Source organism: Spodoptera frugiperda, chromosome 8 (genome assembly GCF_023101765.2).
Source record: "Spodoptera frugiperda isolate SF20-4 chromosome 8, AGI-APGP_CSIRO_Sfru_2.0, whole genome shotgun sequence".
NCBI classification, from domain to species: Eukaryota; Metazoa; Arthropoda; class Insecta; order Lepidoptera; family Noctuidae; genus Spodoptera; species Spodoptera frugiperda.
In genome coordinates, this window is record NC_064219.1 from 470068 (window position 1) to 988178 (window position 518111).

General features: G+C 35.6%; 3 protein-coding genes and 1 long non-coding RNA gene across 5 annotated transcripts; 2 read left to right on the forward strand and 2 right to left on the reverse strand.

The window, feature by feature from the left end:
* Positions 1–138066: 138066 nt before the first annotated feature.
* On the reverse strand, positions 138067–140739 carry LOC118275566 (uncharacterized). The gene is made up of 2 exons (XM_035593575.2): positions 140220–140739; positions 138067–138831 (listed from the first exon to the last, which is right to left on the reverse strand). Exons 1-2 carry the CDS (start codon positions 140401–140403, stop codon positions 138143–138145), a joined length of 873 nt encoding a protein of 290 aa, XP_035449468.2. The 5' UTR covers positions 140404–140739; the 3' UTR covers positions 138067–138142.
* A 20619-nt stretch (positions 140740–161358) lies between these two features.
* Positions 161359–458349, reverse strand: LOC118275455 (hemicentin-1). Its single transcript, XM_035593419.2, has 20 exons — positions 458060–458349; positions 412049–412079; positions 352449–352480; positions 315872–316081; positions 188072–188207; positions 186412–186620; positions 185856–185966; positions 183173–183376; positions 180862–181013; positions 180114–180255; positions 178031–178161; positions 176915–177074; positions 173876–174032; positions 172947–173086; positions 172477–172613; positions 171241–171406; positions 166512–166665; positions 162491–162681; positions 162027–162184; positions 161359–161750 (listed from the first exon to the last, which is right to left on the reverse strand). The coding sequence occupies exons 4-20, from the start codon at positions 315987–315989 to the stop codon at positions 161604–161606; spliced, it is 2613 nt and encodes an 870-aa protein (XP_035449312.1). The 5' UTR covers positions 315990–316081; positions 352449–352480; positions 412049–412079; positions 458060–458349; the 3' UTR covers positions 161359–161603.
* LOC126910952 (uncharacterized) lies at positions 227931–228889 on the forward strand. Its single transcript, XR_007705551.1, has 2 exons — positions 227931–228049; positions 228365–228889. It is a non-coding gene; the product is annotated as an uncharacterized LOC126910952 (long non-coding RNA).
* A 28951-nt stretch (positions 458350–487300) lies between the features above and the next one.
* On the forward strand, positions 487301–491660 carry LOC118275890 (G protein-activated inward rectifier potassium channel 4-like). Of its 2 annotated transcripts, XM_035594013.2 has the most exons (4): positions 487301–487404; positions 488769–488908; positions 489850–489973; positions 490191–491660. In XM_035594013.2, the coding sequence occupies exons 3-4, from the start codon at positions 489862–489864 to the stop codon at positions 491240–491242; spliced, it is 1164 nt and encodes a 387-aa protein (XP_035449906.1). In that variant the 5' UTR covers positions 487301–487404; positions 488769–488908; positions 489850–489861; the 3' UTR covers positions 491243–491660. The 2 variants fall into 2 exon arrangements, with proteins under 2 accessions (XP_035449906.1, XP_050551447.1); XM_050695490.1 differs by lacking the exon at positions 487301–487404 and having other exon boundaries at positions 488751–488908.
* The last annotated feature ends 26451 nt before the right edge of the window (positions 491661–518111 follow it).

The window sequence follows — 518111 nt, forward strand, 5'->3', positions numbered from 1 at the left end:
TTAGACTCAGTTATTTTACCCATGGTCATCTCGTAGTAGAGCAAAGGCCTCTCTACTCTCCTTCCACTCCTCTCTGTGCTTAAGTACAATGAAAACACAACGACAACACAAACCCGACCTCTATTCTGAACGTCATATTAATATTGAGATATCAAACCAAAAAAAAACTGGTTACATTTAAACTTAAAATTTAATGTTAAACATAAACTTCATGTAGTGTTGTAGCATTTATCTATCTATACATATAATAAAATCGTAGAAAAGTGCTGTCTGTACATTGAAAATAAAAATAAAAAAAATAGCAGGGGTTATTGTTATGTCGATGTCGAACCCAAAAATGTAATTAACTTTTTTTTTGTCTGTTTGTCTGTTTGTCTGTGTGTCTATGCGCGCTAATCTCAAAAACGGCTGATCCGAGTTGGATGCGGTTTTCACGAATATATTGTGGTATGCTTCAATTTACATTTAGTGTTTGTTTAATGTCAATCGGTTCATAAATAAAAAAGTTATGTCAAATTAAAGAATCACGTCGAACACTATTCTATGCTTATACCATTAATCTCCGCAACTATTTGACGGATTTGGTTGAAATTTGGTACAGATATAGTTTAGAACCTTAGAAAGGACATAGGATAGTTACATTCATTTGGTTGGGTATCGGCCGAGCGCGTCGGTACTATCGTAAAAGAAGTGTATTATCAGTCGTATGATTATTTGTCTGTAGTGGTCCTGCTGTTTCGTATACCTATTCTAAATAAATTGGTTTCGTTGTATTTGTCAATTAATAAGTTTATTTGTTGGGTTTTCCTGGTTTTCTGGTTAAATTATTTAACGTAGGTTTAGTTTGATATCGATTATTAGTAGTTACTGTAGTTAGTTTTTTTAATAAAATTGTAAGTCTAATTTATTAATTAACTAGCGACCCGCCCCGGCTTCGCACGGGTGCAATGCTGATATACTAAATACGCTACAGAAAAACTGTGAACGTTGTTTATAAAAAAACATAGCGGCCCGCTCCGGCTTTGCACGGGTTTAAAATATGTAACTCACTGAAAAAATGATAAAATCAATCCAGTAGATTTGATTTATTCATTTACTGCCCGTAGCCCGCACGCGTTTTTGGAGTACTTAAAACAATTCCCCTTTCCTTATCTTTGGAATATCTTTTATACACAATATTTTCACTTTTTTTTACATTTTTATAGGCACGCTGCCGCCGCGCCGCGTCGCCGTAAACGCTACGTTCCGCAATTTTTAAATCTGTACATCTTCAAAAATATTGATTTAAATCAGATGCTGTAAAAGGCCAAATAGATCTATATTAAATCAACAATGTATTTAAGGTATTTAATTGGATAAGGATTAATGCTGTATTGGTTAAAATCGCTTCGAATATTAGTCATTATTTGTCGTAAAAAGTAAATGACAAAAAAATGTTATTGTGGGATATCCATAAGAGATAGACATATACCATCGCGGAGTTTTCTGTAGACCTTTTCATTGTGTACAATACTTAGTACATTATTTTGATAAATCTCGTAGGATTCAGCCTGCGTTTGCAATGTAAGCGGAAAAAATGTAATTATTTGCGACATCACATTAGAAACCTCAAAAATAACAGTATTTGTCCACTATTTAATGGATGATATTATACATAAAAACCTTCCTCATGAGTTACTCTATCTATTAAAAAAACCGCATCAAAATCCGTTGCGTAGTTTTAAAGATTTAAGCGTTCATAGGGACATACAACATGACACATGACAGAAAAAGCGACTTTGTTTTATACTATGTAGTGATTAGATTAGATTTAAGTCGTTTCTTTTAAATTATTTAGTTTAAGCTTGGTTATTATAGCATAGAGGATAGGTTGTAATATAATTTCTTTTTTAATTGTTATAAATTCGTAATTCGTAGCTTTCTTTAGTTTTAAGTTAGTTTTCATCTTAAGTTCGGAAAGATTATAATATTTCTTTAGTTTAAGTCCGTTTTTAAACTATTTTTTTCAATGCCCTAAGTGAGTATACATCTATTAAATTCAAACGCAGAGCTCATTATGTTGATTTTTGAAGAGTTCCCTGGAATATCTTCTACATCTCATTTTTGAAGAGATTCCGCGAGATCGGGAACTATGTGGTTAAAACCAAAAATTTGCCGGAAGTCACTATTCCACGCGAACGAAGTCGCGGGCAAAAGCTAGTAATACATAATTTTAATAAATATTACACAAAACATAATTTATTTAACCAAATATGAATACGTTATCAGCATAAAACCATACAAGTTCAAACCTAACCCCCATGGTAGTGGCTATCCCAGATAGTTGTCGTTAATGACCCAACAAATTTAACCAAAAGCGACAATTATAACTGTTGAACTGCAGTGCCCGTGTTAACTTTGTCGCTTACTGTCCTGTCCAGCTAAATGTTTACTGGTTAGTGTGAAATTTAACTGGCGCTGCTATATGAACGGTTGGCAGTTAACTTGTTAGTATATTATACTTGGTCAACTTTAGTGCTATGGTTGTCTGAGCTTAGTTTCATGGTAGGTTAAGTTTAAGTTGAAGAAGTTTACACAATAATAATAATAAACACGTTGAAGCTCATTATTGAAGTTGACGTATTATTTTATTCTTACTTAAGTGATAATGTTGTTCTTAAAAACTATTTCCAAGTTTTTTATTTATTTATTATGTCTTTAAATACAGGAGGAGTTTAATACAACATTATATCAGCCAGTCACAATTGTAGACACAATGACGGTGTGTTTCAACTACCAAAAATCAAATAATATTCTCCAAGTTATTTATCACTACATGGGATTTATAACACAAATAGTGAAAAGTGGGTGTACATTGTACAGTGTCATTAAGTGCCGTAATGTGCAAGTGCACCTCTGCCTACCTCTTTGGGGATAAAAGGCGTTATTGGTTTTTCATTTATTTATGAAACCTCGTCTATAACATCCGTCATCATTCCGATCATTCCGTTCAGCAGTGATGTGAAGAACCTTGGCTTGTACGTTGATAGCAACTTGACCTGGCGTGTTCACGCCACCAGTATATGCCAACGGGTTACTGGAACGCTGCGGTCTCTGTATCGCTTAAGGAACTTTCTTCCGTCCTCCACCAAGATAATGCTTGTCCAGTCCTTGGTTTTCCCCATTTTTGATTATGCTGATGTGTGTTTTTACGACCTGAATGCAGACCTACTCCACAAACTTGACCGCCTTCTGAATAACTGCATTCGATTCGTCTTCAATCTGCGTAAATACGACCATGTCTCTGCATTTCGATTGCAATTAAAGTGGTTGCCCATACGCCAGCGCAGGGAACAACGGGCGTTAACCACTTTATTCTCCCTACTAAACTCCCCTAATTCTCCTACATATCTATCCTCTTATTTCCAGTATATAAGCGCAAACCACAGCAAGTATCTCCGCTCCTCTAATAATCTTCTTTTACAATGTCCAACTCATCGTACTGACTTCCTTCACTCTTCTTTCTTCATACAATCCATTTTGCTGTGGAATGCGCTGCCTACGGATGTCAGGACGGCGACCAGTCGACTGTCCTTCAAATTTAGGCTTCGTGAGCATATATGGAAGAGGCTGACAGACTCAACACACACATAGTACATGTATGTATGTATGTATGTATGTATGTATGTATATATGTATGTATATATTGTAATATTTATTGTATATATAACATGATCGTTATAAATATAATTATAATTTATTTATCTTTTAATATTTCAATATATGCCTGCTGTTACACCTGCTGTTGTCTCTCTGCATCACCCCAAGGTTGACTGGTAGAGAATGCCAAATTGGCATTAAGTCCTCCTTTGTACAATGTACATAAAGTGTAAAATAAAAAAAAATAAATAACTATAAGCTTTTGGAACTACGCCATCTATGATTAAAACCCTTTATTAATATTTCTGACAGCTCCACAGACGCAATAAACGAATTTTTTACCGACTCGCGATTCTCCGTACAGTGAATATTACTACAAAACTGAATATCGTGTAGTAATCGAATTAAAGTCGTGACGTCCACTCTGAATGGTGCAGAGTCGAAATCAATTGTCTGTCAATGGTGAACACAATCGATGGAATCGATTCGACAGGCGATATTCGAATTGCGAATAATCGTTTTATAGTTTTTATCGTAATACTGTCAATCAAACTCAGTCGGATTAATTGTCGGTTTTAAGTTGTTAATGGAATAAAATTGACGGATTTTATGTAATCTTTATGTTACATCTGGATTCATAATATTAACAGGTTTAAAACATTCTAAACTTATCACAAGTAATTATATTACATTTTGCTAGTAAAGGCCTTCCTATCCTCCTTCCACTCCTCACTGTGCGGCCCATCCTTATTTTGTTAAGTTACTAAAATATTTTTTTTATGATCGGCAAGCCTGATTCTTCATCGCAAATTCCAAAGTCGGCTCAACTATAACTGACTTTTAAAACAAATGCACACAAAAATAAAATCTTGTATTAAAACTGACACCATTCATTCCATACCACATGAAACTGAAATAAATTTAAATGGTATTCATTTATTTTAGTTTTGGTCTAAAATACCCTGTTCTAATTCAGACAGTGTTGCGTTGTCAACGTCGCGTCGCGTCGCGTCGTCGCGTGCGACCGTCGCTCTGACGTGATGACGCGGCCAGTTGATGCGGCGCAGCACGACAGGTGCTGGGATAAATAACTGCCACTGGTTTAAATGGCAGATGAATAAGAGCTTGAGTTGACTGTGGATAAATATAAAGTGTATTTTCGTGATTTAACCAATTGTATTGTTATTAATTTTGAATATGATTCTGGCCTTTGTTTTTTAAATTAAGACTTTTTAATGACTAATTTTGGGATCTGCATGTAACAATTTTTGTTAAAAATGCTATAATTCATTTTCTTATAATATAATGTGACTATAGTTTTTGAAAATGAAACATGGTTCAAGCTATATGCAAAAATTCATTAACACCCAATTATATTTTTTAAAACTTTCTTTATAGAAAACCAAGCTTATTTTTTTCACATATTTATAATATTTATAATAAAGTAGAGTATAGTTAAGATATTATTTTTAGTGTTATATGGTTCTTACACGAGCGCTCGTCGAGTTAGCGAGTAAAGTACACATAATTACAGAGCACTAGTTGGCAACAGTGTTAAGTTGGCAACTTATTATGTAGAGGAATGTTTACATCCACCGTGTAAGGAATATTACCACAAGTACATAGATTGGATATGTTAATCAAGAAGCCTTCGCTAGATACGATATTTTACTCTAGGATTATAAATTAATAAATAATCTGGTCTGGACCGATATTGACCGGAATTTTATTGGCAGGTGGCTAATGTAATGAGGAGTAACTTAGGCTACTTTTATTATGGAAAAAAAAACAAATTTTGACTAACATTAAATACCCAAATTCTGTCAGAACTAGTTATTCTGCGCGCGTCATGGACACTTGAAACACCAGAGGCGTTACAAGTGCGTCGCCGGCTTTTTGAGGGTTAGGCAGATTGGGAAGGGGGAATTGGGCCTCTGGTAACCTTACTCACACAATGAAACACAACGCAAGCGTTCTTTCACGTCGGTATTCTGTGAGGCCGTGGTATCACTCCGGTCGAGCCGGCCAGTTCGTGCCGAATAACGGCTCTACAACACGTACTGATGTAACTAATTTATTTACTAGTGTAATCTTTAGCGCTTAATTTTGTCTCAACATAAAACAAACAGTTCGAACAAGCAAATCGACTAATTATAACATTAACGACTTATAACTAACATGAAGAACTAAAACCACATAATATGAGTGTGAGTATATAATAAGTTTAACTACATACATATAATAAATTCTTTGAATACAAATTTCTACAAGCCAAACTTTGTCTAATTAACATTTCTTCGTGAAAACGTAGGTGTTTCGTAGCGCGTAGCAGCTACGTAGCGCCGTAGCCGCGTAGCGGCGGCGTAGCTAGTAGCAATGTGTTGTTACGCTGTTGATTTTCCACGCTTGAAAGTACACGTTATAATATTGTTATCGTTAGCTTGCCATTAACTATATGAAACATACGAGCTTTCCAAATATTATTCTCTTGAATAAGTGCTCTAAAGTATTTTTAAATGTGACAGAACCATGCTTTGGCACGAATGGGCCGGCCCGACTCGACTGTATCACGGCCTCATAGAATACCGAAGTGAATCAACGCTTTCGTTATGTTTCGTCGTGTAAGTAAGGTAACCGGAGGTCCATTTGTACTACCCCAATCTCTCCACAACAATCCTCACCTTCCCAACCCTCAATAGGCTGGTAACACCATGTATGTATGTAAGTATATTTGTGCGCGATTATCTCGCATTTGGTTGAATTGAGTTTGATGTGGTTTTCAGTATAATATTTTTCTGACTTAAGACAAGGGATAGGTATATTACCAGAGTAAAAAAATGGATATTCACGGTTTGACTTTTGAACATGGTATTATTTACCTTTGATGATACAAATAATCAACCATTCACCTGCGACATGGTCCTAAAATTAATCGAAATATTAACTCCTACAACAATATACTATAAATAACTTTAAAACCGAAATGAACACCGCGAACTATGAACATAATTCACTTGATAATTATGGTATGGTATACAAATTCCACCGTACATCATAAACGACGTCGCGGTTTGGTTATTGTGCTATATTGCTGCCAGCTCCCATACTGCGGTCGTGAAGAATTCCAACTTGCTGCCTTGGAGATGTTAATATGCTTGGTTTGTGTATGTATTGTGTTATTGTGCTGGTGTAATTTTAGAGATACATAGTATTGTATGTTAATATATAAATCTCGTTGTGTCTAATTATGTTGCAATGTGGTGATAAAAAATAAGTTTTTTTATGGTGTAAGCCGGTAAACGAGCAGACGGATCACCTGATGGAAAGCAATCGTCGGCGCCACCTATGGATATCCGAAACACTACGGACTTTTGTGGATTAGGAATTTAAGGGTTGTTTGGAAATCGGAGATTAGGAAGATTGGAAAGAGGGGGAATTGGTTAACCTCACACAACGTAATAAAACGCAAGCGTTGTTTCACGTCAATTTTCCCTGAGGCCGTGGTATCAAACTAGTCGTGCGGTCCATTAGTGTCGAAGCATAGCTCTCCCACACACACGAAGTTTTAATTAATAAGTACCAAGAATGGCGATCAAAAATAAGTTCAAGTTGTCAAATGCAATGTCACACAAAATCATGCAAGTTCAAAAATATAGTGAGTATCTTGTATAAACAGTTTATTTAAAGTTTAAAAATAAATTCGATTCTGTCTATGACTCCAGTCTTTTGGCAAAAGTTGTAATAGCCAATTTTGAAGTAGGTTTGAAAGACGATAGTTTTTGTTTTCGAAGTGCTAAACTTTAATCATATACGACTTAAATCCCAGACAAAGTAATATGATTTGAAATATAAACTTTATTTTATTTGTTATAGAGTCTTATTTCAATGATCATTGATTTAAAGCATCGTTTTGTGCCTAGAATAGACAGCTTCTAATTGGTTAGTAGAACATTGTCATTCTTACTCTAAGTTCACTTAGTAAAGCCATAATAAAGCAAAAATTTCAATAATCCAATAAATCTGTGGTCTTTTGGAGACTAAAACTGGCATACAATATGTAAACAACAATTCAACACAACAAAGACTCCCAAAAGCAGTTAATACAAACCGCATCTCATCACAAGACTCGAGCAAAACATTTAAAAACTCAATATTTCCACTCGCAACCTCATTTAGTATTATTAACGAAAAAAATAAACATAAACTAAACGCGAAGAAAGTACAATCAGGAGAAAAACCGGCGACATTTTTATATTAAACCTCTGTACACGTTAGTCGTGTCGTTCCAAATCCGTATTTCCATGCAAATGAAGTCAGTGGGGCGTAGGTAACGAGCCAACTGTACAATGTTATTAAATTCTCATTTTGTTGCTTCGACGACTGAACAGGCTTAGTGTAGCGGGTAATTCTGTAAAGGTACTACGTTTTACTGAAGATTTGTACTAGTTCTTTTCAAGTATTCAGAGGGTGGCTTTGTCGAGATGTTCTTGTGGGAATTGCTGAATTTGTGTTATCTGAAAGTTGTATCAATGAAAACGAAGTGAAATCGTATTCTGTTACTTTTGTTTTTCTGTTTAACGGTTCGGTAAATGAAGATCAAGTAATGAAGATTTTTATTCTTATATACCTTTTTTACTTCTCTTTCCTTATGCGATACGTTAAGTCGAGTAGACTATCCCCCATATCACCCATTGGTTAGTAATGAGCACTTTCCATAAGTGAAAAATATACAAGGTACAAGTTAACCGAAAAACGCATAGTTGTGGACTGCCTTAGTAGGCAGGTCCAGTCTTAAACGATGTTGATGAAACAGGGTTCACGAACTGCCAATTATAATTCTTACAGTAAATACATTTATTTTTGACTTAAAATAGGTTAGCTATTATACATTTTTATTTAAAGCGTTTATACGATAGTCGTCTTTACTACTTGCTACAAACAAAATATACACTATAAGTGAGCGAAGTACTAACCGATAACAGTTACTATACAAATCCGAACTCTTTTAACAGTGTGAACCCTATCAGACAATGGGTCCATTACATACGAATACTGTTTCGTGAGAAACCAATACAACCACACAGTAATAAAATGTTGTGTTTTTACGAACAAATACTTTTTGAAAGTGGTCTAAGTTATAGAAGTAGCGATTGTCAAAAGTCCAAGTATCTTTGGTGTGACGAGGCTTGGGGTAGAGTAGAAAACATTTGACAAAACCTTTAGTCTGTCCCCGAGCATCGTAAGAGCGGACTATGGGACTAAACATTAACATGACCAAGCAGTAGGACTTTTGATAAGCCAAAAGATTTTGTTTGGTAACAGTAGACTACCAAGTAAAATGCTTAACCCTCATATGAAGAACAGGCTTATAGGCCAGCAGTGGAATGCCAAGGTCGTTAGCTGTTGAAATAACTAACCAAGACATCATTGTTAATAAGGAGCTGCGGACAACGTAAAAGATAACCGGGGCTCTGGCTCAAAGTAGGAGAAGGAACGGAGTCAGTAAGAGTCAGATACTTTCTCTCGCCTCACCCAAGGTGGGAGAAGTCATTGGATCATTTTCCCCTCTTAAAAAGACATCATTGTTAAGTTTCCCATACCTTTTATCTTAATTTATACTTCAAGACTCTGTCGCTTAAGCTTTCGCCTCTACACCCATAACCTAGCCGCTCCTGTGAATTTAAACGACGTGTTAAAAAAACAAATTCCTTTATAGAGAATAAAATAACATTAAGTAGGTAACTTTATATCGAATCCCTTATTATGTCCGCCGTGTAAAGGTGCAGACACATTGTCGTTTGGAACAACAGTTATTGGTGCTCTTTGCTAAAGTTACTTGAATTATTTATATTTCATTGTAGTCTAACATCACTTTTGGAGACTACAATATATAACTTTACGCCTGTCTCCCATGGGGCAAGGCAGAGATTATGGAACGCCAGTTGCTACGAATCTTAATAACCTCTTTCGCTTCGTTAATATTAACACATTAGAGGCCATGTCCGATAATAACTTTAACTGTATTTTGTTGGCAGTGAAAGGCTTAACGACGTTGAAATACCACTAGTTTTTTTTTATTAAAATTACGTCTATTATTTTGTAACTGTAATGATTGACCAGATTTCTATAATGTGTCTATTACCCTCTTTTTTATGAGGGGGAAAGTCATCCAGTGACTTCTCCCGCCTTGGGCGAGGCGAGACGGATTGTCAGACTCTTACTGACTAAAAACCACCCCGTTCCTTATCCTGCTTTTCAAGCCGGAGCCCCGTAAACCCGCTAGATAGTCTGCAGGTAGTATCACCCTCAATTACATTGAAATAGATAACAAACATCAAGGCAAAGTTGCATTAAATAAATACTCAATACAAGTTCACTAAACCCTTTTACAATATCTATTATGTAACTTCACTGAAACTTTACAATATTTTCCATAACTTTATCCAATCTTAGTATCGACACCTCGCCATCTGCATCCTAACTAAACTGCCACCATTTTGTCGATCACGAGACCGCTGTAATATGGCTGAACCTTTGCATTAGTTGTATCGAATTTTAAATTGCTTTGTTATTTTGTGCGCGACCCTCCGTGTAAGCGGGGTAAGAGAGGTAAGGGGGGTGAGAGGGGTAAGTTAGACGATTTCATTAAATAGTGAGTACGTAAGTATTAGACAAACATGATGCTGTAACCACTAACCATCTTTGTTTACAGTAGAAATATTTATTGTTGAGATGAGTACAATTTGGCGTAGAGAAGGAACGGGGTGGTTTTAGTCAGTAAGAGACTGACACTCCCTCTCGCCTTACTGAAGGGTAGAGAGGTCATTGGAGGATTTTCCCCCTCAAATTCTCCTCCTAATTCTACTAAAACTCACAAAAACTCAACAGTATTTTTTATTATGTTGCTTGCCAAAAAACAACTTCGACAACGTGTTCTCCATATTCCATATCTAATACACATTCATCATGCAAAGACACAGATACACACACACACACGTGTATAAGTATAATATTAAAATGTAAAGTACTTAATCTAAGCTTCACTGCAATCCTAGTTTCTTACTTCTAAGCTGAGAATCTTTGAAGAGATTCTTGCTCAATGATTGCGGTGCGATAGAGTAGTACCTCAGGGAATTCAGAGTTAACTTGAATCTGTAACTACATTGCCATCGACTGGGAACCGTTATAGGTAACCTAAGAACTATCTTAGTCTTTAGAATATCTCATCTCTTACACACGTAGACAAAAATGCACCCTGTGTAGTCATAACTTAAAGCAGGTATTAGATAGTTCATACTCTTTCCTATAAAACCAAACCATTAAGCCAGGATGTAAAATTATAGTAAATGTGACTTTAATGCTACATTAATAAAGATTAAAGTCGTAAACTAGGTTAAAAGCTCTCTTCGTCATCGTTAAAATACCAGCAATAAATTGGACTATATCAGAGATCCGTATTTTAGCTTGTTCTTGTAATTGGAGGTGTTTCAACTAGCCTATTAAGACTTAATTCTTGGTGTAACGACGCAGAAGAACAAGCGCCGCATCGAGGATATCTTTTATTTCAAATATACGGGAATACGTTTTGTACGAGAAACTAGAAATTAAAATTAATTAATAATAGTAAGAGAAACGGAAGATTGCCTCGTTGACCAAATGTTATTACCGGGCAAGGGGTCTCGGGTTCGATTCCAGTGTCGAGCAAAGTATTTCCGGATATCTTAAGGAGCACGGAGTCTGGGATTGTGTCCAGTGTATGGCTATAGGATCATACTGGATTTATAACATAATTTGAGAAAAGTGGGGGTACATTTTGCAGTGGCATCTCAATAATGTGTACGTCTGCCCACCACTTCGGGGATAAAAGGCGAGACGATATAGTAAGATAAAATAATGTAGCAGGTGTAACTTTAAATTCATAATTAATACTTAATAAATTCATAAGTAATAATATTACTTAATTTGTTGTCACTGATAGCTGGTTCAATCTAAATACATACAGCACTTTGATTGAGTTTTAATATCACTATTTCCATTAACACAATTATTTTCACTTTTTTCAATTAAATCACAGACACAACACATTATCAATACCCCCAAACTCATTCAACCCTACTAATTGAATTACTCAAGTCCCTTGAAGACACGAGCAGGTCATTAACCTTCACGTGGTGGCATCTGATTACCTGTAAACAAGCTTCTAGAGTTACAGCCCCATTGAGTGTGATTTATGATGGCGTCGTCTTAGCCTGGCGAGGGTATAATAGCTGCTCAATAGGCTGATGAGTTATGAGGGCACCTGATAGTTAGGTCGAGTGTAATGATGTGATGGTAGGTGATGGTGCTTTGGAGATAGGATGGGGTGAAGTAAAACAAAATGCGGTTCACACTTTAAGTTTCAAGACGGTTCCAATTTTTTTTTATCAGACTTTAAAAAAAGGAGATTTTCAGTTTGACCTGTATGTATGTAGCTATGTATGTTTGTGTGCGTTAAACTCTCGTTTGGCTGAACAGCTTTTGAAGCGGGTTTTCAGTAGAGTATTTTTCAAACTTATGATAAGGTTTTGGACCTGACTTCAAAAAAATGGAGGCGGTAAAGAAAATTTAAGGCGGTTCTCTTGTTTTAAAAAAGTTTTAGTACTACTGCCAATAAACCTTTTTAGTTTAGATTTTAGTTTTCATCATTATTGTAGAGATAGTTAATCTATTATGTTACAAAAAAACAACACGTAACACTGAACATTAATAAAAGGCTTTATTAAAACAATACCAGCATTGCAAGCACAACCGCAACGTGCACGTTCCAGTAACCGCCCCCTATATTTTTATTTTCAGTCGTTGGACTGAATCGGTGCGGGGCAATTCTTTTAATTGCTCCACGTCTCGCGGGGCTCCCGGTAGGGGGCGCGGGGCCTGGAAATTGGACCCATTTAAAGTTTTTCGATTTACCCAGACTCGTCTAGTCTAAAGATATGTTGGGGTTAGCCATCCCGTGGGTTTTGAGCGGGGATAGGTCCAGCTCGGAAGCTGTTCGCTGGTGTAAGCTTCCGTATTGGCTTTTGTGTTTATAGCCTGCGTAATATTGCAGTAATAGTTTGGCGAATAGTTTATTCAGCAATTAGGGAGTTTTGTATTGTGTATGTTGTTTACATTATTGTTGCAATGTTGTTCTAATTCGTTTGTAATAACAAACATGGGATTTTGGAAATGCGTCTCAACTACTTCATAAACAAAGTCATTGTTTGTTCTTGATCTTATTTTATTAAGTCCGTTTGCATGTACACAAATTCTAGTTAAAAGGGAATCCTATTATTAGCCTTAATCTCTGTAATGCACATAACCTATTGTAGATTATATGTAACGTTGTTGATTTTTTAATTAAATATAATAAGAAATAAAGCTTAATTATTTGAGAACATTAACATGAAGAAAAATCTCTACAACCACACCGTCATTTCCTAACACCCTCATTCCACCTCATACGTCCCCATTAAGTTCACAACACACCTAGCCCCACAATGGCCAACAGAGGTTCTATTCAGCTCGCACAATGCATTACCCATTAAAACGTCCAACTACCTAAAATGTCCAGTACAGCCAATGAGCCCCCATAATTTACCAGCAAAATTGTGATACATTACAATGACACACGTAACGAAGTGTCATTGTCCTACAAGATTGATTGTCCCAACATTTGATAAATGAATAAGAGAAATATGCTCAGTGATGTATTACACAGTGCCTCAGCACCTTAATCTGATTACGTGTGAATGTAAATTGGACGGACTTTTTTGAAGGATTTTATGGTAATTTGAGGTTAATAGTTAATCCTGTTTAGAGACGAAATAAAGCTGTGGAATTGTCTCTTTTTGAGTATAGTCCAACATATTACTTTTTGTCCTTTAATGGGGGTCGTTTAGGATTATTCAACGTAGTATTTTGCGAACATCACTGTAAACTTGAACTCTTTTTAACTAGTTTACGAAAATTTTTGGTTCGTTATTGGACAGTTACGTTTTTAATCCATCATGTCTAATTAAATTAAATTAAATTGTATAACAATATGGAACCAACTCGAATTTCGGTGCTTTTCTTCACGATGACTTATTTTGATTTACAAATACCTTATGGTCGGTTTTTCCACTAATATTTACATTGCATTGTTGCCTTCACTCCCTAAGTCCCCAACTTCACAGTGGTTAGTCGCGTCCAATTTTCCAGCAGTGTAGTTCTCAAGTCCACGGGTCCAACGAGATTGTATTCCGAAGGTTCCATTACCAATCTGACATGGCAGTGGTGTCGGGAAGTTTGTAATAGTGTTACAAAGTTTGCTTAAGAGCGTGTAACGTGTTGCCTCGCCATAACGTCTAGGGCACACGAACTCGACGCTAATTCGATTGCCGTCGACGCTAGCGGTTGAAAAATAAGTTTGGGTTCCAGTTTATGGTGTTACCTTGTGTGTACAAGGCTTTATTTGTTTGTGGTTACGTGGTGGACCTGTTTGAGATTTTGTTATAGCTTTAGCTGTTTGTTTTTGTGGCGGTTTCTTTAATTGAGTTTAGTGTTATTGTTGGTTAATGTGTTTATAGTTTTAGTGTTGTGATTTTATATCTAAGACAATTATGTTTAACTAGTTTTTGGTAAAATATTGCAGTATTTTCTTTCAGCTGCACCATCCTTTCCGGATGTACGTAGTTTTAAAGGCGAACAGAAGCGCCAGCTATTAGCAAAACGTAAAGACGCTTCACACGAGCTGATTGCAGACTGAACTTAACACACTCAAGAACGTGAATGAGTGTCATTAAGTCGAACATCACTTCGCAATTTCGTTGCTAATTTGCATTTTCGCCTCTAGATGCTTAATAAGCCCTCGCGAGTTGCTAAAGCACCCTGTAATCTTTTCTCGGGCGGTTATACCCGGGTGAAGCCGGCGTGAACCAGTTATAACCCGACTAAACCGGCTGCAACTGGATTACGTGTCGCTGTTCCTGATAGATTTGCATTTGTTTAATTTGTTAGTGTTATAATCTGTTGTTTATGTGCCATCATTTGAATAAATGTGAATTATTCATGTTGAATTTAGATAACATTATTACAGCAATTTATAGCTTGTGAAACCATTTATGTAAGCCTTGGGAGTCGTTATATTTTAAATTTTGAAACATTTTGTTGATAAATGGCATAGTGAAAAATTTTTGGTAGCTTTATAATGTTTTTCTTTAACCTTGAAATTCGAATGGCGTCCATATAATATATGTAGTGTAGCAAAAAAGTAAATTGATAAAGATAAATATAAGTTCATTTATCTAATTATAGTCGAATTTCTTGTTATAGTAATTATAAATATGTGTATTATACGGGCTTAAATACTTATACATTTATGATGTAAACACGATATAAAAAGGACAATTTCCAAAGAAAAACAAATTACGCCAAGTTAAAATGATCTTAATGTTTTTTTCACACAAATCAAGTAAACCAGACGCCCTCACCTCACTCTTAACTTGAAAACTTCACGAAGTCTGAAAGACCGAACATCCGATAGCACCTCCGTACAAAGTCACATCACTCCTCAAAAGTTAGAGAGTACACAGTAATTATGTACCAGGAGTACATTCATATTATGGATGCGGTATTTTGTGCTGTGAAAGTTATATCAGTGTAATTGTGTAATGTGAAAACGATTCACAGTTGAAAATACGAACCACGTCAACTTTTGTTTCCCTATACTATATATGAAATACAACATAGGTATTAAAGTTGTTGCTAGTTAGTAAATAAATCTTTTTAAAAGGTTATCACCACCAAACTTTCACATTGAATTTATTTTAAGAAATAAATTGTATACGAGTTTTTCAATACACAGAATACCATGTTCATATTTATGAATTACCTTATCCAAAATTAGTTGGCCAATGGCTATTATACCGGCAGCGCTATCCAATTGGGGGCGTCACGAGCTAACCTTGTTTGGGGGCTCTTTGAAGAGGTTGCGGCGCGAACCGCTAGATGGCGTTACTTGTAACTAAGTTTCTGTGAGTAAGCATCGCGGTTTGCTTCGCCTTTCGTGTGTGTTTTGCTTTTGTAAATACTTATTTTAATTATTGGTTATTTCGCGTTTTACGTGAAAAGGTTAGCACGTAGATTTGTTGGGTTATAATTAGTTATTTTTACATACACTACAATTTACTTTAATGATTTTAAAAATATGTGAGACTTTTATGTTCATATGAATTTAGTACGTACTTCTAAATTCAATTATTCAGTAGATTTTTGGCATTTGGATTCTATTCTACATAACCTCTATTATAATTAAATAATTTGGACAGCAAAATAACAATATAAACACTAAAAAATTATAACAAAATTATCTAGCTCCAGACGTAAAACACCAGACACACAAACTAAACACATAAAACCACTAACTAAAACCTAAAATTCCTTAACACCAAATACCACGCATCCAGACATTTTCATTTCTATTAACGAAAATTCCGTATTCGCACTCCCAACCCTTCCGCCATTTTAAAAATTAACTCCTCACTTAATTCGGTTCGTTTCTGAGCCAGTTATTGAATTAGCCAACTTAAGCCAACTATCCAACTAAGTGGGTTAAACTGACCAGGAGTTGCAAGTCGTTGGACACCGAAAATGTTCGCGTTAAGACGTTGTCCAATTTCGGTCCGTAAAGTTTCGGTTCTTGAGGTTGCTTGGTTGTTCTAGGGTCTGTGTTTTAAGATAGTTCTTATTTATGTGTGGTTTGGGTTAAGGGTTTTTGTAGGAAGTTAAGTTGTAAAAAGGAAATAGATATAATTATCGATTTGCTTGCTTATTCGCCGGCCACATCTGCACTTGCCATCAGACGAGTTAGTGGCCAAAAGTCAACCGGCTAAGTAAAAACATAAATATAAAAAAGATTAAGAAAATTAATTTTGATATTAGTTGTAATAACAGTAGCAAGCGTCAGGCTCTCGAAGTATTTGCCAATACGGACTTCTAAAACTTATTAATAACCTAAAAATAGCATTTGAAACTTGTACTACATTAAGAATTCTCAGAAATGGGGGTGTTTTGGAAATATTAAAATCTAAAAATAAATTAACGTCGTCTCATTAACTACCAGTCACTTGAACTTCTAATTGAGTATGTTTACAAATAAATATTAAGCAAAAAAACATGGCTTCATTTGAAAATTCTTTGCCCTCCTACGCGTAGTGAATTACGCGTATTGTTGTTGATATTAAACCGACATTTAATTAACGTTTGCTTCCTACACAGTACACAGCTTACCAACACAAAACAGAATTTATTTCGCAAAAAATAATAAACAGATTCAGAGCATGCTCAGAAATTCAGTTCGGCCAAAAATTACTATTCAAAACAAGACTGTGAAGGCGTTAAATCGTCGGCGTCTCTTCAACTAAATACGGGATAGTTCCGTCTTCGTAATTACTCGGACGAACAATCACGGAATACAGTTACGATGTTTTAAAACGAGAACGAACGAGGACAACTTTCATAAATACTTAATTAATCTAAATGGCGAAAATAGAACCAGTTTTGGGTAGCTACTGCAAGATTGTCATTAAATTAATTCTGGTTTCTCTGGGCGGAGAAAAATTAAAAGAAACCCCAATTGAGATTTTACGACTATTTTCTCTGCGGTTAATTAAGTCACAATTTTGACGTTTACCGAAAAACATTCGGGTATATAAAAGTAACTCTGAAAAGCCAGAGAATATAGTAGACATTTGAATGAAATAAATTGGATCAGGATGGCTTTATAAAACCCTTTCAGCATGATCAAATAACTGAAAAAATATAGCGGGATAAAATCTAAACGCCACGTGTATTCATATCTTTAAAAGCGACCCTAAATAAAATAGCCAACGTATTTGTTTATTTGAACACACACTTTTCGAATGATAATTCAGAACCTTTTTTCGCCGACACTAAATTCACGACAAAACAATAATTTCTACCGAACCATTGAATACAAATATGCGTTGAAAACATAATTTAGGGACCTATCAGTGTCGCTGTAAAAGTCTCTCGTAAAAAAACATAATTAGTAAAGAATTATGTAGGCTACTATTGTTGCCACAGAGTAGGAGAGTTAGTACAATTCCGAGTCATGTATTCCCAGTACGTGAGAAAAGTGTAAGGTGGTTGTTACAGCATGTGGCGTTTGTTTACGGCAATATAATATGGAATGAGTTTGGGAATGGTTACTTTTCTCGTTAAAAACTTGCTGGATTTACTGTTTAGAAGATAATGCGTCGCGTCGACAGCATGATTCATGTGTTGCGATTATAAAGTTGAATGGGACAGCAACAGCAACTGTGCGAAAACGAGTATTTATTGTGCTTTCACTTTTTGCGTTTAATATGCAGTTGTTGTGTGAAATGTATTTAGGAGTGTGGTGATGGTGCATGGGCAAATAGTTTAAAAGGCTACAGAGGTTACTTTGTTTCTTTATAAAAAAAAATCGTTGGTAATCATTGTCGATACCATACAAATAAGGATACTGACAGGATCGTTTTCTTTTGTTTCTTTTTTATTCTATATGTGTGCTATAAATATTAATACTCGACTGCGTCATTGGTCATTGAGTGGTCGCAATTGCAACTCGCGCCTAGGGTTCAATTCCCGTGTCAGCCAAAGTAAAAAGGCTAGTTTTTCGAAATTTTTCAAAAATTTCTTAGTCTGGAATTGTGGCAAGTATATGGAAATAGGCTCACCTCCTATTACATAGGACTTATAACACAAATGGTGAAAAGTGGGAGTACATTGTTCAATGGCATTATGTTCCGTAATGTGCATCTCTGCCGACCCCTTCGAGGATAAAAGCGTGACGTTTGTATGTAATATAAAATATATTAATACAAAATTATTACAGCCAACAGCCAATTAAGCAACCATTTTTCATGTAACAAAATACCCTAAACAAAAGCCCTACTCGAGTAACAGATGGCATAAAAATACGAGTAAACACGTCGACGGCGAGTATTTTAATAAAAAGGCACTGGCTGTCCACTTCATCATCCCTCTTCAAATACCCGAAACATTTTAATAAGCCAAAGATGACAAGAAAAAAAAAAACAAAAAAAAAGTATAAAATCCGATAAACGAAAAATGCAAAAAGATGGTGACATTTCAGAGCATCTTGTCTTTTGGAACGCTTGACAGCGGCTGTCAACTTTGACAGCGGCGGTTGACAATCAACAATTGTTCCCATTCTGATTGTGGAATAGTAATTTCTTATGAAAATTGCTCAGCTGAGACAGTGGATATTGAAAACCGCGGTTTTTGCTCTGCGACAAAGGAAAACAATTACTCGGTTGCGGTTTAAACTGTGAAATTAAAAAGCATAGTTTTGAATTTTATATTTTTTTAATAAACTGTGAAGAAAATTCTATTTAAAACTCGAGTCTATTATAAAGTGAATTAGTTTACTGAGATTAGATTCCATTTCCATATGGTTGGAAATTAATTTGACTTATCAAAAATAGTATTAGTAGAAGAAATACAATTTAGATACAAACTTGTTGTAGCTTATTTGGTATAGATTGTGTTATAAGCCGGTAAACGAGCAGATGTATCGCCTGATGGTAAGCAATCGCCGCCGCCCATGGACACCCGAAACACCAGTGGCGTTATAAGTGCGTTGCAGTGGCGTTATAGTTAGGGAATTGGGGATTGGCGAAAGGGGGTAAATTTCACTAACTTAACGAAACACAACGCAAGTGTTCTTTCACGTCGGTTCCCTGTGAGGAAGTGGAATCACTCCGGTCGAGCCGGCTCATTCGTGCCGAAGCATGGCTCTCCCACACTTGTTTATAGCTATTTTATGCGTACATCAAATAGAAAATTACATCAATGGTACTCAAGATGTTACGAAATTTTCTCATTAAGGAAAAAAAAACATTAATTAGAATTGATGGAGCATTCATTAAAAAATTAACAGTAAAAAGTTTATTATTTTTTTTGCTCGTTTTACATTTTTTTAATTAATTGCGAAACGTTGTATTGTTCTTTTAATTTGATGTTTATTTTCCTTTGTTTGTACGAGACGTTTATTGACTTTTATAAAGATTTTGTGTATTTTGAACCTGTGTTTTATTTCAGAGCTTTGTGTCAGTTTTGTGTTGTCTTTTAAACAGTCAACGAGTAGAAATTAAAATAAAATGAAACAATATAAAATGTGGTATAAATATTTTTTTTTACTTTGTTTTATTAATAGTCAGTATCAGCATTCATACAACAGGCATTTATTTCATTCCACTCTTTTATTTCATAATATAAACCTCGTATAAAATACCAACGTAACCTTTGACGTATTTAAAAAAAATATAAATGACAAAACCTCTGTTATTATTTACCGTACACAAAAACTAAACCATTTAAGTCAAAAACTTCAATATGACCACTCAAAAATATTTCAGTGCCTAACGCAATTAGAGACATAAAGCGAAACGCTTTCAAAACGTACATGTCACTGAGAGCCTGTTATTGGCGTACAAAATTACAATTTCCTATTCTTCAAATAGGAATTCCTACTGTATTCTGTAAGTATTAAAGTTCAGAATGGGGTTTGGGAAGTGCAAAATAAATTTTTGTTTCGCAAAGCTGGCCAGAGACAAATGACAGTGATATTGGCAGTTAAACCGACTAGCGTCGGTCGGCGTTTTTTGTCCACAGTTTTTAAGTTCGGCCCACTGTGCGGTATAAAGACTGCAATGTGTGCTAGATTTTTTGATACGATTCTTATTATTTTCTTTAACTTTAAAGGGTTAACAAGGGCCTTTCAGTGTGGGCTTGTTCAAATAAAAAATGCAGATTAAAAACCTATACATAGTTGCTCGCGTTTTAAACTATACTTTCGTTTTTATATTGCACTTATTCTAATTCGGTATTTCATATCAACAGTCTGTAAGTGGCCAGTGCTGACCGCATCGCACGGAGAAGGTTAGAGCATTAATCACCTCGATTGCTGAATGCGGGTTGGCAATTTCAAACTTATAACGAGAAATTATAGTTAAGGTTCAGGTTTCCTCACAATGTTTCCCTTCATCTTTCGTCAGTGGTGTCTAAATAATCTTAGAAATGACATATGAATAGGATAAAGGCACATCGATACCTCACCATCGTGATGGAGAAAAGGGCGTCTCAAAACCTCCAAGCCAATTCAAATTCAGTATTTAACAACAGAGAAATAATACAAGAGAAAATGTTGTCACAAAACCAGACGAGACACCTCAAGACTTCACGGCCTATGATCACAAAATAAATGACTATTTACTTAGTACCAGCGACTTGAAATGTATTCCGTTAAACATTCCTTCGCCGAGTAAATTCTAATTAAAGAAGTTTACTTCATTTCTTCGAAAATTTTGTAGTTAATTGGAAGAGGTAATTGTTAGTAAAGTTTAATCTGCGACCCTTTTTCCTAATTGAATGTTTTCGGAGACGTTTATTTTAGTTTAGTGTACTGTCTATATTGATGGGATTGTAAGGGAAAAAATGAACTGCTTATGAACTGAGAAAAAAATTAAAAAAGCTATAAAATAATTTTTTTATCACATCTATAATTCAGAGCCAAGGAAAACTTGACTTGAGGCAGAACTAGGAATGCGGTGGTATTTAGTCACAAGAGTCTGACACTCCCTCTCGATTCACCCTAGGCAGGCGAAGTTATTAGATGATTTTCCCCTCTCAAATAAAAAGCTAAACACCACACACACACAACGTCACACCTTTTATCCCCGAAGGGGTAGGCAGAGGTGCACATTACGGCACGTAATGCCGTTATACAATGTACACGCACTTTTTACTATACATATATGTTATAAGTCCCATGTGGTCGTGAGCCATATACCGGACACGATTCCAAATTCTGTGCTACTACTGAGAAATCTTCGAAAATCCAAAAACAGCCCAGTAATACTTTGCCCGACCCGGGAATTGAACCCAACACCCCTTGTTTGGCAGTCGCACTTGCAACCACTCGACCAACGAGGCAGACTAAACACCGTATAAATAAATGCTGCCATTTCTATAAAACGTACAACTTGAACAAGTGTGCTATGATTTAGTTCCGCGCGGCCGTGTACCGACTCGAATAATTCATTTTAATGAGCCGCCACTGGACATCGACACGACGAGTCTCGTGTTCGGTCTGCATAATTACCTTGTTATTGGTGACACTGCGTTCGTATGTAATTGGAGAAAAGAAATTATTGACTCAGTTAGGGTAAAGCCTATATTTGTATAATTATTGAGTCGTATGGTGTGACTTGATATAAACATATACTTGGATTAATTGTCGGATTCTGAAGTGTGACATGTTTGTTGTTTATGTTCCTATAAAGATGATATAATTTGGTTCTAGTTGTGCTTGGCTATAATTACAATGTATTCTCGAGAACATAGAGTGTGAGTCATAGCTAAGCCTTTTTATAGTTTCACAGTGCGACGAGTTATTTCTTTATGATAATTTGGATTTCAAATCAGTCCCAAAAGATGATTGCTTCCTAAACGTACCACTTTTCGAACATGTCGAATTATCACCGTCTTTTGCTTAACTACCATATGTTTTCTATTTAATTCTGTGAATATTGAATGAAGATATCAATTTTTAATAAAAAATGAGTAACTTAACCGGAGTATCAACAAAATCTTATGGTACACAATAAAAAAATCAACACCAAACAAAAAAAGAAACCAACAATTTTCCATGCAACTGTACAACACACTGCACTATTCCAGCGTCCGTCCGCTCCTTTATATTTCATCCGACACAGGTGTAATAACACTCTAAACACTACTTACCGACGATGCAATGCAATCTGCCTTCATGACTTATATTAGCACCGTGCCCCCGGTCACGTAGCCCTGCTTTATGGCTGACTTACCCACTTCTAGAGTTACACCCACGAATGTTACACTGGATTTTATACACCCAAGTGCTTGTAAGAATGAATGGGTTTAAATGCTCTGTTGTGTCTTTTATTTGTGGTATAAAATCTCCGCTTCAGAGTGCTTCGTTCTTCACAATTCTTGGGCTATGAGCTTTGTAGTGGACTTTTGTGGTAATGGTTGAGTTATTGTGTTTTTGGTGGTGTGTGAATGAGACTGTTTATGTATTCAGAGCATGGAAGAAAATCTATAGCCAATTAAAATTGTTGAGTCTCGTTGGCTGTCTTTAGCAAGGATCATGTCGTTTAGTGTCATTCCCATTAAAATAGTTTTCATCAATGACAATATCGAATTCAACAGATTTCCCATCGGCACAAAAATTCGCAGTTAATGAAAACTCATTTACATCGGCCATTCGGTTTTCCTGTGTTTATCAGTAAACATGGCATTACAGCGGTGAATCAGGGGCGGTTTGGCTCGACGACAAATCGGGGTATAAATCAAGTGGGGATGTGCACCCCCCGCCCCGCGCCTCACCCCGCACCGCGCATTACACCGCTTTTAATGATTCATGTTTTGTTTAAACTTAATTAGAGCAATGCATGGTATCTTGCAGCGAGATTTGCTTTTGTTGTGTGGGATAAAACTGGGATGTGGTATTACCAGTTGTACGTGTAGTCCCAGGGAATTACGTTTGTTTACATGCTTCTACGGTCACAGGTTTCGTTTATCTAATTAAGAATTATTGTGTTTTGAGTTGCATTAGACAAAATGAACATCACTTTGTAAAGTTTTAATAGTATTGAAATACTAGAAAAAAAGGCTAATCTGCACTTACTTCTTTTTATACAGCCTGTATGTATTCGCTTTTGTATCCTAGATATTTATAACCCAGATCAATTTCTAGCTATGAATCGAACATTGAATTCCATTTATCTAGACCAGGAGAACTGTTTACGACTTCTATAAATATAAATCTTTGCTTTTGTGGTCGCCGCAGTACTGTTATGTACAGGTATACACTCGCATAAGATTTTTTTTATCTTTCGTTGCCTCACATTATCGATTTCTCCAGATTTGTGAATAAGTATCCTAATACATACACCATCATAAATATAAGTAAATAGGGTATTTGTATTAACGTCTGTCTGGTAGATGATATTAAAACATTAGATACGTAATTTTTCTTAAGTTTTGATTTGAAATATCGTGTGACGTCACGATTTACTACATTTTATAGTTTAGCTCTCATTACTTAACTTAAATTTGTTTTATCTAAGTATTGTTTACTGATATCACATTTTTTAATTATCTAACTGACGGACTAAATAGATTTTTAATTTCCATACCTTGTCAACTACCCTATTTTGAATCTTCTACTCAAACACTCCTTCTCACTCCAAACCTAAATATAACCTCAAACCCAAAACCAAAGCGTCTAGTTACTTATTAGACCTGCGGGTTTTCCTCGGAATCTCCGTTCGTTAGTTAGCAGCCACTAATTGGCGTCGTTTCGTACCTCAGCCGTGACAAATCTGTGTACTTTACTGCTAAATGGATTAGCACGCCATTTTGATATGCTACTACTTTGCCACCTTCCTATTAATTATATCGAGGGGTTTATAGGCTCGTTGGCTGGGACTGGGTGCGAGCTTCAATTGAATTAAGAATGTTTTTTTTTTGTTTGGGTATAACTGCACCGTGTCAAAAATCTCTCGGAAAATTATTTAATTTTTCTAAATTTAATTACTTTACCACTCTTATGAATTAATTAAAAAATCATGGCAGCACAATGTCTTGAAATACAAGTTACATAAAAAAGTCTGTAACGATTTTTTTTTTTGAGAAAATACACTACCATACATTGCTAACTTACTAACTTATCTCTTTTATATACTAAAAACCAAAATAATTTTACTTAAATATATAGAAGTTACATCGCTTTAGTTTTTTTTTAATTATTATGTTTAGAAATTTTATTTGTATATAATGCTCAAAATAAAAGTCGAATCATCGTCATCATCATCAGCCGGAAGACATCCACTATTGAACAAAGGCCTCCTCCTAATCCTCCACGTAGAACGAAAGGTGAATATTAGCAAATAAAGAAAGGAACCAACAAGAATCGCATTTTATAACACAAATTCACATTTTTGTTTACATAGGCACAAACACCAACTACTCGTAATAGTTAGTTAGCCAATATTTTAGCTGAACTAAACGTGCAGCGTAATAAACACAGATATAGCAACAGTTTTGCCGACTAGGATTAAATCATAACTCTATGTTATCGGATTAAAATGTTAGCGATGTATGTTCATGTGTTTTTTACTTGTATTTTTGTTTTAATTTCTAGTTTGTAATTTTTGTTTGTAGCGGGTGTAAAGAAGTAAATTTATATTGACTGTAGGATAAATGTTTTCTACACAATAGGAATGTTTATTTTTGTTATTTCACATACAGCAATAATTATTAAATGAACTTTGTAATGCTAAATTATAAGTTTGAACAACCCGCATTGATCAAGCGTGGTGATTAATGTTCAAACCTTTTCTGTGTGAGAAGAGGCCTTTGGTCAGCAGTGGTCACTTAGAGGCTGTTGGGTTGATGATGATGATTAAAGTGCTAATTGCCAGGATCAACATTTTTAAAATACATAGGTGCATAAACATAATTACGTACTTCTATTTACCGAGCCCACAGAGTTATATATACACAAGTATATAATGACGCTTTGTTATTACATAACCGAACAATATTTCAACTTTCCACAAAATATTCTTTATACAGATACAAGATTACAACACACCGCAGATAAAAAAAAAGAATCCGTTTATCTTACCGAGTCCAGGAAAACAATAAATCAACAACTTTCTTCATATTCACAAGTTCGCGGGTCCCGAAAGATGTCGTCGGCACATCCCATCCCATCCCATTAATTTCATCCCTTCACCACCAGTTTTTCAGCTCATACAATTTTAATTCAAGCCCATCTACGTAGAACATAAATATATAACTTCAGCATTTTTCCTACTAATATTTCCCTCGTGAACTATGCATGCGGCTTGTGAAAAATGAAGGTTCGGGCATGACGTTTACACTACGCGTCGATTTTATATTTTACTTGCTTCACTGGTCATTTTGTAGTGATGTCACGGTGTATACTTACATGGTCAGAATTATCGTATGGAATCATTGTAAAGAAGAAATCATAACTCCTAAGAGGGTTATTATTAAGTTTTGGTTTTTATACGCCTGATCTACGCCTTTATGTCCGTAATACAAAAGTGAACGTACCTAAATTGGCCTAACCAGAGGCCTCTTCTCGCACAGAGAAGATTTCAGCATTAATCAAAACGCTGGCAAAATGTGGGTTGGCAATTTTAAATTTATAATTAGAAATTATAAGCCTAGGTTTCCTCACGATGTTTTCTTTCGCCGTTTATCAGTGGTTTCTCAATAATCTTAATCAAAACACTACTACATCACACGGTAAATATACAAATTTCAACATGAATCGTGTCGTGACCGCATCGTAAGGTGTAAGCACATCGAGTATTTATGATGCAGTGTGAGTAGTGCACATGGCGCGCGGTCGTGTGATTAATAGTCGAATTACCAGCAGACACCTACTGTGTGTTCTTCGCTTTATGTGCCACGTTGCTGATGGTGCACTAATATCATTACTCAGATAGGCTCCAGAACTTGGATAAACAGGTTTTTTATGGGAAAGAAGAATACATACACAGACGGATCACTAGATAGCCTAAATTGAAAAAAACAGAGAAAGAAGGAATACTAATTAAAATAGGGTTTTGTTAATTTAAACCAGAATTACAGACTACAAACCAAATTCTAAATGAACAAGATAATATATCTCGCCCAGTATTGTAGTGTACGGGCAGTCTCTCCCCCACTATTGCTTATAGACGCCTCCAGTAATTAATCACTCTGCTAATCCCGCGAGTGGCTTTGTCTTCGGCCTCAAAAATGTTGGCTACACTAACAAGCTACGTGGAAGATATATTGGCAACTTATTCCCTTTACGGAAATTATGTACCAAGGTGAAGTATGTTGGTTGTAACTAAGGCACATTTTCCTCTGCGCGTTTTGCTTCGCAGCTTACGCTTAATATTATTACGTTGATATTTATTAATGGTTTATTCATGTTTGTTAGTGAATTTTCTTTTATATACGTATTTAGATGTAAGACTAAGTGAAGTAGACTTGAAGAGAAAATCTTTTAATTAAAGCTAAGGCCTGTTGTCTGTTTTTGTTAGTTGTATACCTCTTCATAATAAAGAATATAATGGCAAGGTGCACTGATGATATCATCAAGATTGAAATACTAATGTCATGTTAAAAATACCGCAAAATTGCGTAGTTCGTAGGAAACCTTCATTCAGAATGCGTGGATTTAAGTCGAAGCAAAAGAAAAAATCAAATAGTTTAGTTAGCTTGACCGTAGCACTTTTATTTCCAGACTACATCACAGATTTCGAGTACTTCTTATCAAAAACGCCTTATCTATTTCAACAATCGACTCTATGATGTCATTTTCTTAAAATATTCCCCATCTCAAACTTCATTTTTCACTCTCTGCGTTGAGCACTGAAATCTTACTCACACATTGTTGTAACACAAAGGTTACTGTGGCTTGGACCAATGACAAATCGCCGTATAAATCAGATGACGTGGCACCTGCACTTTGCCCTAGTTTGCCCGATTTCCTTGCCTTGCCCGGCTTGCCCTGTCTTGCCCTGTCTTGCCCCGTCTTGTCCACATAACCTCGCTTGTCCTACATGTTGAGTAAACACTGCGTTTGTCGACTTGCATTTGTCTATGCGATAACTGTTTGTATTTATTGTGTGTTGTTTATCTTTGTAGCTTACGTATATTTTTTATGCGGGTCTGTTTGCTGCATTGGATATGTCTTATTTTCCAGTGTACTACTGACTTCTAAGTTCATTTGTAGAGTTATTTATAAATGTTAAAATGCACTGCATATTGTTTGTCTATCTCGTATAAATAGATGTGAATCAACTAAAATATCATTAACACGCACCATTTTTTACAAAACGGCCTATTAGTGAAAATTAATTATCATCATCAAGATCAACAACCACATTCACCAAAGAACAGAAGTTTCAATTAATCTTTTCACCATCAGTAATTTCGTCCACATCATTCACACATTCACAGATCTCAAATTTCAATTTAACAGTCAACAATCAAGCATGGCGCGAGACAATAGGAGGTCCGTATCAAATTAATTTTATTAACTTTGAATTCGATTCCGAGCTAGCGAATATTGGACGCCATTTTTATTAAATCTCGACGATGCAACGATGCAGTTGCATTATCACTGTGAACGACATTTTCGATATGGCGGATGACAGTTGGTGTTGTCGATTGCAAGCGAATTTTTTTTCATGTGTTGGAGATTGCTTCGGGTTTACTTGGGTGTGGGAGCGATTTATGTTTTTTTTTATATGATTTAAAATGTTTAGTTTAATTTTTACCCATAACTATTGTGCAGTTTGTGTACGATGTAATTGTGCATCTAACTTATGGCAGCATAAGCTAAATTAATATCAACTGGTGGCTGATAATGTATCTAATTACGAAAAGGTTCGATGTAAAGGATGCCGTTCAACAAAGTAACAATTTAAATATAAAAAAATATGAACATGCAGACGAATAGTAAAATCAAATTATAGCACACTGACCACGATAGTGATGTCCCCCAGAAACGAGCGAATGATTTATCGTCGCTCACAATTAATGATCAATACGAGAATGATGAATGCGTAAAAACTTCACAACCCCATAAATTATTGCTTTACCAATTTTAATCACTGTTTGTATTGAAACGTAATCTATAAAAGTATTGTACTATGTTTTAACAAATATAAAAATACCTGCTTTTTGCCACGAGGTTAAATATTTTTTTATTTTTATTGTTTAAGACGTTGTTCCACACTAAGATTTTCTCCCGTGTCGCGGATGAGTTTACAAAATATTACAAGTTGACATGCATATGACAGCCAGACCCGAAACAACAATTTTATTTGTTGACACACAGAGTTGCTCCGTGCGAGAATCTAACCCGCTACGTGGTACAAGGCAGCCCAGACATCGCGCCAACCGTGCATATTAGGCTCAATCCTCAACAACATAAGATTTATAAAAATAAAAACTGAATTTAAAAAGCAAATTAATTTTAAGAATAGACTTCAAAAAACAATCATAAACTGATAAAAGACATTTTATAAGATAAGGACGGGTGTTGGTGTAGGCCCTGTCGCTACGCACCGATCACATCAATTTGCGCGGTTACAACGTTGTCACCCGGCGCTCGGAGTGTGGTGACGAAGCGGCGCGGCGGCGAGCGTGCACGTCGAGTGTACGCAAAACTACTTAGTTCTCGCAGCATCGTTGTTCGGGAAGTTGAGGAAAAAAGTGAGTGATACAAGTTAACTACATATTATTTATTGCTTTAATAAGAAGGGAGAATAAATATAAAAAGTAATAAAAATTACCTCCGGTATCAGCTCAGCGATCACATCAATTCTTGCGGTGACTGTCTTGTCACACGGCGCTCGGAGTGTGGCGACGAAGCGGCGCGGCGGCGAGCGTGCACGTCGAGTGTACGCAAAATTACTCAGTTCTCGCAGCATTGTTGTTCGGGAAGATGAGGAAAAATAAGAGTGACACGAATGCACTATTGCATAATGGAGCATGGTCGCATGTTGTCGTTTGGTGTTTGATGTCGTTCTGTTGGTCGCATGTTGTCGTTTGGTGTTTGATGTCGTTCTGTTGGTCGCTTGTTGTCTTTTGGTGTTCTGTTGGTCGCTTGTTGTCTTTTGGTGTTCTGTTGTTCGCATGTTGTCGTTTGGTGTTTGATGTCGTTCTGTTGGTCGCATGTTGTCTTTTGGTGTTCTGTTGTTCGCATGTTGTCGTTTGGTGTTTGATGTCGTTCTGTTGGTCGCATGTTGTCTTTTGGTGTTCTGTTGGTCGCTTGTTGTCTTTTGGTGTTCTGTTGTTCGCATGTTGTCGTTTGGTGTTTGATGTCGTTCTGTTGGTCGCATGTTGTCGTTTGGTGTTTGATGTCGTTCTGTTGGTCGCATGTTGTCGTTTGGTGTTTGATGTCGTTCTGTTGGTCGGTTGTTGTCTTTTGGTGTTCTGTTGGTCGCTTGTTGTCGTTTGGTGTTTGATGTCGTTCTGTTGGTCGCATGTTGTCGTTTGGTGTTTGATGTCGTTCTGTTGGTCGCATGTTGTCGTTTGGTGTTTGATGTCGTTCTGTTGGTCGCATGTTGTCTTTTGGTGTTCTGTTGGTCGCTTGTTGTCTTTTGGTGTTCTGTTGTTCGCATGTTGTCGTTTGGTGTTTGATGTCGTTCTGTTGGTCGCATGTTGTCGTTTGGTGTTTGATGTCGTTCTGTTGGTCGCATGTTGTCGTTTGGTGTTTGATGTCGTTCTGTTGGTCGGTTGTTGTCTTTTGGTGTTCTGTTGGTCGCTTGTTGTCGTTTGGTGTTTGATGTCGTTCTGTTGGTCGCATGTTGTCGTTTGGTGTTTGATGTCGTTCTGTTGGTCGCATGTTGTCGTTTGGTGTTTGATGTCGTTCTGTTGGTCGGTTGTTGTCTTTTGGTGTTCTGTTGGTCGCTTGTTGTCTTTTGGTGTTCTGTTGGTCGCATGTTGTCGTTTGGTGTTTGATGTCGTTCTGTTGGTCGGTTGTTGTCTTTTGGTGTTCTGTTGGTCGCATGTTGTCGTTTGGTGTTTGATGTCGTTCTGTTGGTCGCATGTTGTCGTTTGGTGTTTGATGTCGTTCTGTTGGTCGCATGTTGTCTTTTGGTGTTTGATGTCGTTCTGTTGGTCGCATGTTGTCTTTTGGTGTTTGATGTCGTTCTGTTGTTCGCATGTTGTCGTTTGGTGTTTGATGTCGTTCTGTTGTTCGCATGTTGTCGTTTGGTGTTTGATGTCGTTCTGTTGGTCGCATGTTGTCGTTTGGTGTTTGATGTCGTTCTGTTGGTCGCATGTTGTCGTTTGGTGTTTGATGTCGTTCTGTTGTTCGCATGTTGTCGTTTGGTGTTTGATGTCGTTCTGTTGGTCGCATGTTGTCGTTTGGTGTTTGATGTCGTTCTGTTGGTCGCATGTTGTCGTTTGGTGTTTGATGTCGTTCTGTTGGTCGGTTGTTGTCTTTTGGTGTTCTGTTGTTCGCATGTTGTCGTTTGGTGTTTGATGTCGTTCTGTTGGTCGCATGTTGTCGTTTGGTGTTTGATGTCGTTCTGTTGGTCGCATGTTGTGGTGTTTGGTGTTCTGTTGGTCGCATGTTGTCTTTTGGTGTTCTGTTGGTCGCTTTTTGTCTTTTGGTGTTCTGTTGATCAATAACATGAGAGTTTGTTATGTCGTTCTGTTGGTCGCATGTTGTCTTTTGGTGTTCTGTTGTCGTTTGGTGTTCTGTTGTTCGCATGTTGTCGTTTGGTGTTTGATGTCGTTCTGTTGGTCGGTTGTTGTCTTTTGGTGTTCTGTTGGTCGCATGTTGTCGTTTGGTGTTTGATGTCGTTCTGTTGGTCGCATGTTGTCTTTTGGTGTTCTGTTGGTCGCATGTTGTCTTTTGGTGTTCTGTTGGTCGCTTGTTGTCTTTTGGTGTTCTGTTGATCAATAACATGAGAGTTTGTTATGTCGTCTGTTGGTCGCTTGTTGTCTTTTGGTGTTCTGTTGTCGTTTGGTGTTCTGTTGTTCGCATGTTGTCGTTTGGTGTTTGATGTCGTTCTGTTGGTCGCATGTTGTCGTTTGGTGTTTGATGTCGTTCTGTTGGTCGCTTGTTGTCTTTTGGTGTTCTGTTGTTCGCATGTTGTCGTTTGGTGTTTGATGTCGTTCTGTTGGTCGCATGTTGTCGTTTGGTGTTTGATGTCGTTCTGTTGTTCGCATGTTGTCGTTTGGTGTTTGATGTCGTTCTGTTGGTCGCTTGTTGTCTTTTGGTGTTCTGTTGGTCGCATGTTGTCTTTTGGTGTTCTGTTGGTCGCTTGTTGTCTTTTGGTGTTCTGTTGGTCGCATGTTGTCTTTTGGTGTTCTGTTGTTCGCATGTTGTCTTTTGGTGTTCTGTTGTTCGCATGTTGTCGTTTGGTGTTTGATGTCGTTCTGTTGGTCGCATGTTGTCTTTTGGTGTTCTGTTGGTCGCTTGTTGTCTTTTGGTGTTCTGTTGTTCGCATGTTGTCGTTTGGTGTTTGATGTCGTTCTGTTGGTCGCTTGTTGTCTTTTGGTGTTCTGTTGGTCGCTTGTTGTCTTTTGGTGTTCTGTTGTTCGCATGTTGTCGTTTGGTGTTTGATGTCGTTCTGTTGGTCGCTTGTTGTCTTTTGGTGTTCTGTTGGTCGCTTGTTGTCTTTTGGTGTTCTGTTGTTCGCATGTTGTCGTTTGGTGTTTGATGTCGTTCTGTTGGTCGGTTGTTGTCTTTTGGTGTTCTGTTGTTCGCATGTTGTCGTTTGGTGTTTGATGTCGTTCTGTTGGTCGCATGTTGTCTTTTGGTGTTCTGTTGGTCGCTTGTTGTCTTTTGGTGTTCTGTTGTTCGCATGTGGTCGTTTGGTGTTTGATGTCGTTCTGTTGGTCGCATGTTGTCTTTTGGTGTTCTGTTGTTCGCATGTTGTCGTTTGGTGTTTGATGTCGTTCTGTTGGTCGCATGTTGTCTTTTGGTGTTCTGTTGGTCGCTTGTTGTCTTTTGGTGTTCTGTTGGTCGCATGTTGTCTTTTGGTGTTCTGTTGGTCGCTTGTTGTCTTTTGGTGTTCTGTTGGTCGCATGTTGTCTTTTGGTGTTCTGTTGGTCGCTTGTTGTCTTTTGGTGTTCTGTTGGTCGCATGTTGTCTTTTGGTGTTCTGTTGTTCGCATGTTGTCGTTTGGTGTTTGATGTCGTTCTGTTGGTCGCATGTTGTCTTTTGGTGTTCTGTTGGTGTTCTGTTGGTCGGTTGTTGTCTTTTGGTGTTCTGTTGGTCGGTTGTTGTCTTTTGGTGTTCTGTTGGTCGGTTGTTGTCTTTTGGTGTTCTGTTGGTCGCTTGTTGTCTTTTGGTGTTCTGTTGTTCGCATGTTGTCGTTTGGTGTTTGATGTCGTTCTGTTGTTCGCATGTTGTCGTTTGGTGTTTGATGTCGTTCTGTTGGTCGCTTGTTGTCTTTTGGTGTTCTGTTGGTCGCATGTTGTCTTTTGGTGTTCTGTTGTCGTTTGGTGTTCTGTTGTTCGCATGTTGTCGTTTGGTGTTCTGTTGGTCGGTTGTTGTATTTTGGTGTTCTGTTGGTCGTTTGATGTCGTTCTGTTGGTCGCTTGTTGTCTTTTGGTGTTCTGTTGGTCGTTTGATGTCGTTCTGTTGGTCGGTTGTTGTATTTTGGTGTTCTGTTGGTCGCATGTTGTGTTTTGGTGTTCTGTTGGTCGCATGTTGTGTTTTGGTGTTCTGTTGGTCGCTTGTTGTCGTTTGGTGTTCTGTTGATCGCTTGTTGTCTTTTGGTGTTTGATGTCGTTCGGGTCTATCAGCGGTTGTTTGATGTTGTTTGCTGTTTAATGTCATTCTGGTGGTCGTTTGTTGTTGTTTGGTATTTGATGTCGATCTGGTCGATTATTGTTTGTTTGATGATATGTTATATTATTTTTTTATTTGTTGAAATATATCCAATACACTTTTACAGATTTGGTTTGTATTTGTACTTACTATAGTTCTGTCGTTGTTTGATGTCGTTCTGGCAGTACAAAGTGGTGTTTGATGTTGTTCTGAGTTATGCAAATGGTATTTATTAAAAGAATTTATGTATAAAATTATATTTATATTTAGTTGTAAATTAATACACGAACACAATTATATATATCAAATATTGCATTTGTATTCGCAAAAGCGAATGCCAAGTTCTAATTGAAATTATTTTTACGCAGTAAATCCTATTCACTTTGCCAGTGACATTGACTGAGCCAGCCCCTGTCGGTCTGTCACCGCGGCTGCGTCAGCACTGAGCCTGCAGCGTCAATCACAGAATCTTTCGTGCTATGAAATAAACAACAAAAGTGAGTAGCACTGTCCAAGTCATGTAAATACAGCGATTGGTATGCTTTATTAATTGTGTTTAATTTTTCTCTCTTTACGTTTTTACTTATGATCATGCCAATGAATGAGCGTCTTTTTATTAGTTCTTCTTTGTTTTTTTTTAATATTATCATATACATAACATCCAGTGGCTAGTGAAATCCATTTTTTTTAAATTGTGTTTTAGTATCGCACATAAAACATGAGAATTAGTATGTCTCACTATAGTAAGTATAAAAAAAAATATAATATAATTGAATCCTCCATAGATTTCTCAATATACTTGTGAAGTACAGCTATTAAAAATAAAATTCCCAACCCTTCCAACGCACATGAAACAATGAATGTTATAAAACCCTAAACACAGGAAGGCTTACACATTACGCCACTTCCATGGAAATGGAAATAAAATATTCGCTCTTCGTTTATTCAACTAAACCGGATATTTTGGCATAATCCTTTGCAAATTGCCAACATATCCTAACAAGTTGGTGACGTAACATGACGTCAGCCAGGTGCTCTGACCGCAGGCTGCCATAGATTGATGGTATTAATCCGCCGCCCACCACAACGCTGCGTCGGCTCCTGCGGCGCTAATTGTAACATCCCGTATAGTGAAGTTCGAATTGAAATCACCATATTAGTTTATTGGTGATTTTAATTATGTGTTTATTAAATTGGGTGTATTTTTTCTGATTATTATTGTGTAAGTTTGATTAATTAGATGGTTTGTTTGAAGCATATCGTTTATAAGGGTGCTTTGCCACCAAAGATGTGCTAAGTTACGCTGCTGTGGATGCGTTTGGTATGATACATCACATCTTACTTGCATCACTAAATAGCTTAGTATCAGCGGAAACAATCACACAGTTTCATAGCTTAGCTATTATATCCTCGTAGCATAATGCTCTTGATGCTTTAGCGAGCTTATTATGTGCTATCACTATGAGACATGGTTCTTTATTAGCAATAATTGAAACACAGTTCTTAATAGACTACACGTAGTATTAATGACGGTTTTGACCGAACCACATGAACCAATTAAACCCGAAAACTTTAATTAAACTTGATGACGTCCCATCACCAAAAAAGGCCTATCACAAAACAGTTCAAAGGCTAGTTGCGGCGTAATATAGACTGGTTAATTCAGTACTAGGGCGGTGCACGGTCGACACACATTTGTCAGGCGCACTACAGACCTTAATGAATACTTTATCGAGTGGACAAATGGCGGCCTTTGAAAATAAATAGCATTTTTTGAAATTGTTCTTTGTTGAATAGATTATGTAGGAGGTTTTATGGTTTTGGATTTTATGTTGTATCTACTGTTGATTAAAGTAGATTGTTGATTGAAGTTTTATTTTGACTGTTCAGTTCTATTCATCTGCTAATTGCGTCTGAAAGAGTAACGATGGAGTTTCTTGCTCGTTCTTCTCCATTCGAAGCAACACTTTGGAACAAGCACCTAGCTTTACTGACCGACAGACTGACAGACTATTGTTTATATCTTTATTCGTTTCAAAATTAATTAAGTATGTGGTTTAATTGGAATAAATGATTTGACTTTGACTGAAATAAATTTAAGATTTAGCACAAACACTTCGGAACGTAGTACCTCTTTTTTTTGAAGTCAAAATCACTTTACGCGCTATCTACAGTAATCACTTTGGTGAAGCTTAGGGCGCTGTTTACTACAATTACTTGACTCTTCGCCTGCACGAAACACTAGTAACATTACCGGCAAATTCTAAAACACAGAAACTACATATAATATATTATGTCACGTAGAATAATGCTCGAAACACAGCGACCACTAGCCGACTAGTAATCAAACTAAACGCATTCTCTGTAATGAATCCCGCAGCATCCTCGCGCCGGTGCATCGGAACATTGCAGTCGTAATGTACTGTGCCGTTAAGAGGGCAACGCGTAAAGTATGCGAACTAAATGTGCGCTATAAATTGTACGGGCTGCACCGACACCCGCATTGGCAACGGTTTATGTCTCGGAGGTAGGAGCTGGAAGGATGAGGGACTTGTTGGATGATCAAGAAGATCTAATCTTGTAATAAGTCAACCATCATCATCAATCATCTACAGAATAGATTAGATAAATGTAAAGATTAGCTTAGCAACGCACAAAGTTAGCATGGAAATATTAAATTTGTCATCCAGCAAAGGACTGAGGAGACGAGAACACAAAATTATGATCTTTTTACACATTATGTACATACAGTGAAAGACAGATCCGTCTGATCATTTTAAAATGTTATTGCTTTTACCTTTGGTGTGCCGGAACGCTGATCTATACGAGACACAATGTGTTTTCTATGGTGTTTATATACAAGCGATTAACCCATGATAAACATTAAGCCATGTCCCATAAATGTCTAATCAAATAGAAAAGGCGTTCGATGTTATTCAGCTAACTGCGCCGGTGGCCGTATCGCCCACTACCGCGCTTCGTTCATCAACTCAAAGTCTCGAGGCGGGGCTAGAGAACGCATCTCATTAGGTGGTCAGGCGCAAGTGACCGCCATTGTACGGTTGAATATATTTTGGGGAAAATTCTATCTATACAGCTTTATTTTGTGATTGTTTAACAAAATCCATATCATCGACCCATATTTCTATTCTACGGTATACAACCCACTGGATCTACTAGACTATTACTTTAAGATAGTATTCAACATCACTATCACCACAAAATTCAATTACTTTGGTCCCCTAACTTGTTCACGATCCCTGCTAGCTGTGTGTCCCACGTATAATACTACGAAATGTGGATAGCACAGTGGTAATTAATGTTAAACGCTGCCGGTTTTAGGCGCAGCGGAAAAATAGTCCGATATGTTTGAGGCATTTTTGTTCACACCCTGCAGGCTAATGTCTAACTTGCAGAGTAATTACTTGAAATATTTTTCTTAAGTTAATTCAAGTGTGTTTTTTTTTAATCAATTATTGTAGTACTTTATTAATATTTTACATGTTTTAGCAAATACCTCTGTTATAATAACTGAACTTGGATAACACCATTAATGATCAAAAACATTGTAATAAAACGAGAAATGCGTCAAAAATTTTTCAGTGCCGGCAAAACTTAAAGAAACATAATTTTAGATCAAAGAAAGAAAATTCTAGTAAATTGTAAACTGGAACATTCTTAGATCTATAACAAATTTTGTCTAATAGAAATCCGATTTCCAAAGCAAATGAGACGGACAAAGTCCTAGGGAATTGGCCAATCGACACAATTTTGTTCTATCTTTAAGACGTAGACGAATAAATAGCAAATAGACCGATTAAGGTACATCTCGATCAACCCTCGATCTAGACGAATGGTAGGATTAGTTGTAGGGCTACTAAGGGATTGAATGTTATGAAATAAATTAGGGTCGTGTGTAATGGGCTTTAGTTAGATACGAGTATTCTTTTTTTTTCGGAAATTTTGTTTGAATCAAGTGTTTGAAATTGAAAGAATTTATTGACGTAGATGTTTTGCTGCCTCATTCAGAAACATTAATTAATGATTACTTAAACTATTCCTTTGTAGCGATTTTGTTGTATTGAAAACAATTAAGTACTAGGGACTGGGTTAAGTAACCATAAAATGATTCTGAGTACGATGGTTAGTGTTATCAAACGGAATATTTTGAGTTCCTTAGTGATGAATCCCCACCGCGTGTGCTAGAATAAGATTGAATCATTACACGAGAAAAAGTGAGAAAGAGAAAACGTGAGAAGAAGGGTGGACGAACTTCAGCAGTAAGCAATACAATGCACGGAGGAAGAGTGATGAAAACTGATGCTAGACACCCAGAACACAACCATCAGCATCTTCTAAGCTGTTGGCAACTGTGAGCCCTATGCTGCATAGTAATAAATATGGGTACTACGTCCGAACGACCCAAATCGAATGGCCCATGGGTCGTTCGGACGTAAACAAAAATCAGCTACGTCCGAATGACCCACTCAAGGAAAAAAAGAAGGAAAACAAATGATTAGTTAAAATAAATGAAAAATTATTAGAAAGTACATTCGCAAACATTATATTAACATAAAAAAAAATATTATTAATATTTTTAATATATTGATATATATATTTATGTACTAGCTTCTGCCCGCGACTCCGTCCGCGCGGATGTCGGTCTTCGCGTGGAAGTTTTATTTCTCCATTTTGAGTAACTCTAGCAATGACATCTTGTAAATGTCTATTGGACCCAAATACGGCGAGGCCCATAATAATTAAGGAGATCCCTCTATTGAGCTACTGCTGTTGAGCAGAATAAAACTGAAAAATAAAGATTTTTTTCTACGTATGTTTCCAGGATAAAAAGTAACCTATTTTATGTCCAGGATAATAAGACATAATTATACCAAGTTTCATCGTAATCAAACCGTTAGTTTTCACGTGATGCCTGAACATATATAGACAGACAGACAAAAAAATTATAATCACATATTTGGGTTTGGTATCGATCCAGTAACACCCTGCTATTTATTTTTTCTATATTTTTAATGAGCAGAATTGACCCTTCTATAGATTTATTATAGCCCGCGACTTCGTTCGCGTGAAATAGTGACTTCTGGCAAATTTTTGGTTTTAACCACATAGTTCCCGATTTCCCGGGATCTCTTCAAAAATGAGATGTGGAAGATATTCTAGGGAACTCCTCAAAAATCAACATAATGAGCAACGTTTGAATTTAATAGATGTATACTCACTTAGGGCATTGAAAAAATTGTTTAACCCATTAACCGCCAAAATAAAACTAAAAAATATATTAATATGAATTGTTTATTTTATCACTGCGTAGACATAAAATAAACTATAAATCAACATAAAAATCGAAAATTATAATTTGGGTCCGTTTTGAGGGGGTGTACCCAACTGAGTACAGCGGCGTATTATATGAAAAAATTCAAAATTTTTTTTTTTTACACACAATGTTTTTAGACATTTTTTACTACGCCACCTTCTTCCTCATCTGTGACAACGCTTTTTTTTTGAGGGGGAAAATCATCCAATTACTTCTCCCGCCTCGGATGAGGCGAGAGGGAGTGTCAAACTCTTACAGACTAAAAACCACCCTGTTCCTACTCGAGCCTGCTTTTCGAGCCGGAGCCCCGGCAAACCCGCTAGGTAGTCCGCAGCTCCAGATCAGGCATCAGCCCTACTGGGCCCCATCTGTGGTGGTTTTAGTCTGTTTTAGTGTGATGGCTCTTTGAGGCGCGCGCAGAACGCGACGCACTGCACGCACGGGTCTAGTTCTGGTCGGGCAGCGGGCTATCCTTGCTCACAGTCCGCAGACCTGAACTTACGGTGGCCGAAGATCGTCCCGCGATCCCCGGATCCCGGAGTGTCTCGCGCGACGGCTGGGGCATGAGGAGGTTAGTTCTCTCACGCGCCCCGCCTCCTCCTTAGCTAGCATGACTGCTTCGCAAAAGGAGGAGACGCCATCCCAGTCCCCCTCGCTCCGCACCATGGTTTGGACCAATCCCGGACGCGAGAGGTCGCCGTCGCCGACCACATCCTTGAGGATACGTCGGTGCTCAGCCCATGCAGAGCACCCCGCCACCGTGTCCTCTGGGTGGTCCTCACAGTGATATCTGTGACAATGCTGGGTGCTGGTAGTATGACTGCAAAGTCGCATCCGGAATTACTGTCACTATATTCTAAATTATGGTTAACTGCTTCCTCTATCCCGCTGTAATGATCAGAAACGTTAAAGCGTTTCGAAATCATTATCACACAACTCTGAAACAAAAAATAATCGTTATACAGATTCGGCCGCTGTACCCAATTAGGTACAGTACGGTACCATGCTCAATTACAATGTAAATATATGAAACAAAATATTTATTTAGTATTTCATTTAAAAATCATTCTATGTACTATAAAAACAATAAATAAAATATAACATTTTCTTTACGCTAAACTTAAAAAAATATATTATTCAGTACTTACCTCTATGTACAATGATAGTACGATTTTCAAATCCACACAGATACAGATTTCAAAAATTTTATCGGCATAAACTGTAATTATTTCGAAGTACTGTTCCTATTGACCACTACAACGAGCAGTAACAGCAGCAATAAGTAAAAATAATTACAACTTTTGTCAATTGTTTCACTGTACCCAATCAGGTACAGAGGCGCCATATGGGTTAAAAACGGACTTAAGAAATATTATAATCTTTCCGAACTTAAGATGAAAACTAACTTAAAACTAAAGAATTAAAGAAAGCTACGAATTACGAATTTATAACAATTAAAAAAGAAATTATATTACAACCTATCCTCAATGCTATAATAACCAAGCTTAAACTAAATAATTTAAAAGAGACGACTTAAATCTAATTAATTTATAAATTATAGACTTACAATTTTATTAAACAAACTAACTACAGTAACTACTAATAATCGATATCAAACTAAACCTACGTTAAATAATTTAACCAGAAAACCAGGAAAACTCAACAAATAAACTTTTTAATAGACAAATACAACGAAACCAATTTAAAATACACGAAACAGCAGGACCATTGCAGACAAATAATCATACGACTTATAGTACACTATATCCACAACAGTACCGAAGCGCTCGGCCGATACCCAACCAAATGAATGTAACGAAATTTAACGTTTATTTTTATTTTTTGAAATAAAAACTATCCTATGTCCTTTCTAAGGTTCTAAACTATATCTGTACCAAATTTCAACCAAATCCGTCAAATAGTTGCGGAGATTAATGGTATAAGCATAGAATGTTCGACGTGATTCTTTAATTTGACATAACTTTTTTATTTATGAACCGAGTGACATGAAACAAACACTAAATGTAAATTTAAGCATCCCACAATATATTCGTGAAAACCGCATCCAACTCGGATCAGCCGTTTCTGAGATTAGCGCGCACAGACGAACAGACAAACAGACAAACAGACAAACAGACAAACAGACAAACAGACAAACAGACAAACAGACAAACAGACAAAAAAAAAGTTAATTACATTTTTGGGTTCGACATCGACATAACAATAACCCCTGCTATTTTTTTTATTTTTATTTTCAATGTACAGACAGCACTTTTCTACGATTTTATTATATGTATAGATATATTTTTTTTAATTATATTATTAATATTTACGACATAAAATATATAATTACTATATACTGATGTATATATTTATATATTATTTTATTTCAAAAATATAATCTACTTTTAATTTTTGTAACTTTTTAAATCTGATTTCATTTACACTCTGAAAAACAAAACAAACGTCACGTCAGACGTCGTTCCAAGGTCCTTCTTCGACACGGGCTTGAATTTAATTTTTTTTAAATAATGGATTACGTGCAGCCTTGTACAAGTGAGGGTATATCGAGGAAAGGTGCTCGACTTCTACGGAGAGGTGGCTATGAGTACAATTGGAAAAGGCTGAACAAAGACGGAACAGAAGTTTGGCGTTGTGCAAAAAGAAATACGTGCAGCGCTTCTATTAAAACGAAAAGTAACCCTTTTAAAGTTATACGTGAAACAGCACACAAGCATGGACCTGAAAAGTTAGAAACAACGGACATTAAAGAACAAATGGAAAAATGTAAAAACGCTGTTTGCCACGATTTATCTATTCCGGTTCCTAAAGTATTTAATGAACATATGCAAATACTTGCTCTAAAAGGAGTCCATTTACCAAAGTTTGAAAATGTAAACAAAAATCTGTACCAAAAGCGAAATAGCTCAATTGGCGCTAAGAAACTTTGCTTTAGAAAAGGAGCTGACGTTATTATCCCTCAAAAATATTTGTTTATGTTATCTGCTGATTATCAATACAGACAAAAGAGAATATTAATATTTGGACATAAGGATTTATTTGTTTACTTGAGGAAACAGCACCTAAGAACTTCTTCTTTTTGTCTTTTGTTATAATTAATGCAATCGAGTACAATTCTACCTATACAATATAATAATAAGGAGCACAATATTTTCACCAAAACTCACACCAATTTCGAGATCTATAAAACTGTACGTAATTCTGAAGGGCCCAATAAATAAACACGTTGCACCCCTGCCGGACCGGGCCGTTTCGGTTCGTGGCCGGCATACGAACTAGGCCGGAAGATAACCGATCTTTTATCGTCAATTGATGTATGTGCTCCTTGATACTAGGGAACAAGGATACCATTGTGATCATGTGAAAAATTACCTTTGATGGTTTGTAATTGATTTTTTCATTTGGTGAATAGGGATCATGACGGGGTATGAAAATTAAAAATCTATTTAGTCCGTCAGTTAGGTAATGAAAAAATATTAGACACGTATTTTTTTGTTTTGTCATATAAGATAACAATACTTAGATAAAATGAATCAAAGTTTAGGAGTGGGAGTGTAGATAAAACGAATCATAGTTTAGGAGTTAGCAAATACGTCATTTCTACGTATTAAATGTACCTAGAAGTGACGTCTCGTGTTATTCCAAATCGATATATCTTCGAAAGTATTTGGTTCCATAAGAAAATAAAAAATACGTGTCTAATGTTTTAAAATAATGTACAAGACAGACATTAAAATAAAAATTAGTCATCTACCCTATTCCATATCCTGGGTTTTATCACCGTGGGTTGTGTGTCAGTGTTGTGCAGTGATCGTCACTGACTAGTTTGTATCTGTTATCTCATAAAGTGTCAAGTTTCATTCGAATCATCGACGAATATCTTGCCATACCTAGTAAAAATATCCAGATTCCAAACGTAACTCATAAAAAGTCCATCAGAAATTCCAAATTAAACATTCTCAACTCAAGGACTTAAGCTTATCAGTCACGCCCATGACCACCTGTCCACCACCACACGCTAAATAACGAAGCATTTCTTTAATTTAAATCAATGCTGACTGTAACACAACACGCACGTTTCCTTATTAACTATTTACAAACATAACATGTACCAATTTCCAATTCCCTAAAAAACAATTCTTGCCTCACGCGAGCTTTACCCAAAAATTGATTAATATAGAGTAAAAATATTGCTGCCTAACGCTTGCTCGATATGGATTTATGGCGCCCCTAGCAATGTATGTACGGCAATGGATTATTAAATTATTTAGATGTTTGAGTGATATGTGTATGGTGCATAGCTGTTTGTTTTGTGATGAGGGATCGGGACACTCAATTTTCTACCATAAATAATTTTATCGATTTCTCAAAAAAGAGGAAGGTCTTTTTAGTAAACAAGAAATAACATTTTCAATTAATATCTCTATACTGCTACATGCATTTTCTCATTATTTTTCTCAAAAAACATTTTCAAATAAAATAGCTAGTATACAATTCTAATAAAATAAAGCAAAACTCCAAATAAACTCCAAATACCTTTAGTATTTGAACAAAACCCGTCTGAATTTGCCCAATACATTTCAGGGGTTATTTTATAAAATCACAACGTAGTACTAAACAGTGTGAATGTGACGGTCGCTCTAATAAATAAAAGTCGACAGGTCCGATCATGGCCGTCTGGCCGGCACACGTTTCGACATGCTGTAGGTGGACGCAAAAGGTTCACTTTTAATAGAAATACTGTAAATAGTAATTGTGTGAGTATCAATTTTATTTTTGTATGAAACTTCTCGATTTTCACTTTCTTTCTTTTTCCTTAGTCTTTCGTTATCATCTTGGTGTACATCTACATTAGTGTCTGCATCATTTTTGGATCCAGTTCTACCCGACCTTCTTACAACGCATCTTTACTCTTCCTCACGAACGCTTATCATCCCATGACTAGCACTCCACAAGTGGCGTTTGGTTTTGTACACTCAAATCCAAAGCTCAATAAATTTTGATATATTTAGCACAAAACAAACGACACACAGAAACTGCTAACATAAATTGACACAACCACAAATAAAACCGCCCACACGATACAAAAGAAACTTCTCATCATATATGGATGTTTCACGTCACAAGATCTCTTAACACGCGTCGTTGTTACAAGTGGACGTTCTGCGTCCCTCTAATTCGGAGGCAACACGTCGCGGGTCACGTGGCGGGGAGCGTGACACGACACGAAGGGACGTGCCTCCGACACGACGTGATAACACGTCAACTTTTATTGTGATGAGAATGCTAGCAGGATAGCCGTTTTATATTTTTAGTTGGCAAGGTTTTTGTGTTAGGTACTTTAGTATGTTTTGTTTTTAGTTCTTAATTTGATTTTATTGTGAGTTTTTTGTTTTGATAGGTTTTTGGTTTCATCGACTACTAGTTTTCTAAATCTCTGCTTTCCTCTTTTTCTTTCAAGCTCAACAAACGCGTTAATGATGACTGACAAGCTTAAATAAGACCGTTAAATCACCATAGGGTTTAAAACAATCTACCATTACAATCAGACGATAATATTATCGACAAAAAATATTAAAATGAAAACAGTAACACAAAATAAACCAGAAAACCTTCGTTTTCTCCACGAGCAAAGAAAATGGCGCCATTTTATTATTTCCAAAGAGTAACCACAAATATTTCCAGATATTTTCATAGTTAGAACAAACTAGTTTCTTGATTAATCTCATGGTCGGGTGCGGGCGGTGTTTTATGGCCACATTACATCGCCTGACTTATGGCCCCACACCAGCTGATCTCACACAATCCAGTTGCAACCGCTGAATTTTAGTTGCTTTAAAGAATTTTAGGATTTTTGTCATTTTCTATCTATTGGTGTCTTAATTAGTGCATTGAATTTTTAGGGTCAGTAAAGATTTACCTTTTTAATCGGTTTCTAATGGAGTTTCTTGCTTGTTCTTCTCCATTCGAAGCTACACTTTGGAACGAGCACACTGACGGACAGACTAACAGACTATTAGTTATTTCTTTATTTGTTGTACAACTAAGTGAGTAAATGCATCTAAAATGTGTATAATATAGAAATAGACTCATCCCGTATACTACAAATTGTTGAGGTCATGTGCTTTAAAAACAATATAAATGAAATTATGCCAACCGACGATGATATTACAGTTTATTATTGCATAAGATTACAAAATAGCATCGCGTATCGTAATGTTGTTCTCCCCCGTGCGACATTATATACAGCGTGTTGTTAATTCTCTCATGTGCGATAATTACTACTGTGCTGTTGATAACCCGGTGAAATATAAATGTTACATCTCTATCGAATTGTTTTATAGTTGGCTTGTAATTAAAGATAAATAAATGCCAGCAATGTACATCAAAAAGCCTTATTTTATTTATTTACGCATTATTTCAACGCCAAATAATGACCCATAGAAAAAGATGATCTATGATATTTTTTGACTTGTGGTTTTTCAATTTAAAACCACTCATATGACTACTTCTCACTAGTTGTAAGTAGTTTATTAGTATGAACTTCCGACTGATGATAGTCAATGACGTCATAAATCCTACATGCCACTTATGAAGTTTACATTCAAATAATAGTACAGAAAATCCCAATGAACAACTGTTGAACGGAAAGCCTGCCAGCCACGATCACCTCACCTAGCCGGATGATCCAAGGTGGCCTCTTTCTTAGGGAAGTTTACTCTCTGTTCCCTAAAACCTCAATAATATTTTCACTTCATGCTATACTATTCAGTAAGCATTTGCATGAAGCTGACAAATTGCAGAATAAGCGTTTCCCAGCGTCCGACAAAATGGACAGCATTGGCACTACAAAACGTAGTTCACTTCTAGACCGCTCAACCCATTACCTAGTTCCACAATACTCTAATAGATGTCGCCACAAGTGTCACTCATTTACCTCATAAATACTCATTAATGAAATTAAATACGAAATATGATATTTATCTGCATTGCAGATGATGTTGCCCTTTTACGCGTGACGTAAGGGTGTGGGCTTAGTGCCGGGATTAGCGATGAGCGGGCGATGTGTTGTGTTGGGGTGCGTTATATCGCTCGGTACTTTTGTAGATTAAAGGGTGTTTTTGATGCCGTGTTTATATTATGATTACGCGTAATTAAACTTGATGGAAGATTTGTTTGATGTGATGTTGATGTAATTTATTAAACATGTATTTTCATTTTGCACGCTGTTTGTGGATCTTGTAAGACTTGTGATGATTGTTGGATAAGAGGTTTTGAGTGCGATTTGAGTGTAGAGAGCATAATATATGTAAGTCGAAAAATTATACAGTAAATGAGCCGCCTTCTGATATTGTAGGCTTGCGAAAATTGGAATTAGAGATGATGATGGAGTATGAAAATTAAAAATCTAATTAGTCCGTCAATTAGGTAATGAAAAAATATTAGTCCCGTATTTTTTTATTATATAAGATAATAATAAACTTAGATAAAAATAATCAAAGTTTAGGAGAAAATGTATCTAGAAATGACGTCACACGATATTTCAAATCGATATATCTTCAAAAGTATTTGTTTCCGTCAGAAAATAAAAAATACGTCTCTAATTATTTTAAAATAATTTACAAGACGGACATTAAAATAAAAATTACTCATCTTTCCTATTATGAAAAGTTATTACTTAAATTTAAGTACCTATCTTCGACGTTCTCGTTCGCTCCCGCGTCTCTCAGCCCCATGTCCTCAGCACACTCGTTCACAGCACGGAAGCATCGTTCCAGCTGAATTACCAACTAGCTGGTTCCACTAATTGCCCACAAAACTTTTAAAATATTAACGTTTTGTGGCGTAATCGCTGAACTGATAATTTCAGCAAAGCGTTACTTTTTCAGCTTTGTAATTTTACGCCACTCGCTTTTAGTGTTCAGTTCATACAGAGATATGTTTTGTCAGTTCTCTTGGATGAAGGGTAACTTTATTATTTTATTTTAGTGTTTAGTTAACATGTTGTTCCAGTTTATTCAGTTAGCTTTTTGGTCTAGTGACCAATTTCGACGATAGCGGTCATTCGTGTCTGTATATAAAGAAAAATAAACATGCGATCAAAATAGTATCAGTACTACAGCTATTCTATTTATTCTTATAGGCATATTATTATAATTGGTTAAGCCAAATTTCTGAGGCTATAGGGGAATAGGGACAAGGGTTTTGCAATCTTAGCAAATAGCGGCCAAACGTCGACCCATCAAATGTAGAAAAAAAAGCTCTCGAATTTTTATAGCCACTGTTATTTTTGACTCAATATATTTAAACGTAAAAAATAAGACCTTAAAGGCTTAAACCCTAATTAACCTGTTTACAACTTTATCAATAGTTTTATTAATCTAATCCCTAGCTTAGAATAGCTTGAAAAATAACTTGTTTATTGTAAGAGCCTTTTAATAAAGATCGAAAAACAGCAACAGTTCCGTGAATTTTGCTTGGAGAATGAACGTCGGAGGAATACTAATCCCCGCGTCTCGAGTGCTACACTACTTGGCGGATAGGTCAGAAGATCCAATCATAGAAGACAGTCTTTTTGTTTTCTATTTTTTTATTACTTCACACTACAATTGCTCCTGGATCGTGGGTACGTTTACCAACATAGGAGTTCATATACACATGACACTCAGACCCGAAACAATAATAATCTGTAGATCACACGAAAAGTTATTTCTTGTACGAATCGAACCCACTACATGTTACGCAGCAGCCAATTGCCCAGTCACCGCACCAACCATGCAGTTAGTGAATAGAATTTATCCATTTTCAATTCAATTTATTCATTTTAGAATAAAGTACCTAATGCTGTTGAAAACTGAGCTCTTAATTTCTGGCTTTGTATTTTTAAAGGCCCATAACACATGTTTGAGACCTAGCAATCGAACATTAAAAGTCTATGGGAAAAGTAAAGTTTGAGGGAATTTGACTACTACGTAACTAACTTTTTACGATTTAACACTTTTGATTGCGACACATATTTCCGTATCTCTGTAGCTCATGACGTATTGCTGCGACAAAGAACATACATGATATTTTCGTTCTATTCACACGATTGCTCCTCCTTATTTAGTTTAGATATTTACGGGCACGGTAATTGGTATTTAACTGGTCGATTAAAGGGTTAAAGAATCCGATCAACAGTATCTCCTTTAGCAGATATAACCTTCTGTTCCTTCTTTGAGCGATGATGACGTAGCGACGAACCATCGCAGCATGATAATACTGGATGCCTATTTATGGTACAATGGGCTCTTAGTAATGCTAAGCTTATTTTAAGGGGGTGAGCAGTGAAGTCGCTATGTGGACTACTGTGGGTTGTGGTGAAGTTACTGTGACGTTTATTAAATATGGTATTATCAATTGTGATTTGTTAGTGGGTAGATATCTACCCTTTCTATATGAAAAGGGATAGGAATGATAGTGATACTAAGAGATGCATGTTTCAAACTAATACTATAAATGTAGTTATAAGTTTGTTTGTTTGAATGTTTGGATGTTAGTCCGTCAATCACGCTTATTATAAATTACTGAACTACACACAGGGTATAAGCAGACTTGGGTGATAAGATACTTTTTATCAAAGCCACTGGCGGAAACTTATTGTCTTTAAGTAGGTACTGAATGCTTTTTCAAAGATGAGATACATGCATTTAGAGTTTTATATTCTAGACTTATTTAATTAGAAATAGGCTGACAATTTATCTCCTATTAATTGCATAGGACCTAATTTCTTTTATTTGGCTTAAAAGGATGATTTGATTGCACAAGATGAGAATATTCGAATACCCAAGACATTGAATATCACAAACCATATTATCATGACACTACAGTCATACCACAAACTTTAATCGTTACAAAAACGTTCACGATGCACCACATAATCTTGTGCACACTACCTAATGTATTCAAAATAGATTTCGTACGTAAAACTAAAGTTTTCCACTGGTTTTACTCGGGAATATAAATTCAAATTGAGTGGGAACGCTCTCTAAAAGGTAACTTCACGGTTTCGAAACGGTTTGAGCACTACAATACTCTTCACTATATTGGAATAAGGAAATTTTATTTTCTGCATTTTACTCCTATACTGTACCGATGGAGGCGTACTTGGGTAGTGTAGGAGCTGCCGTAGTTTGTGGTTATGTGGGATGATGGTAGGACTTAAGTTAGAAGTATTATTATAATAATCGATTATTTTTCTATGTAGTTATGTACCTACGTATGTATAATATAGAATCTATGCACATTTACAAGAAATCTAGAAGTCACACATGTCACATCAACAGTCTATTAAGTGGCCACTGCTCACCAAAGACTTCTGAGAAGGTTTGAACATTGATCATCACTTTTGCTTAATGCGGGTTAGCGATTTCCAACTTATAATTAGAAATCATAAATTCAGGTTTCCCTTCACTGTTAGGCAATGGTGTCTAAATAATCTTAGAAAGGACATGTAACTCGAAAAGCCAGGCATTGGCACTTGTCATTTGCAGGTTTCGAACTCACACTCTCTTGTATGAGAAATCGGCATCCTAAATTAGCAAATTCGGTAATAATGATCTCATAAAAATAATACACAAATCTTCTACGATAGATACCCAGGCACAACAGCTCCACACAAAATAGACAACTACAATATTCAACTTATAAACTCATATAAATTGTGTCTGGGAAAAAAATGGCAGTCGTAAGTTCATTTTTCATATAACATTGTTATAACTCTCAAGTGCTGTGCCGTGTTCCTGCTAGGGATGTGACACATGATATCCGCTGCGGTTATTTGAAGCAAATTAATATGGCGGCGCTCACAGTATAAATAAATAGAATCGAATATTATGATTGTGTAGATGTGTAGAGTTTACGAAATTAGCTTTTAAACTGAAGCTGTCTAAGTCGATAGTTGATTGACTTGATTGTATTTTGTATTTAGGCAGGGTATTTACTTTAGTGCTATTTTGTGTCAATTAAAATTAAATTGCAAAATATTTTAAATTTTTACTAAAAATCGAAAACCTCCATTTCGCTTTCAGACCAAAGAATAAAATAATGTATCAGGGAGATTGAAAATACTTATTTTTGGAAAAGAGTAACGATGGAGTTGCTTGCTCGTTCTTCTCCATTCGAATCTACCACTTTGGAACGAGCATCCAGCTTCATTGTTGGACTGACTGGCGAACAATTCAATTTGACGGTTGAAAAGTGCCTAATTAAGGATTAATTGAAATAAATGCTTTGACTTTGATTTTTGAGTGGGTAATTCTGATCAGCAGAGAATTAATGCTGGTTTTATACCATTACTAAAAACTGTTATTAAGTTGATTTGATAATAAACATAGTTTCTGCATATTTGAGTATTTAAGTGCTTCTTTATGTATTAGAAAATATTCACTCGTATCCGAATAATCCAACGTTACGTCCATCTCTAGCACTAGTGTCGGCGCGTCGCGTCGCTTGCCACTTGATGCCGGGTCAACAGTTTAAAACAATAACGCTAGAGAGCGCCACTGGGAACCGTAAATACAATATAGTGACAACGAATTCCGTATTATTTAATAGGAAAATATTCATATGAGTAGTTTTATGTTCTATAGTCGGTGTAATAAAATTATGGTTTCATAGAATTCTATAGCATAACGTCAGTTTCCATAGGGGTAGCAGTAGAGGTGTTTTTAAACAATGTAATATTACCACATTTCAACAGTTGTATTATGAGCTCCGTGTAATAGTAAGCTTATTGCTATATTCTATACATAGTTTCAAGTTTGTGCTTATTACATTTAAAGGTTTTTGAAAGATTTCGCTCAATAGAATCGAAACCGAAACAAAAAACAGTTCCATTCTTTTAAAGAAAGGGAGAAATAATGAGTTATATTTTTGTCTCTTAATTGTAGGCTAAAGCTCTCCACAAAGAAGATTCGTAGAAGAAGAGATCAGATGAACGATGAAGGCAACTCGTTAATGAGCGGAGATCATGTTCCCAGCGAAGTGGACAACGCGGCTTAAGTGCAACTTCAATTTGTAACGGCTTTATACTTTGTATTGTGTCTACCTATAGAGAATGGATGAAGGTTTTTAAACTTAATTAATGTTTTGACCAGTTGAAATCATCCTTATACTCCATGTATGTATAAAATATGTATGTATGTTTTACAATATTCTACTTCTCCAGCTTAAATAAACAAATAATCATTGTCAAAGATGTTACAACTAGGTACTTATAATTTGAAGGAATTCTATAACCCGATCCCGACTTGCTGGCTATGGGAGCTATGTGGAAATTATGTTATTTTTATGGTAGTACAAAAACATGTATTTTAATTAAGCAATTATTTAAATTTAAATACGTAGGTATGTATATCCGTATAAAGAATAAAAAACAAAAATTACACTGTCATTCTGGTAAAAACTGTCGGAATAATTGAGTAATAAATGAATAACAAAATCGTCAAGCCGAGAAATTCCTCATATTTTCAAATGAAAACTAAAATACTGATTTAGGGAGTACATGTTAATGGAACATTCAAATACTGGTTTAATAAATTAAATTGTATGAAAAAAAATTTTTCGCTGCACGTAGCCATGCGCCGATCACATCAATTCTTACCGTCGCAGTGTTGTCACACGGCGCTCGGAGTGCGACGGTGCGGTCGCCCGTCAAGCGGCGTGTGGTGACGCACTGCGTTAGCGCTTGCTTGTCATGTTGCTCATTCATTATGAGCGCATCAAAACAAGCGCGCGCAGTGCGTGTGTATGTTGTAGAACTTATCACTTAATATTGAAAGTGTGACGAAGCGCTGCACGGCGCTCTGAGTGTGACAGTGCACGGTCACATGACGGCTAGTGTGTGGAGACGGACTTCGTCAGCGCTTGCCTACGCTTTATGCCTAAAGCGAGCACTCGCAGTGTGGGTGAGTGATATTACAGAACTTTGCTTTAATTGCTAATGTTTGTATTTGCTTATTGCTTTTATATTTAACTAATAATTATTGCTTTCATACACTATTGCTTTATAGCTTTTATTAACAAATTATTGCTTTAATTGCTTTTTGTTTGTATTTGCTTATGTTATTGCTTATCATTCTTATTAATTCTATTAGTTATAAAAATATCTTGATAAGCGTAAATAGCAACACGGCGCATGCGGTTGTACAGACTTCGGCGCTGGTACGAACCGTGGACGAGCGATGTTGTCGAAGCGCTGCACGACTGTCGGAGTGTGGCGGTACACGGTCACATGACAGACGGCGCGGCCAGCGTGTGATCAAGATTGAGTCAGAGCTTGCCTGCACGTAGCTTTGCTTCAATTGATTTAATTGCTTATGTTGTATTGCTTTTTTAAACATTGCTTTTTTTGTTTTTATGCTTTATTGGTTTATTGCTTTTACTAAATATTGCTTATGTTTGTATTGCTTTTATTAACTTTTGTATTTGCTTATCGTTTTATTGCTAATTTTAGTTTGCTTTTTATTGTTTTATTGCTGATATTATTGCTTTTGATTGTTTTAATTGCTTATTGTTGTTATTGCTTCTTCTATAGATTATAAGTTGTCGTTGTTGGTAAGGAGCTACACGAAGCATGCGGTTGTATGTACGTCGGCGGTGGTACGAACATGGACGAGCTATGCTGACGAAGCGCTGCAGTGTGGGTGAATGATATTGCAGAACTTTGCTTTAATTGCTTATGTTTGTATTTGCTTATTGCTTTATAGCTTTTATTAGTCGCTCTTTTGCTTTTTGTTTGCATTGCTTATTTTTGTATTGCTATTCTTAATTAATGTTTGTATTTGCTTTTATTGCTATATTATTGCTTATTTTTGTATTGCTTATCTTCTATTAGTTATAAAAATGTATTGTCTTATATTTCTAATGTATTCTGCATGCGGTTGTAGTATAAAGCATGTTGCACGCGGTTGTAGTATTTTTGCATGTGTTGTATGTAAGCGCTGCACGTTACTAGTATGTTAGGAGTAGTGGCATGTAGCACGGTCACATGAGAAACGGCGCGGCCAGCGTGTGGTGAAGTATTGAGTGCAGAGCTTGCCTGCACTTAGTTAGCTTATCGCTTGTAAGCGTTGTAGTGTTTAAGTACGGAGCGTTGTAGAATGTAAGTACGGGGCGTTGTAGTATGTAAGCACGGGGCTTTTGTAGTATGTAAAGTTTTAGCATGAAGCATGTCACATAGCATGGTGCACGCGGTTTTAGTATTTTTGCATGTGGTGTTTAGTTAGTTATCGTTTGTAAGCGTTGTAGTGTGTAATTACGGAGCGTTGTAGTATGTGAGTACGGGGCGTTGTAGTATGTTTTTACGGGGCGTTATTAGTATGTTATTGCTTCGGGGCTGTTGATTATAATAAATAATCAATATCTTGGTGCATGCGGTTGTAGTATGTACGCACGGGGCAGTGGTTCGTACGTAAGCATGGGACGTTGTAGTATTTATGCATGTACGAAGCGCTGCAGTGTGGGTGAATGCATATTGCACGAACGGTTGTAGCTATTACGCATTGCTGTATGTGGTTGTATTTGCTTATTGCTTTATAGCTATTTATGTAATTATCGGGTTCAATGTAGCTTTTTGTTTGTAAAGTTGCAGCATGATTGCATGTTTTTTAGTTAATTATTGCATGGTATATGTGCTTATTTTGTGTATGCTTTTTTTAGTTAATTATTTGCTTATATTGCTTACGGGGTGTTGTATTGCATGTATGTAAAGTAGCATTATGAAGCATGTTTGCTCGCGGTCGTCGCATGGTGCATGTGGTTATTTTTGCATGTTTTGTTATTTATGTAAGCACGGGGCGTTGTAGTATGTATGTATGTAAAGTAGCAGCATGAAGCATGTTGCACGCGGTTGTAGTATTATGCATGGTGCATGTGGTTATTTTTGCATGTTTTGTTATTTATGTAAGCACGGGGCGTTGTAGCATGTATGTATGTAAAGTAGCAGCATGAAGCATGTTGCACGCGGTTGTAGTATTATGCATGGTGCATGTGGTTATTTTTGCATGTTTTGTTATTTATGTAAGTACGGGGCGTTGTAGTATGTAAGCACGGAGCGTTGTAGTATGTAAGCACGGAGCGTTGTAGTATGTAAGCACGGGGCGTTGTAGTATGTAAGCACGGAGCGTTGTAGTATGTAAGCACGGGGCGTTGTAGTATGTAAGTACGGAGCGTTGTAGTATGTAAGCACGGAGCGTTGTAGTATGTAAGCACGGGGCGTTATAGTATGTAAGTACGGAGCGTTGTAGTATGTAAGTACGGGGCGTTGTAGTATGTAGAGTAGCAGCATGAAGCATGTTGCACGCGGTTGTAGTATTATGCATGGTGCATGTGGTTATTTTTGCATGTTTTGTTATTTATGTAAGCACGGGGCGTTGTAGTATGTAAGTACGGGGCGTTGTAGTATGTAAGTACCGAGCGTTGTAGTATGTAGAGTAGCAGCATGAAGCATGTTGCACGCGGTTGTAGTATTATGCATGGTGCATGTGGTTATTTTAGTATATAGCAGTGGTCGTTAGTATAAAGCATGTTGCATGTTCTTGTCCCATTTTAATACACGAACACGAAATATTTAGTTGTAATACTTGTTAAATATATTAACTTGTTTAATTATAAGATTGCCAAATTTAAATTTGTATGGTTAAAGTTTTATTGTTAAATGAATATACACATACTGATGAGCGAGGTTGTTATTCGTGAGGTCTATATTTTTTTTTATTTAATGGTGTTTTTAGTGTCGTAGAAGGTGATATTACTGATGATCACGTCCTAGAAGAAGCTGGTGAATCGTTTGTTTCCAAGCTAAATAAAACAGTTATAATGCTCTCGTAGTATGCACAACTTACCAGAGGTCGATCAAAGCACAATGAAACCAGATTATTATATTTTATAACAGAAATGTTTAGGCGCAAAATGTAAAAAACGTAATTCTGAATACGAATTTTTCATATTTTGTTTAGGTATGTCAAAAATTGTTTCACGAACGGCGTAAAAAAATTAACAACGCGACATTCATTACACATTTCGCGCAAAAAATCCGGCGGTACTCAACGAAACCTAGAAAAAAAGAGCGTAAAAATTATAAAACAAGAAGTTACATTTAAAATTACTTTAAAAACTAAAATACAAACGCAACTCGAGGCCGCCGCTCTAGAGCTTCAGTGATTACGCTCTTGAGCGCCCCCTGCCGGTTATTGTTCGGGACTGTTGACACGCTGCGCTCGACTCGCGAAAACTCCATTGTATAATTATATAACGTTGCTCAAGTGAGAACCTTTTTATTTTTTGCAGCTTTTTTTAATTGTCGCCGGTGTTTTGTTTCGATATTTAGGTTGCGGTTTATATTGTGCTGTTGAGAAACGGTGCGGGTGCCGAGATAAATGTATGGCGTCGAGTTGTTCTGTCTTTTTTTTTTAGTGTGGTCCTGTTGTTCAGACTAGCAGTTTTATTTTCTACGTAATGTTTCCATGTATTCTGTGTTTGTTTTATTTACGTGGAGCTGCTGTAGATTTTTAGTTAGGTAGATAGTTTTAAACAAATCTATCTTATTGACGTCATTGTTTTATGAAAGTATACTATTGTGTTTAGGTCTTGTCCACTACCAAAAATGTATGAAACGGTTTTTTGTAACCTTTAACGAATGTACGACTTCAGATCATCTTTAAATTATTGGCAAAATGCGTTACAAATATAAAATAAAATATGCAATTAAATTAAATTTAAAAAAAATGAAATAGATGAAAATCAGAATGAGAAGCTAATAATTAATTAATAAAATGTTAATATTTTACGGCATTTAAAGTACCTTACAAAGCTTTATCCACATGTGGAATGTTGATTAAAAACCTAATGAAATACTTTGGTTTATCCACCGACTGCTATTAATTTATTTAATTAAAATTTTGAATACAAAATACTTTTGCATGCAATGAGTTATGTATGTATGTATATAAAAGCAAATAATTATGATATTCCACTTATCCAGCTTAATGAATTATAAACGTCAGAAAGGTACAAGTGCCTATAATTTTAAGAAATTCTATTAACAAATCCCAACGTGCTGGCTTTAGGACTACACATTTGTTATATTTATGATAGTATAGGAACATGTAAGAAATGTTTAAAAAATAAACAATACTTAGGTATAGTATACATACGTATATAGTATTTATGTACAATAAGTAGATCCGTATAGAGAGTAAAGAAAAAAAAAAAAAAAATGTAGTATGTAATATGTCGTAGTTTGTAAGTACGGGGCAGTGGATCTCGTATGCTGCTTGCGGTTGCACTATTTTAATACACGAACACAAAACCAGTAAAAGACAATTTTCAAAATTTTATCGTTAGGTACATGAATATACAGGTGATGACAGAGTTTCAATATTTTATTCAGTAAGTCAATTCTTTAGGAGAATAAAATTTACGATTATTCGAAAAGTCATCGAGATATGTGCCGCTCGGGGTCTTACAGGGCACCTCCTTATTCGTCCCTGAGGACTACCGTTTTATATGAAATATTTAAAGTTTTTTCACAAAGCATTCATTTGGAAGTTTCGGGTACATTACGATATTGTTTGGGTCCCATGTGTGAAAATCTTTAAGGCTCCCAAACTGTTCTTTGCTACTTTTAGGTATATTTCTTATAACTTTCTGAACTTGCGTAGGTAATAGTAATCCTAGACTTGATAGTTTGAGTTCTTTGAAGCAATAGTTATTACGTTTCTTGCCGACAAAGGGACGAAAGGGTTTGATTTTTATATCACATGATATTTTTATTGGGAAGGAAAATGAAAAAATGTGTTACAATGAGTCTGGTTTTGTCTAAAACAGTTTTAGACTAGATCTTCATTACAGGTTTCAAATTTTTAGTACTAATAACGTTACCGTTAAATGAGGGCATAACATTCAATGTGTAAGTTTATTAATCATCGGAGAATAAATATACGTATATAATATAATCTTATCCTTTCATTCGATTTACTCAATAATACTTTTAAAGTAAATACTCAAAATAATCTTTACACAAAAATAAAATAACAATCTCACTCTAAGATCGAGTACTCCAGATTTCGAACAACACCAAGCCACTATTTTACGCAACAGACTTAAACCCAAGCGCCACAGCTTCTCAACGATTTAAGCCACCGACATTCATTCCTGAGAACGGCGAGTAGATCCAGGGGAAGTCACTAGAGCAAAGATATTTAACGTCAGCCCATAAAATACTACAAGTGGTCAGGGGTCCTACACGCCTCCGTGTTTATAGTCGAAGAAATAATGGCTTACAGAAAATAGTCTTACATTTTAAAGTATATTTTGTCAATGGTTGGGTTTAGGTGGATATTTTTGAGCGATCTCTAGACAGTAGGATGGTTTTTGTTTGCGAATAAAGCTGTTGGAAAAATATTGAAAATTCAATGTTATACCGTCGTTTGTCATGTGTTCCGATTTGAGACATTTGATGACTTGAGGCGGTTACGCAGTATTAACAATAAAATTGAAACTGGAATTTGAAATAGCAATATCTTGACGATTCTTAGCCCGATTCAAAAATCAGAATCGAGACTTCGTGGTCATTCCACTCCTGGCTGAGTAAGAAGTCATTTCCTGATAAAAGGATTACTGGACGCTCGGGTTCACACAATATGTAAAATAGATATGAGATAAGCTTGCTTTAAGGCATTTACGTAGTTGTCTTAATATCATTATTGATAAAAAATATGGAATACTAGTTTTTCACGTCATGTATAATTAATTATATCAGTTTTCTGTTCGTGTATTAATATCTAGTGTCTCGGTCAACACCATCGCACCACCAGAACATGTCAATCACCAAACGTCATCATGCACCACAAAACGTCATAGTTGCACACCACCAGACAACATATGATGTTGTTTCTGTTTTCCTTCTTTCTTTCTTCTTCATAAACTACATAATGATGTAATTGCGTTCTATGACGATTGCTCTCTTCTCATGTCACACATAATTTAAAATTATTATATTTCTCATCAGGCAATAGATTGCTTGTATCATATCAGTTCTTAAAGTACCACTTCAAATTATATGAGTGCATACTTTCACTTTCACTGTAAAGTGATAAGTTCTGCAATATACACACGCACTGCGCGCGCTCCCTTTGCTCCGCTCATGCTTTGCAAAAGCAAGCGCTAACGCAGTGCGTCATCACACGCCGCTTGCCGTGCGGACGCGCCGTCACACTCCGAGCGACGTGTGACAACACTGCGACAGCAAGAATTGATGTGATCGGCGCATAGCGAACATAGGTGACTATATTTTTTTAATTTTATTCTTTACACGAATTTAAATAATATTGCAAATTTTATTAAATATAAGGATTTTAAAAATGGGCCTTGTTTAAATACCATTACAACTTTTTTAAATGTCTCGTAACAGCTAACCATTGAACCACAGGCTTTGAGTAACATCACAGCTGGTATAAATCCAACCTTCCCGGTGACTAGGAAACCAAACTTAACCAATTAACCATCAGGTACACCAACAGAAAATATCATTCAAAACGTTCAAACTGAAAAGTGTCATTTATTTTTATATACAGCGGTAATATAAAATATTCGCGAGAGGAGCCGGGTCGCGAGATTACTTTGTAAACAACTTTATCCTGATTTATGAAAGAAGTTTGAAATAAATAATTTTTTAGAGGCAAAAGTTACGGAGAAACCAGGTGTCCCTTAATATATTTTTTATGAAAGCCTCCCCTTGAGCTTGGTAATGCAATTATGCAAATCGGTAACGATTCAGAATTTAGTCTGGCGATGACACGCGATCTGACGCCGCGACATTGCTTACCGGGTTGTTTGAGTGTTCGATGGCTGCCAGACGGTTTAATGATTGCTTTGAACAGGAAATAAGTTTGGGGTGACATCTGTTAGTGTGAGTGTCTTTCATGTTTAGTATCTTACAATGAGTACATTTATTTACTTTATTATAAATAATATATTAGATGTCGTACGTAGTTTTATTGTATACTGATTGTAGTTTAAAAAACTATAATAAATCGACCAGTTAAGTTGGAAATATTTTTGCCGGTTAGAATAAAGCAACAATAAAATTGGATCATTTCTTTCTGTCAAAACATACAAAAACTACTTTCGTTTAATAAATAAAGCCAAATAAACTCTGCCCATAAATCAATACGATCCTATTTTCAGTCTACGCTCGTAGCGCTATCGTAGCAGCTCGTAGCGACACTCGTAGCGGCGCTACGCGGTCCATGACCTCAGCCAGAGCCTTTTATCGCGACTCTTTGAGTGTGTGAGTTTACTTAAATTTGTTTGCATACATTTAATATGATAGTGGAAATTGAATAGAATGCGGACATACAATTTTATATGTTCGGATATTTTTGCTATTGGAGAATTTGAATACATATAGGTATTCTTGCATTTCTTGGTTATTTGTACCATTGGCTTATGCAAGAAAAATTTAAGATTTTAATGAATCTCTTTTGTGGGGGAAGATGTTTCACGTTAATTATTATTATCGGCTTACTCACGTAAATGTTTGACGAGGAACTCGACTAGTTTCAAGCCACGCAAGAGACTCATGTTCATGAGCATCATTTCGTGACACACGACGCGGCGATTGTCACGCTGCTACTCACACTTCACTATCACTTGAGTAAGCCGATCATAATAATTAATTTAGTATGTCTCACGAAAGTTACAATAAAATCATGTTTCACGTTGTTTTATATTATAAGTGTAATAAACAATTCGTATCAAATAACCAGCTACATGGTCCGAATCGATACTTAGACCAACATGAAAAGCTAATAAAATACCTAGTATTAAAAACGCCCACAAAATCCTTCAGAGGCCACATTGACAAAGTTATTACCTTCGAACTCCTGAAACTTTATTTCACATTTCATGATTTACGTTGTAATAGCCGCTGAAATATTGCTGTACTCGAATAAGATCGGCTATTAAGTTTGTTCAAGTTTAATAAGAATAACTTCAAGTGCTCCCTGGGTGGTCGATTCAGGGTGCGTTAAGGCGTATGCTAAGTTAACGGGTAAAAAGTGGAAAAAGGGAGAAATGTTTTTTTTAAGAAAAGGTATTGCATGGTAAGTTGGGTTTTGTTCATACGGTTTTTTGTGCTGAGTAGTGATTAGACACCAATGGGTTGTTGTTTAATGTGTCATCATTGTAAGTGTTTTTTATATATGAGCGGTTTTGCTCCGTTATCGCAATATTGTTTTTTTTTCTTTGTAAATGAAAAGAGATTTAGTAGACCCTTTTTATTTTGCTGAAAACCAATGTCGTTAATTTTTCGTACATTATTATCAATTAAATATATCTAAGACATTTGTTTCAAATACTCCCCAATATTCTTCTAACCATCAAACTCAAAGCTATACATCATGACAGGCATACTACTTAAAATATAAAGAGACAACACAACCCGACATGAGAGGCAAACTCCATAAGCTATAATTACAAGAGCTTAACAAAATTCAATATTCCATTCACCTACTTTAACTTGTAACTACAAAACGACCCCTTAACACTTTCATAATGTTGTTCCAATACGAAAATAACTAGTTTGTTGGGAGTTCCACAACATAGTTCCATATTACAAACATGTTCCATTGTGGTGGCAGCACTTGTCTTGCGGGCTTAACATGAGGATAGTTGAAAAATATGTAGCTGCTGGTCGTTAGTAGAGGATGAAAATATTAGTAGTTCTCATCTAGTTTAATGCTCAGCGTGTTATCATTTACCGAGAAATGCTTTAACGTTGGACCCTTTTACTAAACCCGGCTTTTGTAGTTTATGCACACCTGTGCTTTTGTGTAGGTATGTAGTTATAACTAGTTTTGTTTACTCGTGTTGTTCATGTATTAATATAAAATATTTTGTTTTTGGATCAAAACTATAGAAGGTGTACTTGAAAATTTATACGTATACAATTTTATTTTGTTAGAAATAACTACTCAATTGAAGTAAGGAATTGATATCAACCTAAGATATTTTTATTGAAAATACTGCATTAAGCTAAACAATTTCAAAATCGTATAAAAGGCATTATTTTCGTTAAACAACAAATACAGTCTATCAGTAATCTAGAACAAACCAAAATAACATAATTAATGAAACAATTCGTTTCGTCTTCAATACAATCTGACCGTCCATTTTGTCGGGATGATCCAGTTTAAAGCGGTTACAGCTGGCTCCTTGCTATTCAGGGCTTGTTCCGATGCAGACACGCCAAATGAAACTGTCTCAGCGCTGTCTAATCTTGGGAAGCGTTACTCTTGGAACCCGAATCTAAATTGTTTAGATAAGTATTGCTTATAAAACATTTAGACTATATGTGATTTTACAAATAGTATTTATTTTCGTTAAGGCCAAACGTCATTCTATTAAATAAAAAAATACATTTTATTTTGAGACTTTTTTCATCATTATTGTCACTTTTCTAACTCATTTCGATAATCTGGTATATATTTAGAGCATCATATGAATTAGTATTCAAGAACATCATACACGATTTTTGCCCAGACCCAATTTCCGCAACAAAATATTTTCTAATAGAGATCGATTCTGTCAGAAATATTCTTCTGCTTCTTGGGTGTTAACCAACAGTGCTGAACAGCTACCATCCGATCCGTTTGCTAATTGAGCAAAAACAATAAAAGAAATGACCGAAGAAATGAAAGATGTGTCCATCTTATTAATACTTAGCTGTATCAAAGGGACCAGTCTCATCTTATTTACCAAGTTTAAAAAGTCTTCAATTTATAGTGACATCTACTCGAGTTTCAATGGTAAATGGATTTATCCAGCTTCTAGTATCGGCCGAGTGCCAACAAGGCTGCTACGCTTTTTCGTCCATGCTACGATACGCTTGATTGCTTGATTTTACTTTAAAGTAATATGTTGGACCATAACAATGGCAATGCAGGCTAACTACAACAACACTGTCAGATCATAGCATTATAAAAACAATCTAGTAAGTGTAATATATCATAATAGGTATCATGGCCGATACGTGTCGGCTGTTCAAGTCCTACGTTAAGATTAGCAACCATCTTGTCAACTGAGATATCAAACTAAGTTACTAACAAGATTTGATTTACCTAGATAATGAAATCTAGTCTTAGACGTCTACCACACGTGCATGCTTGACCGCGTTTTCCTTGCGCATGCCAGCTTGTACACTAAACCCGAACACTGTCGTGCAGTTGGTAAAACGGCATAGCTATGCGCAAACCCAATGCTTGGCTGATGGTACTTTTAAACGCTTGCTTGAACGGGTCTGGTTCTGGCATGCGCAAGCTATACTTGTACAAACTTGTCCGCAGCGTTGGTTGGTAGTTCGTCTTCGAAGCCGCTCTCAGTTTAATCGAGTGGGGAGTTAAAGGTTCTGTACGCGCACGCATGTCGTTAAAAATGGCGGATCCCACGTACCCTCAATCGACAGTTGAACCAATACTGAATTCGCCGAACATATAAATCTCTGCCTCGCACTGTGGAACCGCCATCAAATAAAAATCGTATTCCTCCAGGCATTTTTTTGTACACTTTGATAGTTACTTTTGTATTTTCTTTTTTTCACAAGCAAACTACTTGAAAAATAATGCGCAGGCGGAAGAAATAGTGGCGCCTTCATTGGGACTCCTCAACATTGTTTCCAAGCCGACGATGTCGACAAGCCCATGTGGCTTGCGCGTACTTGCTGCCTGTGCCGTGTGGTCAACACATCCGTGTTCAGTCTTTTCATGCGACAAGACATGTGCAACCTAGCTACTGTGGTCAGGCATGCACGTCTGGTAGGCGCATTAGAAATCTAGTTTTAGAAAAACTTATTTTCTGTTCGTGTATTAATTTATCTCAAATAACATGCTGCGTGCTTTCCATACTACATGCCACATGCTTAAATAAACGTTTAACTACTTCATGCAATCAATCATCAAACAACGCTCCATACTTTTACACACTATATCGACCCGTGCTTACATACTACAACGCCCCGTACTTACATACTATAACGCTCCGTGCTTACATACTACAACGCTCCGTGCTTACATACTACAACGCCCCGTACTTACACACTATATCGATCCGTGCTTACATACTACAACGCCCCGTACTTACACACTATATCGATCCGTGCTTACATACTACAACGCCCCGTACTTACACACTATATCGATCCGTACTTACATACGCTACTTTACATACATACATATAACACCCCATACTTACATACTACAACGCGTGCAACGTATTTCATACTACAACGCCCCGTACTTACATACTATAACGCTCCGTACTAACATAAATAACGAAACATGCAAAAATAACCACATGCATAATACTACAACCACGTGCAACATGCTTCATGCTGCTACTTTACATGCATACATGCTACAACGCTCCGTACTTATATAAATAACAAAACATGCAAAAATAACCACATGCACCATGCGTAATACTACAACCGCGTGCAACATGCTTCATGCTGCTACTTTACACACATGCTACAACGTTCCGTACTTACATACTACAACGCTCCGTACTTACATACTACAACGCTCCGTGCTTACATACTACAACGCTCTGTACTTACACACTATAACTAACTAAACACCACATGCAAAAATACGGAGAAACCGCGTTCAACATGCTTCAAAACGCTACATGCTACATGCATCTAAACACAACATGCTTTAATTACCTAACCAACATACACATACAACCACATGCAACAATATTATAAGCAATAACTAAATAAGCAATACAAGCAATAATAATAAGCAATTAAAGCAATCAGCAAATATTTGTAACATCACCCACACCCGCGCACGCTTCCGTCACTGATGCTGCTACGCGTCACTGAACTTATATTTTGTAAAAGATATAATATTCATAAATAAGCAATTAAAGCAACAAAGTAAATTTGAATAAGCAAAGTTCTGCATCATTACTTACCTTAGATTTTATATATAAGCACATATTTATAAACAAGCAATAACAACAATAAAAGCAATACAAACAACAAGCAACAACAAAATAAGCAATAAAAGCAACAAAGTAAAATTAAATAAGCAATAAGCAAAGATCTAAAACATCACTCACCACTGCGCACGCTCCCTTCACCGACGCCACTACACTTAGGCCGCGAACGCACGGGCAGGTGGCTTGCTTAGCGCCTTGTGTCTACTAGCGCATCATCTAGCATACTACAACGCCCCGTAAAACGAACGTTCTACAACTACAACGCTCGACTTACACACTACAACGCCCGTACTTACTACTACAACGCTTGTGCTTACACACTACAACGCACCGTACTACATACTATAACTAACTAAAAGCCACATGCCTAAGAAACCGCGTTTAACATGCTAAAAAACACGCTACATGATCACATGCATCTAAACACAACATGTTTTAATTACCTAAAACATACATATACAACCACATGCAACAATATTATAAGCAATAACAAAATAAGCAATACAAGCAATCAGCAAATTTATGTAACATCACTCACCCATCCACACCCGCGCACGCTTCCGTCACGTCACTGAACTTATATTTTGTAAAATATATAACATTCATAAATAAGCAATTAAAGCAACAAACTAAAATTGAACGTCCAGAGAAAGTTTAAAAGTACGTAACTAAGTAAGCAATAAAAGCAATCAAAGCAATAAGCAAAGTTCTACAACATCACTCACCCACTGCGCGTGTTCCCTTCACAAATTGTTAGTTAATTTGTTTCCTATATTTACAAAAAAGCAATAACAACAAAAAAGCAACAAAGCAATACAAATAATAAGCAACAAAGCAATACAAATATAGCAACAAAGCAATACAAGAAATTATTACACTTACCTTAATACGATATACTATATCAGTGAGATTAGATTTTTAAAAATGAATAAATCGTCAATTCCTGTACTTTTTTGTTTGTAAACGAAAATACGGCCGCGCCGGTTTGCCTAATTATGGTCTTAAATTATTTGTGGAAATCCAAGAAAGGTTTAAAAGGTTAGAAAAAATGTTTGAGGCAATATGATGTTTGCCAAGTCAACTAAGTAAGCAATTAAAGCAATCAAGGCAATCAAAGCAATAAGCAAGGTTCTGTAACATCACTCACCCACTTCCTTCACGGATGCTGCTACACTCATAGTAGTAAAGTTACTCGTCACTGAGCTTAGGTTTTGTACAACTCTTGTATTATAAAATGCCATCATTCCTTTGTCGCCGCCTTGCATGCCTATTTTATATCCAACCCCTCACCAGCCGTATGTTACGACAATACCGATGTCTCCACACCATACTTCCACTTTCACAGAAAAGTGATAAGTTCTGCAATACACACACGCACTGCGCGCGCTCCTTTTGCTACGCTCACGCCTCGCAAAAGCAAGCGCTAACGCAGTGCGTCACCACACGCCGCTTGACCTGCGGCCGCGCCGTCGCACTCCGAGCGCCGTGTGACAACAGTGCGATGGCAAGAATTGATGTGATCGGCGGCGGGTAGCGAAAAGTAGCAAAACTTATTTTTTAATATTTTTTTTTTAATCACGTCAATGTTACTTGAGTGTTTAATTAATAGATATGTAAAGAAAATATATTTCTTTAATTCAATATAAGATAAAGTCTTATAGATATATTAAAATTAAATTAAAATATTGCGACAACACCTTGACTGTCTGATAATATTAAGCGGCACTAGTCCATCTTTATCTTTTTCATGACAAGCGACAATTAATCATTTGACCAATGTCTCACCGTGGCTCTACTGCTATCAATGCTCACTTCAAATAAATGTATACTATACTTCCACTTTCACGGAAAAGTGATAAGTTCTGCAATACACACACGCACTGCGCGCGCCGTGTGACAACAGTGCGATGGCAAGAATTGATGTGATCGGCGGCGGGTAGCGAAAAGTAGCAAAACTTTTTTTTTAATATTATTTATTTTTTTAATCAAGTCAATGTTACTTGAGTGTTTAATTAATAGATATATTAAAATTAAATTAAATTAAAATAAATTTTTATTTTACAAAAATGAACATCGACCTCAGACCGGCGACATTATTGGCTAAATGTAGTAAGTACTTAGTGAACATATTTGTTGATGCTACAATAATTAAAGTTAAGCAATAATACTATTATGATTAAAGTAAAGCGGGTTTGCAATCTGTAACAAAGACATATGTAGATCACGAGGCTCAACTAACATAATCTACTCTGATTATGTCTTCTGTTATCGTGTGCCGTGTCCCACTAATCATAAGCAGTAAACAGCAACAACGAGCGCAGAAAAGCCACCAGATCTCATCAGTAATAAATAAAAGTTGGCGTATTTTTTTATTTATTTAAGTGCAAGCTATCTCGACGCGGAAGAATTATGTCCGGGACGTGACGACTTAATCTGTCCAGAGCTACACTGGGAAAAATGTGTAAATAATTTTTATTTGCTACTTATCCTTTTGCAAGAGGACTTCGGTGTTCGTTTTGAGGTTTATGATAAAGTAGATAGTAATGTTTTACTGTTATTTTTTTGTTCTATACATTAGTAATTTATTCTTTAGGATTTAAGTAAAAAATTTGAGTGATTTTTTAAAAATGACAAATTATTTTTTCTTTTATTGGCACCTATTATAAAACTTAATCAAATAATGTCTACAATCCCATTTTTAGAAGAAAGTCCTGATATCATTTCATTTTTCAAATTAACTCTGTGTTAAAAAACAAACAAACTGCTACCCAAAAAACAACAAAATGCAACAGAAACAAATTATACCTCAAAGACCGGCGGAGCTCACATCCAATTCACTAGCGAGAGTCGTCAGTTCGTCGGATCTTCCCCCAAACACTCGTTGCAATTTGCAACGAAAACACTCCTTTAAAAAGGCCGAACTGCAGCTCAAGACTTATTCGGCTTCGTACGCATCCTATTCAAGGAGTAAAGTAAGGAAAAATCGGGTCTCCTTTTTTCTCCCGAGCTTTTCAAACTACTGTGAAAGAGGTTGTCAATATTTTGAGCGGTATGAATGGCCCTCTGTAGTGGATGTCAATGGAGGCTTAAGTGTAGTACGCGGCTTTCCATTTGCCGTGATTCGTGTCGGGTTTTTGTGAGATTATGAAAATGAAAATGAAAATAAGTGGTGGTTACGTTTAAAAATGAATGTTTTTTCGCTTTCCAACAGTTTTTTGTTGTAAGTTACAAATTGCTTGGTTGTGGTGGCTTGAGTTTATTGCTCATGAAAATAAGTCTCATATCCCATACGACACTCAAAATCACATCTTATTATCTTAAACACAATATTATACAAAAAAAAAACTAAAACCTAATTAACAGCAATTTCAACAAAATACAACCTATCTACCAAACAAACTTCATATACCAAAAAAAAATATGTATATCGAACGCAGTGTCGTAACCATTGGAAATACCCTTATATCGCGCCTACCCCTCTTTTGAGATAGCTCAAAGCCAATTAGATGCGGCGACAAGCCGAGGATGACGTCACTGAATGGCTACGACGGTATCTTTACAAAACTCCGTTACGTACTTACGTCAGAGTATCTGATGGTGGAACGAGGTTGTGTGCATTGAGGACACGTTACGTGGAGGAGTAAGTTTGTCTATACGTCGGGAGTTCATCAAGAGGATTGCAATGGTCCTCCCGTTTGATGAACTTCAATTAAAAGTGTGTGCAGTGAGATATTTTGTTGGTGTGAATTCTCTTTTGATTGATTTAATTAATGCAACTCGTAAAATACTTGTAGAAATGGATTGTTAAAAAAACTAAAGTTATTTGCACATATTTAGAAGAAAGAGCATTGTTATTATACTGATAGTATACTGGGCATAAAAAAACTAATTATGAAAATGTACAAAAATAAATATAATAACCATTCAGAAGCAAATCCGACAAATTACACAAAACTCAAAGAACACAGATAACCCAAACCTTATCAGACAGTTTTAAAGACAAAGACATGCATTAGCCGAGCTAACTCCGGCAGTCCGCCCCAATCACGGTCGGCCAAGTTGGCCCTTAATTAAATATCAAAACTTCGCCAAGTAAGTCAAATTTAAGCGAGTTTCAAGCACCCATTCAGGTGTTGTCCATAATAAAAGCAAGTTGTTCGCAACTGGGACGTAAGTTAGAATACACCGGCGTTGTCTGGTTCAGCTTTAATGTATGTGACGGTGTGGCCGTCGCCTTCGTTCGAGTCTGGATACTTTACACAACTATATAGTTAGTACAAAAGTGTTGGTTTGTTGTGAAATAGGTAGAGATTAGAGGATAGATTACTCATAATTATTTTGCTATAGTGTACATACATACATACAATTTTTATCTTACAATTTGAATCATAATACAAGTTTTAGTAATCCTGTTATTTGTAATCTGGATTCTGTAGGTATATATAAAGTCCTAAATGACTTTTACTGCATTCATGAAAGAGGGAAGATGGTGACAAATCTATTCTATTCTGCCATAAGTTCCGACGGAACCATCCACAGATTGTTGTTCCCAGTCTAAGATTCTTGTGTATGTGAAATTGTGTTTGATTTGTAAACGTATCCACAAGGCTGGAAAAGTCTAACATGACGACATGCGTAAGCGATCTAGACGCAAAGACAATGCAGCGAGATAACAACAAACTATCAAAATCTATTGATGTGGCCTACGTGACCCGTACGCGCGTGGGATGAGGTGAGGCGATTCACATGCACGTAGGCCATAGCCGCGTCACACCGTATCGCGTTGAATTCGCTTACGCAAGATGTAGCATTAGTGTAGCGCAACTTTTTTAAAAGTTCTCTTTGCTAAAAGATAGAAAATACGTATGACTGCACGGTTGGTGCGGTGGCTGGGCAACTGGCTGCCGCACAACGGGTAGCGGGTTTGATTCCCGCACGGAGCAACTCTTTGTGTGATCCACAAATTGTTGTTTCGGGTCTGGGTGTCATGTGTATGTGAACTTGTATGTTTGTAAACGCACCCACGACACAGGAGAAAATCCTAATGTGGGGCAACGTTTTTTAAAAAAGAAAAAGAAAAGACTTAAGTGAAAGAAAAACAGTGAAAATCTTTTGTATGGTCCTTAAACGTTGGATTCAATTGGCCAGCTAATCAATCTTAGTTCTTCACCTAATTAGGATGGAGTCTGACAAAGTTCGTCATGAAAGAATCTCAGGAAAATGAGGGCGGCGAGCGTACGGGTCAGGCGTCAGAGTTCCGTAGTTTGATAGAAATATTTAGTAAATAAATAAGATTAAGACGGAATAATTTTTTTGTAATTTTGTTGTAGAATCATAATAAAGTTAATTTCTTCAACTGACCTGCCAAGCCAGGAGATTAAGGCAAACCATCTTAGAGAAGACCAATAGTACATTTAGATCCAGCATAAAACTTTGAGAACAAAAAAGTATTATTTCATGCGGGAATCGAACCCGCAAAACCAGAGAAACCGATCACCTTGTCAATATAGAAACAATTGAAACAACAGTATAAGTAAGTAAGACCAAAGTAAGTAAATCGAACCCCAACAATGGCGCTCGTGAAAAAATCCCAAGATCTCACATTTCAACACTCAGCAAACTTTTATAAAACGCGCTGTTTGCTCAACAACCCGTAAAGGAACGAGTTACGGGCCCTTACACCTCAAGCGCTGCAGCGCTTCAAGCGATCGCTCTACGTAACTAGAGGAAGGAAGTGTAATTTTACACAGCTGATACAATCGCTGTAGCGCTGAATAATGAATGTGGTTTCCGACTGGCCGGAATGGTTTATTGATTATCGCCGTGATACTTAGATATACGATGTTTTGTTTCTGTAGTAAGCAATCTTAATGAGGCTTAGAAATGGATGGGTTGGCAGACAATATTTTATTTTCATTCCGTTCTTTTTTAACCTAATCCATACTTTAATAAATGTTAGGAGTAAACATAGTGTAAAAAGGGTGATAAAAATCTCCTTATTTCTTTTAAACACTTTGAATAAATTGTGAGTAGTAAGTCTGTTATTAATCGCAATATACCGAGTGTAGGTAATTGTTTAACAAGCTCTCACGATAACGCGCTAAAGCAAGGCGTCATAAAATAAAACATAAGGCACTTAATAATGCACGTCACAATGTCCTTGCTTACGATTAAAAGAACCTTAAGTAAGCTACCAGTACTTTCATGTATTAAAAATTAAAAGTAAAGGAGTATAAACTTTAAAGGAGTATTGATAGCACGGTTGGTGCGGTGGCTGGGCGACCGGCTGCCGCGCAACGTACAGCGATTCGATTCTCGCACGGAGAAACTCTTTGTGTGATCCACAAATTGTTGTTTCGGGTCTGGGTGTCATGTGTATTTTAAAACAAGTTGTATGCTATCTGTAAAAACATGGACACTAGGAGATAAATTTTAATAAACCCCATACTTTAGGTAACAAAAATGTAGAGAATGCCTTTGCTCACCATTCGCTGTTAGAAAACATTCCCCGATCTGATTGGTCAGTTATGATGCGAGTTTATAAGAAACCTCGAAAACCAACGCCGTTAATAGATATATGGTGAAAAATAATCATTTTCATCATTGGCTGGAAGATGTCCACTGTTCAACAAGGTCATCCCCCTTAGTTCTGCACCTACAACGACAGCTCGCCTCTCGCATTCATTGGCTCCACGAGACTTTTAAAATCCACCTAACGAGAGGCCTTCTTACGCTTCATTTTCGGAATGAAATAGGTATTGCTAAACCACTATTCTCTTAGAATATCTTACAAACATATTTACCCAAACCCGCATCAATCCCAATCCTATAAAACAAAATAGTTGCAGCTATTCCTAGTATCAATATATCCTTCGATATTTATAGGTTATAAAGCAAAATTGCTCGAGTTATGTGCGAGCTATGAGTTTATGAGTCCCTTATAACAGCGTTATAAATGTATAATAACTATGTGACGTTTATGGCAGTCCTGCTTGTAATGAAGCGGTTGTTTTTGCCTGACCGAGGAGCTGAACTTGGTTACTGAGAAACCGTACTTTTATATTGACACGCCTTTTATCCCCGAAGTGGTAGGCAGAGGTGCTGAAATGAAACTTTACAATGTACACCCACTTTTGATAATGAATAGTTGTAAGTCCCATGTAATAGGTGGTGAGCCTATTGCCATATACCGGGCACGTTTTCAGACTCCTTGCTACTACTGAGAAATTTTCGAAAAACCGAAACCATAATATTTTTTGTCTATTAATTAGCAATGATCTTGAAATGCTCATGATGTCATAATGGTGTATCAAATGAGTGCGATACTAAGTACAGTGTTGAGGGTCTGTTTATTAATACGGGACTTAATGGTTTCGTCAAAAAATGGTTTGTGTGTTTACGATTGCGGAAAGTAAAAAAATATGAAGTTTTGTTTTTAATCTTAGTTTTTTAATCCAAACTGGCATTATTGAAACATCATAATAAAATCAGAAACTAGAAAAACAAACATGTATGTAGAAAATTAACATGAAACTTCACAGTAGGGTAGTGGACGTCGATTCCAGGAACAGGTAACCAAAGAAACCTTTAGGTCATCTAGTCAAAGAGTATCTAACAAAGACTATCCTTTGTGAGGAGTGGGACGCATGCACGTTGATACAATATATTTTAGTCTTTGACTTTGGCCCGCCTCTGAACAGACTCGCTGAATTTGTTTTTACAATATCTTTTTCGCTTTTTGTGTCTTGTCAGTGAAATAAAAGGGGACCAGTTATGTTGGTAGTGTAAGTTTTTTTAAATTTATTTTACCAGTTACATTGAGTTTCATATATCTAACAAGAGATACGCCCATGTAATAGGGAATGAGCCTACTGCCATATACTGGGCAAAATTTTCTCAAAACAGAAAAAGGCCCAGTTTCACTTGGCCCGACCTGGGAATGGAACCCGAGACCCCTTGCTCGACATTCGCACTTGCGACCACTCGACCAACCTGGCAATGCTATTACGAGTATTTTTGAATAAACAGAAATAAACACAATAGTACTTTGCTCGATCTAATAATCGACACCTCTTATTTGCCCGTGATCAACAAGTCCTGCTGAAATACATTATTGCACTTTTATTATTATTATTAAACCTTTATCTTGTCATCAAATGAAGATACAATGATAGTTTTAGTGCCATAAATCAGTACCAATTAAAGTAAATGCACACTTTTATACTTAGAAGTGCTAACTCCCCTGTCTTGCACTTCTAACCCTACAATTTACGTCCCAGTGACGTTTTACAGCTTGCAACATGTTATGTGGTTAATTTATTAGCTTTTTTATTAGATTAGCATTAAAGATTAACTTAATTAAAGCACCTTGTCATTTTTACACCTCCAAGTTATAGAGTTTATGAGGGATAGTTATGTTGGTTGTAGTTTTTCTAAGTAACTTAGACTAAATGGTGAACATTTATTAGTGGACAAGATTTGTGAAGTATTTTAAGGAAAAACAATATTTTTAATTGTGGAATGTATTTTTCTCATACTATTAGTAACGAATTCACTATCACCCAAATTAACTTTCGATATGAATAAACACAAACTAAAAAGTTTTGTCTAAAAAAAATAAAATTTTTGTTTTTTTAATGAAATATACTTTTCAAAAACCATGTTCAACAGCGGACATCTTGATATGATACGATAAATAAAAAATATACTGATGATACTGATAATTAAGAACTGCTAATAGAAAATGAAGGACGACAATCGGACAGACCATCATGGCGTTCAATGTGTTAAATAATGGCCAGTGCTAGACGATACAATAATAAAATACCATCATAATAACATACCATAATTCGGCATCCGTTATCAAAAGACAACTAAACAAACAACTAATGGTACGCTAACTCCTGAAGCAGGTACAATCAAGTACAATCAGGGACAACGCCGCGTGTCGAACACGGGTGTCGAACAAGTCACTAGCATGTCGTGTGCCTCCAAGGACCAATAGATTTCCCCCCAGAGTCGTGTGCGACGCAAATCTGTTACGAATGATGTTTACACTAGACGATTTGTTAGCAAGATTTGTGAAGCTACGAGCAAATGTTTTGCTTTTTACAATTCTAGCTAGACTCTAGGTGCACTTGATAAAGAACGCTGTAACTGATTGGGAATGGATGATAGTTCACGCTGCAGTTTTTTAAAGGACCGTTTGTGTCTCTCAATAGTAGGATTATAGGATTTACTGTTCTGATCTATTTTAAGCTAGTTTTTCAATTCAATTTCGTGTTAATTATAGTTTTTGTTTATTGGAAGGTAAAATTATGTTCATCACCTGATGTCCTTGACTGACGATTCAAAGTGATGAATTACATAATAAATACAATACAAACGAATAGTAATAATGAACTCAAGATTGCTTACTGTCACCTAATATCATTTAATTGTCTAGACGTTGTCACTGGCCCACGGACCAAGACATCGTGTAAAGTAAAAGCAAACTTATCAGTTGTCTCCAATAAGAATTCACAAACAAGAAACTGGATCTTTTGGGCAGGTGTCGGACGACAAAAACCCTGGACCCCCGGGGGCTGTCCTCTCCGTGTCACCAATTGGAGACAACGAGTAACAAGAGGTAGCGGAGAGTGAGGAAATCTGATTTGAGAATAATTATTGAGAATTGCATCGCTGCATTGCTGTATCTGTACCTTTTCTTAGATGTCGAACTAACGTAAAGTTTTTTTTGGCATAAGCCGGTAAACGATCAGATAGATTACCTGATGGTAAGCAATTGCCGCCGCCCATGGACACTCGAAACACTAGAGGCGTTACAAGTGCGTTTTCTTTTGGAGGTTATGAATTTAAGGGTTGTTGGAGAAATCAAGGAATGGGAAGATAAGGTAGGAGAGTTATTGGGTGCTTCAGTATAAATTACTTATATTTCTGAATAATGAAATAATATTTAAGTCGTTGATGAAATAATACATATAATGAACATCAAGTTCTTACTTTACACTTTGAGGACACATTTGTGGGCGTTAAAGTATCCAACTTTATTAGAGCTCACATTTTATTCTTTTAATTCCTATATTATGTATTATTTTACTTTCTAAAGATTTATGTAAACAAATCAACAGTACACACACAACTTTACATAGCTTAGTGACACACATACTCGCACCCACCCATTAATGAAGCATGTTCTCAAACTATCAGTGTGACAGTAGCATTCCTCAAATCGCTCGCAACTCCATCTGTCGTCTGAAACTTGTGCCATTTCCAGATTCCTGACAAATTGAATCTTGCTTGTCCGCCCGGGGCAGACAAAAGGGCGATTCGCATTTTATTTGCCATCTGATTCTGGCCCGGGGCCGCTTCATTTTCATCACCCAACACTAATGGGATTTCAATTACCGGAACTGATAGATTTGTGTACTTGTTGTTGTTGCTAGGCGACGGGATTTCGGGATTTGGGATTCGGACGATTTTTGTCTGAAGTTAGTTTATTACAGTTTGGGATATTGATTTGTTTTAGATTAGTTTGTTCAGTTATGTAACTGTTGTAGATAATGAGAGTTGATTTTAATAAAATATGGTTACTACGCAGGCGCCATCTGTCAATAACTATGCCAACCTTTCTTAGTTTACGTTCTGTAATCGATTGCCACATAAAAATATAGTGACAGATTTCAAAAGAAAATACTTACTTTCAGCAACGCTCTTTTTGCTGCACATCAACGACCTGCTTAAGCCCGGTATCTTTGGGTATGCAGATGACAGCACAGTTGTTGAAAGGTATGTGTCCGATGCGCGGACTAGCGGAACACAGATCCAGTCTCTAAGAGAATCCATGGTCGAACGGTTGAACTCGTCCTTGAAGGCGGTCTCCGATTGGGGAGACGCCAACTTGGTCAAGTTCAACGCTACCAAAACCCAGGCGTGTCTATTCTCCGCCAAACGGAGTCAATTTCAGCTGGGTCCTACTTTCCGAAATGTATCTGTTCCAGTATCGGATCATCTAGAGCTTCTTGGCGTAACTCTATCGCCAACGCTAAACTTCGGCTCATATATAGAGTCGAAGGCGCATCTGGCTGGTAGGAAATTGGGTATCCTCTCGAAGGTGAGACGGTACTTCACACCAGAACAACTGCTGAGCCTGTACCAAGCGCAGGTTCGGTCATGTATGGAGTACTGTTCTCACCTTTGGGACGGCTCGGCTAAATGCCAGCTGGATGCGCTCGAACACATTGAAAGGCGTGCCAAGAAGCTCATCAACGATGATGCGCTTGTGGAGGCCCGGCTTCAAAGCCTTGAACACAGGCGCAAGGTCGCAAGCCTTTCCGTTTTTTACCGGATACATTTCGGAGAGTGTGCGGGGGAATTGCACAACTTGATTCCTCCTAGTCCTTTCCATCATCGAACCACAAGACAATCGGCGAGGCGTCACCGATTCATGGTGGATATCCCACCCACACGCACGAAGCGCTTCGCTTCAAGCTTCCTTGTGCGAACTGCTAGGGAGTGGAACTCCTTGCCGGAGTCTGTGTTTCCTGATGGGTATAACCTGGGTGTCTTCAAAGCCCGAGTGAATAGGTTGCTAATGGGCAGACGTGCTCCATCGTAGGCCACATCATCACTTACCATCAGGTGAGATAGCGGCCAAACGTCGTCCCATTTAACAATAAAAAAAAAAAAAAATAAGAAAATTTACACGTGGGAGAGCCAAGCTTCGACACGTATGGGCCGGCTCGAGTGGAATGCTACCACGGCTTCATAGAAAATTGACGCGTTGTGTGAGTATGGTACCCAATCAATAACCCCAACGACTTTTAAATTCCTAACCCCCAAAAGGTTGGTAAGGCACTTGTAACGTCTCGGATATTTCAAGTGTCTATGGACGGCGCCGATTGCTTGCCATCAGGTGATCCGTCTGCAAGTTTACCGGCTTATACCATAAAAAGAACACAATTACTTTGACCCAACACCCTTAAACTTACAATCACCAATCTCCACATCACTACAACGCTTATTTATTTATCGCCACGTTTCCTTTACACGTGGTTACACATCTCAAGCTACGATACTACGGCAAAAAGAATACGACACATCGTGCCTAACTCATAACATGCAAATTGAGAGACATAACAAAAAAACCGCGGCGTTAGTAAATGTAAAATTCAGGAGGCAAAGACGCTAAGGTTATATAAAAAAGTTTTGCGAAGAATTGCTACTTGTTCTCACCGGTTATATATTGTAGTGGATCTTGTCGTAAATGGCGTTTTTCTTTGAAGTGTGTAATGTATTTTGGGTTTTTTTTTATCTAGCGGGTTTACCGGTGCTCCGGCTCGAAAAGCAGGAGGAGGAACGGGGTAGTTTTTAGTCAGTAAGAGTCTGACACTCCCTCTCGCCTCGCCCAAGGCGGGAGAAGTCATTGGATGAATTTCCCCCTCAAAAAAAAAGAAAATGTATTTTGGGTATAGGTAGCTAGGTTGAGTATCTACATTAATGTAATTGGTTGGCTGTGGCATAATATATAATATCTCTAACGCCCGAATACTGAAAGGCTACTCAATTTTAAGTTGTACTTAAATATCGTGCTATCTCTGTCATATTATTAAGAATGTATAGGGACAGAACTAGTGACTTAAAATTGAGTAACATTTGAGTATTCGGACATTAGTTAAATAAGTAAAGTATTTATACAGGGTGGCAGGTTAAATTGATGTAAATCTTTTAAGAGACGATAGTTTTCATAATTTGACTTCGTTGGCCGAGATGCCGGGCAAGGGGTCTCGGGTTCGATTCCCGGGTCGGGCGCATAACTGGGCTTTTTTCGGCTTTTGACAATTTCTCAGTGGTAGACGGAGTCTGGAAACGTGCCCGGTACATGGCAATAGGCACACCACCACATGGGACTCAAAACATAAATTGTTAAAAGTGGGTGTACAGAGTGGCATTACGTTAATGTGCATTTTGCCTACCCCTTCGGGGCTTAAAGGCGTTATGTATGGATGATAATTTGTAGTTTTCATAATTTTGACCGAATTGCCTATGGTACCCCATTCCCAATATATTTTAGAAAAATTACAGATTTTTGTTAATTATTCTTTTTGTCTTTAGTCTATGGTGATCTGTTTTAGCTATTTTTGTGTAGATTAGGTGACTTTATTTACAAAACTAGAAAAATGGGTGAAATTGCCAAAACAGTAACAAAATAAAAAAGTGGTCGCCTAACATTTTAGTCAAACAAGAAACAAATCAAAGCAGGTTAGGTAGAGACAGAGGTCGAGACAAATCTTGTATAACAAATAATCCTTTTGTTTGCCAACGCGTACATTTTTACACAATAGCTTTTAGACTGATTCAGTCTAGTCTAGACTTTCTTTAATAAAGTTAGGAACGCCTAAGGGACTGTCTCTTATGTTCTTTAATTATAAGTACAAAAGATAATTAAGAGAACAATCCATTCTTATATAATACAATACAATACACATATGTTTAAGTGTAACTCGCGTTTCTTTAAAGTACTAGAATCAGTAATTATTCGATTTTACTCTTTGTTCGAGTAATCTACAATAGATGGCGCCACGATGACGTTTTATGCAGTAAAATCGTTTGGTTGATTTGCCGTTTAAATTTGGTATTTGATACGGGAATCTGTTAATTAGGATTGTGTATTGAAATAAAGAGTATTTAAAAATTCAATGTATAAGGCCTTTTTTAAGGGGGGAAAAATCATTTAATGATTCTCCCGCCTCGGGCGAGGCAAGAGGGAGTGTTAGACTCTTACTAACTAAAAACCATCCCGTTCCTACTCCTGATTTTCGAGCCGGAGCCCTGGTAAACCCGCTAGGTAGTCCGCAGCTCCGGAATGTATAAGGTCTGAAAATAAATTCGTACACTATATTGACACAACTTGTAATTCGATAGAAAATAATATACCACATTTACTCAATCTATTGTATATACACGACTATGACTATTACATTGAACTTAAAGGCAGTATTAAACTTCATTCACTCAAATAAATTTCCCTACAAGACAAACAAACAGCAAAAGAAACAAAAACACAAATCATAACTTACAAAAAAAAAATAACTTCAACCCGAAAACAGATCGCAGAGTACGCTACACGGCGGAATAACATCAACAAAACATAAATCGTTTGGAACGCCCCTCTGAAATTACAACGACTGCGATGGACGACGCGACGCGACATAATACCGACGAGAACTGGAAAATATTTAACAAACCATTTAGTCTGCACACTCTCAAAACGGTAAATGGTCGTTAAATGTGGTTAAGCTTATCCGATCTGGCTATGAATATTTTAAATGTGTTATTTTGATCATCTGGGGGACGTGCGCTGTGTTAAACGTTAATGGTAGATGGCGCTGGTGTTGAGTTATGGCTTTTTGGCCGATGGGACGCCCCAATCCTTGAATTATGTTAAATGTATGACAATTATTGTGAGGCTGATTTACATAAGGTTAGAGAGGTGCAATAGCGGATTAAATAAATATACATAATATATACATATTTGACGCAATAGACTAAGAAGGAGATCTTTGTTTAGCAGTTTTAAAAATTACGATAATCGACATACGATAAAGAAAACTCTTAAACACAATACATATCCCTGGTGATCCCCATAGTATTTTAGGTGTTCATAGGCACTTATTGATCTAAGGTATCTCTCTACCCGGAGCTGCGGACTGCCTAGCGGGTGATCGTGGCTCCGGCTCGAAAAGCAGGAGTAGGAACGGGGTTGTTTTTAATCAGTAAGAGTCTTTCACTTCCTCTCCCCTCGCCACAGGCGGGAGAAGTCATTGAATGATTTTCAATCAATTCAAAAAAAACGGTATAACTTTCTATTATAATAGAAAGTTATACCGTTTTTAGAAAATCGTTAAATAGATAATTATCAATTTTACTAGATACCTATAAAATAGATTGTCTGTTTCAAGTAATCCTTGCAGTTCCATTTATAAAATCAACCTCAAACCAGACGGAAATGCAGCGGCGTGTTGCGTATACCTGAGATAGCTTCACACTGACTGTCCAAATGTTTCCGACCGTGCACTGACGTGCGTCGTGCGTACCCGTCGGCCTCACTGCGTTTTTTTGACATTGCATCCGATAGTTGTGGCACGTGTGAAGAGGCTTAACAGATGTCAAGTCATTACATTTTTCCGAATTTAATTATATTATGAGAGTATTATTTTTGTTCTTTTGCTATCATGGGACCACAGGAGTTTCAGATCTTTGGAAGGCGTACGATGAGCCGAAGTTAACTCGCAGAGACTCGTTAGCCGGCAACATGCACTATGGAAGTACACCAAAGGACAATCCCCGGTTGATGCAGGACTAATGTGCAATATTGGAGAAAATTATTGGGTTATGGATGTAGATATGGTAACTATAGAATAGTATGCCCCTGTCCCTGACCAATATTGATACATACGGATTAACAGGCAGTGGCAAACTTAATTAATGGGCCCCGGAAACTTATTTTTGATTTAGTATGATTCGCAACATAAGATCGCTGAATAATATTTTGGAGTATTTCGTTCTTTTTAATTTATTTAGCCTTTACGTAGAGTATCAATTTGAAACCCAATATCGTATATTACATAAGATGACGTTGCACTATTAATTTCCAAGACCAAGCTAGTAATTAAGGATGACACTGACGACTCCAAGGTAATCATTACATTTTGGAAGCAATAAAACATCACTTTCAACATACGCAATACAAAATAACGACATAAAAATACCCCCTGACAATGCATTATCACACCAATCAATAAATGGACACCATCCCACCGAACTCTCACCTAAAATTACTGGCAATAAATTCATCGAAAATTATACTATCGACGGAAAAAATTGCCGCCTTCATTTGTGACATTAAAGCGCAAATTATGCGCCTCAGGCGATAACGACGTATCGCGCCGATCCGCAAATCGGTTCCAATAAAGGCGATGGAATCAACAGGTCCGACAAGACGGTAATGGATCCTGCCGATGAATGCGCTCGTATTTTATGTTAAACTGCCCTCATTATGCATTTAGTCACAATCTTTGATTATCTGGATTTAATTAGAAAGTAGATTTCTGAAGAAATGGGGGAATTTACTCTTTTTAATTTACTCTTAGTAGTACAGATACAATTGGATTTATGATCGCTTAAAGAAAAGTTACAACTCTTATTCTTGTTTGTGCGTAAACAATAAAAATATTTTTTGGTTTCCTTGAGTATCTATAGTTTATTTTAGTACACCTTCTGTTTCACTATTTCATTAGCATAGCAATCATTGAAAGCCTTTCATTTTTAACAATCACTTCATAGTATTATTCAAAATATTTTGCTTAAATCCATCAATAAAATGCACTATTAAAATAAAACCTAAAAAAGTTAGCGCAAAATTCAGTCAAAGCTGAAATATTTAGGTAGCAATATTTAGCGTGGGTTATTTACGCGAGTATGAAGTATGCCAAAATTTAGTTTAATCTAATTTTCTGCCTATATTTTGTGTAAAAGGCCGCCCAAATATTTTTAGCTAGCTACTACCAAATGACGTCACAATTTATTTAAAATCAACATCCACTACTGAACTATAGGCGTACCTGTGCTGCAAAGATGTAATAGCTAAGCTGTAAAACTAAGCTACGTAGTTTGCGAGTAAGATGCGCTACGAAGATGCGCTGCCGCAAAGAAGCTGCTGTAGGTACTCTGCTCTGCATATAACTAGACCATTTGCGCACTATTTCCATAGCACACATCTTTCCATGTAAAAACCATATTATATTAGTTGAATTCGTTTCCACCAATTCTAAGCTATGCGTACCAATGAATATGATTGGTGAAAGCGATACACATCCAAAGCAACGTCGAATAACACATTTCTGAAGGAAAAGCAGCATTAAGCTTTGCGCTCTATCAAAGAGCGCAATAGTTCGTTCAGTCTGTTTCAAATGTTTTTATAATCCCTGTGTGGTGGTGCTGACCAATGTACATTATTCTGCAGTCGTCATATAGCCTGTTTAACAGTTATTTATGAAAATAACTATAAACTAGTTTACTCCACTAGTGAGCCCATAAAATATGTTTAGTAGTAATTAAAAATTACTGCTTTGATGTATGTGCGGGGGAGAAAATATTCATGCAATAGAAACTTAATGGCGCGTTACCTGACTTTATGGTTTTATATTAATAAACTACATACCTACGTCAAGGTTAAAATTAATTACTACACCACTACTTATATGTAAGTATAAGTAATAATTGTAAGTATTACTTACACTGAAATTTATTTTACCTAACGACTGGTTTTACTTTTCTCAGAAAATAATTTTCTATCATTAGGTACGTGTTGAAATACAGTTGCTAAATACAAATTGCATTGCATACAACTAAGAACTAATTTCACACGGAACTAAAATTAGCACTAAACATCATCCAAGTGTACTAATTGGTTATATTTTAGCACGCTAATACTTGAATTTTCACAAACATTCGTAACATCGACAAGTCTATAGATTCAATGCAATTTGCCGATGAATTAATGTATGAGTTTGTATGAAAAAATTCACACATTAATGTGTCGAGACACGATATTACCGTAATACTAGTGGTTAACGCTACATGCGGCATTTTGTCGCCAATTAACCGGTTTTAACCGCTCCAAACCGGTTCGAAATAGACTTCACTCGTCTATTAGCAGCTTTTCACAGTTGTATGCTCGTTATTTTGCATTTTAACGAGCATTTTATAGTTCAATCAGTGGTATAATCGAGTGGGTTTTAAATTAGAGCAAAATTCTGGTTTTTGTTAATTTGTATAGTGACAGAAAACTTACATTGCATTCCACAATTTTTGCCAGTAAATCTGATATTTTTAAGGCAATTTTGGGCGTAGCAAAGTTTATATTAACTAACCTAACCTCTTCACATATTAATGTATGAAACTGCGAACGACGGCCGGTGGTTAACGCTAAATGCGTCTCGTCGCCAATTAGCGGTACTCCATCCAGTTTGCACCAGTCTAAACCGGTTTGCACTGGTTCGGTCCGCTTGTAATGTCCTTATTGGGAACGTGTGTGAAATTTTCTAGTCAATTTGTTAACGTTTCAATTTATAAAAAGAAGATGTTTGGTGTTTGATGTGCAATTAGGTGAGATCGGGAAGTTTTTAAAGGAAAGAGCTCGAATGAGATTTTTGTTTTTAACTGGTTGCGAAGGCGGTTGCAATTTGTGGAGTGGCAATTCGTTTATAAAGGAGAAGAACTTTATTGCTCCATACAGTTTTAGTCGAGTATATCTGCCGAGCTTGAGAATTGAGGGATGATTCTGTGTATGCTGAAAATTATAGGAATTTTAAGTTTCTAAATTCTTGCTATGGCGTTTTTCCCATATGATATTTAGCATAGCGGAGACGTCATCAGCCATAAGTGGCCATAGCTGACCAAAGGCCTCTTCTCACACTGAGAAGGTTAGGGCATTAATCACCACGCTTCCTCAATGTAGGTTGACTATTTCCGCATAGCGGATGATTGTGACAAATAATACCTCCGCCATTGCTTTTCAAAATGCAAATAAATTCTGATAACACTGTTACCTGATTCATTCATCGCCATCACACAAAAAACGTGTTTAAAAATAAACGTTTATTATCTCATTTTCATAAAAGATTGATATTGAAAAATTTTCACAGAAAAAAAAATAATGTGCCTTCAACGTAATTGAGTAAAAAAAGTTAATAAACGGCCGAAATAAAAAATGGCGTCCTGTAGAACATTTCTCATTTGTAATAACGAATAGTAATTTTCTTGGACAGAGTCGGCCATTTCAATTTAAAACTAGATTCATTTGCATTTGTGCTGTTATCATTTTATTTTGTTGTTTCATTACTGGATGCCGTTCTGTTTTGCTTGAATACATTCATAAAATGTTTATTTACTCGTACTATAGAAGATTGTGTATAAAATTATAAAGTATTGTGAGTTTTGGTGATAAATTGAACTAACGGATGATATTTTCACCCCTAAGTAGCCGTACTAATAGAACTTTGGAGGAGAAGCAAAAAATAACAAAATGACACTAATATTATGTGTGAAATTACTGAGCATATTTTAATGGAATGTAGTATACAGAAAGGGTATTATGTGCTGACTAGAGTGATAGGATACTTATTTATCCCGCGGCAACGTTGAAGCTGTTGGCAGAAGCTAGCTAAGCCATACTTTTGATAAAAAACAATATTTTTTTAATACAAAAAGAATTAATGACATGAATGAAAGCAAAACCATGGTCATATACTAGTATAATATACAGCTGTAGGTGTGTAAGTGATTAGAAAACAGCATACCTGCGTAATAACATGGTACATTTTATCACTCACTTTCCAAGACTAGGTAATTATGTAACTAGTTTCATTGGAGGCAAAATGCATAAAATATCTAAATTCCTACCTAACTACATGTGGGTGGATATTTCGATAAACTTACCAGAAGTCGACTTAATAATTTAATCCAATAAAGTGTCACATCGAATTCATACTTCGGAACGAATGGGCCGACTCGACAGAAAACCGACGTGAAACAACGCTTGCGTTGTGTTTCGTCGTGTAAGTGAGGTTACCGGAGGCCCAATTACCTACCGACCTTCCGAATCTTTCCAATCCCTGATTTCCCAACAACCCTTAAATTCCTAACCCCCAAACGGCCGGCAACGCACTTGAAGCGCCTCTGGTGTTTCGGGTGTCCATAGGCGGGAGCTTTAGTTTATCATTAGGTAATCCGTCTGCTAGGTTTCCAGCTCATGCCACCAAAAAAAAACATACCATTAGACCGACATAATTTAAATATTTTTTCATTCATTAGTCATTTTGTAACTAAAACACTAAATAGTATAGTTAGTATAAATTCTTCACGTTCGTACGCTAAACTACCGCATTTCGCCCGCCGGCAATAAGGAAGGAAGTGTAATTTCTTCACGATCGCTATCGCAGACGCAACAGCCCCGGCCAGGATGCCTCCTAATGAATGGCCATTCAAAATAAATTTTTAACACGTTCCCCCGTCTTGTAACTGCGATTTTTTACAACGTGAATTTTTCACTTGCGCCTTTATTAGTGAGGTGCGAATTATTAATGTGATGTGTACTGTTATTGTGTGAGATTTTTTACGTGAAAATTGCTTTATGTGTGTGTAATTTTTTGTGAGCAATTCCAGTGATGTGTGTGCGTTTATCTTTGGAATGTTTTGTATCTGTTGGTGTTGAGTTTGTTTATTTATTTATTAAGACTTCATTGTACAATATGTAGTAAATTATTACTCTTATATTCGAGTTTTCTACCATACACCAGGCTCAATTCAAAGACTTCAAGATTGTCAATTAAGAAATGAGACTTTCAATAATTAAGAAATGGAGGCACTTACCTACCCAATAATATATTCAGCAGGAGTTTGAACTGGAAGTACCACAAAAACAGTCATTTCTATTTTATTTTATACCATAAAAATCAAGCTCATTACCATATGTACATACATAATAACCTTACACCTGTCTCCCATGGGGGTAGGCAGAGACAATAGAATACCAATTTCTACGACTCCCTAATACTTCTGTCGTTTCATCAATAGTTGTTGGTCATGGTATCATACCTTATGAATTCTCCTACCCTAGGTGAGATGAGAGAGAGTGACTCCTACTGTCTAAAAACCCCCCATCCTACTACTCTTACTTTTCGAGCCGAAACCTCGGTAACCCGGCAGTCTTTTCTGGCTCTCAGTCTTTTCATGCATGCTCGTCGGTTAAGGGTACTTTTAATTCGGTCCTTCTTTCATATACTATTATCATCATCACACTTCTCATTACTTGCCACTACAAGATCAAAAAGGAAACTAACAGCAGTAACAACATAAGTATCACTTAACTCACAACTACTGTATAACTTAGTAAAACACAACAATGATCCAATGAACATTAAGTTGCACTTTAATCGGACACGAAGTATCTATTTTGTTAACATGAAACTAAGTTAGTGCAGAGATGGGAGCGACCCTATAAAACTTACTCCTGTACTTAATCAAATACATAGTTTTGGGTTCGAATTCGAAAGCGGATGGTTGGATGTAGATGTGTTAAGAATTGATGTGCTATCTTTGACATGTGTTTTTGCAGGAGATTTTTGTATATCTATAACCTTATATTATTTTTCCGATATAGTGTTTTACTCAGTAAACAAGCATAGTGTAACGTCGTTGATTTATTACTGCAGCATAGTTTGTTTTTTTTTTAATGTACGTAGCCTAAGTTACTCCTTGGTATATCAGCTACCTGCCAAAAAACATCTCGTCATAATTAGTTATTTAAGAAATGGAACAAACATACAGACAACAATTGTAAAAAATATTGTTTTGATGTATGTATCGCATGTACCTATAAGCATGTAGTAAAAAGCGGTTATTTCAACACTACAAACAGACACTCCAATTTTATTTAATAGTCTGGAATGTAGGAATATTTAGCATGAAAAAAAATATGTCTATCAAAACTAAAACCAACTACTATCCATCGAGCTCTCAATTACCGCATCCACAGCTCCCACGCCACCGTTAACTCAGCGTCCTTTGTTAATAACAACAAAAACACGTTTCTCCAGTCCCCGAGCAATACTCATTGTATAATTAGTTTAGACGGGCGACGTGATTTGTCTGCCGACGTAATCCAGCCTTTGACAAGCTTCACAAACTTATTTCGTTATAACAATGACTTGGACTCGAAGATTTTAGTGTGGGTTGTGGGTAAGCTGGTGGTAGGATACGTGTTTGTTTTATTTGATATCTATGGGGTGTTGTGTGATCTGTTTCTGTTTTGAGTTTAATGGGTGTCAAGTACAAAGTATATTTCATTATTCATTTTATGTGATATATGAGATAGTCCAATAGTCCGAAGGAGAAGGCAGAGTGCAAAGTGCACAATACGGAATGTAATGTGATACAATGTGCATTCACTTTTTACCAATTGTGTTATAAGTCCCATGGAATAGGGCGTGAGCTTGAGAACTGTGAAGTTTTCCAAAAACCAAAAAAAGCCTAGTAATACTTTTCCCGACCCAGGAATTGAACCCGAGACCCCATGTCCGGCAGTTGCACTTGCGACCACTCGACCAACAAGGCAAAATTTTACAGTATAATAATATAAAGTTATTTATTAAAATTACATTATAACTAAAAATAGTTTATACATCACGCAGCCGTTACCATAATACATTTTTCTAAACCCAAAAAACTCTACCAGCAGGTTAGTAAACCAACAAGTCTTAGGCACACAACTTTACCCAAACAAGACCTCGAACTCCTTATCACGCGTGAAACGTCCCAAACTTGAACATTGAACAGAAAAACTTTCAGGTGGCAATTGTAAACGGGACAATTCATAAGTTGTTGGTAGTTCGCGAGTTGTGCGCGGACAGACGGTGCGACAACTTCCTTCGTCCACTGATACGGACCTTTAAGTTGGGGGTGCGCGATGAATATGGGATCAGATGGGGACTGTAGTCGGGGAGGCGAGGAATGGATGAAGACGTTTTTTTTTTAATATTAACATGAAGGAATTTGCTGACTAATCGTACTGGGATGCAAGACAGTCGGTGATGGGCTGGAAGATATGTTAAACTTTATTATTTCGAAATCGTGACAGATAACTGTGAATGTACTAAGATTTGGAACTTGGCGCCATAGTAACTTTTATTCAGCTCAAAATTACCAATCTAATGATATAACACACATATCTATTGCAAGGTGGGACCAGGATTTGCATCCTCCCTTTTGGTCTGAGTGTCATGTGTATGTGAACTTGTATGTTTGTAAACGCACTCACGACACAGGAGCAAATGCTAATGTGGAGTAAGAATTTAAAAAATAAATTGATGGCTGTGAGCCGCAGTCAAACAAAATCACTTATCTTTTGGACGACTTCTACTGATCTCTCTGCCAACTGTTAAAGGCACAACTTTACGCCAATACACTGCGATGTTATCATACGAGTATTGTATCAACTTGTAAGGTCACTGGCGACAACACATTGCGCGTGTCTTCAGCCTTCAAGTTACCAATTTAATCGCACTACTTTACACCCTTTTTGGTATCTATCCATTGTTCCTATGTATCGGATAAGGAGCTTTAAAAGTATCTGTGTGTATCTACACTACCTCCCATTAAAACCGTGGCAGATAATTTTATAACATTTTATAGACATACATAACCTCACGCCTGTCACCTATGACCCAGAGACTATGGAACGCCATTGTAAAGTTTACAGTTTTAATGTTTTACCTACAAAAAAATTGAGTTGGTCAGAACAGGAATTATTTATTTCATGTTCCATGTTCATGGTTTGGGTGTGATTAGAGCTGCGGATAACGTTAAGAGTTACCGGGGCTTCAACTCAAGGAACTCAAGGAAGGAAGGCAGGAGTAGGAACGGGGTAGTTTTTAGCCAATTAGAGTGGCACTTCTTCTCACCTCGTTCAAGGCGCGAGAAGTCATTGGATGATTTTCACCCCTCAAAAAAGAGTGAGTATTTAATTTTGTAAATACAAAACGTTCTAGACTAAGGCCAAGTGTTAAAAAGATAAGACGTTCTAGACTAGTCCAAGCTATAAAATAACCCTACATTAAGACCAATCCCAACGCAAATCACCTAGATATCTCCCACCTCAGCCATAAACCCTGAACCTTAAGAAGGGTTGAATAAAATCTCTGGACATCAACGCACGACATCTTTCATAAGATATTTTTTACGATCGACCGGTTTCGGGAGCCATGTGTTCTAACATCCGCCGGTACCGATACCGGAAACCGGAACCGACTCCCACCCGGCTAATGGATCGAAAGGGCGACGATAAATATCTCCACTGATATTGAAAATTTTCTTTAAATCCTTTATATATATGTTACTCGTATGTTGAAATTATTTATGGTGCACGTTTTCTGCAAGATTAGGTTTCCTTATTAATGGTTTCGGAGTTTAATGATACATGTAGCTTGAATCAGCTTGATATTTATTAGTGTGGTAGTTCCTCATTGAACGATTGTGATAGTAGTAGTGCAAATTACGACAGACTAGGCTACTGATCCGGGAATTGAACCTGAGACTCCTTTTTCGACAGTCATGATTCTGATCATTCGATTAACCAGCCAGTGGCTACTGGTTTTTTATTGTAAATAAACATTTTTTTTTTACAAATCATTATTATGTACTTTATATGTAAATACCAATAACTTAAAAATTATATATTATAATATTGTCCCCAAAAACCAAACACAAACATATTCGTTTTAAAACCAAAATGTTGTTATAACTATGTTGACTGGCTGTATAATTACAGCAGGTCATATTTACCTCGGCGCGGGAATCAAACCGCAACCCTGAGTACATAAGGCGGATGCTCTGTCCTCACCACACTGTTAATTAAGTCTGCAAAATGGCGTCTGTAACGATAGCATATAAAGCTATGCTGGAAATTAATTTCAGCTACAAAATAATTTTACTGTCTCGTTGACTCAGAGGCTGCTAGTACGCCTGCTGATCTGTGGGTTTCAGTTCAATCGCCACGCCACCTATAGTTAGGTTATTACAAACGTGACAACTGTGACTTCAAAAGAATGTGACTATCTCGCACAACTCACATAATGGTAAAGATCCCGGGAGAGATCTGATAAAAATGACTTATGACAGTTCGCACGTTTGTAATGGCCGAACTATAGTCAAAGTCATGGTGGAATTATCGAAATCAAAAGAAAATTAAAAAAGAAACTTTTAGTTAACACTCAATCTAGAATTTAAGTTGATGTATAATTTATTTAACCATTAGACTAAGTCCTTAAAAGATATAATGCATTAATAAATATATAAACAAGTCATCGAATTTACAGAATGACACAAAAAATAATATTCAATCAGAATATTCAAAAAGAACTAACACTTTATTTCAAGCCAGTTACAAATTCACAATCATACACAATACACAACTCGAAAACAAGGAACATCCAACTCCGTACCCCGCTTTCATTTCTCAGAAAGAAATTTCCAAAAAGATTCGTGAAACAGCGAGAAAAATTAATCAGCATCCATCATGACGTTCACCTCAGTACAGAAGGACCATTTATATTGTGCCTATAAACAGAAAAAAGGACCATAATAATAAGTCATCTGAGAGATTCACTTAAAGGGGAGGTTCCACTGTGAGTCGTGACGTCACATAATGGACAGTTGCGAATTTATATGGAGATAGATTTATCGCAAGCGTGCATCGAAACCACGTGGGTGGTCTGTTGTGATCACCTACTGTTGGTTCTCGATGAAATTTGTTGTATGTGAGTTCTAATCGAGTAAAAAAAATTAAGATTTTTTTCTGGTTAGTCTAGAGGACTGTATAATGTATTTATTTATTTTATATTTTATTGCACACATACATACATAAATACATTTACATTGTAACAGTTGCTTTTACATGGTAGTTTTTCTCATTCATATAGATCTCTAAGGACTGAAATTTGTACTTTTTTTACTGTTGTTATTTATAGGATTTTACGTCATCGTAATTTTATATTGTGTTTATAAATACTACTTTTACCGACTAACATACTTCATAACGCATACAAATTATATAAATTATGTAAAATAAATCTCCATAATATCAAGATTACTTTGTAAAATTTGTCGAATAGGGAACAAAATATATAAGGTATTTTCGTGTAGCTATGTAACTCGATTAAGATTCGAGTTATGTGTCCGGTAAATATTTAAATAGTGGGTTGTCACGCATCGTATTATAAATCGTAGAGAGTTTCAAGTTAATTATAGAACCCTGTAACTCGAAGGCATAGGAGGAAAGGAACAGCAGTCTTCCACCAAAGCAACGATGATACTATTACATTATGCTATTTTCAGTCAGTCAGTTAGGGAAAGGAAAAAGATAAGACATGTATTTTTAATTTTGTCATATTAGATAACAATACTTAGACAAAACGAATCAAAGTTTAGGAGTGGGACGTCATTTCTACAAATAAAATGTACCTAGAAGTGACGTCACGTGATATTTCAAATCGATATATCTTCGAAAGTATTTATTTCCGTAAGAACATAAAAAATACGTGTCTAATATTTTAAAATAATCTACAAGGTTTGTGCATTAAAATTAAAGTTAGTTATCTACCCTATTAGGTACACGTCATTTACGACCGTAATGACTATAAATAAAATAGTCATTAATCCGAAGTGATAACACATGGTAGCGTCCACAACTTCGCCGCGCGTGTCTTCGAGAGTTTGCGGTATAATTAGCGCTCAATTTGATCAGCAAACTTTGCAAAGCAGAGAAAATACCAAGTTATAAGCTTGAGGAAACATAGAGGTATACATTGCAGGTAGTGTTTATGATACAAATTCATTTACGTAGACTTGTATGGAAAGTGTAACGCACCATCTTAATATTTAAACCAATCAACCAAAACAAATAAACATATTTTTAACTCTTTGCAAAGAGATTTTCTTTTTCTGCTTTTATTTAGAAAAAGAATACTAAGACTGCCTCGTTCGTCAATTGGTCGCAAGTGAGACTGCCGGACAATGTGTCTCGGGTTCGATACCCGGGCCGGGCAAAGTATTACCGGGTTTTTATCGGGGTTTCTTTTTCATTTTTTCGGTTTTTTCGAAAATGTCTCAACTAGTAGTAGCACGGAGTCTATAATTGTGTCCAGTATAATTATGACAATAGGTTCACCACCTTTACATGAAACGTATATAACAAATGGTGAAAAGTGGATGTATATTGTATAGCGGCATTACGTGCCGTAATATGCACCTCTACCTACCCTTTCGGGGATAAAAGGCGTAACGTTGCAAACAAAACACAAAATTAGTACGCCACAGGTAAGTATCCAATCAGAGTTAGCAACAGTAGTAAGGGTAAATCTAGGTAGAATCTGAACAAAATGCGGGCAGGGAAATTAATTCAAGAACCGGCATCGTATGCCTCTTTGTATTCCTCTTTTTGCTAACGACAGATAAATTCCTTGCGACTTATCTGAAATTAGGTCGAGTGAATTTAATACCGTTTGTACAGGATTCAATGCCACGATACCGATGGTAGATTATTTCAATTTAATATCGAAGGTCTGCTTTGTAAGGGTCTGTGAAGTGGCCTGGGAATTCGTGTTTGGATCGTAAATGTTGAGGAAAGTAAAGAGGGAGGGACCTCTGTAAATGGTATTGTAGGCTCGAGACACGATGAGCTGGATTCCAATTAAAGGTCATCTTGTGATCAATGTTCTTTGTTCACTTGGAAGCAGGATGATATTTATCTTTTTCTTTATATATAGGTATAAAGAAAATGTATATAAATATAATGATGAATTTTATCCTGAAGAACTGTGTACCATGCTATCGTGTGGATAGTAAAATCTTACTAATATTATAAATGCGAATGTTTGTAAGTTTGAGTGTACTATGTCTGGTACTCAATCACGTCAAAATGACTACAAGGATGTTAATGAAATTTGGAATAGGAGTTGATTATGATCTTGAATAACACATAGGACACTTTTTATCCTACGGGATCGCGCGCGAAACCGCTGGTAGAAGTTAGTAAGTTATATTAATACATCTGTTTTATCTATAGGCATTACAAATGGTCCAGATGCTTGCTAATTAGTAATTTCAGGACTATTGAAATTAGATTATTATCCAAAATATTTTCATTGCATCGTTAACCCAACCATTTTCATAATCGCTTCATTTCACCATTTTATTGGACACTCCTTATTTTCAAAAACAAAAGATCCGATAATCACTTTTTAATAATTTAACATGCTGCCATGATTATCACATTACGATAATTAAAACATCGTTAACAAGAGAAATTGAGGCTTATGTACATCTGCATAAGATTAAATATAATTAATCCACAAACGACCTTATACATTGGAAGGGATTATCATCATAGGCGATTTCTGAATTGCTTAATTTAAAATGAGGTGGATGGTCGACCTTTTTGGTTTAAAATATAAGAGAGGTGCGGGTAATGAGATTCACTCGGCCGAGTAATCAACTTGTATGAGTGTTATGCATGTTTTTCCTCCAAGGGTTACGTAGGGATATGACAATAGTATCGGTAACTAGTTACCTACATTCACTTTTAGATAAATGTAAGATTAAACTCAGACCGTTAGTACGTGTGTGAGATCGACTTAGTAACTGGACCATTTTTAATTAAAGTTTTTAGTTTTACTTATGTGATTACTGACTAAGGCAAGCAAAATACGCCTTTTGTTTGAGTACCATAGATGGGGCGCAGTAGGGACGATGCCCGATCCGGAGCTGCGGACAACGTAACATGTTACCGGGGCTCCGGCTCAAAGCAAGATATGGAACAGGTTGGTTTTAGTCAGTAAGAGTCTGACACTCCCTTTCGCCTCACCCAAGGCGGGATAAGTAATTGGATAATTTTCCCCCTAAAAAAAAACACTAATCGACTTATCATTTTCAAAAGAAAAAATCATATTTTTTCCTAGAAAAAATAATAGTAAACCCAAAATAGATTACTTCGAGAATATTTCTACGAATTTTTATATCAAGGCCACGAGCTTACACCGTCACCAAATTACTTATCTCATTTTCACAAATTCAAATTATAAAACGTAATTTGGTAATTGGATTGTATTCAACCATTTCTTGCAACACATTAAGGAGGGTCGACCTTTATCGAATACTAAAAATAATATCATCAGCCAATTTGCTAATTATCTTCTCAGCAGACCACCGTGCCCCAATTAGTGGATTAAAATTATTGTACAATAGCGTTTTGATACCCCATCGAGCCTCCGGGAGGCCATCTGGCCTATGTTCTTACATTTGTTGATTAACTTTGTTAAAATTAATCTTTGCTACTTTCCCTTTTCCTCTTCTGTCTATGATTATTCCTTTAAGTACGAGGCTTTAAGGTACATTGATTACGGTTTTTTTAAATATTTTTGTTAATTTTAGTATGTTTTTTTGAGTGTAGTAATTACCCTAATAATGACTATGTGCTCTGTAACTATTTTATCCAATGTTGAGATGAATAAATAGCTGTCATTATTTTAGCTACAGGGCTATTGACTCGGCGCCTCGCGTACCACGCGCGCCTCAAAGAGCTTTCAGACCACCATAGTTGAGGCCCAGTATGGCTGATGCCCGACTCGGAGATGCGAATACCTAGTGGGTTTAGCGGGACCCCGGCTCGAAAAGCAGGAATAGGAACGGGTTGGTTTTTAAGCAGTAAGAGTCAGACACTCCTTGTCTCGAACAAGATAGAAGAAGTCATAAAAGGGCTATTGACTATCATACAAATCGTCTCCACCATTTTCTATTTAGAACACATCGTTCTCAACCAATCCCTATTTAACCCACAGAAATCGATACAACAAGCGGATATAGAAAAATCTTTACTTTATAAATTCAGTCCAATCCCGTTTTCACTAGGTATCGTATCGTCGGCGTCGGCCCAAAACGAACCAGATAGGCAATTAGCTTATCTACACTGTGTCTACACTACGCCGTCCAACCACCGGTCTAATTAGCGCAGGGACTGAATCGAGAATTTATTGAGCCGAACCTCACTTGTTTCGTGTTTAGGACCTACGTTTTACCAGCGATGTATTTTCATTTTTAGATCATTGTGTTTCGGGTTTTTGAATAACGATTGTACGCAGATGTCTAATGTTGTTAGAAGCAATTAATAAATAGGTACCGTGCCTAGATTTATTCCCATAATTTCTCGTAATTAGTAAGAAATTAAATATTAAGTCTTATTACACTAATGCTTTTCGCTTACAATATTTTTAGTTATAGTACTTGATAAAGATAATAAATTAATACTACAAAAACGCACCTGTCAACATATTCACAAATTCTTGTTAAGGTCTGAATCCAATAACAAAAAGAACTTATCAACAACACAAAAAACAACAAGAATTACACCGAATTTCCCAAAAAGAGAAAACGAAACAAGAAATACAAGGTAATGCCTCCGATTATCTGAAACCTAGCCTAGTCCCCAGGTGATCGTTGAACGAACGAGGGGACGAATGAATGGGCGGGCCGGCTAATGGGCCACGTCAAGACTGCTTTGTACAATAAAACAAAAAGGTACCATTACTGGCTGAGTTCTTATTAATCTTGGACCCTTTCTCAGAGTTCTACCGGTCGAGGTAATGGCAAAAATAAATAAAACTGCCCACATCGCATAAGAATAATGTGACGTTGATATAAAGGAAGACAGAGTTTCTGGGGTAGGTCAAGGTGAAGGGATTTCTTAAGTACGCTGGATATTATTTATGATGTTTGCGGAATCCTCTTATGAGGAAACCCTTCAATGTCCTCAGAAAAATTACTTTCATTTTCATCATGGCTTCTCGGAATATAACGAGGACAGTCAACAACTACATATATTTTTCTTCTATCATTAGCTTTGCCGACATTTTTCCAATAAACTACATTATTAAATATTTTCTCAGGAGCCATTTTAATTATGTAATCCTGAAGCCCTCCAAACTAATTTTAAGCTGAAAACTTTAAAGAACATCTAAATTAGTTCTAAATTGGCTGTGCCTAAAATACTCCCTACTTATTAATACGAATTTATTTAAGTGAATGCTATAAAAGGACTTGGTAAATGCGATTTTTAATGAAAATTTAGATGGAGGTTTTTGGCTGAATTACCTGTATTCAACAACCTGTAAGTGGCCACTGCTAACCAAAGGCCTCTTCTCACACGGAGAAGGTTTGAGCATTAATCATGACGTTTGCTCAATGCGGGTTGGCGACTTCAAACTCATAATTAGAAATTATAAGCTCGGGTTTCCTTCACTGTTTGTCAACTTGGAAAAATCACACTGGTACTGGCTATTGGTAGGTTTTGAACCCGCACCCTCATCTATGAGAAGCGGGCGTCTAAAACCTCTGGGCTTCTGGAATTACCTCTATACGAGTCTGAAATAATTTCTGCATACCGTAAATAGATTTTCCGTACAGTTATAAATATATTCTTAATGATCAAAATAAGATAAGGTTCTATGAAATCTGTTTTTGGTTTAAGATAGGAAGAACTTCAAAGCAATTCCAGTAAATATTATAAGTCGGGTCATATTTCAGAAATGTTCCTGTTTGCTTTTAGAAGAATAATAATTATTAATAAAAGCTTATCGTTAGCTACTCGTTAAATATTTCTTTTCCAGATAATCCTCTTAGGATATCGAATTAACCCGATTTTAGGTGAATTATTAAAATGACTACATTTCTTAAAAATCCGGATTAGAAAAAGTACCTACTAATGTCGTTATTAAAGTTAGAATTTATAAGCAGATTCTCGTTTTCACTCCTTTTTATCTAGTAGTAAGCTCGTGGTCTTATAATGAGATCATAATAATTACAATTTCCAAAATTATTGCCACTTTGTGGGTTATTTTAAGTAACTCAGCTTCTAGTAGTTACTTGAGGCCATAGTAATTTGAACTTTTGGTTTTAGTTTATTTCTAAATACAAAGTCTAGAATTGGGCTAATTTACAAGCATTATCAATGTATAATCACTTTTAACAGCACCAACAACGTAAAGAAGAATTAGAGAAGTGAAGAAGAAAGACTGACTCCTGGCTTGTTATCTCTATTTCATTGAACCTACCTCAAGGTAAAGCAATAAAGATCTTATTATCTTTGAGTTTTTATTTGAACTGTAACGTAAAATAATATTTTAATATGTCGCAGTCGCCCGGTTTCAGGTTAGAAACCTACCAATGACAATTACCAATGCGACTTTTCCCGAGTTATAGTATTTTCTAATATTATTTAGACACCATTTGTCAAATGGTGAAGGAAAACACAGAGAAGGAACCGGCTTATAATTTCTAATTATAAGTTTAAAATATCCAACGCGTATTTAGTTTAATCCTCAAATGTACAGCGGTGGCGGTCTTTGTTTTTGGTTTGGTCAGCAGTGGCCACTTATGGGCTGTCGATGTGATATGACATGTTTCTGAGATTTCTCCAACGTTTAATCTTCACTTCTCAAGGACCAAGCCAAAGCATCCAAGTCCCGTTAAAAAGACAAACGTAAGACTACAATTGTGACGTGTCAATAAACGTAGCATGATGGATGATCCTGAACCCAATCAATGCCTAGATTCCATCACTCCTTTCTGTACTAATTTGACGTCTCTCTGACAATGACGAATGGTGGAACACTTTTCCTCAATTTTCTTTTTGGTTTTAAGGTGGAATCGTTTTGAGGAGATCATTGTGTAATTATCATAATATCTTTGTGATGGTTATGTGTTTCAGTTTTGGCACTCAAGAGTCATGTCTTGATACGGCTTACTTTGAGGTAAATGACTTGAATAAAATGACCAACTTGTAGACTGATAGTATGCTTCTGCTAAGGTCGGTTCAATACCTTATTAAGTTAACTATTGAAAAAGATATCCCTCTATCTAATTTACAGCAAAATATAATTAATTACAAGTTCTTTTTTATCACAAGTAAGTTAAGAAGATAATTAAATGTGATATCAACGTCACGCCTTTTTATCCCTGAAGGGTTAGGCAGAGGTACACATTACGGCAAGTAATGCCGCTATACAATGTACACCCACTTTTCACCATTTGTGTTATAAGGCCCATGTAATAGCAAGTAAGCCTATTGCGATATACTGGGCATAATTCCAAACTCCGTGCTACTACTGAAAAATTTTCGAAAAACCGAAAACGCCCAGTAATACTTTGCCCAAACCGGGAATCGAACAAGAGGTCCCTAGTCCGGCGCAATGAAGTATATTATTAGTATAATTATGAACATTAATTCTACCGTTAAAACCAGAACCTATTTCATATACACCGATACCTGCAGTACCTACTATACATACATATAATTGTATCTCATTTCATACATGACAGAACACATAATAATCACTCACGACACCTGATTGTTGCTAACACAATCGCTAATCTAATCACAGTTTATGACTACACAAACATGCCGCCCATAAAATCACAATTAATTACATTTCACGATGTCACTGTAAAATCGACCTTAATATTGGTGTCACATATACCTACTTATCTATGTGATGTAGTGTTGAACTATTAGGGTGTTTTTCCATTAGAGATGTGCTGTGTGCGTTGCTGTGGATGCGTTTGGGTTTCACCAATTATATTAATTGATAACAGCTAAGCTAGTTTTTTTATATGGAAAGATGCATGCTGTGGATGCGTGCTATAGATGTATGCAATGGATGGCTTTCCTACTATCGATACATCGCATACTCGAACTGTGTATCTTCCATCCCATAGCAACATAGCTAAATATAAATGGAAACTGTCACATAGCTTCGCAGCTTAGCTATTACATCCTTGTTAGATAGCTGCATGATGGTTAGCGGACGGCGAGCAAGGGTAGTTCGCCGCCCAACCAAAACCAGACCAGTTATAGGGTCCACCACAGGTGGGGCCCAGTAGGGCTAATGCCTTATCCAGAGTTGCGGATTACCAAGCGGATTTACCGGGGCTCTGGCTCAAAAAGCAGGAGTAGGAACAGTCTGACAGTAGTCAGTAAGAGTCTGACACTCACTCTTGACTCGCCCATGGCGAGAGAAGTCATTGGATAACGTTCACCCCTCAAAAAAAAATCCAAATAAATTTAGCAAATTACTACATAGTATAAAACAAAGGCACTTTCTCTGCCCCTATGTGCCTTTGTATGCTTAAATCTTTAAAAGTACGCAATGGAAGATGATGCGGTTTTATTTTATTTTTTAATAGATAGAGTGATTTAAGAGGAAGCTTTATACAATATATGTACATATGTATAATACATGCATAATATTTCACCATTTCACCCATGCAAAGCTGGGGCGGGTCGCTAGTACAAAATAAAATTCAGCCATGTCATTGAACGTAATTTCCAACCCTGTTTATTGACAAAGCGTCGTGTTTATGTAGTTGTCACTCGATCGGTGTATGATTAGCAATAACCCGTTATTTAAGGTCTGTGGCCTACCCCTGACTCGTGGGATGTAATTAAATGCTCACATTGTATGCGCACCGTATCTAATGCTCGTTTGCTTGAAATTAGGTTGGATTTGTTGACGCAATTTATGTTATGTTTGTATGTATGATTATGTAGTGTGTATAGTGTATATGAGTTGAAATATATGTATGTGTAGAAGTATATTGTACTAAATAAATTATTATGTTCTTCTAGTTTCAGACCATGCTAGAGGCTCACATTCATTAGCAGCATTCCGTGACATACGACGTGGCGACGCGACTGTTGCGCTGCTACTGCTAAAGTATTAAAGTTTGACAGTATCTGTATGATGTGTATAGTTCAAGCTGTGTGCACATTTATAATTCTCCTATTCTTCTTGCAGGCATCGTAAAACCTGGCTGAAGAACTACACATTTGTGAATCTCCAATAAAAATCAACGACGAAAAAGTTAACGGCGTCATTATCCTCAACTAAAAGTTAACAATTCTACCGATTGAAACACAAAATTTGATTTCAATAAATTAAGCTGTGGCACTGCTGTCAACCAATCAAATAAAAATAAGGATGATAATAAGCTACCACGATGCTTAACAACGCGGGAGAATAATGATTTATTAAATAGAAGTTAAAGTTTTTTTGAAAAATCACCCTGGAGCACTCTTAATAAACCTGAACTCGTTAAAATGTGACCTCAAATCCTATCCTTGACACTCGTAGGCTCATAATTTAACAGTAGACTTTCACGGGCTCCTCAGAATAAGTCCTATTAAAAGACACAGAAATAACAAAATAAAGATTATTTCGCCACTACTACTGCGACCGAACCCAACTACCCTTACAATAACATAATAGTGGAGCCCACTCATGTAATTACACACTTTCCCCTATTTACCCACTCATACACAAACACGCGAAATTGTCCAACACGGTCTAATCCAATATGAGAATGTCTACAAGAACTATTTAATAGACTCAGACTTGCCGTCGAGTTTTTCCGAATGGGATACTACATCCGGTTTCCGGGCGTCGCTCGTACCGGAAGTTTGTCCGGACCAGCGCGGGCGGGGAGTGGAGATTTCCGGTGACGTCACTGCCCTTAGCTGCGGCAAAGCCTTCGATTTTTATTATATTCGGTGTTAAGTTTCTTTGTTAATGGATTTTGATAAATGTTGTGTTGGGCGATTGTGGTGTAAATGGGACGGTTTGGTTTGGTTCTTTGGTGGATGTTTTTTATAAGCATAATAAAATACGTTTATGTTTTTAACCATTTTTATGCCTCTATTCTGATATCTGTGGTATCTCACGCGGCGGCTATTACGGGGTCCTTTATAGGACCTATATTCATCCATTTAACGCCTCAAGATAATTTTTTATTTAACAACCCCTACAATCGCAAAAGATTTCAATTACCGCATCTTATCCTGTCGCGTTGTATTCAATTGTAAAATTCCTAAATTAACATCCAAAAGCTCAAATACCCCATAACAAACCACTTCCCTTCTAACCTACTTCACCAGTACACCTGATTTAACCACTGATCTACTGGCAAACTGAATACTACTGAACAGTCATTAAAAACAAAACTATTGAAGCAAGTCGCGTCTCAACTTAGTGAAATCCTCCGCTAGCCTCTATACGAACTTTCTTAGTAGTAATTGGAAACGTATTGGCTGAGAAACTGGCATACTGCACGTAAAGATATACTAAAACTGTCCAATAAATGTAATGGATTTTAAACTCTATGTCTGAAGAGATAAGGTAGGTATTGCAATAAATGATTGGGGAGTTTAGGTTAGGTTGATATGCTAGCGGTTTGTACGTTTGGGAATCAATATATCTTGTATTCAGTTCACCTACATGAGTTTCTCCTTCGTGTCAGTTTGTCTGTAATTGTGTGTTGTCTTCGTAAACTTTGTTATTAGAGATGTTGAGGTTATCAATGTAAAGTGTTGAGATTTTGAGCTGTAGTCCAGTTGTTTTAGGGTTCATAATGCGTTGAGATAGAGGTTTATATGCTAGCTTTTCTCCGCTTTTTATCCTCATGGACATCCCACGCATCGTGGGGATGACGGGGTGCGTGCCAGTTTTTTAGTGGCTAAAACCGCCGCGGTGTTCCTTCTCTGTCTGTGGCCGTGACCAGAATTACCCTTACTGATTCATCGCACCCGGCAGGTCGCCACCTACCGCAGTGTTTGCGTTAGGTCCCACCACGTTAGCGACCCTAGGAGGCTGCTTCCCTTCCTCGAGTAGCGCGTGTGGATCACTATGCTACCTCTCAGCAGGTACATATAGATATCAAAAGATATGATCCTAGAGACCCAATTTCAAAAAAGTATATAAAGCCGCACGAAATCATCTAAAAATTCACCCACATACTAAAAACATTTATAAATGGCTACCCCGTTACCTAAATCCGTAAAGTTGAGCACAAACTTGGCAGCGCAGCATGCAAAGCTCATGAGAAGTCACCAGCAAAAACTTGGGTAGCTCCAGCTCGAACTTTTCATTCAACTTGTTACCTACATGTTAGTGGGACGCGACTGACTCTAGTTTACCGGGAGTTACAGTCGGTACATCCAGTTGTAGTAAGAGGATACATTATGTTGTTTATGGAGAATGTTGACCAATTTTACAAAATAATCACATAACCTACAATCCTTAATTTCCGAACCCCAAAAGGTACAAGTGCGTTAACGGACTTGTAACGACGCTGGTGTTTCGGGTTTCCATGGGCGGCAGCGATTGCTTACCATCAGGTGATCCGTCCAATCGTTTACCGGCTTATTACAATAAAAAAAGATGATAATTTTGTGATTGCGTTAGTAGTTTTTGGTTGATTTAATTCCTTTTTTAAGGTGTGGGTATGAATCTTTTTAATTCGAAGTAATGTTTTTTAACACCACGACGGCGGCAAGGAATCGTACGGTCCATCTGATGGTAAGTAGTTACTATGGCCTATCAACGCTTGCAACACTTTCCTGGCCCTTAAAAAACCTATTTACTGCCTAATATTTGAATTGAATTTAGATTTGAAGTTGATGTCCAGTTAAACATATGTGATATGCAGCTGTAAATTTGTAAATCACAAGTCTTAACCACAAACATTAGTTTTTGGGCATTATAAACAATACTCCAAACAATAAACCAAAATGAAACCTAACCTCTTTCAACACAACACCACAAAGAAACTCGCTCAAAAAGCAGAAACTCAACCGCGCACATCCCAAGGGGTTGTCGGGGAGTATTTAACCAAAAAACCCGATGCTTTATTTAAGTCAGGTCCACAATACAAGCTCCAATCATAAGGGTGGAGGAGAACAAAGTCAGTGGTTCTAATTAATCCTAGTGTGTCCCTTGCGACCAGCAAATTGGTTCCGTACCAAAGCCCAAGTTTTTCCATTTGAAATTGTAAGAAGGTGGCCAACGCTAATTTTCTTTTGATTGCCCCTTCCTTCTTGCGAGATGTTTTCTGAAGTTTTGATTAGCGAATCCTTTTAAAGTGGACCGTTGCAGGACAGGAGTGTAATGGAGATCAATGGCGCTTTTAATACTGGTTTTATGTTTGTGGAGTGGTTTTGTAGGTCCTTTGGATTAAGATTTGAGATTTAAAAATGATTTGTATCTAGGAATCATTATAAACTTCTCAGTCTTTTTAAAGCGAATAGATAAACCGGTGGATGATGATGACAACCAAGTTTAGTGTACATTTTCAATATACTCCTATATTGAATCCAACGAAGATAGATTCTGACTTGGGTAAGCTTGGGGTCCTTAGAAAGAAGCCAAATTAATAATAACATTATAAAGCTACATTTCAAAAAACTGAATTCAATGGCAACCCGTGTTAAATTACAAACTTTCATTACCGTATTTTAAAAGTCGGATAATTTATTTGAAACCCCTAAGTCTGAAAATTACTATACTGAAAACTGACTTAAAATTGATCCAGCCAAACATAAAATAATTGCGCGCGCACACACACACATACATACATACATACAGGTCAAACTTAGAACCTCCTTTTTTGAAGAAGAAGGCGGCTAAAAGGTTCTACATAGTAATAAAAAACCAGTTAACAACAAAACCACTATAAAACTGTACAGTTCACAACAAAATTGTAAAACAACATTATACAAAATAAAGTCTTTAGCTCAAGGCTCCACGCTCGTCCGTATCAGGTGTGAATCGTGTCTCATATCGTAACTGCCGCGAATAATGCGCTCGATTTATCGCGACCGGTGTCGATGCGCCTGCGACTATAATGGACCATGTAATGTACTGGTAAATATATCGATAATAGTGCTGTGAATATTCGCCAAGGATTTTCCTGTTCTTTGGGATTTTGTGGGAAGATGATGTTTGTCAGAATAGAACTTTATTGGAGGATGCGAGATAGATAATTTGGAGATCATTTGAAATTGTCCTATTTAACACTTCTTGGCGTTGTAGAAGTAATTTAATTAATAAGTGTGGGAGAGCCATGCTTTGGCACAAATGGGCTGGTTTGACCGGAGTGATACCACGGCCTCAAAGAAAACAGACGAGAAACAATGATTGCGTTTTGTGAGTGAGGTTACCAGAAGCTCAATTATCCCCTTGCTAATCTCTCCAATCACCGTTTCCCCAACAACCCTTAAATTTCTAACCACCAAAGCGCCACTTGTAACGCCTCTGGTGTTCTGGGTGTCAATGAGCAGCGACGATTGCTTACCATTTGATCTATTTGCTCGTTTACCGGTTTATACCATAAAAAATACAATATAATTAATCTACAAACCTGAACTTATCAGTGATCACCCCAATCATAACTTCTACATCATAATTGAGCTCAATAAAACAAGATAAACCAAACCCATCTCCATTGCAAAACCAGTTTAAAAAGAGACCAAGCAAGTGTTAACAGACCAGTCCAGATATAATCAGCAACAACTGGTATTAAACTGTAATAATTACATGCAAATATACGCCTTATTATCAATTAATCGGTGTTACTAGAGATATTCACTGCAGCTAGACTAAGGGCTGTTATTATTTCACTTTGATTGCTCGACATTTATGGCAAAATGATCTTTATAATGATTGGCCTAAGGCGTGGAATTGATAGCTGCTATTACCATATTATCGAGGAGTTTGAAGTAAATGCAGTGTGAAGTTCCTATGGTTAGGACAGCTTTGGTGCACGTGATGTGGCATAGGTGAAGCGGTTGAGAAAATTTATGGGTATTTTTGTATCGGAATTTTGTTCTAAATTGCTCGTTCTTTTTCAATGTGATCTATACTAAATAGCTTCCGCATTAGGACAATCAACAGATAAACGGACAAACAAATATTGCTACAAACATTTTGATAGTATGACTTTTAAAAAATCGTCATTTTAATAAAATATTTGCATTTTGACGTTCTAAATTATTTAAGTTAATGCATTATGCTATGACCAAAACAGGGAAATCATAAGTACAACGTAAACCACACCCACTTATCAATAGTTACACAAAATATCAAACAAAACCACCTCCAGCAAACCACAACAAATTAATCTAATAACACACCTTAAACCTTGCAAAACTAAACATTATTTTAGTAAAATTTTACACTTAAATGGCTCACAATAATATCAGAAGCACGATTAAGCTTAATAATCTGACCCAATAATCTTTACAACTACTTGAAAATGCCTCCATAGTAAAGTGTGGGGTTTACATGAAGGCGCGTGGAAAATAACAGTTATTATGCAAATTGAGAGGTCGATTGAGACACAATGGCTGCCACGGTGGCCGATGCCTGGCTGAAATATTGCCATTGTGGCAACAGTGACCGTGACTTTATTCTGGTTTAGTTTACAGGTGTGTGAGAGAAAAATTGTGTTGGTGAAATATGAGATATGTGTTTGTGTCTGACGAAATGATATTACCAATCATAATTAGTTTATGAATATTTTGGGATTAACGTGATGCGAGATCAATTCCCACACGAAGCATCTCTGATCCTCAATCAGTACTCTCCAAACCCCTTAACATAAACAACCAATAACAATAAACAAAAATGAAACTAAAACTTTTCACCGTAGGACGAAATATGTGCGACGTCCCATTTTGGCAAGAGGATGGCGATTTGGCACCGTCTCCAGTCTGGAGTAATACTCGTTTGGGGATGATGCACGGGTGCGTAAGATAAAGGGTCTCGGTCGATTGTCTGGTGTCTATGAATCATTGCTAGCCTTCAATACTGAAGTCTGAGAGAACAAAGACAATTGATCATAGTCTTATTTGAAACGTAAGTTAGGTCGTTGGAGGTTTAAAGTCCGTTGACATTAAATATTGTATTTACTAAATGACAAATGGCAATTTACTAAAATCTTTGTTTAGTTAGTTCATACAAAATAATTGCAATGTGTGTTCATTAACTAACGGATAAAAATAGTAATAAAATAGTGTAACCACGCACGCAATATCACGTCTTTTATCCCCGAAAGGGAAGGCATAGGTGCTAATTACGGCACGTAACGGCATCTATACAATGTACAGTGCACACCCACTTTTCACCATTTGTGTTATAAGTGAGCCTATTGCAATATACCGAAAAAGCCCTAATCTATCCGTTTAACCTAAGACCCCTTGTCCGGCAGTCGCATTTGCGACCACTCGATCAACGAGGCAGTTAAAATAGGTTAACTTGTTTAGATTTAATGTCAAAATCAAAGTACAATTACTATTATTACAGTAGGTAACACAAAAGACATGATATTTCTTTATTTGTGTTCCAAATTCTCTATTTAACAATTCTTATGCACCCTCCAAGAATAAAACCAACCACAGAAGAGACACTACCCATAACCATCGGCAAATTACATCGATAAGCCAACCTTTTCATTTCTACCACCAACATTACCCACAAGCTCGTATATTTTCCGACACGGTGCTAAATTCTTCCCAATACCTCCCTGCTTGCTATCTAAGGAGCGAAGCGCAATAATTCCACTGGCACATACATAATATTCTGTATATGCTGTATCATAGCGCTACAGAGATGAAATCCATAGCTCTGCTCAACTGTAACTCATTTCCAATCGGTAGTAAAAAGCGAGCCACCACTCGGAGTGTGTTGATGTGGATGTGAAATTTTCTTATTTTGACTTGATACTGTAAGACTGTTAAAAATATTTTTACAAAGGCTTGTAAATTATTATTCCAATTAAACCAAAAATACTGTAGAATTGTCAACTAATAAAGAAATAAATCATAGTCTGTGTGTATCTTAAAAACGTTGCCCAGTCTAAGATCGTTTCCTGTTTTACTGGTGCGTTTACAAACATTTATACAGCATGTTATGTTTTTTTTTATATTAGAAAATAAACTAGATGTATTACTTCAATAACAATTATTCTCCATGCGTTAAAAGAATTCAACTAGAAAGTGACATTCCATAATGGCTTTTTGTGAAGCTGTAATATATTCGTATATATCCATTAGAACCAAAGCATGACTCTCTTACGTAAAATTTCGCTACAAATAAAGAAAAGTGTTCTTCAAAGATTTTTCTAATTTACAGGAAATTATATAAGTCAATTTAAAGCACATTATAAAAAAGCCAAGGAAATAAGATACACATCAATCATAATTAAAAAAAAAAGTTTTTTTTTTCTATAACACTCAGGTATTCCCATCCACGTTACCACAATCCGCGCCACGAACGTTCACTGGGGGTGCATAAAATAATACTCGTACAATGAAAAGAAAACTGTTCAGATAAATCGAAGGAAAGCAATGAATTTTTATGTACCTATTCGTAATACAAGAGATTTATTGCGGGTGTACTTGCTTGCTCCATTTACCATCGCCATGTGACTTATGCAGTTTGTTTTTTAATATTTTTATGGAATTTTACTTTGTATGGGAGTCTAAATGTTATCACTGTCTTATGATAAAAGAGAGCTTTCGCAACTGCAACTGCCGGACAAGGGGTCTCGGGTCAAAGTATTTCTAGGCGTTTTTTGGTTTTTCGAAATTTCTCAGTAGTAGTACATAGTCTGGAATTGTGCCCAGTATATGGCAATAGGCTCACCCCTATTATATTGGACCCATAACACAAAATTAAATGGTGAAAAGTGGGTGTACATTGTATAGCGGTATTACGTGCCGTAATGTGCACCTCTGCCTACCTTTTCGGGGATAAAAGGCGTGACGTTGCTTTATAATAAGCAACATTCTTAGTGTCAGTGAAATACCAATAATTCTTCAAGAGTTGTAAGTCCTCCTACATTATTTTCAGTTCCTTGGGACCACTACACGAGCGAGCCAATCAAAATACACCTAAGGACTGGTAATCCTACAGGCACAATGGAATAGATTACATTATTCAATTCTTTGTGGTCCAATTTACCAAAAAACTGTTTGTAGGGCCTCTAAAAAGAGTTTTGGGGCAAAAAATGCTCTCTCTTGTATTGTTAAGGGCCAAACGTTTAATCTAATCTCATCTGAACTAAGAGGCCGAAGGGTTTACTGGGAGGAACAATACGGACCGATATTTGGCACGTTTTTCGAGGGGAATCTTACAAGTTACGATTTTATTAATAAATATTATGTTTGTCTTAATTATGTATGTATGCAATTTAACCTTTTACTTATTTAAACATTAATTTTGATTGTTGAAGTTTTTAAATAAATCGTCGATGATGCTATTTTTAAAATGGGAGTACTAAACATTTTGACTTTTCCAATAACTAATAAAAATCGTAAAATTTGTGTATTGGAAATATCGTGGAAGATGTTTAAGTCCATTACTAGTGCTAAAAGATGGCAAACCAACAGATATAACATAATTCGACTACAAATAAAATCCTTCACTAATTTTATTTCCACAGAAACAAGACTCCTTATAACGCTAAGAGACTAAGGAAAAACGTAGCAAAAAGAGTTACTCCTACTCGTCATACAATCATGAAGCAGTTTCGTTCAAACTATCCTCCCGTATGCCTCTCCCAAAGATCCCCAGGTGAGTGTTAAGCGAATGAGGTTCCTGAGTTAAGTATAACGGACAGACGGACAAATTGTACGCCTCTCTATCCTCCCCTTAATTTCTAAGCAAACCATCTTTTCTCAGAATTTTCTTCTTGTTTTCTATTAATGTTTAAACGCTTGCAAAAACTTTTCCAGCTTTTTGCCTTCGGCTTTTTAGCCCCAGAATAGGCGTGCGTTACTTTGCGTTAAGCTAATGTTATTGGGAATTGTTAACCTTATTAGTAAATTGAATCAGGATACGGAAAAAGTGTATAAATAACTATGAATGTTAAAGTTTGTTATGTATATTGAATGTAATATCTATTTTTACCCGGCTTATGGATCTTACACACTTTTTGGAAAGTCTATGGGTTGATTGATGCGTTTAAAAATGGGAATAACCGAAAATAATCTTATGATAGTTAGGGACTATCCAGCGGGTTTACCGGAGTTCCGGCTCGAAAAGCAGGAGTAGGAACGGGGTGGTTTTTAGTCAGTATGAGTTTGACACTCCCTCTCGCCTCGCCCAAAGCAGGAATAACAGGACACTAGGAAAAATTTCGCATACCATTCACTGCAGACCCAACAAAAATATAATTCTTCTATCAGAAGATTACAGTTACATAACCAGTTTCACTTGCCCGGATTGACATTGATAAACGTTAGATTCCATGTTCCTATTTAAGTGCTAGCTTCCCAACAAATTCTTCTTCACAATAAACAATTGCCTTTGTTGTCCACTTAATTTTACTCTGCGTCTAAACATTAGCTGAGCCCATGCGATCTCGGAGTGGTACATTTATCTTCACAAGCAGTAGGCCTACGGGCTTAATTTCTATACATCGTAAGAGGGATGGCCCTAATGTCGGAGCCTTATCGTTTCTTTTGTGTGTTTCGCTTTGCAGTAACTGGTGGGCGCACGCAACCGCCACTGTAGGATAAGGGGTGGTTCCGATAAAGCGTTTGGACGCAACGATATTTATTGTTTAGTCGGATGGTAGGAACGATTCTTTTAATAGGCAAATTGTTGAATGTGGTGGTTTAATGCTGGTGTTTTAGTATGTGTTCTTTGTTAGGCGTTTTAAAAGAGAGAAAGAGAGATATAGGTTGGACAATGATAGACTATTAATTATAAAATCGTGGAGAACTGTCAATAATTATAACCGACAGTTTTAAACTCTTGAAGAATAAATGTCGTTGTATGTTAACTTACTCTTTACTTATGATTGTAGCTATTGACTATTAAGCAAGCGGTTGATGAGCTGCTCACATTACCATGTAAATTGTACATGAATCTATTAGCTTAATGTTATCAGGTACAATTTGCATTAATTATGATACACGATGCAATGAGGTATTTTTGGATTAGAACCATTGAGAACAATATGAATGAAAGAAGAATGAAAGAAAAATAATTTATTCGACTCCGGGCATCATGCACCAAAAATACAACACAAACAAAAATAGCAATTGTTACAGTACAACACATGAAATAAAATCTATATATAAAATAAATGGCTGTGACATACGGACGGACGGACAGACAGACATAACGAATCTATAAGGGTTCCGTTCTTTGCCATTTGGCTACGGAATACTAAAAAACAACTCCGGTAATCTGAAACGAGTATGAACGATCTTTGACGATATTCCTATTTAAAACTATAGAACTAATAGAATCATCACAATGTATTGTATTTTACATCTCATTACCAAAAAATCGCATCTTACAATCGCATTATGGGAACCAACCTCTGAACATAACCGGGGGTGACGCGGCCGCCGTCGGTTTCGCGCGGGCTAAGTAAACTTCCGCCGGTGCCTACTTCCGCCGGATGTGAATTCTCCCATTTGCCAGTAACGGAGAGAACATCCGCAATTATTTTGTATATCGTTTTATACAATTCTCTTTGATATCCGAATTGTGTTGTAATTGAAAATACTTTTTGTTTTTCAATTTCGCTCTGGAGGGGTCATTAAGTATTGTTTCAAACCGTTTGATGGTAATTTGAAACTGTATTGTGTACTGTATATTGTAACTGTAACATGAAAGGCTTTTGTTTCAGTTATATGCTGTTAATTTTACTATTGCGTTTTATTTAAAATTCTACTCTTACAGCTGTAGCTTTTTCTAAAAGCAGCAGTTATGGGAAATAGATTTTCAGCCTTTGAAAGAATTAAGCTGAAAATTTTAAACCAAGTTGCAACTTCAATAAGAGATTCTGAGTTTAAAACCTCTGCTGATACCTTCAAACAACACAAGAGGTGATATTATATGAGCTGACTACTCTCCCATTCCCTCTCTCTACCTCCGTCACATATTACCATTTCTCTTTGCCAAACTGTCACATGTATAAATCTCTTTCAGCGGATCCTAATTCAGCAACTCCATTAAAAACTGTTCAACCCTACATGTAACGAATAATGTTGGTAGAAGCGTACACGTTGACCCGTAAACGCCACGGCCGAACGCAATCGAACTTAATTCGGCTGGTCATCGGGTCCAATAACTGTCGCTCGGTTTCCACGCGATTTGGTCGCTTAGACCCAGTGGCCGCACGGCGGGTTAGAACAAATAGCTGGATTTTATTTTAGAAAATTGTTTTAACCCTTCGTGCGAAGTAATGCAGTGAATTTGTGTTTTAAAATTCTTTAGCTGTGACTGTATTTTAGTGTGGTTTGGTTTGCTTTGCTAAACCTAAGTTGGCTCGAGTGTTGCCAGTATTTATTGTTTTCTGTTGTCAAGTAAACTAAGGAATTCCACCAAAATAGCTAGTGCATATTAAAAAGAATAAAAACATGTTACAAAAATAACAAAAAATCAGTTTACTCGCGAACATAATGTAGAAAATCTCTACAAGTTTCGAGTCACAGAGGGACTCTTCATCATGAGCAGCGTGCGCAGACGCGGCGACGTCAACGGAGTAGACTGCGTGTAGTTAATTTAGTATGTCTCACGATAGTTATTATAAAAACCATGTTACTATTTTTTTTCCACCGATTTTCTCAAATCCCGTTTTCATTTTGGTTCACTAAATATATTTTCATTAGCTAAACGTTGAATGTTAATAAATTCAAACACTTTAGAGCTCCCAATTCGGTCACTAGCTTATTTCTCGTGCATTTTATTTATGATCGGTTTGTGTTGATGCTGCAGTTTTTAGTTTGAATTTTCTAGCCAATAGCAGTAGCTGCGAAAATTTGATCGTAGCCAAAATTATGGTTCATGGAAGCTTTATCCCACATGCATTTTGGATGAATTTATTAGTAACTAGCTAACTAGCTCAGGAAAATTAATAATTTGTAGATTACACAAAGATCGAATCGAAATGGCAATATTTTATATTTTTTAAAACCTTGCCTCACACTAGGATTTTCTTCTGTGTCGTGGTTGCGTTTACAAACATACAAGTTGACATACACATGACACCCAAACCCGAAACAACAATTTGTGGCTCACACAAAGAGTTGCTCCGTACGGGAATCGAACCCACTACACGTTGCACGGCAGCCAGTTGCCCAGCCACCGCGCCAACCGTGTAGTCGTAATTTTAGGTTATTTTTCAGTCTTTAAATAAATTGCATCCAACCTAGCAACCTTTGGGAACAAAAATAAGTATTATTTTAAAAAGTCCCATAGTAACAAAACACGAAGAGTTTAAAATTCCGACCTATATTTAATTTGGTCCTATCAGAAGCCGGTATGTTTCCGCGTGATTTGGTCCGCCAGACCCCGGATAACCGCACGCCGGGTTAAAACGAATAGCCTAACTTTAGCTGCTCCATTTTATTTCGAAATTCAGTGTTTTAGAGTTCCTTTATTCCTTTGAATCAATTAATTGTTAGGATACGCACCATAAAATTTTACGATGGTTTTTTAATTGGGTATGTACATAGTGGTGTAGTTAGTTCAATTATGGAGCTTGGTCCTTCGAGACGTGGGCTTATTTTCAGTTACGTTGTTTTCTTAGATAGATGCAATAACAATAAAAAAACCGTTTAAAACGACAAAGGGTCAAAACAAAATCATGTCATTAAATTGGAATAACATTTCGAATGTTTAAAAATAAATTCCACAAGTAAATAAGTACTAGTAACAATTATAAATCGTGTTGAAAACTGCTCAAGAACATAATTACCTCAAACATAAAATTTTCACACTACATTATCACCTACTAGTTACAAAGAAAGAAAAAAATCTTACCTCACACAAAAACAAACTACGAGCCTCTGAAAATAAAGAAACAACATAAAATCCTACGTAGCTATTTAACTACTTTATTTTCTTGAACCTAATAAAATAGTTATATTAACCTGTAAAACTAATAGTTAAGTATACCGTTAAACATTAGCCAAGTATCTACTTGGTCTGGCTGCTTTCTTTATTAAGGGAGTTAAGAAGTTTTTTTTCTTTCGTCTCGAGTATAAAAGGCACCAGTTTTTACATCTAGGAAGTAATTATCTTTCTAAAGTTGTATGGAATCAGGAGTCGAGGAGTCCATTCGCGTAGTTACGAATGACTGTATTTGAAACTGCTTTTCTTTTGTATTCATTTGTTAGCTTTTAGTGGTTAGGTGTTATATCGATTTTAAAGATAAAGAATTTGTCTTCAGAAACGAAAGTTATGTCCAAATGTACTACCTCAATGTGGATTTGATTCTTTAATTAACCACCAACACTAAAATTGCTTTGACACTAACAAGAAAAGTACTCTTTTACTAGATGTCCTAAATGTTATTGAACACCATCACACATTTGAAATCTTTAACACTCTACATTCCGCACTACGATACAACTCATTCACCTCCACCATTAGTAGTACCTCGTCTACATCGCCTCAGCGACTCTAGACTTTACAAAGTCGCCTCCCTGTTCGACCGGACGGAGGGTGATCATTTGACCAACTTTTTTCATTATCCCTCAACTCGAATACTTTTATAGTGCTACTATTTCGTTTTAGTTGTGATTTTCTTTTGCAGTGTTATTTTTTCTTCTTGTTAACTATAGTCGTTAGCTCTTACCAGGCTATTTAGTTCTTTATGCCGGTACAAATGAGCTAACTTTATGGGCTCATGTTGAGTTGCTTGAATACTTATTAGGTGCGGATTGTTTTGTACGGTTTGGAGGTTTTTGGGGTTAAATAAGGTTGTGGAGTTGACCGGGAGCATTTATATTTGTAACTAGCTTCCGCCCGCGACTCCGTCCGCGCGGATGTCGGTCTTCACGTGGAAGTTTTATTTCTCCATTTTGAGTAACTCTGACAATGACATCTTATAAATATCTATTGGACCCAAATACGGCGAGGCCCATAATAATTAGGGAGATCCCTCTATTGAGCTACTGCTGTTGAGCAGAATAAAACTGAAAAATAAAGATTTTTTTCTACGTATTTTTCCAGGATAAAAAGTAACCTATTTTATGTCCAGGATAATAAGACATAATTATACCAAGTTTCATCGAAATCAAACCGTTAGTTTTCACGTGATGCCTGAACATATATAGACAGACAGACAAAAAAATTATAATCACATATTTGGGTTTGGTATCGATCCAGTAACACCCTGCTATTTATTTTTTCTATATTTTTAATGAGCAGAATTGACCCTTCTACAGATTTATTATAGCCCGCGACTTCGTTCGCGTGGAATAGTGACTTCCGGCAAATTTTTGGTTTTAACCACATAGTTCCCGATCCGGGACTCTTCAAAAATGAGATGTGGAAGATATTCTAGGGAACTCCTCAAAAATCAACATAATGAGCTCTGCGTTTGAATTTAATAGATGTATACTCACTTAGGGCATTGAAAAAATAGTTTAAAAACGGACTTAAACTAAAGAAATATTATAATCTTTCCGAACTTAAGATGAAAACTAACTTAAAACTAAAGAATTAAAGAAAGCTACGAATTACGAATTTATAACAATTAAAAAAGAAATTATATTACAACCTATCCTCAATGCTATAATAACCAATCTTAAACTAAATAATTTAAAAGAGACGACTTAAATCTAATTAATTTATAAATTATAGACTTACAATTTTATTAAACAAACTAACTACAGTAACTACTAATAATCGATATCAAACTAAACCTACGTTAAATAATTTAACCAGAAAACCAGGAAAACTCAACAAATAAACTTTTTAATAGACAAATACATCGAAACCAATTTAGAATACACGAAACAGCAGGACCACTGCAGACAAATAATCATACGACTTATAGTACACTATTTCCACAACAGTACCGAAGCGCTCGGCCGATACCCAACCAAATGAATGTAACGAAATTTAACGTTTATTATTATTTATATCCTATGTCCTTTCTAAGGTTCTAAACTATATCTGTACCAAATTTCAACCAAATCCGTCAAATAGTTGCGGAGATTAATGGTATAAGCATAGAATGTTCGACGTGATTCTTTAATTTGACATAACTTTTTGATTTATGAACCGATTGACATGAAACAAACACTAAATGTAAATTTAAGCATCCCACAATATATTCGTGAAAACCGCATCCAACTCGGATCAGCCGTTTCTGAGATTAGCGCGCACAGACGAACAGACAAACAGACAAACAGACAAACAGACAAACAGACAAACAGACAAACAGACAAACAGACAAAAAAAAGTTAATTACATTTTTGGGTTCGACATCGACATAACAATAACCCCTGCTATTTTTTTTATTTTTATTTTCAATGTACAGACAGCACTTTTCTACGATTTTATTATATGTATAGATCTATCCAATTAACTAGGTTGGACTATATTGGATGCAAGTACAACTGCTAGCATGAGGTCTCGACATCGACTTCTGGGTCAAGAAAAGTCTTGTTAGGATATTTCGGTTGGGAAACTTTTTAGTAATGGCATTCAGTCTAAAATTGTGCAAAGTTAATGGAAACAGGCTAGCTCATCTATTACAGAATTTAACTCATAACATAATTGAAGAAAAGTAGGTGTTACAATGTAATTTTGGGTGTTACTTCGAAAATTAAAAAGCGTAATTTAAGTTCTGTAAAACTAGCTCTTATTCCCGCTCAACAAAACGCTAAGCCCTACTCATAAAGCAGAATACGTAATAATGAATGATGTTTATCATGTCTAGACCGGTGTTATGACTACTTTCATGGTGAGTCCTGATACCATCATAATCCGAGTTTTATACGCTACCAATTTGTTTTAATGGCTCATTTATTAAAACTGGCCATGTATTAGTTCTGTTGTAATGTGGTATTCTTTTTGTTAATGATATTAATCTTTTGCATTTTCTATCTTTATTAATTTAACCTAACCGACTATTGAATACCGTTGGAGCAATACAAACCCTGGAATATCGAATTCAAAGCCAAATTCTGATTATTTTTTATATCAGTTAAAAAATATAAATAATTATACTTTTTAAGTGATATAAAAAAGAAACAGATTCTCAATTCAACCATATATTTTTTTTATGGATTCGATGGCAAACAAGCAGACGCGTCAGCGATCAGCGCCGCCCATAGACGCCCAGAGGAGTCATAAGTGCGTTGTCGGCTTTTAAAAAGGAATATTCATAATCTAGAATTCTACCTAACCTTTGGTAATTGACTCTTTCACCCTTAAACCTAACCTAAACACATAGACACGAAACCTCTCGTTTAAACACAACACAGAAATTACCATAACAATCTACCAGCATAATGATCATAAACTCCAGAAACAACAGCAACAGTAGGTACACGTACAATTGAATCTGCACAATCCATAGAACAGGGTGAGGCAATATTGCTCCGCTTTGTAGCACGACTGCTCTTTCCGGTGCATGGAGCCTTGCCGGAAGTTTACTTAAAAGAGGTGGAGGGCGCTCTGAAATATCGGTAGCTGGGCTATTATGAGGAACGAGTGTTGCGACTTATGTATTAAGTAGGGGGGATTTTTGAGTATGGGGTTTTTTTATTGATTACTTTGTTGTGGTGGTTTCTTTTAGTTTAAGTATTCTTCTCCTTTATATGTGATGTCTAAAACATATATTTGTGTAATTTTCCTTAAAGAAAGATTTGTAACTAAGCAATTTTTGCCTATAAATATGAATTCCATAAAATACTTTTATTTGATAAAGGTGCCTTATTAAACTAGAACACAGGAATTTTCAACCAGCAGACAAGCCGAAGAAGCGAGAAAGATATGCAAAATGCAACAATGCGCATGCAGTTCATATGCCAGATGTGGACGCACGATGCAACATTATTCACATTTATCCAACACGTTTTACTAACAAGAACATTTATCATAACATCGTTTCCATCTCGTCTCTCCAAATACATCCACTGCAGACAGTCCCAGAAACCGTCACGGATGTCGTGCGACGTCGACGTCGGCGGGACAGTGACGTCACGTCACGCGAACATGTCGAAACTGGTTACGTGACGAAACTGCGCAGGTAAAGTGCCTGAGTGGGTATGATGATTCGATTTCGAAAAGTGTACGTCGGTTAGCTTCTGATATCGTCTATAGAAGGTAAGATATCTTATGATATTTATCAATTTCGTCTTATGTTGCGGTAATTCAATGGTGGATTGAATTTATAGTGGTACTGAGAATGTGGAGAAGAAAAAAAGGGATTCGCGTATATTGTCAGTCGAAAAAATGTTTTTGAAAGATTTAAAAGGAATATTGAACAAAGGCCTTTTATCAAGAGACTCTTGCTAACTAAAAACCACCTCGTTCCAACTCAGTTTTTCGAGCCGGAGCCCCGATAAACCTGCTAGGTAGTCCACAGCTCCGGATCAGGCATCAGCCCTACTGAGCCCCATCTGTGGTGGTCTGATGGCTCTTCGTATGCACGGGTATAATCCCCACTCTTGGAGAAAATAGATTTAGAGACTTCAGCAAAGTCACAAAAATCTTGTGGCATTCACAATTCTTGCTTTCCTTATTACAGTAACTGGTCACAGTTTTCAAACATACTCGTATCCAGTACTCACATGTAAGTAATTGGTGCATAATAAACATTAAGTTAAACTATCTTATTTATTCCTTAACATTCAAGTTTGCGGAGCTGCACATTGAACACACAGCACCACAGCTGAACATAACTTCGCGGCAACTTATCCGTATTGGGTAAGGCCGCGTGCAATGAAGCGGATTACCTGTGTGGAGTATGGTAACAATTTATATCTTTATTTAAACTTTTTACCATAATTTAACTGAAAGAATCAGTGTCGTCGTTTATGGAGTTTGTTAGTATAAATTGTATAATTTTTGACGAAATCTGCATTCATTTTTCAGATTGGATGTTGTTTGGTGTGATTGACTTAAAACTAAAAAAATCTCTTGCCAATAATGTTTCGAAGGTTTCGTTTTTAAAATAGCAGTTATAGTCACTTCCACCCCACCCATGAAATCACATTTTTAACCGGCTTAAAAAAGGGGGTTCTCTGTTTGACCTGTATGTATGTTTGTACACGATTATCTCACGATCGATTTTGATGCGGTTTCCAGAAAATCGTTTGTTACACTTAGGAGCAGGTTTATTAACCACCTCCAAAAATAGGCAGATGAAGTCAGTTTCTTTAAACGTAGATTACCGAAAATCATCTTATTTTCGTTTCCATGTGTCCATTGATCATTTAACATTTATATAATGAACTAATGACCAATTTACCATGTCCAGTGATACAAATAGTCTCCTTTATGAAGCCACCTTAAGTCAGGTATGCAAGTTATTAGCTCGGCGACAAGTTTTAATGAGCAGCGCTGGGTGCGCCACTAGTATTGACTCGAGTTGTTAAGATTCATGAATGCTGGGTAAATGTGGCTGTTTGAATTATTCGAGATGTCTCACTTTTGCAGTTTCTACTTAGACATACATATTTATGTGCTGTGTGCTATGAAACTCTCTTGGTATGGACCAAGTTGTGGTGTAGTAGTTATTGGGTTTGAGTATTTATTGTTTTTGATTTTTGGTTCATTTTGATTTTGTTTGAACTACCACCTTGTTGGTGGAGTGGTTCTAATTGTAACTGCTGTGGAAGAGGTCCGATTTTTGGGTGATGGGTCGGTGGTTGGTTGAGTGATATTTGGGAAATTGATCACGTTCCGTGTGCAGAGTCAAACTCAAAATTATTTATTTTAATTAGACCGGGCAGACACTTTTACATGTCAAAGCAAATACCAATTACAATATAAAAAAAACAAGTATCTGTCGCTATTTGCTCGTTCCAAAGTGTAGATTCCTATGAAGAAGAATGAGCAAGAAACTCCATAGGTTACTCTTTTTCATTTAAGGTTTACAATACAATTCTTAGTGTTGAATTGTTTGGTAAATCGCCCAACCACTAAATAACCCGTAGTTAGTATATAATTTACGGAATGTTAGAACTACAACTTAACTAAACAACCACGCTTATAACCATTTGTGAAAATTGATTTATTTAAAACTGGCATGTTCATGGTAATATCATTAGAACATTGGTTCATCCGTGATGCATGGCGCTTGCATCAAGTACCGAAATATCAGAAACTCATAAAAACTAATAAACACGGTAAATATCCCGTTTTAAGTTCTAATGATATGAAAATTCTTTACTTTAAAAAAAATGTTTCTGTTTATTTATTTAAAAAAACACCACTTACCAAGTCACCAGTGCACAGTATCAGTTTGTAAGGCAATAACGATGAACTACAGCGGTACAGGGTGCTCCCTTTACGAGCTGCATAGTGAAGCGATTTGTGTAACACCAGCTGTTACACTTTGCTGAGAGAAACTATGCAGTTTCGTTCTTTTTTAAACTAAGGACAGTTTTAACCGATTTTGTAAAAGAAGTGGTGCTTTTTAGTTACGTAATTTTTAACTAGACGAAATGTTGTGTAGATTGTGTTGTTCAGGTTTACTGCTAGATGAAGCAGGTGGCGAGCTGTTGTTAGATGGGAAGGACTTTGGAGAGGTCTTTTTACAACAATGGATGTCTTCCAGCTATTGATAGAAATAAAATTGATTTTGAGTATCATCACGTCGTCTTTGAATCCCCGAAGCAGTAGACACAGGTGCACATTACGGCATTTAACTGCTACTATATAATGTACAATTGTGCAAACCCACTTTTCACCATTTGTGTAAGTGGGTCCCATGTGTGCAATAGGTGGTGCGCCTATTGCCATATACTAGACACAAATACAGACTCCAAAAAACCGAAAAAAGTCCCGCAGTACTTTGCCCGACCCGGGAATCGAACCCGAGACCCCATGCCCGGAAGTGGCACTTGCGACCACTCAACTAACGAGGCAGTAATTTTGAGTCTATTGATAGTTAATAACAAAACTTTTAATATTCTTTCGATAATTGAAACTACAATCTTGAAACCCATCAAGAACGGATCTTATGACAGATTCCCTTGTAAAGCTACTGTTATGAGTTATACCAATATTTTTTTAAGTGACTGTACATTGCCAATTATTTACTAAATAAAATCATTGTTATACTTTGAAATTTAAACTCAAATTACACTCCAATTACTTATACTACTATAGCAAATTAGTTGTAGTTTCAGCTTGCAGGTTTATACCGAATCGGAGCCTATAATCTGTGGCTAGGCTAGGCTTGAGGCAAGCTTATTATAGTCTTAACTACTGAAAATTGGCTCAATTTCAATAGCAATCAACTACCTAAGTAAGTCTTAAAAATACTAGCTTTAACACAAATGTAATGTTTTATAACCATTCACTTCTGCGAGCGGCTTTGCCTGCTTTCCCTTGGTATAGTACGTATGTAGTATTCCAGACTAGCACTTTTTATGTGAAGGACTAACAAACAAACATATAAACTTTCGTATTTATCATATTAGTAAGATTATGTACTAAAACACACGATACATTTTACCTTTCAATTATGTATTATAATTGAAAGGTGTTACTCGTTTGAACAATATATTCACGATTGTGTTAAAAATCGAATATGAATTGTAAACGTATTGTTGAATTTATCCTACTGAAACCATTGGTAAGTACTGCAAGATTATTGCACAATAATGACGGTCATAATGCCACAAGCATTATTTCTTGTCAACCTTTAGGTGTTGCGGAGACAATACAATATATAGGTGCAACTTATTCCGACATAAAAATTTGATCATGATATGGCGAAAAAAATCGTTTAATTAGACTTATATTCTAACTCAATACATACTATACACCAATTCATCCTCAGACCAGATAACAGACCCTAACCTAAAAAAATCCCACTTCAACCAAAAAAGTGAAGCAATACCGCACTATAGGCTATTGTATACAATTTTTTCTTCTATTTTCAGAGTACAGGCGGCCCCTAATTGCGGCCAATCAAATTGAATCGGACGCCACATCGGGTGGCACGCGACCAGCTAACCATTCGTTAAAACGCGTTAGTTGCTTAGTTGCTTACTGTACCTGTAGTTGGTTATACGTAGATATTGGACTAACCTATAATTTTGTTAGGAATTAGGATCATAATTTATTTTTTGGGAGTTTGTTTTTGTTCTTTTTTAACCGATTTTCAAAAAAAAAGAAGTTTGACCTGTCTGTATGTATGTTTTAAAAAAATTGAGGTTTGTGCTTTGAATGTTGAAGGCGGATCGTATTTTATTTAAAAAAAAAAATCTGTTTTTAATGTGCGAGTGCTAGCAAGTGCTACTGCCGAGCAATAAGTGAATCGTTTTTATTTCTTATTCAGACAAAGTACCTATTATGGGGCAGTTTTCAGAATTATTTTTAGCAAGGAATCTAGAATTGTGTCCTATCTGTGGAAATAGCGTCATCCTATCATATGGGACTCTTAACATAACTGGTGAAAATAGGTGTAACATTATAATAATACACTCTAGTCAATCCCTTCAGAAATAAAAAAATTACAACAGGAAAAAAGCTAACCCTCCCTTGCACTAGTCGTCAAATTCAATTAACATGAATGTTTACCTTCGTTACACGGGCCCATTACCACTTCAACCCCAAAACGTCCCCTTCACAAAAAATATAAATGTTTCACGCGTAAAATCAACCCTCAAACGCCGAGTGTCAAGTCAGTACCTGCCAATTAAGCTCCGGTCGTCTTGACCGTGTAAAAATTGCTTCGCGTGTAGTTGCTCATAGAATTGAATTAACATTTGTAATTAGTTCGAAGCACGCTGTGCGCACCTGTACACTGTACATAATACGCGTTGCGCGTTTGTATGTGAATATACTTGGGACTATTAGAGTTCACTATATCGGTGTTATGATTAGCAGGGTGTTTTTAGGGTTACGTGTCACGTCATAGATGCATTCCATCGATGCCTTCTCTCGCTTTGGGCGAAAGAGAGTGTCATACCCTTACTGACTAAAAACCACGTCGTTCTCACTCCTGCTCTTTGAACTGGAATCCCGATAAACCCGCTAGGTAGCCTGTAGCTCTGGGGCGGGCTTTAGGCCTAGTGGGCTCCATCTGTGGTCTGATGACTCTTTAGAGCGCGCGTGGAACGCGATGCGCCGTACGCACAGGTCTGGTTCTGGTCGGGGGGTGTGTTACCCTTTAAAGGAAAATTGATGTGTTCCTTTGTTACTCTTCATGTCAAAACGTATGAAACAAGGGTAGTTTATGGTCTTTTTAATGATATTCTTAATATAGAAATGATTACTTAATAAATAAATGATTTATTTATTGTCTTCTCTCCTTGACCTTGGACGAGTCGAGAGGAAGTGTCAGACTCTTACTAACCAGAAGCTAGTGAGTAGTTGTGTAGGAAGATTTAAACGGGTCTTGTAGATGTACCTTCCAAAAGTTTAGGTCAATCTTTATACTATACTTCTTAACATATTTCTCCACTTTTTTACACAGAATTAGGTATTACAATTAAACACGTTATGTGCCTGTACAAATTGGAAACCGTAACATAAGTCACGGCTATACCACAACAGATTGTTCTGATTTATTGTGTAATTATTGTAAATTGTACTGTTTAATGTTTTAGCCTAAAACATTGTTTAGTTATTTACTAAAAACCTAATGAAGTATACACGCTATTAGGCGATAACTACGGTGTTTAATATTTAGTAGTAATTTTGTAAACACAGATACTAATCGCTTTACACCTAATGTACTAAGAGGCCAGACAGTGAAAGAACTCATCGATAAAAATATGTTGTTGTCTTCGGAGGTCTGAAAAGAAGAAATAGTTTTGAATGTTTATCCGTCAATCACGCAGAAATTACTGTACGAATTTTGATGAAATTTGGTATAGGGACAGGGTATAAGCTGCTTTGGGTGATAGGATACTTTTTATCACATAGGACTACGGACGAAGCCGCTGGCAGGAGCTAGTTGAATAATAATAATTAGTAATATTCATCATTTCAGCACAGGATTGGCAGTTATTTTAATTATTGGCAACAATGAATCGCATTTTCGTAACGTAACGTCACGCCTTTTATCTCCGAAGGGGTAGGCAGAGATGAAGATTACGAGAATAATCAGGGAGTGAAATAAATTATTTATTTCACAATGCGCAGACTTAGTCCAAATTGGTTATTGGCTATAAATATTACCTTCACAAATACCAAAATTAATGGACATGTAAAAGGGATAACTACATAGCCTATGGTCTCTGCCTACCTCCATGGGAGATAGGCGTGAGGTTATGTATGTAAGTCTGTATCTATTGCATCAATTTTATTTTGTCCTCAATTCCCACAAAACCAAAAGACAGTCGATCTTCATATTAATCTCATAAAGTAAGTTCGCGGTGTGGGCGATACGATACTACATGATTTTTCAGATATTCCCCGTGATCGCACGGAGCATAGAGCTCAAGTATGGCGGGTAATGTGATTACTCGGAGTGTAACGGTACGAGCGCACCCCAACTCGAGTGTACTTCAATATCTGTAACCTGTAGGTACGCTGTAAGGACCTAAGTATGTTTTATTGTGAAGTTTTTTTTCTTTTTAGTTTTTACCTAAAATTTTCTACGTTTTTTGGTTTGTTTAATAGTATGTCTAGTTTTTACTTTTAATGTCTGTCTTGTAAATTGTTTTAAAGCATTAGACACGTGTTTTTTATTTTCTTATGGAAACAAATACTTTCGATGATATATTGATCAACATTGCACCGATCACGTGCTCTAAAATAATATGCCCATTGAGCTCGGTCTTTAGCTCTTCGCATCAAACCACAACTAGTCACTTTGTAGATATTATCACTTCACCTAGGTGATGGGCCTGATCCGATCTTCGGACTACCTAGCGGGTTTACCGGGGCTCCGACTCGAAAAGCAGAAGTTAGAACAAGTGAGTAATAGTTTGACGCTCCCTCTGGCCTCGCCCATGGTGAGAAAAGACATAAGATGATTTTCCCCTTATAAAAACCTATTCGATGGGCACTTTGCACTACATTTGCCCACCTTTAAATGGGCCGGCACAACTACTGGCAAACAGGAAGAATATTTTTACAAAGACCGATGACAGTGCTAACACAAAAAGTATCAACAAAAAATCTATCTAGAACATTTACTTTTTCACTTTGAGCCTGGTGGGGTAAAAAATATGGAAAATGTCACTCGAGATATGCATACAGATTTTATAAAATGCCTAACTTTACTCACCTTTTGGTTGAGAGCGGGATAAGCCCGGGCTTGATCGGCACACGCTTCGGCTTTGCGGCCGAAGTATGTCGAACATAGTGGATAGTTCAAAATATTTTATACTCCCCAATACGTAGTGAAATTTTCCTAAACGGTAGCTAAGTATTCTATTATTTACACATTTTTAGTGGGACAAGCCCGCCACAATCTCCATTACCGCTGCAACTCTTGTAAGCTCGGATCGGATCGTTACACATTAGCTAAACTAACGTTATTTACGAGTATAAGCATGTGATACCATAATACCACTGATCTTTGGTTCTTCTCATCCAATTATTGCCACACACCTACTTTAAGAATATCGTCATTCCGATCCAGAAATTCAATTTCACATTTTGAAGAATCATGACTACGAATTTTATTTTTTCCTAGGTCGTAGGTGCGTTTACAAACATACAATTTCACATACACATAACAACCAAATCCGAAGCAACAATTTGGGGGCCACACAGTGTTGATCGTGAGGATATCGAACCCGCTATAAGTTGTACGATAGCTTGTTGCCCAGCCACTGCGCCAAACGTGCAGTCAGTAATGTATTTGTTTATTAACGTTTGTATATTAACTAGCTTTTGCCTGCGGCTTCGCACGGGTTAAATACATATAAATCGTCCTCTTCAATCACTATATCTATTGAAAAAAATCCCATCAACATCTGTTGCGTAATTTTATAATTCAAAGCATACAGACACACAGGCATAGTGACTTTGTTTTATTCAATGTAGTGATGATTAATCGTATCTACAACGTTGTTACAGGTTTATTTTATCCCACAAATGTAATCGGTTTAGTGTAATCTCATATAGTCTGTATCTGTGTTTAGACAGGTTGCAGTGATAGGGTTAACAATTATGATTGGACAGTTCCGATATTGTATTTATTACAGCCAATAAATTATGTTAATTAGGCAGATTATAATGTAATGATGATGGTGGTTAACTTTTAAGTAGAAACAAATTGTTACAAAAGTTTAATTAATAATCAGTTATTTAATTATTAGTCGACTTGCAAAACTTTGTTACGCCTTGCAAATTATTCTAAACATCTTCTTCGTTTTCTTTTTTTAACATAACCTTCCTTTGGTGGAAATTATGCAGTAACAACTCTCGCCTATGGTGAGACGAGAGGAAGTGACTAAAAACTACCCCTGTTCCTATTCCTGCTCATCGAGCCGAAGCCCCGGTAACCCACTAGGAACTCTGCAGCTTCAGGTCGGCATCAGCCCTACTGACTACTATCTGTGGTGGTTGATGGCTCTTTGAAGCATGCGTGGAACGCGACGCGCTGTACTCTCTGATTAACATAAAAAATCTACTGATTTTAAAATTGTACTTTTAACAATAGGCTGGTCCCTTTTAGGTACAAAGCGTAACTACCAAATAGTGCATGTATACTTACTACAGGTTCAACACAACCTACAAAAACATTGTACGTTATAAAAAAACATACAAACCTCTATGAAAGAACTCTCTATATAAAAAAACAAACAATATGAAAAACTGCACAAAAATAAAACCGAATCAAAATGCATCAACAATAGTTAGATACACCTACGATATCCATTTTTATTTTTAAATTGTACAATACGAGTTAGAAAAACATTTGACGATACAAAACCTTCATTTAGCATCCATTGACGCATTTCAATGGGTACAACTTTGTTGTGTCTGTGAAAACGCGCAATGTAATGAAAAATTGTGAGATGGTCGTGTTGTGAAAACGAGGATTAGTGATTGGTAGAGGTCAGATGATCGTTGTAACCGCTGGGGTTGGGTTGTTTCACAATGATAAATGTCGATGGATGATGTGTATGGAGTTTTTGTCGTGTTGTAGTTGCAATATGGTTGGGGTTAGTTGGTGGGTCTTCGTAAAACATTAACACGTTATTTATACTGCGAAGGGATATACAGGGTGGAATTATGGCTACTATTTTCGCCAGTAAAGTTATTTGTCCTATAGTCATAAATGCAACGGTAATATAGACTCTAGAATGGTCAGCAAAAGTATATGTGATCTACAATTTGTTGCTTCGATTCTAGGTGTTTTGTGTACGTGAAATTGTATGTTTGTAAACGCACTCACGAAATAGTAGGAAATCCTAGTCTGGGGCAATGTTTGAAAAATTGTTCGTGGTGTTGGGCAAAAGACTTACTATGATGGAACTGATAAATTGGTGAAATGTGGATGTCACATTGCTTATGAGTCTCTACGTATTTCTTCGGGAATATGCTTAAAGTTATGTTTATATAGCATAAAAGTATGATTCTCTTAATCTTACTTAACCGTCTTGATCAAGTGGTTGTTGGCAAAGCCGCGGAACAGGACGTTTCAGGTCCGGTTTCCCACTTGGGTAAATTACTATTATTAGGTTGGTTTGTTTTCGTTTCACCCTCTTTTACATGGAACTCCTAACATTACTAGTTGTAAGTGTATATTAGATTTAACATTCCAAATATTTTAGACGTTACATTAGGTAGAAATTCTCAGCCTAGGTTACCACAACTTACACCTTTGAGGAATTAAACTAATGATTTAATATTATGAGCCCGTAGCTAACACTCGCGTGTTCTGAATAATAGAATTTTTATGATTATTAGTCGCGAGCCTAAGTTTATTGGTTGTACAATTATACGGCGCTTTATCTTTGCATGCCACATGTCCGACTCGATTTGGTTACCCACGAAACTATCCGTCATTTCTAAATGTATATAAATGACACCATTAGGCACAGGAACTTCGTAAAATATTTTTACATGTAATTGGAGTGTACTCAAGTGTGGCTTTGAACAGGTCGCCCAAAGCATCGTTAGGTATCCGAGCATTTTATTGAAACCTCTTACTTAGTTACTCGACGATTTCAAATTTCATTTTTGAATTATGGTTTCACGGTGTTTTCTTACAGTATTGGTCAATGATATTTTATTTAACAAGTACAATTTTTTTATGGAATAGGGAGCAAACGAACAAACTGGTCACATGATGGTAAGCGATCAGCGTCGCCCATAGACACCAGCAACATCAGATAAATATACGATAAACTTACGTCCTGACCTTGAGAACCGGATACTTTAACATCTTGGTTACTACTTACCGATTATTGGCAATAGTTCTTTAGAGTTTCTGTTAAAAATAAAGACCAATCCAAAGATTTTGGATTAAGGTTGCTTATTGAAATTGGCAGCACGACATCACCACACCGTTTGTGTAACCCACGCCTTTGGCTACATCTTTATTTAGATTACTTGACCTTGAAACCACCCTTTTACATAATTATAAACATGTTTATGAACTTCAGAAGGGGTCTTCATTTAGGATTCCGTTTGACGTTCCATTGAGTTTGGTTATACCGAGGGCTAGTATTTGATCTTATGACTCGAATTGTGGTGAATGGACTTCAAATGTAAACATCTTCATTCTCGTTGGTTTTAGTGGCAGTTAATTTTGATTTTCAAAAAAATATTAAGCAATCCACAAATTGTTGTTTCTGACTTGGGAGGAAATTGCATTAGAAAACTTAATATAAAAAATACTGTTGCTAATTAAAATAATTCTTTATGGCCCTTAAATTAAAAAATCTTCCTTAATCCACACAACCATGATCCACACCCATTACCCACACCCTCCTTTTTCATACACCCATAAAACCAAGGAAAGCAAAACGTTATATCCCTTCTCATGAATCCTAAATCTTTCGCAGCATCAGCTCCGGCCCCGAAGTACCATTAAACCAGCTGATATTGTGATGGGGAATAAATTTAAGTGCCTATAACAATATTTGGATCGCGTGCGATGTGGGCCGGCGAATTAATACTAACAATTACTTGGGCAGCACGCACGAAAAAAACCGTACAAATTGCTGCTGTGCGTGATGGAATTAGAAGGTGCTATGGTCATGGGAGACGCGGGAGCGGGTAATCACTACTTCATTATCGCTATAAAATAAAACTTGAATTTCAAGAAGTTAGAATCACTATAGGGCTGGTTTTCGTAGTTGATATGATCTAGGTAAACTAATATAAGTATGCAAAGTTTGGCCATCAAGTTATTGGCTTCATGATTCTTTTTTTTTATGGAGTAGGGGGCTATTGAGCAGCAGGGTCACCTAATGGTAAGTAATTAGCGCCGCCCGCGGACACCCGTAACACCAGAGAAGTCACAAGTACGTTGCCAGCGTTTGAAGAAGGAATACGCTCTATTCTTCAAGGTTTGAAGGTCATTCTCCAAGTGGTACTGGGAGTACTTTTTTACTTACTGTTTTACTTGTGGTGGTGGTTTTATTGTTTTTATTTTTTGCGAGTCGTAGAGCAAAAAAATCAGTTTCTAAAAAAAGTTTTATTTAAAATACTCATATCTTACCCTGGTTAAGATTTAGCGGTGTTGTTTCCGCTCTCTTCAATTACTAAGTCATCCATCTAACCCACCCTATTAATACCGATTGAATCGAACCTTTAAAAGCCTTCGATTTTATTATTTAAAAGTTCAAACGTAACTAATTACTGTGCGGTGGCTAAGTGGCATTTTATTTTACTAAGTCCCCTATTTCCATTTCCATTTAAATACCCTATAAGTGTTGATTTCGTAAATTAATGTTCTTTATTAATTAATTTACTGTGTCATTCTTTATATCTTGGACGAAAAAGCAGATCACAAACTTATTTTGTAAGAGACAAGTATATACCGAAATCATTAAACTTTCTCCTAAGACGTTTTAAACAAAATTAATGCTCAACAATCGCTGTCACCCTAAGACAAATATTTAAATAAAAATTCTCTTAAAAGCTATTATTTAAAACGAAATTTGTAAAAGACGAATCTCCCAGCATTTTTCATAAAATAAAAACCCCATATCAGATACACAACAAGCGTCATTTAGCACCGTCATCCCGAGCCCTGAGGCATCCCTCAGGACTTCTCATTGTTGGCAGAACATCTCTTATTAATGTCACAACCATTCGTTGGTATAAAGTTGTATCCAAGCTCCATAGATATAGGTAGCACGTTCAATTAGATCTCTGGATTGTACCCCGAACCCTCGTCAACGGAAAAATCCCTACACTTGTATGTTAATAAATTTTTGCCACGAAATTTTGCACAAGGAAGTTGAACAATCTGAATAAGTGTATAGGATTTAATTTCCAAAAATCCTTATCTTTAAACAAAGTGGGTTTAGAGTGGATGCTCGTATTTCATCTCGATGGGACGGTTCCAGTGTTTTGTGGATGCAATGAAAGTGAGACTGAATGGTTTTCCTTCATCACGAATATGATTCATTTATACTTGGTTTCGAAATTAGTTTAATTGCGAAATACTAAAGTTTTATAAACAAAGACATTTGTAGAAATTCTAAATTTGTAAACAAACGACCGTCTCGTTCTCTAAAGTTATTTCTCTAAGACTAGCTAGAACTTCCCAAAATCTAGACCGAACTCCATTGAAACCTCGTGGAGCTCGCAATAAACTTTCAGTGATGGATACACTACACCGGCGTCAATTAGGGACTCTGACAATTATACTTCGACACCACCAACATTCGGTACAAGTTTACGCAAATTGTAATTTCGCATGAAAACACCGATCACAACATCAAATAAATACCGACAAAGTTGGATGTAATCAATCATCCGACGAAAGTCACCGTGTCAATAACTTTGTTTGTCCCTCCTGTAAATCGTGACATAGATAAATTAGTGAAGTAACTTCGTTTCAACTCCTCGACTGATTAATGGTAATGGAAAAATTTTTGGGAAAAAAAATTGGTTTCGAAAACTTCAACGTAGGTAATTGTTGGTTTGATCCGGAGCTGCGGACTACCTAGCGGGTTTACCGGGGCTCTGGCTCGAAAAGCAGGAGAAGGAACGGGGTGGTTTTTAGTCAGTAAGAGTCTGATAATCCCTCTCGCCTCGCCCAAGGCGGAAGAAGTCATTGGATGATTTTTCCCCCTCAAAAAAAAAAAGGTAATTGTTGGTTGATGGGATTTTTAGAGGCTTTGCCTTCGATACCAGGTCTGCCCATCAATAATGTAGTAGGAATTCATAATTTAGTGACTGTAGCATGCTAGTCTATTGCGGACAGTGACTTTAGTCCCTTTGTGAAGATCTTATGTACATGTTAGTTCGAACATCGGTGTGGATAGCAATTACCGATCACGGCATATGTATAATATATGTATGTACTACATGTATTCTAGCTTTGTGCCTGAGATAGTATGTACCTGTTTAGCTGGCTCTGTATTGCTAGCGGTTTACCTTTTGACTCTAATGAATACGGCATCTTGTTTAGTATCTATTCTTATTACAATTCCTAAACTTTCAACTGATTAAATTATCTACAATTATAAGCAAAACTAGTGATAGTTGTGCTTATAATTATTTTCATGATGTTTTTGTTATGGTATAAGCCGGTAAATTGGCAAGCAGATCACCTGATGGTAAGCAATGACCACTGCCCATGGACACCCGAAACACCAGAAGCGTTACAAGTGCGTTGTCGGTCTTTTGGGGGTTAGGAATTTAAAGATTGTTGGGAAATCGAGAATTGGAAGGGGGACTTAATTGGGCGTCCGGTAACCTCACTCACACACAACACCTCGAAACACGACGCAAACGTTGTTTCACGTCGGTTTTCTGTGAGGGCGTAGTATTACTCCGGTCGAGCCGGCCCATTCATGCCGAAGCATGGCTCTCCCACACTTTAATAAATAATATTAACTTTAAATGAACTTAACATGTAATAAGATACAGATGCAATAACTAATCTCACAAGTAACAGAAACAAGCAACTGACAGTTCAACTTACGAACAGCAACATAGTCTTCTAAGCATGCTCATGCTATAAGACGCATAGTAGATGCAAACCAAGTAAATCCGCCGTCAACTTTATTAATCCTTAGCCTGCAGAATGACAGCGGCATCTCCTAAGTGGCCTCAGGTAACAGCCAAATGGCCATGTTAACTAACCGAACTAAGACGTTGGTTGTTTTGTGAACTAGTAGTTAACTTCTGGTTTGTTTGCTTACAAAGTTTACTGCAGTCTAGACTCTGTGTGTGCCAAGAGCAAGGAAGTGGCGGTTAGTTTCAGAAGTAACTGCGGATGCAAGTTTTCAAGTCCCGGCTCTTATTGTTGACCTTTTTGTCTTTTATTTCGTTCATTGAATCAAATAAGCTTCGGATGGGCGAGTCCAAGTTTCTGCTAACTGGGTTGTTCGGTTTGTTGTCTGTTCCATGGAAGTTTGTTCGGAGCTCTTTCTTCAAGTTCGCAGTTTTCATTTAGATTTGTAGTCGATATTTTTGATGGTTTGATGGGACAAGTACAGTAATGGATACCGTTGAAGGTTAGTGTATGGGACTGTGAAGTTATTTTATGATCGACTTGACTGCACGGTTGGCGCGGTCGCCGGGCAACCGGCTCCCACGTAACGTGTAGCGGGTTCGATTCCCGCACGGATTAACTCTTTGTGTGACCCATAAATTGTTGTTTCAGGTCTGGGTGTCATGCGTATGTGAAATTGTATGTTTGTAAACGCACCCACGACACGGGAGAAAATCCTTGAGTGGGATCAAGTGTATTTATAAAAAAAAAAAACAACAACAGAAAAAATATATAAGACACCTTACGGGAAGCTCTCAAATGTAAATGAATTAAAATTGCATTAATTAATTAACACAATTTATAAAATGTTTACTCGTAAATGTGATTTTAATTTCTCACTAACTCAAATGCTTCCATTACAGTAAAATGAACTTCATTTATTGCTCGACAAAAATGTACCTTATATCACAAACACTTAACTACGTTTTTAATTACTCTAGGAAATATATCCTTCGTCGATTTGATTAAACGCGGGAGCTATTTGTTTGTTCTATTTGATTCCATTACATTACTGCCAGGTCAATGAGTGCCCTTCAAGGTATCGAAGTGAATTGATGAGCAGTAAGGAATAGGAACCAGTTTATTGGAAGCTACGTTTCATTTCATTTACACGTATCAAGTATTTATATTATTAAAGTAAACATTAATATTTACTAGTTTATAGAACTAAAACTATTTATTTCATTTAAACTTTAGTACAAAGTTTTTAATCAATGTTCAACGTGTATTTCGAAAGAGTTCTACGTGTGGACACTAGATGGCGTTGGTTGTCACAATGATTCATTACGGTTAAAGCACTGATATGTTACGTTTTTGTTAAGCATTTTAATTATAATATCAGGTTTTATATTAGAAAATTATTCTTAGAATGAAATATATTAGTCTTTAAGAACAGATTCATATTTTCAGTTTTTAATAACACTACTGTCGTCGCGGAGAACTTTTCTATTTTTTTTAAGGGCTGTAATCGTGGGCTAGCTGCCAGGTAGTGTCAGACTCTTACTGACTAAAAACCACCCTGTACCTATTCCTGCTTTTCGAGCCGGAGCCCCGGCAACTCGCTAGATAGTCCGCAGCTCCGGATCAGGCATCAGCCCTACTGGGCCCCATCTGTGGTGGAACTTTACTATACCTACATCTACTAAAGCATGTATGTTATAAACGGACCATAAACCTTTCACAAAGCAAGTCCCCATTGTCTTCTAAAGGACCAAATACAATTATTATAGTGTGATAGTGTCAAATGGTTTAACATACGTTCTGTTTAAGATAATTGAACACGGTTTTCCGTGTCACATTATTGTTTGACACGACTATGTCTGGTCTGAATGCAGTCACATTCAATTGTTCCAAGAAATTATATTCGGTGCTAACATGATGCTTGTTAGTGGCAGCAGAATGTGTAGGGTGTACAAGTTAATTTTAAAATAGCTTTTAATTAATAGATTATATAATAATATATTAGATAGAAATTTAAAAACCGGGTATTGACTGATACTAATAAAGTCAAAATAAGGAACGCAACTAGCGTTGGTTTTTTTTACAAAATTGACTCTGAATATGTGACCACAAATGCGGGAAGCTATACTTGGTTCAATTTAGAGATCGGACATAGAATATTTGAGGCTATTTCGGTTTAAAACAAATTCAAAGGTACTGCGTCTGTCCTTTAGGTATATAGTCGTTAGACTCAGGTCATATTAAGTTCCGTTGCATAATTTTAAAAAATCTGTTATTTTAAACAAGTATAACGTCAATCATAAATGACTATTTAAAAGTTTTGACTTGAGATATAAAACAACTTTCAACTGCTCTGAATCATAAAATTAAAACCAGAACTTCAGTAGAGTTTAATTTTTTTTTATCAAAACCAGTAACAAAAAGAACAAAACCATATTTTTGCAAAAAAAACTACCACTTTTCCCGACCATACCAATCAAAACAATGCTGTCCGAATTGAATTAAAAACGCGGCGAGAGTTTGACGTTTATGTCACAACGGTCGATGTCCAATGAATATTTATGGAACAAGTGCGCGTATCGTGTCAGTGGGTGGCATTCGATGTATGAGATCATTGCTGAAATGTCGTTGTGCGGTAGGAAATGCCTACTATTTTCCTAATAGCAAAAGCATTAGCCATTACAGATACAAATAGTTTTTAGTCAAGTGTTTGGAAGCAAAACCAGCAGGCAGAGGTCTCGGGTTTTATTCGATCGTCAGAAGAAACCTTTTACGTATGGCAAGTTTGAAACAATTTTGTTCAATATTAAATAAGTCAAGCCGGAAATTTTTAAATTTCGGTACTATCATAAGAGGCCTTGAAAATGGTTTAAGGGTTTTTGAACCACTATATACCCTTTCAATAAAGTCAATCTTGAAGATACCACAGGCATTAAATCGTTCTCACTAATAAACATACACACAATAGTTATGTCACCACTATTCGATTCCATACAAACCAAGACTTACGATTTACAAATCTAAAAAGACTAACAGAGTCAACTGGAAAAGCGTTCAATTGCACCTGGAAAAGGACAACAATACGAAGTGAATCTTTTACAAGCAGACAGTACTCCTGAAACAAACACTTCAAACTGAAGACAGGTGGCTATGAAAGTTTTACAACTGTTAAGACAACTTTTCAGGACATCGGGAGGATTTAAACTGGTCTTAGTATCCTGGGGTATTGCGGGTGTTTTATTTATTTGTGCATGTGTGAGAGTCTTTGGAAAGCTGTGGCAGACCAGTAAGTGAGTAGTAGCATGGCGTCACGTTGGTGTTATGTTTCACCCTAAAATAGGAATGATGACGGGGCAAGAAAATGAAAAATCTCTTTAGTCCGTCTGTTAGGTAATGTAAAAATATTACACACGTATTTTTTATTTTGTCGTATAAGAAACGAAACAAAGTTTAGAAATGGGAGCAAATATTTCATTTCTACGTATAAAATATACCTAGTACCTAAGTGACGTTACGCAATATATCAAATCAATAAGTAGTTGTAACTGAGGAAATAATTTGAACATATTTACCAGCTATGATTTTCCAAATCAAATATGATTATTTCATAAACACGAATCTATACAAAAAAACCTTTGCACAGAATAAAAAACCGGCATGCCGATTATTTCTCTGAAACAAAAAAAAAAATGAACAATAGAATATACTTTCCCTGAGCCTACCTCGCAACCGTACCAATAAAATATAAGACATGTGTCCCATAACCCATTACGATAAAACAACAATCGATTCGATAACAAAAGTCGGTATTTTGAGTAATCAAAACTTTACTGAACCGGTTCACGGCGGCTCGTACCGGCTCCGTATTCTGGATATATCGATACCTTTAATCGATTTCGGAAATTCTTTCGCTTTGAAATCGAGTCCTTTTTATTAATTTACTACAAATTTAGTTGATGATAATTAATCGATAGGAGAATTTGATTTGTATTACGGTTAGCCTCTATTGGTTGAAATGTTATTAGATATGCTTTGAGGGTAGTGTTATCGGTATAGTAATCAGTATTATTGAAGCTTGGAACATCAGTATCATCGTTAATTGAATATCGATTCAATTTCATATTTGTTTTAATAGACTGTTATTTGGGCACCGAGTTACCGACTTATACCTATTTAGTATCCTAGGTAACTAAATAGATCTTTTGTCTTGTTACTTCTTCAATGAAGTATTATATGTATATGGTACTTGATATCTGACTTGTAACAAAGGTACCTAAAATGAAATCACGGACCCAAAAATGTTGAGTATCTTGTCAACAGATAAAAAGAAGTACTAACAAGATATGGACAGTTGAGCAATTTTATTCATTCCTTTACCAATCATACTCGTGGATGAACATCTTTTGAATAATAATTTAATTCCAAAGCCCAAAGTACCAGAATAAGTCTCCGAGAATGCTTAGACATTAGTCTTTCTCGAAATTTCTATAGGTCACGGTAATGATAAATAGATAAAGTATTGTAAGGAATGGTCGAGCTCTCGACGTAATTTATATGAGTTTAATTCTTCACTGATTCTAAAACCCAGGTTTGTTTGCATTTCGTTTAGAATTTCTTGAAGGAAATTGGTATTTGTATATTTGACGATGAGTGATGGGCTAGATTTCGTTCGTAGTGTTCTGTTGGATGATGAGAATTGGAGACAAGAGCTTTAGTTTCCAAGGGTGGGACTAATGAGAGATCGTTGTAGTGTATGAGGAAAAGTATAAATGCAATAATGATGTCTGTCCTTGTATTTGGTCCAACCATCATGACTTACTTAACTAAATAAGAAACCTATAAAACAAATTTTACATCAAACATGAGTTAACCTCAATAATGTAGAGAGGGCCAATTACTCCTCTTCCCTAATGCTGACAAAGCCTAACACCTCTCGTCACTCAGTTTTCTATGAGCTGCGCCGATTTCTTACCATCAGGTGATCCATCTACTCGTTTATCGGCTATTCTCATAAATAAAAAAAGCTGATAAAGTTCCATCAAAAAAGAAACATAAACCACAGAATATCGTCCTCAAACTACCTCGTTAAGCATAGTTAGGCTATCCTGACGCGACAATCAGTGAATCGATAAGTGTGTCAACAGGGAAACAGGCTAATGCCGTACAAACAGCGTGCTATGCGGGCGCCATTGTTGCGTTCGTTGAAACAAACCGTTCGGTTCTGGAGATGAAAAGGATCAGTATTGTGTTTATCTTCCCAGTTTGTTTTAAGGCTTTTGTTAATTGCTGGATTATTGTTTCATGTTTAGATGTTAATTGTGCTGGTTTTGCTTTAGGTCTCTTTGTTGAAATGCTGATTAGAACGGGTGGGTTTGTGATTAGGTGTGTCAGTGTAAGTAAAGGAAGATAAAGAATTATATAAAATAAATATAATTACATATTAATCATTCATTTATTTCTTTTACTTGGTTGTTACATTTTTAAATATTAAATAAAAAAAAAAATAAATAAAACATTTAAAAATATAAAAAGCAGTAGCCCACCAGTAACGGGATAAATCCAAGCTACCGGTGGTCAGGGCTCAAGAGAGAAGAATTTCCGGACAATACGCGCCGTGTCCAGAAGTACTGCCTTCTGCATCAGGCTCTTGATCCAACCATCTAACGTTAGCCTACTCAGGTGTTGGTCGAGGCTTTTGGCTATAAGGCCATTGGCAGATACGACTATCGGCACAATGATTGCTGAATCTACATCCCACATGTCGACAACCTCATGAGCTAAATCAAGATATTTACTGGCTTTATCTTTTTCAGCTTTCACAAGATTCTCGTCATGTGGGATTGTTATATCAATTATCATTGTGCGACGGCTTGGTCGATCTATCACCACAATGTCAGGTTTGTTAGCAACAATTGTCCTGTCTGTGATGATAGTTCGATCCCAATACAGTGTGACATCTCCATTTTCAAGAACTGGGTCAGGCAGATACTTATAATACGGCACTTCAGATTCAACAAGTTTGTATTTTAAAGCAAGTTGTTGATGAATAATCCTGGCTACAAGATTGTGTCTGTGCAAGTACTCTCCGTTAGCTAAATGAGAACAACCCGAAATTATATGTCGAATGGATTCCCCTGGGCGATGACATGCCCGACAAATGTCAGCCGTTCCATCCTTTATAATATACTTTCGGTAGTTGTTCGTCAACATAACTTCGTCCATAATTGCACAGACAAAACCTTCCGTTTCTCCAAATAAGTTACCAAAACGTAGCCAGGATACGGACGCTAAGAAATCTGTATCTGGCCCATGTAAGGCCCGATAGTAGCGTCCGTGCAACTCCTTACTTTGCCATACATTCTTGCGATCCTTAGTGCTTAGTATTATAGGTTCTCTCCAGTCCTTATTAGCCAAGGAGAGCGGAGTAAGTCCTTTGTCCACTGAGACAACATCTCGATGTATCCCCACCTCCATTTTGAAAAAATATTTTCGGAGACTGCACACTTCACTATTGTGTAGGGTTTTGGCATTTAAAAAACATTTACGTGGTATGTACAGTCTCATTACTGATGATCGTGGGTGATGCATCCGATGCTCAGTCAACAATGAACGGATGTCTTTTCTGTCCAGGGCGTCCAGTTCCGTTTGAGTCCACTTGAGTATGCCAAAAGAGTACATCAGTACTGGCATGACCCAACCGTTGTAAGCGCGCACCTTGTTACCACCTGATAAAAGACTATTGAGAACTTTCTTCAGGCGGCCAAAGAAGCGCTCCCGCAACGATTGCTTCATGACAGCTACAGTCAATGCCTAACGCTTCTGACATACCCAAGTATTTATAGGTTTCGGTTGAAGAGAGAAGTCTAAAGTTTGTGGTATCAGAGTTTCGTGTTTCATCTGATTCCACAATTTCCCCCCTCTTTACATGCATGATTGCACATTTGTCCACACCAAATTCCATCCTAATGGCATTACTGAACGTTTCAGTGACATTTAGATAATTACATATATTATTACAATTACTTATTTACTATTTATTATTCCGAACTGATATGACCTTCAAACCTTCAAGAAACAAGCGTATTCCTTAATAAAAGGCCGCTACGCATAGGTGACTTCTCTGGTGTTGCGGGTGCTCATGGGAGGCGCTGATAGCTGACTACCAGGTGACCTGTCTACTCGGTTGCCCCCTATTCCATAAAAAGAGGTGTGTAAGCTGTCTCAGTCAGTCTTAAGATTACGAAAAAAGAAAGATGTATCTTAAAAATATGTATGGGCCAAATAGAATCAAAGAAAGAACGGATACCCAATAATCACCAAGCTTTAAATACCTGTATGTATAACTGTCTCATTTCATTAACATTCAAATCACAACCATGAATGGTAACTTGAAAAAAGTGACCTTGCAAAACTTACTTAACATACCGAGCGAGCAGATTAAACACTCGCTTCTTCTTACATCACAACTCAATCAAGATTTTACTTAAACAGACATATTTATGAAGCAGACATTATCTCACACGGTGTTGGCGCCATATTTGAACTCAATTCATTCATCACGCACCCCAGGGATTGTATCTCCTAATTTTTACCACCTACAATAACAGTTAGTTTATCACGAAACTTGACAGACACCCGTCAATCTAATTTATGTGGAACATAACGAATTCCTGTGTTTATAACACATTTTATTTTATCTTTTACGTCGGCAGTTTGACTAAACTTACTGTGGAGAAAGTTGGAAAATTATGTCGCACGCGTAGGAGTTTTATTTTCGTTTTAATTTTTATCATCATCTGTTTTAGGATGTGGTGTTACTTTGAGACGGGCGCCTGTTGTGTCTGTTTTAAGTTTTAGAGTTGTTGTTTCTTCAAATATTTTGTGAATACAAATTATATGTTCATTCAACTTGGTTATTACATAAGTGTTCTTTTTGTAACTGTGTAGTTAATCTTGACAAATGTTTTATTGTCAAATGTTGCTTTTCAAGTAAGATGCACCAATAACCACATAGTTAAACTAACCGTATTAATGTACCTACCGGGGAGAATGGACGTATCATTACGGATGCCTAACGGGTTACCAGGGCTCCAGCTTAAAAAGCAGGAGTAGGATCCAGGGTGCGTTTTTAGTCAGTAAGAGTCTGACACTTCCTCTCACCTCACCTAAGGCGGGAGAAGTCATTGAATGATTTTTCAGAAATCATTGAATATTTGTCATTATCATTACCAAGTCTATGTAACAAAATCCTATAGTCCTTATCATCCTGATTGATTATATCGTTACTCCTCACCTAATACTGGGCTATTAACGTCAAGTTTTAATAGAAAACGTACTGTACATAAAATTTTTACTGTTCTACATTACAGTGGACTATGGGCCTTGATTAACGGTCATTCGCGGAGTTTACCTAATTACTGCTGTTTTATGATCACTGGCTACGTTTTCTCTAAGGAACGGAGAGTGTTATGTTTGTTAATGCTTTCCTAGACTTTTGTGTTCCTTTTTATTGGGTAACGTTACTGTATCATGTTCTTTTAGTAGTGTTTTAATGGGAGTTTTGAAGTCAGTAGTTTGTGTAGGTGCTAGGTTTTTTTGTCTGATGTTATTGGTATAGTTTGTTTTCTAGATTTAATTTGCTTATTAAAAATGTGTTCGAAACACCACGGCTGACAGACTCTATAAGATTCCTGGGTCGGGCAAAATATGGCTGGGCTTTTTTCGGTTTATCGAAAATTTGTATGGCAATATAGGCTTACCCTCTATTACAAGGGACTGCTTACATAAATGGTGAAAAGTGGGTGTACATTATACAGTGACATTACGTGACGTAATTTACTCCTCTGCCTACCCCTTTTGATGAAATTAAGTAACTACCTATATTATATTAGGTTCTTAAACAACAGACTTTTGGTCGGATGTGGCTACATTAGTTTGTTAATGTGTGATGTATGTATAATTTGCTAGTTACGGAATCAAAACTTAGTCATTATGATCACTAAATTAAATGAATAAAAACCACTAGATTTTAGAAAATTAACTATATTTATAATAAAATTAACTTGAAGCTCAATATTTTAACACAAGCTTAGATATAAACCAAATCAACAAGTATGGGAAGTATTTTGCTTACATTTATCACAGAGGCTTTCTCTAATCAACAAGCTTTGAATTTCGTTTCGAACCAACAGTTTTCTAATAGGACTTAGCTTTCTAAGGAATGGAACCAAACTCTTCACGAAATGTAGATCATCATCTATTTCATTTTGATCATCAGATGAATTACCATTCACTGATAGCCTCTTGTTTTTCTCTGAAACAACAGATTCTGTGGAATCGGAACATTTTCTTTTTCGATTGTCAGTTTTGCTTGCATCTATCTGTTTTTCTCCATCATTTACTTTCTCTATTATCTCATCTTTAGGCTTTATAATTAAATTATTGTCGGTGCCTATACTCAGGGAATGTACTGGAGTTGCTCCATCAAAACTGTTGTGATCCACACTGTACATAGAATTAGAGAGCAGAGTATTTTCGTCATATTCTTCTACTTCTTCTTTTATTATAGTATTCCCTTGCACTTCCATTTCTTCCGGAAATTCGCAGTCTACAACTGTGACAACATTGGTAGGTAGTGATTTTCTTAAAAACAGCATTTTTTCAAAGTACAGCCACTTTCCTCTGTAATATTCTATGTAGGGTTTTGTAGGGTTGTCATAGGGAACTTTTACCTTCTTACTTTCTCTTATGAATTGGTCTCGTAAGTTCCGCCATTTTTGTTTTATGAAGTCTTCTGTAACAAGAAACACAAAGAATATATAATATAGATATGACGTACTACGTCTACATGTATTAGGTACCGAATAACTTCGGGTTATTTTGAGCCACTGGGGTAACTTTGATCCAAATCCAATAGGAATGTGAGACACCGTATATAATTTTTTCATTTTTCTAAAAGTTTGGGTCAAAATTACCCCCTAGAAACAACAAACCCGAGTTTACGGTACTTAATTAACCTATTTATGTCCGTATAAGAAACATATAAGGTTATAAGGTAACTAATAAAATTTATAAGGTTCCTGGTATCTGAATGACCCTGTCTACCCCTTCGAAGATTAAAAGGCGAAACGATTGTGTTGATTTGTTATTGCTTAATTAGATTTTTTTCTAAAGTAGCATTTTTAGCCTAAATTCTATTTCTAAAACTTTGTGCAGGCGTCATTATTTAGATAAGATTGATTCGAGTTCATTGACATTAGTCGCAAAACTCAAGGCCACGACCAAACTACCTATCACAGACAGAACGATCTATGCTACAACACTATAATAAAATTAATAGTGTGAATATTTTATTAAATACCTAACAAAATGTATTGTATTGCCATAGTCTGCACGGTTGGCGCGGTGGCTGGGCAACCGACTGCCGCGCAACGTGCAGCGGGTTCGATTCCCGCACGGAGCAACTTTTTGTGTGATTCACAAATTGTTGTTTCGAGTCTGGGTGTCATGTGTATGTGAACTTGTATATTTATAAACGTACCCACGACACAGGAGAAAATCTTAGTGTGGGGCAATGTTTTAATATAAAAAAAAGTTTCTCAAGAACAGTAAAATTAATGTAAACAAAACAACATTGATTTGTTTTGAACTCAAAAGTCAAATCGACAGCACGGTTGGCGCAGTAGTTGGACCATTGGCTGCCACGGGACGTGTAACGGGGTTCAATTCGTCCACTGAGCACCTACGTGTTTTTTTTTATACCACGACGGTGACAAGTGGTTACCGTGGCCTATGAACGATGTGTGATTAAAAAAAAATGTTTTTGGTTGCGGTGTCCTGTGTATGTGAAATTGTTGTTTGGAAATGCACCAATAGTTAATACAGAAGAAAATCTTAAAGTGACGTTAAAAATCACTATGCGGCACATTCTAATATTACCATATTCAAAAATATTATCAACAATGTGTATTTAACTTTATTTATAGATTCGATTAAAATTGTAACGAAAAAAAAAATCTTAAGAAACGAATAATAGCATAGCAGTCAGCTTACGTCATACGTGATGCGCGCGCGACTCGGGTGACCTACATGGCGCTAGCGTATCACGCACCAAGCACACTGACAAACGTAAACACACTGTATAAATACCCAGTAACCGTTCAATAACTTAGTTTTACTTACTCTCTTTGCCCAACAATCCAGCAATCCTCGCCCATTCAGCATCCATAGCTGCCCTGTTATAATTATTGTCATATCTATTCCACAACGCAGGCGTAGCAGCCACCTCTTCTATCAAAGTTTCAATAAGGTTCGTTACTCTTCCCTCCACATAGAAATAATCGTCCCCAGAGGTATTAGCCGTCATGATACACACCCACTCGATTTTAGCCTCTATGAACACAGCCAATGAAACTCACACTAGATTGTTATTATGGAATATTGCCGGTTAGTCCGTTTGTAAACACATTTCACAGACGAAAAATCTATTTTGTTTATAGACACAATGAATATGCACTTTAAACTGGTTAAAATAGTGTTATTATTGATTTAAAACGTTCGTTCGTAAAGGTTATACGTGATGCGAACGACACGACAAACGCTGGACTAAAAATAAATGCGCGTTGTTGCCAGATCGTTGCTGCGCCGGCCAATACGAGCGACGCGGCCGCGCCAGCTCGCACGACGGCATCAACCGCGCGATACCACAAGTGAATGCGATTGTGTGAGTGAGTACGAACGATAAGGTATGTCGGGCGTTGTTTGTGTGAGTGATGAAAGTCGCATGCGGGGAGTTTGTCTGTCGTCATGGTCGAATGTGCATTCTGGCAACGTCGCAGCGTGTCGGTTACGTTCCACGACCATGTTTGACATTGTTATTGTTTGTGAATGAATTCGCGATTATATTATTAGTACCTAGTTCATTTTTAACAGTTAATAATTGTTATTGTTTTGAAAGTATTTTAAAATCTTAGCTTATATTTACATAAACGTATGTAAGTATAATTCTTGATTAACTATTTACAACTTAAATTAATATTGTCATAATATAAATTCAATAATAAATAGGGTATGAATTTATCATATAAGTAATTATATGCACAAATGAAATTATTTACTTCTATGTTTAGCCTATATCTTTATTTCTTTGTTGTATTATATACGTAAGTACATGCTCTTATCTACCTATCTATGTATTAATTTTGCCCGATACAACACCAAGATAAATAAACAATTAAGTTTAGTAGGCATACGTTAATTAGTTGTTAAGTAATGTTTATTCTTAGGTATTAAGTAATTTTTTTTATTTAATGTACTCAGTTTTCAATTTTGAACAGTTGTAAATTGTATGTGAAATGTTATTGTATAATGATTTAGATAATATATACTTTTTTTAAATATAATTATAATAACTAAATATTATAAGCAAATACGTACATATATTTAAGACTGATGGCCACACTATCGCGTTAGATTACATCTGTAATGGTAGTTGTTAGTGCATTAAATAAATAAAAAAAAACACTATTATAAAGCCAAAGCTCCATTAAAGTATGTTACTGGCCGTATTTTGAATCTCGAAAGTAAATAAAAGTGCACATAATAAAATGAAACACACTATGTACATACATGATACATACAAATATACGGCTACTTTAAATCTATTATTTTAATCAAGGACAACGTCACGCTGTTATACCCGAAGGGGTAGGCAGATGTACACATAACGGCTCGTAATGCCCCTATACAATGTACACCCACTTTTCACTATTTATGTTTCAAGTCCCATGTAATAGGCGCGAGCCTATTGTCATATACTGGGCACAATTCCAGACTCCTGGCTATTATTGAGAATTTTCGAAAAGCCTAAAGAAGCCCAGTAATATTTTGCTCGACCCGGGAATCAAACCAACGAGACAGTTAACATTGTTTACTTGTTCATAATGTTATTTTTTTTATATTAGGATTTTGTACAGTACATGGCACCTAATTAGATCTCCATTCTTTTTACGGAAGAGCCCATAGTCATGCATAATTTTTGTATGAAACTTGGCTCCCTTTTTCCCATTAATATTTTTGTTGCGATCACTATTTCACTAACAACTGTTTATAGATGTTCGGGTGAAATAACATTCAAATAAAACTGCGTTAAAAGGCTTTCGATATTTTTCACTGAACTTTCGCAATCAGACCATGAGCTGCTACAGGGTTGGCGCTTGGAAATACCTGTGTAAGTACTTTGTTTTTTATGAGTCCATGGATAAATGGCTATGGAATAAATTATCTTGTATGTATGGTATATTTAATGTCATCTGGTATCAGGGAATGATACCTAGAATAACGTCAAGTTAAAGTAATGTTTACGGATTTTTTTAAACGTCTATGCCGTAGGGATATGAAAATTAAAAATGTACTTAGTCCGTCATTTTGGAAATCAAAAAACATATTTTTGTATTTTATTAATATGTATATATTTATTTTATTTTATTTTAAAATTTAGGAGTGGGAGCTAACTGCGTCATCACTACTTAATAAAAAACATCAAAAATGTCGTCACGCTATATTTCAAATCAACATATCGTCGAAAGTACTTGTTTAAGTAAGAAAATAAAAAAAAATCGCGTCTAACCTTTTTAAAATCATTTACCAGACGGACATTAAAATAAAAATTAGTTATCTACCCTATTATTTCGCTTGAAACCGACCACCCCTAGAGTTGAGGCTTTCGTAATTACAAATGTTTCAAGCTGAAACTATGAGCGCTTTCAGTTTCCATGAGTTCTCTGAAAACTGACATTTATACCTGTAAATAATGAAACATTGTTGATTGAAGTTCATATGATGTTTTTATTATATCCGATGAAACTGCGGATGAAATATTCCTCGATGGGTTTCGGTATAGTTTTGTTTAAAAATATGTTTCATATTCAAATTGTTTGGTTGCAAAATATTTTCTGGTTACACTGTGTTGTGTTCCATGTTTTTGATTGTTTACTAGTAGGCTGATATTGTTTTGCGTATGTGTACTCATTGAACTGTTAATTACTTCGGTGTGCCAGTTAAACGGGGGCGTTTATTTAGTTTATTTTGTTCGTTCTGTATTTAGGGTTTGTTTTATGGTGAATTATTTATACATATGTGTGACTTTTAGGTGATTTCTTTTTATTGACGCACAACAGTGACGCTTAGGATTAAAACCTTTTAACGCATGACATTATATATTATTAAAACAACATTTAAATTGTTATAAACAAACAAACATTTCATAAAAGACAAAGCATTGTGGAAGTCTTTTAAGAACTTCTTTATAAGTATATTATGTATTGTAGAGAACAGATCCGCCTGATCGTTTTAAAATCGTGTTGCTAAAACCCATACCTCATAAATATCTCATCAAATAGAAAAGCAATAATATCACAGCTTAGTGACGCAACACACCCATTTGATTATCAGTGGTGAATTCGTCAATTCAAGGTCATAGAGCTAGGCTGATCTCATTAGATGCAAGCAAACATTAACTTAGTGGTGGTCAGGCGCATGTGACCACCATAGTACATAAGCTAAGTGACATATTTCATATACATATTTAGAAAGTAGAACTACATAATATGATTATGATAAGTAAGATGGCACTTAATGAGCAATTAACAAATACTAAGTCCCTTGTTAAACTGTCACCTGTTACAGTTCCGACTATTCTAATCGCATGCTTAGTCGTAAAACTGAATATTATGTATGTATGTAGGAAGGTCTAAGGTGTAAGATAATAGCGGGACATAGCCAATGCCACGTCTAAATGAGACCAGACTTTCTTATTGTAAGAGACCGTAAAAACATTAATGAGACGAAATCTTATTAAATGGAACGTACTTATAAACAAACATGCAACAATATGACATAATAGCACACTTTACAATATCCAAAGGGGTAAAACGTGGGTAAGATTACAAAATAAAAGTTCACATACACATTATACCCAGGCCCGAAACAATAATTTGTGGATCACACAAAGAGTTGCTCCATGCGGAAATCGAACCCGTGAGACAGACAGGATGCGCCAGAGCCGGTTGCCCAGCCAAAGTCAAGCCCAAGCCCATGCACTTGCAGCAGTAATTTATGACTTCATAAGTCATAGGAAGAGACTTAACCATGCACTACAAATAATACTAGATCTCGTGCTATAACTAAAAAAATATACAATTTATAAAGTAAAAAAACTTATCCAACCTCAACTCGCGCAACTCTTCGCTTGCACCACACGAAACATGTTAAAACAGATCAAACATCGCAAGTGTCGGCACGTGTCTGTTTGTCCAAACTTTTTACACCATTAATATGACATGTTATATGTCGTATGTTATAATTTAATAGCTGTTTACTGACATTGTGATACAGTGATCCGATTGGCGTTACGGATTACAACTGTACTGACAATCATGTATTGTGAGATGATGTTAAAGACATTTTGATTGGGGTGTGACTCGCAAAGCGGATTGATTAGATTCAATTTTGATTTCTATGTTGGATTATGTCTGTTTATACTTTTGCTTCAAGCCTTTATTTCAAATACTTTAAACCTTCAAAAAAGAGCGTACTCCTTTTTAAAAGGCCGGCAACGCAATTATGACTCCTCTGGTGTTGCGGGTGTCCATAGGCGGCGCTGATCACTTACCATTAGGTGACCCGTCTGCTCGTTTGTCCCCTATTCCATAAAAAAAGCATTCCAGACTCTAAAATAATAGATCTGAGAGATTGTACGCAGATCGTAACTTAAAAAGTATCTGAATCTGAAAACTCAACAGTTTTTTTTTTTTCAAATTTTGACACATCCAACCCGAAATATGACATCACAATACTAATCACAGCACCCAATCAAACACAAAACCACCACGAAACTATCATACCACATCACCCTTACTCAACAAAAATTGCAGACAAGTTCCAAAAAAAAAGAAAAGAAACTATCAAAGATCTTCCACAGCGCGATCGCAAAGCTTTTAAAACAGAAGAATTAAACTGGTCTCAGTCCGCAGTTTCTTTAATCCAGGTGGAATCGATTGAGCAGTCGGCACTCTCAATAATGCAACGAGAAATGTTTAAAAAGAGTCTCCAGACTGAAGAGCTCTGCTGTTGCGATGCTTTTGTTTAAGGTTGTGGCTTTGGTGTTGAGAGGAGCGGGTGGTGATAGGCGATAGCGAGGCGTTTTTGTAGCTAGTTAGTATAAGTGTTTCTACTACTTATTATCTTGTAAACGTCTTTTATGTCGCCCATTGTGCGGCAACGGTTTCTTCTGATACAGATAAATATCTATCTCATACTTCTTTATTGTGGCTTAACGAGTTTAGACATACAATGTCAACCGATTTTAATGAACAATAGATAAATCATAAAGTCACCTGCAAAGAAACTTATTTCCGAATTTATATTATTAGTGGTACAACTGCTCATGTCAACTGCAGTCGCGTTTACCGCCACCCTGTCCTCACCACAACCGACAGAAAGCTCACTGATTACATACGTACTGAATACGATATTCGATTTAAAATTAAAATCAACACCCGACGGTCTCACCACTGTTTTTAACTAATTACAATTTTAATTAAGATATCTTCTGGAACAACGTCAAAGAGAATATACTTTCTGCACGCAATCGGTACCTACTCGAATGCTGTTTTGTGAAGAAATTGAGTCTCATTTAATATACCAAATAAGTACATACATATTATTATAATTAAGGTTCTTATAAATGTAGTAATTGTGGCTAGTAAAATTGAACTCCATTGCTTCGGACAAAGTAACTATTGGGGAGTTTGTTTTTAAAATGATCAGTAGTGGTGGAAAATTCTGTATAATGAGTTTGGTTTGTAGGGTTTTTACGTAGCTGGAAGAAGGCTTATAGACTAGATTATTTGCTGTATCAAGAAGTGTTTATTGGTCGAATTAGTTGCTGAGAGGTCTTCAGGCAACATAAGTTAAGAAGAGTTTTAATGCAACATTTTAGATTGAAAGAACCTACGCCATTACATACGCCAATTAGATAAATAAATCTATAATTTCAGTCATGATCGTCCCACTGCAGTGCAAAGGCCTCCCTACCCTCCTTCCACTCCACTCTATGTAAAGTTTTTTACGCCAATTAAATCCAAAATAAAAAACCACACAGCTAATCTTACCTCAAAGAATCCTAACTCCAAGTAGTGACGTTTACAAATTTGATGACGTTATATTCACAACAAACTAAGCAGTATTCAGTTCGTATAACTTCAGTGTATTATAGAGCTGAACTTCAGTTGATCGCTGTTACTAAAACTATGAATTCAAAGCTTAAGTTTGTAACCACAACGCCTGCCTCTTGGTTTTCAAGTGCTTGTTTATGTTTTGGAATTTACAACTGTATTGTGAAGTGATAAGGTTGGTTATACAATGGAGATGGTTGTCAGGTTGGTGTAGCTATATGTGCTGGTTTTAGAACAATGCCTAGTGGTATACATTCTTCTTACAGTTTAAGTATTGGTTTACAGTATAAATATAGGTACATACAGAAGGTTCATAGATTCTGTGGTTAGTTTGGCAGATTAGTATTTACAAATAAAAAAATCACACAGCTAATCTTACCTCAAAGAATTTTTATTCTAAGTAGTTTTCCAAGTAGTCACCACAGCACATGCCCAGTAGGGGTGATGCCTGATCCGGAGCTGCGGACTACCTAGTGAGTTTACCGGGGCTTCGAAAGCCAAATGCCAAAAAGCAGGAGTAAAAACGCGGCGGTTTTTAGTCAGTAAGAGTCTGACACTTCCTTTCGCCTCACCCAAGGCAGGAGAAATCTTTGGATAATTTTCCTCCCTCAAAAAAAAAGTAGTCACTAAATAGAATGAGGGTTGGGATCGTTTTCCGAGTTGGCAAAGTATTATTTAAAAGTAAATTTAAAATCGCAGGAACATAATAACACGGAGTATCGAACTGGATAGGTATCCCTTCCCTATTCGTGACAAAAATGCTTACCTAATTATTATTTGTAGAAGAGATCACCCATTCCTTTACACACAGGACTAAACCACAAGATACCATAGCAACTATACACATAATTAGGTACTCTATAATAATTGGCAGAAGGGTGTGAATGGAATAAACGGTGAAGTTTAATTAAGGACCTGTCAGCTGATTCGTGCTTCATGTGGAATGTTCAATGTTCATGTTGCTTTGGATTTTGTTGTGAGTGAGCTTTGGTTATGGAGGTGTACTGCTGATGGTGTGTTAGAGGAGTAGAATTGTGATGATCGTTATTGACTTCCATGACGTCACGTCTGTTACTCCTAAAATAGGTAAACATACAATGTAACACCTTGGTAGTGAGCCTATTGTCATAATAATTAGGATACTGAGCAATTTTCAAGGGGTCTCAGGTTCGGTTCTTGGGCTCTATTCCTGGATCGGGCAAAAAATTATTAGTCATTTTCCGCTTTTTTTAAAAAAATCTTAGGACACGGAATTGTGCTCAGTATATGGTAATAAGCTCACCCCCTATTACATGGGACTTATAGCACAAATAGTGAAAAGTGGGCGCACAGTGGCAATACTTACTTATTATGTGCACCTCTGTGGTCCCAAAACGGGAACTGAACTGATACTTGCAAACACTTGATTAACGAAACAGTCAAAATAGGTATTTACTCTATAAAACGTGCCTACTACATAACCAACAGTGAAAATACCTGCCTAAATATCAATGTTAACCTTATTTCCATAGGACTACGGTTTAATATCGACCAGCAAAAGCAAAGTTATTAATTTTCGTTATGTTTGAATGTAGTTAATTATAGTTTATGGTGTTTGTTTCATATTTAATATAGGCCAGGTGCTTGGCAGGTGAAGATAGGTACGTTTTAATTTGTCACTTTTGTCGGAGGTAAATGGTAGATCTATATCTATAGGTCTATAGCTATATTTGGCACGAAAGGTATAAATAGAAACTATCATGATATACATTGGGAACACATATGTACAAATATAAACTACACACATATAAAAGTGAACTTTCTCGTAATTGGGGGTGAAAAAAAATCAAAGAGCGCGCACTACTTAATACGATCCTTATAAGCTTCTGTGGTATTCATCATTTTAATACATCTGGTCGTACATGCAAGTCCTGATTACCTGACAGCAAAGATATCCTACTCAGAATCTAAATCATTCCCTTGTCCTAATTCATTATTTCTACATAAATCTTTACCTAAATCACAAGCTGCTTAATTTCCCTATTTTAAAAGGTCATTTCTTTCCATTACTTCCAATATTAACCTTCCAAAGAATCCGAAAGCAGAAACTATAAAATGAGATCCCCTATTAGGATCAGGAACACGTAAAACAGAAGTGCCTAAGACTTTATTACTTGAGGACTTACCAACAGCTGTACCTTATCATAAACAAAACGGGGCCCCTAATTTTGATGGAGCTTCCTTAGGCTGGTCACAGACTATCGATTGTGAGACAAGTCAGAGGTTTGGGGCCGATTTTGCGATTTGTCGGAGAGGTTGGTAATTTTTTTTTTTTAAGAAATATGTGGCAATCGAGCATGCGAGATGACTTTTAGTTAAAATCCAGTAGTTGTTCTTAATAATCTTCAAGTTTCTACACACACTTTACAGGTCCTAATTTAGATTTATATATATTACACTAATATCGGTTCCACTAAGGAAGGAAATCCACAATATAAAGCGCAGCAACCGTGTCAATCGCACAGTCAGTCGTCACTTGATTCTATTAAGCGTTCACTCGTAGATCGTACGTCTGCAAGCACCCTAAATTTTCTATGAAATTGATAGGATACCGGCACACTGCTTACGTAAATTACTTCTATAATCTGGGATAGGTCGATCAAAATGTTAATTTATCACTAGGGATCTTCATAGTTGCTTGGCAACGGATTCTGTTAACAAAGGAGTTTTAGAAGTTCGCCCTTTTGGGGCACGTACCTTATTTTAGTTCGTTTTATCAGTGAAATCTAATATTGGGATATTTCTTAAAGTATTGGGGCTCTTTCGGATAATGTTTCAGCTGGTGGAAAGTTGATGGGCTCCATTTTTTTGTTGTCAAGTACCTAGTTTGTATTATATTTTTCGCGTAGGAATTGTACCTTGTTTGGTAAACTTCTTAATAAAGCCTCATCTCCACTAGGACCATTTGTCGAGCGATATGTGTCCCCAGAGACATCGGGCGATGTCAGACGATGTCGGGTGACGTCAGACAACATCGCCGCGACATTGTTGACCGTGCGACAACTGTGGAACACTTTCAACAATGTCGCCCGATGTCTCCGGAGACACAATACATGTCGGTCGACAAATGTTCCTAGTAGGGAAGAGGCTTAAAGGTGTCTAGTCAAGTCATGTATGTTTTTTCATGCTATTAACTCAAGTAGTTATAATTCACATTCCTTGCACTTTCATTTAATAAGCCAAATATACTAAAAGTTCTATAAGTACGGGAAGTGTTCACTTGTGCCAAAGTACGCTCCTTGTTTTAGTTCGACAGACTAGTTTCAACCGGTTCGAACTGCTTCGAACGGGATCAAACCGGATAGAAGCGGTTCTCAAGAAGCGTTTGTTGATTGTTTGCTCGGAAGCTAAGTAGGGAACTGATTTTAGATTACAATGCAGTTTTTACTTGGTTGACAAATTTTTGTTTGAATTTTGTTTTATAACGATTTGAATGTATCATACGATAAAATAGAATAAGACAAATAACCCTCCTTCTGGCGCAGTCGGGTAAATAGTAAAACCGTGTCATAGCTAAAATCGTATTTCTTTGGGTCAAAATAACAATACCGATAGTTTACTAAACCCACCCTTTATGATTGCTGTAGGTTCTTTTAGTGCGAAATGTTTTGTAAAATAACAAATTAGCAATAGTAAAACGACCTAATACCCGATAAATACTAAATGCAACTATCGTCTCCAACCCGACCCACAAGTCAAGAAAAACATTAGCAAAGTGGGTGTTATTACCACACACATTCTATTCCAAGACAACAATATCGCTTTACAGTCTCAATGTCCCACCCGATGACTGATAGATGTGAAATAGTATGGTTTAAAAACAATAAAATACAACGATCTATCTTCTGGCTAATAAATCGAGAGTCACTTTATATTACCGAATAAAAACGTCTATACATCAGTATGAGGTTGAAATGAAAATGATAAGGTGAGATTTGGTTTGATAGAAGATTTACTTTTTACTATTAATTTGTTTGGCGTTTGAATTGAGGCTGTTAGGTTAGCGATTGTCAGGGTCAAGATTCAATACTTTAGTAATATATTTGAATACTAAAGGTATAATATGTAGTTTGAAGTCATACTTTCCATTTTATAAAAGTACAAACATAAAACTGCCTCGTTGGTCGTGTGGTTGCAAATGTGACTGATGCACAAGAGGTCTCCGGTTCGATGCCCGGGTCGGTCAAAGCACTACTGAGCTTTTTTACCGTTTTTCGAAAATTTCAGCCTCAGTAGTAGCTATTACGTGGGATTTATAACACCATTTGTTTTATAAGTCTCATGAAATAGGGGGTATTTTGGACAAAATTCCAGACTCCGTGCTACTACTGAGAAATCGTCGAAAAACCGAAAAAATGCCCAGTCATATTTTGCCCAACCCGGGATTCGAAACCCTTGTTCGGCAGACAACGAGGCAGTCAATCATCAATGTACCATTTATACTAATCATCACTAAAACGCTAACTTCATAGCCCCAATACCATTAAAAACTAAAGTAGAGAGAGAAACACATACCAAAACGTTCCCACATTTTGATAAACACATATTGATCAGGACTCATTCGTAAAACTAATTTACCTTTGATCATGGGATTTTAATTCGACTTCACGCTTGCTTCACATGGTAATTGATGTTATGGGCCGAGTGCATGTAGTTAATAGTGTGTTGATGGGACCATTCATGTTTCTTTTGTTCTTTGTGGACTATTATTGATTTTGATTGGTGTGTTTAGTAGAGGGTTAATTTGTGTGGGCCTTTAAAGGGTGAAGGTGGTTTTTGATTTTTAAATTGTGGGGTGTGTTTTTTTAATCAGGATAAATCATCCAATATCTTCTCTCTCGCCATGAGCGAGGTGAGTGAGTGTCAGACTCTTACTGACTAAAAACCACCCCGTTCGTACTCCTGTTTTTCGAGCCGGAGCCCCGGTAAATCCGCTAAGTAGTCCGCAGCACCGGATCAGGCATCAGCCCTACTGGGCTCCATCTGAAATTCTGGGGTGTAGTGTCCAATTTTGGGACGTGTTGTAAGGTGAAACTGTCATGTTACGAAGGAATAATGCAACTATTTACGACTCAGTAAAATGCTCAATCAGCTCCACGTGTATCATTTAGATCGATGCAAATGCGAACTCCTCAATAGGCTGGTAACGCACTTGTATTGTACTTATTTTGTAATTCCTCTGGTGTAGAAGGTCGTTGGTCATAAAGCATAATAACGTTTTTTTTTTAAATTCTATTACAAATTAAAACAATAACAAAACAAACAGTCTTGCCTGTTTTGCTGTGTCAAATGTCTTTAATCATTCAACTGTAAAAAATATTTACTCATCGCCCGAAAAAGGTGTCATAGTAAAATTAAATTTTAAAATTGAATTCACAAAGTCTATAACGGAGTGGCAAATTAAAGGGGCTAATTAATTGAGCAATTAATTAATACTTAATGGGAGCTTATTAATAGTGAGCGGCGATAAGCGAAGTTTAAATTAAGTTACCCCTTTTAACACTTCCCTTTTTTTCATAATAACGATGTTACGTGATGATGATCACAAACTGTCGGCCGATGTGTTATTAAAAATATGCTTCATATTTTGCTACGGAAATTGAAAACTGCTTGACTGCATGGTTGGCGCTGTGGCAGGACAACTCATTGTGTGATCTGCAAATTATTGTTGCGGGTCTGAGTTTCACGTGCATGTGGACTTGTATGTTTGTAAACGACACAGGTGTGAGAGAACCATGCTTCGGCACGAATGGGCCGGCTCGACCGGAGTGATACCACGGCCAAACAGAAAACCAAGCAACGTTATCGTTGTATTTATTTTTGTGAGTAAGGTTACCAGAGGCCCAAATACTTCCCAATCTTCCCAATCCCAGATTCTCCAACGACCACCAAAAGGCCGGTAACGCACTTATAACGTCCCTGTTGTTTCAGGTATCCATGGACGGAGGCGATTGCTTACCATCAGATGATCCGCCTGCTCGTTTACCGGCTTATACCATAAAAAACTTCTTATTCATTCATAGAAAAAAATCCAAAATTTTAAACACCTACAAACATCTGTCTAATGGTAAACCTACAACATTCTTCAATGGCTCATGTTCTACAAGTTTGCAGACATGACAAAGTGCCTTTCCAACTGATTTGTCCACAGCCCACGCTGACCGTGAACCATGGCACCATGGCACTATAGCTCGTAACCCCATTATAATAAAAGCTTTTATTCATTAAAACAATGTTGATGAAAGGCCATTTAGTCAACATATTAACATCAAATATATTAAATTCACGACTTCCTCTTGTCATCTACGGTTTGTAGTTTAGGAGGCGGTGTAATTTAGTTATTTTTGATCTTTCGTAATATTGTTTTTGTTTGACTGTCGGTCAAGTAAAGGTATGAATTTTAGTTATTTTAAGATAATTATATGTACGTTGATAAGAAATTTACTTAACTTGATTAGCTCATTATAGATTGTTATAAAGAACTTAAACAAATAATTTATGTACACGACTTTTAATAGGAAATAAGCCAATTTAAATAATAATGTATTTTTATCGAATTTTAAATTACTTTGCAGTTACGTAATACAGTTTACATTACAAATTAAAAGTTATAACAAAAATTAACAGTCAATAAAACCTTACCATAATTTAAATAAACAACCACTCCAATTAAAACAAACAAGATAAAATACAACTCCTTTCATCAGCTCTCAGACTACACACACGAAAAAAAAAAAACAACTAATTGTGTCTATTTTGACGTTTGAAATTTGTAAATAAAAAATGGTCATATTATAGAGTTTAACGATGGTTGTAAAAGTGTATCTGTTGTTAGTCGCGTCTGTCTGTTTGTCTGTCATAAATCGAGTGGGCATTGTGAGCTGCGGGGGACGCTATAAAAATGTGGTTCCACTGATATTTCTGAACCTGTTAAGGTTGCCAGTGATTCGGAGGTTTTAAGAAGGTGGTATGTTCTTTCATCTTTTTAAAAAATGCCATGTTTGTTATTGTTTTATTGATTTTTATAATAACTATCGTGAGACGTACTAAATTAACGAAAAATCACGGTTTACTCACGTAAATTAAAGAAGAAAAGCTCTACTAATTTTGAGTTCGAGGAGTAGGCTTCGCGACGTCACGTCGCTGCCTCGGCGCACGCTGCTTGTGATAAAGAGTGAGTCCCTTTGTGACCCGAAACTAGTAGAGTGTAGTAATTAACGTGAGTAAATCGTGATTTTTGGTTGTTTTATTAGTGTTAACTGATATAATACTAATTAATCCTACTATTTATTTCTTAATAATTCATTGGAAAATTTACAACCGTTAGTCGTTGCCAATAAACGTACATTGTCAGGGTAGGTCATGTCAAAACAGTCTTTATTAAAAATTGGATAAAAATGTTTACCTTATCACTTAAATCATACTAAATGTATCTTCGTATAAATATTATAACCTGAAAACAAAATAACGCCAACTGCAACACACAGACAAAATTTAGAGTTTTGGCAACCCTACGTGATACAGAAATCGGTTAGACAGCGAGGAAATTTTATTTCAATCTACAAAATGTAATGCCACTGCATTTTCGCTCTTATTTCATTTCGTATAAATATAAAATTGAAAAGAATCCCATGAAAGTATTGTCACTGTAATTCTACTTATGAATTTAAAATCCGAATTGAAATGTAACCGTTTTCGGTATTAAAGTTTTTAAAGTGTAACGTTCCTTTTTGTTAAACGCTCCGAGAGTTCTGTAAACAAACAAAATACGTACTACATAATTATTTTGTACTTTATTCCTTGCAAAATAAGGTTTCATTTTAATATTTTTTCTATAAGCTACTTAAAGATGGATTTTCTTATTTGTTCTTATCGACTAGTACCTGTTGTATGATATAATAATTAAATTGAATTTATTTTTAATTATTTGCAATTACATACTTTTAATTGTGAATAATTAATTACATATGTCGTATCTAGTTGAACGCAAACCATCATCGTCACCAACAGTCTATATGTGGCCATTGCTGACCAAAGGCCTCTTCTCACACGAAGAAGGTTTGAGCATTAATCACCACACTTGCTCAATGCGGGTTGGTGATTTAAAACTTATAATTAGAATTTATAAGCCCATAAGATGTTTTTCATCACCGTTAGTCAGTGGTGTCTAAATAATCTTAGAAAAAGTAAGTTACATGTAACTTAGAAAAAGTCACATTGGCATTTGCTGTTGGTTGGTTTCAAACCCTCATGTATGAGACATCTTAAACTTCCAGCCCAATTCAACACAATATCAGTAGAAAAAATAATTTTACTACAATAAGAGTATAATAAAACAATATATTTTCATAACCCCATACATCACGGAGAACGAATACATAAATCAATTACAAACGGGTTCGACATGAATGTACGGACATACATACAATTTTAATCTTCATACAAAGTGCTACAATGCTTATAAATACATACATACATTTGTATGTACAAGTGTAAAAATATAATATTGGATGGGCCCACCGTTTATTTATTCTGCGGCTTAAAAATATGCATATTCGAACTTGCGTTGTTTCAAACTATTTATTTCTTCTTTCAATATTAAAATTGTGGCCTACCTAGCTTCACTGACAGACGTATTCTACTTTCTCTCTATATTCTTTCGCTTTACTAACTAAATAGTATTGATGCACAGTTGGTGCGATTGTGGGTTCGATTCCCGCACGGAGCAACTCTTTATGTTATTCACAAATTATTGTTTCGGGTCTGAGTATCATTTGTATGTGAACTTATATGTTTAGAAACGCACCCATCACATAGGAGAAAACTCTAGAGTAAGGCAACGTATTTAAAAAAAATCAAGACTACAAAGCATTTACGACCCAATTTAGAATCACAAAGAGCTCACAATCACAAAGCACGCATTCACTCTAATCAGTATGATAAAATACGTTGCAATTGATACAGTCGCTTCCACGCCCAATTCAGTTTCTCATTCCTAGCCGTACGACAGTGGAACGACTGCATTCGCCTTATTGAGCAATTCTCGTGACTACCGACTTTATAGCCGAGACGAACTATAGCCTTTATAGCCACGGCGAACTATAGCTGATGTCGTATCTATAGCCGATCTAGGGAAATAAAATCACGGGACCTGCTCCCATTTATATGCACTTCGGAATACTATAGTACTTAACGGTAGTGTACTGTTTCATTCAGTATTATTGGAAAGTATTTAGACGATAATAAAGTTTATTTTAGTGTGATTTTCTTTGAGATTTGTTCGATTTTGCGATGTGGCTTTAGAGTTTAATTTTGATTGACAATACGAATAGAGATGTTTGTGAGTAATATTTTTATTTATATGGAACTAAATAAATAAAAAATATAAAATGTACTTTTATTATCATGTAACACGAACTAACGGAAGTACTTAACGCTGTTTATACCTCAAAAAAGGTGTAGGCAGATGTGTACCAACTTAAATTACACCCACTTTCTTCAGTAGGTAACAATAACCAAGATTGTAATAAAAACGTATAAAATATATTCAGTTTATGAGATCTATATCCATTAAATCATTGGGTATTGGGTGGTATTAAGATCCATCGTAAGGTTTGCAATTGTTATCAGAGAGCCATCAGACCACCACAGATGGGGCTCAGTAGGGCTGATGCCCGATACAAAGCCAGGGAAGATTTAACAGGTTGCCGGAGCTGCGGCTCGTAAAGCAGGAGTAATACCGGGGTGTTTCTTAGTCAATAAGAGTCGGACACCTAAGACGGAAGAAGTCATTGGGTGATTTTCCCCCTCAAAAAAGGTTTTGTTATCCTTTTACTATTTGGTTAAAACGAGTAAACATACAAATATTTTTAATTTTTAACAGTTTAAATGGGCCAATATTATATGGTTAAAGAGTTTACGAGTATGCACCAAAAATTTGATAGATCGGACTTCAGGAAAGGGTTAAATTCCAATCACTAAATTAAACCCAAACAAACAACAAACAGTTTGTTTGTTTGTTTCATGGGATGTTTAATAAGAACCAAACTCATTACATCACTCTTGAACTACCGATAGCCAAAACTTACATCATCATCATAACCACTTACATATTTTAGGTTAAAAAAACCAGTATCTCATGTATTTAAGTAGTTATTGTCTCCTTGATGGAGTCGCCTCCCATCAGATGCGCCGCCATGTTTGCCAACCTCTTAGATAAATAAATCTGGCTGAACGATTACCATGGTGTTTACAACCTTCACTTTGTCGGCTTCAAAGTTTATGGGAATGAGAATTCAATCATGGGAATTCATTCGATTTTTCTTGGTTGTACTATTAACATAACATACTGTGGCGGTTTTGATTCTCATAAGGGTTTGGGACAGGTGTTCTTATAGTGTTCGCGCCTTTGTTACTGTTGTAATTTCGCTGTAACAGGAAAATAATATATGGTTATATTTTTACCATATGGCCTAGGGTAAGGCGAGAGGGAGTGCCAGACTCTTACTGATTAAAAGCCACTCCGTTCCTACTCCTGCTCGTTGAGCTGGAGCCCTGGTAACCCGCTAGGTAGTCCGCAGCTCCGGGGAAGTAATGCCTTACATGGGGTTTGGAACCTAAAAATATTGCTGCTCGTTGAGAGGTTTGAAATCCAGTTGCTTCAGAATATTTAATTCAGCCACCTTCTTGAAACGAAGTTATTTTGCTCTTATCGAAATATAAAATTAAAAAAAACATAACCCTCCTTCTGGCGCAGTCGGATAAAAATGAAACAATTTCTTTGATAAATGCTTGACATTGTATTTATTTGGAAACATTTACAAGAATCAATGTTTTTAACAATATTTAAAGTCCCATACTTAGTATGAGGTCGGCAATTGACGTAAACCTATGTTTTCTGTTACCAATTAATTCAATAATGTACAATACTTAGCACCGTTAGTACTAAATTAGACTAGATTTTATAATTTCGTTAATTTATTTATTTACAAATTTTACATAATTACAATTATTTGGTTGAAAAAATGGACGCGGGTAGTCAATTTACAAGGAAATTTATATTTAATCCATTGCGTGTTTTATTTACAGGGTACGTGGAAGGGTTTCTTCAGGAGACGCAATGGAATGCAAACTTAAATGTGGAAGATAAGACAGGAGTTTGTGGGTGTTTTGTTAAACGAGTTGAGAAAAAATATAGAAGAAAGAAGAAGTTATAGACAAATTTCTTTTAAGATTTCTAGACCTCATGTCGTCAGTTAAACCGTGTCTGCCTCAAACTCAACCAAAAAGGTCACAATACAGCAATGACCAAAAATGAAACATCGTACATAAAACCGCTTCTCCACTGCGGCGCACACGTTTCCAAAACGATGCATTTATATGTCCAGTGTGTATTAAAATGAAGTAGAATATTATCTGCAGCCGCGGCGCGACGCGGCGTCTGCACGGATGCGCGGTTTTATGACGTCATCGTTGCACGCGCCCCTTGACACAGACGACAGATTTCATGTGCTAAGTTATGATTAAGAGGCGTTTATGAAATAAAGGGACTAACATGCTGTTATTTGAAATATTATCTTTGAAAACCAGGGCAAGGACCACTTCATATTGTCTGAAAAAACTAAGTTTGTTAGTTCATCACACCTAAATTGAAATATTGATTTTATGATGAAATCTACGAATAAAAAAGTGGAAGGAGGATAGGGAGGTCTTTGATTCCAGTGGGACGATCGTAGCTGAGAAAAAAAGATGACACCTGATGATTTAGACTTCATTTCACACCGACAATGACACCTGGAGTCCTTGGAGATTTTGGACTAATTTTGATCTAGACAGCAAACCAATAAACTATGTATCTACATCAATTTTTATACAAAGTAATTTAACAAAACAACCACAAAATCAACCGTGAGTTAACGTAAAATTTGTTAGAGTACTACATACGAACGCGAGTAGACATTTACTTACATAAATAAAGTCATACAAACTTAATACTAAACGTTTTAGTTTACTAACACGATCCGTTAATACAATTACACTTTTGATTATCTTGAGCAGATGAAATTACAAGTTAAGGTTATACCTCCACTACAAGCTATTTGCTATAGTCAAAATATAGCTTGATTATTTGTATAGTCATTCAAATTACAGAAGCGTTTCGTTTAATTAACCGTTCTCAATAGTTTTAGTTTCATTTTAAGATGTTGACAATAAATAATAAATATGATTCCAAGGCCTTTTCAAATATCTTCAAATCCTCGATTTCGCCACGTGGTATGTGCAATAGACTATATTGCCATTATAAAATAAGTTAAAATTCAATTTATTAATTATAATGGTTATCGGCTAACTCACGTAACTTTTGACGAGGAACTTGCAACTACCGCCGCGTCGTATGCCGCGGAATGCTGCTAATAAATATGAGCTATGCATGACTTGAAATTAGTCAACTTGTCAAACAGTTACATATAGACATTACAAACAAATTGTCATCACAATTATTTTAAAACTAACAACAATATAACAATAATAATTAAATATCAACGCTGTGTAGCATAGCTTATAGCTTGTAGTGGAGTTGAAACTTGACACACAAAACTCAATTACACAGAGTACATTAGAATTGTTTACAAAAATAATTTATTTTAACAATATTCTCGCTAGTTACATCCAAGAGTATTTGTAGTTAAATTAACGTTTCATTATTTGTACTGAGACAGCAAACAATTAGACAATCAAACAATTAAATAAGTAAATTAATACTAAAGTAAATAAATCTTTGTTTTTGAGAAGAATGGAAGGTTTTTATTCTGTAATTGATAGTAATTATTTTGATAACTTTAATTTAAATACAAGACAAAATCAGTTAAATGATTCAAATGACAAACTAGAACACAACACATTTACAATGAACACAAAAAGACCCCAATCGAATGTATCCGACTTCTCCGACAAACGCACTAAAATCACACTACACACGCCAATGATTGTCACTAATACAATGTTGACAAGTGACAATCATTGGCGGCGGTACAACCGGACAACTGGTTAGCTTGTCATGCGTGAACTTGAGAGCACATAATTCCGACAACGTTATAACCAGTTGTGAGCATTCTACAACGACTTAACAGAGTTAAATAACTGTTAGTGCGTTAACTGTGGATAAATGTTGTCGTTCAAGTTAACGACACGTCGCGTGTGGCCCGTGTAGGGTTAGGAAGGTGGCGGGTGGGCAGAGTAACGCCGTGGGCTTAGAAAAATATTATGATATTTTTAGTATCAATATCAGTTCAATCAGTTGAACATGGAGAAGGTTCGAGTTCAAAACAAATTAGTTGCCTTGCAAAAATTCACACGATAATTTAAATTCTGTATAGCCAATTGCTGTATAACCATGGCTTGAAATGGTATTGTATTTTAGTTAGGATAATCCAGTACTAATGTTGACGTTAACTACTACGGAATGTGCGTGTATATCTTTTATATTAATTGTACTAATTATAATGGTAAGATCAATTAATTATTTTAGAAATAACGAATAATAATTCAGCATTTTTAAAGGTTGGTTTATAAATTGTAGTGTCAGTCATCAATTCCGCGTCAACCCGTCACCTTCATAGCTCCACAGCCTCAATTCCAATTGATCGCCCAAACCGACCAACTTGCCCATTCCGGGAATCAATCATACTACAGTTTGCCCACAATCACTAACGTTTGCTCTCAATGCGACTATTTGTTACTTTTCGACCCGAAAATCGTCACTTTTGTGTAACTTTTCAAAACGTCATGTTGACTTTTTCGATTGTTAAGTACGTTAAGTGGTGTGACAATGACTTGTCAAAATTTGAAGTGTACTCGTTGTAATTTGTGTGTTTTTAATTGTTTTCGGATCATTCATAATTCTAAGAATGTTTGTCATGTTCTTTTTTATGATTTTGAAGTTGAGTTTAGTAAGTCTTAAACAATTTCAAAAAAGGAGGCTCTTTGATTGTATGAGTTTGTGCGCAATTATCTGTTTGTAAACCTATATTGATTCGGTTTTCAAGTATTTCAGAGTTAGGATAGATTTTAGGTACATTAATTAAAAAAATGAGGTTCGCATATTAACTTTTGACCGACAGTACAGCTTCAATACTGTGTAAGTCGTTGACTTTTACGTCTATTTGTTGACACCGAAGATAAAACCCGAAAGATTTACCATACCAGAGACAATGTAATGCGTTACCCAATCCAGCGTTCTTATTCGGAACAAAATCATTACGTTAAGAATAGTTTAAGTAATCATTATACTTTAAATACTAAGAACCTCAGTTAATGTGTTATAGATAACAGTAAGGAATGTCTTCTGTCAATTATTTTTAAATACCCTTTAAAGTCTTAATCAAGCCAAACCATTCTTCTAGAAAATAGTCAATAGTCCAAAATAAATGAGTAGAACGAACAATGTAAAAACTACGTTTACTTATCTATCTAGTATTTACAATAAACCGACCGACGGCATACCAAGCGTATCACATACAAACATACAATTAAAATTCATAAATCTCTTACAAAAATGTCGTTTTTACACTATTAAAGGAACACAGTCAATACCATAAGAATAAGGACATCGTATAGAAGCGTAACTTGATTTATTTATTTAAAAAAACAATATTTTTTTACCTTTAAGCAATTTCTCATTTAATTTTCTACTAAAAACTATTCTGAACAAAGTAAATGTTACTCCAGAGAATTTTAATCACATTGTGGAAGGTATTGTCAAAACGATCAAGACAGCGACCAAAGAAATTGACATACACTAGGTTGTTTTTCCACCAGAGATGTGCGATGCTATATATGTAGCTGTGGATGCGTTTAGCTTCCACCAAGGTTATTCATTGGTACACATAGCTTAGCACTGATGGAAACGGATTCAATTAAACTATTTTTTAAAGATGCGTGCTATGGATGGGTAGTAGAGAACTATACTAGGAAACTCAAGCTGCGCATCTTTCTATTAGTAGCAGTGGAAACAGTCATGTAGTTTCACAGTTTAGCTATTACATCTTCGTAACATAGCTACATAGGACATCTCTAGTGGAAAAGCACCCTAAAGGTACCAAAATGATATCACAAGAATATTACACTACATTTAGACTCCAAATACGTGTTGATTACCTCCAAAGCCAATAACCCAAAGTAACATCAAAGAAGGAAACATCAATACAAATCGTTAGCAGCTTCTATTTCAGATTCTTTATTCTTATGTCAATACTTAGTTTAAAGTCTATGTACAGAGGATGGGTAGACAACTTTATATACAGCTCTCTTGCACACGATGCGAGGTCGTCACGACTTCGGGTCTGAGTCGGTGGGCTGTCAGTGATGACGTCACGCCTGTTGCTGAACTCGGGCTGCACGCATTCACGCCTTTGTTGACGCGTCCTAAACTATGATAAGACTGGAAGGGAAATTGTGTGTTAGTGTCGTGGTTTGTTTTGTAGGTAAATAGAAGTGAAATGTTTTTCTGGAATAACATAATTAAAGTTTTTAGTAAAGGAAACCTTCATTTCTGCTGCTAGTAAAAATTATTTCCAGTCTTATAGAATTTCAAAAATTGACGATAGTCAGGGACAACCCAAATATTGGCTGATCCCAGACTAAAATGACAATTATATTGAACACAATAGAGTTTGCTATGCAATATTTAAAAATAAAAGCAAAATCTCATACTCACACTAGTTAAAGGTATTCTATAATCTTTTTTCCTATAATCTGTGTAGTAGGCTCCCCCGTCGGGCTCCGAGCGGACGTCCTCGCCGCTGAGCTTGGTGATCTTCCCTGAAGAGGGGGGGCGTTGGAGACTCATGTACCCGTTGGATACTGGCCTCCGTTCTGTGTGGAAAGCACTTTGGTTAAGGATTTGTAGTGGTTAGGTATACCTCCCCAGATGGAAAAATAAGAGAGTCACATACAATAGATAGATAATCAAAACGATTAGAGAAGGCGAATATTCCGTTCTAAAAACAGTACAGTTTTTTATGTTGGAAAGTCTTTGCAAAAATACTAACGTTTTGAAACAATAAATTTAAATTAAAGAAATTTCAAAAACAATAGGTACATTATATCAACACACCTAACCAACAGATCAAAGGCAAGAGACTATTCAAGTGTGTCGTAAACCTTTCTATCTCAACTCACCATATAAACTGGGAATAATATCAGGGTCTGCATCATCAGCGTCTCTTGGATCAGCTGTGTGGAGCAGCGCTCCTCTTGCCGTGCGCTCCCTGTCTCCTCGGTCCCGAGGCTCAGTGCTGCTGGCGCGGGACTCCGCATCTTGCTTCACAGGAGTCGGGCAGTGAGGTGCTCGTTCTACGTACATGGCTTCACTGTTGGAGACAAAAGAAAATTTGATGAGAATTATAGTACAAAAAAATGTTTTGATATACGATGGTGTAAGGGCTTCAAGGTCAGGTCAGGTTCGCGCATGTGGTCCCTAGTTTAGTCAACTTTTGTATTAATGAAGGTAGCATGGGTTTTTCAGTTCCAAAAATGTTTGAGTAGCTACATGGAACTTATTTTATGTGTGGTAACATACTGACCAAACAAAATGATGAATTCTTAATCTTTGCCTATTCATTCAGTAAATTGTGAACCTGATGGTTCGTTGAATTAAACAGAAATACGATTTAGTTGCACACGAAATCTAAAGCTTCTTGAAACCTAACCATAGTAAGGTGCCTTAAACCATTATTTCCATGTTACCAGGTAAACGCCAATTTTCGTAATAAAGTCTAGGAAAATTGATCATGGCTTTAGTCCATTGTTTGTTGGAAATTCACTTCACCATTAGTGACGTAAAGTACCTTAGTCTATGAAGCGCTAGGTTGTAATGAAAATGAATAGCCTGAGGCCTGATGAACAGCTATTGTTTCGGTTGTGGACAAAATGGCATATTGCAGAATAAACCGCTTACGAAGTATTTTGGTGTTCATAGTTGCACGCACGTACCTACCTGCTAAACTTTGTCAATGTATATTTAAAAATATATTTAAAGATTTGAAGATTTTCGGTTCTTCTCCCTATGTCCTGACTTATTCTCGGTGTATATCAATCGACCTTCTTTCTATCTTTAAACTAGATTTATAATAACATAACTGGCGATAAATGTGCAACTCTGCCTACCACTTCAAGGATGAAACGGTGTAAAGTCTCCTCATTAAATATGCATGTGCATTAATTACAATCACGTGGTCGTGTGGTCCAATAACGCTATTTAATTTATCAATTAAAATTAGTGATTGGCCGGTTTCCCGGTCGGCTGGAGCTCAAGGAGTTGACAAGGTAATTGCGGCCAGGTATTTGTGGTCAATGATAATTATGGAGACAATGTCGTGGTTTGTAATCTGGAGTTGGGAGCAGTAGTATTTATTGGACTGTTATTGGTAGCAATTTTAAAAAAACCTCTAATAACTAAATAACTAACTATCTACCAAAACAATTCTGGCACTTTGTTTTGACTTTTAATAAATTAAGATTTTTTAATGGAACAAGCCGGCAAACTATCAGACTGATTACCTGATGTTATGCAATCACCGCTGCCCATGGACACCAGAGGCGTTACAAATGCGTTATCAGCTTTTTGGAGGTTAGGAATTTAAGGGTTGTTGAGGAATCGGGGATTTGTGGTTTGTTTCACGTCAGTTTTTTGTGCGGGCGTGATGTCACTCCTGTCTAGCAGGCCCATTCGTGCCGAAGCATGGCTCTCCCGCACTTAAATGCAAAGATGCATTCAAAACATGATAAAAAAACTGAAAGTCGTCGATTAATCTTTACCATCGGCCAAAAAATATGCGGAACAAACGCGTAAAATTCTCTTCATCAAATGATAACTTACCACTTGCCTTTAAATGTATTTAAAGGCTCCACTAACTGTAAAGATATCATCAGTTCACCAAGTCCACCACGACTACTCACTATTATAGGCAAATAAAATTAAAATAAATAAATGAAAGTTCTATTACTTTCCATCTTGATTACTTCCAAACTGCTACAATACAGATTTTAGTTATTCTGACATGTTTAACACCAATTTTAGCCATGAACCCATATCAAGTGGCGTGTTGCGTGCTGTTGTTCCGAACTACATATTAAACTTAAAGAAAACTTTACAAGTAGCTATTACTAAGGTTTTACGTCATATGCTGATTTCTAGTTTCTAGTAGACTTGGGTGGCCTTAATCTGTTAATAATAATTCTTATGGCGAAGAACAATATGGAATTCTCATTGGTCTCATGAAACCTTTACTGATATCATTACGTACAAGGTATAGGGAAACTTTAAATGGAGTAGGGTGTTTTAGCTCCACAAAAATAAGCTCCATTTTACTTTTCACCACCAAAAAATGAAATACCAAACTGTGCTATCTGCTGCAAGGGTGCCCACTGAATATCAGTATTGGGCGACTTGTGTGCCCAGCTTATACAGAGAGTGTAACGCATTGATGTCTATTTTTATTTGTATTTATGCTGCATCGTGCTTGGTGCTACATAAATGTTTTTATCTTTCTTACCAAAAATGAACAACAGACTTGACCAACTCCAATAACCAACAATTTACAAATGATTTTTAAGAGCAATAGTCATTCGATATAAAAAAATATTGCCTAAACACCATTCATACATTACAAGCATACGAAAAATAAATCTTTACAAATATTACATTCTAGCGGACGATGTTCTATTAACTCTTATATCACTTCATCTCACGCTCAGCGGTGCGGAATGACATCTATCAGTTATTCCTACGAATCAACTCGACGCTACTTACGGTACATGAGTCCGGGTTTAGAAACTACTTTCAATAGTAGCTTTACAAGTTTCTTGTAAAAATATGAAGAGTATTAAACTTATACATAAGTTTTGTGCAAATAAAGTACGATTAAGTATATTTTTTTTGGATTCGTGACATGAACATTATTACGTAAGTATAAAATTGAAATGAATCGGTTAATGTGATGCTAAGCGCAAATCTCGAGAATCCGGCCAATCACAGCGCCGATCGCGCTCTCGTTTCGATTACTTTAAAACATAAAGCAAACTCGCACTAAGAGTACCTACAGCTGAACCGACTTCGTTAACTCCTATTTGTTGAGTTTTTTATTGTAAGGAGAAGGTTCTTACGTAAGATAAAAAAAAAACACGAAGATTAGCAGAAAAATTTCCAAAGCTCAGCAGTACTTTGCCCGACCTGGGAATCGAACCTGAGATCTTTTACCCGGCAGTCGCGCTTGCGACCACTCGACCAACGAGGCAGTCATATTATGAATAATTATGGACATTTTATATTTTGGTTAGGTACTATATTTTATTTACTGCATATTGTATATTTTGGATACGATTTTTGATTACACTATAGGTCAGTAAAACCAATCAAATTGTATTCAGAACTATCCACAAAACGATGATGTGGTGGTGCATAGAAACCTTAATTTACAGGCTTCATCCCGTCTCTCGGGTGTAGTAAAGTTAAATCGATTTCAAGTTCTCGATTTTGAATCAGTCGAGTTGAGGCTTGTAATTTGACTTTTGAACTAGTTTCCAGTAATAGTTGCATCCGACATCGAAAGGCTTGTAGTGTGGATTTGTAGTTATGTACTTTACTTGTATATTAGTAACTGGTAGGTACTCTTTAGGTCATAATAATTATCGGTTCTAGGGTGGTTACCCTAGAAAATTAGAATCTCTTTATATTTGGTTAAATATAAAGAGATCTTATCTATCTCATCTGTCAGTTTTCTTATTAGGAACAGAATTTTCGTATATTGTGTACGGAGCCTATGACATAATTGCATATGTAGTAAGGTACATAGGTCATGGGGACCCGGAGTTTTAAGACGTTCGTTTCTCAAGCATGAGGGTGTGGAAATCCATGCTATGGCACGAATGGTCCTCAGAGATATTTCTGACCGTGGTATTCCACGGCCTCACAGAAAACCGACGTCAAACAACTCTTGCGTTGTGAATCGTTGTAAGTGAGGGTACCGGAGGCCTAATTACTCCCCTTCCCAATCCCCGAATAACCGTTTAATTCGTAACCACCTACAAGGCCGGCAACGCACTTGTAACACCTCAGGTGGTTCGTATAAAACTCGTTTACTGGCTTGTACCATAAAAAAAATCATCCTGAATATGAGAGCTATAAACTACTCCAGCTTACCTCAACGGTGCATGCTTAGCAGGCAGATGCCGATGTCTGGCAGCGTGTCGTTTGTACAACACAGCCAGCACGCCACACACTGCAGTCGCCAGCAGAGCCGACATCGCTGCTATGGACGCCAGCACCGGTGACATTCCAAGTGCACTACCTTCTCCTGGGGACAAAGTAATTTAATTATACAAGTTTAAATAAAGTAAGAAGTGCTTGATAGTAAACTTCTTCTTGATCCTGTGCTTATGTTAAGTAATAAACTGTCTGAAATACGTTTTTGTTCCATTCTTACTTTGTTAGGCGTTATTGTATCAAAGTCTCTTTTTTTTCATAACATTCTTTGGCTACTTAACTGCTGTTCAAAGGTAGTCGTCCACAGGCCCGCGTTGTACGCATCGCACGCAACGGAATTTAGTTTGTCTTGTATAGAAACTCATACAACTGCGTCCACTGATCCGCATCGTACGAACCGCATCATCAGCAATGCCTACATGCGATGCGTACTGATGCGTGCAATGCGTATAATGATGGCTTGTGGACGCTTACCTTTAAGCCCTATCTTCTGGACCAGAAAGAAATTAACATCTTGCACAATCACTAGACAAAGGTAATATTTGAATAGTACTAAAACCCTCTAAAACAAAGAAATTGTAAAACCCTAAACAAATTAACAGAACTCAAGCAAACAAACTTAACAATCATTTCAAAAGCAAGTGAAATGTGACAAATGTAGTATTACTTTAAAAAAAATATAAAACACGCCATTTTAAATAGAAACGTGAATGTAGCGACGCGATATGCTAATCCCTTGAGGGTAGGCGCTAAACTTACAATAAATTACTACGAACAAATATTTGTGGAATTTTATTACAAGTTGCTTTAAAAAAATGAAATATTTCATTTAGACTTTGTGTAACTATTGTGATTTAATTACTTAGGGCTCATGTTTGTACAATGTATTTGAAGTAAGCATATAATTTATTTTAAAATAAATGTTTTTCTGATTTATAGCATCGTATTATTTAAGGGTTGCAAAGCATATAAGCAGGTAGACCATCATTATGATAATAAGACCCCCATTGACACGGATAACACTAGTGAAGTGAATTACCAACGTGTTGTTTCCCAAATTTTACTGGTTTTGTGAATCATGTCCTTTGAGTATAATTAATGATTTATCGTAAATATTTTAAAGCTATAATACGAAATTAAACAACAAAGCGAATCATTGAAACAAAATAATCTTTAGAAGCATTACTTAACAAAAACTTCTTGTATCAAAATAAAAAGTAGGAAATTAATTAAAAAACTAACAGATTCTTCACAGAAACAAAGACAAAATGCTAAGAAAATAGAATAAGTAAAGAAGAGCTAAGTATCTTATCACAACTAGCCAGAGTTGGCAAAGAAAAATAAACTTAATAACAACTATAAAAAAGGAAACTTTCCTCCGTTGTTATTTCCAAGTTTGTACCGAGATTTAAAAAAGACAACTTGCGGCTTTTTCGTTATGTTTATTAAAATGTGGACTGTCAGCTTTGAATCTTAAAATGGTAGTTTTATTCATTACTGCTTCATCTTTTGTTTACAGTATAGTCACAGTATAGTAAACACATTTTTTTCTTATCGTCGGGTATCGTAAGAACTGAACAAGGGACTACTTATTTAAGAGAAACTGCACAGCAATGTTCTCTGACAGAACTCAACTTTAATTAATAATTCAACGTCACGCATTTTATCTCCGAAGGGATAGGCAGAGATGTACATTGCGGCACGTAATGCCTTTATACAATGTACACCCACTTTTCACCATTAGTGTTATAAGTCCCATATAATAAGGGGTGAGCTTATTGCCATCTACTGGGTACAATTCCAGACTCCGTGCTACTACTGGGAAATTTTTGAAAAACCGAAAAAAACCGAAAAAACCCTAGTAGTACTTTGCCCGACCCCGAGATCCCTTGTCTAGCAGTCCTTTGTGCGAGCACTCGACCAACGAGGCATAAATAATTCAAATAAGTAGTAATCCTATTCTAAACACCAAACTATTTTTAAATGGTTAGTTAATAACGATCGATGTCTAATTATTGTAATCTTATCTCGAACTAAACACTATATTCCAAACTACAAATCATACCTCAAAAATTACCTTTACAATGCCCTAATCTCTTAACAAAAGACTTGGAACTATAAACAGCCAACCACTGTAAATTAAACACGCTATAACGCTCACACACACGTCACTAAATAAAGCTAGTTTCAAGCAAACCAGGCTCCAAATTAGGCGTTTTATTGACCAGCAAAACACAACCTGTACTTATTAAAATTTGCGGTCATTTCCCTCTGTATACGGCAAAATCAAAATGGTTATGAACAGTGGTCACTGCATAAAATACTGCTAAAGCATAGTTACTACGCTTTTATAAACTGGCCATGCGGTTTATGACAGAACTTTACCGTAAATATCTATTTTAATTGACCACTGACTCTCTAAACGTGGTTTGTGTGAGGGATCATTTATATTACACGATATTTTCTATTATATTCAATTAGTAAAACTGATAACTGATTTTGGTCCTTTTACAATCAAAGGACCAACTTCAATTTTGTTCCAGTTTTGACCGAAAAAGCCTCTCAAAAACTGTTACTTAGAAACGCGCAACGTCACGTCTTTTATTCCTGTACCCTTAGTATAAGTTTGCTTTAATCGAAACGAGAGCGCGTTCGGCGCTCTGATTGGCCGAGTCGGATAAACCAACCAATCAGAACGCCTATTCACCATTTGTGTTACAAGTCCCATGTAATAGGGAGTGAGTGTTACTTAGAATTAATCTATTTTAAAAAGTCTAACCCACATCAAGTCAACAACACTAACAACTAAGTTCGTACGTATAATTAGTGGGAAGACCTATACGTATGAAAAATTCTTTAAACTCCACCCTAACGACCTCCATATAGTTCGTCGAATAAACAAGCAAGCAAGTCTTTTATTAACTCATTTCGCAATCAAGGATTGTGAAATGAAACCTGCGCACGTTAGCGTGACCACGTTCTTAAGGCTCATTTTCCTATGGCATTTACTTTGGCGATATCTAGAAATTAAGCGTTAGGTTGTTGGTAGCCTAGATTTTATTATAGTCCTTACCAGTGAATTAGATTTGGAGTTTTGATACAGAAGTTCTGATAATGTATGGTTTGGGTAAATTATACTCTGATTTCATTAATGTATTTTACACAGAGTTAGGTCTGGGGCTACTGTAATTTTATCAAAAATCTGTGTAATAATTGGATTTAGTTTCCTGCCTGGGAATTTTTAGCTTTGATACTAAACAAAAAGACATTAGTAACTGTTAAGCTAACTATCTAGCAATAAACTTACTTTCTATTATAAAAATAAGTACAACTAACATTCGTTTTGAAAGTAGGTGTTACAACTGTCAAAGTGATAATTTCTAATTTACATTTAAATCTGCAAACTCTATTTCTGTAACACCTTTAAAATGTAACAAGAAGTTCGACTGGAATCTACCTTTCCTATCTAAATACAAAGTTTAACGAAACAGAATTTCTCAATAATGTTTGCAAGTAATAAAAACCGTGAACTCAGTACAAAGCAATACTTTATAATGGTTTAAGAGTTCGAATTGGATCGCAAATAAGTAAACAATTTCAGACTTCTGACTGTTAGCACTAGAAAGAAATAGTCAGAAAATCAACTATGTGTTTTATAAAAGCTGCATTGGTAAGTTCAACAGATGTCATTACAAGGTTTGCTTATTAATTAATGATCAATATAAAATTAGTAGTTACAGCATTTTGACAATCGATAATTGTTACATTATTTATTTATAATAAAATAGTATAACATTACAGTTTTATAACATTACATTTTAGTATATTATTACATTAAGTACTGAATAGTATAGCCGCAATACTATTGTACAATGTAACCAAAGAAAAATTGGTCCTTTGATGCGTAAAACTACAAAATATAAATCGTAATTGGTGATAGAAACGTAATGGTACTATAAGGATAAATAAACCATATTTTAGTGGTAAATCGAATGACAATAGTAACAATAGCATTACACATAATTTTCCAAGTAAATTCAACAACCAAATCAAGTGAGCCTTCTGAACTTCAAATATTTATTTGCTCAAGCTCTTATGTGGGCGTTTTTCTGGAGCGTGAGAACTGCTTATTTGGAGGTAGCACTTAATAGCGAAGAAAAATAAGAAATAGCGACTTGAGTGGGTATTAAGTTCCAGGATCGGTGGAAAGACTTCGATGCTTATGTGTATACGTGGTGACATTTCCAGCTAAAAGATACACAAAGACCTCTCGTTGTTGAGAATGCCTTCGTAATGTGAGGTCAACTTATACTGGTGTTGTAGAAGTGAAAGATATGAATATAGTACTTAGAATTTAGAGCCGTTAGCGTATATGTGTTAGATTTTATGTAACATGTTTCTGAGTATTCTTATATTTATTTTGAATAGTAATAGTCTTATCGCTTATTCTTGTCAAATAAAATAGTACCTATTACATTATTGTCACTGTTTAAGATGTAATATGTAATGATTATCACAATTCACGAATATAATTTTATTATTTATGTAACATCTTGTAACAAAAATGTATATCATTCTTCATTAATTCTTTCTTAAGAATGATACGAAAAAAAGATAATCATACTACCCCATAAACTATCACAGTACTTTATTTTTTTTAACTTACCCGTGAACTTAGCTTGTCCTTTGAGCGTGACAGTTTCAATAGTAGACACATCACTCCTTCCTTTAGCGTTGACTGCATACAGGTCGATCCTGTAGCTGACTCCTGGTGGAAGACCACGGATCTCGAAGTAGGGAGGAGTTCTGTTTGTGGAGACGTTGTAGCGGACCTAAGGAGAAGGAACATTCATATCAGTACCTAGTTAAAAAAAAATTTCTATGACAAAAATTCACCCTAATATAATTATGCTATCGGCTTACTCATGTAACTGTTTGACGAAGAATTCGACTAGTTTCATCCTCGTCAAACAGTTAAGTGTTTGACGAGTAATTAAACAAATATTCACCCCTTACAAAATAGGAAAAATACAATATACATCAATTAAGAACAATTAAAAAAAAATTAAGAAGTTAGAAGAATTGTAACAAAACATGATGTCATTTAGAATCTAGAGCAGCATCCTGGCAAATTCACAGAGCGCATCACTGTGTATCAGAATGGAAAAAATAAAACTACATTTGTAAATGTAATTAAGCTCTTATTGTACACAATAAGTATAAATGTCTTGAAATGAGAAGACGACGTTAAATAACAACAGCAGCTGGGAGCTTCGCTATGACCTATTTTCTTTGTTAGTACTCAATTGTCATGTTACAATAAACACTAGAACTATTCTGAGCTAATTCTCTTTGCACAAATCTGCAAGCAGTTATTTTAATTAAAGTTTAATTTTATAATAAATTTTCATTTTATTTTATAATTTCAAGATTATTTCTAAGGCTCTGGACAGATGGATGCTACTGCAAATTGCAGTTCGGATGCAGTTTGAATGCAGTTGACACGACTGGAATAGAACCACAAACCAAACGTGCAGCTCGATTGCAGTTCTATGGCATCCAAACTGCATCCGAGCTGCAATGCAATTTGCAGTTGAAAAGCAGTCCATCTATCTAGAGCCTAAGTATTTGGCTTTAAAGTATAATATCGTTGACTATAACATTATAGTAAAAAAGAGCTATGTAAAAGGGAAGCGTATTCGGGAAGGATGTAACAGCATTAGACTTTTTGATTTTCTATAATTCTCAGTAATAGATAGCCTAGAGTCTGATACTCCGTTTTGCAGTTAGCTAGAAGCTCACCTTTATCACCTGTGACTAATACAGGCAAAGAATGTACTACACCCTTTCACGTGATTTTATTTATGGCTTAGACATACATTTTTTTTTAACAGTAACTTACAATCAGTGAAGGCAATTCCAGCAGTTCCATGAGGAAGGTCTGAGGGAGGCCACCATCGAAGTTCTCCACGCACTCCACGTTCAACGAGTCTATGCTCTGGTTGGCTACCGAGCAGTTCTGCAGGTGGAATGGACGTCCTGGGAGAAGGAAACACAATTAAAATCGAAGATATATATAGGTATAGTATGACTCATAAACCAAACTGTTTTAGTTTAGTAACCTGAAAATCTGTAGGTACAATTGCAGGTAGGTGTTGTTGTAGTGGTTGGGTAGGTGCAAGTGTAGCATAATTTTTAACTTTTCCTAAGAAGACTTGAAATGTTGCACAATATTTATCAGTAAGGTGGCACTATAAAGAATAAAGTGACAAATAGTTTCTCCGATTTTATTCAACAAAAGAAGCATTCTTGGGGAAGTTTAAGTACCTACTCAAATATATGTCATTAGAACCATATTATTATGTATCTCACCTGCAGCAACCAGCTGGAAGAGACAGGGTACTTTCTGCTGCCCTACCGCGTTCTCTCCATAGCAGGCCAGGGTTCCATACTCCATGTCAGTGGTTGGAGTGTAGTTGAGGGTCGACGTGTGGCCGTGACTGCTGTATAACCTGGACAATTAACAAAACATAATATTAGGTATGTAGGTAGGTGCGTGTGACATGTTTTAATGTAACCAATTACAATAATTTGATGATTCATAATGCAGCAGACGACGATAGCAGTGGACTGTAATAGATTGTTATTGATGTTGTACTAATAATTTACAAATTTAAATTAAGTAAATTAATGATGAACATTTCGTTACCGATACCAAAGTATGTGATGTATGATGCCTACGTATTTTACCAAATATTATGTTTGTAACATATTTGAGACTAAAATATGGCCTATAATATAATATCTACAATTTGGCTAATGGTTATTTAATTCCTAGTTTAGGTCATTGCCTCCGCTGAATATTGAATGAGATACGAAATGCTGAAGTGTTAAAGGAAAATAATAGTATTTTCAAATTCAATTTTGTTGGGATCACTTTCAGAATATATATTACAAGCTTACAGCAACTATCTTGTTAATAGTTGCTGTTCTGTTTGTTTGCCCATGTGTTCGCATGTTGCCCCACGTTAGGGATTTTTCCTGTGTCGTGGGTGCATTTACAAATATACAAGTTCACATGAACATGACATCCAGACAGAATTATTTGTGGATCTCACAGAGAGTTGCTCCGTACGGGATCGAACCCGCTACACGTTGCACGGCAGCCAGTAGCCCAGCAAACTCACCCACCATCTATGTATCTAATGGACAATCTAATGGAACATTACTGACAAAAATTACATAACATAATACTCTCTTTTATATTTCTACTAATAAGAACTCCTATAGTTATAACTTACTTTGGTGGCAGTTCCGTTTGTTCACCAGAGTTGTTAAATGTCCAGTGGAAGGAGACGAGTGCTGGGTTCGCGTCCACGGAACAATGTAAGGATACTGTTTCTTGTTTGAGAGCACCAAACAGTTCTCCGTCTCTTCTTTCAGCACAGACTGGAGCATCTAGGAAAGAGGAACATTCGTTTAGTGGCATTGATAATGTGTCTTATTGAGAATTATGTGATAATATTGTGTCTTATGAAAACCATGTAATGTAAGATCTGAAGCGATCAAGAGTATCATGTGTAACACACACAATATTAGTTTAACAGATTGTTTATTTGGTTTTTATTGAGTATCATGAAATATTAACGAATCACTCTCCATTGGTTTAAATAATCACATCCTGTGACATTTTCTCGTCTGTTATTTTACACATAAATAGATACATACTCGTCATTAAAATTTACTGCCGCCCTTAGAGACATTTAATGATTACTTAAACTATTCTTTACTAATGATTTTGTTCCAGAAACAAATGCTAAGGACTGGGTTAAGTAACCATTAAAAGACTGAGTACGACAGTTAGCCGTGATACTTAGCAAATTTAATTACGTTCCATAAATCATAAACACTCACAAACTGTATCCTATATAAAAACAAGCAACACATTACAAGCAATCATGTAAACACGAATCTTAACTTCAACATCATCCAGTACTAAATACTTTCATATAAACAATAAGTAAAGTTCTAAAGTACGACGTATAATATTACATCATCTAACAAGAAGGGAAAAGTTGGGCATCGTTATAAAACTGCACCTCTGAACACTTGGCCGGCACTTTTAATGATAAAGTCTGACCTGTGACGTAGAACTAGTTTAACTGGGGTTGATAGCGTTTCTGTTTAACGTTGGGGTTCTTTGTAATGGAACTTGGTCCTTTGGTACGAATTTGGACGAAATATTAATTTCTTGAACTAGTAACCTTTTTTAATACATTCGTGGACATTACTTTTTTTCGTACATTGCCTACAGGCATACTGTCACATATTGTTAAAGGATTAAATAATGTAATGACAGTACAAAAGTCGTCATTCTTTATGATAGTATGAAAAATCGGTCGTCGTGTGGCGTACTGATTTTACGCAAGTGAAAACTGATACGTCGACAGGCTGTTGTATCACTTTTAGATATTTAGACGCCTGTGGTCTTTACTGTCCACGAACGTGTTGAGCAATAAGCAGTGTTATTACTAATCTCATTAAATTATAGTAAAATTCACAAAGAACTAAAAATACCGACCTTATTTACGACAAAAATATTTCTTTTCAGAACATGACTTTCATTTTATTTACATCAAACTAGTTCAAGCCATCTGCTATTAAATAGGGCCGTGTTTATATAAAAAGACAATTTTGGGTCCAACGTGCAACCCCTCATCCATTTTGCAAGTAAATTGCATTTTCTCAGGTTTTTATATCACTTCCGCGGTTGACGGAAACAGGGACGGTTTACGGGTCCCGAGGGAATTTTAAGCTCCCTTTGTTTCGTGGCAACAAATTTTAATATAATTTCGTACAGTTTAAGTGATAATATTTTCGGGTCTTTTAGTTACGGAGCTTGCTCTTAATTGTTGGTTTTTGGTGCGGAAAATAGTTTTGTTAGTGAAGTGGTTTCATTTTGTTGTGTCGGTACATGTAACTGACAGTTTGAGAAACAGTGCTCCAGATTTGTGTGTTGAAAATAAATTCTTTCTTTGGCTTGTAACAGATTTGTTTTTTAATTAAAATACAATTTTCATTTGTGCCATAATTATGGTGCGTACATGAATGCGGACATTTTCCATTTAGAAGCTAGTAATTGTACTACAGTTGTTTCAAAGCCCCAAACCTAATATTCAGACGTTGATTGTTTCAGCCACATTGTTGTAGATTTGAACTTCCATTACATTGTTTGAACTGGCTAACAAAACACTTATTACTTCGCCAATTCTCTAGCCATTATTCAGCCAAATGTCCGCGAAACATCTTTCTCTAAAGCATTATTCAACCCGATCTAGGTCTCAAAGCAATTTAACTGACTCTAAAATGTAGTTATCCTCAAAGTAACATAATGCAGTTAGATTAGGGTTGATGTTTGAACGAAACTACATTAGTTTAATATACTTCTTTGAAATCTTACACTAGAACAGTTTCATTCTTTGAAATTGTAAAATGATACTCAATGCCAATAGTTAAAAAATATAAATATAATTTCAACATTGTTTTACAAATTCCCATTTTTTCTAGAAATCTGTTTACAATTGCGACGAATCTTGATACAAAACAAGAGGTCTATAAAACTGTTGTTTAACCAATATCAAGGGTATAAAGTTTTCATTCGGTGACTTGACCCTTCCTATTTTACTATTTAAAAGGTCGTATGGTGACCAGGTTTTATTATGCTGTTTAGACGTCTTTTACTTTTCCTAGAAGCACATATTGCTTTTTTTGTTTTACGAATCAAAGGACCAAAAATAGCTTCTTTAAAAGATGTGGTTTTTAAACGTTATATAAGTGAAGTATAAGTTCGGTTGCTATTCTTGTATGAGAGTATTTAGAGCATGAACTATTTTAGTTATCTACGTCTAATATTTGGCTTTCATAGTATATTAATATTTGATAATTTTAACTAAAGCAACCCTACCCAAGCTCCCTAGAGACTGGCTGTGTTAAATGCTTGCGCAATAGGAGTCAAAGCGTGTGTTGGAGAAATCGAATAGTAATAGAACGTGTCCATTTATATGTAGAACGTATGTGGTGGACAAAGTGTGGCTATATTGAATGTATTACTTATTTACCTATTCATTATTTCATTCTAGACTAGCTTACTAATACTGTAGTTTGGACTCTCAAAAAATATAAGTATACTTTTTATAAACAAGAAAGATATCAAACATGAAAGCCCTAATACAGCGTGAGTACATTTCTAAAATTTTCAATCTTATTACAAACGCACAGAGTTGAAAATTTATAAAAGAAAGATAGTTGCAAGTAATTTCTCATATGAAAATGCTACTCACATCTAACCAGCAGTGTGACAGGATTGCTAGTCCCTTTCCCTTCACTATTGGCTGCCATACAAGTGTAGTCTCCCGCAGCCGCCCTGGTGACACTCTGCAGTACCAGGCTTTGGGCACTCAGGATAATCCCTGCACCTTCGTTGTGGAAGATTTCTGAGTTCTGTATGGAAAATAAGAAAAAATATTTATAATATATGACATAATGACATAATTATAGTCAGTTGTCACTAATTTGTTAGAAACCAGAAATCTTTGACGTTCATGTTTTATGGAGAGTTCGGAAAGATTTGCCCAAAGTGAGAATTAAAATTGAGATCCTTCGCTCAGTAGTCACATGCGCGACAAATGGGGAAGTCTAAATTAAATCTGAGTGACTATCATTCTTCTCGATCACATAACCCACAAGGCTGTCTCAAAATGCTGATCGCGTGAGCACTCTGGGGTTAAAAAGCGAGTATTTACATACTCCTTAACATACAAACTTACAATTAAAAAAAAACGGCTTCAAACAAAATGTCCTTTGGCAACTTCATTTAACAATTGAATTACAATCAACTTGTAACAATAAAACTTCTTTTAACTGTAAAACGGGAATCACATACGAATTCCATGAAACCTTTACAATATGAAACTTTCAGAGACTTGAAAGCAAGTAATTGTACACAGCGTGAATACTTGATACCTCATGTGGATTTATTTATGAGAGTAAAATTGTTTTGCTGTTTTCATTTATTATTGTTTTACTCTGTAGCCAATGTAAAGGTAAATTGATCCAAAAAAATATACAACAACATTACTTACACAGATCGGGCAAAGGAAAATTCTTAGTATTAGCATGGAAATACTTTGGCGTCTATTGTGTGACAAAAGCCAAACTCTATTAGCATGAGCTTAACAAAATAATGGACATCAGTGGATGCTACTTTTATAGCACCATTACCCGCGCCTTTTAAAAATCTTTTTAATCAAGATCTATAATTAAGATATGATCCCTGGTCCGATCAACTCTACAATTTCTATCCCCCACAGGACCATGACACTTAGCTATGTATCTACATAATCGTGTAGATAGATGTGACATGTGTGAAGCTACACAAGATAGTACCAATTACTCACATCATGAAACCAGACGAGGCGATGTGTCTTGGGATTAGCCTTGACAGTGCACTCGAAGTAAACGTCATCACCCTCCTTGATCTCATCAGGGTTCAGGTTGGATCCCATCTTCAGATCCACTATTGGGACATCTGTTGAGAGAAACAGGAGATTAAAGTTAGTTAACTAAAATAAAATATAGTTAGCGATAGGATAAAAATTCTTAAAGATTGTAGGATCACTTTTAAGTATGGGACCGGAATGATATCACGCCACACAGAAAACCGACATAAAACAACAGTTGCGTTGTGTGAGTGAGTTTACCGAAGGCCCGATTACCTCTCTTCCCAATCCCCGATTCCCCAACTACCCTTAAATTCCTAACCCCCAAAAGGCCGACAACGCACTTGTAACGATTGCGGTGTTTCGGGTGTCCATGGGCGGCGGCGATTCCTTACCATCAGGTGATCCGTCTGCTCGTTTACCGTTTTATACCATAAAAAACACTATTATAAATGTATAAAAGTGATAAATAATCGTAACATGACATCTCATATTACCTATTTTAATTTCTATTTTGTACGTAATTTTTGAGTTTCAAAAAACCTTTCTGTGACATTATCTACTTTCAGTACATAATGTATCGTGTTTAATATTTATATTTTACAGACACAGAGGTGCAAATGCAAACAAACTTTTATTGATAAAACGAAAATAAAATGACAGTTTGATTGTTCTATCTATTCTCAAGTAAAAACATTTCATATTATTTTGTTATCTCTTCACTGTTGAACCAGTCTCAAGAGACGCGTCAAATGTAGTTATGTTGTCTGAAGATAATGAAATAAAAATTGCACTTTTACTATCAAAACTTAAATTTAATCAAACACAAACTATTTCAATTTTCAAACATCATTCAACTTCATATTTGTTTAACAGTTATAAACTACAATTTGATTCGAAGAGAATTGAACTTAGGCAACTTAAAAAAACAGTCTTCTAATGTTTTAACAAAGAAACTAACAAGTTAAAAGTTATCCAATCACAAGTTGATATCAGAATTAGTGAAATGACTTGAGTGGCATTACCAACTTGTAACTATAGTGGCAAGGACACGTGCTCGAAGACCAACATCTTAGATACTTAGTTCAGAATTAGTTTTTTCATTAAACTCAAAGTTCCTTCAGACGAACTTAAAGATATTTGTAAAGTTTGTTAGTAGAAAATAAACGAGAAAATTCATGTTGGATAACTTGTAACACATCATAGTTTGGAACGTAGAACTTTAGTCGACGCGCCCGAACTCTTTGCCATAGTTATGAAATGCGAATTACTGAAGTTTGTTAACAAAACATCAAGTGAAGCGACGAACGAAGATTTTAGATTCGGTAATGTTAAAGACTTCCTATATGAAGAAAATTGTAGACAACACGGTAATTTCGTTAAAGAAAAAAACGTAGAATTCGAAATAAGAGCTGCCAAAATCCTTTTTTCTTATGAACAAGATGAATTCGTGTATGTAGCAAAGGAAGAAATACCGACACTGAATCTCGAAATCCATCATCGTTTCTATAATCAAAATCCTTTCAATTCTGATTAATGCTTACTCTGAACACTGAGCCTCCATTTGTCCTCGTTAGCGGAATGTGTTTTCAACAGCAGCCACATGTAACTGTGGATACGTCACTGCTAAAATTTTATGTGACTCAACGTTTTTAGTGATACGTTTTGTTATTGGTATTTTCTTTCTATTATTGTCATCATCTATGCTACTGTCATTGATATTGGAAAGTGATTTTGAAATTAATTTCAAAGATTAAAAAACCTAATGTTTCGAATGAATTTATATTGCTAGAAATCATTCCTTTTTTCTATTAAAAGCATAAATGGAACCTTTCAAATATACAAACTAAAATGACTTATTAATACCTGAACAGCTATAAATTTAAAGCCCTACAGAATATTCAAACAACAAAACTCCCTTCGCAAATCCACACGCACCTCCCAAACATAAACACAGTTTCAACAATACACCAAACACGTGGAAATGCCAGGCCCATTGATGTGCTCAATCAAAACCCTTCAGAATCTCATCAGTACTCACAGTGCACATTGAGCCGCCATTTGTCTTCAATAGCAGAGTCCTGTATATGTTTGTTTTCAGCTCGGCACGTCAAATATTTGCCATCGTCCTCTACGCTGGGAACTAAGCTGAGCACGCTCAACGTCTCGTTGTTCTCGGAAAACTGTGAAAAGATGCGCTTTACGTTAAATTGCATTTGATATTGTATGCTCTAGAAGTGATTGTGTTGTTTGAGATCGCTGCGGTTATAAACTGGTGAGATGAGATTTTTCAGCTTAAGGTTCTTGTTGTTTCTGTTTTATGGATTTGTTGTTGCTTTATTTTTAGTGTTTATGGAGAAAATTTTATAAAAATCTACAAAGATGTCTTTCTGGCTTATCAAGTTCAAATTGAACTTAACTTTATTTCAAGTTTTAATTGAAGTGTAGATCTAGATCTATTGAAAAAATAACTACTTCTACGAAAAAAAGATTATTTCTACTTAATTTTAAAAACCTGATTATATCCCACAATTAATTTATTATTATTTTTTACATTTTATGGGTCGACGTTTGGCCGCTATCTCGCCTTTATCATCAGCGTAAGTGATGATGCGGCCTACGATGGAGCACGTCTGCCCATAAGCAACCTATTCACTCAGGCTTTGAAGATTATACCCATCAGGAAACACACTTGGGCAAAGTAAAGTAAAGTTAGCAAAGTTTATCACTTTAAGTCCCCATTTCATCTACAAAGACACGTTTAACCGCAAAAACTGCATTCAACTCACATTTTTCGCCATCCTCTTCAGCTGTCTATTATTCTTCCACCACGTGACGTAAGCCTCTGGTCTCGAACCTGTCGTTTTGCATTCCACCTCGTACCTCTTGTCAGCTGATACTTGCTTCTCTTTTGTTAGTATGTTCACTGTTATTGGTTTTACTGTGGAAACACAAATATTTTTTAATCTTTCCATACAACTGTTGCATCTGTTTTAATTTGTTTTCACTACTTAAATCATGTTGAAGGTTTTTTAAAGGATTTGATTTGGGCATTTTACTATGAAATTCATTTTGAGAAATTATTTCAAACATAATTAATTTCTCTTCTTTGTGTAACGTTGCATTTCGTTTGACAAGTTTATTTTTAATGTAATTTATTTATTTATTTATTTAAGTTTTATCTTACTAGCTAACAGATGATACATCCAAAACGCTTTAAATTAACAATTCGGTACATCCTCGTCATTTTGTTTAATAATATATAATGTCTTATAAGGATTAGCAAAATTAATATTAAAATATCACAAGAATAATATGTCAATAATATTAGAAAAAATACATCGAAGTCCCTTTTAGTATTAATATCATGTAGTTTTAATTAAAAAACAAAAATAAACTAATACGCAGTAGGTATCAGCAATAATTATGTTTTATGGTACGGTCTTATTTAAAATTATCTGAAATTCATTACACAAAGCTAATCCGTCGGCAAATAAATCTAGTTCATTGTGCTGTGCAATATGTTTCCAATGGCGCGGAGTGCGCGGTTGGTGGGCGCTTGGCGCGCTCGCTCGGTACGTGCGCGGGGCGGCTCCAGAAGACGCGGGCGGCGCCGCACGCTCACCTGTCCCTGCGAGTTTGCTGACACGTTGAAAAGTTCTAATATTTGGGGACTTCAAATGTGAATTATGGACAAATATTGTATGACTTCAGACATTGCCCTTCTGAATTTCAGCGTTTCCATGTCCACCATGCCAGACACAAATAAGGAAGGGTATAAGTAAGGATAGTATCCGTACTGTTTTTTATATATCCATCGAGCAAATTTACGTTGTATTTTTTCAATCATTAGAATATACTTTTCTTCGTAGGGATTCCAGATAACAGCAGCATATTCAAGCTTACTGCGCACATAAGCATTGTATAATACTCTCGCAACGCGTACATTATCAAATTGTGATGCAGTCCTCATGACAAACCCTAACATTTTGTACGCTGACTTACAAATTTTGTTGATGTGCGTATGAAAGTCTAATTTGTAATCCATTACTAATCCTAAGTCCCTAATCTCATAAACTCTTTCCAATGAAGCGTCAGATAACTTATAATTGAAAATAATGGGCTGTGATTTTCGCGTGAAAGTTATTATTTTACATTTAAAGGTATTGAACGGAAGATGATTTTCTTGACTCCATACAGACACCGCATCAATATCTTTCTGTAATGTGTCAGCGTCAGCCTCAGTTTCAATACCAAGAGTTAGCTTTAGGTCATCCGCAAATAGGAGACATTCGGAAGTCAAAACAACATCTGGTAAATCGTTGATAAATATAAGGAATAGTAAAGGTCCCAACGTACTACCTTGACTTACTCCTGATCTAGTAAAGTAGTCTCCCGAGTCACAGCTATTCAACCGCACATATTGACGTCGGTTATTTAGGTAACAGGAGAAAAAATTGAGGAGCTTTGGTACGAATCCAATGATCGCCAGCTTTTCCAATAGCAAATCATTATCCACTAGGTCGAAGGTTTTTGAAATCGAAGTAAGCCGCATCGACTTGCATACGCTTATCCATTTGTGCGCAGATATAGTCTACATGCGAGACCAAGTTGGTGGTGGTGGAGCGAGCTGTACGAAACCCATGCTGGCTGTTATGTAGCTGGTGACCGATTTGGCAGTTGATGCGATCACTTAAAATTGCTTCAAAGATCTTACCAAAAACGGATAGGACAGCTATAGGTCTGAACGAAGTGACGTCTGCACCTCCGTCTCCTTTAGGAACAGGAGTGACTCGGGATAACTTCCAGCTCTCTGGATATCTTGACTGAGTTAAAGAAAGATTGTATAAGTACAGCAGAGGCCGTCCAATGACCGATATACAGTCCCTGACTAGGAAGACAGGAATGCCATCCGGCCCACCAGCTGATCGTGGTTTGAGGCGTCTCACTGCCTTCTTCAGATCGTTACCATCGACTGTCGTGATGGAAACAGAGGCTACATCCCGATGGATGTATGCATAAGCGGTTTTAATAGCAGTATCCGGATTTAGCACGGGTTTTTCTGCATGGAAAACGGACGCGTAATGTTGTATTACTTACAATTTATATCTAAAATAAGGACTTTGGTCTCAGGTTGCGCGAGGTTGGTGTTGGAGGCTTGGCAGACGAGCCTGGAGTTCAAATGTTGGCGGCCAACGTTGGGGAACGTCAGCGTATTCACCGTCACACCATCAGCTCTTTGCTCGAACGAATCATCTATCACCACATTTTCTAAATACCACGTCACCCGTGGCCTTGGTCTACCTGTGGAAGAAAAAGAAACATTGAAATCTAGTATTCACCTAATTCATTTATTATTATATCATAGTTTGTTTGAGCTATTAGGGCTGCGCCAAGAAAAATCACCGTCTACCTAAAAATCGATATGGTGTCGAAATAGACATATTTTGTCGATAATTATCTGGAGTTCGTGGTCGCCATCATTATTCTTATTGACAAATTGTCCCTCCAATCATAACCCGGTTTAATGGCTTCATTTTTCTTTCTGACACGACTCGGCTCTCAACAAAGAATGAAATATGTTAAAGTTATTTCAAAATCAAGATGACTTTTGGTGGAAATTCTCAGAAGCTTAGTAAAGATATCCTTGATAGTAATTGTAAACAAATTATAGAGCTGAACTCCACCGAAATTGTTGTTAAAGTAAATTTTATTAAAAGGAATCAATTTTCAATTATAACCGTTGTAACTAATAACTATTAGTTCTATGATTTGGTGTTAAGTTAATTTCAAGTTAGAAGTTCTTGAATAACAATTTGTTGTTTACTATCGGTTTCCTTATTAAAATTAATGTTATCACGAAGAGCTATTGTATCCTGGTCTTCAATATAATGATGTTGTATAACCATTATCATAGCTTGTGTCATAGAACTGTTATCGCTAACGTCATAACCATTTCCCATATGTTCCCCATCATTAACGCCCACGAGTCCTGTGTGTTCATCATTTATAGTGTCATTGTTCTGTCCGGTCCCAAATTATGCTATGGGATCGAAATGTTTTATTGTTTAACACTCGAAGGCAACAATTATAGCCTCTAATTGGTCGGATAGCTTTAAAGGTTTGTTATTGATTCGTTTTGTTTTATCAATTATTTGGTCATTACTATTGTAGTTCTTATTTTTTGTGTAGCGGTGATGAATTGATTTATTTCGATTGACCACTTTTAGTAAAATTTCTTCATTTTCTATATTGCCTTTAGACGATTTTGTATATTATAACTTTACGAACTTTTGCTTTCACAAAAGTTCTGAACTAGAGTATCGTATGGAGTTTCTTACTCGTTCTTCTTGATATGAATATACACCTTGATACAAGCAAATAGCCTTGAAAAACTGGAGGACTCATAGTATTTTTTTTTATTTTGTCTGAAAATTTAAAATCGAAAAAAGGTTTTCCTATAATATGTTGTCAGAGAGTTTGTTTTCTCCTTTAAAATGAAACTACCACTGTACTGTACTGTCTAAAACTATAACAGCAATTATTGATTACCTACAAGCCGTGATATATCTCCAAAGTCAAAAGATGCACACTAAACCCTAATACCTACTTCATCTGTCTCACCTGTCTTAGTTCTAAGTCCTAGACATCTTGTTTCATTTCCCTTTACGTTTCAGTGCCTACGGTTTATTTTACCTGACAGTAAGCTGTATTAGCTTAAGCCAAGACATCTGCATGTTAGTCCTAGATTAAACAGCCTCTCTTAGAGCCATTTACTATTCCAGTAAATCTCTGTGACTTAGATAATTTCCTTTTAATTGGATGGGTTAGATACATGTGTTGGTCTTAGGTAGTTTTAGTTTGTATTTCTTTAGTTTTAGTATCTAGCTGTTCGCATATAATTATACATATTTGGATCGATTTTTTATTATTATTTTGTATTTGATTTTAATGTAAGTTTTTATTATTTTTATGTAGCGCAAGAGTTCGTTCCATTATCTCTGCCTTATTCGTGGGACACGGGTGTGAGGTTATGTATGTAAGTTGTCGTCAGGCTTTCAAATTCTAGTTTCTTAAAAAAACGTAGGTTGTATAACAAAATGAGACTGTACGGTATTGAATTCCGTGGTACGTGGTACATATATGCAAAAAATATGAAAAAGTAGTATTGTTTGCAATATTCTGCGTAAGTATAAAGTATCGAATACTTGGAATTTTAAAATAAATTGTAAATTAAAAATTCCTAGATTTCTTGCACCTGATGCTTACATTATAAATATTTTTTTCCAATAAAAACTCAAGTTATACTGAAAAGTAACTGAGTTTAATATTACAATTTTAATTTATACAGAACATTTATATGATTTTTTTAAAGACGATTCAATTAAAAATCTGCAGTGAAAATTATATAATATTTTCATGAATAAATAAAACTATGCATTACCGGTCGAGTGTTTGCAATAGTATCTAGTGTGTAGGTTCAACCTCAATTTAATGAAAGCATTATTGTTAAGTGTTAATTGATTCAGGGATTTACATGACTGGCTAATAAAGTAGGTTTTAACTTTTTAATATCTTTCTTGTATCTTTGTTGTCTAAAGCGGTAGCTGTGCAACCGGTTGCCGTGCTACGTATAGTGGGTTCAATTGCCGCAAGAGCAACTCTTTGTGTGATCCACAAATTTTTGTTTCGGGACTTTGTAAACGCAACCACGATACAGAAGAAAATCCTAGTGTAAATAAAAAGTTATAAACAAAATAGGTAACATTATTATTCTGCTTACCTCCTTCTACTTCACATATGAGCAGGACGTTGGATCCTTCGTTGTAAGGCTCCACTAGTTTCGTTCTGTCTCTTCTCTTTGCGTCGTATATTGTAGGACGATTTGGTGGTACTGTTGGAAAGAAAGCAGATATATAATATTATAATTTGTATAACATCGAGAATAATCTCTTAACCGACGAGCATGCATGAAGAGACTGATGACTGAAGAAGCGAAAAAGGTATGTAAGATTCCGTAGCAATTGGCGTTCCTTAGTCTTTGCCTACCCCCATGGGATACAGGCCTGGGGTTATGTTTGTATATACTATCGATTCGTTGATATCAAATATATGTCATAAATAAATATATTTTTCAGGGTAAATGATGACAACAGAGGTAAAATGTCCTCGTCATTAATTCAACAATCGCACTATTTTGTGTTAACTTGAAATTGAAAACTGTGCTGCAGTGTCACTGCATATAACTAAAAACAAAATTTATTTTTTAGCGGTGGCCGACTTATCGTAGGTGTCAAGGAAAGTAAAATAATTAAGACATACTAAAATAAAATACTTACTAATAACAGTAAAATTAACTTTGAGGTTCCTAGTAGGCGAATTCTTGAAGTCTACCCTGCATCTATAAACGCCAGCATCGCTGGCTATCACATTGTCCACCATGAGGACCGCGGGAGTCGCACTGCCGCGGAAGAACGCTCTGTTCCCGAAGACCGTGGGAGAAGACCAGAGCTTCGGCTGGTTGATGGAGCGGCCTCTGATGTCGTAGCTGGAAATATTTATTAGTTTAGCATTTCTTAAGTCAAAGTCAAAGCATTTATTGCCGATACATACTTTGAATACATAAAAAAAGAATTGACTGTCAATTTGTCCGTCAGTGAAGTAAATTAGTGCTAATATAGGTACTCTATCACTAATAGTTTCCAGGAAAAATATTGAGGCTGTAATTTGGAATACTATAAATAAAGCAGTTCTAGTAAATTACGGTAAATTGGTACTAACTACATAACATTAGACTAGTTCCATAAATTGGTTGTATTTTTAGTGTTATTCAGGTTGATTTGTTAATAAGTGGGTATATAATAATTTCATCGAAATTGATTTCGCCTTTTGATATATTTTATATTATCAAACGCTTCTGAGAGGTTTATCATAATCCAAGAATGAAGATGAAAGTCGAACCTGGTTTTAATTCAGAATATGTCCTATCTTCAGAATGGCTGGAAGAAGTTATGAGATTTCCAATATCCCACAAGACAAGATGATGTAATAAATGTATCGAATTGAGAAAAATCTGTATTTTAGGAATAATATAAATCAGAGTATCCTTTTACTAATATATGTATCTATTAATGAAAGGATATCATCAGTATATTCTACTCCATCAAACACAAAATCAAAAGCACCTACAAATAACACACAAAACAGACTAAAATTTTCCTTCACATTCTACATTAAAAACCGGGCCTCCAGTGTCCTCAGTCCTAATATTAATTACTTCAATATCATTTCGTGTACCTGTGTCACCATTAGTCAAAGTGTTTCCTGGCGTGAAAACTAACAGAGGCCCACGTGCCATGTCTCCATTATCACTCGTCCCTAATTTGACAATAGTGTCTACTGTCCACATTTCTTGTTTTCATACTTCCATTTAAAGATTATAATTTTCGTTAATTGCAGTGTAATTTGATTGGGTATTCAATTTTGTGATGGATTCAACTTTGTTTATTGTGGTTTTATTGAATCGGGTGTGAATATCTCTTATGACTTTAAGGTTTTAGTTAAAGTAATAAATAATATAGTAGTCTTAATACTCATTACAGATCAATTTGAATTCTTTTCATTCTGATAGGACGGCATCATAGAAAACCGACGTGAAACAAGGCTTGCATTATGTTTCTTTATGTGAGTGAGGTTAACGGAGGTCCCCCTTCTCTTCCTAATCCTGATTTTTCAACAACCCTTTAATTCGTAACCCGCAAAAAGCTGGCAACACATTTGTAACGCCTTTGGTATTTAGGGTGTTCAAGGACGACGGCAATTGCTTACCATTAGGCGATACGTCTGCTCGTTTACTCGTTTATACCATAAACAAATGGTATATGACTACACTACTTGCTTATATTTAACCAAATCTCAATTCTTTTAGCATCATCGTCATACAATCCATCTAAATAGATGGATTAAGTCCTAAGCCTTAAATATTTTTTTCATTTTCACCTGTACAAAGGCTGGTCACCATCAGACTCCTTGAACCACAGCACCATCACCACGTCGTCATCTGAGTGCAGCGGCTGAATGTCGCACGGTAGTGATGCTTTCTTCCCCAGCACTCCCTGCACGTCTGATGTTGGCACTGTTGAAGAAAGGTCAAAATTAATACAAATACAGTAGGTATTGACAGATATTCAAGTTTATTGGTTATTGACAAGATGTAGGTATCCTAAAACATTTTACTTCAACTTAAATCATGTTCTTATCTAGAATCTATGTCAATCATACTCAGTCGTTGAGTAGTTTCGATATGTAGAATATTATGATTTAGATAATTGCCGTTTTCCTGTGAAGTTTCCAATACTGAGCAGGCCGGTAGTGTCGAAACAAATCACACAGAGTGCGTGCCTACCGAGACCGCTAGCCCACAGCGGCCCGTAAAAGATTGCTACCTATTTACCTTCATAACTTTACCTAAAATCATGACCTACACTTACACACGTTCGATGTTATCCAATAAACCACATCCTAAATACGAATATAATTACGTACCCTCAAAAAATTCTCCTCATTTCCCGTCACGCGATTCTCGTTCTAAACGTACAAATTATAATGTCTATAATTGCTCACGCGTTCCCTCCACTCACACAAATTGCGGTGCCTTGGGCAACACGCCATATTATTCCTTGTTATTTCGTCACGGAGTAGTTTTGGTGAAAAAGTAACAACATGAACATTGCTTGCGAACATGCCAACTCGAACAAACGTTCTTTGATGTGTATGGGATATGATTTGTCTAACAAACAAATGTTGATAGTTCGTAAACGATCGCGAAACTTTTTGTGGAAACCCTGAACTGTTTCCTTTATTTCGTTCCTTGCAATAAGAGCTAGAATACGAGCAGCGAGAAATAAAACAGCATTTAAAATATTTCTGAGAGAATGGCCTGAACAAATGACGGAGTAAAATATAAACCTGTTTTATAATGGAACTATAAACTTTCCTGAAGCGAAATTATATTGATTTAGTTATAAATATACTATAAACATGTTTACAAGGAAGATTGTATTTACTAAATTCATTTTCCGCGTAACCTACGCTTTCTACGTTTTTGTATCATAATATTTTTCAGCTCCATTTATTCTTAGAAGTAACGTTGGAGTTCAGTCTAAGAACCAATTAGGAACTACTGAGTGCGCATAAAAATTGAATGGAAAATTAATTCATCTTATCTCGTAAAATGTAATACAAAGTAAATCCTCGTTCATTCACCATACTTCTATAAGCAAAAACATTAATTCAATTTAGAGCCTAAGTTTTCAATTTTCAAATCAATATAATCTAGAGCACCAAAGCTTTATTTAATAATTGAAGGTCAAAACTATAAACTATCTACTAGCAGCAGTCGTAAAATAGTCATAAAGCCTAGAAAGGTCCCAATTTTAATAGAATCTTAACACTAGAACCCTTATATCGTCCATGAAGAGTATGTAGGCTCTGGTGATTAAATTCTAGTGTTTTATATTGACGTCAGAAAATCGCTATTTTTACTATACACTCACTGACTGACTCACTCATCAAAAACCTAGACCACTTCCAATGGTCGTATTGACTTGAAATTTGGCATGGAGGTAGGTCTTTAGGTCAAGGTAAAGGAAAAAATCTGAAAATCGATCGAAGGGTCCCTAACTAATGGAACATTGTTTCAAACGATTACATGAGTTTCGTTAAAACTTTGTGTGAAAGCAAAAAGTAATCATGTGAGTAAATTCGATATTGTCTTAACTTCTTCATTTTAAGTTTTTCTAGATTCTTCTGCGATGTCTTTTCTTTTTTTTTTAGTTCTTGTGTAACTTAGTTTGATGTCTTAACTTAAGACAAACCCAAATATATTTTAAGTTTCACGTAGTTCGTAATATTTTGGTTGAACTTTCGAAGGTAATTTGGAGGTCGATCCATCAAATTGTAATAGTCACCTTTATTGGGTAACACGAACTACTGGGAAAGGTTTTGATTGTAATGATGGAGGCTATGGTTTTATTTTTGGAGTAGAAAAAACAATGGTTACGTGTTTTGAAAATGTGTGTGGAAGGGTCATGCAAGTTGTAGTCCATGTAAAATCAGGAGCAGGTTTAGAGGCCCCAGTGCTCCTTACAGGTGATGAGGGTAGTTTTAGGGAGGTCAAAATCCCAATCTCCCTAGTCTTTTATACCCAGAAAGCTAGGCGCCCATTGAAGGTTTCCACACGTCATCAAAAAAAAGATGATATCAAAAATTTATGACTATCACAACCACTTAGAAAACAAAATAAGAAAACACACACACACTAAAAAACATACTATAACACAGAAAAAAATAGTAAAGATTTTAGAAAATTGGCAAGATTTTCAAAAAAACCAACGATCACTGCATCCACTTTAAAACGATGACAGCATCATAAAGAAGATATTATAAGAGATATAATCTCCAAGTTCCATCTTAATTCCCAGATTAAAATGCAAATCAAAAACACTCGTCTTGATTCTGTGTCGTCAATAGACTGAAAAGTTTTCATGTAAGCCGCGTTGAGGCGTGTTGACCCAGTTTATGTTCACGTCGAAACACTACCGACTAGAAATTTACCTTTTTATTTTATTTAATAAAAGTTGAGCGTTAAAAAAACAAGTTTATTTCTTTAATAACTTGGAATTTATACGGTGTCTGCTTTTGTGTGTGTAGAGTAGGTACGCGTACGTTGGAATCGGTTTAATAAATTTTAATGTTGTATTTTTTTAAAATGTGTAGCTTTTGCATCCTTTTTGTAGGATTTTATCTCGTTTGACATTATTTGTATGACTTTCTTCAGTGATTTGCTTCGCTTGCTCTTTTACGGAACAGAGAGTAAAGGTCCCTAAGAAAAGGAGGATCCTCTGACCAGGCGAGGTGATCATGCTTGGCGGATTTTTTCTGCCCAACTTCTGTCATCTGTCACTTGTTATGTGTCGCCACACTCTTAGCAAGTTAATATCAAAGAAATCAAAACTTTTAATGACAATACTCAAGTTCGATACTAAATAAACACACTATACTGATAATTTAGTTCAACAAAAATGGAATTTAAAATCCAAACTCAATTTCAAACTCCTTTCTAAACACAATGTAGCATGTTTAAAAAACATGACTGCATCCACTACGGAGTCACGTCACAACTTCGATCCGATATCAGCAACGTATTGTCGCATCCCATCTCAGAACCGATTGTTTTTCTTTCATCGCCAAACGAACATAAAAATAACGTCAACATATAAAAACATAGCTTGATAAAAACGTACTTCGATAACATAGAATAATTTAAATGTAATAAAAGCCGGATATTGGTAAATGTAACCGAAATCTGTGGTTTCTTGCAAGCAAGTCACGTCTGAGACTCGATCGTTACGCATATTTATATTCTCGTTTACTTTATATTAAAACTTATTTTTATTAAAGCGTATTTCTATTCACGGTTTGATATCTTTCATGAAAATATTAAGTGACACTTTCCTTTGCCATATCGCTTGTTGTTGATTCGATATTAGTTCTTGTTGTTATTGGTTTAAGGTTTTTATTGCTGTCGTAAAAACATATTGCACCTGTGTTTTGGTATAGTTTTGAGTGTACGATTAGATTTCGTTTGTGAAATCTTTAATAGCCGTCGTAGCCTAGGATTTCGTTGAAATTGAAGTATAAAAGGCAAGAAGTTTTAGTTTAAAATTTTATATCGTAGGTTATTTATCTACTCATAAAAATCTCATCGTCTCTCAAGTCAAAATTGCCAGCTTGCTCTGATGATATGATCAAAACAGCTTTGCACTTTTATGTCATGCAAATATTGTTTTTTTTATGGGAATTTAATTAATATAATAGCGAGTCACTTTATAACTGAAATTCGTGAACGTTTTCTAGCATTAGCAACAATCTTTAAAGCCGCATTTCTGCTAAAACAAAGGAATTGTAAGTCATTTTATCAAATTAAATAATAATCATAGAAAAATCATCATTGCCACCTTCGATGGCGAGAGCACCATCTTTCTAACTTGACAAAATTATCCCAAAATACCAACACAACACCACACGCTACCAATTTACGAACCCAATAATTACTTTAACACTTTAAATAAATCAAAATCATTGACTTTGACCCCACTCTTCCACTTCCCGAAGGAAATGAACGGTGAAGAAAATTACCGACCAATCAGTGACCGGCTCACGTTTTGTTCTTAAGTAGTTCAAAGCCGTGGAGTTACTACGCTAAAGATTTTATCGTAACTGTGTTTTATAATGTAATGTTTATTATTAAAAATACTTCACACGACATGTTTTTGGTTGATTATGTGGGGTTTTGGTCAAGCGGTTGTAAGTTGCTGAAATACAATGATTTTGGGTTTAATTTTGAGTGAGCTTAAAATCTATTTAGTGTGTTTATGATTAGTTTCAAAGTTGTGCTGTTATTATTTTATATATTTTTATTTATATATGCTTCATTATGTACACATTTAAGTAGCCTAGGTTACATACATTTTAAGTAATATGCGTACAATTATGGGCGGTCTTATGAGATAATGGTGATTTTTTCCAGACAAAATGGAATATTTAAAAAATCCATTTAAAGATTATTATTAAATCGAAATGTATGTCGTTTGATGTTGAATAACTTTTCTTGCTTTACGGAATTTTCCATTTAAAAAAATATTTGCGAAACAAAATAAGATCGAGAGTGTACTGAAATATTTACCATCAATTTATATGCTTGACTATTTTACATAATAGCATTAAATAGAAAAGCTAACTTCCCGGGTTCGTGTCCCAAAGAAATTGAGTTATCTAACAGACGGGGAGGAATTTTAAAATAATTATAATCTGCTCTCCGATGGCCAAAGGGTGGTCCGAGCATCAATATCCGGATTCCCGTTATGAATTCTCCGAAATGAATTTTAAAAAGTTTTCGATTACAGTTTTTCTGTTTTAAGCGATGCCCGTTTTTCATTGAAAATTTTTAAGTACGTAGGGAAAATATTGAGTGAGAATTGATAGTTTAAATTGTGTATTTTAATGATAAAACAATAATTTGGAGTCTATAAGTTTTGATTCTAAGAAACCAGTAAAGTGTGGGAGAGCCATGCTTCGGCGTGTGGGCCGGCTTGGCCGGAGTGATACCACGGCCTCACAGATAACCGACGTAAAACAACGTTGACGTCGTGTTATGTTTCGTTGTGTGAGTGAGGTTACCGGAGGCCCAATTACCCCAGCGGCGGCGAATGCTTACCACCAGGTGATCCGTCTGCTGTCTGTTTACCGGGTTATACCATAAAAAGTAAAATCTCTTTACAAAAAGTTTGCACAATTGGTTTTTAAATTAATACCGGTGCCTATTTATATGAAAAAAATAACATGATGTAATCTGTTTTTATACTGTCTATTTGAGCTTATAGCTATAGTACATGTACCTACAATATTAACCGTCTATTTTTTTACTAACAAAACAACTTTCGACCCTAATACCAAGAACTAGTAATCCGATTATGATCAGTTCTCGATAATTTGTATCGTAGTATCAACAACAGATTACTGAAGACATAATATAACAAGGTACAACAATTTGTAATAACATAAAGACTCGAACTAACGTAGGCAGTCTCTCTGCCTACACTACTTTCGCCTACATGAGGATTTTTCTTGCTTTAACGACCTTATTTATAAATAGAGATAAATGGTTTGTATGTATGTTTGTATATGATGTATTAGTTACATGTATTTTCTTGCCTTTTGATTGTGTAATTGTAATATGGTTGCCTTTTTGGTTATGTGTTAGCAAATTTGAAATTAAGCGATTGATGTCATATTTGGCAAAATATGTATATATTTTTTTGTTAATTTTTCAATTGCAACATTTTTACCGTTATGGGAATTATGGATTCAAGTAATTTATAGGAGATGAACGACATCCATAAACGATGGAAAGTTGGTAATACGTCTTTGGACTTCTTTAGAAGTCCTTACTAATATTACACATACTCTCTCTTAAGCCCTGACCGCCCGTAGCTTGGATTGCTCCCATTACAGGCGAGCTGCTTTTTAGATTATTTGGTTTATTTTTATAAATAAATATGTATTTATAAATATTATCAAGTATTAGGAATAAATAATGAAATAATTATCACATACGAACGTGTACTTGTTTGTTCGTTTTTTCTGTCAAACTTTGTGTCTAGAAAGTAACATAGGCTGCTTTATTTTCTATGACCATACTGTTGAAATATAACCAAATAAAACATAAAGGGACACATGCTGTAAATGAGCTCCAAAAAAATTATGAAGATACATAACACAGAAAGGAAAATATACACTGTATTCCAAAGTAAGAGGCACTCGGCCTAATATATTATAAGGTCCAAGTATAACTTCAGCATTTGAAACGGTAGAAATGTGATACGTATGTAAATGATACAAGTAAATCACTGGGGTATTTACCGACCGGGTAGATACGTTTTGGGGCAAAAACTTTGCTTTCCTACATTTTTTAAAATTATGACGGAATGAAAGCTCCGTACTCCGGTTGGATGATTGCCGGCATGCAATTTGTATGCAAAGTTTTATTATTACTTTGGATATTTTAATTTCTTTGCTTGTGATGAAATATTTTGGGCGGTCGTCTGTTTTCGCTTTTTGTGTCAGATTGGGGTTGAGTCCACCATGTGAGTATGAAAGAGTAGAATACAATTTTCATCACCTTTACTGTTCTCTTGTATCTCAATACTCTAAGAGTTCGAGATAAAATAGCGTCTATCTTCCATCGTCCAGATTCGCATTCTCATTTTCTTCAGCCGTATCACCCGTCAAGGAGACGAACGTTTTAGGTCAGTGGGAATAATACGAATGGTAATAAGTTAGAAAATGTAGATAAAATCACACACTTTGATGTCATCGTAAGATCAAAATATGCGTAATGTTAATAATATTTGGAGCTTTTCCATTTTCCATTTGTATAACTCCATTTTGTATAATACTAAAAATATTTTTCCATTTCAGTTTTTATATTTGAATTTTTACTAAACAGTTTTGATTTTCATTCATTAATATTATGAATTCAAAGAGCAAACTTTCTAGACGTTAGTTACAACAAAGTTTATAGTAAAATTTCAATGTTAATTACGTTACAGAAATACCGCAAGATAATTTTCTAGTCGCGGAGAAAAAAAACGCTGAAATCGAGTTTGTCTTGACGCACAGTTCGTCAAGTCTTGAGATAGCGTGACCCGACCAACTTTTCAGACATTTTAATTTTATCGTTTCAAAAAGTTGTTAATGGTATTTTACGAAAATTCTCCAGCGTCTACTGATTGTAATAGAATTTAGTATTCGTAATAAAATACCAAGTACTTCACTCAGTGATAAAGAAAATTAGCCGTTTTCAAGTTTTTATTGTTCAGTTTTTGTTAAACTTTGTTCATTTGACAGCGACATTCAATGTTAGAAGTTGTTTTTAAACTCGAATGTCTTTGAGAAACAATGAAATATGTAATAAAATAAATGTCAAATGACTTCGACAGGTATTTATCGAGGGAGATAATTAATTCCATGTCAATCATTGTTTCGAAAGTTGATTCTTAGTCGCTGTATTGTGTTGTATACAGTGTGTTGGTTTGTAACCTCGGATTATGGCTAACGTTGTGTATTATTCCATTAATTAGAATTTCATTATTCGCACTTGGGCCGGTGGCTAGGCAACTGGCTACCACGCAATGTGTAGCAGATTCAATTCCCGCGCGGAGTAACTCTTTGTGTAATCCACAAATTGTTTTTTCGGGTCTGGGTGTCACGTGTTTGTAAAATTGTATGTTTATAAAAGTACCTACGACATAGGAGAAAATCCATGTGGGGCAAGGATTAAAAAAATGTTTCATGTTTAGTTTTTTTTTACATGAGAAATTCTTACATATACCAAATAATCTGTTATATTCTCCTTCGATTTTTTTAAGCATCAAACTAATAGCTCTTTTGAAACACGACAATGGCACTCTCAAATAACGACCTAATAATAAAAATAAACCCAACAAAAAATACTTCAATACGACCACAAATTTAGCCATTACACGATAACAATTACAACCTGGTCAAATCCAGGCTCAGTTTACAAAGCCCCAAGGCAATAATAGGCTGTCAATTAAACAAAATATTTTCAAACAATTGCTACACAATTTTTTTTGCTTCATCATACGGCCATGTCAATTTTTTGCTACAACATGTATTTATTTTCTAACCATCCAAGGCTCGAATATGACGTGGACTGGTATGAACCGGAACTAAATACTGATGGTATCTTTACTCGAAATATAATCGTTTGACCAGTCATAGGTTTCTCGTGAAGAGTGATGACATCATGAGGTTCGATGTACTGGGTTTCCGCTAGGACAAGTCATCATAGGTTTTTTTGTAAACCAGCCAGTATGTTAAGTGTCATTTCTATAAGTATCTATATTTTTCGAATGGTTAATGCGATCGTGCAGTTTCTTTTTTTTTTTAAAGGACCACTTGTAGTTCAGCACGCTTTAATGTGTGTCTACTAATCCGCGTAAGTGGTCACCAAAGTCGAGTATGAGATATTGAGTTAAGTAAACTGTTTTCAATTTTATTATAACTAAATCGTATTTCAATTTTCTATACTTAGAAGTCATACTTAGAGTCATTTAATGGTTACTTAACTCAAACCTTAGCAATTGTTTTCGTAACAAAATCCTTTCTAAGAAATATTTTATGTAATCATTAAATGTCTCTGAATGCGCTAATTAAACCAGGGTTTCCAATAAGTACAGTGATGTGTTATAGTCTTATTTCCAATGTAATACTTAGACCTTAATGTACAATAATGGTATCTTAAAACGTAAAGAAAGACAAACGAATAAGCATACTTTCGCATGTATTGTGTTAATGCACAAGTAATAGCAAACCATGACCACCTTTAACCACCTTCCGGAGCTACGGACTACCTAGCGGGTTAACCGAGGCTCCGGTTCGAAAAGCAGGAGTAGGAACGGGATAGTTTTTAGTCAGTAAGAGTCTGACACTCCCTCTTGCCTCACCTACAAGAATAACAGACACCAATCCTTTACCTATGATGTAATCCATTTGTCAAAAACCCCAGCGCTGGCGCCAGGAACCCCGCCATATTGGATTTACATACGTAGCGTTTGTCTAGAGCAAATAGTCCGTTGTAGTTACATGTTTGATTGGCTTTACGCCACCAGTATAGGTCTGTGACTATTGAACTGGCTAAATTTACTGTCTGGCTGCGTATCTATAGCTTTTATCATGGTGTAATGTATTTACATTGAAAAAAGAAAATTGTTGAATTACTAGCTGCGGCTTTGCTTTTGTGAGTAAATAAAACGTAGCCTATATTGTTAAAGGATTTTTTTCTCCGTTTCCTATAATTATGTGAAATGTATAAAACTTTGGTTTAACTGTCTGTCAGTAATATGAGACACAATAGAAAACACATTGTGTGTTGCGTGGATCTGCGTTCCATTGAAAAAAAAGCTATATATCGGGTTTATGAGTGTAATGTTCTATTAATTATGTGAAATGTGTATCGATTTTGTCTAACCTCTTGTCTGTCGGTATATGAGGCACAGGCATACTTTCGCGTTCATTGTGTTAGTAAGGGCAGAGATTTATGCTAAAACGATATGGTGGTTATTACAGGTACATAGACCAACTTATATATAAGGGTGTCTTAAAATTATTCTGTGGTTCTAATTTTATACACCTTCTTTCTATGTAGCCAGATATTAATAGGTTCACTGGAGGACTGACCGACATTTTTAATATTATTATATTTACTTTGACGTTCAAAAGTGCCTTCCTGGTCTATTTGAAATAAACAAATTTGAATTTGTCTTTGAATAACATGTTTACGTAACGCGAAGAGTTTTAAAAGCATTTCCACTTCCCTGTAACAGTGGCTTGTAAATAAGTATCTATAACTTGGTGTTATTATTAAATGATTAATCTTTATTAAATTGGTGCCGAGAAATTGCTTTTAGGGGCAAATATTGTTGTAGTAAACATTGTAGTCTGGGCAAACTAATATTATTAACAGTTATTATGTTGTGCTACTTAATTAATTTGGGTCGTATCGGTAAACAGTCTGCTTCTCTAAGAACTTCTATAGATATTTAATTTAAGCATTGGATTCTAAGGAATTATAATTTTAGTTTAATCCGTTGCGTAATCCGAGATCGAAGCAATGTACTATTTTGGGTTATTAGTATATATGTGAATATCGGAAATTCTAAATAAGATTATGGTGTATGAAAATAGATCATTCACCCTATTACCACCCCGTACTTACTACGACCGGTGAAAAGTATTTTTATATGACTACTTTCTCTGTTTGACCCTTCAGCAGCCAAAAGACTAGATGTTGTTAATTTTATGATATATCTTATTCCTTGTCGGTGAAGTAGAAAGATGCAATATCAGTATGAGTCAGACATTATCACTTTGTAAGGCATTAAGCCACTTATTTGGTAGCAATTTAATCAACTTGACTACACGCTTGACCCAGTGGCTAACCACTGTACAATTTTTTGTGCGATCATAATTTGTTATTTTAGCTCTTCATGTGATTGATGTGTTTGCGTATGTTAAAGTGAATCTTAGTGAAGCCTAATACTTTTATTTAAAAAATTAAACCGTATAAATATATGTTTTTGTTAACACATTACAAAAGGCCATATAGAACAAGTGCGCCAGAACCTCCAAAAAAATCATCCACAGCAAATACAACCATGAAAACACCGGAACACTGAAGTCCAGTGCGTCTCAGGAACATGAATGTCTAGGAGGAAAAGAAAGAAAATTATAGTTTCCACTTCCTTCATGAATTTAACACCGGAACATTGAAGTCCAGTGTGTCGCAGGAACATGAATAACTTGTCTTGGAGGAAAAGAAAGAAAATTATAGTTTCCACTTCCCTCGACGATACAGGAGACAGAAACCTAAAGGCACAAATAGAGACCACCACGGAAATTTGACTTAAAACAAAAGTCCTATATAATGTAACTATTTCTAATTAATTAAAATAATACCATCCATTTATAATTTCAATTTCTATTTCACTAATAACTAACACAAATCCGCGATTACAAAATAATAGCATTAACAATTGTGTCTGTGCAGAAATCGTTAATGATAAACAAAATCATCGTCATGGCATAACGTGGCATCATGAATCATCATGGCATTTCCTGTAGTTAATGACTCCATCCTTATAATTACAATAATGATGAGTTAAACAACCTGTTTTGTGTATAATATCAAAGTTTTAATTTAATTTACAACGCCATTCATCATAATTTTATTGTAATTTTATACTTTGTACTAATTATGTGATTGAGGTCTTAATTTTTGATCGATAAAATTGGTAAATATATTGGGTGTTTGATTTAAATATTTTTCTAATTTATTATGGTTGTCCCACGGAGATTACTAAAAAGGATTTGTATGCCTTGTATGTCGAATGACTGTAAGTAGGTGCGACTAACAAACACTGAATTGTGTTTCGTTATAAGTTGAATTTAACACATCTCATCAACATCAGCCTATTAGTGGCGACTGCTGAGCAAAGCCTCTTCTCGCATGGTGAAGCTATTGAGCATTAATCACCACGCTTGTTCAATGTGGGTTGGCGATTTCCAACTTAAAATTTAAAATTATAAGCCCTGGTTTCCTCACGATTTTTATCCATTATTAATAAACATATATCATGGATAAACATCCATATGGTTATTCATAAAAATAAAAATATTACTAGTAGTCAAGTTTTCGGTGAAGATTTTTTCTATAATAATCAATTTAATTTTGTTAGCAGATACGTTTCTCGACTGCACAGGCCTTAGAATTGAAACTTAATCGCAGTTGTATGTAATAAGCAGTTGGTAATATTAATAACTAGTCATTAAATACAAGATAGGTTATAATTTCACACCAGCAAACTACTTATTATGTGTTTAGTAAAACTTGATGAATAAATTATACTTTGTACATAAATGGTGTCTTCCAAGTTGTTTTTAATGGCAAAAAATCATTAATTACTTTATTTGAAATGTGTTGTTGAAATATGAATATTTTTTTATGAAAGGTCAGTTAATCCTTGTACGACTGAATGCCTATTTTTTTACTTCAAATTATTTTAATATAATAATCAATTCAAACATCGTGAACTATTGAGATTTATAATCAGTGAATAATATAATAGTTTTACATATCACTTGTTCGAAGATTTCTTTAAGATGTTGTTTAGCCATCTTGACTCGAATCGTCTCTCGTCGAATTGAAACCTTAATTTTTTGAGGGGTGAAAATCATCCAATGACTTCTCTCGCCTTGGGTGAAGCGAGAGGGAGTGTCAGACTCTTCCTGAGTAGGAAAACCACTCCGTTCCTTCTCCTGCCTTGAGCCGGAGCCCCTGTAACGGTCATCTGAAACATTGAAGGAAAAATAATACTTTTCCATCAAGACCCAATTCACTCGTACACTGCAACACATTTACGTCAAGAAAACTTCAAGCCAGCAATAGAACACATGCTTCGCAAGCTCGAACGGGAACATAAGTAGAACCTCGGACTTCGCAAACACTATAACCTACCCTTAAGCCAGGCGTATTCGCGGCTCTCACGGTTCTTATTGAGGCTTTTCGGCGCACCTGGTGAGGTTCGACCGAAATACCGCCTGAGACCTGTAGACTCAGATAGGTTTAGACGGTTTTGGGTCGCGCTGTTTTCCGGATCGGAAAGTGGTAATGGGTTAATATTTTAAGGGAAAGGTAAAAAATATGAGTGTTTATATTTGGAGGTGTAAATAAATAGGTGGTTATGTTTTACAACAAGTCTTACGTCCTAATACTGAAAATGCTACTCAATTTTAAATTGTACTTAATTATCGTGCAATCTGTCATTTTGTAAAGAATCGATAGAGACAGAACTAGTCTTGAGAGCAATACAAGTTATAATGACTTTTATAAATGTGAAAGTTTATTACGATTATTTACATATTTACTGTTTACCTATATATTTCTGCCCCATAGAGTAAAAACGGCATAAAACTTAACTCAGCAAAATTCATTAGTAGCATTTGAGCCTACACATCACTTTTATCTCATTTGCATCTCCACTAATGTATTTCAAACACTCAACACTCAAATAATTATACAGACAATCATTACTTACTATACTTACAGTTTTCAATACTTCCTATAGTGTAGGCGTTGGACTAATTACCTATCATTGTGCGTACGTGGTGGTGATGATACACAATCAGCTAATGACTTCACGCTATATAATGCAATCATTGAAGAATGATTTCTGATTGATGGTTGGAAAAATTGATTGATACAAACTAATGACTGCCCTATGGACTAGCCTGAGGAAAATGAAGGCATTAAAATATTTAATTGTTATGTTTTTCGACGAGTTCCTCGTCAAATAATCACGAATAAGTATTAATAATAAGTGGCTCGACCTGAGTGATACCACGACCTCATACGACCGACGCGACGTGAAACAATGTTTGTGTTGTATGAGTGAGTTTACCGGAGGCCCAATTACTACCCAATCCTCCCAATTCCCAATTTCTCCAAAGCCCGGCAACGCACTTGTAATGCGACTGCTTACCATTAGGTGATCCACCTGCTTGTTTACCGGCTTATACCATAAAATATGAAGAATCATTGGTCAAAAATAAGTAGAAGTCAGTTGTTATAACTTGTACTAGACTAACTTCTATATCATTATGTCCAAAGTATAACGTCTTATATTGCCATCAGACTATTTACTAGCAAACAGCAAATGAACAGTTATTTCTTAAACATGGCGTAATAGGCCCACACGGTGTTCTTGTTGAAACTCCCATAAAATCAATTGTAACGATTCAATTTATTTGTAACAAGCTTTCCGACCACAATGGCGATTGCCATAAAGCATGTACACTGTACACCACTCTAAATAAAATTAATAGTTTGGATCGAACATATTAACTTCCCACTCGGCGTCACCCACACGCTTAAACTCCAGAACCATTAAACATTGTAGGATTGTGTTAATTTTCTCATTAGATAGAGTTTAAGGTTGAAAAATTTGTTCGGTTCGCTATTGCACAATAAGTAAAGCTAGAAAAATGGCCGCCTTAGTAATCGGCCGTCATGATATCTTTTTCTATGTTTAGAATATTGAGATCATTATAATGTTAGAAATCGCTCATTGATCTACCTCGTTGACATTTGCAACCTCTCAGTCAACGAAGCAAGGGGTGTTCGATTCCTAGGTTGGGCAAAGCACTGCTGGGCTTTTTTTAAATAGAACGGAGTCTGGAATTGTGCCCAGTATGTGTCAATAGGATAAATGGTGAAAAGTGATTGTACATTGTACAATGGCATTAAGTGCCGTTACGTGCACCTCTGCCTACCCCTTCGAGTACTATGTTTAGTCTAATATTGTGACTAACTAATCACAATTGCCATATTAAGAACCTAATAAAGCAATTGGCGGTAAGTAGGTGTACATTATTGAAGGTACACCTTAGCTGTCTCATTATGGAATAAAAAACGTGTTACAATATTTTATTTGGAACACAAATACATACAAAAATAGTAATGTCCATCTATTACCCTATTATTAAATAATATTTAATACAAAACCTTGAAATCAGCCAACACATGACAAATAGTTGCCGCATAATGAAGGCTTTGTTCGATATTGTAAAAAAGTAATTGTTTATACACTTGTGGCTTGATGGCTTGCCCGGGCATCGATCAGCGCCCACACAGGCTAGTGTAGCTTTGTGTCATTGAGATGGTCTTACGAAATTCTTTTATGTGCGGTGCAAGTGAAAGAGGTCGGCGAAATACTGGATTTCTAACTAATTTTTTGATAATCATTGGTAATATGATGGTGTTTTTTTGATGTTTTTTAAATCAAAAAACATCAATATTAAATACAGGTAAAAAATCTACAAGTTTAAGATCAAAAAATATATTAAATTGTAATAAAGTTCAATGTTTTCTCAACTGTAGTTTTCAACATATTTTTTTTTTAAATCACGGTTTTCTCACATACATTAATGGAGCAAAGCATGGAGAAAGCCAATGCACGGTCTAACCTAAACGCTACTCATGTTGAAGAGTCCCTCTGTGACTCGATTCATTAATATACGTATTTCTTTATTCAACGATAATTATTATATAGGTATATTTTTTTTTGGTATCGGTAACATGACTCCATGTCAGACTTTTGCAGAAGCGTTCAACTTGTACCACAATCTTTAGAATCTTTTGTAAGACTGGCTATTATGAAGCAGACCGTGCTTACTGTCAGTGTATGCAAAAACAGCATTATGCCACACACCGGTACATTTCAAGTCAAGGTCACACATGTCATTCGTCGATTGATACCCAAGTCATGCATTAATGAATGCTATTATTTATACATTTCATGTTTTGCTATTGTATTTAAAACTATATAATAGAAATGTTTAAACTGCACGTCACGCCTTTTTATCCCCGAATAGGCAGGCAGAGGTGCATATTACGGCACGTAATCCCACTGTAAAATGTACACCCACTTTTACCATTTATATTATAATTCCCATGTAATAGGGGTGAGCCTATTGCCATGTACTCAGCACAATTCCAGACTTCGTGACTGAGAAATTTTCGGAAAGCAGAAAAAGCTCAGAAGTATTTTGCCCGACCCGGGAATCGAACCCAAGACCGCTTATCCGGCAGTCGCGCTTGAGACAACTCGACCAATGAAGCAGTTTTTAACTGCATGACGAAATGTTGTGTATATAAGTCAGTTACATTATGTATTTAGGTATACAATCCAAGGATCGAAAACCATTTGTGTGCCATGCCCATTTTCACCAACCTCTATAAATGTGAAAGTCTGTTTGTTTGTCCGTCAATCATGCTGAAACTACTGAAAGGATTTTGATGAAATTTGGTAAACAAACAGTATGAGCTGTCTTGGGTGATAGCATACTTTTTATCTCACGGAAAGGCAGGCGAAACCGCTGACAGATCCTAGTAATATACATATTAGCTACATATAATAAATGTAATACGCAATCTTAGACCCTTAGCCCTTCCGGAGCTGCAGACAACGTAAAAGCAACGTAAAATCATCCAATGACTTCTCCCGCCCACCCAAGGCGAGAGAAGTCATTGGATGCTTTTCCCCTTCAAAAAAAGACCTACCTAAAAAGACTTAGCCCTTACATACCGTGCCCAATATAAAGGTTTCCCAACATATACATAATACAAATAAGTTTCTATATATTATTCTTTGGTCCACAAATATTCTAGAAGACCGATTCTTCAACCGATGTAAGCACCACTTTATGCTGGAGTACCTTTATCCTTGAGGTAATAATCCTGAGATAAATTCCTATCAGAAACGAAAGGTCTTAAGTTCATTTTGTTTTGTTGTATATACGTCCATTTTCTTTGTACATATAAGGGTCTTTGACAAGACTAAGATATATAGGCTTTGTCTTGTATAGTATGTCCTTGTTATTTCGTTTTTTATATTACTTCAAGTAGCAACAAAGGTTAGGTTGTCTAATGAAAAACCTAAGTACTTATATAGTATACTAGCTTAAGGGTAATTTTCCACCAGAGATGTGCTAAACGCTGCTGTGGATGCGTTTGGCGTCCATTAGGCTTCCAACAATCAAATTTATTGGAACACATAGCTTAGCACTGGTGGAAACCGGGTTCAAGTAAGATATATTTTTACATGGAAAGATGCGTGTATGGATGGTTTCCCTGCTATTGATACATCGCATACTTGAGGTGCGCATTTTCATAGCATTTCTTACTCGCACAGCTTCATAGCTTAGAATCAATGGAAACGGTCACATAGTTAGCAGTTGGTCTGTAACATAGCACATCTCTGGTGGAAAAGCACCCTAAACCTATTGCCATATACGGGGCACTACAAGGAAAATGCATCGTATTTCTAACTCGACCTATATACCTATTCCACATTAAAACCCCAACTAACACATGACTCACAGCCGACACCCGACCAACTAATAACGAAAATCATTATCCCATCAGGAAATAATTAGCTCAGCAACAACATGCACTGTAATTATGACAGTGTTTCACATAGTACATAATTTAGGTACTATCTATTTAATAAGATTAGCGTTCGGTGCACCATGTACCATAATAGGGTCTGTGCTGCTATGTATGGGTCCTTATAGCTAATTATATAGACTGCTTTGGTAGTCAAGTGAGTTTCCGGTAGTGTAACTTGCAAGCAATAAAATTGTTTGATAAATACAATTGTGATTTTCAGGTCTGTAGAAGTTAATAAAGTTCTGGGATTTTAAAGGGATCTTTTTTATGGTATAATCCGGTAAACGAGTAGACGGATCACCTGATGGTAAGCAATCACCGCCACCCATGGACACCCGAATCACCAGAGGCGTTACGAGTGCGTTGTTAGCCTTTTGGACTGACAACGCACTCATCCCTAAGGCTTCTAGGGGAATCGAGGTTTGGGAGCGGGGTCTGTATTAGATTGAATTGGGTCTTCTGTAACCTCACTTAAACAACGAAACACAACGCAAGCATTGTTTCATGTCGGTTTTCTGTGAGACCGTGATATCATTCCGGTTGAGCCGGCCTGTTCATACGGAAGCATGCCTTTCGCACATGTAAGTCTCTTAGGTGTAGGTAATACATTTAATTAGTGCTCCTAATCTACTATTTCGAGAAAAGCAAGGTATAATATCATGTTAAAGGTACTCTTTAAATAATTATTAATAATGTATACAAACTATAGCTCGTTATAAAGTCTAATTAAAGTGTATTACACGAACTTGTTGAGCTTAACTTAATTACCATGTTGTAATTAATATATCTAGTGTTTGCAATCAGATAACGTTTTGATAAAATGGATTAATTTGGTATTTAGTTTATGAAATCATATTTTAGGTTAATCGTTCTCGCGAATACACTTTAACACGTTAAACGTAATTAATATCTTTATAAAAGTCAGGTACTTAATTAAAATTATGTGTTTGAAAACTCTAGATCAAATCTTTGAACTTTCATGACTGGCTATTCTTTGCGTTGAAGGGATAAGCAGAATTCTTTGTGCTTTTCACTAACTGCGCCAGATTTAATGAAATGTCATTGGCCAATGGTGAGGTATGTTGATTGATGTAAGAGGCAAAGAATCAGACGCCACATTAAACTGCGTGTCAATAGTATTTGACTGATTCTAAACAGAATTTCTAATTCTTACCTTTTTTGACTCGGGAATCGAAGTCTAAATACAATTACAAGAGGAAGAAATTAATAATCACTTAAAGTGCTCCTTCTACTCTGTAGCTTAATACGAGAGCGCGTTCGGCTCTCTGGTTGGCTGGTTCGAATAAATCAACCAATCAGAGCAACAAACGCTCTCGGTTCGATTACTTTAAACGTAAAGCAAACTTATAGTAAGGGTACAGATTCTATAAAAAAACTTGCTACTTGATAACTTATAAGCACAATGCAATCATAACAACAAACATTTTACCTGCACAAATAAACATACATCTATCCTTATCACTCTCATAATAATTATTAACCACAAGCTTTTCTTTTTGTCTCTTTCAGTATTCTGTTAGCTGAACATATTTCAGTAGGTAGTTGACGTCACATTGGCCTTTGTCGCTCCATTCAACGTGTTGCCAGGTGAATTATTAAACTCCATCAGGTGAAAACAAGGTGCTGTGTCTCTTTGAATAAAATTCTAGCTAGCTTTTATACCCAGCTCTAAATTTAGGTGGGAATATACAGTATTATTTTCTAATTCTTGGTTTAAGTTTTTTGCTTTGGAAATTGTGAATTGTTTTTTGTGGTATAAGTTGGTAAACGAGCAGACGGATTACCTGATGGTAAGCAATCGCCGCCGCCCATGGACAGCCGAAACAACAGAGGCGTTACAAATGTGGGGTTAGGAATTTAAAGGTAGTTGGAAATCGGGGATTGCGAAGGGGGTAATTGGGCCTCCGGTAACCTAACTTGCACAACCAAATACAATGCAAGCGTTGCTTCGCGTCGGTTTCTCTGAGACCGTGGTATCCCTTCGGTCGAGCCAGTTTATCCGTGCCGAAGCATAAGCTCCCCACCACTTAAAAATTGCGATGATTGGTGTGTTTAAAGAGGTGTGTTGTTTTTTAAAATAAATGTAAACGCCGTCTTTTATTCTGTTAAGGTCTTAGCTGTAAACTTGCTTCCAAAGAGTAATCTTTCGTGTGACAATTTTAATACAACCTCCTTTATTTTCATCGAATCTAAAAATTATAGCAATTATATTTAAGACCACCATGCCCAGCAAATGTGAATGTAAAGTGTATAGTTGATATAGAAGCATAAATCACATGATTATGATAACAACTTTCAACCTTGCAATTACGCAACAAAGTTGAAAATCCAATAACGAAATTAAGCACAATGGGATAGTTTGACGAGCTGGAGAGTGGAGTCTATACAATACAATACATACATTACCTCGCAACACTTACTGCCATCAAATTACACTACTCATGTAACCAAAACACTTATCTATGGTAAAGCACCACCTACAAAGGTTAATTAAAGCGAGTCAATATCGGCCCGACATAACAGAAATTAATTGAACTCGAGAATTTATATAAAGCGATACTTCTTCCCTTGTGACAGGCATTAATCTGACGGCGTGGGCCAATTTGGGAGAGATGGCGATTTTTGTGATGTTTTTTTTGTGTAGATGGGTTATTTTGTGGTAGGTTTTGTGTTTATTATCTTGATTATGATTTGAATGATAGTGTTGAAACTGCTAAATTAGTTTTCTATATAATTTTATTAGCAATATGACAATCTGCTCACCTTATATAATTAAGTTTTATTTTCTCGATTTACAATTTTGTTCGAATAAATTGACATTTCTTCATTGAATTGTATATTATTGCAATTCAGGTAAGTGTATAATAATTTGAATTACTTCTTTAATTGAATCGTGAAACACTTAAAAAGCCACGTTGTGATCAAACTCGAAACAGTACCGATACCTACTTAACTTTACGACATTAAATTTCTAGTGTTTTATTATGTCATCATCATCATCATCATCATCATCATCATCATCAGCCGGAAGACGTCCACTGTTGAACAAAAGTCGCCCAAGTTTTAATATTATGAAGTTTTCTTAAACATAATGTAACTTACATATCCCACAAATAACACCGCTACATCCCACAACTCACATCGCATCTTAAGATATTGGACGCCAAAACCTTCTGTCAGCGATGCGATAGAGCCAAGAATAATGTCGGGTGATGAACGAGTGGGCCAGATCGATACCCACGTTAAATTTAATGTTTGAAAAATTGCCCCAACTTACTCTAGCACCTAATTTATTGAGTAATTAATGGATGAAGAAATTTAAGAAGAACTTGACGATATTTAACCGTAATTTGTCAGAGGATTTTCGGTACGATCTAATTGTTTTCGATGAAAAATTCCTAGTTTAATGAAATTTAATTATAAAGTTACCTAATAAATTCTGTTGGAAAGTGAAGATTTTTTTTTATTTGAATGTAATTTATTGGATTGTTGATAGTTCGGTATTCAAAGAATTTTGAATTTTATTCCTTCTGCCTGTGGTTTCGCCCGCGTTCCCTTGGGATAAAAAGTATCCTATCACCCAAGTCAGCTCATACCCTGTCTGTATACCAAATTCAATCCAAACAAACAAATTTTTACATTTATAATATTAGTGTGATTAATTTCAGTAGCTACAATGAAGTCTAAGTGATATAAAACATGAGCTGAATTGAGAACCTCCTCTTTTTTGGGAAGTCGGTTAAAATTTTAAATAGTTAGGTATCTAAGTTTGTTGAGTAAAGAAAGCGACATTAAATTAGTCTTAATTCTAAATATCACAAACAGAAATAGACAAAGCAACCCTTTTCACTTTTCATCAATCAACACTAATCAATAAATCAAACTAAGATCTAAAACCAACTTCCCACTGATCTCATCAAGCCATGTAAGTGCCAATAACTGTCATGGCGTCAAAAGTATACAGTTTACAATCAGATTTACTTCTAAAATGTCCATTGTTGACCATTTGGTCTATATGGCCACCCACAGTGGAAATCAGAGTGGACTTGTATAGACAGCATGTCAACCTACCCAATCTGTCAATTTTCTATCATTGGATTTTGGACTTTATTACAAAAGGAATAAAGTTGAAAATCAAATGAGGCAATTTTATAGAAAAGTGTAGCTTCATCTGCTGGTCATTGGTCGAAATACAATTTTTTCACGCTCTCTCTATTACATTCTAAGTATCCGTTATCATGTGTTGTAAGTGTGTATTTATGTTCGTTTGTGTGTTTGTTATATGATATTATTGTTGAGTTACACAGTTATAAAGTGTTGCTGTTTGGTTGTAAAACATTTAAACAACACGTGTTTTATTGTTATTGTTTCTAACTGGTTTATTGGTCTTTAGAGTCAGAAGAATTGAACGTAATTCGTAGTTTACAAGTTAGAATAGTATTCATGATTCATTCTTCTTTGATTTATTCCTAAATCCCAGTTTAAAATCTAGTTCAGTCTTACTCCGGAAAGTAAATAAATGATTGCTGACAAAAATCCTATTGACAGACAAATTTTAGTTTCTTTGCGATTGTTGTGTGTATCAAAAATGCAATTGGACGTACTTATGCAACAAGGAACCAATCCACACCATTGTCAAAATCAAGATAAGGACACAGAAAGTTTCAAAAATAACTCTTCTATCGACCCTGTAAAGATCAAAATGATCTGACAACTTTGACAGAACAAAACAATTATATGACAAAGATACCAACCAACAATTTGGTAATTAACCGCAATTATTCAATAAACTAACAAGATCCATATCCCATAGTCACCCAACAATCCTGAAAAATTTTGTATACAGTAAAATTGAATGTAATTTTGGATTAAGTTTATTTACAATATTGTACCAAATAGCTTATTCTGTGTATACAAAGCTAATATTGATGAAAATAATTAGTATTTTAAATAATATCTAATCGAAGAAAACTTCGATGGTTCCTTATTGAAAAACTATCTGTGTGTGTGTTGGTTCAATGGTTAAAATGGTTTTATGTTAAAATAATAAATGAATACATTGAAAAAAATGGGGTATTTCATTTTTTATTATAAATTTATACCATGGTAATAAATTAACAAAGAACCAAACACACAGATAGTTTTTCATAGTTTTTCAATAAGGAACCATCGAAGTTTTCTTTGATTATTATTTAAAATACTAATTATTTTTATCAATATTAGCTTTGTATACATAGTATAAACTATTTGGTACAGTATTGTATATAAACTTTATCCAAAATTACATACAATTTTAATGTATACAAAATTTAGACAAAAATTGCTTTTTCTCAAAACTGTCATCGTGTGGGTTGGTTCTGTGTTGCGTAAGTACGTCCAATTGATATAATATTAACTAAATAATCACGGTATACTCACCTACATTAATAATAAGCTCACGTGAAGTTCTATGAGTTTCAAATCACAGAGGATCTTTTCATCATAAATAGCGCAGTGGCGACGATGTACACGCACTGTTAATTTTTTATTTAATTTAGTATGTATCATGATATGTAGTAATTATGAACATTGATATATTATCTCTTACCTAAATAAGGAAGTATTTATTACCATCATTCATTTATGAGTATAAGGACAAATATCCAAAAATATCTCAAAATGTAAGTAAGAAATCACAATGACGTAGAACTATAAAACTAAGTGTGTGAAATAAGAGATCTGGCCACTAACTCTACAAACACCATTTTGGTTCGTGATGTTATCGCGACAGTTAGGGTGAGGACACAGTGATAAGAAGAAACGATTCGGTAATAAAGATAACTCGGAAAGCAATCGATCCCGTTTTATTTCTTGATATGTTTCGAATGATCGATTCGGTTGGAGAGTTTTGATTCAAAATTGATACGGTTTTTTATGGACACTCAATTTCGAACTGAGTTAAAATACGTCTATTAGGTTATTTATTGAACAATGATGTAAGATAAGATTTTGTATATACTGTACAATATCCGAATGTAACCATTTGAATAACGAGCTTTTTAAAAATTTGAATATTAATATGTTTATACTTACATCATATGTATAGGTACAGAAGTTGTATTTGAGGCCGCGGATCCATAGAGTGGGGATTCTGGGCGCCCATCCGGCGGCATCAAGAGAAACGGTAGCATAGTGGTCACGTGCGACATGCACAGCGAGGTTCATGGGAGACACACGGCTCCCTAGGAATGTGTCGTAACAGGCGTTATACCGCTGGGGTTCCGCAGCAGGTCTAATTAGAAGACTCGAAGCCCCTGAATAGGTGCTGAGGGCGGTCACCGGGGTAGTTTCAGTGAGGTAAAAATCTAGGCGCCTTTCGTAGCTTTCCACCCGTCATCAAAAAGAAAGAAGTATCATATGTATACTGTGTACAGAAGTTGCACAAAAAAGTCAAATCACATACTATTATGACATACTTAGGACGAAATTTCATGTACAAAAATAACGCGAAGCCTTTCCAAAACATCCAATAAAAATACTTTACACCAAAACATACCCTAATATTCCTACAAACTTTACTGTGCACTCGCTCTCACACAATCTATATGAGACATTTAGCTCGCTTCCTCTTACCACAATGTTCTCAGTTGAACACAGAACAAAATTGAACGCATAACTTCTCTTTACCCGGGTCGCAGGTGGGCGAATGTCCGTACCTCTCGAATTTCAGAGGGCACATATATTTACCTCTAGCATCCTGAAATGCGATGCTGAAATACTGTCCTTGCTTATTGGAAACTAGTGCTTGTCATGTTACATAGGAATTTTAGGGTCCTTAAGAAAATTGCTTCGGGAAATGGAATTGATTTTTATTACAGAAATGTGGAAAGGAATTGGATGGAAAATATTGTCTTACAATTGTTTTAATACTTCAAGGAATAATTGAATAAAATCTATTGAACTTTATTATTTTTCTAAATAAAAAACGTAATAAAAGATAGTTGTTCTACAGAAACCAATAACTATCCGTAAGACAGCGCAAACTTTTAATAAAATCAATTCTCTAAAGTCTCAAAAACAGCCATTCAAACCATCTCCAATCTCCACACACCAATTTCTCCAATACTAGCAGTAAAAACTTAATCAGAGTAAACATCTTGAGAGCAAACATTCATCTGTTTTCTGGCAAAAATCTTGTCTCCACACTCTATAGCTTTGGAGAACGAAAAATTCCACTTCGCCAAACATCTTTGGGACAGACAAAAACTGCATTCAATAACTGAATGTGTCTGACGGTCCCGACTCCCGACATGAGATTTGAAACCGTATCTTATTTAGAAATCAAAAAGCGAGGAGGACGCCATTCAAAAACGTATGGAGTACGCAAACAGTGTTGTACTGTTGGATCTCGACAAATTTTTCGGTGATTTTTTTTTTTTCGAGGAACGTTTATTTTGTGGAATGGATGTAACCGTCATAAGGAAATATATAGGGACGTACAGAAATTTATGTAGATTTTTTGTGATTTTAGCATAATATACTAATAAAGTGTCTCAATGTTTTATGTTTTTTAAAGTGCATAGATTTATTTGCAACAAACATAATCTAGTTACATAATAGACAGTATTACGGTTATGTTATCTTCTGTCTTCTCATTTTTAAATACATTTTAGAGTAAAATTTAGCAGGGCCAAAAAAATCACGAAGATGACTGTAAAAACCTAAAGAAATTAGTCAGTCACAGTTCGAGAATCACAGTCGCACAATCATTAAGAAGTTTTGGAACCCATAGTAGTATCCGAGTCAATCTTCCCAAAGCCAGTTGAGCCACGGCTAGGTAAACACGTCTCGGTAGACCCAAGTACCAGCAGTTGTCTAACTCTACTTACGACCAGACTGTGAACATAAATCGTTTCGGTGCTCCACGTCAAGCAAAGAAAGTTGGATTCGGTGATTTTAAATATTATGGGAGATCTTTGGATGATAGGAGTGGAATGGATAAAAAAATTTGTGAGTTTTTTTATTGGTCCTGTGTTAAATAGGACTTGATTTTGAGAACAAGTAACTTATAATGCAGAGAGCAATAAGTCGATTTGTAACAATGATGAGTACATAAATAGGGATGATGACGAGGTATGAAAATTATACATCTATTAATTAGTCCGTCAGTTAGGTAATTAAAAATATGTATTAGATATGTATTTTTTTATTTTGTCATATAGGATACCAATACTCATATAAAACGAATGAATGTAAGATACATATTATTAGTTGCCGTAAAAAATACGTGCCTAATGTTTTATAATAATCTTCAAGTCGGGCATTAAAATTAAAATAAGCCATCTAACCTATTGTACCTGTACTAACAAGGTTAAATAATAATTTTAACTGAAGTTAAAAAGTACGGCAACGTATAAAATTTTCCACATAAAAACACAACAGCGATTAAAAGCAAGTTTTAATCTAAGTTGGCTTCATTAACATTGTAATATAACAGCTTTACTGTAAGTACATTAAAACGTTATTAAATTTCATATATTACCTGTTACCACGAACTAGCACAATGGGGATGTTGCCAAGCTATGGAAAAGAAACACCTATTTAGTCAGCCGTTTAGGTAATGAAAAAATTCAGACACTTTTTTTCGAAATAAAGACTACCTTAATACTTTATTTTTGTTTGGCGTAATGTGATATAAAGCTTAAAACTGGCAACGTTATATTCGGTAGGACACAAGTGATGTCATGACTGTTGTAACATGCTTACCTAGTAAGTTTTTGGTTAAATATTTTAGCTTTTGGCATGACTTTGTACGCGTTAACTTCGGAGTTATTATACATATAAGTCTTCCTCTTGAGTTACTCTATACACATATTACAAAAAAAAAACCATAAAATTTGTTGCGTAATTTTAAAGATTTAAACAAAATGCGATTTTGTTTTATACTATTTAGTGGTCAATAATCTAAAATTAAGCCACTAGGTTGGTTCCCTAAATTTTAATAACGTGAAGCTTCACAATCCAAGCTAGCAGCGTGCAATTTTGAACCGGCTATAATACTTAACTTCACAGCTAGTGTAGTGTCGGAGGTATTATCAGAACATTCTGGAAACTTTACCTCTACCGTGTTGGATGCTTCTGTTTAGTGGCGTTGAGACCTTTGCACACTATGCTTAAGTCTAGATAGGGTATTTTTTCTCTTTTCTAGCAATACATATCGACACCCGCTAAGTATAAGTATGTATCTGCCAGATACACGAAATGGTTTTTATTTCATTTTTAGCTTCAACGTACCTGTATCTATCCAATAAAAAAATATCAAAAAAATTGTAACAGCCGAACATGGTTTTTTTCAGACGCATAAGTATTTATCTGAATTAGCTAGGAAATAAATACAACGTACAAATATGGAAGTTCCAGTTAAATAGTAATACGCGGGGGGATCGAGACGCGGGGTGCGGGCATCTGCCGCTCGCTCAGTTCTTCGCGGTAACAGCGAGCGGCACGCGCGAGCGGTGCGTTATATTTTATTAATATAGTGAACGCTATAAATTCTTAGTATCGTTAAAGCAAAATGCAATTAAAAGGCGACAGAATCTCACCATGTCACCACCAAATGAGATTTATTCGTCACCTTGTCTAGGTGAATGATAATTCTCCTAATGATAATTATTATGGAATTTTAGCCATTCCCGGTGCATAAGTGTGTATCTACGTAGTTACACATTTATACACTGGATTCAATTTTAATTGTAAAATGTATCTAGGCACTTAACTACTTATTCCATGGATATCGCGTAAAATATTCGATAAATATTCCATTGAAAAAGTGTGGATGTGGCAGTTAGAGTATTTTGATACATTCTAATACCGGAGTAAAATTATCTATGTGTTATAAAACAAAACCATAAACCTTTACAAACAAAATTTCCTTGTAAACATAAACTGTACTTAATTTTAAACTCAGTTACCAAATTTCAAACCATAAATCCTTAAAATGACAAAGATATGACAATTTATAATTTTTGCAATCTTAAATTCGCTCTCCTGTAAAATTTAACTTTTTCAGTTACTTACTTATACTTAGGACGTGTCGATATACACTAATTTGGGTATGTAAATGATAAATAGGGTAAGTAAGTACCTACATGGCACGTAATGTGCTGTGGACTGTCTAGCGGGTTACCGGGGCTCTGGCTCAAAAAGCAAGAGTAGGTACGGGGTAGTTTTTAGTCAGTAAGAGTCTGACACTCCTTCTCGCCTCGCCCAAGGCGGGAGAAGCCACTAGATGATCCCCTGCCCCTCCGTAAAATATATGATATCTAAAATATGTGTATCATTGATACACAATGCCAATATAAGAAGTGATCTTTCTTTTTATCAAAAATTGGAACACAATTATTTTGTAAACGTCTACAGACATCGACCAAAATTATTTTATAAAAATCCACTAGAGGTAAAATATATTAAACGCTCAATTGTAGCCACAACTGCACCATTCATGATTCCATCGATGACAATCATAATTTTAGTCCAAACGTTAAAAATACACGTAAAGTGAACTTTACGTCCATTGTATCTCGTGTAGCCATACCTTTACGGTTAAAACGCTTGTAGCCAGTTTATCTGAGCTATATATTTCGACTAACTGTTCAGTTAAGCGCGCCAGTTCAAGTTAGTATACGTTTATAATTGAGGGAATTCATAGTTTAGTTCTAACATTGTGTTACGTCATATTTAAGTGTAACAGATATAATGGTAGTCTGTTGTATAAAAGGAGTTCTTAGAAACGTGATTAAGTTTAGTTATTGTGTTTTAAATTAAGTTCTTGTTGAATAATGTGTTGTTATTGTGAATTATGGAGATTGTTAACGACTGGATTGAGGTTTTTGTTTACTAAAAATAAGTAAATAAAGCATTTTTCTACGTCCTCGTTATTTTTATTTCTGTATACTATTACATTTTCTATACACACAGTGTGTATTTTTTAAACTGTTATGATACTAAAATTCTTTACTAGTGAAGGAATAAAGTTGTCGTTGTATGGGCATATCTCACCAGTGTTATGAAGTTGGTAAAGGATATGTTTTTGACTGAGAAAACTATTAATTTATTATGCCTTAGTACACTATATACTATGATTGGTTAAGCTTTTTTTTATACGATTTCATTCAAAAATTGCTGCTCAGATTTAGATGCAATAGACATTAGACAACACATACATCAAGATCAGACCTCTAATTAGCATATCAACTTCATATCTGTCACTTAACACCAATGGACGCCATTTTATTGAAAACTAAATCCTATTACGATAGCGATAAGTAACTTAATCATAAATTAATAAGCTGCTTAGTGCCGCATAAATTATCAGTTTAAAATTAGGACCGCTTCGGATATTAGAGGCAGGGTTTTGAAAAGATTATTAAAATATTTTGAGATTGTTTCGACATTGTAAAGCCGATTGATTGACTATGGCTCTGATTAACGATGCTACGAGATTTGTATTAATTAAAAGGTTTCGTGCTTTAATATTCTGTTAAAAAGACGAAGAAGGTTGTGGAAACCTAGTTGCAATTGGTGAAAACTTATTCGTTTAGTTATAATTTTGGTACATTTGCTGATTCCCATGATCTTGAGTTCACAACAGGATTCAATAGATCTCCTATTATTGAGGGTGTGTTAATTTACCTTCGGTTCGATAAGAAAAAAGCCCATTCCTTTTGGAACACTGAGAAAAATAAAACGCACGGAGCAACTTTTTGTGTGATCCACAAATTGTTGTAACGGGTCAGGGTGTCATGTGTATGTAAACGCACCCATGACACAGGAGAAAATAATATTATGGGGCAACGTTTTAAATCAATGATTTAAGAAGTACCTAAGTGAGTACCCGAGCACAAACCAAACTCAAACAGACAACATAACACCAAAAACGAACCATGCTCCCAATAACTAATTTCGCCTCAGTCAAACACCGTTACATTTCCCACAAAAATTTCCTCAGAAAACATTTTCGGAAAGAATCACTTAAGTCCCCGTCATCTATTTGACCTCTGTTTTTCCATTATCTCAAGTACTAAACAAGAGCATGACATTGCAGGCCACTACTACTTTTAGTAGTCATCACTCCTAGCCATAAAGTGAAATGTTGCTAGGAGCTGTGTAGATGAGAAATGGTATAAATGAAATATATGAGACATTGTTCGTTGTACGCTAGTTGAAACGCTATTTACATACGTTTTGAGTTGTAAATTGAATGTGTTTGGGACGGAATTGTGTTGTTGTTGGGTTTTAATTTTATTTTGTGATGGATAACGTAGTATAACTTGATGCATTTTTAATCTTCGAATGCGGTGGAGGTAAATGTGCACATGCAATATAAAGACCTATACAATGTAGACCCACTTTTCACCATTTGTGTCATAAGACCCATGTAATAGGGAAGGAGCCTAATGCCACACACTGGGCTCAATTCCAGACTCCGTGCTACGATTGAGATTTTTTTCGAAAAGCCGGATAAAAGTCCAGTAATACTTTGCCCGACTTGATCAACCAGACAGTCATTACGATCAACGAAGCAATTATTTTATGTAGTAAGCAACGAGGATAATCCAATTTACTGGACACAATTTCAGACTAGGTACAATTACAGAAAAGTAAAAAAATAATCCGATATAATATTGGGGTCCCTAAATATTTTGCGGATTTATTCATTCAAACTGAAATCCTTTACAAACAACGAGGTAAAATACTTGTATTTAGCTTGACCTGTTTATTTGTTGGGTCAAATTTTGTAAGTCATTGAAATTTTCATCTCCTTCCTGACGACAAATCAAACTGATTTTTGATGACCATACCCATTAAAACCACATGATTTATGTATTATTTTTTTAATATAAAATATTGTATACGACTGTACTCCATTTTCTTGAACTCTTATCACTCCACAATAGCATACAACCTCAACACCACGTGGGCGTACCACCAGCATCAGTGTCAAAGATACTTTATCTCCTAACATCATAATGGTACAACAACTAGCATATCAACCTATCCCAATCAATTTCATTCTATTTTCTACTTTATATCAATATAAAATAAGGTGGAAAATCGAATAATGAATGTTGATATAAAAGGGTACATTGATATGCTGGCTACTACAATGGTATCACCGCGGGGCCACATTCTGACAATATCTGGTAGCGATGTCGTTATGAATATAATGTTCATTGTAAATTGTTATGTTTAATGTACAATATGATATTTTTCAATTGTGAAAGTGTTGGTGTGTTGTATTTAACTACTGGAATTTGGTCATACAAAATGTTAGAAGTTTCATCAATTTTCTATCTTATTCCTATAAGGACCTTTACTTAATAATGCCACATCAAAACACTACATTTAGAATATGTATTTAAAATGTATACATTTTAAATGTGATTGGTACAAGAATATTACACATCATTCAGTTTCAATTTGAAAATGCTTGTTAAATGATAGTTTTGTTTTTTGGAATAAAAGGCAAATGAGCAGACAGATCACCTGATAGTACCATCAGGTAGTTTGAACCTTTTCCTCTTTCCATAAGCATCGGTGCCGCATCCCAACACCAGAGGAGTCATGGGTGCGTTGTGAACAATCTGTCAAAATAGTTTCTGTTACTATCATCTCATGTTAGAGTACTAACTAAAAATATCAAAATGGACAATGATACTGTTACATGAAACAATAGTCCAATCGTTAGTTATACCACAAAACAAGTAAACCCGATCGGCAACAAATTTTACATAAAAAACCCGAACCAGCTATCTATGGCTAGATTTTTCATCGATACAAAAGTATTCTGTGATGATACAAAACATTTGTATGTATGGACGGATAATAATTGGCCATTTGTCAAACAAACTGATAAAATATTGTAAAACAAAAAAGTACAATAAAACAATGAGGACAATAGTTTTTCTTATTTAGGTCGCGTTTTGTGGGCGGCTGTACTTCGCTGTACGAGATTACGTATACCACCTGCGGTTGGCCACTTAGTACACTCGGAGACAAAAGTGTTAAATATTGTATTGTTTGTATAAGTGCTTATTTGCATTTATCTAGGTATAATAATTAAAAATTGGTATCGTTAATAGTACTTAAATAATAAAAATAATGTAGTCTAAAGTTACTTTGTAATACGTGAAGGTCGAATCTAAAAACTTTGCAGACAAAATAAATCTAATTTTATCATTTATTATAGATATTTTTGTATGGAATAGGTGGCAAACAAGCAGACTTATCATCTGATGGCAAGCGATCTGTGCCGCTTATGGACACTTGCAACGCCAGAGGAGTCACAGGTGCGTTGCCGGCCTTTTAAAAAGGAGTAAGCTCTTTTCTTGAAGGTTTGAAGTTCCTATCGGTTCGGAAACACCGCCGACGACAGCTCATTCCACAGGTTTGCTGTGCAAGTATTGCTGTATAATTCAATTACAGCATAAAATATAATGTAGTTTTCAAACAATTGCATAACACGTACAACCACCAAACACCAACATTAATCACCACCAACGTAACATAAATCACAACCCTCAAACAAAAAACATAACAAACACATTTTAAACAAAATAAAACAAAACAGAGAAGGTGAAACACAACAGTGAGTGAGGCAACTAATCCAGGAACCATAATGTATTAAAATTATTACATAAAATCCATACTAATATTATAAATGTGAAAGTGTGTGTGTGTCTGTTTGTTTGTCCGTCTTTCATGGCAGAACGAGATTCGTCGTAGAAGGTATTTTGTCTAAACATCATCATTTCTTTAAAACAGAAGGTGGAAGTTGGTATCGGTCGCACTGATGTATCATTGGTTGAGTGTGAACAGTCAAGTGCTTTTCTATACATTTGTTTGTTCTGCTGTTACGCGACCGACAATATGCGACGCATGTTCCATCTGATATCGAAACGAGAACGTGTTTGGTGTTCTGATTGGCCGGTCATAACCGGCCAATAAACGTCGTACTAAGGGTACAGATAATATGAACCATCCGTAAAAGAGCGAGCGAACCCGCAGACAAAAGCTAGTGATTACATAAAACTGTTGTACCTCATTACATGTCTTGTTTATAAGTTTCCTTTCTCGATCCAGATATAGTTTGTTTATCCCTATGTTGTGTAACATACCGGTAAACGTAAACTATGGGAGATATTTATAAAAGCATCGCCTTTTATATTTTGGCCATGTACGGTGAGAAATTTTGGTGTGAATCAGTCAGTTTGGATTGAGGTGGTGAAAATAAATTCCTTGTCTTTTTTGTGTAGCAATGAACCCTATTACTGTTTAAGAGTGTTCTTCCACCAGAGACGTGCTTAATTTTTAACCGACTTCTATTTTAAAATAAAGGAGGTTTTCAGTTTGACCTGTATGTTTGTGCACGATTATCTCTCGTTTGGCTAAACCGAATTTAATGTGGTTTTCATCACAGTATTTTTCAAACTTAGGAGAAGGTTTTAAGGATTTTACTTAACTTAAAATTGTCGAGTAGTAAACAAGATTAAAAAACATCCTATTACATGGAACTTTGGGAAAAAACTGAGCGTCACATTTTAACCATATCCATTAAGTACGTAATGTGAATCCATCGACATACATTTTCTAGATTTAAAAATGCTTGATACGCTAAATAATTAATAAAATGTATGCAAAGCAGTCACTAGGGTGTGGTGTATAACGTCATTTCCGAATCATGTATTTTGCAACACAAGTACACTCCTATTTGGGAACAAAACCCAAGATAGAATCGTAACCAAAAACCAAATACCATTAGAAAGGTCGGCAGAAATCAAATAATATCAAAGTCGACCTGTTTGGTCGCGTCCATTAATCAATGTTTAAGGTAATATTAATTTTGTGGCGGTACACAAAATGTTCCCAGAACCAACCTGCTGGTTAGCCCATGATAAACTGTTTTAATATCTCCGTTATATTTTTAAATTGAATGAAATTATAATGGCGCCTCTAGTCACAGAACTGGTAATGTAATGGCATTTTACGGATGTTTGAGATAGTTCCATTTAAATAGTTTTGTTACATGGTATTAGGGTTCTGTACCAAAATATGCCATATAACTTTTGAGTAAAGTTCATGATACGATTGAGAAATTATGTAAATTCCATTAAGAAGTATAAAAAATGGATTGATAAGACTAATATTGCATACTTTATGTGTCCTCAGTACAAAATTTTGCAGTGTCCTGCGAAATGTGTTCTGTATGTGAACAGAAAAAAATGTTACAGTACCGTATACTACATAAGTATATAATAAATAGTTTAAAATATATTACTTTTCACGGAGGAATATTATCTCACATTCACACTTATTAACTATAAAAAATACCAAACTAAAACTCCCAACAAACGAAAACAAACCTTAACTTTAATCCAAAAATCCCAATCTTTACAATACAAATCCTATTTTTGTACCAAAATAATCCGTGGACCAAAATGTACATTCTAACCTCAAAACTGCTGCATCCAACGCAAGATTATGACAAATGGTCCGACCATCTATCTGTTACGACAGTGTGTAGGCTACAATGGGTCGCTATGACCCCAAGCTACGGTGCACGGGTTATATTGGATATCAAGATTATATTTTACTGGACTTTTTGGACAATAAAAATGGAAATGCATTTCTTTTGTGAATGACAATGTGTAGTAATGCAAGGTCGATGTGCTTTGTTGTGCATGTGTTTTGTAGGCGTGAGAATTCTTTCTTTTTACAAAACTTGCGGTAGCAGTTGGTGGTCAAGGAATCATTTGCTATATACCATATTTATAGTAATAGTTTCGATACCTATGGTACAATAATTTAAAACAAACTTGCGAACCCCGCCAACTTTATTTCACGTTGAAAATTTCTGCACATGTTTGTTATTTTCTTCTTACATAAAAACCTTTTAATCGGGCAATAGCAAACCTAACAAAACCTGATTATTTAATTTAAAATTTAATCAATATAATTGGTTCAACTGTTCTCCAGATTTGCGGTTAGCAATATACACACATATTTCGTGATTTTTTTTTATTATAGATAAATCAACCGAAAATTTTCCCATTAAATTTATGCATCATGTATAAAAAAATCTTTACAAGTATTCCTGAATATTTAAACTTAAAGAAATATTACACGTAAACTCATATTAAAGTAATGAAAGAGAATATTTCGGAAATACTACGTGAAATATCTAGCAAATAATTGAATATTCATGCAGTTCTTATTATCAGGCCAATAAAACAAAGGCATTACTGCAGCATGTAGGTATTTTGCTTACAAAAATATTTAATAACGTTTGCAATTTCAAGTTTCTCTCGGCAAAAATCTCTTATTATGAAAATATTTTATCTAGCCATTGTTTAAGGACGTAGCAGAACAATGCGCTTGGAGTATTGTTTCGAAAATACTCGTGTTTTAAATGGCTCTCGTACGAGTAAATAGAAACGAAATAATAATAAAAAACAAGGGATTTTTATTCAAAAACTGCCCAACATATCTAACAGAGAACGAAGCGAAATTCGTCTATTGGAAACGTACATCTTCTGCACCCATATGCATTTATCGTTGGACAAAAATGTTCGTTCTATTTTCAAAAAAATCTTGATTACGTCACAGCGTGCAGCAAACCGCCCATAAACTCGCGACCCGAAAATCAGCGATTTGCTTTTTTTTTGCCAAAGCCCCCAACAATTGGCGTTCGAAAAAGTTCGACGCCGAAAAAAAAAAGAAAAACAGCGTAATGGGCAATCGGAAAGTTTCAAATACACTCATCCCAAAGCACCGCTGAGATAAACGATTCAAAAGGTAGTAAAAAAGGGGGGTATCTGTACGAAGTTTACCGAAACGGCCGACAGGTGTCCTCGAACACCCCGGCGAAAGTTTCCGGAATTAGCAAAGTGAGGGTTAGATTTTTTTTTTAGAAATTATGCTACCTCTTCTAAGGTTCCCGGTGAAATATAAGTGTTTTCTTAAATCACTTACTTGAAAAGTTTCTTAACTGGAATTAAAAAGTTGAAAGGTTTTGCTGCGAGTGCCTATTTAGGATTGGGAGCTGAGGGCCGTGTTTTTAAAAAGAGCTGACTTAAGTAAGTTTTGTTAAGATTATTTTGGATAAAATCTTAGATAAATCTTTTATGAAATACAAAATGAATGAAAGGCATTTTTATAAGGTTTTCTCTTAATCCTGTTTTGATGAAGATGGAGTTTTTGTACATAGCAACAATAGATAGTCATATACCTTGGTAGGTATATGAGATTTTATTCCTAAATTAGGAATAAGGAATAAAATTAATATTATGTAGTACGTAATACTTATTACTTATTAGTAATAAATTATCAATAAGTCAGTTGCATTCTGTAATTAAATATGTTTCGTTGTGAGTGGGGTTACCGGAAGCCCATTTAGCCCCTTTCCTAATCCCAGATTCCCCATTAACCCTTAAATTCCTAACTCACAAAAGTGCGGCAACGCCTCTGGTATTTCGGGTGTTCATGCGGCGGTGATTGCTTACCATCAAGTGATCCATTTGCTCGTTTACCATCCTATACCACAAAAAAAGAAAACAATCTATAAAGACTCGGCAACACAAAGTATCTCCTGCAACTTTTTCTCAGGGAAGTAAACGATATTTGAGCCTAGTTAAAAGGTAAACTTCGGTGTGCAGTGTAGAATTACTGATTCGACTCAGTTTGGTAAATGACGAGAGCCACCGGTAATTCTCAGGGAGGGACTCGTTACGAGGTTCTAGTAAAGAGGGGAGGATAATCGGTAAATATCAGTTACGATGGGCGAATCAGTTATGTCTTGGGAAGTACTTTGTGCTTAGAAGGATTCTGTGTAGGTAGCTGTGGACGTAACTTAATTAAATAGTAGCTTTCTGCCTGCGCATTCGCTTGCGTATTGCATTTTTTTTTTTTTGGTTATTCACAATTAATAGTCTACTTCCCAATTTTTAGCTTTCATCTTCACTTTTAGGGAATTGGGGGATAAGAAAGAGCCAAAAAGTAGCCTGTGTCAGTCTCCAGCCCCGCAACTAACTTCACACAAATTATATAATTTTTTGTATAGTATGCTCCGTTGAAAAATTGTCTAAAAAACATAACCCTCCTTCTGGCGCAGTCAGGTAAAAACAAAGCTATTCGTGAGTAGTCGTTGGTAAGTAATTGTAAACAAATTAACGAAACTGGAAATGTGTGGGCAACTTTAGATTCTCCGGGATCAGAAGAACAGAATAGGACAGTGGTACCCATTACCAATACCAGAAATATCAGTAAAACCACCAGGTTCCGAAAATTCTGAACATTGATATAGCATCATCAACAAGCAAGCACAAACATAGAACTCAAACGTAGACTAGATTGATATTCATATCTATACATAGCTAAGGTTCTGCACACAATATTGAGAGCCATATAAAGATACCTTTGTCATGTTATACTATGGGTTATAACCACTAGGGCAATTACAACCAATTCAATACAGAATTGCCGAAAGGCATTAGTCATTAGACTTACGTAACGTTCCTAGAACTAAATAATCAATGGAGAATGGCAGAATTCGTACAGCATACTTTTTTTGGTGTTCCCTGATAAAATTTGTACCACTTATTGAGGCAACTAAACCATTCATTTTTCTGTAAAAATAATATTTTTAGAAGCTGGGGTTTAGCAAATATATCAATTAAAAGATTTTAGTAACGAAACGTAATATAATGAAACAAAACGTAGAAGACATGTTTAGTTAGTTGCCATTAATAAAATATCAGAAAGCACGAAATGATAAATAAATATTTTGAAATAGAAATAACAGTAAATATAATTAACCAATTACAGGTTATACCTTAGAATATATAATTAATGCATATATATGCATAGAATCTTTATATTTATAGGAATTATTTTTGCCATCAATATTTTTTTTTTGTAATGGCAATTATTTATTGACAGGTTCGTAAATCTTTCAAAGTCTGTTCAGTTTTTTGCCGTTGTTTTGTTTTGGATTGTAGTTTGTAACTTCATCTAAACAATTTAGCAATTATCTGGCCATTTTTACGTTGAGTTGAGCAACTGCTTCTCCGTTCTCTATCTGTTGATACTACTTTCGTACATTATTGAAAATGACGAGTTTGCAATGCATCAATTGCAATGTTCGCTTGTCCCGAAGAAGAAGACACGCTTTATCCAATGACGGTGAAGATATCGTCAACACTATTCGTCTGTGGACATATCTTAGAGATGTAAGTTGTTTCCACATAACATTGTGTGTACGAATGGGCCATAGTTACGAACTTCAATAACTTTTACGTGTGATATCACACTAAATAAACACATAAGTAATCGGTAACATGTATTATTTACTTGCCTTACTTGGTTTGCATAACACTGTTATAATTTATTAGTACCTATTATTTTGTTTAATGGTGAGCCATACTCAAAATCATTTAATTATTTCTAGATTACACCAGATGACCATGTTTACCATGAATGCTGGCAGCTAGCTAGTCATTCATGTTCTTCTGATAATATGCCGAGAAGACACATAGGCCATCAGTGTTTGTGTTGTATGTGGACAACCCATACCTACTAAGAATCAGGCAATGCAGAATTTTGATTGAAGAAGAACAAAGAATGGCGTACACAATTGCTACTTGGATCTAACCACGACAGGTATAAATAAGAACATGTATTATAACTTTTATCAATTCGGTATTTTATTTATTTGAAATAAAGTAAGAAATAAAACAATGTAAATATTTTCGACTAATAGCATGTATGTTTAAATGAAAGCTTTCCTTTATTTATATTATTTATTTTAGCTTCATCCTGAAGATAAAGCTTGTGTGCGTTCTTGGTTAAGAGTGAGAACTAATAGTCCAGTCATTTGGTAGATAAAAAGGGGTTTACCTGGAATGTTTTCCGGGAGTGTTGAAAATTGGTGAATTTATAGATTTGGGTATGCTCTTTTCGAATTTCAACTTTGCCACCTCGTACAACCGCCGCTCGCGCCACCATATTGAAAAAATGGCGCCTAAAAACGGTTTTTTATTAATATCTCCGTTCCGACGCATTTTACGAAAAAATATTTATCTACAAAATTAAACTAGAAAAAATTTCCTACAATTTATGTATTGATAACTTTTTCATAAAATCAATACTTTTTGGCATACGAGCGCCGCAAAGTATTATTAGTCCAGTCAAATTAGGATTTCACCTCGGAATTTGAGATACCCAGCTGTAATTTTGTATATACTTGTATATTGACTGCCTAAAACTTGTCTCAAAACCTACATATGGTAGGGTGTAAGCAACTATTAAATTTTAAGGTCCAAAGGTCCCAAAAAACGTTTTTTTGCGCTTTTTTGGAAATATCTCATTTCCTATGGGTTTTTGGTATTTGCATTTAATACCAATATTGTAGAATATAAAATTCTCTACAACTTTTGTCTAAACTTTTTTTTTATACGGTGCACCGTTTCCGAGATAGAGGGGGGAGAGCGCGCGGTCACTGCACCTCATAAAAAAATTTTTTTTTCGTCTAACCTATCCGTGGTCGTTGTCTATGTATAGGCCATTAAAAATACGTCATGGTTCCTAAAACCATTTTTCGTCAAAATCAATTGTTTGTAAGATAGACACTTCCAAAGTGGAAAAATGAGGTCTATCGAATGTGTCCTGCCCTCTAACTTTTAAAATAAGTGAGTAAGAAAACTAAAAAAAATATATGCTGTAGATTTTAATGGAAACTTTCAAAGAAAATTGGTTTGAACGAGATATCATAATTAGTTTTTAAGAATTGATACATTTAAAAAAACACATTGTTTGTACATGTGGTGGTGCAGATGAATAATACTTTGCGGCACTCGTACGCCAAAAACTATTGATTTTATGAAAAAGTTATCAATACATAAATTGTAGGAAATTTTTTCTAGTTTAATTTTGTAGATAAATATTTTTTCGTAAAATGCGTCGGAACAGAGATATTAATAAAAAACCGTTTACAAACAATATGTGTTGTACAAACAGGTTAGTTTCGGTAGGTTCCTGTTTCTGATGTTATATGTGTTATGTTATATGTTCCACCGTGTCCTCCGGGCGGTCTTCGCAGTGATGACACCCGGGCGTTTCCTCCCGCCCAATCAAAAACAGGATCCTACCGAAATTCCTGTGTCCGGTAAGCACCTGCGTCAGGCGGTAGGTGAGGACGCCATTTCGCCTCTCTAGCCACTCCTCAAACAGGGGACTTACCTCTGCAATGACAGCGAGCCCAGCCCTCGGTTGCGACAGTCGTTGCTACACAACACACATTTTTTGTACACGTGGTGGTGCAGATAAATAATACTTTGCGGCGCTCGTACGCCAAAAACTATTGATTTTATGAAAAAGTTATCAATACATAAATTGTAGGAATTTTTTTCTAGTTTCATTTTGTAGATAAATATTTTTTCGTAAAATGCGTCGGAACGGAGATATTAATAAAAAACCGTTTTTAGGCGCCATTTTTTCAATATGGCGGCGCGAGCGGCGGTTGTACGAGGTGGCAAAGTTGAAATTCGAAAAGAGCATACCCAAATCTATAAATTCACCAATTTTCAAAACTCCCGGAAAACTTTCCAGGTAAAACTACCAAATGACTGGACTATAAGGCTACTTCACTAAAGGAAGATATTCAACCCGTTGAACCTAATCAGCAGAAAAGTGATAATTCTGAACTGATGTGTGCTGCATGTGGTCAAAGTCTTACTCCCAACAACACTGCTTGTTTGTTGGAGCACCAGCAGGTATATAATAATATGAAATAACATATTTATAGTAATTAGCTTCTAAAAACGCAATGCAAAGAGTAATTACAATTTTATGTTGCTAAATGTAAGACACTAATGATGTTGGCTCTACTAACAACAAAAGGATCCTGGTTTTTCCATTCTCTACTCCAGTGAACAATAAATATATTTAGTATTTTTGGAAAGGTCTTCAGTAAAAACCAATCCTTGTGTGTCAAGATTTATTCTCTAGCCTGGTCATGTTTTGCGCAATTTATATCTATCATATGTAAATGCTTAATTTTGAATTACATGAATGTTATTTATTTACAGACACCTTCCATGAATGAAGTTTGTGAAGTTTGCTGGGGCCAAGTATGCAATTTGAGCTTCTATGTTCCAGATGGTCTATGTTGCTTCAAGCTAAAATAAAGTCCTGCCACTCTTCTCCTAGAACTTATTTTGTTTTCATAGTTGCAGAAACAAATATGAATAGCCGGGACACAATCAAAAGTGATTGCTGTAATTGTATTGTAGGTTTAAGAACAGTGGGATGCTGCTCACATGTTATGAGCATTCTTTGGTATTTGAGTTATGCTTGCCATGAGGGTATGACCCGACCTGCCCCTTTCTTGGATGAAGTAATATTAAGAACCAATCAAGTAATTATAAGAAAATAAAGTAAATGTATTCCTACAAAAACTAAGTTGTTTTATTTACCTACGCTCAAAACTCCATCAGCACTTAATCATTATCAAACTATTGTAGACCGCTGCTGGACATAGGTCACTCCTTAAGCACCCTACTGAATGGGTAAATTCTCATGTCAATTTATCAACTTCCTACATTCTTTTTCACTTAAACAATGTTTATGTGCTTAGTGCTTACACGTGATAAAGAACAAAGGGTAATGTTGGGACCACCTCTCAATAGTAATGAGACACCCTTCTATAGATAAATATTCTCAAACTGAATAAACTTACTAAAGTACTACAATTAAGGTCAAAAGTCGGGTTTCGGAGTTATACTAGGTAAGTACCTTTTTTATGCAATAAGTTGGTAAACGAGCAGACGGATCATCTGATGGTAAGCAATCGCCGCCGCCCATGTACACCTGAGGCGTTAGAAGTGCGTTGCCGGCCTTTTGGGGGTTCGGAATTTAAGGGTTGTTAGGGAAGGGGTAATTGAACCTCACTCACTCAACGAAATACAACGCCAACGCGAAACAAACTCTAGACAATGATGATAGTAGCTTACTTTATTATAAGATAAATGTTCCATAAGTCATTTCTTATCTTCCTACTCTTTCTCCTTCCGAAACATGAAGGAGATTTGCTATGATGGTCACCCATCCACACACCAAAGTCGGCAAGGGTTGCTTAACCTTGGCGATTGACCTTTGCTTTTGATATTATTAACAACAAGCTTCTCTACTAGCCCATACCTACTATATGTATATTCTACCTTATAAATAATATGAAAATCTTGTAAAATATCCATATTTACAGAATATTCCCATTGACCATAGACTAACCTAACCTCAAACATAAAACTGGTTATATCTCTTATCTCCCAGCTTCTAAAAATCTGAGAATTTTTATAGGGCTTTCCTATCATGTTTACTACCAATTAAACCCAAAAATATTCGGGAACACGAAAATTTTTTGCTGTACGAAACTCCCATACAAACCTGCCATTCTCCTTTCTGTGAACATGTATGAATAGTGTTTGAAATCAAATACCATTGACTGGCAATTGGAAATTAATTGATGCTGTTTACTGGCTTCTATTGAAAACTGAGAGCTATGTTTATTGAACTGTGTACGTAATGTTAGGAAGTCTTTGTACACTGATATGTATTTGACGAAGGAGAAATCTACGTGGTGTTTTGAAAAAGTGTGACGTCATCATTGCTGACGTCACAGTTGTTGTTCTCACGATGGTCACCCATTTTGGGGCTTAGAAAAACTTCACGAGTACTGTAAACTTAGTTTATTCAACTCCCAGAGAGGTCCGTACTGTACGGCGATCGGAGTGCAACTGCCACGATTGACGACGGGGCCTTCTCTACGTCCCCGACTGGGGGCGTGAGGACGCGCGATCCAGGCCGAGGCCTGTTTCGGCGGTCGCTTGTCGCTGCCCGCAACTGCGGGCGAGGGGTTGGAGTAGTCGGGCCCCGCGAGGGGCCCGATGCGATGTCAAGTCCGTGTTGTGGCGCCGCTAGCGGCCGCGCTCAAGCCGGGCTGGCCCGGCGAGCAGCAGGCGGGTAGCGGCGCGTGGTCAAGTCCGGTGGGGGAGCCTCTACCGCCCCGCCCTAGCTAGGGCGGGCGGGAGGCTCATGTGGCTGCGTCAGGTGGGTCGGTCGGGGCGACCAGGTCTCGCGGCAGACCGTATCCGTCGGGGGGGCGCCGATGGTATGGCGCCAGCGCCCGAAGGTGGTCGTGCTGCGACTTGCTGGCGCGCTCGAACATATTTGTGCTCAGGCGCTGCACGAAGTCGTCGACGCTCTCTACGCCGAGGTCTCTCGATATGGTCGCGTTCCGTACGAAGCGCGGGGCCTTGACTATGGTGCGCAGCGTTAGTGATTGCTGCGCACGGAGGCGTTTCTTGTTGGATTCGGACACGAGCGCGTACCAGGCCGGGGCGGCGTAGGTAAGCCGTGTCCGAATGTAGGCCTTGTAGATGCCGAGCTTCGCACGGAGCGGCAGCGACGAGTCGAGGACCGGGCGCAGGAGGTGACGGGCGGCGCGCGCCTGAGCAACAGCCTGCTGCACGTGGGGCGTCATGGACAGGGAGCGGTCGATGGTCACGCCGAGGTATTTAACTCTCGGCGCCCACCGTATTGGCTCACCCATCAGAGTCATGGTGTCCGGCTTCATGATCCCCACGGCGAGCGCTTGAGTCTTGGCCACGTTCACAGCCAGTCTCCACTTCTCCAGCCAGTCAGGGAGTGCATCTAGGGCGCGCTGTAGTTTGACTACTGCGTGCCGGGCGTTCAGCGACGTCGTGTAGAGCGCCGCGTCGTCCGCGTAGAGGGCGAGCTTGGCGCCGTCCACGACGGGGATGTCGTCCGTGTACACGCAGTAGCACACGGGTGAGATGCAGCTTCCCTGGGGCACGCCGGCTTGGATGCCGCGCTCAGTCGACAGAGAGCCTTCCACTGCCACTTGGAAGGTTCTGCCGTGCAGGAAGGTGGCCACGATCTTAACTAGTCGACGAGGAGTAGTAGATGTGGCCAGCTTGCTGAGCAGGCCGGCGTGCCAGACGCGGTCGAACGCCTTCTCCATGTCGAGGAATACTGCAGCGGCCCGCTCGCGCTTGTTACGCGCGGCGGCCAGGTCGTGCAGTACCCTCGCGACTTGCTGGGTCGTGGAGTGTTCGGCCCTAAAGCCGAACTGTTCGCCGCGTGGCTGGAGGTGTGGGCGCAGGTGCAACAGCAGCAGCTTCTCGAAGAGCTTCGAGACGGTATCGAGGAGCGTGATGGGGCGATAGCTCCCCGGCAGCAGCGTGTTCTTCCCCTGTTTGGGCAGCATGATTACTCTGCCGAGCTTCCACTTAGCCGGGAAGTGTCCGGTGCGGAGGATCCCGTTGAACAGCCGCGTCAGCGTCGCGATTCCTCGCGGCGGCAGGCGGCGGAGGGCCTCATTGGGGATGCCGTCCGGACCGGGTGCCTTGCGTAGTGGGGCTCGGAGAGCCATACGCCGCACCAGGCCAGGGGAGAACACGATGGGGTCCTCATCGGGGAGGATCGGCTGCTCCAGGTACCGTTCGACCTGTTCTTCGATGGCTGCTGTGTGTTGCACGTTGCGGGCTGGGTTCGGCTGGAATGAAGCCTCCAGGGAGTCGGCGAAGAGCTCCGCGCGGTCCTCGGCACGGTAACGGGGGGTTCCGTCGCCGGCCAGTAGGGGCCTAATCGGAGCCGGCTTCCCTGCGAGGCTGCGGCACAATCGGTGAATGCCCGACCAATCATCTGTCGCTCGCTCGATGGCGCGTTGCCACGACTCGCCCGCGTGGTTTGCCACAGCGGACGAGATCTTCGCAGCCAGAGCGTTGAGCGAACTCTTCATGGTCGGGCAGCGGGTCCTTTGCCACGACCTGCGAAGTCTCCTCTTCCTCTCGATCATGGCGAGTATGGAGGCCGGGAGTGGTGTCGGCCTCCTAGGCGTCGCGGTGCTCGCCGTCTGGGCCTCGTCGAGTGCGGCCTGTGTGGCCGCGGCGAAGTCGTCGGCGAGGCGGTCCACGTCCGCGGGCGTGTCGACGCGGTAGGACGGCGAGTTCCGCGCCATGTGCGCGGCGAAGGTGCGCCAGTCCCGCCGTGGGCGAGGAGGAAGAGGTCGCAGGTGCTGCGGGATGTCCTCGAGAGTCAGACACACCGGTTGGTGGTCTGACAGGAGATGGTCGTCCAGGACGTCACAGTTGACCGTCGCGGTGATGCCGCGCATGACGGCCAGGTCTATGACGTCGGGTAGCTGCAGCCGGTTGCCTGGGTAGTGGGTGGGGGCCTCTGGGCCCAGTACCACGTAGCCGTGGAGCTCTGCATCATCGAGGAGGCGAGTTCCCTCTCTGGTATTTGTGTTCGCGTTCCATGCGGTGTGCTTCAGGTTGAAGTCGCCGGCCACCACTGTAGGCAGCGGCGAGTCCAGGAGGACGCGGACGTCAGCCACTGCAAGACGAAGTTGTGGTGGCCTGTAGAACGCGAACACTCGGGTCGGCTGGTGGTTGATGCAGATCTCCACGCCCAGCGCGTAGGCAGCAGTTAGTGTGGGCACCGGCAACAGCTGGTGGACGATTCTTCTCCTGACCAGGATTGCCAATCCCCTGTAGGCAATCCCTGATGGCGAGACGTGGTCCTCCCGGTAGATGTGGAAGCCGGCGAGTTTCAGCTTGTCCACCGGTCTGAGGTGCGTCTCGTTGATCAGGGCTATGTCAGCTTGCCGCTGGTCTAGCAGCAGCTTCAATAGCCTGGTCTTCTCGGGGGACATCCCGTTGGCGTTCCAGTAGACAATTTTAAGGTGCCGCTGGTCCATCGCAGATCAGTGCCTTGATCGCGTCTAGGAGCAGCGGCACCGGGTCGCTCCGCTGCGTGACGAGCGCCGTCACGATCCCCTGCAGGATGTGGACGACGTCGTTGATGGTGAGTGTGCGGGCGGACTGCGCAGGGGTCGGCTGTGTTGCCGGCCGTGGCGCAGCCGTGCGCCTCGCCGGGCGCGCAGCGGTGGCAGCGGAGGTGGCAGTGGTAGTGGTGGCAGCGGGGGCGCGGGGGCGCCGGTGGGAGCAGCAGCGGGGGCGGCAGCGGGGGCGCGGGGGCGCCGGCGGGAGCAGCAGCGGGCTTGGGGGCGGCGGCGGTTGGCGGGGGCGCCTTCTTGCGCCTGCGCCTCTTGCGTCGCCCGCCTCCCGGCTCGTTTGCCGCGGCCATTAGAGAGCCAGGGGCGTTGTTTTCGCCCCTTGGCTGTGCGGCTGCTGGTTTGGCGGTGGGGGCGGCGGCTGTGCGCGCCACAGTGCCTGCCCTCGGGTTGCGCGTCTCGCGGCGGAACACGGGACACGACGTGTTGTTCGCCGTGTGTGCGCCGCCGCAATTCGCGCAGGTGGGCGGCTCCTCCTTAGGGCGGGGGCACTCGCTTGCCGGGTGTTCCTCGCCGCACCGTACACAGGCCATTGGCCGGTGGCAGTTGTGCGACGAGTGCCTGAACTGCTGGCATCGATGGCACTGCGCGGGGCCCTTCCTCCCGCGCCACGCTTCAATCTTGATCCCGGGCATACAGAGTAGCTCTGTTACCCCGTATATGCCCGGGATGGTGTTGTCCGCGCGCGCTACCTGGGCGTAGTACAGACACCCAGGTCGTCCTTGGCGCGCGCGGATGGGGCGGACGTATTCCGCGCCGTAGCCGGCGTCCTGCAGCGCCTCCATGATCGCCTCCGGCGGGGTGTCTACCGGTAGCCCGCGTATGGCCACCTTGACGCTTCGCTCCGCGGGGAGGGAGTAGGAGAACCAGGCAACTCCCTGGCTCTTCTCCAGGTCGGCTAGGTAGGCCTGGATCGCCCTGTACTCCTCGTCGGAGCGGGGCGTGAAGCGCACCCTCTTCCCAAAGGGGCGCGCGTTGGGCGCGTGTCCGAGCCGCCGCTTCAGGGCCGTGAAGTGCTCGACCCAGTTGGGGAGCTTCTCCACTATGAGCGGCGGGTAACGCGTCTTCTTGGGCGGGGGGGCGCACGGTGTCGTGGGCGAGCGCGGCTTCGGTGTCGGGGGCGCGGCTGGGGCGGGCGTTCCGGTGGTGGTAGCGGCGGCGGCGGCTGCGTACGTGGCTACGGGCGCAGCGCCGTGCAGCGGTGGAGCGAATGGTGGCAGGATGGGCGGTGGGCGGAAGGGCGGAGTGATGAAAACCGCCTTTCTCTTGTCCGCCGGCATCTTCGGCGGCGAAGGGAAGCGCCCCGGTGCGATGTTGGCCGGGGGCGCGCGATACATAGGCGCTGCGCGTGGGGGCGCGGCGCTGGGGGGCGCTGGGCGCATGGGCGCAGCTGGCGCCATTGCGGTCGGCTTCTTCTGAGGCCGTTGGGGGCGCGGCGGGGCCGCGGCGGGCTGCGGCTTCCTCGGCTTCTGTCCCGCGGGTAGTGCGGGGGCGGGGGCGCGAGGAGCGGTGGCGCGTGGAGCGGCGGCTGCGGTGGCGGCAGGTTGCGCCGCATCGGTGTCAGTATGCGGCCGTGGAGTCGGCCGCGGTATTGCGGACGGCGGGTGTGTCACACCGGCGTCACGAGTGACGGTGGTCGGGTGTGTGACACCCGCGTCCGGAGTGGCGGTGGTCGGCACCACGTCCATTGGTTCCGGCGTCGCGGTCGGCCACGCAGGTGGGGCCGTGCGCAGCGGAGGCGAGGGCGACGCCGGGGTGTCGGGTATGGAGGGGGCGGGGGAAGAATTCCTCCCCCGCACCTCCGGTGGCTGATGGGGTCGGCGTGGCACTGGCGACGAACCCTTGTATCGCCACGTGCAGCGTCCTGGTTTCGGTGGGGCGCAGGCGAGAGTTCTTAAAAACCCTCCCCCGCCCCGCCGGGCCGAGCTTGGAGGAGCGCGGCGACTGCTCGCGACCTCCGTGTGGCATCTTCGTTCGTAGGTAGACCGAAGACAGGTGTTTCGACAAAAGTAATTATTCGTCGGGTAGATGAAAAAATGTTGTTGTAAAATGTTCGGGGTGGCTGGTGGCGACACGTCAGCCGCTGACCCGCGCGGGGGACCCGCCGAGCCGGCACCCGGGGCTTGCCGCTGGTGGCAGACCGGGCACCGGACACGACGGAGGGCCTCGCGTGATCGGGGCAACGAGCTGAGCGCGCTGAGGTGTGAGCCAACCGCGACCGAGCAGCGGGTAGTCTGGATTTGCGGTCCGAGCGGTAGATAGTGCGGAGTACTTGAGACGTCCGCACTAGTTGGCTGCTGGCGAATCCGCCTCGATTGCCTACAGTGCGGGCGTATTTATAGGACTCGGCGCACGAGCACGTGCTTACAAGTTTTAGGTTAAGTATTGAAATTACAATGATAACGTTAATTTTACATCGTGTTAAACTTAAAATAATCAACTGATGATTAATAAACTGATTTTTAGGACAATCAAGTGAATTAACCAAACTTATTCTACTTTCTCTGATTAGTTGATGTGGTTGCGCCGACATATTTTATATTATTTATTTTGCGGAAAATCAGGGATTAGACAACAACTAATATTTTTAAGTACTGTACATGTATAGAAATGATATTACCAGAAAAAATATTATGACTATTTTCGTCATTATCTCAGTGTTTTAATGAATGTGCTCGTCAGTAATCCATTTATTTTTATTGTACTGCCACATCCGGCATTGATCTTATGTACGCGATTATTTTTGAAAAAAGAATAAAATAGAATTCCATATAAACCTTCGAAAACAGAACGCAAACCGAATACAAACATAACGGACAAAACAAACCTCAAACTATTCCAAAATCAAATACATATTCAGCGAGTTTTTATTAAAAATCGTGTCAAACGCTTTTCTCGAATCAAAAAAGTGAAAATAAAAAAAAATACTAGAAAAAATCTTGATTATATGTGCTCCGGCGCTAAATTGAATTTCTGATTGGTCGAAATCAAAACAAAGCTGGAATCGGTTCAGTGGCCGGTAACAAAAATAGGCCGGATTTGGCGTACCGTTTACACAGCCACCACGGAGAGAAAAAATATAAAAACAGATATGCCAGGAACGAATCTATCTCGTATCGAGGGAACAGTATGATTCATGTCGTTTGTTTGTTTGGAAGATAGTTGGGTTCAATGTTTTGTTTCTGCCTCTATGAAATAAAATAAAGTTGCATTGGAGACGAATTTGTAAATAAACGTTGGTTTAAAAACATTGGTCTATTTCAGAACATGAAGTTAAAACGACAAATCTAGTAAAGAAAACAATATCAACACACATATTTATCTCTATTTTGCACAAAAGTGGATTAAAGTATAAGATAAATATCATATAATTAATGATAGTAACACATTAGCAGAATCTGGACATACATTAAATTTATAAAGCAGACCACATTATGAAAGAAGCTACAGTAGCAATAAATAAAAATATTCAAAAGAAAGTGTAAAAAATACAAAATAAGTAAGCACGTGCCCCTAAAATGGGACATGTCTGTATGCATTGCAATCCAAACGGTTACTGGTAGAGAATGAATGCAAAAGAAAGACTAGACATGTTAGTTTTTCCAAGTTTCCAGATATAGCTGTTAGGACGTTGAATGGTTTCAGTTTTTCAGTATTCCACTGCAATGGAACTGAAGGATGTGTTTTTGAAAAGATCAAAGTGAGAACAGCTTTGCAGGGATTGAATTTTTCCAACAACATTTTTAAGAGTATCTGTATGTGTGTTCGTCATTTTTGTCGTGTTTTTAAGATCGCGTCGTAATATCTGCTGTGGTACTCTACGTTTTAATATTTTTGTATTATGTGCATACTATTGAACCGTAAGATGGATACAATATGTTATTAGTTAACTGCGCTTAACTTCTTGCCTAAAAATTGGTCTAATGATCAATTTTAACAATAATTTTGGCAGTAGTCTTAACCAAAGTTTACCCATCTCGAGAATCGTACTCGAGTTCTCATTCACAGTCACGTTATTAACCGTTTGACCAGTAAGACTAAAAACCACGGCCACACAATTCTTAGAAATAAAACCCGTATATGTAAAATCTAAATTTTCACTTGCAAACATACCAGTTTATCTAAATACGGAACACTGGACTGTAATGTTATCTTTCCTCTTATGGGAAAACATCACAAAGGCCTTCTAAATTTAGGAGCGTTCTCACAGATATGGGTTGAATTATCAAAATAAGCTGAGAAGCAGCGTGCGCGCACATTGTTCATTAATATGTTTACGTTATCTCGCCCTTACTGAGAAAGGTTGTGCTTGTTTACCAAGTGCTGTGGGATGGAGTCGAAGTGTTCTTTTAAATACTAATAAAAATGACTTCGTGGCTTAGGTTTGAATTATGGGGCAGGATAATGGGCATAAATATTTGTTTTTCCCTGAAGAACTTCTATATTTTTTGTCAGGAAGATGAGGAGTAAGACGAACCTAATACAAGAACAAGCAAAACTATTTGCTGTATGAACCTGTGCCTTATCCCTTATCTTTATAGATTTCAAAATGGCAAAATCCACTAGAACACTTTTAATCAGACTAACGAAGTAAACAAGGAAAAGACTTCAGAACAAATTGAACATTACATCCCCACTACCTAAACTATAGATGGCGCTAATATTTCAATAATGCACAAACGTGGACTTCATTTAGCTGAGTAGCCTAACACAAAGCTCGCATCACCTGACATAATCGTCGGACGACACCTAAGGGATGCGATGGACCGGTTCTAATTAAATCGGACATCGACAGAGCATTTCACATTGTCTTCACGGGAACTCGCTTCCATGAACATCGAGATGTCTGATGGTTGGGGAGAATTCCAATTCCTGTGATACGATGCTGATGGAATCTCCTTAGCTGCATCGTCGCTTTGTAAAACGCCATTTGCAGTTAGCGTTATAGTGTTGGTTGTTGTAATGTTATGCTCTTACATTTGACAGTCATGGAAAGACGAGGAAATTATGAAGTGAGAAAATATGAAGAACGATGAAGTATAAAAACTAAAAAACTAGGTTTTTTTACATTTGATGGTACCGACGTTTGACCGCTGATGGTAAGTGATGATGCGGTCTATGATGGAAGACATAAGTACATTTGAATATTGAAATAATTTTAATATTTACAATATCTGATTGATTCATAGTATATCTTTATTACGTAAGGCAAGCCTAGATCTATTTATAGCAAACATTCATTCTCAGAAGACGCAATGATAACCACAAAAATAATTAGACCTTAAGGGATTAAAAGCGTCTTGTATTTATAACGTAATAAAATACTCCGTTTCTAGAACTTTACTATCGTTTGAAGAATTTCCTTCCATCCTCCGTAAGGGCACAGCTGGTGCAGAGCTTGATTTTCCCTATTATTGATTACGCTGATGTCTGTTACTACGACCTGAATGCAGATCTGCTCAATAAACTAGACCGACTTCTAAATAACTGCATTCGATTCGTTTTCAACTTACGTAAATATGATCATGTTTCTGCACATAGACTGCAACTAAAGTGGCTGCCCATACGCTTGCGCAGGCAGCAGAGGGCATTAACCACTTTATTCTCTTACCTTATCTCTCCTTCTTCACCTAATTATCTTGCTTCTTACTTCCAATATTCTTGCGCCAACCACACTAAATTTCTTCGCTCGTCTCAAAATCGACACCTTCAGTGTGTCTCTCATCGCACTGACTTCCTTCACTCTTCTTTTTTCATTCAAGCTGTTCTTCTGTGGAATGCGCTCCCCAAGGAGATCAGAGTGGCAAAAAATCGCAGTTCCTTTAAATTTAAAGTCCGCGAGCATTTAATGAGAGATTGGCAGACTCAAGACAATTGAGGAAATTGAGGAAACTTATTTCTCCATTATGTGTATGTATATGTATGTAATGTGTATTACATGTATTGTATGTATTGTATGTATTATATATGTATATATATATGTATTATATATTGTATTGTATTCTTATATTATTATGTATTGTACATTGTATTTTTATATTTATTCTTTTGTGCCTGTGTTTTGGCTTCGCATCGATCCGCTTCATTTCTCTGCACCACCCAATGGTTGACTGTTAGAGAATGCCTTAAGGCATTAAGTCCGCCATTCACTGTATTTTTATGTGATGAAGAAATAAATAAATAAATAAATAAATAAATACATAAACCCTTACCTTCAAAGAAACAAACACAAACAAGACTAGAATTCTATTTCTAGATCTTCTAGGAACAAGTCATTAAGTCCCTGTAATCTTATAACTTAGGCTTTGAATGTATCTGTTTATTGTTTAAGTTCAACACACAGACGGACATACAGAATTCATCCGAAGCTCCCTTTGCCTTCGACGAATGGTTCCGAGTAATGACGGGAAGCGTGCAAGGAATGAATGGTAGCTTTCCAAATGTTTTGATGTTCAGTATATTGATTGCTGTTATAATTTATGCGTGCTGCTGATCTGTAGCAGTTCAGTCGTTAACGCTGATTTATTTATACTGAATGTCTGTTTTCTGGATTTTTATTGGGTGTTTCTATTGACTCCGCAGCAGTTCCATCTAAATAGTAAAAGTTAATGTTTTATTATGGAACTTGATGAATTGATTACGTATTTTTATTTATTTTCTGATTAAATAAAGATACTTATGCAACACTTTTTTCCAGTTAGTGAAGACAATAACTTTGACTGCACGGTTGGTGCGGTGGCTGGGAAACTAGCTGCCAGGTTACGTTGTCGCGAGTTAGATTTCCGCAAGATTTTTTTAAGCAAGTTTTTGTGTGATCCGAAAATCGTTATTCCTGTGAACTTGTAGATTTGTAAACGTACCTACGACACAAGAGGAAATCATAATGCAATGATTATTAATAAATAAGATGTTTTAAACTGCGCTACATAATATCAAACATTTAATATGTATGTAGATAGATTTTATATGATTAATGACCTAGGTTGGAACCAAGCTATTAGCAATACTCAGATCAACGAACTAGTATTAAATTGAGCTGTCAAAGTTATATTACTAACGCAGAGCAGACGTGCATTTGACCGCACTCATTTAACTTATAATTAGGTTTTATTCTTTGATGAAGCTATCAAAATATTAATCGGTCGAATTGCTGAAATTTGCGTAAATTCTAATCATATTGATTGAACGGTTGACGTAGTGCATAATTGCTAGCTGGTGAGTATATTATTGTCGTGTGTTTTCGCAAGGAATTACGCACATCACGCCTTTTATCCGCGAACGGGTAGGCAGAGGTGCACATTATGGCACGTAATGCCACTGTACAATACCACTTTTTACAATTTATGTTGTAAGTCTTATGTGGTAGGTGGTGACCCAATTGCCATAACCGGTCACATTTCTAGACTCCGTTCTACTACTGAGAAATTTTCTAAAACCAGAAAAATGCCCGCAATACTTCGCCCGACCCGGGAATAAAACACGAGACCCCTTGCCTGGCACTAGCACTTGCAACTACGCGGCCAACAAGGCAGTCGAGATAGGCAGGTGTACGTATATTTTGCATAGATCGTTAAATAGCTATTTAAGAAATGGTGTATAATGTGGCCTGGACTTCTTACCTTTTAAGAGAAAGCATTTTTTTTAATAACTACCTACCTTACAAGGCAACGTCTTTTTTAGAAAAAATACATTTCACGAAAATACTCATTAGACCTTTTTCTTCTTTTATTTTCTTGACACAAAATAAATCAGAGATAATGTTACCCTGTCCACAACTACGACTTATCACAAACATCACAAATGATCCCAAAAAAACCCACCAGATAAACATGGGCGCGAAACGCAACGCAACATAAACAGACACACATGCTACCTTACAATAAACAGATCATTGTACCCTGCGTGCGCGCAGCTGGCGTGCGTCGCTTTTTTCAAACTACCCACATCAAAACCATCCGGTAGTAACTTTTTGTGTAACTGATATAGCTAACGTTGTTTGTATTCCAATTAGTTTTTGGTAACACTGTTTAAATAAATTATTAATAATTACATTTATTATTTTTAACCGACTTAAAAAAATAAGCAAGTATGTTTGTTCGCGTTTATCTCGTAATTGGATGAACTGATTTTATTGCGGTTTTTTAACTTGAAGCAGTACCCTTAGTACGAGTTTGTTTTACGTTGAATGAGATCGAAACGAGAGCGCGTTCGCTCTGATTGGTTGGTTTTTTCAAGCCCGCCAATCAGAGCGCCGCACGCACTTTTGTTTCGATTACTTCAAACTCGTACTAAGGGTACAGATTTTTTTAGTACATTGGACGACCTGAAAATGGTTCCCTTTTTTTTCAAAAACGTGGTTTATAAAAAATATTATTATTATACGAGTGGAGTCAATGAGCTTCTGTTTAACGGGTTTAATTAAGTCGCAAATGGTTTGTGGAGAGTATCTTTTTAGCCTTAATTAGGTTTCGAGTTACTTCATTAGAGATTTCCTTGATAGTTTCTTCGGTGAATTTTAATGTCGCTGCTGGGTTCGGGTTGATTTTTGCTTGCTTATTTAAATAACGGTTGCGTTTTGTAAAGAAGCTTGAGATTGCTTGAGTATAATCAGGTCTTTATGTTTTGGAATTTCTTTGTTTTTTTGCATTAGTATACTTAATGGGTACAACTTTGTAAGCATTAAAATTATATTTTTTTCTAAATCCATAATTATCTTTCTCCTCTTATGTCAAGTTTCTTGGAGTCATAGTCATAATAAACTTGTTTCTTAGGTTTGAATCCTCTTTTAAGTATCTTCTCTCACATTTAAAGTAGCAAAAAAGTGAGTACAGATCTTTCCCACTGAATGCACATTTGAATATCTCAAACATATTCATCACATGTTTGATTAAACAACATACATGTTATTTCGCTGCCGATAAAACATTGGTTTATATTTCACACGCTGTTTGACGGTACAAGCTAATTCTGAAATGTCAATGACCAGTTACACTTCCTTTCTTGTGCATCTGCAGGGCACGCATATTTTAAGGCATTGTTTTCCTCTGTTTCTTTGTGTGTAATACTTTTTTAAAATGATGTGACGTACTGAATACGTCCTAGACCTGGGTACGTCCACGTCCTAAAACTGTTACCAACCACCGAGGAATGGGCAACTGCGATCCCCAAGCCTGTTGCCAAAAGTGGGGATTATGGTAACTCCCCAAGGAGGAGGCCTTTGTTCAACAGTGGACGTCTTTCGGCTGATAATGACGTACTGAATTTTTATTGGTTATGTTATTACTTTCATGGCTTTCCTTGTTATTTTCTGATAATTTCAGAATCAAACACTTCAAATACTATCACTGGGCTCATGTATTGTATTCGCGACTTTCTCTTCTACAATCAACCCTATAACAAACTCGACCAACGTTTAAACACCCTCTACAGAATTAATTTCATTGAAATCGGAATCAGCTTTAAGAAAGTACCCACTAGCGTAAACATTTTCCCTTACTGCAGTCGTACTATGGGGTGCTAAAACATTATGTGCTGTTATCTAAGTTGCCAAGTACTTAGGTAATGATAAGGAATTGTTTGAAAGTGGGTGACAATGGCCTGCATAACGAGTAGCGCCATCTGGTGATAGCGATTGAGACTAATTTTAACCTTTGAATGAAGTGGAACGTTTTGTAGATAATGGCGCTCGCATCTGAACAAACTGTCGATTGGTATTAAAATGTTTCGTTGAGTGGGCTTATTTTGTTTAGTTGAATTTTGTTGTGGAGTTATTTGGAATTTAAAGAAAATGTTCCTCATTTAAACAGTATCAGTTATAGTATCAGTTTGTTTAAGGATTGTATTTCGTTTTGGTATCTTTTTATTGGATTAAGCCCGCTACTACCTCCCAAACCGATGCAAGTCTTGTAAGCTAAGATCTACAGTAGATACAACCATGAAAACACCGGAACACTGAAGTCTGGCGCGTCCCAAGGACATGAATAACTGTCTTGGATCCCACAACGAAATAAATCAGAAGAAATAATTAGAGAAGAAGAAAAACTTCGTTTCAGTGTCATGAAACATTTTAAATTAAGTAAAATAGGAAAACACAGTAATGCTCATGTACGTATTGTATAAAATTAAATTTAAACTTATCGTATACCTGTAAATACAAGTACATATTAATAAAGATACTATAAGTAAATTCTCAAATACTTTATTTTACCAAATCGATAAGAAAAAGACATAACAAATTCCCATCATAAGGATAGAAACATAAAAAAAAACACCATAAACCCTCGTTCAAACCCATAAATACATCCCTGACACATCCTCGTTAGCTAATCCCACAGTTTGAAACTAACCTCTAACTCTTACGAAAGGACAGATGTGCAATTATATATAGACATAAAGGTCACATGTCAGGATTTATGAAAACTGGATAAGCAGGATTATAACCGCTGCTCCTAATCCCATTAGCAGGGATGAATGGATACGAGCTACGAACTTTTTTGGGAGTTTTTACATTTTTTATAAAGGTCGTGTTAGTCTATTTTTGTTTAGCTCTCATTATGTTCTTGTTGAATGGTGGCTTTGTAAATTTTATTTTGTCTGCCTGGATGATAATAGGCGCTACTTGGATATTTATGTCTTGAGTTGTTTGGCTATGGTTTTCTTTATGGTATAATTTTTATGGTATAAACCGGTAAATAAGCAGACGGATCAGCTGACTGTAAGCCACCTGTAAGAAGCATTACAAGTGCGTTGGTGGTGGTGGCCTTTTGGGTAGGTTAAATTAGGAATTTAAGGGTTGTTGGAAAATTGGGGATTGGGAAGGAGGTTATTGGGCCTCCGGTAACCTTGAGTGAGGTTACCGGAGGAGATAACGAAACTCGACGCAAGCGTTGTTTCACGTCGGTTTTTTGTGAGAGCGTGGTACCACTCCGGTCGAGCCGGCCCATTCGTGCCGAAGCATGGCTCTCCCACACTCAACGTATAATGTATACATTATAATTTTATTCATACTGTATCCTACTTACACTATTAAGTACTTTTATCTAAGATATTATTTCCAGCAGCTAAAAGAAAAAGTATTTAAGCTGTTGAAGAAAGGATGTTTGTAGTTTCGTGTCTTATCCTCATTTTAAACTACTTTGGCTTCCACCATTAAAGCAGTAATTTACCAGGGAAAAAAGAACTCTAATTAGACAAAGAAAAGGTGCATAATTGATAGAGATAAGTGCTCGTGAATAGGAAAACACTATTCTTGTACTTTAAAAACTTTTAACTGAGGCGAAGATAGATTAAATTAAATTTGAAAATTAGTCAACATTATAAAGTCTGAATAACTGTTTTAACAAATAAAATATCTTGACTTTGTACACGAGGTTATCGTAAAGTGTGGATTGTCGTGTCAGCGATGGGTGTCAAAAGCATCGACACCCATCTTAGGAGGCTGGCGTGGATCAAAGGCCTGATACAGAAGGCAGTTCTCCTGCAAACAGCATGTATTGTGAGGAGGTTTCTGTTTCTTGAGCCCTAATCATCGATAGCTTGGACCATCCTCTCGTTACTGGTCGGATCCTAAAATATTATTTTTTTTTGTTTTTTCAAGTAATATTTCAAAATGGAATTTTAGAAAATTTTAAATAAATTAATGGCCTAACATTTATTTCATAAAAAGCGGATCAGTCGACCAACGAGACAGTCAACAATAGTGGTTCTCAGAAATCTCTTTCACAAAATATAAATTACTATTTCTAGACCATTACATCAGTACAACACATCCTTTGTTACATTTGGTAAAAAAAAAAAAAAAAACAGCTAACATTCATTTTTATAAAATAATATTCTTAGAAAACTAATTCGCTGACTTTGAATCTAACCGACTTTGTAAAACAAAGTGATTCTGAGTATTCGCCACTGACTTACTGTTATGAGTGGTAACACATTATTATTTTAGTAAAAGCTTCCTTAATTAAATGTGTGTGGATTTTAACTTCTTTTCTTTTTGTTGGCTGGGTATGAACATGTTTTTACTTGGATAATGAAACGTACTTACGAGCTAGAAGCAAGATAGACAACGCAATTTATATGCGCTAACTCAAAAAGCGTACTTTACAGTAGATGTTTAAAGGGAAAAACGTGAAACTTTTACATTAATTAAGATACTTTTTTGAAATTTGGTATGCTTAATATATAATTTATTCATTGTAATATCTCATATTTATATTTCCTTAATTATTTCTATTTTTTGATTTAGCGCAAGTTAGCCGTATATAAACGTAATTCATCAAAAAAAAAATTACATCTTATACACGTCTAACTTATGTTAGCGTAGTGTAGTACGGGACGTCGTAGTGCATGATCAATCATCTGAAATATTTCAATATTTTTATAAAGAACATGTACTTACTTACAAAAAGAATAGTCAACGTACCATTAATAAACTAAATAATACGTTAACACATAAATATTTACTATGTAAAAGTCGCTAAGTCGTTCATTTTACAAACGAACAAGTATACACACGAACGCACTAAACTACGCTAACTATGAGTTAGCGCAGTGTTGCACAGATTTTGACCAAAGTGATGACTCCGCTAATAATAGTTGGCGTAAATAAATCGTGTGAAAAAAAAGTACCTTTACTTAGCGTTTTATAAGATTTGTAACTTTCTTATTTTTGCATATTTCTTCTTAATTTTTTTTATGACGTATGTAAACAAATTTTAAGCAACTTGGCATAAAAGTTTTTTCCAAATTTCGAGTTAGCGTATATAAATTGCTGGTGTCGATTTACAACGGGATCTCAATCATGTTAAATTTAAAGCTACTAGCAGCGGTAATGTAATAAAATGAAATGAAATATGAAATGAAAAATGAAATGAAAATGAAATGAAAAATGAAATGAAAAATGAAATGAAAAATGAAATGAAAAATGAAACGAAAAATGGAATGAAAGATGGAATGAAAAATTATATGAAAAATGAAATGACAATATAAAAAATATAAAAAGTTTACATAAAACTTCTGCCAAACTGCAAGGCAGTTTGTTTGCAGAATAGTAAGGTACTTCTGTATTTAAGTCGGACAAGTCAACTGTGAAATAGTCCAAAATATTATTATTCAAAACTTAGCACAGAATATTGTAGCAACAGTGTAGCTACAGTATTCAAAATCTACATGCCCAGTGTCCAAGGCATAGCATGAAGATGTGCCGCAACAATTACACGGTCTGCCACGCCGAGCCATGTTTGATGCCCCGTGCGTAAAGGGTGACATTTGTGCTTAGAAAGTGGCGCTAGTGTCGATTTTGGACTGTCTGGTGTTCGGTTTTAGGTATATTTTTGATTGCGTTTGTGGCTTTAACAGTAGCCTCTTACCACAAAAAATGCATTGAATAATTATATAAAATTATTTATTGGCACGCTTACCGCCGTACTCAGAGTAATTTAATGGTTAGGTACTTAACCTAGTCCTTAGTGATTGTTTTCAATACAAAATTGTTACTAAGGAATAGTTTGAGTAATCATTAAATGTCTCTAAGTGCGGCAGTTAGACACTATTACAGATGTCATCTATTAAAATAATCACGTATATAATTTTGTTCTTCAGAAATGCTTAGAAAATTAAATAGCTCAATACAAATCACCAATTACTTTAGGCAACATCCCTACCCTACAATGAAGTTAGTAGTACTTCGAAAATAAACTCTTTCACCAAAAGTACATGAATTGTAAGGGATTCGTAAAGGAATTTCATTAGAAAATTCCTCGTGATTAAGTACGAACCGCAATGCCAACTTTTTAGACCTTCCAATAAGGGTTAAAAAGGCAACGTTTTCTGCTTAATCAAATCTCTTTTGACCGTTTTCATACAAAACATCGGGGTATATTAGAGTCCTGAATTAATAGGATTTCGACCCTTAACATCTACGTTGATTAGCGTTCTAACCAAAAGTCACTGTTTTACAATATTCGACTTTGTTAAACTGGGATTAGAGGATTATTTAGATAAACGTGTTTTTAATAACACAGTGTTGCATTTTAAATTGGACTTTATGGCTTTTATTTTTTGAGTTCAATTTTAAATGCATTGTCAGTTTGAATTTGTGCGGTAAGTTTGTTAAGTTAGTCTTTAAAAAAAATATTATGTCGAAATGATGCAAATAGAAAGAAAAATAAAGTTTTCAGTCTAAATATAATTACTAAAAGTAACTTTAGTCAATAAGATAGAGCTAAAGATTTCCGCGCTTTCGAGTATTTTCCTTTAAAACATTAATAGATTTTAATGAGTGTTTAACTCTTTCATTACGTTTTAATAATACTCAAAGACAAGTAATAACTAAAACAATGAACAAATCACATCATTACAAACATAAACATCATCACAAACAAACAAATTAAAACCTTATGATCAAAGACGTAAACTACTTAAAACAATAACTCAATCTTATTATGAAATCTCATTTCAACTTCAAATTAATGAAGTCCGAAGCTTTTCGATCTTAAGACCAACTTTAAAAGGCAAAATATGATGACAAACTATCAGACCTTTGCTAATGACAAAGTTCGATACAACAATTATATGAAAGCAATATTTTTAAAAGCCAATGAAATAAAACATCAAAAAGATCTTGCTTTTAGTTCCTTCTATCCATAATGGCTAGTTAGTTTTGTCTTTGTAACTTGATCCTAATATCATTTAGGTCTTGATTGACTTAAGACATTTCTTTTTCATTCGAGAAATTTTTGATTACTAATTAAGTCTTTGACTGCCAATCCAATACTGTTGAAGGCAAATCTTCCGCTAACTCACCGGTGACCACCACGGCGTTATGTGTTAACTAACCATACCAATTAAATAATAAAAACTATGAATTATATATTTACAATTTAAGAAATTTAAAGAAATACACACGTCTAAAAACTTAAAGCGTCGAAAAAATAATTCTCAATCGGAGTCGTGAAGCACATTGCTCAAAAGCCTATTGCCATATACTGGGCATAATTTCAGACTCCGTATTTACTACTGAGAAATTCACAATAAACTGAAAAATGCCTAGTTATATTTTGCACTACCCGGGAATCGAACTCGAAAACCCTTGGAATTTTCAGTGAGCTGTACGAAAATACTTTTTGTCACAGACCTTAGTTTCCTCAGTAACCTGTAATATAACTCTACAAACACGCATCTACATACAAGTCTATTTTGTTTTATAGTCTCCCAACAAAGTACTACAAACGACAAACGACAACGAAACAAAGTAGAAGCCATCCCCTCTTAATTATACTTCAAAACAACCCATAGTTATCTGCAGCTCGCTAAACACGTAGCACAACACGTTGCACATCATTTGTTGCAACTTCAAAAGAACAAGCAAAGACGCGAACAAGCAAACAAACAAATAATTTATTTATGTAACAACCTATTCACGTTGCAACAACGAACAATCTCATAGCATTCTGTTTAGCCATGTTACTTGCATATTTTATTAGTTCCGCATTTATATTGGTGAAATGTATGAGGAATTTAGCTCTTGCTGGTAAGTCTGGAATGCTTTTGAGGGCTTACAAAGAAGCTATGGTTGAAGCCAAGTCTAAACTTAATAATAGAGGAGGGATTTGAGTTGAATACAAAGGTGAACTGTGGTTTTCTTATGAGATTGCTTGCAGTGTGCCTATGGGGTAAGACTGCGGTCTCCGATGCTGTTATAGGTGCATAGGTGTATTATGACTAGTGATGATTGTAATTTATGTTTATGAGCGTTGTTAGTAGTGAAGTGTAAAAATAGATAATAGTGTGTCACTGTCAGTCTGTCCGTCAGTGAAGCTTTTTTTAAGGGGTCAAAAACATCCAATGACTCTCCTCTCGCCAGGGCGAGACGAGAGGGAGTGTCAGACTCTTACTGACTAAAAACCACCCCGTTCCTACTCCTGCTTGTCGAGCCGGAGCCCCAGTATCGCTAGGTAGTCCGCAGCTCCCCGTCAGTGAAACTAGGTGATCGTTTCTAAGTGTAGCTTCGAATGGAGCGATAGCGAGCAAGAAACTCTATTTATTACTCTTTTAAATTCACATTAAATTTACAATCACTCCATAGGCACTGCACTGACTCAAAACAAAAACGTGCCAATCTTTCCTTACTCACAACACGTGTTTAATAAACTTATCCCAATACTCGCTTGCATCATTAATCTCAACACTTCTATCAAAGAATAAACAACAACGCTGCTAATCAGTGTTCATCACGGATGAGTAGTTCAGGAGGGGTGGAACTCATCCCGCTTCCATACCTCACCACGCCTGAGAATCTTTGTAGCCGTCGCGGTGTCACAGAAAAATATTGCCAACGCCAGTTTTTACTTTGCAGCTCATTATGATAAATTGGTTCAGTCTAAAGTCTAGGACAATTTTTGAAGTGAGTCAGTATTAACAAAAGCCTTTACATACTTGTAAGTCTCCTATCTGGTAGCTGATTGGTTGCTTTGGATGTTTGTCCGTCAATCACGCTGAAACTACTGAAAAGATTTGATAAAATGCGGTATACAGTAGTGGATGTTATGTAGCTGATATGTTGATGATAAAGACAGTATTTTTTATTCTTTTTATTCCACAGGAACGCAGGCGAAACGGCTGGCAGAAGCTAGTTTTAATAGAATTAAATTAAAAACTAGTGGCAGCTAATGAGTATAAGCAAATATCAGTTGGCTACTAATAAGGTACTTGCATCTACGTAGAAAAGTAATTATTTTGAAAAGAAAAGAAAACAAACTAGTTCCTTAATACACAGTAGCCAAGACACACAAATCATACAATAGACAACTGTCATAAACACATCATAAATTCAAAACGACTAATAATATAATTAAGAGTGATCTGTAAAACCGATTGATATACAGTTAGTTATAAACTTATAAACATATTGTGCAATAAATCTAGAAGATCGTAAACGGTGACTGTGTGATCGGTTCGCACCTCCACGGAATCTCGCGTCCTGATGTCTTTTTCACTGCTCATCCCTTTTTATAGCCATGGGGGAGTGGCACAAGTCATAGAAAACTGCTATATGATCGAAGTTGAAATGTCTTAAAGAAATGAACGGGTTTTAGGTGCAAACTTTGAATATTTCTTTTTAAATATCGCAGTAGTAATCATTATTATGTTTGGGAGAGCCATATTTCGGCACAAATGAGCTGGCTCGAATGGAGTGATACCATCGACCTTACAGAAAACTGCATGTGAAACAAAGCCTCTGTGTTATGTTTCGTTGTGTGAGTCAAGTCAATCGGCGGCGTCCATGGACATCCAAAACACCACACGCAACAATTTCGTTGCCGGTTGTTGGGTAGTTAGGATTTTATGGGTTGTAAGAAAGGGTGGGGATTGAGAAGGGCTTCCGGTAATCTCACTTATACAACGGAGCACAACGCAAGCGTTGTTTCTGTGAAGACGTGGTTTCACTCCAATCGAGCTGACCCATCCGTGCTGATGTATGGTTCTTCAACACTTGTTTTATCCTCTAGTAGCCACTGCCTTGGACCAATAGCCACAGTCGTAAAGATAATGTAGAAGTTACAGCTCTCATAACATTATAATACTCCTGCGTAGCCAAAAGGATATTTGAGTGATAATAAAATTTAAATATGAGTTACGAGCAACGGGCGCACGGAATCGTAATAGCCTTTATCGTGTGAATACGAACAACAGATTATTTAATTTCTCCATTTTTAATGGCTTCTGCATGTGGTTTCGAGTTTATTGTTCGGCTTATTAATTAATACGTGCTTTGTTAATCCGATTTCTTAAGCCTTATTTTAATGTAGTGTGATTGTGGTATCAAGATTTAGTATGAATGGTTCCGTAAATCAAAGTATATGCAAATAGTTTTAATGGTCTCTGAGGTTATGAAATATAATGAACTTAGTTTGTAATCAGTCAAAGTTTAAATTCACGCTCTGAAATGGATCAACAGCAAAATTAGGAAGACAGTCTAAATAATATCTTCTGATTTATTTCGTTGCGGGATCTAAAACAGTCATTCATGTCTCTCAGACGCGCCGGATTTCAGAGTTCTAGTGTTTTCATGGTTGCATCTACTGTAGATCCTGGCTTACAGGATCGCAGCGGTACTGGGAGGTTGTAGCGGGATTGTTCCATAAAAAGACACTAAATTCTGAATTCATTACTACTTTTATAGAACCCGAGTTCTGAAGCTCAGAAAATGCATCAAAAACTACTTGATCAATGTGAAAGACTTCATTTTGATAGTTTTATGATCATGTAACAATTACACAATAGCAATTCAATTTTTTATACAGATTCAATTGTAAAGCTTACGACTCCATTCTTTGATATAATACATCCTACTCTATATTATAATCTGCATTGAGTTCCATATATGTACTAGAAAGGCCTTCATAATTTCAGTCAACAGCATACTACATCTATTATCAAAAATCAAACAACTTTCTCGACTTTTATGGCACTGACAGCAATATTAAATAACACATTAAAAAAGGAATAACTTAACCAATTGTACACAAAGAAATAAACCAAGTTTTATGATACGAAACATATTGTAAACAATATTAAAACATGTTCGTTCGCTGCTTATACGGTTCTTATTCATAGTCCATCCATTTTGACATTGTTCACTTATTCATAGGTCCGTATTTGAATAAGAAAGGATATCATGTAAGCGTGTGTGCACATCAGCGGTTAAGGCCGGATTTCTTGTGGTTACTCGCGCGTTTAAATTGTGAATTAAGGATGTGTGTACTGGACTTTATTGTGAATAGAGATACTATGATAACAATGCTTGTTATTTCCTGAGGGAAAGAGTGTATACGGACTAATGCCACATAATACATTTTTGGGTTTCGTAGTCTTGTTGGAAATAAAACAATTAAAGAAATAACGCACTTCTCGCTGATTACAATAAAGACGTGATTTGCGTATCGATGTTAAGAAAATATGTCGGTACTTCATTGCATTTTATGCTATCATCATAATTATCATCATCATCAACTGCCGAAAGACTTCCACTGTGGGCTATATGTTTACAGAAATTCATCAAAACTACTATCCATATAATATAACACGAAACCACCAAAAAAAGCAAAACCACTCGTTGATTAAACAATAAATCAATAGTTTAAACAAAAAACTATAATCTAAAAACACCATAGCATTCTTCATTACTATCTAAATATAATACAGATTACCCTTTTATCCCCATAGAAACACCATCACTCACCTGTGAACAAAAAAAGAGGTTATTAATAGTCATTCCCATGGTAAACCATAATCTATTAACTCAGCATGGGCATTTTAATGGACCAATAACCCTTGACTTTTTTGTAAAGGATCATTTTTTGTGTGATGGTTTTTAAATTATAATATCAATGTGACTGAATTGACTGTTTCCTTGATTGGTCGAAAGTGATCTCGGATTCGAATTCACAAGTTGTTTGCAGTGTTATTGGGTGTTATGATTTTTTAAGAATAGGGATGACGACGGGGTATGGAAATTAAAAATCTATTTTGTCCGTCAGTTAGTGAAAAAATATTAGAGACGTATTTTTATTTTATCATAATTATAAGATATCAATACTTAGATTAAACGAAACAAAGTTTAGGAGTGAGAGCAAATACGTCATTTCTACGAATGAAAAAACCTAGATGTACACGATATTTCAAATATCTTCGAAAGTATTTATTTCCGTAAGAAAAATAAAATACGTGTCTAACGTATTAAAATAATTTACAAGACGGACTTTAAAATAAACAACATCTACCACATTCTTAGCAAAGACAGAGAGTCTGATATTGTGCCCGGTGCACTGTTGGGCAAACGAGACTAAAAATTATAGGTAAAAAGTGATTATTACATTGTACAATTTGTTTGTGGTCATTGAATCATCAAGTCAATCATAAACTAATTTAATTTACTTTATTACAGTCATTACACCATACAGTATGACCTTAATATCCCAAATTGCATAATAATGGTCACCCATCATTGTCCAAACCTTCATAATTTGCTTTACTTTCGTTATTTAACCTCATTAAGCATCTTGAAGCATCTTCAACGGAAACCAACAAATTGCACAACGGTGAACGAATTATCATTGCAAATATACTTAAAGAATATTGTCTTAGCAAAGATTGGCGATGAGAGAATTATCTTTAATGTGGAGATAATATTACGTAGACTGGGTAATTAGTATTTGATTGTTTTGTGCTGATTTTGAGTGGAAATTATATAGATCATCAATGAGACTTGAAATGTAGACGCGGTGAAGTAATTAGTGACTTGCAATTTGTGCGTGGCAACCTTAATTTCTTTGCTTACTCGTATTAAAAAGTTTATTGATTATTCCTATTTTTTACTTAAATAATAAATAATACATATAAAATAATGTATTAAATATTGTGTGTTTATTAATTCTTAAACTCTTGTTTACTTAGATTCGATAAGGACATGACTTTTGATTATATTAGGTGGGTTATTATTCACTCACTCAAAGAAGACTACGTAGTCTTATAAGAGACTACTGAGACATAATTTTTCAAAATTAAAAAAACCCAAAACTAAGCTACTGGATCTTTATTTCCCAAAATTGGAATATATTCCGGTTTTATTACCTGGGGTAAAGAAATAGCAATAGGTTTGGTATAATTTCTAGTTCTTTCTAAACCACTAGAGTATTACAAAATGCAAAGCAACACTTCAACAAATTAAACAACACCAAAGACCAGCAGGAACTTGGGTAAGTCTCAAAAATTCACGCAAATCTATCGTTTAAGTTGGAACGGCCGAGCCGTTTATACCTGTCCGGCTCGATCCACAGGGAGCGATAAATTAAAGTCCGCAGTACCGATCTGATGTATTTATTCCGTCGAGAGTTTTTACCGGCCGTGTGTAAGGGCCCTTGATAAATCCGTCAGTTTACTTCCCTTTAAAAAGTTTAGCAGTTAACCGTTTGTGAAATAGATGTTTTGTTTTTGTTTATTAAATAGTATGGAAAGCTGCGTTTTGTAATAGAATAGTGAAGTTGATGAACGTATAGTGTGGTGGACAAACAAATGGATCTCCTGATGGTAAGCGATCGGCGTCTTCTATTGACACTCGCGACACCAGAGGAGTGCGTTGCCAATTGCCAACCACTTTGGGAATTCGATCAAATGTCGTAAACCTCATGATAAAATCTTTGTTTGACTGGTGAGGAGATCACTGTCTCAATAATTTAGGTTTATCAAATAGCTTTGCTATACAGTTTTTATACGGTAAGCCCGCCACTACCTCCTTAAACTGCTGCAACTCCTGTAAACCAGGATCTACAGTAAATACCACCATTAAATACCGGAACACTGAAGTCCGACGCGCCCCAGGGACATGATTGAGTGTTGGATCCCGCTACGAAATAAATCAGAAGATATTTTTAGAGGAGAAGAAGAACTACAGGACAGACTAGTCCTAGTATTTATATACTCATCAGCTTATATCAACAAACTAAAAGCAATAAAATAAAAAATATGACAGCATCAGATCAATTTAGTACATGGTGCAGACCGCAGAACGAAATCCGTTGTGGTACTATTGATAATCAACCGCACTGTGGCTGGTCAGACCACAACGATATAAAAGCTAGATTCTCCTGTCATATGCGGTTTGTGTGGACACACGAATACTGTTTGTCATTACATTGCATTTCTGTTCAGATTCCATTAAAATATGTATTTTTTTAGAATCTACAATTTTTTAATGGTTAAATCATCCAATGACTGCTCCCGCCTTGGGCGAGGCGAGAGGGAGTATCAGACTGTTACTGACTAAAAACTAACCCGTTCCTACTCCTGCTTTTCGAGCCGGAGCCCCAGTAAACTCGCTAGGTAGTCCGCAGCTCCGAATCAGACATCAGCCCTACTGGGCCCCATCTGTGGTGGTCTGATGACTATTTGAGGTCTGGTTCTGGTAGGGCGGCGAGTTACCCTCGCTAACGAGCAAGATAATAGGAAGTGATAACGATCACTTCGACACCAGCAATTTATACTGCGCTAACTCAAAAAGCGTACTTTACAGTAGAGGCGTTTAAAGGGAAAAACGTGAAAACTTTTACATTAATTAAGATACTTTTTTGAAATTTGGTATGCTTAATGTTTAATTTATTCATTGTAATATCTCATATTTATATCTTCTTAATTATTTCTATTTTTTGATTTAGCGCAAGTTAGCCGTATATAAACGTAATTCACCCAAAAAAATTACATCTTATACACGTCTAACTTATGTTAGCGTAGTGTAGTACGGGACATCGTAGTGCATGATCAATCATCTGATGCATATTTCAATATTTTATAAAGAACATGTACTTACTCACAAAAATAATAGTCAACGTACCATTAATAAATTAATTTATACGTTAACACATAAGTATTTACTATGTAAAAGTCGCTAAGTCGTTCATTTTAAAACGAACAAGTATACACACGAACGCACTAAACTACGCTAACTATGAGTTAGCGCAGTGTTGCACAGATTTTGACCAAAGTGATCCCCACGCACACTCCGCTAATAATAGTTGGCGTAATATAAATCGAGTGATTTCAAAAAGTACCTTTACTTAGCGTTTTATTAGATTTGTAACTTTCTTATTTTTGCATATTTCTTCTCAATTTTTTTATGACGTATGTAAACACACATTTTAAGCAACTTGGCATAAAAAAAGTTTTTTCCAAATTTCGAGTTAGCGTAGTATAAATTGCTGGTGTCGACTTCTTAATTAGAAAATAGGAACAAACAGACTCCGAGATAGTATCAAGAATTTATCAACTGAGAACTAAATTACTATTAAAACATAGACTTCAAACTTGTGACAAATTAACCAATAATCACGCAATCAAATGAGACATTTCACTACAAAATAAATGTAATAAATTACCCAACTCCAAAGCTTACGCCGTCTAACCAAGAGGAACACAATAGCACAAACATCGCTGAGAATTCCTCAAACAGCATTACAATATGGCCGCGGTACTGTAAAGTATATACATACATAATATACATATATACATACAGACTACAGCTGAAGGTTTCAGTACTATAAGGTTCTGTTATAGTAGTGACTTTTGTCTTGACGTGATGGCAATATGTAGACAAATTGAGTATGTAGGTGTTATTGTCTTTCCGGAGCTGCGGACAACGTAAACGGTTACCGGGGCCCCGATACGATGCAGGAGAAGGAACGGGGTGGTTTTTAGTCAGTAAGAGTCTGATACTCTCAAATAATATGATGATTTTCCCCCCTTAAAAAAGGGGTGTTATTGTCTTAATTTTATTAGCTACAATGCTCGTTGATATGAAGTCAAAGTCAAAGTCAAATCATTTATTCCAATTAAACCAACAATAGGTACTTTTGAAATGTCAACAAAAGAAAAGAGCTTTTTTGAACTGAATTACATGTAACATGTAAACCACTCTTACAATTACGTATGACAATGTGATCGCAGACGTAAGCATGAATACTGTAGTACACAACGCTTAGAAATTCTGTATTAGCTTGCTACCTCTGTGGTTGTTTGCTGGTTTTCCTATTATGCTGTGCTTTGTTATAGTTTGTCTATTAGCTTAGTAAGGCAAAAAAAAAACAGCAGTGGCACTCAAGATAAAAATGGTATTATACCTTTCTGGTATATAAAATACAGACATCAATTAAACAACTTATTAAAACTACAGCTACTCTTAAAACCCAAAATTTTCACACAAAAACTCAAAAAAAATCCAACATTAAATCTGTTCCCCAAATACCCACTTGATAACCCAACCAACGACGACGACACAGCAAAATTCTTTCCGGAACAAATTCAGCTAAGTCCGAAGTTACTTGGGACAACCCTCACGTAACGTGTATAGCCTTTGTAAGGGGCATCCTGACAATACATCGTAAGAGGCATAAGTGGGATGCTTACGGTCCTGGATTATAGCCGGTAATAGGCTCGCCTGGCCCATTACATTGAATTTCACGCGAGTTTTCTGTGTGTGTGTGTGTGATTGTGGGTGGATTCAGGATTATATTAATGTGTATTTAAGCTATGAGTTTTTTCTGTGTTATTTCGTTTTGAAGTTTCGACGTATATTGTAATTATATTGCACTTGTGAATTATTTATACTGTGACTATGATGAGTGTCTAAGCCAAAGTAAACTGCACGGGTGGCGCGGGGGCTGAGCGATCAGCTGTCGCGCAACGTATAGCGGGTTCGATTCCCGCATGGTACAACTCTTTGTGTGATGCACAAATTGTTCGTCACGTCTTTGTAAACTTGTATATTTGTAAACGCACACACGACACAGGTGAAAGTCCTAGTTTGGAGCGAGGTTTTTTCAGAGAAAATCCTTACGTGGAGTCAAGACGAGTATTTTCTCTCAACTTATTACTTAATTAGTGATATTGAATTAAATTGTGTGATAGGCAATACGATAACCAAGCAAGATATTCCAGGTTCAATCTATGCCTCAGGTCTTAAGCAGCACTCTCCTTGTATAATTCCCTACGAATAATAAATCCAAATGTATGTCGTACAACAGTAAGTGTATCTCGGAAACAAATCAGCTGAAAACAAATTGGACCACGAAATATAACTTGGGAACAACAGCTGAAACATGCTCATGAACTTTGAAAATGAACTCTTTTTCATGAAATAAAATAACGCCGTTACAAGTTTCATTCAACTTCGTGGTGCGGGGTGTCACTGTAAGCGATTTTCTTTAGGACATGATTGTGTAATCGTTTTGATGTGAAATGGATTTAATTGTAACAGTTAACACTTCACACATCACATCAATCGCCTATTAGTGGCCACTGCTGACCATAGCCTCTTCTCGCATGAAGAAGGTTTGAGCAATAATCACAAACCTCCGGGTCACCACGACATTAACATTTAAATTATATAAGAGTTTTTGCCAGCGGCTTCGCTAGCATTCCCGTGGCATAAAAATGCTTATGAGTTATTCCAGATCATAATCTATCCGTATTTCAAATTTGATCCCGATCCCTTTAGCAGTTTTAGCGTAAAGTAACAAACAGTACAGCAGAGTATAGACTCATAAACTTTCTGATTTATAATATTAGTAAAATGAGGTAATACAATTATTTATCTAATGTAGATCCTGACTTACAGGAGTTGCAGCGGTTTGGGTAGATGTGGCAGGTTTGTCCCAAAACAAAAAAAAAGAACCACTTGTAACCACTCAAAAACTAAGTCAATCTTATCATAAACACAAATTATTAACTTATATTTTATAAGCAGCCCCCGCTAACACAGCCACCACGCCTCAAGAAACTCGGCAACACGACACCAAGCGACAACACACAAAGTTGAGCCCGCAACAATCGCCAAGTACATACTTTATTATGTGTTCGCCATACATTCACACACACACACATACATTCACGTAACATACACATATATCATACAAACCACGGCATTGTTTTAAAAGTTAACATTTCACGAATACTTTTGACGTTTTAATATGATTCGGTTGTGTATTGCCAAGTTGTACTTAAGTTAACAAAGTTAATGGATTTCCTGTTCAAATTCTTAAATGTTTTCTTTCCTTGTATTTGTATTTTTGTTGGTGCAAATGTTGCACAGTAATTAAATCCATTTTTGTACAAGTTCTTTTACATATAATGGTTTATATAGCTTATACCAAACACAATCAAATTGCGGACTATTGCATCAAGAGCCTGTGATAGTGGTTATCACAGGCTCTGGACAGCTAGGTATTTAGCTATACCTATGCTATGGACTATAGGATTCCTCTACTTATGAGGATTTTCTATAACCTTCATGCATGCAAAAATGTTCAAGGTTATTAAATTGCCCGACTACTCGTGGGAATGTCTCCGCTGTCACCATCTCAATTGTAGACTACGCGATCAGTACGAGGTGGGGTGCCAGCAATCGCAGTAGACTCTCCGGGTATTTGGATCGTCGGTCACTAGCCACCGTAAGCACGGCTAGCAAGGATAGCTTGTTACCCGACCAAAACCATGCGTACGGCGCGTTGCGTTCCGTGCATATTTTAAAGAGCCATCAGACTACTAGAGACGGAGCCCCGTAGGGCTGATACCCGATACGGAGCCCTGTAAAACCTAACGGGATGCCGGATCTCCAGCTTGGACGCAGGAGTAGTAATAGGATGTTTTTTTTTTCAGTAAACGTCTAACACCTACTCTCACCTCACCCAAGACGGGAAAAGTCATTGAACGTCTTTCACCCTCCAAAAAAGAAAAAGAGTACGCTATCAAATGTCCTACTTATACCAGCGCGTTGCATTGTACCTTTCAGGTTTTCGTGGTTGCATGACATACTCGTACCTAGTGTTTCGTGTTTGACATTTAGTTCAACATAAGTAGTTGTGTTGGGGCTTGAAATGTACATACTGTGGCTGGCAAAGAACACGTAGTATTTCACGGCTTCTACAATTTCAAAGTAGGTTGAGTACTTGAATTCGGTTCTTGGTTGAATAATACGATTATTTTGTCCTTTGTCTGTATTGTAAGTAGTAATTACTACATTATATTTTACTATGTGCAAAGATTGTCACGCCCAAAGTCAACACTTTATATAAAAATATCGAAAAAAAAACATCAAAAATATTTTCCGTATAAAACCACTTTCAGCAAATATTAGCCTGTTGGTATACCGCTTACATAACTTAATGCTTTTTCATCATTCATTATTGAAAAAGTAAATAAATTTCCCATTTTAAATTAATCATTAAATTTCAAAATAAATCTGATACACTCACATTACGATTACCAGTACGAGTAATACTCATTCCTATAAATCGAATGATCGCTCACAGTGAATCGGGAAATTTAATTATACTAGAATTACAAATACATCGAATACGTGGCATGGACACCGCAAATAATGTTAATTTATTTATATACGACTGAGCTGCTTATTAAAAAGCGGCTTCATAATCTCATTATCGATAGCTGTAAATAATTTGCTAACTACATCATAATTAAAGCATGGAACTTTAGGTATTTTTACGTAGTAAATATTTTAGTCACGTTATTATTGTTTATTAATTTAGTATTATTTAGTTTAGTTAATTATTTAGTTTATAAAATAATGTATGCAATGCTAAAATTATATACCCTAAATCTAGTAACATAAAGCTGTACATAAAATAAATAGCATGGATAAAAATACTCTAAAGTTTAGGAGACTTGATTTTTTGGCATGTTTGGGGATTATGACAAAACTCTTTTTTATTTTGGCTGATCATTCTATGAGAAGTAGTTTTATATGTCATTATTCTGATAATAATAACAGTTGCAGGCATTTAAAAGTCTAGGATCAATTTAATATGATTCGTAATTAGTGGTTTAATAACTCACATGTTTGAGTCATGAGTAAAAAGCGATTAATAAAGTTATAGAAAAAAAATCAGTTCCATCTTCTCTTAAAAGTATGAATTTAGAATGTACTTAATTTTATATCGAATAGTAGGTAAACCAGCAGACGTATCACCTGAAACGAGTAGAGGAGACAAAGGTGCGTTGCCGGCCTTTTAAAAAGGAATACAGTAATTATTTTCTTGAATTTACTCGCTATAACCTTTCTCCAACTCAACACAATGCGCCAACCAAACAAGTATTGATAATATAATTAATAAATAATAAACTACCAAATTACTTCCAACCAGCACACCGTACACAATCCAAATCCCGCTACCGGTTACTAAGTTAAACCCATAATTAATATTCTGAAGTAGAGCTGCATCGATTCGCGCCCAAATATCGTTCGCTTTGAATCGCAAATATCATTTGCTAATTACAAAATGAACATTACCATCTAGATTAGCCGGTAATACCATTTTGATGGTAATCTTCTAACATTAATCATTTATTTTTGTTGTATAATTAGAACATCATGTATACATTTATGTAAATTAGCGTTTTTGCTGTTGCAAGATGGCGCCACTAGCAATTATGGTCTTGTTAGTCTTTTCACTGTAGTTATTGGTGATTTTATTTGCAATACAATAGAAAAGTCGATCGGAATCTGACGAGTGTGAATGATAAAACATCATTCAAGAATAGTATGATACTGAACAAAGAATACTGAAGTTTTGTTTAACCTCTCCAGTTCTTATTCAGATCAAAACGAACTATACTCTAAGGGGTTTGAAATTAGAAACACGTCACAGCGTCAATTTCAAAGTCAAGTTAAACTTCTTTTTATTGTGTGTGTGTTTTTCCAGTGGTTACAGAGATGTTTCAGGTTTGTTTTCAATTAATTTGTGGTGAAAGTACCTTCCGAAGATTTACCGAAATTCATGAATGCAGAATTTTGACCGTAAGGTGTTTTTCAGCGATTCCGCTGCCGGATACCTGAAACCGCGCTGCACACGAGGCCGACGCTGCACAATAGTCCTGACAGTTAATGGAATTTATTACATACTTATGTGTTTATAGTATTTTACGTTATTGTTCTAGTATATATTATATAGTATAATTGTTTTAAAATGGGCTTTCGTTGCCTGATACAAAAATAAATAAATTTTAACTTTCGATTTTTGACATTGACATTATTTGTACGCAGTTGTTGATTGGATGTTGTCGGTCTATAAAATGGTTATGGTTGCTCGGTATCTTAAGAATTAACTAATTGTTTTAGCGTCTATTAATAATTAAGAAGATCTGTTATAGAACAAAACTAAATGATCACCTAAAGTTTCTTTTTCACACACAACATGAATGCTTAGCACCTGTAGGTATTATTTTTGTAACAACTGAAAAAAACATGCATACATTGAACCTTATCCTTCAATAAAACGGTACAGATCTCTATAATTTTATTTCCCTTAGTAACGTGACTCCTGTTCCCAAAAAGCATGTAAATAAAATATCACATGAATACCTGCCAAACTTTTTTTGTATTCAACTTTCTGAAACTGACAGACAATTTCCTGAAACGTCATACTTCCAACGTTTCCTTGTGCATATATAAAATAGCCATTTATACCAACAGACACCCCATTTTATTATATTAATGTGTATTATACGATACCTTTGGATATGAAAAGGAGTAAAATAACCCCAAAATGATCCTGAAATGGGAAAAACGTTCGTTAATCGATAGGTCTTTGATCTTTTTTGTATCAAACATCCCTGTAGGTTTCTTTTATATTTATATATCCATTTCGTTCTAAGATTAAGCCAATTTCTCGTGTATCGAGCAGAAAAATTAAACGTTAATATTTTTTTCCGAATTAATGTTTTTTGCTTATTTTCTTTTTCTACTTACATCCTTTTTTTAGTTACGTTGCCATAAGAACGGATTAAATCTTTGATAACATTTCTTTCACAACTACATATAAAATATATGTTTTGATAAGCTTAAGGTATATTTTGTAGAAGTAATCATAACTTTGTCAATGGTAAATGTTTTGCGATTTCTCAGAAAACCGTCTGCGTAATTTTAACCACTTTTCCACAAGATGTGTGTTACAGAAACATACAACAATAGATCAAACGACCCACTCACCTCATATTTAAATGTATATTATATGAGTTTTGGAAACTTACTTATCTTTTAGGTTACGTGGTAATACTTGTTAAGCCTTTAGTTTTCAAAGGCGTAGATTTCAAGTTCTCTTTTTTTTTCATATTTAATAGTATGGCGTTTGGCCACCATCTCGCTTGGTGGTAAACCTAATTTGACCGACGATGGAGTACGAATGAACAACCTGTTCACCCAAGACTTGAAGACACCCAAGTTATACAAAAGCAAACCAAAGGATAAACTGACTAACGTAACTACGTATAGCAATAGTTTCACCCCCAATACACATGAGATTAATAACATAACCGGGGAAAAGTGGCTATATCATAACCACACCTCTGCCTACCCCTCGGTGTACCATTATAGCCCACTTCCTTGATCCTTGCATAACTTACATTAATAAATAAGCAAGTAGGTAACAAAACACACTGCATTACTTACCCCGATCGATACAACTAAGTGCTTCTCAATTACCAACAAAAATTCCTCACGCTCACGCCATTCCCGCCTATAACTATTAACATATAAAGATTAAAATCGCTCGTACATAATAGGCTACAGCTGACGACGTAACACTGTTACGACCCTCATTGGTACGAATAAAGTAGATTCGTGTTCCTGTTGTGACCTTTGTGAAGAATTTCGTTACAACTAGTGAGGGGGCAGTGCGGTAACAATTGGGTAAAGGTTGGTAGACACTGGTAAAAATCTGGAGCATAGAGATTGTTTTTATTGGATTTAAATATGACTGGACATCACATCCACTAGATTAGAAGGTACAAATCAAAAATATCCTTAACCGACGAGCATGCATGAAAAGACTAATGACTGTTGATGAAGCGAAAAATGTATGAAAGATTCGTAGCAATTGGCGTTCCATTGTTTCTGCCTACCTCAGTGGGACATGTATTTAAATAATGACATCTACTAAAAAAGTTAATTGTTAACGTTCACAAAAGGCGTCAAAACAATGGTTTTAAAATATTTTACGCAGCTTAAAATAGAACTGAAATTCGGGTTTACAAGCAAGCCAATAAGTGAAATTCTTTTATAATACACCTAAAAGTAAATAATAATAAAAAAAATTACTTCAGTTGTCGAACAAAATAAAATTTATACTGAAACTAGCTGACCTAGCAAACTTCGTACACCGATTTTTCTCACCATATAAACCCCTTAACTTCCTCAAATAATTAAAGACCAAAAATAACCAAATCGGTCCAGCCGTTTTCGACTCGTAGAGAGACTAACGATCAGCAAATAACTTATCACTATATAGATATCTAAATAAGTTTAAACTAAACTATAGTTCTCATGATGAATTTTTACAATAAAACTAAAAACAAGCATAATTATCAAGTAAAATTAAATCTTTTACCCGATACCCGATTTTTTACCGCGCTCCCATCCCTAGTGGGAGCTAATAAAAGAACATAGGGAGTAAATAACAATGGCTGACATACGGTTCAGCGGTTTGATGTACACCATTGAGAATTTTCACCTTTGATTTCGTGAATAGCTTTTATGTCTGTTTCAGACCTCCAGTGGCGTGTGGAACTGAGATCTCGAAAAATGTTACTGTGTTCTTTGCATAAAAACTTAACTTTTAGTATTGGTTGGGTGCTTGATGAGTGTGATGAAATAGCATTGTTTTCTTTTTAAATTCTAAGATTAGGAAAAATATTTTTAATTGGTCTTAATGAGTAAAACGTTACTTTGAAGATAAATAAAAAACATTTAGCTTAAGGTGTTTTTATATCGTCTGACTAGCTACTGTCAGTGGTTTTGTCAGCGTTACCGTGGGATAAAAAGTATCCTATCACTCAAGTCAGCTCATATTTTGTCTTCTGTCTGTATACCAAATTTCATCAAAATCCATTCAGTAGTTTTAACGTGATTGATATACAAACATCCAAACAAACTTTCAAGATATAATATTAGTGTGATAAAAACATTATACAAAGATCAAATATGAATTTAGTTCATAGTAATACGCTCATAATTGCTTAATCAAGAAACCAATCACTTAACCACCAAAAACATTAAACACCATCTCATCTTGTTTTTAATATCACAAATCCATTACAGCTCCACTCTGCAACTTTACAACCAAGAAAAAAGCACCAAAGAAATATGTCGCCGTAATATTCGTATGACAAAAATTCCCATACTCCATTTTTTATTTCTCCCCGTCGACGGCGGTGTTGCTCTATTACATGACGCGGTACCTCATAAATATAATGACGTCTTGTGTGTTGTATTACCTCATTCCCCGCGTTACCGTGTGACGTAAGTGTTGCCAGGTTTAGGGCGCTTTTCCACCAGAGATTTGCTATGTAGCTATGCTACGAAGATGTAATAGCTAAGCTGTGAAATTATGTGACCGTTTCCACTGATATCTATATAGCTGTGAGTATGCACTGTATCGATAGAAGAAAAGCAATCCATAGCACGAATCTTTCCATATATAAACACAGCTTTGCTGAGTACGTTTCCATGAGTGCTAAGTTATGTGTACAAATGAATATGATAGGTGGAAGTCAAACGTAATCATAGCAATAAAGCATAGCCTGATTGAAAAGCCTTATGTTTTGAAAAACGTCTTGGGTACATAATTAATAAAAGAAAAAAATATGAGCAGTTAGTTATTAGGTTTTCCAAAAAAGTATCATCAGTCCTTCAGTCTTATTGCTAGAGTGAATAGCGAGTCACTGGACTCACACGATAAATGGACAAGCCCAGCTCTGCCTACCCTTTCATGCAATAATCCCCTAAAGGCTGCTTGGCTTTGCTACAAGCAAAATTCAACTTCTTTCACACACAACTTGCACTGCAGTAACACTTAATAACATACCTTTTCCCTTGCGCTTTTCATAAAACCACGCTAAGTACTCGAACTAAAATATTTCAGTGCTATATGCAAAACCTATTGAACTTATGAAATGAGGTCAAACCGATCGCGCTGTTCTGAGGAAATTTCCTACGTACGTGTTACATTTTTTTCTTTGAGGCGTTATTTTTTTGTCGATGTAGAGATGTAGTTAGGTCCCGTAAGTAATTTTCGACGTGAGCGAGGCGAGCGAAAAGCGTTCGTGAAGATGATCGATGACGCAACACAACAGGCGGTGACTGAAACATAGGAGGGAGCGAGGCGGGTGGGAGTATAGTGTGAAAAAATGACCTTAGCAGAATTTTTGGTGACGTCGTACGGCGAATTCAAATGTATATTTCATATTGAGTTGTTTTCTGTTTCAGATACCACTATATTGCAATGTAAGAATGTTTCAATATAGTCGTCTATTATCGTTAATTTTTGTCATCGTTTTTCTGCCAAAAAGTGTGTATGTCTTTCTAAGTATATACTGAACGTTAGAAGCTTCAAAATTCCAAACGATTATTATGAAATTACGTCAAACCCTCCGCCTCTTTCTCGTAACAATTATAACACAATTAATGAGCACTCTTGAAGTTCATCCCTTGTGTCATCTCCCAGGAGCCCGTCACGCGATGTTTACACCAAAATGTCGTGTTGAATATTGAATTTCGAGTTAGTTCGCATTAAGTAAAGCCGTAAGAGCCCTGTCGTGAGCTCTCACGAAACTCACAACAATAGCTCTATACTTTTATCAGGAAAACTAGATCCAATCTTAGTGCTAACCTTGAGTCTTTTGAGGGTGAAAAAATGAGTGATGTGCCTGTAAGTGCTAGAAAAAAAGGGTTGTGAAAGCAGCCAGTTTATTCATGGCCCAATAACCATGTAATTTGAAGAATATAAAAACTTGTTAGCAAAATCTTCTATACTCAGACTATCTGCAAAGTTAAGCACAGTTTTATAAAAGGCAAATGAATAAAGCTAATAATACGAACAAACAAAAGCGTAAGAACCCCCAACATTTTCAATTCATAGGGCCGACATAAAAACAGTGTATTCACAAAATAACGGCGTCCGAACACCGCCCACTTCGCCGTGCTAGATAAATTAAAATAAAAAAAAGAAAATACCAACAAAAATTCGGGAAGCACTTTATATGAACCCCGTTTATCCGCGTCTGGACCGGCCCATGAGCTCGTAAATTACAACCGGCCAGCCATTTTTGGCACCCATTTTTGTACGGGTCTGTATGGCCTGGAGAATTTTACTGCTAAAATTCAATAGATAGTAGATCTGTATGGCGACAAAATGACCTGGAAGACCTGTGACATATCGTTTGTATTACTGTCTTGACTTATGAGGGACTTAGGGTCACTTTTAATATAATTGATCTTCAATATCTGAGTTCCTTTAAAGTATAATGTCAGTTAACTTAATGAATTTTGATTTTCAATTTTGATTTATTTCTAGAAGAACTAATTCATTCGCTAACATTACAGCGGGTTATTTTGATTTGATTACACGCCCTTATTAAAGCCAGATAATAGCCGTATGATGGGTGTCACTTCATTAACTTATCCCTGTTTAAACAATCTTTGTATGGTGCCTAACATGATCTGAGCACTACCGTGTCTTCAGGGATGTGGTCGCGGTCGGCAACGGCGATTTCTCACGCCTAAAGCTGCGGACTGCCAAGCGGGTTATCGGAACTCCGACTCGAAAAGCAGGAGTAGGAACGGGGTGGTTTTTAGCCAGTAAGAGTCTGACACTCCCACTCGCCTCGCCCAAGGCGGGAGTAGTCATTGGATGATTTTCCCCCTTCAAAACAAAAAGTCAACTGCTAACCTAATAAATACAAACATAGTTCAAACTTCCCTCAATAATTAACCACAAATAACACGAAATTAACCAACCGACACCTCATTTAACCAGTTTCTGCACAGATCCATGCAAATACAGTATTATAATCCGAACACAGAGTACATGCATCAGGGGTGTGATCGATGACGTCACGCGATACTTCGGGGGATTATTTTATCACCCCCTTTGGGGCTCAGGTGCTTAGCGCGTCTAATTTTGAATGGATTATGTATCAATCATATAGATGTTCGGGATGAGGGGATGTAACCGCTGATCACTGTAATATTAGGTGTGGAATTTGGTTCAGAGGCTTTAGGTTTGGGTGTTAGGTTAATAAATAAATACTAGTATTGAAATTGATAGTTTGGAGACTGAATATTTAGATAGTATTTTTTGATTTTCAAGTTAAGTAAAATATTAAAGTTTCTTTTTCTATTTAAGGCATTGCCACTTTAGGAATTTCTCCTGTGCGGTGCGGGTGCGTTTAGAAACTGCTGCTGCTATTGCAATTTAGTGTACATCACACTAGGTGTGACCCGAAACAACAATTTGTGGATCACACAAAGAGTTGCTCTGTACGGGAATCGAACCTGCTACAGATACTTTTGAAACATTGTAAGATATAGGTAGATCTGAAGGTATACACAAAGTTAAGAAGAAAACTATCAGCAACACCCGAACAATTTCCTCGTTTACCAATACAGAGTAATTCCTTTTTTCCTGCAAAAAAAAACGGCCAAAATTTCCTGCTAAACATGTTGGATTGTCCAGAAAAATTGTGCCCGTAAATGATGGCAAGTTGCCAGTAAGCCAATAAGCCTAATGGAGTCCATCCCGGACGGGACCTAATCGTAATGTGCGGGGTAACTAGATGGTACTTAGATGGGTACCGAGTTTGAAGTTATCATCCCATTACTATGATTCAAGGGATAATAGTCACTTATTTTCTAGTCTTATTGCGAACGGTTGGAATAGAGCAGTTTTTTTACACTTATGCCTTGTTCGCATTACGCTAGCATTTTAGTCGAGTAGCGAGTACGTAGTAGCTTTCTCTCGTTTTTGTCCCAAAATCGAAGCGAGAGAGAACTACTAAATACTCAGATAAATCTCTAAAAGAATAAAGGAAGACGGTAAACACTTCCAAATAACGTCTTTTACAAATGATAAAAATACTTAAAACCACAGTCGTAGTAATCACCTACAAAGTATATTTTAAGATTTCAATGATTATAAATATTTAAGTATTCTTTATTCTTTATATCCTAAACTATGATAAACAACAAATGTTGAAAATAATGTTATACTTTAAGCTTGAGTTTTTATATCCCTAAAATTGCTGGGCCCAAACTGGGTCCATAATTGTATTGTTACTTTTACTTGTAAGACTAAAACATCTATGTACAAATGTACATACATCGTGGAAAGCAAATAAATGAATATGAATATGTCGTTTAAAATAAACGGTTCACCACACGTTGCTTCTAGCAGATCATTGACTGTCTGCAAATTATAATATTTTTAGCCATTTTAAGTGTATTCAGAGCCATCCATCACGTGCTAAATGAACGTTGAATGATTTTACACGCTCACTGATCTCGGGGAGAAATATTTAACAATTTATTTTTCATATTACGCTCTATCTGCTGCGAAATATCAATGTGAGGTCTCTTTTTGTGAGTATTTGGGTCTTCTCTTTTCCTTTTATGTATTGTGTTTTATTCATAATATCGTGTGCACGTTTTAATGTGATAATGTTTTTTTTTAAACGTTGCTTTTCACTAGGATTTATTCCTGTGTCGACACAGGAAGAAATACAAGTTCACATACATATGACACACAGACCCGAATTAATAATTTGTGGATCACAAAAGAGGTATTCCGTGCGGGAATGGGACCCTTACACGTTGCACGGCAGCTGGTTGCCCAGCCACCGCACTAACCGTGCAGTCAATAATGTTAATGGTGTTTCGGTTTTTTTAAGTTACATATTTCGGTATTTATAAATCATCAAAAGACTTGCGTGACTTACGTAACTTATCCATATTTTAACACAAACGGTCGTACTCAGTCATTTAATGATTACTTAAACTATTCCTTATTAACGATTTTGTTTCAGAAACAATAGCTAAAAAATTAACCCAGGTTAAGAAACCTTTAAATTACTCTGAGTACGACGGTAATATTAATTTTAAAACTTACATTCCTTATGCCCACAATTAAATTGAGCGAGTAAACATCCATTTACCTGTAACAAAATGAACACAAACATTAATAAACATGTTCCAAATTCCTAATACATTTTGCAGAACTTTTTATATTGCAATTGTCACATTTCTAATAACATCTCGTTTCCAACTATAGCCTAATTTCGTTTCAAGTGAAACCATTTTCATAATAAACCGCCCACGCGTTTCATATCCTTACACAAGATAAGGAAAATCTATTTACATTACTGCCTACGAAACTTTTGTCCATTATTTGTGAAGGCCTGCTTCGTTCTTAGCGTTGAGGGGGAGTAACAGTATGTCTAGTTCTCACAAGATTCTTCTAGAAGGAAGGTTTTAATTGGGCTGACTCTTTTAGAAGGAAATGTGTTTCAATTGTAACTATATAATTGGGCTATTGAAGATGAAAGAGGAGGAGCACTGGTGAGAAACTGCTTCGGCACGAATGGGCTGGCTCGACCGGAGTAATACCACGGTCTCACAGAAAACCGACGTGAAACAACGCTTGTGTTGTGTTTCGTCAGTGAGTAAAGTTACCGGAGGCCCAATTATTATCTCCCTTCCCAATCTTCCCAACCCCCGATTCAAACAACCCTTAAATTCTTTACCCCCAAAAGGCCGGCAACGCATTTGTAACGCCGCTGGTGTTTCGGTGTCCATGGGCGGCGATGCCTTACCGTCAGGTGATCCGTGTACTCGTTTACCGACTTATACCAAATACTGCTTATCGATTTCTTCCACTTCAAGCCAGAACTTCTGTATTTTTTGCGTTATAACAAAGGATCGTTCTTGTGTAGTAGAAGGCTAGCTAATTAGAGCGGGCCTCAACAAAAAGCTATTAAGCTTGTTCGTACTACTAGGCTCTAGTATCGGAATTCTCCAAATATCGGCCGTATATACACTTGTTTATATACACAAAGTTAAAGTACATTTTGTATCTGTTTAGTACAGGATTATTTCGCTTTTAGTTCGACTACCTAAAATAGACGAATTAATGAACTTTTGAAAAGCATTAAAAGTACTTCTCGTTATTACGTAATAACTTATAAACGTAAAATCTACGTAGATTAGGTAGTTGGAAAGTTCAGAACAATATTTATTATGATAAAAAGCAATTACTAAAGCCTACAGAACTCAGATTCCAGCATCACAGTAGGTTTCGTTATACATTACGCGCTTAAATGCAATAGCATAAAAGTAAAATGAGAGACGACGTCAAGTGACCTGCAATGCTTTTGGCATAGTTTACCTTCTTATCAAATACTACTTCAAAGTAAGTTTGTACTGACTGAGATCTGCATAATCTAAATTAAATTAGCGGACTTTAGAAGTTAAAGTGCAAACCTCCATTTTTAAGTCGAGTAATGTACTTAATCTCCTGAGTCTGAAAAATACTATGCTGAAAACTGTATCAAAATCGGTTCAGTCAAACGCGAGATAATCGCGCAAGAACATACATACAAAATTGTCGAATTATTATTGAGAATATGGTTTTTTTGAGGTCGGTTAATAAATAAAATAGCCGCATCATATTAAAATAAATTGATTTATGTAATTCCACTTCAGTGTTAGATCGAAATGGAATTGGAAATTGAATTATACTTGGTAATATGGTTTACATACATAAATTACTATTTTGTTTTACTCTATGTAAAACATTATTGTAATTGTAAATAGTAGAATTCGATGGAATTTCTTCTGTTTCGCAAAATTAAATTGACCATACTTATAACAATAATTTTAATGAAAATATCCTTTTTACAGTTAATTTTGATGGGTCGACTTTTGACCGCTATCTTGCCTGTTGGTAAGTGATGATACCGCCTACGATGGAGAACATTTGCCCATAGAAATGATATGTATGATATTATTTGGTTTCCTGAAATGAGGATGTAAATTATACTTAAAGTAGAAGTATTCACATTTAACATTTAATTGATTTGTATGTTTGTTTCAATATACGATTACGGTATCACGAGTCTTTAAATTACAGTTAACTTAAAATACATACGTAGTAAGACCTACATAAATTAAAGAAACAATTTGGTTATTTCAACGTTACGATCACTCAGTGAAACCGCCAATCGTGCAGTTTCAATAAATGTAAGACATTTTTCTGCATCTAATACTAGTCATATTCCCAGACACAGTTATCAAAAACAAAAACTAATAATTTAAATCAATTTATTAAACAAGAGAAACCATAGAAAACATCTAGTATAAACATTAAACAAAACAATATAAATTAAATTTTCCGCGAAGCGACGCAGTGTCTCATAATTGTTCATTAAATTCAGAATATTGTCTTTAAAGCAGAGTGCTCTAATGTCTGTGCCCAAAATCGTAATTAAGGACACCACGTGTCTCCTAATGGCTAATTACAGCTCTAATTATATATCTGGTTCATTTCACTTGATAAGTGTTCCCGCTGTCTTTTTGTTACGTATTATTTTTCTAGTAGAGTAGCCTTGGATGTGTTGGATATCCATCTTACTTTGCTTATCTTTATATGGGTTTGTTTATACATATTTGTATACAACAGACTATACTAATATTATAAATGTGAAAGTTTCTTTGTTTGTATGTTTGTCCGTCAATCATGCTGAAAGTACTATACGGATGTTGATGAAATTTAGTATACAGACAGGGTATGAGCTGACACGAGTGATACTACTTTTTATTCCATGGGAATTTGTACAAAGTTACTGGTAGAAGCTAGTTAGCTATAACTCTAGATTAAGCAAATCAAAAGCTCAACAGATACTAACCGTACTTTTCTTCTCTCTTTAGTAATTTCTTTAAAAAAATCAGTGTCTAACTGTTCACTACAAATCCCATAGTCCACATACCGAACCCACATAACCAATAAATAAACACATGAATGTCGAAACCGTCGAATCACCATCACCTTCAATAATTATAGATCATTACGGATTAACGTTTTTTCTCACGAACAAAACTATAAATTAGCCCTGCCTACACCACGTAGCATTCGGCGTGAAGATTAGTAGACGAATTAGTCATTACTATCGTGCTAGTGGGAATATTAATCCAATGGCGGCCATTTTGAATTCAATGGATTGCTTTGGATTTTGGTTAATCATTAAGAGTGATTAGTTGGTCAGTTTTTGAACTCAATACCAGTCGGTATTGGGTTCAGTGTTTGGTGGTCTGAAGTAGTAGTTTCCAGTATAGAATTTAAATAAAACGTTGCATTGATAATTTTAATAGCCTACGACAACAATTAATCTAGTGCCATCGCAATTTGTAGTCTCAAACAATAAACAGTTCTATGCGACAAAAGCAAGATCTAGAGCAAACCTAACTATGCGTTTGATTACACATCTCACAGTGTTCACTATTTTCAAGCTCCAAAATACAACAACAACTCTCAACGTCTATCAATTAGCCCACACAATCTATTATTCTTCCTTAATGCGATAAAAATACACCAATAAATACATTATTACTGCGCAAAGTAATATTTATATACCAAATTGCGTTCAATACATACCCTTAATTCCATCTGCCAGGCCAGTAGAGCGTAAACCTGATAAATACATCCGTCAAACCTAAATACGAAAGTACAGGAGTCCGAAGAGACGTAAACGAACAATTACAATGGTATGGATTAGATTAATCAAGCAAAAACGACCCTTAACGGTCTACGAGACAAAGCCTTAAAGGATTAAAATCGCTCGAGCGTTTTATTGTTTTCGGATATCCTGACATACCGCAGGGCGGGGTGCCAGTGATGCGATGTAGCGAATTGGAATTATTGTGACCCGATTTCGTGAAATAATTTAATTGGATGCGGGTATTAACAAATCGTGTAGGTAAGGAGCTTTATTTATTTGTGCGTGTAAGTCCTCTGTGTTCGTATTACGTTATCATGTTGAGCAGGTAAACGGTGTGTCGAGGTAATGCCTACTTATTATATTCAGGGTATATTACTACCTACATATTTCATGAGTAGCAATTGTATTGTAAAATACGATTTATAGATACAGAAATTCATGTTTCTTTACATTATGTTCCTAAAACACATTTTGGTCCTTTTAGTCTTCACTTACTATATCATATAATATCTTGTTATTTGGTTGCGCTACATCTACTAGTCTTAGCTATGCCTTCATCTGATAGCCTAATATTTGAATTGTATCATTAAAAAGTTGGTAAATGACGACCTTACTCCAAATCATAGAGCAAGCATGGAAAATTGCTAGAAAAACTAACCAATTTTTTTTTTCTCTAACAGTACCGCTCTCACTCCCTCCAAACCCTTACGGTTACCACCACATTATAATAACGAGTGGGATAAAAAGACAGACAATTACACACATTTACGACTGTGCCCCCCCACCCCTTTGTATTTACACAGCTGATAATTATCCCCCTACTCTTTGACAATGGACTGGCTGGTCGGCGCCAAGTATCCGCTAGCGGGATCCTTTTGTATCATTATTATTATTTAACCTTTGACCTTTAACAAAGGATTATTTTAGATATTAAATGGAATTTTAAATGATGTTGTTTGGTTTATAATAGGAAAAAATGTTTTTTTTTTCTTAAATTAGGAATTTGTTGAGAAATGCAAGTGCAGGTAAGTAGATGTGAGCAGGAGTAGGAACGGGGTGGTTTTTAGTCAGTTAAAGTCTGACACTCTCTCTCGCCTCGCCTAAGGCGGAAGAAGTCATTGGATGATTTTCCCCTCTTGAAAAAAAAAGTAAGCGTATTTTTTTTGTATTTGATCAATGTTTTAATGAGTATTCCTTAACTGTAATCATGAGTTCTACTAAGAAATCATTTCCTTCACACGTATTTTGCTTTGTCAAAATCCTTGTGTAATTAAAAAATCGAATCTCTATTATAGTTTACATGAGTATTATGTAGTTAAATATTTCAATTATATAATATTTGTTATAAAAGATATTGCAAACTACACGAGGTAGCTAGGCAAGTATTTTCTGTTGTAAACAAGATTATCCTCCTTGTACGAGTATTGTTAGCAAGTAAAGAAGGATTTTTCAGTAATCCTCAGAATTAGCTGCTTCTCAGATCTTTATAAGGAAAATTGGATCGATTTAACAATGATGGTTTATGGTTATTAAGATTTATTAATAGATAGTCTGCTCTTTTGTGAATATGATTGCTTAGGAATCGTAAACACATCACGGATACTAGATTTAGTTAGTATTGGTCCTTAGTGTTAATTGTGGCCTCATTTCACACATTTTCCAAAACTACAATCCAATTGCAATTTACTAAAGTTTCTTACTGAAAAGTAACCAACATTATATACTACCTACGACGTTATAAGTTTATCACACACAATATCACAGCACATAAATTGCTTCACTTCTTTTTCGTACCGAAGGACCACAAAACGACCCGAGGACCAAATTGATAACTTGTTACAAAGACTTGATAAACCGACCCAAACCTGGCGACCTTTAAGGACCTTACAATAACGGTGACAGATTCGACTTACGTTATTAGAAACTCAATTATAACCTCACACGCGGAATCAACGGGCCGTATACAATTATTCATAGAAATACAAATTTTGCTAAATTAATTTACTTCGGGTTGCTTCGACTGTCCTCGGCCAAGTTCGGCAGACTGACGAAGCGGTTGATTGTCGGGGAATCCTCTTATGTTACTGAAATGATAATGTGCTACGTAGTATCCGAATGAAGTGGTTCAGATAATGGTATTATACGCAAGTACTTTGTACACACTTAGGCATAATATGAGGTTGGAATTATTATGGTTGATACATTATAATATCAAGATTATTGGTTACATAAATCATTTAATGTTTCCCTGATAAAATTATTGTCATCATTAGCAAATACGTTTAGCTAACGTGTCATTGCATTTCAAAGTCTAAAAGACCGAACACAATACGAGTCATATTGATGGTTATCTAACCATTGTGTGTTGTGTAAGATCAGAGAGATTGCGTATGAGATCCTAATCGATGTGTCTTATAAATATTTAAAAGTCATATCATTCAAACATGCATAACCTGCAAAGCTCAGACAACCCTTTCAAACATACCGATCTCAATTATTACTGAATACAACCGCGATCGGACCAAAAATCAACATACCTAGGCCGAAACTATACCCATACATTACGAAATACCCCACAAAGGCCCCATAATATTACAAACGGATCCTATTCATTATTTCGAGCCCAAATCTATTGTTTAATACAAAACACGATTTCCCTTAGATTTATCGTTTCTGATTCGTAAAGCGAACAATTACCTCCCTTGTGAATTGATTTTGACTAATTAAACACTTTTATTGCTTGTATAGGATCTGAAACAAGGGATTTAGGGATCGATGGAATATTCGAATATAAATTAATCGCCGTGTTTAGTGGGAATCGTGTTGAATTTGGTTACCTGTGTTGTGTCGCTTTGATGTTTTAGTCTTTGAGTTTATAGTGCTTAAGTTAGGATTATTGTAAGAGGATATTATTGTTTGGGTCTAAGCCGCAGTGACGACAGAAGTCTTCCCTCCTACTCTTCGGGTAGCAGCAGTCTCTGATAAATATAAACCTTTTAAACTTCTATCTCTGAGACGTGGATATTAAGAGTTAACTAAGTTTAGCAACGGACTTGACTGCCATGAGCTTTTTATTGGGCCTTCGATAACCTCACTCACACAACGAAACACAACGCAAGCATTGTTTCACGTCGGTTTTGTGTGAGGCCGTGGTATCACTCCGGTCGAACCGACCCATTTGTGTAGAAGTAGGGCTCTCCCACGAAAGCTGTTGCGAATCATTGCCGAAACGTACGTGATAATAGATTTTGAATACTTTACTGTACACTAACACTGATAATTATGAAAACTAAGGAAAAAGTTGGTATTTCTTTATCAGACTCGAACTGCACTTCCTAGACCTTCCAACAAACAAACCAACAACACAGAATCATTAAAATTCAACAAACATAATCAAATGTGTCTCTCTATAGCATAATAGCGAATGTAACTGAAATATGCGGTTGCTAGGCAACCTTTGAGCTCGTTTGCTATTAGGGAGCTACCGTTACTTCGCTTGAAGACAGCAGTTGGGCATCGTCTCTTATATTTTCTACCTTTGTCTCCAGAAATGGGAAATGGTCTTATGAATTTTGTTATGTTTTAAAGTATGTAGGTAATGTTAAGATTTTTCTGGGCTGGTTAAATTGCATAAGCCTTAGTAATAAGCTGTACTGAGACTAATAATCCTCAAATAGGTGTTATTGTTACGTTCAAATTGAATCGTTGGTCAATCTTTTCGGAAGTGAAATTAGTCTTGACTCGTTCTAAAATGTACATTTGTATGCAGATAAATGATAAATTAACGTTTAAACCTAATAAGTTATTTTTTAATTTAATTTGTTTTCCAATGATGAAATATTCATGATCGGTTATTTAGCAACAATAGGGATTTTGAAAAAAAAAACAATTTCCAACCATCTAGTAAATAAGCCCTAAATAAGAAAAAAATATTTCCTTTGTTCTGACTGACTGACATAACGTTTTATACACTTAAAATAAAAAAAAATAAAGACGTGTTTTGAAGTAAAAATTCAAAACTATTTTAGCAACTTAACATACCCATCACATTACCTATGAAGCTATCATCCAGTATAATAATGTGCAAACTGTAAGAGCAAGCTTCGTAAATGCACGCCAAGGAATTCTTTTATCGCAGCAATTTGCGAAACGAGCTTCGTGAAAGCTCTGTAATCCTGCTTGATCGGATGTAATTGTGATAGATTTAGAATTATGCTTTCATGTCTGTACAAATGGAGTTGCTTATATGAATAACTAACGTTTACCAGCGGTTTCTCCCGCGGTCCTGAGGGATAAAGAGTGTCCTATCATGTGTTTTTCCCGACCATAACTTACCCCATGTTCCAAATTTCATACCAATCCCTTTAGCCATTTTAACGTGTTTGAGTAACAAACACAAACTCACAAACATTCGCATTTATAATATTAGTAAGATAAGATAAAACTTCATACTAACGAGAAAGACATAATATGGCTGCTTCGTTGGTCAAACGAACAAAGCTGTTGATCAAAAGAATACTTCTAAGAACATTGGTATATGGAGAAAAAGCTTGCTTCCAAGAAAATCCATTTGTGGGTGTTTTCATTGTTTGTCTCTGGTGGTCATGTTTTAGATTGTTTTTCCGCCAGAGGTGTGCTATGCTACTTTGCTGTGGGTGCGTTTGGCTTCCATCTCGTGGGTATGCATAGCTTAGCACTGGTGGAAATGGACTCACCTAAACTGTATTTTTATATGGAAAGATTCGTGCTATAGATGGTTTATCTGCTATCACATTGCATACTCGAGTTGCACATCTTCCTCACTTAGCTACTTTGCGGTAGCGCAATTTTCTGGCACAGCTACATAGCTTAGTATCAGTGGAAATGGTCACATAGAATCACAGCTTAGTCATAGTACATCTTCGTAGCATAACTACATATAATATCACATCTCTGGCGGAAAATCACCCTTAACTACATTCGATATGAATGAGTATTCCCATTTGGTTAGTACCAAATTCTGCATAAGTACCTACGCAATTTTTGTTTGACTGTTCTTTATGTAACATAAGTATAATCATCCAACAAAAATAACAACACCTCTCACCTTCAAATACCACTTCTAAACTCCAAGGCATAAAAACAGAACAAAAAATAACACCAAATTACAATTTCCACCAAAATCCGAAACAATTTAACACGTGTTTCAGTGTTACGGAGCAACTTGACAAAAATTCGACGCAATTTGTGTAAAAAAAAAAGTAAAAAAGGGTCAATTAAAAATAATGCGACACGTGCCCCTCGACACGTGAGCCCTTCGATTCGGGAACGTTGTTCAACTTTTTCTCGAAAATTTTATGTAATAAGCAATTGTTTGGGATTAAGAGATTATAATGTTAACTCTTTTGTTTTTTTTTTTTTTGTAAATGTATTGATCTTTTTGTGTTGTGTGGAAGAAGTTGGTGCAAGTCAAGTATTATCCTGTTCATGGTAACCATTTTTATGGTATGCGGAAAATAAAAAGATGGATCACAATGATAGTGGGTGTAGATGTTGGGAGTAAGCAGAAAGACTAAAAGCTAAATTCACTCGGGTAAAGCCACGAAAAAAAACTTGTAAAGTAAAGGAAAAATTTTGCCATACAATTTAAATTTGATATTCATTAAGTAAATTTAATTAACGCGTATTTTTTGTTACGTTCAGTTCAAAAAACTCAGGTTATGACTGATGAAAGATATTCAATGCAATATTTTATAGAATTCAATCCAATTGATATTTTTATCGATGGAAACATGTTAATTTGCCTATTACAGAAGAAGATATAAAAATATTACCAAACCAAAGAATATCCTGTATAAACCACTACCCTGTTGAAAAATAACATTTAAAAGTAATTCAGAATCTAGAATCTCTGTTTAATTTACCTTATCCATATCCTTTCGTTTGATCTTTGTTATTGTTTCCATATTTTTCCATTACACAATTTCAATTTTTCCGAAAATATTCCACACGAAACATTCTTTAAAAGGACATCCGAATTAATTTACATTGTATTGTCACATAAATAAAGCTCATTTTCCTATATCCTGAACAATATTTCGATCCCCTATTACCCTTTAGGTTTCAATACAAAAATATCTAGATTTAGCGTGGTTTTGACACAAAATTAGGTTTTCAAACAAACGCTGTTATGGGCTCGATACGATCTCTGTTCGTTCGTTGTTTTACGTTAAATGTTCATATTATGTAAGTGTTGCTGACAACTGGTTGTAAAATTACAATTGACTTGATAATCGTTGTTTTTGTTTGGGGCTTTATCGCGAGCTCAATACCTAATACCTATATATTATGTACATATTTTGTAATCGGCGTATCGATAGCAAAGTAAGTTAATTTTTACTTAACCCGGCAATTGTCAGCGGACAAATTTGCTAAGGACTTACGTATTTTTTGAAACGTTGTTCCACGCTAGGCTTTTCTCCTGTGTTGTAGGAGCGTTTACTAACATACAAGTTCACATACATATGACCCGAAACAACAATCTATGGATCACAAAAAGAGTTATTCCATGCGGAAATCAAAACCACTACACGTTGCGCGGCACTTGATTTGCTCAGCCACCGCGCCCACCCATTTACGCCCACAATACTTAGGCATCTCGAACACGACCTAAAAACTTCTCAAGATACAGAAACCCAGATAATCACTTCAAAACAAACATCAAAAACTTTTTCACAACTGCAAAGAAACTCGATAGCACTCCCGTTAACACAAAGCAATCACAAACCTAATTATAACCCACAATTGCTTTACAAACGACCATTATCGAAGCAGTCTTTGACTGCTCCGTCAAAAGTTCCTCCTTACACCAAAATATTCCAACGTCCACACAAGTACCCAAAAAGTACCGGGTGAACCCTAAAAGTGGCGTGCCGACACTAAAAGTACCGTCGGAACCTGGGCGGCGCGATATAACCATTATGATAGCGAAGACATTTTAACCTCGTGGGGCGCGGATAAGCACGAGGCTACGAAATTAGCGATTTCTTATTTTTCTTAAAAAATACAGAGTATTTTCTTTTGTTGCTAGCAATTGTGTTCATTGCCACCTCTAAGGAATAATATCATGTAATATTTGCGGATAAAGAAAATAATATTCTGTGCATTCCAGTGTACTTTGTACCACAAGACCACAGGTCTCTTGAGGGCTGGGAAACAGCTGCTTAGTTTAGCCAGCTAAACGCACCAGTTATCAGAATGCTTTTCTGCCATACCGGCAGTACTAAATGAGGTATGAAATACATAATAAAAATTGTAAACTAGATAATAATTTTATATCGTATTGTATCTACTTTCTAATTCCGTACAAGACGGCTATTTTTGGACATAGATCTGGATAGTACGGTGTTGTATTAAGTTTTTATCAAGTCTCTTCTATTACGACACTTCTGTAAAACAGTACAAAAATCTTTAAAAAGCTCCAACTTCAAATAAGATTGAACGTTAACAGGTAAACAGAGAGTTCAAAATGCATGAAACAGTGATGAAATTGATGAACCACAGAACGAGGAACCTTTTGAGCATTCGTTTCCTGTTTGTCAGTTGATTACACATAAAGCGACTTCACGTTGACAATATAACCCCTCTCAGAGGAGGTTTATGTTCTAGAAGAGACAGGTACCTCCCCAGGGAAGCATGTTCTAAAGCATTTTATATTTGAACGCTGTAAAATTTGAGCTATTTTATTGTTCTTCATCGTTCGTTCTATTGCGTTTCTGTGTCTTACCAGCCAGTCAAGCTGTAATTTTCTTTAAAGAGATTCTGAAGATTTGAGAAGCTAAGATGCTTTTACAGACATTTTATTGCGTCCGACAGAATGAGGAAACTATTATAAAAATCCTTTCTTTCTTTCTTTAAATTATAATAAAATTCTAGATCTCCTGTTATCTCATTTTAGAATCATTCCTACCAGAAAAATATTTAATTTGAAAAGTATTCGAAATATGAATAAGCAGTCTATTTAAAACAGCAAGAAAAGATTTTAAAGGATAGTTAGCGAAATATTAAATAACTTTAAGAAAAGCTTCGCAATTCATTTTCATGCCAGAAGTTCATTACGTACTTGGAACAGGCGACAGGCGACACAACCCGTTTGTCTCGTGGCCCAACAACAAGAGAGAACTTTTCTAATTTATTCATATCACGGTGCTCTACGTTTGTAAAGTTGTTTCAAAGTTTTTGCGAACAATACGGATGAACGTTTCAAAAGAAAAATAATTCGTACTCAAACATTGAGATGTAAGTACCGAGATTGGATATGGACTTGGAAATATTATGGTAATCAAGTCCACGATATATTTTCGGTGGAACTCCGACGAGGTACGTATGTAAATTTTATGTGCTGATTATTTCAACATCGGCATACCGTGGTGATTCACTGAAAAAATATTCCATGTGAAAATAATATGTAGGAATGTTCGCGGAATGTTTGCCGAGTGAACTGTGTGGCTTTTTCTTATTGATATTCTTGGATATTATATATTTATGGATGTATTTTATTGTGTGTTAGGTACATTATTTTATTATAGTAGTTATTTTACATACATAACCTCATATCTGTCATGGGCGTATGCAGAGACTAGAACGCCAATTGCTACGAATCGTACCTATCTCTTCCTCTTCATCAACAGTCATCAGTCTTTTTATGCATGTTTTACGTTAATTTCTTACCGTTACTGAAGACAAATGGCATTCAGTATTTCTGGCCTTTCAAATAAAACAGCTACTATTAATACTATAGGCCTAGACAATAAGCGGTTACCGCTTTTACATATTGTTAAATCTTATAAATACTTGCAAAATGTTTAGAATTAGAAACAAACTAACAGCTTTTAATATAATAAATTCGAGTTCCCAACCACTTTCTCTAATAACTTCATAATTTGTTCGCCAAAATTATTAATTCCTAAACAAGTTGCAAAATTCAAGAGAGCTTACGGTATTAATTGGGAATTTCCCATTGATGGGAATGTGATGGGAATTCTCCAAATTGTGTTAAAACTGATATAATTATTTTGTTGCTAGCTATCTGCTTTATAAGAGGTTAGAGGCATATTAATTAAATTAGACACATTTTTTATTAATTACAAATAGTCTGCATACAATTTATTTGCACTTCGTACTCATATCGTCACGCCTTTTATCCCGAAGAGGTAGGCAGACGTGCACATTACGGCACGAAAAAATAATAGTTGATTAAATATTTTTCTTTTTCCATTTTTTTTTACTAATATAACTGAGGTTTATATTATAAAGTGATGGAATAATAATGTTTGTGGAAACGTATTTTTTCCTCATAAGGGACATTATACCTATTCAAATTTGGGACAAGTTAATTTCCTGTGGATAAAGGGTAGGACAGCGTAAGAAATGAGATAAATATTTCATAAAAATTGAGGGCGAGATGCTGTATTATGATTACTCTGTTGATCGAGTGGTTGCTAGTGTGACTTTAGAGGGCTTAGTACGAGTTAGTTTTAAGTTTAATGAGATGGAAACCAGACCGCGTTCGGCACTGTTATTGGTTGATCCATTTGAACTGGCCAATCAAAGAGCCGAACACGCTCCCGTTTCGATTTCGTTGAACGTAAAGCCAACTTGTGCTAGAGGATTTTAAGTATCGTGCACTTTACCTAGCCTCGTAAAGTAGTTTCACCCTAGACATAATGTAAGTTGGACTCAACCTAAAACCAAATACCTATACATTTATTAGTAAGAACAATTCTTCCCTTACTGGTTCCAGGAAACATTACAAATTATTTAAATGTTTGAGGGCTGAAATTAAGATCAATTTATGACTAAAAATGTAATATTGACACTCGACGCTGGCAAATATTACACGTATAAGGAAAAACATTGTCCCAATATGTTTTTATTTGTTTTTCTGAGAATTCATCTGTTTTTTTCGTAAATAAGGTGATACAATGTTTGATTGCAATTAACTACAACAAAATATAGAGTTTCTGTACATATCAAACATGAAAACTTCTTGATCCGGATCTGCGGATTATTTGGCAGGTTACCGGGGCTCCAGCTCGAAGAGCAGGAGTAGGCACAGGGGGTTTTTAGTCACTAAGAGGCTGACACTTCCTCTCGCCTCACCCAAGACGGGAGAACATATTATGTTCACTCCTTAAAAACATGAAAATGTATAAGTTTACAGATCCGTAATCCTTAAATACCTTGTAAATGCTTTATTAGTAGTAGTACCTTTTTAAAAGTTAAAATTTTGGATTGCCACCGATTATACCGTGAATCACCTTAATTTTCCTGATAAGTATCATTTCCCAAATATTTTTTAGCATTAAACTCTGTGGCTTAAAGCCATATAAGAACATGGGTACGGGGACAGGGTAATTTCCTCTAAATAAAGGGTCGAGTTACTGAGAGGAAGAGAACAAAATATTGTTATAAATGTACGAGGATGATATTAGACCGTGACGTGTACTGTTCGAGTGTAGTGACACTGTGAACTACGTTGGGAATGGGACTTTCTTCCCATTGATGGGAAATTTTTAAAGTGAGTTTTAACTGTGAAGTTTTTTAAGTTGAATATTGTCTATCTATAGTAGTACTGTTTTTATGTTATAAGCCGGGAAACGAGCAGACAGTGGTGGTAAGCAATCGCCACTGGTCATAGACAGCCGAAATACCAGGGGCATTACAAGTACATTGCCGTCTTTTTGGTGGTTTTTAGAAATTTACTGGCACAACGAAACTCATTGCAAGTGTTGTTTCAAGTCGGTTTTTTGTGAGGCCGTAGGATTGATCGACACTCCGGTTGAGCCGGCCCATTCGTGCCGAACTATAAATATGAAAAGATTTTTTAACCACGTTTAATAATTATTTTTGTATTGCATAGTCCATTTATTGAGGAGTCCATTTTTACAGGTTACAAAACATCGCGTTAAAATAAACAGGAGCCGAGCAGCGGATAAAACCACGCGGAAGTAGCTAGTATGTGTAATTTGGACATACTTTAACCTACAAATACAATAGTAGGTAACATAACAAAGTATTCTTCCAACAGATTCACTGTACGCTCAAAATACGGTACATGAAAGTTAATGTAATTTAGTTGAATTTAGGAAGTTGTTGGCTACAGAAAAGTTTCGTTGATTAATTATAATTTAGCTTGTTCACTGGAATATTTAATAAACTTAATTACTTTGAAATAGAGTTATATAGGTACAACATAATCAACACTTTGTACTATTTTCAACTGTGTAACTACGTAATCTGTTACTGACAACACTTTTTTAGAAGTTTAATTAGTTTTATTTTGTACTGGCCTTTGCCCGCGGCTTTGCTCGTGTTGAGAAGTATTATTATTAATGGAATTTATCAAAATCATTTCTTAAAGAATGCCCACGTCATAGTAGCGGTTTAAAATTGATGAAGTTTTATACAAACTTTCATCCCCTATTTTATCCCCTTGGGAGTGAATATTATCAACATCCTTTCTTAGCGAATGCTTACGTCATAATATCTACCTGCCTGCCAAATTTCAGCCCGATCTATCCTCTGGTTTGGGCTGTGTTTTGATAGATCACTTTGTGAGTCAGTCAGTCACCTTTTACTATATTTTGGTATTAATCGATCATTCTTTGCTAATTGTTGTTTTCATTTTGTTTGTAAATGTCATTCATCATTTAGTGTTGGACTAAAATAAATTCAGAAAGTGTGTATAAAAAAAATAATAAAATCTCATTCCTGCAAAGTTATCAGCCTAGACAGAAATGCATCCATTGCATATTCGTTTTTCGAGCACAATACAATAAAACATAATTTTATGATTATTTTACCGTGCCTCAAGTAGGTGTTACCTACTTGAGGCAGTAAAGCCCTCAAAAAACTCAATTAAAATTATAAAATAGTGAGGAAATCTTTTACAGTCTAATTTTTTTCCAAACAAGGAATTCCGAAGGAATGTCAAACATCTGGTCACACTAGGGAACTCAAGTGCGGCGCTCCTCCAATTTCCTTGTCGAGACAGCCCCTTTCAACCCTCTAGAACATTAAAAAATACAGAAATAAACTCGACAGTTTTTTTATTCAAGTTGTATAAGCATTATTCGCGGTTTGTTCTCATCAAATTATGTTAAGCTTAATTAAGGGTAAAGAATGTCTTTGAATTCTACTGTTATCTTTTTACATCTTTTAGAGTATTTCTTTTTATTCGAAAAGGGTTGTGAATTCATTAGGAATTACTTTTCTTAAGGTTTGTTTATCTTTTATCCTTTTTGTCTGTCATGATGACTGGTAATCTTGACTGTAATTTGTCAAAGAAATAACGAAATCTTCATTTAATTTAGTGTGTCATTTCGTCTTTATAAGAGGATTCTTCTGATCCGGAGCTGTGGACTACCTAGCGGGTTTACCGGGGCTCTGGCTCGAAAAGCAGCTGTAGGAACGGGGTGATTTTTAGTCAGTAAGAGTTTGACACTCCCTCTCGAAGTCATTGGATGATTTTCCCCCTCAAAAAAAGAAGATTCTTCTCTATTCTTCTTAAAAGGAATGTACCTCTATTTCATCAAGGAGAATAAATATCTCCAAAATTATCAAAAGATCTAAGAATTTATATCCTCATACTATTCAGATTATGACTGTCCATCTAATAATCTGATAACAGATTACATTCCCCCCTTCCACAAGACCTTTTCTAGGCCTTTATATTAAAGGCCACGTCTAGATCTTTTCTAGATGCTTAAAGATGAATTTGTTAGTGGGTTTCGTGCCTTATCTCCTGTTTCGGTTGAAATTATTTCATACTTCCAATAGTCGGTTGATGGGAGTACACAATTTATTCTGTACTTCACTTTTAGATAAGGTGTATTGATCAGGGAAATTGAATCGGTAAGGTAACTAAGGTAGGTACATTGTTTGTTTCGCTTTAAGTTTTTTAAACAAGCTAGTAAACTAAATAGCATGATTTATTATGCCTTGGGACAGGTTTTCATTTTATTCAATACAGCGTAACATCACGTCTTTCATTGTCTTCGGAGTAAAATAGAGTCCTCATACTAAATGTAACGTCCACTTACCGCAAGTCCTGTTATGAGTTTCATTTAATAGGCAGCCTGGGCGTGATGACATCTGGGCGTTACCTCCCGCCCTATCAGAAACAGACTTCAACCGCCCTGGGAATCGAATCCAAAACCTCCGTTTCGTTGGTCACAGGGTTGATCATTCATCCCAACACAATAGTTAAAATCACAGGCCAAAAGCCACCAACACATTGCATAAATCATACAAAACAAGCGCCAACTAACGCATTAAACTATCGAGTTGAAACATCTCAATCGATCGTAAACAACGTGTCGATTATGGCTGCGGCATATATCTTAAACGGCGATACATTAGATAAGGCACACCTGCCGGGAAGTTCCTAGATATCTGATGTAATCTTAGCAGTATTACTAAATTGGCATCTGATGTTACATTGTCGGTAAGAGGACGATGCTGCGCGAATATATTACTGTATACTTATTACTTTAATGTAAAATACAGGAATTGTTTCACAATGTCTGGATAACTTTGAATTAAGAACGTAATTTGTATGCACTATCTGTCACATAAGTTTATCAGGTACTTATATGAAGATGGTGAAACAGGCGCTTAGTCGACAATATTTTATTTTCTGAAGATATACATACCTATGTATTGTGTGAATTTTTCTTTATTTATGTTTAGAGTTGGTTATAAGCAATGCTTAATAGTCAGTGCAAACTCAGAGGACTTACCAATAAGAGTAAATCTATAGAGGAAACTGATATTTGTTCAATTGTGTGTTCAATGTTACAATTCGAAAATTATAATTACATTTTAGGCATTTATTTCAATTAATCCTTAACAAGGCACTTCTGAATTTAAGTTACGATATGAAAATATTACTTTTAACATCCAACTAAAACAGTTAAAAAACTAGTAGCACTTAACACAAAACCTACGGAAAAGAGAAAGTTCTACACTCGAAAACTAGAAATCTTTATCAAGATTTCCTTTAAAATGTTTTAGCAAAACGTTCGTACAATTCAACTGGAGAAACTTTAACGTTTTTAACTCAAAAACTTTTCAAAATGTCCAGATAGACTAGGCTATGAACTTGAGTGTTTGAAAACAGATTATTACAACTGTCTTAGCTATCTTTTTAGAAGATAAAAGATTGGGCGACAGCCATTTTAGGAGCGGGGATCGAGGATTTAGCTCTTAGTATTAAAGATTTAAAATAATTTGAGACAGTATTTAGAAGTACTGCTATTATTTTAATGGAGAATGTTCGTTTGTAGACATGTATGCAACTATGAAGTCCTTGATGTAACGAATTGATCTTAGTTTTGTCGTGTAATCAAAACTGATTTAATTATATGTATCTAAAGTTTAGATGACTTGAATTTCTTATAGAAGATTAACGTTGTACTGTGACGTCACAGAACAACGTCCCGTATACAATATTTTTTAAATACAGTTAGTTGGTTATCACCTAACAATGTTTTAAAGCTATTTAAATATATCAATTCGTAGGTAATTTCTTAATTAATGTCATACTTACATTCTTCATTGTGTGTGAGAACACATTTTATTTCTGTCTATGTGTTTTTTTTTCATAAGAATTTTTAAAGCCCAATTTTCCATAGTCCTACACATCAAACGGTAGACAGTAACAAGCCATATTTCACTTTATTAACTCAGGTAAGCAGAAACAAGTACTCGCCATCATTACATAACCCACAACACAAAGTAACCCTTGTTTTTATACAGCATTTACTTCCAAGGCGCTCACTCGCACGCCACTCTCCTTAACAAGTTCACCTTTCACCGATCATAAACCTGATTTACACAGACGAATTTCTCTTCAACAAACTACCCTGTTGTGCTCCGTCAAATCGACACGCGACTGACAAAACAAAACACCTTAACATTTACAGTCTTTCACCCTTAACAGTAACCATAAACTTGTAACAATGCTTAGCCCGCCTTGCAGCACATAAACTGTCACGGCACACTTTGATTAACATTCGTCTTCCACCTTCAAAATTCGAGGCACGAACAAATCTTTATGTCTTCAAAATCCTGCCCAAAAACTGTGAAACAGGGGAGGATCTTTTTGTAACCCGTTGTTACCCTAAAGTATTACGAATAACCCCTTACATTAACCCTTTAATAATATTTTTTAAACCAAAAAGCCGCACCTTACAGGGTGAGTTCGCCGGCGGGCTCGAGCAATTTTAACGTGGCCAGGGGATCAAATGTGATATCATAACAAAATTCGCTCACTCGGAACTGGAAACAAGGTTGTGGTTGATTCGATGGGCATACGGCGTGGTTGGAGGAGGTTATTTATGTAATGTGTAACTACTATTGCGGGCAGATATCATTTAGGGGAAAGTACCAGTCGTATTACGTTTTATGATTAAAGATACAGAACTGTTGCGTGCGTAGATCCCATATGATATGCTATTTCGGAATCAGAAATACGTTCTCCTATTGTTAATGTCATAAGGTATAAATTATATGCTAAGCGCACAAGCAGTGACACAGATTCTGCCACCGAGTACAAGCTCAATCTCTAGTAAAATGCAAATGTAGGAAGTCGTTGTACCTACATAATATTTTACCCTCTGTACTAAGATGGCGCCTATCTGACGAGATCTCGCTGTACCGTACATTGTGAGCTAAATCCTGCATGTAATACACGTGGATATTACATCCGTTGTGTGGGAGCAGGTCGTTGATAGTTTCTTGCTGTTATGCTTGATGTTGCTGCTAATTCAATTTCTTCGTATGATGTTAAGCTGTTATTTTTACTGATAGGTTAGAAGTCAGTGCTATATGTTCATTATCAAAATAATATAACTTAATGGTCACAAAATTGTAAACAGCTTAATTAAGGTTTTAATTAATGATTTTATTTAGAACTTATGGCACCGGCTTCTAACCTATGAGTATAACGTATCAGTTCTTATAGTAGTAATTTTTTGCTCAGTGAGTTTTTACTTTTTGTTGATCTTAACATTAATAAGCACTATACATAAAACTGCGATAACTCATTACCACTTCAATAGCCAGATACACATCCGTCTCCATAAAAAGTACATCCGCAACCATTAATCCAAAAAACACACTACCAAAAAACCGCTCAAAATTAAAACGGGAACGCAATTAAAAAATGAAACAAGCAACAAAACAAAAATTAAAAATGAAAATCTCCTTCGCTCGAATTTTGCGCCAGCATACAAAGCGGGTCTGAAACTTGTGTAATTTATTCATAGTCAAGTAATGACACTCGATTACTTCAGCGAGAACCCTTCACTTCGAGCCGCTTCAAAAAAAAGTGTTATTTTTATTAAATGCAAGCAAAATGACTTCGTTTCAATGCTTCAACGTCACGGAAAATTGTCGTGTACCGGATTTTTATGTTAGGGAATTGTGTCATGGGAGGTAGTGTGCGTTAGTTATTGTATTGTAAGTTTTGTAGGGAAATATGTTCACGTTTGAATTTTGTTACTTATATTTTTCGTGTCGTTTTGTAGTTGGGATATTTTTGGTTGTTTGGTTGAAATGAAAAGTGTTTTTAATGATATTTATTCATGGGCTAATTAGTAATATGCTATTTGTAAGTTATCAGCATTTAGCATTGACTTTACCATTAAACGTGATATCGTATTATATATGAAGCATTAATATAAAATAAAATATAAATACATAAAAACCAATTTACTGCCGTACTGAGGGTCATTTAATAGTTACTTCACCCAGTTGTAAGCAGTTGTTTTTGGAACAAAATCGTTAGTTATTAAGTAATAGATTAAGTAATCATTAAATATCTCAGTACGGCAGTTAGTTATGATTATAAACAATCAGAACCCACATAAAAACAAAACGCCCTAAACCGAAATCAAAACGGAAAATATGAAAGAAAATTCCGTTGTACATCATGGAAAAACATTGCATTACGTATTTATGAAATCCATTCAAATAAATAACGAGTCGGGGCCGTTTGACGCATCAATAAACATAAATGCCTAGCCAAGGTCGAGGAAACCATTTCACAGCGGTCGGAAGGTCACTCAATATTTTTATCATGATGTATACTGATTTACAAGGAACAGAATCATTTGCCAATGTTTTTGAGTAATTTAAGACTCAAGCTTCCTTGTGCGAACTGCTAGGGAGTGGAATTCTTTGCCGGAGTCTGTGTTTTCTGATGGGTATAACCTGGATGTCTTCAAAGCCCGAGTGAATAGGTTGCTTATGGGCAGACGTGCTCCATCGTAGGCCGCATCATCACTTACCATCAGGCGAGATAGCGGCCAAACATCGACCCATCAAATGTAAAAAATAAGATAAAAAAACAACTGATTTGAAAGACGAGCGGCCCTAAGTACATCTATGTAGTTTAAGAGATGGGTGTTCGATTCCCAAGTATCTTGATTGGGCGTGAGCCTAATATTAAGGTACTTGATTTTCCTAGAAATAGCTCGAAGTTGCTTTCGGTACATGCCAATAGGCTCGCAATAATTACATGGGAGTTTCTCGTCACGAGCAGTCAAAGCAAACTAAAGGGCTTTATTTAAAACAGATAGAGAATCAGAACTCTTTGATAAACCTAGAATTTTTGAACTGCGATCTCCATCCCGTCTGATAATCATGATGATTTTATATGTAAAACTCAAATCAATCACTTTATTAATGCATCCATAGTGTACAGTGTGGTCTACAATTTCATATAGTAATATGTTCCAACTCTTACGTAGAAGACTCCCATAGACTGTCACTGTGATGATGACAGTCAAAACCAGTACCAACTATATTTTTGACATCTTTTAAAAACATACCACGTTACCAAAGTACCACGTGTCCCCACATAACTCAAGCTGATTGAGATGTAAGTACCGAGTGACCCCAAACTGGACCGTAGAATATTAATTTAAACATTAAAGGCAACTCCAACCTTTGATCTTAACATAAAAATAATTTGTTAATTAATGTTTGTTAATAAAATGAATTAAGTAGTTAAAGATGAGCGTGGAATGTGTATCGCGATGGTACTTTATGAGGTAAGGCAGGGCTCAAGGTCACAGTGGTTTTTTCTGAGAATAATTTGCATTCGATTTATAATGAGGAAGCTAATTTATTTGTGTCTTACTTCATTATATGAAACATAAATCAAAATGACTTATTGATGAGTTGATGACAAACAAATACCGACTTTATGATACTCGTGAGAAAGTCTGTATTGACTTCCTTGTCAGCCGAATAGGAGCAGTCTAGCAAGAATTACAGTAAACTGCTCAACTGCAGACCTCCACTACATCATACAGTTTTCTATAGGTAATCACCAAGAAGCAAGTACAAAGTGGAAATGTCATAATGTGATTGTGCACTGTGATACAAAAAAAATGGTCGGCCCAATGATAAATACAAAGATAGGTTACAAACGCTCAGAAAGTAGCACATTAAAATGTGTACAATTGGCACCATTTTTATAGCACGTATGGGACTGGGTGGGAAATTGAGAGGGGCGTGGTTTGTAACTTCTTGTGCTCCCCGTAAAGTGTCACGTATTATGTTAAAGGGAAATCCAGCTATGAAATCTCCTTTTTGTATTTGCTTCATGGTAATCGCCATGCTTGGCAAGTGAGAGGGAGATTGTAGTTTAAAAGGTTCTGTCTTACTGTACTATGTCTAAGTCGCCTTTTTAGACAAGATAATATTTATATTGCTTAAAACATGGTATACAAGATGTTACTACAAAATGGCATTATATTAGTTCATACATTTTTTTTTATTTTCATCCTACTACTAGTGACCTTTGCCTACCTTTTCCACAAAATACTTGTGAAAGGTCTGAAATTACATAACAAAACATTTTGAGCTTCAATTTAGTTTGTTATCATTAAGTTGTGAGTCTAAAAATACAAGCCTTATCTACCCGTAATAGAAGCTAAGCACCCTTCGGCTTTGGAAACTTAAAAATAATAACAAAATCTGTGAGAAATATACACAGGTTTATTTAAACAACAATACTAAAATGTACATATTTCATTCATGAACATATTTATGAATAACATTTCAAAACAAACTTATTTAATCAAGTTGTAAGTAAATAAATTGTACTATAGTATAATTTAATCTCGAGTCGAGTATTATGTTTTCAGATTTTTAAGAATCTAACTGCTGTATTCCGAGATATTTAATAATTACTTAAACTATTTCTTAGTAACAATTTTGTTTCTGAGGTCGACAACCATTAAATAACTCTGATTGTGGCGGTAAAAATGCTTTTGACTTTCGATTCATCATATTTTTACCAAATTGGAGTTGAACAAACGGTAAAAAAGGTAAATAGAGGCACAATATCTCACCTCTTGAAACATAAAACCTAATATTAACCCTAAAACTACTAAAATATTACAAAATGTAAATATTCCAATCAAGTATTTATCAATAACACCCTGGAGCCAGAATATCTAAGAGAGTTTACAAAACTTTTCAACTATCTACATAACAAACTTGTTTCGGGGTCTCTTTGACCTTGCCGCAGAAAATACAGACCCCATTCAAAGTTGGGAAACTTTCGACTTCATTATGTTATTGCATTTTTGGCTGGGGTAAAGGGTTTGGTTCGTAATAATGTTGGTTTTAATTTGAATTTTAATGTTTAAGACATTTTTTTTTGTTTTTTTTTGTCAGTACAAGCACAGAGTCTGGAATTGTGCCCAGTATATGGCAATAGGCTCACTTCCTATTACATGAGACTTATAACACAAATGGTGAAAAGTGAGTGTACATTGTACAGTGGCATTATGTGCCGTAATGTGCACTATACTTTTGAGGATAAAAGGCGTGACGATACAAACATTAGGTAGGTTGATATTGAGATGAGATTTATCACGACGTTATCGCTTTTTCTATCAATGAGACATTTAAGGAGTATGGCTTCATGTTTTTGTTGTGTTCAAGCAATTAAATTTTAAAATGATCAGGTGTATCTGACCTCCACTGTACCTTTACAATAATTTGTTCGAATCGGGTACCATTAACACAACACTCCCCAGCAACAAGCATTCAGTCAACAACACCAAATTTCCGATTTAGAACTCAATTATGCTAAAAGCCATAGCTTGCCTAGGTTAGCTCATGTAATTTCCCCTAACCGACAAAAGTAACCGAAAGTTTAGGAGCTCATTTAAAAGGTTTGACGTCAAACTACTCATTAGTCGGTATAATAAATCAATCTGAACATCACGGCGCCATTGAGCGAGTAATTTTATTGCTATTTATAAAGTTCTTGCAATAAAACCGTCACCTAGTGACCACTATGCGGGGATATGGCCGAAGTTCCACTTATGTTTGTCTTCTATATTAGTAACAGAAATTTCAATGTGCTGGTAAAATGTATAAAATTCGGGATACGTTTATAATTTACATAAGGAAATCTGATGAAGATGTGTTTGTTTGGTGACAGTAAGTATAATAAGAATTTAAGTACTGTAAAACATGGCAACTTTACCATATTTTAGAACAAAACACGAAATATATTTTTAACCATAAGACGCATAGAAACCAAAACTATATATTTAGAATTGTAGTCTATCTGGCTCACTTTACCGTAATCGTCATTAAATACAAACACTTATTTTAGCCGTAGTAAAGAAAAAACAACATGGGTAAAGATACCAAATTTTTGGCAACTTTACCTACGCGCCGTATTCGTCGTGTATTGCATATTAAAGAGTTGTTGAGGTACAGAGGGCTTCATCTAGGACCTCTTCGTATTATAATGCAAACAATATGAGGAAATCTATAAAGATAACGGCTACACAGACATTAGGGAAAGTTGCCACGGGTTTCATCGTAATTTACATACAAATAATTTGTTACGCTCGGGGTTGTCAAAAAAGGAGGAACTTTTTTATGACATGTAAATTAAAAAAAAAATTAATAAACCTTAAACCTAAAGTAAAAAAACGCACAAATTTCTAACATAAATATTATTCCCTTTTAAACTAAATTAAGTTCTAAAATTTTAAGTATTTATGTTTAAAATTGTAAAAAAGGCTACAAAATAATGTTTAATCCTTGACTTTTTAATTTTATGACTTCACTATCTCCATAGCTAATTATAACATCACTTCCGTATAATGTTTATAGTGTCTAGCTCCGAGTTTTCTGCGGTTTTGTTTCATGGGAGCCATTTTGGCTGTAAAACAAGAGGTATTATTAAATACATTATATCTTATCATCCAGGATATTCACTATTATGCTGTGAAATTTAGGTATTCGAAAATGGTTACATACACACAAACAAGAAAAAAACATTTATTGCCAACCCTAACTGTAGGTAAAGTTGCCACAAAGCAGGCCGTGGCAACTTTACCTAACCCGTGTCAACATTACCGAAGCGATTATTTATCAATAAATTAAAGAAAAAGCAATTGCTGACATTACAACAGTAATCCCAACTATAATATACATACTAGATCAAAATTTCACTCACCTGTGACAAATAGTTAAGGCTCTGTAAGCACAATTTAGGAACAACTAACTTTTAGCTCATTTTCACGCATACATTGTGACGGCCATTACTGGCATATTAGCAGTCTTACGTCTACGCAAAATATAGTAAATATTTCCTTTTAATGTCTAAAAAATACTTCTATTACAAAACAGAATTCTAGTGTGTAGATTTTTAGATAAATGAGTTTATACCGAATACCTATAGTATGGTAAAGTTGCCAAGGGCCCGGTAAAGTTGCCATAGTTTACCGGTATTGTTGAAGTTGCCGTCTGCAGTCAAGTAGATTTTTTTACTTAGGTAAGTAAAAAAATCATCATCATCATATCAGTCACAAGACGTCCACTGCTGAACATAGGTATCCCTCAATGACTTCCAGAGAGGCCGGTTGGAAGACACCTGCATCCAGCAGCCTGTTCGCACCATTGTAATTAAATTGGTTTTATAATACTTTTTTATACGAAAATAATTTGTAAATTTGTTTTGTATTATTTGTTCAATATCGTAAACAAAAATTTGTTCCTGAGTCCCATAAACATTTCTTTAACACGAAATTTCACGCTGAATTAAAAATCTAACCAAGTGGAACTTCTGCTACAATTTAGTTAAAGTGTAACTACCGATACTAACTCTATGCCGTTGAGTAACCTTTTGACAAACCAATTAGTTTGAAAGCCTTCATTTAAAGTTGTTCGCTCTCATAATTTTATTTCACTTCGTAAATCAATGTATGATGTGTTTTTGATGTTTTCAGTAGTTATTACATGATTTTGTTAAATATAGACATTTGGTTGATGATATTTATGATAGGGTTTCGTTGATACAGTTATTCTATTGCATTGGTGTACCGAAATATTAAAAGTAAACTACAGTTTTATGGGAAAGCCAACAAGACTTTTTTTACTCACAGGCGTTTTTTTTATGGTATAACTTATGTTAAAGAGCAGATGAATCACCTGATGGCAAGCAATTGCCACCGTCCACGGACTCCCGAAACAACAGAGACACTACAAGTGCGTTGCCGGCATTAGGGAGTTGGGAATTTAAGGGTTGTTGAGGAGTCGGGGATTGGGAAGATTGGTAATTGGGTAAAATTGGTTCTTAAAAATTACCTACTATACATAAATGTAAGTGTTATCTAACCTAGATTTTCACTACATAAAGATTCCTATAAAATTATTAGATTAGGCACTTGACATTTTTTAAGCGCTTAAGCACCTAATACCTTCCCACGGAAATGCTTGCGTTTACAATTTAACGTCGATATTAGATCAAGTTGAAATCTCTGGTTTAATCAGCTTATTATAAGAATGTTATTTAGTCCAATAAAATGTTTTAGATACAAATATTTTGTCCGTAATTGAGGAAATTGATTAAATATTTTGGAACAGCTGGTAGAGGTTATGTCTTTACATTCTTTTAACCAAAACTGATGTTACACACTGATTATGTCGAACTTATGTTAAATCAAGTCTTTCTAGATCAAAGTCTTTCTCGCTAATGATAGTAGTTAACTCTGAATTAACTGCACGTGTAGTGAGTTCGATTCCTGCACGGAGCAATTCGTTGTGTGATCCACAAGTTGTGGTTTCGGTACTGGATGTGATGTGAATGTGAACTTGTATGTGTGTAAACGCACCCACGATACAGGAGAAAATCCTAGTATGGGGCGAGGTTTTTTCTTTTAAAAAGAAAAATAATTATTAGGAACAGACATGATTTAAATCTGTAATAGTACATGAACAACACATAAGGCTTGTCATAGAACGGTAGACATTTTCACTCAAAGTTCATAGAAAATATTTTCATTTCCTTATGGCTTACGGATACGTGCCATTGTTTACATAGTTACAGCCTACAAGTCAAGGCCATTATTAAATGTAAATTAATGATCTAAGACCAATAATTCAAATGATGGCAATTACAATCAGATTACGCCGAACTCACTAACAAACAAATAGCAACAATCCACAAACTCCCATACAACTTCTACTAAAATTATATCACGCTCCGTTAAAATTAATTTAATGTCACTTGATCCTAGCGTCCCGTCGCGAAATTAATTACCTAGAAACAGCTTTAGAGTACTTAAGACCTAGACTTGTGGTGGGTCTAGATCTAGTCTTTAGGGAGACCACGCTTTAGTGCTTTGTCTTAGGGCGGTAAATGCGGAACGCAGTGCGTCTTTTTGATTTTATGCGCGAATAAAATGGGCTATGATTTTGTTTTGTTTTTTAATTTGGTTTTGTTTTGAGAAGTATGGTTTTGATTTTAAATATTGTGTGGTGGATTTGGCTTGTAAAATAAAAGTTGTGTGAGCTATATAGTGTAGTTTCGGATCTGGGTGTGATGTATAATGTAAATTTAAAGTGTTGGTAAATGTTACCACGGCATAGAAGATAAAGTTAAATTAAGATTTGAATTTAGTTTAGTAGTTGATATAGTTTAGTTTTTATTTAGATTTTATTAAGTTCACCTTTGAACTTTTAAACCGATTCCTGGATTCAAAGTCATAGTGTGACGTATTTTCAAGCGAAAGATGATTAAAAATCATCTTCAAGTTGCTCATGCTTGAAGTTTTGCAAAAGAAACGGATAAATGATAATTAATTGTCAAAAGTTTGTTTTTTTCTTTTATTTGTAGTGAGTACTGGTATTAGTTTTTGTACTGTTCTATTCAAAGAAATAAACATCAACTTAAATAAAGAAAACAACATCAACAACATCCAAAACCAAACTGCAATATTACCATTCACACAACACCTTAGCAGCATCTAACACTCAAACCATTATAGAAACATTATTTTCCAGTAACTCTCATAAATATCATTTCTCACCCAATAATTCCGAACTTATCCTCCTTGAAAAAGGCTCAGCTAGTCACACTAGCCGAATTATGACGCATTGCGGCTCCTAGCCAGGCAAGTGTCTTTCCCCACTACAATAGAAGGAAGCTTATTGTTTAAACCCCCCCACCCCCGCCTTTTATATCTTGTGTTTTAGTTTTCACAGTAACTTATAACATGAAGACGTTTAATTTTTTAACAGAATAATGGCGGACGGTTTTTTTTTGTTGTCGGTTGAAATTGTTTGAGTTTCAAGGTTATAATTAAAGCTTGACGATTTTTGTTGCTATAATAGTGCTGCGTTAGTTGAGTAATTTTGTCATGGTGTTCTTTATATTATTTTAAGGGAGCTATTTTAACAGAGATATGCTATGCTACGTTGCTGTGGATGCGTTTGGCTTCCACTAATCATATTCATTGGTACACATAGCTTAGCACTGGTGGAAACGGACTCAGCTACAGCCACAGAGATTTTTTTATGGGACGAGCCCGCCATGGCTTAAAAAAACCGCTGCAACACTTGGCCAAGACCTACAGTAGATACAACCATGGAAACACCGGAACATTGAAGTCTAGCGCGTCCCAGGGACATGAATGACTGTCGTATTAGAGGAGACGAAAAAATATTACAGAGAATATATAACATTAATGTCTGGTTTACAATATAAATTAATGATAATAAGTCTCCAAGCAATATGAGCATCTAGGTACAAACATTTACGGTTTAAAATTACCAAATTAATATTTGCTCAGTCGAAGTAAACAGGATGAGTTCAATAAAATGTTGATAGCTGTGTTAATAAGTTACATTTGCGTTTATGACCCGTACCTTAGAGAGGTCATAAACCCAAGTAGGTACTAAGGGTCAGTACTTCCATTTATGTCGTAATTATTGCTAAAATATTTTTTGTTATGTAAAGTCGTTGGTATAATATTTTCTTAGGCACATTTTTATTAAACTTACTTAACGCCGTATTATTTTCATTCGTCCAAAGTATAGGAGGAGTTAATATACGATGTTAATACTTGACACTATTCTAGATTCCGGTAAGTACATTTTTTATGATTCAGATTCAGGATCACCGGATGGTAAGCAATCGCCGCCACTCAATGGACGCCCGAAACACCAGAGGCGTTCCATATGCGTTGCCAGCCTCTCGGGGTTAGGAATTTTGATGGGGAATCGGGAATTGAGAAGATTGGAAAGGGGGTTATTGGGCCTCCGGTTACTAGGTTCCTACATGGTACGTTAACATTTCAATTAATGGACCCTAAAAGGCCAGCATCTTTGAACGTACTTGTAACTTTTCTGATTATTCGCTGATTGCTTATCACCAAGTAATCTATATATTTGCTATCCCATAAAAATATACCTTTAAACATTTTTGAACCCATCTCATCAGTGATTAAAACTCCGACTTACACTTCAACCATCAATCAGAATGAAGTGCCCATCTCCAAACTACTACAATCCCATCAAAACCTACGCAGATTCGTGCATTAAATTCTCTTTGTCACCAGCCGTGGGCGATAGCTTATCAGATTATGTCAAGATCCATATCGAAACTGATTTAATTAGAATGTAAAATCGCATGCTTAACATTCTCCTACGTAATTTTTGAATATTTGTGATGAGTACTAGTTGAACTGATATCTTAAAGATCACTTTTGTTCTTGTCGTACCTATTTTTAATTTTGCCACTGGAAAATCTTTTATTCTTAGTGTAGTCTGCTTCTTGCTGTCTGCATCTTGCTCTCTAGTATGTTGAAATAAAAAAAAGTTTCGAGTAGCAAAAAGCTTTAAACAGAGAGGAGTGGAAGGAAGGTAGGGAGGCCTTTGCCCTGCAGTGGGACGATCATGGCTGAAATCTAAATCTAAATCTACGAGTAGCAAAATGTTTTCGACACGTAATAATTCACTTCCTTCAAAAGGAACCACAAAATAACAAACAAAAACCTACAAAGAATATTTACAACTACTTAAACTTTCACACATCATTTCTGGTTAAAAAAATCTCAAATTTCTTAAATAAAATGAAAAACAATCTTACAAATACACTCCTACGCTTTAGATCAAAAGATTTTAACAAGCGCTTCTTATCAACGTAATCTTGCGCACGCGCCGATAAAAGTAACGTAATGCGTCGATATCGGATCACACACGAAGATCTGACGGTTAATAGATGAGGAAAGAACGTAGTAGAAGCTATATTTTTTGAAACTACGTAAGATATAAATCTTTTTAGTGAAGTTATGGTTGCTGAGAATGACTTTGTGAATGGGATAACCGTAATTTTGGATGAATTAAAAATATCGATTGTCGTCGGTTTTGCACTTAATATGGCGTCCCTTCTAATTCGATTGTTATTGCAAAGAAAAAGCAAAATAATAAATTACGAACATTCACAAAATGGTTCAAAAATACCTAGTTATACGAGTATGCTCATCGTAAAATGCGGAAATGTTTTTATTCTACAACATGTAACGCTCCTACACACCTTTCCACACACCTAGATATGTAATAAATGTACATCTTCACCATCTATCCCACACTGGATCAACAGCCTAAGATACTGTGAGATATAAGATTAGATTTGATCCAAAGTGATCCAACTATAACACGCGTTGAACCGGGAGCAGCCAGTTATCGAGTTATTGAAATATTTGGGAAACAAAAAAAAAGGTTTTAGTAAAAAACCGTGTAAGCTGTGACTGGCCGGTAATTTATGGGTTTTTTAGATTAAAAGGACAACAGTTTGAGAGTGTGTGGGAGTAGTTCTTTTTTTATTTTTAAATTTAAATGTAGAATATGATTGTGATTGGATGTTTTTGGTTAGATGTGTTCTATTGTGTTGAAGTTGCATAATGATGATGTTAAGCTGGGTACTCACTTGCGGAATAGCACGTAACGTATCAGATACAGTATCAATCTGCAAGTGGGTACGACTGGTCCACGGTCCACAGCGTATCTAGGTACAAGCCGACTTTCATACATGCGTACTGCCATCTGAACAGGTCCGCTCATACTGTTGTGGTTCTTTCCTCTAAAGACCACTATAGAATCAACTTGCACGGTTCTCTCACATTATCCTCTATTTCATTGTCTGGACTTTAAAAGAGACTATGACCTCTGAGTTTGTTTCGGCATTTCTTCTCAGAGTAGTCGGATAGGAAATGCCGGCCTCATCTAGCCATTTGAAATATTGACGTGTAAAAGTGTTATTTTATAACCTACTTACAGAAATAAATATCATTTCATTTCATTTCATTTCTTTGTGTTCGCAGTGATACCGTCACTCGGCGGGTCACTACGAGCTCGGTACGCTCCTTCTGCGAACGGCTCGCAGCGGGCTCGTGCCTACGTTCTCACTGGATACTGTATCTGATACGTTACGTGCTACACATCTAAGTGAGTACCCAGCTTTATGTAGTTTTTAGTTTGTTGTAAAAAGTCAAGTGGACGTTTCAAGTGGTAGCGTGTCTAGATAAAATGATGCATCATAATTATGTTACTGTGTGGGCGTTCTTTTCGTATACATAGAAATAATTAAAGTTAAAAAAGTAAATCGCTCTTACATATGTATTAATAGATATAAACGTATTGTATGCGGTTATTTTGAAGAGTAATTCATTGTAAGTGTTAATAACTGTAGAAAAAGTAATACATTGAACAGAGCATTAAATACTCTATACTTTGTTATTTTTGTAGACCTCTGCTTACACCTTTTACGATTACGATTAAAAGGTACAAAAGTCAATTAACCAAACCAATACATCACCTTAACACTGACACACTCAACAAGAAACCTTAAAACATTAACAACACAACACAAAACCCTACGACAAGCCATCATAAATTAACAAGAGAATACAAACAAAATATAACATTTAATAACTACCCTTAAAAACACATACACTCACACATATAAACAAAGAGCCCCATAATTTTTACCATAAGATTTATAACAGGCCGGCAAACTGTTCGCAACGGTTATGAAGTTATGGTATAGGTATCCAGCAGTAACGTATTATACTTGGTATTAACTTAATTGAATATTTATGAGAGCTGAGCTAATCGTTTTTGAGTTAGTTTTGCTTTGTTAGGTTAGTTCTGTTAAATGTGTAGCGTTGATGTGTTGAAGGATAATAATTTTGTTCATTTTGTATTATATGGGATTCTTGACCCGATCACACTAATATTATAAATCCGAAAGTTTGTTTGTTTGTCCGATAATGATGCTGAAACTACTGTGCGGATTTTGATAAAATTTCGTACCCAGACAGGGTATGAGCTAACATAGGTGATAAGACTTTTTATTATTTTTTTAAGCCACTGGCAGAAAAAGTTAGCAATAAACAAGCATCGGAGCATACTAAAATGGGAAGATTTCTGTTGTAAAAAGAGTCATATTTTGGCTTCATCTGCACCAGGCTTTATCACAAATAATATCGTGCTTTTTGTTTGTTTAGTAGCAATTTTAAGAACGCAAATCTAGTATAATTACGCCATTTCCTATATAGGAACATAACAGTGAAGCTACAGTACAACCAGTTAAGGAAATAAGAAAAAAGTAAACAACATTGAAGTCGTATACAACGTGCGAAGAAGTCCTAATATTTTAGTCATACGAACGCATTACGAGCGCCGGAGTCACGCCGTCTTTTTTTAATGATCGCGCTTTCAAAAACAAACGTCACTTCACAAAGAATAATTTTGTTTTCTCTCCCATCTCAGCGTCGCACTCACCTACATCAATACAAAAAATTTAAACACCCGAAGGCCCGTAAAAAATAATTGCACGGGCCCCTCCAACCCTCAGCGCCCTTTGAACAATCTCATTGACGCATTTCTCCGTCAAATGCCGAGGTTTAATTACGGCCGCCCCACTTACAGTTTTTCGACAACATTTTTGACGAAGACAACGTGACGGTAGCTTGTGTAGGACACTTGGCACGCCAAATATTTCGGCCCACTTCAGACCACCAGATCGCGGTGAGGGGGTTACGGAAAATTCTTTCGATATTTCGTGAGGTTAATGGAAGGTTTGCGGGCGTTGTACACTGGTCTTAAGAGGCTTGAAAGAAATGAGAAAAGGCTAGGTACGTATTATTTGGGAAAATGGGCGAGCTACGTAACAAGGGAGAAATATCTTCGTAGTTTTTAAGTAAAGCTACTTACAAGTTCCCCCTTTCATGTCTTGTAAGGACCTACTATAAGCTTATTTTAGTGATATTTCCAGTCTGTCCTATTCAATAGTAATGAAATAAAATCTCTATGAAATAAACTCATTTTTCTTCCAATTTCCAACTCAAACACATTGGATATCGACTTGTTTATAACGAGAAATCTCTAAATCACACAAATTGACTGACGGTGCCTTTGATTAAAATTATATTGCAAACAAAACTTTGTGTTCAAGCGAAAATAACTCTTAAACGTAGAGCTTATAAATGCAGATTAGGTTGCAGTTCGGAATTAAATGCTCTATTTAGCCTTTGATTTCCAGTTAATGCAAGTTTGTGGTTGGTCCATAATAGACTTGATTAATACTTTGAGATGTTTGATAGACTATTACTGAGGAAAAATAGAAATTAAGGAGAAAACAGCCTCACTGACGTCAAAGTTAGATATTAAAAATATATTAACTTAAAATAACGGTTTATTCAGGTAAATATAATATTAAGAAAAACTGTATACATGCGTAAATATGTTGTACTCTACTGAGTTACTACGCGACGACATCACGCAGCGTACTCGCTGCGTGATGTCGTCGCGTCCACGCACACAGCTTATGAGGAAGAGCCCCTCTGTGACTCGAAACTAGTTGAGCTTTACACAGTATATTTTTTTATATTTTAGTTAATTCAGTAAATTAAAACTATTGAATAGAACTGGTGAAAAGTGGGTCCTTACCTAATTAATTACGATTAATCTAAACCTAACCCTATTAGCAAAAAGTTATGTGATATTTTATTATAAGTACTCATATTACAATCACCATGCATTCAGTAGGAGCCATAAATTATCCCATAAACATTGGAATGAGTATTCAATTAATAATTATGTTAATTTAGTCAGTGTGTTTGATTTACGATAGATACATAACGAACCACATTTCAAATACATAGCAAATTGGTTTCTGATTACAAATCAGTGTTAGCAATGTGGTTTTCTTAATTTTAGTTGTTAAATATAATGTACATAGTAATAATATTGTTATACTAGCTACTTCCGCGCGGTTTCACCTGCTCTGTCCGGCTACTATTGGTCTTTGCGTGAGGTTTTATAGCCTTTGTCGATAAATACAATATCCAACATATAAAAATTATTTAATTGAAATCGAATCGAAACTACGAACTGCCTAGTGGGCTACCGGGGCTCCGGCTCGAAAAGCAGAAGTAGGATTGAGGTGGTTTTTAGTCAGTAAGAGCTGACAATTCTTCTCACCTCACCCAAGGTGGGATAATGTTATTGGATGATTTTACCCCTTCAAAAAAAAACGTAAATATTGAAACGGCAACTATAAGCCTTAGAGCAGTGTAGGTGTAAAACCTTACTTCCAACGCCTTCGACGAAAAATAGACCTTATTAATCTCGTAATATTTATATGATAATAAATAACCATGATTACAAGACAGAAGCTTGAAAATCGAAAGTCAAAAGTCAAATCTCATGCAAAGTCATCTCGTCACCCACTAACAATAAAAAATGGATTTATTTTCAACATGACGAAATAAACCGACAACAGTCGTGACAATAAAAATTTAAATTTACGTTAAATTTTATAAAAATAACGTAGAATAAATAGTAGCTTCACATTCCCGTTGATATCGCCTTTATTATGTTTTTATGACTATTTAATGCTTAGTTATTTATATTGTTATTATTAAAAAAAATGACATTAATATGACAACAATAGGTTTATATGGCGGGCGACAAATCCGTGGCGTCAGTTGTATTTAATAACACCTCTATATTATTATATGTCGTAAAATCGTTTTTATAAACAAACAAACAAACGAGTATCAGTAGTGCATTTATGTTGAAGTATTTGGTTGAGAAGTTCCGTATACATGCCTAATGCTTTTGTTTCGTTTTGCATCGCATGCGCATTGGAATCGTCTGATGTTTTGATTTTTTTAAAAGACATTTGCCACACTAGGATTTTGTCTTATATCGAAAGTGTGTTTACAAAGTATACAAGTTCAAATGCACATGATACCTAAACCCGGAACAACAATTTGTGGATCACACGAAGAGTTGCTCCATTCGGGAATTTAACACGTTCCACGTTGTGCGGCAACCGGTTGCCCAGCCACCGCACCAACCATGCTGTCTATTTAATTGAGTTTAATATAGTGTAATAAATACTAAATTTAAGAAATAAATTGTGGCACCAAATCCTTCTTACTTAGCTCTTATTAACTATTTTAAAAACCAATTCAATAAAAAACGTAGACATTTACTTGAAATTGTAGTAAGTCTGGAATATTCGACGGGTGATTAAAAATTAATCCGCAGTCGACGAAGCTTGTAGCGGGTAATAAAATTATTTCTATCAGATTTTATTTTTATACATTATGGAACTAGATGGAAGTTTATTATAATGATTTAGTTTAAATTTTAAAATAAATATATATATTAACTAGATTTTTTTATGGTAACTATAAGCCGGTAAACGAGCAGACAGATCACCTGATGGTCGATCACCATCGCCCATGGATACCAGAAACACCAAAGGCATTACTTGTCGGCATTTTGGGGTTAGGAACTTAAGGGTTGTTGGGGAATCGGGAAGAATAAAGTAATTAGGCCACCGGTAACCTCAATCACTCAATGAAACAAAACGCAAGTTGTTTTACGTCAGTTTTCTGTGAGGTCGTGGAATCACTCTGGTTTAGCCGGCCCATTCATACTGAAGCATTACTCTCTCACACTTAAGACTTATTTATATCTTTTCATATCTTGTATCACTGATAATAGATATCTTTAATCGCCGTCTAGTCACCCGTCTGCAACCTTACAAAGATCGTAAAATACATAGGTACGGGTTAAAATTATGTACATAACTTTAGTACTGAACTTGAAGTCACAATAATAGTAATATCGTATGTCTGCTGAATATCATTTATTGTCTCATATTTTGACATTAAATGATATTACAAAAAGAACTTGTGAATTTTCTTTGAAAGGTAAACGTCACGCGATATAGCGAGCTTTGGCTTTGTAATTCTTATTGCGGATTTAACGTAACGTCACCCTTAAAGGGGTAGACATTGTTGTCAGATTTTTTTAATGGGATAGGTCGGTAAACGACATACGGATTACCTGATGGTAAGCAATCAGCGCCGCTCGTAGACACCCGAAACACCAGAGGCGTTACAAGAGCAGTGCTGGCCTGTAGGGGTGTTAAGAATTTGAAGATTATTGGTTTAACGAGATTGAAACGATAATGTTTTCAGCGCTCTGATTGGTTAGTTCATTCGCGAGGGAGCTAGTAGTATGTACTAAGGGTATTGTACAAAGATTAGTCACAACATCTAGAAATGACTTATTTAAAACTTTATCTCCAGTCAAATAAAGTACAAAATTACTCAGACAGATTACAAAAAAAACTAAGGGTGTGTTAATGATTGTAGGACTTGTAATTTTATAACTGGTAGTGTCATACATGTTTATAGCGATAATCGAGGCTATTTAGGTTATAGCATGAACATATTACTTAGGCACGCTATGAAAAGTGTTCAAACTAATTCAACCTAAAAAATCCGTATACCTAATCCATTCTTTGGTAGTACCACAATATTTTGGCAACCATTTTCCCTAGCAATGATGGCGTTATTATTATACAGTTTCTTACATTATCCACGATGCATTAATCGTAATGCCTTTTATTATTGCAAGTATTCGTACGTTCCGGAGCTGTGCATAACTTAACTGGTTACCAGGGTTCCGGCTCAAAAAAGGAGTAGGAACGTTGTGGTCCTATGGTCACCAGGTTTCCGGCTAGCAGGAGTAGGAACGATGTGATTTTAGTCATTAAGAGTCTGACACTCTCTCTCTCCTCATACAATACAGTCGAATCAATGGATGATTTTCCCCACCCATAAAAAAGTTGTACATTTGCATTACAGAGACCATTTAGAAAATAATCTTGTTACCACAATGTAAGTACTATTAAATAAAGTAAAAAAAACTTTTCCATCAAAACACACTTCTAACTTTATGAAAATAAAAAAGTGATTCATAAACGCGTACTATCCGTCCATACTCTATTATTAAACCATCGAACGATCACACCGACAAAACTGGATCGTGTAATCATTAATAACACGCTACGATAATTAAAAAAACAACTACTTATCAAGACCACCAAGAAAATCAATTAAATAACCTTTTTCCTGTACCTATACAAATACTGTAACTGATTTTACTCATAAACTATCCGTGAGAGTATACTGTTTTTTTTTAAGAGAGGAAAATCATTCAATGACTTCTCCCGCCTTGGGCGAGGAGAGAGGGTGTCAGACTCTTACTGACCAAAAACCACCCTCTTCCTACTTCTGCCCTTCAAGCCGAAGCCCCGGTAAATACGCTAGGTAGTCCACAGCTCCTAGAGTCCACTGTTAGGTTCCAAATTTCCTCTACATAAGAGGGTTTGCTATAATCTCCGCGCTGGGTAGCTGGGTTGGAGATTGCAGCCTAAAAGGATAAGAACAATAAGGGGCGCTGACACCTTTGTCAAATGTGAAGTTCTTTAACTGGTTTATGACACCTACAAGAAGACAATCACTGCGTCGTGTGTCGCGGAATACTACTAATGAATATGAGCCCCCAGCCTGGCTTGAAACTAGTCGAGTTCTTGTGAAACAGTTACGTAAGTAAACCGCAAAACATAATGACGAGTATTGTACCCTACGGGAAGAGCAGAGGTGGTAATCCGTCACTATACAGGTAAAATATTTTACTCATTGACCTCCAAAACCGAACAATACATCCATAAGTAGGTAGTATAGATTAAATTTTGAAATGTGTACCCGAAAATATCATGTTTATTAGGTATAAATGTCGAACCGCGATGAGTTACGTCAGTAATGTAGTAAGCATCGTATAGGATCGGCCATACGTTAAGTCTTTGATGTATAATAATCTGCTGAAATAAAAAACGATTCGTTTATTTTAGGGATCGGTGAGGCGGAACGACGGTTGGAGAAACCTTTTTGGATAAAAAAAATATACTGTCTCTTTGATCGAAGGCTTGTAGCGTAAGCAGAGAAATGTTCACTTTACACTGATACCCAAAATCATCTCACTAAGGTTATTAATGCGAAAATTTGTGTTTGTGTGTATGTTTGTTACTCAATCACGTCAAAACGGCTGAAGGGATCGGGATGAAACTTGGAACAGGGGTTTGGGTTATGGTCTGGAATAACACATAGGCTAGATTTTATACCACGGGAATTTGGACGAAGTCAGGTAGAGGTTTAGTGGAACTCTGCCTATCCTTTTGGGAAATAAAAGGTATGACGACACGTATGTTTGTATCAAGTAAAAAATAAATAAACCTCTTATTTTTTCTAGCCCAAGGCGAAACATGTGTAACTGATAATAATACAAGACAAAAAATAATGAAAACCTATTACTAGGCCATCACAAAAATACCGAGGCTAAATCAAATATTTAATCTCGAGAGAGATTCTCAAGAGATTTCTTGAGATGTAACGTAGAAACTACGAAATTGACTTTGGCTGTAATAATAAGTGTCTGGAAGAGCGTGAAGGATGAATCGGAGTTAGTACTTGTATAGAAATGAAATACTTTTACTTATAACACGTTTATTAATTTACAGATGGAGAAGTCGTTTTATTGTAGTCGTGGTTTTATTTTGAGTACTGAATAAAAGTTAATATTGTAGCCTAAAAGCTTGTGAACTCCAGAACTTCATACTAGTCGTATTTGACATTATAACATGTACATATTCTACTCAATAATGTAACATTCGAATCTAATATACAGCCTGTAATGTCGCCTGTGACTCACCTCAGAACCTCTTAAAAAAAGGTAAATCAAAGATCGCTGTTTAGACCTTTCCGGTATATCGGAGACCCCTATCGCTCACGCAAATGTATTCTACAGCTGACTTATACGAGACAATTTTCCAAAAAAAACTAATACGTATCACACCCTATTTTTGTATATCATCCTAAAAATGCATAACTAACGCCCGAATACTCAAACGCTACTCAATTTTAAGTTGTACTTAAATATCGTGCTATCTCTGTCATTTTATAAGGAATTGATAGTGACAGAACTACATTTGAGAGCGTCTTAAAATTGAGAAGCGTTTGAGTATTCGGGCATAACACCGTCAGAACCCGCCATACATAATCCCACTCACCGATAGCTACTGCCCTAAGTTGTGCGCGTGACAAAAGCTAATAAAGCCCAGTACAATGACAATGGAATGTATGCGGACTCGTACCGAAGTACATTTTAGGTAAGGGCGCTTACAGACATACCTACATACGTATGTAGATATAGTATATATGCAAGGTTAATGGCGGATGTATATTTAGTGTTTAGTGTTGTATGCGAAAGGGTTTGTCGTGATATGAGTCGGATTGGTTCGTTGTTAGTATCTTATGGAGTTGAATTTGAGAAATGGTATTTTTAACCGACTTCAAAAAAAGGAGGTTCTCTGTTTGACCTGTATGTTTGTGCGCGTTTATCTCGCGCTTGCACTAACCAATTTTGATGCGCTTTGCAACACCGTATTTTTCAGACTTAGGCCGTTTTAGGGATATTAAAAAAAAAGAATGGAGATCGATAAATAAATTGCAGGCGGTTTCCTTTTTGTTTTTAATCAAAAGAATTTATTGTTATTAGTATGTTGGGCCACATTAAATAACAATAGTATATATTTTTAAATATTAGGCAAACAGGGAAAATAAATAAAAATAATTTTACACCTCACATGAGTTTACTAAAGTAATATAAAAGATATTATTACATATCATAACCTAAATATATTCTAATATGTATCCCAATTACTTAATAGACTTAATTACTTACCTTTTCTAAAAACCTAACAAACTAGACCAAATTCACAATGAATGCACTACTAAATCCAGCCTCTATACAATAAATAACAAAAAACAAATATGTCCACTCAAAATGTCAATTTAAATAATAAATGGACAGTGGCTTTATTAACTGCACACACCAAGAGATAACAGTCAACATAAATATTTATACTTAATTAATAATTCTTGCTAACTGCGTCTGAACACGCCTTAACATTTTAACCTTTTTTTCAACTGGCAACAATGCCAATAGCTCAAGCAGTGTTGCCATGTCTTTGTCTATATAACTCATTATAAACATTATGGGGTTGTCAGCGGTTCCGTTTTTAATGATAATGGTATTTTTTCTTATGGTAATGTTGTTGTGATTTGTTGCATTGGTTTACTGGGTTTGAATGTCGATGAATAATAATTTAGTTTTTTTTTGTTTCAAGGGTTGAGTTGAGTCTTGAGAAGAATTGAGTTATGATTTTGGAATGTGGTAAACGATGAACGTTTTATGATCTTCCTATTTCTTTGTCTGTTATTCTGACCCGGTTTTTTATGGTATAAGCCGGTAAATGAGCTGAACGATCACGTGATGTCAAAGCAATCTCTGCCGCCCATGGCACCTGAAACACTAGAGGCGTTACAAGTGCTTGGTGTGATGTAAAGGTTGTTTGGAATGGGGGATTGGAAAGATTGGTGATTGATTCTATCTAAAACGTCTTTTCGCGATTTAGTTTAATCCTAGAAGATATTTTTAAGGAATTTTCCATGTTAAGTTGCTTTTTGTCACAAATTTATAATCGCATTCACAATGTTAATTGTTGTATACAATATCTAATATACATACTCAAATATTTTTATTCACCCCTTTCAAATTTTACAAGTTCAACCTCCAAAATTACAAAACAGTTCCTGTAATATATGGATCTGTAATTACAGGTCTGTATTACAGAATTAAGTATATCATATATAACATGATAACGTATCGCATTAGTATATATAGGTCACTGCGCCGCCATAAATATGGGTAATCAACTGTGTTTGTGTGCGATTCCAATCTTGGAAACTATTTGTTTGCTACTATTATTTGTTTGTGTTTATAATGGAAGTAATAGACCATTAAAATATGTGTTTCGATTAGTACTGAACTTAAATATGCAACGTTACGTCTTTTATCCTCGAAGGGGTAGGTAGAGGTGCACATTACGGCATGTAATGCCACTGCACGCCCACTTTTAACCATTTCCATTATAAGTTTCATGTAATAGGGGGTGAGCCTATTGCCATATACTGGGCACAATTCCAGACTCCTTGCTACTACTGAGAAATTTTAGAAACACCTTGTTCAGCTGTCGCACTTGCGACTACTGCGAAGCTATCTACTAAAGTCTACTAAACTATCTACTAAGTCACGAGGCTATCTACTAAAGTCTACCAAACTTAAAACTATGATATAATGTAGATAATGGTCATCACCATCGGTTAAATGCTAGCATGCTCTAAGTAATGTGATAGCACTTATGAAAAAAATATAGAAGATTCAGTAACGATCTTGAGGACAAAAAACACGTTGCCATTGAAGCTAATGCGTGAGTTTGTGTGCTATGTATAATATTGTATGTAAATATTTATCCACAAGAGTCGTAATTTCTCATATTCACAAAACAATACGCTCTTTTCTTCTGTCTTGAGATTACCTGGTACTTTGTTTTTAATGTTATATTATGCTAACAGTTGGTATTTTCTCGAAAACATCTTCGTTTTCCATATTTCTTAGTAAACCAACGCTTACTTTGCAAGTAGTAGCTACATCAGCACAATAAGGCAGTATACAGACCAAAACTGAACTAATTAATTCACCAAACTCAGAAGTAAAACGTAATAACCACATTCAAATAAGAAAAAGAAAATAGAATCTTAAAACCAACGTGATAAAGCACACAATTACTCCACACACATGTGTCAATGCCCCATTTAAAAATCACAGGTCTACCCTTAACATATTACCTCGTTTCGTATGAAAAATCTATTTTAATTTGAGTGAAATCGAGTGCATAACTGAGCAACGAGAATCGAATCAAGAATACGATTGAATCGATTTGTACAGTTCATTTGATATATCATTGGTTTAGGTCACGAGAGCACTATGTGTGAGATACCTATTGACATTTAAGTTCTCACTTTGTCTGAAATAGGTATAAGAGAGGTTAAGTGGCTTTTAAGGTTATGTCGGAAGTGGATTGTTTAAAATTGTACCTTAGTCATGTTAAGTTATAGTTCTTTATCAATAGATCTAGTCAAGGACTGTTTTGTTGACTGTTTAAAAAATAAGTGTAATATTGTGCAGTCTAAAATATGTAGGCTTGTCCTAGCCCTCATCCTGATGACCTAGGTAAGCTATCACACAACACTTAAAACTATAAAATAATTGGTGAAAACTATATATTTTCACGTCTGCAATTTTTAGACACCTGACACTTTTAAGAGTTCAAAATACAATACAAGTACAAATGTTTTTTACATAATATGTTAAACGGTTTCAATGGGTATGCTCATCAAGAATAAGAGAGTGACCAAAAATCAGATTGATCTGTCGTCAAGAAGGGGCAGAAATTCAAATACCTAAATTTGACCTAAACAAACTGGTCAAGCTAAATAAAACTGTTTAAAAATGACACTCCTTCTTCACGAGACGAGGCTAACTATTTTTATAACTTATATATTAAGTAAGTGAGTACTTAGAATTCCAAGATGGCTGAATTTTTAGTGTACATTGTAAGTGTACTTGGAAAGTCTAAGAGCCTCACTAAAAGCCCTTTAATGGATCTCTGTTTTCAATCCTGAGGTCCAAATGAATATTTAATAAATTACTTTGTTATCAACGTTAGCGTTGTAATCCACGTTTTAAATTATTTTACGCGTTATTTAAGATTATGTCGAGGAAAGTTTGTGATATGTGGGTAATGGTGTTTGAAAATTTTAAATATTTACAAACGTAATTGTTTCATGAGTGAACTCTACTAGTTTAAAGCCATACCAGAGGCTCATATTCAAACGACGCGATGAATGTCGCGCTTTGTAAATATGCTACTGTCAGTCGTGGCGTCGTGAGTCGCGGAAAGGTGCTCATGCATAAATATATACTTACAACACTCATGGACACCCGAAACACCAGAGGCGTTACAAGTGCGTTGCCGACCTTTTAGGGGTTAGGAATTTAAGGGTTGTTGGGGAAACGGGGATTAGGAAGATGGGAGGGGGATAATTGGGCGTTTGTCGCATAGAACTCATACATCAAAACACAACGCAAACGTTGTTTCACGTCAGTTTTCTGTGAGGCCGTGGTATCACTCTGGTCGAACCGGACCATTTGTGCCGAAGCATGTCTCTCCCACACTTAAACTACCAAACACTACGAAAAACTTTCTTAAAACACATTAAAAATGGTCGGAAACACATCTACATAAATTATAGTCGACGGTGTGTGTTTAACAGTAAATATTAATTATCTCAAGTAAATGAACCTTCAATTAACTACTGTTTAGTTAATTGATTAGTTCTGCTTATAATAATATTCACTGTTTGTTTGAGCTCAGTTTCAAATGATATATGGTCAATTGGATTTAGTATAAATCTTCTATTACTTTATATTATGTACATTTTGATATAGGATTGGACCGCACGGTTGGTGCGGTGGCTGGACCGGCTGCCGTGTAACGTATTGTGGGTTTGATTTCCGCACGCATTAATACTTTGATCCACAATTTGTTGTTACCTTTTTGAACTTGTGTGTTTGTAAATACACTCTTGATACACGAGAAAATCTTAGTGCAGGGTAAAGTTTAAAAAAAATGTATATCAATCATAAAAATGCTGATTTATTGTTAAAAATAACGACTAATTATTAGGCCTTATTTGCATACGGGTTTGCTATAATCTCTTAATTTGGCATCTGCCATGCGGTTACATTATCCAATCTGGGTTGGAGATCGCTGTCAGGTATATCTTTTATAAAATTTTATTTTATAACACATATCATTTAAAAACTACGTTCGAAACAAAAGACGAAAGCAATCGACAGATTCCATCAAAATATTGTTTTCGAAGTAATTGACTCTACAGCCTCCATAGTCTCATACTACCAATTAGACTACAAGTAATAGGTGCCTACAATCTACACTATATGCCCCAATACAAGATAATATCGTAGCAATTAAGCATTGATTATAATTGGTGCACTGAAGCAGTTCTGATCATTATCGCTAAAAATCATCGGGTATCTACACCCACGCTTCTATTTGATTGATTGCACGGTATAATATTGAAATTTTGAGCTCAGAGGGCTTAGTATAAGTTCGTTTTACGTTTAACAAGAACGAAATGAAAGCGCATTCAAGCGCACGCAAGAGTTAGGATGAGGTTTCTTGCTCGTTCTTCTCCATTCAAAGCTACACTTTGGAACGAGCACCTAGCTTCACTGACAGACAGACTGATGTACAATTCAATTTGACGTTTCAAAAGTGCCTAATTAAGGATTAATTGAAATAAATGTTTTGTCTTTGACTTTGACATTTGGCGCTCTGATTTGTTAGTTCATTCGCGTCGTCCAATCAGAGCGCCGAACGCGCTCTCGTTTCGTTTAACGTAAAGCAAACTTGTACTAAGGGTACAGAACTTCGGATGAATTGATGAGACACAGATGTGAGGTTTGGAAAGCTGCTTTATTTACTTGCCAATAAATAGTTTATTTAGTGATTAACATAAACGTGATCTGATTATTTTTTAAGTATTTTAGTGTGTTTAGAGCGAAATTTACTTGATTATGGTTTAGTTTTGTTCTTGTTCAAAAAAGATTTTATCAATGATTGAATGAGACCTAAATGAATTTGTTACTAGGAGATCAATTTAGTTAAAGTTGACTGTATTTAAATTCTTTATAGTTATAAATATTAGACTGTACTGAGTATTAAGTAACGAATGGAGTGTCTTGCTCGTTCTTCTCCATTCGAAGCTACACTTTGAAACGAGCATCTATCTTCACTGCCTTTTCTTTATTTGTTAACATTTATTTTAAGTAAAGTACCCATTTATGATTTAATTGGAATAATTGCTTTGATTTTAACTTTGTATTTTTTGATTCCATAGCAGCTGCAAAGAATGCTAGATCAAGATAGTTTTTTTTGTCTCAAAGAAGAAATGAAATCTCAAGAATGTCTTCTTAACACCTCCATGTACACAATGGTGAATCCGACCACTAAGCCCATAAAACCTCATCTATACTAGTGCAATAACATGTAAGTAGCTCAAATATTCATGTTTAAACTATAACTCAACGGAAGACACAAGACGCTATCAATGTTTCTTACAAACATTTTTGTCAGTGACAGATAAATTATGTACAGCTACATATTGAGCTATACAAAACCAGCATAACTTGACCGTTGAATGTGTAGAAAGATCGTACAATGGGAGATCATGGTAAACTGGGTTCTTATACATGGAGGTAAATCATGTCTGTCTTCTTTCTCTCATGGCCGAAAAAAAAATATGTTCGAGCTATACATAACCAGCATAAGCTGACCGTTATATGTGTAGAAAGATCATACAATGGGAGATCATGATAAACTGGTTTCTTACACATCAAGTCTGTCTTCTTGCTCTCATGTCCGAAACCCGTTCATTTCCATACCCTACATATTTAGATTGCGTGAACTCCACATAATTAAAAAGCGAGCATCCAATCCACATTATTGGAAGGTCGATATGAGAACTAATGAAATGTAACTATTTCTGTGCATTTAAAACATTCGTTAATGCTTTTTTTATTTTCATTAATGTTTATTTCTCTTGGTGAATGTTTGTTTATGAGTTTATTTCTCATGTGAACTGGTTTCTGCTATTTTAGATAGTGTGGTGTACAAGTTGCGGTAATTGGCTGTTTTTGCTGCTCTGCAATTTACGCGATAGACCTATTTAGAATCTTAATTTCTAAAGCACTGAGACAATTTTCCATCTATTTATACAAGACATCTAGAAATTAATGATCTTGGCTTAAAATAGAACACGCTCCTCAAACCCTGTCAATCAATTTAACACCTTATTCCTTAAACATCAAGACCGAATTTCAAACTCACCTGGTTTATCAAGGTCACTCAAAAACTCCTCAGTGTCCGTGTACGCGGTGGTCCTTCCTAAGGCCGCGAGGACCGCAAGCCAGGCCCACGCGGCACATTTGAGCCTTGGCCTTCTCATGGCCTTGGATGGCCTGTGTGGGCCTCACTCTGACATCACGCACTACACTACACTGCACTACACTCGCACTTTACACTAAGTTGCAGGGTCACCTGGAAAGAGAAAAAAATACTATTAATAAAATAATATAATCAATAGTTTGTGGGATTCTAGTGCTGGACTATGAGCCTTATTTGCAAAAGATGGGGTTTGCCTTATGGCAAATCCTTTGTTTTGATAAGATTTAATAAGGTTGTTTTATTTAATAAGATTATTCTTACAATACTATTGACAAGAGAATGGGTGAAGTAAAAATTATAATTCTATTCTGCAGCCGCATTAAATAAAATAAACATGGAACCTATCTAATATTTACAAAATATAAGGTTCTAAAAACATAATTTTTTACACTACATTGATAATATAGCTTTTAACTAAATATCTATTTAGTTGAAAAAGGGAGCCTAAAACCCAGAACGAAATAAAAAATTCAAGGCCAAAATAATAGGTACTCGTAGCAAGCTAATTCTAAAAATCAATCATTCGGCCACTGAAACTGCGCAGTGACCTTAAAACACCCAAACATTGTTAGTTAATCGAAAACAACAAATAATTTATTAGTTTACTGTTAAAAACACACTGGCATACATACACATATACAATAGTTTTTTTTTGTCCGACGTGAAATTGGTAGGCCAGCCCTGTAATTGATTTGATTACTGAAACAGCTGAACTGAACACGCACTTGTTTTGTTTTTAATAATAAATAAGTAAATCGGTAAAGTGTTGTAGGTGTAGTTATAGCAAGAAGGAACTAATGCGTGAAGGACGATAGGTAATAGTAATAGTATATAGTACTATTGTACTCAATATGAACGTATTTATAGTTGTAAGGTTTTTTTTTGGAATAGTTGGCAAACGAGCCTATGGGTCACCTGATGGTAAGCGATCACCGCCGCCCATGGACACCCGCAAAAACAGAGGAGTCAATTGTGCGTTGACGGCCTTTTAAAAAGGAGTACGCTCTTTTCTTGAAGGTTTGAAGGTCGTATCAGTTCGGAAATACCGCCGACGATAGCTTTCCATTAAAGTTTGCGATAAGATTGTACTATGAGCTATAATTATTATAGCGTTTTCTGGAATTAGCGTTAGTTGTAGGTAACATCTCACTCGTGCCACATTTATTCCATATATTTATTTAAAACACTCTAAAATTATATTTTTAAACATTACTTATAAAAATAAAAAACAAAATAACATTTAAAAATATAAAAATAGGAGCCGACCAGTAGCGGGAGCATGGTCCAAGCTACCGGTGGTTAGGGCTCCAAAGACAGAAACCTCCTCACAATACGTGCCGTTTCGAGGAGTACTGCCTTCTGCATCAGGCCCTTGATCCATCCGCCCAACCCCAGCCTTCTAAGGTGGTTGTCGAGGCTGTTGGGTATTAAACCGTTGGCCGACACGACTATCGGCACAACGATAGCCGAATCCACATTCCACATGTCGACAACCTCGTGAGCCAAGTCAAGATATTTTATTTGTTTATCTTTTTCAGCTTTCACGAGGTTCTCGTCATGAGGGATGGTGATATCGATTATCATCGTGCGGCGCGCTTGTCGGTCTATCACCACTATATCAGGTTTGTTGGCTACAATAGTCCTGTCAGTGATGATAGATCGATCCCAGTACAACGTGATATGGCCGTTTTCGAGAACTGGATCGGGCGCATACTTGTAGTATGGAACCTCAAACTCAACAAGTTGGTAGTGCAAAGCAAGTTGCTAGTGGATAATCTTGGCCACCTGATTATGTCTATGCAAATATTCACCATTAGCCAAACGACCACAACCAGAAATTATATGTCTTATGGATTCACCAGGACTATGACATGCCCGACATATGTCAACGGTCCCATCCTTAATAATATATTTCCGGTAGTTATTCGTAAGGATAACTTCGTCCATAATTGCACAGACAAATCCTTCAGTTTCTCCAAAGAGATTACTGAATCGTAGCCAAGATACGGACGCCAGAAAATCTACACTGGGTCCATGAAGGGCCCGGAAGAAGCGTCCATGGAGCTCCTTGCTATGCCATACCTCCTTGCGGTCATTGACGCTTAGTACCACAGGTTTGCGCCAGTTCTCTTTTGCTAAAGATAGTGGAGTGAATCCATTGTCCACTGCCGCTACTTCTCGATGCATACCCTCGTTTACTTTCAGGAAATATTCCCTGAGGTTGCACACCTCACGGTTATGAAGGGTCTTAGCATTTAACAAGCCTCGACCCCCACACTTCCGCGGGATGTACAACCTCATGATCGATGAACGAGGGTGATGCATACGATTTGCAGTCAGCAGTGTTCGGACTCGCCTATCCAGAGTGTCAAGTTCAGTCTGAGTCCACTTGAGTATACCAAAAGAATACATTAGAACCGGCATGACCCAACCGTTATAGGCTCGCACCTTGTTTCCGCCTGATAATGAACTTTTCAGCACTTTATTCAGGCGGCCAAAGAAGCGTTCCCGTAACGATTGTTTCATGTCCGGTCCATTAATGCCTAATCCCTCTGACATACCCAGGTACTTGTAAGTATCATTTGCGGAGAGCGCTCTTAGTTTTGTGAAATCTGAGAGTTCTAGACCCTCAGATTCCACAATCCCTCCTCGCTTCACATGCATGACAGCACATTTATCTACTCCAAATTCCATTTTGATGGAACTACTAAATTTTTCAGTTATTTTCAGTAGTTCCATCAGTTGTTTGTTATTTGGAGCAAACAACTTGAGGTCATCCATGTAAAGCAAGTGGGATATGACTAGACCCCTTCTCCGCAAAGGATAGCCTAGCCCTGAAGCCTCTAATAAAGTACTGAGAGGATTCAAGGCCAAGCAGAACCATAGTGGGCTCAGACTGTCACCCTGGAATATTCCTCGCACTATCCTTACAGGTTCTTCACTCCCTTGGATTTGTCTACATCCCGGATAGCAAAGCACAGTACTCCATTGCCTCATACATGACTGCAAGAAGGCGCGTAGAGTTGCATCTATCTTATACAACTCCAGCACCCTCATGAGCCATGTATGTGGCACAGAGTCATATGCCTTTTTATAATCTATCCAGCATGTAGACAAATTCTTTCGGGACCGACGAACCTGTTGGCTTACAACCATATCAATGAGTAGCTCCTTAGTTCCACGAGACCCCTCCTACATCCATTTTGAGATACAGACATAATGGAATGTTTTTCAATATGTTTTGTTATTTTTGTTCTCAAAATAGATGTAAGAAGTTTATAGACCGTTGGTAAACATGTAATTGGTCTATAATTTTTGGGTTCAGTGGAACTACCTGATTTATGGAGCAGATGGGTAACGCCTGTTGTTAGAAATTGGGGCAACGATCCAGCTTCTAAAGCTGCCTGGAATTGCGATGCTAAGCGAGAGTGTGAACTGGTGAACCATTTGAGCCAGAAGTTGTGCAGCCCGTCTGGCCCCGGTGATTTCCAATTTGGGACCGAACAGGCTGCACTGCTCACATCAGAGGAGGTGATTATCACCTCCTCCATCTCTGGCACAGTTTCACACCTTCGCTCAACATCACAGATCCAGTCATCCTCTGTGTGGCTAACAGGCACCGACCAGATGTTGCGCCAAAACCACATTTATTTATTATTAACGCTGAAAGCTAAGATATATCAGTTTTTTTTTGGCATGAGGCTCTATACAATTATATGTACGTTTGTTATACAAATAAAAAAGACTAGAATATTATATGATTTTACAAATAATTAATTAGAACCATTACCATTTATTAATTGAATGAGCTGAAAAAAAACGTGTGTGAATTCAGAATTGTAAAACCTCAAAAAATCTGAGCCGACCTAAAAATGTGTATGTGTATGTAATCATCGAGCTATAAATAACTAAAAATCACGTACATTCATGGAGAAAAGCTCTACTAGTTACCCTGATTTTTAGTTAATTTAGTATGTCTCACGATAGCTATTATAAAAAATAGACCTAGAAATAAATTTTGAAGCTATAGTTCCAGTGTTAAATACCAAGAAAATGTAACTTTCCACAACTCTATAGTTATGGAAAGTTTTCCAGAAAGAGATTACACAATACTACATAATATTATTATAACGTTTTTCCTGGAAAATTTCGAAAACGTAATTCCTTCCTTACCTCCCGTAATAAGGTTAAACATACAATAAGTTATATAACAGTTATCGTTAAAAATGAGTTGGCACTATTTCCTGAAGCCTTTGTATTTCCAGTCGGGGTCCTCTGAAAGAGGGTTCTTCCCTCTGAAGATGTGATATGTTGACATGTAATTGTCAGATAAGAGCAGATGACAATACAATCGAATATTTGTCATTTGTTGAAGAGTTTTCGAGTGATTTGATTGTTTGTAATTTTGTTATAATAATGTATTACAAATACAATACTAGCATGTTTAATATAAATGAGTAGATGGATCACCTGATGGTAAGCAATCGCCACCGCCAATAGACACCCGAAACACCAGAGGCGTTACAAGTGCGTTGTCGGCCTTTTGGCTTTGGGTAAATCAGTAAAAGTCTCAGAAAGTCGTTAGATTCAGGTCGCTTCCAACTTGATTTGGACTTTAATAAGTAAGGTTCAGCAGTAGTGTTGGATATCTTGCAATTGATATGACCTTGATGAAATCGAAAAAGAAAGTTTAAGGTGAAGATCAGCTGGAATATGTCCACTGAACTAGAACATATGTCTGAAGTTTTAGGTAAACGACATATATCTTTAGGGACCTTTTTACGGGGGATAATCACCCATTGACTTATTTCGCCTTCAGCGAGGCGAGAGGGAGTGTCAGACTCTTACTGACTAAAAACCACCCCGTTCCTACTCCTTGTATTCGAGCCCGAGCCTCGGTAACCGTCTAGGTAGTCCGCAGCTCCTGATTAGACATCAGCCCTACTGGGCCTCATCTGTTTAGGTTAACCTTACACTTACAATCTTGCTCCCAAAGACCTATAAAATCCTTTACACAGACAACAGATTTAAATACAACAAAGCAAAGTTACGTAATATTAGCGCCAGCATCAAACATGCAAAATGCAAATATTCTCCGACGGACCCTAAAATAAAGCCGTTACAGCGTAGGGTTGTCTAAACCATTTGTATTCCCAACCACACTTCCAGGGTTACCAACGATGTTATCACGTTTAGATATTATATTTGCAAAACTAAAGGAAATGGGTATAAAGAGTATAGTGTAATTTGAGTCTTATATCTTTGGGAATTAAATCGCATCTTTCATTCATGCTAGAAGAGTCTAATCGATAGTAGGTACACCTCCTTTTTGGTTACAATTTTGAGCGTCTACTACTGCTCACCCCACCACCAGCTCCGCGGCTGACCTTCATAAATCTTCATAGTACAACTCCCTGAAGCATTTTACAAGTTATCGACTGAGAGAAAATTGGTCATAAAAATACCAATCGTAAGACAGTCTGACTAAAAATATCTCATACTGTAACGTCACGCCTGATATCCCCGTATGGTGGACGTTATGGTACGTAATATAATGTATAACCGCCTTACACCACTTGAGTGATAAGTCCCATGTAATAGGGGGTGAGCCTATTGCCATATACTGGGCACAATTCCAGACTCCGTGCTACTTCTGAGAAAATTTCGAAAGACCTGAGACCCCTTGTCCGACAGTCGCACTTGCGACCGCTCGACCAACGAGGCAGTCTCTCTATTACTGTAGTTCTTTATATTTTACACTAAATAAAGAGTTACATTGTTAGACTACAAACTCAACTCAGTTAACATAGTGTCCGGACATTGTTTTTTTAAAATCTGAACAATACCAAATGAACTGGGTAGTCCCTGTGTTGAGATGGGTACATGAACCCTTGTCATTTGTAGCCTTCTAGTCTCTCAGGGAACGTTTTTTTAGGGAACTAATGAGTGTCGGTCAGTGTCCATACACGCCATACTAAAACACCATTTCTAAATTACCAAACGGTCTAGACAAGCTGACGTAGTACTTTTTGCAAATTGAACTTTCAGCTTTTTTACAGCCAAAAACAGGACAAGCGTGGGATTTATGTCTTATGTCCTAGTACCTAACTCACGACTTGTGTCAGGTTACGCTGAGAATGTAGCCCTTTTCAATTTACTTAGAGTGATTCTCTGGGAGTTTCTTTTCTTTATAGATTATTTAAAGTCTTGTTTGTTGTTGGAGAAAATGGGAATCACGTGTAGAGTTTAAAGGTGAACGGTGGAGTTTGGATTTAGGAGACAATTTTGTTCTAAATATGTTTCTTGTGAATGATTATTTAAATATAGCTCTAAGAAGATATAATAGATCTAGACTATACATAGATATCCGGAGCTAGGGACTACCTAGTGGGTTTACCGGGGCTTCGGCTCGAAAAGCAGGATTAGGAACGGTGGTTTTAGTTAGTAAAGGTGTGACACTCCCTCTCGCTTTCCCTCACTCAAGGCAGGAGAAGACATTGGATGATATTCCTTCCTATTGTCATTTATAAAACCATTTTTAGCGTTTATAACAGCAAATATAAGATTGGAATTGTGGCATAGAAATTAAATTGTGTACCCTACGAATTTTTTAATTAAAATCACGTTTTAGAAATCATCATTAATTGTAATCTTAACGAGAAATAAAACGTCAATCGTTAAATTCACAAAAATCCACTCTCGAAGCTAAACTCGATTATATTATTTACTCATTTACATGCAACCTATCAAATAACATTCATACAACCTAATAAAAAGATAACATTAAAAGAAACGCGACTTTCAAAGTGTAATATTGAATTTTCATATTCCATTCCCACGACTCAAGCATGACAAAGTAATTTAATATCAACTTAATAAACTCTTAACATAGGTAAGTGATATTTAAAATTTAAAACAGTCCCTGAAGAAACGGAATAATATTAGCTGACATTAAAATGAGGTGCAAAAAGTTCGTTCTTATTCAGGGCCCGGTTTGCGAGCGAATTTTCCGCGGCACTGCCGAACGTGGGTGTGTTACACTGATAGATAGGCTACGATTTTATTCTACTATACTTTTTTTTTTCTGGAATAGGTGGAAAATGAGCAGACGGGTTACCTGATGGCAAACGATCATCGTCGCGTAGGGACACCCGCAACACCAGACGAGCCATAGGCACGTTGCCGGCCTTTTGGGGGTAAGGAATTTAAGGATTGTTGGGGAATCGGAGTTTTGGAAGATTGTGAATGGGGTTATTGGGCTTCCGGTTACTTCCTATATGATAATGAAACACAACGCAATCGTTGTTTCAGGTAGGTTTTCTGTGAGGCCGTGGTAATCCAGTCGAGCCGGCCCATTCGTGCCGAAGCATGGCACTCCCACACTTTTTCGAAGTATCATCTGCAGTAAGAGCAAAAAAAAAACATTTACGTTACACTTGACTTAAACCACAAACCAAAAACGCAACACTTTTCTCCAAGCAACTTCACATTCAACACAAACAAAATGAAAACGTAATTTGCTAGAACCACGATAAATATTGAAAAGCAACACAAAACATCATTATTAAAACATTTTAAACTCATTCAATATTCATTAAGTAATAAAAAATCGCTTACTCACAGCCCTGGCATCGCGCAACATTGGCACAACCCTTACAAAGCCGCATACATATTAATTTAACAACCTTTTAAATGATTTAGTGCGCTATATTTTCACTTAAATTAAGGGTTTCATACTAAAATGTTTGGAAGTCAGCATAATCGTAACCTATTGTAAAATTAAGCCAACATAAGCTAAATCATTTTTACTGCGCAGTCCGACTCAATTTTACGTACAATAAACTTTTGATTCAAAACGAGTTGTGTATTATGTATTATAACAGTATAACAGTATTGCGTTCACCTCAAACGTAAGTAATAGTTCTCGTAAAAGTATATTTTAGGATACCTGCTTTAGGAAAATGGGTACAATATTATGTGGTTTACGATATAAGTAAGTATGGAAATATGAGCTTTCTTTCAACAGCAGTTGGGATTGATATTGTGAATCACGTCCAATGTAGCTGAAACCTATTTATCGGCAACTGGGTCAGGTATTGTAATGACCCGGTTCAGTTCATTTCTGAGAATATCAAATTTCTCAATATTCCTGTCTTTAGCAGCGTTCGTGATGGACTAAGTGAAAGTTTGGATGGATATTTATAGGTATTTTACGTAACGTAATCAGAATAGCTGAGCCGAGGCTATTGTATCTTAATTTTCACAGTATATTTTAAGTTTTCTATAATTAGATTTCAATGGACGACACTCCAAGGAAATCTCTCTTTTAAACGTTGTCAATCAAGTACTCTGTCTTGGACGTGTATTGACAATGAGCAATGAATATGATGAATGAATAAATATGGGAAATGTGACGGTGAGCATACCTTCATTCAAAAAAATAAATTTTACTTCCCCTATAAACGAACTTACAACCTTCACAAACTACTACTTACTTTATACTCTCAAATAAAACAGCGACGTAGCATATGCAAAATGCACAACGGACTGTTCAACAGTTCTATTTATGTTACTGCTTCATTCCCGGCTCGTGTTAAACGGGGAAGCAAAACTGCTCGTATCTGCTTATAAATGTATGATGTTCCTAAGTTTAGTTAAAGCTAGCATGAAATCTAACTAAAGTTGGTTATATCTCTGAAGATAGGTATGGAGTAATTTGAGAAGGCATATAATATGGATTTTATCCAATAACATGTGTAAAAAAATATTATTATGAAAATTCACTACACACGGGTTGGAAATTGCAATTACAATGACGTTCGAGGTCGATCTCTGTAAAATGTCTTGTCTCATAGCCGGGTCTTAAGTCTGCTGGTGGTGTTGACAAACATCGTCTACTCTGTCGTCATTAGACGGTTATGTCGCCATTATTAATATCGATTATAATTATCGCCACTGCTACTGTACCAATCAGCGGGCTTGACTTGTAACACTAGCACCCGTTGCGTAGATATACAATGAACTAAATGGTACTGAGTTTGGGGTTAATATTTCGTATTAACAGCTATGATTAGGGTTGTATAGTGTTGACATTCAATAAAATTAATGAGATTTTCCTGGATTGAAATCGCATTGAAGAGTAAGCGCGCAGGCTTCTTATGTTATTATTATTCGGAAAAGTTAGCCTTAATTTCTCTCCCAACACCTACGAAACACAACAAACTGAATGTTATGTTACACATTATTATTGCAGAGTTATAACTAATAAGTTTGTCAAGTGTGGGAGAGCCATGCTTCGGCACGAATGGGCCGGTTCGACCCGAGTGATACCAGGACCTCACAGAAAACCGACGTGAAACAACGCTTGCGTTGTGTTTCGTCATGTGAGTAAAGTTACCGGAGGCCCAATTACCCCTCTTTCCAATCCCCGATTCCCCAACAACCATTAAATTCCTATCCCCCAAAAGGCCGGTAACGCACTTGTAACATCTCTGGCGTTTCGGGTGTCCATGGGCGGCGGCGATTGCTTACCATCAGGTGATTCGTCTGCTCGTTTACCGGCAAATAGCATAAAAAATAATAACTTACTCATACTTTTAACTTTCGAAGCTTTTAACCTAATATGTTGTGGGCGATTTCTCAGAAACTTATTTTATATTAACTATTATTATAACTCCGTAAGGGTTCAAAATTAAAAAGGTTTAACAAGAAACAGTTTAGTTTAGTATTTACTGTAACTATTTGATAGTCGGTCTGGGTAAACTTTACTTAGTAAATATATTAACTTAAATAGGTCAGTGTAATATTTAGTTAGGAAAGATAAAATATTGAAATCATTTACTACAACGTAGTACTCAACATTTTATAAGAAAACTGTATCAGAACATGTTTAGTAGTTCTTAAGTTTTTCACGTTCATATAAACAGACAAGCAGAATCGAGAAGTTTATTTTAACCAGCTCTTTTTTTGAGGGGCAGAAATTATCCAATGGCTTCTCCATGCCTTGGAAAATCAAGTTAGATTATCAGCTACTAGCTCCTAGTCCGGCACCAGCCCTGGCCCCATCTGTGGTGGTCTGCGATAGCTTCTGGACTACTCTTGTTCGTCGACGGCAGACCCGCACTTACGGTGGCCGGAGACCGTATCGCGATTCCTGATGCCCGGAATTTTAATCAGCTAGGCTTTCGTTGCTGGTGTCTTACAATCAGAAATCTATGTCCTGGGCACTACACCTCAAGTAAATATGAATGAAAGTACTAGTATTAAACAATATTTCAAATGTTAAGCAAAGCTTTAACACCTACATATTCCACTCCCACATTGTTATCATAAGGTATTAGCAAATATTTTGTTTTCAGATAAGCACATTGTCTACAAACAGTAAACAGTAGATCAATTCGCTTTATTTGCAACTTAGAATAAGTTATCGACTATTATCTCATGGGATAACGTTAGTAAAACATTCAATGGTTATGTTAAATATTTCATGTCTCGTTTTATAAGTTCATGATTTTCATAGTTTCGGCATTTCTTCTCAGAGTAGTCGGATAGGAAATGCCGGCCTCATCTAGCTTTTGAAATATTGACGTGTAAAAGTGTTATTTTATAATCTATTTACAGAAATCATCATTTATCATTTATTTATTTATCATGTCCTAGTACATTTTTTGGGGAAAGTCATCCAGTGACTATTGTGTATCTGGCCCTTACTGATTAAAACCACCTCATTCTATCTTCTGCTTTTCTAGCCAGAGCCCCGGTAACCAGCTATATAGTCCGCAGCTCCGGATTTATCTAGTACTTAAGGTTTTGTTTCATTTAAACTAAACACATCGACTTATTTTATGATACAGGTAGCACTTTCGTACGTAACAGCTTTAAAACATCTGCTGCTGAACATAATAAATTAAGCTTCCCATCAAAGAGTTCTCGATTGTTCTAATAAAGAACAATGTAGACATATTAATCGGCCATATAATGATATAAGTAATGAAATCAGCGATCAGTACTAAAACTAAAATTTCTATAACAAAAAAAAAATATCCACAAAAATCAATTAAACAAACATTTCAAAACCAACTCTAAATACAAACAACTTTCTACATAATATAATTTATATTTTATATAAAAGAAAATTAACCTATTACGACGACATTTAATCAGCTGATAATATTTACGGCCCGACCGATATACACTGGGTGTACCTAAACCGGTTGTCTGTTTGTGTGTCAGCGTAAAGATGGAAAACGGCTTGACCTCTCGCGGTAAATAGTAAACAGTAGTGAGTGATGTTTATCTTCGTATAAAATGTGTATTATTACGTGTGTAGTTTGTGTATAGGTGGCATTTAGAGATACTTTGGAAAAAAAATATGTAGGTTTTGTATTTTTAATTATTGAAATAGTTTTATTCAAGTTTTAAAAATGCTTTAGTCTTAATTTAATTTTGAAGTCTATTATTTATTTTGTATTTAGTTCGAAAAATCAGTTTGAATTTTGGACAAACCATATTTCGATTGATAAGTGTAATATGGTAATTACACCTGTTCGTGTCCACCTACCAGCTCGCGTTACTTTTACGGATCACCATGAAAATACGATACTGAAAACATGTGAAGCAGATGTAAAGAATTAGTTATCTTATTTTCAGAAAGGACCCAAACTGTTTGGTGGACTCGAACAGGCGAACTTACCCCACAAAGCATAATAATCTATGAAAAAAGAAATAAAGTTTTCTAGTAGGTAGATTTCTATTCCTACCTTAGTCACATCAGACGTAGTAAGTAAGTCGTAGTAAGCTATACTTAACCTCTAATCAAAGCTAAAAAGTTTGACCTTGAACCTTCAGTCAAGAACCGATAGCAAATAGTAATATCTACCAACTTTAAAAGTATAGTAAAATATTAAATTAATGTCAAAAGAACGAACAAAAGTAATAATATAGAGAAATGATTCCTTAAACCACTTTAGTTTCCAAACTCAATACAAAATATATGAAAAGAATTAGTTTCGTAACTTTCTATATAATAAGAATGTTAGTTTATTTTAGTTCTACTACGTTTTTAACAAGAAAATTCTTAATGTCATTTATTTGTATCTGGAATAACTAATGGATGGCTTTATATTTTTTCGTGAGCACTAAAGTAGAATGTGAAAATTATATTTAGTGTGAAAATCTATTGACTGCCTCGTTAGTCGAGTGGTCGCAAGTGCGACTGCCAGGCAAGGGGCAAAGGATTTCTGGGCACGATCTCAATAGTGGCACGAAGTCTGGAATTCTGCCTAGTATATTATGGCAATAGGCTCACCTCCTATTACATGGGACTTATAACATAAATGGTGAAAAGTGGGTGTATATTGTACAGTGGCATTACGTGCCGTAATGTGCACATCTGCCTACCCCTTCGGGGATAAAAAGGCGTGACGACACTAAACTCCATAAAATGTATGGAATATTTTAAGATTTAACGATCTAAAGGTCAGTGAATAAATATTAATTACCATGTAAAAAAACAACAAAAAACATATACGTTTCTACGTCAGCACCACCCACTATTTCCACCCCCGTAGCGTTGCATCCCGAACCTTAAAAACACAAGCAAAATAATTCTCCCCAAGTACATGGTCCATATAAACGTTAATTATTCAAATTCATACATAATTTATATGTAATTATTCTGTACAATGTTATTTTATCGCCGAAGAAACACTACCAAAGACTGTGTTTGTCGAGTCTATTAATGTATGAATAATTAATTAATGTTTGTGAAATAAATACTTGAGATCAGCTTTTTAGTATGCCAAGTGAGATGGTGATCCATCAGGCATGGTAACGGCTGAGCAAATTTTTGGGGCTCAAATATAGAATATGGACAACCGCAGGTCAAGCTATACAGCTTACTTTAAAGCATTTCCCACTTTACAGCTTTGGAATAAAATACAAAATGCATTGGTGAAACGTGACCTATTGGAGTAGGTTTAGGTGTGTTCTGGTGAGCGTTATTTATTTTCTTCTAGAGTGATATTTTAGCATTGAAATTACATTTCCATGTTGATCTAGTTGGCGCAAGCGCATGTGAAGTGAGGCAAATAGGTAACTGACTTTTAATGTGAATATGGTCATTGTGTAAATATAAACAGAGTTTTGTTTATGCATATTGTACCTACATAGAGTTTCTTGTGAAAAGCTATTGTTTCTAAATTATGGTAACCAGTAGGTAATAAATGGCCTCTACGAGTGCTTGAAAAAATTGATATATTGTGGTATATAAAATAATGTACTTTTATCAGTAACTTATACAGAATGACAAAAAAGTCGTGGATCAAACGAAACATGGAGATAAAGGCGGCTACTAAAAACCTTTCTAAAGTATGTTCATAACTTCATTGTGCGAAAAGATATGAATGATATTTGTTTTATCAGTTAAATGTATAGTTACACGCACTTTTTAGACATTGTAATTGAATCATAAGTTATATTTGAAATTGAATTATAAATTAGAAATCGCCACTTCGCGTTGAGCAAGCGTGGTGATTAATGCTCAAATTCCCTGCCCTTCTCCGTGCGAGCAATGGCCACTTATCGGCTGTTGATGCGTCGATATGGAAAAATTCTACAAACAGTAGTTCCAAATTCGAACAAAACCGTACTGCTAAATATGTATAGTATACTGTACAGTCAGCAGTTGCTTCCTTACAATGAAAACGCCGTGTCGACAAACACCAACGATTTCCTAGAAAATATATACGACCACAAGTCCTTCTGCGTAAAATGAATAATCCTCTTTGTTATAAAATTCATGAAATTAAATAATTGTAGTGAAACATTATAACTGGAAATGAAAGAATATATACATAATATATTGACTTGACTAGAAAAAAACATACCTATATATTTTTCCCACACTGTGAGAATTTTTTTGATTTATTTATGTGTATACAACCATGAAGTTTCATGAAGGGTGCTGGTACTTATAGCACAGGTTTTCTTTTAATACGCGCAAGGTTTTTTAGGTACCGTAGTAAGATTACTACTACCAGATATAATATTGTAATTTTTGTAGCAATAAATATTTTTACTTTACGAGAGTATTAAAAGAATTACATTAAAATCATCATTATTACATCCATTAAATCGCTAACCCAGATATTGAAATAAAATAATGTCTTAGAAGCTTGTACCGTCCACTTATTCAAAGACTTTCATCCACTTTCTTACACTTAACTCGAGTCCTTGAGAATTAATTAATTTATAAATCTTGACTCCACCTCTAAGACAAAAACTCAGAATAAAATGGTAGATACTAAGAAGCAGAGACACACAGCTTATCTGCATACGTCTGGATATGAAGGCAATCAATAAAAAACGCTTCACATGAAGACAAATAAATGTCTCAACCCCTAGAACGTCCCGAAAAAATAAAATTATACAAACTGCACAAATGTTCCAGAGTCAACCCTAAGATAAATGGTGTAATCTTCTTTATCGCAACGAAAAACTCTGAACGATAACAAAGAAAAAAAAAAGATTTTAAAAGACCATAATTCACTGGCTCCGCCCAGGAACCCTTTTCGAGGGGAGGAGGGGGTAAAACTGTATAGATGCGGTATTTCCATTGTGTTTACATCAGTTCCGAGGAAATTGGGATAAGAATCGGTTAGGTACTCAAAGTTGGGCGGCTTCAGATATAAAATATTGCTGCAATGCTGACGTATAAAGAGGCAGCTTCTATTAGCTACCGAGCGGAACACGGCAGATTGTGTATCGTTATTGGTAGAATACGTTCTATTTTTATTTTACAATACATTTAAATAAGACAGAACGTTTGTATAAATATGAATGCGTATAAATGTTAACTTACATGAACCAATTTTAAAAACTAACCTCAAAATCCGACCACGACATTAATTAAAAACTAGCAAAAGCTAATAGCATAAATTTAAGCGCTGAAAGTGCTTCACAAGACCCTATTACAACCTATCCATTTCACCATTGTTTACTTTTTCTTGATAAAACAGCCATAAGCGCTGTATAAATCATACTGTTTCAATTATACCCCACTCACTCTCTGTATATGAGCCTCTTTTATATCAGTAAATCATTTTGCACGACTTTATCAGAATTATTTGGTGTTGTATGCTGATGGTGGGAAGTTTGGGAGGGTGGGGTGCTAATAGTAGGAAATTATGTGATAAATGTTGAAGATGAAAGAACTGGGGATTTAGAGGAAGAGAAAGGACCTCTCATTTGTCCAGTGTCCAGGAGGGAACGATAAGAAGCAGTGTAGCTCAGTGATAAATAAAATATTTAATGCTATGTGAATGGTATGTATTTATTAGAAGAGCAATCGGTTATGTTTGTTTGCAGGAAATATGTATTTTAATCTTGAGTAGCACTTTTTTGCTAATAATTTTATCAATTTACTATTTTATTGATTTATTCCAATCAAAAATCATGTTTTAATATTCTAATTGAAGCTAAAAATTCAAAGTAACTTCATCAAAAAAGCCATAAATCAATCTTAATGATTAATATTGACATAATTCTTCGCTCCAATCAGATTTGTGTCCTCACGTTTCCGATACCACTTAAGCTAAATTGATTCCTAAATGATCCGATGACAACCGTCAACCCTTTAGACACTTAGGGCCCTCAGAAAATGATACCGTGTCTCAAAATTGAATTTCTTAATTGCCTCTCCGCAACAGAGAAAATACTTTGATGAAGTTCCCTCCTTTCGGTCAACGGGGAGGTTTCGTGAAATTTCATTAATATTTTTTTGCCCTCGCGAAACCACAGGGTTGGCCAGAAAGTTTTTTAATCTTGCCTGAGGACGTCTGCCCCGTGAATTACATTTACCTTCGGCTCACGGACGGTTAATGTTTTTCGCTATTTCGTTTCTACCTGGGATTGGAATGTTAGGTGGATTGATTTGGAATTTTTGTAACATACTTGACTCGAACATAATGTACACTGCCATACCTAACATTCTTTGAAGGGTCGAACTGAGCTTTTTTTGGGTTTAACCATTTGTATCAGTTATATTAAAGCAGAGCTTGCTACCAAATACTTAAACACACAATGCAAGAATCCATGTTACTACCGTACTCAAATTAAAAAGTAATACAAGTATCATCGTCAGTGATTATTAGACTCATAATTCCCAAATCACCACTTCACAAACAAAGCACCCATTCAGCATCACTTAAACAAAAATATCCAAACTACAACACTACTTAATTTCACACATGAACAAGTTTCAAAAATCTTTTACCAGCAATGTACAGGGAAATTTAGTTCAAACTGTAGTCCGAACTATCATCCCTTGTTCATCTAAACGCTAGGAATGATACTCCAAAGACCTAACAAGCCCGAGTTAATTTTGTAGCTAAATAGAGGAAAGGCTAAGTTTGGCACAGCACACTCTACTAAACACGGCAACGGTCACTTTTATTGCTGTTTGCTGCCAAATATCATTATCAAACTGAGTATGGTAAAAGGTTTTATTTAAGCAATACTGCGAATCTATTTACAAGTTCTTCTACCTTAAATAGGAACAGTTGTATAGCTACTTGAGTATTGACAACTTTATAAAAAAAATCGGATTACTGTCTCTAATTTTAACTATAGTTGTTTTGAGGACATTACACATATAATGTATGAATATGATTATATTATCAAAAAAACTCAAACGACCTTTACCACTCGATTTTTTGCCTGCAGACTCAATAAACTTATACATCTAAGATATTACTTAAATGACCCCAAGCCATCCTCATGCCTTTATAAAAATAAAATGTTATAAAAAGGGAAATTGAAAATCTAAAAACATAATATATAATCTACCAAAAAAAATCTGATCATACGATCAAACATATCGTTTAAACGAAGACGTAAACACAATTTTACAACATTCTACTACAAAGGCGAAACCCTAAAAATCAGAGTTATTTCGAAGATTGGAACACTAAATATTATCATTCCTAGGAAAACGAGTTAGGGACCAAAGGTCATCGGACCTCCCCAGACATGAGGAATCTTCGAGATGACATGATATTTTATCAACTAAACTATGTTCGAAGCTCAGCCTTTATATTTCGATATTACGTCGACATTTTATGTCGTCATCTTGTATAGAAAAATGGATAGGACATGTACTGTTATCGAAAATCTTTTTGAGAAAAGTTCTGTGAAATAAATTGTGCTAAATGTATTTAATTTGTGATTGTGTTCTATTGAAGTCATGAACAGTTTTGGTGGAGTAAACGTTGTAAAGAAATGATTTGTAACATACATTTTTTTTATTGAATCAAAATTTTGCCAAAAATCACCAAAATCATAATAATACCAACATACAATATAACCCTACTAACGTTTGAAGTAACAAACACAAAAACAAACTAAGTATCTATTTAGCATTTAAAAAAAAAACTAAATTTGCCCGTCAACTCCAAGCCGCCTTCTAGACGTCGCGTCGTATTTACATAAAAAAATTGAGTCGAGAAGATAAACACCTCATAAATATTCCGAAGCTCTTGGCTTGCAGTGTACTCAGCACGGTCAACAAACAGACAGACATTGAACAAATTGTAACAGTGTTGATACTAGGAAAGGGTAAGGGCTTGTAAGAGTCTGGATAGATCCTTACAATCACTGAAGATCGATAGATTTGGTCGGGACCAAGGAACCTTTTAAACTCGTCCGTCCTTTTTATAACTTGAAAATAAAAGCCCAACCCTCATTTTTATTTCTTTGAAAGTCATTGCCCTGAAGATTATGTGTATAGGACAAGTAACTGGTGGATATTTCTCCAATAAGTATTTTTATAATCTTGTTTAACCTAAAAAGAAATATTCTAGCTATCTTTTAAGAAGGAGATATAGAAACATTTAGTTTAATAACTGCGTCGTTAGTCATGTAGTCGCAAGTGCCACTGCTGGGCAAGGGGTCTCGGGTTCGATTCCCAAGTTAAGCAAAGTATTGCTGAACTTTTTTCGGCTTTTCGTAAATTTCTCAGTAGCAGCACGGAGTCTGCAATTGTGCCTAGCAATAGGTATAGGCACACCCCACGGTCTCACCCCTATAACATAGGACTTATAACATAAATGATGAAAACGTGGTGTGGTAGTGGTATTACGTGCCGGAATGTGCACTACGGATAAAAGACATGACGATCATTATTTTAATTAGAAATATTAAATTTATAGTTTCAAGCAAATTAGAACTAAATTAAACTACATAAAAACGTGTTTCAAATTGTAGTTGCAAGCAATATTTTACGTAATTGTGAATTTAGTTTCACCAATACAGAGCATGATAATTTAATCAGCCCGCCCACCTGGATATAAAATAAAATCTAAACTATTTCAAAATAAAATGTATCTGCCCGGAAAACTTTAATAACGTTTCAACTAAAATTTTATAAGCATTTCAAATACTAGTGTTGATATAATTTGTGACAGAAGTTAGTATCTAAATAATATTATTCCAAAATTGTATTTTAATATTTATTATTAATACGTGATGCAAAAACTTTATACCACATTTTACGAAAATTGCGCGGACGCAGGAGCATAAAATTTGGTACACTTATAGTTTATGTGTAGGAGAAGTGCATAACGCTAATATTTTTCAAAAATAATGCTTATAAAGTACATTAAATCAATAAATAAAACATTACACACACATGCATAGTATCTGATCGTATTTGACAAAACGTCAAAATCGATAGACATTGCGATGATATTCTGACGTCTCATATGAATAGAGTTTTATAAAAGAGTTTGTTTGTTTGAGTTTGAGCTAAATAAAAATTATCCTTGGACGTATGTTAAGTGGTATTGTAAATTAAATCGTATATGGTCGAATTTCGACCACTAGGCGACCACTAGTTATTATAAATACAAAAGTTTGTGGTTTTGTTCGAATGAATCTGTAATATATGTTTATTTGTTGTAATTTCTAAACTGATCCAAATGAAATTTGACATATGGATAGATTAGTACACTTTTTATCCTGATAACGTTGGCAAAGTCGCTTGTTCTGGCCTAGCGTGCTCCGGCTCGATAAGCAGGAGTATCTCTTACTACTCCTGCTTTGCGGTATGGTTTTTTCAGTACGAGTCTGACACTCCCTCTCGCCTCGCGCTAGGCGGGAGAAGTCATTGGCTCTTACAAAAGTCGCTTATCCTGTCATATATAAAATAACCCAATATTTAAGTTACTGGTCTCAAAACTAGTACTTATATTGCCCAGTTTTCCGAATTCAATAAAAAGAATTATCCAGAAAGTTCTTTATAAAGACGAGAATTCACTAGCACCCATAACAATCTGTGTCTATAATCTTAAATCTTTAGCAAATACGGTGGCCATTTTCATTGTGATTCAAGTAGGATATAAAAAAAGCGTAAATTACTTCTTTCGACTAATGCCCGACACATCTTTGACGGGTAAGCGAGACTTGAATGCTTTTATGGGGTTTTTATGGGGTGCTTCTCATTCTCTGCCATGTTTTATTATGTCAGACGATATACTGGCCCTGATAATGGCCAATAGACGAAGTTTTCCACCAAAATATGATGACAGTGATTGTATCTTTATGTTTCTTTGTAGGTTAATAGAAATATGAATTGTAGGTTCCGTTGTAAATCTATTGGTGGCATTGGTGCTTTTAATTTTGCGTTTTATTTGACAGCCTGTAACGGTCACTTAAATGAAGGAAGAGGATTTTTGTCCAATCACAGCAGCTGTCAAATATTGAACGTCCAATGGTGTGATACTAGCTCCATACCTATTTGACGAAGAACGAGAGGTTGATACTAGCGTCATGTAAAGCAAAAATATGGTAGGCCCCATTAGAAGTGGATGTCTTGTGACTGATAATGATAATGACGGTGTATAATTGAAAGGTTTAGCATGTTTTGCTATTTAATCTCAATAAGAACCCTATGAATCATAAAAAGTAGTGAGTCAGTCTTCTTGGTATACACAAAGAACTTTTTTACACCAGAACTGTAACAAGTATTTGTAGGATTCTCAGTCCAGACAAAGAAGTAAACTTGACATTTTCATTTTCGACTTTTTGGTTGTCCTAGACTAATAGCTACGTCTCTTAATGGTTATCGAAACTTCGAAATATCAGTTCATTTAACGAAATTATTATCAAAGAGACATTTAGGACATACTGTTTGAAAGCCAATTACGCTATACAAGTAACAAAAGACAAAGTAAATTCAGTTTATTTCAGATAACTTCATTTATGACCAAAGTTTAATGACCAAATCGTTGTCTAAAAACTTGTAACGACTTTACTTTCAAAACATGGAGACAATCTTTTAATAATTCTATTTGATATTTAATATTGTACGTTTGTTAATTAGAGGCGAACTGTGATCCATATTTTTTTTAACATAAAGATTGAACTTTACACCCACTAAGCAACATTTGATGCGATACAAGCCGCACAATTTAATGAATCAAAAGTTAGTGCTGGGACGTTCGCTTACTTCATGTGTCGCACAATGCCGTACATGAATATGAGCCCCCAGTGTGGCTTGAAACTAGTCGAGTTTCTTATCCAACAGTTACGTAATTAAGTTGAAAAACATAATAATCAACTAATTTTGTTTCAATAGTCTTTCAGAAACTTTATCGACTCAATTCAAATCAGTAAAAAAGAAAATAATACCATTTAACTATGATTACATAAAAACGTGACAAATGCTTCTTCTGGGTCAGCTAAGAATGGTACAAAGTGATTTGATCGGTAGTTCAAGGTTTATCTAAAAGAAAAATAATAAACAATAGGATTGGGAGAAAGCCATTAAGATTATAAGATTGGGTGGATCAAAAATAAAACCTCTTTGGGCGGAGTTGAGATATTGGGGAGTAAGTAAGATCGGACACATTTCAAATTGAGGTTGTATTTTTAACCGAATCCTAAAAAAATTGCCATCAATGTGTTTGATAGTTTTAAGTGTTTCTTTTTTGTTCTTTGAATTGATTGTCTTGAAGATAGAAATGATCAGTTTTCAGTGACATTTTGGACCTGAAAAATGAGTTGGAAATGTAAAAAAAATATACAAATACGACTATTTTATAGTGAAGACTTGCTTGATCTACTATAGCGAAGCCAGATTAAAAAAACACATTGCCACACGCTAGAATTTTCTCCTGTATTATAGGTGCGCTCACCAACATACAAGTTCACACACATATGACACCAAGACCCGAAACAACAATTTGTGGATCACACAAAGAGTCGACTAACTCCAACTGTATAAAGTTACAAATCCCATACTACTCCTGTCCTATTAATCCAAACAATTATTTAACAGTACAAAACAAAATCACAATAATAAAAACCTGTAAAATACTACAATACACAGAAAATATTTGAACATTAAAACGTTGCTACAATAAGCCAAAGCTTTTTACAGTGCATACGTGGTTTGTATTGAAAACTGCACTCATTAAATTTCAAATAACATAACATCAAAAACGTATAAAAGCATAACGTCCGGGTTTTATTGCAGTTGCCATATTTTTATTGCTAACTAGCTATTACTGGGGAATTCGATACGTTACTTAGTATATTATTTGTAACAATTTTTCTGGATAATTTTTGGGTTGTATCAAATCGTCTGGGCATTGAGCAAGAGTGGTGTTAAATGCTCAAACCTTCTCCATGTGTGAAAAGGTCTTTGCTCAGCAGTGACTACTTATAGGCTTGAGATTTTGAACTTGAGTTTCTCGGCAACCGTAGTGTCTAGCTAAGTGAAGTGACGATATCCGCAAGGTGGCTGGTAGTGGTTCGACGGTAGAGCTGAAGATCGAGCTCAATAGCGTACCATCGGAGAAACCTATGTCCAGCAGTAGAAAAAACAGGTTGATGATAATCAAGAGGGTTGGAGATCACAATTTAAAAGGTTATTTACAGAACACCGCTGCTTGATCTCTGTCAAATATGTAGTCCCTCAGTCGGTTTTAACAATCATGGCCACATGAATAAGTCTAAATTTAGAGGCTAAATGATTTTATGTTAACTGGAAACAAACAGTTTATCATAGAGGAAGGCACGGCTATTGTAGGGAAGGACATAATTTCGCACATTCCAACTACTTCAAACTTTCATAATGCTTTACTAACTTCCCGGTAACGGTAGTCTAATTGTTGGTGACATCGTTTCACGGGGCGATCAGGTCATATAAACGTCAGCGATAGCATTAACTTAATAGGTTTTGTTCAAAATCTATTTTAGAATTGAAAATGATAATGAAATAAATTGATAACTAGTAATTATTTTGTTGAAAAAATGTGCCTGTGATATTATATGATTCTTTATATTTTCTAAGGCGACAAACGCAGATAAATCAAACCACCAATATATATTTCCATACAAAAATTCATTTACTTCCGATACCAAAAGTGAACACCCAAAGAACAACATAAAACAATAGACGCATATTTACATAGCTGACAGACTGACCCATCGACTTGTGAAATCCGAATTTACTAGCAACATTGCAAAAGGTTATTAAACTGGAGTGGATCACCGAAAGGTTAGGTAACAATAAAAAGGTTTGAAGGTAGATCCCAGAGTTTTTATCGCAGTGGTTAAGGCTTTGTTTTGGACGCCTTTGTTCTTCCCAAATGTTCTTTCTTTGAATGGGAAACGATTTTTCAGTTGGGAAAACAAGTGGGTTTTTTTCTAACGTTGATTGTAATAAAAATTACGCTTGATTAAATCTCTTTGAATTCATTAGATCCTGGTACCTTTGAATCGACGGTGATTGATTTGTAATTTGTTATTGAATTGTGACTTTGATTGTTATAATTTTGATTGGAATTTTTGTTTCATTCTTTAATATAAAATCTTTTTTGTTAATTTTTGTTATAATGTCATCATTAATCTTTATACAACTTTTTTTAAACGTTACCTCATATTAGTATTTTCTCCTGTCTTGGTCAACATACAAGTTCACATACACATGACACCCAGACCCGAAACAACAATTTGTGGATCACACAAATAATTGTTCCGTGCGGGAATCGAATCCTACCCATTGCACGGTAGCCAGTGCCCTGCCACCCCGCGAACCATGGAGTATTTTTCTTTCTGTAGTCTGCAGTCAATTATATTTGCAATGCAGATATACTTTTATATACATTAAAAATAAAAGCTAAATCATTCATAAAAATAAATTGAATTTATTTATATGAATAAACGAAGAAGAAAAACAGAAATGTTTCGAAAATCATGACTTGAAAAGAATCGACATCAAAAGTGAAAATGAAATTTTAATAACTCTCGAAATTGTCTCAGTTAATGGCTTTGGTCAAACCTCATTTGAAAGCACACCTTGTTTGTCGCCTCCCAAAATGATATTGTATAAAGCGGACCGACATTTTATTAATGTTTTATTAGGATTCTTTCAAGGACTCGCCTCCTGAGTTATTACTGTTTCTTGTCCTTCCTGATTTTCCTTTTCTGAATTTCTTTTACGGAATTTCACTTTATTTTTATGTTAAGCTGGTCATCTGTTGACTAATCTTTGTTTGAGCTGGTAAACAGAGCTGCGTGGATTAAACTATTTTAATTTTGTACGTATTTATGATTACACAAAGACAGCTGCAAAAGTTTTGAGCACAGAAATTGCAGAAATATTTACAAATCGAGCCCACAAAACATGGCTCATAACAAAATCAATATATGCCACATCACAGCAAAATTTAATATTACAACAGAGGTTCAGACATATTAAATCCAAATATTACAAAGTGAAAACTACAAAATATTGTTTTGGAACAAATAAAACCAAATTCATTTGGGAGGCCAATACAAAAAGTCTTTGAATCATATCAAAGAGGTACGATCAAAGGTCACTGTTTGCTGAGGGTCCAAATCAAATAGTTTGTCCCATAAATAGCTTGGGTCACGTCTCCGAGTAAATTGGTTAACGGTCTGACTCGACGAAAAATTATTTTTGCTGAAACGTTGAACATAGATGAAGAAAATTGTTTGGGAACAAATAAAAATGAAATATAATTTTCTGGAGGAATCGAGGTTAAAGTTTTCACCGTTGACGTTTGTGTTAACGAGGTTCAGATAAGCTATTGAAAGTAAACCATGGAAGTGGGAAGTTTAATAGACAATCTCCGTGTTTATCGAGGGATGAAAGAAAAATCGAGCATATTCGGCGAATGCAGTCTCCCAGCAAATTGGGAAACTTAATTGATGAGAATTTTGATGTCTACGAACTAAAACTTCTCTTTACTAGTAATTCAATATTATGATTGACTTACAAGTATAATATTTTGAGTTCAATACGAAGAAAGTCAAGTTTATGAAGATATAACAAAATCACATAACAACATAATAAAAACAAAAGTTTTCTAATATATTACAGAGGAGTAGAAACAAAATTGGTAAAATTATATGGAAATTAAAAAGGCATATCCCTATTTTCAACATCAAATTCAAAACCGAAACATCGATCCGGCTGTGAAGTCTCTCAAACGAAGCAGTCAATTTACAAAAAGTACAAATTTTAAAGACCCTCCAATTCATCGGGTTATAAAACAAAACTTTTGATAAAGCCCACACCTCGTTAAAAATTAACTTTGGAAGGGAAAGAAAATTCAACAAAATTTTATCGTAACAAGGACACATCTTGAGTATAATTACGACTTTGGAATCTATTGAAAAGTCCATTTCATCCAAAGTTTCACTAGTTGCGAAACATGAAAATCTAATCAAAACATCTAGGGAGTTGCTAAGTGGTTAAGGTTCAAAGTGCTCTGACATTTAATACTTCGATCAATGAACTATGGTAGGTTGCGGCTCGCTTTGTATTGTGCCGATTCCAGATTAACAATACGATTAAATTTGAGTAACAACGGCCAGTCATGTATGTTATCAGTTCCAGTTTGTAGTGGGCGTGTCTATTGTTAAATGTTGGATTTGAATTGAAACAGAAAAGGAGTCTAGTCGATTGTAAAATTCTTAAGTCAGTATAGTAGACGTAAAGAATTTTGGTGAGAGTGAAATTTTGGAAAAATAAACTTTGGAATAATGGGTAGTTACAACCCTGATAAGTTGATGAGCTATGCGATATGATGGCTTAGGATGTCCAGAGACTTGTAGATTGAAATATTTTAATTGATTCCGACGACAAAACAGAAAAGGTGTTCTTAATTCAGGAATCAATTAATAATTTAAACACAAGGTCTAAAACTCTAGTAACTACAGAGTAACAAATTCCATTTTTGGTAGGTACAAATAAATAAAATAGTGAATCAGCAACAACGTTAGTAGTCTTAAGCAACTCAGTTATTTTTAATTTAAGTGCCAGTAAAGTACCACTGGATTTAACTTTGAAGTAATAAGAAAACTAAAAGAGCAAGAAGTCATAAAAGTTGCGTCTGTTTCCTGACAGGGGTTGGCTAACAACTCCGGGAAAAAATTGCTTCATTGCGAAAATTCTGTGTAAAGAAATGAAGGTCTTGTTGCAAGAGCAAACGTGATAGTTGCACAATTTAGAAGTTAGAAGAAAGGTACTGAACTTGCTTTTTTACTAGTCAAGTTTATACTGAATAGAGATATAGCGCTAAGAGCAAATACGTCATTTCTACGTACAAAATGTTCGAAGTATTTGTTTCTGTAAGAAAATACGGACATTAAAATAAAAATTAGTCATCGTTTAAAACAATTTTATTTTGAAGGCATTTTCAATATTCTTTGTCAATGGACCATAATTTATTTAATCAAGTGTGACAACTCTTCATTTATGCTCCTTATACTGTAAATAAAGTTTTCAACTAGTGTTGAATATAATTATTGCTATCAAAAAGACACAGTATACTGTATAATTAAAATTAAAGCTGCAAATCCCGGGAATGAGGAACGAGGAACCCAAAAATTCCAAGGAGATCTAAATGTTTAATGTCGACTACAATAAATTATTAAAAGACACACCAAACAGATGGGGAATCTGCTTCGATTTAAATCAAAGACCATTTCAAGAATTCCATTTAGAGAAAGCATTTAAATATTTTCCCGTAGGTAACGTTCAGGGATGATGGCAATTTGGAAATTAAGGAAAAAAACCACGAATTCATTCGCAATATTGGAAACGCGGTAGATTCTGGATATTGAGAAATTAAATTAACTCATGCTTTTGTTGTATGTGGGGTTCCGTAATGAATAGTTGAGATCGGTCTAACTGACAATGATTGAAATAATTATTCAGTTCACAGAGAAGATCATTGATTTTTCCATCTCTCGTTTTGAAAGCTAAGGTCTATTTACCTTGTTAATAGCATTATTGCACTCGGATGTAATACTATTTTCAGATTTTGGGCACAAATCCTAATATAATCGCAATCCAATTCCAATTAAAAGTACCCGAAATCGAAGAACATACTTGAAAAGACTGACTGATGTGGCGTTTCATTGTCTCTGCCTACCCCTATGGGAGACACACGTGAGATTATGTATGTGTATCCAATTCAATTTCAAATATAAAAGGAATACTAGTAATCCTTTGCACCACTTAGAAATCTAATTCTTAGACTTGTTCTTCTCGATTGCCTCCTGTGCTTATTCGATACAACGCTAAATATACCAAATAATGGATTTTACTTGTTTCTTACGGAACCACGCGGTATTCGAATCTTACTTTATCGTTTTCTGTTTATTAATATTTAGGTCCTCTATTGACGCAGATTTCAATTTCGAGAACGTTTTTTGTGATACTATTTTTGTAATATTTCGTATTCGCTTCGTTTCTCAAAGTATTTCATTGTGTTAGTATTGTATTTTTTCGCGTAATGGTAATGACAGTTTATTTTGGACTGTTGTGTGTTTAAGGAATAATTTTTAAATTGTCTTGATTGGATTTTTGTCATACTATTCTGGCTAGTTGTATACATCGGCTTCCTATAGAGTAAGACGTTCACCAATTAGAAGAACAATATAGGGGCATTGTAAATAACGTACAACAATCAATACACAATATCTTTGTAATCGTTATTGCTCTAATGTACCAGCATACTAATAAAAAATATCAACTATTGTCTTCACATTAACAGCCTACAAATGCTCACTGTTGACCAAAGCTTCTCGCACGGAGAAGGTTTGAGCATTAATCACTACGTTTGTTCAATTCGGGTTGACGATTTCAAACCTATATTTAGAACTTAAAAACTCAGAATTCCCTGACGATGTTTTCCTTCACCGTTTGCCAGTAGTGTCTATTCTCTTCTCGTCGAACGATTAAAACATCAACAATATTCTTTAATTTTAAAATAGCGTGCAGAAATACCAGAGATTGCAATTACGTGCAACCAATGCGAAGACTTGCCTCTTCTATTATTTATGAGTAAATATAGCCATTTTATGAAAACAAATATCCGATTGTTCCTTCGTCTAGATTTCCAGACATTGTTCTGGGAACATTATCAATATTAATGATCCTGTTAGGTCCCTTTAATTTTGTCGTAGTGAATAATCTAGTAGTATCTTTGTATACAAAAAGTTAGACAATGTATTTGTTAGTTTTGTTGTTAACATCTGATATTGTCTACTGATCAAATACTCGGGATCTTTTAAGACAGTGAGTTATAATACCCATGCTTGGTAGAAGGTTTGCGATGTTTTATGGAAGAGGAGGCAAACCAGCAGACTGATCACCTGATGGTAAGCGATCAACACTGCCAATGGACACCCTCAATACCAGAGGAATCACCGATACGTTGCCGGCCTTTTAAAAAGGAATACCTAATTGCAGTCTCCGAAAGTCAAAGTGTAAGCTGCCTATAGCTTACTTGGCTCAGGTCATAAGTTGAAGCAAACAATGGAACACTTAATAGAAACGCTGATACATTTTTCTCTTACGCTATATTCTATTACACGTTTATGTATTATGGATTCATGTAATTGTAACAAATCCTACAAACTCACATCTATCAAAATTGATCCCTATCAAATCCTATCCATGATATGCGTATCTATCTTCACTCACATAATTTTTCGAGTCATCAAAAAAATTTGGTACGAAAATTGGATTTAAAAATTTCAAGAGTAATCCGTTACGATTTCTATGTATTCTAATGGATATTGACATATTACAAATTAATGGATTGTAATGGGATTGATTCAGATGTTGAAAGCTGTATCGGAGCCGACCTTGGTCTTCGCTTCGACCTAATTCCGTGAGGTATAAACGTTGAGTATCTTTGTCAAAATGCTGTTAGCATATCTAATGGTTTTGCTATCAATATCCTTGTTGTTAATAAATCAATTAATCGAATCAGTCTATTACTATCCTGCACTAATAGTGGGTAGAGAACTTTCTTAATTTTCCCCAAGTAATGGGAATGGTTGAAATCTTTCAATATTCTAAACTTGCAACTCCGTTTATGCTGTCCGAATCCCTGAGAGACTTCGGTTGCTTCCACTGGTGATCCGCAAGCAAGCTGATCACCTGATGGTAAGCGTAAGTCTCCAAATTTTTTATAATCTGATAAAATATTCTTATTTCACATTCATTCATTCACAATATATGAATGAGTTATTAGGTGAATAAGTTGATTATGGGCTCCATCCATGGGCTGCTCATTACTTACCATCAGCCGAGATAGCGGCCAAACGTCGACCCATTAAATGTAAAAAAATATACTTCATTTGACTTCAAGCTATCTGGTATGAATGTTTTCTCAACCATTAGTTATAACACAGTGACATTATGCCCTACTTAAGAGCGCAGTCGATTGTAAGCATCCAAATAGGTCACAGCAGTTCTCGTTCAATTGTCAGGTGTTTGAAGGGTGAATGGAGCAGTATGTGTGTTGTGTTCTCAACATCTTTGTTTTTGTTCTTAGATCTTTGGCCTATTTGTGGATGTATGAGCTCTTCTTAAGAAGACTGACTAGGAAATCTAGGCTTTAGTAGCTTTAGTATTGTGGCAAGCGTTGGATTATATTATGTTTCTTTTATAATATTGTTGGTTTGATTTCGTTTTATGTCAATACCATTATTAGAACTTATTACGGGATATTTACCATGTTTATTCAATTTGGCGAGTTTCCAGTGACAGATAAGGTTGCAAACATTCTCCACAAATATGCCATAAAGACTGTCTTCACTCCTTTCCGGAAAGTTTCCCAGATGCTGCGCTCGCCGAAGGATAGCTTCCCTCTAGAAAGACCTGGTGTCTATAAAGTGGACTGTAGCTGTGGCAAATCATATATCGGTCAGACTAAGCGTACTGTGGCTTGTAGAATTTCTGAGCATATCAGAGCGGTGAAAAACAACGACGCACAAAAATCCGCTATAGCTCAACACATCTTGGAGGCTGGATCAAACCACTGGATTGAGTTACATAACCCACAAGTTATCTCGACAGAACGCCACTATATACCTAGACTGGTAAGAGAAGCGATTGAGATAACCAAGTACAAAAACTTCAACCGGGAGGATGGGTTTCAACTGTCGAGGGCTTGGAATCCAGTGGTCCAACTGTGTAAAACCCGAAAAAGTGCCAAGAAAGAAAAAGTTCGCGAGCGGACACAGTGAGTTTTGTGTGTCGAGAGTTAAACCGAGTTACAAGTGACAATGGTAGTGGTGTTAGTGATGTCAGCAAGAAACGAACGAGAAAGCGGGTAGACCGATTTGTCTGCTCGTGAACACCCACCCGCATTTACTCCAGTTAATCCGTGATCATGGCGCTTGCAACAGTGCCGAAATATCGGAAACTCGCCAAATTAAATAAACATGGTAAATATCCCGTAATAAGTTCTAATAATAGTGTTAGTGACCATGTCAGTTTAAAAACTTATATAGGTCAATACCAGTTTCAATAAAAACGTACATCCAATATTTTGTTGAGTTAAAAAAAGTTTGGTAGTAACTACTACCAGTGTTTAAAAAAATACATATAAATGTTTGTATGGAAACGAAGATGAGAGATTTAATAATCAGACTAATCTATTACTTACACATGAATGCAATAAATGATTTGATTTTATATGTTTTGATAACATTGAATGGAAAACATATTAGGCTAGGAAACCTTATGTTTTTAATAACCTACATGTATATAGAAGATATACCTCCAGCAAAACTTCGATCCCAGGCCAGCTTGCTTATCCACTACAAGTTTCACAAATGTTATATTTACTTACTCATACATTAACAACACAGCAACATAAATTATTCATTTATTATGCCCAACTTGAGTTCAAAACAAGTGAAAGCAAACATAGTGTTATCTTATAGTTAATTAATCGTTCAACTCCCTAACTCAGAGGTTCTCAAACTTTTTAATGGCGGGCCCTGAATAATTGTCGTGTACCTTTTCGAAAGTGGAACGTGAATAGGGTTAGTAAATATTCTATATCGTATGAATAAAGTTAAGTGTCCCGTTGAGATAGATAGGGATCATATTAAATGGTTTACTACACTTCTGGTACATCTTTAATAGTGTTTCAATGAGAAAGTTCAATGGACTCCTTATATATTTACGTAGAAAAAACAATATTCGTTTTAACGTTCTAATGAAACAGATTAGGACCATTATTGTATCCTCATCTCAATGGGATCGACTTGTTTTGTTTCCTTTTTGTTTAATAAATGTACCAATCTCTCCGAGTCCCGTTTCTGCGAATTCCCGGGGTGTTGTTTGAGAAACACAGTCCAAACCTATTAATATAACATCGAGCGCCCATACTTAGTATAGTTACTTGCAAATTGTCCACGGTTTCGTGGTGATTCTGAATGTAAATTGGCAATTTGGGCAACACGACGATTTTCCGTATAAACAGGTGTTAGAGATAATTTATACAACTGTTCAATATTCAATAGATTGGAAATACGCGGACGTATTCTGTGCGTTAAGGAAAAATGCGGAGAAAGGAAATATTTATTGGTCATTAAGTATTGTTCTGTGACATGCGGAAAGATGGACACATAAATATTTCAGTAGCCATTCGTTATTCGGATAAACATACAACATAAACATTTGATGATAATGAATTAACATTTCACCTTAGATTTATCACACAATTCGTTTGTGTGCCTTAAAACTATGGTCAGCCATTAAGAGAGAGGCCCCAGCTACTTCTTAACTATCACCAACTCACATACTCCATCAATTAAAGATGTTTATGATAATGAAATTACGCAAATACAATGGAGCACTATCTACTGTATTGTTGGCCTAGTTATTGAGTACAATCGACCAAAGATCCAGTTTAAAAGTGGACACAGCCAAGTATAGTGATGTCAGTTACCAGGTGTCTCAATGAGATATCTCGACATCCATTCCCAGAAAAATACTAAAATAGACAGTAGAGACCTCTTTGAAGACCAGCTTTCTACTTCAGTAAGTACTTGAGGAAAGGCTAGTAATTTATTTTTCAATAGTCGGCTCCTTTCGCTACGGTCGCGCTATGTTCCATATAGAATCTAAAGTTAGATTGGATTCAGTTTCGCTGTGTATTTGATACTGGCTCGCTTTGCATAAATATGGGAACTTGGAAACGTTTTTGAAAATTTATTCTTTCAATATTCATAACGGACTTAGATATTTGGAGTTTTCTTTGATTGTATTTTTTTGTTGTGACTACCTAAATATAATATTGGTTATGGGTAAAAACGTGTATGAATATTTTTTTAATGTTAGTCGGCGATGGTGTGGTGAATTAAAGGTTTGCAAACGAATGACATGAATTTTTATAACTTATTTTATTACTTAAATTTCTTGTTACTATAAAGCAATAAATGATAGTGGAAGCCCAAACCCATTCATCTATTGATATTTTTAAACATTTCTTTTTTTTTACTCTAATATATCGACAAATTATGGAATCCGTAGTTACCTACAATTAAAGATGCAATGCTAAAAATACTTACTGTAAACAAATTTTAGCTTTCTATCAATGTATCTTTGTTGGTGATCCTAAATAAATAAAATAAACTACTTACTACAAAATATCAACACTATTCAGAATAAGCCTACAAAAAAGTCTACTATTTAAAATACGTTTACATTATCACCAATAGATTTATCTCCAAATGGCTGTTTCCTGTCACGAAATTAATTTATCTTGAATTATTGTACAAAAACTGTGCGAACATTGAATTTAATAGGGAAAAAATTGACAAACGATTTTGAAGCTTAATGCTCAGGTCCAAAGCTTGTTTTATTTTGATGGATGGTGTAGTAGTTTGATATAGGTATTTTTATTAATAAAAATATACTTCTGACTACAAAATGTTACTGCTAATGCTTAGTCGATGAAGTTAAGTAATATTAAAAACCATAACTTCTTCTTCGTCGTGAGACATACTAAATCAATTATTACGTTAGTAATGACGAATGCGTGAATGCTCATGTATATGAGTCTCTAGCATGACTTGAAACTAATCAAGTTCCTCGTCAAATATGATTTTATTCACAATAGAGACGGAAAATCCCAGTAAATGCACATGTCTATCCCTATAATGGCCTTCAGATCTGATTTTCCTGAAAGCGGTAGGTAAAAAGATAATTGCTAGGCAAGGTAAAATCATTGTTGTTTATAGTAATACTGAGATTTTTTAAACATCAAGCTTGCACTGTTTAAATTACCAGTTTCATAGAGGCAGTCAAGAAGAGGTTATAAAAGAAAAAGACTGCACGGTTGGTGCGGTGGCTGAAGCAACTCTTTGTGTGATCCACAAATTGTTGTTACATTCTGGGTGTCCTGTGTATGTCAACTTGTATGTTTGTAAACGCATCCGCAACAGGAAAAATCCAAGCGTTATAACCATCCAAAAAATAAAAAGATTTCGTAAAAATCACCACTATAACTACACTACACTACACCAAAGTTCTTCTATGGAGAAAGATACCCACACTACTACAAGATTTAAGACAGCCAGTAGCAGAACCACTGCGCTAACCGTAAAGTAATTTATTATACAGCGTGTATATAATAAAAACGCTGGAACTCTGCTTGACCTCTGCACCGCTGTCGTCTTAATGATCAAATTTAACACCATTAAGGTGCACACTGCGACTTTATTTTAATCAGCTGCTAATAAGGTGTTACGTAAAAAGAAAGTTTAAAGTTTTTTGACAAAGTAATGAACACAGAATGATATAAGAATATAATTTGGTTTTTTTTTACTGGCAGTTTAATTAATTAGGGTGTAGGTATTGAAAAATATTTCATTATTTGTCTATTTGACATAATTATGATTTACGTAGAAACAAAATTTACATCCTGACTCAGAGTCATCATTGTTACTCACTACTCAGAGTCATTCATTGGTTACTTAACCCAGTCCTTAGCAACTGCTTTCGGTACAACATCGCTACCGATGAATAGTTTAAGTAATCATTAAATATCTGTAACTACGGTACTTAGAGAGCATTACCAAAAATTCTAACAAAAATGAGAAGGCATAAGATTTTTAGTCGCGGACAGAGTAGATTAATGCTAAAGATACATAACATTATTAAAAAATATATAGTTGTGATACAAAGATGATAAATCATCCCAACATAAGTTTCATTTTCATTAATCGACTATCCATACAAGTTTTCAGGGCCATTTGTACCTCACCATGTCCACGAACCACACACCGACCTTACGTCCAAGTTTCTTGAGTTACAACTATCGCATTAAGACATCAGCATCCCTTAAGCTCACATGACAAATTCCCGGAACCCCGCATTAATCCCGGCCCAAACAACTAATTTGTTTAATTAAGTCCCGGTATCAGACGTATGTTGCCCATCCCTATAGTTTTTGCGGTCACAAAACGGAAGGGTTTACCTTTGTCAAACTAGTGATGTGGGATATTGGTTATCGATGGATTTATAGTTGGGATTTTTTGGGATTAAATTGGTTTGTTGTTAAATTATTTTAGTTTTTTTTTGCAAGTGGTGGTTTTAGTGGTAGTTGTAAGTGATGCTTTGTAGAGTTTGTTAATAGTTATGTATACTCTACTATGATTTACGTTTAATATCTTTCATTTATTGTTTTCGGTCATTTAGTTGTTTATTATTCTGTTATGATTGTAAAAGAGTAACCTATGGAGTTTCTTGCTCGTTCTTCACCATAGGAATCTACACTTTGGAACGAGCAAATAACTTCACTAGAGGACTGACCAACAGACAGACATTTTGTTTTCTTTATATTGTAATATTTGTTTTGACGTTCAAAAGTACCTTTCCCGGTCTATTTGAAATAAATAATCCTGGCTTTGACTTTGACTTGACATTTAGTTGTTTAATATTGTTATGTAAATTCTATTTTACAAGAAGTTAAAATAAAAAGAAAATCGTCACATTTTCATTCTTACAACAACAAATAAACGAATCTCTTTTTATTCCTTACTCGATTAAGCAGAAAAACAATACTGAAAACGAGAGCTACGAGCAAGGAGTCATTACAAAAAATATACATTCCCCCCGTTTATCACTTCAGCAATAGTCGGAGCAAAAAACTTTGAACTTTAAACGTCTGACAGTTTAGAATCGGTATTTCATTAGCAATTCTTTTAAGTGTGTACTGTTTATTTATTTAATTCAATTGGTTTACAAAGAGGCTACGCTCAAAGGAAACGAAGTTATACATGGTGCGTTTGTTTACGTGTGGTATAGGTTAAAGGGTGTACACAGTTTTGGCTGTTTGATTTTCTCTTCTTGTGTGTTTTATTCTGGCATATTAAATATGTTTGGAAATGTTGTTGGTGTAATATAACCTTCCAAGGTTACGTCAATATTACTGGCGGTTAGGAAAATATAAAAAATATTGACAAACCATTTTTGTTGCTGTTGATTATTTGGAAAATATAAAATACAACATTTATATTCTTTTCTGTGGAATTTGAAATAATACTTAATCATTTCAATAAGACTAGAAAGGATTTTATAGACACCACAAACCATTATTTTATACAACTATTGACTCATTTAGGTAGACGAAAACGATTTATAAATCACAAAAAAAAGAAATACTATCCAAACAAAAAACAACTAAAATACTCATAAATTACGACTCAAAATCCACTAATTAGCCGACAAAAATCGCTAACAGCTCATAACTCAACTTTAGCCATCAGAAACATGGGATTTTATAGCAAGCGAGCTGCCTCTCGATATTCTTTGTTGTAAAACAGTAATAGACCAATAAAACTTTGACGATACCCATTGCGGTCCGCCTTTGATATAGTTCCAATCTTGATTTTTATCTTATAATACATAATACACGTTTTTAAGATGTATTTATTGGCAAAATTGGACTTATGGTTGTTGGAAATTGATGGTGAATTCGATTGATGTACTCGTGATGGGGGATTTTGTGGGATAGTTGGTGAGGTGGTGTTTCAAGGTTGATGGTGTCATTTTTGGTGTGAAGTTTAAAAAAATATTATTAATTGAAAGGAATAAAATTAGTACGCGAAATAAAAAGAGACAACAAGGACAATAAAAATAAAATTTGACACAAAAAATTAAAAACAGATACATTAAAAATAATTGTTTTGAAAAACAGTTTTAAAATTGTTAACTAATGTAAGTTAAATCTATACTTCAATTAAAACGTCAATAATAAAAAAATGTATTTGCACTCGATAACACGAATTGATATTAAAAGTAACAGCCTTTCTTTAAAAATTTCGCATAGAACATTTACCACATATTATATTCGTTTCATAAACAACTTATAAAAAGGAAAAAGATATCTCATAAAAAACCAACCCACAAGAGCCTTTAAAAAACCCACCCACTCATTTGACATCGACTACGCAAAGAGGTCCAAATATCCTATTCAGGAGCACCTCTTTCGAGCAACATACATTTTACTTAGAGGTCACATTTATACGCAAATAATGACAGATGGGGGACCCATGGACTCACAATAACTCATTTTACTTAAGCCTGTTATATATCTGGCCTGGCCTGCTCCTATTTGGCTCGAGATCATCAAATATTAATGTTTTTGGCCTAACTTTAGGCCTCACAGTACAAAATGATAATTACATGAGTACAACCTAAAGGTGATAATTATGTACTTTGTTAATTTTATGTTCATTTGTGTAGCAGTTCTAAAAATAATGGTGGGGTTTTGTTGCTGTAATTATTTTTGTTGCTACGAGAGAATTATTCAGTGTGAGAGCTATTTTTAACTGTAAAATAAGTATGATTAAAACATATGTGTTTAGCCGTAATAGGATTGAAAATAGAATGGGGAAAAGCGCGTGGATATTTAAATTTGGACAAGGAATTTGTACTATTTAAGAATGTCGTTTATATGCTAACAATAAGCAATGTTAATACATTAGATGCCTTGACGGATAACGCTGACCGACGCTATTGGAGGATTGGCCTTTAACAGATTTTTTATTGGCAGTGAAAGGCTTAAGGAATTTAAACTGAACTATCATTAAAAAATTAAAAAAGGATACTCACACTACATAACGGAGGTTCACATCAGCAACAACCTGAAACAAAACCAAAAAATAATCATTACCAAAATGAAAATAAATTATTATTACATGGAAATTCTAAGAAAGTTCTCGAAAAAAACCATAACATAAAACATTTGACGGCTGTAACGAGTCGGCAATATGTTTCCTTGTAACCAGCAAGTTGGAGCAATCAGCGAACTTCGAACACTTATGAGTTGACAACGAAACTTTCTCGAACATATATATTTTAGGAGATTTTCTCATGACATTCGCTTAGATTTTCAGTTTCGTATCGAATTGGTTGATGGAAACCGTTTCTTTATGAGATTTTTATTTAAATTCAGATGTATGTGTAAATAAATATTTTTCTGAATATGTATTTTTGAATTTTATAAAGATTCAAACATACCATTAGACTTTATTTAAATTAAAAGTAAAAATAAATATAAATACATATCTAAAAGTTAAATTAAATTTTTCTTCGCTTCTTACGCTATCAAATGAAAAATACAGATCGAATTAAGATATCCAAAAGAAAAAGAGACCTAACAATTAAAAGACTCAACAGACAGACAACTGTACAATCCACACATACAAAATCACCATCTATGTTAACCTACTACCGAACCTTACAAACAACACTAGGTACGCATATACCAACACAAAAAACAAGATATTTCGTTGTCTAACAACAGAACACAGAGGCATCCGTGCAGTATTTGAGCCAAGCCCTTATTTATACATGTTTATAAGCCATTCTTGTTGGCTAATGAAAAAATAATATTTGGCTGTACACAACCTCTGGCAAATATTATCTTTTGATTGGAATGTCATGCAAATTGTCAGTCAGTTGACTTCGCTTGGTAAATATTACACGTGGAACCATTGACCACAACATTTCTGTTTGACTTTAATCCGTGGATAAAATTTAGTTGAGTAAACAGAGAAGGGATAGTTCGGTACCAATCTCTAACTTTGACTTTAGGGTGTGGTTAGAATCGTTTTTGATGGAGACAGTGAGTTGACTATATTAACTTGTAGTAGGAAGTTAATGCAGTACTATAATTACCTATTAATAGAAAAATTGGTACCATCAACATTGTTACCGTAAAATCGGATTTGTTTGGCCCTGCTTTGTTCTAGATTTTTCAAAATATAGTAAGTTTGAGTTATTTTCAGTACTGTGCCTCAAAATAACTTAAACTTACTATATTTTACTCTTTCTCCGTAGACTTCTTGTAACGAGCAAATAATAATATTGTTATCAATGTATTTTAGTATTTTTAAAGTTCTATCAAGTTAATCTTATTTTAAGTAAGAGAAACAATCACATGCTTATATTGTATTTTTTATTCAAAATACATTGTCGAGTCGAGTCTCTTATATAATTATGTACTAAACACACACAATACCAAACTTTTACACTACTAACAAACCTCTAACACCTATAAACCTTCAATATCCATATTCAAATGCCGAAATCCGCATCAACATACAGACATCAGCATCAGTCCACAAATCATGACACGATGACGCAGACATGTATTGTCGGCGCGGATCTCGCCGCCATATTTTAGTGACGTCAATTTTGTGGCAGCAACCGATGATGTGTGAGAAGGCCCTAAATCAAGTTGTCCTATTAAAGTAATGGATTATATTATGTGCGTTCTTATAAATATACTTGAAGAGATCAAAGAAGAAATAATTGAGTATGAATTTTCTGTCAACCGAAGAATAGATGTTTTTTATATTCTGTCACTACATAAAAGAGGATGGAGTATCTTGCTTGTTCTTCTCCATTCAAAGCTACACTTTAGAACGAGCACCTAGCTTCACTGACGGACAGACTGATAAACTATTATTTATTTCTTGACATTTTTCTTGACATTTCAAAAGTAACTATTTATTGTTTAATTAAAATAAATGACTCGACTTTCACTTTGATCACATATTTTTCATATCTGTTTAAAAACAAAATCAAAGCGATTGCTAACTCATTCATTGTAGGTTTTGTCAGCCTAAGCTGTATTGTTGGACAAGGTTTTAATTAAATCTTGTAAACTTTTATAAACCTTTTCAAGGATTAGTAGCATTTGATTTATATCACACTAGCTACTTCCGCGCGGTTTCACCCGCTCTGCTTGGCTCCTATTGGTCATAGCGTGATGTTTTATAGCCTATAGCTTTCCTCTATAAATGGACAATCCAACACAAAAAGAATTACTCAAATCGGAGCAGTAGTTCCGGAGATTAGCGCGTTTAAACAAACAAACAAACAAACTCTTCAGCTTAATAATATTAGTATAGATTTACTTTAATTTATTTACCAAATACCTATAGATCACTTACCGCGGTACTAAGAGACATATTTTGAATTCCTTCGTAACGATTTTGTTCCGAAAACTATTGTTAAGGAGTTGGGTTAAGTAACCATTGAATGTCTTTAAGTACGGTTAATTCAACAAATAATGAAATTAATTTGCTTCGCTTCAAGCTTCCTTGTGCGAACTGCTAGGGTGTGGAACTCCTTGCTGGAGTCTGTGTTTCCTGATGGGTATAACCTGGGTGTCTTCAAAGCCCGAGTGAATAGGTTGCTTATGGGCAGACGGGCTCCATCGTAGGCCGCATCATCACTTACCATCAGGTGAGATAGAGGCCAAACGTCGACCCATTAAATGTAAAAAAAATAAAATTAAACAAAGTAAAGCAACATTCAGTCCGTACCCATGAAACGCGTAGTGAAGTATCATTAGAAATATCCAAAGTCACGCAGTAATGGGTTGAATCGACGTTTTGACACCAAAGCGGGGGGAGCCCGTGATTTATACGGGATCTCGCATTTTCGTATTGAAATAAAAATCATTTACACGGCCATGGGACTATGGAGTTAAAGTGCATGGAAACGGCATGGTGTGAATGAGGCATTTGTGTATTTTTATCACTGGAAATACTTAAAGTCTTTTTTTATAAGGCATACTGTTCAAAATTGATCAAAAAGTAAATCATATTTCACTCAATAAATGTGACAATAGTGTAGATGACTAATTTTGATTTAAATGTCCGTCTTGTAGATTATTTTAAAACATTACACACGTGTTTTTTATTTTCTTACGGAAACAAATGGTTTTAGTTATATTAGAAATATCATGACGTCACTTCAAGATAAGTTTTACACATAGAAATGACGCAATTGCTCCCACTCCTAAACTTTGATTCGTGTTATCTAAGTATTGTTTTCCCTTACGCCAAAATATAAAAATACGTGTTTAATATTTTTTCATTACCTAACTGACGGACTAGATAGATTTTTCATTTTCTTACCCCGTCATCATCGCTATTCAAAGATTTTTCTTTAACCATATTGAAAAGAAACAAACAAAAGTTCGGCTCCTCAATAAGAAAATAGTGCGTCCTCCACAATGCGACTATACACAATTTTAAACTTTCCACTTTAATACAAAATTCTTACATAAACTTTTTAATTTACGACGAGACAAGAACGTACAAAGAGGTCTATTCTGAAGTTTCTTAAATGGATTTCGAATTCATATTTTCATAGAAGATTCAATTTCGTTGCAGTCTGTTTAAGTTAAACGCGGCTCTGTCTTGTTACGAACGAAATTATAATTATATAGTACCATCGTGTTATTAAGTTTATTAACTTTGACGTATTTAATGTTATTTCACGGCGTACGTTTAATGGGGACTTTGAATTAGAGTTTCATTACAGAATGTTAAACCATATATGAGAACTTGTAAGTCACGAGATGTGTGCAGATTATGTAGTAGCGTAAGTATATACTTTATTTGATTCTGTAACCATGAATTGAGCATTATTTCAAATGTTATAATCCCATAATAGCAGTTACCTTAGCTACTTACGATATTTATTTATTATTATCACGCACTTATTGACTATAATTATTTGCTTTATGTTTTGATTGCTCGGGTGGCGCGGTGATTGGGCAACTGTCTGAAGTGCAACATGTAGCGGGTTCAATTCCCGGACGGAACCCCTCTTTGTGTGATCCACAAATTGTTGCTTTTTGATATGTATGTGAATTTATATGTTTGTAAATGTACCCACGACCCAGGAGAAAATCCAGAAGAGTGGGGCAACGCAAAAAAGGATTTCAATATCGTCCATAGTTACATCAAAGTGTAAGGCTAAACTCCTATGAATATAAACACAATACCTTTTTCACTACACTCTACATAGCTCATAAACTTACAAAAGTACTGAGACTATGTCACTTCCATCAAATATAACTCTGTGGTAACTTATTGGCTGCTACGGTTGCGAAATATCAACTCGATTCATTGGTTTTTTTCGCAATATCAGACTGCGTTTATGTTTTACGACTACCCACCGTATCCTGGCGTTCGTTCGGATTTTATTCCTATACCAATGGTGTATGTTATACGGTTTTATGAGGTTTCTTTTTGTAATTATTTTGGTCGATTGATGTATGTCGTAAAAGTTATCCCATTTTTTTGCTGTATAAGATAAACGGGTAAATTGGTACATGATATATAAATGTGCTCATAAAATTATAATTAATTTTCTGTTTTAACTAAATATACATCATCACATCAACAGCCTATAAGTGGCCAATGTTAACCAAAAGCCTCTTCTCACATGGTTTGACCATTAATCACCATGCTTCAATGCGGGTTGGCGATTTAAATCTTATAATTAGACATTAGCCGTTTGTCAATGGTGTCAAATTAATCTTAGAAAGTACATATCTTGGAAAGAGTTGCATTGACACTTGCCGTTGGTTTGTTTCGAACTCGCACCCTACCCGTGTGGGTGGATATCATAAACCTCTGGGCCACGATGACATTGAATCACCGCTAAACATACGTACACCACAAATTCACACAGAATAATTCACAGAACAAAAAAAAGCTTTTATTAGGTACACAAAGAAAATATTCAGGTTAATTCAAATTAGACGGAATTCCAGCTCTTATGGCCGTCAAAAAATTTGCCTAACTTGTATATAATTGCTTGAACGCCATTCTAGGCTAGAAGTCAAGGTTAGCTCATTAGCTTAAAAGCTGTCGAAAATGTTGAACATTTTCACGCTAATTTTGGAACGAAAAAAAAAATAAAATAGTAACTCCTAAGCGTGCCTGAGATTTTTTAAGGGAAAAGAATTTCTGTTCGAAATGAAACGGCAAGTAGACGAGCCTGTGGCAACTGTGAGTATTATTAATGTTTAAAGGAACTGTTTTTAACAGTATTATAGGACATATTTTTAACTGACTTCAATAAAAAGGAGATTCTCACTTTGAACAGTTGTGTTTGTGCGCGATTACCTTGCGTTTGACTGAATCGATTTTGATGCGGTTTTCAGTATAGTATTTTGAAGATTTAGAAAAATGTATTAGGTAAGTATATTACCTAAAAATTGAAGATTTTTTTTTAGTATTGAAGAGAATAAAATACGACAAACTTTAATCTGCGTTATTCTTTCAGCATAGATTCAAATCTTCTTGAGTCTGCTATGCTGAAAGAATGCTGCAAATACCTCTTGGTCTTTATTCATGAATGTCATGTCTGCTGACTGATGAAGAAGACATTTATTTTGTCAGTAAAATTATGCGGGCGTCTCATTCCAAGGCATGTTATTGCTATCACTTAAAATTTTATAATATTTATCTTTAACATTTAAGGTTGCTCTATTTCCATATAAAAAGAATACTAGAAAATATCAAAACTCCCAATTAGTGCAGCTCGTATAGACTCTGCTTACCTTGAAAAGGAAAATGCTCGTTAAGATCTTTAATAAAAGCAGTTTCTGTGTCGCCAGCAACAATCAAGGTCTCGTCATTAGTGTGAAAGCAACGTTGCCCGCGACGCGTTACACAACCTTTTCATTAAAACGGTTCACAATGGATGATATAAAGTTGAAAATTGTCTATTGTGTCTCTCCTATGAAGGTCACGAGGTGACAGTAAAAAGGTAATAAAGTTTTCGGTCTGGTCTAGACTTGAATAGAGATTGGAGTTTTAAGTATATTAGTAAGTTTGTGTGTACGTATATTGTATTAAATAGGGCAAGCTTGAAGTCTGTTGCAGCTTTAATCGATTCAGAGTTTGACTAAAATAATGAAAGAGATAGTGGAGGTTGAATGAAACGTTTCAAATTGAAATAAATATTTTGGTTCGATCCTTGATCAAATTGATGTATGTGCAAGTGTAAGCAGTTAGACAAAGTTCTTTAATTAATAAACTGAAATGTTTTACAGATAACCTATAAAAAATTCTGTTCATTAGTCTCGCTAAAACTCGGGAACGGCTGGATCGATTTGGCAAATTTTGGTCTTGAATTATTTGTTTAAAAGGTGAGAAAAAAAATGTTTGAGGCAGTACAAAGTTTACCGGGTCAGCTAGCAACGTAATAATGAAATATACCCATAATGATAATCTCCAAGTAATTAATAAAACTTTCCATTTGAATAAGCTAACAATTTCAAAGCAAATTTTTCCTTCATTTAAATCCAATGATAAAGATAATAAGCTTAGTAGATAATGTAGATACAAATATAATTAAAATGAAGGAAAAACACATTTATTCATCCTTCCTATTTATGGCCGACGAAGTCTAAAAAGAAAAGGAAAATGAAAGAGAAAAGATAACGAAAGATAGCGCCGCCCGTCTCAGTAATAATCAAGTAAAAAACAAGTCGAGAAACTCATAGAACTAATTTAAAGTTAATTTGGTTATTTCAAAATGTTAGAGATTGTGTAAAATGTACGAAATCGTATTTTATTTTGAATTATTTTGCTAAAGTACCGTAGATACTGGAGATTTTCTGGATTATTTTAGACTTTTACTGCCTTTTCTGGCTGTTTACCTTTGAGGTTTGATCGAGGCGAGCGAAGCGCTTGGGGTTTTAGTGATTTTTGAAACTAGAGCAGTTTTTAGTGCTCTCGGTAACGAGAAGATTTTAGGCGTCTTTTGAAGCTTAATACAGTATTCTAATTCCATAAAAATATCTCTCTCTCTCTCAAAAAAAAATAAATGTCAAGAATATTTTATGTTATGGTATGGTATATGCTGTTAAATAAACTGACGGATCACCTGATGCTAAGCAATCGCCCGCGCCTGTAGACACCCGGAACTCTTGAGGTGTTACAAGTGCGTTGCCGGCCTTTTGGAGGCTCGGAATTTAAAGGTTACTAGGGAATCGAGGATTGGGAAGATTGGGAATAGGGGTGATTGGGCCTCCGATAGAACCGGCCCATTCGTGCCGAAGCAAAAACCTAACTCAAGAAAAGACCTTGCCTTTAAAATCAGTTTCCTAAATTCCTAACAAAATCTACATCAATTAACAACCTTTTAGACAATCTAGGCTGTCTCCCTCCACTTACAAAGCTCCCAAAGTGTAGCTCCAGTAATAAAAAAAAGAGTAAAAACGATCCAGAGAACTCTAATAAGTAATTTAAAGTTAATTTGCTTATCTCAAGACGTTTCGGACGGTACATTGTAAGAAACGTGATCGTTTAAAGTATAACCGGTAAGGAAATTGCTTTGGCACAAAATGGCGATGCCTTGTCCTGATTTTTAATACGTCCACCATTTTCGTTGGCGCTGATATTATTATGGATATTATAATGGTCTATCAAAGTGTTTGTTTTCAGATAAACTGGGTCAATTTCCTTTAGATAGTTTCTGTTTTGTTTTGGGAAAGGAATTTGGTTGATTACAGATTGTAATACCAGATTTTTTTATGTTTAGTGCAATTTCAATCTGTTTGTTGTTTTATATCTTTTTTTATGGTATAGGAGGCAAACGAGCAGATGTATCACCTAATGGTAAGCGATCAGCGCCACCCATGGAAATTCGCAACACCAGAGGAGTCAGAACTACATTGCTGGCAATTTAAAAAGCAGTTTAATGATCACGTCATGTTTTTCCTGCTAAAAAATTCACGATTTTGAGATAACTGATGTCCTGACTTCTTATTTTAATTAGATCTTTTATAAAATCTCATTTTTACCATTACGTTGACCCACTAAACAGGAAAAAGTGTTGTTTTGCTGCAATTTCTCCTGAATCATTGTTTGTTTGCGAACATAAATCAGACGTGCACGCAAACTATGCCCTAAGCTAATTACTCTTTATTAAAAACTAATTAATTTACTAACTAATTGTTTTAGTGGTTTCAATTTGTTGTAGCCGCGGTGTAATATGAAAGCCATTCAAATTCCAAATACTAACTAAAAACTATTTTACTAATTAAATATTACTAGTACTAATTGCGATTGTATTTGAATTGTGCCTGATTTTAGTTTTAATTCTCAAATTGGACATTGTATAATTAGGGTTGTTGGTTTCCAAATTTTACTTTTTTATGGTAAAAGCAGGTAAAGGGTGTTAGAAGTGCGATACCGGTTTTTTGGGGGTTAAGAATTAAAAGGTTGTTGGGAAATCGAGGATTGGGAAGAGGGGTAATAGGGTCTCCGGGAACCTCACGTGCCTATAAGAAACTCAACGCAAGCGTTGTTTCACGTCGGTTTTCTGTGAGGCCGTGGTATCACTCAGGTCGAGCCGTCTCATTCGTGCCGAAGCATGGCTCTCACACTGTAAACTATCCCTCACTGTACCTTGTACCTACAAAATCCTGTGTTTTGTTAAACAAACATGGGACTATACAATCACCTTTGTCTTCTCCTCTAATTTATTTAAACCTAAACATAAACACACCAATATCTTCAACACATACTTATTCAGTCGCAACCAACACAAAAAAAACAAAACCAAATCCAGACACCTTAGAAAGAACAATTTTTATCAACGAAGACAATTTAAAAATTATGTGACGACAAAACAATTAGCTTAACGGCCATAACACAAACAGAACATGAGTAACCACTTAACATTATCATTCACAATCTTTAACACTAGCTCTGGATTGCAAGGGAACGCTCAAATCCTGTTGAGCGTATCTCATCGCCTTACTAAATGGCGTCCTCTCCCGTTTGTGTTTTAAAAGCTGAGTAAATAAAGGAATGGAGAGCGCACTATGAAAAATAACAAAGCCACTCGCCCGAATCTCTTCCAACGTTAGGAAGAATAGTAAGATATTTTAACTTTGTAAATAGAATGTCTTCAAAATGTGGTGTATTGAGGTTTTAGTTATTTTTTTTATTGTATCGTTACTCCATTTTTCCTGAATAGACCGACAGACGTGCAAATCACGGCACGTAATCCCACTGTATAATGTAGGCACACCAACTTTTCACATTTGCGTTATAAGTCCCTTGTAGCTAATATGGGGTGAGTCTATTGCCATATACTGGCCACAATTCCAGGCTCCGTGGTACTACTGAGAAGTTTTCGAAAAACCGAAACCACCCAGTAATAACTGCCCGACCCAGAAGATGTTTGTTTAGTATACATTTCTTAATTGTTGTTAAATGTAGCGTGAAGTTTAGTTAGTATTTCTTATCTACATATCTTTCTTTAAGTGTTTTTAAAGACTTAACCGATCCATATCGATTTCAGTTGTTCACAGGAGTGCCTTTGCTAAGACTAGTGAAACAAAGTACAAAAAATCTTCCTACCGTTTCGTGCATTTCTTTTTTTATTTTTCACTTCTTATGACATGTAAAATATCTTTTTGTTGGTCTATTATGCTGTTTGACAATATGGCATTTGAAACCCCGTTTCCTTTGATAAATTTGATACATACAATAAATAAGGTTAAGCAAACAAACCTTAATTTAAAATTAAATCAATCGAGAACAAACTGAATGTTCTTAATTAATACAAACGTCTCAACTGTACCGTGATATTTCACCGTTCAATGTATTGCGTAATGAGTAACATTTATAGTAAATAAACTTGTTGGACGGTAACGTGAAATTAAAATTGTATAATTTAACAGATAGGTAACACGGTTTGAGAGTTTGAGATAGCATCGGGTTTAATTGTACGTTTTGAGAACATACGAGGTCTTATTTTGTGCTGGTGCGTTGAGTGCGTCGTGTGGATACAACAACGAGACATAGTAACACAATGTAACAAGATATGAATTGGTTTAAATAAATATAAAATAGTAGATAAGTGCACCGCATGCTGAAAATACATCTATAAGCGGAATGAAAACTAAAAATCTATTGTATTGTTAGTGTAGCATGGATTTCCGCAAAGTAACATCTGATTCTATTCTATAGTGGAAAAGTAACCGTTTGAAGTAAAACAGTCAATGATATCATACAGGAAAAGACTTGGCAATCATCCAAACATTCTGGCTACTCACCTAATGAATAATCATACATCATTCAAAAGGCTAAAACCGAAAGCCCCGAGAGACCTGCAAGGGTTGAAATATAAAGGGACCAAGGCAATGGAGTGGTTGACCCTACAAGACCAATAAAACTCTTGACCACATGTCGAAACAGATTGCAGAATAATATAGAAAAAAAAAGGAATTGAAATAATAATACCCTAATGTTAATGAAACAATGAATTTATTTTTGTAAATAGGCTACAAAAGAGCACATTTACACATATAAAAAATCTAGATGAGGTCGCTCTATAACAAGAACCTAGAAAAATATTTTTCTAACGGACTACTCTGAAAAGAAATACCGAAGCAAACTCAAAGATATTGTCTCTTTTAAAGTTCAGACAATAAAAGAAAAAAAAATTAAAAAATCATGACGACATTGTTACTTAAAAAATTCTAATGAAAACTTGCAATGTCATTATTTTAGAATATTTCCATTTTAATCTAAGATCAATATATCAATGTACTTATATCAGCATTTCCAGTTCAAAGATCTTCAAGCGGCGTGCACGCTTCAACAATATTACTCGTATATTTCCACAAGGTAAATGCGTGTGGCCACGATCACGAATCAGGCTGTCCCCTCCTATTAGTACGCCCAAAGCAATAGACGATCAAACGAATTAAATTGTACTACAAAACCATTTATTTTCTAACATACCGCATACATTTTTGTATTATTTTTTACGATGAATAATTTTTACTTTAAAAAAGCGTTGCGCAAATTGGAATTTTCCCTTTTTTGTTGCTTTGTATAATTGAGGTTTAGAAATCCACTGTTTACTAGTCAATACGAATGGAGTCTTCTCCATTCGAAGCTACATTTGAAAGAGCACCTAGCTTCACTGACGGACAGACTGACAGACAGACTATTATTTATTTCTTTATTTGTTGACATTTCAAAAGTACCTATTTATGGTTTAATTGGAATAAATAATTTGAATTTGACTTTGACTTTGAAATATGTATTATTTTTAATACGATCAAACGAGCTAACACATTAACATATAGAGCATAATCCAAAAACAACAAACAAGATTATCTTAATAAAAGCAAACAAAACTACAATCACAAACATTTGCAACATCACATAAAATAAAAATCCAAAAAAAAATTGCAACTATCTCACAATTTCACAAAGTCGTGTATCTCGTACTAAATCTAACTAAGTCGTTTGCCTTCATAAAAGTCTGCAGAGCGACTTCAAAGGCTTGCTACAGTAATCGTCCGGTCACAGGCTCGCAGCAGAGCCTATAAATTGAACTTGCTACCACGTTCTTACAATTTAACATCGTTGAAGCGTTACAGAAAGAATTCCCCAGCATTCCCCCGGACCGAGTTCAAAATATCTTTATCCAATTTATTTTTCTTGTACAAGTAACGTTTTGTGTGGGACTGTACTTCTTTCAGGCTATTGGAGTTAGAAATGAAATTATTACAGTTGTTTGAATAATGACAAAGAATATTCTAAATTATTTAGGTTATTCATGACAAAGTACTCGTAATTTTATTTAATTCTAAAAGGTCATTGGTTTTCTATTCAAATTCTTTGTCTCTAAGTTGGAGGTACTAGCGAAAATAAGAATTTGATCTGTAGTAAAATTTAAACAGAATTATTTACGCACAGACTGATGATTTCTTGTGAAATAGTCGTCTTTATTCACTTAATTCTGAAATTTATGCGTAAAGCAATAAGGATGTGTTTGTTTACGTTTACTCTTACAAGTCCAGTAATAACTGTAATACATACACGCGTCATACAAAATTCTCGCCAAAACCTAGTCTACCTCAGGGACTCTAAGACTCGTGTTTGGCCGAGATGCACTTGGGACAACTTCTCCAAAGAGACAGTATAAAGATATTATCATCATTTATTTTAAAGTTGTGGATAGCAGTCACAGAACTTCGATGTACACTAGGGACTCGTATAACGTGCAACTGCACTCCTCGACTTGTAAATAGTGAGCTAAAATTATTTCGTGACTTTAAAACTTTGAAATAGTGCCCACTGTGCAGTTCAGAAGATATTTTAGGAGGCAAAGATGCAGTACTATAGTATTAAGGTCATACTATACTTATAAGAAAACATGATTTGCTTGTTGAAATTAGATTAGAATATAATCCAGAAGTAGGTAGTAAAGATTTTCATAACAAATCCGAAAAATATTCCATAACTTTCAGCATTCCAAATGCATTCAAAGCGATATTTGTCTTCGTAAGTTTCTGTACCGCTCATAGATTCTTTTGTGTACGCAATTCAGTCCCGGACGATAAAATATAGGAACATCCCCGAGGCTCACCTGTCGCCGATATAAAACCAACATAAAACTATCCGTTTTATTGTTCTGCTTTAAGTTTTACTGTTCCAGTGATCATATGAATATCTTCTGAAGCATGGCTGTCATATTTTTCAAGGACATAAACTCTGCTTTATGTAGGTTTGTGAATGCTATTTTCTCAAGGGTCACCCGTTATGGAGATGTCCGGGATAAAGTATGAAGAACCAATATTCCTTCGAGAAATAAGCTGAGATCTTTGATGGGACGTCAATCATCAGATTGGATGGCTATTATTACACAACTTGACGGATCCTCAGATGGCTATTGTTAGAGCATTAAGTTTCGTGGTCGTTTCGAGGGTTATGCTTTAATATAAGATAAGGGTTTCGTGAATATTGAAGGTCATTGACCCTACCTAAATCTAGAACACGTGGTATTTAGAGGCATTATACTCCTTGTTAACAATAATATTGTATTTCACTTAATATTGTTCCCTGGGGAACTAGCCAGGCATGAGTCCCTTTGTTCGTTATATCAATATCTTATTAGGGGAAACTTAAGGTCCTCCCAATACAGAGTACTTTGAGGAATGTTAAATACCAAATATGTACGTTTCCTTAGCCGCCATCTGGAATGTGATAAGAAACTTCTAAAACTGTTTTTAATTTAAGTTTATTGAAAATAATAACTATCATATTATAACTACATAATTTGTATACGAATCATAATACTCACAGCATCATCATATCCATCCATTATTTAACTTTAAAACCTAAACCATATGAACTAATCACGTTTGTGCAATCAACAAACGCGGTAAACACTGCAGTAAAATTATACAAATTCATTGAACATTCCCAAAAATCAACATCAAAATCGTAATTACAAGTCATTTCGAAAACATTTGCTAAACAGACGCAAACAATTAAAATCGCTTTGTGTCCAATTGATCAGTTTACATGTTTTAGAGAATTAACGAGTGTCGCTCAAACCGGGATTTAATTTCATCCGCAATCGGGAACGAATTGACGGTCTCCGACCAATTGTAGCATTGCCATTGCCATGTGTCATTTAATTTGAGGATTAATAAATTCTGCTGGACCAGATTTAGTAGCTTCATTTGTACTACCAAATTGTTTTGCTGTTGTATGTATTGTTGTGGCATAATTTTCATTTCGCAATTTAAAATAACCGATATTGTCATCTAATTCACCTTCTAGACTAAGCAGCAGTAATTCCTAGACATGTAACACACCTAGAAGTTTAACATCTGATGTTTCACTACACAACTACTTCTTGTCCTAACCCTCATCTCGCGTATCAAATGTCTCATCAACCCCTAGACAGGGTACGTAACTATCGGTTGGAAGTTCGACATACCCACAATAATTAGTCGAACATCAATTCAAATTCCAACTCTTCAAACAGTGGATGAACAATTCGAACCTGCAAGATCTCATCTCAACGCGCCCTCGGGATTCCAAAACTTGATCTCTAACTAACTCAGTCTTCATTATACATTGAACAAATACATCTGTTTGCGAAGGATCCCTAAAGGCTCAGTTATCGGAATTTCATTGTGATTATCGTCCAACTTTTCGTTTTATTTGAAAACCTTTATTGGAGTATACAGACGGAACTTGTTATTTTTCTGTTTGATTTTCAGAAAATTAATAATTTGATTCAAGATAAATGTTGGGAGCTTAAGACGATGCGATCAAAGTTAGGGAAAATAAAATGTTGTTCTATTATGTCCAATTAACTTTTGTTGTGCTAATTACCGTCGGTTGTTTTATTTTCTTTGCGTGCGGTGTTTATGTTTCGACAAATTTTGCTTTGTTTTGTGTACTTTGTTCCTTTGAGTGTGATTTACTGCAGCAAATGTATCTCGCTATTCATATCATCAACTATTCAATATCTGATTCCCGCCGCAGCTCCGACCACCATCTATTTCAAACACACCAAAACCACGACTCCCAAATTTTCCCAAAACCCAGCAGCTCCACCTGCTCACATATTCATGTAGACGTACACTACCTTCCATTATCACAAACACAAATCAATTGCTGAATAGATAATGCGGTTAAGCATACAACGGGGAACTGGAAGGCCAGCATTCGGGATCCGGAGCCAACCGCAGGAAATTGGCAGGATAGCAATACGTTACGAGTATTATTCATTGCTGTTTCCTGGTCGGTTTCCTTTTTACGCCCAATTTGAATATAGCGATGTTAATTTTGTTATTGGAAATTTCTGGGGGAATGGTAATTAGCGCTTTTTTTGTGCAGTGTGTTGAGAGAATTTTAAATTTGTATTGGCGCTTCGCGAGTTTTCTTTGCATTCATTATCGTGTTTTGTTCGTTTTCAGTTAAAGCGACTACATTATTGGACGTGCGGATACAAGAAACAATGTGTATTTTTATCGATAAAATATTCCAACGTCGACTCTGGCCTGAAGTAACTTTTATAATAAAATTTAAACTAGTTCTTCGTTTTTAATAAATACAATAATAAAACAGTTCACCGTATACAGACCGCAAGTTTAGAGCTAAATTTAATTCAACCGAGCACCTGTGTTTGGTAAGCGGAACACATTTAATGAATGTTACTGCATCCTCAAGAGTTTAGCTTCAAAGTGCGGTTGCTGCTGATTCAGAAGCTAGCTTTAGATATCCGATATTAAACTCAGAATTTGTATTTAACATAAGTTCCGTACCTGTGTTACGTGAGTCGAGTATAAGATAACGAATGGAAAATAGGTCAATTTATTCTTTCCCTTGGGATGCAGTTGAACAGTTCTGTGAAGCAGGAGATAGTTGGATGACATTCTAACATTGTGACAACCGGATTTACTTCGTCTAATATACGGAATTATTAACTTAACATTTCGTTTGAGTCAGTCGTTAGTTGGGTTGTCTGAAACATTTCTGTCAAATTCAGGGAAAAAGGAAATACTAAGAAATGGATTTGATATTTTATTACATGGTTGGTAATAAGTTTATGGCTCATTACAAAAACTCGCACCAGTACTAATAAAAGCAGTAGCAGTCTTCTGAACGCACTATCTGCACTGACTTTACTAATCTTTAACATCGACTTTATGATATTATCACCAAAGCTAGCGTTATTAAACCGTCTTCAAGCACGTCCTCTCGAACTTTCTCAATCAAAAACAAGAACTTTGGCCCTGAAATCAATACAGTATTAAAGAAAATCTAAAAATATCCTCCGTGAAACTCTCGGTCCCCTGTCAAGTAATAATTGGTCAAAGTTTTGGACAAGTTCGTGCAAGTACATGATATTGTTTGCACGAAGCCTGTTCAATGTTTCTGCTTTGTTTGTTGTCATTTCTGTAAGTTTTTGAACATCATGTTACGGTGTAGGTAAATTATTTGTGAAGTCAAAATTATTGTCGAGTTCAAACTTGTGCAGGTTTCTAATGTATCACTAATCTCAATGCAACATTAAACGATCTGTAGAGTTGATATTACCGATGGTCAAATAACAATTTAAATTCCAACAGTCTCTGACTAACAGTGCAAGTCTATAGACAATTTAAATTCCAACATTCTCTGACTAACACACTTATGATAGTAGCGAAACAGATACCATTATCGTGTATACACCATGCATGTCTCAACCTATAATCCCAACCAAATCTAATAGTTATAACAAAATATATATGAGAACTATAAACAGGACAATAATACGAAATAACACAAAGGCAATAATATTTGTGAACGACAGCGCAGTTACGACGCATGTAACCCACATTGAAGCCATCACAGCTAGTATTAAACTGGTACGTTAGCCTTAAAACCTTTTTGTAGACACTATCAGGGATGTGAAGAACACTAAAATGGTATAAAGGTAGGTTTTAGTCTGATTCTTATTGTTAATGGCGTAGAGGTTATATTTGGTTGTGTATGTTTGGGTTATAAAAGTTTTTGAAAATTGGTTTTTGATAGTTTGCTTTCGTTAAGTACGGATCCTGGTAGGATTAGTTTTTGACCTAAGTGTAATGATTTTATTAATCTTATTGTTTTTATTACTGTATTAGACAGATCGACAGATAATAAAGAAAGGCTAAGTAAGGCTATACACAAACCAGAATTCCAAAATCTAGGAAGATTTCCTTCCTCAGAAAAATCCTTACGGTATTTTTCCTTCGTAAACAAAAAAAGCATATCACAAAAACTAAATTAATTCCAAACCGAAGCATCTACAAGTAAAACATCCACTCCATAACAGACAATAGAATTTCGGATTGAATCTTGAATCTCCATTGTTAGGACGCCATTATTTATGCACTACCATGGTCTTCTTATCTAATAGCCTATTAATGCAGAAAGCCTTGTCAACGTATTAATCCCACTTAGAGCTCTGCTTAGACCGTAAGGACAATAATAGAGGCTGAGATAGCGTGTAATTTTCAAGGGGATGTCCTTGAAAAAGGTAAGGGCGGTATCTGGATCAAGAGGGATGGAAGAACGTAGAAATATTAACCTTGTTCGGTTTTGTGGGACGATAGCCATCGAGGGGACTTTATTTTTCAATAGTGTTGTTATTTTATTCTTGTGGTTTTCTTGAATAATTTTCGGAGTTTGCTTGAAATGAAATGCAAACGTAGTATGAGATATTGGAATGCCTTTGTCATTTGGAAGTTAACCAAACATGAGTTTCAAATTCCATAATTAGAAATTCGTAATTAAACGATCTATTACCTATTGATGTTTGGTCAAATTCAGGACATACACTGATTATTTTAGATTTTTTTATGTTAGCTACAGCTTTACCATAGCAGAAAGGTGTTTTTCCACCAAAGATGTGCTATATAGCTATGCTACGAGGATGTAATAGCTAAGCTATGAAATTATGTGACCGTTTCCACTGATACCAAGCTGTACGAGGAGTATCCGCATATCAATAGTAGGGAAGCCATCCATAGCACGCACCCATAGCACGCATCTTTCCATATAAAACAGCTTAGCTGAGTCCGTTTCAACCAGTGCTAAGCTATGTGTACCATTTAATATGATTGGTGGAAACCAAACGCATCCACAACAACGTAGCATAGCACATCTCTGGTGGAAAAGCGTCCTAAAAATATACCAGAAATAAGTAGTATTTCTGCAACTCATTTCAGAATAACTTCTCGTAAAGTCTTGAGTCATTTAAAATAACGTGAAAAGCGTCCACTGTGGGCAATTGCATGAATTACTAATTGAGACATGTCTAGAATTTCTTATCCCATTCTTCATATTTATGACTGGAAGTTTTACAATGGCGAAAGCAGAATATTATAATATTATATTTTCCTTTAATCTGGATTACTTGGTGAGACTTGTCGGCGTTTCTTAGAAGGATTGGAAATGAGAAAAAATGGATAAAGGCAGTTTGTAGGTTAACTTTGAGATCCAACGACCTTGAAGCTTATTTGTTTAAATCTGCTTTCATAATATCATTGATGAGTGAATTCTGGAATAGACAAAATAAGGCATTTTTTACGTAGAATTTCTGCATATCTTTACTAAAAAAATACTAATAATATAATAGGTAAAAGGTAAGTTCATTGCTATTAAGTTATCCTCTGTATGATGTTTAATAGGAAGCTGGTCTTTAACACATTGAACGCCGTGGTGGTCACTGGGAGCGGACATTAGCGGAGGATTTGCCTTCAACAGTTTTCTATAGGCAGTCAAAAACCTTGTAACCAACCAGGCTACATTATTGAACGAAAACAAAGGTAAATAAATTAAGGTCTCAATATACGACATTTTTCTTTTCAATAGAGAAATGTTTCCACATTACTTTCCTTATGTTTGCCCTCTCTATGACGAAAGAGCACATACAGTTTGTTTTCTTGAAACTCACAATGGCTAAACAAATAATTTTATACAAGAATAACTTCTTTCAAGGAAGCATTTGTATGCTTTGCCAAGTTATATTATGCTCATTTGCAATGAAAATAGAGTTGGTTTTCTTTTATTTTTATAAGTAACGATGTTAGCTATGTAGTAAAACGTTGTAGTTGCTCAGGAAATAGAAACGTTACTGTGTGATATATGAGAGTCAGGACTATGGGTTAAGTGATAGTATAGTGTCCATCCTGATCCTGAATTCGTTTTAATTTTCTAAAATTTCAGTAGTTAAAATTTCAGTAGTATGTAGCCTAATTATTTACTAGGTACTGACATCGTGATTGGCATTACCATCCTGTGTCAGTCAATTGCTAGAATACAAACCACCAATATATGAAAACATACAGGTATTATAATATTCTGGATGTCGTCCAGGATATTATAAGACTATCACACTAATATTATAAATGTGAAATTTTGTTTGTTTGAATGTTTATCCATCAATCACGCTGAAACTACTACACGTATGTTGATGAAATTTGGTCTATAGACTGGCCATGAGCTGACTTGGGTGACAAGACTTTTTATGTCACGGGAATGCAGACAAAGCCGCTGGCAGAAGCTACTGATGAAGTCATTTTCTCCACAATCAAAACCGAAAATAACACACATGATTTTATAATACGTTGCTTAAAAGTACTTTGGTACCAATACTCAACTACCACGTTAGTCCTCACACAAGCAAAACAAAACCGTCGTACACTGTCGAACAAGTTCGAACTAAAAGCATTATCAATAGATCAATTATGAACTTTTCACTAGACAGCTTCCTGTTGGCAAGAGAACTTCGCCAGCCAATACTAAGCTCACGTAATTTGAGGTCTAATCATTAAAAACTTTCTACGTTTTTAATCTCTTAGGATTTGTGTTCTATACCATTATTAGTAGTTTGAATGAGAAGTTTTGGTTTTATAATATAACTTGCTTTTCGTTCTCTAAAGAGGATAGAAGTGCGTTATTTTTGTGGCGAAATATGACGATTGACGTAGTAATTGATAGAAGTCACACTTAGACGATCGGCGAACAAATCAATGGATGACGTCATTGATCCTACATCGCACTTGTTAAGTTTACATACTAATAATACATATGGATGGAAAATCCCAATGAACAATTGGTGGGAAAGAAAGCATGTCAAGCAGTCGAGGTAATTCGTGAGAGTCTATACCAGCCAAACATAGAATCTTTTAACCAACAATAGAATCGATTCCTGAACCCACAACTACCTAAAACATTAATATCTTCACCGAACTCAAGCCAATTGATTACCACTACTTAAAACCCCATAATGCGAACAAAAACACACAATTGTTGTTTTCCTAAAGGCCTAACCGATGTAATTAATGTTCCATCCACATTTAAATCAAACAAACGCTACAATTTCCCTGAACCGTTATCATTGGCTATGATTATTCCACTTGTAAAGGTGTGTACAGATACTAGGAATTGAAGGAATACTTTGAATCGGTTTAGTAATTCAGTGATTTATTTAGGTAAAGGGAAATTATTTGTGGTATGCTTTTGTGTTTGTTTTTCGTTTGTTATACTGAGGTTTTTGTGTATATTATTTAATGTAATATAGATTATTGGATTGTATTTAAAACAGAGAATAGGAGCGTGGAAAAAAATAACCAGAAGTCTAGAAGTGACTCAAAAATCATAATTATAACTCTTAAACATAGATTTAACCACATTGATTTAACCACATTGTCCAATATGCTGACTAATTCTTAACCAGTTTTTATTTTCACCAAAAAAGAGAGCCAAACCACCAATCTAACCTCCCAAAATTTTGATTAGACCCTAAGATCCTAAAGTTAGTAGCCATAACATAGTGGCATACGTAATATCGCCGGTCCTAAAGTTGTCCTCAACCCAACCCATCCAGTGTATCTAATGGCATATGTGCATACTCCCTAAATGTAGCAATATGGTCGCGTGGGCAAACTCGCGTCATTAACCGGCCAAGTTAATTGGGCCCCAGTCAACAAAGATTAAGGGTATGTTGTCTGACGTTTTTTGTTTGGTCGGCTTTTATTGGAAATCGTAATTGGTTCGTGTCTAGGAATTATTGGCAGATACATATCGAGGGTGTTATTTAATTTTGTGTTTGTTGTTTTTTTTTTTTCGGGAAGGTTTGTAATTTGTGGAATTGTTGGCTTTGTGGCTTGATGTCTAATATTGGCTGTGGAGTAATGTGGATTGTGTTTCGGTTAGATAATTGTTTTGTTTGTAACTAGTGCTGCTACAAAGCCATTTGTTTGCTACCGACTCAAAAATCCTGCCAAAAAGATAAAAATGCTCAATTCATACTTCGAATCGATCAAAACATTTGACTTTGATTTAGAAAAAGACAGTTCAAAATCAATCTAATAGCAATAGAGCTAAACCATGTCGCACCTCTAAACCATATATAATATAGAGCAGTAGTACCACATATATGTATAGAGTAACAAATCCACACAAAATAAATCACCCCTTTCTTTCAACCCCCCTCAGTTTCCACAGCACAATCAGTGTCACTATTACTTAATACTCAGCTAGTTACAGCCACCTAAATGATCCGTTCACGTGACTAACAACACGTGCCTTCAGTGGGTTCCTTGAAATCCATTTCGAGTTACTATCGCTGCTCAGGATCTACGGTGAAATGGAAGTGACGAGACGTTTTTTGGTGTTGGTTTATTTACTGACTGACCTCGATATTTTGGTGGTTCGTTTGGAGTTGGTCTTGGTTGGTGGTGGGGATTGATTCGGTTTGGTTATGGTTGCAGAATGTTATTAAGAGAGTTTAGTCATCTTTCTTGCAGAATACAGAGATTGACGATGTGAATTTAAGTGTTTTTGTTCTGCAAGAACAGGAGGTATCATTCTTAGAAAATACATTTGCAATTCCATCAAAATATTTCTTATAGCGATTTATTTTGAAATCCAATGAAGGGTCCTTAAAGATTTGAATTCATATGATGCAACAATTTTATATTATTTCTCAAAATAGCAAACAAAGTCACCCAACATATATTACAAAATGACGAAGAATATATCACAAAAACTAATCCACTTTGTGCCTTAAGTCTTCATAAATAGAATCCTTTTTTATAAAAACCACTAATCCAAACAGGGTCAACAGATACACAGGCTTCGTCCTCCAGACGTTTAGGCAATTATTTGTAACTGATTTTGTATTACCTTTACTAAACTAAGTAAATTAATTGAATATTGATTTAAGCCATGAATATTAATTAATGTTTCTTCTGCGAACTCAATCATTGAGATGCATAAGGGCTTTATGAAATTTAATTTAAAAACAAATCTTTTTTATGTAAAACCCAAAATTAATTTTGAAATGCTAATCCATTAAACTCTTGATAATTGAGTTTTTAAAAGTGTTCAAACAGAGATTACGCATACAGCACGCATTTTGGTTAATGCACTACGTTTAAAAAAGGCTCATATCACATTAAAATAGGATTAGTCACTAATCCAACATTGAAAATTTAAATATCTAAAAACTCCATAAAACTATAGCCAGACTAGCAACTAAGCCAGAACTTATATGCTTATTACAATAGCCCAGTCAAAAAAGGGACCTTTACCACCAAAATCCCAAAACCCACAAACTTCCAACTAGCCTTTGAACAAGTCTAATCCCAATCAATTGGCCAACACATAGCTAATCCTTTACACATAGGTCAGTTCCATACTAAAGCCAATTAGGGAATGTGGCCCGTCCAAACAAACCCGGTTAATGATTAAAAGCAATTATTGATGGAACAGACAATCATGGACTGACTACTGACGGACATTGTACATACGTTAATCAAGATCTGTTTGATAGGTACTGATCAGGGCGAAGTCTTTGTACTAAAGATGGTAAACAGTCATGAATAGAAGATAGGTGATAATGATTTTTGTGACAATGCTGTTAAAGTTGTTTATGCATTGGATGGTGACACTTAAGTTTAGAAGTAAGATGATAGGATAGAAATGCTTGAGATATTTTATAATATATCAAAAGATGGCAATGTTAGAGTATAAATTTGTAACTATCGTTTAAATCAAATAGCATCTATAGTAGCTTTTGCTCTAGACAACAAAATAAACAAAGAACTTAATACATTACTCCGATTTATCTCAACGTTTTAGAATGTGTTCTCTTTTTACTACAAACTAAATCATGAGCTTGTAAAATGCTTCCCCCTTTCGAAGCCCGATCCGATGGGACAACATTTAATTTCCCGACTAGCCGGCACAAATTATGGCCGCTATTATTCTTAAAAGTAATTTCATGCAGTTTCTGTTGAGAAATATTTTCATTTTTTATTTATGCCTCTATTTGCATAAAGTAAATAACGTGATACGGTGTTATGAGGATTTCCTGGACGAGGTTCTTTTTGCTAGCGTTCTAATTGGTTTTCTCTGTTCCTATGCATTAAAAAATTGTAATGATCATTTGCTCTTTTACCGTTTAGTAATTACTTCTGTGATTCAAAATTGCTTTAAGTTACTTTACCGTTTTACGTATAATTTAGATACTCTGAGCCAGAAAAGCTATATTTAGGACCTAAGTAAATATAGAGAATATAGTAGGTATAGCTTTAAGTACCTATATTACACACCTTACGATATTAAGTCAGTAATGTGTCATGTTGAGTTCCACGTAATACTAGCAAGCCTAATTTGTGCACAGCTAGCGCAAAATCCAGATTACAACTTATTACCACTTACATCAGTAGTATGAGCCCCTATTTGTATGCATATAAGACTTTTGCTATCAAAACGGACGATATATTCATTCTTTTCCGACAACTACACGATTGGGAATTTGATTAAAACAAATTGTCCGTGGAAGATTCTAGAACAGCCGTAAAACGTTTCAGTGAGACATGGGTCTTCTCATGGGACAATAAAACAAACGTGCTTAGACGAATCTTTATGTCGTCATCACCTTCGACAGTAACTGTGATTTGTAAGGAAACTTTTTAGTCTGTTCATGAGCTACATTCAAAGAACCTTATGTTTCTTTTTCATAATATGTTCAGTATCAAAACCGAAAAGACTAATGAATCCCATTCAAATAAACTGACATTAACACACACAGAAAAATTTGATCAAAAGAATGTTCGCAATTCACATTTTGATGACACTTTTTATCAACGATACGTCCATTAATTACAAAGCAGCATGTGTAGCCGCCACTCACACCGTACAGACAAGATCGTTAATACTCGGGCGGGGAGTTGTCACTAATTTGTACCGGGTTGGGTGACGGCCAGACAAACGGTCTGATTGACGGCCGCTTCATTAGTGAGACGTGTGAAATTCGAATGTATTTCTCTTATGTGCGAGTTTAGTCTTTAGTTTGGGTCGGTTAGGGAATAACTAGGGGTCTTGATGTGATCATTAATAGGGGTAAACTGAACTGTTCCTATTTTAGACTTACTAAATACATGTCTAAAGAAGTGTTAGGCGTGGAATAAACCAGACCCGTGCGTGCGGCGCGTCGCGTTCCGCGCGCGCCTCAAAGAGCCATCAGACCACCACAGATGGGGCCCAGTAGGGCTGATGCCTGATCCGGAGCTGCGGACTACCTAGCGGGTTTACCGGGGCTCCGGCTCGAAAGGCAGGTGAAGGAACGGGGTGGTTTTTAGTCAGTAAGAGTCTGACACTCCTTCTCGCCTCGCCCAAGGCGAGAAAAGTCACTGGATGATTTTCCCCCTCAAAAAAAAAAAAAAAAAAAGGCGTGGAATAAGATTTGCTTGAGAAAAGGAAATTAGTGGAAAGCTATGGCTAAATTAGTTTAGAGATTAAGTAAACTAATTTACTTGCATAGAAGAAAATTGCGGATTTAACAATACAAACTCAGCATGTTTTGGTCCCCTACCAAGTGAACGATTGACCTGGTGAAAGTTATGGAAATCTATGACCGCCTACACATGCCATAATAATATTGTTTCAAATTTTATATTATAATTCATTCTATATTAAAATGATACTATGACAGAAACCGGATTAAAAATATTATAACAACAGAAATAATTAAAAAAAAATCCGTTTGTATGTATTTAATTCTTTATTTTTCATCACGAAATTATTTTTATGAGTGGTACGTACACATGTAGGTCACTTAGATGTATGTATAAACAGTTTAACAGTCTATTCTTGGGTCTCTAGGGACAAAAGGGTCATATTATGTTAATACCATTTATATTTGCTCGGGCGCTAGTATTTTAGTGTTTATGACTAGCCCCAGGCTCTAGACAGGATAGAACTAACTCATTTCGTTATTAAATTTGACGTAGTAATGTGTGAATGAATATTTATATGTAGAATTTGAGGCCTCGGAAACCGTCGTATAATTTTGTATTCATATTTAGGCTTATTTGTTTGTTATAGGTGCAGATGAAGAAATTGGACGTTATGAGAATTAAGGGCGAACTTATAATGTTCGGTCGTGATGCATAGAAGTGGCCTTAATGTTTTTTTCTATTTCCAAGCTGCCTTTTAAGAGTGCTTTTCCACAAGATATGTGCAATGCTACGTTGCTGTGGATGCGTTTACCTACCACTCTTTCTTAACACGCACGCATCTTTCTATATAAAACATATCTTAGCTCAACCCGCTTCCACCAATGCTAAGCTATATGTGCCAATAATTATGATTGGTGGAAGCCAAACATATCTATAGCAACGTTACAAAGCACATCTCTGGAGGACCCTAATATAAACAAAATATCTATTGTTAAACATGTATAGACAGATCAAGACAACAAATGAGAACCGACCAGCCATTAGCAAGTCAATAAACAAAAGCAGAGCTTGTAACTGTATACATATTAAAAATTAAAATTTATTTAAAACCTTACTGTCTTGCAGATAAGCATGGCAATAAATTTAAAGATTTAACCCATAAAAGTTAAGCCGATTGATTGATATAACAGTGACGTACAAAATGACCGATTATACCGTCAGATGAAAATAAAAAAATAAAAATATTATGGTAATGTGACATAATAATATGTCAGTCTGTGAATTCATCAACGTTTCGTCAGTAAAGCAATCAACGTTATTTGACATTTTGTCAGATAAATATTTCAAGATCTTTGACATTTCGGTCAGCTAAATCGTTAGTTGAATGTTTTCATTTGCTGACAAAAATGTTAATGTTCCATTTATTAATTTGGATTACTTCATTTGTGCTGAATAGGTGACATTTAATTAAAATATTTAGTTTATTCATCGTGAATTGTGTTCTATCGTTAAATCGGGGATTTATCTTTGCATTGTTCTAAGTTATTTGTCGTCTTAGATGAATACTTGTCTTGTCAAGATTGACAAAATATACTATTTGTTGTTATTAATTATTCTTTTATTGTGTTATTTTATTTACTTATAATGAACAATTTTGTATCATATTATAAGCGAATTAATATGTTATTCAATGACATAGAATGAAACGTAAGATATATTACGGATAAACAAACATTATAAATGTTACACATACATTAGTAGTAAAGGTAATAAAAAACATCTTCTTAAAATGTCTATATCCTCTTTCTGCCTGTACAACAGGTAAGTACGGTAGAGAAGACGTGATAAAAATGTGTGGAATCCAATCAGGGCGGGCTTTAAGTCCCACCACGCTGAGATTACACTCTGCCATGGAGTTATGGGACCAAATTCACGAATGGGGATTATTATCAAGCCCCGAAAATAGCGTTTTTATATTTTATTTTAATAAAGTATACATTGGAAAGTTGTTAAAATAATTGAACAAATAGTTTATTGATTGTCATAACTTAACACAAAAAAATGATTCAAAATCAAAGTCAAATAATTTATTCCAATTAAACCATAAACAGGTACTTTTGAAATATCGACAAATAAAGAAATAAATAATATTCTGTTCGTCCAAGTGAAGTTAGGTGCTCGTCCCAAAGTGTAGTTTCAAATAGAGAAGAACGAGCAAGTAATTCCATTTGTTATTCTTTGAAAAATACATGTTTACAATTTCTCTGATACATTTTTCCATTCAATAGTTGTTCATATACGCGAAAACAATGCAGAGGCACAATGCTATTGTAATTGCATTGGAAGTAGTAGTTATAGATAGGTAGATAGTATAGAAAGCCTAATCGAATGTTTTCAAAATACCTTCTTAAAAATCTCTTATACGTTACAGACTCCAAATACATTTTTTTTTAATAATAAAATTATATGATTATTCAAAATCAGTATCACCAGGCTTTATGGCCACATCTGTAGAGGGAGGCAAATACCAAATGCTTCGTTTAACCTTCGATTCGTGAATGGAAAATTGTCGGGAGGTACCCGTGAGGGCTCGATACGCTGCCTCCGTTAAAGTACGTACTTTAGGCTTTTTTCTACATCAGAATGGAAAGCACTAGAATACCTAGTTGTAAATGTTAAGTGTTTCTCTCAATTCATTAATTGGTCGTTTGATTTTATTTTCTTTAGTACTTACTTTTTGGATTGAAAAGGTTCTAGTTTGAACTAGTTTTTTTTTTTTGTATACGAACGTCAAAATTATTCTGTGGATGTGAAAACCTGAGAAACGAACTTAGTAGCGTTGGAGAGGCCGATGTCTAACAGTCAGAAACAGACTGATGATTAATCATGCATGTGAAACTAGCATCATAAACCTCCAGGACATTTTCGACTATACTAATAAAAACTCATTGGCATTACGTGCCGTAATGTGCACCTCTGCCTACCCCTTCGGGTATAAAAAGGCGTGACGTTGTACTTACGTTGTTGTACTAAAAAAAACTATGATTCACATTTTATAAGCCCTCAGTTACCTACTGATGCGATATTAATACCTTTGACATTAACTTAAGTAAAAGTTAAATCGTCTGGTAAAGTTGTGAGTCTAAACAATCAAAAGGTAGTCAAAACAATGGAATTTACTTTTACTGGGTTAAAAGTCAGAAGTCATAGCTTTGAAGGTTAAATGATATTTAATAACAAAGAATACTACAGAGATAACGTTGGTGCGTCATGGATTCATCATCAATACCTTCAGCTGAAGAGACTCTCTCTTAAGGAATTTTGCCTTTATCTATATGCTTAGCATATTTGGGGATCATCAAAAGTTTAGCGAATGTTGCTGCTTAAACTTAAAAATTAAAAGAAATCGTAATGGAAGACTTTTATAATGGCCACTGCCTCAAATAGCGGTCATATCGCCGTACTCAGAGTTATTTAACGATTACTTAACCCAGACCTTAGCAGTTGTTTTCAATACAAAATTTCGATACAAAATCTTTACTAAGGAATAGTTTAAGTAATCAAGTCTTTGAGTGCGGTAGATAAACTCATAACACATTAATTCAACTTATGTACTCTAATAAACATGAAATTCACTTCTTAAAAAAATGGGAGGCTATTTACTTCACATTAACGGAGATACCTAAATTATGTTCAAGACACTGTATTTTATTTATAGAATATCTAATAACGCCGTATCCCTAGATAAGCGATTAAATTTTAATCCTAAGTAACGTTATTAATACAAAAATCTGGTAATTGGTAGTTCAATCACGATCCGAGCGCGGGATTAGATCTTTTTCTTTTTGAAAAAGATATGGATATGGTTTTAAAATTTTAATTTAATTATTAGATATTTCGTTATTAAGTGAAAGGTTTATTTTTTTTTTATTTAATAAGCGATATTTATTTTAAAGTAGCCTTAATCAAGATGATTAATAATTTTTGTTCCGTGTTAAATACTTATGTTTTTTTTTTTTTTTGAGGGGGTAAAATCATCCAATGACTTCTCCCGCCTTGGGCAAGGCGAAAGGGAGTGTCAGACTCTTACTGACTAAAAACCACCCCGTTCCTTCTCCTGCTTTTCGACCCGAAGCCCCGGTAAACCCGCTAGGTAGTCCGCAGCTCCGGATCAGGCATCAGCCCTACTGGGCCCCATCTGTGGTGGTCTGATGGCTCTTTGAGGCGCGCGCGGAACGCGACGCGCCGCACGCACGGGTCTGGTTCTGTTCGGGCGGCGAGCTACCCTTGCTCGCCGTCCGCAGGTGCACTTACGGTGGCCGGAGATCGTCCCGCGATCAAATACTTACTTTTAGAGTTGTTTCTCAGTGGGTAATTACATAATTTTATGGATCAAAGTCAAATCATTTATTCCAATTAAACCATAAATAGGTACTTTTGAAACATGTACAAGTAAAGAAACAATTATATTATAACTTTCGTGAAACATACTAAATTAATTATTATGTTATCGGCTTATACAGTTATAATAAAATTGTATTTATATCATCTACATTAGCCACAGGACACACTAAACTTATCTGTCCTTCAACCATTAGCGTCTAAGGCCTCGGCCTCGAATTTTGCGGGCAGCGGGGCGGCGGCGGCGCGGGAGCGGGAGCGGGGCGGCGGCGGCGGACCCGTTCTCGAAACTAGCGGGCAGATCGCGCGGCACTACAGCGGTGTAGTGTTGTGTTCGTGGTTGTGTTGTCGAGATATTTGTTTTTATTAGCGAACGAAATCTTTTTGATTCAAATTTATTCCTAACGCTCGATTTACTGTGGGCAAAAGAAGAAGACCTACTATAGGGCAAGGAAAATAAATGGCGAGTTTTATCGAAATTATGAAGAACAGAGACAAAATCCCGACAAATTCTACGACTACACTAGAATGAGTGTAGAAACTTTTGACTATATTCTTGAAACTATCAAGAGTGATTTCAGTTTTTGCTTTAGTCTTCAATATTCAGTTCGTTTTTTATTTCTTCCCATAATTGGTTAATTTTTCTTCTATTTTTATGGTTCACATCTTTGCTGTTCCGTATGGGTGTCCTCTCAAAGATTGCCGAAATCATTTGCTCTTGCACGTCCGAGGACATTTTGATACGTCACAAAAAAATGTAGGTACACAACACTATACTACAATGCAGACGCGCAACGCGGGCGGTCACCGCTTGACTGGAGTGCACCGCTCGTTGCCCGCTCCCGCGCCGCTCCCGCGCCGCTGTTTTCGAAAACCGGTCCATTTGATTATACGCAAAAGATCCTGCCGCTGCCGCGCCGCCGCCGCCGCCGCCCCGCTGCCCGCAAAATTCGAGGCCGAGGCCTAAAGGATAAGGATAGGCCCAGCATCAGATATTTAAACAGCACCATTTTGATTATGAGTATCTAACATCCCATTTACTTAATGTACCACAGGTGGATCCTTTCATAAATTGTATCGATAACACTCTTTAGGATAAGTCTATACGTGTTTAACCGACTTGTACTGATGATTAAGTTAGGTTTGTTGTTGATATTTCAACCCTCTTTTTTTTGAAGGGGGAAAATCATCCAATGACTTCACTTGCCTTAGCCGAGGCGAATGTCAGAATCTTACTGATTAAAAACCACCCTGTTGCTCCTTCTGCTATTTGAGCTAGAACCCCGGTATAGTATTGTTCTGATTTCTTAGGTAAGAGCTCGATACACTTGGAAGAAAATTTCGAAATAGCTGAATCCCTAAAAATTGTGCCCTTAATTAGTGTAAAACATAATTACCATACCTACATAAAATATCATCCCAAGAATGCAATACAAACTTGATATCAAAACATAATATTCCATTATAACAAGATACACAACAAAAGACATTCAGAATTCACTCCAAAAGCTCTAAAGCGATAACATAAATTCTCTTGAGGTTTAAAGAAAAATGCAGCGGTGATAACCGGCTAAGTACCATTTTAAGAATACTTGCAATGGCGCAGACATTGTATGAAAGGAATATAACCGAAGTAAATATCCCATTTCGAGTTCTAATACTAACACATAATGGGTGACTGAAGCATCTAGGAAATGTTTACTTTACACCTCTTCAGACTCATGTCATTGGAGGTAAGTATCTATGTAGGTACCTCAGGGAAGATGGTAGCACAGTTGTCACGTGTAGACGCACGTCTCCCTAGGGATGTGCTATTACTGGTGTTGCGTCCGTGGGCACTCCGAAGCAGGTCTATTAGAGAACCCAGTGCCCACTACAGGTGCTGAGGGTATCCACCAGGGTTTTAGTGTGGTAAAAAATCCTATAGTCCCTAGTGTTTCTCCCAAAAAGCTAGGACCCTTTAAAAAATTTGATAAGTACTAATAACGGTCAATGTCAATAACTGATCTGTAGATTAAACTACTTACGAGTAAATAAAATATAACTTGAACCAGTTTTGTATAGAACTTAAATGTCAATGTAGATTCTATTTTTAGTAGTCAAATTACCCACAGGTATGTTACTAAAATACCTTCTATAATAGCTCCATTAGTAAATCGAAAATAGATCAAGCTAAAACCATTGTCTCAACACGACTTAACTAGAATTAATTTTATTAAAACGTTGAAATTAAATTTGAATGAATTTCAAGCATAAAAACTCTCACTATTTACAAATTCATTTGACAAAAAATGTCTCAAGGTTGAACAAATAAATTTTCTAATATTACTTTTCTATTTCTCCGATTAAATTATTCACTTGACCCGTGGTATGCCGAAACGTGCGAGACACTATGTTTTTTATGTTGTATCTTATATGCGAGAGGTTAAACTATCCATTACACAAAACTAATCGGAACAGTAAAGACTGTGAGTGGCCGATCGCTATAAGGTACATTCTACTCGATAAATAAGTATTAAATTGTAGGAAACATCCCACTTTCTTATTACCAACTAATCGGGTAATGTTTCCCTAAGTTTATGAGGGAGATTAGGTGATGTAAGACTTAATAGAACTACGCGTTATCGTAAAAGAACAAAATTGGAGTAAATTGCTCTCGATATAACCGTTATTTATTCGCCTTAATGAAATTTATCGCCCTGTATAATTGAATATGACAATAAATTCTATTTTTAAGTTGAATTTTATCAAAATTCACACTTTAATGTACCAAAAATGTTGTTAAAGATAAATTAAGCGGTAAATTACATTACATTGGAAGTTGTTAAAAATAAAATAAATAAATTAAAAATGTGTAAAGTTTATTTTAATTGAAGGCATGGTTATAAATAATTGAACAGTATTTTAATTACCTCCATTTTAAGCATAAATATGTAAACAGTTAACGTTTTCATTTTATTTTTAAATTAAAATGTGTTTCATTGGAACGTGCTCATTGAATTACCTGTAGTGGCCACCATAAATGAGTAGCTTGGTAAACACGCAAGGATATAGTATAATACTATTTATTATCCCCTGATTTGTGTGCTTTTAGGCCAATTTCAATAACCCATCCATCTTTAGATTTGCTTACTAGATATACATATGTATAAGCTGTATACAAAATGTGTCAAGATTATATCTCTAGCAAGCCTTAAGTGTGGGAGAACCCTGCTTTGGCACGAGTGGGCCGGCGCAACCGGAGTGATACCACTGCCACACAGAAAACCGACGTGAAATAACGTTTGCGTTATATTTCGTCGTGTGAGTGAGGATACCGGAGGCCCGATTACTTTCCTTCTCAATTTTCCCAATCCCCGATTCCCCAACAACTCTTAAATTCCTAATCCTCAAATGGCTGGCAACGCACTTCTAACGCCTCTGATATTTCGGGTGTCCATGGGCGGCGGCGATTGCTTACCATCAGGTGATCTGTCTGTTCGTTTATCGTTTTATACATACAGATAGATAAGTTATTGAATTTTGCCGTTAGTAATATAGAAGTAATGAAATTGATAACTTTTCAATAATTATGTGTTATAGGGTGAGTCAACTGCAAATCATAACATTTTTTTGCAGTTCCGACAGGTTTGGTTAATGTCTTTAAAAATAGACAAACAAACAGGTTAACTTTATGATAAATTTTATTGATGTTAATAATTCCATGGAATGTAAGATTTGGTCAAGAGATTAAATTTTACGAGCGTTAATGTTACCTAACATTCATGTTATTTTTGTCTACATTTTACTAACCGCCTTTTATGGATCTGAATTCATTAATTAAAATATTTCGTCTGTTATTCGTTGAATGGATAGGATAATTTGCACATTATCAAATTTCCCTTTTCTTTTTTTTATATCATTGTTCTTTAGCTTTATAATAACACACATACGTTCGAATTCATGTAATACTTATCCATTGAAATTAATAAATTGGAATTGTTCCCGATATATGGCAATAGGCTCACCCCCTATTACATGGGACTTATAACAAAAATGATGTAAAGTGGGTGTACAATGTATAGCGGCATTACGTTCCGTAATATACACCTCTGCCTACCTCTTCGGGGATAAAAGGCGTGACGTTACGTTGCGTTGAGATCAATCAATTCATGTTGAGACCAAAATGATATTTATGAGATTGAAACATTAAACTCAAAGTAGGTAAGTCTATAAAACAAAATGATTTTGCTTGTTACTTAATTAAAAACTTGACACTCCACACTAAGAAGTCACATAAAACCATTAAACTAGCAAAGTAGGTAAAACAAAAGTAATTAATAGTTTCAGTCCAAAAATAAAATGGCCGATACGGTAACCAAACCAATAGAGTAATTCACTTATTTATTCATACGATGAAATATTCAACGTAAACCATTCACGTATGAATATTTTATTATTAGTATTAGTTACAAATGGACGTATTGCTACTACGTTTTTAGGTTTTGTAATCAATTTTTGTATAAAATTTTATTTTTATATGCAAAAACGTCACTCAAACAATATGTTTTGTTTTAGTTGCTAACTAACAATAGCAAAAACTAACTAACTGTTTTTTCATTGTGGATTTTAAACAAAACATTTCCATTTTAATATGAAATTGTACCTATTATTTACAATTATATTCATTTCAGTTCACCAACGTATATAATTTCGCATACAAACTACACAAATCCTTTGTTTTGTTTTTATTTTATGTATTTATTTAAACTGTGCTCCACACTAGGATTTTCTCCTGAGTCGTGAGTGAATTTACAAACATATGCAAGTTCACATACACATGACACCCAAATTCGGAACAATAATTTGTCGACCACAAGAGTTGATGGAATCCGCGACACGTTGCACGGCAGCCAGTTGCTCAGCCAACGCGCCAACTGCGCGAAATTATTGTATTGAATAGCAAAATCATACCCAGCCGGCTATTTTACATTTATTTCCTACATAAACAACGAGGCAATATCTTCGAAATAACGGTTTATCTCTATACAAAACTTAATCAAATTATAATAAAACAATCTTTTGATCACCGATCGAGTTTCACGCCCAAACATAAGCAACACGTTAGCACCGTGTTGATTGGACACCGTTAAAACTAATGCTTTTAAAAACAAATTAAACGTAATTATATAGAAATTAATAACAGTAATACGAGGCTAATCTATTGATTGATCTTTATTATGTGTTTGGTTTATAGTCTACGATGTACCAACTTGGTTTTATAGTCGTGATCGTCGGCGTACACCATCAATGCGTTCGTGAGCTTAAGTCCCACAAACACGAAGTCAATTTTGAAAATTATTACCTACTGCGTAATCTTTGATACAGAAAATAGATAGTTATATAGTTTAGCTTATGTAACAGTTTTTGAAAATTGGTTTTTGATAATGCTTTGATTAAACTCAGATACTGGTAGGATTCGTTGTTAGCCTAAGAGTAATAATTTAGGTATAATGTGAAATCATTATTAATAATATTTTTATAATAACTATCGTGGGCATATTGAATTAGCTAGACACGACGTCGCCGCATCTGCGCACGTTGCTCTATATGAAGAGTCCCTCTGTGACTCGAACTTAGTTGAGCTTTTCTCCATTAATGTAGTCCATATTTTTTAGTTAATTAAGAAAAAAGATAAGTTACGGAAGATAATCTACGTTTCTTTCTTTGTCGTTTGTTAAATTCCTGTCGTCGTGGTTCAGTCATTGATTATTGGCGATGTCACATTTATACATACTAGTGGTCGCCTAGTGGTCGAAATTCGACCATATACGATTTAATTTACAATACCACTTAACATACGTTCAAGGATAATTTTTATTTAACTCAAACTCTTTTATTTAAACTCTATTCATATGAGACGTGAAAATATCATCGCAATGTCTATCGATTTTGACGTTTTGTCAAATACGATCAGATACTATGCATGTGTGTGTAATGTTTTATTTATTGATTAAATGTACTTTATAAGCATTATTTTTGAAAAATATTAGCGTTCTCCACTTCTCCTACACATAAACTATAAGTGTACCAAATTTTATGCTCCTACGTCCGCGCAATTTTCGTAAAAAGCGGTCCAAAGTTTTTGCATCACGTATTAATATATAGATGACTATAATTAAAGATTAAATTCTTCTAATCGAAATCAAAACAAATTTCAATTCACATTGCTAATAAGTTCAATACAATTTTAAACGAATACCACATCACATTTATTATTGAGCAACAAAGAATCGGACCCCAGCCGTATCTAGTTCGGAAACATTAGTTTACAAAAGGCGTCCATTGAAAGAAATCTCATTTCCCTCCCTCGACTCACTACACCCGCCCCATCACCACGGAAATTAAATCTTAAAACCTTTAAAACAATATCTTTTCGAGTGTAAAAAACTCGAGTGTTTCACTCGATTTTCTTCCTTCATTAATTATTTATGTATACGGCAAGTCTCGGAAACTCGGAACGAAATCATGAGAAATGAATTATGGAGTTATAAGTTGTGTTTGTGCTGTGTTTGTGTGTGTATGTTTGTGTATGTATGTACAATGAGTTTGTGAATGTTTTAGGATGTTATAGGTCATTGGAGTTCAGATTTCGGGACGTGTGTTCGATATATTAAGGCTCAGTATATCTGCTATATAGGTTTATTTTGTATGTGAATAGAAAAGTCACCTTAGTTTATTCTAGCTTATTAGAAACTTGGTCTCTTATAAATCTGAGGCCTATAGTGTACTGCCTTCTTTTTTGAAGTAGGAAAATCATCTAATCACTTCTCCCGTCTTAACGCCTTAAGTGAGGCGAGAGGAAGTCTCAGACTTAGATTTAGATTTCAACTATGATCGTTTCACTGCAGGGCAAAGGTCTCCTTACCCATCTTCCACTACTCTCTGTTTCAAGCTTTTTGCTTTGTGTCTTACTGACTAAACACCACTTCTGCTTTGAGCCGGAGCCCTGGTAACCTGTTACGTTGTCCGCAGCTCTGGATCAGGCATCAGCCTTACTGAGCCCTATCTGTATAGTGTACTGCCTATAGGCGCACAAATGAATATGAAATACTTTTAATTAAAATATGTTTCTCAATTTTTAGGCCGCAGTAACCCATGACCTTACTAATCACGTCTCGTATACATACATACATATTTAAAATATTAATATTCAGCGATATAAAAATTCTAAGTAAACATAATAATTCTTTTAATTTATTCAAGTTAATGTGGCGACTAATTTTATATAAATAAATTATCATAGAAATTTTTAGTTATACGAGAAATTATATAAAGTTTGAAATAGATATACGTACCTGCTGTGAATTTCTTTATATCAGTCCACTGATAAAAAAATGTCACTAGAATAGCCATTAGATATAAAATAAAATTCAATCCTTTGACGTAAAATGCCTATTAAATAAGCGAGAGTCATTCATTAATAGGAATCTGGTTTCATATTATAAATGAGTTGGTAAAAATATTATTGAATTAAATATGTTTAGGTATAATTTTTGATCGAAATCTTTGTCAATCTTTCACTTTTTTAACGTTGTTGCTATTATAATTATTCAAAAGAATACTGTTGTAGACTAAACTCGTTTCTAGAATAGGTCCTGTCTCGAAACATACCCACATGCATAACTTCACTGTGCAACCAACCTGTCTTCAATGAGCGTAAGTAGAGACAATGGACCGCAAATTGCTACGACTACCTCTTTGGCTTCATCAACAGCAATCAGTCTTGTCCTGCTCAAAAATATTAAGTTACTCACTTTATATTATGACTACCCGTTAAACAGAAAGACTTATAACCAAACGCCCAGTCTCCTGAATCGTATTTGGTGATGCTAAAAGTAAATCTCTAGAAATGGCTAGACCAGAGTTATCCAAATTCGAAAAATAGAAATAATCACTGAGAAAGTCAGAAAATAGAATGCGAGCAAAGCCGAGACGGGTTACTAGTCGTAACTAAAATCAATGTTCACAAAACTTTAGTAGAGGGGTCACCTATATTCAAACTTTAAGGCTTCGAGTCTATTTGAAATATACGAGAATACCAGTACCCTTAGTACGAGTTTGATTTATGTTGAACGAAAACGAAACGAGAGCGCGTTCGGCGTTCTGATTGGCCAGCGCGAATAAACTAACCAATCACATGGCCGAACGCGCTTTCGTTTCTACTACTTGAAACGTAAAGCAAACTCATACTAAGGGTACAGATCTTACTTTTTATAACTTCGAGTACACAAACTCACGAACTGTCATGCCCACACACATCCGACTGTCGACTAATTTCCGCTAGGAAATGTACACTGTGTTGTTTTTCTTTCCTTTTTTTTATTGGATTTGTAACTGGTAACAGATGATAGTTAAAGAAATTTTGAAGTATGTAGTTGTTTTAGTTTGAATTAGTGTATGACTATCGGGTGGTGATAGTGAGTAGAATAGATTTGGTAAAACACCTGGGAATCTTACTGGAAGTTTGCAAAGACCGACTTATAATTTCTTCTGATATATTTCAGAACCCTTAACCCCTTAACCAAGACAGTCATTCATGTTCTTGAGACGCACCAGAATTCAATATTCCGGTGCTTTTTCGCCAAATATGTTCTATCTACTCTAGAGTGGATGGTTTACAGGAGTTTCACCAATCATGGGAGGATCGTTGGCGGGCATTATTCCTCGCACAAAAACATACTGGAGCAGTCAGTTACCGGACCCCCGGTAAAGCCGCTGGCAGATAGACTGACTCTTTATTACAAGAGCCTCATTATTATAGTTATAACTAGTGAAAAGTGAGTGCATAGAGTAAAAAGTTGGTTGTAAATTACAATGAACAAGAAATCCTATTAAACCTATAAAGCTTTTTACTATAAATAGATAATTAGGTATCTCTTACAAGTAAAGTGTTGAAATGCTATCAATCTCCGCAGTAACTAGTCGCCTGCGCAACCCGCCATTTATCTCAGGTGTAGACGTCTTACTATTCGCAAGAAACTAATCGATTATAACGAGATTCTAACCGATTACAACGATTATATCGATTATCATATAATCGGCCGTCGGTCAGTCCTAATAACTTAAGAATTGATGAAAATTGTACCTACTTGATTCGATTCATATTGTATAGATATGCTTTTGCTTGTCTTTTCGCCAATTTAAAGACGTGTAATATGTATCGTCACGCCTTTTATCCCCGTAGGGGTAGGTAGAGGTACACATTACTTAATGTACACCCACTTTTAACCATATATGTTATTAGTTCCATGTAATGGGGTGAACCTATTGCCAAATACCGGGCACGATTCCAGACTCAATGCAAGTACTAAGAAATTTTCGAAAAAACCGAAAAAGTCCAGTATTAACTTTGCCTGACTTGCTTGGCTAACGCACTTGCGATCACTCGACCAACGAGGCAGTCTCAAGACGTGATATTTACAATATTCCATTACTTATTTAGACAATTAATCGGATATCCTATTAACGTTGAATTTTATTACACACACCTGTTCTAATCTATTCAGTTTCCCCGAAACGCGTGGGTGAAAATGAATTCATAAATATCTTTGTATTATTTTCTAACAAAAATACCTAATCCTTATTTCTGTAATAAATTATATTACTAATGATGGTTTCTGATGACATTTATTAATGTTATAATATCCTTTTTTGTACCATTTGGGAATAAACAAAGGTGAATGTTTTAAATTTCTTAATTCGAAGATATTAATATTAATCGAAAAACTATAATAGTATTGAAATATATTAAAACCACACCTTATTTCCTAAAAGGGTAAAACGTATATTATTTATCTATCAAAATTTTCTAATTGCCAATCACTAGTTACAAAGTTATAGCCAGCGTGTCTTTTTTAATAATCATCTGTCACTAGTCAAATGGGCAATACCAAACTCCATCATTATCATCATACCAGTCGCAAGACATCAACTGTTGGTCTCCTGCAATGACTTCTGAATCAATCGTTCAATTGGAAAGTAGTTGCATCTAGCAGACAGCTAAGTGCAGTGACACCTATTATAAAGTTGTGCTCAAATTCCATACTTTTTTATGAAGGAAAATCATCGACTTCTTCCGCATTGGGCGAGACGAGAGTGAATGTCAGACTCTTGTTGGCTAAAAACCACCCCGTTCCTACTCCTTCTTTAGAGCTTGAATCCCGGTAAACCCACTAGGTAGTCCGCAGCTCCGGATCAAGTTCCATTCTACTGGTTATATTTTAAAATCACAAAAAGCGAAAATGTTATTTTACTCCTCTACCTTTCATCATTCAAAGACCTTGTTTTAAGAATTCACGGTTACAAACTTTACTACAAAAGTAGTTCTTACATAATTCTCTCGTATAAAATTAATGTAATTCGGTCCCTCGCAGTCTAGTCTTCCATATTCAATGCCGTGTAAGCCGACGCCATTTTTATTTAAATTTCAAATTAATACGGCCATGTTTAATGATATATTTCGTTATTTATCGATCGATGTTGACACCTGTTCCGTGATAATCTGAAGATGTTTCGTTATAATGGTTATAATCTTATAAGTGTTATATTATGTTTCTTTATTATATTGTTTTCCGGTGTTGGGTCGTGTGTAGGAATTAATCTTTTGAATAGTGACAGGTAAGGAATATCATGTATATATTAAGAGAAGAAGATATACACAACGTAACACAGCGTCACGCCTTTATATCCCCGAATGTGTAGGCAGAGTTGCACATTACGGCACGTAATGCCACTGTACAATATACACCCACTTTTCACCATGTGTGTTATAAGTCCCATGTAATAGGGGGTGGGCCTATTGCCATATACTACGCACAATTCCAGAGTCCGTGCTACTACTGAGAAATTTTCGAAAAACCATAAAAGGCTCTAATACTTTGCTCGACCCGAGAATCGAACCCAAAGCAATGAGAAGAAGATAGTGTTGAATATCTAAAACATCCCCTACAGTTGTTGTTTTTATTTTGTAAATCTTATACCAATTCAAAGACTGTACGTCTACTATCAAATACCTAGAATTCACAGTTGAATAAGATCTGAATAAGATGTCTTATTTTATATCTCAATTCTAGAGAAATCTGACTCAACCGGACCCAACCAACTTAACGTGCGGCTAATTTCCGGACCGAAAATTCCAATAACACTTTTTGTCTGCCTCTGAAATTGTACTAAACATCTCTTATACAGCTATGAACACAAAAAACGATACAAAAAGAAACCTTATACATAAATAAAAAACCCGTCTACCGTTGTCACTATTTGAGACTTGGCTTCTACAGAAATTGATACCTATGTACATATATTTGCCTTGTTATATCATAAAACATCTGCAAAATACATTTCTACTGTATCGAACAAATCATATGAATAATATATAAAGGATTCTTGGGTAAATAAGAGCTACATTGGCTTATTTCGACCTTAAACGACCATATACTAACGTAGATTATACATATATGTATATTTGTATATACTAGCTCGCACACGAGTCGTTCTTAAAATGTTTATTAATGTGTTTTAATTAATACCTCGGTCCCAACTTGTATTTACTCCGAAATTATCGAAAAGCAATAAATAGAGTTTTATTGGTTTCGATTGCTTAATAAATGTGCTTCTTTCGGTTGCTGAAGATTTCTATTAATATTATAAATCACTTAGCTTGTCAGTTATGTTAGATAACGTGGTTTTCGAATTAGTTTGTGACGTAGAGAAAACCAAGTAAAGACAAAATTAATTTAATGTCCCAATACTTATAATCGAAAGACTAATAATGACTGTGTGAGATTTGGTAGTATTTTTTTTTACAAAGGTACAATGCCCAAGTTTTAATTCCATAAAAAAAGATTTGTTTTTTTTTTGCTAGCGTACGGATCCTCTGATGGTAAGCAATCGCCGCCGCCTATGGACACCCGAAATACCAGAGGCGTTACAAGTGCCTTGCTGGCCTTTTGGGAGTTAGGAATTTACAGGTTGTTTGGGAATCGGGGATTAGGAAGATTGGGATGGGGGTTATTGAGCCTCCGGTTGATTGGACTGTATAGAAAATTGCAAATAATCATTTTTCTGACCGCCCCAAAATAGTCACACAAATAATATCATTACAGAATCGTCAAAAACAGTACAACATTTAATACACTAAAATAACATCAACCAAAGGACGCACTCATACAAACAAACAATTGCATCTAACGTAAACAATAACACTGGTCAACAAAATAATAATATTTTTTTTGCCGTTGCTCAAATGTGGTATTTTTTCATACCTTGGTATGCAACTAATATAAATATGTTCGTAAAAATAAATTTAAACACCCATTTTTTTCACAAAATACATTTGTTAAGAAGTAACCAAAAATTAGTGACGTTCGTAAATATTTTTTAAAAAGAATTTATTCTGAGAATTTTTTTGTTCTTTTTGCTTGCCTCTTGTAATTATAAGACAGATGATCTCGTTTTAGTGTCCAACAAAAATCTGCAAGCATTCTTGGCGACCACTTTCCTTGGTATCTTCTTTCCATCGCCATGATGTCTTGATGGAATCTTTCCCCGTGCTCATCGCTTACTGCACCCAAATTTTCGGGGAAAAAATCTAGATGGGGATGAAGGAAATGTATCTTCAAAGACATATTACATCCTAAATCTTGTAGAAGCTTAGAAACTATTTCCTTATAGTTCGCAGACTTTGTGTTTCCCAAAAAATTCTTTGACACTTTTTCCTGTGGTGGAGGTTGCGCCAGTGGACAGTTTTCGGTATGAAGAAGCGGTTTAGTTACTGATTCCACATCAGGGTACACAACTTTATCTCTCGTTTTGTAGGAATATCCTTTAAATTTCGTTAAACAGAAATAACAATCAGTAATTTGATCTATTTGTCCTCTTCAAAGTGTAGGTTTAGAAAAAGGCATTGATAGGTGGGTAGCTTTAAACCATCTTCTTAAATAACGAACACATCTTAAACAAAATAACTCAGAGCCCAACTTTTTTAATAGTTTCAGGAATTTTTAAACCAAAATACAAATTGTAGTAAACGTTATTAAGTAATGGTGTAGGTCGTTCTCGATTACAACTTGAAGTAAACTCTCCACAAATAAAACAAATGAGGTCCGGTGAATTTAAGCACTTTCGATTCATATTGTACTTCTACATTTTCTTTTAAACTGAAACTTATCAAAAAAATAACAGAAAAAAGCTAGTAGCAATTTCAATAAACAGTTGAAAAAACACTGGAAATCGAACGTCGTCTAGTGTTGAATAGCGATATAATGCGATAAAAAACTAAGAATAACATACACTAAATGTGCACAAATGTGAGGGTATATCGTGTCCTTACAAATATCAGCTTTGTTTTTGTTAGAATGGCCAACCACAATACTTATTATCGATAGACCGTCAAAATTTTTCAAATTCAAAGTAAGTCGTTTATTTAGATATTTCGATGTAATAGATTGTTTTTATTATTATTTTTTAAATATTTATATATGAGAGATACCGAAAATACATAAATTAATTAACGGCAAAAAATCATGTTGACCAGTGTAATCAAACCATTTACCAATTTGAATGCAGACGATCTTCGATCCAAACTATCTTTGCTATACAACTAACAGATGGTACCTAGTACCTAGATTACCTAGGTTACCTAGGTACTGAATTGTTCGATACGCCAGCCCGTGAATGAAGCCAATGTTCAATAGAGAACACAGTTTCCGAAGGAAATGAATGGCTGAATGAGTGAATGAGATCTCTGAGTGAACTACAGGATAAGGCCTGCTAGTATCTAACTTGCTTTCTAAATAGTCAAACACTATTCCATTTTAAGACGTCTCGAATTTATAGAAATAAATAGTTTTCAAACTGAATGGGACTTTAAAACTGATTAAGATAAAGCTGTTTTTTCAATGCCTATTACTGTTCAAGGTTAATTAAAAATTAAGTCGTATAACAACTCTTTTAGAAAGATTCATTCATATTAGTTAAGAAGTTTGGATAATATAATAATACTTGTTTATCAATAATAACATTTATCCTAATACGTTTAAGACACAATATCGACCGGCCCTTGGGAAATTCTGGGAGAAAGAAACGTGCTTGATATTGATTGAAGACAAACAACTTGTAATTGTTATCCAAAAGTTGAACTAATATTAGAAAATTGATTGAGTTGTTTCATTTTCTTGAAGAGATTATTTATTAAACTGTCGTAGATATGTATTTAGTAAAATTACGTATATTTAAGTTTTACTGCCGCGTAGTTTGAACAGTCATAAGCTAGACTGTCGAGTAAGTTCCAGATAGTGATTGTATAAATGTCAAAGATTGTTTGTTTGGACGCTTGTCCGTCAATCATGCTGAAACTACTGAACGGATTTTAATTAAATTTGGTAAACATACAAGGTATGAGCTGTTTTGATGATAAGATACTGTTTATGCTATGGGAACGCGGGTGAAGCCACTGGCAGAAGATACCAATTAATAAACTAGTAATTGCAAAGAAACTGCAAATGTATTAAATGCAATAGTAATAAGTTATTATAGTTATAAAGATTACGAGCACGAGCAGTTGAGAATCTCTGTGACCCTTAAAGGATTGGGAGATGTGATTTAATAGTTATGTTTTGTAAAATCACAAATCTGTACATTTACAAGAAAATTTTATGAGAATAACAAGCGTATTTATTTCATGAATTTGAACCCTTAGGCTTGGAATAAGTAAATACTCAAGGTTGGACCGTAGTATCATTGTTAATAGGACCCTTTTTCAATGATCAATGAACTTTGAGTACTTTAAAGGAGTGTGACAAACCTTGTTGAGAGCTTTGTTCATTCAATATTCTGATTTATAGTTGTTAAGTCAAAAATAGAGTTATGTTAATAATAGAAACGTTTATATAATAAGTGACTTGTTTACTGTACTATATTCATTCGATTTATTTCTATAATTATAGTTTTGGGAACATTAATTAAAGTTAGTTTTGTGTTACCTATCAAAATGTAGGAATTAGAGTCCTCTTTATACAAATATAGCTTTAAAGCTGGTGAGAAACAACATCATTCAGTAATTTTTGACATCATTATCTACCTTTTTTGAGGGGGAAAATCATCCAATTACTTCTGCTGCCTTGGACGAGAAGGAGTGTCAGACGCTTACTGACTAGAACCACCCCGTTCCTTCTTCTGGTTTGAGCCGGAGCCCTGGAAATTGTTACATTGTCCGCAGCTCCAGATCGGGTATCAATCCTACTGGGGCCCCATTTGTGGTGGTCCGGGCTTCGCACGGGTCTGGTTCTGGTTGGGCTGCGAACTACGCTTACTCTATACAAGTTGACATACACATGACATCCAAACCGAAAACAACAATTATAGATCACACAAAGCGTTGCTTTACGAACACGCTACACGTTGCGTGACAGCCGGTTGCCGCAGTCAACTAGACATTAGGACCATACATAAAATTATTATGTCTTATGCAATTAGCTAATCTCAGTGAAAAACTAAGAAACCAATACATCTCCTTCATAAAACCGCAATAAAATATACAATATCACCTACCCCTATAGTATTACAACTACAAAAAGCCAGTACACTATCGTCGCATCTTCCAAAAGTTCCTATTAAGTATTACCATAAACATCTAACGCCGTAAACGTATTGATTACCGATAAAATTTCTATTTGAATATTAATTGATTTTGAAATTTTACATACATATTAAAATAGCTCCGGATTAATGGGATCTCGATGCTAGTGTCATGTTTGATTAATTTTAAGCTTAACGTGGCTTCACTGTACGTGTAGTATGGGATAAATTTTATGGGTTTGCTCTTAATTTTGATGGTGTTGTAAAGTTAATGGCAAATTGATATCAGATGTTTTCTGGTTGGATAGAGTTTGTCTTGGAATGGATGGAATTTTATAGAAGGAATTTTAGTTTTTATTTACCGAAGTACAGTCAGCTTGATATCATTTTAGTTATATATAACTCTTTAACGTCATTAATCTGTTTGACGTCGTTTCAAGAAAAGGGGACAACTGGGAATTTTTTTAATATTTCGAAAAAAAATCAGTAGTAACACAGATTCTGGATTTGTGCCCGGTATATAATGGCAATAGACTCACTCACTATAGGTGTAAATCGTACTTCTGCGTACCCCTTCGGGAATAAAAGGCGTGATAATACTTATTGTATTTCAAAATATAGTGGCACAGGTGCTTAAACCGACATCAAATCGAAACCATCAAGATTCAATATATAAATCAAAAAGTATTTCCCACAAGTTTACACCAGAAATAGGAAATTTTAAAATTCTTTGCACACGATCTTCCTAAGTTGTGCGATTCCTACCGCTTAGACCGAGTTTGAGAAATTTCCGTAGTATCGAATGGGAATAAAATTGTGATTGTATTTCCATTAGTTCACAGCACTTTTGAGTTATCTCAAATCTTCTGAGGGATTTATGGGGAGTATACGTTAACCTGTGCGTTTCTCCTCTAATAACATCTTCTGATTTGTTTCGTTGCGGGATCCAAGACAGTCATTCATTTCCCTGGGATGCGCCGGACTTCAATGTTCCGGTGTTTTCATGGTTGTATCTACTGTAGATCCTGGCTTACAGGAGTTGCAGCGGTATGGGAGGTTGTGGCAGGCTTGTCCCATAAAAAAATAACCTGTGCGTGTGTGCTAATTCCATTCATAATCTCTTAGATACACGCGAACAAATTACTTGTGTTGGCCCACAAAATATGACCTATTTTGACACAATCTCTAAATACGATTTGTTTTCTAAAACTAGAATTCTTTCATCTTTAAATATTTTAGTCTTATTATCAGAATTCTGGATTCCAGGAATTCGGTTTGTAATAAGAGTAGTTGAAGACAAAGTAATTTTACAAAGGCAAGGAATTAAAAAAGATGACTGACTATTTCCTTGGTATAAAAATGTTTTCAACGTATTCAAAGAAATGAAATAATATTATTTTTTTAACAAAAATGTAATAATCTTGCTGTTGCTCGCGACTTTGTCTGCTTAGAATAGTTACATCTGAGAAAATTTGGGTACATATTTTTCCTAAAGTAAAAGTAGCCTACTCCTTAGTTCATTAGTTACCTACCAATAAAATCGGTCTAGCTATTCTAGAGATTAGCCGGAACAAACAGACAGACACAAATTGTAAAAAATGTGATTTTGGTGTATTTATCGTATGTATTATTCATATGCATATAGTAAAAAGCGGTTATGTCAATATTATTACAAACAGACACTCCAATTTTATTTATTAGTCTAGACTACGAGGAAGCTGTTTTTAAAGGCACACAATGATGTTGAATTGAAACCAGAATCATAGATCATCATCATACAAATACAAAGTACTATAGCACTACAACTTGCAGAGAAAACGTATTCATACAAACGCTACTAGCAACAGCAAGCTGCTTACAACAAAGCATTGTTCTGCCAAAAATAAATTCTCCAAATAAACGGAAATATTACTCAATGCACAATCAATACAGCAAAAGGAAGCTTGCAAATATAGGTCAGACGGTATAAGTAGGTAGAAGGTATAACTACACGAATACGTGTAACGTAGCGATGTAATATAAGTTGTACTGATTCACAATTTCGTGTATTATATTTTGGTAACGCTATGATAATTGACTGCACGGTTGGCCGTGGGGGACTGGTTGCTGTGTAACGTGGCGCGGGTTTGATTCCCGCACGGAGTAAGTTTTTGTGTGATTCACCAATTGTTGTTTGTGGTCTGAGTGTCATGTGTTTGTGAAATTGTATATTTGTGAACGCACTTACGACACAGGAGATAATCCTGGTGAGGTAACGTTTTTATTTATAATATAAAAACATGTGGTTTTGATTGGTGTTAATAAACTTTATTTGGGTAGATATTGGCATCTCGCGTCACCTCAAACTGATGAATTACTGCAATATAATAAATGTTAAAATGTATAAAGTTGTAAATCTATCAAAATGACTAATTAGAGTAGCTTTAAGTGCTGATTTTTGTATAAATCATAAAGAAACTAAAATTTGTGTTGACAGGAAAATAAAATACAATGGCAACTAATTTACAGATATTGGATCTATGGCCGCGGGCAATGTCTAGGAACCTAATGATGCAAAACTAGATCATTCATTTAATCAAAACATTCATTCAAATGTAAATGACTTTAAAGGAGATGAAAATAAATAAAAAGAATAGTTGTATGAAACTAATTTAGACATACCGGTTGAAGCTTGAGATCGTGTTAAACTTGAATGAGTGGAAAAACAGGCTACGAAAGCAAGAAAAATGCTATTTTTAATATCAAATAAATGCAAATCGTACGATTAAAATCCTAACATACGATGGTATTTTGCAATGAGAATAAAACTTCGAAAAACACAATGCCACACTCGTATTACAGATGTGAAAGTTTGTTTGTTTGGACGTTTAGATGTATGTCCGTCAATCACGCTGAAACTATTGAACGGATTTTGATGAAATTTGGTAAACAGACATGTGTTGACTATGGGGATTGGATTTTTATCCTACGAAAAGGCAGACGAAGCCGCTAGTAGAAGCTAGTCAATTAATAACTTTAACATTAAACAACATTTCCAAGCTAATGTTTTAGTTAAAGAAGGCCAAATAGAAGTAAAACATATAGCAGACAACTTTTTCCTTATACTAGTACATACGGACGATGAATCTAATGACAATCAGATTACTATTGATCGGGCCACGCGTCTGTGGGCGAATGTTACCGGAATAATGTACCAGCACGTGATTACAACTGTTATTCCTTGTACAGCGAGTGGTAATCTTTCTCCTAATCATGCTTATATTCTTCGTTTATTGCCACTGCTCCGGAACTGCTTTCGAAGCCCATTTTGGTTCGTTTTTTTTATGATATACGCAAGTAAACATATGGTATAAGCTGATATACGAAGGGGACGGACCACTTGATGGTAAGCAATTGCCGCCGCCCATGGATATCCGAAACAACAGAGCCGTTACAAGTGCGTTGTCGGCCTTTTGGGGGTTAGGAATTTAATGTTGGGGAATCAGGGATTGGGATGATAGGGTCGTGTATAGTTTTTGTGTTATATGGGTTATACTGTTACTTAAAAGCTTTGTGGTAATGATTACTCTATAAGTTATTCATGATTAGGGGCCATGGTATGATAAACCAAATAATAGACTATACAATAATACTATGGTATGTAATTGTGCTGACTCAAAACCAATTAGGCATGGCCTTGACAAATGTCTATAAAATTCTCTTTCTATTTTTTCCAGTACTGTTGAAGTACGATCATTACAGACGAATCACAGTACCTAACCTTCAACCTACATAAGTACATAGAAATTGGTTCACATTTTATATTAGAATGGCGTGAATATTTCGAGGATAGTGAATGTCGCATGTCATTCAAATATTTGTCACAGTTCCACTCCGCACTTGTGGATGTCAGGTTCCCACGGTAAATTATTGCGTGTGAATAATCAACTTGATAGAAAGTGATTTGTGTAAAACTGGGTAAGGTTATGTGAACAGTTGCTTTGTTTGTCATACACTAATATTTGGTGGATACATGTGTCAATTTGATTTGCTTTGCTTCAGTAGGTACAAGGTCTAATTGAAATGGCGGATGTTTAATTTTTTTTATAAAGAAGTATAACCGTATAACTGTAAAATAATTATGTTGGCGCATATGCCTTTCGAAATTAATAAAAGATTTATGATACTTAAAAATGAAGCATTTGCTATCATTGTTGTTTTTGGAATATTTTATTTGGATTTTCATTGGAATGGAAAATTCTGCTATAGCACAATAATAGTATTCTGGTCACCAATTCCTCAACGAATTCTCATTCGTCCATGGCAACAATAATCTCATTTAAAACTTGGAAACAAAATCGCTCAAATAAAAACAGTAGACGAGAAAATTGATACGAAATTTCGAGAACTCGTGAAGAATTTCAAATTTGGAAGCCTTGAGGAACATCAAAAACAAAAAGCTTTGGAAACAAGCAGCGCTACTGAATATTTGAGTCGGTCCAACCGCATCAGAGTACAGTAGGGAGAGTACTAATGATAAATTCAAATCTCGATTCCCAAGAGAACAAGGCAATCAGACGTCGAACAAAGGTTACAGCGCCGCCCCCGGCGTAACTTCGACGCTCAAAGTTGAAGAAAAGCCCAGGCGCTGTGACTCTGGCGAGGCGTTCGTTTTCACGCTTATTGAATTTTTTGTTGTTACCGTTTAGACGGTGTTGATGGGTTGGGTTTGTATGTTTGTCTGAAGGCTTAACTGTTGCATCTATTAAATATTTCTCAGATAAGTGTGTAAATCGCTTTGTAATACTCTGACAATAAGTATCCTGTTAAATCTTCTGCATCTACAGAGTGTAAGGTACATCGTTTACTACGTGAGAATCAGTCCCTACAAGAAGTTGAAACTATTAAAATTGTAGACCACAGTGTAATGGATAAATTAAAGTGGTTTTATTTGATTTGAAGTAAATGTTTATTATCTTCCTATAGTTGTTTTTGCTTTAGGATACACTAGAGTCTAGGGTTTACTGTTAATTAATATGATGTGTAGGTACGTATCGGCCAAGGAGTTCCGGAGGAGGTCTAATTAGAGGACTCAGTGCTCCTTATAAATGCTGAAGATGGCCACCGCCCCGGGGCGGTTTTAGTGACGTAAAAATCCCACACTCCCTAATCTTTTTCTCCTTAAAGCTAGGCGCTTTTAGAAGATTTTCCCCCGTTGTCCAAAAAAGGGTACGTGTCGGTACTACCTAACATTATAAATAAGTCGTAGGAAGTAATCTTCAAAACAACTGGTTTTAGCCTTTTCACCCACCTAAATGTATATAGGAAAAGAAACGAAACCTAGATAGACGAAATCCAAAGGAAACACTAGATCAAAAACAAACAGATCTTTTCGAATCCGGCACATAACGTCACGCTGTACTTACAAAAGGCCTTTGTCGACATAAAAATCAAAGTGTGATCCCACTGTTTTCGAAGCTTATCTTGTTCCCAAAATAGTTGGATCCGATTTAAAGAGGCTTTTCTGTATCGGCCTCGGGCACACTGAACCCCTTAAAAGACAGAATATCCCACTTTAAATACATATCGTACTAGAATAAACATCATTATGTTCGATTTTTGTTTTATGCTTCGTAGAAATATTGATCGACAGTAGTACATGTATTTATGGATTTCTTTGTATACTTTATTCGAAATAGTATAGCATTTCAAATGAGTTTAATAAGGATACGCTTCATAGCTATAATATGCAGTCCAATTACTAAAGATTAGCACAGGCATTGGTATTTCAGACCACCACAAATGGTGCCCTAGTAGGTCTGATGCGTGATCCGGAACTACAGACTACCTAGTGGGTTTATCGGGGCTCCGGCTTAAATAGCAAGAGTAGGTCCATGGGGTGGTTTTTAGTCAGTAACAGTCTGACACTTGTTTCGCTTCGCACAAGGCGGAAGAAGTCACTGAATGAATTGTCCTGCTAATAAACACATACAGACATAAGTATTAGTACTGTGATTAACCAGGTAACATACGCAGAATTTTACATATTCATTATAGCAAGCTGACTTTTCATAAGCATCATAATTACCGAAACCCAAGTAAACAAAAAACACACGTGTCTAATCCCTCTAAAGAATACCAGGTAAGAATCATGTCAAAACATAATCTAATTTACTTTATACTTTGTAACCTTTCACTCGATTCCAACCTTTAGTTTCTCGAATTTAGATTACATGTTCTCCTAACATCATTATTCTTGCGATTGAATAAAAAATATGAATGATACTCCCTCCCACGTCCCATAGGATTGCGTATCTCGGAATAAAACGCGGCTCAATATTTTGTATAAAACAGGATCTTTCCATTTTCTCTCATTTCATCAATAACTTTGTGGAAAGAGGTCATATATTCATATGTGAAGTGTATTTGTACTGTACTTATTTAAAAATTAATTTGATAAGGTTCTATTTGCAGTCTTTACTTAACAAATTGTACAGGACTATTCAATAAATAGCGATAAGCAGTTGGACGCTTTACAATTATGTGCATAATAATTATCATGATTATTATGTACTTGTTCTTGCAAAAATAAACTAATTATTTTCCCCCAGATTACATTGATTAAAATAAATCTTTTGAAAAACTCTATTTACTTTACCTTTCTTCAACTAAGATTCTCACAATGACGTATCCCAGCAAAAACACTCGAATACTGATTACAAACAAAACAAAAATTGAATAAATTAAAATAATGTATTTCTATTCACCCCACAAGCTGCACAGCGTGGAGTTTCTTCACTAATTAAAAACGTGGGTGGTGAATATTTCTTTCTTTACCCAAAACAGCGTCGAACATGTTGCCTGCTGTTTAGAAAGGTCCATTGTTGGTTTCGTCACAGCATGTCGAACAAGCGTCCTATGGTGCTAAGATATGCGATACTCCATAAGAATGCACCTGCTGGATAATTATAGAATTTGATATCGATATAAAATCAATAAACAAAATTACGTTTAAAAAACCAAAATCAACAAGTATTGATTAAAGCTAAGTGAATAAAACTTATGATACTACACATATTATACTACATACTATGTATACTATATATTATACTGCTATGTAAACATATACTACTGATACGTATACATATATATTCTAAGAGATTTATTACCTCCTTGATCCGACAGACAAACTAGATATATAGTTTTGTCGGACTGTACACTAGTTCATAAGTTCATTAACATGTACCTTTAAATAAATAAATAAATAAACACACGTGTTAAAGTGCGAACCTCCATTTTTAAAGTCGGCGAAGATACCTTAATCCTTTTCCTAAGTCTAAGATATACTATGTTGAAAACCCAACAAAATGGGTTCAGCCAAATGCGAGATAATCGCGCAAAAATATACATTCATGTCAAACTGAGAACCTAGAAAGCAGTGGCTGCTAAGAAGCAGTGTACTACTTGTATAGGCTGTTTATGAGATGTCATTGTTCAAAGAAAATTGCCAGGTCTACCTAGTATTTGAGAATAGACTCGTGTGATTAAAAATATAATTAGTGGAAAACCCAGTACATTTGAAGCACATCTCTGTACCTTTTCGGGGAACAACAAATGTGACATTTTGATAATGACGCTATATACCGGTTATTGCCTCTTTTGCGGTTTTAATAAGGATTATTAATTTTATGCGGTTTTATTTTTGAGAACGAACTAATTTAAATTTCATTTGCATATTGCAAGCTCCGGCAGTGGAGGTTATTGATACTATCCTGAGCCATACGTGTTTTTGAAACCCATATTAAATACCTAATTAATCAAACTTTCAATTAGTATCAAAATAGCATGCACTCGGTATGTCAAGCAGATGATAAAGACTAATATTAGTCATTATAACATTCTTGGAAAAAGCGATCTTATAAAAACGTTCGTCTTTTAATTATTCCCAGAAGTCAATGATCTTTTTACTCAGAACTTCTCAATTTCCTATTAACGATGAAATAACATTCAACATCAGCATTATTAAGAAATTAGATTAAGTTTATTCTCCAAAAATCTATAAATACATATAACTTCACGCCTGTTTCCCAGGAGTAAGCAGAGACAAAAATCTATACAATACATGTTGCCAACAGAACAGCATGATATAAAAGGCAACTATAACTTAGCTAAGCCTATAAATCGTCACTGCTGACCAAAGCCTCTTCTCACACAGAAAAGGTTTGAGCATTAATCACCACGCTTGCTCAATGCGGGTTTGCGATTTCAAACTTATAATTAGAAATTATAAACCCAGGTTTCCTCACGATATTTTCCTTCACCGTTTGACAGTAGTCAGTCTCTAAATAATCTTAGAATGTACATAGTCGCATTGGTACTTGCCGTCGTCGGTAAGTTTTGAACCCGCACGCACGCATCAAGACGATCGCTTCATATGCATAAAAAGCATGAGAAGCGGCCATCTTAATGACTAAACCTCTCGGCTACCACGTCTTAAATACTAAACAGAAACCAAAACCACTAAAATCGCATATCAAAAACACCATACAAGCAAATCGAGCAAGGCATCATCCAATACTGCGTTAATGGAAACCTAAATTAGATACCGAGGCATTAACATAATCCTATCAAAGACGATATCATTTGAGATCGTAAAATAGATAAGCGGGTACAAACGACCAATATTTCGTGTCAATGGTTGGGCAAATGTCATAAAACAAGACGTTCTTGATAAAAACGCTTTGCTTCATATGTTTCTGATGACATTAAAAGTAAGTGACTGACGGACAGACTGTTTGGACTTCGAATTGTCAATAAAGATTGTATGGATAACTCTAATGAAAGAACGGATGAATGATTTCAGATAGAATTTTGTGTTATAGATAGATTTAAACTGGACTTATATAACTATCACTAAGCGTGGGCAGACCTCCAGCCAAGTGGACCGACGACATGGTCAGAGTCGCTGGGAGCTAGTGGATATGAGTGGCGATCTGTCGTTCACCGTGGAGGGCTAAGGAGGAAGATGTTGTCCAGCAGTGGACATCTTCCAGATGTTAATGATGATGATGATGATGTAAAACAGTGGTAAGTAAAACTGTAGTACGGATGTCTAGACAAAATTCACCGCAAATTGATTCAGCTATTTCAGGTGTCTGAGACGCAGCAATGATAAAGTGTTACAGTCATTGCTATATTCTTAAAAACTTATTAAGCTCTAATTTAAATCTTAGTTAGACTACAAAATATGCCCAATATTGTGCAATATAAAACTATGTCACCTACATAACCCTTCAAAAACGAGCAGAACATTATGATATTCTTTCTCAATCCGATCAGCATGAGATAAAACAAAATAAATAATTTAACAGTTTTGTAACTGAACCAAGAACTGAGCAGTATTATTTACGTTAATCAATATTACGAAGCCTTAAACATCTTGTTTCTATAAACTAGTTAAATAAAAATAAAATCTCTTAGGTCGTCAACCGGAATCCGGCCTTCAATAGCCTTGACTTTTCAGAGAAAAAAAATATAAATTTACTACACACATTAAACTATACAGGACCAGTATAAACTGACCTTTGAATATATGGAAAGGTCGTATAAAGCGAGATCATGATAAACTGGTTATGTATAACTTCATGTGTAGCTGTTTTGATAAAAAATACGTTGAGATGAGTTAGTGCTGACCTCGGGTTGGTATAGTTGACCGTAAGTTGTTCGATCATGTGGCGACATGACTCCCGAAAGCTACCGATATTTTACGAGGTACGTTTTGGTGTGAGTATAAAAACTTGGGTGTCAATGATTCTTATTTTTTGTGTTATTTGTTAGTATGTATATGACTTATTTTTATGACTTTTGGAGTTTACTCTGTACTTTTAAGGTACATTCTGCTTTAACAATAGAATCCTTTACTGTTCATCAGCATGAGATGCATTAGAAATGCCTGATGAAAACATTAATATACAAAAATAGGACTTATCGTTTACTGATATAGTAACTTGATCTTGACTTTTATAAATTATTTTTTGGCTACATCTTAAAGGACTTAAAGATTCTGGATTATGTAAGACCTGACATTAAACCTAAGAGATACAAAAATACGTGCAAAATCACTACCCATCCATATAATTATCACTTAGGACTCAAACCGCAATCTAAAATTTAAGTATATTAATTAAAAAAAAACCTTAAAATTTACAACATCGAAAGATAATTTTGGAATTAAAACAGGTCTACTGTTCAGAAGATATATGTGTTTATCTGCATATTACATCAATCTGTGTGATTAGCATACTGATTTGATAACATAAATCACGCGATGCCTGCTCGCCAGTTTGGTTTTTGCTACGCATCGATGTAATGGTAATTTTTGGCTAGGTCATTTGGTTTTAATATTTTTGTGTAGTTCAATGATAAATGGGAGGATCTCATAACTTTTAATTGATTTCACGGTGTTGGTTGGTGTGGTGGCTGGGCAGGTTCGATTCCCTCACGAAGCAACTCTTTGTGTGACCATAGTTATAAAGCGGGTCTGAGAGTCATATCATGTATGTAATTTTGTATGTTTGTAAATGCACCCATGACAGAAGCGAAAATCCTAGAGTAGGGTAACTGTTTTTTTTTTTTTTAAATAGAATCCAGTTATTTTTCTGTATTGAAACTTAAACATTATTATTTTGAAAAATCAACAGCCTTGCCATATTGTATGACTAATATCATGGAAAGTTTTTGTTGTACTACTTTTTAATATTCATCAAATTTATTAAAAGTAAATCTCCAATGACTTCTTCCAGTAGTAGCAAAAGAAAACTAATTAGAGAAAGTACAAAGACTTCCACAAGTTTCACATAACCCTAACTGCGTTTAATGTTCAAAAATAACCCAAATGTTTCTTTCGAACCTAAATTTTGAAATTTCGTAGTTTATTGGATAGGAAAACGCCACTAGCACTTAACTGAACACTCCCATTTAAATTAAACGTCCATTAATTAAACTCAGTTTTTGTAAATCAACGTCGACTCTAATAAAGATAAAGGGTAGTTACCGAGTTCTAACTAAAACGATTTATATTTTATTTTATCGTTCAATGTTTAAAGTTGAATTTCCTTTGCCATGAATCCGGGAAACGGTCGAGTTTTTAGTATTGGCTTGTCCTGATTAACTGGGCTCATTTGAAATTAATTTTTAACGGTCGATAGTAAATTTTCGGTAGCAAAAATAATGTGGAATTTAAAATTATTTGGTAAAGGAAAAATATTATGCGTAGTTATTTTTAAAATTCTGTTTTAAACAGGTTTTTGAACTGTTTTTTTTTCAAACTGCTATTGAGCAATATGACCACAGCTAGCTATTAAACTCGATTGCGGTTTGCACTGTCATTGGTTGTAAAGAATAATCTCGACCAATGACGGGCGAGGTGTCAGTTACAGAATAGCCTATCAGATCCGTGTTTGACTTTGAATCTAGAAAAGAAACTATTATAAAAGTTTCTTACTTTCCAGTAACATACACTCTGTCGTCGAATTCAGTACCCTTAAAAAAACTTAAAAACGAGAGCGCGTTCGGCGCTCTGATTGGTTGGTTTATGGAACCAATTAATTTAAACGTAAATTAAACTCGTACTACAGTATGTGCTGATAGACACGCTCATATACAGGATTCTAAAATTGGGCGTAACAACCAAGCTACGCATGAATATATCTTCCGACGCCATCCTAATATCAAAAGGCATAACATTACATCATGTAATGTAACCGTTATCATATCCTTAAAAGCCTACAATCCACGATGTAATTAAATCAAATGTTATGTATGATAACAAAAAGCATTTAACTTGAGTGGGCAATTTCCTAATGAAAACTGTCATGGCGCCCTCATTTTCGTTTGAGTGATAAGTTCTAACGAAATCCTCGTGAAATTAAAACCATTCTCTGTTTCATGTGTTATTCGAAGTACGGCGTGTTGTTTTATTGGGGATCGTTGATTAATTAGGGACTGGTGAGCCAGGGTCAAGTTGGGAGTAAATAGTAATGAATAGGTGTATCATGTCCGTACATCCGTACTATCTAACTGAAGTCTAACTACACTATGTACTGACACCCATAACACAAACTAGTACTGCGGACTACCTAGTAGGTTACCGGTTCTCTGGCTCGAAAAGCAGGATAGGAACGGGGTGGTTTTTAGTCAGTAAGAGTCAAACACTCCCTCTCGCTTTGTCCAATGCGGGAGAAGTTATTGCATGATTTTCTGTCCTCTAAAACAAAGAAAGCTTAGCACTCGCCACTAATCCATTATAATATCAGTTACTAACGAGGTAGTTAAAACATTTGATCTCAAAGAACTTCTTTGACAGATAGAATAGAATAAATCAGACATGTTATTAATTTAGAACATGGCGCCCTGTCTATTTCTGTCATTTGACATTTATGATACGAACAATCCTTGTACCATAGTCTTTAGAAGAAAGACATGTTTTTATATCCTTTTTTAGATTCTTACAAGAGTAAATTATGGATTCTAGAAACAGACTTCTTTGAAGTAGGTTTTATCAACAAAGGTTACGGTAATATTTTGGTGTACTTTGCATGCAAAAAAAAGTCCAGTGGCGAACTCGCTATCCACTGGGTGTTTTCCCTTTCCTGCGGTCAGTCGCGCTGTAGGCATGCGAATATCACGTAATGATGGTTAAACTGCAAACTTTGTTGATTGTACAAACACAGATATTAAAGAATGATATTATAGCTAGCATACCGTCACCATGTGTGACGATATGCAGAGTGACATGTATTGTGTCATCGTTCCCTTTCCGTGGGTGTCCAAAAAGCTAACATTTGACAGAAACCAACAGTGAACTCTTGCCCTGTCTCTTTTCTGTCCAATCCATCTTGTATCTCCATCTAGTCTACTAAGAATAAAGACTATGACAAGCAAACAGCAACAGCACTTGATAATGATAAATGAAACAAACTAATTTCTTCTTCGGTAGGCAGTTTTAATGTAACTACACAAAACATAGCTAAAGGTAAACCTTACCTCTATCCTACATTCCATAATTCGATCCAATATCACAATTTTCCCCAAAAACAATAAGGAATTCCATGGAAAAAAGCACTCTCATACTCATAACAGCTTGTATTATTTATGGTAAATGTTACTCCATTCCTATCGAAATATGTTTGCTTACGGATTTCAGTGTAAAGGTTCCATCGATCTCTCGGATTATAAGCATACATCCCTTTGACCCCCATTTGGAAATCTTACGTTACATATTTGACTCATTTTTTTCCCTAAAATTTGTTACTTGTGTTGTGTACTTTTACGAATCGTCTAATGCGTTTGCTTGATGGAATGTGTGCCAAAACCCTTTTTGTGTATTTTGATAGGATATTTTGTTTGTCTGCCTCGTTGGTCGAGTGGTCGCAAGTGCGATTGCCGGACAAGGGTTTCGGGTTCGATTCCCGGGTCGGACAAAGTATCTAGATTTTCGAAAATTTCTCAGTAGTAGCACGGAGTCTGGAATTGTGCCCAGCATATAGCAATAAGCTCACTTCCTATTATATAGGCCTTATAACACAAATGGTTAAAAGTGGGTGTACATTGTACAGTGGCATTGCGCGCAGTAATGTGCACCTCTGCCTACGCCTTCAGGAATAAAAAGGCGTGACGTTGTGTTGTATTTTTGTTTGTGTTGTATTTTGTTTTCATTGATGTTTGATAAATGTGAGTTCCAATAATAGAAGGTTGTAGGTTTTCAATTGAAAATGATTGATTTTTGAAGTTAAATATTGAATTTCTTGTTCCCGGAAAGTCGACAGTAATATTAGGTATTTTTTATTTGTAAAACATTCCCTGGTTTGCCAGAATTGTTATCTGCATGGCATATGAAAATAATCGCACTTTAATATTAATAAACAATTTTTATCTAATTATTGACTACACTGGCAGTCGTAAAACGTATCGGGTGTTCGATTCCCACAAGAAGCAACACTTTGTGTGATTAGCAAATTGTTGTTTCAGGTCTGGACGTCAAATCTATGTGAAATTGTATGTTTATAAACGCACCCACTGCACGGGAGAAAATCGTAGTGAAGGCAACGTTTAAAAATAAGTAAAAAAATATATTTAGAAAACAGTTTTGCTTTGCTAGTAAAGATTAAATACTAACGTAATTGTACCTATATTGAGCATTCTTAATTTATATTACATAACTTAATAAGTACACGCAAGTTTATTAAGTCACCAAACCACTCCAGACGTCCATCCATCAAACTTTTCTAATTTGGTGATGTTTATAAAAATAAAGCTAAATAGTTGTCAAAATCACAATTACGTAGGCATCAGTTGGGTACCGTACAATCTATATGCTAATGCCACTGAGATACAGCCTTCGTATCACCTGAGCGAGGCAAGAGAAGTTAGTTAACGTCCTATGGACTTTTAAAGAGATGTTACCTATAAAGGCAGGCAAATATGACCCAAATACCACCCAGAATAGTTTAAATCACATTCATACACCTTGTCATTCTAGGACGCTGGTAAAGAATACTCTACAACTGACCTTATTAAGGCATCTCTTCCTATGTATAGGTCAATTACATCAAAATATAATAAGTCAAATTCGTAGAATATGTCTTAATATTGAAATAATAAATCTAATACGCACAAAATGTAATTCAAACACCTTGAAATGCTACCGTAAAAGTATAACACGAAGAAAATTGATTATCACGGATATTTTCCTCAGAGGAAGGCGGGAAATCTTCGCACATAATAAAATAAAGAAAAATTTGATAAGAGGCATATTGAGGAATGTATAAAATTGGTGTTCTCCACAGGGAATCTGAACAACGTTAAAATAACAAGTATTTACCACCCAGATAGCAACTTTCCCCTAAAAAGACCGAAAAACAATTGGAATTTTCCAATAAAGTAATAAAACATTGTGACTAATCAATTCTTTAGTCATCACAAAACTCCCTTTGGTAAACAATTTTTAAATTGACGTTGGGAAAGAATGTTGAATAACATGGACCTTAACGTCAAAGAAATAAGCTTTAAATTAGGGGTGCTTAATCAAAAGTAAGGTTGACCAACTGTAAAATGGAATGTTGTCGTTAACTATCGAATTCGCGTACCCGATCGAGGGAACGATTCGTTCGATTCATTCAATTCATTCAATTGAACGGTTGACCGGCGAAGCGGATGAGCGGGACCCACCTGAACTAATTTCTATTACTTGCTCTGGTCAATCGTACGGTTGGTTAAAAAAGGTTAGTATTACGCGTTTGTAAGTATTATTTCTATTTAAGTTTTCTGTTTGAAGAGCTTTACTTACATCGTCTTTTTTGAACACCTTCAGCAAAATTCTGAAAGCAAAAAAAAATGAATAAATTATGATGCCTCTTCAATAACATACGATACTCTTATTTGTTACTGCTGCTGCTGTTATCGACAGCCTTCTAGTGGTCACTGCTGACCAAAGCTTCTTCTCGCATTGAGAAGGTTTAAACATTAATACCACGCTTGCTCAAAGCGTGTTGGCGATTTTAGACTTATAATAAGGAATTATAAGGCCAGGTCACATTGGTACTTGTCGTTCGGAGGTTTAGAACCCACACTCTCATGCATGAGGACTGGGCGTTTTAAACCTCCGGGCCACCACAACTGGTATTCGTCACAAATGGTAAGAAACTCTAAAGTGTCAATCTTTATTAGTAACATTTTTCTTTTGGACAGAAAAAAATAGTGCTGAGCCCTACGCACCTACAAAAATGCCAGTAGCAAAAGAAGACAGTCACATATCATACTTCTATTCATATATTACCGAATCCGCATCATTAAAAAGCTAGACACTGACTAATACCAAATAATTAACCAACTAACCCAATACTTTAATAGTTAATTACATCTAGAGTTCAAAACCACAGGTTCTTCCAACGGTAATAGGACCACAAGCGTAACCGTTGCCACCTGGCGTAATTAATCAATTTGTTTCAAATCAGTCACGACTTAAATGAGTTATTTATTTGGAACTTCTTGACACATAAATTATTATAGTCTTCGGCACGTAACTTGGCATTTTTTTTTAAATAATAAGAAATATCCGCCAATCGCACAGGGATTGATCCTCACAAGCATCGTGTACAGACGCGGCGACGTTGCGCTGACTATTGAACGTCCGCGTCCGCGTATTTTTAGTTAATAAAGTAATTTTCTTGAAAAAAATGATAACAAAATCTTGTCAAGTTATCTGCCAACCTTTATACTATACATGTTATTGCACCATTTATTTTATATAAGTATATAAATAGACAGTAGTTTCCTCAAGTGCATTTCTTTGGAAATCATCCTTTACGTTACTGTTCAACTACAACTCAACTACTTTCAAGCTACACTAGGACCCATAAATTGTGGTTAGTGGCCTATGACATGGTTAGACCTTAGTCAAACAGTTACCTGAGTAAGCTATAACCTAACCAAAATGTCTGAAGATAATATTATAACTCAAACAAAAAATAACATAACTTCTTGTTATTTTCGAAGATATTAACAAAAGGGAAGACTTTTATAATAAGATGATTTATGTAAAAACATTTTCTTAAATCGACGAATTTATAACCGAACACAACTCCATACTATAACTGCGAATAAAGAAATAAATAAAGTCACCACAAAAATTATAATTTTTAATTCGCCACAGGCATCGATCTGAATCTCTCAAGCCTCGTAACTCGCACGTGCTTTCATAAATAAATCAAAAGCTATTAAAACGGTGTTAATATCTTAATATTAAGACTATGTTAATTAATAATATAGCGTTATTGTCATAAATATGTATGCGGATGACATAAAAAGGGCATTAAATTAATCTTAATTACCTACGTAATGTAATTGAGAGAGATTTTAATAGGTTTTGTTGCAGATAAATAAGGGAAAAGTGCATTGGAATTGTGGAAAATTATTTTGTGTGTCAACCTCGACTGTTTTGTTGGTCGAGTGGTCGAAAATTAGGACCAAAATTTGGTTATAAATCAAGAATAACATATTGCAATTAAATTAAATCAAATTAGATCAAATTTAAAATTAAATTAATATGTTAGAATTAAATTAAACCAAATTAAAATTACAACAAATTAAATCAAAATTAAATCTTATCAAAATAATAATATGGTATAGTATCCAACTGACCACAATACTAGTTTATACTAGTTACATACAGAATTCCCTTTCACTATAAAAAATAAAACTTTTTAGGTGCAATTAAACTAAAAAACATAACTTACTGCCGCACTCAGAAACATTTAATGGGAACCATTAAACTATTCCTTAGTAACAATTTTGTTCCGAAAACAATAGCTAACGATTGGGTTAAGTAACCATTAAACGCCGTAAAACAAGAACAGGTTATAGAAATAAATGGTACGACTTTGACAAGAACGGGCAATGACCTTATAATCATAGTCGCTCAATTAACGAATCAGACCATAATTCTATTTATAAAATCACTTTAAATGCAATATGCAAGCGGATTACGGACAATTTTGTTAAAAAATCTAATCTACACAATATTCATTAGTTAGTCTGTCAATTAAAATTCATAACGAAGGCAGAGGAGCCACAAGCTTATGGAAACTTATTATGTCGGAACAAAGAAAGCAATATGAATAAATTAATTTATTTCACTACAATAACGTTTTAAACTGACAGTCTGCCCACAAAAATGTTAATATTTTAATATGGCTTGACGTTTAATGTTTAAGTAAAAATTAAATTTTAATGCAATTTTGTATTTTGTCGGCTGCTTAAAATTCATCGACAATATTTTTTTAATAAATCACAGATATAGTGACGTAGTACCGTCAGCGTACTACACCGATATATTTTTTTTATTTCTTTATTTAAAAAAATACAGGCACAAAACAATGCATTCTAAATCCAAACGTAAAAAGCACGTTCATATTTTTTTCTAATCGTTTTGAGTTCACGCGAACAGAGGTGCGTTGGCAAAGGAATACTCGTATTTTGTTTTATTCACGGCTTTCATGGAAAATTGTATGAAGTATAGTTAGAAAATTTTTGTATATTTACGAATATTATGAATGAAAGCAAACAATGCTTAATTGCTCCTTCCATATGAGAACATAAGCCAATAATTTCGACGAAACCCCATAAAGGGCCTTTGGAAACGGAGAAATTCGTTCATTCATAAAACGGTGTTTGGATTTAAAAAGTCAATAACATTACTGAAATTGTTATTGTTTAATTAACCGACTTTGCGGAACGAGAACAATGCTAATACCGCTAAACTTTGTTTAATTTCGTGTGTGCTGTGTTTAATAAAATTTATATTGTTCCGATGTACTGACACGAATTAATTTCGCTTTTGGTATTTGTGTTTTAAATTACAACTTTTTGTTACGTTTTTCGATTGGAAAATTTTGAGTAGCTGGCTGCCAGGAATTTGTTCTGTGTGAAGCATTTTGATGGAAATTGGCTGACTTGATGAAACACATTTATTTTTGCTGCGAACAAAATTGAGGGAATGTGGGCGTAAGGTATGCCCAGATAGATAGTAACCTTTTACTCTACTCTGCTTATTTTTTGCCTGGTTTATTTAACGATAGACGAAATCGTTGATCAATATATCTAATATCTTTATATACTAATATGTAAATCTGAAAAATTTGTTTGTTTGGACGCTCTAAATCTTCGAAACTATTGGATCGATTTGAATAATTCTTTTTAAGTTAGATAGTGCTAGTTTTTGATACTTGGCAATTTCTCACTTATAACACAGCACTTATTTATTTACCATCTGTAACCCATTACAGAATATAAACCCTTTAATACTCTTCAGTAGCTTAGTCTTACACTTTAAGGCTTCGCTCATTATGCGATTGCATCGCTTGGGTGTGAATCACCGCTTTACTGCGTACGTACTCGCTTCTGTCACCTGCTTCGTCCGCGTTCTCGTAGGATAAAAAGTACCGAATCACCAAATTTCATCAAAATTCGTTCAGTAGTTACAGCGTATTTGGCGGACAAACATCCAAACGCCAAAACACAAACAAACAAACTTTCAAACTTTCTAATACAATAAATAATAGACCTGACTACACGGTTGGTGCTGCTGCTGGGCAACAATAACGGGTGCCGCGCTACGTGTTGCTGATTCGATTCCCGCACGGGGCAATTTTTTTTTTATCAATTTATTATATTAACGTAAATACAAAGTTGTTATATAAAACTAAACTCACCAAACTTTTAAGAATCTTTGTGTGATCCACAAATTGTTATTTTGTGTCTGGGTATCATATGTATATGAACTTGTATTTTTGTAAACGCACGTACGACACAGGAGAAAATCCTAGAGTGAGGAAACATTAAAAAAAAAGAGTTCTATGATTACATTCCTACAATGCAGGCGAGGAACTTATTACGGCCTTGTTAATATTATAACAAAATAATTGTCTATTGTCTATTAGTATTACTATGTACACTAGCGCCATCTGTTAATTCACTTATGTAACTTACTAACTTTTTTTATTAAAATTGTCTATTCTTGAACGTCATACTGCGTATTATTTATCAGGTTATGGGCCACACGTTTAAAAATCTTTAAGTGAGTTTTAACGGACTAATCAGTATTGTTTCGTGTTAAAAATGTCGACGAACTATATCGCTAACATACCAAAGTTAAGAGGTCGCGAGAATTATGAAGAGTGGTGTTTTGCAGTACAAAATTTATTGGTACTAGAAGGCATGGCGTCCGCCATTACACAAGCTTTACCGGCTTCGTGTACAGCAGTTCAATTAACAGAAGATGCTAAAGCTAAGGCAAAAATAGTCTTAACTATCGACCCATCGCTTTACGTACATATAAAGTACGCAACCACAACGTACGAATTATGGAGCAAGTTGAAGAATATGTTTGATGACACCGGCTATACAAGGAAAATTGGTTTATTACGGAAGCTCATAAACATTCGACTCGAGAATTGTGACTCCATGACGCAGTATGTTACTCAGATCATAGAAACTGGTCAGCGGCTGCAAGGTACGGGTTTTAAGATAACAGACGAGTGGATTGGTGCTTTAATGTTAGCGGGATTGCCAGAGAAATACAGCCCAATGTTAATGGCGATCGAACATTCCGGCATTGAGATAAGTTCAGATATCATAAAAACTAAATTGATGGACATGTGCAGTGATGTTGAATTTGAAACGGCTTCCGGTTCCGAGAATGCTTTTATTGCAAAAGGCGGGCAGCGATTAAAAAGTTCCAACACCAAAAATGACCATAAACAATCGGTCAATAACACGACGAAAGCTGTCAAAATTATAAAATGCTACAAATGTAAACAGACCGGCCATTTTAAAAACAAATGTCCTTTCAACGATAATAGCTCAGTGATAAACAAAAGGAAACAATCAAATGCATTTAGTGCTATATTTTTAAGCGGCAAGTTTAATTGTAATGATTGGTATATTGATAGCGGAGCTAGTCAACACATGACAGCAAGAAAGGACAACATCAAGAATACATCATATCAACACGAAACAAAAGAAGTTATAGTCGCAAACCAAACCTGTGTTCCAGTGCTGTGTTCTGGAGATGTAAATATAATTACAGTTGTAAATGATGTGGAATACGACGTTACGGTTTCAAATGTATTGTGCATACCGAATTTGGCAACAAACTTGCTTTCCGTGAGTCAGTTGATCGAGAATGGCAATAGTGTTGTTTTTAAAGAGAACGTTTGCTACATCTATAATCAGCAGAAAGAACTCGTTGGAATAGCGGAATTAGTGGAAGGTGTGTACAGATTATACACTAAGAAATCAGAACAGATGATGGCTGCAGTAGCGATAGCTTCAAGTGAAATTTGGCATCGCCGCCTAGGGCACATCAATAGTGTCAGTTTAGATAAGATGAAAGATGGAGCGGTCACGGGTATATCAGTGAAAGATAAGGTAGTGATCAATAAAGGAACATGCACCGTATGCTGTGAAGGGAAACAATCACGCTTGCCATTTGGTCACAAGGGTACAAGAAGCAGCGAACCACTAGATATAGTCCACGCTGATGTATGTGGTCCAATGGAGTGCAGTTCAATAGCAGGCTCTAAATATTTCCTCATCTTCATCGATGATTATTCCCGTATGGTCTTTGTTTACTTCCTGAAGGCTAAAAGTGAGACTTTTAAATATTTTAAAGAATTTAAAAGTATGGCAGAAAACCAGAAAGGAAGAAAGATTAAAGTATTAAGAACAGACAATGGTTTGGAATTCTGTAGTAATGAATTTGAGCATTTTCTGAAAGATGCAGGTATAGTTCACCAGAAAACTAATGTTTATACTCCTCAACAAAATGGCTTGAGTGAAAGGATGAACAGATCATTAGTTGAGAAAGCCAGATGTCTGATTTTTGATGCAGGATTGCATAAGAAGTTTTGGGCTGAGGCTATAAATACTTCAGTCTACTTAAGAAACAGATCAGTTGTCACTGGTTTGAACAACTTGACCCCATATGAACTCTGGACAGGAAATAAACCTGACCTAAGTCATATAAGGATCTTTGGAAGTAAAGTTATGACACTTATCCCAAAAGAAAAACGTCTAAAATGGGACAAGAAAGCTAAAGAACTTGTTTTAGTTGGCTATGCCGATAATATCAAAGGTTATAGGATTTATAATCCAGAAAATAACTCAATAATTACAAGCAGGGATATAATAATAATGGAGAATTCCAAAGTAAATACAGTAGATATTTCTGTTGAGTGTAAAGGTTCAACTGAGGAACAAACATGCGAAGACAAAAAGAGTACAGCTACAGACAGTACAGACTCTGAAGCAGATCATGATGACAGTGACAAGACGTATGTTCCAGTAGATACAGGTACCTCAGATGATAGTTTCTTTGATGGCACATCTGAACCAGATATTACTCCAGTGAATTTAAACAATGAAGAAACTACAACCAAAAGGAATAGGAAAGCGCCAGACCGTTATGGCTATAACCATTTATGTGTTGTTGAACCTGAAGACTACAGTGAGAAAACTATCACACTTCAGGAAGCATTAAATGGACCTGAGAGTCACTTTTGGAGAGGTAGTATGGAAGAAGAATTAAAATCCTTTAAGAAGAATGATGCTTGGGAGCTTGTTGATCGGCCTCAAGATGCAACAATAGTTCAATGTAAATGGGTATTTAAAAAGAAGTATGACGGTGCAGGTAATGTGAGATACAGGGCACGATTAGTTGCAAAAGGGTTTTCACAGAAAGAAGGTGTGGACTACCAGGAAACTTTCTCACCAGTGCTCAGGTATTCTACATTACGTTTATTATTCTCTGTAGCAGCAAAACTTAGTTTAGACATAAGACATCTTGATGTTACCACAGCTTTTCTAAATGGTCACTTGAATGAAACTGTGTACATGCAAAAACCAGTAACTTATGAAACTAATAGTGGAGATAATAAAGTTTTGAAGTTGAAACGAGCAATATATGGCCTTAAGCAATCGTCTCGTGCTTGGTATCAGAGAGTAAATGATTATTTGATAAATTTAGGTTTTCAAAAATCTAAATATGAACCCTGTTTATTTACAAAATTTAAAGGAAATGTTAAAGTTATCATAGCTTTATTTGTTGATGATTTTTTTGTTTTTTCTAACTGTGTTATGTCAACTAATGATTTAATAGATAAGTTAGGCTGTAAATTTGAAATAAAAGATCTAGGCCAGATAAACCAGTGTTTAGGATTAAGAGTTAATATAAAAAATAATGTAATAACAGTTGACCAAGAACAATATGTGGAAAATTTACTAAAGAAATTTAACATGTCTCATTGTAAAACTGCTGATACTCCTATGGAGATTAATTTAAAATTAGAAAAATCTCAGAATAGTTGTTGTGATAATAATTACCCATATAGACAACTCTTAGGTAGTTTGATGTATCTGGCAGTACTGACTAGGCCTGACATTGCTTATAGTGTGAACTATCTGAGCCAGTTTAATAACTCATATGATGAAAAACATTGGAAACATGCCAAAAGAGTTTTAAAGTATTTGAAAGGTACCAAAAATCTTGGTCTTGTTTTTTCAAAAGATGAATCATATATCAAGGGTTATGTAGATGCAGATTGGGGTTCGGATATTAATGACAGAAAATCTTTTTCTGGGTTTTGTTTTAAAATGTCACAAACAGTTGTTTCATTTGAATGTAGAAAACAAAGAAATGTGGCACTGTCTTCAACAGAAGCCGAATACATTGCTATGTCAGAAGCTAGTAAGGAGGCAATTTATTTAAAGAATTTATTATTTGAAATTACAGGTATTTCAGAGCCTATTGTTTTGTATAATGACTGCCAAAGCGCACAAAAATTAGTTCTAAATCCTATATTTCATCGAAGGTCAAAACATATTGATATTAAATACCATTTTATAAGAGAAGCAGTAGGGAATAACCTTGTTAAAATTGATTATTTGGAAACATCTGAAATGCCAGCAGATATATTAACAAAAAGTTTGGGATCTGTAAAACATAAATATTTTACTACGAAGCTTGGCATTTTACCAGTCTCACAATACTTGTAATAATTATTATTATTTGTTTAGAGTATTCAATGATTTTGTTAAGAGGAGGTGTTAATATTATAACAAAATAATTGTCTATTGTCTATTAGTATTACTATGTACACTAGCGCCATCTGTTAATTCACTTATGTAACTTACTAACTTTTTTTATTAAAATTGTCTATTCTTGAACGTCATACTGCGTATTATTTATCAGGCCTTATTATAAGAGTGAAGTGGTAAAGTTCACAAAAGTGCGAAGTAAAGGTGTCAAGAAGTTTGCCGCAGTCGTCGGGTCAGTGCGTGTAATTAAAGGGGCCGAGTGCTCGCTGTACGAGTATGAGCGCGGGTTTTCTATTTAATTTGATACTGTAATTATGGTTATTTTATGAGTGAAAACTATTTGTAGATTTTTTTTCATAATCAGAACTCAAAACGGGATATTTACCATGTTTTTTAGTTTTTTCGAGTTTCCGATATTTCGGCACTGTTGCAAGTAATAATTATTACTATTTTTGAAAAAACTAAAAGACATGGTTAATATACTGTTTTGAGTTCTAATGATGTTACTATAGCGAGCAAGTCAGTTTAAAAACTTATATTTTTATTATTAATATTATTTTTATTTACAAAGACCTGTTTTGTTCTTTTAATTCGCAATTTTTATTTGTTACTGCCAGCGGCTTCGTTTGTCAGTAGTATCTAAATAATCTTCGTATGCCTCAGAAAAAGTCACTAGACTAGACTCTCAGGCATGAGAAGCAGGCGTCTTAAACCTCCGAGCCACCACGACGTTACGTATCTACCACACATATTTAACACCATAATATATATTACATAATCAGCTAGTTTCCAACTCCAGGTAACCTTCTATATTCCCCAACTCTTTTTACCAGCGCCACAAAGAGCGGGCAGGTCAATGCGTGTTATTAAAGGGGCGAAGTGTGGCCTTATTCGCGCCGCTTTTTAATTTGATACAATTATGTATATTATAGTCTTTCGTTTTCTAGGTTAATAACTGGGAATTTTGAGGGTCTTGTCGAGTTGTGGAGTAATTGCAGTCTTATTTGCAGGGGTTTGAGGTCCCTTGTGATAATGTTTGTGGATACTTGTCATTTAAGTGTTGTTTGTAAATGTGATTAGGATTATAGATTATATTTTTGATATACATTTAACGGTACCTAACTATAGAATCGTCTCATTTGTTAGAATTTAGACTATAACCAAAGAGAAGATCTATACTAACAGCCGTACTCAGAGTCATGTAATTGTTACTTAGCTCAGTTCTTAGCATTTTTTTCGATACAAATCGCTACTAAGGAATAGTTTATATTATCATTAACTGTCTCTGAGTACAGAAGTTACTCATTTTCTAATCGTTGTCCTAAACAGAGTCCTAAATTTTCTTTCAAAACTCAATAAAATTTTAAAGTAACCAAAATCAACAAAAACCTAATTTCCAATAAAACTTGACAAAAACTTTAAAACAAAAAACCTTTAAAAACCAGCCACCTGATACCTGAATGCCTTAATTAAGTAATCCAACACTTATCTTAAAAAAAAAAATTCCTTTCTTACGCAACTTCATAAAAATATTAACAGGGAAGAAAATTTTCATAATGGACAAAGCTATGGAAGTGCCTTAGAGCTCTCCAAGTGAATGGAGGCCCGGAGGGACACTGATAATGCCCTCTCCATCAGAGGGCCTGTTGTAGACCTCTGAAGATAACGGTCAGATTAGTCTATGGGACGCCGTAAGTCGCCTTTTGAGGAGTGACACGGGATGCTAAGATATTTAATAAAAAGTGTAGAGGGAAATATTTTGTTAGGTCAGATTATAATTGGGTTTATAAATAAGTTTTTGACGGGATTTTTGGGAGCATTCGCGGTTTTGTGTTGTGGAATTTGTCGTGTTTTTAGTTTTAGAAATAATTCATAAAGTCTTATATTAAGATGAAAAATCTATAGAGTATTGCTCTATGGGACTATTAATCTTAAAAATATCAGCACCAACATACTTCTATAGAAAAAATTTACTCTTGGTAGCCGCATATAAACTCAGATCCATGCGAGACACAATGTGTTTTCTATTGTGCCTTATATACCAGTATATACGAAAGGTTAATCAATAAACATTACATAGAAAAAAAAGCAACATAGACATCTAAACAATATAAAAAGCCAAAAAGACAATTGAACACACAAGAGCTGAATAGCACAAAGACAAAACATAGGGTACCAAGATAGACTCTTTACTTATATTTTGATGAATGAAAAACTGTGGTACAAAGAAATAAATACGACAGTTAATCTATCTTTGTGACTGATACTTTCATTGTTTTTCTACTGTCAGAGCTGAATACGCAATAAGAGCTAGGTATTGCCTTTCTATCCCTCAGATAACCTACATTGAAGGATGGGGACAAAGGATAAACAACCTTATGATGAATATACATTATGATCGCTTTTTGTTTAGCGGTTGAAATGCGGCATACCGTATTTTGCTCACCACATCACGTTATTGTGAATGTCTCGTTTTTTCTCCAATAGGGAATTAGCTAGTGTCACACCATTGGACTTTCAATATTTGACAGCTGCAGTGATTGGACAAAAAAATCTTCTTCTTAGCTAGCTTGCGCCATACAAATTTTGATAACTTGTAATCTCAAAATTTGTTGAAGTATCACACAAAAACATCGAAAAGGAAATCAGTTGCATGATCTTATAAGCTTTATGCTTTTAGTAGGTATTTTTGTTAGATCTTGAATTACGCATCGATACTTTTAGTGCGATTATAGGATCAAATTCAACATATTCGACTACACAACTTTGCATTGCATTGCCACTTATACCGAACGAGGCAGTCATCATCACCATCATTTGGAAGCAAACTAGAATCAGCTTAGGCCCTAAATAGAACGGACACTTAACACAAATTAGAATGAGATCGCACAATAATATTAGTCGATAGAGATGCTCAAAACCGGCGATACAATCAGGATCTGATATCTACATTCGAAGTTATAGATAGTCTATACGCCTGATAACATAGCTTTGGTATGTAAATCAGTTGATTGGAGAGTTTCGAATTAATTAATATACATTCCATAAATGTTTCTCTAATAAACTGGTATTTATTTTGTTACGTTATCAGTTATATGGTTTTGTGATTAAAATGTCATTTTATTATAGTGATCGTTTTTTGTAGAGTTGTGTGTATGAGGGTAAAAATATCTTGAAACTAGATCTGTTTTAGAACTGGTTTGGTTGGCTTGAGTGTTCTGTTGAGTGAGTGGTTGCAAGCTGATGGATTGTATGAAGTTATGGGCTCGATTTTTGATAATTAGAAAAATATTATTTTTAACTTTTTTCATTTAAAGTTCAACAGTGTGTATTATCCGCAAATTGTTGATTTGAGTCTAGGTGTCATAAGTATGTTTGTAAATGCACTCACGATATAAGAGAAAATCCCAGTGTGGGGTAACGTTTCTAAAATAAAAAAATGTGTTGCAAAAAAAGGAAAAGTACATATTATTTCAAAAAGTAAACTACATAACATTGCAAATATTGTCACATTACGTTACAATAAAATTACACAGGCTCAGCAAAAGCAACTTATGCTTGACAAAGAATATGAACCTGACATATTTCTTACATCACCACACTAATAAATACCTTATCTCCTCAACCGAACTAAATGACCAAAATACCATCAAAAGCTATAAAATAAACGAAGAACCACCAATACCTGCATCCGACATCTCAAGTCCCTACTCAGACGTTACATCTCATAATCGAACACAACAGAGATGGGACGTTTCAAACCCAAACTTATGTAAAATTTATCAACTATCAGCTCCTTCTGCCATTAAATCCATTAGCATGATATCGGTCCGACGGCCGTCTCAGATAACAAGGCAAATGTCCACACTATTACACGAAGAACGGATAAGCCCACTCTGAAACAAGATACGATACAAAAGGGTGGCCATCAAAATTCGGTCGTCAGTACCGCTATTTATCATTTTCTGCAAAATTTTCACTCAAAGAGATATATTAATGATGTGGTACAAGTGGACCGTTCAAAGCGGGAGCGGGTTGGTTGAATTGCTATTTCTTTTTAATACTCAAAGCCTCGTAAATTTTCCACGTAAATAAAGTAAAATAAAACATATTGGATGTTGTAATAATTATTTATTTGTATATTTATTTGAAAATCGAGATATTCAAAAAGGATCTAAGAAGTAGTAGAGTTTTTGGCATTTTAAAACAAATGTATTTTTTATTTATCGGGCCATCTTTAGCGACTGTACTGTATAATTCATTTTTTGAAATCGATTAAAAAGGAGCTGAATTCATAGCGTTACACAGTAAAGAACATCACTTAGATGGTGTAAAATCCAAAACGGCGGATTGTCTAGCGGATTTACCGGGGCTCCAGCTCGAAAAGCAGGAGTAAGAACGGGGTGGTTTTTAGTCAGTAAGAGTCTGACACTCTCTCACCTCGCCCAAGTCGGGAGCAGTCATTGGATGATATTCCCCTCCAAAAAAAAAACTTCCTTGTTAGATGTGGATCAGTATAACACAATAAGTCATTACTAAAGTTTGAAATAAAATTAAGTTTTAAAGTTTTCAAAACATTAATCTTTTAGAGAATGTATAATAATGAACACAATAAAGAATGAACAAGATTGATCTTGAGATCACACATAAAGCCTTATCTTACCTCAAGTGTAATACTCGTTCGAGTACATTTATATAAATACAATTCTATCTTAAGATATATATAACAACTATATTAAAATACGATATTAATAATCGTAGTGGAACAATAGCATTGCTCTTTAAAGGACAAGTATATAAAAATGTCATATACATATATAAGTTTAAAATAAAATACTGACATACAAAATGACTCTGTAGGTCACATTTTTATCATTCATTGAACTATATACATGTTTAATGTTATGTAGTTATATAAGTAATAAATAATTATGACATTTCAAGCCATTTTTTAAATAAAAACAGTTGTTTGAATATCCTTTTATGCTAACTATCGTAGGACATACTAAATTAACTACAATCACGGTTTACTCACGTGCTTTAATAGAGAAAAGCTCTACTAGTTTCGAGTCTCAGAGGGACTCTTTATCTCGCAGGCTCGCCCAAGGTGGGAGGTAATGAAAAAAAAAAAAAAAAAAAGGTCACATTTTTATCATTCATTGAACTATATACATGTTTAATGTTATGTAGTTATATAAGTAATAAATAATTATGACATTTCAAGCCATTTTTTAAATAAAAACAGTTGTTTGAATATCCTTTTATGCTAACTATCGTAGGACATACTAAATTAACTACAATCACGGTTTACTCACGTGCTTTAATAGAGAAAAGCTCTACTAGTTTCGAGTCTCAGAGGGACTCTTCATCAGACGCAGATTTGAGTAAGTTAATGACATTTAAATACTTTTTATGATAAGCACTGTACTCAATTGTTTTATATAAAAATTTCTTTTAGTAATTCGTTTACGAATTCTACGGGAAAAATGGGATCAGTCAAATGTGCAATAATATAATATAATATAGTACGTAATACATACACTAAGATTGAATAGAATTCTACTTCCAAATACCAAATAAATAATACATACACTAAGATAATAATACTAACCATACGTGAGTGTGTTTTCCATACTACAGTAGTACGATACATAAGTTTCTTCAGTAGATAGAAAATCCAAAACTCAGTGAAAACCTTCAAAGCCTTTGGAAAGGAAAGCTTCATTACAAAACGCTAAAATTCTCTTACGTAATTTAAAATAATTATCTTCACACAGCTACACATCGCCTAATGATGTACAAATGTAGCAGTCTGCTCACTCAACCGCCCTGAAGGATCATTAATTAACACAATTTGCTTAACTCATACAATCTGCTTATTGTATGTTCTCATTTCCACCTTATCAGATCTATATTTAAATTAATATAATATATTTTATTATGGTTCGTATACAGCTGAAGAGTGTGTTTGTTTAAACGCATTTATCTGAGAAACTACTGAACTTTTTTTTAGGGTGGTAAATCATCCAATACTTTTCCCACCTGGGGCGAGGCGAGAGGGAGTGTCAGACTCTTACAGACTAAAAACCCCTTCCTACTCCTGCTTTTCAATCCAAAGCCCCAGTAAATCCAATAGGTAGTCCGCAGCTCCGGGTTTTTCTTTTTGTATTGGATAGTTAATTTATTGAGATTAGCTATAATAGGCTGTAAAAAAAATATGCTACAATATATAGGAGCCGAGCAGCGACTGAAACCGCGCGGGAGGAGCTTGTATTAAATACACATAAATTATGTATTTAGAAAATTAATTCTGATCAAATATTGTAATTACTAGGCTTTGTTTTAGATCTATGAATATTTATGAGTATCATTTGTGCGCACACGATTTGCATTTTATAATCGTCTAGCAATTTTCGTTTTTGGTTTTGATTCCATTAGTAAAATTGTTTGTTTGTGACCATTATAGTGCAATTTGGTCAACATGTAAAATTAATTGAATGTTTTGGTATAAACATCACTACATAGTATAAAACAAAGTCGATTTCTCTGTGTTATGTCCCATTGTATGCCCAAATCTTTAAAACTACGCAACGAATTTTGATGCGGTTTTTTTAATAGATAGAGTGATTCAAGAAGAATGTTGATATGTATAATACATGCATAATATATCACCATTGCACCCATGCGAAGCTGGGGCGTGTCGCTAGTTAGTTATAATTTCCTGTGAAGTCACTTGATGTAATTTACTTGGTCGACCAAGCCAACAAATTCAAGACTATGTTTTTCCATTTGCGATGGATTAGCGTATTTTTTTAATTATTCACATAAAATAAATTCTTGTTTCGCATTAATAGATTCTACTACTTCTAATTCGTTAATAATATCGAATTAAGTTCTTAATATTTTTTCTATAATGTTATAAAAATTCGTGGGAATAATTTCTGATTTCTATTCGTAAAAGGACTTAAATTAAACATTAATATAAAACATTAAGTGGTCAAGATAATTTAAAAATAAACATATTTTACTTATGTCAAGAGTAAAGCAATTTGTTAAAACTTTAATCGGACATAATTAATAATAGTGTCACGTCAAGCTGCGCATATATTACAGATAATGAGACCAGTTAACGAGGTAACCCTTTGACATTTAATTATTATACGTTACTTATTTATTTTGAAAATATTATGTATTTAAATAGCCCATGGTATCAATATTATTTTTTATTTCAAGCAAAACATTTGTGATACTAGATTTTTCTGCTATAAAGCAACATCATGCCTTATAATCTTTGAAGGGCTATTTGCTGTGCTATAGTCCCTATTGGAGATAAACTCATGTGCCAGGCTCATATACCAGCTCTGTACGAGCAGACTTTGTAGGCATTGTTATTGAAAAGTGTTCGAAAAATATTAATAAAAGTTCCGATCTGCCCAAAAATTAGATAATCTGCCCTAGCCAGGAATCGTTGATTGATCCTTGCAGGTAGCTGAATCATAAAACAATGTGCTACGAACTCTAAAAAATAGCAACACCCTAAGGGTGCTTTTCCACCACAGAGATGTACTATTTAGCTATGCTGCGAAGATGTAATAGCTAAGCTCTGAAACTATGAGACCGTTTCCACTGATACTTAGCTGCACCAGAAAGATGCGTAGCTCCAGTACGTTTTGCTACGTATCGATAGTAAGGAAATCCATAGCACATATCCGTAGCACGCATCTTTATGTTTACCATTGAAAATAATTGGTGAAAGCTAAACGCATCCAAATAATCCTAACACAGCACATCTCTAGTGGAAAAGTACTAAACTTATAAACTTTGCCACCCGCCATCGCTCATGACTCGAACAACAGATAACACTAGCATTCTATACCAGTCGAAGGAAACGTGACACTTTATGTGATAAAACACGATAATACGACGTATGTACTTCTTGGCAAGACAGCGTGCTCAGACGTGCTTGAAGGAGCAGACGGCCGAACTAAAGGGTTTTTATATTGAAAGTTATAAGGGTAGGCTTATCGAGTTTGTTTGCATGTCAATGTGTTTCTTAAGGTATGATCGGTTGTAGTGGTGGATGTTTTAAATGTGGTAGATACAAATATTTATACATATAAACAGCTAGAAATGTGTTGTTCGGATATTTGATGTTGAATCTTTTGTTTTTTGGAGTCCGACATTGTTATTGGTTGTATTTGTTACAAGCGCGTGTTACGCGGTTCCAGTAATAGAGGTGAGAATACAGGTTCTTTCAGATAAAGAGGTGCAATTCTTTAATAAAACAATGTGTGCACATAGCATATTATACATACTAGGTATAAATTGCCTTTCAGACAAATACCGAGTAAAACATTCATTACCACAACAACTTGTACAACACTCGTCAAAACAAAAACCACAAACAGAGAAAATTCGTTAATCTTCTTACCGGGGTATCCTAATAAAATTTTGCTTCCTATCCAAACATTAGTACTTCAGTCCATCCCTTCATTTATCCTTGAAGCTACAAAAAGTAATAGGAAGAAACCCAAAAAACATTAACAAGTTAATTAATCAACTTGTAGCTGAAAAAGAATTGCTTACTGGAGAGAAAGAAAATGCTTTACGGTAAATGAAACTGTCAAGATGGCTTCTGGTGTATTCAAGTGCATTTGTAAGCGACGATTCTGGTAATAGACGTAATTGTATTAGATTATTATTTCTATAAGTGTGACCAATGTGGTTACTGTTTGAAGGCTTGTATCTGCTGTAAGCAAAAATAAATCAAACCAAAAATAGTTGAAAAATTTTAACCTAAAAAAATAGGTTGGGTTTTACAGACCACATCTCCTAAAACCAACTCGAAAGCTATCAAAGTTTCAATAATAAATATTTACCAATCACCGAGGCAATTAATTGATCAATCAATAGTAAACGAAGATATATATGTACCTAACTCTAAACAAACATTTGCTGTCGAGAACGAATGTCCTGAAATAGACCAAACCTCAACCGAGGTCGCGATCCAGTATAAAATAAAACTAGAGAAAACCCACGGAAAAGGATGGAAACTAATGGTCGGTCCATTTACTTCTTTTTATCCCACACTCGTGTCCCTCAGTGAATCATCCCTGTTGGAGGCGTTTTTTTACACGAATAGACTTTTATTATCCATATAGGTATTTCAACGCTCATCGAAGAAAGGAAAATGTTGTATCAGCTGGTTCCGAATTGTGAGGACGCGAAAAAGGCTTATTAGAATGTCAAAAGAAGCGGGCGAGTACGTTATACAATTGATCGGTTGAATTTTTCGGGTGGCGTACATATTTATGAAGTGTTACGCCCGGATTTTGGTTGCCTACATATAGACATTTCATAAGATATAAAATCGAAGGGGTCTAGACGCGAGTTTAGATGAAAGTAATATAATTTTTCTCAATACGTCGTTCGCCAATTGAACCAGTGAACCGTTTTGGAATTCAAACGGTGCCCAAAAAGAAAGAGCAGAAACAAAAACATTGAGTTCAATTAAAAAATTCCTCGCGCCACGGAGGCGTATTCCCAAAATACATTAACGTCGCTCTCTGAAGGAGAAGGGATTTTGAAGCCCTTAAATATTACTTAGGCAAGCTTTAAAACGTCCGCGTGAAAAGATCGTAATTAAGTGTGATATTTTCTGTACAGTTAAAAATCTCCGGAGAGGGTAAATTCGTTTGACGAAGGTGTCTAAGGAACAGGAAGAGATTTCCGACCATTTTTATTTTTATGAGTCCTCTGCCTGTTTGTAGGTAAAATGTTGATGAATTAATAAAGAAATTTTCCCTGTCAGTGTTCTTGACATGATAATGTCTAGGTGTATTAACCATCTTACTTGGGCTTTTAGTCAAAACGTCATTACGTTCTTTTCTGGGAAGTTTTGTTAATGGAATAGATTCATTTAGCTTGTCTTCGCTTTAAGGTGCATAAGAACCTTTTCCAGCTAAATTATTATCTTCATCTATTAAATTTTCATGAGCGTTGAGCTGATTGCAAACAATGTCTAGTAAGTAAATGCGCTGGCACGATTCAAAGCCACACAAACTAACATCTTGAGTTTAATACATGTCACCATATATCATGATGTCTACTAGCAAATGTTCCAATTCCGGAGCGATGTAAACTAAGCCACAACTTATACTACATAAAACATTTTACACGATATACAGCTGGTGACTATTTACTTTAGAGGACGTTTCAATAGACTACTTATATAAATGCCTTCATGCGGCACTGCTCAAATTCCTTTCTTTAATATGAGTAAAGTATCTTAGATGGTTCTAAGAGTTCTTGTAGTGGTTCGAAATTTTCAAATGAAAAAATCAGGCCTCTGAAAATGAATGGAAAACACAAATTATTTGTACACAGATAGCTTAGCCAAGAACATATTTCATGCTAAGCTTCGCGGGTTCGGTTCAAGTTGAATAAATTTCTCTGAACTGGGGCAAAACTGTAGTTTTCAAACCTTGTTTGGAGTAGGTGCGACCCTTTGCGGACTGTTTGGAAGTAGGCAATAAAATTTTGTCATAAGCGTTTTGGGACAAATAAAAAGTAGGAGTATGTGTCTTATTCTATTATTGGTTGGATTTTGTGAATACGTTTTATGATCTCATATTTTTTCAGAATCACTTCAATATCAGTCAATTTTATATGACCTTGAAACTATACTAAATATTGCGTTACACGTATTCAAAAATATCCGACATATTACTGCCCCTTTAACGTACATATCTGTTCAAACAACAAGCAAAAATAACCCAAAACGAAAACTATTTCAATCAAACAATCCTTCCAAAACAAATACCCAATAGTTTCACCCACACCTGATCCACATAAACCCATCATAACCTTACAAATCAATCTTTTGCACCCCCCATCCGCAAAACGCAGGAAGAAGGTGCTAACACAATACCAAAACACGGAACCGCCCATATTTTAAGTCGTACAACCAGAACCACTAACTATAACCATTCATATCGCATGTTATTGCAAAGTAACGCATATTTATTGGCAATTGTAGTCCTCATTCCCCCCACAATAATATATTACTCCCGCGGGGAGTTTAGAACTAAATTGGCCAGATGTATGTAAATATATTATTGGTAAATATAGGCCTCTAATATACAGAACGCTGTGTATCTGATCTTTATTAGCGTTCTGTCAGAGTATTGATATCTTCAACGTTATTGCGCCGAAAGTAATTTCTGTACTAAATTAGTATTATAATTGGTTGTAGCAGTACTGGGATCTAGTAATTGGATGTCATATTCAAAGATGGTTGATAAGTATTTGAGTTTTTAGGGTATTAATAACTATGAAGTATGATTATACAAAGTTGTGTGGGCTGAGGTTTTTTTGCGGATGAAGCGTGATGCGGAATACACATTAATTAAAAATATATAGAAAAACCTAAACCAATCTTGAAACGGGTCTGGGTGTCATGTATATGTTGTATGTAAACGTACAAATTCATGAAAATATCCTAGTGTGAGGCAAAGTTAAAAAAAAAACCTATCGCACAATAAGAGCTTTAATGAAAACCTCAACATTCCAAAAACACAAAAAACTACTAATAGAGAACAAAAATAAAACCAACAAGCAATTGAAAACGACACTAGTTCTAAACAAACCGTTACCCACTACAGAAACAAAATACACAAAAATATTCTCACCCAAAATCAAAAAAACCGATAGCCAAACAACGCAATCCCATCCTCTATAAATCCAACCCTTCCAATCGTTAATACAGGGCAAGCAATTAGGGCCTTGGATGTTGGTACGAAATGGGAACTAAATGGGATAACGCAGAATCCGAGGGGCAAGCCTGGCTATTTGCATATGCAAGTTGTTGATTGGAAACTGTCCGTGTATTCGGCATCATTAGCAAAGTTCCCGTAACTACTGTAAGTGGATTATTGAGGTACAACTGTTGTGGTTGCCGCTCACCTATGGTTATTCGGTCTTGAGGGTTCAGTGGGAGCTGTGATGATTTGTTTTGGACTTGGTTTAGAGTTAAGGTGATCAGATTTAATGGTGAAGTAATAGATATTGTATGGGCGCGAAACTCGAGTTGCCAGTAGCAGCGCGACGACGCCTCTAACATGGCTTGAAACTAGTCGAGTTCATCGTCAAACAGTTACGTGAGTAAGCCGATAACATAATAATTAAGTAATCGATATTATTGATTTTTCATTATTCCTTTGGAACAAGGTAATCCATAAATATGTAGATTGAAAGCTAAACTTGAATTAGTAGCAGTTTAAATTTTTAGGGATTAGGAATTTAAGAATTGTTGGGCATTAGAAAGATTGGGAAGGTGGGTAATTTCAATGACACAACATCGTGTAATCATCTTATCGCTACTATTGAAGAGTTAAAAGGTACTTCAGTATTACTTCACAGCCTTTCTTTGCAAAACAACACAAACGTAAATACCTACCAACATTACAATAAATTAATTCAAGTCTAAATGTACTACAAACATTAAACCTCATTTCAACACAACAGCGAAACAAATCCCCGTGTAAAGACAACAGCTTACAAAAAAAGCGCGGCTATCATCCCTTAATTTTGCGCGCTCATGTCATCCGCCATATTGCATGTTGTAACCCTGTTTAATCAAACATGCTCCAACACGTTCCGACAACATTTAAATAGCGAATAAAACTACGAGATGATCAAACAAGGCATGTAATCAATTATTTTTTTTATGAAACACGCCGTAAACGAGCAGACGTATCACCTGATGGCAAGCAATCGCCGCCGCCCATGGACACTTGAAACACCAGAGGCGTTACAAGTGCGTTGCCGGCTTTTTGGAGGTTAGGAATTTAAGGGTTGTTGTTCGGGAATCGGGGATTGGGAAGATTGGGAAGGGGGAATTGGGCCTCCGGTAACCTCACTCATACAACGCAAGCGTTGTTTCACGTCGGTTTTCTGTGAGACCGTGGTATCACTCCGGTCGAGCCGGCCCATTCGTGCCGAAGCATGACTCTCAATCAATCCTGAAGCGTACATTTGCGATTGATATTTTTAATTATTAAGTGAAATGGAGGCGAAGGGCGGAATTTTTCCGTTACTCCAACATTTATGGGATTTCCTAAATGTCATGAGGAAAGGATAGAACGTATAATTAGAATTTGGTTCTTGTTCTTTTTTTTATAGTCATTAATTACGTATGATTCGTGTAGTTATTATTGGATTGTTTTAGTCATTTCAAAACCGTATCGATTGTTTTGAAGAGTAAGCTGACAATAGTGACTGCTGGGTAAAGGGGTTGTGTTTGATGTCTGGTCGGGGTATTGGTATTGTTACATATATCTTTCTACACTTTTTCTTTATAGTACAATGTCTTGAATTGTATGCAATGTTTTATTGATGACTTTTTCCGGTGTGACTTGACATTACTGACGTGAAAAATGGATATTCATCAACATTTTCTTCTTCTTTACATCTAGAGGCATAAAATGTTATTACCTTCTTTGCAACAAGTACCGTATTGCATCATTATATTCACGTATCTGCCAAATACCACTAGAATAACGTGTGAGAACTTGTCAAGAGCTTTATGATAGCTGGTTACATTATGGTCATGGAACACTTTCTCTTATTCTAAGACCAAGCTATACAATAGTACACAGACAAAGGCAGCTCAACCTACTCCAATCTGTCCATATTTTTTAAATTTTCGACTTTATATATAAAACAGTAAAGTTAAAAATAAAATTTGGCATAAAGGTGTAGCTTGACCTGCTGCTGTCTATACATAGGATAGTCAGTTTCCCGCACTATTTGAATCGGTCCGAAAAGTTTATGGAAACCGCAGCCAAACGCCCGTATCGATCGACTGCGCCAATTTCAAGAGGATAGCTGTTTACATCAATTTTATTTTATTTTGTTTAATTTCAATTGAAAATAAGACTTGTCTTACTTAGATTATACAAGAAGTATGATGTACTACTATGCTATAAGCAGTTTCATATTGTAATTTTATTATAACTTTCGTGAGACGTACTAAATTAATTATTATATTATCGGCTTACTCACCTAACGTCACGCATTTTGTGGTGGATTATAAATACTATTGCAATTCATAATATGGAAATTGGATGTTTACGTGACATTATACTCATTACTTAGTTATTAAAACTAGACGTAAGTATATTTAAAATTTTTGTCATCTACACCTTGGACTGAGCAAATAGCTTCACTTCACTTGACATTTTTTGTTTAACGTTCAAACGTGCGTTCCTGGTAAATGATAAATGATATTTATTTTTGCAAATAGGTTACCAGATAACACTTTTACCCGTCTATCTCCTAAATAACTGGATAACTTCATTTATTTATTTATGTATTTCAAATAAATGATCAAAGATTTTGCCTACAGTTCGGTAAAATACCAATTTCCTTTATATTTTAAAACATGTAAACCTATTAATGAAAATACACCGCACCCATTAGAAAAAATCACTCCCCAAAAATGAACCGCACCTAGTCCAACAATTAACCGTTCTCCCCTCCTATGTTAAATAACCATTAAGATCTTATAAGACACAAAATTGCACCAATCTCTTCACAAAGACACCCTCAATGTAGACCCTCTTGGAAATTTCATATTTCGCCAATAAAGCGTCTTGAATGGCAAGCCGATATTAAAATGGCTTACATCTTAAATATCAACGGGGCTCTTTAAAATAACGTTGAGTTGAGGAACGTAATATCTTTTAAGTATGCATGCTTCGGGACTGGTGGCATGGATGTACTAGGAGAGTGTACATGGATGTAGCATCTAGATCCCAAAACGCTCTGAAGTGCAATATCGTGGATCTTCTGTAAGTATAGGCGATAGGTTTGGTGATCAAGTCCACTGGACTTGATCACTAAACCTTACTTAGTTAGTTATTAAGTTCTAAGGCGTAGAGCTACATCCGAATTAAAAAAAGGAGAAACAAAGTATGTTTGTGCGCGATTATATCGCGTTTCGCTGCACTGATTTTGATGCGGTTTTTAGCATAGTATTTTGGTTAAAAAATTTCAGAATCTAAATATTTTTTTTATGTAACTTTGCCCCACGTATCGTAGGTGCATTTACAAACCTACAATTTCGCATGCACATGAGACCTAGACCTGCAAAAACAATTTGTGGATCACACAAAGAGTTGTTCCGCGCGGGAATCAATCCGTTACACGTTGCATGAAAACCAGTAACCTAACCACCGCGCCACACACCATTTATTTCCATTAGACTACTTATAGACACTTCAAGGTCAAGACAGCAAAAAATTTACTCTAACAGTATTTATTACTATTGAAGTTAAAGTTCAATGACTGACCCATTTCAAAAGGTTTTCTATCTCATCCTACATCATCTTCAGTGTTACTCCTAACATCGTCACGAACTAAGATAGAGCTCCTCGAGATTCATCTAAATGTAAATTATTTACGCGCTGTCCCCACAATACTGTTACGTATGTATATTTTGTATATGAATATATACATCACGCCTAGCCTGTTGCTATCCAAAGATTGGAGTAGAAATTTGTAGTTCAGGGATCATTTTATTATTATTTACTCATTTAACAATTATTAGAGTTTCACCGTTTTTCCACCATACATGTGCTGTGCTACGTTGCTGTGGATGCGTTTGGCTTCCACCAATCATATTCATTGGTACACATAGCTTAGCACTGGTGGAAACGGACTCACCTAAGCTATGTTTTTATAATGCGTGCTATGGATGCGTGCTATGGATGTGTGCTATGGATGGCTTCTCTACTATCGATACATCGCATACTCGAGCAACGCGTCTTCCTCGCACAGCTACCTAACTTAGTATCAGTTTAAACGGTACTCTACAGCAGAATTTAGTGACTTAGCTCACAAATCACCTAGCAATAATATCCTTGGTTACTGTTCTAAGCTTAGTGAGCTGTAATGGCTGCCATAGATGTTCATACGACAACACGGATTGACGGCTTAAGTCGTAACCGCAGTTTCAATTCAATGCTTGTGTAAGGGATGATCGCCGGTAGTGTATCTCTGGATGATTCATTAACCTCAGTACAACTGATCGATAAGTTATACCTGTGTAATATTTTACTAGTTTATTGCTTATAACTCACGTGACGATTAGTCCAATTGTACAAAAAAACTACTCTATTCAATCTCGGAAATTGCACAGAAATTCGACAAAGAATTTTTGAGTATGACGCAAAGAGATTTATAAACAAGGAACAATTTTTGTTTTTAAGTATTTACGGACAGAATCATCATTATTAATACGTTTCCATCTTCTGTTGGACATAGAGTTCTCCTATATCAAGCCTGACTACACATTCAGCTGTTCGCATTCAGTAACTACCAACTTACGTAAGTATATTTCATACTACTACTTTTCTAGAATGAAGAATTAGGTCACTCAATCAGAATAGCAGTGTCGATTGACCTAGTAAAGATATTTCTAACTACTTCCATTCTCAGGCAGAATACTAAATCGATTTGAGTCATTCAGATTCGGAAAGTTTCACTTATTTTGAGATTACGGGTAAGCAGATTGTATAGGATTATGGCTCGTGGTTTTTTGTATATGGATGATGGAATTGGTTACCTAATGTTCGTTTACAGAGTAATCAATGATGTGTTTGAAACTAGTGATAAAAACTTCAAAGGTAACAACAAAAGAAAAACAGTTTTTACGTTTAAGTGTCTATTTAACTGTGGGAGACCCATGCTTCGGCACCAATAGGCCGGCTCGGCCGGAGTGGTACCACGGCCTCCCAGATAACCGACGTGATACAACACTTGCGTTATGTTTCGTGACGTGAGTGAGGTTACAGGAGGCCTAATTTACCTTTGTTTTACAAAGAATGTTGAGATTGATAAATTCAAATAATACTTTACCCGACCCAGAGGTGAATATTATTACGAATTATTATCCATTCTTACTATTTTTGTTATATCGTCTGTGAAATCACAACCCAAAACTCGGCCATTAGGAAAACAAGTCCCAACAGTTTTCTTTCATTATATATCCAGATTTCCATGCAAAAAAATTAGATATATCTTTTTAAACCCAACTTAATGGACTTTTGCTTTATACTCGGACACAATAGGGAGCAAAACAACAGATTATACGGCCTTATTGTTTAGAAATGAATTCTTCAAAATGCCAGGTTGTGACCTCAGGTCGTTTATGGAGTAAAACGTACGCCTACATACATTAATGGTAATGATTGCGATCGCCATGTTGTCATGGTTTTTTGAAACGGACTTGGTATTTAAGATTTGTGTTCTCGCATTTTTTTTTTGCCCAAAGCTCAAATGGTTTTGTGTACTTCGGCTGTTGTATTTAGGTAATTTTTTTGTTATTTAATTGTATCTCGTTGTTCAGTATTGTATTGGTTTTTTTTTTAGATTGGCTGTATAACGTAATGGTATAAGCTGTAATGTTCTAATATTTATGATTTGGTAAATAAATAAATAGTGTTGGTTGTTAGTTTATTTTAAAAGTTTATTAGTTAAACTTATAAAGATTACAATGAAGATACGTATTTATTTCCTTATTTAAGTAGTAAGTTTGTATCGTGTGAATTGTTATCAAACATAGAAGTTTCGAATTTAATCAAAGATGCATTTAAGCTAACATTAAACGTTTTAAAGAGAGAAAGGAATATTCGACTGAATCTAGCTCAAAACTAAACCAAATAATAAGCAATGACGCAGACAGATACGACAAAATGAAGTGATCTAAAGAATCTGACAACACAAAGATTACAACAAAAAATTTCATTCAACTCTAAACAAAAAAAATCTTCAACCAAAAAACTATTAAAATCAATCTCCTAATACCTTAGCGACTTTTTCAATTACATCGATATACATTAACAGTTAAAGAGGTAGGTATGAGAATATACTAATACAGACTAGGCAATGGACACTGAACAAAAAAAGACAATCAGTGTAATATCCAGTGCCGGACTCGGTCGGCGGAAAATTGCTCGCTTGCGTAAGTAGGTACGACGTAATTATATTGTTTTCTTAAACTACTATCAAATGTTAGGAAATAAGTGTTTAGTAATGTAATAGACGTCGATTTGGAGTGTTTACAATTTTATGGAATTTGAGTTTAATTGAGATTTGTCCAAGTTTTAAAATGTGGGTTTAATTTGTTTGGTGTCTACATCTATTGATGTACCGTATTTGGACATTGATCATAAACATTTTTGTTCTAATTCTAATAAAATCATATTATTTCTATTATTATTTACTAATATTAGGAATTGTACCTAGTATACGGCAATAGGCTCACCCTCTAGTACATAGGACTTATAACTTAAATGGTGAAAAGTGGGTGTACATTGTATAGCAGTATTACGTGCCGTAGTGTAGGCAGAGGTGCACCTCTGCCTACCCCTTCGTGGATAATAGGTGTGACGTAGCAATATTTACTGATATTACTTCGTTCATTGTATACTGTTACTACTTAATACCCAAAACAGTCAAATACTAAAAATAATTTTCAAACCAAACCAAATAGACACTCAACAAAATCATTAAAATTACACATTAACCTTACCCAAAATAACATAACCGTTTAAAAACAGTATCCACACAAATATAATACTATAATATCAATGGCTTCATACTCACCGCAGTTAAAATCTCACTCTTTCAACGTTCACTCAGGGAGGACCACTTACGTAAGGTATAGAGTGGACCTGCCTCCCTAAGCTTTGGACTAATCGTGTAATAATCCTAGAAACGTAGTCCTTAGTGCCTTATCCCTAGCTGCCCTTACTAAACCTTTGTTGTGACACAGGTGAGTTACAGAAGGACCACTTTGAACAAATCTGTTTTTGTGTTGGGTGGTTTAGAGGTATATTTATAGAAAATATTTTACCTATATGAAATGTAATTTCTGGTGTTGATAAAAGTTCTTTTGACTTTTGTAAGTAACTCATTGCCCACTCATACTTAAATCATTATTTTTGTTTAAGTTTCAAATTATTATCTAATTTTTTAACACCCGAGGCGTCACAAGTGTGTTACCGGCCTTTGGGGAAATTAAGGTTTGTTGGGGAAGATTGAAAAGGAATTGGGCTCCAATAACCTCACTCACATAACGAAACACAACTCAAGCGTTATTTCACGTCGGTTTTCTATAAGGCCGTGGTATCACTCCGGTCGAGCCGGTCCAATAATGTCGAAGCATGGCTCTCCCAAACGTAAAAGTATAACTTCGTGATACTTCTCAATATTCTCTATAACATCACCTCACTCAACTATCTCGCGGCGAACCCCACTCGCCGGGCCCATTACCTTTTAATCACACCCTTTGTTTAATTAATTAGGGTCAAAAGTACCCGTGTACGATAATAATTTAAGCGGTAAGCGGATTAGTTTTATAATAATTTTAATTAGACTGTTAAAGCATTTCATCAGAGATCGGCTATGATATTTCAAGTACCTTATATTAATTAAACTGATTAAGGAGGATTAGTAACGTATTTTTGGTAAATAATTCTCGATAATTAAGGATATAATACTATTTACTATATTATAATACTACGAAATATTATTAAAGTTAAGCCTGTCTCGTAGAAATATGGAATACTTTTTAAACGGTTTAATTTAGTTTGCCACGTTTGTTTATTTGAGTTACTTTACAGATTTAGTAATTGGAATTTTACCCCTAACGACAGATCAATATGCTATCTGGTACACAATCCTAATCTTGATGATCCTTTTATTTTGTGGGGGAAATTCTTCCAATAACTTCTCCCGCATTGGGCGAGGTGAGAGGAGTGTCAGACACTTACTGACTAAAAACTATACCGATCCTACTCATTGATATTGATGACCATACAATACAACCAATTTCTTTCACAACTACGTCATTTTAGATATCAAATGAAAGGTTTGATTGGTAGAATAGAGCACATTAAAATGACTTGTACTTTCACTATTACATCAAATACTTCTTTTATTGAAGTCACAATAAACATAAACACATCAAAAATAATAGCTATAGAACCAACAGAACCGATCAATCGAAAAAAACTAAGACATCGTTCACACTGAACTTAACACCAACACGCCTAATAACTAACAAAGGAGGAACTCAAATTAATTGCTTGTCAATACAAACTGACATCTTGTCTGAAAGTCAAAAGTCAAAAATCTTATTACATTATAACCTCTACAGAGGAAAACCAACCATATCTTTAGAACACCAGAGTTCAAAATCATTTGATAAGTTGTCCATGGTGTTGCTGACATAAGTGAAATCAAAACACGTATTCATAGGGACTATGCAGACGGCTGCAAATGATGTTACACAATACCAGTTTATCATGAACTCGCTTTGTATGATTTTTCAGCGCATTCAGAGGTCAGTTTATACTGGTTTGTGTAGTTTGATATGTATTCGTCTATACAATGGCGAGTTGACGAGGCAAGGTCTCCATGGGGAAACGATAGTCGTTTGCATACCGTTTTATATAAAGTTTATGGAAATTTTAATGTGATTGATATCATCAATTTTGTTCTGCGGTTTCAAGATAGTGTTGCGTGTGTTTCACTTCCTGTGTTTAGCTTTTTTGTGAAGTTTAAAACTTTGAATCATTTGACATTTATGTTTAATTATGTTTTAGGTATACATCATCATCATCATCATCATCAGCCTGTGTTCTCGTCCACTGCTGGACATAACCATCTTCATTGACACGCCACTGAGCTCAATCTTCAGCTCAAAGCATCCAACCACTACCAACCACGGATTGCATATTGCGGATATCGTCACTCCACTTAGCTGGAGGGCGCTCTACACTACACTTGCCTTGACGCGGTCTCCACTCTAAAATACGTTTACCCCAACGGTGTACTTCAACGTTTAATTTTGAAATTCATCTTATCAACTTGCATAATTGAAATAATTAGATAATATGGCCACATTTGTCTTACAATAGAGTAGGTAGATCATCATCAGTCTCATCAGAATTATTGCACGAATGAAGGAATATTTTACTAAGAACTTCTATACAAATAATTCTTGCCATTTATATTGTATGTAGCAAAAATTCAGATATAATAAAATCTAGGCTGAGTGACTGCGCAAGCTTTTCATGATGAAAAGTCCCTCTGTGTCTCGAAACTAGTAGAGCTTATCTCAATGTTTTCACGTGTGTAAACACAAGTTATTTTTAGTTAACTAAGCTAATCGCAAATACTAAAACCAATTTTACACTCGCTAATCACAACTATTATATAGCATACTTTTTGTAATTATTTTAAATCTATTATTACAATCTACAATTTAAAATGATTACAAAGAGCTACCTTGTGTGTGGCCAAAATAAAGAATAAGCTAATCTATCACTAGTTACGTAGTTAAATAAGATTCATTTTTTGTTAACCCGAGTGTTGGCGTTGATTACTCATTGTGTCTGAATTGTTTGCTTCATAGTCGATTAACAATACTTCTTACAGGTATGTGATGTAAATCTTAAAGCAACGTATTGACTTTATTTTTGGTGGGGTTCATAGAAATGAAATTGAATAATATCATAACCATAATAAAAATGTTGACTTTTACTATAATCCTTCGAAGATTATGTTAACCTCTTCAGCCGTCAGTTAGAATGGAAATAGTAATTACATCTCTGTAACTACTGCTGATGGCAATGAATAACGTTGACTTTTACTTTAATCCTTTGAAGATAATGTTTGCCTATTCATCGGTCAGTTAGCATGGAAATAATCATTATGTAACTTTGTCAAGTTAATTTGTTCATTAATATTTTGAGTTCTATTTTTTTAATTCCTCATCGATATTTTGAAACAAATTGACGGGTTGGTTTCCGTTTTTAGTGAATCAATGGGTGTTTTAGGCCCCTTCAATAAGTTATTCTTTGGGTAAATTCCAGAACTATTGTCGAAGTTGTAAACAGGCCTATAAAAAGAGCTTGATCTTCGACCTTCGACCAGTTACCTCAATACAACAAAAATACAAAAAGGTTTCACTGAATCAAGTCATACTGATTGGTACGAATAATATCATCAGTAACCGAAAGAATTACAAAAAATGAAGTCTTCTAATTAGGTAGAATCTGGTAAATTTATCCATTTCCAATGTTGAATTTTTTTCCAAGGTGTGGTATTTCCATGCTTAACCCATCACCGCATTTGCTCATGGTATAAGGTTAAATAGTGACTTAACCTCAGCAACAAGTTACCATCAGAAAGTCCTACGTGGAATGACCAAGCATATAAAGCTCCATATTAAAAGAATGACCTTTAAGTTAAAAGGGTATGTTAATCTTCACGGAATAACGCTTTAGGCAAATGACTGGAAGAAAATATTGCTTATTATTCTTTTTTTTTTTACTTATGATAACATCAAAACATTTTTATTTTGTAAAGGCGCCTTGGTTTTGCCACCCACAGGGAAAATCCTTTGCCTACATAGAAAAAATACCAATTTCTGTGCTACAATTAATTAAAATTTTCTAATGTCAAAAATTCCATTATTGTATTTTGCGGATGTTTTCTTTATGGTTTGAGCTGGTAAACGAGCAGGCGGATCACCTGATGGTAAGCAATTACCTCCGCCACATGGATATCCGTAATACCAGAAGCGTTACAAGTGTGTTGCTGGCCTATTTAATTTAAAGGTTGTTAGAGAATCGGGGATTGAACTTAAAACTTACACCTTCGAATCAAATACTCGATAGCTGATGTTTTAAGCATATAACCTTCCTAAATAAATAAACTATCCAACACCAAAATAATTTCTCAAATCTGACCTAGTAGTTACGAATATAAGCGTGTTCGTTTTTCTTTCATTTTATTTAAGCCCTATTTGCTTATCAGTCTCTAATTTAAGTCAATCAATTTGTCAAGCAAATAGTTTCCACTAATATAGACACTAGCATATCAACCTACCCTAAACTGATAAAATTCTTCAATACATTTTCAACTCTAATACATAAATGGTAAGGTTGAAAATGAAAGAAATAGCTATGACCCACACAATTACCTTATTACTTCTAAGAAATGTTTCTAAGTAAATTACCGATACTTATTTGAAATAGTTCCACTACTTAGTTGATTTAAAGTGAAAAAAATTGCCTAGGTAAGAGGTATCCATCCGAGAATTGCTACGTTTTTTTCTTAGTTTTTTCTCAGTTTTACTCCTATTTCTAGCATTTATTGAATGAAAAATCTTCAAGAACTTTTATTTATTTATTTAAAGTACTTTTATGGGTAGAATTTGCTTCAGTGGGAAGCAGTTGAACTTGTAAGTTTAGTTAAATAATTATTTTTAGTAAATTAATTTATGTCGTCTATAATATCGTATGCGTATTTTTTAAGGCCATTAGTAATTTGAAAAATGTGTGTTCAATGACCTGAAATCATTAGTTATTCTTCAAAAACAGTAGCAGGTTGTTTTACCAATTTTTTCTTCAGTAAAACGCGAGCTAAGTTCTTTATAAGTACCAGAACGAATTCATTTACGAAATCTTCTTCGTGTAAAAGAAGACTTTTATAAATAGTGGGCCTATCTTACTAATATTAATAAATGCGAAAGTTTGTGAGATTGTGTGTATGTTTGTTACTCAATCACGTCAAAACAGCTGAAAGGATCGGGATAGAATTTGCAACAGGGGTAAATTATGGTATGAAATAGCACATAGGCTACGCATACGGGAACGCGAGTGAAGCCGTGGACAGAAGTTAGTACGCATTTTTTATTGGAATAAAATCACCCATATTCGATTATAGGATGATGTTTATGACGAAAAACTAAAACAAAATAAATATTGGCACTACCTCAAACTGCATTAAAAACTATACCGACACAAATAACACGAAATCAGCAGCCGACCAGTGAACCGGACAACATTTTTGCGATAAATACCGAAGCACCTTCCACCGCCCACTGCCCACAGCTATGGATTGCTAAAATTTTACAACACAGCTTAAGATATAATCAGATTAAACTCTAATAACTGGCTAACAAGCTCTGATAAGTAGATTTAAACTTGCTCCTTCAACTCTACAGAAATTATTTTAAATGGGAACGAAATATTTGGACCTTTCGATATTAACATAATCCGTATAGGTAGGGCCGAACTTTTGGTATTCAAAAATTTTTAGCTATGTAGGTATGGGCTTGGAAACTGTAACAATTATTGCCTACGGATTAATTTGTATGTTTAATGTGTTTCGTTGTAAGCCCTGTGTTGCTTGGTAATTGTGGGGTTTTGGGGTCCAAGGGTTTGGATTTTATGGTAACCTCGTGTTTCGGTTTATTCGTTTATTGTGATTGTTTTTGAAAATTTTGGAATGTTAAGGTTTAATAATTGTTATTGTTACTGGTGTGATTTTAGACTTTTACAGCATTGTAAGGAATTTATTTTTATCTGAGTTTACGCTGGAGTTGAGAGTCGTATTTGTTTAAGTAGGTAGCAGAAGTTAGGAACATATTGTTTATGAATTATAGTCTACAGTCGTTGTAATTAATGCTTTAAAAATAAAATTCTTGTAAACTCGGGTCAAATAGTCCAATGCAGCACCTAAAAACTTTAAATATTTAAAATTAATTAGGTAAATATTCTGAAATTCCAAAATCCAAATAGCATTTTGAATAGCCTCATTGATATGTGAAGTGAATAGACTTAGATCTGTCGTTTTCTATTTATTCGTTTTGCTAAAGGACCTTGACGGATAGCCAATAAAGACCTTCAAACGTGGATCCCAAAAAAAGGGTAAAAAGTCGGGAAGGGTCGACGCCAATATTTACATAGATTCCGGTAATTCTCTAAGTTTGCTTTTTATTCAAACCAAACATGCGAGAAAGGGTGTATTTTAATATTAAGGGTAGGTTTTGTCCCTCCGTCTACTGGATTATGGATTCAAAGTGCTGATAGGATAGAATTGGTTTTTGCTTGCACGTTGCGGGTAGTAATATCTTCTTTATGACGTCAAGAGTATGAATTGGAAAATAAATAAAAACTACGCTTTGATAAGGTAAGATTTGGTATAAATTGCCTCGTAGAAATATATGCGTCTGCTACCCTTGAATTTTCCTTGTCATTCCAAAGAATTATTAGGTGTCTGGATGATAAATCTTAGGTAGAAACTAGCATTTAATCTAGGTTTTTGCCTAACAGGGTTCAGGGTCTCTCTAGGCACTAAGCCTAGATATTTTCCTGATGATAAGGGCTCCATAGTAGGTACTAAGAACCGATAACAAACCTAACTTAAAACGTAAAAGACTATTATACATTTCAGTCAAAATTCTACTAACAATATAAAATTTGAAATTAATCACAAGTTCTGTTAAACCAACTTAAACTTTCAGAGGCACGAAATAATGATTATATTTCACCTTTACCTATTTCTCTTTCTACGAAGTGTAGCAAAGGGCTTCGCTATCAATATTATTGACACGTGGAGGCAAACACACTCACATGTACTCAGGCCTATACAAACTTAGACACAGTAAACATTTTTCCAACATATTTGCACGAACACAGTAATTAGTTTGAAAATAAAAACTTTCCTCTCGTGCTCCTTCATTAGTAGACTGTATCGCGGTGATTGATCGACTTAAGGATTAACTTAAGTTTTAAATAATTAGCAGTGATGAATTCGATGCTTCGAGCGGCCATTTTGTTCGTACTTGTGTTTGCAAAATGGTGTGCTGCGTTGAGTGTGGAAAGAAAGTGAAATTGTGGTTTATAAAATTTGTAGTAGGCAAATTGATAGTATGTGCATCAGACTTTGTTTGATGTCAATTTTTGATTATTACTAGAGGGGTTAAATTGTATTAGAGGTAATAAATTACATGGTAAATCTATCGTCATAAAATCAAGTTTATTTTTTTAACTTTGTTTTACACTAGGATTTTATCCTGGGTCGTGGGTGCGTCTGCAAACATGTACCTTTGGTTTTTGTGTTATTTTTTAGTTTCATTCACTTTTTGAAACATATAAACTAATGGACAAGTTCCTTGTAGGCGTAAAGCAACAAAAGATTCTTAACATTTAAAAAAATCTGCAATATAATTCACTAATTCAATTTGACATTTACCTCAATCATTTTTGAAAATAGAAAAGCCTATTCGATCTTTGAATGCGATCGCCCACGACACGCCGAACCCATCACGTTGATTTCACCATCACACACTTCACGCTGCAATCAGTTATTGAATTGAAGAGATCAGTAAAGTGATAAATATAAAAAAAAACGTGATATCCAATAGCAGTTCGTTTGGATATCACACGTCGTTATAACTTATAACTTATAACTTTATTAACAGAGATGAGAGTCCATTATTGCTTGACCTCTGAGCTTTTCTTTCCTGGTTCATAACCTTTTAGAATTTTCTTGTTGGGTGGGAAATTATCATTACTTGTTTTTTTTTATAAAGGAGGAGCCTAATGATATACTTAAATACTTAAACCTGTCTTATAATGTAGACACTGAGAAATTACTTATTGTCAATTTTTAGTGGGTAAAAATCATCCAATGACTTCTCCCGCTATCGCCGAGGCCAGAGGGAGTATTAGACTCTTACTGACTAAAAACTACTCCTGGTTTTTAAGCCGCAGCCCCGGTGTTCCCGTTATGTAGACCGCAGGTCCAGGACTTATTGGCATAGTAGTGTATTGTTGTACACGAGACTGCAAATAAGGATACCTAAATTCCGACGAATTCATACAATACCGACCTGTTAAAAAGCCAATAAATAAAACTGATTACTACAAATTTTATTTTCTTAATTCACCAAGGTTTAAACCTACATCAAAGTTCAAACTATACTGGTCTTTTAATCTGGCACTGCTGTTATGAAATATGACATTAATTTATTACAAACAACTTGCCGAAGCTTCAATAATAAGAATATTTGATTAAGTTACGTTGCTGTGCCACTGTTTCGTCAAAGGGATAATAAATTCAGAACCGTCAACAAAAATGTCATCATTTTACAATGTTATGTTATGTTTGGTGAACTATTATGGGATTTAAAAGGAATAAAAATTAAAATGGTGTGGAACATGAAATTGTGCCCATTATATGGCACTAGGTTCACCAAAGCCAAAAGGCGGCGGCGATTGCTTACCATTAGGTGACCTGTCTGCTCGTTTACCGGCTTTTACCATAAAAAAATGACACATTTCAAACTTCTCCTCCTATGACATGCGCGACTCTTAACATAACCAGGGTGATAGTGTCACACTATCACCTATATTACTTGTGCACCTCCGACTACTCCCCAGGGATTAAAAGTCGTGATGTTATAATTACATAATATTACGCATTTGTGCTGTTTTAGGTTTACGTGTAATTAATATGCCAAATGTGATAGGTTCGGAGCCCATCGCCGGCGGCCATCATTGCCGAAGTCAGGCGTGAATCGAGATCATCTGTTCATTCCCATACGTATACTTTGCAGGGTTGTGTTTAGGGAACAGTTTTGTATTTGTTTGTGTGTTTAGTGATGGGATTAGATGAAACAATAGGGGTGTGTAGGAAACTGTAGGAGAATGTTGTGGAATTTTCCAGATCATTCTGCATGAGGGTATCGATTGATGATTCAAAAAGTGTAGTTGGATAGATTTTGCTTTTTTTCTTCTTGATTAAAAACCCTTGCTCTACACTAGAATTCTTTGTATCGTGGGTGCGTTTAGATTAAACATACATTGCCCCGCACTAGGATTTTCTTCTGTGTCATAAGTACATTTACAAACATACAAGTACATATTAAACAACAATTTGTGAATCTCACAAAGAGTTGCTTCGTGCGGGAATCCGACTTATACACGTTGCATGGCAGCCGGTTGACCAGCCGAAAAGTGAAATGTAAAATACTTTAATGTAGCTTTTTGTTCAAATTCAAAATAATTAGGAAATAATTAGGAAAAAAGAGGTTTTAATTGACTAATCAAAAATTAATGAGCATACGTATCACCTGATAGCAAGCAATCGCCGTCGCCCATGGACATTTGAAACACCAGAGGCGAATTTAAGTGATTGTTGGGGAGTCGGGGATAAGGAAGATCGAAAAGAAGGGGGTAATTAGGCCTCTAGTAACCTCACAGACACAACGTACCCATTACATAACGTACACAGTTTTTATTCAAAATTAGCTTTCGTTTTTCACTTATCAAAAGATCGGCGACCAAATCAAAGCGTGTAATCTAATCGCATATCACCAATGTACTCACAATTTATATAAATATGTATATTCATAACTTAAGATTAATCAGTTACGTTTTGTTTGATATTAATTACGATTATAATATTATGTATTTAATTATAAACTAGTTTTCCAAATTTGCATATTGTTTACGTTATTTATTAAAAAACTGATGTAACTATGTACTAACAAGTTCAAGAACATAGTTACAACACTGTTTAACTGTTTTCAAAGGTTAGAAGGAAAACGATTTGTTAATATGAATTAACCTTTTAATTATAAAGATAAGAAAATGTTTAGTTCATTTTTATATAATTAATTTTCTTATTTTAGATTAGTTACTTTGTTTCATAATAAAAATACCTGGCTTTACTTATTTTGAACCGACTTAAAACAGGAGGTTTTCAGCGTGCGCGATTTTCTCGCATCTAGCTGGAGCGATTTTGATGCGGTTTTCAGTATAGTAATTAATGATCGGATAAATTAATTACTAATAAATTTTCGGAATATCAGATAACATTATCTGACTTAAAAAAAAATGGAGGCGGTCAAGAAATCAACTGCAGGCGAACCTTTGGAGCCACGGATGCATAGAGTGGGTACTCTAGATACCCACCTAGTGGCTTCAGGGAAGACGATAGCACAGTGGTCACGTGCAAAAGGAGACGCACGTTTCTCTAAGGATGTGTCGTAACAGGCGTTGCACCGTCAGGGTTCCAAGGGCAGGACCCGGTGCCCCTTATAAGTGCTGAAAGTGGCCTCTGGGATAGGCTTAATGAGTAAAAAAGGCCATCTCCCCAGTCTTTCTTCCCAAAAAAAACTAGGCACCTTTTGAAGATATTATAAAAATTAGGTAGAAAAAAAATAGAATAACCTTGAAATGTCTAGATCGTCTTCTTTTTATAAAGAAACCTAACACGAAACTATAACAGCAGAAAAAAAAAGTGATGGATTGTCTAAAAACGAACGTATTTTGTAATTTGGACGTTCATAAAGTGGCTTTTAATGATCTGATTTGAATAAAGATATTTTGACTTGAGCAATTAAAATACGGTTATAAATAACAACTAACTTGACCTTTATGTAATACAATATTGGTGTCAAATGTGTTCCAAACTGGTCTTCCGGATGTCCACAAATTCTTTATAATGTTTCTTTATTCAGTTTATTAGCGTTAACATGCAACATTTTATGCAAATAGATGCCGCGATCCGTATCCCAATTTCGTTAGATTGGACTTCATTTGACTAGATTGGTGCTATGAACTAAGTAGAATTTAAAAGCTATTTGAACGAGTGACTTAAAATATTTGAACTTGGTGTTAACTTATTCTTTCGAATAGTACTGTCAAATTGAATATACATAATGCGATATATGAAAGAAGGACCAAACTTAAAAATACCCTTAACCGACGAGCATGCATGAAAAGACTGACGACGACTGACGCTTTATCAATAAAGCGAAATAGGTATGTAAAATTCGTAGCAATTGGCGTTCCATTGTCTCTGCCAAACCCCATGAGAAACAGGCGTGAACTTATGTATGTATATGTATGTAAACTAAGACTTGAGAGTATTATTTTCGCGAGCAAATTGCTGAACAGTTTGGCGATGCTTATAATAAATGAATAAACGATTTAAAAATACTTAAAATACAAATTAATCCACATTATGGCGTCCTAGTAAAACCAACTGTATCGTGTGTAAGTACCTACGTGGGACTGAGTGGAGTGCACGACAATTATAAATAATGCTCCAATTATATTGTTTACATTCAGCATATATTACTTTCCCTGTAAACTATATGGGGATCGATATTACAAGGCTAGTCGTTATGTTGAGTCTGTAAATACGGTTTTAAAATTAATTGTAAACTTGAATGACTCTATGAAAACAGCTTGCGCCAGGCCATCACAGATGGGGCCCAGTAGGGCTGATACCCGACCTGGAGTTGAGGACAACGAAAGAATTACCGGGGCTCCGACGCAATACAGGACAAAGAACGGGGTGGTTTTTAGTCAGTAAGAGTCTGACTCTCCCTCTCGCCTCGCAATTAAAAATCTCACTACAAGGTTCCGTGATTATTGCTCCTTAATAAGATCCCTCCTTATAAGGACTTAAAATCCCCATGATGCTTCAGGGTATTGAACTTGCACAAATATGTACTTATCAATAAACATTTTTAAAATGTTTAGGTTAATAATGCTTTTAGCAAAGGTTAGACTTTATTTAGCTTTGAAGCTTTAAAATATGAGTCTATTATAGATTGTTTTACTACACACACTTAATATGATGTTTATAAACTTAACTGAACAACAAATTTCAACTTTCCCTAAATACTGCGAATTCATTAGCTATACATTTAAACATTTCCCAAAAATCGAAACACCAAAAACAACAACAAAAATACGAAAAAATATTGAAACGCTTTACTCATCTTCCATTATTCCGGGGTTCCAGCTAATTTTATGATAAATCTCTCGAGATTACCCTTCGAGAAGTGCTAATTATGTTTTTATATGATAGCGAGAATGAAGGGAGATTGTTGATAAATAATTAGGGAGGTGTCTAAATAATTAGGGAGGCACCTAAGCTTATGGCGTTCGTAAGCTGTCTGTTTTGTGCGCATTCTGATACATAAATAATCAACGTTGTTTTGTTTTTTTTCGCACTCGTATTATCATTTGAAGAATAAAATTGACCTGTAAAGTCAAGGATATATTATATATTAATATATATTAATTATCTTTTCATATTAATGTTTGTTATCGTTATATTGCTAATTTGCTAACATTCACTTGAGTGAAATTTGTGGAAAATCCACAAGCAATATACTAAATTTACTTCTGCGCAATTTTACTCGCTCTGTGTGGATCCTTTTAATTGTAGCGTGATGTTTTGAAGCCTATAACCGTTCTCGATAAATGCACTTTCCAAAAAGTATCCTTAATGTATTAAAAATAAATCTCGCTTTTACCATCACCTGTTTGCGACGTTTGGGAGCGTTTTGTTTACACCTTGTATACACTAAGTTACCGCCATCTCCGGTAGAAACAATATCAACAACTGAACAATATTGCAAACCATTACTAACCAAATCATTATAAGAAAACCCCATTATCTCTTCATCGATCCATACAACAAAAATACCGTTTATTCTCTACCACATTACCGTGGTTATAGAGGTCATTATATTATTATCTGTACAAACATAACCCTTTTCTCTCGGCAACCTCTTAAATATTTGCTGTAGTTTTCAAGTTCACTGTCAACTAAGGGTAACGTATCTGTGGCTAGAAATGGGCATAGAGCATGTCTGGTAATAATTTATGGTATGGGTAAATGGTAGATAGTAAGCAAAAGGTTTTAAACTTCTCAAGGTAGGTGGTATTTTTATTGAAAATGATCCAATGGCTTTTCCCGCCTTGGGCAAGGAGAGATAGAGCATCAGACGCGTACCGACTAAAAATCGCCCCGTTCTTATTCCTGCTTTTTGAGCTGGAATTCCGGTAACCCGCTAGGCAATCCGCAGCTACGGATCGACATCAGCTCTAGTGGGCCTCATCTGTGGTGGTTTGATAGCATTTTCCTGCACGCGCGGAACGGAACGCGCCGTACGCACGAGGTAGGAGGTATAGGGTTTGATTTGTGGGTCAGGCAGAGCTTTATTGTTTTACTAGTATTGCAGAGTCTAGATATGAGTAGAATGAGATTCAGTATTTGACAAAATACTAATATTAATTATCATCTGACATATTCGTTTGCATATACATAGGTTCATAGCTTATACCAAAAATATTGACGTATTTTTCAAAACAATTTATGTTTTAGTAACTTAAAATACAGATTGAATACCGTTCAGTAAATAAAATCAAAACGTCATATACCTATTTTTAGGTGGGTGTTGCACGTGCGGTTATTTAAATATCAGTAAAAAATCCAATACATAAGTGTTATTTTTTGTCATTGTATTACATACACACTATAATAAACTATGTCTTAACTAACAACGACAAAAACTAATATCGGTAACATTTTTACACATGTTAAAATTGGATCTCATTAGTTTTTGTACCTGTTGGACCATTCTATTTTGTACCCAACTGCACAACTATACACTCATACTAAGTTTTTTATTACTTGTATATACATAGAGGAGATAAAACACTTTTAACATCTAGTCAAACTACTCTAAGATTTTCTATTTATTTATAGTTACTTGTACCGAGAGTAATGGAACAATTAGTTTTTATGTTTCTGCTAAATACTTTAAAAGCTAAAAGATTTAAGACGCTAGTTTCTTACGCATTAGGGTGAGGGTTCGAAACCTACCAACAACAAGTACCAATGTGACGTTTCCCAGTTAAATGTATTTTCTAAGATTATTTTAGACATCACTGACTAATAGTGAAGGAAAACATCATGAGGAAACCTGGGCTTATAATTTCTAATTATAAGTTTGAAATCACCTACCCGCATTGAGTAAACGTGGTGATTAATGCTCAAACATTCTCGTGAGGTGAAGCCTTTGGTCAGCAGTTTCCGCTTAGAGGCTGCTGGATGTTTGATGTATTTAAAATATATTTTGCTTCATTTATTTATTTCATAGTCATTCCCATGGTAACTTCACCATTTTATGGAAACGTCACAAATGTTTCTTTTGATTGAACACAATCAAAGAATAACATAAACCACCTCTGCTCACCCCCTTAAACGACTGTCGTAACATTTAATTAATATTTTCAAAAGGGTAATTGTAAATTAATCAAGCGCAATACAACAATAAACAACTTAATTTGACTTTTATTACTTCCTACAAAGAAACTCTTATCCTTTGTCCCTCGTTTCTCAAACTTGTAGAGTTTGAGTAAGCGATGAAATTTCCTGAATACTGAAATAATATCGTAACGAAAGGTTTAGCAATTAAGTCGGTCAAGAAACAGATAATTGGAAGGTAGTGTCGAAACACGATCTAAAATAATGAAACTAATAAATAAGTGCACATTGCGGCACGTAATCCCACTGTACAATGTAAACCTACTTTTCACCAATTGTTTTATAAATAAGTCCCATGTAATATGGGGTAAGCCTATTGCCATATACCGAACACAATTCCAGGCTTAGCAAGTTAGTACAAGTACTCGAAAAACTGAAACAAGCTCAGTAATACCTTAAATAATCAAACTATTATATTAATATCTCAATTTGATTCTTATAAAATAGCACAGCTTTTTTTGATATATGGATTTCATATTAGGTTATCACTAAGGATTGATAAAGGATACCTAGATAAATCTAATGTCGTGGTGGTCCCAAGGTTTGAGACGGCAGCTTCTCATGTCTCTCAGCAGGTACCAATGTGACTTTTTTCAAGTTATATGTACGTTCTAAGACTATTCAGACACCACTGACAAACAGTGAGGGAAATCGTCGTGAGTAAACCTGGGTTTATCATTTCTAATTATAAGTTTAAAATCGCCAACCTGCTTTGATTAAGCGTGGTTATTAATGCTTAATCCTTCTCCATGTGAGAAGAGAGAGGTCTTTGGTCAGCAGTCACTTATAGATTGTTGATGGTTAATGTAATTTTCATTAATGCAAATCTCCCTAAGAGTCGAGAACATACATAATTTTGTCGAGTGACTGAAGTCATGAACAACAACACTCTTGTTCCCATTTTTTTACGAAATTGATAACATAATAACCGAAAAGTGTCTAACAATGCTAATAAAGCCATTCCCTTAGGAAAAGTACAGGCGATGTAATACAAAGATAATATTGTAACAAAATTAGGCACAGAACAACCGAATAACTGAACAGAATAAACTGTCTAGAAAAAACACAGGACAAACACGAAAAAAATCACTCAGACTTGGCAACTAAAGCTAACCTTTCTAAATGTCTTATAAATTATTTAAGACACACATGTAGGTACTATTGACTTGTACCCTTATAAACCAATTATTTTACGGATCAAGTAATTTCAACGTAAAAAGGTAGGTTTCGTCTAGACGAGTGTGGCCTAAATGAGGGTCTATGACCATAAATAATTATGGCTCAATGCCGAAGAGTGCGTGACAAAAAACGACTAGGTATTACCTATACTTAACAAGCTTACTGGTCGGATAATGGTGATTGGTTTTTTATTATTGGTGATATCCAGTTGACGGCCACGTTGGTATTAAGTTAGTGTGGCTGACATTATGGTTGCAGATATGCATCTTTTCCGGTTTGCTTCCGGTTTTTTTTTTATTTGAGGGTGCCTTTCCTCCCGGTATGTACCTACTACGGTTTATTGCTGCGGATGCGTTTGGCTTCCACCAATCATATTTATTGGTATCCATAGGTTAGCACTAGTGGAGACGGAGTCAACTAAGCTATGCTATTTAAATGGAAAGGTGCGTGTTACAGATGCGTGCTATGGATGTGTGCGATGTGAAATAACGGGAATAGTTACCAATAATCATCGATTTCATAATCTACAGTTAATATATTTTATTGCATCAAGTATATAAACGAACACCTGCAGCTAACATAGTGCTTAACATGCACGATCTCCAGATTGTTTTCTGGGTGTTATACAAAGTTATAGAGAAATTTTGTTTCAGTTTATTACTAACTTATCAACTGAAAAATGTATTTTACTGAAACCCATAAGAAATACCAGGTGTGATTCTATGTTAATGAAATCTCCTTGATATGTTATAAGGGCAAACAGTTGTTTATATATGTACAATTGTACATTGAAAAGTCCAAAAAATAAAGTTGATATTCTACACTGCTATAATTTAAAATGCTCTAGGACGGTTTAATGTCATCAAATTAGTAGACTAACATTAATATTTAATTTTTATGGAGACATGGCATATTAGTTTCTGAAAATGGCTATTATTTTGATAAATATTAACTTTGTAAAGAAAATTATAGTAGTTAAAAATGTATATAATTTTTTTCAATACCTTTACCAATCAGTTAATTTTTTTCTATAGCATATAAAAGAAAAATAATTATTTATTTAAACACATGGGAAGCCAACAGCTGTAAAATTTGAATAAAGAATGTGGTATAAATATGACAAAAAGCCAATTATAATTATAGTTATCTTATGGATAATAAAATGATGACAATTATCACTCTGCAGGTGTCTAATATGGCTTGAAACTCGAGTCGAGTTCCTCGACTGACGTTAGTAAGCCAAAAGGTATAAAAAATAATTTAGTATATCTCACAAAAGTTATAACACAACTACAAACATGTTATCCTTTATAATAAACCTCTATAACTGCTAAAAACTTATCAAATTTTACCTATGTATAAAACCGTGACCATACATAGTCATAGTCTAGTCAGCTCTATACAATTTACAACAGCAATCAACAGCTTAGTGTATATAGGCTGCACTCATTTTCATACTCTGCCGCTTCGTCACGTGCGCTGTTCCATATAACGCCGTGGGATCCAGAAACACTCCTGAGTAAGCACATTCTCAATTTTCACTGAGCTTCAACGTAAACCATGTTAGTCTAGAGCTTAGTTGAAGACCACGACATCACCTATCTTCGTCAGCCTGAGAGTAATGCTTTGTGTTAAATCAATTTTCTGTCTTGTTTTGGTAGGTTTAAGGCTTGTTTTACTATGATTGTGTTTGGTTTTGGTCATTTTGTTAGGGGATTTTGTGTCATCACTTCGTGTGTGTCTATGTGATATCAAAAATATTTATAATGTTCATAAGATTTTGTCGTCATAAAAGGGTCAAATTCGAAGCACACGTAATTGAAGAGATTGATAAAACGAACGGAGTTATGCCAGAATCATGTCATTTAGTGTTATATTATCTCTGCCTATCCCAATAGGACACAGGCGTGATGATAATATCGTCATAATATATCATCTATATATATTATGTAAAAATGTATGTACCTATGTGTGCTTTTTTTCAATTGCCTTTATTACATGGCTACCCAGAAAAATAAACTTAAATCAATAAATGAGTATGTTTTATAAAACTGAACCTAATATTGTTAAAGGTAAAACATAAAATAAGATTGTTAAGCACTCAGTGTCTAGGAAAGAGACTTGAAAAACACAAAAGGAATCTGTGGAGCCACTCATGCAGAAAAACGAGGACTCCTTAGATATCTATACAATGGATTTAAAAAGAGAGAATTTCTGATATACAGAATATTATTTAATAGAAATAACATGGACTTACTAGGCAAGAAATTGATTTCACAGTCTAAAGAACAAAATTAAAAAAGAATATCGATGTGAATGTACTAATTAATAATTACTCATATTCTTACTTTCGGTACGGTTATAAAGTTGCTGAACTTAATATAGATACGTTAAATCCTAATGTGACTCATTTATCGACTCCCTGTGGCGTCCAATACATTAAAAACGATATAGGCAAAGATTAGGCACGAATTCTTATGTAATACTAGGTGGCCTATCTGAATATCCTAAGTAGAGACAGCGAAACTAACTTAGAAGTCACAATTAGGCTGAAAATTAAGACGTTTTAGGATTAAGAAAATAACTACGTAAGGCTATAGCAATCTAATCGCATGGTTCTTTTCTTAATATAATCATATATCATAGTCTTTTTACACATAGTTACTAGTAGTAGTCACAGTAGCTGATACTATGTATTGTAACTCAACCATTCATTTGTCAAAGTCTTTTTAAAAAGGTCTTTACATTTTTAAATGTCATTCGTACATAATTCAGTTGACCTTTAGATAAAATACAAATCTGTACCCAATAAATTACTCTAAAACGTCGCTTCGGGTTCTCACCGGAAGTTTTATTCAAATGACAGAATTTATTTCCTCAGTGTCTAGTGTTTGGTACAAATATCATTAAAACACAATACAAGTAGCTAGCGAGTCATTAAAGAGTTTTTGTGACCTCGGTACTGCAGTGACACACGAAAAAAAAAAACAAATGAACGTAAAAAATGCCAGCACACGATTGATTTGTGTAAAAAATATGTTTTGTTCAATATCAATATGTTGATCGAATAAATATATAATTTAGATTAATGTTGTAAAAAATGTATTATCCGTATAATTGATCCGACATGATAGTAGATTTTTAATTTTTTTCGGTCGCAAAAAATCAATTAATAAATCTTTAATTGATAACTTCTTATTCATTATTTTAATTGGAACATGTCTTTATATTAAAATACACATGTAATACTTATTCAATTAATAATGTTGGCGCACAATAAATGTATACCGGTCCTATAATGTTAGAAAATGGTTTGAAGATAGTTTAATTTTAATAAAATGAATTCAAAATCTAAATATTTTCGCAAATACCTTGAATTAATAATGTAGCGTGATAATTAAAATGACTAATCATTTTAATTTCTTTCCTAATGTAATAGCCCCAGAATCTATTAAATTAAATCGCTTATTACAATTTTCCGCCTATTTCTAATTGGAACCAGATAATTAAGACATGTAAAACTTACTTGAAATCAACTTCAGAATCCGACAATATTAAGCAACAACCATTCACGACTACACCTGTACATCCATTCACAAAAACCAACAAAAAACTGTTGACACAATCCACTCAGTAATTCTCAATTATCACTGAACACACTCAAAATATCTTCCAAGAAACACAGTTTTGAAACGAGTCAAAAATCCAACTAGAAGGAAATAATTCGGCGAAAATTTTCTTTTGTCGCGAAAATTCGGTTTTCGTCGAGCGATACGGAGCGTTCGAAGCGGGGAGCGTCGCGACGTCGTCCGTCGTCGGCTGCCCGATGGGAACTGAGGTCCGTAGCGATACCTGCAGCGACACGCACACAAATGCATTCCACGCATACACAAAAGCGCCAGAACTTGCGCTTTAAAGCCCGACTCCACGTGCCTGTATTTTTTTTTAGGTTCTTTTTTTACTTTTTTGGGTTCTTTTTTACTTTTTTGGTTTTTTTTGGTGACTTTTGGTAGCATCTGTAAATTAGATCTGAGGGTTTTTGTAACACTTCCCGTTAAGTGGTTTATGGGGTTTTAATTTTGCGGAAGATTGAGATGTTTTCTTTGACAACTCTATGGTTGGTTTTTTGTTTTTATTTTTTTTTATTTCTATTTATATTTATACAGCGCCATACGACTGTGTCAGGATTTAGGGTGCGTATTTGTGTTTGGCGTTGCGCAATATGTTACAACTGTCTTACAGTGTAACTTTAGGGAATACTTTAAGAAAATTTTTAACTGTGGAGATGTGAACAGCTAAAATTGGAGTTTCCAATTGAATTTTGTATTATTAGAGGAGTCTATGGACATCAGTATATGGGAACGTACTGATGATGCTGATTATGATGATTTCGATTTTGGATAATACCAAAAAAATAGTGCCTAAACAACTCTACTAGATTTGAGTTTAGATTTCAGTCATGATCGCCCCACTGCTTGGCAAAGGTCTCTACCATCCATTCACTCTTCTACTACGTAAAACTAATATTATCAAAGAAATTAATAGAATTTTCTAACACCTACATCCATGAAAATTTAATTCACTGCAGCAATAGCTATTCTTTTACTTTTTCTCTGAGTGCCACAATTCTCGTGTGGTTTGGTTTCATGCCGGTCGAACCAAGAAGTATTGTTAGAAATTTTCAATTTTAACATTTTCCGTAATAGAGTCAGTCACAGAATAGAGTCTAGAAAACATACCTGATGGGAATAACGTTGCCTTCTATATTATTTTTTTTAATTCTATATTTATTTAGTGGCTTATGATTAAGTAACAATGTCAGCCCTGTCTTAGCTCGCACATAGAGATACATACATCCTTAACTATACTAAGACACGTTTTAAGCTAAGAGAGCTGCACACAAACTTGCAAATTTCTTCACTGCATGGATTGCATAAGATATTTTCATTTGACCTTGAGACAGGATATTTACCATGTTTATTTATGTATATGGGTGTCCTATATTTCGACACTATTGCGGTTGAAACAGTACATGATTATGGCCGGTAAACAGGGCCATAGTAAATATCCCGTCTTAAGTTCTAATGATAGTGTTAGTAACCATGTCAGTTTATAAACTCTTAAATCTAGCTTATTAATTTTTAGTTCATCCAACAACGTATCTTTTTCTCTCTTATTTTATACATTAAAACCTAAAGTGACGAAGTTATTTTGGACTTAAATGGTACCGAATAAGTATCATCTTGTCATGAAACATATAGGTACATTTCGAGAGTAACCCAGTGTTTTCCAGGGTTTTTCAGCTGTATTTGGTTTCAGTCTTAACGAGATTCAGGTGTCAGTGTTAGTTTCAGTATTGAAGCAGCTTTCTGTCCACTACAATTTACAAAAATCCTTTTGTGAGACGTTTTTTCAAACTTACAGGCTAGGTATTCAAATCCGTGACAGCTATTTGGTGAGGCATACGTTAGCGCTGTATGACGAGAAATAATATGTTAGCTTTTAATGCAATAACAAAACACAATTATTTGCAAAGAACTAGGCAGATATCGCATATTTACGTCGTTCACGCGTAATATCCGATGTCGTAGGTAAGGTGTACAATTGCATAATATATCCAATGTAACACCCACTTTTTTCCCTTTATTTATGAAGACCAGGTGTGTACCTACTGTAACCACATACACATATCATTTTAACAGATAACATGGCGCGAATGGGCAGGCTCGACCAGACCAAGACTTGTCGCACGCGGCGGCGATTGCTTACCATCAGGTGACCCGTCAGCTCGTTTACCGGCTTAAAAAAACAGATCCTTAAGAATAAGATAAAGATTGTATAAAAAACATGAACAATAATAAGGTACGTGTGTGTACAGCATTACGCACGCACAGTATAAAGGCGACGTCCCACTAATTTGATGCAGGGTAACGTGACGCCCGGGAATATTACGGCGTGAGCCTCTTCCCAACAATTATGGACGTAATTTTATATAAAGTAAACAATTTAACGTATTTTTCCGATCATTTTCTTTTCTTTTTGTAACGTGTGTTTACTTATTTTTTTTTTATAATGGTTTTTGTTGACGAAATCCTTAACATGTTTCGATTGTTAATTACAAATATCTGTGATAGTTACAACTAGACAAGAACTGAAAACGACTGCCTTACAAGCACCTAGCTTCACTGACGGACAGACTGACAGACTATTTGTTATTTTTTTATTTATTTGTTGACATTTCAAAAGTACCTATTTATTGTTTAATTGGAATAAATGATTTGACTTTGACTTTCACTTTTGGCAGACTTGGTAGATAAAAAATGTGAGTAACATGTTTCATGGATTCCATATAATAGGTAACATGTACTTGAACTTTAAAAATACACCCTCATTTTTACTCGATTGAAGGATGGTTTTTTGACATTGCGTAGTAGTAGACTATATTTAGCGACTAACTTCTTTAAATTCTTGTTATTTTTTAAGTTATTAATATTTCTCAGCGACCAAAAATATATATCAATTCCATATAAAGCTAAATATTTTTACAAAACTTACATTTCATTGTCGACTGATTAACCCGAACAGCATCCAACGTTCAACTTAAACACAATAACACTAATTTTACCAACAAAACTGAATAAATACGAACAACATAAGCCCCATTTAGTGTTGTCCTCGTACATGCAACACTGCATCATTACATTCAATAAAACAAACATTGGCGACAAACATTATTATAACAGAATGTTTGCCCAATGTTTGTTCAATCGAGTGGACCCGTCAGTTACGGCGGCTTCCACACTCGACCTACTGGAGAATGCGTTGTATTTATTTATTTTTACTTAGTCATACTTTTTTTAGCTTTAGTTGAGCTATGAATACGGTTGTAGAATATAATGCGTATTATTGTTGAGCATAAATTCCATACATGGAATAATATGTTTTTGGGAATGGTCAATGGTAAAGTAAGGCCTTGTTTAAAAAAGATAGTTAAATCATAGCGATCGGCAGAGAATCACATTAATACTATAAATGTCTAAATTAGTTAGTTTGGATATTTGTCTGTCAATCACGTTGAAACTACCGAACGGATTTTGATGAAATTGAAACTTGGTATACAGACAGGGTGTGAGCTGGCTTTGGTGATAGGATACATTTTATCCCACAGAAACACGGGCGAAGCTGCGCTGGCAGAAGCTAGTAATGAGGATAAATTAAGACTTACTATGAGGAATACAATTTCCAATGGTTCTGGTTTAACAATAGCACAGTTCCTTAATTAGTTGTTATTGAAACAACAAAGTGTTTCAATAAAATTCCCCCTTTCTCTTCTCTCTCTATCTCTCTCTCTCCCTCTCTCAGGAATAATACAAAGTGATGTAACGGTATTACAATTTCTATCAGTCATTTCTCTCAAACACAACAAAATAAAGCTTAATCCCATCCTAAGACTAGTTTCGAATCTAAATATAAATCGTTTTACATAAATACTCGAGAATAGTTTCAAATATAAAATGACTAAACAGACTGAAGATATTTCGAGACTATGAATTATAGAGCTGTTGTTTACCACCCACCCACGTGTTTCGCTGTTCGTTAAAAAGTCATGACAATTTACGCACCCTGTACGATGAATGGGTCTACGGGTATTATATTTGCTACGCTATTGATGAAGGTTTGTGAATATAATTCACTTTAAATAAAATTGTTCGGAGTTCGTTTTTGGGGGGTTGAATGATAATAGACACCAAAAATAAATTTCACTTCGATCACTTCAGCCATTTTGACATTATTGAGTAAGAATGCATACACAATACAAAATCACAATATCACAAACTTTCGCATTTATAACATACAAATAGACATGACAACCAGACCCGAAACAATAGTAAAATTCGAGGATCACACAAAGAGTTACTTCGTGCGGGAATCGAACGCACTACACCAGCCATTACGCCAACCGTTCAGTCAATTTAATTTTGTAATTAATTTCTCCCATTTCGTCAGCTGACATATTTTTATACCAGGATTACAGCAAAAACACACACACATACACACACACCACGGCCAACCTAATAGGAAGTGTTTAAATACAAACTACACATACAACGCCAATCCAAATAAAAAAAAATCCAACAAACGATGTAAATCCCTTAAATCCCCAATGCATTTCTTATCTAGTCCACTTTGTAATATCACTATCGCCATCCCTCTCTTTTGTACCCAGCCAGAAAGAGACGCCGACCGTTCAATAATAAGGAGGTTTCTCAGAAACTGTGAACTAAAGTTTCCAAAATGGGATTTGTCTTTGAAGATAGAACAAAAGTGCTGACCGCACATTTGTCATCAGATCTTAAGATTTCTGCTTCTGGTTTGAATTTGGTCTTCATAATACCGATCTTAATGAAGGATTAGCTTAAGATAATAGTAGATATAGATATATATATATCTAAGTTTAAGAAAGTTACAAGGATGTAGTTCCTGGATATTTTGGTATAAATGTAGATTTATATTATATAAATCTATCTATTTTTAATATATATTTTATTTTAACTTTTGTGAGACAAACGAAATTCATTATTATGTTATCGGCTTACTCAGTAACTATTTGACGAGGAACTCGACTAGTTTCAAGCCATACTAAAGGCTCATATTCATGAGCAGCATTCCGCGTCATAAAACTAGTCGAGTTCCTTGTCAAACAATTACTAAGCAGATAATATAATAATTACCTTTATATAGATTTATATTTACTAAGTATTTGATTCTCAAAAGGACTTTGTGTAACTGAATATTCCTGAGTGTTGTTTGTGTGTCCATTCATAGCTATCGGAAATTATGATTATGTACCATCAAAGGCCAGTAATTCTATTGCCAGAATATTACTGTTACTCTAATTGGGGTTTAGATGTTCTATAACTTAGCTTATGGATGGAATCTGTTGTTATTTCAATTATCTAGCAGCAAGCAACATCTTTACTTATAGCAGCTACACAGATTACGATTTAACTGTTTTTAACTTAAAGATAAATCTTAAGGTAAGGTAAGGTGTGCAAACAGTTGAACAGCACAGTTTTAACTAAATCGAATCAATAATAGATAAAAGTGTACAGCTGTACAATTAAATCTTAAGATGTGTAGGTATGGACCTATGATTTAAGTACAATCCGACTGTACAGTTAAATTGGAATTAAATTGGTGTAGTGTGCGTTATGATATCTTAATGAAAGGCAGTTAACAGGTAAGAAGTTTGAAAGCATCAAAAACAGCTGACTCTTTCAAAACGTTATCCAACTGCTTTAAGAGACTGCAATATTCAAGAAAGGTGATAACCACTTGAAACCGCATAGACCACCCCGTTTATATTATCATCAAAAACATAAACCCGAAGAAAATCACCTTGAACTTCATTAAATAAAACTGAATGCAAAAATAACCTCAAAAAGCGGGACGCTATAATTATTTTATTTACGCGCCAAAACGGACCAAGGCCAGTTTTTATTATGCCACAAAAAAAAAATCATTTTGTCAGTCTCAACTTGCTGATAACCTCCTTGGTAATTAGATGACGAGAAAAATCGTAAAAATTAAACTGAGTAATCTATATAATATATAAAACTCTTCCGTTACTGAGTGACTGACAGACAACGCACAGTCGAAACTACTGGTCGTAGACAGCTGAAATTTGGAATGTAGGTTCCTTATATGTAGGGGAGCACTAAGAAAGGATTTTTGGAACTTCAACCCCCAAGGGGGGAAAAGGGGTAAAAACGTTTCATATGAAAAATCTTATTCCTTGGGTTTATAAACTTGAAACTTGGCATGAACAAGTACATAGTCAAGTAAATATGTGACATTATAAGTTTTTTCAAACTACCCTCCAATCGTAGGGGTCGATTGGGTGACATTTTAACACAGCCGTAACCGCTGGAAGGAGTCTGAGTTTTGAACAGAGGTTCCTTTAGTAACATAAAGCACTAAGAAGGGATTTTTGAAATGTCTATCAAGGGGGGAAACGGGATAAGCTGACGGGGCTGCAAAAAGTTCTAACGAGATACCTGGCCCCACGCAAAAATTGAAGGAACGAGGTGGGTTTTAGTCATAAAAGTTTGACACTTCCCTTCCGTTCACCCAGAGCGGGAGAGGTCATTTGATGATTTCCCATCCAAAAAATAAAGACTTTGATGAAACTTTCAGTCGTCTCTTTAACATCAATAAATACATAAACTACATACATGCATAAAATTAACCTCAAACATCACGCCTTTAAATCCCTATTTATGTGTTAATTTACATACAAACAGCTAAAAGGAAACAAGTGAAGAGAGAAATTTGTCCGCATCCATTTTTAAATTGCCGTTAATGAGATTTAAAATTATCAGGTCAACCTAATAGCCTCACATTACTGCTTCAGAATTTTCTTTCAACTCCTGTTGTTGTCCATCATCAGCTCATTTGGTGATGACTTCAGATATGGAAGAAAAAGCCCTGTCGAGATCATTAAAAAACGCTATTATAACCGAATTACACGTGGGCGAAGCCGCGGGCAGAAAGCTGTAGAAAATATAATTTTTTATTTAAGTTTATTAACATTATTTTGAAAAAGAGTTGAATTTTTAATGGTTTTATTAGACTTATGATTACGGGTATGACAGATAAGCATAAAGGTGCTTTTCCAACTGTGATGCGCTATGCTATTTCTGTGGATGTGTTTGGCTTATACCAATCATATTAATTGGTACGCATAGCTTAGCACTGGTGGAAAAGGACTCAGTTAACCTATGTTTTCTATATGGAAAGTTGCGTATACAGATACGGATGGCTCCTTACTATCGATACATCGCATACTCGAGCTGCGCATCTTCTTCGCACAGCTACATAGCTTAGTATCAGTGGAAACGGTCACATAATTTCACAGCTTAGCTATATCATCTTCGTCAGGAAAGTCATATTGGTACTTGCCGTTGGTAGGTTTCGAAATCGCACCCTCATGCATGAGAAGCGTCTTAAACTTCCATTCCACCAAGAAATTCGAATTCCATCTTTTTTTTATTATCTATAGGTTCAAACTTGATGGAAAGTGACGATGCGGTCGACGATGGACCGCGCTTACCTAGAAGTAACCTATTCACCCTTGACTTAAAGATTACAGGGTTGTAGCCACATGTAGCCATCAGGAAACACAGAAATCTACAAGAAACCGTAAAAACTCTAACTAAAACATCTCACCACGTGCCTAGCAATGAGTTCATGTAATATTTTTACATCGACACCGTTGAGACACAGATGTTAGCAGAGCTTTTGATCCATGAATATTTTAATTTCCGTTCCCTCGACACTGAGATTAAGAATGTTCTGTGGACTTTATTAACTGCTTACCATGTTTTGTTGTAGCGTGATTGTGTCCGGCGACGCGACGGTTTTTGTTGTGTGTTGAATTTTCAAGTGATACGTACTATTGTCTGTGTTGTGGATTTTAAATTGAAGATTAAATGAGGTATTAGGTTGTGTTTTCTATTTAAATGGAAGTTATGTAAAAGCTATTGTAAATGAAGAGTTTAGTAATTTATACTTAGAGTTTATAATATTATACTTATCTATATATCATAAATCATTTGAACAAGAACAAAATAAGTGAAGTAGTAGTTGGTTTAATACAATAATTCCTTTCTGAATACATACATGAATAAATAAATTACTAGAACATTTAACCAAAAGATCACCATAAAAGCTACGAATCTCACAAATAATACCAACATTAAAAACTCCATTATGTCCCTCATTTTACAATAACAACCCCGTAACCATGGTAACGACTAACAAGCAAAAAAATGTTTACACGAGAACTCAGCAAAAACGAATCATTTGTTAAAAGCTAGTATTAATTAGGTAGTCACGGGAAATTTTCCAAATTATAATTAGTACTTCGCAAAAGTTTTAAAGGCAGGTAAGGACAATAATAATTATTATCATTAAAATATGATTTTCGAGGAGAAAGTTAATATTTCAAATTTTCAACACATTTTGATCAGGAATTTTGGTGATTCAAGAGAATTTTGGAAACTCCGAGACGAAATTAGATTTGTTTTAGGTTGGCAGGTTACTTAGTTTGTACCTGTATTTTGTGAAACAATTCAAATTGGCTTCGAGTCTGGAACTAAGTTATCGAGTCTAAAATACTTATTCTTTTTTGGGAGAAGTTTGTTTCCTTTGATATTATCCTTGATTATATTAATAGTAAAGTATATATTATAATGGACTATATAGAAATCATCTAGGATAGTTTTATATTCAGCCTTATTTAGAATCGATTTTGATGCAGTTTTAGCATAGTATTTTCATACTAAAGAGAAGGATTTAGGGATATTTTCGGACTTAAAAAAAATGAGGCGATAAAGAAAATTGGAGGCGGTGCTCTTACTAAGTTTTTAAATTTTAGGTTACACACACACCCAGTTTCCTAAACATCCATATACTCCATTTTTGTATAAACATTTGCAGTTGTATACCAACCTAAAGACAACACGATATAACATTAACCCATAAACCAGATTTACAGTAAGCTAATACTACTCAGTACTATTTACTAAGCGGTATTTAGAAGGAAAAACACAAGTTCCGCAAACCAAAACAAATATACATAAAAATAATATTTCCAAACTCATCAGCAATTAATCTTCTAAACAAGAGTTCAAATCACGATTTGTGCGAAGAAAATTTTGATTTAGCATTCAGTCGCATTAAATATTCAAATTCTTAAAACAGCGAGATAACATTTTAATGTTTCAGAAATTGTAAAATTCTACCTTATCTACGATTTAATGTGAAGGAAAAACAACATTTTAGGGGTTTTTGTCAAAGATGAGGTAAGTACAGAAGGCTCACTAAATACAACATCGAGAAATATAAGACTTAGGTTGCTTTTTACTTACTACTTAAGCTGTGAAACTATGTGACCGTTTCCACTGATATTTAGCTATGCATCTGTGCGAGTAAGATGTGTTATGAAGATGCGCAGTAGGGAAGCCATCCATAGCACATCTATGTATAGCATGCATTTCCATATAAAAACATTCTACTTATTTGTCTTTGGTAGGGTAAGCTGTGATGTATAAATTAGTTTATAAATCAGGAAAATCACTTTCGAATTAACTATCAACAAAAAAAACCTTTTAAATATTACACAAGACTCGGATCAGATATCAACAAAATATGGATGAATAACTCATTTTTCATTTAAACTGCACCTTCTGATACCTAATATTATATCTTTATGAGATGTACATACAACTTCAACGAATGGATTTACGGTCGCTGTAACTAATTGAAATTATCATCAAAGCTTTTTATTGTCTAGATAAAATTGCGTCTGTGTCTAATTTCTTTTTTATAATGCACAGCTTTATTATTAGTTTGGTGTCTTTCTTTGAACTTGGGAACGTTTGCTTGCTTTTATTTTGTTTACTTAGAACTATGTGCACTGTACTCTTAGTACGAGTTTGCTTTACATTTAAAGTAATCGAAACGAGAGCGCGTTCGGCGCTCTGATTGGATGGCACGAATAGATCAACCAATCACGGCGCCAAACGCGCTCTTGTGTCGATTACCATCCTATCGTGCAAGTCGGCTCATACTCTACCTATAAATTTCATCAAAATCCGTTCCGTAGTTTCAGTTTCAGCGTGATTGAAGGACAAACATCCAAACAAATCAACTTTCACATTAAAAATATTAGGGATAGTGTGTTTTCTGCGCATCCCTAATCTTTGGCGAAGGACCTCGAAATTTTGTTTTCTTTCGTATTAAAAGATAAATGTCGAGAACTCATTTCTGCTTCCTTAGAAACGCCAGTTGAGATATTTCCTTGTTTCTGTCGTGTTGTAGAAGATACTAAAATGTTATAATATATGACTTTTCCCCAAGGGTAGGCAGAGTTATCCTTGTGTTTATGTGCAGTTTAACATTTAAGGTATTTGTCATAGTAGCATCTATGCCTGATATATGTTTGTGGAGCACTGGAAAATTATTTACCTTGCTTAAACATTTAAAAGCTAGAACAAAAATGTAACATGTTAATAACTAACATATGTAACTAATATGTTTATTTTCTTGTTATCTAATACCTAGAAAAACTAACCACGTAACGATATTTCCGAACAGACCTTAAAACTTAAAAAAAAGAGTGTTCCTTTTTAAAAGACTAGCAACGCACCAATCACTTGTCTGGTGTTGCGGGTGTCCATGGCGGTGCTGATTGCTTACCATCAGGTGATAAGTCTGCTCGTTTGCCCCCTATTCCTTAAAAAAACTTAAGTTCACAAATTCACACTAGAATTATGAAGTGAAATCGCCTTATAGTTTCTCAGTTAACTTTGAACTCTAGTCTATTGTCGAATGTTCAGTGTGTCGTTTAGTTATCGATTACTGCGAGTTTTTAGGGACGTTGATAGATCGCCCCCGGCCGGGCATTCTGCTTCCACCAGTTAAACCTATTCAGGTTGGGGTCCAAGTTAGGAAAGGTTGGTAAAGCAATCGATGATGTCATATGGTATTCTCCTGTGGGGAAATGCTGCTGACATTCAGTCTGTCTTTGTGCTGCAGAAAAGAGCCATTCGATCAATCTATAATCTTAGTCCGAGGCACTCTCTTAGGGAACTATTTAAAGAAATTAACATATTGACTGTTCCCTCTCAATACATTTATGAAAATGTAGTGTATGCTCACAAAAACATTAATTTATTCAAAAAGTATTGTGATATACATAATATAAACACTAGAAGTAAAAACAAATATATTGTTCCCACTACTTTTTTTTTTTTTTTTTTTTTTTTGAGGGGGGAAAATCATCCAATGACTTCTCCCGCCTTGGGTGAGGCGGGAGGGAGTGTCAGACTCTTACTGACTAAAAACCACCCCGTTCCTTCTCCTGCTTTGAGCCGGAGCCCCGGTAACCTTTTACGTTGTCCGCAGCTCCGGATCAGGCATCAGCCCTACTGGGCCCCATCTGTGGTGGTCTGGCTCTTTGAGGCGCGCGCGGAACGCGACGCGCCGTACGCACGGGTCTGGTTCTGGTCGGGCGGCGAGCTACCCTTGCTCGCCGTCCGCAGACCCGCACTTACGGTGGCCGGAGATCGTCACGCGATCCCCGACGCCCGGAGTGTCTTCTGCGGCGGCTGGGGCGTGAGGAGGATCGTTCCCTCACGCGCTCCGCCTCCTCCTTAGCTAGCATGACTGCTTCGCAGAAGGAGGAGACGGCGTCCCATTCCCTCTCGCTCCGCATCATGGCCTGAACCAAAGCCGGACGCGAGAGGTCACCGTCGCCGATCACATCCCTAAGGACACGGCGGTGCTCAGCCCATGCAGGGCACACCGCTACTGTATGCTCCACCGTGTCCTCCGGGTGATCCACGCAATGCCGACACCCGGGCGTTTCCTCCCGCCGAATCCGAAACAGGAACCTACCGAAACTTCCGTGTCCGGTAAGCACCTGCGTCAGGCGGTAGGTGAGGACGCCGTGACGCCTCTCTAGCCACTCCTCAAAGAGGGGACTTACCGCTGCTATAACAGCGAGCCCAGCCCTCGGTTGCGATAGTCGTTGCTTCCATTCCGCCATGAGATCGCGCCGAAGCTCATCCCGCCACGCACTAATCTGGCGCGGCAGTGGACTTTCGCCCCGGCGATGCGCCTCCGCACGTAAGCTATATACGTGCGCGAGCACTTTCGCCTCCAGATCCCACGGCGGTGATCCCGCAAGGAGGTTAGCCGCCTCCCCGGAGATCGTGCGGTATCCACGGATCATCCGAATGGCCATGACCCTCTGGGATGAAACCAGCGCACGAGCTGGTCGTCGCCGTAGATTTGGCGCCCACACCGGGGCCCCATAGAGGGCCATGGACCGCACAATCCCCGCGTACAACCTCCGGCAGGAGGCGTTTGGTCCCCCAAGGTTGGGTAGGAGCCGCTTTAGGGCAGCCCCCGTCCGTTCCAACTTGGGAGCCAAACGTCGGAAATGTTCCTCGAATTTCCACCGACTGTCGAGGACGAGTCCCAGGTACTTCATCGTCACCTCGACGCCGATGGAAACCCCTCCTGCCATGATCTGGAACCCACCCGGAGGTGGCGCATGCCCGCGGCCATAAAAGCACATGGCCTCGGACTTATGAAGCGCCACCTCGAGTCCCAGCTGCCGGATCCTTTCAACGACTATCGCAACCGCTCTCATCATCAGGTCGGCCGCCGCCTGGTGCGACCTCCCGTGTGCTAGTACCAGCGTATCGTCAGCGTAGCAAACCACGCTGACGCCGCTCGGGAGGTCGGTGCGCAGCACCCAGTCGTAGCCTATGTTCCACAGGAGCGGTCCCAGGACTGATCCCTGTGGAACACCGCGCGACATCTCTCGCCGGTTCCACTCACCTCGGTGACCGGGGTAGATGACGGATCTGTCCGTCAGATAAGCCTCGACTATACGACGGAGATAGGTAGGCACCCGATGATATCGTAGTGCCTCCAAAATGCAGCTCCAGGGCAGAGAGTTAAAGGCGTTGGCGATGTCCAAAGACACCGCCACGACGACTCTACCCCTGGACACTGCAGACCCCGTCGTAAGGTCCCTCACGCGCATGATGGCGTCCACCGTGGAGCGCCCTCTGCGGAAGCCGAACTGGCCGTCCGCGAGGTCCGGCCCTGTTCCCGTCAGGTGCGCGACGAGGCGGTTTGAAATTATTCTTTCAAATAGTTTTCCCACCTCGTCGAGTAGCACGATGGGCCGGTACGCGGACGGAGAGTCCGCAGGGCGCCCTGGCTTCTTCACGAGGACCAGTTTACCCGCCTTCCATGATAGCGGGAACTGGCCCCTCTCCAAACATGCGCTGAAAAGACCAATTAGTCGAGGCCTGAGAGTCTCCGAAGCCAGGACCCACGCCTTGCCAGGCAATCCGTCGGGTCCCGGGGCGGTGTTCTTGGCGCCCATCCGGCGCACCGCCACTCTCAGCTCTGCCTCGGTCACTTCTGGTGCTGTTGTGTCGTCGTCGCATTGTTCCCACTACTAGACTTAAGAAAATAAGTGGTTCGTTCAGATGTCAATGCATACGTTTTTACAATAAAATTCCCAGCCATATTCAAAGTTTGAGCCTGAATAAATTTAAGAATGTTATTAAAGAAAAACTGTACAGTAAAGCTTTTTATAAAATTAAAGACTACTTAGATGATAGTCAGGCTTGGGAATGAACTGCTATAATGTCCACACAGGTCTTGTTGACATGTTTGTAACATATAGTTACATTTTTATACAATTTGACATTAACATAACTTGACATAGTTTTATATTTCCTTTTAAAATTGTTAGTTTGAGGACCGTGTGAGATTTTTGCTAGTCATTTTATTTTTAGTAAATTATGTTCTGACAGTTTGAGCATTTGTGTGGCCTACCCAAATGTTCTTTTGGTTGGTATTGTTCGTCGGATCATTCAGCAACAGCCGTCAGCTGAGCTAATTGTAATCTGACACATGCGTGCTGCCATCTGAACAGGTCCGCTCAAACTGCTGTGGTTCTTTCCTCAAAAGACCACTACAGAATAAACTTGGACGGTTCTCCGACATCTTTAATTGATTTTGTCTGGACTTTAAAAGAGAACTTTTGACCTCTGAGTTTGTTTCGGCATTTCTTCTCAGAGTAGTCCGATAGGAAATGCCGGCCTCATCTAGTTATTTAAGAGATTGACGTGTAAAAGTGTTATTTTATAACCTATTTGCAAAAATAAATATCATTTCATCATTTCATTTCATTTCAATCGCTTTAATTATCAATATAATGTTACTGTATTTAAAATAAGCTTAAAAAACATAACCCTCCTTCTGGCGCAGTCGGGTAAAAAGGGAACTGCCTACAAAAGTTAAAATGCGAACCTTATTTTTTTTAAGTATAGTGTACCTAAAATCTTTACATCATAAAAAATACTGTTTTGAAACCAAGCCAGACGCGAGACAATCGGCAATCGACCATTCGGCACTAATGGGCCGGCACGACGGGAGTGATACTACGGGCTCACAAAAAACCGACGTGAAACAACACTTGTGTTTTTTCGTTATGTATTGTGTCAATTATTCCAATCTTTCCAATCCCCTATTCTTGTAATCTCCTCTGGTGTTTTGGGTGTCCATCGGCGGTGGCAATTGCTTACCGTCAGGTGACCCGACGTATACCAAAAGAAATCGTCAGGTCAAACTGAGAATCTCCTTTTTAAAATCGGTTAAAAACTCACAATCGCTCTTAACTTACCGAACAACACCTACTTTCATTTACTAAGTGTAAATATACAGCTGAAACTTTTCTATTACTGCCGTTTGAGATTGGCCAGATATTTCGGCGTAGCTACAGGTCCTCAATCAACATTCTTTTTTCCCAAGATTGCAGGAAAATATTTTATATACAGGGTGACTTGTGACTTATTATGTCGTCTCATTCTAGAGAGCTTGTGTTACTTTAGTTTGCTATTTTTTTATTGGCTGGTTTGATCTATGTTATTGGTTTTGCGGTTTAGGTTTAAGTATTAATTAATATTAAACCAGAAATTCTTTTATATGCTTATACTTTTCTATGTCAAAATATTAAACGTATTTTAATAATTGATCTTGTTGTCAAAAAGACAGGGCTTCATTATGCAACTTCTCCTAATAAATTATTTTATTTCGATGACTTTGTAGTATTTGAACATTACACTAGCCAATTTAAAATATTGGACAAAAAAATTAATAGAACATAATTGTCCCATCATCATCATGTGAATAAAAACATTGCACTGAAACAACATTAAATCATAAAGAAAGTCAGCCTGTATATTATGTCACTTACTATTTCATACACATTCAGATAACTTGCTCTTCGACAATACAAATAAAATAAATTCATAATTGCCCCAGCATCGTCATAGGAATCAAAACAATGCAAGTGAATTGGAAACAAATCATAAACAAGTCAGCCTGTATATTATGTCACTTACTATTTCATACACATTCAGATAACTTGCTCTTCGTATTGAAAGAAGATGAAAACGTTTCAATTTACTCATGTTTCCTAGGCCAAGTATAAGATTATTGATAGGATTTATTCCCTACATTTTATCTAAATAATTATTTATTCCTACGTTTTATTTACATTATTCATATTATAAAAGTTGCTAAAAAATGAATCGAATTACATTACACGTATAATTAAGTACCATAATGTTATTTTTTATTCGGAAATAGACTGCACATAATGTACAGTGGAGGACAAATACGCCTGATCATTTTAAAATTGTATTGCTCGAACCAAGCCCCATAAATGCCTCGTCTAATAAAAATACCATACCATCGCAGCTTAGTGACGCAACACATGTGATTCCTTAGTCATTGGTGCGTTTCATGTTTTTTGAGGGCGGGGCTAGACAGCGGATCTCATCAGGTGCAAGCAAACATTAACATAGTGGTGGTCAGCCGCACGTGACCACCATTGTACTTGTCAAACACAACCAGTTTTTAAACTTTAATGCAAAACATTCTGATAAATAAGGTGCTTTATTCACTTAAACAAAACAATTTAACCCAAAATACCATCACAACTAAATCGTGTAAAACACTATGTTGTACATAAGTACAAGTATTAACAGAACTTAAGTTGGGGGTACCGGCAGTTCCCTTTAGGACCAGGTAACATACAGTTTGCTGGCAAAGTAATGGGGTTTGAAACTTTGGCCGGGTATTCAGGAAGATATTACATGTGTACTGCGTACCGTCTGACTGTACAACTTGTGTGAAGTGTGTGAGTAGTGTTTATGTGTGAAGTGTACTGAGTGTACAAAATATATTAATGTTAATAAGTTTATTGGTTTTTTAATAGCTAACAAATAGGGTAGATGGCTAATTTTTATTGTAATGGCCGTCTGGTAAAATATTTTAAAACATTATACGCGTATTATTTCTTTTCTTGCGAAAACAAATATGAATGTCTCACTCTCTCTCTGTCTCTCTCTCTCTCTCTCTCTCTGTCTGTCATTAATAAGCGACTTTAAATAAGAAGGAGGTTTTTAAATACATAATTCTAAATGTCGGAAATATTTTTGAAAGAATCGTAAAATTAAGTGGCATTTGAGTATTTTAACATTCTGTCTGATGTACTACATTCAGGACAAACATGAAACTTTCCTTTCAAAAACATAATATAATAATGTATTAAACTGAAACAACCCATCTACCTGCATACACCCCAACACAAACTCACCCACCAATTACAAAAGTCGACGCAAATAGAGCTCTGGACACTCAGTTCTGAACAAACATAGTCTCCAATATTTACTTAGGGTGCGAAGAAAACGTGGAACTTGGCCAGTCGATCCCTTACACTGATACGTCACATATTCGTTTATCTCTACAAACATGGTTTAAGTGAGAAGTATTTGGTATCATGTGGGTTGAAGGATCAGTCCTGTTAGGATCCTGTTGGTATATTCGCTCTTCAAGGAAAATTACATGGGATTGAGATTTTTTTTTCTTTTTAGTTGGGTGGTTGTGGACAGTTCTGGATGCTAGTATTATAGTAAGATTGGTTTTAGTGTTTAATGGGTGGTTTGTATTGTAATCGTGAGTTACTAGACTTTTCTTCTCCTCTAATAATATCTTCTGATTAATTTCGATGCGGGATTTAAGACTCTATTCATATCCCTAGGATTTGCCAGACTTCAATGTTCGTTCCGGTGTTTTAATAAGTGTGTTTACTGTATTACAGGAGTCGTAGAGGTTTTGGGAGGTTGTGGCAGTCTTGTCTCATTAACAAGTTAATTTAAGAGATTGCCAATCGACGAGAATAATTAATGTGAATTTATTTTTATTTTATAAATAGGATTTTTTACTAAAAGGAAAACGTCAGCTCTATGTCCGAATACAGAATTCAAATCTAAATACATGCTACAATGATGTAGCTAAACCTGAAAACGATTTAGCTTACTCTTAAACATAAGAATAAATGTTAATGAAGCGAAAGAGTTTCATTGGTATGGAGAGAGGCGTTATTATATTTATAACTTATCGCATTTAAATCAAAACAATTATATAGAGTGAAAAACCTCTACTACCGTGTAACCTTAACTAATATGGTGTTACATTATTGAATAATCCATTTATAAAGGTTTTTTTTTTTGGATTAATAGTTCGAATTAATGGAAGTCTACACAATGAAGATAAAATCGCTTTTTAGTAATACATTTATAAATAGACGAAGATAGCCCGTCGCTGCTACCTAATGATAAATGATAGTCGTAGTGGCTGAACGTCGCTCAGCTAAATGCCTATAGGTATTGTGGGTTCTTGTCCTGTACCTATCAAGATTGATTTTAGAACTGATGTTGGAAAAAACAGTAAATGGGCATCATCATCATCAACAGCTTATAAGTGGCCAGTGCTGACCAAAGGGCTCTTCTCACACAGAGTCTGAGAATGTTTGAGCATTATACACCACGCTCAATCGAATTAGCGTTTCCAAGTTATAATCAGAAATTAACAACCCTCATGACTACCTTCACCCTTTGTCAGTGATGTCTAAGTAATTTTATAGCATGCATGAAAAGACTGATGACTTGGAAACAATTGCATTGGTACTAATTGTCGTTCTATGTTTTTTTGTTACAATACAAAAGCTTGATAATTAAAAAAAACGATAAATTGGAAATACAAAAAAATGCATTTTCAATAAAAAGCGAAACAAATATGACTGTGTAGACAAAAAATATTCATTTTACATTCATAGGTAGAAAATTTTGTACAAAACCATCGGTCGATCCATTAACTTATCGCGAATCAGTCACTTGAGTTTTTTTGTCAATGAAAATAGAATTTTTCAATCGAATCAATAGCACCCCTTTATTTATGCTCGCCAAATGGTATTTTGTGGACCTTTTGTTTTGTTTCAAACAAATTATTCCTTGTTTTTGTTTTATCTTTAGGGCGAATAATTATCGTATTTTTATATGGAACAGTGCTGGAGGGTCCGGAAAAGCGAGGAAAGTTATTTTAATCAATTGTACCAGCTGTAGCTTCAGTAAATACGTTGAGTTTTTACTCGTGTGTTTTTTTCATATGAAAAGGTTCTGGGAATCAACTATTTCAGTAATTTAATGAACAATATTGACTAACTCTTTATGTTCCAGTGATCACAAAATAAATTTGTGTCTTGCTTTTGAGTCATAGGATAAGGAAAGCATTCCGGAGCTGCGGACAACGTAACAGGCAACCGGGGCTCCAGCAGCAAAGCACGAGTAGGAACGAGGTGTTTTTTAGTCAGTAAGAGTCTGACACTCCCTCTTACCTCACCCAAGGCCGGAAAAGTCGTTAGATGATTCCCACTCAAAAAAAAAGGCTAAGGAAAGCATGCAATGATCTTATAAAATACCTGATACATTGCAGCAGACTGTTACATGAGTTATACGCTTAAAAAGTGACTTTAGCTTCAAATTAGATTTATGTGAACCTCATCCATTCCCTTAGCGTAACCAAAACAATACGGTCAATCCGGAACAACCAATGCGGTATTTCTGCCGGAATGGCTTCCTAAGTTTAGTTCGTACACTACATAAATAGATTGTTTACTCTAACATTCTCAATTTGAACCATTCTTTTATGTACCTACCCGCATTGCGAACCGTGTCCGGCTATCCGGTTTTCTTCCAACCTTGCAATGTAAATACAACATACTTTTACAAAACTTTGAAGTCATTAAATAAGGTAATTATTTTGTTTTTGTTTATTATTATCTTTTTTCCTTATTTGACATTTTGTCTTTTGTTTGTTTTTTTTTTACTTTTTCTTAACCAGGTCGATCTTAGTAGGTCAAAAAGTTTGTCTGTTGTGTAATGGTAAATGTAATGACCAAAAACGTAGTTTAAATTCAATCAAACAAAGTAGGTAGGGAGGAGTACTCTTTTCATGTACCAGGATATAGTAACTCATATATTTTTAACTATCGTAAGACATACTAAATCAACTAAAAATCACGGTTTAGAGACACAGCCTATGTAGAGTCCCTATGTGACTTGAAACTAGTAGAGATTTTCTCCATTATTATACGTAAGTAAACTGGGATTTTTAATTACTCATATAAATTCTTCATCCGTATTTAAAACGCTGATGTTTACAAAACATATTTGAACGTCAAAAGGTCAGAAAAACTGAAAAACGTATGAGTGGTAAAATATTAAGTTTATTAAGTTTCCTTTCTAAACACAAAATGATAAAGACAGATATTCGAAAGTATATAGCTAAACACGCCTCAAAAGTTTAGAGACAAGGCAAATTAATGAGCGCGGTAAGTTCATGAGCAAGACTCGAGTCCACGACATCGCTCATCCGACCCGACGATTAAATTATCATTCCATGTTCTGTAGTGATGTACTTTCGTTCTGTGTGTGTAATTTTTTTAAATTAAATTTCATTTTGTAAATTGTACATAATACGTATCTATTTGAAAAAATATATTTCAAAGGTAATTTCCTGAAATTATTTTTTTTTTTTTCATTTATTTCTAAACTCCGTGTTACCTGTATTTTTTTAAGCTCTTTAAATTATTATCCACCATCTTATGACATCAGCAAATAACACAGATTATAGGCTTTTCTAATAACTTTAGAATAATTTGTAAAGATATGGAGCCATCTATATTTATTTTAATAACTTCTATTTATATTATTTCACACTATAAGCAGCAGTATGATAACCAATTCATCACTTTCAGATTCATCCTTACTTACGAAAAATAAAAAACATCTACCAAAAAGTTTCCACACTCCACACGCAATGTCCCAACTCTAGGACCCGCCATATTTGCGTGACGGGTTGCGGACCTACTTGTCAACTAGTTTAGCCGAGTCAACATGTGTTCTTGTTAAGTCCCTCACCCAGAGGTCTATGATTCCTATAAATATGGACCCTTGAAATTCTTGTTAAAAAGTAAAAAGTAAAAAAATGTTGAGTGGAATTTCTTGAAAAATATTTTTTTGTTTACCAAAATGGATGTTAATTTTATAGGTTATTTTTATCATTGGAATTGAGGTGTAATATCGCGTCGGTAATAAAAATGTATCGTGTGTACGTAGCAACTTTTTTTAAATTAAAATACAATGTTACTCTCCAACTTAAATTAGAATTTTCTGTTACAATAGATACAAAACAGTATAAAACTATTTGTCTGTATCCCGCTTCATCCAATTTTCTACAAAAAAAAAACTACTCAAAAACTAACATTTGCGTTCCCAATGCAACAGGAAAAGTAAAAATAACATTCGGGAATAGAGAAACTCCATCCCTGTTTTTCTGGTCAACATTTTATTAGTATAAATTCTAAAAATATACACAAAAACGGTTGCAGCAATAACGTTCACACAGTTTTCTGTGCACCAAATGAAATTAACCCGCGCGTGGAGTGAAATTTCTAGAAATATCTGGAAATATCCAGATATTTCCGCCTTACACCGGTGTAGGGCGGTTGGAACCGGCTCGAGTCGCACCTGAACGGAGCTCTAATTGAATCTGCAGTGAAACCCGAACTATTAAGTTTTCATCTAGTGAACACTTAACTTATAATATATTTTCGCTTAGAATATTTTCCGACGCACTTTAATATTATTATGTTTTATAAAATATTTCGTTGAAAAATGTGCAAGTTGCTGGAGACTTTAACTTCTCGTTTTTATTTTGCTTTGTGGTTTTTTGTTTAATATCTTTTTCATTGCCACTTAGTTTTCCAATTTCCTTTTCATTTGCTGGTATGCTTGGACTTTTCAGAACAAAAATATCGGAACACTGGAGTTCAACCAATCCTTCAAACTCTTATAATTGTATAAAAATATAGATAAAGATCATGACATCGTCAGAGTCACAGTGTGAGCCAGATTGGCGGTTTGTTGTTCTACATAGAGAACTAAAGGGAAGGTCTTTGTTCAATAGGTCGGTTCTTTCGGCTGATGATGATGACGATGATGGATAGATAAAGATTAATAAATAGGACTCAAAGGCACATACACCGAATTATAATGCAACGACGCACGTATCACCAAAATTATTACAAACTTGTCCAATATAATGCAAAGACGAATTCAGTGTCAAAAAACTATACAACCATCCAACTACAGCCAATCAGAAGCTATACAAAACCAACCCTTAATTACTTAATTACAGAGTACAATATTCTTAATTACAACACAGCGTTTAATCTTCAAGCGACGTTCAAGCAACCGAAGATTTGCATTCATTGATTCTGAGACCGATTGAAACGAACCCCGATTGGATTATTTACCTACAGACTGGAGCTAAATAAGTCTGAAAGACCCCCAGGGTGCAATGTCCTGCTAATTGGAAAGGGAGTAGGATAAAACGAATTGGAAAATCTGTTTGGAAGATAAAAAAAAAATTGTGCACTTTTTTTGTGAACGGCGCTGTTTTTGAAGTGCATTCTGTGAATAAGGAGAGTGATCTGATCAATTGTTTTGATTTTAGGAAATATGTAGAATTTAGCCTATTATCTCGGAACTGCGGACTACCTAGCACCTTTACCGGGGCTCCGGCTAGAATAGCAGGATTATAAACGTGATGGTTTTTTTTCAGTGAGAGTATGACACTCCCTCTTGCCTCGTCCAAAGCGGGAGAAGTCATTGGATGATTTTCCCCCTTAAAAGAAAAGTGGTAAATAGCAGATAATAAATTCAAGTTTAGAACAGAACTCGCCTACAAGGAACTTACTTAAATATTCGGGACTTGAAAGGACTCGTCGGGTAACACTATTATGTAAACACAAATTCTGGGAAGGCATTCCGCTCCCTACCAGTTCTTATAGTGAAACTCGCAGTGAAATACTTTAAAAGAATAAGTAAAAAGGCGTGAAATTATATAATTTCAGTAAAATGAATACAATAGAAATAAAGACACAGAGGATAAATATTTGGTACTAGGTTAATATTTCAAGGTCACGCCTTATATCCCCAAAGGAGTAGGCAGAGGTGCACATTACGGCACGTAATGCCGCTATACAAAATATAAAACCACTTTTCACAATTTGTGTTAATTAAAGTCCCATGTAATAGGGTTACCTATTGCAATTTATTGAGCACAATTTCAAACTCCATACTACTGTTCAGAAATTTTCGTGAACCGAAAAATGATCAATAATATTTCGCCTCACCCGGGAATCAAAACCGAGACCCTTTGTCCGGCGAAAAAATCTTTGTTAATCTTTTTAAAATTATATAACAAACTTAACTAAACATAAACAAAATGTCACACAGAAAATACAATTGCATACTTAGAAATAAACCCGAATAAGTACAATCATGGGCACAACTCGGTGCCCGCTTGTCTTATTTTAAAAGTCGGCAAAAGTTTCCGTGTCTCTGTATTGAGATCCCCTGTGACTGTGACTCGATGAGCCATAAAATCATCCACATGGGTACGTCACACCTGAACGCTTACAAAAATGTTTTGCATGCGAAGATACTGTTCGAATGGAGTTCTTGTTTTGGTGTCTTGTTGGGGATGTATACTTTGTTTTATGTGATGGGAGTTTATGTGGATTTGATGGATAGTAGGAGGTTATTAAAATAATGAAACTATAAAATGTTCTATTGTTTTATTGGTTTCAAAGTTAATTATGTTTTACTTGATATGCAAACTTATCAATAGTGTCTGGGTGTCATGTATTTGTGAAATTGTATGTTTGTAAACGCACCCACGATACAGGAGAAAATCGTAGTGGCAGCAACTTTTTTAAAATAAAAATACGCAGATTATATTATTGTTACTAAGATGATGTTTTTTTTTCTATAAGTTTAATGATGAGGTAATAAATTATGCTTTTGAAGGATTTGTTTTCTTTGTTAAAACATAAAAAAAACTTTTCTCAACGCATTCTTATCCCCAAACACGTCTTCAACAACATTAAAATCACAAAGACAACAACGAGACCCCACCAGAAAAAAATAATCACCCCAATTTTCATCCCATAAAAATCACCTCGAAAATTGACGTCGAATTAAAAATTCATTCTTACAACGAACGTCAGAATGAAGTTGACAAAAGATTTTCCAAAGTTGTCTCTGTGAAGCCCGAATCTCTCGCCGCACTTAACGTTCAAAACTTCTCACAGATATTTTTCAAGAGTTTGAAAATTAAACCCATTAAACGCAGCGCGGTGTATAATTCAGGCGGTCGGTGTACCGTGAGCCTTTGATATGGGGTTTTAAATAAAATATTGGTCTTCCTACAATTGGACACGCGCTTTTTAAGTGCGCACCCCCGTTAGGGGTGAAATATTATTGTCTGTTGCTGTTGTAATGTAGTGGTTTATAAGTCGTAAATAATTGGGCTTTTTAGTATTCATAATGTTTGGATTACATTACTTTTGGTGTAATGGAAAAGTTGTTCATATTCATATTAACGATTTATGTTCCAACTAGGATGGTTTTTATAAGAGTAATAAAGAAGCTTCCACAGAAGAGGCACATGCCACCCTTTCTATAAAAAAAAAAAAAAAAAAAACTAGCAACACGCTAGTAACTCAACTGGGATCGCACATGTCCGGGGACATCAAAAACTAGTTTGACACTCAGTTAAACCGACTACGAAATTATCGATAGTTTCTTCTAATAAATTTATCCTAACTACTCTTGAATCTTTAATTAACCATAAGAATTATTAGGCCCGTAATTGATTAGGCATCGATGCTTAATCACAAGTCATGCACTAAATTAATTCGAAAAACAATATAAATAGTACGTATGCCACTCGGTGCTAAACCGACTCTGAAATCACCGATAGTTTCGTAAGAGCCACTCTTGTCCTGTGATGAATTATTATGACGTATGTGCATGGGAATTTGAGCTTTATTGGTAGGCGCAATTTACAAGTTTTATTTGTGTGTTATATTTGAAGAAGCTTTTTAACTTTTTCTCCTGTGTCATGGGTGCGTCTACAGACATACAATTTCATATACAGATAACACCCAGACCCGAAAAACAATTTGTGGATCACAAAAAGAGGTGCTCCGTGTGGGAATGGAACCCGCTACACGTTGCGCGGCAGCCAGTTGTCGACACCGCGTCAAGCGTGCAGTCATAATAATTATATTTTTTACAACTACGTCTCAATATGAAAGATAGAACAACAATTTCTAAATATTTTATGAAGAACTTGAAATACCTACGCCAAGGTGTAAATGAGTTTTCATTTAACAAAGCGGCATACTATGGTAGAGAGAAAATTTAAAACCTAATATAGTGAAACTTTAACTTATGAAAGTGTTATTATTCTCCCAAGTTTGTAGTTTGTACACTTAAACCGCTCAGTTAAGTGAACGCGTGCAACTTAGATGCGATGAAAACTGCTCGTACGTTACTCTGATAGCTGGTATAATTTTAATACTATAGGTAGACAAGTGCAGGCCGATTATAACTTGAACTTTGTTTAGTTATAATACTTGTCTAGTGTACTTTACGCACACGTATTGCAGTTTTTAAACGGTTTTAATTAGCTTGACTAGTTTGTTTATTTGGGTCAATTAAAAAAAACGTAACTTCACTCCTTTTAACCCGAAGTGGTAAGCAGAGGTGCTCATTACTTACGTGTCCGCTTCACCTGGGGTCCTGGGTCAAATTTCGTAATTGAATTTTTACCTCCTTCCTGATGATAAATCGATTTGATATTTGGTACATACTCTTTTATTTATGGAATAGGGGGCAAACGAGCAGACAGGTCACCTGATGGTAAGTGATCAGCGCCGCCCATGGACATTCGCGATACCAGAGTAGTCACAGGTACTCTTATTCCTTGATGACCATACACATTAGTTTGAAACATTTTTTATTTATTAAATGTCAGTACTAGTGAGTTTGAAAAATTGCTATCACTTACGTAATATTGGATTTTACTAAACTCTAGGGAATCGTTTGTAATAATCTGATACACGATACGTGTAAATAGCTAGCGAGACGTTGTCCTAACTTTGATTACTCAAAGCAAAGACTTAGTAGTATAAATAAATAAGTACACGTTTTATACACCATTTGTATAAAAACCTTGATCATTTTTAAAAACGTCGTACAGTAACAAGATTAATAGAAAAAGAGACTATTTAAAAAATAAAGTAAATGGGAACGTCCATAGATCTGCATAACAATTGTTTGTGTAAGCATTTTAAAACAAGAGCGCGCAGCCAGCGAACAAAACACGGCGCTTTAACAAGATCAGACCGAACACAGTGCCTGTTGTAGGAAAACGGGTACGTGCGAAACTGTCCTTTTTTAAAACTGGAGATATAGTACTAGCTATAATAAAAAAATATAAAATTATTTCCTTTTAATGTTTTAATCAACGCAGAGGATGCGAAGGGTGAAAATCGAGTTCGATAATGTGTCAAAAGACTGAGATGCTGTCTCTCTCTGAGTAGAGACCAGCAGTGGATAAAACCGGGATGATGATGAATCCCAGAAGGCATAAAGATAATTGTACAATGGTGGTCACATGCGCTTAACCACCATTAAGTCAGTGTTTACTTGCAGCTCATGAGATCCGCTCTTTAGCTCCGCCCCATGACCTTCATTTGTCACTTATTGACGTTTATGAGGTTTGGCTTAATGTTTTGGCTAGGTTCAATAAAATCTTAAAATGATCAGAATTGGTTCTCCACACTTGGTTTCATCATTATAAATTTCTCGCCCTGTATATATATCGCTTCGCTCTCACAGGATCACAGACTCACTCACTAGAGGAAAGATGAAATTTTAAGGTTGGATAATAGCCATGAATGCGTTCAACGGCGGACTTGCATTGAATAACTTATTAGAGAAATTCCCTCGTTTTACTACTTTTAACTTTTTGTAAGCGTTTTATTTAAATTTTACACTAGAGTCGACGCTCAAAGTGGAAGAGCGATTGTGTTTTTTTTTGTACTGTTTTATAACACTGCGAATTACTGTTAAGAAATTGACATTTTATTTAATATTATGGATACTTGTATAACATCGGGTTTCTTTGACCCTACAGGGTAACTTTGACGCAAGCGAGTCCAATAAAAAACTAATATTCACGACATGTTTGCTTAATTGGAATAGAACAACTACAACTCAACATCAGATAAGCTTACACTAGAAAAATCATTACCTAAAGTAAAATAAATTTAAACTTTAAAAGGATAGAATAAAGTTAATTATTGAAACACGGCCTTCTAAGTTAACAGTAAAGTTCTTAACAATAGGACTAACTCTTTAATCTTCTAGCTGTCCAAACTAGTTCGGGATCGAGAGGAAAATTAATCAACATTGAACCAGTTCTAAGTTAGAACAATATACCTAATAAATAAATTAAATACTAACTATAAAGAATAAAAGATTAGACATAAAACTAAGCATAAAATTATGCCTACATTTACAAAAAGAAATGGTTGACTTTGAAGATTTTCAACCAGTTTTCCCACTCAAAAAAATATTAATTCAACATTCACAGCAATTAGGTTTTTTGAGACTTTAAATAAACACTTTTAACCAGGAATTGTACAGCACATAATATAATTAATTGGACATTCATAACATGGCTTTTTTAAAAGATTTTGAGTATTGACAAACTTGTTTATGTAAGGAAATTAGATAACAAGAAAACAATACCGAAACTATAACAAAAGCTAGAACAGTTTCCATCAAATGCTGCCACGAGTACCACTAGGTAGCAACATGAGACCATTTCGCCAAGAGCATTGAATAGTTTACGCTAGTCGTTACTGAAAACGGGTGGGTTGTCCGGATATGAGATCCGACTGGACATTGAGCGATGCTCGGACACTTACGGAATCGCCCGCCTTCGGACTACATCGGACAAACTCGGAGAATACGGTTGATGAAATTCTTATGTTAATATTAGGAAAACCTTTTCATTTTATGCTCGAGTTTATAAGTAAAGGATGTTTTGTGTTGCTTTTTTTTTCTTGATAATAAATACGACGCTAAGTGTCTCCGAGTTTTATGATGTTTTCAGGCCTTTTATGTATCTGAGTGATGTCGGCATAATATCGTCCGAGCGGACGGTCGCTCGGCCAGTGTGTTTATGTCGTGAGGGTCTGAGTTGTAATTATTTTGAACTGCCGTGTAATTTGTTTATTTTTACGGTTTCTTGCATGTGGAGTATTTTAGTTTGTAGTACAGACAATATACAAATGAAAATCTCTAAAGTATTTAATTAATGTAAGTTAATTAGAAAACTGCATAAAATAGTTTTTTTTTTTTTTTTTTTATGAACAAGCCGGCAATCGAGCAGACGTATTACCTGATGGTAAGCAATCGCCGCCGCCCATGGACACTTGAAACACCAAAGGCGTTACAAGTGCGTTGCCGGTTTGGGGGTTAGGAATTTAAGGGTTGTTGTTCGGGAATCGGGGATGGGGAAGATTGGGAACAATGGGCCTCCGGTAACCTCGCTTACAAAACGAAACACAACACAAGCGTCAATTCACGTCGGTTTTCTGTGAGGCCGTGGTATCACTTCGTTCGAGCCGGCCAATTCGTGCAGTAGCATGGCCCTCCCACACTTAGTACGTTGTACCAATTTCCACGAAAAGCCATCACATTTAAATATCCAAAATATCCATGACACCCAAACCGTGATTACACAAGAATTGCTCCGTACAGGAATTGAACCTGACACATATTGTACGGCAGCCGGTTGCCCAGCCACTGCACCAACCGTCCAGTTAAAATGTATGCACTATCTATTTAGTTACTCCAATTTCAATACCATAACCTATTCAATTTCCCAATTAATTGAGCCATTCCCAAAACGTTAGACGGATAGCTATAAAATGTTTTCCTTACTAATAGAATGACAAACACCCTGTAGAGGGATTGCTCGTCATCCGTCAGAATCCCTTTTCACCCGGATTTTCCCGGATGTGGTGCGGTGATAAACGGTTATAAGTCACGTTGGAGCATTTTTCATAATCTACTGAGTAAATTGTCAACAAATATGTTTTTAGATGGTGTTGATAGCAATTGTTGTGTAAGAAAATATTTAGGGAAGGGTGTTGAAACAATGTTTTTGAAAGACTTATAATTAATTTATATATGTTACCGGCTCACTCACATTATGTAACTGTGTGACGAGGAACTCAACTAATTTCAAGCCATGCTAAAGGCAACGGCGTAAATTCATGAGTAGCATGATTCCGCGACAAACGAGGTTGCCTTTAGCATGGGTAACGTAACATAAAATAATTTAGTATGTCTCACGAAAATTATAATTAAACTACTAAGTAATCACACTCATTTTTGTTTTAATTGATAATGAATAGATAAATATGGATACATATCTTGACTATCGTAGTAAAAATATCCTAGATAATCTTAGGGATTTAACAAAGTAATTTAGCATCTTGTCGCTACTTATATAGCTCTAAACATATTCAAATCACAATACCTACAACAAAATTCGATACAACAACGCCACATCTACCGACACAGCCAAAAATACGACCTTCACAGAACCCGAGACAATCAACACATACACCACTTTACCACCAGTAACACAGCGTTGATGTTTTCCAAACAATTTCTTGAGTTAGATAATGTCGTAATGAATTACGCGATACGATAAGGCGGGGAAGCGGGGAGGTCGATCACGCGGGAAGCCTTTTATCCCCTTCGTCGTTCGCCGATAAGTTCATAATGTTAGCAGTGTTTATATCTAATAAATGGTTGTAGTTCCACGGGTATTTATGTCGAGAAAGCTGATAGTGGGGGCTGAAGGAAATTAATTGAAACAAGCGACTGAATAAAAGAAAATGTTCAAGCTATTGTGGAGCTGAGATAGCCAAAGGTAACGTTTATCTTATAGTGAGTTATGTTACAGTCATTGTTTTGCTAATAACGGCTTTTATTATCAATAGAATCATTATCAACAGGTCGTGATAGTTTACAGCAGTATTGCATTGAAGGGTTTGCCACGAACTCCACACTTGGTAAGTTTAAGGGTTATTCCACCAGAGATGTGCTATGTAGCTATAATAGCTAAGATGTAATAGCTAAGCTGTGAAATTATGTGACCGTTTCCACTTATACGTAGCTATGTAGCTGTGCGATTATGATGTGCTAGGAAGATGTGCCGCCGCAAATCGAACGTAACGCATCTTTCCATATAAAAAATATAGCTTAGCTGAATCCACCGTTTCCACCAGTTCTAAGCTATGTGTACCAATGAATATAATTGGTGGAAGTCAAACGAATCCACGCAATGTAGTATAGCACATCTCTGGTAGAACAGCACCCTCAAGATTATCAAAAGTACTATAATGGCTTACCTACAAAATAAAATACCTAAGTATTTATTATGAACAATAAAACTAGATTGAAGCCCCTCATTAAGTACAACGTCATTATCCTGCGTCAATAAAAAAAATCCTCCAAATATGCGCATATAACTGGCTTAACACAGGTAAGAAAATATCACAGAGTATGTATTCAGTGTACACAGCACAAATAATATAATCTCCACTTGAATAATTTGCACAATTTTGACTAAATACTTTTATCTTCTAAAATCTTGTTGTAAGTCAAAACAAATATTAATTAATACGTCATGGAATTCTTATCTCCTTGTGTAGTAGCGAGTTCAAATAAATTATTCTATTAATAATACGTAAAAGTTTATGTTGATGTTTTAATTGTATGTTAGTCTGTTTGTTAATTGGTTTTTAGAAGGAAATGTTTTGTAACAAATACTTATATTGTTGCAAAATATACTCGATTATATTTTTTTTTTATATAAAAGAGTTAGTTCTTGCTTTTTGTAACTGACATAGTTACTAGTGATGTCTACACTATAAAAGCTACAACTAAACGACATATTTACCAAAATTTGTTTATTTATTTAGTAGAAAAACATGCTAAATTTTACAGATTAATTCATTATACATTAAAGTGATATATTTGACAAAAAAGTACAATAATTTTAATTACTTAAAACTAATTCATCAGCCATCCATCTTTTCATGATGAAAATAAAATAGATAAACATAGTACCAAAAACATAAAAGCTATAAAACTTGAAATCTTTTATGTTCTGGAAGGTTTCAAAAACATTTCAAATTCTCATAAATTTTGGATATATCTCCATAAATACCCAACAAATGTAGAACCAAACCCCAGTTATCTCACACCTAGCATATATTACATTAATTACAGTTGAAAATCTCGAGATAACGATATCAGTTGGCGGTGGCTTTGCGAGAATGATAGACATTGCGAGCTCCATGCAAGAAGAGATTGTGTACATGTGTTTTTGGACAACCGACCTTATTGACTGCAAAACTACTTGACAGGAGGTAAGATTTTGAAATATATTTTTATAGCATATGGTATTGATAATATTTATCAGTAAATTAAAAACTTATTAAAGGGGTTACGGTTTTAAAAATAAACTTTACACGTGGCTAAGTAAGTACTTTAAGAGTCTTTCCAAGATAGTAATTTTATGTCGTAGGTAAGCTAAGGTAATATAATTACAGTAAATCTAAAATTGTATTATAAATAACATATTTTACTGTCACAATATTTCTAAGTAAGCATATTCTTTCATCTTTCTCCTTTTCTAAAAGTACTAAATACGACATGCTGTTTTTATTAATTGATCGTGGGAATGATAAGCAATATCTTAAAAATATATATCTTCATTGCTTTTCGAAACATCATTATTGACTAAAAGACTGAACGCATTGCAACAAATCGTGGAACTTTGCTACACAAACTGATACTCGCGGGCACCACTTGCATTGAAAAGGAGCTATTGAGAAATTTCACACAACATTCAGTTCACTCCGCAGCTGCGGACTACCTAGTGGGTATACCAGGGCTTCGAATTATAGCAAGAACGGGGAGGTTTTTAGTCAGTAAGAGTCTGACGCTCCCTCTCTCCTTTCCCAAGGAAGACTACTAAACACTTCTCGTTTCTAATGTTTTGTTAGTACTTCAAGCCATTATTACATTTGTTATGAATGCACCTAAGTAACAGTTCTGTTTTGCTTAATTCATAATAACCACATCAACATCGTCATTACTGCTGGAGTATGGCTCTCCTTTAGCTTTATTTTTGACACAAGTCTTTTCATTCACTATACTTGACAAGAAGCAGTTTAAACTTATAAGTTTACTAAATTCGTTCATTAAAATTTGTCAAATCAAAATTTATAGATCAAACTCGTTTACAAACTCGTCAACAAATGAAAGAAACGAAGATTTTAATGATATTTTCACAATTTTGTTTCAGCTCAAAACAGTCATGAATGAAAAACAAGATTTAATAAGTCTAAACGAACAATTTGACGATATCGACACAAATTCTGTAACCGAAGCAATATTTTTAGAACCTGGAGTTTACTATCCCAAAAACAGTAAGTAACACTTATTACAATGTAACATCGTAAGATATTTCAATGATTTAGACAAACATTATGACAATTAAAATACAAATAGAGGACAGACTCAAAGCAAATTCACCTCCAAATGAAATGACAAACGTTTTGTTGTTTGTTCAACTAAAATTATTACTGATACAGCTACGAATATGTCTGGTTCTCGTTGATAAGTTATTCTTTAAAATATTTCCAGGGCCTCTTCACAGTCAAAAATCGCGGACCAGACCAACCAAACAAACAAAGAGATTCGTCTTCAAAAACGGTGACTTCAATATCGACAAAGGCAACACCAACCACCAAGGGTTCTTCTCAAGATGGTTCGTCACCATGGTAGAAGCGCGCTGGAGGTGGACCCTCGTCCATTTCTTCTTAGCCTTTACTGGCGACTGGCTGTTCTTCGGCTTCATTTACTGGATCATCGCGTTGGCACATGGAGACCTGACTGAGGATCACTTACCTCCAAACCAGAACGAATCGAACTGGACACCTTGTGTTGAAAACATTTATGGGTTTACTTCATCCTTCCTCTTCAGTGTCGAAGTCCACACGACCGTGGCTTATGGGAAAAGAGCCATAACTTTAGAATGTCCTCAAACGATCACTGCCATGTGCTTCCAATGTATGGTCTGCTCAATTTTCCAAGCATTTATGGTTGGGATTCTTTTTGCAAAGCTGACGAGGCCAAAAGGTAGAACACAGACGATTCTCTTTAGCAGACAAGCAGTTGTGACTTTGAGAGATGGGAAGCTCTGCATGATATTCAGAGTAGGAGACATGAGGAAGTCAAGGATACTCAATATCAAAGCGTCAGTGTTCGTCTTGAAACTAGGAGATGACTACGATGAGAATTATGAACAAACAGAAATGCAAGTAGAAATGGATGGATGTGAATCAACATTTTTCCTATGGCCAGTGTCAGTTATACATGTGATAGATGAAAAGAGCCCTTTATACAGCATCTCTGCGGCTGATTTGTTAGTTGGGAAGTTCGAGATTTTAGCAGTTTTTGAAGGAGTAATAGAATCTACAGGGCAACAAGTACAAGCAAGGACGAGTTATACAGAGTGCGATATTTTATGGGGTCATCGTTTCATACAGATGGTTAAACCTGATACAAAGTCCAATATGTACGATGTGGACTTTTCCAAATTGTGTGAAACTGAGAGGATTGATACGCCATTGTGTTCCGCCAGTGAATATAAGTCTATGTTGTCGTTGTTTGATTTAGAAACATTTACTAATTGAACTTGAATATTGTCAAGTTTTTTACTAGTCACTTATTTAACTGATAATGTAGTGATTTACATTCTTGTTGAAACAGGGTGCCATTTGCATTTATTTTTCGTGAAAAGTATAAATAGAGTTGGGCTGGCTACTAATGTTAACCAAATTTGGCTGAATGGCATTTTAAGCGATTTTTTTTACTAAACAAATCATACTGTTAATTTAATTCGATGAATCGTTATTAATCCCTTGCAAATTAATGATAACATTTCTAAAAAATAAATAACAATAAGCAAATAATTATTTAGTTTTATTGCAAGGTAACATTTAATTTAGAATTTAATGTAACCTTCAAAATATTGTTTATTAAGGGTTCAGCTCCAAAAATAATTGTTTTAGGTAATTTAGTTGTTTACTGTGCCTGATTAGACTGGATTAATTAAATGTCTGTGAAGTCAATTTAATTTTCAAATGTAGTTATTTACTTGATTAAAGTGAATTGTATATAAAATACACTTTATTAATTACAGTATCAATTATAGGATTTATTATTAATCAGCTATATGCATCTTGAAATAATATTTAGATGCAAAATTTATATTTACGTATATTGTTAAGCTTTAATGGATTTTGAGAATGTTTTTTTTGGTTTTATATAGAAATATAACTACTTTAAATAATTTCTTATTACTGGATATCTTTTTCGGTTTATGATCTCCATACCGACTATAAAATAATGGCGTGCAATTTTATTAGCTGCATAAAATTGCGAATTTTATTGCAGAACATTAATCCTGTCTTTTGGGACCAAATTGCGGATACAAACCAATGATACTGAGAATTTCGAAATAATATAAAGCATCATCTCAAAAGTGGCAGTGGCACCTTAAACAGTTTGGTATTAATGCCGTGGTGGCCCGGAGGTTTAATAAGCCCGCTTCTCATGCATGAGGGCTTGGTTTAAAATCTACCAAGCAACGGCAAGTTCCATTGTAACATTTTCAGAGTTACATGTACTTTCTGAAATTATTTAGACATCGATAACACCACTTCAGAAACAGTGAAGGAAAAGCATCGTGCGGAAACCTGGGCTTATAATTTCTAATTATAATTTTGCAATCACCAACCCACGTTGAGTAAATGGTTCTGTGTGAGAAGAGGCCTTTGTCCAGCAGTGGCTACTTATAGGCTGATGATGTGTTATTAATCAAAAATTGGTGTTGAACGAAATAAATAGAATAAATTAAACTCCTTAGTAACATTCTTCCTAAACTTACCATCATATAATTCTCGTCTACAAACTCCCCAATCTTAAAATACGAAGGGCGAACTTACAACAGCGATCCCCAAAGTTTCCCCAACAAAATAGATGGATAAGCATAGCTCTAGTTTACCTGTTTTAGACTTTACTTCCAAAGTTATAACACTAAGATAAAGTACTACTAATATATTAGAACTAAGAGTATGACAGTGTGCAGTTGATGTAGAAGTTAAAATTGTTTCTTGGCGAGTTAGAGCCTTGTGGGACGCGAGACATATTTTTCGAACTTCTACTTGTAGAGGTCTAGAGGTGGATAAATTGTGTCTCCTCTCTTATGAATATGAAAATGCAATTTTGATGTTTTATTTTGTTTTTGAGGTATTGTTTGTTGTGAAGTGATGTCATTATTCTATTTTATTTTGGAATATAAATAAACATATTCTCTTGAAACGAAATTTTCTTTTTGATCACAAAAGTGTTGCTCCTTGCGGAATCGAACCAGCGACACATTGCGCGGCAGCCAGCTGCCCAGCCACTGCACCAACCGTTCAGTCAATTCGTTTAATGAACTATCTAGACTTCCTTTTCGATTGTTATTTTTTGTTACATAAAATCTGTTATTTTTGATAAAAACTTCACTACTTTTATCCAAGAAGGGGTAGATAGAGGTGCACATTATGACACGTAATGCCACTGTACAATGTACACCTACTTTTCACCATTTGTGTTATAAGTCCCATGTAATAGAGGGTGAGCCTATTGCAATATATAGATTTTCAATTAGACCTATCAGAATATGTATTACTGCCATCTACCTATATCTATGTGAACTACGTTCCTGAAACTAATTAAATGTAAAATGGCGGCTCAAATCTAAGCGGCAATGGAGAAAGACGTTGTTATCATTACTAATTAATGTTGTTATTGTTCTGTTGTTCCGTCGTGAATATCTTTGCTAATTAGACAGGAATTATATATAATGAGCTTGTCTTTGATTTTTCTTGATATTCGGTTGTTTTGTATTCAATAATTATTTTGACTGTTTTGCACGATTGGCGGCTGCAGCAGCTGGCTGCAGTTCAACGTGTAGCGGGTTCGATTCTCGGACGGAGCAACTCTTTGTGTGATCCACAAATTGTTATTTCGGGTCGGAGTGTAATGTCTATGTGAACTATAACTATGTCTGTTTGCAAACACACCAAGTTGTTTAAAATGTGTGTTTACACGACAAAGGAATAATTCCAGGAATAGGACAAGGTTTGTAATAAATATATTTAGCTATTTTCTAGCAGATACAGGTGAACCATATTAGGCATCAAATGATTGATCATGCACTACGACGTCCCATACTACACTACGCTAACGTAAGTTAGACGTGTATAAGATGTAAATTTTTTTGATGAATTACGTTTATATACGGTTAACTTGCGCTAAATCAAAAAATAAAAATAATTAAGGAAATATAAATATGAGATATTACAATGAATAAATTAAATATTAAGCATACCAAATTTCAAAAAAGTATCTTAATTAATGTAAAAGTTATCACGTTTTTCCCTTTAAACGCCTCTACTGTAAAGTACGCTTTTTGAGTTAGCGCAGTATAAATTGCTGGTGTCGGTTTGCAAACACACCCACGACACGGGAAGAATTCCTGGAATGGGGCAAGGTTTTGTAATAAATATATTATTTAGGTATATTCTAGCAGATACAGGTGAACCATATTAGGCCGATCCATCACTTTCATGATTTGGTTATTTGATACAATCGAGGTCTGATTAGGAACAAAATATATTACTAGATACAGTATACAACAGTATGTACTGTCATTATGGAAATAAAACTAATAATTTTATTGCAGGTCTCCTAAAGACCGAAGAAAAATAAAATACAAGATAAAGAATCGTTCGACACAATCTAAAACTAACCATTAACGCCTACTAAAAATAATATAGCAAAGTTTTAATAATACAAATTATTACTTTTGTCACAGGCGCTTCGAATTTAATAAAATATTTTTGTTACTACGAGATTAAGATGTTTTTTATGTCTTAGTGTTGAAATTTTACCGGAGATTAATTAAAATGTCGTTTTGACCTTGTCTAGGTCATGGGTTCAATGCAATATTAGATTTTAATATAGCGTTCAAGTACCTTCTAAAGTTCTAAGTTTATTTTCATGTAAATGATTTATGTGCGTAATAAGACATGGCTCCTATTGATGTAACTAAATACTACTAAATAAATATTAGGATTCATGTAACATCGACTATTAAGATTATTAATTCTTACACATATTATATCGACTAACTTTAAACCATGGGATAGTTTAAGACAGCCTTAAGATGATTTTCCACCAGAGATGCGCTATGTAGCTATGCTACGAAGATGTAATAGTTAAGCTGTGAAACTAAGTGACCGTTTCCACTGATACTAAGCTATGTAGCTGAGCGAGTAAGATGTGCTACGAAGATGCGCCGTCTCAAAGTGACTGTGCTATGGTTGATGCCAAATGCATCTACAGAATTGTAGCATAGCAAATAGCATATCTCTGGTGGAATAGCAGCTTTACTAATGTTTTTTTCTGATTAGAGACTGACTCTTATATACCCTATAATATATAGAGTTTATGTCATTGCACACTTAAATTTAATTGCAGATAAAAGAAAAATAGACCAATTTAGTCATAACAATTGATAATTTTATCTGGTTAGATAAAATTATTTTAAGATCTAAAATAGACGTAGACACAATCAAAACCTATATCTTTTAAATCAACTGATATTTTATTGTAACTTTCGTGAGACATACTAAATTAATTATTATGTTATCGGCTTACTCACGTACTGTTTTGACGAGGAACTCGATTAGTTTCAAGCCATGCTAGAGGCTCATATTCATGAGCAGCATTCCGCGACACACGACGCGGCGATTGTCGCGCTGCTACTGGATCGGCTAAATCAACTGATATTCAGTCTTGTCCTAATAATTTAAATTTTCATTTAAACACGATCTAACTTCCTATATAATAACATACATTTTACGAAACAATTTATGTCATGAAACCACATAACCTATGACATTTAATCCGGAACATTTTAGTCATATTAAAGTGTGAGTGGAATCAGGTGAAATGACGTCACGGAGGCAATATTGTACGTGCTTGTACGGTGGGATATCCGTCTTTGGTTTTTGTGTATGCCCAGTAGTGGGAATGTGGTGAGTTCTGTGGTATATGGGTCATTGTAGGTATGGAGGAATGAGTTATGTGAGGGACTGCAGTGCAATAGGTATTTGTGAAAAACGTTAGGAAAATTCTTGGATCATGGGAATATGATCATAGAACGTTGCACCACCCTAGGATTCTGTCCTGTGTATGTGCATTCACAAAGATATAAGTTCACATACGTATTCAGGGGTCTCGGGGGTGTTCTACTGGACTTTTTCCGGTTTTCGAAAAATTCTCAGTCGTAGCACGGAGTCTGGAAGTGTGCCCGGTATATGGCCATAGGCCCCTATTACATGGTAGTTTAACACAAATGGTGAAACGTGAGTGTAGATTGAACATTGGCATTACGTGCCACTGTCTACACCTTCTGGCATAAAAGACATGACGTTGCACTACAAAAAGAAATCGATAATAATTTTAAAAACAACAACATAAAACCCTCTTCAGTTGAACAATTTAAAACAACGCAATACCCTAGTTATTTCCTTCCACAAACACAATAAAACAAATGTTCGCTATTTAACATTCACCATAATATTTCATATTGTTCGCACTAATAAAATAATACTGGCAGCTTGGCCTGAAAACTAATTTGCTTTTAAATTTATTACTGTATGTTCAAATGTTTTAGTTTCAATTTATCTTTTGCTCGCTCTGGGGACGTAAATGGTCGAAACATGTGGGCCTTAGGGACTGTTACCCATTTGTTTATGAAGCCAAACTGGTCTCATTTTTGTGGGGATGTAGACTTGTTGTTTTTTCGGTGTGTAAAGTAAGTATTCAGTAGAACGTTGTGTATTAATTTGTTAGGTATAAAAGTAGGAAAAAAGAAAATGCAGTAAATTAGGATAACTTTTTAAGAAGGCATGAGTATTTCCACTAAACTATAATACTGATCTAAACAAGGTCATATTTTCTCTAAGTTGGTTTCTTCTATAGTAGGTTTGTATCTTTACTGATTAACAACACCTACTTAATTTTTATAATAACTATCATGTGACATGACTACTCCCTCTTGAATCCCATCTGGCACTATGCAAAATGATGAAGAATCTCTTCTCAGAACTAGTAGAGCTTTTCTAAATGTTATTTATTTAGTTACCGCTGTTTTTATTTAAAAGTCACGTTAATCATAACATCAATGATCCTTAACTTAAAATCATAAATAACAGTTACACACATTTAAAAAATAACGTATGAAAGATTCGCCCTAGTTGTACATCATCCATTCACGTATTGTGAAATAGCTAGTCACCTAGTTGGGTCAGTAGTCTACTATACCTGCTATATACCTATATAATATCATATATAAATGAACTAACAGCTGTAGGTAGCTCGAAGCTAAGTTATAGACTAAGGGGAGTGTGTATCGAATGATCTCGCACGTCGGGTCGCCGTGTCGGAGCCGGCTCGTAAACTGGACGCCTAATGCACCCTACATGGAGTTATAAAATAAACTATAAGTCTAGTCGTAAAACGTAATTAACCTCCAGTTGAATAGGATTTATGGGTTAATTTGTTTTTAAAAATACCTATAAAAGGCTGGCTCTATGTGAACAGAAGGCTGGCTATTTCTTTGGTTAGAAGATAAGCATTGCCATTTAACGTGGCAATGCGGTCAGTCTTCTGGGAACGTTCCACAGTGATAGTGATGGGGACGAGTACTTTAACGTCTAGTGGAGGAAATTTTCATCTCTTTAAAGTTATTTTTGTTTATTTTGTTTTTAAATTATAGTAAGTTATATACATTTATTTATTAGTTTTTATTCCTTTAAAACAAAAATCTTTTCGAAACACGGAATTAAATTCTCTAAAAACTAAAAACGTCCGCTTTTTGCTAAGTTAAAGTTAGGTATAAAATCTATGTAAAGCTAAAGTTTAGTTAGATTAAATACTATTGAAAAACCAAATCAGAGCACTCTTCTTCTACAGCGACCACTCATAAACAAGACATAAAACACAAAAAAAATAACGACAAAAGTTAGAAAATATTTTTTTCTTCTAATCGTATCGCAAAGAAAAGAACCTCCTCCAATATTTACCGGTTCCTTGTAAAGCGGCGTTAGGTGGACCACGTATGCTGTACGCAGCTTTGCACTCTGGCTAAGAAGCGCTGTAGCGCTGAGAATTAAAACGGAACTCAGTCGCTCGATTTATTTGTTTTCACACATTACTGGCTGATACTAAAACTCCTCTCAGCTGTGCATTTAGGTTTCCTGTCATGATATTTAAAAAAGTAACAGAGAAGAATAGAAAAAGAATATTTGAATGTACTATTGCTTTTTTGTTATGAAATTTGTTTAGCGTGATAATTCTGAAATGGTTAACTGTTATGGTGTTAGTCTGGCGATCAGGGTAAAGTTTTGTACTAAATATTTCAGACCGCCTATTTCCTTTTTTTAATCTTGCTTAGATCTCGCCACACAATTTTCTCCTGTTCGTGCGTGTTTACATACATACAAATTCACATACACAAAATGACCCGAAACAACAATTTGTGGATAACACAAAGAGTTGCTGCGTACGGGAATCAAACCCTACACGTTACACAGCAGTCGGTTGTCCAGCCACCGCGCTAGCCGTGCATTATTAATAATTGCTATGAATTTTTAAATGCAATTTATATTACAGCATAGTATTCAGCCACTTTTGCTTATATCAAAAAAATATTCCAAAAGAAATCAGTAAAAAAGTGACCTTAAAAAACACAATCAGCCTCTCAAACAAACCCTTCACGAACACAAAGAAATCGACATCACCCCCCAATTTTCCCGTACATCGACTTGAATAATACACGGACAGAACAACTGTCCCATCCAATTTTCATTCATCTAAGTTTAATCAATCAGAAAAAAACAAACTGCCCTCGATTACACCCTCTACACTCATCCGGCGTTTGGCAAATGTATCAGTATTTACTGACCCACCCCTTCGAAGGCTACTCGCCGTTTCACCCCCGTAATATCTATGTTAGGCACCCCAATGGGCAGATGCTTTTACCTATCTATGTATGCTCGTCGATATTTCCTCCAATAATTCACAATCGCGTCTTCCTTACACAACAATTCCATCTATTGGAGAGATAGAATGTTGCGGAGATGTGAGACATTCAGATTTTGTTTGAGTTATCAGAAAATGGAATAAGGAAAAGTATTTTATTATGTATGTCTATTATATGAAATGCATAATGAAAGCGTACACGTGGAGTATTTGAGACTAATAAAGTATAAAATCATGTCAGATTTTTTTTTATTTATTATTCTTTGTTATATAGCTAGCATAATAGAGATGGTGACGGGGATAGGGATAGTGACAGGATATAAAAATTTTAAATCTATTTAGCTCGTCAGTTAGGTAATGAAACGTTTTTAGACACGTTTTTTTTTTGTTTTATCGTATAAGAAAACTATATTTATCTACATAAAACGAATCAATGTTTAGGATTGGGAGCTAACCACGTCGCTATTGAGTATAAAACATACAGAAAAGTGACGTCACACCATATTTCAAATCAATATATCGTTGAAAGTATTTGTTTCCGCAAGATAATAAAAAATTGGTACGTGTTTAATTTTCTAAAATAATCTTAGTTACTTAATATAAAATTTAGTCATCGCCCTATTGTTATTCTGAAATAATATGTGTATACTAAAACTACTACATCAGCATCTATACTTTTCCTATAAAAAACTTTTGTCCTACTAACATAGATATCCAAACCCTCATTTCCCCTGAAGAAATAAATAAAAGCGCACTCATTTGTCAAACAATACAAGTTCACGATCGCCATTCACTTTACGTAGTGAGCTAGTAACGGCTACAAATTGTATTGAAAGCCTATTGTATCGAGCATTTGCGAGCAAGGAGCCTGCAACCAATTGTTATTAACTAGGGCCTTTCCTTCAGTTAAACTTTTACGATGGACTATAAATACTTGATGGTGAACAGTTTTAAGTCTGGCTTATCTTGCTACTTTCCTTTGTCGAGGATTCTAGTGTAGATAATAGTTTGAACGATGAGCTCAGAGTTTTCACGTCTTTTAATTTTATGTAGTCAGCAGTTCGGTTTGTTGGTCCGGAAATTTGTGGTGGTTTGTTAGTAATGAAAGATTCATGGGATTTGATTTAATTTGAAGATTTTAAGGTTCTTTTGAGATAAAATAAAATAGTCTTAATGATTTGTGTAGGAACTAAAGTAATTGTTCTCTATGTCACTGGATTATGTTTTGAAGTTCAGTTTTTCCTTTATGTTCACAAACAATACAATAACGTGGTTATATGATATAGCAATAACCGCTTTTCGTAAAAGGTTTTGGAAGTAACCCAGCATGAAAGTTGTTAGAGTAAGTCCAGAGATTTTGCTGCATCATATTAAAGTAAGCAATGAGTCAGCCAAACACAAATTAAATTAACTGGACAAAATATTATGATGAAACTAAACGTAATTTAAACACCTCCACTATTACTTTAGATCTTATTTAATATCTCAGTCACAGTTAAAATATTTAGAAAACAATCTTCATTATCATAATATTTTTGCAACAAATCGTGAATCATTCAAAAAATTGCTCGGAGTGGGAATCAAACCCACTACAGGTTGCGCGTCAAGCGGTTGCCCAGCCACCGCACCAACTGTGCAGTATATCATTTTCATTACATGATTTCATTAACAATTAGGTAAGCAACTACAACAATGACCAAAATCGACAGCAGCGCCACTCAACAAAAACTATTAACACAACATTGCAAAGCACGCAAACAAATAGTAGTTTAACAAAATGGCGGACCGTCCTCAATGCTCGCGACATACAATGTTGTATGTTGCTGTTCACATAGCCATCTTTATTGCGTCTATATTTCAGTTGGTTCACGGTTGCTTAAGGTCAATAATATCTCAGTCATAGTTAATTTAACTTAATTAATTAAACTTTTATTTAGTTAACAATGATCATTATCATATGTTTCAAAACGTTGCCCCGCAATGCGATCTTCTCCTGTATTGTCTGTCACATGACACCCAGACCCGGAGCAACAAATCGAAGAATCAATCGAATCATTCAAAGAATGACTCCGAGTGGGAATCAAACACAATATACGTTGCGTGGCAGTCGATTGCCTAGCCACCGCACCAACTGTGCAGTCAATTATTTTAATTACACGTTTTCATTAACAATTAAACAACTACAACAAAGACCAAAATCGACAGCAGCGCCACTCAACAAAACTATTAACACAACATTGCAAAGCACGCAAACAAATAGTAGTTTAACAAAATGGCGGACGGTCCCCGATGCTCGCGACATACAATGTTGTATGTTGCTGTTCACATAGCCATCTTTATTGCGTCTATATTTCAGTTGGTTCACGGTACGTCGCGTCATACTATTATTTATGGGACACGCTCTATGGAGCCCTACGGCTGGCCGACAACGTCTTAACGTGTGTGATCGATGATTACCGTGTGTAATCTTGTAAATAGTGTGGAACGATATTTTTATTGTTGTTTGTTTGTTTGTTTGTGATTGTAGAATTGAAGTTTTGTTGGGTATTGTATACTGTTGATGATTGGGCGAATGAATAATTAATATTAAGTTAACAGTCCTATCAATAATAATTTTATTGATTTCGTATTATTGTGTTCAGTTTCGAACCGGAGCTGCGGACCACCTAGCGGGTTACCGGGTTCGAAAAGCGGAGTAGCTAGGAACGGGGTGGTTTTTAGTCACTAACAGTCAATAAAGTTTGACAGGTTCCTTCTCGAAACCTCGACCAAGAAGGGAGAAGTGATGTGATGATATTTCCCCCTCAAAAAAGTCTTAACTAACTTAAAGCGTAACTTATTTGTTTATGATTTATCTTATTTTCAGATTTTAGAATTAAATAGAATTTCCAAGTTGGTATGAAATGAACTCCAAAATCTAAGTTTCCACAAAGACAACCAGGTAACAAAATGAGATGACCAAAAAACCAAATTTAAAATGCAAATCACCATTTTTAGTCCACCGTATACGTAAATATTCACATCACAGAACCCACTTTGGATCTTCATTACCTTTGCGATAAGCGTGTCTGTTACAGTTTAGCCTATAACCAAATACAGGATACAAATCCAGACTATACAACTAACAAATATATTTTTAAACGAACATAAGTAACCTATACAAACAAAGTAACTACAAACACAGATATATGAAAACTAGAAGAGTCCTATTTTGTTTGAAGATATTTGTTTTTTTTTTTCGATGTCACCACCACGTCTTTATAATTTTTCGCTTCACAGAAGTTCAATTTGGCATTGCACCCTTGTTTACATTAAGCGTGATTGGACTTCTATTTATTTATTTTGGACCCTGGCTTGGTCCACAAGAAAATTGGGAGCCGGCTCGCTGTTTGGACGACATGTTTCGTAATGAATGTTTTTATTTGCTACGTTGCGTTTCTTAGATTTTATTTAAGGAAAATATTTTTTTTTATTATTCTTTTTTTCGAATCGAGGTGTAATATTATTTTTGAGAGATGATGTCGTTTACTATTTATTTACTTTGGTAACAGTTGGTACGTTTGTATTAGTTTAAGATAGTGGAATGAACTGCCAAAGCAACAAATAACTTGAATAACGAATCAAAAGGTATAAAGGTAAATGGTAAAAAGTAACCTCGCCACACAAATATACGGCGTAGTTGCAATAGTGTTCAAAATTCAAAAGACAAGCAGATTATATTTGTATTCAACTAGGTAAGTACCATATACTTTACCAACATAGAAGTCAAATAAAGTAATGCATTATAAAAAATCATATCACAGAATGTCTATTAGAACGAAAAACCAATACGGAACTTTCACACAAAACCCTATACCTACTTCAACGTCCACTCGATACTACAAGCAAAACTAATCCATTTCCCAGCCTTTGTACACGAAACTACAGCATCGTTCCCAGAGCCGTGTGTCAAACAATGTCTTGTAAAGTTCAAACCAAACTTCCTTCCTTAATTATTTACCAAACCTTTAAGTTATAATTGAAAATTACTTATTAAACAGCTTATTAGCTATTCAAGTATAACAGGACAGACAAAGATCCAATCAGGACGGTTGGGGTCCGTTTTCTACAAAATTTGCTAGTCCACAATTCGGCTGAGCAAAACGTCAGGCGTCGGGTAACCGCGGTCGAAGCCTGTCCGGTTGTAGAACTCTGATTTGGATGCTAGAAGTGGTATTATTTAAATTTAAGACTTATTTCTTTAAATGATTGGGTTGAATTTTGTTGATAAACTTTGGAATAGATTGTTTTGAATTTAGTTTAATGAAAATAGTGACGATACAGTGTTGTAGGTACAAACGTATACCTACTATGTATATTATACCAATTTTTTACAAAGGATAGCAAAGTATAAAAAAATAACTTGATTTCTATTGTTTCTGAATACAATGCACATGCTACTGGCTATGGTTATAAATAATGATAACAATGTCATATTCATATTCTTGAGCCAATAGTTCAGTTAGGTCACTGAAGAGGTGTAGTTGAGCCCGTTGTCTGTCCTGCCCCGTCGACACGTTTGCTGAGATCATGTGTCATAGACATGGTGCGACAGCCAACGGCACGAAAACTTAATTCCCTCCTCGACATATATCAACATTTACAAAGTAGGTACAACTAAAACAAGTTCACTACCGCCTCCAGTACTTCCGAAACACTAGATCCGTGTAATTCATGTTCATCAGTCTGTTTCAGTTCAAACACAGCTATCCGTAGTTACTTAGACCGTAACTCGATACTAGATGGTAAGAATGCTGAATTTACACGAACGGGGCTAGATTTAAACCGTTGTTTCATTCTAGCTACATAGAAGTGATTGAGAGCTTTGTAGTACCTAAATGTTTTAAATGGGGATGTTGTTTGTTTGTTCTTCTCCACACTTCTGAACTAGAAAGTATAGCTTTATTAAAGAGTAGATTTTTGACATCATCATCATCATCATCAGCCGAGAGACGTCCACTGCTGAACAAAAGCCTCCCCCTTAGATTTTAGCTTAGCTTAGACTTAGACTCCCCCTTAGCTTAGACGAAATTTTAATTATTTTCAAGCTTATATTATAAATGTGATTTATTTTTGTTTTGATGTTACGAAGTTTGTCCGTTAATCACGCTAAAACTACTGAACGGATTTTATGGAATTTGAAACAGACAAGGTATAAGCTGACTTGGGTGATAGTATACTTTTTTACCCGACTGCGCCAGAAGGAGGGTTATGTTTTTCGAGAGTATGTATGTATGTATGTATAATTGTTTGGCACGCTCTACAGCCTAAACGGCTTGATGGATTTTGGCTTGAGAGGTGTCGTTAGATTCGTATTTACTGTGAGAGTGACACTGGATATATCAAAATAAGATAAAAAAAAAACAAAATGACGGATTTTTGGCGCCAAATTCGAATATTGCTCACTCTCTAGCCTGAACGACTACATGGATTTCAGCTCGATAAGGGTCGTTTGATAAGTATTTACTGTGAGAGTAACACTAGATATATCAAAATATAAAAATAATAAAACTAAAACAAAATAAAATAAAAAAGGTAATTTAAAAAACTAGTTTTTTAAATTACCTTTTTTATTATCTTACGGGAACGCAAAGCCACTGCTTGAAGCTAGTTTAATTATAAATAGATAACAAAGATGTAGAAAACAGGTAGCTAATAATGTAATAGGTCTCTGATTCGTGAAATGTACCTAATTATATAAATTGTATGTCAAAGTCTTTTAGAATAATAAATGCGCCTCTTAGTTTCACATAGCAATACGTAGATCGTACATTTACGAGTATTGCATTTAACACAGTGAACGCCATAGAACAACGAAGATATTAGCTTGTCGGTTTACCTACGTTCCCGTGGGATAAAAGTATCCTACCACTCAAGTGAGTTCTGTTTACTCAGTCATACCCTGCCTGTAGACCACATCAAAATCCGTTTAGTAGTTTCAGTGTTTTTGACGGAGAAACATCCAAACAAACAAATTTTCACATATTTTATAATATTTATAGTGTAAATTGTGACTGTGTGATAGTTTCGAAAATAGTAATTAATAAAAAAAATATCAATCATCTAAGTATTTCGGTAGAAACTAAACTAGCTACGACGTACACTTAATAATATAAAGGTCTGAACAGAAAAATGTTTCCTTTCTCCGTCTAAATAGAGCCTTTGCGTTTGCAATTCCAGTTATTCTTTATGTGGTTTAGCTTATAGAAGAGAGAAGTAGCCTAGCTAGTGAGAAATGAGCGTTTGTATTAAATAATGTTTGTGGGAACAGTAAGGCATTGTTGTGGGTCCTTATACGGCTGCCCGGCTGTTAAAAGGTTAAAAGACATTATTATAACGCTGTATATATAAATGTATTTGTTGTGTCTTAATTATGGTGTTTTGTGTGTATTGTTCAACTCTAGATTATATCTAATTTTCTTTCTTTTGTTATATCTACAAAACGTTGCCCCTACACCACGATATTCTCATGTGTCGTGGGTGTTTTTACAAACATACACGTTGAGGAACACATAGACCCAGACCCGAAAAAACAATTTGTGAATCACACTAAGAGTTGCTCCATGCGGAAATCGATCCCGCTATACGTTGCACGACAGCCGGTTGCCCAGCCACCGCACCAACTCTGCAGTCGTTGTCATTGACAGACTTCAGTTTGGGCTATAAATTGTGTCTGCAGAATAATTCTGCATATTTGTAGTTCTTTCAGATTTGAACGCATCTGACATTATAACTCCTCTGGTATTGCGGGTATCCTTCTATCCCTATGCGATCCTAGTAGCTCACCATCGTAGCAGTGTACTCGTTGGTCGCTTAAACATAAATTATGTGATAAGAACTTTAGTTGACTCCGCGCTTTCGTAACTGTGAATTTTGATACATAGCAAAAGACTTAAAGTATCAAATGGATATGTATTTTGGTAGTAAAATTCGGCGAACATTATATACAGTATATTCGATCTTATTTACTTACAAAGTGATAATAACGTAAGTTTAATATGAATATCATAAACGTAAGCTAGAAAGTTCTAGATCGCGAACCTCTAACATCCGAAAAAGTTGCCCTCATCAATATTCCTAAATTTAAAACTTGTAGATAAAATTTAGCAAGTAAAACATCTATTACATCATTAAAATGATATCTCTTTTGGTTCAGTAACGAAGTAATCAAGTGAAATGAGCTTATAAGATGAAATTTGGCCCACGCCCAAAGTTCCGACCGCGGGGGCTCGCGAGCGCGTGTTTTTATTTAAACTCCTATACACGACTGCTGCCCTGGTACATGTTAGAGAATTTAGAATGAAATTCGTAAATAAAAATTGTGTTCTATCTACATGTGGAGTTTTGTGTGTATTCCAAAAGGCGAAAGACAAATAGGAATATCCAATACCATTATTTTTCAACTTTTTTTTTGGGGACTGTAATCGGATTTTCCGAATGTAACAAATGTTTTGGGAGTGTTTTTAATCTTTTAATAAAGCTAACAGTGAAGGAAATTTATATAAACGCATGATGCCGACGACTGGCCCTTTTGCTAACCCTAATGTTTATTTTTTCCCGGAGCTGCGGACTGTCTAGCGGGCTACCGAGGCTCCGACTCGAAAAGCAGAAGTAGGAACAGGGTGATTTTAGTCAGTAAGACTCGGACACTCTTCCTTGCCTCGCTCGGCAGGAGGGGGAAATAGTTGGCGAATTACCTCAAAAAAAAAGAATGACAATAATGCTAAATAAGAAACTCAATAAATGGGGCAACGTTTGTTAAAAATGAAATTCTAAAGACTATTATTTAATTTTCCTTCGTCAAAAATATTAAGTTAGTAACAGAAATATCAGAAAATCTTATGGAAAATTCTTAATTCGATATCTTCCTCAAGTTCGTTCATCTTTAGCGGATTACCTCCATTGTTAGACGGGGATTAAAAAAGGTATTACATTATAATCCCCAAAAAGGCAGTCGCTCTTATTAACTTTAGATTGCAATAAACTAAAGTGTAGTATACTTTTATAGCAGAATTAAGAGACGTTACGTAGTATCTGAATACATTCTTAAACCATACACTTGAAGCAGACCAAATTAAACCTTAACTTTAAGGAATAGGAGTGCTATTAACGGCAACATATCTGGTTGAGACTTTGTGTTTATGGAATGGTTTAGTAGGGAAATATCCCTTTTTTATGAGCTAAGAATGGCAAAGCTTATGTATGCTTATATTAATATTGTTTATTCAGTCGTAAGCTCGGTTTCATTTCTGTTAAGGGAATAGTTACTTTATATGTTAACATTAGAGTATATTTTTAGATGGGCTGGCTTATGACGATCTAGATTTGGGCTGGATTCTTCAGTTTAAGAAGTAATGGTACTAACTGCCGTTCGGGAGTTTCGTGGAAAGCATAAAAGAAAGATATTGTTTTTTGTAGGCAATAGTGCCAAGAGATGTAGTAATGAAATTAGTTTTTGTGTGTCTACATGTATTCGTACTAGAATATATGTATTGGAGCGTTTTTATTTGCTACTAAGTGCTTAGGTTATGAATTGAATATTAATTGTAGGCAGTCTATCTTTTTTCTATTTCTCAGGTCCTTTTTTTGGTAGTCATCAGAGAATGGGCTAATTGGCTCATTTTGATAATACTATAGTTATACCCACTATATTAACTATAAATAACAGTTTACTGACGTAAATATACTGAGAAAACTCTGTGATTCGAAACTAGTAAAGCGTCTTTAAGTATATTACATGCGTAAACCGTTATTTTACTTACTATTTATTCTCGGTTTTGTAATTATTATGAGTTTTTGTTATCAATCCGGTTTCTGCCTGAAATGTTCTCAAATTCGTAGAAGCGGACTTGTTTTTCTTTATGTGTTTTATCATCATTTAAATTCAAATTCATTAAGGCTTAAGCTAAATAATTTCTCAGCGATATCTATCAATCTTTTTTTATTTTTCTCTCTCATTCAACGTTTTTTTTAAATGCTTAACTTTCCATACCATAATACTACCACGTAATTAAATAAAGTCTACTTCTAGCATTCTTCTATTAATTATCCTGAATCTATTCAAAGACTTTAACTACACCAGTAAGTAGACTATACAAAACAGACAAAATATTCTTAACATCCCCTTCTTAAAAACGCAAAAGAATTTACTTTTTTGGACTTTATTTCCATGTTATTTGAGTTGCAAGTTACTTGTAAGTGGTGAGTGCAGTGTTGCTTCGTTAAACAGAATAAGTGTCGGTATCTAAACGAACAATTGTTCGGTTTTAGTGCTCGTACTTAGTCGCTGCTTGTATTGTTGCTTTCGGTTTATGACTGGACACTGCAGAGGAATTGTTTGCCGAAGGCTTGTTTTCTTCTTGATGTTAGAGATGATTTTGGGGGAAATATGTTTGAAATGTATGAAAGAACTAGTGTGTAAGAAGGAGAGGTATCATATAAAAAAAATAAAAACACCGACTTCAAAAAAGAGTCTTATACTCCCTCTCACCTCGCCCAAGGCCAGAGATTAGATGATTTCCCTTTCCCTTTTTTTAGTAATTAGATAATTTCCCCCATCAAAAACAAAAGTCATGAAATGACTATTATAAATACTTACTGGTAGAGGTTAAAAGTCTTTAAAAAGATCGATCCATAAATACCCATACAAACGATTTTTTCGTAACAGCGCCTGAATTATTTTCATAGCAGTTTTTTCATATGAAGTTAGAAAGTATGCCATATTTTTTTCATTTTTATCTTTATTTTTGAGATATGTCACGTATTTATATAAATTGGGCAATTGAAATCCATCTCCTTATCTTCCCACTTGAACTTCTAAGTTCAATTTGTTTTCTGTATCCCATTATTGTTGTTTTACACAGCAAAGTGAAGGTGTCTGCTACTTAATACTGCCTTAATGAGGACAATTGTATTATTAATTTTAGTAGGCAGTGTACCGTCTCCCGCGTTATCTCAGGACGTTTTTGGAAACAGTAATGTGTTTAAGCATTTTATTGCAAAGTTAATTAGGACTGAAGTATAGTTATCTAGACAATTGTTATGAATATTTCGATTATTTTCTAATTTCGAGTTCATTTTCTCATTGCGTTATTTTGGTGTAAGAACGAACATAGAACTGTTGTGTTGAGTGGGGTTAATTTTTCTGTTTTGGTATATATATTTGAGTAAAGTTTGTATGTTATCTTAGTTTTTTTCATTATATCTATTACTTTTACCTAGTCGAATCAACTAAAAACTCTGTGATAAAAAATTAAATACAAACATTGGCGTCACACACTCTCGTCTGGTGGTAAGGGATCTACATCTAATTTCGGTGCAAACAAAAAATATAGAGTTAGACTATCACTACGACTGCCTCAGTGGTCGTAAGTGCTAATGCCAACGGGTCTCGGATTTGATTCCCGGGTCGGGCAAAGTAGATCTGGGCATTTTTTGGTTTCACCACCTCTTACATGGGACTTACATGTAACACAAATTGTAAAAAGTCATTGTACATTGTACAGTGGCACTATGTGCCGTAATGTGCACCTATGCTCACCCTTTCGAGAATAAACAGTGTGATGATACGACTAACACTACACTAGACATTCATGTAAAACAATTTATGTCTCCTATCGTTTCAAAAATGAATAATAGATCGTTACATAAACTACATCGTATTGTACGTAGACTAACGTTATACCACTACGCTTTACTGTGACTCAGTTTTACGACGAAACACTTAGACATTGTCTGTTATTACCTATTTTGTTGCTATACTTGCCCGGCTTTACGAGTCCAGCTATAGTGCCGTGTTATTGAAAACTTATACTATGTACTTGAATTAGTTATTCGATGGTGAATAACGATTTTTGATACGTGGTGAATTAATAGCAAACTAGGAGGTTAATATATCTTTCTGTTATTTAAACTGCATTTTATTTTTTGCCCCACACTAAGATTTTCTCCTGTTTTGTGGAAATGTTGGATGCGTTCAAATACCTATATACAATTTCACATACTCATGACACCTAGACCCGAAACTCGACAAACAGGAGTAAGAACGGGGTGGTTTTTAGTCAGTAAAAGTCTGGCACTCCCTCTCGCCTCGCCCAGGGCGGGAGAAGTCATTAGTCGACTTTTCCCCTTAAAAAAACACCTAAGAATAATTATAACTTGTGACAGAATATTACCATCACTGTAAAGTTCCTTAATAAATATTATTATCTAATCTAAAAATATAAACCTAATAAAAAAATATATAGTACTTACAAAACGCGATCCACGTGACTAAGTTTGGCGTGACTAAGTATAAAAGCAGTTCAGCAAAGTCTACCTACACACTCCATTTTTATCTCCCTCGATTCGCGGCTAAGGCTGCGGTTCCACTGACGCGGAGCGAGGCGGAGAGGAGCTTAGCGGTGCGGTGCCCTTTATCCCCAAATGGGTAGGCAGAGGCACACTATGGCACGTAATGCCATTGTGTACACCCACTTTTCACAATTTATGTAGTAAGTCCCATGTAATAGGTGGTGAGCCTATTGCCATGTACCGGGCACATTTCCAGACTCCGTGCTACCACTGAGAAATTTTCGAAAATCCGAAAAAAGCCCAGTAATACTTCGCCCGACCTGGGAATCGAACCCGAGACCCCTTGCCTGGCAGTCGCACTTGCAACCACTTGGCCAACGAGGCAGTCTGACCAATCACTACGCTCGAAATCTTTTCCAATGGAGCGGAGCGGACATTTGGAGTATAGCGATTGGTCAATTCGTGCACCGCTAAGCCCTCTCCGCTCCGCTCCGCGTCAATGGAACCGCCGCCTAAGTGTGCTGTGTGGGCGGCATTCATATCTCGAGTCTCGAGATTGCTCAGTACTTATGACATTTAGACATGTTTTTCAATAGTTTAGTTGATTCTATTGTTAGAGAAATTCGCTGGATCCTCTTATTAAAAATTCCGGCTATATTAATTGATCATAATATTTTATTTTCAGGTATTGGTACCTAGTTTTTATAATAAACTGGCAGAATTTTGTTTTGCCTTGGAAATATTTCTGTGTATCTTTGCTTCTTTTTTTTCTTACAACCTTCTCATAATAACAAATTAAAAAAAAATAATAATAAAATCGGTTCAGCTAGTTGTTATAGCTAGTTATTATATTCCCTTTTAATATTAGAAATTCTAAGTCAATAAATTTATATTATACGCTATGGCTGTTTAGTGATAATTCGGTTGTATTTTGTACTTAAACGGCAAACATATTCTAAAATAAATATTTCAGTTGGAACATTTATAGACAGGCTACATAACACACAACTATATATTAATAAAAAGTCTATAATAACAATATACACGTGAGTTCATTATTATTCCACATAAGTCGTTATTTATATTAGGTACATACTCGTATATACACAGAGACGATTCAATTTTATTCGTTTCTACATTTTTATTAATGTTTGTACAAATTCATTGCATTTACAGTCTGGTCACACGTCCATTTTTTTACAAATCACGTAAAATGTCCAAGAAAATAAAGTTTTATCATTTGTAAAGGAGATTTAGTGAAAAATAAACTTTGGACCGAAAGAGAATGAGAATAGATATGTATTTTAATTCATTATTTGGCGTCTAGCGATTAAAATTATCTTTTGCTTCTGTTATATTTTCTTGGCAACCTCTTTAAGGGAGGGAAAATCATCTAATAACTTCTTCCGCATTGAGCGAGACGACAGGGAGTGTCAGACTCTTACTAACAAAAAACCACACCGTTCCTACTCCTGCTTTTCGAGTTGGAGCCTGAGTAACCCGCAGTCCACAGCATGGCAACCTGCAGACAGTTTTGTGGGTGGCATTTGAATTATTACCTAAAATGTATTTTGTAGAAACTAGTGCGTAAGCATAATGTAACTGATTGAGGATCATGTAACTGTTAGAGAAACATCTCTTAATAAAATTAAAAATAAAATAATTCTAAGCCGCCAAAATCGCGGTAAATGAACTTGTTTTTTTTTATTAGTGTCAAATGACATTGGAACTTTTACATTCAGCCACTACTTTTGTTCAAAGAAATTAATCTGTTGGCAAGACATGTTGGAATAGATGAAAATTAAATGTCTTCTAATCTAGATAAAAGTAATAAATACTTATTGACTTTTTGACATTACAATGAACGAATTGGAGACCATTCTGTTTGGTATTTTATCATTACTATTGTGGTCGCCACACGCACATGACAAGTGACAGACGTCAGAAGTCGCACATAAACCATCGACGATCAAATCAACGAACGACGTCATAAATTCTACGTCGCACATGTGAAGTTTACATGCGAATTAACATGGATAGAAAATCTCAAGAAACATTTGGGCAGAAAGCTCGCCAGCCACGATCATCTCGCCTGGTCGAAGGATCCTCCTTTTATTAGGGAAGTTTACTCACTGTTCCCTAAATTACCGACTACGTATTGCAGATAAAATGTTACCATCTAAACTGCAAACTACATCAGATAGTAAAGCATACGTTACTCCAATGAAAGTTATCAGAAATTACGGACTATTCTTTTACTATTATATGTAAACTACCCTCTTCGTCAAATAATTTCATGATATTTCTCTACACACACTTACTTCATAGAACAGAATTTTGATCTAAAATCAAATATCGGACTTTATCAAATATCATAGCATCAAACATTATCATGAATAAACTCAAAATAGTTCACATACACAGAAAATAACCCTACATCATTTCAATTCGATATATTATGCAAGAACGATAGATTTTCCTTTACAGTAATGGCAACCATTTGCTTGGTTTACGATTTTAGAAACCATTTTCGTAACGTAGTACTCTAGTACTAGCCATATTAAGCCTCATCAGTATGTTACGACTTAGGATGTTTGCCAAGAAATATAACAATAGATACTTACTTACGGTTTACGTTTGCATTCATTAGTGTTAAGATGAAAATAGAGAGGGCTTATTGGTCGCCTCCAACGAACCAACCAATCAGAGGGCCGAACGCAGTCTCGTATCGATCTCATAAACGTAAAAATTCTCATGTCTAAATTACTTTTACATACTAGTATAAGTTAGGTATAGGTCCTTGAAAGAGTAAATCGTCATCATAATCAGCGTCCTGTGACAGTAATTCACTATAGGCACCTCTGCACAGGAGTTTCCACGTTTGGCGGTTAAATAAATAATAGTTAATATATTTTTTTAACATAATATATTTTTCGCCAGTTACTTTATGTCATTCTTTATGGAATAACACGGTAAACGAGCAGACGGATCACCTGATGGTAAGCAATCGCCGCCGCCCTTGGAATACTTGAAATACTTGAAACTTCTTGAATAACAGCAGAAATCCCTAATTTTGTTTAAATTACTGCTCGTACAAAATTCAAATGTTCTGTTTCCATCAATAACTATGTCTTAACTTAGTTTTTCGCTTTGTATCAAAGAAAATCGAATAAAATTTTCATCTGGAGTCAAACCAGAAAATAAAAATGAGTTTTATAAATTATATACTTATTTTTTCAATATATTACAGCACATTGTTCTTATAATACTTAATATATGTACAAGCTAGAGTTCTCGTGGCAATCCGCTTACAGTATAAATGTGATTGTTCGTGGAACGTATCGTCTCTCAGTTTGCTCTGTCACATTAAAGATGCTTCATGAATTATAATGAGATTCTAGTGTTTGTTTGTGTGTTAGCCTAACTTTAAGATCATATTAGATTTGAAAATAAAAATAAACGCTACTTTAGAAAATTCTTTTTGCATACATTATTATCATAATCAGCCTGTTCTTGTCCAATGCTGGACATAGGCCTCTCCAGACGCAACTGAGCTCGATCTTCGGCGCATCCAACCACTACCAGTCATCTTGCGTCAGTCTCTCCACCTAGTTGGAGGGCGTCAATCTTGCGCACATAATGTAGTAATTAGGTAACAAGTCTTACTGGTCCATGCGAATCTAGGCTAGACACAAAGTAAACACTAGGTTGGAGCCAATTGAAGCCCTATGAAAGGATATTTAATGACATCGTCAGAGTCGCGAGGAGCCAGTGGATGCAGGTCGTTCTACGTGGAGGAATGAACCCCATACCTACATGGTATGGTATCTGGCTCTAGCTAGGGGTCTAGGTAAACGAACCCAAAATCTCGAACAGAGCAATAGTAGGTAGCTACAAACAAAAGCGTAGAAAGTAAACTTTTGAAAACTAATTTATTTCTCAAAACTACTCACGTTTCACGTTTCAAAGTAAATAAATGGTAAACAATAACACAACTAGAATATTACGTGGTAAATAAAAATACGCGATAAAATATAAATTTTTATATTTTCTTTTATTTTTATGTACAATGTTATACTAAAACGTATACATTTGGTATAGTTCTGTGTCATTCCCGTTGTACACAGAGCGTATTAAATTATAGACATGACATAATTCTATAATTACTTTGGCCTTAGTTACTACTTAAATCTAAATGACATCAAAACAAGTTTATGATAGTAAGGAAAGTAAATACTCGATATACGACTAATTTTAATTTATTTCTCGTACATTTATATAAAACTATCGAAAGACATACTAAATAACTATGAATCATACACGCTGATGATGAGGAGTTCCTCTTGACTCGAAACTTAGAGCTTTTCTCCATTAATTTGACTGTCGTGATTTTTAGTTACTTTCTTATATCTGAATCCTCTAAATGACCTACATACAGAGGCCACAGACTGCAGTCTGCATACACATGATAGATTGATTGTCATGTCTACATTATTCAACGCTCTGTGACAAACTTTTTAAGACTTTGCAGACAATAAATCATGATATTGTTTGTGGCTGTAAAACTTGATATCTATGGTATAAAGACTTAAGACGATTTTGTTGATTTTGAAAACAATTTTGTAAGAACATTTAATTTAATTTCATACATACATCGTATCAATGTATGTACGTTGTACGTACTGATACACGACAAATATGTATAACCAACTTTGTAGGAATACAAAATATTCGTAGGGTTGTGTAAAAATATGTTATGAACAATCAAAAATAGTTTTTTATCCGGCAAATAAAACTGTAAAACCTTTTTATAGTTTTAAATCGTCTTATCTGATATTAAAATACAATTTTATACATACTTCTATTACAACATACGGTATTTTATTTTATAATACAAATCTATTTGTATTTAAAACATATACCTAATCTTTGTAACTTGTTCTTTGGTCTTAAATTAAGATGTACTCATTATAACTACACAGATATTATACATTGATCTACTATACGAAAATAGAATAGTAACTATTGTCTGTTCATCATAAAATAAGTTGCATGACACTATTATGTGAGTCATTATTTTGAAAAATATAAAATCGATGAGATAAAATAAGATATTATGTCAATGGTTCTTTGATGTGTCATGCAAACTATTTTAAAGGAACGAATAAGGTATGATAAAGTATGGCTAAACTTTGCATCTCTTTCATCATCTTTTCAAGTTTTTGACACAAACTGACATATTATAATAGACTAAAGATACTGCAACTTAATATAAGATTTTTATATCAGTTTTTCCACTACATTGACAGAAATTATCCCAATAATAAACATCAGAATTAATTATTATGTTATCGGCTTACTCACGTAATTGTGACAAGGAACTCGACTAGTTTCAAGCCATGCTATACTTGTTTGAATATCATATTCAAACTAGTATAGAAACTAGTCGAGTTCCTCGTCAAACAATTACGCGGGTAAGCCGATAGCATAATAACTAATTTAATATGTCTCACGAAAGTAACAATAAAAATAAACATCTCTGTATATCTCCCACAGTTTCTCTCTCTATCTCTATCCCACAGAAATACGGACAGTCAATCCAGTGTCAGTTAGCGCACAGTGAGCTACTTTGTTTGCTAAGCAAATTGATACACCGGTTCCAAGTTGCGACACTTCGATTTTGTGCTACCCACTGTTATCCGCACGGTGTTTTGCGCTAGTGCATAGTGAGGTGAATTGTGTACTTTTGGAGTTTTGTCGATAGTTTGGATGTTGAAGGTTGTATTTGAAGTTTTTATGTTTAATTGGGTAATGAAAAAGGTAATGTAGGACGACATCTAGATATATTTTCTTTTTTTAAACGTTTCCCCATACTCGATTTTTTTCGTGTATTGTGGATGTAGTTTAAAAACATACAATTTCACAGACACTAACGACTTGAGGCAATAATTTGTGTAACACACAGAGTTGTTCCGTGCGAAAATTAAACCGCTATCACATTGTACGGCAGCCAGTTACTCAGCTACCGCGGCAACCGTGGAGTCTAGAGTAAAATGAGTTACATCTAATGAGTTTTTATAAATTTTCAAGTTTCGTTTATAAATAAAATGCTCCTAATAATGCCAAATAATCGCTGATCACTGAAGAATTACGATATTTAAGATAAATGGTTGACAGTTATTTTAACTAAATTTAGTTAATTGCTGAAATCTTATTATTGAATGCAAAATATACCATACTTTCTACTACACTAAACAAATCGGTGAGATGATGACTACAAAATCTATTTCTACTAAACAAATAAAATTAAAACAAATATTTATTGAAGAATAAGACTACGCTTTATCGACACCTTAATACCCGTAATATGTAAATATGGCAGCTAAATTATTTAATTTTAAATTATATTTAATTATTTATAAGTAGGTAATATTATAATACATTTTTGGTAAATGCCCTTCACAATATTTACTTGACTTTAATACTACATTTTTTCTAAGTAATTTATGAAACATGTATGCTAATTACTACACAATTTAATCATGAATTAAATAATTTACCGAACGATAAAATACTAACACAGGTAATCCGATGAATGCAAAAGAGCTTTAAATATTTTTGACTTAAAATTATTGTAAGAACTACTAAACATTTCTTTACATTACAAACACATTATTATTAAATATCTACATTTAAAATTGTATCACTATTTATATAGGGTGTCCCTGAAAACGTCCAACAGGCACCAGATGATCGGCAAGGTTCCAAATGTTATCAGAAAAATATAAAAAAAAATCTAAGTCCTACAGTTTTTAAATTACAGTGACTTATGTGTTATCCACGAAAAAATACACCCTGTGCTAGTCTTTTGACTGGTGTTGCTACAAATCTTTATTTTTTCGTCTGCAGTCTTCCTTACATTATCCTGAATAGTGTAGTAATATGGAATCATAAATTCTTGCCAACTGCTTTAGATTGGAAAACATTGTTAGTTTTAGAGGAACCAAATACTGAATAAAATTTTCACCTTACTTTAAGTACTGTACTGAATAAATTATGTATGGCGCTAGTAGTGGCAAATTTCAAAGTTGGCGCATTTAATAAGGATTATAAAATGGTATAGCATGCAAATTACTCGACACAAAAAAAGATTTTTCAACGAAAGTCCGTTTCGATGAATTTATTTGAACTTACTAAAAATTCTTCTAGTGTACTCAAATCATACGTTATAACCTCGTATGCACTAACAACTATTCACGCTATTGAATGTTGAAAATAATCTCTTGTCAAACAATATTATCTGTCTACTCGTATCGCTTGCAGCATTCGTCGGCAATATTATTAGACTTACTAGAGGAACTGATGTTGTGTATCATGTTTCACTAAATAATATTGAATGATTGCAATATGATGTTCATAGTGCATTATCAAATGTGTAGTTTCATGTATTATCGACGCGGTAGTGGAATGGTGTATGAGCCCTTTTACTCGTCATTCCCCATCGAAAAAAAAAAGTAGGTTGCATCGTCCGATAAGTTACGTGTTCATTCCTTGTGATCAAATGCGGGATAGCATCAAATATTCTTTAGTTTGTCGAGAAAGAGTTATTTGCATCGTTACAAGGAATTGCAGGTAAAGCAAAAATAATTTAAAAAATAAATTCAACACGGCGCAAAAAGGCCAGTGCTCAGCTTGCCGAAGCCCGAGTACGATGGCTCGAGATGCACAACACCAGTTCGTCTAGCGATAATATTGCCGACGAATGCTGCAAGCGAAATCACGGGTAAACAGACAAATTGTTTGACGAGAGATCCTCGCTGATTTTCAACATGATGATAATAAATAGCGTTCAAAGTGCTGTCTAGTGCATACGAGGTTATAACGTATGATTTGAGTACACTAGAAGAATTTTTAGTAATTCAAATAAATTCATCGAAACGGACTTTCGTTGAAAAATCTTTTTGTGTCGAATTTAAGAAATAATTTGCAAAGTGCTATACCATTTTATACATCCTTATTAAATGCGCCAACTGGTGAAATTTGCCACTACTAGCGCCATACATATTTATT

Coding starts and splice junctions, on each gene's coding strand:
- LOC118275455 (XM_035593419.2), bottom strand. CDS start 315,989: ATGAGAAGGCCAAGGCTCAAATGTGCCGCGTGGGCCTGGCTTGCGGTC. Junction 181,014..183,172: donor CCTTATTTTAGATATAAATT/GTAAGTAATACA, acceptor GTGTTTCCACAG/TAAAACCAATAACAGTGAAC. Junction 173,087..173,875: donor CAAACGGAACTGCCACCAAA/GTAAGTTATAAC, acceptor TTAATTGTCCAG/GTTATACAGCAGTCACGGCC.
- LOC118275890 (XM_035594013.2), top strand. CDS start 489,862: ATGAATGAAAAACAAGATTTAATAAGTCTAAACGAACAATTTGACGAT. Junction 489,974..490,190: donor AGTTTACTATCCCAAAAACA/GTAAGTAACACT, acceptor AAATATTTCCAG/GGCCTCTTCACAGTCAAAAA.
- LOC118275566 (XM_035593575.2), bottom strand. CDS start 140,403: ATGACGGCTAATACCTCTGGGGACGATTATTTCTATGTGGAGGGAAGA. Junction 138,832..140,219: donor TGGATTGTTGGGCAAAGAGA/GTAAGTAAAACT, acceptor TTCTTGTTACAG/AAGACTTCATAAAACAAAAA.